This window comes from Leucoraja erinacea, chromosome 1 (genome assembly GCF_028641065.1).
Source record: "Leucoraja erinacea ecotype New England chromosome 1, Leri_hhj_1, whole genome shotgun sequence".
NCBI classification, from domain to species: domain Eukaryota; kingdom Metazoa; phylum Chordata; class Chondrichthyes; order Rajiformes; family Rajidae; genus Leucoraja; species Leucoraja erinaceus.
The window spans coordinates 66,477,839-67,017,469 of NC_073377.1; the positions used below are offsets into that span (position 1 = coordinate 66,477,839).

General features: G+C 42.3%; 7 protein-coding genes and 1 pseudogene across 21 annotated transcripts in view; 3 read left to right on the plus strand and 5 right to left on the minus strand.

Moving 5' to 3' along the window:
• LOC129697731 (PGAP2-interacting protein-like) overlaps positions 1–31,809 on the minus strand; it is a 101,784-nt gene extending 69,975 nt beyond the window's left edge. The window contains exons 1-5 of the mRNA XM_055636414.1: positions 30,120–31,809; positions 20,853–21,044; positions 8,917–9,037; positions 6,752–6,906; positions 62–269 (exon numbers count right to left, since the gene is read on the minus strand). Of these exons, the coding sequence (XP_055492389.1) occupies positions 62–269; positions 6,752–6,906; positions 8,917–9,037; positions 20,853–21,044; positions 30,120–30,162 (719 nt within the window). The 5' untranslated portion in view covers positions 30,163–31,809. The remainder of the gene's footprint in view (positions 1–61; positions 270–6,751; positions 6,907–8,916; positions 9,038–20,852; positions 21,045–30,119) is intronic.
• Positions 31,810–55,531: 23,722 nt separating this feature from the next.
• ociad2 (OCIA domain containing 2) lies at positions 55,532–72,355 on the plus strand. The gene is made up of 7 exons (XM_055636415.1): positions 55,532–55,683; positions 59,706–59,787; positions 60,777–60,830; positions 62,764–62,811; positions 65,205–65,334; positions 71,082–71,186; positions 72,127–72,355. Exons 1-7 carry the CDS (start codon positions 55,630–55,632, stop codon positions 72,140–72,142), a joined length of 489 nt encoding a protein of 162 aa, XP_055492390.1. The 5' UTR covers positions 55,532–55,629; the 3' UTR covers positions 72,143–72,355.
• Positions 72,356–82,896: 10,541 nt separating this feature from the next.
• Positions 82,897–103,359, minus strand: ociad1 (OCIA domain containing 1). Its single transcript, XM_055636416.1, is given in 9 exon segments — positions 82,897–83,289; positions 86,335–86,490; positions 91,943–92,148; positions 92,828–92,957; positions 94,797–94,844; positions 94,929–94,982; positions 99,006–99,090; positions 103,239–103,292; positions 103,294–103,359. Coding segments are annotated over 9 exon segments (822 nt in total). The 5' UTR covers positions 103,345–103,359; the 3' UTR covers positions 82,897–83,251.
• A 588-nt stretch (positions 103,360–103,947) lies between these two features.
• fryl (furry homolog, like) lies at positions 103,948–403,019 on the plus strand. Of its 9 annotated transcripts, XM_055636452.1 has the most exons (64): positions 103,948–104,132; positions 134,960–135,051; positions 209,932–210,131; positions 238,601–238,654; positions 248,276–248,415; positions 249,756–249,852; positions 254,431–254,510; positions 258,714–258,794; positions 258,925–259,093; positions 263,047–263,139; positions 264,735–264,833; positions 267,767–267,868; positions 268,894–268,938; positions 273,384–273,487; positions 275,532–275,640; positions 279,786–279,872; positions 280,898–281,069; positions 281,958–282,090; positions 284,320–284,427; positions 284,996–285,233; positions 285,350–285,535; positions 287,402–287,488; positions 288,301–288,569; positions 288,903–289,092; positions 295,817–295,941; positions 296,389–296,446; positions 298,547–298,638; positions 303,262–303,434; positions 305,062–305,222; positions 308,364–308,474; positions 308,774–308,928; positions 309,808–309,907; positions 311,848–312,016; positions 314,694–314,953; positions 316,696–316,836; positions 317,556–317,724; positions 317,932–318,019; positions 321,687–321,799; positions 322,441–322,591; positions 326,442–326,545; positions 327,011–327,196; positions 327,888–328,092; positions 331,523–331,644; positions 331,733–331,920; positions 332,535–332,629; positions 334,002–334,609; positions 337,354–337,451; positions 338,997–339,167; positions 339,994–340,134; positions 343,116–343,319; positions 346,067–346,228; positions 347,838–347,912; positions 349,783–349,959; positions 354,717–354,917; positions 357,517–357,696; positions 361,278–361,486; positions 365,454–365,661; positions 366,506–366,655; positions 370,014–370,112; positions 377,331–377,396; positions 386,339–386,356; positions 393,752–393,862; positions 399,139–399,323; positions 401,155–403,019. In XM_055636452.1, exons 3-64 carry the CDS (start codon positions 210,012–210,014, stop codon positions 401,411–401,413), a joined length of 9,051 nt encoding a protein of 3,016 aa, XP_055492427.1. In that variant the 5' UTR covers positions 103,948–104,132; positions 134,960–135,051; positions 209,932–210,011; the 3' UTR covers positions 401,414–403,019. The 9 variants fall into 9 exon arrangements, with proteins under 9 accessions (XP_055492427.1, XP_055492400.1, XP_055492402.1 ...); XM_055636443.1 differs by lacking the exons at positions 103,948–104,132; positions 134,960–135,051 and adding an exon at positions 184,192–186,998; XM_055636425.1 differs by lacking the exons at positions 103,948–104,132; positions 134,960–135,051; positions 268,894–268,938 and adding an exon at positions 148,854–149,944.
• zar1 (zygote arrest 1) lies at positions 398,406–410,899 on the minus strand. 7 transcript variants are annotated; one of them, XM_055636495.1, is made up of 4 exons: positions 409,733–410,810; positions 407,456–407,548; positions 407,301–407,375; positions 398,419–398,911 (listed from the first exon to the last, which is right to left on the minus strand). In XM_055636495.1, the coding sequence occupies exons 1-4, from the start codon at positions 410,438–410,440 to the stop codon at positions 398,699–398,701; spliced, it is 1,089 nt and encodes a 362-aa protein (XP_055492470.1). In that variant the 5' UTR covers positions 410,441–410,810; the 3' UTR covers positions 398,419–398,698. The 7 variants fall into 7 exon arrangements, with proteins under 7 accessions (XP_055492496.1, XP_055492526.1, XP_055492470.1 ...); XM_055636541.1 differs by having other exon boundaries at positions 398,423–398,796; positions 409,733–410,787; XM_055636512.1 differs by lacking the exon at positions 398,419–398,911 and adding an exon at positions 398,930–399,180 and having other exon boundaries at positions 409,733–410,802.
• Positions 410,900–410,973: 74 nt separating this feature from the next.
• Positions 410,974–418,020, minus strand: slc10a4 (solute carrier family 10 member 4). Its single transcript, XM_055636483.1, has 3 exons — positions 416,737–418,020; positions 415,696–415,906; positions 410,974–411,496 (listed from the first exon to the last, which is right to left on the minus strand). Exons 1-3 carry the CDS (start codon positions 417,210–417,212, stop codon positions 410,981–410,983), a joined length of 1,203 nt encoding a protein of 400 aa, XP_055492458.1. The 5' UTR covers positions 417,213–418,020; the 3' UTR covers positions 410,974–410,980.
• Positions 418,021–445,826: 27,806 nt separating this feature from the next.
• Positions 445,827–495,426, minus strand: slain2 (SLAIN motif family, member 2). Its single transcript, XM_055636565.1, is given in 9 exon segments — positions 445,827–448,827; positions 462,250–462,547; positions 467,576–467,719; positions 469,827–470,192; positions 470,827–470,988; positions 475,110–475,280; positions 483,044–483,192; positions 494,865–495,122; positions 495,124–495,426. Coding segments are annotated over 9 exon segments (1,764 nt in total). The 5' UTR covers positions 495,273–495,426; the 3' UTR covers positions 445,827–448,760.
• Positions 495,427–522,772: 27,346 nt separating this feature from the next.
• Positions 522,773–522,940, plus strand: LOC129705024 (U2 spliceosomal RNA; annotated as a pseudogene).
• Positions 522,941–539,631: the final 16,691 nt, after the last annotated feature.

The following is a 539,631-nucleotide window of genomic DNA, read 5'->3' on the forward strand; positions in this document are numbered from 1 at the left end:
TATCTACTGCAACACAGGCCCGGGACTCTAAATTGAGTTTCCCCCACAACCCCTGCCTTACCCATAGGGATTTGGATCTGGTCCAGCATTTGGGTGGCCACTCACTGCCCACCGAGAAACGAGCGAGACCTCACCGAAGATCCAGTGTGTGAGGAACTGCAGACTCCCAAACGCAGCCCCACTCACAAGCCAATCGCGGCAACTACCAGGATGCGTCTTTTCCGCCGATGATTTCATCTCCTCTTCCATCTGCGGCAACTTCTGAAAATCTGTCGTGGATAACATTTAATTTTAAATAATTTTAGACAATGATCATTGTAAATAAATTGACATCTCTTATCAATTACCAGCAGGTGAGCCCAAGGAACTGAGAAATTTTGGATGACTCGGTCAGTTGAATACTCTCTCAAACAACAGGTGGAAGCCAAATAAAACTACAGATGCGAGAATCCAAAATAAAAACAGAATGCTGGATGAACCCAGCCAGTCAAGAGGCATCTGTGGAAAGAGAGCCAGACACAAATGCTGGAGGAACTCAGTGGGTCAGGCAGCATCTCTGGAGAAAAAGGATAGGTGACACCTCTGGTTCGATCCCTTCTTCAGACTGTGGAAAGAGAAACTATTTATCATTTCAGGACAGGTAGACAAAAATGCTGGAGAAACTCAGCAGGTGAGGCAGCATCAATGGAGCGAAGGAAATCGGCGACGTTTTCCAACATCTGCAGTTGCTTCTTTATCATTTCAGGACTCTCAGTCTAAAGAAGGGACTCAACCCGAAATGTCATCCATTCCTTCTCTCCAGAGATGCTGCCTGTCCCGCTGAGTTACTCCAGCATTTTGTGTCTATCTTCGATGTAAACCAACATCTGCAGTTCCTTCCTACACCTAATATTTTAGGTCCCAGGTTGAAGGCTCTCCCTCCAACGATGCTGCTGACTGACCAGCTGAATTCTTTCACCAAACCACAAAGTGCTGGAGGAGCTCGGCAAGTCAAACAATATCTGTGGAGGGAATAAACAAGCGACATTCCTTCTGCAGAAGGATCCGGATAGGCTGTGGGCCGAGCATCAAAAATGTGTCTAGAAATACGTTTTCGTGACCCAAGTCACCAAACTACATGAAACTTTCCACAGATTTAGATGAAATATAATTGAGAAGGATGTCATAACTCGTCATTGCCAAAAGTTGCACATTAATTAATTAAACTAATTAGAAAATGAGATCGGGAAAGTAAGCGCCATCTAGTGGCCAATGCCCATATTACACCATGGGCAGCCTATTTCCGTGTTGCAGTCCATTTAAACTATATATTATTATACCAATATATATATATATATATATATATATATATAACCTGTTAATATGAATGTTATCATATATAATTAAATATAATTATATTATATAAAAATAATATGATGAATATAATTGTGAGTGTTTTTTTTTTAATGACACTGTCGCAGAGGTCCTGCTCCTGAACCAGCCTAATTAATGGGTGAGGGCAGTTCTTGTGGGTTCCTCCCTTTACTGAACCCCACTGACTGCCAGTGTGCAGAGTGGGGGTGACGGCCATAGTGGGACCGGGGCAGTGCCAGGCAGGCATGTTCCAGTCGCTTTAATAGGAAATTAAATGAGACTGCAGCAGATGTCCCAGGTTTTAAGGGCTCATGAACCTGCCTAATTAAAGGGTCAGGACAGATCCTCTAGGTTTCCCCATTTACTGAACCCCACTGACTGCCAAAGTGGGGAGAGTGGGGGTAACGGCCATAGTGGGACTGGGGCAGTGCCAGACCTGTAAGAGACCTGTCTTATTTCTGATGTAAATGTCACATCCTGGCCAAGAATCGAATGCTCTGATGTTTACTCGATGAATATTCATTTTAAGCTACAATGAGCTTATATTTATGTTATAGACCCCCCCCCCCCGATGGTGCCTTTGCAAATGAGGGATATTACCTTTGACCTAAAAGAACCCTAAAAGTGTTGCATTGTTTATCTCTAGTTTGTGTGTGTGTCCGTGTATGCCTTTCAAACGTGTATCTGTGGATGCAAGTGTGTATGTACGTGTGGATGGATGTATGTGTGCATGTATGTTTGGATGTGTACATGTATGTCAGCGTGTGAATGGATGTGTGGATGTGTGTGTGTGTGGATTTATGTGTGCATGTATGTGTGTGTTTGCATGCATGGAAGTGTGCGTATGGATGGATGTGTGTGTATGTATGTATGTGTGGATTGGTGGGTGGATTGTCGCAGTCATTCACCGGCACGCCATTATCATAAGTAATTCACTCATTGTTTAAATAATTTGACCAAATAAACAGTGAAACGATCCACATTAAAATAAAACTTTATATAATCATTTTTTTCCACAATTTATTTATTTTGTGTACTTTGAACCTTTACAAATGATGCGATGCGCTGGTAGGACATGCCTACGGTCAGTGTGCTCAGCAGTTGCTGTTTGTTGACTATGACTTGTCATGGATCGAAGCAGTCTCTTTGAGGCCGGCTCATCTGCTTCACCATCAGGAACTGCCTCTTGAGGTGATTCACCTGCTTCAGGCTTTTCAGCGTCTCGAACTCAATTGAAAGAGGAAAAAGAAAACAGAAAAGGAATGAAAAGTAAAATAAATCAACATCCTCAAATATATCTTTTCATTTTTCAAAGTAACATCATATGACCATAAGTAAAAAGATTTGTTGTTTGAGTCCTATCATTACCTTTCTTCCTTCTAGACTCGATTTATTGTTGTTATGTTGCTGAAGTGACTATAGCACTCTGCATGATAACCTGGGATACACTGCTGCATCCTAATAATAGAAGATAATATGTGTCAGGGTGTATTTTACATCTTTTCATGTTTTATATTATGTAAGACAATATCGACATATCAATGAGGAAATTAAACATGTATGCATGTCCAGGTAGATGGGATGGCAAGTCTGCAAATTATCAAATTAGTGTTCATTAAAGCACAGTGCATGTCCACACAAAACACTTTTGACAGGCTCTGAAGAGTGGAGGGGCAGAAGCTGCAGAAAAAAAACCTCTCATATTACATAGGTCTGCATGGACTTCAATTCATAAAATGTCAATCTCTTCTTAATGTCAATGAGACACACTGTAATTTACTGCCATAGATACGACTTCAAGTTCAAGTGCTGGAGCAGAGGGTGCAGAATAGCTAGAGAAAGAAGCATCTCATAGTACCTAGGTCTGCATGGACTTCCATTCATAAAGTGTCAACCTCTATTTAATGCCAATGAGACTTACACTGTAATTTACTACAATTGAAGTTATTTCAAGTATTTTATGACTTCAATTCATAAAATTTCAACCTCTTCTTAATGTTAATAAATTTTGTTAATTAATAATAATTAATAAATTAATTAATAATTGTTAATAAATAATTGTTAATTAATCTTAATTAAATTCCACCTCCAATTTAAATTCCATTTGGAATATTTTGGAGGACCAAGAAACCAAGAAGAATGTTAATGAGAATAACAATAGGTTACTACCATAGAAAAACTAGTTCGTTCACATATCACCAATTCATTTCTACAAAAACATCAACCATTTTTGACCATTTCTCACTGCAATGGAAGCCTATAAATAGCGATCGATATCCCTCCATTTTTCTCCCGTTGTCGGGGTCTGAAAACGACCGCTACAGCCTCCCCCCCCCTCCCCCCGCCCCCCGCGGAGATGATCCGCGGCTCCGCGTTCGCGAATCGGCCGCTTCTTAATTGAGACCGCGGTTTCACTTTACCGCGGGTACCTAGGCCCCGCGATCGGAGCACTTTTTCCCGGTAAGTTATCGCAGGCAGCTCCGAGATTAGCTGTTAAAAACTTATTACTCTACAACAAGCTGGCATTAGTGACAATGTTTAATTGACTGTGTTATGGAAACATATAGTTTAGGCCATCAAACATATTCAATGAATGAATGTATGAGTGAGTAAGTGAATGAATGAATTTATTCACATTATAAAAGGGTGCAATTAAATTAATTAAACTCCATACAGATTGATTTTCATAAATTCAGACTTTAGATCTTTTCACCTTTCAGTTAGAGTTGATTCCTGGCTGTCTTCTTTGTGTTCCAGCACCTCAGCAGGGACTTTGCTTTCAAGGCTCTCTTCCTCTTCTATCCACTCAGCAGCACATTCTTCAGCCTTTTTAATGCTTTTCTAACTAAATTCAATTAACCTGCTGCAAGTTTCCACGACATTTATTCCACAGAACAACAAATCGGAATCTCCAGTAAAACAGGCATCAGTGAAGCCCCCTCAGCCATTTTGTGTGCTAGCCTGAAACAAAGCACGTGATTGGCCAACTGGCAGACAACTCAATGTTAAAACGTGCTTTGATTGGACTAAAAATTACCCGAAATGTTTCCGTTTTTTCTCTAATTTAATAAAAATGTGCAAGTCTTGTTCATGACAAGTTTCAGGGGTGATTTATATAATTTTCTTTACACAATATGTGAAAATTTCATGTAGTTTGGTGACTTGGGTCACGAAACTGTAGAATAAAGCTCCTCGGCCCACAGCCTATGACCGGAAATGTCACCTATTCATTCCCTCCACAGATGCTGCCTAATTTGCTGAGTTCCTCCAGCACTGCGGTAGAAGAATTTAGCTAGTCAGTCAGCAGCATTTGTGGAAGGAGAGCCTTCAACCTATGGCTTGAAACTTTAACTGGTCACTCTTTCCACTAATACTGCTTGACTGGCTGGGTTCTTCCAGCATCCCAGTTCCTTGTGCCTCAAATTCTTCCAGCAATTCTGTTTCCTCAACCACCCAACCACCCCCACCCACTAACCCCCTCCTCTCCAAACACCAAGTGTCCATTCTTCAGGAAGACTATTTTCTCAATGGGCAGAGAATCCAGAAATCGGAGGTGCAAAGAGACTTGGGAGTGCTGGTGCAGGATTCCCAAAAAGTTAATTTGCAAGTCGAATCGGCAAGGGAAAGCACACAGAATGCTAGCATTTATTTCAAGAGGACTAGAATACAAAAACAGTGATGCAACCGCTGGTCAGGTTACATTTGGAGTATTGTGAGCAATTTTACGTCGAATATCTGAGGAAGGATTTGCGGGCTCTGGGGAAGGTCCAGAGTAGGTTTACGAGAATGATCCCAGGAATGAGTGGGTTAACATATAAGCGTTTGACAGCACTGGGCCTCTACTCGCCAAAGTTTTGAAGGATGAGGGGGAGACCTAACTTACCAAATAGTGATATTCCTGGATAGAGTTGATGTGGGATGTTTGCACTATGGGAGAGTCCAGGACCAGAGGTCACAGCCTCAGAATTAAAGAGTATTCCTTTAGGAAGGAGATGAGGAGTAAAAATGTCTTTAGTCAGAGGATGGTAAATCTGTGGAATTCTTTGCCACATAAGTCTGTGGAGGTCAAGTCAATGGATATTTTTACGGCAGAGATAGATTCTTGATTAGTACGATGTCAGGGGTTATGGGGAGAAGGCAGGGGAATGGGGTTAGGAGGGAGAGATAGATAGACCATGAATGAATGGCGGAGTGGACTTGATGGGCCGAATGGCCTAATTCTGCACCTATCACTTATGAAAAGATTAACTAAATGCTGCAATAAATTGGAAAACAAAGTGGGAGGGTGGGGGGGAATGGAATCTCAATGTAATTTTCTGACCAAAGTTGTGAAGGGCAGTCTGTTAAATGATTGATACTGCATCCCTGCTTAAAGTTTACCAATAACACTTGAAGGGAGCAAAGTCCTGATATATAGGTGTGCTTTCAGCAAACACAGGTTGTGGGAGGGAAGGTCAATAAAAAGACCGCAGATTCTGGAAATCTGAGACTAAAACATACTGAAAGACTACATCAGTGGAAAGAGATACAATTAATGTTTCAAGTTTGAGATCTGTTGTCAGAACTGACAAATAGAGAAAATATTAATTGTAAGATGCAGAGAAGGTGGCAGGAGAAATAGAAAGATCAAAAGGGAAAAGGCAAGAACAGGTCAAATGTGTTAACCATGCGGTTCCGGTCAATCTTCAGATATATATTTTCTTTTTTCATCTAATTTAATCTTAACACTATGATATATACAGTATAGACAGAATAAAGGTAAATTTCATAGGTAACATACTTTCATGGCCACAGTCTTAACTACCCTACATTCAATATTTAAGAAAGAACTGCAGATGCTGGAAAAATCAAAGGTAGACAAAAATGCTGGAGAAACTCAGCGGGTGAGGCAGCATCTATGGACCAAAGGAATAGGTGACATTTCGGGTCGAGAAGAGTCACCTATTCCTTCGCTCCATAGATGCTGCCTCACCCGCTGAGTTTCTCCAGCATTTGTCTACCTACATTAAATATTAATATTTTTTCTTCATTCTTCAACTGCAGCACATTTTACACTCCTTGATTCATTATGTTAATTCGTCCTTCAGAATTTTGGGATATTGTGAATTGTTCCAATAAAAAAAAAAACCATAACAACATTTTCAAAGTTGTATTCTTCCACTTTTCTGCTTCATTAACTGTACCACAATCTAATACGAAGCAAACTAATGAAATGGCTTTCCACCTACTTCAAGGAATCTATATTCAAATCACAAGTATTTTAAAACACAAATCTGCGGCGTTAAGTATGCCTTAAGATTACAATAACAACATTTTTAAACGTGAATAGTTTCGACATGGACAACCATATAACTTCTTTGAATAAAATACTCTTTTACTACTTCAATGTATCCTTTACCTGAGCGTATTCTCTCCAAAGTCACAATGGCACCCAGAGCCAGTATTACAGAGTTGAACATATTGTTGGCCCACACTGGGTTCAGGGAGATGCTCCAGATCCTTACGACAAGTTGTAGAATATGACCCAGAATGAAACCCCAAACTCTGCAGAGCCTACAAATTAATAATACAGAAATATTAGCATTTGTGTATCCTTTATGACAAAACAAAATCATTTGGGTTTGAAGGAACTATTCAAGTCATTTTAAGTTTGCTTTTCATTCTTTTTTTGTCACCTTGTATTCCAGTTTATTCCTTCCAATGTTCTTTATTGTTCAGTGTAATGTAAGGGTTAAACAGGTTTTTCAGCTAAATAGAGTTGTCTGCAAACAGTGCATATATCAAGCTAGCATACTCAATTTGAAAAACAATTAGATGCTTGGGAAAATGCATGGGCTCACTTAGAAGGAGTAAAACATGGGAAGACCTGCAAGGACATCTAGTAAAATGATTGGATAAACCGTAGTCAGCAGACCGTTGAACTGTAAAACACTTTTCACTTGCGGAGAGAGATTAGCAAGTTTGCAGATGATACAAAAGTGGGTGGAATTGCAGATAGTGAAGATGGCTGATAGGTTAGCTAGGTGGGCTGAGGAATGGTTGATGAAATGTAATACAGAGAAATGTGAGGTGTGACATTTTGGTGGAAGACACCAGCAATGTGCCTGAAATTCAAGAGTCAGGTGGTGGAAGTTAGTGGAGTGGCTGTTACCAGGGAGAACATGTTTGGGAAGCTGAAAGGACTGGGCCAGTTGGACTGCACCCTAGGGATCTGAAATAGGTAGCTTTAGAGATTGTGGAGGCATTAATAGTGATATTTCAGGAATCACGAGTCAGGAGTGGTACCAGATGATTGGAAAATTGGCATATTACCCCACTGCACAAAAAGGGAGCAGGGCAGAACAGTGGGAACTATAGGCCATTAGTCTGACCGGCGGTTGGTAAGATTTTAGAGCCCATTATGAAAGATGTTACAGAGTACTTAGAAATTTGTGATAAAATAGGCCAAAGTCAGCATAGCTTTGTGAAGAGGAGATCTTGCTTGACAAATTTGCTGGAATTCTTTGAAGTAAATAGCAGGACAGACAAAGGAGTCAGTAGCTGTTGTTTACTTAGATTTTCAGAAAGCCTTTGGATATGTTGCTACACGTTAGGCTGCTTGGAAAGATGAGAGCCAACAGTATCAAAGGGCAAATACTCGCACGGATAGCAGGTTGGCTGGATGGCAGAAGTCCAAGAGTGGCAATAAGGGGAGCTTTTTCAGGTCGGCTGCCAATGACTAGTGGAGTTCCACAAGGGTCGATGCTGGGGCACCTACTCTTCATGTTGTATATTCATGATTTGGATGAGGGGACTGAAGGCTTTGTGGCAAAGTTTGCAGATGATACGAAAATAGGTGGAGGAGCAGGTAATGTAGGGAAAGCTGGAACTACAGAACGACTTGGACGTTGGGAGAGTGGGCAATCATGCATTTTGGTAGTAGAAATAAAGGCGTAGACTATTTTCTAAATGGGGTGAGAATCCAGGAATCAGAGGTGCAAAGGGACTTGGGAATGCTGGTGCAGGATTCCCAAAAAGTTAATCTGCAAGTCAAAACAGTAGTAAAGAAAGTCAACTCAATGCTAGCATTTATTTCAAGAGGGCTTTTATATAAAAACAGGGATGAAATGTTGAGGCTCTATAAAGCACTGGTAAGGCCGCATTTGGAATATTGTGAGCCATTTTGGGCCCCATATGTGTGGAAGGATGTGCTGGCTATGGAGAGGGTCCAGAGGAGGTTTCCAAGAATGATCCCAGGAATGAGTAGGTTAACCTATGATGAGCATTTGTCGGCACTGGGCCTGTACTCGCTGGAGTTTAGAATATTGAGGGGGGGACCTCATTGAAACATACGGAATAGTGAAAGGCTTGGATAGAGTGGAGGTGGAGAGGATGTTTCCACTAGTGGGAGAGTCTAGGACTAGAGGTCATAGATTCAGAATTAAAGGACGTTATTTTAGGAAGGAAATTAGAAATGTCCTTAGTAATCAATAACATTGGAAGTTATTTGTTGTAACAGTTTATTTATTCTTTGTTCAAATTCAACAAATGTGATCTCACAAAAAAAATCCAAGAAGCTGATACCTTTGCTGGCTGTTTGCTGACCACCATGTGACACTTTGAACAAGTAGAGCCGTACATACACCAAGAGCCAAAGTTAAGAGACGGGTGACAGTGTGAGAGGCTTGGTACGAAGCAATGCTCGCTGCAAGACAAAAATATTATTGTACAACAATTTCCTTTCTTATCATAGGAGAAATTTGTAATGCAGATATTGAAGTAACTCATCAATTACAGAAGACTTCTCTTTCACCTCATCAATTGTGCTTTGGTGATACTCCTCTTCCAACCAATAGGAAACTATCAGCAGAGTCACAATTGCAGTAAACTTGCCTACAATGGCAAAGGATTGGGAGCACAATGCAAAACATGTGAACACATGTAAGATCATTAATGTGACTGCAGCTATTTGAATTGCCTTTTGTAATATGATGTTGCACAATATTGATCTGTCCTTCACAGACCATGTGGATCTGGTATTGCACTAATACTGTCATGTCTTCCGATATACATTGAAAAACATTGTTTTGAGTGCTATCCAGGCAGATCAAACCATGCGTAAAGTACTGCAAAAGGAGGAAGGAAACAATGGTTTATTTATTATCATGTGTATATACAGATTTTTTTGCATACAGATCAGTGAGATTATTGCCATACACAAGTACAATCCCTGGTTAGCACATAATGCAAAGAAAAAGCCCACTGAGTCAACATGCAACAGACGCCAGATGTTGGCACCATATCACAGTCCCAGCTACAGTCGGCCATAAAGACCTGCTGTTGCAGTCACCTCCATCGCCGTCTTTCTCCTTCTCCTTGCCCGGCCATCTTCAGCCATTGTGCCCTGGGGCAGGTCCTCACACAGTCGTGGAAGTTAAAACCCCCGGCCCCTTCCCATGTTTCGCGTCCACCATCATCGCCGACTCCCTCCACCTCCTGGATGCACCTTCAGGGTGCAGAATATAGTGTTACATCTACAGAGGACATGCAGATGATTTGCTTTGTTGGCCATTTCCTTGATGGGGTTGAACCAGGTCAAATTGTTGGTGATATTTACACCTGGAAACTTGACGTTCTCGACCATCTGACCTCAAAAAGCAGGCTGGACTGTGCGTCCCCGTCTGCATCAATGGTGCTGAAGTGGAGGTGGTTGAGAGCTTCAAGTTCCTAGGTATCACCAACACCTCAATTTCCCTGGAAAATTCAGCATGACTCCAATAACTCCTACCAATTTTATAGACGTGCGATAGAAAGCAACCTATCCAGATGTATCACAGCTTGGTTTGATTTGCCCAAGATCGCAAGAAATTGCAGAATTGTGAATGCACTTCAGTCCACCATGCAGGCCAGGCTCAATCCGCCCCCTCCCTCCTCCCAATTGAGTCCATCAACACTTCACGCTGCCTCGGGAAAGCAGACAAGGACTACTTACACCGTAGTCATTCCCTCTTCACCCGTCCTGTCAGGCAGAATATAAAGAAGCTTGAAAGTGAGTTCCATCAGTTTCAAGAACAGTTTCTTTCCCACAGTTGTCAGACTATTTAAACAATCTTGTAAACTATGAATGCGGACCGATCTCCCAATCTACTTCTTTACAACCCTTGAATTGGTTGGACTTTCTCTGCAGCTGTAACATTTGGTATATTTTCTAATTTGCACTACCTGATGTCCTTGTGTATTTGATTTGCCTGGATAGCATGCAAAATAGATTTTCCCTGCGTCTCGGTACACATGACAATAATAAACCAGTATCAAAACTAATACCACTTCAGCACCATTGATACAGACAGATGTACTACACCCCACTTCCTGAAATTGATGACCAGCTCCTTTGTCTTGCTGACATTGAGGGCGAGGTTGCAGTTTTGACACCATGCTATTAAGCTCTTCATCTCTTTCCTGTACTCCATCTCGTCATTGTTCAAGATACAGCTCACCACAGCCGTCTCATCTATAATTTTGACAGATTCACCATTGTTAATTTACCAGAATCGTGATCTCTGCTAATTTTCATAACCCTGAGTGGTTTCCCATTCATTAAGGTCTGTAATTGGAACTGTAATCGGAGTTCCATTACGAGTCTGATTGAAATGGATCAACACTGTGGAACAGGTTGTACTCCAAAAGCAAAATACTGTAGATGCTAAAAATCTGAATAACAACTGAAAATCCTGCAAGTGCTTGATAAGTTAAGTAGCATTTGAATGGAGAGAGAATCAGTTAATATTTAATCAGGACCAAGAAATGTCAAAAATACATTTTAAGTTCAAATTCTTGAACCTTCCACCCAAATCCATGAAGGTCATTTACATCACAGCAATTTAATACGGAGTTCACTGCCACACCCAGAAGCGCAATAAGCAACAAATGTTGACCTTACCTGTGACAACTATGTCTTACAAATGAATAAAAATAATCTTTGTGAAACTTTAATTTCACCCAGTTCTTCCCCTCAAAAGAAGACAGTGTGAAATGATCGAAGCACCATCTACGTAGCTATGAAATTGGACACTGGGGGAGAGGGGAGAGAGGGGAGAGAGGGGAGAGAGGGGGTGTGCTGAGAGGGGGATGGGGAGAGGTGGGGAGCAGGGAGGGGGGAGGAAGGGTGGAGGAGGGAAGGGGGTAGGGGTGTGTGGAGGGGGGGGGGGGTTTAAGGGAGGAATTGTGGGGGAGGGGATGGCGGGAGGGGGGAGCAAAAGAGGGGAGAGAGAGAGAGGGGGGGGGGGGGAGGAGGAGAGGAGGGGGGGGGGAGGAGAAGGGGGGGGGAGGAGAGGGGGAGAGGAGAGGGGGGAGAGGAGAGGGGGGAGAGGAGGGGGGAGAGGAGGGGGGAGGGGAGAGGAGAGGGGGAGGGGGGGGAGAGAGGGGGGGAGAGGAGAGGGGGGGGGAGGAGAGGGGGGGAGGGGAGGGGGAGAGAGAGGGGGGGGGAGAGAGAGGAGGGGGGAGAGAGGAGGGGGGAGAGAGGAGGGGGGAGAGAGGAGGGGGGGGAGAGGAGGGGGGGGGGAGGGGGGGGAGGGGAGGAGGGGGAGGGAGAGGGAGAGGGAGGGAGGGGGAGAGGAGAGAGGGGGAGAGGGGAGAGAGAGGGGATGAGAGTTTGTCAAAACACAAACACAGAAAGAACTAGACTACACTACACTAGATAGAAGGAGGAGGAGGAGGGGGGAGAGGAGAGGGGGGGAGAGGAGAGGGGGGGAGAGGAGAGGGGGGGTAGAGGAGAGGGGGGGTAGAGGAGAGGGGGGGGGAGAGGAGAGGGGGGGAGGGGGGAGAGGGGGGGAGAGGAGAGGGAGAGCGAGGGGTGGAGAGGGGGGGGGGAGGAACGGCGGGGAGAAGAACCTAAAAAACATTTTAGAACCAAAAAAGACACATTCTGCAAGCATAGTAGAACCAAAAGAGACACTTTTTGCAAACATTTTAGAACCAATTGACACTTTTTGCAAACAGTTTAGGACCAATAGACACATTCTGCAAGCGTTTTAGAACCACTAAGGACTAAGTTACATTTGAGTAGACATGTGTTCAGTGTTATTCACAGCTCAGAGAAACGTGATCCTCTGCCTTCCTCCATCTTGAAGTGTCTGTGAGGCACACCACTTCCCGGTTTTATAGTCCCTCCCCCTGCCGCCAGCAGGGGCAGCAAAGAGAATGGGGAATTTTGTAAAAACATTAATATCTCTGTCATTTTTCATCGACGGGAAAAATCCTCGGCACATGTATGGCGGAGGGGGGCTCTGACGGCCGTAGGTGGCGGCGTTCTCTCGGAAATCGCAGCACAAATGGCCAAAACCGGTCAAGAACAGACTTTTAGTAAGATAGATAGATAGATAGATAGATAGATAGATAGATAGATAGATAGATAGATAGATAGATAGATAGATAGATAAGGGGGGAAAAGGGTAAATTCACTCTCGAGAGTGGAACCCCTCAGGAATCAAAGTGGTCACCTCTGCGTGGAGCCAGAGGAGATGGGCAAGGTTCTCAATGAGTATTTCTCCTCTGCATTTACCAAAAAGGTCGATGAGGGCAGAGCTGTAGATGTTGTATATGGCCTTCAGCAAAGCATTTAACAAGGTTCTGCATGGTAGGCTGCTCTAGAAGGTTAAATCGAATGGGATCCAAGGAGAGAAAGCTGAATGGATAGAAGATTGGCTTCATGGAAGGAAGCAGAGGGTCATAAATTCATAAGTGCTATGAGAAGAATTAGGCCATTCAGCCCAACAAGTCTACTCCACCATTCAATCATGGCTGATCTATCTCTCCCTCCAAACCCTTCTCCCCATAACCTCTGACACCTGTACTAATCAAGAATCAATCTATCTTTGCCTTAAATATATCCACTGACAGCCTCCACAGGCTTCAGTGGCAGAGAATTCCACAGATTCACCACCCTCTGGCTAAAGAAATTCATCCTCATCTCCTTCCTAAAAGTACGTCCTTTAATTCTGAAGCTATGACCTCTAGTCTTAGACACTCCCACTTATGGAAACATCTTCTCCACATCCACTCTATCCAAGTCTCTCACTATTCTGTATGATTTCAATGAGGTCCCCCCTCATTCTTCTAAACTCCAGCAAGTATAGGTCCAGTGCCTTCAAACACACATCATATGTTAACCTACTCATTCCTGGGATTATTCTCGTAAACCTCCACTGGACCCTCTCCAGCACGTCCTTCCTCAGATATAGTGCCCAAAACTGCTCACAACATTCCAAATGCGGCCTGACCAGCACCTTATAGAGCTTCAGCATTACATCCCTGTTTTTGTATACAAGCCCTCTCTAAATAAATGCTAGCATTGGGTTTGCTTTCTTTACTACCAATTCGACTTGCAGATTAACTTTTCGGGAATCCTGCACCAGTACTCCCAAGTCTTTTTGCACCTCCGATTTCTGGATTCTCTCCACATTTAGAAAATAATCTACATCTTTATTCCTACTACCAAAATGGATGACTCCACATTTTGCTACATTATATTCCATCTGCCACTTCTTTGCCTACTCTCCCAACCTATCCAAATCCTTCTGCACATCTCCCCTTCACAAAGCCATGTTGACTCTGGTCTTTTACCGTGAACTTCAAAGTACTCTGTAACCTCATCTTTATAATGGGCTCTAAAATCTTACCATCCACTGGTCAGACTAACCGGCCTATAGTTCCCCCTATTCTTCTTTTCTCACTTTGTGTGCAGCGGGGCAATTTTGGAAATTTTCCAATCATCTGTAACCAGTCCTGACTCTAGTGATTCCTGAAATACTGCATCACAGTGATGGTGATGGTGGAAGGTTGCTTCCCGGGCTGGAGGCCTGTGACTAGTGGTGTGCCTCGGGGTTCGGTACTAGACCCATTGTTGTTTGTCATCTATATCAATGATTTGGATGAGAACATACATGGCAAGATTAGCAAGTTTGCTGATGATACTGGATCTGGATGTAGTTCGCTGAAAAGCATCACTCAGCTTACAAAAGTGGGTGGTTTTGCAGATAGGGAAGATCGTTGTGAATAATTGCAGCAGGATCGTGATCGATTGGCCAGGTGGGGTGAGGAATGGTTGATGGAATTTAATAGAGAAATATGAGGTCTGGGAAGTCTAACATAGGCAGGACCTACACAAGTTAGGGCTTTATTCTTTGGAGCGCAGAAGGTTAAGGGGGAACTTGATAGAGGTTTTTAAAATGATGAGAGGGCTAGACAGAGTTGACGTGGAAAAGCTTTTCCCACTGAGAGTAGGGAAGATTCAAACAAGGGGACATGACTTGAGAATTAAGGGACTGAAGTTTAGGGGTAACATGAGGGGGAACTTCTTTACTCAGAGAGTGGTAGCTGTGTGGAATGAGCTTCCAGTGAAGGTGGTGGAGGCAGGTTCGTTTTTATCATTTAAAAATAAATTGGATAGTTATATGGATGGGAAGGGAATGGAGGGTTATGGTCTGAGCGCAGGTATATGGGACTAGGGGAGATTATGTGTTCGGCACGGACTAGAAGGGTCGAGATGGCCTGTTTCCGTGCTGTAATTGTTATATGGTTATATGGTTACACAGTGAATGGTAGGGCTCTGGGGAGTGTTGTGGAGCAGAGGGATCTAGGAGTGTATGTGCATGGTTCCTTGAAGGTGGGGTCGCAGGTAGATAGATAGGGTGGTCAAAAAGGCTTTTGGCACTTTGGCCTTCATCAGTCAGAGTATTGAGTATAGAAGTTGGGAGGTCATGTTACAGTTGTATAAGACGTTGGTGAGGCCGCATTTAGAGTATTGTGTTCAGAGTATTGGGCACCATGTTATAGGAAAGATGTTAATAAGCTAGAAAGGGTACAGAAAAGATTTACGAGGGTGTTGCCAGGACTGGAGGATCTGAGCTATAGGGAGAGGCTGAGTAGGCTGGGACTCTATTCCTTGGACGCAAGAGGATGAGGTGTGATCTTATAGAGGTGTATAAAACCGTGAGAGGAATAGATCGGGTGGATGCACAGCGTCCCTTGCTCAGTGTAGGGGAATCGAGGATCAGATGATATAGGTTTAAGGTGAAGGGGAAAAGATTTAATAGGAATCTGAGGGGAAAAGTTTTCACACAAAGGGAGGTGGGTGTATGGAACAAGCTGCCAAAGGAGGTGGTCCAGACAGGGATTATCCCAACGTTTAAGAAACAGTTAGACAGTTTCATGGACAGGATAGGTTTGGAGGGATATGGAGCAAATACAAGCAGGTAGAATTAATGGAGCTGGGACATGTTGGCTGGGGTGGCCAAGTTGGGCTGAAGGGCTTGTTTCCACGCTGTATGACTCTATGTTCTCCTGTCGGTATGCAAAAGCTATTTAAGGTCTCCTTTTGGGTGGAGACAGGAATGTTGAACCACCATATTATTGCATTATTTCACGATGCAATAAATTGGGGTACCACCGTACAATATAATTTACCTGAGGAATTTTCCCTCAAAGAATCCTTTGTTCTCAGAAACTGTGCACTGCAGGAGAGTCTGTGGGCGAGGAATATGCAAGAAGGATGTACACAGTGGCGGACTGGGTCTAAAAATATTGGTTGCCAGGAGACAAAGGGGGCCCACTTCAACAGGGGCCCACTTGCCATCGGGCAAGCTGACACTCTGGCCAGTCCGCCACTGGATGTACAAGAGAAATGGGTGGGTGGAGAAACAGTCACCAGCAGCCCTGGATTTAGCACAGAGACGAAAGAAGCTTCTCTGTTGTCCAGGCGCGACAAGAAATCTCTCCCCTCTCACCTTGAACCTTTGCCCTCCAGCTTTTGAATCCTCTACCATGGGAAAAAGGCTGAGCGTTTACTTTATCCATGGGTCACATGATCTTGTGCACCTCAATAAAGTCACCCCTCAGGCTCATAAGCTCCAAAGGAAAAGGTAAAGAAAAATGAGTAAACAAAAGTTTTAACATTCTTGGGCAGCAACACTTCTTGTTCCTTAAATAATAGGTCAGACTAATAAGGACTGAAATAATTCTAGTCAAATAATTTGAAAACAAACATCAGGCTTTTGGTGTGGTATTCCTCACTGCTGTTTCAGATAATTACAGCAATCCAGCTAGGGAGCTCTCACCAATATTTAACCCAAATGAATTTGTTTTATGTGAAGTCATATGGTATGGAGAGAAGGCAGGTACGGGATACTGAGTTGGATGATCAGCCATGATCATATTGAATGGCGGTGCAGGCTCGAAGGGCCGAATGGCCTACTCCTGCACCTATTTTCTATGTTTCTATGTTAAATCAGCACAGCTTATTACAATTTCTAGGCTTAATGTTTATGAGCAGTAATTGAAAAATAAAAAGTTAGATAGAGCTCTAGGGGCTAGTGATACCAAGGGATATGGGGAGAAGGCAGGTACAGGTTATTGATTGGGGACGATCAGCCATGATCACATTGAATGGCGGTGCTGGCTCGAAGGGCCGAATGGCCTCCTCCAGCACCTATTTTCTATGTTTCTATGTAATTGCTGAAACCAGAAATAAAAATAGAAACTGCTGTAAATATTCAACAGGCAGAGCTTATGCGGAGAGGAAGAGGTCAAATTCAAAGTTTCAGGTCAAATGACTCATCATATAAATTAATATTTGAGTCAGAGATGTACAGCAGTTAAATGGGCTCTTCGGCCCACCTTGTCCATGCCAACCAAGCTAGTCCCTGGGGTGGAAGATTGCAACCTTCACGTGGTCCACCCTGTTTCAACTAATGCAATCAACTCGACGTGCACAGACAGAAGATCTAATAGAACAAGTTGTCCTACAACTTTAGGCTGTGCACGCCACACGAAAGAAGAAGCAGAAGCTAGTCCCTTCAACCTGTATTGACCCATAGCCCTCAAAACTCTTCCTATCCATCCATATATCTGTCCAAATGTCGTTTAAAACTCGCGATTGTATCCTCGTTGATAGCTTCCTCTGACAACTCATTCCAGATATGGACTATCCTCCAAATGAGGTCTGAGGAAATCTCTCCCCTCTCACCTTCAACCTATGCCTTGAATCCTTCAATCTAGTTTTAGAATCCTCTACCCTAGGAAAGATATTGAGTGTTCACTTTATCCATGGCCCTCATAATCTTGTACACTTCAATAAAGTCACCACCCAGGCTCCTACGCTCCAAAGAAAAACGTACCAGCATATCCAACTTCTCGTTATAACTCAACCCTGCAAACTCAGGCAACATCGTGGTCAATCACTGGAATCACATCCTTCGACCAGAACAACGCACAGTACTTACTCCGAGTATATTCTCACTGACACTTGTACAGTCAACCAGGACAATAAGAAGAAAGTCACCTTTCACAGATCTGTAGTTTGTGATGAGTGCAGTATCACAGGAATCATTGCATGGGTCCCAGCTATTCACAATCTGACAGCAATCTGGCCGCGTGGGATTGCAAGATGGAGGAACATGTAATGGGCTTCCCCAGACTGCTTCAAGGAATGGTAGGTTTGAGCAGAGATTATGTAGGCTTGGCACAGATTCTCTCGCGTTCAGAGGAATGAGAGATCTCATTGAAATATATAACATTTGCAGAGACTGAATGCAAGGAGAATGGCTTTCCCAACACCGTGGTTTGGAATTGGAGATCCCAGAATGAGGCAAGGAGAAATTTCTCCATACAGAGGCAGGTGAGTTTGGAATTCTCGACTGTACAGGCTATAGGTGTCCTTGAGACTCTTGAAAGGCGCCCATAAATAAAAATAAATACATTTATTATAAAGGCTCAATCATCGGCTTCATTCAAAATGTGGGACAACAGCTTTTTAGTTATTAAGGAAACCAAGGGATAACGGGAGAGTACAGGAAGATGGTATGAGATTGAAGGTTTATCACGATTTTGTTCAATGTCAGAGCAGGCTGGAAGAGAATAATAATAATAATAATAATAATATTTATTTATATAGCACTTTTCAACAAAACCAGTATTTGAACCAAAGTGCTTTACAGAGATTGATTAAATTAATTGAACAGATCAATGTAATAAATCCATACAAATCAAAAAAAGAGAAAAAAGAGAAAAAGAAAAAAGACACAGAAACAGTACACTATAGAAATCAACATGAAACGTCCCCCCACAGCAGAATTCACTGTGAGGGAAGGCACCAAAAATATCCAGTTCTCCCCCTCATAGTCCACCCGAGGTCGGGGCCTATATCTGGCCTCCTCAGCCAGCCCGGTATCTTCAGGCCCTCCCGCCGTGAAGCTGGACCATCGGCGTCGGTGAACATCCATCAGCGGCCTGGACTGAAGCGGCCGCTTCCCCCCCGAAGACTGCAACGACCAAAGTTCACAGGCCGCGCCGGCCGAACCCCCGACACTGGCGATCTCGGATCCCAGGCTCCGCGGTGCTGTCGACGGTCACAGTGCCCCGGAGATTACCGCAAGGCGACCCGGTAAGGCATCGCCCGCTCCTGGTAGATGTCCCAGCATCTACACCGCCGTCGAAGCTGCAGTCCCCGCAGGTAACGCCGCTCCAGCGCTGCTCCAGTTCGACTAGGCCGCACAGAGAGGACGAAGATGCGGTTCGGAGAAAAACCGCATCTCCGACCAGGTAGAACTGGGGTTAAAATAGTTTCCCCCTTCCCCACCCCCACCCACCACATAAAAGAAGTCCTCCAATAAACATTTCATACGAGCAGGACTAAAAATAAAAATAAAAAAGGGTGAAAGAATAAAGCCTGACACCTGGTCCCATTTCTTATGTCTTCTAGATTCAGCAATTTCAGATCATAACTTTATTATCCTTTCCGAATATTATCGTGCTTCGCCCTGACACAAATGTTCCCTTTTGTTTTTCAGTGCCTTCCCCCTTTTCTTTCCCCTGTACTTGTTCAAAACAGTTTAGTTTGGAGATACAGCATAGAAGCAGGCCATGCTGACCATTGATCACCCGTTCACTAGTTCTATGATAGCCCATGTTCTCATCCACTCCTGAATACACACTAGGGGCAATTTACAGACCAATTAACCTACAAACCCACACGTCTTTGGGATGTTGGAGGGAACCTGAGGACCCAGAGGAAATACACGAGGTCAAAAAAGCTCTAAACGTTTTCTCTCTCCTAATGAAGAGTCTCAGATTTCTAAAGTTAAATCAGTTTATCTCTCCAGAAGGAACTGCCTGATCAGCCAAGGAGTTATATACTTCATTGGAGTCATGGTGCAGAGATAAGCATCTTAATTAATGTTCCTAATGGTCTAAAACACACTTATACAAGTACTTGATTTAATCCATTGTCAATCCAATTTTTTTTATGACATATTGATGTTTGTAATCCTATTTTCTTTTAATCTAGTTATAAAAATGGAAATAGAAAGATACAGCATGGAAACAGGCCCTTTGGCCCACCAAGTCTATGCTGACCAACAACTGCCCATTTATACTAATTCTACACAAATCTAATCCAACTTTATTCTCTCCATATTGTCATCAATTCCCTCCAAGTGCTACCACTCACTCACACACAAGGGTCAATTTACAGCGGCCAAGTAACCTAATAAAACACGCACGTCTGGGGAAAGTGGGAGGAAACCGGAGTGCCCGGATAGAAACCCACGCTGTCATAGGGTAAATGTGCAAACTCCACATTGACAGCACCCAAGGTCAGGATTGAACCTGTGTTTTTGGTGCTATGAGGCAGCAGTTTTACAAGCTGTGCCTCTGTGTCGCTCCTGTAATTGTTGACTATTTTTGAAATATTCATGTTCGTTATTTTATTGCTGGATTTTAGTGTAAGCTCCATCGCTTTTCATATTGCCGTCACAACATTTTGGATTAATTTGAATGTCGCAGAAACAAATAGGCTTAGGTACAAGACCCTATCAAACAATCTATTCATACCTGTAGTGTGAGCTGAGGCACGGTGAACACTACAAAGCCATACAGGTTTGTAGGTTAATTGGCTTAGTATAATTGTAAATTGTCCCTAGTGTGTAGGATAGTGTTAGTGTACAGGGATCGTGGTCAGCACAGTCTTGGTGGGCCGAATGGCCTGTTTCCACACAGTATCTCCTAACTAGACATATATTGAGTGTGTTGGAAGGAACTGCAGATGCTGGTTTAAATCAAAGATAGACACAAAATGTTGGAGTAACTCAGCGGGACAGGATGCATTTCTGGAGAGAAGGAATGGGTGACGTTTCGGGTCGAGACCCTTTAGACTGAAGAAGGGTCTCGACCCGAAACGTCACACATTCCTAAACCCATATTGAAGTAGACTTGCAATTCTTTAAATAGAATTAGTGGATGATCCTGGGCACTGACCCGATCTAACTTTGTACCTCGATGTAATCAAATAAAATAGGACAAGTGTAACTTGCTACCTTCCCATCACGCAATAATGATTTTCCGTTTTGTTGCGCTGGTGCATATTTGGGATTTGCTTCGATAGCAACCCACTACGATGGCAGGTGCAGGCCCAAGATTAAATAAATAAATATGTTTACCAGTTATGGAAAAGCAAAACACTCACTTACCGAGAGTGATCAGCCTGAGAAGGGCAAGGACATACTTGTTATTGGCCAATTTCCACACTGCCGAGATGTTTAATATTAAAGGTGTGACATAAGCAGCAGCAAAGACTTCATAGCCAGTGATTTCCAAAACCTGAAGCGGGAAGTACCAGATCATCGGGGGCAAACCATAGTAAAGGGAGATGGAAATGTAACCTGAAATTAAAATTGAAAACAAAACAATTTAGAAAATGAACCAGAAGAATCGTGAATTGCAAGAGGAAAGGCATTCAAATTTGTATTCATGCTATCACAAAAAATTCACAATAAAACCGTGCAGTTTATGCACCATGCAGTTGCTGTGTTTTTTGAATTGATGTTATTTGCACTGTACATCCAAATCCAAAACTGCTCTAATGAATTGGAATCTTACTTGCTTACAATATAATCTACTTCCAGCAAATCAATATACTCACCAGGGATCTGTAAGGTACATCTTCAGGTGACTGCAAGGTTACAGTTTAAGGCTAATATGACCACATTTAATGGTACTTATCAAAGATCCTAGAGGAGCAAGATAGACCACTCCTCGAAAAACGCGTAGTATGACGTGTGTGATCGTCGACGCCATTTTTCGAGGCATTTATTGGGCTTCCCCCACACTGTCATGGCGCCCTTATCTAAATTTCATCTCACTGCTCTGCTATCAATTATTCCAATCGTAAATCTAAACGACCCGACCTGTCATTCTTTAGGTTCCCCAATAAAAAAGAAAGGTGAGAAAATATTTTTATTATTTTCAGTCGATATTCTGTCGTGAAAATGTTATTTTCTGTTCTCCCATCAACGGCCATTAGGAAACTGGGTTTGTCGGTACATTAGAAAGTTATTAGACTTATTTTTAATAGTTCTTTACTCACCACAATAATAAAGACAATTTTAACACTTCTGTACGTTTTTGGTTTTGATCTTGTATGGGATTGGTCTCCACAATATGGCCCGCGGACACATTAGGTCCAGTGACCAGGAGATTTTTCGAGCTCAGATTCAAGTCCGAGAATGGGCGGCTGTTACCCATTATATTCCTCGAATTGTCAAGACATCACAAGCAAAGATCACAAGCCCGCCGTGAAGAAGGGTGCAATCAAATATTATATAACTCTGCTCTATCATCTTTGGGTGCAATGGTGGGTCGGGGGGTTCGGTGGTGGCGGCCGCAATCAAAGATACTAGTGGAGCTCTGCTCTATAATCTTTGGTCGGAATGGGACGGCTGCGCGTTATAATGTGCTATCGTTCCACTCTCCCTCTCCCCCTTCTCCCTCCCCCCTTCCCCCTCCCCCTTCTCCCTCTCCCCTTTCCCCTTCTCCCTCCCCCTTCTCCCTCTCCCCTTCTCCCTCTCCCCCCTTCTCCCTCTCTTCTCTCGATCTCTCTCTCTCCCCTCCTCTCGATCTCTCGCTCCCCTCTCTTCTCTCGATCACTCTCTCTCTCTCTCTCCCCCCCTCTCTTTGCGATCTCCCTCTCTTCCCTCTCTCCCTCCCTTCCATCTCTCCCTCCCTTACCTCTTCGTGAGAGTTGGCAGCTCTGCTATGCCTTGGGTCCAAAAGAGGATAGAAAGAAAATACTTAATGGTCTTTGTAAGAAGATTTTAATAAGCTCTTCTACATTTAAGGTAAATTGATATATTAGAGGCAAAACGCATTTTCAATATACAGGTCTCTCCACACAACTGAAAACAATTGCATTTAAGTGATATATTATCCATTGTTCAGGCAAGTAGCACTAGGTTACAATAAACTTCCTACATATTCCAGGAATGCATCTCATAAAAATGGGAGAGGCTTAAATGCATTGTAAAATCATAAATCCATGTTGACTTGGACTAATCCTTTTACTGCTATCCAAATGCCCCATTATTACATCTTTAATAATTGACTCCAGCATCTTTCACACCACCAAAGTCAGGCTAACTGGTCTGTAATTCCCCGTTTTTTCTCTCGCTCCTTTCTTGAAAAGTGGGATAGCATTAGCTATCCTCCAATCCACAGGAACTGATCGTAAATCTATTGATCGTTGGAGGAAATAATAGAAACATAGAAATTAGGTGCAGGAGTAGGCCATTCGGCCCTTTGATCCTGCACCGCCATTCGATATGATCATGGCTGATCATCCAACTCAGTATCCCGTACCTGCCTTCTCTCCATACCCTTTGATCCCCTTAGCCACAAGGGCCACATCTAACTCCCTCTTAAATATAGCCAATGAACTGGCCTCGACTACCCTCTGCGGCAGAGAGTTCCAGAGATTCACCACTCTCTGTGTGAAAAAAGGTTCTTCTCATCTCGGTTTTAAAGGATTTCCCCCTTATCCTTAAGCTGTGACCCCTTGTCCTGGACTTCCCCAACATCGGGAGCAATCTTCCTGCATCTAGCCTGTCCAACCCCTTAAGAATTTTGTAAGTTTCTATAAGATCCTCTCTCAATCTCCTAAATTCTAGAGAGTATAAACCAAGTCTATCCAGTCTTTCTTCATAAGACAGTCCTGACATCCCAGGAATCAGTCTGGTGAACCTTCTCTGCACTCCCTCTATGGCAATAATGTCCTTCCTCAGATTTGGAGACCAAAACTGTACGCAATACTCCAGGTGTGGTCTCACCAAGACCCTGTACAAATGCAGTAGAACCTCCCTGCTCCTTTACTCAAATCCTTTCGCTATGAAAGCTAACATACCATTCGCTTTCTTCACTGCCTGCTGCACCTGCATGCCTACTTTCAATGACTGGTGTACCATGACACCCAGGTCTCGCTGCATCACCCCTTTTCCTAGTCGGCCGCCATTTAGATAATAGTCTGCTTTCCTGTTTTTGCCACCAAAATGGATAACCTCACATTTATCCACATTATACTGCATCTGCCAAACATTTGCCCACTCACCCAGCCTATCCAAGTCACCTTGCAGTCTCCTAGCATCCTCCTCACAGCTAACACTGCCCCCCAGCTTAGTGTCATCCGCAAACTTGGAGATATTGCCTTCAATTCCCTCATCCAGATCATTAATATATATTGTAAATAGCTGGGGTCCCAGCACTGAGCCTTGCGGTACCCCACTAGTCACTGCCTGCCTAATGAAGAACTCAACCATATTATGGTCACTCTTGCCCAAGGGGGCACGTACAACAAGATTGCTAACTAACCCTTCCTCATTACTCAATACCCAGTCTAAAATAGCCTGCTCTCTCGTTGGTTCCTCTACATGTTAATCATATGTATAAATATATATGTATGTGTATATATGCATGTATGTGTATATATGCATGTATATGTATATGTGTGTATATATGTATGTATATATATGTTTATATGTGTGTATGTATGCATATAAATGTATCCATATGTATGCGTGTATTTGTATGTGTGCATATGTATGTGTATATGTATGTATGTATGTATGTATGTATGTATGTGTATATGTATGTGTGTACATATGTATGTGTATATATATGTGTGTATAAATATATATATATGCATATATATATTATTACTATATAATTATATATATAATTGCCTTTATGGTTTATGTATATCATCTTATAAGACAAATAAATTAATAGTGATTATTTAAATCAAAGTTGCTTCTGATCCATGAGAATAAACTTAATTATCTCTAACTTGCCTCTCACACACAGACACACATTCATATAAATATATAAAATATGTATACGTTAAATTTAATTTTGTGCAGTGTGTGTTAAAGCAATACAAGGGAAACTGCACAATACAATGCAAGGGAAACTACGCAAAGGAGGGGGCTGTTCCCGCTACAAGATACTCGAGGATCTTTGCTTTGGATCAAAGATTATAGCGGAGCTCTATAATCTTTGCTTTGGATCACAGCGGGTGGCATACCGGAAGTCGCGTGTCGCATTAAAAAATGGCGGCCGTGACGTTCCGTCACGTACTACACGCCAGTCCATTGGATTTCGGAGGAGTGGTCTATCTTGCTCCTCTAGGATCTTTGGTACTTATTGTGTGAAGAACCGTGGAAAAAAACAGTTAAGCAAGTTTGCTTGCAAATGTATGTGGAATGCAATTAATAAAATAGAATCCTGTCATAATATTTGTACTTGTTATTACAATAACATCGATTTTTTTCCCTGCCATGGAGTCATCACCCATTGACAAAGTTGTGAATACATAGTGCACACTACTTAGACATTAACTGCTTCAAATAGCCTGTGTGAACATTTTAATCTGACTTGCAAATTTACTATGGATCTGCAATTTTAGCCAATTCAATCTTTAATTTATGTGAATAATATCTATTTACACGTTTTCAAACCTTTCCAAAATCCCAAACCAATTCCAATCTAATAAATTACTGGTGTGTAAATATGGTAGTTATTTATTGCATTGTGGGGTCACAAAAGCAGGAACAAGATGAATGTATGTACTTCATTTTAAAACAACAATTTCCAAAGGAATATTGGTCGGCAATGACACAATTCCCTCATCTCAAATAGAAACTAGGAACCTTTAACACTCATGTAAATCTCTGCAATCGACAGGTGATTAGCTAATAACCCATTGGAAGGGCAATCATTGCAACGTGGAACTCTCAATATGAGCGGTGGCACAGTGGCAGAGTTACTGCCTTACAGAGCCAGAGACCCTGTCTGTGTGGAGTTTCCTCATGCATTGCCACGATGTACAGGTTCGTAAGTTAATTGGCTTCTGTAAATTTGCCCTTGTGTCTCGGATAGAACTAGTGTATGAATGATCGATGGTCGGTGTGCACTTGGTGGGCCGATGGGCCTTTTTCCGCACTGTATCTCTAAACAAAATTAAACTTGGGTAAAAATCTTAGCGTGTTACTCAACATCCATATACCACCAGGGGCGCTGGGGGGTGGCTGCCCTGCCGGCAGTCTGTTCATTTTCTCATTCTTTTTGTTATTTTTTAGTGTGTTAAAAGTTTGTTTTAATGTTCTTCGGTTTGTTTTATGTGGGGGGAGGGGGTAGGGGATTGGCGGAAACTTTTTTTACAGTTCTTTCCTTGCCAGAGATGTGATTAATTTTCGGATCACATTCTACGGGCGCTCTGCGGTCTTCCATCGATGGAGCTGGAAGTCTCCTGGGACTGACTTTGAGCCCTATCGTGGACTTAACATCGGAGCTGATCCCTTGCTTGGGATTGCGGCCACCGCAGACTTTACCATCAAGCTCTCAGTCGGGAGGGGCTAGTCGGGAAGCTCCAACGTCACGGAAGTTTCGACCAGCCCCGACGCGAGGTTCGATCGCCCAATGCGGGGGAGCTGACATCCCCCCCGAAGCGGGAGCTGAACGCCTCGACGCGGAGGGCCCGAATGCCGCCGGCTACGGGAGTCAAGATCGTCCCGTCAACGGGGGCTCGAGGCCCACGACCGAGGAAGAACTAAGGGAAGGACTTGAATTTTATTTCGCCTTCCATCACAGTGAGGAATGTGTAGGAGTCACTGTGGTGGATGTTCATGTTAAAATGTGTTTTTGAGTGATCTGTTGCTTTTAATTGTATGACTGACCTGGCCAATGAAATTCCTCGTATGTTGCAAAACATACTTGGCGAATAAAGTGTGATTCTGATTGTGATCTTCCTCCACTACTGGCTGATGCTTTGTTGTTAATTCATATTCAGGAATTCATGTTTGAAAACCCGAGCTGATGAGGTCTGTCCCCATTAGACAGAGATATTGGGAATCTGCAGGCACTTCCTGAGATCGCTCCTCTAGGATTTCTTAATAGCCACCTCAGTCTTCTTTCAAGACAAAAATGACTGTTCTTCAATATTTAATTGCAACTCCAGCCCCACAGAGGTTATTCCGTTAAATCCAGGACTGTTAAATACTGTATCTAACAGGATCCTGTATCTATGCATCCTTTCAACTTTATGTCCTTAACTATTTTCAATTACAGAACATTTCACAAGGGAAATGAATTACTTTGTGCAAACATAACAGGAAATCAGATAGTGACAAATGCTCACTAAAGGATACTTGTGAACTTGTATAAAGGGTAATGATTTACAGTTCCACTTTGTCCCAAGTCATAAAAATAAACAAAAAGCCTTTTCCTGAATTGTACAACTGGAGGAAGTAATTTAATAATTAAATAGGAGACTCTAATAACAGACTCTAATAATCACTTAGTGCTGGATTTATGAAACAGCACAATGTGCCCAAATCTGTCCATTCCAAGTAGCCACCATCCACGCCAAAGCTCATCCTACCTACTCTGGTAGAGGTTTGCAGGAATCAGGAGCCAAGGAGGAGGACGACCACTTAAATAACCCAGAAAAGTCGACACTCAAGGTTCAGACTGGAGGATATTTGTAATAGTCTCAACCAAAAACAAATTCATCAACCTCCAAATACCAGCCTGGAAATTTGCACACCAATTGCTCACAAGGTATAAATATTACTCCCCCTTGGTAAAATTATAAGCAGAGTTAAATGATGTTTCCATGTCTGTATTCCATGTATCCATATCAGGAAAAAAAAATCTAAACAACGTCGGTTTTTGTTTTTGCCACATATTTATTAGAGTAAACTTAACGCAAACTCTTCAAGAAATGCACTATTTTGCTGTTCAATGTCTTAATTGAGAACCCAATAATATATGGTGGCAAGAAGCAAATAAAGTATTTTCCAACAACCAAAATAAGTATTTCATTGTTTTGAACTTACTATATATAAGGTAAATATAAAAGTAGCGTGCATTTATATGATATCAATAGATTGAAAACGAAAGACAAAAGAGAACGAATTAGAACCAAATACAAGATCTTTAGAGATTACATTTGTAAAATAATCAGCTAATGAGCTCAAGGAATGCAGATTGAGAGAATTAAAAGTGAGAGTAATCGTTTTATTTTTGCAGGTAATTGCAATAATTACTTGCATTAATCTGGCGCAGAAGAAAAACAAACAGTTAAGGTGAAATATATCTGCGGCATCACAGAATCTGTAAATTACATTATAAACTGCAGTTGCCGAAAAATGTTCAGCAGATAAAGAAACATTTATGCAGATGACCCTTTGTATGAACTGATAAATGTTACATATAAGCACATTTTAAACGTCTAAGGGGGAGGGAAAGAATGGGTGTGGGCTAAAAATGAAATACATATTTCCACCATCGAGTGAAGATGTAATCGTTATCAATGTGGTAAGGATAAATAGCCATTTCACCACCTCATTCAACATTTAAATTTCAATTTATGACCAGCATATTTCAAAAACATAGGTACAGTATTAGGATCAATATTGCCGTTGCCATTAGTAGCTTCTATCCATCCTTCATTTCATTTAACCAACTCCCATTCAACTTTACGTCGCACCACCATTAAACCTTTCAGATCTTTAATGCAGTTATAAAAAATATCTTGGGTATATAATCCCAAATACCTGCCCTGTGAGGTATCTGGGGCGTATTAAAGATATTGTAAAAAATGGAAGATACATATTTGATTAAAATTTTGCTTGCAGCAAGTAGGAACGCCATTACCAGGCAGTGGCTTAATGAAAAAAGTCCAAAACAGGAAGAGTGGTTAGAAATTGTGCGAGACATCTTTAATATGGAGAAATTGACATATTCATTGAGAGTCAAGGATAATTCATTTGAGAAGATCTGGGAAAAGTCGACCGTTTATTTGAGCCATGACACCAATTAGATAAATGCCGAGCTAGATATGGGAAGATTGTGTTATATAGAACTAGATGGTATGTTTGTATGAATATTGAATTATCTCCAGATAACTAATCAATGTAATATTTTTTCTTTTTTTATTTGGTAAGTGAACCACACGGTCTTATTCCAATTTTTTATTTATTTACTTCTTTTTTTTCCCCCCATCTACTTTTTTTTATTTTGATTGCTGTTTTTCTTATTTTGTGTTATTTATGGTGATGATGTTGCACTGTTTTGTATATATCTCTGAAAAATCAATAAAAATGTAAGTGAAAAAAAAAAGATATTTTTCCCAACACAACACCACCCTGCCCCCTCACCCATCTATCTCATTGTCAGTTTGCATAAAACCTGTTGCACCTATAAAACGTATTCTGCTTCCAGATCTAAAATATTAGTTCTGATTCTATCTTCACATATGATATCTGGTCCATTTACCAAATATATGATATTTCCCCAATATTATTGAACATATTTCTAAACTTATTCTGAATCACAGTTTTTCTCTGTACTGCAGCAAAACATTCATATCTGAACATTCATTATCTGATTTTAAAAAAAGATAAAGAGTATTTTTAATTCATAACCTTTGTTGTTCCCAACTAACTGCCAAGAGACGATCACATTTCTTGAAACAGTTCACAAGCAGTGCCTCTCAACAGTGGGCACTCCAAACCAAGAAGGCATCCACTATTTTTGGCCGTGGATTGTGGTGACAGCGGGGTACCTTCACCAAAAGGACATAACTGAACCAGTTGGGTTTTACTACAACTATATTGCTTTGTGGTTCCTTGAATTGATCTGTATAATTGTTGAAACAGCATTTCGATTATAAGTGTAGGAAAGAACTGCAAATGCTGGTTTAAATCGAAAATAGACACAAAATGCTGGAATAACTCAGCAGGACAGACAGCGTCTCTGGAGAAAAGGAATAGGTGACGTTTCGGGTGGAGACCCTTCTTCAGATTTAGATTATATTATAAACTGTCACAGGAAGGCTTGAACTATACATGTCCAGATTGTTCTTCCACATTTCTGGATTAATGATGTTGTCATACATACTCGACTGAGCTTTAGCAAGTTCCACCTCATTAACTATCAAAACAGCAAAAAAGGTTTAAAAAATGTCCCAAGATTTAGGAAAAAATATTTTGTTACTACCACCTGTACAGAAAGAATCAGTGTTTGTTTCTCAACAAAGTCCAGATCGTGATGTCCGTTGTCAGATTTGAAAGATTTCATTAATTTAAGCAATTAAACCAGTCTTGATATTACTCTTTATTAATGACAATACAGCTCAAATGAAAATGGGTTGAATCATTTTGTTTCCCAAACGACCAATTAACTATTCATATGAAACAATTAATAATGCATGCAGTTTTGAAGACCATGATTAAAATCTATTCTTGATAATATTTTCAATAAATAATCCAATATTACTTTCCGCAGACTTTTCTACTATAATTTAAAAAAACTGCAATGTTTTAATTTTCTGACAACCCATCGTATTTCAGACAAATGAATAATACAATAACAGCCCAAGTAATAACAGATTTGAAATGCCAACTTACCCAAGAAAACTTCCAACAGGAGGTCCCTGTACAAGGCAAGCATTTCTCCACAGGATTTACAGTGGTGCAACTGAAAACATATATTGAACAATTAAAAGTGTTAAGAGAAGCGAGCTCAATACCAGCAGGAGAGCATTGCAGGTATGTGAAGTCTTCAATTATTCAGCAGGGCAGCCACCCGAGCCCAGTGCTCCTCCTCCCAGCGGCGAGGCGGGGCTGGTCCTGGTCCTGGTCCTGGTCCTGCTGGAGGTGCGCACCTGCTACAAGCCCCGACTCTCCCGATCTCCTGCTGGCCTGCAGTAAAGCAAGAGATCGTTTAATACATCGCTTTCGATCCTGATTGATTTTCAGTTTTCGGCGACGGACTAGAAACGTACACATTGCATGTTCTTTCCAGTTACCTAAATTCCTTAGTTGAGTCACCTGAAATTGTGGGCTCCACTCAAGTGGAGCAAAGTTGGAGGAAGTCTTGCACATTGTCGGCGACAGGCATGGTTGAGAAATGCAACTCCAAATTGTGCATTTTATTTAACTTTGTGAATCAAATTGCATTTTAACCCAAGAAATACACTGGTATCCATATTCAATTTGCTGCAGTGTGTGATCTAGGTACAGAATGTTCTGTTCTGGGGCACAATTCTGCAAAATTTGTTCACATGTTTACAAATTTAATACGTTGGGCAAAAAAAATCTTACCCAAAATTATATCAAGCTACAGTTGAGCTAATAATTTCAACTGGGACACAATGTCTTCAGCTGTTCTACAGGCAGATTTAGGTTACAATAACTGTCAGATATTGTATTTGATACAAGTGGGGATATGTTTCATAAAAAGCCTCAGTGGACGTTTGCTCCCGTGAGTAACCAATAATAGCACCTGCAGTACTAATTATGCCTCCATGTAAAATGTTTGGCATGCCTGACAGAATAATCCAGCTTGAAATCCTACAAGCAACGGCACTGAAAATAATTGTATATTCAATTCAATTCAATTCAATTCAACTTTAATGTCATCGCACGAATACAAGTATCAGTACAACGAAATGCAGTTTTGCGTCAGTCCGTAGTAGTTGTACATAAAGAAAACAAAAAAAACAGAAAGAGGGAAGATACAGAATAATCAGGAAATACAGAATGATTAAACAAAGGGGACGGAGGGACCAGAGAAATCTATCGTCGGGACTCCGAGTTCAGCAGTGTGATTGTGTTGTTGTAGAAGCTGTTCCTCATCCTACTAGTACGTGACCTGAGGCTCCTGTACCGCCTTACATATTTGTATCCCATTGTCTTTACTTTGACTTCAGTTTTTTTCAAGCATGCTTGTGCAACTTCTTTGTGCATTATATATATGCTACCTTAACCCCGCCATCTAATTGCCTGATAAATTCTCCAACCTCGATGTACAATCACATTCTTCAAGCAGGCAGCACATTGATTTGTAAAACCAATCTGTTCAACTTATTTTTTGTTACTATAGATGTTTAAATTGTTTTTATTTTTAGCCCAGGAACTTTTGTCCTAATTTTGACGAATGCCTCTTATTTTGATTTCTGTTTTAGAAATGAGCATGAAGACACCCCTGCTGCAACAGCATCGTATGACAACTAGAAAGGGTGGTGTCATATCAGATAAGCACTAACCTAGAGTATGAGGCTGTGATATCGACAGATCCAAACCAGGTTAGCCCCGGTACACTTACATCCTAATGAACTAAGATTCCAGCATCTGCAGTTTAGCTTAATTTAGTTTAGTGATACAGTGTGGAAACAGGTCCTTTGGCCCACCGAGTCCATGCCGACCAGTGATTCCAGTACACTAACACTATTCTACACACACACACACGAGGGGCAAGTGTCGACTTTTACCAAAGCCAATTAACCTACAAAGGTCTTTGGAGTGTGGGAGGAAACCAGAACGCCCAAAGAAAACCCACGCGGTCACGGGGAGAATGTACAAATTCCATACAGACAGTACCCATAGTCAGGATCGAACCCGGGTCACTGCTGCTATAAGGCAGCAACTCTACTGCTGCGTTACTATGCCACCCTTTGTACACTTCACACATCCTCTTCTCCCCTTTTCTGACACTTTTGACTCTTTGTCATCTCTACCATTGTCACTTACTCCACCCATCTACCAATCAAACCCCCTTCACCTGTATCATAAGGCCATAAAGCCATGTGATAGGAGCAAAAATAGGCCATTCAGCCCATCAAGTCTACTCCGCCATTCAATCATGGCTGATCTATCTCTCCCTCCTAACCCCATTCTCCTGCCTTCTCCCCATAACCCCTGACTAATCAAGAATCTATCTCTGCCTTACAAATATTAATTGACTTGGTCTCCACAGCCTTCTGTGGCAAAGAAATCCAGATTCACCACCCTCTGACTAAATAAATTCCTCCTCATCTCCTTCCTAAAGGAACATCCTTTAATTCTGAGGCTATGACCTCTAATCCTAGACTCTCCCACTAGTGGAAACATCCTCTCCACATCCATTCTATCCAAGCCCTTCACTATTCAGTATATTTCAATGAGGTCCCCCCTCATTCTTTTAAACTCCAACGGGTACAGGCCCTCTGGACCCGTTCCAGGCCCAGCACATCCTTCCTCAGATATGGTGCCCAAAATTGTTCACAATACTCCAAATGCAGCCTGACCAGCACCTTATAGAGCCTTAGCATTACATCTCTGTTTTGTATTGCAGCTCTATCCACTTGTAGTCCCATCCCAGCACCCATCACTTAACAGGCTTTGTCTCACTTTCACCTCTTTTTTCCAGCTTTCTCCCCCTACAACAATCAGTCTGAAGAAGGATTTCAACTCGAAACACCACCTGTCCATTCCTTCCATAGATGCAGCCTGACCTGCTGAGTTCATCCAGCACTTTGTGTTTTACAAATGAACTATGTTCTGGAAATAAGTAGGTCCATAGCATTGTTTATAATGGGAATAAGGATGGAGTTAAAACATTCAATGGGCTGAAGCAAGTGATGTTTGTGGCAGAATTCGAAACAGTTAGTGCACCAGTCAGGAAATAGCTCAGTCTGTGAGAAAGGAAACATGGATGATTGGAAATGGTCTAACCTATAAGAGAAGCGTAATAAATGAAACATCAATTGTAATTTTTGAAAGCAACAGAGCAAGATAGTTGTGGAACTTTGTAGTTGGAAATTAATAGGGAAGACCAAAGAGAAAAATAACATAGAGTGGGAGTTGAGAGAGCGAGGGAGAGAGTATGCACAACCAGATGGAAGAGAAGCCATGGGTCTTTGGAACACAGAAGTACAAAAAGAGACTGCACCGTAATCACTCAGTGGATGTTTTGAGGAACCAACAGTGTCATTGATCAGTCTCGCAGCTTTATACTGGATGCAACCTAGTTAATAAATATATTTTCCTTATAACAGAATGACTTGTACCTGTGCTTGTTTGGGGTGAGAGTATTTCTTCTCATCTTTATCGTAAATAGCCAACATCTTATTTTAAGACTATGGCCGCCACTAGTTCCAGTCATTCCATCCTGGGCAACAAAGTCTTGAATGTCAAGCCCAGTAAGAAAATGGTGCATGTTTCAATGATATCACCTTTCATCACTCCAGAGATTGCCCTCCATAATGTTTGGGACAAAGACCCATCATTTATTTATATGCCTCTGTTCTCCACAATTTGAGATTTGTAATAGAAAAAAAAATCACATGCGGTTAAAGTGCACATTGTCAGATTTATTAAAGGGTATTTTGATACATTTTGGTTTCACCATGTAGAAATTACCAAATAAATAAATTATAGGTCTTTGGCCCAAACATTACAGAGAGCAGTGTATAGGCCCAGACAACATCACCCATGCTAAAACCATGGGCACAAGATAAACTGGCTGTCATAGTTGTCACACAGTTTACAGATACAATTTTTTTTAGCTATTAAAATATGTTAAAAATAAAGCAAATAAATTAAATGGTAAAACAATTTAAAGTCAATGAGAAATAATCACATTATGTAAAACTTATTCCTCTTATCCTCAAAGGTTTCTCCCAGTTAAAATGAATGGAATAGCTCTAATCTCTCCACACACATCACTGTGTAGCTAGACACTTCTCCAATATCATCTCCAATACCACCGTCGTTGGACAAAGAGCAGGTAACAATGAGTCAGAGTACAGAAGGGAGATTGATAATCTGGTTGTGTTGTGTCAGAACAACAATCTTGTTCTCAACATTAGCAAGAGCAAGGAATTGATTGTTGTTTTAAGGAATAGAAAGCTGAGGAGTCAATAGCCCGTCTTCATCGGTGAGACAACAGTGGAGTGTGCCAACAGCCTCAAATTTCCAGGCATGCACATATCTGATGATCTGCCCTGGGCCCGGTACAATTGCAATCACAAAGAAAGCTGATCAGTACCTCTACTTCCTCAGAAGTTTGAAGAAATATGGCATATTGACAAATGCTCTATCAGGCCTCTGCAGACATATGGTGGCGAGCATACTGAGTGTTTGCGTCACATTCTGGTTCAGTAACTCGAATGCCCACGAATGCAGGTGGCTGTAGAAAGTGGTGGACAATGCTGTGTCCATCGCAGGTATTGACTTCTCCACCATTACTGGGATCTACAGGAAGCGCTGCTTCAAGAAATCAGTTAATATCATCTCACTGCCACCATCATGAAGAAGGAACACAAGCCTGAAAACCATTATCTCCAGTTTAAGAACAGCTTCTCCATAGCAACCATTAGGCTCTTGAATGACACTGCACAACCCTAATCATAATCCTACCTCAGTAACAAACCACCATGATCACTGTATAGGTTGCACTATGTATGTTGACATGCACTATTATAGTTTGGTTATCTAGTATAATCGATAGTTTATTGCATTGTATGTTTATGTATTGTATTGCATGAATGCGCCTGTGAAGCTGCAGCAAACAACCATTTCATTGTCCCGTCCCAATACATATGACAATTAAACACTCTTGACTATTAACCTCAGCCAGGTTTAATCTGCCATGGGTTCACTGACAGAACCTTGACTTTATTGCAGAGGTTTCAAATGAATGTTGTTGATACATCTGAGTTAATTGCAGGTTCTGTTCATGTCCCATTGGAATAGATCTATTGTGTAGGCAGTTACACATCTAGCCCAGGGCACCAACTGGCTTTTCTGCTCAGGATGTTGACATCCAAGCTGTGATTCATCGAGTCGGGCACTCGTGACCTCAGGTGGTGCACCTGAACCATGGGAGTAGCAAGAAAGCTGATTTGACAGAAATTTGGACCAATAAATGGCAGTTTTGTTGCGGAGTGAGGCTGATTCAGTGAATTCAATCAATCTCAATCTTGTGTCAATCCCGTTATGCAGGTTTATTTCACTTGGGCGGCACAGTGGTGCAGTGGTGGAGTTGCTGCCTTACAGCGCCAGAGACGCAGGTTCGAACCTGACTACGGGTGCTGTCTGTACAGAGTTTGTACGTTCTCCCTGTGGGTTTTCTCCCGGTGCCCCTGTTTCCTCCAAAGACGAACAGATTTGCTGGTTAATTGGCTTTGGTACAATTGTAAATTGTCCCTAGTGCGTGGGATAGTGTTAGAGTATGGGGTGATATCTGGTCAGTATGAATTCGGTGGGCCGAAGGGACTGTTTTTGCACGGTATCTCTAAAGCAAGGGTTCCCAACCTGGGGTAAATTTACCCCCAGGGGATACATTTTGCCCATCCAGGGGGTAAATTTGTTGATTCTGGATTCAGTATTTTAAAATTTCCCTTTGTCTGTTGCTTTATTATGGTAGAAGTATAAACTCAAATTACTGAACAAAACAGGGTGGGGGTAAATTTACTTTTGAAAAGTTGCCTGGGGTAAACGGGACGAAAAAGGTTCTGAACCCCTGCTCTAAAGTCTAAAAAACAGCTTCAGATTTGCAATTGTCCATCTCAAAACTAATTTAGCAAAGAAAATATAACATTTTACTACCACAGTCAAAAGTTGTTTTTTTCACCGGTTGAAAAGGCCCAGTTGGACATGCAATAAAAGAGTAGCCGGGAATACGGATGAGAGAGCCCAAAAATGACTAAACTTTAGCTCACTCCCCATCCCCACACTCGTAAAAAGGGCAGAGTCCCCCTTGTCCTCACCTTCTACCCTACCAGCCAAAGGTATCAAAGGTATTTTATTGGTCACATTCACACACACCCAGGTGCAGTGAAGTGAAATGCGTCTTGCCATTTTGCAGCACACAAAACAAAGAATACAGACATAACACCAATAAGAGTCTTAAACACAAAGAACATCCCGCCACAATGGCTTCCACCATGAGGGAAGGCACAAAGTCCAGTCCCCAACCCCAGTTTACCCATAGTCGGGCCCATTGAGGCCTCCACAGTTGCCTCTACGGAAGCCCGATGTTCTAGGCCGTTCTCGCCGGGTGATGTTGCTCCGGCGTCGGGAGAGTCCTCCCAGCGGCCTGGGAACCCTGGAACGGCCGCTTCCGTACTGGAGGCCGCGGCTTCCGAAGCCAACAAGGCCGCGCTGGTTGGAGCTCCACAACTGGCGATCTCATCTAGAGATCCCAGGCTCCCGGTGTAAAGTTCAGCGCCGCCACCCACAGCTGGTCGCTCCACAGTCCCGCAGCTCCGCGATGTTTTACCCGGCAGTCTCAGCTCACCGGAGCTCCAGCGCGGCGACCCGGGCAATGCATCGCCCGCTCCGCGATAGTGCTCCAGCGCTGTGCCGCCGCCGAAGCTGAGGTTATGGGCGGTCCCCGACAGGAAACGCCGCTCCAGGCTCGCTGGTAGGCCGCGAGGACGGGTCGAAGCTGCAGCCCGGAGAAAAGCTGCCTCTCCGACCAGGTAGGGACCCTGAAAGGTATTTTTCCCCCCCTCTCCCCCCCCCCCCCCCCCCCCCCCCCCCCCCCCCCCCCCCCCCCCCCCCCCCATAAAAAAGTCTAGACCTCCAAACAAAACACTAAAACTAACTAAAATAAAAATATGAAAAGACAGACAGCTGCTGGCTGGGCAGCCATGCACAGGACAGCGCCAGCCGTCACAACAAATAATCCTCCGACATCTTTGCAACCTCCAACGGGATCCCACCACCGGCCACATCTTCCCATCTCCTCCCCTGTCTGCTTTCCGCAGAGACCGCTCCCTCTAACGCCCTGGTCAATTTGTCCCTTCCCACCCAAACCACCCCCTCCCCTGGCACTTTCCTTTGCAACCGCAGGAAATGCTACACTTGTCGCTTTACCTCCCCACTTGATTCCATTCAAGGACCCAAGCAGTCCTTCCACGTGCGGCAGAGGTTCACCTGCACCTCCCCCAACCTCATCTATTGCATCCACTGCTCTATTTGTCAGCTGCTCTACATCGGTGAGACCAAACGTAGGCTTGGCGATCGCTTTGCCCAACACCTCCGCTCGGTTTATAATAACCAACCTGATCTCCCGGTGGCTCAGCACTTGAACTCCTCCTCCCATTCCAAATCCGACCTTTCTGTCCTGGGCCTCTTCCATGGCCAGAGTGAGGCCCACCGTAAACCATATAACCATATAACAATTACAGCACGGAAACAGGCCATCTCGGCCCTACAAGTCCGTGCCGAACAAAATTTTTTTTCCCCTTAGTCCCACCTTCCTGCACTCATACCATAACCCTCCATTCCCTTCTCATCCATATGCCTATCCAATTTATTTTTAAATGATACCAATGAACCTGCCTCCACCACTTCCACTGGAAGCTCATTCCACACCGCTACCACTCTCTGAGTAAAGAAGTTCCCCCTCATATTACCCCTAAACTTCTGTCCCTTAATTCTGAAGTCATGTCCTCTTGTTTGAATCTTCCCTATTCTCAAAGGGAAAAGGTTGTCCACATCAACTCTGTCTATCCCTCTCATCATTTTAAAGACCTCTATCAGGTCCCCCCTTAACCTTCTGTAAATTGGAGGAGCAGCACCTCATATTTTGCTTGGGTAGTTTATACCCCAACGGTATGAACATTGACTTCTCCAATTTCAGGTAGTCTTTGCTTTCTCCTCCCCAGCTCCCCCTCAGCCCACTCTCTCCGCCTCTTCCTTTCTTCTTCCCGCCCCCCCCCCACACTCACATCAGCCTGAAGAAGGGTCTTCTCCGAAACGTCGCCTATTTCCTTCGCTCCTTAGATGCTGCCTCACCCGCTGAGTTTCTCCAGCATTTTTGTCTACCTTCGATTTTCCAGCATCTGCAGTTCCTTCTTAAACTTCAGCTACATCACCAAACTATTTCCCTCATCATCCCTAGTTTACTGACTAAAGTTCAAGTGGTCACAGGTTGGGCAGTTTTGTAAAGAAACAACAGAGGCCTAGAAATGCCTGCCAACATTCGGCAGTGAACATCATTAAAGCATAAATATTAGTCAATGTCTGTCTGGTCTTCATAAACCTAATACTGCAGTTACCGCAACAAAAGCTTTTCACTGTACCTCAGTACACGTGACAATAAACTATTTTAGGAAAAATGATTATCACGGGGAAACGCACATTGGGTAAAAGCAAAGGCTACAGATTCTTTCAAATGTTTTAATAAATAATTGTGTGGAAGTTAAAAAGATTTATTCTTTACAAAAATGGATTCAGCTGAAATTAAAGACAGGCTATTACTTTTCTCCTAATTAATTGCAAAGCCAGCAGAAGCTCTAACCCTTGCTATTAGTACACTAACAAGATGCTTATGTTCCCTCTCCCATAACAAACGAGATAACAAGCACAGCTTCATAAATGTCTCCTCTATAATATAAACATTAGAGAGAATTCAGACTCTTGGCACTAACCCTTGTTCTATAAGATTATAATATGCGTCATGAGTAGAAAAAAACAAAATGCTTTTTCTGCAGAAATATAGCCTTCTCATATAACCATATATGGCTAACCCTTCCTCTGTCAGAAGAACCTGTCAATCTTAAGAAGCTGTCATTCTTAAGAAGCAAGAGGCTGTACTATGATCTGTAAATAAGGTATTGCTGAATCGTTGATTATTGGAGTATATATATGTACTGAGATCATTGTCCCTTTGTGTGGGGATGAGAACTCTGTATAGTCTGTAATCTGGATACTGTAAAGAGTTTTACCACACCCGCCTGGTGAAATAAAGATTGTACTGCATGATCACTGATTTTATTTGTGTTTTTGTCTGTTTAAGAATATTGAACCACAACAATTGGAGACATGCTTACAATGAACCTTTATACATCATAAGCTCTAACTCGAGTGTACTCTATATGCATATCCCAAACACGAGCAACATAAATACATCAGTAATAAATGGATAAATTATTATGGAAAAAGGAGATAAATTTCCAAAAACCCATGTTATTTTTTTCATGTTTCCAACCACTTCCCAACACTTCTTAACCCTCCTTTATTTTATAGTTTATACGAATTTCTCTGGCAATAGTCAATTGCTTGTGGAAATGTAAGTAGAAACAGATATCAACATTATTAAATGTATCACTACAGTAATACTGTATTATGACAGATCAGTATAAATACAGCCACAATGGTATATGGTAAAATATTCATAATATTTAACTCCACAGGATTAATAAGTGAGTTTGATATTAAGATGAACGCAGGAAATCATGGGATTTGTCGAAGGTCATTCGAGAAAAAAAAATCGAACTCAGCACTGTATAAACTGTGTATAAATTGTTAACTATTCCACCAATGAATTAATCTAGAATTCTATCAACTCAATAGCTTCCTTTCTTGTTCTGCTGTTCACACACTACTTACACAGTCCCAGTTCTAGTTCAGTTCATTGATCTGCAATTATGAGATATTCAAAAAGTTAAAGAATTTATTATTTACATTTAATCCTTAACGTGTTCGCTACTGGAATAAGAAAATATCATTTGTGTTTGAATCATTTTCTTATCTTTATTCATAATTTATGTGTAAACTATATTTAATCTGAGGCAGGCAGCGACTGTATGAGTGTGATGTGGGCTGATACAGTCGCGGTGTGAATGTACTGTTAAGGCACGGGTCGGCAACCTACGGCCCACAGGCTGGATCTGGCTCATAACCCGAAATCATTCGGCCCGCAGGCGTATTTTTTTAGGGACTAGACTGTTGTTCTTGACTTCGGTGGGACCTTGCCCAGAGTTGTCCCAGTGCTTGGGCAAGGCAGCTCTCTGGGATGGTTTTACATTGGGAAGTTCACTGTGCCTGTGTTATTGATCAGAGTGAACACCCATTCCTGTGGACATGTCTACCTGTGGAGTCTGTCACAGACAGATTCCAACGTGTGTTGGTCAATAATTGGTTCGAACCCCTGAACCAGTGACCGCGGATCTACCGCCATGTGTTCTTTCCGAACTGAACTCACTGTGGAATAAATCCATTAACAGAGCCATTCTGCTGCCGGATTCTAACTTGTCCCTGCCTTCCCTCTGGAACCCTTTTCGTCCCCATCCGATGCCGAGTTCCCAGAGTCCTGGTTAAAAGCGGCCGGTCACGGTTTAATCTGTGAAACCGGCCCCAGCAGAGACTGTGGGCAGGATTAATGAAAGAAAGGATCATTCCGCCTATTGTAGCGGGTGGCTGTTCATGAAGAGTGTGAGAGAGAGAGTGGAGGAGTGTGGGGCGAGATATAATTTCCCACAAGGGTGGACACTGCAACAGCAGTAGCAAGAGCGAGAGTCTGTTTCAACAGTTTGTTTATTTTCAGCTAAGTTAAAAAAATAAAACACAAAGCAACCTGAATGATCGCCGCACTTACTGCCGATGTCCTACATACTGACATTGATAAAGTTATATTACCATACCGCAAAGAGTGAACAAATCCAAATATATCACAGAAAACTGTAAAAGTTTGTTTGCCGAAGTTCTTACCAGGCACACCAATCACTGCAATGAGCATATAACTGTTATACCAGTGTCTCAAACTAACTGCTATGTTCAGTAAACATAGCAATATTATGTCGTCTCAACATAGCAGTTAGTTTGAGACACTGGTATAACAGTTATACGCTCCAAAGCATAAAGCAATAAAACACCAAAGCATAAAGCAATAAAACTAACAAAATCATCGTCGTTTTGTACGAATGAACTATAAATACACCTACTTAATAGTTTTGAAAGCAGTATTTTCGTACCTCTAAGAAGCAAAATTGGAAAATACGGATGAAACGTAGGTCTGTATACACGCAGCAGCTCAGCTGGCAAGAATGTTTATCGCGAATGACCTACGACCTGCGCATGCGCAGTTGAAATACCGAACTTGCTTATTCTGTTCACCTTAATGATTAACATATGGGGAGTGTTTGAAGGCTCTGGGCCTTCTAAATTCTAAACTCACTGGGGTTTAGAAGAATGGGGAGGATCACATTGAAACCTACCGGATAATGAAAGGCCAGGATAGAGTGGACGTGGAAAGGATGTTTGCAGTAATGGGAGAGTCTAGGACCAGAGGGCACAATCTCAGAAGAAATGGATGTACTGGAGGAGGAGGAATTTCTTCATCCAAAGGGTGGTGAATCTGTGGAATTCATTGCCACAGAGGACTGTAAAGTCCAAGACATTAGGTATTTTTAAGGTAGGGATTGATAGGTTGGTGATTAATAAAGCTGTCAAAGTTACAGGGAGATTGGAGGAGAATGGGGTTGAGGGGGAAAAATAGGTCAACCATGAATGAACAGTGGAGTAGACTCGATGGGCCGAATGACCTAATTCTGTTTCTATGTCTTATGGTAGAAAGGCCTTTTGTGTATCAAAGCACAAAGCGCTGGTGGAACTCAGTAGGTCAGGCAGCACCTGTGGAGGGAATGGACAGACGATGTTTGGGGTCAGGATGCTTTTTCAGACCACATCAGACCATTCCCTCCGCGGATGCTGCCTGACCTGCTCAGCTTCTCCAGCACTATGTGTTTTGCTCAAGGTTACAGCATCAGAAGTTCCTTGTGTCTCCCTTTTGCTGCATTGGTTGGGTGCCAGACACTCCATGAAATGCTGGTGTGGTCCCAGGGTAGCTACAGCGAGCTCAGGCCATGTGACAGTCATTGGAAAGTCCAGCCCATGATCATTTTCAGCTAAGCCTCAAGGAAACCTCTGAGTTCTTGACCCACTGGTAACTGTTGGTCAGATCTGGCAATGTATCTTTGGTTATCATGAACAACATGCACACACATTGGGATGTTTGGCTTGCTGCTTTGGTTTCCAATATGAAAATCTTTTTATAATATTTAATATAGTGATTTTAATTCATCTTAATCTTGTTCGTTGATTCTGAGCATGACACACAGTAAATTAAAATATTCTACAAAATGAAACTAATCTAAAACAGGTCCAGAGACTTGCAGGTCTATAGGTTAGTTGGCTTCGATAAATTGCTCCAAGTGTGTAGGATATGGTATTGGTGATCGTTGGTCAGCAAGGATTTGGTGGGCCCAGGGCTCCGTTTCTACGCTGTATATGTAAATTAAATTAGACTAAACCAAACCAAAGTAAACTAAACTAAAGATGCATTTGCAAATTATAAGAATTCTTGAAAAAGATTTTGAGGTGTTCGTAAACATTTTATCAAAAGATATAACAGATTGCATTTTGAAGAAAATGGACAAATCAAGTCAAGTCAAGAGAGTTTATTGTCATGCAAAGCAAATTCACAGGAAAGCAACTGTCCGGTTAACTTCCAGTGTAGCAAGGTGCTGTGGATGTTATTATATCAGTGGCTGCACAAGAGACTGCAGCTGATGGAATCTGGAGCAAGAAACAAGCTGCAGGAGGAGCTCAACAGATCATGTAGATCAGGTCCTGAATCAGAGTATTGAACCAAACTCCCCCATCAGTCTGAAGAAGGGTTTCAGCCTGAAACGTTGCCTATTTCCTTCGCTCCATAGTTGCTGCTGCACCCGCTGAGTTTCTCCAGCATTTTTGTGTACCTTTGAGTTTCTTTAGCAGTTGGTTTCTTGCATCAATAGTTTACTCCCTCTAATGGACAAATACAAAATTACACACCATTAATGTTCACATAAAAAGAGAAAATCTTGTATATATTGATTAATTGATTGATCGATTGAAAGACACAGTAAGGAAACAGACCCTTCGGCACACTGAGTCCACACTAACCATCGATCATCTGCTCACACTGGTTCTACGTTATCCCACTTTTGCATCCACTCCCAACACAATGGGGATTATTTTACAACGCCCAATTAACATACAAACCCGCACGCCTTTGGAATGCTGGAGGAAACCGGAGCACCCAGAGGAAATCCATGCGAGTCACAGACAGAACATGCAAACACCACACAGACAGTATCCGAGATCAGGATCAAACCCAAGTCTGCCAACTGTACCACTGAGCAGTCTAATAATGAACAGGTTTGGCAGTAGCAGTGAAACAAAAGTTAACATTTCAGGTAGAGACAAGGATGCTCGTTTATGAAACATGACACAAAGTGCTGGAATGACGCAGCAGCATCTCTGGAGAACACAGAGAGGGAACAATTCAGGTCTCTTAACCCTTTGTCAGGATGATTGTACCACCCTCACCCCCTTCCCCCTACCCCTGTCTCCCCCTTCACGCTCCCCGCTCTCCTCCCCTCCCCCCATCCTCATCCCCCACTCTCTCCCTTCCACCCTCCCCTCTCCTCCCCTCCCCACTCTCTCCCCATCTCCCCCCCTCCCCACTCTCTCCCCATCTCCCTCTCCCCTCCTCCACCACACTCCCACCCTCACCCACCAATCCTCTCCTCCTCCTCCCCTCCACCCCCTCTCCCTCTGTCTCTTGCCCTTCTGTCTCTGCCCATCTCTCTCTGTCTCTCCCCATTCTGTCTCTGCCCATTCTCGCTCTGCCCTCACTCTCTATTCCCCCCCCCCTCTAAGGTAATATTAATATAATATCAAGGGGGGTAGTTAGCCTGTGTGCAGGGTGGTAGTTAGTGCATGTGACGCCACATTTATTATCTATTAAAAACTGTGTGTGTGTGTGTGTGTGTGTGTGTGTGTGTGTGTGTGTGTGTGTGTGTGTGTGTGTGTGTGTGTGTGTGTGTGTGTGTGTGTGTGTGTGTGTGTGTGTGTGTGTGTGTGTGTGTGTCATTTTGCCTTTGAAACGTATCTCCTCGAAAACCAGATGCCGAAACGAGGACATTTTTACATATTTCAGTAGCAATTTTCCTTGTGAGTTTAGAAATCCACTCCTCTGTACCTTTGATACATTCTTTTCCTGACTATTTTATTAAAATTGTTAACCAATATGACCTTTTTTTTAAATCTGATCGCTGCCCAGCTGCTGACGTTACAATAACAGTGACATTTTTACATCTTCTGGTAGAAAATTTCATTATAATTTTAAAAATCCAATCCTCTATGAATTTGATCAATTATATCCTGAGATATTTACTAAAATTTATAACCAAACTGACATTTAAAAAAAATATTAAGGTTGCCCAGCTGCTGACCTCACAATGCCTTTGCACCTGGCCCAATTGCTTCCTGGCCCCGCCCGGCCCTGACAGGTTGTAGATTCCATTGGTTTTCATTGAATTGAATTGAATTATTTGTCACTTAACTTCACAAATTCTTAACATTAACTTTTAATTTCAAAGACAGTTTTTAAAAAATAAACCCCCCCCCCCCACTAGCCCCGCAACCACACATTGCGGGAACAGACCCAACGGGTCTGCACTTGGTCTAGTATACATTTAATTATTCATGGTATTTTCATTGGCTTTCTCTGCACAAATGTTTGGTTGATAGCGTCAACCTTGGTGAGCATTTTGGAATCACCCTCTCCTTTTTTCCTTGTAAACTAATACTGGCTTCACCTCACACATTAACACCTCTACCCTGCCTTACTAACAACACAGAAGGAGGCCTTTCATCACATCAGTTTCCTGCTGGTTCCCAGCTGGGTAAGCCCATCAGTCCGATTTCCTCTCTTACTTCACTGTAGCTGTGAAATGGATTTCCTTTCTTCACATCCTTCAACTTCCCTTTTATCGTCACAGGGAGTTAATTTACAATCAGTTAACCTTCCAGCATTTTTCTTTGGAACGTGGAAAGAAACTGGAGCAGTGGGTAGAAACAAATACAGTCACGGGGAGATGATGCAAATTCCACACAGGCAGCAATAGAGGTTACGTTTGAACCCTGGTCCTGGAGTGGTGAGTGCTAACTGCTGCAACACCACGCCGACCTTCTCAATGGAGACGAGCAAAATAATCTGAAACATAGAAACATAGAAACATAGAAAATAGGTGCAGGAGTAGGCCATTCGGCCCTTCGAGCCTGCACCGCCATTCAATATGATCCAAATCAATATCACATACCTGCCTTCTCTCCATACCCCCTGATCCCTTTAGCCACAAGGGCCACATCTAACTCCCTCTTAAATATAGCCAATGAACTGGCCTCGACTACCTTCTGTGGCAGAGAATTCCACAGATTCACCATTCTCTGTGTAAAAAATGATTTTCTCATCTCGGTCCTAAAAGACTTCCCTCTTATCCTTAAACTGTGACCCCTTGTTCTGGACTTCCCCAACATCGGGAATAATCTTCCTGCATCTAGCCTGTCCAACCCCTTAAGAATTTTATAAGTTTCTATAAGATCCCCCCAATCTTCTAAATTCTAGCGTGTACAAGCCGAGTCTATCCAGTCTTTCTTCATATGAAAGTCCTGCCATCCCAGGAATCAGTCTGGTGAACCTTCTCTGTACTCCCTCTATGGCAAGAATGTCTTTCCTCAGATTAGGAGACCAAAACTGTATGCAATACTCCAGGTGTGGTCTCACCAAGACCCTGTACAACTGCAGTAGAACCTCCCTGCTCTTATACTCAAATCCTTTTGCTATGAATGCTAACATACCATTCACTTTCTTCACTGCCTGCTGCACCTGCATGCCTGCTTTCAATGACTGGTGTACCATGACACCCAGGTCTCGTTGCATCTCCCCTTTTCCTAATCGGCCACCATTCAGATAATAGTCTACTTTCCTGTATTTGCCACCAAAGTGGATAACCTCACATTTTACTTCGGAGTCACGTGAGTGACTACGTGAAGAAGCACGCCAGGACGCATGCGTGTCATTATGCTACACGCTTTGCAAAACGTCAGACGCGGTGGAAAGACGTTCCCCCGCAGGGGCAGTTTAAAAGCCGCTAATAGCAAGTAAGCGTTTACTCTGCGGTCTTTTTTGTTCCCATTTCCCGCTACAGTAGGAATGGACAAAACAAAGAAGACGAGGGCTGCGACAAAGCTTGGGAGGGAGGACCGCGGAGCAACGGGCAGCCAGCAGCAGCAGCCGACGGCACTTGTATCACCCGTAGTGGGATCAGCTGTGCCCGATGTCGCCTCCGCACCGGCCAAATCCACGCGGCCGGGCGGCAAGGCTAGACACAAAACGAACAAGGTCGTGGACTCAGAGGAGTCCGACTTTGAACCATCGCGGGCGGCCAGCGACCGAGAAAGCTGGAGCCGAATGGAGCGGTGTGTGGAGCATTTGCTCCAACGTGACAGACTCCGGGAGATGGAGTCGGGTCACTGTGGGCCCCATGATAAACCCACAGCAGTACCTTTTCAAGGGCTGCACAGTGCTTCCACCTCATCGGAGGGGAGCACTGCGGGTCAGTTCTGGGCTGACCTGGAAGAGGGGTCCGCAGAAGAAAAGATAAGTGTGCATGGGGTGCAGGAAGAGAACCTACTGGACATGGTGTCCAATTTTATACAGCAGGATCAGACTGGTAAAAATCTGGAGCCAAAGCTTGCTGCCAGCATAGACTACATGTCTCTAAACCAGCTACAAGAGCAGGCTGTACTGGACACCACAGCGAGACACCAGGCACCGGGCAATTGCACATCTCTAAATGTTCCAATAGTAAACAACTGCATATGGAAACACATTGGAACAGGAGTCAGGAGTATGGATGTCAAATTGCAAAAAGAACTGAAATTACTGACCGCAGGGATAACAGCATTTGCCCGTACAGTGGACGAAAAGGATATGTCCCAGGACCAACAAGATGCACTGGCACTATTCTGTAATACCCAGTATGAGATAAACAACATCAGGAAAAGTGCCATACAACCCACACTGAACCCAAAATTCGCAGGACTATGCAAACCCGGGACCTCAAAACCACCTATATTCTTGTTTGGAGGCAACCTGTCAAAACAAGTAAAAGAACGCGATGAGGAAGCCAAAACCCTGGGACTAATAAAAGGAACACCAACGAAAACCCACTACAGCCAAAGACAGCACCCCTACGCACCCACCAGTAGAACTGGTGAAAGCTCGAAGGCACGGTATTCTTTTTTAGCCCATGGCCCAGGCCGGCCTTCTCGGAAGATGCGGGGACCTCCAACGCCAACCAAACAGAAAAACCAGACACCAGCGCAACAACAACAACGAAGGAACTGCAAAAAGAAGTAAACCTGCCACTGGTAACAATGGAGGTAGGTGGGTCTGGTTCCCTAAAAAATATGGAGAGCATGGAGGTTGGGGGGAGATTACACTATTTTCTGAATGCATGGAGCATGTTAACAACTGATACTTACATTTTAAGCAGTATCCAGGGATATACAATAGAGTTTATACACCAGTATAGCCCTCCAGTTCAACATATACCAAACCGAGTGTTCGTACTCTCTGATAAAGAAAAATCAGAGGCACAAGTAGAACTGGAGCGGCTTTACAAAAAAGGTGTAATTGAGGAAACACAACACGAATCATTAGAATTCGTGTCCAATATATTTACCAAAATCAAAAAAGATGGTGGTTGTCGTATCATCATCGATCTGACAAAATTGAATACATTTGTACAATATATTCACTTTAAAATGGAAACCTTTGTTACTGCTAAACAATTAATTTCCAAAGGTTACTTCATGGCCAGCATCGATTTAAAAGATGCTTACTATACAGTGCCTATACGAGGTGACCACAGATGTTACTTAAAATTTAACTGGATGGGACAACTCTGTCAGTATAAAGCACTGCCAAACGACCTATCACCAGCCCCCAGGCTGTTCACAAAAATTTTAAAACCAGCCCTAGCGTTTCTACGGAAACGTAAACACATGGTTATGGCATATTTAGATGGCATACTCATTGTGGGCAAAACTTTGGAATTGGCCATACAAATAGTAACAGCCACAAAACAATTACTTGAAAAACTGGGATTTATCATCCATCCACTTAAATCTAAACTAACGCCTTCCAATACTATGAACTATTTGGGGTTCACCATTGACTCAATTCACACGTCGGTGACACTACCTAAGGAGAAGGCTAGAGATTTAATAGAGGCTTGCAATAACCTCATTGACATCAGGAAACCATCCATCAGATTGGTAGCAAAAGTAATTGGTAAAATGGTGGCTGTTTTTCCAGCCACACAATTTGGACCTCTTCATTACCAAAACTTACAGAGAGCAAAAATACAAGCGCTCAAAATTAATGGAGGTCACTTTGATAGACCTATGAAACTACCAATCAAAGCCAAAATGGAACTAATTTGGTGGATAGATAACATCTGGCTTTGTTCCAACCCAATCATTGTCAGTAACCCTTCTATGGTACTACAAACTGATGCCAGTGCACTTGGGTGGGGAGCCGCAAATACCATCACCAGCTGTGGAGGTAGATGGACTGCATAGGAGGCGTCTTTTTTACCCACATTTGGCATAAACTACTTGGAAATGTTGGGTGCATTCCATGGCCTAAAGTCATATTGTACTGGGTCATATCACCAGCATGTTAGACTACAAATAGACAATACCACCGTGGTAGCATACATTAACCACATGGGTGGAAACAAATCAACATCATGTGACAATCTGGATAATTCAATTTGGCAATGGTGTATCCAGAGAGATATTTGGATATCAGCCACTTACCTACCAGGAAGACTAAATTTAGTGGCAGACACCAGGTCACGCAAATTTAATGAAAACACCAAATGGATGTTGAACAAAAAAGTATTTGCTGATATTACAGCAAAATATGGAACACCAGATATCGATCTATTCGCATCCAGACTAAACCATTAGATACCAAATTATGTTTCATGGGAACCAGACCCTGGGGCAGCAGCGACAGATACATTTTCGCTGCATTGGGGGAAATTGTTCATTTACGCATTCCCTCCTTTCTGCCTCGTCAGTCGGGTATTAAGGAAAATACAACAAGACTCTGCGTCTGGTATTTTGGTAGTACCCGATTGGCCTACTCAACCATGGTTCCCAGTGGTACAAAACATGGCATTAGAACCATGTATTACTACCCCACATAGACCAGACTTATTGCTACATCCCGTAACAAGGGATAGCCACCCATGCCATAAATACTTGAACTTATTGATTTGTAGAGTTTGAAAACACCACTGCTACAACTGGGACTAACGGACCGAACAGCAAACATGATCTCGGCGGCCCAAAGACAACCAACTAAAAAACAGTATCTGGTCTATATCAGGAAGTGGGAAATGTACTGCCACAAAAACAACATCACCAGCAGGAACATGAACATCCCGTCTGTTCTGGAATATCTGGCAGGCCTCCACTTTGATGAGGGGCTCAGTTACAGTGCCATCAACAACGCCAGAAGTGCCTTATCGACTTACCTATGGCAAGGGACAGAGCATTATTCTGTAGGGACACACCCCCTGGTAACAAAGCTCATGAGGGGAATCGTTAATACAAATTCCCCAAAAACCAGGTACTCCCAAATTTGGGATGTAAGCATTGTCCTGAAGACGCTAAGAAATTGGTCCCTAGCAACAGCTCTGTCACTACACAGACTGACTTTAAAAACAGTCATGCTAATGGCATTGGTCACGGCACAGAGGGTACAGTCACTGCACCAACTTAGACTGGACAACATGACTTCCACACCTGACAATATTATGTTCCATATCTACGAACTAGTAAAGCAGAACAGACAGGGATCAGCAGGACTTAATATACAATTTAGGTCATACCATACAGATGACCGTCTCTGTATAGTCAGACACCTGTCATTATACATAGAGAAAACAAAAAACCTAAGAGGCAATGGGAAGGGACTCGTGGTCAGCCACAAGCAACCACACAAAAGAGTGACGGTCCAGACCATCTCTAGATGGCTGAAACAGGTGCTTACACAGGCTGGGGTGGATACTAACATTTTTAAATCTCATTCCACCAGGGCTGCAGCTACATCGGTAGCAATACAATTGGATGTACCTATAGACCAAGTCCTTGAAGCAGCAGGATGGTCCGGGGAAAGAACATTCCAATTATTTTATAATAAGCCAGTAATGAAACCTGGAACGTTTGCAGAAAAAATTTTAAGTTCTGTAAATGAATTCAAACCCAAAAAAGGGTTATAATTTGTGTTAATAAACTTCATGATTTCAATGTCGAACTCATGCCCAAATTATGTTAACACAATTCCTCCCACAGCCAAGGCAGACATGAAGCATGGACTCGTTTCCACGGCATGAAATCACAGAGCTTTAAAATCTTCACGTAGTCACTCGCGTGACTCCGAAGTAAAATAGTAAGATTAAACGAGAACTTACCAGTTTGAAGTTTGATCTGTATTTTATGAGGAGTTACGATGAGGGATTACGTGCCCTCCGCTCCCACCCTGATCATATATTTAACTGGAATCTCTTCTCTAATCTTACTATGTTTAGTCATTACAGTTATCTGTGATTTCACACCGCTGCTTTGAAGAATGACACGCATGCGTCCTGGCGGGCTTCTTCACGTAATCCCTCATCGTAACTCCTCATAAAATACAGATCAAACTTCAAACTGGTAAGTTCTCGTTTAATCTTACTATTTATCCACATTATACTGCATCTGCCATACATTTGCCCACTCACCTAACCTATCCAAGTCACCTTGCAGCCTCCTAGCATCCTCTTCACAGCTAACACTGCCCCCCAGCTTCGTGTCATCCGCAAACTTGGAGATGTTGCATTCAATTCCCTCATCCAGGTCATTAATATATATTGTAAATAGCTGGGGTCCCAGCACTGAGCCTTGCGGTGCCCCACTAGTCACTGCCTGCCATTCCGAAAAGGACCCGTTTACTCCTACTCTTTGCTTCCTGTCTGCCAGCCAGTTCTCTATCCACATCAATACTGAACCCCCAATACCGTGTGCTTTAAGTTTGTATACTACTCTCTTATGTGGGACCTTGTCGAAAGCCTTCTGAAAGTCCAGATATAACACATCCACTGGTTCTCCCTTATCCACTCTACTAGTTACATCCTCGAAAAATTCTATGAGATTCGTCAGACATGATTTACCCTTCATAAATCCATGCTGACTTTGTCCAATGAATTCACCACTTTCCAAATGTGCTGCTATCCCATCTTTAATAACTGACTCCTGCATTTTCCCCACTACCGATGTTAGACTAACTGGTCTGTAATTCCCCGTTTTCTCTCACCCTCCTGAAACGTGGTCTATCCGTGCCCTCCATAGATGTTGCCTGACCTGGTGAGTTACTCCAGCACTTTGTGTTTTACCCTCTCTAATTAAGGATCTGCCCATCCCTAAACCTGTGTCACTGATGAATTGACACTTAGGATTCTTCCCCACACCACTGCCTCCGCACTCTCCATTCCCTCACCACTCCCTTGGACCAACGAGGACCATCTGAAGCTCTAATACAAACAATAGTAGCTTTAAGAGACAGGGTAAAATGAGTACTTGTGATCAGCAATCTGTCATGTGTGTGACAGTAAGATTGAAGTGAGCCCAGGTAACAAGAGAAAGATGGTGAAAAGCCCTGCAGAAACTTTGCAGAGACAATCGCACCAGACTGCATGCCCCTGGGTCTGAAGAAGGGTTCTGGACCAGAACGTCACCTATTCTTTTTCTCCAGAAATGCTGCCTGTCCCACTAAGCTATTCCAGCATGTTGTGTCTATCTTCGGTATAAACAAGCGTTTGCAGTTCCTTCCTGCACATTTTGTCTGCTCCTGACATGTCCATGCCTGCAAAATGCTGAACTGGTTATTCTGGTGGAGACAGCATCTAGACAGCCTGTGTAGTCATATGCAATCATATGCAATCAGATATTTTAACCTGCATGTCAAAGTGGAATATAGTTGTTTGTACACAGTGTGAAGAGTAGAAGACATTGTCAGTAATAGAGAGCTGCAGCTGGAGTGGAAAGAGGTGGAGTATAGGGTGCAGTACATTAGAAGACACCTCAGTTCAATGTGAAATTGGATACTTAAGGGCCTGTCCCACTGAGAAATGCAGAGTTGTATGTAGTTGAGCGCGACATCGCGCGGGGCTCCGAAATTTTTGTAGCGAATGAAATCTTCGCGCGCCAAGGCCTGACGTGGAACTGACGTCCAAAGTGGGACAGGCCCAAGACCCTGGCGCGACGCGACGTCTCACCTCCAACAGCAGCAGAAGCAGGCAAATGATCGCTGAACTCGGCCTGTGGCTCACGGCCGTTGCGGTACGAATCCGCCTCCACTTCTACTCGTAGAGCGGGGCCAAGATAATTGAAGATGGACACAAAATGCAGGAATAACTCAGCGGGACCGGCAGCATCTCTGGAGAGAAGGAATGGGTGATGTTTCGTGTCAAGACCCTTCTTTTCAGACTGAAGAAGAGTCTCGACACGAAACGTCATCCATTGCTTCTCTCCAGAGATGCTGCCGGTCCCTCTGAGTTTACTCCAGCTTTGTGTCCATCTTCAAATGACGTCACGCGCTCCAGACGGCTGTGCTGTCGCATGAAGTCGCGCGCGACCACGGGATCGTCGTGGCTCAACGCGACCATGAGGTCGCTTAATTTGCGTGCCAAGGACAGGCTCATAAAGGGCCTGTCCCATTTAGGCAATTTTTTCGGTGACTGCCGGCGACTGTCAATGTCTATGACAAGCTACAACAACCTACCACCTAGTCAACGTCAAGCTACGGCAAGCTACCGACAACCGGCGACCCATTAGGACGTCCACCTACAACCACACCTATGACAACCTACGTCCACCAGCGACAAGCTATGACAAGGTAAGACTATTCAGTCGCCAGTACCTGTCGCCGGATGACGTAGGTTGGCGTAGATAGTCGCCAATGGAATTCAACGAAGTCAGCACCGGCGACAATCTACGTCATCCTGGCGACAAACTGCGACAGCACCTACGTCAGGAGAAGTCAAGCTATGCTTCTTGCAGTCAAGCCAACTGTGGCCGAAAAGTTTTGAACATTGCAAATTCCAGCGGGGGCCAGAAAAACGCTGTGTTTCTTTGGGCGACTGTGGAGACTACTCATGATGATACAGGCGACAGCCTAGTCACCTAAGATATCACCTAAGTGGGACGTGCATCGCTTATTCGCTTATTTCCTAATGACGTAAGGAAGCCTCTTGACTCCTCAAATCTTTTCCAGTTTAAAGAACAATCCGATTGAGGAGATTCGGTATGTCGACGAATACTCTCTTCAATTTCCTCAGGTGGAGAGCATATTGATAGGTTGCATGATGGCCTGGTTTGGCAGCTCAAATGCCCAGGAATGAAGGAGATTCCAAAAATTGGTGAACACTGCAGCAGTCAGTCTGTCCGCGTTTTATTATTTTCTGTCTATGGTTTTTTATTATTTTTGTAGGGGTGTGTGTGTGTGGGGGGGTGGGAGGGGGGTTGGACCTCCCCACCGTTTTCTCGAGGTTTCCGTTATCGGGGGCTGCAATGAGGAGCGGCCTCCAACAGGAAGAGACTGGGGACTCTGGTGCCGACGACTTACCGTCGCCGTCGCGGGGCTCAAAGCAGGTGGAGCGGTGGCAGCGGCAGTCGGAGGCTTCATGCAGGTCTGTGGACGGACGGCGGCAGGAGACCGCGGGTCCCTGGATTTTCAGGGCTCTCGCAACGGCGACTTCTTCCGCCCGAGTTGCGGGGTCGAAGAGCTCCTGGAGCGGGGCCTAACATCACCGCCCCGCGCAGCTTGGAATGGCCTTGCGAGCGCACGCCGGGGGCTCTAACACCAAGACCCGGTGTGTGCGACCTCGCACCACCCGGCGTGGCTTTAATGGCCTCGCCATCGCCAGCCGGGGGCTTTGACTGACTCTGACATCCAGTGAAGATGTTTATTTGCCAGTGATGGATCATTTGGTAATGTATGGCTGCACTGCTTTTTTGGCCTCAAGGGGTCCAAATATTAAATGTACTGTAACTGCGGTCACCCATATTCAGGTCCTTTTTTGGCAATCTGAATTCGATCACCCATGAATTTGGGGACCTTGTGGGAGAAGATAGACTACAAGACAATTGTTGAGGGAATGGGTTTGGTCTTTGAGCCAGCATGAACCCGATGGGCCAAATGGCCTTCTTCATTGCAAAGAAATGTGAAATATTACGGTCATTTACCTCAGCAACAACATATCGCCTGTAATTTCGTAGCCATCACCCTAGCCTCCCTGACATCCTTTACTCTCAAAAGTGCACACTCTGTGGAATCTGTACTCACAGCATGTTGTGCTAACATACACTGTACCTTTCACCAAACCATCAGATTTACATTCTCAGCCAGCAGGTAATGACATTTGATTTCAATGAACCAGTTCTAGCCTCTTGTCAAATTATCTGGGTAACTTGTTACCACTTCACAATTACAAAGTTAAGAAGATTTAACTGTAATTTAAATAATACAGTACATGTTTAAAATTAAATTCAAATCATCCCTTTATTTGCTGAGTCCGTCATGCTGCACTCAGAGAATGCTGTACTAAAAACCCGCTGCGCTTTTAGCTGACCAGACATATTAAGATTAATCTGAAGAAGGGTCTCAACCCAAAACATCACCTACTCATTTTCTGCCTGACCCGCTGAGTTACTCCAGCATTTTGTGTCGGCATGAACCAGCATCTGCAGTTCCTTCCTACACAGACTAATATTCAGTCTGAAGAAGGATTTCGGCCCGAAACGTTGCCTATTTTCTTCGCTCCATATATGCTGCTGCACCCGCTGAGTTTCTTCAGCACTTTTGTCTACCTTCAATTTTCCAGCATCTGCAGTTCCTTCTTAAACTCAGATTAATATTCTGTCAGGACAATTTTCTTTTTTAACAAAAAATAATTTTGAATATTCTTCAGAAGAAGGGTCTTGACCCTAAAACGTCACCTATCCATCTTCTCCAGGGATGCTGCCTGAACCCCTGATTTACTCCAGCACCATGTACCCTTTTGTGTATTATCCAGCATCTGCAGTTCTTTGCTTCTAAAATCCTGTCAGATTACTCAAAGATCATTTTTCTCCTGAAAGTTCCAACTACTGCATTAAGGAGAAAACATTTTTGGGCTGGATATCTTTCTGAAAAGTTGTACAGTTTATCAGCTAATGTCTTTGAAGAGGAATGAAAAGAATTTCTCAGTAACTGAAACAGTCTGGGAAACATTGCCAACAAAACATGGGAGGAAAGGACTGGCAACGTTACAACGCATAAATAGGTGGAGCTATGCAAAAGCAATAGGAAGTAGTTCACAAGAGAGCTGGGGACTTTGACTTCCAGTTCAGTGAACACTGTTTCATCAGAACAACAATGTCCAGTGAAACATCCCAGCATCAAAATCAACAACGTGAACCATGTGGAAAAGTAAGTAAGAAAAGTTTGTCTATTCCATAATTCCATAAATACAAGAGCAACCTTTGAGAGATTTAAAGTGCAGAACAAAATTCTGATGCAAGGTCTGTCAACTTTCATCACTATGTCCATTATTACCAAAATGTCTAACATTTGCAGATTCTGTGTTTTAAAATTCTGTGGTATTTGTTCAGCGTAAAGTGAACCTCCACCAAATGGCCTGTCCACATTTGTTTAATGAAAAGCAATATGATTTTTATAAACCAAACAAAGCAGGGAAAAGGGCCAGGGTCCATCAGTTGCTTGAAACGCTGAGTAAATGCCTGGACAATGATGAGGGTTCTAAAGGTGAAAGATCCACCATGATCTTATTTAGAGCAGGCCAAAGGGATCAATAGTCTCCTCCTGTTTCTACTTTTCATGTTATTAAATCATAAATCCTAAGATTTTAAAGTTCTAACTTCAAGATTCACAATGTACAGCTCTGTGTTTGTCTTTTCAGCCCTTGCAATGTGTCAGGAAGGCAAGCATTGATAGAGAAGGCCTTGAATACTTAAACTAAGACATTTTACAAGGCCAAACTGGTTTAACTGGGTGGGGCTGAAACTATGGCAATGTTCAACATCGTGTAACACAGCTGAATGAAAATATTATTGACATTGTTGAAATCTGTTAGTCCCAACCCCGTCTGTTCAATGCACTAACTACAGTTTATTTTATGAGGCAGGTACTTTGACCAATGGCTTCTTTCTTCTTAGTTTTTCAATAAACTAGTAACAGTAAAACATATTTTTAAAGAAGTATTTTTCTTTTAATTGTTAATTGCTTTCCAGAAATAATTTTATATTAAAGAAACATAGAAACATAGAAAATAGGTGCAGGAGTAAGCCATTCGGCCCTTCGAGCCTGCACCGCCATTCAATATGATCATGGCTGATCATCCAACTCAGTATCCTGTACCTGCCTTCTCTCCATACCCCCTGATCCCTTTAGCCACAAGGGCCACATCTAACTCCCTCTTAAATAGAGCCAATGAACTGGGCTCAACTACCTTCTGTGGCAGAGAATTCCACAGATTCACCACTCTCTGTGTAAAAAATGATTTTCTCATCTTGGTCCTAAAAGACTTCCCTCTTATTCTTAAACTGTGACACCTAGTTCTGGACTTCCCCAACATCGGGAATAATCTTCCTGCATCTAGCCTGTCCAACCCCTTAAGAATTTTGTAAGTTTCTATAAGATCCCCCCTCAATCTTCTACATTCCAGCGTGTACAAGCCGAGTCTATCCAGTCGTTCTTCATATGAAAGTCCTGCCATCCCAGGAATCAGTCTGGTGAACCTTCTCTGTACTCCCTCTATGGCAAGACTGTCTTTCCTCAGATTAGGAGACCAAAACTGTACGCAATACTCCAGGTGTGGTCTCACCAAGACCCAGTACAACTGCAGTAGAACCTCCCTGCTCTTATACTCAAATCCTTTTGCTATGAATGCTAACATACCATTTGCTTTCTTCACTGCCTGCTGAACCTGCATTCCTACTTTCAATGACTGGTGTACCATGACACCCAGGTCTCGTTGCATCTCCCCTTTTCCTAATCGGCCACCATTCAGATAATAGTCTACTTTCCTGTTTTTGCCACCAAAGTGGATAACCTCACATTTATCCACATTATACTGCATCTGCCATATATTTGCCCACTCACCCAACCTATCCAAGTCACCTTGCAGCCTCCTAGCATCCTCCTCACAGCTAACACTGCCCCCCAGCTTCGTGTCATCCGCAAATGTGAGTTATGTTTGATAAATTCACCACTGTGGATGGAGAAACCACTTTTCTGGTCAGAGGGGAAAGGGGCAGGCTTTCCCCTAAAGCAGTAAAGTCTGAGAAAAGTCCATAGCATCTGATTGTAGAAACAATCCTTTTACACAAAAGGACACAACAGGGCTGAAGTAACTCAGTGGGTCTGGCAGCATATCTGGAGAACATGGATAGGTGAAGTTTCAGGTGGGAACACCAGGATGCTAAAGAGTGCAGTGCTGTAACAGGAAGGAAGGGGAAGACATGTTTGTTGGTTGCATTGGTCTTCTTTTGTCAGAAATGACACAAAATGATCTGTTGAATGTGGAGGCTAATAGGCTGGTAGAGAACAAGTGAGCTGGTTGGCAGGGAAGGTTAGGGATGAGAGTAGAGTGTGGAAAATGGAACAGATATGGTCAAAATCCCTGACATCAATCATAGAGAATCTATGGTTAAGTAAAAGAAAGGCATATCAAAAGCATTTGTAAGAAATTTGATATCGTCAAAATTGATGCAACAGAGTTGGAGAAAATAATAGGATTTAGTCTGTGTTGGAGCGGGTTTGGAGTAAAGGGCCTGTCCCACGAACATGAAACCTGCATGCGACAAGCGCGACCAAACCGGAAGCGGAGGCTGCGCGGAGGTCGAGTGATCCCCGTACAGGGCCGCTCCCACCAGCATGCGTCTGCATGCGGCGAGCGCGACCAAACCGGAAGTGGGAGCCGCGCGGAGGTCGAGTGAGTGACATGAAGTTCGAGCGACGTCCGCGGGAAGTTCGCGCGTGACGTACGGCGTCAAGATGTTGTGTATGGCGTTTTTGAACACGGTCAGTTTTTCGGAGCCCTGCGCGATGTCGGGACCAGCCCTGCACAACTCCATACGGCTCCGGCGATCGAAGTGGGACCGGCCCCGCGAGGCCGTACGGCTCAAGCGACCACGTTTGGTCGTGCTTGCCGCATGGAGTCGCATGCTCGTGGGACAGGCCCTTAAGTTTAATCAGTGTTTCTAGGAATCGATGAGCCTCTGGTGGGCCTCGGTCAACAATCTATCCCCAGGAGTGGCATTAATTGACATCACTTTATGGAACATCAGAATCAGAGTGAACTAATTAGCTCCTTGAATCGGTTTTTCACGTCAGTGTGTTTATGGTTGGTGTATGATCACATTTATATCCCTCTGGTTATCAAAATATCAATGTCAGATTTACAATTAATAATTATTTAGCATCAATTAACACTACCAGAGAAAAGTTCCATACTCCAATGCTCTCTATTTCTCTATTTGTAGCAGTATGTCCTACTTCATTCCTCAAAGGACTGATGCTGATTTTAGATTATAGTAGAAATAGTTTCAGTAGAAATAGTTTATTTCCATCGACCTTTGTTATCCTGACATGTCTTGAAAATGTCCAAATTGCTGTCTACAAATACTAATTTCCGAATTCAGACATGCAACCTCCGTTACTATAATTTAATTTGTAGTACCTATATGTAAGTTGGAAGAGAGGAAAGGCAGGACAAATACTTATGAATGCTAGACACAAAAAGCTGGAGTAACTCAGTGGGACAGGCAACATCTCGGGTCAAGACCCTTCTTCAGACTTCACTTCTTATGAGTGATAGGTGGATACAGGTGAGGGATTTTTTTGATAGGCAGATGGTTGGCCAAAGGTCAGAGATAAAAAGAGAAAAGGTGTGAGATAAGGATAGAAAAGGTGCAAATTGTGAAGCAAGGAAGAAATATAGATGGAAAGGAAGTTGGAATGGGTGAAATGGGTGCAAGTTCAGGTGGGGCACAGGGAAGAGTAAAGGGGAGGGGGTGAAGGAAGGGTTGTTTGGAGGCTTGTTACATAAAATTGAAGAATTCAATGTTCATTCTTTGAAATTGTTCCAGCACGTATCCACCTATCTCTCATCATGACTTTATCGGATTTCAATTCTATATCTTTGCACTAAATGTTGGACCCTTTATCCTTTATTTTTGTACTCTGGACGGCTTATTTGTATAGTCTTTTTTTTTACAGGATAGTATGTAAACAAATGCTTTTGACTGTATTTTGGGACATGTGGCAATAATAATAAACAACAACAATGTCATCCATGCCAACCATGTCCTCCAGAAATACTTCCTAACCCATTGAGTTACTGCTATATTTTGTGTCTTTTGTTTTGTAACACAGCATCTGTAGTTCCTTGTATTTATCTAATATATAGCTTTTAATTTTTGTCTTCACAGGGTGGATGTGTTAGCACTTTCAGTGATCAGAAAGTTGTGAAGATCATAAAGGAATGCAAGTCAGAGAGTTTCTGGTTCAGAGGTATGTTCTGATTCACTTATGTTCTAAATGTGTGTCACACTTTAATATTCTTTTCACTTGTGTTTTACAATTCTAAGCAATTGAAAGCCAATGTGTTTGCATGAATAATCTATTTGGTTGTGTATTGGTGGCTGTAATTATCATGTAGTTAGGATATGGCTGCATTGGTGCGGCTGATCTTATTGGATTTTATTTTCTTAACTCTGCCACTGATATATCGACAACCCCAGAATATTGAATAATAAGCATGAACAGTTCAGACGTCGTGATGCGGCAGTACAAGTCATTGGTGAAACCATACTTGGAGTACTGCGTGCAGTTTTGGTTGCCCAGCTGCAGGCAATAGGGTCAGTCACATTAACTTGGAGAGACTGTAAAAGAGATTCATTAGGATGTTACCTTGTGGGCTTGAATTGTTGGGAGAGGTTAGAGAGGCTAGGATTTTTGGAGTGTATGAGGCTGAGGGGTGACCTTATTGTGGTGCATATCCATGAGGGGCATGGATATAGCGAATGTTCACAGTCTTTCTGCAAGGGTCGATAATTCTAAAACTAGAGGGTAGAGGTTTAAACTGAGACGGGAGAGATTTAAGAGGGACCTCAGGGGTAACATAGATGCTATAAAGGTGGATACGATTATGACTTTTAAAATAAATTTGGACAGAAATGTGTATTCGGAGGATTTAGAGGGCAGTGGGCCAAATATATGCAAAAAGGGACTAGCCCAGTACGCCAACTTGGTAGGCCCGGAAAGATGGGACAAAGGGTCTGTTTCCATGTTTTACACCATTATGATTCTACATTTGTTAACAGTTTTATTTCCCGGTAGTAGTAGTGTTCTACATTTTAGAAATAGGAAATTTCTTCCCGTCTGCCATTGTAAATTTGCAGATATTATTAAAAGGTATTTTTATACAATTGTGCAAATACTTGTTTTGCAGTAAAATATTTGATAGAATGCTGTTCATCTGTGTAAATTTTGCTTTTCAGCTGTGCCTTTATCTCTTGGAAGTATGCTGGTTACCACAGGTTTGATGCACAAAGGTATCATAAAAGATTCATCTGCAACGTAAAAGTATAAAAATAACCAATTGGTAACATTTGGGTTGGTTCAAATTCTCTCAATCAACTTTAATTTTGGTGGATGATCCAAAGGAGCGGTGCTGGAATTTGCTCTCTTTGGTGAAGTAGGCATGTATTCAATGATATGTTACACACTCTTCCCAAAATGCAACACCTCGCACTTCTCTGTATTAAACTCCATCAACCATTCCTCAGCCCACCTGTCCATCCAATCAAGATTCCGTTGCAATTTTTGACAACCATCTTTACTATCTACGATGTCAACCACTTTATAACCCACTTCTAACCTCCCATAGATAAACACATATTCAGCAGCATGTTACACACTCTGACTAATGAATGATATTTTAAAAAGATAATCCGCAAGTTTATTTCTTCTATCTGTTGCTGTAATTCCACACGTTTTGAAGGCTTTAGGAATGAATTCATGGTTCGGGACTCTTTTTCAGACTGTAAAGAGTTGGGGGGGGGGGGAAGAAAGCTCGAAGAGAGGAGACGCAGGACAAAAAAAAGGACAAAAAAAAAGACAAAAAGGTCTGAAAAACAGTCTCGACCCGGAACGTCACCCATTCCTTGTCTCCAGAGAGTGGGCTGAAAGATGGCAGATGGAGTTTAATGCTGATAAGTGTGAGGTGCTACATCTTGGCAGGACAAATCAAAATAGGACATACATGGTAAATGGCAGCGAATTGAGGAATGCAGTTGAACAGAGGGATCTCGGATTAACTGTGCATAGTTCCCTGAAGGTGAAATCTCATGTAGATAGGGTGGTAAAGAAAGCTTTTGGTGTACTGGCCTTTATAAACCAGAGCATTGAGTATAGAAGTTGGGATGAAATGGTAAAATTGTACAAGGCATTGGTGAGGCCAATTCAGGAGTATGGTGTACAATTTTGGTCGCCTAATTATAGGAAGGATGTCAACAAAATAGAGAGAGTACAGAGGAGATTTTACTAGAATGTTGCCTGGGTTTCAACAACTATGTTACAGAGAAAGGTTGAACAAGTTAGGTCTTTATTCTTTGGAGCGCAGAAGGTTAAGGGGGGACTTGATAGAGGTCTTTTAAAATGATGAGAGGGGTAGACAGAGTTGACGTTTATAAGCTTTTCCCATTGAGAGTAGGGACGATTCAAATAAGAGGACATGACTTGAGAATTAAGGGACTGAAGTTTAGGGGTAACATGAGGGGGAACTTCTTTACTCAGAGAGTGGTAGCTGTGTGGAATGAGCTTCCAGTGGAAGTGGTGGAGGCAGGTTTGATTTTATCATTTAAAAATAAATTGGATAGTTATATGGATGGGAAAGGAATGGAAGGTTATGGTCTGAGTGCAGGTAGATGGGACTAGGGGAAAAATAAGTGTTCGGCACGGACTTGAAGGGCCGAGATGGCCTGTTTTCCGTGCTGTAATTGTTATATGGTATATGGTTATAGATGCTGCCTGTTCAGCTGAGTTACTCCAGCTTTTTGTGAGAGTCTAAAGAAGGGTCTCGGCCCGAAAGATCACCCATTCTTTCTCTCATGAGATGATGCCTGTCGCGCTGAATTACTCCAGCATATGTTGGCTCTAGGCGCTGGACAAAGCCTGGCAGGTAATAGACAAACACAGGCGAGGCGGGGTTTTAATAGGCGGATGGTTGGACAAAGGGGTAGAGGAGAAATGGGTGTTTATCTAGATGGAGAACGGGGGGGGGGGGGGGGGGGGGAGGAAAAAGAGGTATGGGGAGAAAGGGGGGGGGGGGGGTGATAGAGGGTTATTAAGTTTTTTAATTTACTTTTAAGCTACAGATTTGAGGAATTTAAGCTCTGTAAAGACAAAACAAAATAATATTTCAACAAATAAAATATCAATTAATTTTGCACGAAATTGTAACTATTTTTTATGTTTCATCTGTAGGAATTCTTTCTCCTTCAAAAAAATATGGGCCGATCCCTAAAGTTGCACGTAAGTTAATGATTTATACTGTGGTGTCGATTAAACTGCAAAATATTGTGTGTCAAGTTGGAAATTGCGATCACAGAAACCATTAGGGGATTTACATTGAGTCAGTTACATTCTATGGACAGATTTTCTTTCATGTCCAAGACAAAATGATGAGAAGCTTCGCACCAGCCTGAATAGCATTCCTCCTGGGAATGCTTCATCTAGCAATTCCTATCTACCATATGACAGTAGACAATAGGCAATAGACAATAGGTGCAGGAGTAGGCCATTCGGCCCTTCAAGCCAGCACCACCATTCATGGCTGATCATCCCCAATCAGTATCCCGTTCCTGCCTTTTTCCCATATCCCCTGACTCCACTATCTTTAAGAGCCCTATCCAGCTCTCTCTTGAAAGCATCCAGAGAACCTGCCTCCACCGCCCTCTGAGGCAGAGAATTCTACACACTCACAATTCTCTGTGAGAAAAAGTGTTTCCTCGTCTCTGTTCTAAATGGCCTACCCCTTATTCTTAAACTGTGGCCCCTGGTTCTGGACTCCCCCAACATCGGGAACATGTTTCCTGCCTCCAGCGTGTCCAAACCCTTAACAATCTTATATGTTTCAATAAGACGCCCTCTCATCCTTCTGAACTCCAGAGTGTACATGCCCAGCTGCTACATTCTCTCAGCATATGACAGTCCCGCCATCCCGGGAATTAACCTTGTAAACCTCAAATATGAAAAGGCAGCGAAGAGTTGTGGAAAAGTTCATGGCAGATTTGTTTTCATTTGAAGATTGTTACCTGAACTGACTATGGAGGAAGAAGGGAAGTGACGGTTCAATGCATTTTATTGACATGGAATACCTTGCAACAGGCTTTTCTTCCTCGTTATCTGCGCGGTCACTTATCTGCTGAAGTTTGGTCATCACTGGAGCATTGGTTCCACTCTGCACTGATCTTCCATCCCTTTAAGGTAGACAGAAATGTTGGTGAAATTCAGCGGGTGAGGTAGCATCAATGGAAAGAAGAAATAGGCGATGTTTCGGGTTGAGATCCTTCTTCAGACATGGAGAAAATGTCAACATTAAGACATTTAAACATTCCATGGCTTTAAACTCTTTTGCAACACTGCAGCAAAAGTGTGAATTCATTAGTTCTGGATACTCATTGACGGGAACTCATCTGAAACCTGCCACAAATCATCTTCTGTTTTGGGGTGGTACCTCAAGATTGAGGATGATTTACTTCCCCTCTAGTTCTGCGGATTTTTCAGTGACCAATAGGTGAACGTGGGACCTGCAGAACGTGGGACTGTTGTGGATGGAGGAGGTGCCCAAAGTGTGGGCGGGGGTAGTTTGAACTGTTTTTGCCATTTACACAGGGTTTCTGTGCTCTTCTGCCACATGCAGTCCTTGCCATTAGAAGATAGAACGTACAGCACAGGAACAGGCCCGCTGGCCCATAGTGGTCATGGCAAACATGATGCCAGATTAAACTAATTCCTCTGCCTACAAGTGATCCATATCCCTCTCTCTCTGTATATCAATGTACCTAGCTGAAAGTCTGTTAAATGCCACTCTCTTATCTGTCCTCTGCCAGGTTGTCCTAACATTCCTTGACACCAGTCTGCACTGCAATCAGGATTGTAGTGGACCCGCTGGTGCAGTCTGCAATTTGCATGCTATTGTGAAATAGGCATATGATGTGTTTGAATTTCAGTGCGCAGGTATATTTGAAAAGGAAGTTTCGTGGTTTCTTCCAGTTCCAGGTCTTGGTGAGGTCAAGAAAAGAGGATTCTTTAGTTTAGTTTAGAAACAGGCCATTTGACCCACCAAATCAGCGATCCCTGCACATTAACACTATCGTACACACACTGGGGACAATTCTACATTTATACCAAGCCAATTAACCTACAAACCTGTACATCTTTGGAGTGCGGGAGGAAATTGAAGATCTCAGAGAAAAGCCACACGGTCACGGGGGGAACATCCAAACTCCGTACAGACAGCACCTGTAGTCGGGATCGAACCCGGGACTCTGGCGCAGTAAGCGCTGTAAGGCAGCAACTCTACTGCTGCATCACCGCGCCACCCTACATGATTCTGGTGAAGACCTTACCTGCGGCAAACAGCTTCACTTTATTTTATAATTACTGCGACTGGATTTATATCCTTTGCTGAATCTAGTCGAGTTTACAAGGTCCGAGGTCCTTTAGTGTGTCCTCCTCTTTGTAGACATAAATACTGAAGAACAAGATGGATTAAATATGAGCTGATCAGTAGAAATTTCTGCTCATCACAACTGTCTCCACAGGAAACTCTCTCCTCCCAAACATTTAATGTTGTTTCACATTCCTTGGCAGTCAGATTTTGCCATCATTCTCACCCCCATTTTCTGAATATGGTTTTACAGTGGCTGGAATACTTGGATTTATGATCGGAAAAATATCTTACATGGGAGTTTGTCGTAAGAAGTTTCAAAATGCCGGATTTGAGCATTCTGGGCACAGAATGCCTCAAGGATACATAAAGTTCCTTTTTGGGTAAGTTATTTAAAATAATTATAAGGACAAAAAAGTCTCTGTCACTGTGTAATTATAACCTGTTAGTGATGCAGTCGTAGCAATGTTTCAGCCGTTGATGACCATTCCTGCTTTACATTCATAATCTTGTGAATTCCACATCCTCTTATCAACTCCCTCAATAACTTCCAGCAGTTTTTCAGGCTTAAAATTCCAGATCAAAGTGAAAATAAAATCCCTCAACGCTGGATACTTTGGTGTGGATTTTAAATCTATAGCAACCCCTCATTATTACGGACCTCATTATAATAGATTTCAGTCCGACCGACCTGTGCTGCCAATGCCACACCTGGCCTACACCGTCGCCTCTGCAGCTTCCAGGTTGCATCTACATTTCTTCATGACCAGGCTGGGTGGCTGACACCAACTCTGGCCCCTCTAGCTGGTTCCAGACCGGACCTACTGCTGCTACCACCGGCCCACAGGGCTTCCTCTGCCACTTCCAGGCCAGGCCTGCCACCGCACTCCTTACATGTATTCCGGCCGTCAGCGGGCCACCACCACTCAGCCGATCCTCGCCTAAATTCACCAGTTCCAGACCGAGAGCTTGAAGAAAGGTCTCGACCCAAAATGTCACCTATCCATGTTCAGAGATGCAGCCTAAAGGGCCTGTCCCACATACGTGTCCTTGACACGCAAATTGAGGCGCATGAGCACCGTACGGCCGCGTGGTGCCGATCCCACTGAGAAGCGCGAAGGGGTATGTAGTTGTGCGCGACATCGCGCAGGGCTCCGAAATTTATGTAGCAAACAAAATCTTTGCGCGCCAACGGCCTGTCATGTAACTGACGACCAAAGTGGGACAGGCCCAAGACCCTGGCGCGACGCAACATCTCACCTCCAACAGCAGCAGAAGCAGGCAAACGATCGCCGAGCTCGGCCTGGGGCTCACGGCCGTTGTGGTCCGGATCCGCCCCCACTTCTACTCCCAGAGCACGGCCAAGAAAATTGAAGATGGACACAAAATGCAGGAGTAACTCAGCAGGACCGGCAGCATCTCTGGAGAGAAGCAATGGGTGACGTTTCGGGTCAAGAACCTTCTTTCAGACTGAAGAAGAGTCTCGACATGAAACGTCACCCATTCATTCTCTCCCGAGATGCTGCTGGTCCCTCTGAGTTACTCCTGCATTTTGTGTCCATCTTCAAATGACGTCACACGGGCGCATGAAATCGCACGCGACCTTCGCGGGACCGTCGTGCCACATAGCGGCCACGAGGTTGCGTAACTAGCGCGCCAAGGACACGTAAGTGGAACAGGGGCTTAACCCACTGAGTTACTCCGATACTTTGTGTCCATTTGTGCATTAACCAGAAGCTGCAGTTCTTTGTTTCTTCTACTTATACAATGATACTCCATTACTTGGTAATCCTTTACTTGGTTATAGTGGACAATTGGCAATAACGGACAACATCCCCCCCCCCCTCCCCATGGACATTCATGGTAGGTAACATATAAATATTGATGTACAGAGCCACATTGGGATAAAAGTTCATAGCTCTCTGAAAATGGTAACACAGGTGGATAGTGTAGTGAAGCTTGCCTGTCTTTCTTAGGCAGTTGTATTGAGTATAAAAGTTGGGACATCATGTGCAGCTGTATATGCCACACTTGGAATATTGAATGCAATTTTAGTCTCCTCATTATCGAAAGGTATCGCTGGAGAGAGTGCAGAAGATTTCCATTGGGAAGGAAGGGCTATAGTTACAAAGAGAAATTGGATTGGCTGGGATTGTTCTCACTGGAGTGCAGGCAACTGAGGGGTTAACAGAGGGTTTATACAATTATGAGGGGCATAGATGGGGAATATAATCACAATCTTTCGAAAGGGATAGTGGTGTCAAAAACTAGGCGACATAGGTTTGTTCATCAGTCAATGAAAGTAAGCATGCAGGTATAGCAGGCAGTAAAGAAACCCTTGTTTTTCCTCTCTGTTTGTCCAGCTTCTTCTAACACACACCAAACCTCATTTACTACCGGATTAGCACATTCCCCATTCTAAGCATTCTTTGCTAAGGGAGTGATTCTTGAATTCCCAATTGGGATTGACTAATGACTTCTAGTTTTGGCATGTATCAATGGAAACTTTCTTGATATGTACATTAAGAGCTCCAGTTCTTTCCTGGCCTCACCTTCTCATTTATCATTTCTCTTACTCTTAAAGTTGATTCTCCAACCCCCTTTTGCCCAAATAATGTTTTCCTAGTTCAATGGGCTCCCATCCACCTCAAATGGGTTAAATCCCGATATCCGAAGCTGTCTTTGTGAAGTTTGCATATTCTCCCTGTGACCAGATGCCCACACCCAAGAGCAGCAGGTTAGTAAGTGTAGACTAAACCATATCAGTCTGCCTTTACTATATCTATCACCACACATATTATGCATGCTGCACATTCCATATGTAGTCCAGTCCGGATCTTCATCCCTACCCCGGACAATTGATAACGGCACTTCACTTCACGGTCAGACTTGATGCTGACTACAGATGATCGCATGTAATGTTTCCTCCGCTTGTGTTGCAATAAAGACTATGAGTTGTTATTCCTGTGTATAGGTCTCATTACACAACAGTAAGTTAATTGGCCAACATAAATTGTCGCTAGTGTGTAAGTGAGTGGTAGAATCTGGGCAGCAGAGTAGCGCAGTTGGTCGAGCTGCTGCCTCACAATGGCATTGACTTAGGTTTGATCCTGACCACAGGTGCTGTCTGTGTGGAGATTCCATGTTCTCTCTGTGACCATATGGGTTTGCTCTGGTTGCTCCAGTTTTCTCCCACATCTCAAAGACGTCTGGGTCTGTAGGTTAATTGACATCTGTAACATTGCCACCGGTGTGTATGGAGTGGATGAGAGAGCGAGATAACAGAACTCGCGTGAACTGGTGATCAATGGTCAGTGTGCGGACTCGGTGGGCCAGAGAGCCTGTTTTAAAAAAAAATCTTGAAGGAGTTGATGGGAATGTGAACAGAGTCTAAAATGGGATACATGTGGGATAACTGTAAATTGGTGTTTGATAGTAAAGAGAGACTTGCAGGGTCTGTTTTCCCTCTAGTTTGATTTCATGGCATCTATACAGTGTATTCAGAAAGTATTCAGACCGTTCCACTTTTTCCACATTTTGTTACGTTTACAGCCTTATTCTAAAAGGGATTATATTCAATAATGTTATCATCAATCTACACACAATACCTCATAATTAAAAAAAGGGAAAACAGTTGTTTAGAGATTTTTGCAAAGTAATTATAAAGAAATAACAGAAATATCAAATTTACACAAGTATTCAAACCCTTTGCTATGACACTCAAAATTGAGCTTTGGTGCATCCTTGAACTGTTTCTTGTATTATCCTTGAACTGTTTCTATAACTTGATTGGAGTCCACCAGTGGTAAATTAAATTGATTGGACATGATTTGGAAAGGCACACACCTGTCTATATAAGGACCCACAGTTGACAGTGTATGTCAGAGCAAAAACCAAGCCATGAAGACAAAGGAATTGTCCGTAGACCTCCGAGACAGGATTGTGTCGAGACACAGATCTGGGGAAGGGTATAAAACAATTTCTGCAGCGTTGCAGGTCCCGAAGAGCACAGTGGCCTCTGTCATTCTTCAATGGAAAAACTTTGAAACCACTTCATAGAGCTGGCCGCCCGGCCAAACTGAGCAATCAGGGGAGAAGGGCCTTGGTCAGGGAGGTGAGCAGGAACCTGATGGTCACTCTGACAGAGCTCCAGAGTTCCTCTGTGGAGATGGGAGAATCTTCCAGAAGGACAACTATATCTGCAGCACTCCACCAATCAGGCGTTTATGGTAGAGTGGCCAGACTGAATGAAGCCACTCCTCAGTAAAAGGCACATGACAGCCCACTTGGAGTTTGCAAAAAGGCACCTAAACAAGATTCTCTGGTCTGATGAAACCAAGATTGAACTCTTTGGCCTGAATGCCAAGTGTCACGTCTGGAGGAAACCAGGCACCGCTCATCACCTGGCCAATACCATACCTACGGTGAAGCATGGTGGTGGCAGCATCATGTTGTGTGAATGTTTTTCAGCAGCAGCAACTGGGAGACTAATCAGGATCGAGGGAAAGATGAATGGAGCAAAGTACAGAGAGATCCTTGATGAAAACCTGCTCCAGAGCGTTCTGGACCTCAGACTGGTGCAGAGGTTCACTTTCCAACAGGACAACGACCCTAAGCACACAGCCAAGACAACGCAGGATTGGCTTCGTGACAAGTCGGTGAATGTCCTTGAGTGGCCCAGCCAGAGCCCGGACTTGAACGTGATCGAATATCTCTATAGGGACCTGAAAATAGTTGTGCATCGACGCTTCCCATCCAATCTGACAGAGCTTGAGAGGATCTGCAGGGAAGAATGGGAGATATTACCCAAATACAGGTGTGCCTAGCCTGTAGCGTCATACCCAAGGAGACTTGAGGCTGTAATCATTGCCAAAGGTGCCTCAACAAAGTACTCAGTAAGGGTAATGTGGGTAAGGGTAATATCATACTTATGTAAATGTAATATTTCACTTATTTATTTTTAATTACTTTGCAAAAATTACTAAACACCCGTTTTCACTTTTTTTATTGAGGGGGTATTGTGTAGCGATTGAATTTTTATTTTTTAATGCATTTTAGAATAAGGCTGTAATGTAACAAAATGTGGAAAAAGTGAAGGCGTCTGAATACTTTCTGAATGCACTGTACCTCTATAACATAATGTTTCAGGCTCCCAACCTCAGATAATGACATAATTCCTCACAGTGTGTGGAATGAAAGATAGTACTCCAATAATATGGCACGATCAGATTTTGGTGGTGTCTGGTTGGCAGATTATCTGGAATCTTGGATGTTATTCCAATTAATACTCTTTTGCAGTTGTAATTTACTTTCTAAAAAAGATGTTACACAGCAGTATAATAACATTTCCAGCAAACCTGGTAAGTTTATAGGGAGCACAGGAAACTCAGTCTCAAAGACCTGTCCCACGGTACAAGTTCATTCCAAGAGCTCTCCCAAGTTTGCCAATTCGAACTCAGAGATTTACGGTAATGGCCACTCGTCGGTACTCGGGGCTCTCGTGGACATTTTTCAACATGTTGAAAAATCTTCACGAGTCTTCCCGTGCTTACCTGCTTTTAGTGATTCTTCCTGAGTACCTGCCGTTCGCGTTATGAGCCGCTTAGAGACGTCCCCGAGCTCCGATGTATGTTCCGCTACGTTCTCCGTGCTTACCACGAGCTTAATTTTTTTTAAACTCGGGAGAGCTCTTGGAATGAACTCGTACCGTGGGACAGGGCTTTATAGGGAATCAATACCTGGGCAGCAGGCAATGAACCATCGGGGTTTTTGAACAATTGAAAACAGATCAGAATTTTATTGCTTCCCAGCCTGTGGAGTAAAGAGCAACAATCTGTACGAGAATGAGAACATTTGTGAATTGCAGGGGTGAACCACTGACTGGTGACAAGAGTTACTATCAATGTAATATTTTAAGCAAAGCCACTGGCCAGCCACTACGTAAACAAAAATTAAGGTTTTTGGCCTTTTGGAATCAAATACCTGATTATAATAAAATCAGAACAAGAACTGTTGAAAATATACAGATGACCATGTAGTGAAGTAACAGAAGTAGTATTCAGCAAGGTGAATCAGCCTTTGGCAAACATACTTAATATGTTATACTAACTTGCAAGATGATATATTCCAGCAAACCCTATTATGAGAATAACTCCAGCAAAGATAAAAATGAACCTCCCCAACACACAGATGATTCAAGTAAATCTCAGCCAACTCTAGCAACTGATGACTCAAGGTATGTGACTTGGTGTATTTTGTACATTAATAAATACAATGATGTTTTAGAATAGGTATATTAGAAATTAGACCATTTGATTTTGGAACCTGTAAACATGTTTAATCTAAATTTTCTACTGTGAGATAACGAGAGTATTCCTTAAATATTGCCTGCTTTTTTGGCGGAAAAAGAAATGAAGGAGGAACTCATGGGTCGGGCAGCATCTGTTGAGGGAAATGGGCAGATGACATTTTGGATCAGTATGCTTGGAGTAGAGGGGAGGTAGTTGGTAGAGAGAGATAAGGGGAAGGATTGAGCAAGAACTAGCAAGAAATAGGTAAGGAGGGCTCGATAGGCAGATGATTAGCAGGTGGGGGAGTAAAGGGTGGAGATGGTAACCAAGGTTGATGAAGTGGAGAAGCCATCAAGAGGCAGATGAGGAATCCGATAAGAAGATGGGGAGTGAAATGTAGCATCAGAGGAAGGAGGTGGGAGGAAAGTAAAGGTTGGGAGACAAGCAGATGAAGAAGGCAAATGGAACTAGGTGATGGGGGGGCCAGTATGCAGGAAAAATAAAGTGTACACAGTCTGAAGGGCCTAATCTGAAATGTTGTTTATTTGCCTCCATAGAAATTGCCTGAATCATGAGTCCTTAAGTAGTTTTTCCCCTCATGATTCCAGTCTTGGCAATCTCTTGTGTATCCATTAACTGGCATCTTTACATTTCTTTTAATTCATTAGCATTGTGGGACGAATGAATGTCCCCAGTGTGACTGACAGGTGGAGAGGGAATTGTCAGTGGTTACTGCTTATTGTACCTTTCAGGAGTAGAAGTAGTAGTCCATTGTATTTTTATTTGGATTGGGTTTCATGAGCATGTATGTATTCTTTAAGCAGGTGAATCGTTAAATATTTGACAATTAAAATATTATTGAAAATATTTTGTTTCCCCCCACAGATCAAAGCCTACCTGAAGAATAAATATTACATTCCATCCCAAACCTGTCCATGACATTCAGCAGGTTCATTGTAGCTCATATGGATCCACATAACTTCTCAATTATCTCAACAATAATGGAAAAAGCAATGCTATATAGCTGTAATTATAGATAAGTCTGATTGTATTTTAAGAGCAGTGTGACGGCATTTGTTATTCTGTTAGTAATAAAATATAAACAACCACAAAACGTCAAGTAACGCGAGTTGTTTTTATTACCCATTTTAGAACTCCATGCACAAATTTCATCCCAAATATTTCCAGGTTAGACGAATCAATGAACTTCCTGTACCCCAGTAAGAACATAAATTTAAACAATAATGCTATTTCTATTTGAATTGTAAGGTATAGCATGCAAACAAGCCCTTCGGCCCACTGAGTCCATGCCGACTATCAAATATGAATTTTATAACCATCTAACAATTACAGCACGGAAACAGGCCATCTCGGCCCTTCTAGTCCATGCCGAACACCTATTCTCCCCTAGTCCCATCTACCTGCACTCAGACCATAACCCCCCATTCCTTTCCCGTCCATATACCTATCCAATTTATTTTTAAATGATCGAACCTGGCTCCACCACTTCCACTGGAAGCTCATTCCACACAGCTACCACTCTCTGAGTAAAGAAGTTCCCCCTCATGTTACCCCTAAACTTCTGTTCCTTAATTCTCAAATCATGTCCTCTTGTTTGAATTTTCCCTACTCTCAATGGGAAAAGCTTATCCACGTCAACTCTGTCTATCCCTCACATAATTTTAAAGACCTCCATCAAGTCCCCCCTTAACCTTCTGCGCTCCAAAGAATAAAGACCTAACTTGTTCAATCTTTCTCTGTAACTTAGTTGCTGAAAACCAGGCAACATTCTAGTAAATGTCCTCTGTACTCTCTATTTTGTTGACATCTTGCCTATAATTTGGCGACCAAAATTGTACACCATACTCCAGAATTGGCCTCACCAATGCCTTGTACAATTTTAACATTACATCCCAACTTCTATACTCAATGCTCTGATTTATAAAGGCCAGCACACCAAAAGCTTTCTTTACCACCCTATCTACATGAGATTCCACCTTCAGGGAACTATACACAGTTATTACTAGATCCCTCTGTCCCAACTGCATTCCTCAATTCGCTACCATTTACCATGTACGTCCTATTTTGATTTGTCCTGCCAAGATGTAGCACCTCACACTTATCAGCATTAAACTCCATCTGCCATCTTTCAGCCCAATCTTCCAAATGGCATAAATCTCTCTGTAGACTTTGAAACTCTACTTCTTACCCGCAACCCCACCTATCTTAGTATCATCTGCATACTTACTAATCCAATTTACCACACCATCATCCAGATCATTGATGCATATGACAAACAACAGTGGACCCAACACAGATCCCTGAGGCACCCCACTAGTCACCGGCCTCCAACCTGACAAACAACCATCCACCATTACTCTCTGGCATCTTCCATTCAACCACTGTTCAATCTATCTTGCTACTCCACCATTAATATCCAACAATTGAACCTTCTTAACCAACCTTCTATGTGGAACCTTGTCAAAGGCCTTACTGAAGTCCATATAGTCAACATCCACTGCTTTACCCTCATCAATTTCCCTAGCAACCTCTTCAAAAAACTCAAGAAGATTCGTCAAACATGACCTTCCAGGCACAAATCCATGTTGACTGTTCCTAATCAGACCCTGTTTATCCAAATGCTTATATATATATATTATCTCTTAAGTATCCTTTCCATTAATTTGCCCACCACTGACATCAAACTAACAGGTCTATAATTGCTAGGTTTACTCTTAGAAACCTTTTTAAACAATGGAACAACATGCGTAGTATGCCAATCCTCCGGCACCATTCCCGTTTCTAATGACATTTGAAATATTTCTGTCATAGCCCCTGCTATTTCTACACTAACTTCCCTCAATGTCCTAGGGAATATTCTGTCAGGACCTGGAGTCTTATCCACTTTCATATTTTTAAAAAGTGTCAGTACTTCCTCTTCTTTGAATCTCATAGTTTCCATAGCTACCCTACGTGATTCCCTTACCTCACATAATTCAATATCCTTCTCCTTGGTGAATACCGAAGAAAATAAATTGTTCAATATCTCCCCCATCTCTTTTGGCTCAGCGGATAGCTGTCCACTCTGACTCTCTAATGGACCAATTTTATCACTCGTTATCCTTTTGCTATTAATATAGCTGTAGAAACCCTTTGGATTTACTTTCAGCTTACTTGCTAAAGCAACCTCGTATCTAATTTATTTCTTAAGATTCTTTTTACATTCTTTATACTCCTCAAGCACCTCATTTACTCCATGCTGCCTATAATTATTGTAGATCTCTCTCTTTTTCCAAACCAAGTGTCCAATTTCCCTTGAAAACCATGGCTCTTTCCAATTATTACTCTTTCCTTTCAACCGAACCGGGACATAAAGATTCTGTACTCTTAAAATTTCACCTTTAAATGTCCTCCATTTCTCTTCTACATCCTTCCCATAAAACAAAATGTCCCAATTCACTCCTTTTAAATCCTTTTGCATCTCCTCAAAGTTAGCCTTTCTCCAATCAAAAATCTAAACCCTCAGTCCAGTTCTGACCTTCTCCATAATTATATTGAAACTAATGTTATTGTGATCACTGGACCCGAAGTGATCCCCAACACATACCTCCACCACCTGACCTGTCTCATTTCCTAACAGGAGGTCCAGCACTGCCCCTTCTCTAGTAGGTACCTCTATGTATTGCTGCAAAAAAACTATCCTGCACACATTTTACAAACTCCAAACCATCCAGCCCTTTTACAGAATGTGTTTCCCAGTCTATGTGTGGAAAATTGAAATCTCCCACAATCACTACCTTGTGCTTACTACTAATACCTGCTATCTCCTTGCATATTTACTCTTCCAATTCTCGCTCCCCACTAAGCTTTCCCAGCTATAGTAGAGGATAGACCTCTGTCTTCATCAACTGATGGGTGGATTAGAAAGGGGGGCTTGAGGATGGTGAAGAAGATATGGACTTTGTCAGGCTCTGTCTCACTTCTTGTCGGGCTTCTTTGGAAGTGGTGACCTTCGAGTTTGCCAGCAAGCAAGAGGCTAAGCATTTGCAGACACCTTGGGGGGATTGTACCAGGCAGGAGCAGCTGATCCAAGATGACAAAAGAGAGTCCAAGCCTTCCTGCTGGAGTAAGTAAAGTTCAAGTTATCTACAGTCTCTTACCAGCGCTGATGTCTTGCTGCATCCAAGGAATCCAGCAGTTCCGTGGCAGTATCTGGGTCACCTGTGGCCTCATACTGCTTCAAGAGGTCTTCTGATTCAGGGAGCCAGCAAGGAGCGAAGGTTTTGCGAAAAACCTCCAAGGACGTACTTCTTTGCTGCAGCCTTCAGCATGGTGCAGGACGTAGTTCTTGGGGACAGGTTCAAGAATTAAGATCTTTTCCTCAACTTCTTGTGTGCAACCTGTCCAATCTGCTTTCCTGAAGTTCCAGCGTGGGAGGGGCTTGGATGAGATCACAGGGATCTGTGGATCGGAGCTGGTTTATGTTTTCTATGAGGGAAGTGCGAAAGGATCTCGCGTGTTGCATGGAGGGGGTGGCCTACATCGGTTTTCGATGTGAAGCAGAGCAACAAGGTAATGACAAGGGAAGAGTCATGGAGACATATAGCATGGAAACAGGCCCTTCAGCGTAATTTGCCTAGGCTGACCAAGATGCCCCATCTGCACTGGCCCCACTTGCTCATGTTTGGCCCACTCCCTCTAATGGATCCTTCTTATCCATGTACCTGCCCAAATGTATTTTAAATGTTGTTAAAATACCTGTCCCCAGTACCTCCTTTGGCAGCTCATTCCATATACCCACCATCCACTGTGTGAAAAAGCTTCTCCGTAGGTTCCTATTAAATCTTTTTTATTTCACCTTGAACGTATCACCCCCTGGTTCTTGACTCTCTGCATTCACACTATCTATTCCCCTCATTATTTTATACACCTCCACAAGATCACCCCTCATCCGCCTGCACTTCATGGAATAAAACCCTCACCTGCCCAACCTCTCCCTGTAGCTCAGGCTCTCAAGACCAGAACAAAATCCGGAAATTTATTTCAGAGCCGCCAAAAGTTTTTCCCTCTATGTATATTTTCCCATGATTGCACAAATGTGGGCAATTGTTGAATGATGCTCATGAAGAGATAGATGTATAACTTACTATATTATTTTGTGTTCCTGGATTTCAGGAAGAATCTGGGAATGTAAGCAAGGGACTAAAAGAGTAGATTGCATTTTTTTCGCCAAGGAGAACGACAGTGTGGAAAATACTAATATGCTATGGCAATTTGAGATCAGAAGGTTCAAAGGTCAGTTTATTGTCACATGTACCAGTTAAGGTACAGTGAAACTCAAATTACCATATAGCCATGCTTAAATAAAATCATCAAGACACACAACTACATAAAAATTAACATGAACATCCACCACAGTGGATTCCCCACATTCCTCACTGTGATGTAAGGCAATAAAGTTCAATCTTCTTCCTCTTTATTCTCCCACGATCGGGCAGTCGAACCATCCGCAGTCGGGGCGATCGAAGCCCCCGCATCGCGGCAGTTGAAGTGCCTGCGGCTTGGAGCTCCTGAAGTCGGTCTCTAACGAGGGACCCAGAGCTCCACGATGTTAAAGTCCACAGGCTTCGTGGTTGGAGTGCCAAAGTGGATCTCCGACAGGGATCGCAAGTTCCATGATGGTAAGTCCGCAGCTTTCGCGGATGGAGCTCCCGGAGTCGGTCTCTAGCAGAGGCCGCCAACTCCTCAATGTTAGGCCGCAATGCGGACGGAGACACGATACAGGAAAAAAAATCACGTCTCCGTTGAAAAGTTTACAAAAATATTCCCTGAACACCCCACATAAAAACAAGCTAAAGAACACTAAAACATACATTTAACACAACCTAAAAAAACAACAAAGGGACAGACAGACTGTCGGCGAGGCAGCCATTGCTGGCGCCACACGGTAATAGGGATCTTGAAGACAATTAAGGTAGATAAATCCCAAGGACCTTGATGAAGATCTTTGTTTTCTCTAGCCCCAGGTAAGGTCTAAGAGAGTAGCTAATGCTGTTTCTCTACTTAAGAAGGAATCCAGGGAATTATAGTCCTAGTGATAGGAAAGCAAATGGAGAGGATTCTTCAGAATAGGATTTACTCCTATTTGGAATAGGTTAATTATAGACAATCAGCAGGACTGTGTGCATGGCAGGTTGTGTAACTAACTTGACCACATTTATTGAGGTGGGATAGATGATCAATGAGGGTCGGGCAGTGGATGTTGTCTACATGGATTTTAGTAAGGTATTTAATTGTCCCCCTATGGTAGGCTCATCCAGAAGATTAAGGTGCATAGGATTAACAGTGACTTGGACACATGGATTCAGAACTGGCTAACTGATAGAAGGCAGAGAGAGAGTTGTTGTGGAGGACAATATTCAGGCTAAAGTTCTGAGACCTCAACATTGCTGGGGTCGCAGACTGCGAACGAGGCTGTCGAGGTAGGCATATAGAAGAAATGGGGGACATTTTGGGTCGAGACATCAGACTCATTTACATCCAGTATCTCTTTCGTATCACAATTGCTGTAGCAATTGCTCTGGAGGCTGTTGTTTCTAAGACTGATTAATTTGCTTCAATTACCTCTTCAATGTGATAAATGAAAATTAGACTGTTGGATCAGCTAAAGTTATTTTGGCATTACTAGTTTACAGGGTTTTGAGATCCTGCCTTGATTGCCGAAACCAGGTTTTTGAAGTGAGACCCAACTGAATTTGGATGGGTGTGTAAAAACTGTTAAATCAATGAAATCCTATTTGATTAGGATTAAAAAAAGTGGGACTGCACAGTGTGTTCTTTTTAATTATACACAGAACGTGGTATAGAAATAAAGGCAGTGAAAGCTGTGTGTGTACGCATGGCCAACAAGTATCTTGGCAGTCCTACTCCAGGCATTGCAGAATATTTTTCTTATTTTTCCGCATATTTTCTTGCAGTGTAGGAATGTGCCATCTCTGAGAGCAACCCTATTCCAGGGCTCTCGCTTAACGTTTTTTCCCTGTTGCCAGCCGGGCAACCTTGGCCGCTTTTTGAGTTGCCAAATGACAGTTTAGGTGGTCATTTAAGATGGCTTGCATGACGCGTGCGATTAGAAGGCAGTTGGTGCAGAATGGATGGATTGAGGAAGGTGAATTAGTACGTGTTGGTTGGAGTAGGTAAAATTGTGAGGGGAGAGCACGGGGGATGTCAGTGGTGTTGAACCGGGGGGTTCAGTACGGGATGGATGGGGGTAGACAAAAGTGCTGGAGAAACTCAGCGGGTGAGGCAGCATCTATGGAGTGAAGGAAATAGGCAACGTTTTGGGTCGAGACCCTTCTTCAGACTGTTCCCCAGACTGTTGGGGGGGGTGTCAGTACAGTGTGGATTGCAGGGTCTGTGCAGGATGAATGAGGGATCACTACAGGAGGAATGAGGGAAAGGTGCAGGGTCAATGGAGGGTGGGTCAATACGGGATGAATGCATGGATTAGTACAGGATGGATGGAGGAGAAGTGCAGGATGGATGGGAAAGGGGTAAGTACAGGGTGAATTAGGGAACCAGTGTAGGATGGATGGGCGGGGGGGGGCGGGGTGCGGGAGGAGGAGATGAGCCGCTGTTGCTCGCAGTTCAGCGCCCGTCATTCGCTGCGACCCTTCCTCACCCCGCACCTAGTATCTTTCCCACGCAATACAGCTGTCTCCGCCGACACAAAACGTCGCGTTCCTTTTCTCCAGAGATGCTGTCTGACTCGGAGTTATTTGTGTCTATCTTCGGTACAAACCAGTATCTAGTTGCCAAGCCGGGCAAAATGGCTCGGTGTTTAGATTGCCCGGCGGTGCTTTGAGTGGTCTGGGGCACCCGGGCAACCATGAATTTCGAGCCCTGTATTCCCCACCAATGTCTCTGTAACCTATTTCCTTTCAGGTTCCTTCTCTATTCTCTGGCCACACAGCAGATAATTTAGAGAAGGCAATTAACCTTCCAATCAAAATGTCCTTTGAGATGGAAAATGAAACAGCTCCTGAAAAGAATGCATATAGACTTGAACTTTCTAGAATTGTGCATTAGCAACATTAAATGCTGTGCCATTGAACTAACTGCAACCATATAGCACAACCAGAATATTGCATAATTTGATATTCATAGCACTGCTGGTCAGTCTCATTGTTGCCAAATCAAAAATATGTTCAATTTAGATTATGCTTGGCAAAGCCTGATTGCCATATTAAAAATGTAAAAACAAAGGCAAACAGCATGCATACATTATAAAGCTGGATACCTAATCCGGGGGAAAGGGAATGCAATGTGACACTGATAAAGGATAGGAAGTGGCCTACTTGAACCATGATCACAGATGGCCAAGATGGACCAAATTACTTTCCATGGAGAACCTTCAAAAAATGCAATGCAACTGCTCAATTCAGAGTGAATAGCAAAACATTATGATTTATTAAAGATGCTCAACAATACTCAAACGTCATAGCTCCACAATTATCCTTTGACACCTTCCTCCAAGCCAATTTTTAATCTATTTGGCTAGCTCACATTGCATTCCACCCACTAACCTGCCAGACAAGCGTACCATGCGGCACCTTGTCAATGGCCTTGATAAAGTCGCCTTGCTAAAGTCCACAAAGTTAACAACCTCTTCAAAAAAGTAATATTAATGAGATACTATTTTCCACACAAAATCATGCTGACTATCGCTAGTCAGTCTGTGCCAATCCAAAGGCCTGATGATCCTGTGCCCAAGAATCCCTTCTACAACTTACCCACTACTGGCGTTCATGCTCACCGGCCTGTAGTTCCCTGGAATGTCCTTGCTGCCCTTTTTAAATAAAGGTGCAACATTGGCCACCCATCCATGTTTCAGTTGTCCAGAAGTTCACTTGCGGCTATTGATGCCAATATCTCTGCAATGGCCTCCACAATTTCCTTCCTAGCTGCCCACGAGGTCCAAGGATGTACCTGGTCAGGCCATGGGGATTATCCATCTCAATTCACTTTAAAACTACAGGTGCACAACCTTTTATCCGAAAGCCTTGGGACCAGACACTTGTCGGATTTCGGACTTTTTCGGATTTCAGAATGGAAGATTTTTAGCGTAGATTAGGTAGGTAGCGCGGGCGGTTTGAAAAGTCTGGAGCAGCTGCCTCCTCCCCGGAGACCGGGAGAATCGTTGCATAAATGTTAGTCAGTTAGTTTGGAGGGATTTTATGTGGTGGTGGTGGTGTAGGGGTGAAGGGGGAAACTTTAATTCTTAGTCCCCTACCTACCTGGTCGGCGACTCCCAACCTCGCGGAGCTGGGGGCTCCGTCCGGCCGCGGGCGGCGCCGGTTGTAGCTCCGACCCCGGCAACTCTACCCCCGGCTGCGAGGCGCTCCAAATCCAGCGCGGCCCGCGGCCGGACGTCCCAGCTCCGCGAATGTCGGGAGTCGGCGACGTCGCAGCGCTGGGATACCAGCGGGGAGCGAGCAATGCCTTACCGGGTCGCCGTGCGGCAAGCTCCGGAGCGCTGTGGCCGCCTTCTTCCAACATTCGCGGAGCGTCGCTGGATTTGGAGCCGCGGAGCTGGGGGCTCCGTCCGGTCGCGGGCGGCGCCGGTTGTAGCTCCGACCCCGGCAACTTTACCCCTGGCTGCGCGGCTCCAAATCCAGCGACGCTCCGCGATGTTGTGTGTCGGCGGCCACAGCGCTCCGGAGCTTGCCGCACGGCGACCCGGTAAGGCATTGCGCTGCGACGCCGCCGACTCCCGACATTCGCGGAGCTGGGGCGTCCGGCCGCGGGCCGCGCTGGATTTGGAGCGCCTCGCAGCCAGGGGTAGAGTTGCCGGGGTCGGAGCTACAACCTGCGCCGCCCGCGGCCCCACCGGCCACAGCGCTGCGGAGCTTACTGCACAGCGACCCGGTAAGGCATTGACCGCTCCCCGCCTCTCCGACCAGGTAGGGGACTAAGAATTAAAGTTTACCCCTTCACCCCCCTTCACATAAAAGCCCTCCAAACTAACTGACTAACATTTAAGCAATGATTTACAGATGTTTAAGCGTCTCCCGGTCTCCAGGGAGGAGGCAGCCGCTACAGTAGTACAGACCTGGGTTGACCGTGGGTCGTTTTGGGTCAGGTTTGGCGCCAAACGCGAGCTTTGGTGCGCAGACTACATCTGGAAAAAATGGCCGGTTTTCGGAGTTTTTCGGTTTCTGGAACACCGGATAAAAGGTTGTGCACCTGTACCATCACCTCTTCTTTGGTAATTCAAGTATGATCTACGACATCACAACTCCTATGCCTCATTTTCTTAGCTTCCAAGATCTTCCCTGTAAAAACATAGGTATTCACTTAACATCTCTCCCATCTCTTGTGGTTCCATGCAAAGACAGCCATGCTGAATTTTAAGGGGACCTATTATTTTCCTAGCTACCTTTCACTGTTGACATACCTGTAGAATCCCTTGGGATATTAATTTGCCTTGCCTGCCAGCTCTATGTCATGTCCTTTTTTTCGCCCTCCTGATGGCTCCTTGTAATCACGGAGAAATTCATTTGATTCCAACTGCCTACATCCTATTTGTGCCACCTTGTTTTTCCTGCCGAGAGCTACAACATCACGTCATCCAGGGCTCCTTAAACATGCCAGCCTTACCCTTCACTCCGAAAGGAACATGTTACCTGCGCACTCTTGTTAACTTATTTTTGAAAGCCTCCCACTTGTCAGCTGTCTTCTGACCTGGAAAGACTCTCCCAATCAACCTCTGCAAATTCCTGCCAAATGCTTCCAAAATTGGCCCAATCTAGGACCTTAACGTGGGCCAGTTCCATCCTTCTCCATAACTACTTTAAAACTAAACGAATTACGGTCACTGGTCCAAAGTTTTCCTCAGCAGGACTTCGATCACTTGCCCTACCACCTTCCTCAAGAGGAGGTCCATGTTGCACTTCTTTCAAGGCCCTTCATATATTGATTGAGAAAACTTTCTTGGGCACACTATACAAATTCCACCCTGTCCAAGCCCATTACACTATGCAGATCCAGTCAATACAGGGAAAGATGAATCTCCCACAAATACTACACCTATTTTTATTGCTATCTATAATCTCCCTACACATCTAGTTCATGGCAACAGATACAATAAACGTTACTTTGAAATAGTTTTCAGTATTTTGGAGTTTCCCCTCTGACAAATATAATTATACTGCCTACTGGAGCAGACACAGAAAATGCTTGAACAAATCTGGGTCAAATCACAAATCATTGGTGCACTTAAATATTCTTTCAAAGCCCTCTTGAATTCCATTGTAACTTTCTAATTTTCCTTCCCCTTATTCACTACCTATCTTCATTACCTCTGCCCACATAATTTTTCCAGCTACTTTAGATTAAGCAGAGAAGATTTCCATAGCCTGATGGAAATTATCGAACTATTTTCAAAAAACCATTTGGTATAAACAAACCTTACACATTTAATTGCGCACGTTTGAAATGTATACTCAGATCAGTAGAGTTATTACAATGAAACTATGGAACCTTTATCACTTCAATAAAGTCCACTATTTTGGTTTGATTTGTTTAACAGCAGCAACATGGTTCAGAATTAACAGTAAATAATCGGTCATGTTAAGCCTGTTCATCACACCTGTATGCTAATGAAAGATTTTATTTTGAAACATTTTCCCCATGGAAAACTGTTACATTGAGAAATTATTGCAGGTAATGATTGTGTGGCATTTCTAATGATCATAATTCTTATAATAAGAAACATAATATATGTCTTTGACTGACAAGCAGCATTACCAGCTTAGATTTACCACAGTTGTCAGATGCAATGAAATCCATTTCAATATAGATAGCTTGTTTTGAAATCTCATCCGTCTCGAGTCAATCTTTTTAAAAACAGTCCAGCTTTTGAAATTAAATTATGTTGAAGACTACAGTGGTAACAAATGCATGAAACCATATCTGGGTTTATTTACTAGCTTCTTGTTGATAGTGTTCCTTATTCATCCCAGGCATCTCCATATTTATTGGTTTTAGCTACAAGATTAAAAAAAAACACTAATTAGCAATAAACGTCAGATAAAGTATGAAATAATTTGAATATACAACAAATCATGTATTGCTATTGAGCCCTTATCTTCACTTCTGTTCATGCTAAATTTGCATAGACAGGTTAAAAAAAGTAATCAAATATTAATAGCAGTAAATGATAATTGGTGTAGATTGTCACTTAATAGAAATTATTTATTATTCGAAATAATCTATCAATCGAAAACAAGGCAATGATTCATGCATCCATTACCCCAAATCTGTTTAAAAAACCCCTGATACATTTCAATATTTCTGCAGGACTATGAAAGTAGTTGAACAAATCGAATAATTAAAATGCAATTTAACACCATATATAAGCTACTGAACTTTGTAACACAGAAGGTCATTCAGGCAATCAACTTCTAGGCGAACAATCCTATTTGTCCCTTTCATTTTCTCCTTTTACTGTGGTATGCCCTACAAATTACTCTTTCTCACACACCTACCTTGGAATCTTTCTGGTAGTAGTTCAATTTAGTGGCCCAATAACCAACCAGACATTCTTTGGAGGAAACCAGAACAGATGGAGGAGACCAACATGGTTGCAGAAAGAATTGGTAAACTTCATATAGACAGCATGCAAGGTCAGGATTGAACGCAGCAAATTGCTGCAATGTGTACAACCACTCTGCATAATAGGTGTTTAAGAAGGAACTGCAGATGCTGGAAAATCGAAGGTACACAAAAAAGCTGGAGAAATTCAGCGTGTACAGCAGCATCTATGGACGAAGGAAATTGGCCCGAAACGTTGCCTATTTCCTTCGCTCCATAGATGCTGCTGCACCTGCTGAGTTTCTCCAGCTGTACCTGCATAATAGGTTGTCTTTTAGCATTTCATGACCCAAGAACTGGTACAAAGTCCAAATTTTTGCTTCAAATAATTCATACCATCATAACTGTTAAAAAAAAAAATCTGCTTTCTTCTTAATCTGTCAAGTGAAATTTATTATTTTATTATCATGGACTACCTAACTACTTGCATTTATGTTGCACTATTAACACAAATAGGAAAGTAACAATAATCTTCAATATTGACTCCAGATCTCATGAAATCCTGTGACATCAGATTACACATACACACAGAAACTTCCTCTTGCGTTTCACCTTCTGCCCTCCATCAGTTGATGGATCAGTACTCCTCCATGTTAAACAATTAGAAAAAGCACAGAAATAAGAATGTACCCCTGAGAGCAAGGCTTCGATGTAAATGACCAAGCACAACCACACACCGTTTAGAATCCCAAAATATATCTGGCAGATTAGATTTGTAGCAGATCTTGAGAAAATGCACACAACCTGGTGGTTAGATATCATGTTGGCCTTCATTGCAAGAGGATTTGAGTTTAAGAGTAAGGAGGTCCTACTGCAGTTGTACAGGCCCCTGGTGAGACCACAGATGGAGTATTGTGTGCAATTTTGGTCTCCTAATTTGAGGAAGGATATTATTGCTATTGAGGGAGTGCAGCGTAAGTTCACCAGGTTAATTCCCGGGATGGCGGGACTGACATATGATGAAAGAATGGGTCGACTGGGCTATTGACTGGAATTTAGAAGGATGACGGAATCTTATAGAAACATAAACCAGTCTTAAAGGATTGGGCAGGCTAGATACAGGAAAAATGTTCCCGATGTTGGGGGAAGTCCAGAACCAGGGGTCACAGTTTAAGAATAAGAGTTAGGTCATTTAGGACTGAGATGAGGAAAAGCTTTTTCACCCAGAGAGTTGTGAATCTGTGGAATTCTCTGCCACAGAAGGCAGTGGAGGCCAATTCACTGGATGTTGTCAAGAGATAGTTAGATTTAGCTCTTATGGCTAAAGGAATCAAGGGATATGGGGAAAAAGCGGGAACGGGGTACTGATTTTGGATGATCAGCCATGATATTGAATGGCAGTGCTGGCTCAGAGGGCCGAATGCCTACTCTTGCACCTATTTTTAAATGTTTTTTTTTCCTAAGCCTTAACTTATTTGATCTAGTTCTCAACAAAGTGCCTGTAAACATGCCTGTCCAGGATACCATTGGTAGAGGCGAGCCATCTGCACACATAGGACATTCATCATATTGTGTGCCACTGCAACTCATCAGTCCATCTGTCCATGTCAACTTTTTTTATCTATGTACTCTAATCCCATTTGCTAAATGGGAGATCTGGCAGCTCAAACTGGGCACACACAAGTTCCTATGGACCCATTATCATCAGAAATGCACACCAACTTAATCTGTAACCTCATGGACCACCCTCTCTCTCTCTCTCCCTCTCTACCATTTCAATCAAGCATGTGGGTCAGCCCTGGTGGTTGCAACAAATGACCATCTTCCAAACCCCTTAGCAGGTCAAAAGTGGGGATGTTAATTATATTGCAAACCCCTTAGCAAATGAACCAGTCCAAGCCTGCACGCAGCAAAACGTTGGCTACATTCAGGCATGGGCTGGTTGGTGGCAACAAGTGCCAAGAAAGTGAAAAACAATTCCCCTGACATCCAAACCTTTTCCAAAGTCAAAAAGGCATGTCAGTGATGTGATGGCATACTCTCCACTTGACTGGATAAGTGCAACTCTAAAAACTAAGGAAGCTTATAACATCCAGGTCAAAATAGCCAATTTGATTGGTACCCCATTCAAATTCAGTAGCGAAGATCAGCAATGTGTACCATATACTAAATGCAGTACTTGCATATACTAACCTGATTACGCCTACCATAGAAGCAACAATGGGGATACTACCAATTTACATTGGAAGTGGATGTGTTACCACAGAGTTATTTCAAAACCAATCACAAATAGACTGATTGTTCTTAACCATCTTAAGACAACTTTTAACACATAACACAACAATCCTGGACATATTGCTAATCCATATTCCTGCAGTTCTCAACTAAACAACTATTATGTTGCTACCATTTCATGAACTGTAGCTGCTCATTTGTGAAGTGGTATGGGGAGACGCAATGCCTTCCCATTGTTACTCAAAAAAATCCATAATTGAGCACCTTTGTTGCTAGGTATTCTCTGTGGTGTTGGTCTGTTCAACGAGTCTGCCTTTTGTGTGTTGATAACGTCGTATTGTTCCCTATTTTTGTTTCTCAATTCATCGTATGACATTGGCTTCCTTTGAGGTTTTGATTCTTCACTCTCTAGATCAGGTGCTGAGGTAAAAATCAAAAAGGTTCTTTAGATGAGATTAATGACCTGCATAGTATCCTTCAAATGAAAGCAAAACAAGTCACAACTTTGCTCACCACAAGAAAATAAATATTTTTCCATTTATTAAGCAGGCTATGGCTTTGAACCTAAATATGCAGCATAAATTGGTAAACTATGGTCATGCTACCGCCTGTACAACATACCAAAGTTAATCACAATGTAATTCTGCATGTTCAGGCACAGGCATACAAATCCACTCTGCCATAGTTAAAGGTAGAGTTTGTAGTTTATTAGCATTTAAAGGCTGAAGGGCAAGTTGGCAAAATGTCCAGTGTTGCAATTTATAGCACTTCAGACAGTAACAAGAATATTTCCAATATAGTACAATATATTATCTGAGGGTAATCTTAAAAGAGACTAGACCAAGTGGGACCCATTGGGTCCCTATCACACGGGAGGCCTGGTCCCCCAACACAATATTCAACCACTCACCCATAGCCCCCACAAGAAACCTGGTTCCCCCAACGCAACCCATTCCCCAACGCAAGATTCCACCACTTGCCCGTTCCCCCATTGCAACCCATTCCCCAACACAATATTCCACCACTCACCCATAGCTCCCAACTGTGCAGGGGTGGCTCATTTCCCCTTATTCACCCTCCTTCATTTGAAATTTAAAAAGAAATGCAAATGTACTTGCTAGGGCTGCCAGGACTCAGTCCTGGGATAGCAACATTGTACGGGCAGGGCTACAATCCCATTGTAACGTCATAGCTGTAACTGCCAGTGCAGATGGAAGAAAATTTTCTCAAAGTGGGATTTTGTAAATTTAAAAATGTGAATAACTTGTAAAATATACCATCAATCTGAATGAAACGATACACCACACCACAGGACAATTGTGAGTAAGGTGGTCCAAATATTGTAGCGCTATTGTGTAACATTTTGGCATAGTTCAGGGATCACATAGAAAGACAGGCACACATAGAAGCAAACAAGATGAAAGTTTTAGTAATATACTAGACCAAGTGCAGACCCGTTGGTCACACACACTAACTATCCCCCCCCCCCCCCCCCGCACTCATGCTACTTACCCCCCTTGATATTATATTATAATTAATTTGCTCCTTTTACCCCATAACCACCCTATCTACTGACGCACAGCCCCAACAAGAGAGGAAGGGGGGGGGAGAGGAAAGGGGGGGGGGGGAGAGGAAAGGGGGGGGAGAGGAAAGGGGGGGGGGGAGCGAAAGGGGGGGGGAGAGGAACGGGGGGGGAGAGGAAAAAGGGGGGGGGAGAGGAGAGGGGGGGGGGAGAGGAAAGGGGGGGGAGAGGAAAGGGGAGGGGAGAGGAGAGGGGGGGGGAGATGGAGGAGGAGGGGGGGAGAGGAAAGGGGGGGGAGAGGAAAGGGGGGGGAGAGGAAAGGGGGGGGAGAGGAAAGGGGGGGGAGAGGAAAGGGGGGGGAGAGAAGAGAGGGAGAGGGGGGGGGGAGAGGAAAGGGGGGGAGAGGAAAGGGGGGGAGAGAGGGAGAGGGGAGGGGGGAGAGAAAGGGGGGGAGAGGAAAGGGGGGGGGGAGAGGAGAAAGGGGGGGGGGAGAGGAAGAGGGGGGGGGGGAGGAGAGGAAAGGGGGGGGGGAGGAGAGGAAAGGGGGGGGGGAGGAGAGGGAAAGGGGGGGGGGGGGGGTGGAGAGGAAAGGGGGGGGGGGGAGAGGAGGAGAGGAAAGGGGGGAGAGGAAAGGGGGGGGTGGGAGAGGAAAAAGGGGGAGAGGAAAGGGGGGGGGAAGAGGAAAGGGGGGGGAGAGGAGAGGAAAGGGGGGGGGAGAGGAAAGGGGGGGGAGGAAAGGGGGGGGGAGAGAGGAGGAAAGGGGGGGGAGGAAAGGGGGGGGAGAGAGGAAAGGGGGGGGGGAGGAAAGGGGGGGGGGGGGAAAGGGGGGGGAGGGGCCTACAAGGGGGGGGAGGGGAAAGGGGGGGGAGGGGAAAGGGGGGAGGGGCAAAGGGGGGGGGGGAGGGGAAAGGGGGGGGGAGGGGGAAAGGGGGGGGGAGGGGCCAGGGGGGGGGGAGGAAAGGGGGGGGGAGAGGGAAAAGGGGGGGGGAGAGGAAAGGGGGGGGGAGGGAAAGGGGGGGGGGGAGAGGAAAGGGGGGGGGGGAGAGGAAAGGGGGGGGGGGGAGAGAGACAAGGGGGGGGGGGGGGAGGAACGGGGGGGGGGAGAGGAGAAAGGGGGGGGGGGAGAGGAAGGGGGGGGGGGGGGAGAGGAAAGGGGGGGGGGAGAGGAAAGGGGGGGGGGGGGAGAGGAAAGGGGGGGGGGGGAGGAAAGGGGGGGGGGGGAGAGGAAAGGGGGGGGGGAGAGGAGAGGAAAGGGGGGGGGGAGAGGAAAGGGGGGGGGGAGAGGAAAGGGGGGGGAGGAGGAAAGGGGGGGGGGAGAGGAAAGGGGGGGGGAGAGGAAAGGGGGGGGGGAGAGGAAAGGGGGGGGGAGAGGAAAAGGGGGGGGAGAGGAAAGGGGGGGGAGAGGAAAGGGGGGGGAGAGGAAAGGGGGGGGGGAGAGGAAAGGGGGGGGAGAGGAAAGGGGGGGGAGAGGGAAAGGGGGGGGAGAGGAAAGGGGGGGGAGAGGAAAGGGGGGGAGAGGAAAGGGGGGGGAGGAAAGGGGGGGAGAGGAAAGGGGGGGAGAGGAAAGGGGGGGCGAGAGGAAAGGGGGGGGAGAGGAAGGGGGGGAGAGGAAAGGGGGGAGAGGAGGGGGGGGAGAGGAAAGGGGGGGAGAGGAAAGGGGGGGAGAGGAAAGGGGGGGAGAGGAAAGGGGGGGAGAGGAAAGGGGGGGGGGAGAGGAAAGGGGGGGAGAGGAAAGGGGGGGAGAGGAAAGGGGGGGGAGAGGAAAGGGGGGGAGAGGAAAGGGGGGAGAGGAAGGAAAGGGGGGGAGAGGAAAGGGGGGGAGAGGAAAGGGGGGGAGAGGAAAGGGGGGGAGAGGAAAGGGGGGGGGAGGAAAGGGGGGGGAGAGGAAAGGGGGGGAGAGGAAAGGGGGGGAGAGGAAAAGGGGGGGAGAGGAAAGGGGGGGAGAGGGCAGGGGGGGAGAGGAAAGGGGGGGAGAGGAAAGGGGGGGAGAGGAAAGGGGGGGAGAGGAAAGGGGGGGAGAGGAAAGGGGGGGAGAGGAAAGGGGGGGAGAGGAGGAAAGGGGGGGAGAGGAAAGGGGGGGAGGGGAAAGGGGGGGAGAGGAAAGGGGGGGAGAGGGGAAAGGGGGGGGGAGGGGGAAAGGGGGGGAAGGGGGGGGGGGGGGAGGGGGGGGGGGGTTCGGGGGGGAGAGGGGGGAAAGGGGGGGAGAGGGGAAAGGGGGGGAGAGGGAAAGGGTGGGAGAGGAAAGGGTGGGAGAGGAAGGGGGGGGTGGGAGAGGAAGGGGGTGGGAGAGGAAGGGGGGGGAGAGGAAGGGGTGGGAGAGGAAGGGGTGGGAGAGGAAGGGGGAGGGAGAGGAAGGGGGGGGGGAGAGGAAGGGGGGGGGAGAGGAAAGGGGGGGGGGGAGAGGAAATGGGGGGTAGAGGGGGAAAGGGGGGGAGAGGAAGGGGGGGGAGAGGAAAGGGGGGGGGAGAGGAAGGGGGGGGAGAGGAAAGGGGGGGGAGAGGAAGAGGAAAGGGGGGAGAGGAAAGGGGGGAGAGGAAACATTTTAGGACCAAAAAAGACACATTCTGAAATCAATGTAGAACCAAAAAGAGACACTTTTTGCAAACATTTTAGAACCAATAAACACTTTTTGCAAACATTTTAGAACCAATAGACACATTCTGCAAGCGTTTTAGAACCACTAAGGACACTAACATTTGAGTTGACATGTGTTCAGTTTTATTCACAGCTCAGAAAAACGTGACCCTCTGCCTTCCTCCAGCTTGCAGACACTGATTGAGGCACACCACTTCCTGGTTTTATAGTCCCTCCCCCCTGCCGCCAGCAGGGGCAGCAGAGAGAATGGGAAATTTTGTAAAATCATTAATATCTCTGTCATTTTTCATCGACGGGAAAAATCCTCGGCACACATACGGCGGAGGGGGGCTCTGAGCAGGGTAGCCAAAAATGACGGCCGTAGGTGGCGGCGTTCTCTCGGAAATCACAGCACAGATGGCCAAAACCGATCAAGAACAGACTTTTAGTAATATAGATATAGATGAAGAGATTATAGCAAAATATCTACAATGGATATAAAATAGCTGCACTGCAATAATTATTGTTTATGCTACTTTGCAATAATCTGAGTTAACTTTCTCAAAATAATAACTGAGCGGTTCTGAATTTTGTATGCCGTATGTCCTCAGAATTCAAGTCAAGATTGTTTTATTGTCTTTATTAAATTTTCTTTGGTATGTGTTCAAGATTTCATATTTGGGAAGGGGCCAACTCTACTGGTTGGAATTTGGTGGCAGAACAATGGAAACTTCCTGATGGCAATCATTTAAATGACTAGAATGATACTAGTACAATTTAACTTTCTGGAAAAAAAACAATTCAGTATAGTTAATTATATTTCCTTGTACCTTGCATTGAAGTGTATTCATTTATAAAAAAATAATTTCTAAAATAATTTCTTTGGGAAAGTCATTATTTTTAATTATCAATACCTTTGTGTGGGTATGATTTGCCCATTTACAATAGCAAGACCATGTAACGTGGGCGGTAAGCCAGGCTATGGCAAATCTCGTCATGAATGTTAATTTTTAATTGCATTGTTATGCTAAAACTTTATTGGAAATTTGAAAAAACATTTTGGTAGCAAAGTGAAAATGTCATAAGTAGATATTCATATCACTGCCATAACATGTTTTCTTTTTAATACATGGAACATTCATATGGACATCTCCAATCATAGTGAAATGATATCAATATGATTTGGCCACAAAGAGCATCAAAATACATTTTAAAAATCTTTAAGAATAGTAGATCTACCCATTGAAAAAGTGCCATAAATGTATTTTTCTTTCAAGATTTCTGTATCTACAAGCCACAAAACAAAAAAAAAAGTGTAGATTAAGGAATGTACGTGTCACACTGGACTTGTGTTCGCTTCAAATATCTGAGGTTTTTGAATTGCTTTCACAGAAACACAAGAACTGATAAAGTTTCTTAAATCCAGTGGAAAAATAAAGGCTTCAATCTAATCACCTTGAACAAAGTCCTTCAATTAGAAATTTAACAGAGTTTATTTGAAGCATTATGTGTAAGATAATTTCTTTTGGAGACCTATTTGTAAAGATTTGTGGATTGGCATGTTAGCTTTCAAAAGTGTCATGATGTGCATAAGGACGCCACACAAATTACAGATAATCAAATTTAAACAAAATTAACAATTTAACTTGGTATCTAAGAGAAACATTTTGCCACGGGATAAAAATATTTATGGTTTCAATAAAATTAATAAATTATGCTTTTAAAACCCATTCAAACTCTCTTCAAAACAATATGTTAATGAAAGCAAAATATCACCTGGAACATCGGCAATCCCTGTTGGAGCCGACTCACTTTGTGTAGAACTGAATGGAACAGACTTAGAGTTCAGCTCTGGGGAGAAACTTGCGTAATTGTAATCAGAGGAAGAAGGGCTATTCATGTCATGTTGGAAAGTTGAAGGAGATGATAATGCTTGGTGTTCTCCAGTGCTCTCCGAAAAGTCAGGCTTTGGATATGAATGTCTGCAAAAGAAAACATTTACTTTAAAGCTTCACCAGAAAATACGATCTACATTTTAAGCCAAAACTAGCCAATGGAAAAAAAAGAGAAAAAAAATCACTCAATAACTATGCTCATCTACTCTTCATGAAACACAATTTATTATAAAATATATTGTTATATTGATTAGCGTGCTTCATACTATATGGGAACTAGTTTCCAAAACAATGCAATGTAATAGTATAAAACATGGCTTGCGTGCCAAAATAGCACGTCTTTGTGACATGTATACATGAACGGATCTGCAATGTGCCATCAGATCTTTAATAACACAATGGAATTTAAAAAATATCTTGCATCCTTTCCCATGTCAAAGATATGCAAAAACATCCATGCAAAGCTGTCAAATACCATCCATAAAAAGCATTTCAGCCACTCAGGATTGTAAGATTTCTACTTTAGTATACGAGATAGTATCCCACATAGTATTATAAGTTAGGAATTCCGGTCAGTTACTATTATGCAGTTTTATCTGAAGGCACATGTTATTCTCAGAAATGGAACCATTCACGAATCTGAGGGAAGAATGTTTTTCTTAAAGAATAAAAACTTTCTCGCATCAATTCACTTTCAGAATACCCATTGCAAGTTATAAATAGTAGCTATATAACTATGTTAAAAGTACACAATACAGTAACTGACTGATGTGAAAATCTTTTACGCCCTTGCCGTAGAGCTTCTCCGAGAGGTGAATTCTCCAGTCCCATGAACTTCTCTTGGCATGTTCTCATATAGGAAATCTTGCCTATCAGGTAACCGCAAACACCAGCAACTGAGAAGGCAACGTAGTAAAAAGAAAAAATAATTTAATGGATTTCTAATCATGAATATATCTTTACAAAATCTTTATAAACATTTGGATAATACATAGATTAATTTGGCAACTAGAGGGAGGTACATAATTGATTTACTAGAGCAGCGTTTCTCAACCTTTTTACCCTTGCGGAGCCCTTGAAATAATTTTCCATGTCTCAGGGAACCCCTGAGTTAGGGGTTGCTGAGCCCGGCAGCATTTTGAGATCGCCATTTTGAGTCGTGTCACAACAGCAATCTCTGGTGTCACAACGGGGACCTGTCAGCCGCGCCTGCGCAGATGGTGAAGGATTGCCCGGCCGGGATCGCCATTTTAACATCCAGCGTTGTGTATAGGTGAGTGCTACTGGGGGTTTATTGCGTTGGGGGAAGAGGGACCCAACGGGTCCATGCTTGGCCTAGTTCAGAGGTGTCAAACTCATTTTAGGTCATGGGCTGGATTGGGCAAAATGCGACTTCATGAGGGCAGGATCAGTTGTGCACACGCGAACGCACGCTCCCACAGCTTTCGTTGCCTTTGTTTTTTCAACCTGCTCTCATGTGTCTCAGTCTCTGCTATAAATACAAAGTGTTTCACTTTACGAAATTTGTTTCTTATGAAGAAAATTGCCTAGCAAGCATTACTTTTATGTTTGGTATTAACTTACAGTCGTAGGCTACAAGAAAGTTGTGATGAGAGAAAGATAAATCGATGCTATTTTGGCTGATTGTTTTGGGAGCCACACCCTTTCCATTAATAAACCATTTGAAATCGAACATTAGCAGACACAAATGTAGACCTAACGAAACAAATTTTGTCGTTAGGTCCACTTCTCCACCACCATTTTAGCGCTGGCATCCAAGAGAGACTCAGGGTTGTGGCCGCTCCCGGTCACTGCAGGTTTCTGGGACGATCGGGAGACTGTGAAGGGCCTAGAACAGAGACGCTTTGCTGTCGGCTGAGCTCTGTTCTCCGCCATGTTGCTGCACACAGCGTAAAGAGAAAAATATCTACCACTACAATGTTATTTTTTTTTATCCTCACAGCATTTGAACCCAGCACCCTGCTGCTCCGCAACCCGCAACCAACTCCACTCAGTGCCCGCCCTCTCCCTCCTCATTGGCCACAGCTGACTGCCAGAGGGCGGTCCCTTCTCCTATTGAGCCAGCCTGGTGTCAGTCAAGCGGGATGACGGCAGCCCGTATGCCTGGCTGCCGCGGTCAGACCCCCACCCCCCCATCCCCAGGAGCAGCATCTGCAGTTCGATTGGTCGGGTGCCAGTCAAGGAGTCGTCACAATGCTGGCATCGTGCAGCCTTGGCCTCTCACGCCATATAAGGAACGCGTGACTGACTATGGAGGCGAGTCACATGCATGAGCAGCGGCTCAGAGGGAGCCCAGTCGCCCCAGCACCGGGGTCATCTGCAGCATGATCCGGCAACGGCGACAGCTGCAGCTGCAGCCTGCTCTGGCAGTGGGGAAATCATCCCGCGGGCGGGTAGTTTGACACTACTGGTCTAGTATATCATTATTTCTCTCAGAACCCCTAGCGACCTCTCGCGAAGCCCTGGTGTTCCGGGGAACCCCGGTTGAGAAACACTGTATTAGAGCAATACCATGACTGAAAGTCAATTACTTAAGAAATTAAGATATTTCATAAATATGAAAACTATTTTAACAATTTGCATTGTTGGTCAACAAAATATTGCTTGACAGATTGCAAGAATACTCTTCTACAACCAGAGAACTTAGATCAGTAAAAGGTACACTAATTGCAAATTGATTTAACACTTATAAAATGAATACTAACTTCACTCACATGCAACCTTAGGTATGGATCCAAATCTATTTGAAGTAGAAAGGATACCTAAATGGGAAAAAAACAAATCAAAATCAACTAAAGCAGGAATTTAATTGATGTAATCAAAAAATTATTGCTTTAAAAGATTACCTCGAGAAACGAGAACTTGAGTTACCAGCATGCTCATCCCAGAAAAAGGCAGTGCTGTAAATAACATTAAAACAACTTTAATTATTGTCCCATTGAGAAGTCTGTGTAAAATTACAGTTTCAATTTTATTGCAGTCTTTTTGAATTGAAGATATTTCTATAATATTATCGATTGCTCAAAATGTCAGTAGGCTGAAGGATTGAAAACATTTTCGCACACAGCAGAGAACAAGTTATTTACAAAGATGTGTATTGATATTTCAGAAACACTATAGGTCAACAGCTTTTACAGATAATAAAAAGGAAAAGCTAGGTAAATATAGGCCCCTTACTGATTGAGACAGTTGAAATACAGAAATTAAAGAAGCGTTAAAAAAATATGCTGACATACTTGTGAATTAGAAGTAGACAAAAAATGCTGGAGAAACTCAGTGGGTGAGGCAGCGTCTATGGAGAAATGGAATAGGCGAAGTTTCGGGTCGAGACCCTTCTACAGACTGATGTTGGGGGTGTGGGAAAAAGAAAGGAAGAGGCAGAGACAGTAGGCTATGTGGGAGAGCTGGGAAGGGGAGGGGGGGGGGGGGGGGGGGGGAGGGAGAAAGCAAGGACTTCCTGATATTAGAGAAGTTGATGTTCATACCGCTGGGGTGTAAAACTCCCCAAGTGAAATACGAGGTGTTGTTCCTCCAATTTACACTGGCCACACTCTGGCAATGGAGGCGGCCCAGGATAGAAAGGTCAGATTCAGAATGGGAGGGGGAGTTGAAGTGCTGGGCAACTGGGAGATCAGGTTGGCTAGTACGGACTGGGGCAGAGGTGTTGGGCGAAGCGGTCGCCGAGCCTACGCTTGGTCTCGCCGATGTAGAGAAAGTGACACCTATGACAGCGGATGCAGTAGATGAGGTTGGAGGAGGTGCAGGTGAACCACTGCTTCACCTGGAAAGACTGTTTAGGTCCTTGGATGTAGTCGGGGGAGGGGGGGGGGGGGGGGGGGGGGGGGCGAGGTAAAGAACAGGTGTAGCATTTCTTGCAGTTGCAGGGGAAAGTACCAGAGAGGGGGTTGTCTGGGTGGGAAGGGACAATTGACCAGGAAGTTACGAAGGGAACGGTTTCTACGGAGAGCAGAAAGGGGAGGAGATGGGAAGGCGTGGCCAGTGGTAGGATCTCGCTGGAGGTGGCAAAAAAGTTGGAGGATTATATTTTGTATGCGCCAGCTGATGGGGTGGAAGGTGAGGACAAGGGGGACTCTGTCCTTGTTACGAGTAGGGGGATGGGGAGTAAGAGCAGAGCTGCGGGATATAAGTTTAAGTTTACATTTCTTGTCACATGCACCAATTGGTACAGTGAAATTTGGATTACCATACAGCCATACGAATAATAAAAGAACACAACACACAATAGAATTTAACATAAACATCCCCACACAGCAGAATTAACCTTTCCCACTGTGAGGGAAGGCAACAAAGAAATATAGCGGAGACCTTGTATAGAGGAGACCTTGGTGAGAGCCTCATTTATAATTGAAGAGGGGAACCCACGTTTCCTAAAGAATGAGGACATCTCCGATGCCCTGGTCTGGAACACCTCATCCTGGGTGCAGATGCGGCGTAGATGAAGGAATTGGGAGTAGGGGATAGAGTACTTACAGGAAACAGGGTGAGAGTGTTGTCAAGATAGCTGTGGGAGTCAATGGATTTGACTTAATACTTGTGAATTAAGTGTCTAGCGAGAATGAGGAAGTGAAGAAATCTGTCAAAAATAGGCAAGATAAATTGATGAGTTTGAAAGTTGATAAACCCCAAGGAAATTTCAGAACAGCTTGTTCCAAGCAGCCATCAGGCTCTGAACATTACACTAACCTCAGCAACTATGAACTTCTAATGGACTATGTATTTGATTGCATGACAGACTTTGGTTTTCACAATGTTATGGTTACTATAATATTAATTTACTGTATAATTATATTGTATCTGCATGTTTATTGAATTTACGGGCTGTTAATCTGCAACAAGTAAAAATGTCATTGTTCCGTTGATGATTTGTATGACAATTAAACGCTGTTGATTCAACCTCATTATTAGTTTTGAAATAAGTTACTTTAGAAAAAGAGAATCTTCTGGTTATCATTTACTAAGGGTCTGTAGATAAGGTTCTGTAGAATGGACTTCAAGAAAGGAGGGAGGGAAAAGCAGATCTATTAACATTTATTTAATATTGTTAGGAAAATAATTATAGGCCTGAGCAGAGTTAGCATTGATTGCTGTAGGAAAACCATGTTTGACTAATCTACTGAAGTTCTTCGAGAATATGGCAAGTGGAACAAAAATGGGGGAATCATGGATGCAACATTTCTGAATTTCTGGAAGGCATTTGATAAAGTCTCTCAAAGCAGATGGATTAACAAAGTCGGAGCATGTGCCAGTCACTGTGCCCACCTTCCCAAGAACCTGTTGTAAAAGCCTTCACTATTTACTATACCCCTAATTTTGGTGACGTCTGCAAATGTATGTTTCAAGTCACCTACGTTCTCATCCAAATCATTAACACGACAGAGGAACTTGCACTGATCTCTGCAGCACACCACTGGTCACAGGAAAAGCAACTCACAACCAAAACCCTCTCTCTGCCTCCTATCACTTTCAATTTTGTATCTAACTTGCCATCTTAGTACAGGGTATTGGTATTAGTTTATTATTGTCACCATATAACCATATAACAATGACAGCATGGAAACAGGCCATCTCGGCCCTACAAGTCTGTGCCGAACAACTTTTTTCCTTAGTCCCACCTGCCTGCACTCATACCATAACCCTCCATTCCCTTCTCATCCATATGCCTATCCAATTTTTTTTAAATTATACCAATGAACCTGCCGACACCACTTCCACTGGAAGCTCATTCCACACCGCTACCACTCTCTGAGTAAAGAAGTTCCCCTTCATGTTACCCCTAAACTTCTGTCCCTTAATTCTGAAGTCATGTCCTCTTGTTTGAATCTTCCCTATTCTCAAAGGGAAAAGCTTGTCCACATCAACTCTGTCTATCCCTCTCATCATTTTAAAGACCTCTATCAAGTCCCCCCTTAACCTTCTGTGCTCCAGAGAATAAAGACCTAACTTATTCAACCTATCTCTATAACTTAGTTGCTGAAACACAGGCAACATTCTAGTAAATCTCCTCTGTACTCTCTCTATTTTGTTTACATCCTTCCTATAATTGGGCGACCAAAATTGTACACCATACTCCAGATTTGGTCTCACCAATGCCTTGTACAATTTTAACATTACATCCCAGCTTCTATACTCAATGCTCTGATTTATAAAGGCTAGCATACCAAAAGCTTTCTTTACCACCCTATCTATGTGAGATTCCACCTTCAAGGAACTATGCACGGTTATTCCCAGATCCCTCTGTTCAACTGTATTCTTCAATTCCCTACCATTTACGTGTACTAAGATGCAGAGAAAAGCTGTTTATGTACTATCCAGTCAAACCATTACAAAAAACACTAGTGCAGGAGCAAGTCAGACAGAAAGCATCTCTGGAAGACATGAATGGATGATATTTCAGGTAGGTTATCTGATGAAATTCAAACTTAGCCATCCCCCCAATTCAGGACATCAACTTGCGGAACTGGTCTAATTTCTTCTTTAACTACCTTAAAATGAATAGAATTGTGATCACAGATCATAAAGTGCTCTGCCCACTGACACATCAATCACATGCCCAGTCTTATTGGCTGAGAGGAGATAGTGTAATGCCTCTCTAGTAATTTCATTTACATATTGTTTTAGAAAACATTCCTCAACACACATAAATTGTGAGGGTATAGTAGTAAATTCAGGAAGTAAAAGTTAAACATATTCAGATAGCCATGGAAATATTGTAATTGTCAACTAAAGAAATATTTAGTTTCATAATGCAGACCATAAATGGTTATTCACAACTATTGTATGCGTTATGACCTACAAATGCAAAGGTAAATCAACAGATCAGAAACGATTCACAGCAATATTTATAAAGCTACCTATCAGCCCAATAACTATGTGTACAGTGATTGAACAAAACTCATACATACACCTATAGTAGAAGCTCTCCTTATTGCATTCCTTGAAGATTCTCCTTTCTTCGTCTGTGGGGATGTATGATGCACCCACTGGACTCTGCAGAATAACACAAGTAGGATTCATTCTATACCTAGTCAGAAAATAAACTTAAAATAACATTTAATTGCTCCACATCTACTTTGTAAATAGATGGGTAGAATGAAACTGAGATAAACTTCTTGATTTAAGGATCAGATTCTGATCTATGGTTCTGTTGAATTTATTTTAAAAAGTGAACTTTGTTTCTTCAGATTCCTTGCCCACATAGTCTTTGATGGTCAGTTACCAATAAAGGAGGATGATTATTTTGTATTTAAATTAGGTTGGCTGTTATAAACTTTCAAAATCTATAAGCCTTATAGCCCTCTCACGGTGCGAGTCTACTCACAATTGATCCCGAGTTTAAAACAAATCAAACTTGTGGTAATCACGTAGAATTAACGTAGCGGGAACGTCGGAACTCGTAACGCTAACGGCAGGTACTCGGGAAACTTGTTAACTCGTGCAAATCTTTCAACATGATGAAAGATTTCCATGAGTCAAATTTACTCTTGAAGTAAAAGTTTTTAACTTTTAAACTCGTTGTAAGAATGTAGTAGGCAAGGCAAGGCACGTTTATTTATATAGCACCATTCGTGCAAACAGCAATTCAAGGTGCTTTACAGGAAAGTTTAGCCCGTAGTGACGCGTGAGTCTACCGTGGGCACTCTTTAACTCAGCAGGATAGGCAGCATCTCTGGAGAGAATGAATGGGTGACGGTGACAGCAGAATTTTGGAAACGTCATCCCGTCACCCATTCTCCTTTGCTCCATAGATGTTGCTGCACCTGCTGAGTTTCTCCAGCATTTTTGTGTACCAACAAACTAAACTAATTCACCAATAATAATTGGAATTATTACTCCAAAATCACGGATTTTACTTTTGTTAATTGATTTCATGCAGCACATTATGAAGGCCCTTGAAGTCAAAACACATCAAATCCTCTAGATTGCACTCAATCTGTAACATTTCCTGATTGGATTACAGCATTTTTACATGGTCATGCTAAATGGCCAATTATTCATTATTTCCTTGCTTTCTTAATGGGGTTGCATCAGGTACTTTCTAATCAGATAAAACCGCTCCAAAATTTAAGGAATTTTAGAAGACATCCCAAACTCCCTTCTTTATAAAGGGGTAGAAACATAAAAAATAGATGCAGGAGTAGGCAGATCATCCTAAATCAGTAACCCGTTCCTGCTTTCTCCCCATATCCCTTGTTTCCATTAACCCTAAGAGCTATATCTAACTGTCGTGAAAACTGCCATGCAGGTGACAAGAAACAATTGCTTTGAGCTAATCAGTGCTGGAGGAACTCTGTGGCCGAGCAGCATCTAGGCAGGCGGGGATACAGACAATACATTTGCGGTCGGGACCCTTCTTCAGGCTCTCAGATTATGGTTAAACTATAGGAAGCATAGAGAGGAAGCAGTGAGAGAGGGTCTCACAGAACTCCTGTTGAAGAGAGGAAAACTTCTTCAAATCAGGGAGACAAAAGAGACTTCAGATGCTGGAATCTTGAGCAAAAAGAGTGATGGGGAAACAACTCTGAGTCAGGCAGCGTCTATGGAAAAAAAGGTACAGACAAGCTTTCAGGTTCTAATTCAGGTTCAGGTTCTAGACCCTTCTAATCTAGATGTTGCCTGACTGGCCATTCCTCCAGCACGTAATGATTTTTTGGTTCAATAATCCAGCATCTGTACTTCCTTGTGCCCACATCTGAGCACTCGGTGATCGGTTTTCGTGCTTAAAAGCAGACTAGTAGTCCAGACAGACAAATTTTCAAAAGTTGGAAAAAGTGGGCAGTTTACAACCCAGCAGTATGAATTTCGATTTCTCTAATTTCAAGTAATCCTTGCATCACCTCTCTCTCTCCCACCCTACAATTGTGGACAATTGTGGGCTTCACCTTTTCTTGATCATCGTTATTTTTTGGATACTTTTGCATTCATTTGTTCTATATCGCTCGATATCCGATTCAGATTCAATTTAATTGTCATTGTCAGTGTACAGTACAGTACCAAACAGTGTACAGTCCTCGACCTGCTGGTTCGGCAACGGAGAGACCTGTAGCGCCTCCCGGATGGTAGGAGGGTAAACAGTCCATGGTTGGGGTGAGAGCAGTCCTGAAGAATCCGGTCTTTGGACAGACTAGGAGGGGAGCGTGGAGTGTGATGCGTACTTTTCACCACCCTCTGATGCCTTATAGAGAGCAGTTGCCATACCATACTGTGATGCAGTTGTTTCACGGCAGCAGTAGGGTTCACCAGATCTGAGGAGACAGATGGACTCGTCTCCTCAGGAAGAAGAGACGCTGATGAGCCTTCTTGATCAGAGTAGAGGTATTGCCAAGAGAAGTACGGAGATGTTGACTCCCAAACCTGAAGCTAGAAACACGTTCCACACCGTTAATGTGGATGGGGGTATGCGATGAACTGCAGGTAGGCACTTACCATTGTTTCCAGCGTAGCGGGCCCATTAAAACCCGCCGAAAATGTAAATTTGTGCTGAAAATAATTATATAGAAGTGTTACCTTTTGATCGGGGTAAGGGAGTGTTTCACGGCACGGGTAGACCCATACTTCAGTTGCTATGCTATCCAAATGAATTACACGCGATGAACTGCAGGTAGGCACTTACCATTGTTTCCAGCGTAGCGGGCCCATTAAAACCCGCCGAAAATGTAAATTTGTGCTGTAAATAATTATGGAAATCGGGATAAGCGTGAGACATTTAGCCTACTTCAGAATTCCAAACGTGAGGAGAAATGACGGTAGATAGAAGTGAGAGCTGAAGGGACAACAGCCAGAGTGCTTAGCGAACATTGGCCGTTTGCTCACTGCATTTCATCAACTAAGGCATTATTTGTGTTTTTTCTTGATTCCTTTGGCATTTAAAAAGTTTCAGAAGTAATAAATCTTGCTTGTTAATTTTTTTAATCGCCCATGGTTCTCAAGTGGGTTTTTACATACAAAATGTAAACGCATCTGAAGAGAAATTTACACAGATTTATCACTTCTGAGACTTTTTAGATACCAAAGGAATCAAGAAAAAACACAAATAATGGCTTACTGTTGATGAAATGCAGTGAACAAACGCAATAATTCTCAATATTTTCAATTCTGATATCTGCACGGCCAATGTTAACCAAGCACTTTAGCTGCTGTTATCCCTTCAACTCTCGCTTCTATTTACTGACATTTCGCTTCACTTTTGGAATTCTAAAGTTGGGTACATGTCTCTCACACTTTGCCCGACTTCCACATTTTTTTTCAGCGCAAAAATGCAACATTTTGGCAGCTTTTAACAGGTAGGAAAGTACGCGTTTCTTGCATTAATAACATATACCAGAAGTTACGGATGTCCTCCAGATGGATTGAGCGACTCCGTGCATCAAGCCCTATGACCCAGTGACCTTACGTGCAACCCCCCTATATAAAAGCATGAGAGGAATAGATCGGGTAGATGCACTTGTCCTTGTCCAGAGTAGGTGAATCGAGGACCAAAGGACATAGGTTGATGAAGGTGAAAAGATTTAATAGGAATCTGACAAGTAATTTTTTCACACGAAGGGTGGTGGGTGTATGGAACAAGCTGCCAGAGGAGGTAGTTGAGGCTGGGACTATTCCAGCATTTAAGAAACAGTTAGATAAGTACATGGATAGGGCAGGTTTGAAGAAAGACTGGATAGACTTGGTTTATACTCTCTAGAATTTAGGAGATTGAGAGGGGATCTTATAGAAACTTACAAAATTCTTAAGGGATTGGACAGGCTAGATGCAGGAAGATTGCTCCCGGTGTTGGGGAAGTCCAGGGCAAGGGGTCACAGCTTAAGGATAAGGGGAAAATCCTTTAAAACCGAGATGAGAAGAACTTTTTTCACACAGAGAGTGGTGAATCTCTGGAACTCTCTGCCGCAGAGGGTAGTTGAGGCCAGTTCATTGGCTATATTTAAGAGGGAGTTAGATGTGGCCCTTGTGGCTAAGGGGATCAGGGGGTATGGAGAGAGGGCAGGTACGAATCTATGTTTCTAAGTTTCTTTCTCCGCATTCACTGCAGGCCTGGCCCGGCCCGGCCCGTCCCCGCCAACTGAATGTCACGCCGAACCAAGCGGGTGTCCCGAGGTCACTGTGCTCGCTGTGCGCGCAGTGAAGCGGGTGGGTACCTGGACGGAGCCGACGGTGGGTCTGGGCTCCAGCTCCCCCTCCCCGCCCCCTCCGCCGCCGCCGCCGCCCCAGCGGCTCGTGCTGCCCCGCGGCCGCCCGCGCCATCAACCGTCACCCGGCGAACGCGGCGCCGCCAACGGCTGTCACGGGCACGACCCCGGAAACAGTTCCTCCGGTACAACCGCAGCACCGGAAACGATTTGCGGACGGACCCTAAACCAAAGATCCTATAGGATCTTGACCCTAAATTAGGTCAATGACCATATGTCCAAACAGAAGCATGTTAGAAGTGTCAGGTATAGGGTCAAAAACAAAACGTTAACTATATGCTGCTGGTAACCTAGGGCCATTAACCTCTGCCTGCATTAATAAAAGAGTCTTTCACACTAATTAGGTCGATGGCATCTTCAGTATTGAAGCAACACAAATACAAGCACACGGTAATGTGAGAAGATGGAAGTAAGGAACTAGTGCTCGTCCATCCCACAGGTTTTATTCCCACTTCCTCGTTTGCCTTTAAACAAACCGGAAATTGCCTGCCCGGATGATCGACAGCCCGCTCCGCCAATCGGCAGCCAGCCTCTACGTGCGCGGTGACGTCAACGGGCCAATGGGGCGAGGCGGGGGGCGGGACGTTGGGGGAGGGGGGGGGGGGGGGGAGATCGAGCCGGTTGTCACGGAGGGAGGGGGGGAACCAGAGAGGAGCGGCGGCCGAGAGCGGGCAAGGGACGGGAAGGCACGAGGCGACGAGGCCCAGAGAAAGGAAGAGAGTGAGAAAAAACAAAACAAGCCACAGTGAGGGGGCGGTGCCAGCAGTAACCAGTAGGAGCTCGGAGCAACAGCGTCCGGTACCGGGACACTGACACGCCAGACCGACCCCCCCAGATCTACAGGTAGGCGCCTCGGCTCGGCGAGCTCCCGACCGCAGGGATTGACGGTGATGTTTTTGTTCGTAGCCGCTGGACCGCATCCTGGCCGGTGGGCTGAGACACACGGACCGCGGTGGCTGTTGCAAAGGGGGGCAAACAAAGCGCCTGGGAGTGGGAGCGAGCGTGAGGCCGAGCTCGTCCACGGCTCGAGTGAACAAAGCTCCTTACTATGTTGCTGGACGACGGTGCAGTTGGTCGACGTGTGTTTGAGGGGAGAAGGAGTGTGTGTATTGGGAGAAAAAGAAAAACAAAACTAGGTTCCAGCATCTTCACTCTTGTATGTGCAGTAGACACTGGATTATCGCCTGGGTGTCTCATCTCTCTGTGATATACTGTGTCTCGTGTAATATGTATGTATGCGAGAGGAACCGTCGATCCTCGTTTCTGCTCTTCTGTAGGCTACAGATAGAGTGAAAGTGCCTGCGAAATTATGCCGAAGTTTGTAGTCTGCGTGGGGGAATTATTATTTTTCTCAGAATGTGGTCTACGGGAGAAAAAGCACAACAACTCCCGAAACTGAAATGATATAAGTTTCTAATTTTTCAAAACTACTGTTTCAAACTTATCTCCGTAACCCACCTGCTCTAAAATTTGGACTTAGTGGCTTTTGATTGATATTGGCCCTGTGAATACTCTTTTTGCATTTTTTTTAAGCGTACAGTATATTACCGGTTTACTCCTTCCCCGCTTGTGTTTTTGTGTGTGAACAATTGGCTGATTTATGAGCTTCCAGCGTTTACACCATTGCATGTGTGCGTGCATGAGGCAGCTTTACCTTGTAGAGCAAAAACTGTAATCTGATGAATCTTGATCTTCTGAGCGTTTTGATTATATTTTACATTGTGCTATGTTTTATTAAACATGTTATTGCTGTTTGAAACCCTATAGTTTAAGGGTGGCTTGTGGTGATTGGGACCCCAGTAGAAGGCCACACTCAGTACTTCTGGCTGAAAGTGTGACAAATGTTTCAGATTTGTCTATCATTGATGATTGGACGATTGGGATATACTTTTATTTTGCAGCTTGCTTGCCCACACACATTGAAATCTGGATTGGTACTGAGATACAATGTAAAACATCCAGTCAGATCAAAACATACTGTACAAAACTACATTCAAACAATACACAATTATGAAAGGGAGTATTGAGGCGATGGAGTTTAGGTTCAGTTGCTGAGCTTGGATTGCTTGCTCATTCGCCATTTAACTGAGGTGTACAGACCAAAGATCTTATAGCGCTAAGATCTTTGGTACAGACCAGGTTACGAATGCCAAGTTTATAGTCACCCTGTGCATTATTAAAGACGGATGCGAATCACTCGTGAGAAAAAGAGCATTTTCATGTATTCTTCCCGCAGTAATCAGAGACTATTGTCTCTGAAGAACACAGGCTGCCATTTTCACTGGGGGGGGGGGGGGGGCACTTTTAGAGAGTTGTTTTTGAAATTAACAAACAATTGATTGTATTGATAGTTGTGTAATGATATTCTTCTAAACAAGTACAGTCACTGATATTTCAAGCCCATTGAAACTAGCCATTGAGTATGAGGAATCCTGAGTCTGTACTATTGTAACTGGAGAGGGAAACGCACTAAATAAATGTTCATGTGATTGGCCTTCAACAATACCTTTCATTCCAATATTTGAAGAAATAGTTACTGTAAAGTTTTTTTGTGTATTTTTATAACATGGACAAAATCGTCTTGAAAAAAGGAGCCTGTTCAAAATCCGGGGAGGGCCTTTGGTTCTTTGTTGCAGCTTCACCAGGTTGTTAACTTATTTTTGTGTATGATTTGCATTCCCTAGCCTTGAGAAGAATGAGAGGAAATCTCATTGAAACTTACAACATTTCTACATAGGGATGGAGTGCTGGATGCAGGGTAGTGTTTTCCTTGGCTGAGCTGTCAAGAATCAGTGGTAAGATATTTACGATATAGATGAGGAGAAATTTCTTCTTTGAAATTCTGTACCCCCAAAGGGTAGTGGGCTTAGTGATTCAGTACATTCTAAACAGAGGTCACGAGAATCAAGAGATATGAGAGCAAAGTTGTTGAGGGTGAGTTTTTTGCCCTGAATGGCAGTGGCTTACTTTTGCTCCTGTTTCTAATATTCTTATGGTTCGTTCAACTGTTCAAAAATCTCCCTTGCATTTAGTGTGATTCTATTAATTGTGTGAAATATTAGTTTAGCTTGGAGATACAACATGGAATGAGACACTTTGGCTCAATGGGTTCATACTAGGTATATGTTTTCTCACTTTCTCATCCACTCCCAACACAATAGGGGCAATATTACAGCGTCTTAATTCACCTGTAAACCCGCATGAATTTGGGGTTTCTGAGGAAACCAGAGCACCCAGAGGAAACCATGTGGCCACAGGGGCATTGTGCGGACTCCACACAGCACTAGTTTTAAATCATTAGATAAGATCCCTTTTAAGATAAAACTAAAAATTGGGAATGCTGGAGATATTTAGAAGGTTAGGCAGGATCTGCGGAAAGAGTACAGTGCCCTCCATAATGTCTGGGACAAAGACCTGTCATTTATTTATTTGCCTCTTCATTAATCACATGTGGTTAAAGTGCACATTGTAGGATTTTATTAAAAGGTACATTTTATACATTTTGGTTTCATCATGTATGCTGACTGGAATGAAATTGACATGACAATAGTCAAGAAAGTAATTGATGGTATTGCAAAACCACAAACGCACATCTGTAACTTGTCGTTTCTAACTGGTAAATTCCCAAGCAAAATGAAAATTGCGAATTTTATATAAAATTGGGGACAGACGCACTTCACAAATTATACGCCTCTTTCCTTACTTTCCCAATTCTCCAAGATACTGGAAAAACTCTTTACTGAAAGACTAGACAAATTAATTGGGAAGCACAAATTGCTGACTGAATTTAGATCAAATAGAGCTTTAAAAAAGCTTTTAATATTATTGATCACAATATTACTTGAAAAATTGGGAAGGTACGGTATTTGGGGGGGGGGGGTGTTGAATTGGTTGAGAAGCCATTTAAGTAACAGGCAACAGTTTGTGAAGATAGGTGAGCATAAATCAACATGCTAGGGCATTACTTGGGGAGTACCTCAATGGTCAGTATTAGGACTGAAATTGGTCATTCTGTATATAAATGATTTGTGTAGAGTATAAAAAATATTGAAAAAAGATTTTATTTGCCGTGGGAAGAATTTACAGCAGCTTTTCCCGTGACTCGCAGGCGACCTGGGAACTGCATCTAGTCCTGGGGACGCGAGGGATCTGGGCCAGTCCCGGGGCACGCAGGCGATGGGGCCGACCCCTGGACTAAACCAAATCCTTGATCCTGTCCCACCATCCTTTTCTCAAAATTTAGCAACTTAAATTGGGGGTGCGTCTTCATTGCCGGGAAATACGGTATATGTTTGTGTATGTATATATGTAGGTATATGTGTGTGTGTGTGTGTGTGTGTGTGTGTATATATATATATATGTGTATATATATATGTGTGTGTATATATATATATATATATATATATATATATATATATATATATATATATATATATATATATATATATATCCTTTTATATATAAATATGTACGATCAGATAAAGTTTGTGAATTAATTGATGTGTAGCGGAGAAGGAATAAATAAGTGTATACTTCCTCCTGGTCCTTTTCGAAAATGTAAGATTTAATTTGTGATATTTATGATAAGTTATTCAATGAGTTGTGTATAGGTTTATTGTTCATTTCATTTTATTGTTATATATATATATTCCCCCCCCCCATTTCAGGGCACCATAATGTTTGGGGCACATGGCTTCACAGGTGTTTGCAATTGTTCAGGTATGTTTAAATGCCTCCTTAAGGTATAAGAGAGCTGTCAGCACCTAGTCTTTCCATCACCGTTGGAAACTTTTATTGCTGTTTATCAACATGAGGACCAAAGTTGTGCCAATGAAATTCAAAGAAGCCATTATGAGACTGAGAAACAAGAATAAAACTGCTAGAGGCATCACCCAAACCCCAAGCTTACCAAACTCAACTATGTGGAACATAATTAAGAAGAAAGAGAGCACTGGTGAGCTTACTAATCGCAAAGGGACTGGCAGGCCAAGGAAGACATTCACAGCTGATGACAGAAGAATTCTCTATATAATAAAAAAAAATCCCCAAATACCTGTCCGACAGATCAGAAACACTCTTCAGAAGTCAGGTGTTGATTTGTCAATGACTGCTGCCTGCAGAAGACTTCATGAACAGACATACAGAGGCTACACTGCAAGATGCAAACCACTGGTTGGCTGCAAAAATAGGATGGCCAGGTTACAGTTTGCCAAGAAGTACTTGAAAGAGCTACCATAGTTCGGGGGAAAGGTTGTGGACAAATGAGATGAAGATGAACTTGTATCAGAGTGATGGCAGAGCAAAGTATGGAGGAGAGAAGGAACTGCCCAAGATCCAAAACATACCACCTCATCTGTGAAACACAGTGGTGGGGGTGTTATGTTCTGGGCATGTATGGCTGTTGAAGGTACTGGTTCACTTATCTTCATTGATGATACAACTGCTGATGGTGGTAGCATAATGAATTCTGAAGTGTATAGACACATCCTATCTGCTCAAGTTCAAACAAATGCCTCAAAAGTCATTGGCCGGTTGTTCATTCTACAGCAAGACAATTATCCCAAACCTACTGCTAAAGCAGGGGTTGGCAACCTATGGCCCCTGGGCCGAATGCGGCCCGTAACCCGAAATCATCTGGTCCGCAGATGTATTTTTCCCCCCCTATTTATCTGGTTCGCGGACTTCTAGTACCTCCGTGGCAGCGGCACCAAGGCGCGGTGAGGCAAGGACTCAAGGAGGCCTGCGATGGCGGAGCCTGCTGAGCTGCCAGGCAGCGCCGAACGAACTGCCAAGCATCGCCAAACAAGCTGCCGAGTAGCAGTATGTGGGAAACTGTGTGCCATTGTTAGCATGAAAATGTCAAGCCAGCCATTCACTTTTGACCTGCACAGAACTGCACTATATTGTTAGATCACTTAACTCCACGAGGGGCACTTTGTCTCAGAATGCAATTAATTCTTCATTTTAAACTGCCGAGCTGGCTGTACCGCATCCTGCGCGAAGCCACTGGCACAGCCGCGCACCTTCTGCGTTTGGGCTTCATTGTCGGGATCGTGGTTGTCTATAGGCCAGGGACGAGTGAGTGTGAGTATTTGAGCCATCGCCGTCAGGACAGAGCCAAGGCAATGGTCTGTAGGTACGCCATGTTCGTGAGCACCCGTAACTAGGGGCCAGTCCTCTGGCTGGCGTCCTCGAAGGGGCGGAATCTATGTGAACACGTGATTTGATGCCTGCAATCCGGGGCGGGATGGAGGTTGGATCATGTGTACACGTGATAGATGTGGCCTGCCATCCGCTCACAGACATGCAACAAAGGAATTTTTCAAAGCTAAAAAATGGTCACTTGATCTGAACCCAATTGAACATGCATGTAACACTGCTGTCATTTCTACATAGTGAAACCAAAATGTGTAAAAATGATCTTTATTAAAATCTGACAATGTGCAGTTTAACCACATGTGATTTTTTTCTTACACAAATCTCAAATTGTGGAGTACGGAGGCAAATATATAAATGATGGGTCTTTGTCCCAAATATTATGGGGGGCACTGTGATTTAATTAATATTTCAGGTTAACATAAAAGAAGTACAGATACAATCTCCAGAGGCGACCGAGAATGCAAATATAGCTCACTGAAAAATGTTTTTCACATCCTGGGGTCATGAAAGATATAGATATGCAGATACAGGTTGTTATGTTGCGTTGGATGGAATTTACGTTGGATGAAATCAGGAACTCTTTTGTTTATATGACTACAATATCTGTACATCTATTCATGTTTACAGTGACCTGAATCTGATATATGTTCAAGGTCTCTGAATTGCATGTTTCAGAGCAATGCTGCTTGTGTCTGTAAGTAGTTCATTTCTGTTGCTGCTGTAAGTGTGTCATTGCACTGGATGCATTGAATTTGCAAAAACAGTTGTAATAATCTGTATTAATGTATGCAACATAATTCTCTCTGAAAACAGCTTGGACTTTTTGACAATGCGAGGTAATCTCCTGGTTAATAAAATGAGAACTGCAGATGCTAGAATCTTGAGCAAAACACAAAGTGCTGCAGTAACTCAATGGGTGAGGCAGCATCTGTGGAAGGGAAAGATGGCCGGTGTAGGTGTTGTTATTGTCCAAGTGATCCATTGTTGAGTGGTGAGTAACCATGGATATATTGTGGCAGTAGGCAAATTGTAATGGGTCCAGGTTCTTGCTAAAGTCAGCACATCGGGCGACGTCTCTGGAGAATAAGGATAGGCAGACGTTTGGGTTGGGGCCCTTCTTCCAGACCTGCCATGGATGTCGAATCCAGTTGAATAAGGTTCCTGAACCGAAACATTGCCAATTCATGTCGTCAAAAGATGCTGCCTGACGCAATAAGATACCCCAGCACTTTGTATTTTCTTTGAGATTCCAGCATCTGCAGTTGTAGAAACATAGAACATTGGTGTAGGAGGAGGCCATTTGGCTCTTCGAGCCAGCACCACCATTCATTGTGATCATGGCTGATCGTCCCCAATCAATAACCGTGCATGCCTTCTCCCCATATTCCTTAATTCCACTAACCCCTGGAGCTCTATCTAATAGCCCTGTCCCACAGTACAAGTTCATTCCAAGAGCTCTCCCGAGTTTGCCCTGATTTGAACTCGCAGATTTACGGTAATCAATAATCAATATCAGTCTTATTGTGTGCAAATGAAATTAATTAAGTGAAACAGAACACACAAAAACATAATAATTTTTTTTTAACACAAACATCCACCACAGCATTCATCACTGTGGTGGAAGGCACAAAATTTGGCCAGTCCTCCTCCATTTTCCCCCGTGGTCGGGACCCCAACCCTCCACAGCCGCCACTGCGGGCGTCCAGAAGTTCAGACGGGTAAGTCCTGAATCGGTGCTTCCCCACCGGAGACCGCGGCTTCAGGTTGGTGTAGGCCGCAGGGCCGGCGGTCAGAGCTCCTCTCTAGGGGTCCCGGTGAGGGACCCCGCTCCTGATGGTAAGTCCCCGCCTCGCCCGCGGTAGAAGTAGGCCGCGGGCTGGCGTTCGGAGCTTCTTATCCCGGGTCCCCAACTTGGGATCCCAGGCTACGGATTCCGTGGAGGAGGCGACCAAAGCGATTTCCCCCTTACCCCCCCACACACACACAAGACACACAGAGAGACATTAAAAACACACATTAAAACACACTAAAAAAAAATTAAGTTGAAAAAAATCGTCGATACTCTGGGCTCTCGTGGACATTTTTCAACATGTTTAAAAAATATCACGAGTCTTCCCGTGCTTACCTGCCATTAGCGAGTCTTCCCGAGTACCTGCCGTTAGCGTTATGAGCCGCTAAGAGACGCCCCCGAGCTCCGACGTACCCGCTATGTTCATTCTCCATGCTTACCACGAGTTTGATTTTTTTTTAAACTCGGGTGAGCTTTTGGAATGAACTCGTACCGTGGGACAGGACTTTAACTCGCTTAATAGAAACATTGTTGTGTCCATCTCTTCATCATGTTTACATCTAGTCATTAACATACACCTGTATTGTACCCTGCAATGTACAGACTGAGTGCCCCTGTTTATACTAATGACTGGGTGTGCTTTATTTGAAGTAGGGGTGTAAACTGTTTTGACATGTTGAAAGGGATGTGAGATATAATCTAAACGCATGTCTCATTGTTATATTTGATTCTTAGAATTTACCACTCTATAAACACTGATTTAACGGCCTTTGTTGTTTACATAAATGTTCTCTAGTAGAAAAGTAACAAAATCTTAGTTTTTGTCATGTGTGAAATTGGTTAATGTTGAATGTGATGTGCATGCATATTATTGAGATATACTCCATTCAACATTGGCCCCAAATTGAATCCTGAGAAATATCACTGGTCACTTTCAAGCACTTTGAAACCTTTATCTCTATATTTTTGCAGTTGCAGTGAATATTTAGTTAATCTTGATCTCTATCTGTCATTGAATTTCTTAAAAGTCTACAGGTAAACACTGTGATGAAGGGATTTGGCACACTTGCCTTCTTTGCTCTGTATCGAGTACAGGAGTTGAGATGCCATGTTATAGCTGTTGTGTGTGTGGGGGGGGGGGGGGTAAGGGGGAAAATCCCTTTAGTCGCTTCCTCCACGGAATCCGTAGCCTGGGATCCCAAGTTGGGGATCCGGGAGAAGAAGCTCCGAACGCCAGCCCGCGGCCTACAACAAGACTGATGAGGACATTTGGAGAATAGTTCTGGTCATAGAAATTAGGTGCAGGAATGGGCCATTCGGCCCTTCGAGCCTAATGTCATCCTGCTACAGGAAGGGTATCATTAAACTGGAAAGTCTTAAAAAAAAATGAATGAGTATGTTATTGGGTCTGGAAAGTTTGAGTTATTAGAGGCTGGATTGACAAGCATTTTTTTTTCCCTGGGTGTGTTGGGGGCTGAGAGGCGACCTTCAAGAGTCGTCATCGTCGTTGAAAACATTAGTGCGCAGAGGTGCTGGTTTCCGACAGGCATGGTGACGGACGCACTACACATCTCTGTCCTCCATGCAGCTGGCAAGTTCCTCTTTTGTCTCTACGCATGCGTCTTCCATCAACGTCTTTAGCATCATCTTGATTGACTGTCCCGGGTCACATCTTCCATGGGTGGGTTCCCACAGCACAACCTTGTTTTCTGGCATTTCTGGGTGGCAGTGGCAGTGACTGGCGAGCCTCATCCTGCCTGAGCTGATCTTCTCGGTCAGAGGTGGAATCTCCCCATAGAGCAGGGCGTTGGTGATGTGATCCCTCCAACTGACATTTTGAACTTTTCTGAGCATTCGGGTGTGTGGGCCATCGAGAAACTTGGACAGTGCTCGAGTGAGAGTCCATGCCTCACACCCGTACAATAATATGGTTTCTACAGTTCCATGGAAAAAATCTAAGTTTGAGACCATTAGACATCCGAGACGTCCAGATTTTCCCCATGTTACAGAGGGCTTTCTGTGCAAGCTTTCCGGACCTTGATGTCATTCTCCGAGCTCTGCATCATCGCTCCCAAGTACTTGGAAGTCTTCCACTTTCTTTTAGAGGTTTATAATATTACTAGACCAAGTGGGAGACGCTGGGTCCCGTCCCACACACCACACACACACACACTAACCCCCCTCCCCCCCCCTTGATATTATATTAATATTATTCATTTGCTCCTTTTACCCCATCCCCCGCCCTATCCACTCGCGCATAACTCCCAACTGTGCAGGTGCGGCTAGATTGGAGAGGGAGGGGGGTAGTGATTGAGGGGTGGGGGGGCACGCGCGATGTCACAGGGGAGGGCTGGTTCCCGAGCACAATACTCCACCACTCACCCGAAGGTCCCGATATTTACCACTCCCTATAGAGGGAGGGGGGGGGGGCATAAAGGGAGGGGGAGAATCAGCACCTACCCAGGTCGTAGAGCAGCAGCCTCTCCTCCCGGCCCGAGCGAGGCTGCTGCCGGCGTGGGCCCGAGCGAGCTGAGGACGGTCAAAAGCAGTGAAGGACTGGCTGATCGTGGCTTCCGCGAGAGGAAGCCCACCCACCCGCGTGACAGACGATCGGGCGGGGGAGACAGAGTGCAGGTTGTTCCCCGTGACGGCCAGAGATCGCCAGGTGAGATCGGGATCACCAGCGAGGAAAAGGCGTCACGATTCCCTGAGTCCCTGCGACCGACGGAGGAATTGTAGGTCTCCATAGACGGCCTCTCCCAGAGGGAGTAATGGTCGCCACGGCCACCTTCCCATCGTGCTGGCCCACGCGCCGATAACGACCGCCGCCGCCATGTCTGGAACTTCAAGGAGCCCAGCGGAGCGAGCGGCACAACCTGAGCAGCAGTTTCATCCCAGCGCCCGCACGGTGATAACGGCCCCCGCCGTCATGTTCTAGAACTTCAAGGAGCCCAGCGGAGCACGCAGAACAACCTGAGCAGCAGTTTAAAAACGCTAAGTGACAAATTTAAAGAAGTGAAAGTTAAGAAGTACAGAAGACAGAACAGGGGTGACGTCCCTCGCAGCGCGAGCAGCGGCAGGCAGTCATATCTATTGTGACGTCATCAGCAAAACCATCTCGTTTATTTTCTAAGTTATTTGAGATTTGTGAACATTTTCATAAATAACTCGAGAAATAATGCATGACATTTTCAGATAAGGCGATTTTTTGTTTCACGGGATTATCTCTACCGGAATATGTAAAATGTTTACCGTTAGCATGTCGTTTCTTCGAGTAGATGTGATCACACACTCACACTCTCTTTTATAGTTATATAAGGATGAGGGGCAGAGATAAGGTGAATAGCCACAGTCTTTTCCCCAGTCTTAAAGTAGAGAGCATAGGTTTAAGCTGAGAAGGTAAAGACTTAAAGGACCTGGGAAGTTTTTATTTGACACAGCGGGTAAAATGGATATGGAGCTGTGACAGGGACTACCAGACTAATACATAGATACAATTATGATAACTAAAAGACCAGAAGCAGATGGGAGCTAGTGGAAAGGCCAATGCAAGGATGTGATTGAAGATGAAGGGAATGTGGGTAAAAGGACAGAAACGGGAGGACTGGTGGAGCATAGGAAGGGGGAGGGGTGGATAGCACTTTGGAGTTGAGTGTTGCCTCAATTGGAAAATTCAATGTTCATGCCATTTGGGTTGTAGACGATCAAGGTGGGACACAAGGTTTTTTTTTTTCTCCCAGTTTCTGTTGGAACTTACCCATGTAGTGGAAAGATAGGTTGGAGTGGGAATGGGGAGGGGAATTGAAATGGGATGCATTGGGAGCTCGTGGTGACCATTGCATATGGTTCAGGTATTCCACAAATTGGTTGCCTTTTCTGTGCTTTGTCCCGCCCTAGAGGAGTTCGCAATTCTGAGGTTTTCAAGCATGAATGCCCTTTAGAAAATTGTGCTGGTTACTTGTTTTCCCTTGTCTGGTGAAATAACTTGAACTGTAGAGCTGGAGTGTGATTTCTATATCATTCAATAATTTCAGGGCCAATTCTTTGTCATTTTTGTTGTCCTTAAATGTAACTAAATTATTCAAAACACTGGATCTGGTGCCAATATATGTGTATGCTAATCCAGATGCTGTTCAGAAGTGTATTTGGAAGAGATGTCCTTAACAAAGTCGTCGTCGACCTAAGTTTGAAGTTATTGCTGAAACTCAGCAACAGAAATTGTTTTGTGGCATGTCATTTGCTAATGAAATGAACTAAACATGTACTAATCTTGTTTGTGCATGTGCAGAGTTCATTTCACGTGCAAATGATGCATACCACAATAAAAATTCAAAGCATTGAATTTCGGCAATAACTTCGAAGTTGGTGCTCTGATGCAAATTATCTTGTGCCCTGAATAAAGCTTTCATTATTTTGTGTTACTTTCATAGCCATCTGTATATTTTTTGAGTTTGTACTGCATAAAAGAATATGTACGTTTTAGCATAAAAATAATCTGCTGGTGGAACTCAACGGGTCAGGCAGCATTTGTGGAAGGAAATGGATATGATGTTTGGGTCTGGACTCTTCAAAGTATGCCCACTGTGAAGCTCCTCAAAATATGTATATCTACTGTGTTTCCAGTCCTATGGGAAGATGTGGCAAAGTCCAACTTCAACTGAGTTATATTTGTTATGCACTATAGAAAACATGCTGTTGAAGCATAGTGTACAAAAAAGGCATACTGTTGGATTGTACCACATGTTGCATTATACGTTTATACATGTTTGGTTGGCTGTGCATAAGGTTTATGTACAAAATTCCTACTGTCCATGAAATATTATTGTTTTGGACTAATTTCCATCCTGCACTCAAATCCACTTGGACCTTCTCTTACATTTCCCTACCGTTTCTAGATCTCACCGGAAGCAGACTATAGGGCTCTCACTTAACCTTTTTTCCCCTGTTGCCAGCCAGGCAACCTAGACAGCTTTTTAAGTTGCCAAATGGCAGTTTAGGTGGTAATTTAAGACGGCCTGCATGGCGTGTGCGATAATACGCTCGGGTGAAGTGCGTAGTTACCAGTCGGAATTATGCTCAATGAACCATTCACATATTTGTGCTTCAAATAAAGTCACAAACTAAACATATTCACCAATCAAGATATGTTATATACCGCAATGACATGCAGCAAAATTATAATACAGTACCTCAACTCTTTTTACACATTGCAATTAATGCAATTTCTATTATTTCTTTCCACTTCAGCACATATTCTTTCCACTTGTGCATACAGCACATAATCTGGCATTTTGTCACCTCCAACAGGATCCCACTACTGACCACATATTCCCATCTTCTACTTTCTGCTTTCAGCAGAGACCGGTCCCTCTGCAACTCCCTGGTCAATTCGCCCTTCCCATCCAAACTATCCCCTCCCCGGGTACTTTCCTCTGCAACCGCAGGAGATGCAACACCTGTCCCTATACCTCCCCCCTCAACTCCGTCCAAGGACCCCAAGAGTCTTTTCAGGTGAAACAGAGGTTCACTTGCACCTCCTCCAAGCTCATCTACTGTATCCACTGTTCCAGGAGTGGATTCCTGTATATCGTCGAGACCAAGCGTAGGCTCGGCGATCATTTCGCTGAACACCTCTGCTTGGTCCGCCTAAATCTACCTTATCTCCCGGTTGCTAAGCACTTTAACTCCCCATAACTTTCCTAATATTTCATCGATCGGAACAAAACTTGCTGCGATTGGAGCAGAGGAGAACGGTGAGTAAGGTGGCAAAAAAAATCCTAGCGATATAGGGTACCATTTTAGCGCAAATTAAAAAAAAAAAAACACAGACGGGAAGAGGACAAGATGGGAGTTTTAGTAATAGTGTAGATAGCTCCAATCAAGGTTTTAGTTAACTGGAGAGAATCAACTCCCTGGGTGTCGATTCTTTCCCAATGTATGTTATGCAACAGTTGTATTGTAATTCCTTTATCTACATCACTTTTATATCAACTGATGGTGGGGTGGCCCTTTGTTTAAATGAATGGTGGTAAGCTAACATGAAACTTGCAGAAACTGATTGTTGTGGTTTTGTTGAGAGACAAAGTCGATGTAAAATGAAATGATAGGAAATCTAATGAGGTTAAAGGGGTCATTACACCAATGCTGTGCAGGGAGCCCATGACAGTTTTCTCTCAGCAGCTTGGGCTTTATACAGGATGTTATATACACAGTATCAAATCAATCAAACGCAAAGGTGGCTTGTGAGTCGGACTGGAGATTGGATGAAGTCAGATGGTTAGATCAAATATTTGATAGAAGTGTATGACTGTTTCTGTGATGAGGTTGTGGGGTGTTCTTGAACATGCAATCCGGGTTTGGTATGGGAAGGAGGTCAGAGTCACAATCAGACGTCATCAGCGAGACCATCGCGTTTATTTTCTAAGTTATTTGAGATTTGTGAACATTTTCATAAATAACGAGAAATAATGCATGAAATTTTCAGTTAAGGTGATTTTTGACTTCATGGCGTAAATCTCTATCGGAATATGGTACAATGATAGGTGATGGTTATTGTAACAGGGGAAGATATGCAGTTATCACCTAATCTTAAAATGTTTAAGTGGGTACAGAGTTGGTGAAGATTGTTCTGTGTTCGGCATGCAAATAATATGCATAAGGACTAGAGTTGTTAGGCATGTAGATTAAGACAAACGAGATGCAAGCAGCTTCTGGTGTTACGTGCATAAAATTTATTTTATGCACAGACCACCCATCTAAGCACACTTAACTGGAGAGACAGGGCCAGCTTTGGATTTAGTCAAAGAAAAAACATACTTGCCTGTTCTGAGCTTTAATCTTCTGCCGGGTTGGCATTACTTGCTCTGTACTTTCAACCTTCCTCTCGCCTGATAATTACTTGGAAAGTAGAAGGAATCGTGATAGATATAGGTTATCTTTGAATCGTGGGGCAGGAAAGCTGACTAAAGTTGAGAAGTTTAGGTAAGGTATAATGGATTGAAATAAAGTTGAAGAATGGTACTTCAACGAGGGAGGAAATAAAGAAAAAAGGGAAAGAATGGCAGGTATTTCAAGGGAATGAGTGGAAGAGATTGAAGTGTTGACGGTACATTATGTGTTTAAGAAAAGCAAGAAATTTAGCATTAATCAAGTGTTGGATCTTCTAATTAATATTCAAATTTTCTTGATCAAATAATTGTTTTGAAGTACAGCTATTTCAAACACAGCTATCTTCCCCTCTATCCTAAATAGGTTTAATGTTGCTTATTTGTAACATGTTACTCATATGAAAAAAAAGTTTTGCATAACTTTCCAAGGTATTTATGTGCAATATGCATTGATGGCACTGAAGTAGAGATGGTTGAAAGCTTTTAGTTCCTCAGAGTAATAATCACCAGCAACGTCCTGAAGCGCCCATATCGAAGCAATGGCCAGGAAAGCACACCATCGCCTCTACTTCCTTAAAAGGCTTAGGAAGTATGGCGTGTCTTCATCAACTCTCACCAACTTCTGCAGATGCGCCATAGAAAGCATTCTGTGGGGATACATCACAGCTTGGTTTGGGAACAGCCCCATCTAAGACTGCAATAAATTGCTGGGAATTGTGGATGCAGACCAGACCATCACACAGAACCAACCTCCCCTCCATTGGCTTCATTTACACTTCACGTTGCCTCATCAAGACCACCAACATAATCAAGGACGTCTCACCCCGGTCACTCCCTCACCGCCCCTTTCCCATCAAGCAAGAGGTTCATAAGTGTGAAAACGCACACCACCAGACAGTTTCTTTCCAGCTGTTATCAGGCAACTGAGCCATCCTATCAACAACTAAAAAGCAGTCCTGAAATATTATCTACCTCACTGGAGATCCTCGGACTATCTTTAATTGGACTTGGACTTTGTCGTACACTAAATGTTAGTCCCTTTATCATGTATATGTACACTATGGATGGCTTGACTGTAATCATGTATAGTCTTTCTGCTGGCATGCAAAAAAAGCTTTTCACTTGTACACGTGACGATAAACTAAACTAAAAATGTCCTGCTTATCCTACTTGCTATAACTGTAAAATTCCTACAGTTGAATCTCCCACTAGACTTGCCACTTTGCACTTTTAATCATCAGGTTCTGATAACATTTTTCTTGTAATGGCTTTTTGTTACTACATTATAGAATGTTTAATGTCCATAGTAAAATGGTTAATCAAAATAATAATGAATTATTGAATGAATGTATTTATTTCATTTTGTATCTCTGAATGCTTTAGTCATTTTTTAATAAATTTGAAGGCACTCATTTCTCTCAACCTAATTGACAATGAAACAAATTCAGACTTTAGACGATGAATAACTAAATCTGTTCCAATTATGCAGTGGAATGTCATTTGTAGAATGTAGGGTCATTTTGTTCATGCATTAATATTTTACATTTTCAAATGCATCTATCAGTTGAATGTTGAGACCAGCCAATTCTATCATAATTTACAAATAGAAAAGATGAGTGAATAGTTTTGTAATATGTCAACGATTGATTATTAAAACACAGTGAGAAATGGAAACTCATTTTCCTCATTACCTTTACAAATGTCTTTACCTGCTTTGGAGTTAAGGAGGCAGATTTTTTTTAGCAACGAGACGATGGACAACAGAGCACAATCAACAGATAATGTTAGAATTATTGATTCAACTAAGTTCATGTCATAGTGCAGAATTAGGCCATTTGGTCCATCAAGTCTACTCCATCATTCAGTGATTGCGGATCTATCTTTCCCTCCCGTTCTCTTGCTTTCTCCCCATAAAATTTGACACCTTTACTAATCAAGAACTTGTCAATCTCTGCTTTAAAAATACCCAATGACTTGGCCTCCTCAGCCGTCTGAGTTAATGAATTCCACAGATTTACCACGTCTGACTAAAGAACATCCTTCTCGACTACTTTCTAAAGGTACGTCCTTTAGATGGGAAGAGTTAGAATATCTAACAGATCTGGAATTATGGTAGGAAAACGATGGAGTAGTGGGCAGCTATAGGAACCTGTGACTAAGATAAGAGTAACTGAGGCTGTGCTATCTCCCTGACGTCGATGCATTGTTGCGGCTCCTTCATCTGCTACATCAACTAGCAGTTACTCATCATAATTTCGCATTATGTTTCCCTTTTTCCTTAAGACAGGTGAAGCAGAGAAAATAGACAAGCAATAGAAAGGAAGGAATAATCAGTGGCATCACGATAACAGAGATTAATTAGTAATGCCGCCGAGTACAAGTTCAAATTACATTTATTGTCACATGCACCAATTGGTACAGTGAGATTTGAGTTATCATACAGCCATACGAATAAAAAAAGAACACAATACACGATAGAGTTTAACATAAACATCCCACCACAGCGGAATCAATGTTTCCCACTGTGAGGGAAGGCAATAAAGTTCAGAATCTTCCTCATTGTTCACCCGTGGATGGGGCCTTTGAGCCCTCCACACTCACTGCTACGGGCGGCCCGATGTTCAGGCCCTCTCGCCAGGATGATGGAACTCCGACGTCGGAATGGAAGAACACACTCGGCGGCTTGGAGTTTCTGAATCGGCCGAGTACATAGTGGCAGAGGAAATTGATATGTAGTATACTTGTAAATCTTGTGCCTGCATGTTTTCATTTTTTATCCAGAATAATTTCTTAATTATTGTAACAATGGAGACTTCAAAAGTAAACCTTACATACTATAAACACGATATCCTTTCAATGAAGATGACATACCATACTCTTTGGAGAAGAATGTAGGCATTATAATTTTCTGCCTGAATGAGTGACATTTTCGTACCGCATCACATGTTCTTTAACCTACTTCATCTACAAATCTTGCATTCTCTTCTCCAACTGCAAAGAAAATCAAATAGTATACGTATCATAAAATTCGCTGATGAGACCACTGTTGTGGGACGTATCTCTGATGGGGATGAGTCAGAGTATAGAAGAGAGATCGAGCGACTGTCCATATTTGAGCACAATAACCTGGCCCTCAACTCCAGCAAAACCAAGGAACTGATTGTGGACTTTGGAAGGAGTAGGATGGGGACCCACAGTCCCGTTTATATCAACGGGTCGATGGTTGAAAGGGTCAAGAGCTTCAAATTCCTGGGCGTGCACATCTCTGAAGATCTTTCCGTGTCCGAGACCACTGATGCAATTATTAAGAAAGCACAACAGCGCCTCTACTTCCTGAGACGATTACGGAGAGTCGGTTTGTCAAGGAGGACTCTCTCTAACTTCTACAGGTGCACAGTAGAGAGCATACTGACCGGTTGCATCGTGGCTTGGTTCGGCAACTTGAGCGCCCTAGAGCGGAAAAGACTACAAAAAGTAGTAAACACTGCCCAGTCCATCATCGGCTCTGACCTTCCTTCCATCGAGGGGGTCTATCACAGTCGCTGCCTCAAAAAGGCTGACAATATCATCAAGGACCCACACCATCCTGGCCACACACTCATCTCCCTGCTACCTTCAGGTAGAAGGTACAGGAACCTGAAGACTGCAACGACCAGGTTCAGGAATAGCTACTTCCCCACAGCCATCAGGCTATTAAACTTGGTTCGGACAAAACTCTGAACATTAATAGCCCATTATCTGTTATTTGCACTTTATCAGTTTATTTATTCATGTGTGTATTTACGTATATATGGACACACTGATCTGTTTTGTAGTCAATGCCTACTATGTTCTGTTGTGCTGAAGCAAAGCAAGAATTTTGTTGTCCAATCAGGGACAATGACAATAAACTCTCTTGACTCTTGACTTGACTTGACTCTTGTTTAGGAAGGAACTGCAGATACTGCTTTACACCGAAGATAGATACAAAATACTGGAGTAACTCTGCGGGACAGGCAGCATCTCTGGGGAGAAGGAATAGGTGACGTTTCGGGTCGAAACCCTTCTATAGTATATTTTATTGATGTTTTCCAAAACCTTTTTACTCATGATCAAACCTTTAATTTATTTAGCTGCATACTTGTTATGTATACCTGTTGTTAAACAAAATATTGTTTTCAGAACCAAATGGAAACCATACTTTCTGTTTTCTGGAGACATTCTTGTCAAAGTTTTTCACTGACACTGGGTACTCCTCCTTCATTTAACACAACATGATCTCGCAATCTATTGAGAACAAAGACACGCACAATTTCTGTGAAAACAGAACTTTTACAGATTTCATAATTTCAAACATGAAAAAAAATAGAATGACAGGAAAATTGTTATGTTCTCTTAACCATTTGAGTGTTATCGCAAGTTGATAAAAGCTGACAGCAGTCCAACTATTGTAATTAAATAATTAGGCTACTTCCTCAGGGTGAGCAGCTGAAAAGTAAGCACGCAGAAACAATGCATCATTGGGCTATTCGCCAAAGAGAAGTTATTACTCTGCATATTTTTATCTGTTGACTGAGTAACCCATAGCATGTTTCAGTAAAGATTTTTGTTTCTGAATGATTGCTCCACCTGAATCTGAAGGTATTTTATTTCTACGAAGAAAGTATTTTATTTCTAAGAAGAAAGCTGGTAGTGTTGCCTCGCAGCGCCACAGATCCAGGTTCCATCATGACTATAGTGCTGTCTGTGAGGCGTTTGCACGTTCTCCTTGTAACTACGTGGGTTTGCTCCGGCTGCCCTGATTTCCTCCCACATCCCTAAGATGTGTGGGTTTCTTGGTTAATAGGTCTCTGTAAATTGTGCCGAATGGATGTAAAAGTGGGATAAGATAGAGCTTGTGTAAATGGGTGATCAATAGTTGCCGTGGACTTGGTGGGACAAAGGGCCTGATTACATGCTGCATCTCTAAACTAAACTAAGCAATGTCAGTTAACTTCAAATTGGAAGTTGGATCAAAGTAAAGGAAAGATAATTTTCAATTGTGTTATATAATGGCAATGAATCGAATGATTTTTGGATTATTTGCTGAGATATTCATATCCTTTTCCTTTAAATATCCTCATATCGGCTTGCCCATTGCTTCAAATATAGCACATTTTGGATTTCTCAATCCAAAAATAGTGTATTATGGCATCTAGTGTCAGATTTTTTAAAGATAATTTTTTCCATTGTACTTTGTTCTGAAATGTCTTTAAGATTTTCATCTCTTTGGTGGATAGGTTGAGAATAGAAGTGTGAATGATGGGATTAAATAAAATGATTTCTTTTCTTAGTTGGCTTGCTTTTGATCTTTCTCTGACCCACTGCCTCCCCACCTTGTTCTTGTTTTGCTTTCATTCAATGCCACTTATTTCCATTGCTCCATGCTGCCTGACTGCCTTTCTTTCCCTATCTTCTGCTCTATTCTTTTTTTTTCTCTTCAATTATCTGTTGCTGTCATTTGTTTTTCAGACGTTTCTAACAGTATTGTTGGGTAATTCTGCATTTAATTGTGTACCTGTGCTTTCGGCTGAGTAAAAACAGTATTCTGCTCAGTGATGCTGGCACCACATCCTAGTTAATTATGTACCTGGTTGATAGGACGGTAAAACATTTGCAGAAAGATAGATTACTATTGGGTTTAAGTATTTAGTCAATTACAGCAACGTCCATTATGAAGGAAACAACAGAAATTGGATCTTAGGATTTAATTATTCTTATGTGGGCAGATAACTTTAAAAAGTTTTGGCTGTCATTGAAGTATGAAACCTGAAGAAGGATCCCAACCTGAAATGTCACCTATCCATGTCCTCCAGATCTGACTACTTGTCCTGCTGACTTATTCCAGCACTTTTTTTTGTAAACCATCAAATGCTGTTTTCTCATACTGCATGGTTTTTCAGCCAGATTGAGGCCTGTAACTTTGCTCTTGAAAAATGAATATGAACATACACTCTGACATTTTAAAAGCAAGCATATTGGATTGTTTTGCATGCTGATGTGCATATTGTTTTCCATGGGATTGAATTAACATTTATCTCTAACTGAACTTATTTTAAAATATCAAAGTAACAAATACTTAAAGATGGGAAAGTTCATTTATTTGACAGGATATATTCTTGGTCTTTTCTTATTAGATTAAAATTTAGCAAATAAACTCCTTGCTGATGAAGAGGTAGAAAAGGCACTTTTTTTTGCATATTTCATTTTTGTGGTTTTATGAATTAATTGACACAAGACTGACTAGACTGCTAAACTATTGCTTTGACAGAGGTACAGTGAAAAGCCTTGTTTTGCATGCAATCCAATCACATCAGATAATACTATACATAATACTTAAGTACAATATATAGAGCAAAGCGCAAGGTACACAATGTATCAATGAGCGTGAGGGGAGGAGGGGAAGACAATGGGGACCCAGCGTGGGGGGACCACAATGAAGAACAATGAAGGACCCGTGGGTGGACCGTCATGAGGGACAATGGGAGAACAAAGGGGACCCGGTATGGGGGAGTTTAGAATCCTTTGTCCAGGGGATAAGTCTGTGTTTGTTTGTTCATTTGTTCTGGTGAAGGTGCTGTGCACACGGCAGCCAGACAACAGTCGCTTGTCTCTTTCTTTTTGTTTTTACTTTTAATTTCAAGTTTTTCGTGAACCTAGTGTGTTGTGACTGTTGGCAGACCAATTTCCCTCCACAGATAAATAAAGTTTTGTCATCTCGTATAATTCTCAGCATTGTTGCAAGTAGGTTCCATCGGTGCTTCTGCTAAGGATAAAATTGTTAAACACAATGAATTTGAGGCTCTAAATGAGTTTCTCCTTAAATTCGAAAGTATGAAAATTTGGATCGAGGTGGTAGAATGTACAATTCCTCCCCACCCACATAATTTCACAATAAGTAAATTGTTAAATATCCCACTACCAGTCAAGGTTAATGCCTCTTCCTGCAACCGCATAACACACCACCTTGAGAAGATTCGGACTAAATCCCTCATCAAGTAAAAAGTCTTATTCAGTTCAGCAAATTCCATCCGCAATCTCCCGGAGTCGGAGGGGAATAAATGGTGTGTGTTTTTTTTAGATTTACAGCCATTTCTGAAATATACACTCCTGTGAAAGTTATGAGTTTAATAAACATTGATTGTCATTCCAGTTTGTTTCTGTTAAATGTTTTTCTTTCTTTTTAATAAACAAATGAGATGAATGTGCACGTTAATTTAAGTGCTTTAGAAAAAATCTAGAATTGACATGTAATAACAAGTCTGGTGTCGTAATTTGTCTACCCAGGTTATGACAGAGTTCCGTTCCTCATAACTAATTATAATCGGAACAGTGGCAAGTCAGAAATGTGGCCAGCTGGCAATATATTCATACAAAAACATAGCAATGTATCATTAAACCAGAGCATTTAACACAACCATTCAGGTCTTGCCATGAACCAAGTTCTCCTACCTCTGCTCGTTTGTATGTAGAATATGGGCTGTACATAAATCAAATGTTAATCACCTGGTGTGGACCTGTACAGTAATGAATCGATGATTCCAAGGGAGGATAAAGAGAAAATCTTTTGGAAAGATTTTTGTTGAATGTTATTTTTGTTGAATTGTTCTGAATTTCTCTTTATTTGAGTAAATAAAATGAAGGAATAACATTACAAATATGCACAAGTTTTTGTTACAGTGCATTCAGAAAATATTCAGGCCCCTTCATTTTTTCCACATTTTGTTACCTTACAGCCTTATTTTAAAATGGATTAAATTCATTTTTTAAAGCATCAATCTACACACAATACCCCAGAATGAAGAAACGAAAACAGGTGTTTAGAAATGTTTGCAAAGTAATTAAAAATAAATAACTGAAATATCACATTTATGGATTCAGACTCTTTGCTATGACCCTCAAAATTGAGCTTAGGTTCATCCTGTTTCCATTGATTATCCTTGAGATGTTTCTACAACTTGATTGCCGTTCAACAGTGGTAAATTAAATTGATTGGACATGATTTGGAAAGGCACAAACCTGTCTATATAGGGTCACACAGATGACTGCATGTCAGAGCAAAAACCAAGTCATGAAGTCAAAGGAATTGTCCGTAGACCTCTGAGACGGGATTGTGTCGAGACACAAATCTGGGGAAGGGTATAAAACAATTTCTGCACAGCGGCCCCTGTCATTCTTAAATGGAAAAACTTTGAAACCACCAGGACTCTTCATAGAGCTGGCCGCCCGGCCAAACTGAGCAATCGGGGGAGAAGGGCCTTGGTCAGGGAGGTGACCAAGAACCCGATGGTCACTCTGATACAAGATACATTGGAGATGGGAATTCCAGAAAGACATTTGGCACCCCTTGAGGTCCAAACACAAGCCGTTTCAGTGCAAGCCATACATTACTTGGAAACAAATACCTACCCTCTGACCATGAGAAACATAATTTAGTCATAAAACCATCCATCACATCTTTGCTGTGATGTGTAATGCCTTGGAACCAGGCACCGCTCTTCACCTGGCCAATACCATACCTACGGTCTGGTGGTGGCAGCATCATGCACTCTCCAGCCCCAGTCAGATGTCAGCAAAGTACAGAGAGATCATATGAAAACCCTCCAGAGCGTTCTGGACGATGGGGATTGTCCCGGACGGTCCCTAAGCACAAAGCCAACGCAGGAATGACTTTGTGACAAGTCTGTGAATGTCCTTTAGTGGCCCAGCCAGAGCCCGGAATTGAACCTGATCAAACATCTCTGGAGGGATCTGAAAATAGCTGTGCATCGGCGCTCCCCATCCAACCTGACAGAGCTTGAGAGGTTCTACAGAGAAGAATGGGAGAAATTACCCAAATACAGGTGTGCCAAGCTTGTAGCGTCATACCCAAGAAGACTTGAGGCTGTGATCACTGCCAAAGGTGCCTCAACAAAGTACTGAGTAAAGGGCCTGAATACTTATGTAAATGTGATATTTCAGTTATTTCTTTTTAATTACTTTGCAAAAATTTCTAAACGCCTGTTTTCGTTTTTTTATTCTGGGGTGTGTGTAGATTGATGATAAAAAAAAAGAGAATTTAATCCATTTTAAAATAAGGCTATAACGTAACAAAATGCAGAAAAAATGAAGGGGTCTGAATACTTTCTGAATGCACTGTATGTAAAACTATGGTTGTTCCTTTAAATGTAGCCTCAGCGCACCAATTTGCTTGGTCCCATGTTTCTTGGATTATCACCCACACAAAATGCTCATGTTGCTGCAATCGGAATTTAGGACCGTACCAATTCAAAGCAATATGCCGGAGTTTAATAATAGTATGTGTGGAAGGGACAGTATGATGATTCATTGACAGACCAACTTGATTGATTTGTTGACATTGCCATGAAGTTGCTTCATTTGGGTATGAAGTGTAGTTTGAATGTACATGTACATGTCAACGTGATTATTAACTGTAACAGTAGTATAACAATATCAAGGTTTGGGTTGTTGTGTCCAATACAAATAAATCTTGACATTGAAGTACAATGAAACGGGTTAAGCTGCTACAGGCTGGCTTTGCAACTTCTCTGGTTGCTTCATTAATGGGCCTGTCCCACTTAGGCGACTCTTTAGGCGACTGCCAGGGACTAGTTTTAATGAAATTCACCTACGACACCTGGCAACAACCTACGATAACCTACGACAACCTATGATAGCAAAAATTGTCGCCACTGTCCCCGAAAAACTTTCAACAAGTTGAAAATTTTGCGGCAGTTGCCTGTAGTCGCCCAAAAAATCACATAAGTAGGACAGGCCCATAAGACCCTCCCTGAATTGACATCGAGAATGGTTTCACAGAGATTTGTTTCTTGCACATTGTTATCCTTATTGTTGGCCTTTATTCCTTTCTCAGCTCTTGACTTTTCTGGTCAAGTTAAAACCAATCTAGAATAGCCCACTTTCCTCCCTTTGAGGTCTCATCTGCCATTTCTAAAAGGAGATTCCCTTGGGCCCTTTTTTTTTGGAACACCGAGACCAGCAGCCTCAAAATGCTCCAAAACACACAAGTCCCACTACGGTGTGTTTACTCTCACAGTTCGCAGACCTCGGGTAATTACGCACTTTCCATGACTCAACATCTACATCACAGCCCGACCATTGTTTTGAGCTCCCATGCATCTTGTTTGTCGGCTGCATTTAACCTCCACCTGACTTTCTTGGCTTCAGTGGAAGAACGGTGAGGGACCGCATGTAGTAATCATTAAGTATACAATTTTTAATGTGCCTCTCCAAACTGGCCAAACTTAAATTCCCATGAAAGCAGTTGAACCTGTTTTCTTATATATAATCTTCTGAATCATTCATTGCATTCATGAGTATTATTGAGAGTTGGATACAATAGTGCATAAACAGCTCACACGGCTGTTTATGTTGCTAACAAACTCTTCCCATCTTTCCATATCCTCTTCACCTTAAATACTTTTGCGCTGTTTGTCCCAACAGCTGGTTATGGTGACAACATCCACGTAGTCACCACCTTCCGTGTAAGGAGTTTCCTTCAGAATTTAATCTAATATTGTTAACAACCTTAAACAAGGCTATCTTGGTCTCTGGTTTTTCACATTTGTTAGAGAAATGAGACTCAACTCCTCATTGTTTTGTCATTGTTATAACCTTGTGATTCTTGTATGTGCTTTAGCCTTGTATTGCTGCAGCCAATGAATGAGTTGTAATTGGTCAGAAAATTACCAGGTCCCAGACCCTATTTCACTGCCCTCCCTCCCTTGCCCTCCCAGATGCTGCTCACCCTATTGAGTTTTTTCAAACAGGTTGTTTATTTTTTGTAGATTCTAGCATCTGCAGTCTCTTGTGTTGTTTGTTGGATCTGTGCATGTGTATTTTGAGCAATTTCACACTCATTATCCAGCAGTTTTTTGTGCCTTCATGTTTTGTGTTAGATGAAGGTTTCTGGTGGCTGGATGCTGATGGCTTCTGTCATTGCAATACAAACCATCTCCACTAGCTGCCACTAAATACTTCATTAAGACTGGCAATGATGATGAAATTCACTACCGTCTCCCGTATGCTGGCACAGACTTTGGCCTTCTGAGGAAAATCTTCAAACACTGTACAAAACCCATAGTCGACGAGAAAGCAGTGTGTCCTTTCTGTCCTGTGTGGACTACCTGCTCCGTGCACTTGAAGCTTTAGAGAGATACCTTCATTGGTGTTTTCATAAAATCCTCTAAATCCAAAGACGAATAAATGCACTAACACCCAGCATTCTTTCCTAAGCATTGACTTACACCAGGACAGATCCAAAAGAGTGGACCATGTTGTTCATTTGTTCAATGTCAGATTCCTGTAGCACTGGCCATACTCCAAGCTTAGTCTCAGTAACAGCCAGACAGAGGAAAATTGTCACTGGCCATTGTTCATGATGCTTAAAATGGGGAAGAAGCATCTGGGAGGGTACTAAAACCCTTGAATTTCTTTGGGAGCATACGAAAGCCCTGCAAAGATGGAGCCAGGACACACTGCCTCCCATGCTATTCACTTGTCTATCCTGATAAGCAGCCTCTACTACACCTTTGGCAGAGGACTCGCATTGATCACATCAGCCATCCAGAATCCATAGAACTGGAGCAGAAGTAAATAGTCCTTGATGTTGAAGGACTGTTGACGAAGATAACACATCATGCTACTAGTTAGTGCTGCATTACCTCACTAATCAATCCATGTTTTAAGTTGAACCTTCTGTTTCCTCATGGTTGCGGTATTTAATGTTCCAAGTGATGGTTTTAGCAAAACAAAAAAAATGACTACATATCTCACAGTTGTCCAGGAAAGAACTGCAGATGCTGGTTTAAATCGAAGGTAGACACAAAATGCTGGAGTAACTCAGCGGGTCAGGCAGCATCTCTGGAGAGAAGGAATGGGTGACGTTTCGGGTCGAGACCCTTCTTCAGACTGTTCTCACAGTTGTCCTGTGTGACATTTAATGCTTTCTCTTTAAGAATATGTACCCATATTTTGAGATTAAACCATATATTTGCCATTGACAATAACATTATAAAATAAATGCAAATTGTGCAAAGCGATTACTGTGATCAGTTTTAAATTCTCTGGGGTGTCTGCACCAGCAGAGCAGCACTCAAAGAACATGACACAATAACACAGCATGCTCGATCTACTCAGCAGGCCAGATAGCATCTATGGAGAAAGTAACATAATTCATATTTTACATGGATCACATATTATCAGAAAACATGGTTGAGAAATCTTTCTTGCAATATATGTGGAATTTAGAGGGGGAATTTGATCATTATTTATTTGCCTTCAATTAAGAATTCTTGAATGTGCCCATTGTGCATTCTGAACTGTGTAGGCTTTCACTGCCAGCTGAGAGTTTGCAAAATAATCATGATGCCACAGAGTGGCCTTGTTGTTTTTTTTAAGCACTGGCTTCAAATACATGTTGTTTACTAGCTATAAACACACTAGATGGCAGTGACAAACCCTTATTCTTGAGTGGCATAAAGGAAAAGCTCTCACACGGGAATGGGGCAAGAGTATCAAAGATTTTGTGGAATCTGTGGCATCAATAGTGCTGAAGACATTTAATTAGAAAGTTCACAAAAATAATAAAAGTAAGAATACATATTCTCGGCTCGATAATTATCCTGCGAAAGGGATGCAAGCTGTCCTCGAGTACCTAGAACAGCACCAGGTCGTCAAAAGGACTGGCTTGTGGTTTATGAATGAGGAGCGTGTGTTTTTTTTTAAACCAAATGTGAACATTGAGTTTTCATTCAAAGTGTTTAGGAATGAGTATTAGTAATCATTATATTAAAATAATAATGATCAAATATTTCAATTGTGAAAGTTTACATTTCCATTTTCCTCTTGCATAATTATGCTAGATTTGACAAATTCCCAGCTGAAATGTGTTCCTATAGTTACAATAAGCTATAATTTGTTTGAGAGAACAGAAGCTGTTATTTATGTGATTGCAAGGTTTGGTGATTGAGAATGGAGGATCTGAAATTCTATTCTTGATTGAACAAGATGCCAATTTACAGACTACCTCAACCTATGTGTCCAGGAGGATAATAGAATAAATGGCAAGGAAGTGAAGTATATGTTTTGCCTGAAAATAATACCACTCGTCTTTCAGATGGGTTGTAAAATGAAATTTTGAATTAAGTCGAGCAGCTGATGGTTTCTTGGGTTGTTCTCAATTTAAATATTGTTTATCTGACTGGTGGCACCAAGGCAGCATTCTTCATTAGGATTCATTCTTGATAGTATTCCAGTACCTATTCTGTGACTGCTGTTATGAAGCAAGCACTTAAGATACAGGATACTGAGTTGGATGGTCAGCCATGATCATATTGAATGGCGGTGAAGGGCCGAATGGCCTACTCCTGCACTTATTTTCTGTTTCTATGTTTCTATGATCAGTTTGGGAAAAAAAGTCCATATTGCCAATCCATGTTCTCCAGAGATGCTCCCTGACCTGATTTGCTTTGCATCTTTTTTTTTTTGTAAAACTGGCATGTGCAGTTCCTTGTTTCTACTTGAGATCTTGCAGTTTTGAGAGGTGAGTTATGGAACACATTAAATCCAGTCTACCCAGCAGCATTGACCCACTGCAGTTTGTCTACCAACAAAACAGGTCCGCGGATGATGCCATTGCCCTAGCCCTATACTCATCCCGAGAACACCTGGATAAAAGAGACACCAACGTCATTCTCCTATATATAGACGGCAGCTCTGCCTTTAATACCATTACACCATCCAAGCCTATCACCAAACCAGCAGGACTTTGTGTCAGCATCCATCTCTGCAACTGGATCCTCAACTTCCTGACCAACAGACCCTAATCAGTGAGGACACGGGACAAATCATCGTCCACGATAATCCTCAACACGGGTGCTCCGCAAGGATACATGCTTTCTCAGCTCCTTCACTCCTTGTACACCCACGACCGTGCAGCCATGTACAAATTTAATACAATTGTCAGATTCACAAACGACACCATTGTGGGCCGGATATCAAATGATGATGAGACAGAGTACAGGAGTACGTGTCCTGGTGTCGAGACAACAACCTTTCTCTCAATGTCAGCAAGACAAAGGAGATAGTGAATGACTTCAGGATGTGAAGCAGTACACATACCCCAGTTTGCATTGACGGTGCCGAAGTAGAGATGGTTGAAAACTTCAAATTCCTAGGAGTCAATATCACCAACAACTTCTCCTGAACCACTCATATTGAAGCAACGGCCAAGAAAGCACACCAATGCTATCTACTTCCTTAGAAGACATAGGAAGTTTGGCATGTCTCCTACAACTCTCACCAACTACTACAGATACACCATAGAAAGCATTTTATCAGGATGCATCACATCTTGGTTTGGGAACAGCTCCATCCAAGACTGCAAGAAATTGCAGTGAATTGTGGATGCAGCCCAGACCATCACACAAACCAACCTCCCTTCTATTGACTCCATTTATACCTCACGCTGCTTTGGCAAGGCCAGCAGCATAATCAAGGACGAGTCACACCTTGGCCACTCCCTCTTCTCCCCTCTCTCATCAGGCAAAAATTATAGTGTTTAAGAGGGAACTGCAGATGCTGGAGAATCGAAGGTTACACAAAAAAACTGGAGAAACTCAGCGGGTGCAGCAGCATCTATGGAGCGAAGGAAATAGGCAACGTTTCGGGCCGAAACCCTTCTTCAGACTGATCGGGGGCAGGGGTGGGCGGGGACAAGAAAGGGAAAAGGAGGAGGAGCCCGAAGGCTGGGGGATGGGAGGAGACAGCAGGGGGGCTGAGGAAGGGGAGGAGACAGCAAGGACTAACAAAATTGGGAGAATTCGATGTTCATGCCCCCGGGATGCAGACTCCCCAAACGGAATATGAGGTGCTGTTCCTCCAATTTCCGGTGCTGCTCGCTGTGGCCATGGAGGAGACCCAGGACAGAGAGGTCGGAGACGGAGTGGGAGGGGGAGTTGAAGTGCTGAGCCACCGGGAGGTCAGCTTGGTTACCATTGCGGACCGAGCAGAGGTGTTCGGCGAAACGATCGCCCAACCTCCGCTTGGTCTACACTATAAACCCACTGACTCCCATGGCTATCTGGACTACACTTCTTCCCACCCTGCTTCCTGTAAGGACTCCATCCCCTACTCCCAATTCCTCTGTCTACGCCGCATCTGCTCCACGGATGAGGCGTTCCACACCAGGACATCTGAAATGTCCTCATTATTCAGGGAACGGGGGTTCCCCTCCTCCACCATAAATGAGGCTCGCACCAGGGTCTCTTCCATACCCCGCAACACTGCTCTCTCTCCCCATCCCCGCACTCGCAACAAGGGCCGAGTCCCCCTAGTCCTCACCTTTCACCCCACCAGCCGTCACATACAAAAAGTAATCCTCCGTCAGTTTCGCCACCTCCAACGTGACCCCACCACTCGCCACATCTTCCCATCTCCCCCCATATCTGCCTTCCGCAAAGACCGCTCCCTCCATAACTCCCTTGTCAATTCTTCCCTTCCCTCTCGGTCCCCCCCCTCCCCGGGCACTTTCCCTTGCAACCGCAAGAGATGCAACACTTGTCCCTTTACCTCCCCCCTCGACTCCGTTCAAGGACCCAAGCAATCGTTCCAGGTGCGACAGAGGTTTACCTGCATCTCTTCCAACCTCATCTATTGCGTCCGCTGCTCTAGATGTCAGCAGATCTAAATCGGTGAGACCAAGCGGAGGTTGGGCGATTGTTTCGCCGAACACCTCCGCTCGGTCCGCAATAACCAAGCTGACCTCCCGGTGGCTCAGCACTTCAACTCCCCCTCCCATTCCGTCTCCGACCTCTCTGTCCTGGGTCTCCTCCATGGCCACAGCGAGCAGCACCGGAAATTGGAACAGCACCTCGTATTCCGTTTGGGGAGTCTGCATCCCGGGGGCATGAACATCGAATTCTCCCAATTTTGTTAGTCCTTGCTGTCTCCTCCCCTTCCTCAGCCCCCCTGCTGTCTCCTCCCATCCCCCAGCCTTCGGGCTCCTCCTCCTTTTCCCTTTCTTGTCCCCGCCCACCCCTGCCCCCGATCAGTCTGAAGAAGGGTTTCGGCCCGAAACGTTGCCTATTTCCTTCGCTCCATAGATGCTGCTGCACCCGCTGAGTTTCTCCAGTTTTTTTGTGTAACCGGCAAAAATTATAGATGTGTGAAATCGCACACCACCAGATTCAGGGACAGTTTCTTCCTAGCTGTTATCAGTCAACTGAATCATTCCACCACAACCAGAGAGCAGTGCTGAACTACTATCTACCTCTCTGATGACCCTCGGACTTTCCTTGATTAGACTTTGCTGGCTTTACCTTGCACTAAACGTTATCCCCTTATCATGTATCTATACATTATAAATGGATCGATTGCAATCATGTATTGTGTTTCTGGTAACTGGTTAGCACATAACTAAAAGCTTTTCACTGTACCTCGGTACATGTGACAATAAAATGCCCATATTTTGTAAATGAAGAACAAAATATTTGAAACTTCATACAAAGTGCCTGAGAAATCTACACACATATTTTTTATTTACCAATATGGTGTGCAAATATTTTCTGATGGGATATCCTCATAATCTAAGTGGAGAAATTTGGTGCAGATTGGCAGAGACATAAGCAAAGTATCATGTGTGTTGTGTGTGTGTGTATGTGTATGGTTATTATTAGTTATATAAATGTTTAATTTCCATATTTCAAAAAAGCAAACTAATTTAGATAAAGATTTATTTAATTTCTATATTCCAATTTTTAAATAAATGCAATACTTTATAATTTATTTCATTTCAGGTTCTTTTGCCCCATTCCAATTTTATCATTTGAGGAAGACCCAGCTCATCTCTATGGAATTTAGGCAAGATCAATCACCATAGAAACATTGGGTAGGTACAAACACATCGTAATATTATTCATGTGAAACCATAAATGGTGTGCAAGCTGTACCGGGAATTCATTGGGATTGGGGGGGGGGGGGGGGGACATCTATACATTTCACAACTTGTGAAAGTTTATTTAATGAAAATTAACTATACAAATGCACTATTTTGATAACTGCTTAAGTACTAATTTTTTGCAGTGTCGATTGACTGGACACTATACATAATCTATACAACTAAAACTCTGATCTTGTGCTCTTCTGGTTTGCGGGGTTTTTCTTTTTTTTTTTAATTTTATTTTTATTAGAAGTACGGTAAATTACAATCCTACATAACACATATATCTTAATACATTTTTTGTACCGCTTCATTTTTTTTTGAGCTTTAAGGAAAAAGGTAGAAGTAAGGAAAGTAAAGAAAGTGCAAGAGAGTCGTGAAGTGCAAGAGTGTTGGGAAAAGAAAGCCCCTTAGGAAAGAAGTTAGAGAAGGAAGTAAAGTGAGAAAATAGACCCTAGAAAAGAAAGAAAGAGAAAATAGAAACAATCGCTCTATTATAACATTAAACTCCGCAGAAAGGGGACTACCAACCAAGTCTGTTTTTGTTGTTTTACCTCCCGTTACCAGGTCCTGACTATTGCACCTCATACTTGTAATAGGTCCAGAAACATAGACCACGTCTTTTGGAATTGGTCTGCTTTACCGGCTAGGAGGAATCTCATCTCTTCCAGATGTAATGTTTCAAACATATTTGATATCCACATTTTTATTGTTGGTGTCGGCGCATTTTTCCAGAATTTAAGTATAAGCTTTTTTCCCATTATTAGCCCGTAATTAAATAAATTCTTCTGAAACACGTTTAATTCAGGGTTACCTTCCGATATTCCGAAAATAATCCATTCTGGTTTTGGTACCAGTTTTATTTTGATCAATTTTGAAAAAATATCAAATATTTCATACCAGAATTTTTTGATTTTTATACAAAAAACAAAAGAGTGCGCTATGGTAGCTTCTTGACACCGGCATTTATCACAGATTGGTGAAACATTAGGGAAGATTTTATTTAATTTAGTTTTTGAATAATATAATCTATGTAATGTTTTAAATTGAATGAGCGTATGTCGTACGTTGTCGTACATAATCTATACAACTAAAACTCTGATCTTGTGCTCTTCTGGTTTGCGGGGTTTTTCTATTTGCGCAAAAACGGTACCCAATTTTCGCCTGTTACTCCCTGTTCTCCTGTGCTGCGAGTGCAACAAGTTTCATTCCGATCGGTGGTATATTGTAAAACCTATCGCGTTTAAAAATCTTAAAAACCGCGTGTACGCAGATTGGCCTCTTCTCCTGTCAGTCAATGCGACTCCCCTTCCTGCCCCAATTCCTCTCTCCCCTCCTCACAGAAACTTGTCTATCGTCTCCCCCACCACCAGCCGCGGGGAGGGGGGGGTTCAGTGGAGGCCCAGTGGAAGCCCTGGTCCCATCTCTCTCTCCCTCATCACTCACCCCTCTCCCCCGCCCGCCCTCTGCAGCAATGGCGGTCCCGTCTACCCATCCCCCCCCCAGGTCCGTCGCCTCTGCTGCCACCGTTGCGGTAACTTGCCCTCATGGCCTTCTCGGAGATCTTCTCCACCAGCTCATCGAACCTTGTGGTGCGCACCGTGACGAACATCGACTCCATCTCCCCACGACCTGGCGGCGGGGGGTGGGCAGGGTGCGGACGGGCCCAGCGGGTGGGCGGGCAGTGCGGGGACGGGCCGAGCGGCAGCAGCGGGCGGTCGGACAGGACGGGGTTGGGCCGAGCAGCGCCTGAGCCGTAGTGGGCAGAGGAAGGGAGGGAGAGTCGGGTTGCAGGGTGGCCGAGCAGTTTGCGCGGAGTTTCACAAACACACACGCACACGCACACACGCGCATGTGCACACACACTGCAGATGCTGCTTTTTATGGAGGGAGGGAGAGACTGAGGGTGGGGGAAAGGAAAGGGAGGGAGGGAATAGGGAAGGAGGAGAGGGGAAAGTTCCTGGTGAGGAAGGATAGTGGGGGGGATTGAGGGAGAGGAATGGGTAGGGACGGGGAATGTGGGGGAGGTGAGGAGACGGGGAAGAGGGGGGAGGTAGGGAGTGGAGAATAGAAAGAGAGGAGAGCAGTGGGGGAAGTCAGGAGGGATAGTGGGGGGGGGATAGGGGCAGGTGAGTGGGGATAGAGGGGTGGGAGGGAGGGAGTGTGAGGGTAGGGGAAAGGAGAGAGATTGGGGGAGGAGAGGGGCAAGAAGAGGGAGGGTGAAGAGGAGGGGGAGGGAGTGTTGGAGGGTGAGGGGAAATGAGCCGCGCCTGCGCAGTTGGGGGTATGTGTGAGTGGTGCAATATTGTGTTGGGGGGCGGATTGCATTGGGGGAATGGGTGAGTGGTGGAATATTGCATTGGGGAACGGGTTGCGTTGGAGGACCAGGCCTCCCGTGTGACGGACACAACGGGTCCCACTTAATCTAGTATTAAGCAAATCTGAGAAAAATTACACAAGAAAAAATTATTGTGTTTATAGTCACTTTGTTTACTTATTTTGTGTTATGTGATTGTAATGTGCTTCTGGTATCATATATATTATACAAGTAGGCAGAATGTATTTATGTAATATTTTAGAAAATAAATTTCTTTAATTTGTGGAACCAACTGGTGAACAGGTTATTTTTGATCGTGTGTTGTGGAATGAAAATTATAAATGGCCTTAGCCTAAGAGAGGATTGATCAAATTTAAATTTGGATTCAAAGTGCATTTGGATCGAAAGTGCCTGAAGCCAGAATTTTGAATGTAAACAAAGAAAACTGCAAAAGTATGAAATTGGGAAATTACATTGTGTAGTGACAGCTGACAAACGGGTTCACTTTTAAAGAATTTAACAAAGCAATACATGTCTATTTAATACGTTAAAACCCAGCAAAGTGAGACTTTGAAGTTCTCTCCCCAAGAAGACTGTAGATATGCCGTTGAGTATATTTGACAGAGATTAATAGTTTATTAGCTATTAAAGGAATGGGTAGATATCAGGTTAGTACAGGAAGTGGACTCCAACATAGATCCACCAGGTCTTAATCTCAAAACCCACTACTGATTTCATCACTTCCGGCTCTCTGCCCTCTAAAGCCTCCAATCTTATCATTCCCCAGCCCCGCACGGCCCAATTTTATCTTCTCTCCAAAATCCGCAAACAGAACTGTCCTGGCAGACCCATTGTTTCTGCTTGCTCATGTCCCACCGAATTAATGTCCACATACCTCAACTCCATCCTACCCCCACTCCCTCCACACCTACGTCCACTCCCTCCATACCTATATCCAAGACACCTCATATGCGTTTTGTCTCCTCAATGGCTTCAGTTTTCCAGGCCCCCACTCCTTCATCTTTACTGTGGATGTCCAGTCACTCTACACCTCCATCCCCCATCAGGAGGGTCTTAAAGCCCTCCATTTCTTCCTTGACCGCAGAACCAGCCAATTTCCGTCTACCAATACTCTCCTCCACGTAGCAGAGCTGATCCCTACCCTCAACAACTTCGACTCCTCCCACTTCCTCCAAATCCAAGGCGTAGCTATGGACACCTATGACCCCTAGCTATGCCTGCCTCTTTGTAGGGTACGTCGAACAATTCCTGTTCCAGGCGTACACTGGCTCTATCCCCGAACTCTACCTCCGCTAGATTGATGACTGCATTGGTGCTACCTCCTGCACCCATGCAGAATTCCTGGACTTCATCAACTTCACCAATAATTTCCATCCTGCACTCAAATTCACTTGGACCAACTCCGACATCTCCCTACCGATTCTAGATCTCACCGCCTCCATCACAGGAAACAGACTATTGACCGACATCTACTACAAACCTAATGACACCCATAGCTATCTTGACTACACTTCATCCCACCCTGCTTCCTGTAAAGACTCTATCCCCTACTCCCAATTCCTCCATCTACGCCACATCTGCACCCAGGATGAGGTGTTCCATACCAGGGCATCGGAGATCTCCTCATTCATTAGGAAATGGGGGTGCCCCTCTTCCATTATAAATGAGGCTCTCACTAGGGTCTCCTCGATATCCCGCAGCTCCGCTCTTGCTCCCCCCCCCCCCCCTCTTCGTAACAAGGACAGAGTCCCCCTTGTCCTCGCCTTCCACCCCATCAGTCGTCGCATTTAATCCTCCAATGTTTTCGCCGCCTCCAACGGGATCCCACTACTGGATGCATCTTCCCATCTCCGCCCCTTTCTGCTTTCCCCAGAGCTCTTTTCCAAAACTCCCTGGTACTTTCCCCTGCAACCGTAGGATTAGATAGATTAGATTAGATTCGTTTATTGTCATTCAGACCTTTCGGTCTGAACAAAATGTTGTTTCCCTGCAGTCATACATGTAATAAAAAATGACAAAAACACACAATCAACACAAATTTAACATCCACCACAGTGAGTTCACCAAACACCTCCTCACTGTGGTGGAAGGCAACATCTTAAAGTCTCTGTCTCTTCCCTCTTTGTTCTCCCTCTGCGCCGAGGCGATGGCTCAAATTCCGCGGGTGGTCCCTGCGTCCGCCACAGCTCCAGGGCCGAGTCAGGTCTCCGCTGCTGCTACCGCCACTACTGCTTCGGGGCCGAGTCAGGTCTCCGCTACCGCTGCTGCCACAGCTCCAGGGCCGAGTCGGGTCTCCGCTGCTGCTACCGCCACTACTGCTTCGGGGCCGAGTCGGGTCTCCGCCGCTGCTGCCACAGCTTCGGGGCCGAGTCGGGTCTCTGCTGCTGCTGCTACCTCCGCTACAGCTTCGGGGCCGAGTCGGGTCTCCGCTGCTGCTGCTACCTCCGCTACAGCTTCGGGGCCGAGTCGGGTCTCCGCTGCTGCTGTCGCCGCCAGCCCCAGGGCGGAGTCGGGTCTCTGCTACCGCTGGGGCCGAGTCGGGTCTCTGCTGCTGCCGCTGCCACCGCAACTCCAGGACCGAGTCGGGTCTCCGCTGCTGCTGCCGCCGCCGCCACGGTTCCAGGGGCCGAGTCGGGTCTCCGCTGCTGCTGCTAACCTCCGCTACAGCTTCGGGGCCGAGTCGGGTCTCTGCTGCTGCTACCTCCGCTACAGCTTCGGGGCCGAGTCGGGTCTCCGCCACTGCTGCTGCTGCTACAGCTTCGGGGCCGAGTTGGGTCTCCGCTGCTGCTGCCGCCGCTACAGCTTTGGGGCCGAGTCGGGTCTCTGCTGCTGCTGCTGCTACTCCGCTATACAGCTTCGGGGCCGAGTCGGGTCTCCGCTTCCACTGCTGCTGCCACAGCTTCGGGGCCGAGTCGGGTCTCTGCTGCTGCTGCCACAGCTTCGGGCCGAGTCGGGTCTCTGCTGCTGCTGCCACAGCTTCGGGGCCGAGTCGGGTCTCTGCTGCTGCTGCCCCCACAGCTTCGGGGCCGAGTCGGGTCTCCGCTTCCACTGCTGCTGCCACAGCTTCGGGGCCGAGTCGGGTCTCTGCTGCTGCTGCCACAGCTTCGGGGCCGAGTCGGGTCTCTGCTGCTGCTACCTACCTCCGCTACAGCTTCGGGGCCGAGTCGGGTCTCCGCTGCCACTGCTGCTGCCACAGCTTCGGGGCCGAGTCGGGTTTCCGCTTCTGCTGCTGCTACCACAGCTTCGGGGCCGAGTCGGGTCTCTGCTGCTGCTGCTACCTCCGCTACAGCTTCGGGGCCGAGTCGGGTCTCTCCGCTGCTGCTGCTACCTCCGCTACAGCTTCGGGGCCGAGTCGGGTCTCTGCTGCTGCTGCCACAGCTTCGGGGCGAGAGTCGGGTCTCTGCTGCTGCTGTCGCCGCCACAGCTTCGGGGCCGAGTCGGGTCTCCGCTGCTGCTGCTGCTGCGCCGCCACAGCTTCGGGGCCGAGTCGGGTCTCCGCTGCCGCTGCTGCTGCTGCTGCCTCCGACCACATCTCCAGGGCCGAGTCGGGTCTCGCTGCTGCTGCTGCTCCTGCCGCCACAGCTTCGGGGCCGAGTCGGGTCTCCGCTGCTGCTGCCGCTGCTACAGCTCCGATGCCACCAGCTCCGCCATTAAGCCTCGGCGCAGACGGAGACGGGGACGGGGAATACGACCGAAGAAAAAGTCGCATCCCCCGAAGGAAGAGACCAAAGCATGTTTCTCCCACCCCACCCACACACATATACAACTTAATAAAACAAAATTAACTAAAACATGACAAGGAACAAAACGAAAGAAAAAAAACAGACGGACTGCAGGTGGGCCGCAGCTGTTAAGCCAGCGCCGCCATCTTGAAAGGAGATGCAACACCTGTCCCATCACCTCCCCACTCGACTCTATCCAAGGACCCAAACAGCCTTTCCAGATGAGGCAAAGGTTCACTTTCATCTCCTTCAACCTCATCTACTGTATCCGTTGTTTCAGGTGTCAACTTCTCTACATCTGCGAGACCAAGCGCAGGCACGGCGATCGTTTCGCTGAACACCTCCTCTCAGTCCGTCTTAACCTACCAGATCTCCTGGTGGCCCAGCACTTCAACTCCTCCCCCCATTACCAATCTGACCTTTCTGTTCTGCGCCTCCTCCATTGTCAGAGTGAAGCCCAGCGCAAATTGGAGGAACGCACCTCGTATTTCACTTGGGTACTTTACACCCCAGCGGTATGAACATTGACTTCTCCAACTTCAGATAGCTCTTGCTTTCTATCTCCATCCCCTTCCCCTTCCCACTTCTCCCACCAATCTTACTGTCTCCAACTACATTCTATCTTTGTCCCGCCCACTCCCCTGACATCAGTGAAGAAGGGTCTCGACCTGAAACGTCTCCCATTCCTTCTCTCCAGAGATGCTGCCTGACCCGCTGAGTTACTCCAGCATTTTGTGTCTACCTTCGATTTAAACCAGCATCTGCAGTTCTTTCCTACACATAGATCAGCCATGATTGTACTGAATGGTGGAGCAGACATGAGGCATTGAATGGTCGATATGTGCTTCCATTTAGGCTTCTGTGGTGAAATAAAAATTGGGGGGAGCGGTCAAAGACATTTGCACTTGTATACTTCTCCTAAATTGTAGTTTAAATGTCCTGCCAAGTTTGTAAATTGAATAATTCCAAAACCTTTGTACAGTTTTAGAAATCCCTCTGCAGATAATATGGGGACTGCGTACGACGATAACTGCAGGTGGACTTCTGTTATTGGTTAATTTAATGGGAACTGAAATGTTGAATTGAATACTTTATTGTCACATGTAACAAGTCATGGTGAAATTCTTTGCTTGCATTCATTGCCAAGGTATGCACATTGTCACCCATAAAGCGTGTTTACAAAGTTACAAATTCCCTCCCCTTCCCTCACGGCGGGTCCACCCACACCGGGTCCCCATTGCTCGTTTGTCTCCCTTACGGCGGCCACTCCACGCCAGATCCTCCTTTCTTCCTTCCCTCAGCAGCGGCTTCCTCACTTCCACGTGGTCCGTCCTCGTCTGTCGGTTAGTGCCACCATCGACCGCCACACCAACCTCTCCACTATCTCTGCCGGGTCTCTCCTGTCTGCAGAGTTGGTGTACTGGACCATTTCACTTTGTTAAAAAAAACACAAATGTTGAATAGTTTGTGGCCCACTTTTAAGACACAATCTAAACTGAAATAATAGTTTCCACTGGATGCTGCCATATCTTTTGAATGAGATGTTGAGCTAAGTCTCTTTTTGGATTCTCAAGTGAACATAAATACTGCAATGTAGCATGTTTTCAGAAAACAAGTTTTTTTGCTTTTCTGTTGTCCTGATGTATTTATCATCTAATGTTTTGAATGGTTTTGCATATATATTCACCCCCCTGTTATATAAAATGGTTTGTGAGGTTGTGAAAGTGCCAAAGAAATGCTAGGTTTTCCTTTGTACGAGATACCAATAGTACCACTCCCGTCCTGGGAGTCGAGTTTGATTCATTGGAGGTGGTCTTGGAGGGGACGATGCTCCTCAAACTGTAGAGCATCTTTGACAATACAGTTCACCCCATCCATGACACACTGATCAACCTGAGAAGCACCTTCAGCTGGTTCTATCAAGATGCAGCACAGAACGCCACAGGAGATTCTTTTTTTCCCTGTGGCTATCAAACTGTCCAACTACTTCCCCTTCTATCGGAGGCAGACTGACTCTCCCCCCCCCCCCCCCCCCCCCCTAAATCTTTGCACCCCCCCCATCCTGGACTTCCCACTCGTCACTTTAATTTCATATATCATGTTTTGTTTCATGACTGTTGGCCGACCAATTTCCCTCCTGGGATCAATAAAGTTCTGTTGTATCGTTTGAAAGAATCTGCTAATGAAAATGGATACCTCTTTACCTATAATTCCTAAAGTATCTATCCAAATACAGGAGGGCTCCATCCTGTATTTGGGTCTTTCTTGGATTCATTAACTTATTTGCAATATGATTTTTATTCACAACTCTGCTATGACTTCTGTGAAGATGAATGGTTTGGTCTTTGTCTTGGGATCTGAACAATATGGTTGTATATTTTGATAATGTTGCAGATTTAGTGAACCGTGTTGTATATTTGGATTCTCAGCCTTTTACTAGTTGCAGTGTAGTAAACTGCTTGTGATCTTTGGGCTTGAATGAGAGGTTGTGAGGGATGAAGAATTGTCTTATTTCCTCAAGTGAAGGCTTGTTGTTCACTAACAGTTTTGTGTGGACATTTTAATAAATATTATGCTCTATTAGGTTAATTTCTCTTCATCCACAAGTGACATCAATGAAGTATTGGTGGAAACAATTGGTAAATTGTGAACTGATGGAGATTCGTGCTTGCATTTACAATTAGATCCAGTTTTAAAGGAGCCTTTGTTTGGCAGAAGATATTTTACATTGTCTTTGCACGACATACATCTTCCACACAAGGATTTGCTTTAAAGTCTGGGTACACAATTGACCTTCATGTTGAGTTTCTAAACATTATTGATTTTGACTTGCAGATTACTGGGATCCATTACTAAATGAATACACTGTTGGGGAAGAGGTACTGGCCTTCAGACTATCTACAATATTGTTTCCAGCTATATAATTCACACTTTCTGAGATTTAAAAATATTGGACTCAATTCAAAAGCGAGCCACTAGAATGTTAAGCAACTTAAATGTTCTCGGCTTTCACTGTAAACCCTTTAACTCTGGAATAATAGTGAAAATGGTATGTGGGGAGTGCCGATTTGATTGGGAGTGGTTAATGTAATGATGGGATTAAGTTGCAACTTGTTGGGTATATTTTGAGAATTAGATATCACAAAAGCAGAGAAGGACAACCAGGGGATTTGAGTAAAATACCGAAGCACAGAAAGATATCAAGAGGCTTTACCCATTTTACAATGGTGGTGGATTTGTCAGTGGGTTGTGATGTTGGGCTGAGGGGAGTTACCAAGCAATGTGGATGCTTAACATTATTTCCGCCAATGTTTCTAATTTCAAGTTCAAGTGAGTTTATTGTCATGTGTCCCTGTATAGGACAATGAAATTCTTGCTTTGCTTAAGCATACAGAAAATAGTAGGCATTTACTACAAAACAGATAAATGTGTCCATATACCATGATATAAATATATACACACATGAATAAATAAACTGGTAAAAGTGCAAATAACAGAAAGTGGTTATTAATAATCAGAGTTTTGTCAGAGCCAGGTTTAATAGCCTGATGGCTGTGGGGAAGTAGCTATTCCTGAACCTGGTTGTTGCAGTCTTCAGGCTCCTGTACCTTCTACCTGAAGGTAGCAGGGAGATGAGTGTGTGGCCAGGATGGTGTGGGTCTTTGATGATACTGCCAGCCTTTTTGAGGCAGCGACTGCGATAAATCCCCTCGATGGAAGGAAGGTCAGAGCCGATGATGGACTGGGCAGTGTTTACTACTTTTTGTAGTCTTTTCCTCTCCAGGGCGCTCAAATTGCCGAACCAAGCCACGATGCAACTGGTCAGCATGCTCTCGACTGTGCACCTGTAGAAGTTAGAGAGAGTCTTCCTTGACAATCCGACTCTCCGTAATCTTCTCAGGAAGTAGAGGCGCTGATGAGCTTTTTTAATAATTGCATTAGTGTTCTCGGACCAGGAGAGATCTTCAGAGATGTGTACGCCCAGGAATTTGAAGTTCTTGACCCTTTCAACCATCGACCCGTTGATATAAATGGGGCTGTGGGTCCCCCTGCTACTCCTTCCAAAGTCCACAATCAGTTCCTTGGTTTTGCTGGTGTTGAGGGCCAGGTTATTGCGCTGGCACCATATGGACAGTTGCTCGATCTCTCTTCTATATTCTGACTCATCCCCATCAGTGATACGTCCCACAACAGTGGTGTCATCAGCGAACTTGATGATGGAGTTCGCACTGTGGTTTGCTACGCAGTCATGGGTATAGAGTGAGTACAGCAGGGGGCTGAGCACGTGGGGGTGAATTACTTGAATGATTTGGAAACCCAAAACATAAAGATCAAATTTGCAAATAGAATCATAGAGACACACACCACAGAAACAGGCAGAGTTTGTCGGAATACACCATTTGGGGAAAATGGTGGAATTAAGTTAATTTAGGATTAGAAAATTAGCTGGGGGTGAAATATTTAAAAGCAAAATTTAGCTTTCTCAGTCACCATACAGCAATGGCCCATTTAGTACCTGGAATTGACAATACTCTTCCAATGTTATAAAGCAATATACCATCCGACGTATTGATAAGCACTGCCATGCTAATACAGGTGCACAACCTTTTATCCGAAGATCCAAATAACGAAAACCTCCGAATAGCGGACATTTTTTCGGTCCTTGAAGAAAGGTCCTTGAAAACGTTCACCAAGGGCGGCCCGCAGAGGTGACAGCGGAACCTCCGGTCGGTCCTCGAAGAAAGGGGAACTAAATCCCCATTCATAAAAGAGGGTAAGGTGAGGGTATATTGCGCGGGAGGGTTAATAATTGACAATATGCTGCTGCCTGCCCGCTGAGTTAAAAAGTTCCCACGGTAGACTCACGATACACCCCACCTTCACCCCTCGGCTTCCCGGCCATGTGTGTGACCCCTTCTCTCCAGCTCCCCGCCCATTGCACTGGCGCGGGGGCTTTGCACTGTCTTCACATTGGCGATGCCAGCAGGCCTGTGCCAGTCACCGGAGACATCAGGACCAACAGGACACCGACCCCCAGGCCCACTGCAAGCACGGAGATACCAGAGACCCACAGCCAGCAGCAGCCCAGCCCCGTTCCAACTCCAGAGGAACACTGCAAACTGGCCAGAGACATCAGGACCACCAGAAGCCGCTCCCCGATGGGCCGCTACGGCGACAAGTGGCAGTTCGCCCACAGCCCGAGCTGTGCCCCCGCATCGGGACACCGACCCCCAGGCCCACTGCAAGCACGGAGATCCCAGGTCAGCAACTCCAGCCCAGCCCCGCTCCAACTTCAGAGGAACACGCTCCCCGTAGGGGCAGAAGCTGATGGTGTGCAAGGTACGTCTTGTTCTTGGGGTCGCGCAGCTCGGGCTGTGGGCGAACTGCCACTTGTCGCCGTAGCGGCCCATCGGGGAGCGGATTCCTCTGGAGTTGGAGGGGGCGGGGGGTATTGTGCTGTTTGATCGCCCCCTGCTATCCCAGGGACAGGGAGACAGGACGTTCATCGAGGGCGGCCCGCAGAGGTGACAGCGGAACCTCCGGTCGGTCCTGGAAGAAAGGGGAACTAAATCCCCTTCATAAAAGAGAAGTGGAGGGTATATTGCCCGGGAGGGTATATCGCCTACCTGGAAGGAACCGGACATTTTTTCCAGGATGTCGTCTGCACACCAAAGCTCACCAAAGCTCACGTTTGGCGCCAAACGCACGTCGCCTCTGCTGCACACGGATATAAGAGTGTGAAAATGTCGCCTTAGGCCGCCTTAGGGCATGTAGCCCCGCTAGGGTGACATGAGTGCGAGAGGTGATTCAATGCTGCGGTCACATTTACAAATTCAGGAATTCATTCAACACACTGCATTTCATACAGACATTTATTCTGGAAGAAAAAACTACATTGAAGACTCAAACTCGCGACCAAGGAACTGCCGGGATCAAGGCGCAAACTCGCGACCTTGCGGATATGAGCCGAGCACTCTACCACTGAGCCAGCCATTAAAATCTACGCTAAAAAATTTCCATTCCGAAGGCCGACAAATTCCGAATTACGAAAAGTGTCTGGTCCCAAGGCTTTCGTATAAAAGGTTGTGCACCTGTACCTGTAAAATTAACTTTTGTATCCATTTGTAATTTTGAACATGTACTTCAGCTGCAAGATGTCTGTTAGATTTAATTGATGGTCACAAAAAGTACATTTCAGTTAGTTCTTAAATGTTTTCTTAACAGGAAGATAAAGCTCTCACTCAGAATTAATAAAATTGTTGATGTGATCTTTGGGTGTGTTCTTTCAGTCAGCCACAGTTATTTATCTCCTCAATGTATTAGGGGCTCAAATGGAGAATTATTTCTCATCTTTTCTGTTTGCATCACCAATTTCTTTGCTGAATTACCTTTAGAATGTTGCTACCTGAAAGACACTTTATAACCACACCTACATCCACCTATCACTTTCCAGGCTTTGTCCCATCCCCACCTCTCTTCCAGCTTTCTCCCCCTACTATACTCGGTCTAAACAAGTGTCCCAACCCAAATTGTTGCCTATCCATGTTCTCCATAGAAGTTGCCTGACTCACTGAGTTACTCTAGCACTTTGTGTCCTTCTTTGTAGACCAGCAACTGCAATTCCTTGTTCTACGTTATAAGTACATATAATAATAAAAAATAACTGCACATCATTATTTCAGAATACAGTATCATTTAGTTTGTGTGTAATGCTATTTGTCCTTTTTAAATACATTTTAATTGCCACTTGAACTCATTGCAGTGCAGTAAACCCTGGTTACAACTAATGTGGGGGGGGGGGGGGGGGGTTGGTTGGTGTCATTTATTGCTGATTAGCTGCAGATGGTTAATACACAAAATGACACAAAGTGCTGGTGTAACTCAGCGGGTCAGGCTGCATCACTGGAGAACATGGATAGGTGATGTGGGACGCTTCTTCAGACTGTTCGGTCTGCTGAGTTACTCCAGCACTTTGGGTCAATTGACTGTAAAACTAGGTACTCAAGCCACTGGTCTGCACCAGTGAGCTCTTCTTCACCGGTTGACCCACTGTTGTTGTGGTTCGCGTTGTAGCCCCTGAGAGGACGAACTTTCTTCAAGCTGCTGCTACTGACAGGTTGCGATCGGTCACCGTGAGGCTCCCTCCCATCTCACCCATTGCTTTGTCTGTTTCCCCGCTCCACCGCCATCTCCTCCTCTTCCTTTGCCTCAGTCACCAACATCTTCCAAGGTTTGGAGAGTTAGTTCAGAGATACAGGACGGAAACAGGCCCTTCGGCCCACCGAGTCCGAGTCAGCTAGCGATCCATTCACTCTAACATCATTCACACCCATGGGACAACTTACAATTTTACCGAATCCAATTAACCTACTAACCTGTATGTCTTTTGGACTGTGGGAGAAAACCGGAGCACCCGGAGAAACCCACGGAGGAAAAAACTCATCACTGTGCCACCAAGGGGGTGGAGGGCATGAGGCTAAGTGGGCAGAGTAATGGGGAAGGGGGGGAAGAGACCGAGTGGACAAAGCAATGACTAACAGAAAGAAGGGGCAACAGGGGGGGGGGGGGGGGGAAGAGAGATCCATGGTGACCGATCATATTCTGTCAGTGGCAGCGGCATGAAGAAAGTATTTTCTCCAGGGACTACACCATGGCCGCAATAACAGCCATATCAACCAAACCGTACGGTAGGTGAAAGGCTCGCTGGTGTACATTGCGAACAGGGGTAGGTGTAGGAAGCCTGGGCTGAGGAGGTGGTGCGAGCAGGGGTGACATTGGCAGGTTTGTGCCTTTTAACCAAATTCCGTGATAAAGTGGTCTGTTAAATTAGGCTTTACTGTACTCATTTCTTGTATTGAATAAGAGCCTGAAAACAAAGGAAATACTCAACATTAGACAGTATCCGTGGGAAGAGAAACGGAGTGAATGTTTCAGAATGAAGGTTCGGCTTGCCGTGCTGAGTATTTCAGCGTTTTCAGTTTTTATTTTAGATTTGCAGCATCTGCGTTTTATGAAAATGTTCCCTTGTCACGAAGAGGTTTGCTAGTTGAATGTTGTAATTTTGAATAAAACCTGTAAGTTTAGATTACGTTGTTTACATGGCGTTTAAAGTGATGCACATTATCTCTGGAGAACAGATGTGTTGGAAATATGAGGTTCCGCCCACCATGAATGGTTTGAGTGAGGGTGTTTTGCAAGTTGATAAACAGAAGCCAAGTTCCTGTTAATGAACGAATCCCAGAATGTCTGATGTTTCATGGAATTACACTCATTTTCAATTCTTTATCCATTGTCAAGGTGGTTTCTGCTAGGTCAGGTCTACAAACCTGTTAAAATGTACCTTCGAGCTTCTTATCGATTGTTATACTGTGTGGCCTTATCGGTTTGTAAGGCAGGCAATGTGTCCCAAACATTGCTTGATAGCTAAATGTTGACCTGCAGCTTTTGGGCACCTCCCAATTCCCCAATGACATCATTTGAAATCCAATGCAAATGATCCACCTTTGTGTATTAAGGAAATTGAATAAGCACTCGGTGTGTAGGCAAGGCAGTTCAAGCTGCTGCATTTATTTTCTGACACTTCATATGCAGGCAATGGATTTCTTGAAGCGAGTAGTGCCTGCGGTTATATCTGGGGAAGTGGTTTTGGATGTTGAGCCTACTGATCGCGATACTGTTCCCAGGCTTTTAAAAATGAGACGGTTGAGTCTGCTTTCAGTAGGACATACAATAGAAGAAATTAATTCCACCGTTCAGCTGCGTGGACCAGAGCCATCAAAAGGTGCACTTTTTGTATCTTAACTGTACTAGGTCAGCAATGGGTAGTGGCATAAACCTTTTGGGATTTGTATTTTACTACAGAATGTTAAGATTTAATAGAATTACGTTTGTATCTTGCAGAAAGCATACAAATATACTTTTTCTAGATCAACTAATTTTATAAAATTGTTTTGGATAGTAGAAAAAAAATAGGTAGATCTTGAAAAAGACAATTCTGTAACACAAATAAATATTGTTCAACCGATCTGATCAATTGGTTGACTCTTTAGAAATGATCAGGAGCTTTGATCAAACATTTAGGAAAGAAATTTATATTTTAATTGTATTTGTTTATTTCACATCTGAAATTAGGTGAACAGATGTATTATTGGAATTAAGGAATCTTAATAGTAGTTAAAAAAAACTCGTTTTGACTATTATTTGAAAGCATGCTTAAACTAAATTACCTTAATCCAAACAGAAATGGGAGTGAATATTTGCTTTTACATTAATTCCTTCTGTTAATAATTACAAGCAGGCGTTAACCAACATGTTTTTAAAGATAAACTAGAATGTTTTTGCTTTTTCTTCCTTACATTTAACTAGCAATAGGTCTCTTGAACTTTTATAAACAAACAGTTATCTGTCTTTTATTAAAGAATCAGAAATTTGGAACAGGAATTCCCGTTGATTACCTCTGTTATTGGTCTAATGGAAATAAAATGTCTTTAGATGTCGTTTGGTTAAACAGTTTTGAGAAGTATTTGAACATTTGACTTTTGAGTTGGCTTAATAATTTAGTTCTTTCCTGCCAGTAAATTGTATTTCTTACTTGAAAACTTATTTTGTGCCCTTGTTTGGTCTTCCTTCTGGATACTTATTAATCTTGATTTGTCTCTACTACCATATGTGTCGACCTTGCTTCAGACGCACTCCATTTTATTTGTTGAGCTCTTCTGGCATTGAGAATATCCAGATTTTGTTCACAGCGATCCTCACTCAAGATAATAGAAAAGACCAAAGTGCATCACTATGGTAATGCACCCTGAAATCACCCCATGGAGATCTTCAGAATTTTGAGAGTGATAAGGGTACAGGATAATGTTCTTTGGCTAGGAAATGTAATGTTCATCATCAGTAATGGCCCAATAGCACCACAGCCATCAATATCCTCATTCTCCATAATAATAATTCCTGCCTCTGTTTTCAAGGTTTAATTTTTGTTACTTTCTTGCTATACTCTTACAATATAAATGTCTCTAATTTCTGGTCCTTGCTTGCTGTGAGATTACTAATATGCAAGGTAAGATTTAAAATAATGTCTTTTCTTTTTGTTTCCCTTGTATACTGATCTAGAAAATTTACTTCAATGGATTCTGTGAGCAACGGTTCAATTTACTTTTTTCCGACTTAATTTATTTTTGGATGAACTTGACTTCGAATAGAATAGAATAGACTAGAATAGAATATGTTTATTGTCATTGCACAAAACTGAGCAACAAAATTCCATTTGCTTCTCCTCCGTTAAAAGAAATACAACACGACACCAATGCACATATGTACAGTTAATAGTAGAATATAAATACATTTTTAAAAGAGTTTAAAAGAATTTAGCGATATTCCTCGAAGTTACTTCTTGCTTCCCAGTGTTCACTATTGGAGTTAAGCTCTTTTATCGCACAATGGTAGAAACTATGTTTTAGTCTACCAGTGCGAGCCTGCAGAGACCTGAATCGCCTCCCGGAGGGTAGCAGAGTAAAAAGGTGGTTGGCAGGGTGGGATGTGTCCTCCTTGATATTTATGGCCCTGCGCAAGCATCGGGCCTTGTATATTGTAGACAGCTCCCATCCTGCGTTTGGACTGTTCGACCTGCTGCCCTCTGGAAGGTGCTATAGGTGCATCAAATCCAGGACAAATAGACTCAGAAATAGTTGCTTTCCGAAAATTATAACTACTCTTAATTCAAATTCACACATGCACTGACTTCACAGGCCAACACCCGGACTTCCATCTGTATATATGTATATAGCGCCGTAGAATTGTGCATCTATCTCCCCCCCCCCCTTCTCCCTTATGTTTTTGTTTTTCTGTTTCTTGTTTTTTGTACTAAATTATATGTATGCACTGAGTACGAGCAGCTTTCAATTTCACTGTACATGTATAGTGACAATAAATGGCATATCTATATATCTCATATCTATATGTCATCCAAGGAGGGCAGGTTAGCGTTTGTAATGCGCTGCGCAGTTTTTATAATTCCCTGCAGTGCCCTCCTCTCAGCCACGGTACAGCTGGCAAACCACACCAGGATTCCATAGGTGAGGATACTTTCCACGGCGCATCGATAGAAGGACAGCAGCAGCGGCTGTGAGACGTTAGCTCTCCGTAGAGACCTTAGGAAATACAGCCGCTGATGAGACCTCTTCACGAGAGTGACGGTGTTCATTTGCCATTTGAGGTCCTGGGAGATGTTTATTCCCAGGAACTTAAAGTCGTTGACTCTTTCCACCATGTCTCCTTTGATGTATAAGGGAGCAGGTTAATATAAAGTAGATAATAAATATGCATGATGCCAGAAGTCCTTGCAGTCAACAGACATAAGTTTAAGAGTGGAAAGAACAGTCAGTGTAATTCCAACTAAAGAATCATCCCAGGTATGGAAGAAACCAGAGATGAATACAAACTGATAATCGGTTGAGGATGATAAAGTAAACTATCCTTTCCATTGTCTTCACATTTTACTCCCCTCTCTCCTTAACTTACAGACTTTTGCCTGCTTTTCACCACTGGCTTTCGTCCACCCATCTGTCCATCAAATTCCCTCCCTGCACTTATCACTTGACGGGCTTTGTCCCGCCCCTCCTCTTTTCCAGCTTCTCTTCTCCCCTACTACAATTAGTCCAAAGGAGGGTCCTGACCAGAAATGTCACATGTCCATGTCCACCAGAGATGCTGCCTGACCCGCTGTGTTACTCCAATACTTGTTGTTTTTGTAAACTAGCATCTGTTAGATACAAGGAACTAGCAACTAGTTCCTTGTATCTAAATAAATTATGTAAACAGATTAACAAAGATTAATGAAAATGTAGGTCCTTAACTTCAAAATATGACAGAATTTGTGTCAGGGATGTAAAACGGATGAAAATTCAAATATATATTTACGAGGTAGATGGGGACAGCGTATATGCATGGATTTAACAAAGAGGATATTCTTGGAAGTGAAATAAAGGTTGGAGCTGAGATGCAAATTTTTTCAAGGTAGGGTGGGTCAATCATTTTGGGGGTGTTTTTGAGGAGTGGAGTGATTTTGCAAAGGAAGTGGCTAGTACAAGAATAAACTGATGATGTGCGTCTGCATGCAGTTGAGGTTGATTGGCCAGTAGATTGTGGAAATACGATTAAAGGAATAGGAGGTGAATCTCATGGACTAAGCATACATTACCTCACACATTCCCAGACAATTTCATCAGCTGTCTGTTTGCCCTTTCTATTAACTTCCTTATAATTGAATAATACAGTACAAGGAACAGTTTTTAATGATTGGGAGGGTACTGTATCTTTTTTGATTTTTGAAATGTCAGAGAACATTTGACTCAGCCTTTGCTTCGAATATCCATGGTTACCAGATATATATTTCCACAATTGCAGATTCACTTGAGGAAGAAGTGTTTCCATTCTATATTCTGAAAGTCGGAGATTAGTTCAGTTCCAATTAGTTTATTTTTGCAATTTAATAGATTTTCAATGGCAAACCACAATCAGAATTGGCAACAACACTTCCTCCTCAATGTCTGAGTTAGTGGTCCCCTGCTGCGCTCCCTTTATCCCCATGACTGTGGAGCCAGACACTGCTCCATTGCAATCTTTAAATGTTATGGTTGGTACCACCGTTATTGGATGAATAATGGGTAACGATGAGTCAGAGGGCAGGAAGGATATCAATAATATGATTCAATGGTACCAGGAAACAATCTTGTTTTTTAATGTTAGCAAGACCAAGGAGCTGATTGTTGACTTCAGGAATGGAAAGCAGATGGTCCAGATACACGTCTTCATTGGCTATCCATTCATTGGCGGGAAGGCAGTGTAAAGAGTCAACGTCAAGTTCCTGGGTGGGATATCTCTGAAGATCTGGTCTAGGCCCTGCACATTGATGCAATCACAAAGAAACCTTACCAACACCTCTACGTCCTTAGAATAACGAGATTTAGCATGTAGCTAAATGCTCTGTTCAATTCTGCAGTTGAGAGCACACTGGCTGGTTACACCATGGCCCGTTTCAGTAACTTGAACATCCAAGATCGAAGGAGGTTGCAGAAAGTATTGTATATTGCCTAATCCATCATAGGTATTGATCTCCCCACCATCAAAGGGATCTATGGGACATACTGCTTAAAGAAACCAGCGATTATCTGCAAAGACATACACCACCCTGGACTCGCTTGAAGGTGCTGGTGCCTGAGTACTATTCCCACCTGGTTCACATACAGCTTCTTCCCAGCAACCATTAGTTCTTGAACCAAACTCAACAACAAACTCAACAACAAACTATTATGGACTTTATGTAAATAGCGCTGTCGCCTGATTTGTGCTATTATGGTCTGGTTATCTGAGTATTTACTGATAATTTATTGCATTATTAATAATTGCATATTTATTTTTGTGTTGCTACATGAATGTGCCTGCAAAGTATGGTAAGAATTTCATTGTTCCATTCCCGATGCATCTGACAATTAAATACCCTTCAGTGACATTCCAATATTCTTGATTATAAATTTGTAGTGGAGTGGTTACTGAACCTACCATGAAATATAAAACAAAAACTGTTTTTGCTAAGGAAATTTAAAAGGACCTTTGATCTATGAGCAATATTTTGTTATAAATTAAGGTTGCTAATCTGAATGAATTAAAGAACTTTGCTCTAGTAGTTTACGTCCATTTTGCAGAACAGAAGGAAGAATACTGAAAAACTGCACAGTTTTTGTTATCTTACCTAAAAGAGGATATAGTAGTTTTGGCGAATGGCCAAAGGAGATTTGCCAAGCTAATTGAAGGCACAATAGACTGCAGATGCTGGAATTTTCACCCAATCCATCCCTGCCTGAAACGTCATCTGTCCATTTCCCTCCAAGATGTTGCTTGACCTGCTAAGTTCCTCCTGTGTTCTTTACTTACCAGGCTAATTCCTGGGATGAGAGGGTTCTTGTGTCAAGAGGGTCGGAGCGTTTGGGTTTGCATTCCTTGGAGTTGTGAAGAATGAGGAGTAGCCTTATTCAAATGTTTAAGATCCTAAGTGGGCTCTGTAGGGTAAAGTTTTTCCACTTGTGGGAGAGTCAAGAAGAAGTTACAAAATAAGAGGCCAGTCATTTAAAACTGAGGCGTGTGGAAATTTCTTCTTCAGAAGTACAGGTGCACAACCTTTTATCCGGTGTTCCAGAAACCGAAAAGCTCCGAAAACCGGCCATTTTTTCCAGATGTCGTCTGCGCACCAAAGCTCGCATTTGGCGCCAAACTTGACCCAAAACGACCCACGGTCAACCCAGGTCTGTACTACTGTAGCGGCTGCCTCCTCCCTGGAGACCAGGAGACGCTTAAACATCTGTAAATCATTGCTTAAATGTTAGTCAGTTAGTTTGGAGGGCTTTTATGTGAAGGGTGGTGAAGGGGTAAACTTTAATTCTTAGTCCCCTACCTGGTCGGAGAGGCGGGGAGTGGTCAATGCCTTACCGGGTCGCCGTGCAGTAAGCTCCGCAGCGCTGTGGCCGTTGGGGCTGCGGGCGGCGCCAGCTAATTCCGACCCCGGGGCTGCGAGGCGCTCCAAATCCAGCGAGGGTTCGCAGCGCTGGGAAACCAGCGGGGAGCGGGCAATGCCTTACCGGGTCGCCGTGCGGCAAGCTCCGGAGCGCTGTGGCCGCCGACACACAACATCGCGGAGCGTCGCTGGATTTGGAGCCGCGCAGCCAGGGGTAGAGTTGCCGGGGTTGGAGCTCCAACCGGCACCGCCCGCGGCCGGACGGAGCCCCCAACTCCAAATCCAGCGACGCTCCGCGATGTTGTGTGTCGGCGGCCACAGCATTCCAGAGTTGCCGCACGGCGACCCGGTAAGGCATTGCCCGCTCCCCGCTGGTATCCCAGCGCTGCAAACTGACATTCCCGGAGACGTCCTAAGCGCCTCGCAGCTAGAGTTGTCTGTCGGGTCCAACCGGCGCCGCCCGCGGCCGGACGGAGCCCCCAGCTCCGCGAGGTTGGGAGTCGCCGACCAGGTAGGGGACTAAGAATTAAAGTTTCCCCCTTCACCCCGACTCCACCACCACCACATAAAATCCCTCCAAACTAACTGACTAACATTTATGCAATGAGTCTCCCGGTCACCCGGGAGGAGGCAGCAGCTCCAGACTTTTCAAGCCGCCCGCGCTACCTACCTAATCTACGCTAAAAATCTTCCATTCTGAAATCCGAAAATGTCCGAAACCGACAAGTGTCTGGTCCCAAGGCTTTCGGATAAAAGGTTGTGCACCTGTAGTTAATATCTGGAATTCTTTGCCCTCTGAGTATTCAGTCCATCATGTCTAACAAATAACTTTTCTTCCCCATCTTGTGCCAAGGTCTTAACTCCTACACTATTGTCTTGTTTGCGTTGTTTTGGCTTATTATCTGCAGTATTTACCTTGGGTCTCCATTCAATGGTATGGGGTGATTTTCCGATGTGAAATGTTATTTGTAGATGTTGGCTGATGAAGAAACATAATCTACAGCAATTGGAATCTTATCTGTGAGTCTGAGGTTGGTTTTGGTTTCAAAAACCAACTTTATTGACTCAAGTACAATGGCCCTGGCTGACTCAACAGTGTGATAATGAAATAGCTTTGCAGTGTCAAAACTGCCACCATTCGCATGAAATATTAAACCCACACCTAGACTATTCTCTCAGACATTTTGAAGAACAGTAGATGAGTTATCCCATTTGACAGTGTTCACTGGTTATTACTACATTTTGCCTTTTAGTGAAATTTTGATGTGTACAAATTGGTTGGGTCATTTTCTACATTACAAGGTGCTGTATCCCGCTGTGATGAATGGTATGTTTTTCCTTTTCCAGCAATTAACATAAGGGCTTTAATTTAATTAATTCCACTTCCATAATGCTATATTCAACAGGTTGCACAATGTAGAATAATGTGAGTGCTGCATTATGTTAGGCTCAATTGTCTGGCTCAATGCCCGGCATGCTGGCACAACTGTAGAGTTGCTGCCTTGCAGCATCAGAGACCTGGGTACAATCCTGACTTTGATGGAAAATATGAGGTTACTAACTTTTTGGAAAGAAAAATGAGAATGGAAATTGGTACTTACTGGCAGTGCTGGTGCAGGATTCCCAAAAAGTTAATTTGCAAGTTGAATCGGTAGTAAGAAAGGCAAATTCATTGCTCGCATTTATTTCAAGAGGGCTAGAATACAAAACTGGGATGTAATGCTGAGGCTCTATAAGGCGCCGGTCAGGCTGCATTTGAAGTATTGTGAACAATTTTGGGGACCATATCTGAGGAAGGAGGTACTGCCTCTGGAGAGGGTCCAGAGGAGGTTTACAAGAATGATCCCAGGAATGTGCGGGTCAAATATGACGAGTGTTTGACAGCACTGGGCCTGTACTCGCTGCAGTTTAGAAGGATAAGGGGGGACCTCATTGAAACTTACTGAATAATGAAAGGCTTGGATAGAGTGGATGTTTCCAGTCGTGGGAGAGTCTAAGACTAGAGGTCATAGCCTCAGAATTAAAGGATGTTCCTTTAGGAAGGAGATGAGGAGAAATTTCTTTAGTCAGAGGGTGGTGAATCTGTGGAATTCTTTGCCACAGAAGGCTGTGGGGCCAAGAATGGATATTTTTAAGGCAGAGATAGATATTCTTGATTAGTATGGATGTCCGGGGTTATGGGGAGAAGGCAGGAGAATGGGGTTAGGAGGGAGAGATAGATCAGCCATGATTGAATGGCGGAGTAGACTTGATGGGCCGAATTACCTAATTCTGTTTCTATCACTTATGACCTTATGACCTTTATCAGACTGAGAATGATTGCAGTATAAAAAGAATAAAAGGGCCTAATAGCACATGGAACACAGAAATAGTATGTAAATAGGAAGACATCAAGTGCGTAGGAAGGTATTGTGCAAATTTACATTTATATTAAAATTGTATCTGATAACTAGTGAAAGGTATACTTGGGTTTACACAAAGTTATATACTGGCAGTCACACTTTGCATAGTATACTGTTTCTCAAAACAGTGATTAGTCTCACATAGATTCATGGCTCCCCTTTGTGAATAATGTCACTGAACTTTGGACCTAGGCTTTCTCCATGATCCCAGGTTGTTCCAGGGTTAGGTAAGGAGTTATATCTAGTTTCCAAGACTCCCTCACCTCCCGTTTCCTGTGTCTCCTCCTTTAAGATGAATAATTCAGTCCAAATCTGACCTACTTTGACTGTCCTCGTCCTCACTGGCTGCCACAGTGTAACCTCCATATTCCACTGCAGCAGTGGTGTCGCATCATTGTTATTGGCACCAAGCCAAAGATCTCTATTGCGCTCGTATGCACAGTCTAACCACATGCCTTCTTAGGCCTTCAGATACCTCTTATTATGATTATCATAACAGCCAGCTCATTTGCTTGTCATGTAGGCAGTGGATAACAGTGGCAACATTTTTGGTGTCGATCCATTGTTTCTGATCTCACTACCACCAGATGGCTGCAGTCTTAACCCTTCCTATTGAGACCAGTAAAGCTAATTAATTCCAAATGCATTGCTGTTGCTTAGTGAAGCTAAGAGAATGTTACATTGGAGTATTTTTAGAGGACAGGGTTGTGGTGGAAGGGTGTTATTCTGGGTAGACCATTGTAGTTGTGCAGGGATCTGCGCTGTGTTTTTACGATATACGTAACTGACTTTGACGTAAATGTAGATGAATAAGCGAGTTCGGTATTCCGACTGCGCTTGCCCAGGTCATAGGTCACTCGCTATAAACATTTTCGGCAACTGTGGTGCTGCGTTGTGTGCAGGCTTGCGTTTCATCCGGGGTCGGGCCTAGCTCTCCGGCCGATGTTGAGTTGCTGCTGGACCATCCCTGTCCGGAGGTGTCCGGGGTGGCCCCGGACTTGCAGCCGCTGGCTCCAGCTCGGCTCTACCTCTCCCGCCTGGTTGGCCAGCAGCCCTCCACCTCCAACCCCCTCCCCTCAGTCCGACACCGAGATCCTGCTGAGGATGGGCAGCCGCCGGCCCTGCTCAAAGACGGGTGACTCGGATCTGCTGCCGCTGGAGTCGTCCTGGTTGGAGCGAGAGTTTGCGGATGGGTTCCTGTTGGGCGCCCGCTGGAGCTGCTGGTGCGGTTGGTGTTGGTGGTGCTGGCGGCAGCAGCAACCTCCTCCCCATCCCTTGCCCAGCCCCAAGCCCAGAGTCTGGACCAGCTCCAACTCCAGGTCAGGGCTGAAGGTCGCCAGTCGAGCGCCAGGGTGGAGGAGCCGAGCCCAGGCTGGCGCTCTGGCGCAGGCGAGGCCGGGGCTCTCGCTCCTCCTCAAGGTTGTGAATGAAGTGACAGCGGGTACCGTAGGGGCAGAAGCCGGTGGTGTGCAAGGTGCGGCACGGCTCCATCTTGTACTTGGGGTGGCAGCTGAGGGAGCGCAGCTCGACCAGGCCGTGGGCGAACTGTCACTTGTCACCGTACTTCACTGGAGCAGGGTTTGGCTGTAGTTGGCGCTGGCTGTGAGCCTGTGGGTTCTCCGCTCTGGCTGTGGGCTTGGGGGCGCTGGTGTTGTCGGTCCGGGCTGTCGGTTGGCCCGGCGGAAGAAGGCGGAGTTGAGCTGGGGTTGGCGCTTTCTGCGAAGGCTGTGGGCTGGTGTCCCGTCGGTCCGTACGTCTCTGGCCACCCCCTGGGTGGGGATGAGACACTGGAGTGGGGGGAGGGGGGGGGGGGGCTGGCAGGGACGGTCCAGTGGTGGTTCAGCAGCGCTTGCGGCGCCGGGGACCCGGGTTCGATCCTGGCTGCGGATGAGGCGCAGGTCTATGTGCATGCAGCTGCCGAAAATATCTCTCCACCGGTCCAGTCTCCCCCACCCCCGTCTCCCACTCAATCTGCCCCCTCTATCTATATACTAGCTTGAAAAAAGACAAAAAATCAGACCCAAACTATATCTACAGCGCTTTGTTCGATTTTTCTTTTTTGCGAGTGACCTTTGACAAATCCCATGATTCCTTGCGTTTTTCAGAATACTGAACTCGCTTTTTTGCATAGAAATGGGTGGAGAAATGACAGATGGAGTTTAATCTGAGCATTGGCGAGGTGTTCTTGACTTGGAAGCTAGAATGTAAGAGGAAAGTGTATGGTTAATGGCAAGACCCTCAAAGGCATTGATGTGAGAGGGAACTAGGGGTCTAAGTGCATAGCTCCTTGAAAGTGGCAACACAAGTAGATAGAGTGGTAAAGAAGGCATCAGTACAGCGCAGAAACAAGCCCTTCAGTCGACAATATCAGTGCCAAACACGATTCACGAATAAATCTTATCAGCCTGTACATAATCCATATCCCTATATTCCCTGTGCATCCATATGCCTATCCAAAAGTCTGCTAAATGCTACTATAATTTCTGTCTCGACCATCACCCCTGGCAGCATGTTCCAGGCACTCGCCACCCTCTGTGTATATGAAAAAAAATTACCCCACGCATCTCCTTTAAATGTTGCCCTTCTCACCTTAAAGTCCGAAGAAGGGTCTTGACCCGAAACGTTGCCTATTTCCTTCGCTCCATAGATGCTGCCTCACCCGCTGAGTTTCTCCAGCATTTTTGTCTACATATAGTTTTTGATTTGTTCAAAATCATTGAATTGAACCAAGTGATAAATGAAACAGTGGCTATGTTCAGCAAAAATAAAGTGTGGCAGGTACTCAGTGGGTCGCGTACCATCCATGGATAGAATGGGCAGGTGGGGTTTTGGGCTGGTACCTTTCTTCAGACTGTGGATTCAGGGAGGGGGGATAAAGATGGAAAAGAGAAGTGGTAGTGAGGCACGGCTTGGCAAGTGGGTCTGAGCAAAAGGCAGTGGTTGAGTAGGCCATTCCTTGGAGCGCAGGAGGATGGGTGATCTTAGAGAGGTGTATAAGAGAGGAATAGATCGGGTAGATGCACAGACTCCCTTGCCCAGAGTAGGGAAATCGAGGACCAGAGGACATAGGTTTAAGGTGAAAGGGAAAATATTTAATAGGAATCTGAGGGGTAACTTTTTCACACAAAGGGTGGTGGATGTATGGAACAAGCTGCCAGAGGAGGTAGTTGAGGCAGGGACTATCCCAACATTTAAGAAGCAGTAAGACAGGTACATGATTAGGTTTGGAGGGATATGGGCCAAATGCTGGCAGGTGGGACTGGTGAAGCTGGGACTTGTTGGTCGGTGTGGGTAAATTGGGCCAAAGGGACTGTTTCCACACTGTATTACTCTATGACTCTAAGTGATAGCTGGATACAAGTGAGGGGGGGATGTGATTCGCAGAGTAAGTGACAAAAGCTAGACCTGAAAACGTGGCCAAAGGGTGACAAATAGGGAAGGAGAGCAAGTGAATTGTTAAACTGGATGTAGGAATAAGGGTGGAAGGGGCAAGGGCAGGAGAAAAAGTGGTGGGGTGGGGGGGTGCTTTGTAGGGTTTACTTGAAATTGGACAATTCAACGTTCATACCGTTTGCTTGTTACTACCCAAACAGGATACAAGGTGCTGTTCTTTCAATTTGCATGAGACTTCACTGTGGCAATGGAGATGATCAAGGATACAATGGTCGGCATGGGAAGGGGATTTAAAATGGTTAGCAACCAGGCACTCCAGCAGGCCTTGGCAGACAAGGTCGAAGTCAGAAGAAGGGTCTCGAGCCGAAACGGCACCCATTCCTTCTTTCCAGAGATGCTGCCTGTCCCGCTGAGTTACTCCAGCATTTCGTGTCTACCTTGGCAGACAAGGCATATGTTTGGTGAAATGGTCACCTAGACTCCGCTCTGTCTCATTAATGTAGTGGATGTCACATCAGGAGTAGAAGAATGGAATATATGAAGTTGGAAGGGGTGCAAGTGGAAAGGCTGTCGAGCTCTCTGGATACAAGTAAGCGAGAAGATAGTGGAATAGGAGTTACATTTCATGCAGTTGCAGGGTTGTGTTTGGGGAAGAAGCAAGTTGGGTGGGGAAGGATGAGCAAATCGAGGAGTTTCAAAGTGAGTGTTCACTATGTTGCACTCGTATGTTGCAAAACATACTTGGCGAATAAAATCTGATTCTGATTCTGAAAGGGAAAATGTGACTAATGTCCTTTCATAAGCAGGTGGTCAACTTATCCATGGCAGTTATGTTTATGTGTGAAAAAGTGGTAAATGGGGTATTTGTTTATTTTCCAAAATGCAAAGTTAAAAAAAGACGGGGTGTGACTTGTATCTATCCAGAGATCTTCTTGGTTGTAAAATATGATGACAGCAAGACTTGTTGATTTTCCTTTAAGTCATGGCCTTCATTTCCTCCCAATTTAGTGTCCATCGCAATTTGACTTGGGAAGGTTACTGTTACGGTTCACTTCTTAATAAACAGACAACTCACAAAAAAGTTAGTTAGACCAACTCGAGCTTTACTGATCATCATTTATAGGGGGCGCCATCTTGGGGCACGGCTGCCTAGCTAGCAGCTGTTCGTCTTTTTCACTTTTTTCTTCAATTTTTTTAGTGAGTTTCAGTGTTTGTTTTTAGGAGGTCTAGACTTTTTTATGTGGGGGGAGGGGGGGGGAAAGGGGGAAACTACTTTCTAGGTCCCTACCTGGTCGGAGAGGCAGCTTTTCTCCGAGCTGCATTGTCGACCTGTCCTCGCGGCCTACCAGCGGGCCTGGAGCGGCGTTTTTCCGAGGGGACCGCCCAGCTTTCGCGGAGCGCTTTCGTGGAGTGGAGCGGGCGATGCCTTGCCTGGGTCGCCGCGCTGGAGCTCCGGTGAGCTGAAGACCGCCGATAAAAACATCGCGGAGCGGGCGGCGGCGCTGACTTCAACATCTGGAGCCTGGGATCTCTCGATGAGATCGCCAGTGGTGGAGCTCCAACCGTCGCGGCCTTGTCGGCTTCTGAAGCCGCGGTCTCCGGTAAGAAAGCGGCCGTTCCAGGTGTCCCTAGCCGCTGAGAGGACTCTCCTGACGCACCATCTCCCGGCAAGAACGGCCTGGAACATCGGGCCTCCGTAGAGGCAACTGTGGAGGCCTCAATTGGCCCGACTATGGGTGAACTGGGGATGGGGACTGGACATTGTGCCTTCCCCCATAATGGTAACCATTGTGGGGGGATGTATCTATGTTAAAGATCCTTATTGTTCCGTTTCCAAGATGGCTGCCGGAAGGGAGAGTGAACGCTGGCGCGATTAGCTGCCGCTGCTCTCTCTTTGAATTGTGTCTTTGAATTGTGTATTCTTGATGTCTTTACTATTTTTTAATTTTTTTTTTGTCGTTATTTTTTGTTTTGTTTCATTCCGCTTACATGTTTTGTATTCTGTTTACTAAATTTTGTAAGGTGTCCTTGAGAGTCTTGAAAGGCGCCCATAAATAAAATTTATTACGGGGATACACCAGTCAAGTAAGCAACACCGACACTTGACTTCCCCCGTGCCACCACTTCAATGAACACAGAGTGATCTTATATACTGTGTGTGTGTGTGTGTGTGTGTCACTTAGTCACATTCCAAAGATGTTAGTCATGGCCAGGAACAATCAATTACCACAGGATGCATCTGAGCCTGTCTCTTGTCAATTAGTAGACATATTTTAAAGGCATCTTATCAGTTCGTACTTTCAAGACAAGACATCTCAAAGGCATCGGTCATTCTCTCTCTCTCCCCCTCCCCCCCCCCCCCCCCCCCCCCCCCCCCCCCCTCTTCCCCCCTCTCCCCCCCTCTCCCCCCCTCTTAGAGGCATTGATAGTGATATTTCAAGAATCACTAGAGTCAGGATTGGTTCCAAATGATTGGAAAATTGCCAATATTCCCCCATTGCACAAGAAGGCAGCAAAGCAGAACAGTGGGAACTATGGGCCGGTCAGTCTGACTTTGGTGGTTGGGAAGATTTTAGCCTTCGATGAGGTGCCACACGGGAGGCTGTTAAGGAAGATGAGAGTCCGTGGTATCAAAGGGCAGATACTAGCATGGATGTTCAAGAAGGAACTGCAGATGCTGGAAAATCGAAGGTAGACAAAAGTGCTGGAGAAACTCAGCAGGTGCGGTAGCATCTATGGAGCGAAGGAAATAGGCAACATTTCGGGCCGAAACCCTTCTTCAGACTAGCATGGATCTCAGGTTAGTTGGATGGCAGAAGGCAAAGAGTGGCAATGAAGAGGGCTTTTTCTGGTTGGCTGCCAGTGATTGGCGGAGTTCCGCAGGGGTCGGTGCTGGGGCCGCTGCTCTTCATGTTGTATATTAATGATTTGGATAAGGGGATTGAAGGCTTTGTGGCCAAGTTTGCAGATGATACGAAAATAGGTGAGGGGCAGGTAGTGTAGAGAAATCAAGGACTCTGCCAAAGGATTTGGATAGGATGGGAGAGTTGGCAGAGAAGTGACAGATGGAATATAGTGTAGCAAAGTGTGGAGGCATGCATTTTGATAGTAGAAATAAAGACGTAGATTATTTTCTAAATGGGGAGAGAATTCAGAAATTTGAGGTGCAAGGGGATTTGGGAGTGCTGTCGCAGGATTCCCATAAAGTTAATCTGCAGTTTGAATCAGCAGTAAAGGAAGCAAATGCATTGCTAGCATTTATTTAGAGAGGGCTTGTATACTAAAACAGAGATGTAATGCTGAGGCTCTATAAGGTGCTGGTCAGACTGCATTTGGAATGTTGTGAGCACTTCGGGCACCATATTTGAGGAAGGACGTGCTTGGCTCCGGAGGAGGTTTACAAGAATGATCCCAGGAATGAGTAGGTTAACATATGATGAGCGTTTGATGGCACTGGGCTGGTTTAGAATTAGAATTCATAGCCTCAGAATTAGAGGACACTCTTTTAGGAAGGAGATGAGGAGAAATTTCTTTAGTCAGAAGCAAGAGCGGAACGCGCTATCAAATCATGGAGGGGACGGGGGACACAATTTTTTGGCGGCCGCGCGTGCATGTGCACACTCACACACACGCGCGAGGCTTCGGAGGCTCAATCTCCTCTGCCTGTCTCACCGGGTTAACTACAGCCCTGTCTGGACTGACGGGACACCAGCGCTGCTTCCCCGCGCTGGCCATATTTCCCGCAAGTCTAGGGAGGTTAACCTGGCGGGACAGTCAGAGTCTGACTCCCGACCTCTCTGGCCACCCGTGAGGGGGGGCACCCGGGACAGCGCCGGAGACCCGGCCGGGATTGATCCTGCCTGCGGATGAGGCGCAGGTCTGTGCCACGTCTCCCTCCTCTAATCGCCGCATTCTATCCTCAGTCCCACCCGCCCCCCCCCACCACCACTTCTCCCTCCTCCAATCATCGCGCCCTCGATCATCGGTCCCTCCCCCACTGCCTCGTGGGAAGCGGAGATTTTAAAATCGGGATCACAAAAACTTGGGGGGGGGAAATGTCCCCCACCTCTCAAAACATGGGGGGGACGTGTCCCCTCTGGCCCCCCTGGGTTTTCCACCCCTGGTCAGAGGGTGGTGAATCTGTGGAATTCTTTGCCACGGAAGGCTGTGGAGGCCAAGTCAATGGATATATTTAAGGCAGAGATAGATAGATTCTTGATTAGTACAGGTGTCGGAGGTTATGGGAAGAAGGCTGGAGAATGGGGTTAGGAAGGAGAGATAGATCAGCCATGATGAATGGCGAAGTAGACTTGATGGGCCGAATGGCCTAATTCTGCTCCTCTCACTTATCATCTTATGCCCATGCTTTTAACTTTGGTGTATACCAAGCAAACTGCTCTTGGACACCACCTACTTTTTATCCTTGTGCTGCTCCCTGATAACAAGGTGTGAATTCACAATCCACCCAGCTCCACTTCACCATCACTTCTCCAGGTGTATTCTTTCTGTCTATCTGAATTTCAGTTTTGCCTGAGAGGGAACATGCTGCAAATACTGTAACGAGAAAGCCATTGTTTTTTAACAAACTTTGTTCCCCAGCAACAGTCCCCAAGCCCCTCCCTGGCATCTTCCTGAAACTGAACTATACTGTTCCGAACCTTGTTGTTTTTATCATAGAGAAGAGCATTGGACCATATGGATGTGTAATTACTGGAACTGCCTGGTTTCACGTGTTTTGCTGCTTGACCAACTTTGATTCAGGTCTTTTGCTCTGAAAACCTTTCTCTTACCCCCAGAGATGATTATTTGGACAGATTCTTGGCCAACCTGGCATATTAGGACCAAGATGAGAAAAACATTTTTCACACAAAGAGTGGTGAATCTCTGGAACTCTCTGCCACAGAAGGTAGTTGAGGCCAGTTCATTGGCTATATTTAAGAGGGAGTTAGATGTGGCCCTTGTGGCTAAAGGGATCAGGGGGTATGGAGAGGGCAGGTACAGGATACCGAGTTGGATGATCAGCCATGATCATATTGAATGACGGTGCAGGCTCGAAGGGCCGAATGGCCTACTCCTGCACCTATTTTCTATGTTTCTATGTTTCTATTCTATCCTTGAAATCATTCAAAGCTATGTCCATGTCCTATTCTGCATCATATTTCCTTCACACATTCTCCCACTGTTTCCTATGTGAATATTGTCAAGTTTATGTCAAGCTTTCAATTTTATTTTAAAACTCCACCTTCTCCAAACTCGCTATGACTTGCCCTCTCTGCACTCTCACACGTGTTTTCTAAACTTGTCTGATTCTGACCTTTTGAACATGCCCGAACATTAACATTCCTTCCTATTGACCTTTTCATCTGAAGAATCTTTTCTCTAAACCCTTCTGTCTTCTTTTGCCAAGAGTTTCCTTCATGATTATACTTCTGACCAAGTGGCTTGGTTGTCTGCCTCAATATCTCCTCCTGTGCTTCAGAGTTACATTTTTATTTGATAATGCTTCTCTGAGGCATTCTGACTTGGTTTGCTCCACAACAGAATTGCAAGTTGTGGTAATGGAGTACAGCGTAACATAGGTTTGAGGTAATATGAGTATTTTTCCTCTCAACACTTGTTTGAATGCATCCTAAAGTCAGATTATTTTGCTTTCCCAATGCCAAATTCCACCAATGGTGGATTTCATAGTCATCAGTTGTCGAGTTCTACATCACAGAAACAGGCCTTTCGGTCTTATTCGTCCACGCTGGCCAAGTTGCCAACCTCCGCAAGTCCCACTTGCCTCTGACTGGCCTATGTCCCTCCAAACTTTTCAATTTCAGGTACCTGTTCAAATTAATTGGCATACCTGGGATCGTACATAACAAAACCTCTCTGATAAATTTAATAACCAAGTTTTTGTGAAATGGCTGTCAGAGATTTGTCTAAACAAAGTTATTTCCAATTGTATTTGTTCAATGCCACTTTATATGTTTCAAACATATAGTTATCAAAATGATACATAAGATTTTTGATGAGAACTATTCAATATATCAGCATCTGATGGGCACAGTAGTTATTATTTGCAGAATTATTTGAGAAATAGTTGATATCTTTAATCTGACCTAATATGTACTGCATTCTATTACATTGCTTGCTACTCCTGCACAAACTGTGATCAACCAGATAGGATAATATGCAATTCAATCTTTTTATCCTGGAAAAATGTCTAAAACTGCCTCACATGATGCGCATTATGGGTCTGACTGTTATATAGTTCAAGCAAGACAAGTTACTACACTGGTGATCAAGCTCTTCAGATTTTTTTGAATCATTATGTTGGTTAGCAGGGAAGTATTCAGGCCAATGTTTGAACATTTGGGATTCTCAAAAATAGAATCATCAAGGTAAAGACAGATTAAATGCAAGTAAACGGGATAGTAAAGATAAGTACAATGGCATGACGGGCCAGGTAGTGCAAAACCTTTATTGAACTGGTGCATTTTCTTCTAATTATTTCTATCTCCTCTTTAATTATGAGGGCAAGAGTCTAGGCAGTAACTTCATTTTCTTTAGAACGATTAGGAAGGTTGACAATTTATTGTAATATTTGTAATTTGAAAATTGTAAACATTGTAAACTAAATATCACAAAGTTTAGAATTGGAAGCACGTGGAGCATTGTGTTGTTCAGAATATCTTGGTAAGGAATTTATATATTCAACTATTTACTGCTGTGATAAGCAGGAACCAAGTGCAGTGTTGATCTGAATGCAGAAATTATTATTCAGTTGATTTCCTACTTTACCATCCACAAGCTTCAGTGATACAGAATCATATCAAAGATGAACACTTCATATATTTTGAGAATCACAGCAACCAAGACATTAGTACTAAGAAAAAGATTATGTCTCCGGATTTGTTTTTCTCCATTTCTCTTTTGAAGTGAATGATTGAATTCTATCCTGCACTCTCCATCCATATAGTTCGGTGAATGTCATGAATCCTATTTGTTGATTGTTATTATAGCAAATGAAGAAACTTGTAAACGCTCGTGTGCCTGCATTTGCTTTACTATGTTTGAAGTTATAATGTTATTTATTAACCTTTGTGCTCTCAATATTAGTTCTTAATCATTAGCAGAAGCTGCATGATTTTGCTCCATGCTGTATGATCTAACACATGCTGTGTTTAGTATTTAACGTGCATACAGCTTTGCATTGCTGAATTGATGTTATATGCAAAGGAATGCTTGCAAGTGCCCCTCGGGTACCATGGTTGGACATCATGTTGTTGCTGATTGCCTAACATAGTGGCTTGCATGAAAACTGCCTGGCAAAATTAAACTTTGCTTTCTTGGGGATTGTGATAGTGATGGTGGGGACAAGGGTATTGGTGGGTGAGGGAAATGGTTCTATTGTAGATGTGTGTTTTTACAATGCTGGGTGCAAAAAGTGTGACATCATCATACATAAAACTGAAGTTCACAAATAAATTATTTTAACATGATTCAGATTAATCAAAAACCCTCACGGCAGCAGTACATGACAGGGATAGATCATGAAATTTGAGAAAATGTCACTAATGAACAAAATTTCCTGTTTACACTTTTTTAACATGTTTGTTTACACTTTATGTTTGGTGTCCACCATAAGAACCGTTATATGAAATTTAGAACCATTTTTTTCTAACGCACGATAGCTGATTTCTTCATTTTCGCTGTTTTTCAACATACAAATGTACTTTCTTGCTATAAAATCAAGAAATTCAGCGGGTGAGGCAGCATCTATAGAGCGAAGGAAATAGGCAATGTTTTGGGTCGAGACCCTTCAGACTGTTTCCCCCCCCCCCCCCCCCCCCCCCATTCTTCTTGAATGCGGGATCAGTACAGGATGAATGGGGGGGGAGGGGATCAGCTCAGGATGCATAGAGGGATCAGTACAGGATGAATGGGGGTTGTCAATACGGTGTGGATTGGAGGGTCTGTGCAGGATGAAAGGAGGATCACTACAGGATGAATGAGGAGATCAGTGCAGGATGAATGGGGAGATCAGTAAAAGATGAATGTGGATCATGACAGGATGAATGGGGGGGGATCAGTAAAAGATGAATGGGGAGATCACTACAGGGTGGATGGAGGGGTTTGGTGCAGGATAAATGGAGGGTAGGTCAGTACGGGATGAATGAAGGGATCAGCACAGGATGGATGGGGGTTCAGTACAAGATGGATGGGGGTTCAGTACAAGATGGATGGGGGTGCAGTGCAGGATGAATGGGAAGGGGGGGGTTAGTACAGGATGAATTGGGGGACTAGTGTAGGATGGATGGGGGGGTGGCAGGAGAATCAATGCGAGGTGGATAGGGTGATCAACGCAGGATGAATAGATTGGGGGGGTTTAGATGAGATGGGGGGCACAAGGGGGTGTCAGTGATGACTAAATAGAGGCGGGAATGGGGATCAATGCCGGATGGAGAGAAGGGGTCCCAGGATAAGAGGAGTGGAGGGGGGGCATACAAAGGAGAGAGAGAGAGAGAGAGGGGGCGAGGTGGGGAGGAAGGAAGGTCAGCGCTCCTCGGACAACATCGCCCCGCTGCCTTGGCCCCCCTATCCACTGCCGCCGCCAAAGGGGGAGGCAGTTGGGGTCTCCTCGCCACTGCCTCCCCTCCTCCGCCAGCCAACACGAATGTGCGGGGCTGAGCGGTGCAGCTCAAAGATCCTATAGCTATAGGATCTTTGGTGCAGCTGCTTCAGACGGTGAAAGGAGGCCCTCGCTCGCTCCCTCCTCCCGGCCTCGGCGTGCGAGAGGGTTTGTTTTGAAAGCGGTTATCGCCGTTAGCTGCTTTGCAAGCAGTGGCCGCTATCAGGGCGGGAGGAGGAGGCGGTGGGGCCGCTGTCGCCCGCCCCGACCCTTTGTCACCCAGCACCTAGTATCTTTGCCCCGCAATACAGCCGTCGCCGACATGAAATGTCACGTTCCTTTTCTCCAGAGATGTTGCCTGACCCGCTGAGATACTCCAGTTTTTTGTGTATGTATCTTCGGTATAAACCAGTATCTGCAGTGCCAAGCCGGCAAAATGACTCTCCATTTAGGTTGCCCGGCTGTACTTTGGGTGGTCATAGGCACCCGGGCAACCGCAAATATCGAGCCCTGGTTAATTGTCAAGGGTTTCCTGAGGTTTGAATTAATTAGGATGCTAGAATTTAAAGCTAGCAATATAGCTGATAATAGTTTTGGGTTGGTATCTTAGAGCAGTAACATGTTGGTTTTGTGATGTGCATTGGTTAATGCCATGGATATTGAATATTTAAATAGTTTAATTTCCATGACATATGTAAGTAATCTTTTCAATTCAATTTAGTGGTATAAAATGTTAGATTGTGCCTATATCCCAGCTATACAAATGCTGTAAGGGTGATTTTATAGTTTTAATGGTGTAGTTAGAATTTGCATTAATATTGTCAGATTTTAGAAATCTCAGCATCTTTATGGTTGAAACCATGACTTTGTGTATCAGATAATATACAAATTGCCTGTAGTGGAATATGAGATGTTTTTTTAATATTGCATTTGTTTTTCGTGTCAAGTGGCACATTGTCCAATATTCTGGAGTTCCATGTTGCATGAATTGTAGGTTTATTCTGGAAGATTAGATTGCATGGGATCCACGGAGAGGTAGCTAACTGGATGCAAAAATGGCTTTTAGCAGAGGATGGTGGTGGAAGGTTGTTATTCAGACTGGAGGCCTGTGAATAGTTAAGGCCCTGTCTCATTTACATGTCCTTGGCACGCAAATTACACGACCTTGTCGTCGCGTTGAGGCGCACGGGCATCGTGTGGCTGCGGGGGTCTGGTCCCACTGAGAAACGCGGAGGGGTATGGAGTCGTGCACGATAGCGCGCGGCGCTCCAAAATTTTGTATCAAACAAAATCATTGCTTTGGCCTCCACGCGTAACTGACGGCCAAAGTGGGACAGGCCCAAGACCTTGGCACGACGCAACGTCTCACCTCCAACAGCAGCAGAAGCAGGCAAATGATCGTCGAGCTCGGCCTGGGGCTCACGGCCATTGTTGTCCGGATCCGCCCCCATGTCTACTCCCAGAACGGGGCCAAGAAAATTGAAGATAGACACAAAATGCTGGAGTAACTCAGCGGGACCGGCAGCATCTCTGGAGAAAAGGAATGGATGACGTTTCGGGTCAAGACCCTTCTTTCAGACTGAAGAACGGTCTCGACCCGAAACATCACCCATTGCTTCTCTCCAGAGATGTTGCCAGTCCCACTAAGTTACTCCTGTATTTTGTGTCCATCTTCAAATGACATCACGCGCATCAGATGGCTGTGCGCACATGCATGAAGTCGCGTGCGACCTTCGCAGGATCGTCGCGCCTCAACGCGACCACGAGGTCGCGTGATTAGCATGCCAAGGACACGTAAGTGGGACAGGGGCTTTAGTGGTTTGTCTCAGGCATTAGTGCTGGGACCAATGCTGTTTGTCATCTATATCAATGATTTGACTGAAAAGCTATGACATTTTGCATTTGATACTAAAACAATTGGTCTCATAGACGCTGAAGATGGTTATTGATAATTACATCGGGATCTTAATCAACTAGGCAAATGGAGTTTAATTCAGATAAGTGTGAGGTGTGAAGTCACTCCAGACCAGATCTTTGCAGTGAATGGTAGGGCCTGAGGGAGTGTTGTAGAGCAGAGGGATTGAGTAGTATGAGTATAGGATGATTTAACGAAAGGTCACTGGAGCGTAGATCCGCACCCACGTGACCGAAAATCTCAACTGGAGTACATGTTATACATCGGTACATGTTAGTGAATGGGAAAACACGCACTTTCCCACCCGTTAAAAACGTGGAAAACGGCTGATATTTGAGCTGAAATTTTCTGTGCTAGTCGGGGTGACCGTGAAGCACAGTGACCTAAATTTTCAGGCAAAAAAAAAGATAGAAAGTAAGGTAATTACAAGAGGGAACCGAAGGTGGAAAAACAGCGGAAGTGAACAGCGGACATTTGCCGTGGAGATTTAAAGATCCAAAATATCGGGAATTATCGCGTTTGCTCGCTGAATTTCATCAAAAGTAAGTTAATAATGCCTTACTTTTGATGAAATTCAGCGAGCAAACGCGATAATTCCCGATATTTTGGATCTTTAAATCTCCACGGCAAATGTCTGCTAAGCACTTCCGCTGGATTGGCACCTTCAGTTCCCTCTTGTAATTACCTTACTTTCTATCTTTTTTTTTGCCTGAAAATTTAGGTCGCTGTGCTTCACGGTCACCCCGACTAGCACAGAAAATTTCAGCTCAAATATCGGCCGTTTTCCATGTTTTTAACGGGTGGGAAAGTGCGTGTTTTCCCATTCACTAACATGTACCGATGTATAACATGTACTCCAGTTGAGATTTTCGGTCACATGGGTGCGGATCTACGCTCCAGTGACCTTTCGTGAAATCACCCTATATAGTTCCCTGAAAATGGCATCACAGCTAGATAGGGTGGCAAAAAAGGGCATTTGGCAATTTGACAGGAATTAGTCAGGAAATAGTGTGTAGGAGTTGTCTTATGTTTGCATAAGAAATTGGTGAGGTCATATATGGAGTATGCTGTATTATGTTCAGTTTTGTTCATCTTGGTATTGGAAATATGCCATTAAGTTGAAAAGTCCAGAGAGGATATATGACAAAACTTGAAAACATTCAAGTACTTCATACTTCAATGGACCCTAATGAGGTCAAATTGCCTGACATTGATGCATTAATCTAAGCCAACTTAATGAGAGTAATTGTTAAACAGTCCTCGTGGAGATCAAATCCTACCTTCCCTGATGACCTACCATCATATCATGTAACACTCACACTGAGCTTGGTGAGAAATATTAACACATGTCTCTATCTGGACATTCGCAAGAATGCTTAAATGTCTCCATCAGCAATGATTGAGGATTCCAGCATATGAATGCCAAAGGAAGACACCCATCTTTCGCTGGAGATTCTGGGTGAATTTACTTCTCGGCTTTCTCCCGAGTTCTCACCATCACAAATGTTCAAGCCAATTTGATTCAACTCTTATGACATTGCACCTAATTTATGTAATGAATATGCATATATTTGCTCAATGTTGGGGACAGTTGTGCAGATCTGTCCTGTTTCCCAGAAGTAAGACAAATCAATCTTTTAGGCTACGTGCAAGTCAGCAAAGTTTTAACTGTTTACAGGATATAGACATCATTGGTAAATCCTGCATTTATTTTCTGAACAGAATGGTAATTTCAGACGGATGTTAAATATCTGTCTACAACTTTGTTGGTCTGGAGTTGCGCCTGGGCTTGTCCCTGAGAATACTGGTGAGCCAATGGGTTCTATGACAATCTGAGTTTCATGGTCAGAATGAATAATTACAGTTTTTTAATTCCGTATCTGTTATTTAATTGATCGTATCCAAATTCCCCAGCTGCTGTGATAGAATTTAAACTTGTTTTCCTGGCCCTGTCCATTCTCAGATTACAGGCCCAATTATAAACAATAAATATTAAAGTGGCCTTACTTTGCAATAATATGCTCGCTAACATTGGGTTGGGCTTTGCTGGGGCAATTTATGTCCATTGCGTAATGTAGTGGTTTTCCAAACAAGGAAACTTAAGATGATTTTTAGAATGCAGGAAGTGACTGCTTTTGACATTACAGGGAAATTCTTGTGAAAAACATCAGAAGGGATTGAGGAAAAATTCATTTCCATTTTCTTGAGATATTTTTAAGATGAATTAAGGATAAATTGAATATATGTAACTGAAACAGGGCACTAAGCTAAAATAGTTTAACTTGGTGTTAAATAATGCCGTATTAATACCACATTCCATCTGCAATACGTCAGCCTTTCTACATCTTTTCCTTTTTATCTTGCATGTATTCATCTTTTTTTAATTTCTAAAACAAAATCTTATTTTTAAATTTCTAACTAAGCCTCAAACACTTTCTGTGGTAGTGAGTTCCCCATTCCAACATCTTGAGTAAAAAGCATACCTCTGTTTTTCCCATTAGAATTAGTAATAACCATCTCGTTTTTAATGATAACAAAATGAAAAAAAATTAATGGAAAAAGTCTCTTTGTATCTTCACTATGCACCCTTTATTTATAATTGTAATGACTTATTTCAGGTGATCTTAAATGCTTTTAAATTTGTAGTGTACGCAGTCTTTAATGGAGCTGTAATACTGGAAGCATTCACTGACAAGATACAAATGAGTAACAGCCAGTAATATATGCGTCATAGTTTGAGAATTTATTAAATACAAAACTGCTGTACCTGTGATGCTGATGCGTAGCTCACGGTCCTTGGATTCTGGAGTCTCTCAGACAAAAATTATGTTTTCAGTCTTTTCTCCTCTGACCTTTTATGAAGCTTCTTTCTTTCATTAGATTTTCTTTCATGTTCTGATCTCTATCCCTCAATTCTCTGATGAAGCCCATTCAGCCGAGGTCATAACTGATACTTAACAGAGTCCATGATTTTATTGCCTCCCAATTTGAAAAATGACACAGCCACGTATGATCCCATGTGACATTTAAGCTCTCTGCATCAATATCTCATCTCGTGGTAATTCAACTCTCGTAGACACTTTGTTGCCTTAATTGTCAATTGATTTGCTTTATCATTACAAATTTACCATGTAGAAAAGCTACCATCCCAGCCATCTTGTCGTCATCTGATCTTGTGAGCAATGTGAGCAATCTCTTGGCTCTATCTAATTAGTGGCTTTAATTGGGCAGAGCATATTTTGCTTGGGCAGCGCATATTTTGCTTGGGCGGCTTACAGCCCAGTGATATGAATATTTAGTTCTCTCACTTCAGGTAGCCCCAGCATTCCCTCTCTCTCTATCCCTCCCCCACCCGTCACACTAGCTTCTCGTTTTCACCCAACAAACAGCTAACCATGGCCCGTTTCCTTTATCTTTGTTACTTTTTTTGCATATCTTTTATTCATTGTTTTTTTATCTCGCTACATCATCGTCTGTATTTCTCGTTTCGCTTATCCCTAACCAGTCTGAAGAAGGGCCTCATCCCAGAAACATCACCCATTCCTTCTCACCAGAGATGCTGACTGTCCCACTGAGTTGCTCCAGCTTTTTGTGTCTATCTTCGATCTATAAGTCTTTGCACTCTATCAAAGTAAAACTATGGCAATGGCTACTGCTTAAAATGGTTAATTTTTACGGAGGTATTTTAATAGAGGTACTTCTTTAACAGAGGTATTTATACTGTCTCAGTTCTGCTGGTTTTGATCTGCTGAGTTACTCCAGCATATTCTGTCTATCATTGGTATAAGCCAGCATCCACAGTTCCTTTTTTATAACTCCAACAAAGGTTAAGTGCTATTTGTGCAATATTGCTGTGTGCAAATGGGCTGCCATTTTCTCCACATAATTAGCCAGACTAAATAAGCACTCCAAACTAAGTGCATATTTTGCTCCAGAGAAGCAATAAAAGTTGCAAGTTGTGTTTGTTCTATTTCTTTGAAAATATTTTTATTCTTTTGTCATGGAAAATATGTTTATGGTTATATCATATTAATTGTCTGAGATATCATAAATATTGCAGAAAATTGATTATTTTATTAATTTGCCATTTTTTAATCATATAAAGGGAATATCTCTGCTCCCAGGTGTTGGAGGTTGTTCAGTAATTTTGACTCATTCCAATGTTTAAAACCGTAAGTGGTGACAAATGATAAAATATAGCCAAATCACTGAAAGTTAACATGCAGGTGCGGCAAGCAAATAGGAAGATAAATAATATGCTGATCTTTATTACAAGAGGATTTGAGTACAGAAGTAAAGGTGTCTTGGTGTATTTCTGAGGCCTTAGTTGGATAACATCTAGAGTGTTATGTATAGTTCTAATATCCCAACTAAAAAAATACACTTGCCATTCAGGGACTTTATCAATGTGGTGGGGCCGGACATATCATCAGAGATATAGATGTCCAGGAGTTTGAAGTGTTGACTTTCTCCCCTGCATCCCATCAATGACGACAGATTCATGGGTTTTCCTTTCCTGAAGCCAACAATTGGCTCCTTGGCATTGCTAACATTGAGAACAAGATTGCTGCTTTGGCACCTTTGGATCAGATTATCAATCTCCCTTCTGTATTCGCACTCATCATTATCAGTTATTCGTCCAATAACAGTTGTAGCACCTGCAGATTTTTAGCACATTGGAGCGATGTCTATTTACACATGCATGAGGATAGAGAGTAGAGCACGGGACTGAGGATATAGACTTGAGGTGCTTTTGTGTTGATTATTATTGAGGTGGAGGTTGCCAATTTGTACTAATTGTGGACTGCCGGTGTTGAAGTTTAGGATTCAATTGTCGAGGAATGAGCAGCGACCCAGTACTTTGAGTTTGGTGATGTTTAAAAGAGATGATGATTTTGAACACTGAGTGCGAAAGCTTGAGAGAAAGCAAGAGTAGAAACTAGCAAGGGGGTGCTCAAGATGTCTTGCTCTTTTTCAAGTTTGCTGTAGACTTGCTTACAAGTTGTGAAGGGGTACCAGAGGCTACTACGGAGCATCGAAGACAGTGAAGAAAAAAAAAAGATTCCAATTAAGTTATTTTTACAATTTGAATTGTTATGCGGGGCATCATAACATAAAACTCTTTCTTGATATACTTTGCAATTCATATTGTTCTGTTATGTTCTCATCAGAAAATGTTTATGGCATAGCAAGAGTAGTTCAGGCCTTTCGAGGAGAAGTTATTTTTTTACAAAATATGCAAATGTGCAAATTCTAAAATGCACTTATAATGGATAAAAATGCACTTCACTTTTGAAAGGCTTATTTCCAAACCATCTTCAAGTTCTTCAAGTACTTCAAGTTCACTATCACACCGAGGGTTGTGAATCTGTGGAATTATCTGCCTCAGAAGGCAGTGGAGGCCAATTCTATGGATGTTTTCAAGAGAAAGTTAGATAGAGCTCTTAATGGTAGCGGAGTCAGGTTATATGGAGATAAGGGAGGAATGGGGTACTGATTGTGAATGATCAGCCATGATCACAGTGAATGGCGGTGCTGGTTCGAAGGGCCAAATGGCCTACTCCTGCACATATTATCTACTAGACTAAGTGGGACCAGTTGGGTCCCAGCATCACACGGGAGGGCTGGTCACCAACGCAATATTCTACCAATTCCAATATTGCTCGCCAGTGGGAGGGCTGTCTGTTACGCTAGTATGGGTGTTGCGGGCAGAAGGTACTGGTTTCCAGAGGGCTAGTATAGACATTGTGGGCCGAATGGATTCTTGGGCTGGCATCCAACTGTTGCAACGTTTTAAAAGCCAAGCCAAGGCAAACAATTGGGCTGCAGCCACCCGACAACCAAAATTCATTTTGTGAACACAAACCTTTTTAAAAAGGCGAGGCAAACAATTGGGCTGCAGCCACCTGACAACCAAACTTCATTTTTTGAACACAAGCTTTTTAAAAAGCGAGGCAAACAATTGGGCTGCAGCCACTTTACAGCCGCATCAAGGGGACTCACCGTGGAGTAAACCTGCGTTCAGTGTTATTCGCAGCTCAGAGAGCCGTGACCCTCTCGCTTCCTGGATCTGGCAGAGACTGAGTGAGGGACTACACTTCCGGGTTTTATAGTCCCTCCCCCCTGCCGTCACTGGGGGCAGCAGAGAGAATGGGGAATTTTTTTTAAACATTAATATTTCTTTGATTTTTTATCGATGGGAAAAATCCTCCGTCCCGGAAGGCAGGGGAGGGGGGGCTCTAAGCGAGGTGGCCAAAAATGACGGCAGTAGGTGGCGGCGTTCTCTCAGAAATCGCGCCACAGGGGGGCCAAAAGCGGTCAAGATCAGACTTTTAGTAATATAGATTGCCTACATGCTAAATATCATTGCCTGGATGCTGCTGATAATTTGTCACAAGCAAATTAACTTGCCACCTGCAACAGGGCGGCCATGGTGACGCAGCGGTAGAGCTGCTGCCTTACAGCACCAGAGACCCGGGTTTGATGCCAACTACAGGTGTACGGAGTTTGTACGTTCTCCCCGTGGGTTTTCTCAGAGATCTTCGGTTTCCTCACATGCTCCAAAGACGTACAGGTATGTAGAGATAAGTGCTGGAGAAACTCAGCGTGTGATGCTAAGGAACGAAGGAAATAGGCAACATTTCGGGCCAAAACATTTCTTCAGACTGAGTAGGGTAGTGGGGGGGGGGGGGGGGGGGGGGGAAATGAGGTGCTGCTCCTCAATTTCTGGTGGTGCTCACTCAGTCCATGGAGGAGGCCCAGGACGGATTTGGAATGGGAGGGGGAGTTGAACTGCTGAGCCACAGGGAGATCAGGTTGGTTAATGCGGACCGAGTGGAGGTGTTCGGCGAAACGATCGCCAAGCCTACGCTTGGTCTCACCGATGTAGATCAGCTGACATCTAGAGCAGCGGATGCAATAGATGAGGTTGGAGGAGGTGCAGGTGAACCTCTGTCGCACCTGGAACGACTGCTGGTGTCCTTGAATGGAGGTTAATTGGCTTGGTGTATGTGTAAATTGTCCCTAGTGTGTGTATAATAGATTAAAGTGCCGGGATCACTGGTTGGTGCAGAGTCGGTGCCGAACGGCCCGTTTCCATGTTATATCTCTAAACTAAACCAAATTAAAAAGAATTCCGGTATTGCTTCAAGCCTGTGAATCAAATGAAGCACAGTGGTTTAACCAATGTTATTGCAAAGCAGAACACTGTATATTGCAGCCCATTTGATATTATAATGGAAAGAGGAATAAGAGCCGTTATGGCCCTGTCCCATGGTACGAGTTCATTCCAAGAGCTCTTCCGAGTTTAAAAAAAATCAAACTCGTGGTAAGCACAGAGAATGAACGTAGCGGATACGTCGGAGCTCGGGGACGTCTCTTAGCGGCTCGTAACGCTAGCGGCAGGTACTCGGGAAGACTCGCTAAAGGCAGGTAAGCTCGGGAAGACTCGTGAAGATTTTTCAACATGTTGAAAAATGTCCACGAAAGCCCCGAGTACCGACGAGCGGCCATTACCGTAAATCTCCGAGTTCGAATCAGGAGAGCTCTTGGAATGAACTCGTACCGTGGGACAGGGCCATTAGTCAAACTGTATCTTTCATTCACCTTGTCCTTCCTGTGCATGACCTATATTACAATGAAAGGACATCAAAGTTAGAATGTCAGAAAAATGTTCCAGCTATTGCTTTGACTCGTGATCACTGAGTAGCCTTATGCATTTATGGTGAGATCTCTTAGAGTCATGACGTGCGTGGTAAATGCTACTTGGACACGGCAATTGTTTATTTCACCAGAGAGACACACTACTGTAAAGTGCTGAGTGCTTCAGTGTATATTGCAGAAGAGGGGAATATTTAAGAGAAAGTAACTATAATTAGCATTGATCGATGCCACTCGTCTGCCTTTTGAGTATGTTGATCAGAGGCAGCAGCTACCCTTTAAACCTCCATGAGGTTTTAAAAAAAAGTATCTAATTGTACAGAGTTGATGGTACAGAGCAAAGATCATGGAGCAGATCTTTGGTACAGAGTTGGAAATATAACTGGTTTTAAATATTGAAAGATGCAGTAGCTTTTCTCCTCCATTTCAATCAGAAATAGTTGCGCATTGAGAATGATTCATTGCCTCTTCAATAGAAAAAAATATTGATTCTGTGAGACAGTGAGTGAAGGAGAGCAGATGCTGGAAATATTATTCAAGCACTGCAGGCTTGCAACTGAACTCCTTGGTTGGAAATTGCATTTCCTCTCCCGGTTGTACCTGCATTGTGCCAAATATTTTGTGTTATGGCAATCACAGATAATGACTCGGCATTTGTTGTTTAATTTGAGGATATTTTTTACTGCAGATTGACAAAATCTGAAGGTATCATTGTGAGATTAGATGTGTTATTCAACACAAGGTATAATAATTAAAGTGCTCCCCAAAATTGAGGGGGCATATATGGAACATGCTCTCAGAGGACATAAACAATGAAAAAAATGAGCACACCTTTTAGTTACTCACTTAAATACCATATTTTATAATTGTCTATCAGTTGTATTGCCGTTTAATTTATAATTTGCCGCAGGTGAATTTACTTTTTTTAGGCCTCCCTTCGCTTCAATTAGTGTATTTTAAAAAATCCTGTAACTTCATGCAAAGTCAAAAATGTCCATGATTTGCTGCAATGTATCCACAAACCTAAGGGAAAGGAGGCCGAAAAAGGTAAATTCATACTCTTGCGTCATGCATTCCATATAGGCAGTTCCTCTTTCTGTTTTCACACATATGCGAGAACATTTTGAGAATTGTAATGGCATTTATTTTGCTTCATGATCTATTTGGATGGAATTATTTCAAAATATAGACTAATAATTTGATTTAAAAGAGCATATCACTCACATCATGATATAAGACAATGCCATTAAGCTTTAAAGGGCACAGAGAAGATTAACAAGGATGTTGCCAGGACTGGAGGGCCTGAGGTGTTGAGTAGATGAGGATTTTATTCCTTGGAGCACAGAAGACTGAGGAGTGATCTTAGAAGTGTATACAATTATGAGGGGAATAGGTAGGATGAATGTAGTCTTTTACTCGGGGTAGGGGAAACAAGAATGAGATGCGAGAGGAATACGATTTAATAGGAACCCGAGGATGCATTTCAGGCAGGTACTATAATAACATTGAAAAGACATTTAGACAGGTATAGGAAAGGTCTCAAGGAATATGAATAATAAGCGGAAAAGTTGGACAAGATTAGCTGGGGCTTCAAGATCAGCACGGTCAATTTGGGCCAAAAGGCTTGTTTCAGGGCTGTATTAGATTAGATTAGATTAGATTCAATGTTATTGTCATTGCACTTTTCAGTGCAACAAAATGGTTTAGCCTGCAGTCACAACATAGAATAAATAACAAAACACACACTCAACTTAGTTTAACATCCACCACAATGAGTCCATCAGGCACCTCCTCACCGTGATGGAAGGCAAAAAGGCCTAAAGTCATTGTCTCTTCCCACCTTGGTCACCCTCTGCGCTGAGGCAATCCAGGCCTCCGATGTTGTGATCCCGCCGGGTGATGGTAAGCAAGTCCCGCGGCTGAATCCGAGCTTGAGTTAGAACATAGAACAGTGCATTGCCAAAAACTACACAAAGTGCTGGAGTAACCCATTCTCTTCCAAATGAGAGTAAATCCTATCCCGACGAATCCTCTCCAATATTTCCAAACCACTGTCGTGGGAATCCACACCCAATAATTTCCTGAATTATCTCTGCTTCCCTTCTTAGACAAAGGAATAACTGGCTACTTTCCTGCCTTCTGGCTCTAATATGAACAGGAAGGTGACAATTCATTGGAATTACAAGAATATAGTGAAGGCACTAGCAAAACAAAACTGCAAAACATTGAGTTTAGCGTGGTGAAATGTGCAGTCGGCCATTTTGGGTTTAAAATAATTGATCTATGTATTGTGTGAAAATATTCAAAGCAGAAAGGAAGTTGTCATTGCCACCCTTGCCAATAATTAATTACATTGATCACTGTTAAGTAGTTGGCTAGAAAATGCTGTAATTATTCAATGAAATGTGTTGCAAGAAGAAACCTAATGGCAAAGCTACTTAAATATTTAAAAGAAGTGACCCAGTGAATTTTTGGAGTAATTTGTTTTTCTTTGTAAAATGAAGTAAGCATTTTTGTAAGCATTTGCTATAAGCCAATTTCTTGTATGCTTCATTGAATGAATCAACAATGAAAGTGACGTGGGCCTCTTATTGTGTGAATCGGAAAGCATCGACTGCCTACTTTAGCATGATGATCCAGTGATCTTGTTTCAGGAGTGGTGGTGATGTACATTGGTGTTTGTTGCTGCCGATTGTCCACTATACCCAAGTGAGGAGGGTAAATGTGTACAGTATTGGATAAACAGTCAACAAAACATACACAAAAACAAGACGCACAATAAACAGGAAGGTTAAATACAGACTGAGACATTTACTCCAACCACCTTCGGTCACTGTGAAGCGACGAACTCTGTCCTTTGTTCCTGATACAAACGTCACCCCTGCTACAACAGATTTTGTCTGCTAGAACTAAAATTTGTTATAAAGAGGTCTGTAATAACAAGGATAGACTGCACTCAATTATTTGACCAATGAAATACAGCGTGCCAAAAACCATCTCAATTGATAGACAAAGGCTTATGAGACGTTAGAAAAAGGCATGTATACTGGTTGATGCTGCTCCCTGTTTAAGCAGGATATGTTAAATGATTGTGATAGCGGCATGATATTGCACAATCTGCGATATCGTAATTTAGGTGGGGCCTTGTGCAGCGAGTCTAAATTTTTGAACCATGAAGTTGTTTGCTGACTGCAATTTCATTTGAGATGTTTTATCACCATCAATCCCTTAGTTTTCCAGTATAGTTACATTGCAGTTAATTTAAAATGACATATCTTTGAAATGTTTGTAACATCATATTATTTGCAATCCCTGAATACAAAATCCCTGATAGGGGTAGGGCACACATGCTTTCTAAAATGTATTGTGTATGCTACCAGTGGATGAATTAAATCTCGTATGTACAGACTATATCTTTGCAGGCTTCCATGCTGTTAGTCGCATAAGAGCAAATATAATTTTTCTAGTTTTAAATCTCTTTATTCTCCAAAGATATTGATGCATTCTGTGGTGGACACTTAATCTTGTAATATAAGCGAGCATCATAGAAAAAAAAGATAGACACAAAAAGCTGGAGTGACTCAACGACGTCACCCATTCCTTCTCTCCAGAGATGCTACCTCCTGAGTTACCCCAGCTGTTTGTGTCTATCTTCGGTTTAAACCAGCATCTGCAGTAATCTGCAGTTCTTACTTGCACATCTTCATATAAAAAAACTGACAAAGGAGGGGCATAAACTGTACCATCTTTAGAACAGGCTAATTCAGCAGGGTTCATGGGCAATCAAATTTGAGGATTTCTAGAAGGTTCAATATGGCAAAAATAAAACGCCGCATGTGCTGAAAATGTGAAATAAAGCAGAAAATGATGGAAATTCTCAATGCAAACTTCCAAGTAGTACGGATTTTCCATAATTTGTATGGAAATGCGTTCAGAATACGGATGTACAGATTTGCTTTGTAAAATACGGATTTTTTTAAAAACCAGCCTGACTTCCTGTTCATCTTGCTGCTTAAATGCAAGCATATAAAAAGTCATACTGTACCTCTAAAAATTTTAGTGGATTAAATCTATTAGTATTTTAAATGTCAAGATCTGGAAGCTTTGATCTGCCTGTCCCGCTCCAGATTTAAACAGCCCTGTCAGTTTAATGCGTGGGAATTTCAAAGAACAGCGCTTATGGGTTCTAAAAATAGCGGTCCCAGTTGGAGCGCTATTGCCTTTACACATAGCGCTATGGGTCACAGACTGTTAGGGGAGGGAGAGAGGAAGAAGGAGAGAGGGAGTGGGAGGGAGATAATAGGAGAGGGAGGGAGATAAAAAAGGAAGGAGAGAGGGAGGAAGAGAGACGAAGGGTGGGAGGAAAAGAGGGAGGGGAGGGAAAGAGGAAGGGAGAGAGGGAGTGAGATAGAGAGGGAGGGTGGGAGTGTGAGGGAGGGAAAGAGAGGAAGGAGGGAGGGAGCGAGGGAGGGAGATGGAGGCTTCCAAAATGGCTTCTACATCATCATCTGGTACTAAAAACAGGAAGCAGCTGTTCAAACAGCAGTATAGAAAGAGATGGCAATTAATGCACTGTCAAGTAAGGTGTGTCAAAGACATGTCAGTTGGTAGCAAAGTTATGCATTTTTGTACTCTTACATGGGTATGACCGCACATAAAAAAACAACACTTTTTTCTGCAAAGTGACACCTCGTAAAAATACTGATTTCCTCAGCAAAATACTGATTTCCAGGTACTAGAATACTGAAATGCTCTGAAAAATTTGGTAGCTCTGTCAATGAGTCAGACAACAACTATAGAGAGGGAAACATTGTTAACTCTTCAGGTCAATTACCCCAGTTATGGCACGCCATCAACCAAAAATATTAACTATTATTTCTCTCCACAGATGATGTCCAACCCTATGAGCATTTTCAGCATTTTGTTTTATTTTAGGGTATTTCCTCAGTTTTTTTGATGTTAGGCGAAATGTGATTCACTGAAAGCATGTTCAGCTTCCTTTACGGTCCCTATTTAATGCAACTGCCGACTGTGGCAGTATGATATGATCAACTGATGATGACAGGTAATGTGTTATAAATGCTAGGTAATGACCATTTCCAACAAGAGAGAATAGCCATTCCACTAAGCTTTATGGGCATTGGGCCTTCCTGCCGCATCTTCGCTGCACCTTAACTAAAGGAATTATTTTAACAGATAGAAAACAGAATAACATGCTCTTATTAGGTTAGCAGTCAAGTTACCAAAGCAGGACAGCAAAAACATGTTGAGTGAACTAAGTTAGGTTACCTGTGACTGGGTACTTCACCCATCAGCTCAAAACCTTTTTAATCAAATGCTTGATGGCAGAAGTTGCAGCATTGCTGTGTCCAATCTACATGATGCACTGTAGTAGGAGGCCCCCCTCGGTCATGACTGACCATGGATGATATTGTGTTTGACCTTGCACTTGGGTCCATATACAGGTCAGAGCGGGAGGGAAGATGGAGAATTAACGTGGAAGGCAATACAAAGTGCAGGGTCACCACTGATGAATGAATGCAGCTACTCTGCAAAGAGTTTGCCTAATCTGTGTTTAGTTTCTCCAATATGGAGGAGGCCATGTTGTGAAAAGGAAATACGGAATACAAGATTTGATGAAGTATAATTGCTTCCTCTGGGAAGGAATGAAAGGACAGGTCATTGAATTTCCTGTGGTTTCTTGGAAAGAACCTTAAAACTGAGTAGGTTTTGGTCATGGAAGAGCAGACCAGGTTGTTGCAAAAGGACCAACCAGTACCTTATGAATGCTGAGGAGGTTGGGGAGGATGTGCCTGTGGTGCAATCTTTTTGAAAGAATCTCTTTAAAGGTGGCTGAAATTGTGAAGGATGATTCATTGAATGGAAGAGCTAGTTGTCAAATAGACTGTCAAATACAAGGGATCTCTATGGTTGCTCTGTCATCAGGAGAGTACCAACAGCAGAAGTGTGGGAAATAGATATCTCTGCAAATCAACATATTTTCTCTCCTTTCCGGTTGGTGCTGGTGATGAGTCTTGAACCTGATGGTTGATGGTTTCTCTTTCTGCATGTGCTGCCTGCCCTGCTGAATGTTTCCAGCATCTTGTGCTTTCAAATCATAGCGAGACATAGCACAGATACAGACCCTTTGGCCCACTGTGTCCATACTGGCCATTGTTTTTGTTGTTCTAACATCTTCAGTTTTTTTAATTTTTATAACCGGGGGAAACGTTTTGCAAGAAACCAGGGGGAATTGATTATTATTGAAAAATGAATTGCTTGTTGTTAATTTTTTTATTATTTTAAACATTTAATTGCTGAGACAACATGTTAACGTTAAAATCTTGAGTGTCTTAGTTGTAAATTAAACGTGTAAAATGTATTGCTGAATGTTTTAAGATTCGTTTCTCTTCTGCTGCAATTATGAAATAGAGAAATTTTGTGTAACCAGCCGTGGAAAAAAAATTGTTGTAAGGAAGCTGAAGTGCTGCACCATAGGCTAGAAAGCCACAGTATCGATTGCATCACCCTGCTCTCTCCTCCTTCTCCCCTCCCCCAAGTGACAGCCAGGCAGCTAACATTATCTTTGCTAGAATAAATGGGACGCTGTATTCTGCGTCATCACAAGCATGCTGAGAAGTCGCTGATTATTGACTGGGTGGGCAGTGCCGTAGGAAGTAATGCACTGCTTTGAAAAGACATTGGAGCCAGGTTTTTCAGAAACAAACAGTGCCGATGAATGTAATTCTGTGACTTGGTAAAAGGTTGTCAGTTATCCAAGGCAATGCGAGGCGAGGTACTCTTGTGGTTCTGCTCCATGCATTTATATTTCTCTGGTAGCTAACTGAACATTTATGTAGAACAGTTCTGGGCTCCACCCTTCTGCACTGTATTTACCAACATCATAGGAAGCAGTTGCTTGACTTGGCCATTATAGACCACTCCTTGCGTTTGAATCGTACAGTTTAGTCTTTATGGAAGATGTTATCGTGGCCTATGGAAGGTGAAATTGACCTTCAAACTGCCCTCAATGTAGAGTTAAGTTTTCCAGCCAGCTGCTGACTTCATCTGCATTCAGGATTGCTGGTATTGGAAGCGTGCGTCATACCGAAAGACTGCATGATAATGAAAAAGGACACTTGAGGCAAGAACTGCGCTGTCTTTGAAAGGAGCGAGAGAACAACAACACAAGATATAAAATAAACAGCTGGGAAAACTGCTGTGATTTAGCTTCTTGTCACTGCTGCTCACCAAAAGACATAATGTTGAGCCTCCAGGACTCTGTGTTTTTTGAAATCAGCATTAAGTCTCTACTGAAGTCTTGGAGCAGTAGTAGCTGTAAGTAAATACAATCATATTTTAGAGCAAATAATAACTGTGATCTCATTTACATTTATGTACCATGAGCTATGTAAAATGTACAAATGGTGTCCCAAATGTAAACTCTTAAATGACCTGATTCAGTGCAGTTTGCTATTATTTTTCCTTTTACTGCAAATAATCTGGTAATCCATTGTTTTACAAAGCCCTTTCATTTAAATACTTTTCAATTTTTCTGATACGGTCAGCCAGTAGATACCATTTTAAGCTTGATTTCTCTTGCTAGCACAGCATTGATTGTACTCAAATGTGAGTGTTCGGTTGCCTGTTATCAAATAATTTATTATAATCAGAAAGATTTGTATACAAAATTAATTTTGCAGCAAGGGGTTAACATTATTGATAGGAGGGAAATGCTTGCTATTCAGCTTGCTGCCAGTGAGATTCGCTGTAAAAATGCTCACATCTTGTTTTGTGCTGCTAAATTCTTTTTAGAAAGCCAGATATAGAGTTATTATTCCAGTGTGATCAGCTGCCTCAGTGTGTAGATGCCAATACATAGCTTGCTGCTGTTTGATTATTGTTTAGCTTTTTCAGTTCAACAGCAACAATGGGGTGACATTAATATGGCCGGCCTTTGGTATGCACAGTTTCTGCCAACATTTTGAATGCTGGTAGTTCATACTTTTGTTCAGAACATTATGTTAAACAGCTATCCAGCTCTTCTAGGTTGAAAGTTCTTTTGTCTATCATTGCCACCTCCTCGGCTTGAATGTAATATGCTGCATGACAATTCTCTGGTAAAGTCTGCTTACTGCAGTATTCAAATGTGAGTCGGGTTATGCAGTGTCCAGTCAGTGAGTGTTTAGATATGTGGATCAAGCAGCAGTAAACAGCAAGGAATATTCTAATGAACTCCATTCTCGAAAATTAAGGGCTGAAGGTTGGGATTTTGGTAGTTAAAACAGAAAATGTAGAAAATAGTCAGCGTAGATGTAGCATCTGTGGAGAGAGAAGCAATTAACATTTCAGAGTAACCTGAAACATTAACTCTTTACGGATGTTATTTGAATTATGTGTTTCTGTTTTATATCGAATTTCTAGCATTTGCAGTAGTTAACCTGCGATATTGGTCGATTTGCTGGCCAAGTGATGGAAACTATTCACCCATCTGAGAATTAATGATCTGAAAATAATTAATTATGAGGATTTCAAAGATGATTATCAATGTTCAGGAAGAGTAGTATGGAGTTGAGCTAGAAGAATTCAAGAGACGAAAAAGCAAATCAATCTCTCACTGCAGCATTACATTGTCATTGCTACTGTTGGGGCATGTAATAATAATGATGGAATGAGTCAATCAAATTGATCGGGCAGCGGCAAACTAGCAAGATATTGCAAATCTAAGGATCTTTTTGTATATTTTGGATACTGAAAGGTTACTTCATGGAAATTATATCTATAAATTTGAAAATATGTGAACTAACTTGAAGATAAGTGCAGAACACCAGAGAAAATATCCACATGCATTGATTTTTCCCCCATTGAGATTTTCACAACTATTTTCCTCACGCCGATTGTGCATCGACCAGCTTCTTATCCTCTTTGATTTCATCCACCATCCCAATTCACTGGTTTTTATTGTCTGAATTCATTGTCCCATATCATCTCTTGATCCCTACTTTGATATAAATTCCCTAACACTCATCCTTGGTCAACCCCTGGACCATGCCATCTCAAGTAGCCTTGCTGGTGTCTTAATGACAAGGTCATTTTTAATTATCTCACTTATTCATCATAGCCCCCCCTTCCTCCTTCCTTTTCTGATTGCCACTTGAAAAGCTCTCTTTTTTTAAACTTTATTTCAAAAATATCAGTAGCCTACCTTCTTTCCTCTACTTGCCACTATACATTTGCAACCACTGACCTAATCTATGTAAATATCCTCTCCAAATTTCCTGGTTGCTCTAAATTAATTATTCCCTCCCAAATGCTCAGCTGATGCAACTCATCTTTGCTTTCTCAAATTCGAACAGATCTGGCAGCTATTTTGCTGTGATTGGAAGTGCATGCAGAAGCATTAGTCCTTTAGTCTGCCAAAACACATCCCTATTTTTGGATCATTGTGGAATGCATGGGTAAGTCCTGGTATTATTTTTCTCCAGCACTCTTTTTAAATCCCCACTTCTCTTTCTCACTTGCAATGACAAATGAAGGTCAGTTTGGAATAGATCTCGGAAAAAAACTGGGGTGTTTGTAATCTATAAACACCATATTTACAGGAACTTCAAAACAACTTCATTTCAGTCTGGCAGCAAGACCAATCGGTATGCAGTACTAATATCATATGATGTTATGACGTTATATAACTACATTGTGCGAGTTCTCTATGTACACTACATTCACTGGGCCAAACTTTGAATGCCAGCCCTCACCCACCACCTCACTCCCAAGTGCAATCTCCATCTCTGGCTTCCATTTTGTCCCATATCATCTCTTGATCAGATTAGGAAAAAGGGAAGTGCAAAGAAACCTGGGTGTCCTTGTACACCAGTCACTGAAAGTAAACATGCAGGTACAGCAGGCAGTGAAGAAAGCTAATGGCATGCTGTCCTTCATAACGAGAGGATTTGAGTATAGGTGTAAAGTGGTCCTTCTGCAGTTGTACAGCGCCCTGGTGCGACTGCATCTGGAGTATTGTGTGCAGTTTTAGTCTCCTAATTTTAGGATGGACATCCTTGCTATTGAGGTAGTGCAGCATAGGTTCACGAGGTTAATCCCCGGGATGGCGGGACTGTCATATGAGGAAAGATTGAACAGACTGGGCTTGTATTCTCTGGAATTTAGAAGGATGAGGGGATCTTATAGAAGTGTATAAAATTTAAAAGGACTGGAAAAGCTGGATGCAAGAAAAATGTTCCCAATGATAGTTGAGTCCAGAATCGGGGGCCACTGTCTAAGAATAAATGGGAGGCCGTTTTAAACTGAGATGAGAAAATACTTTTTCACCCAGAGAGTTGTGAATTTGTGGAATTCTCTGCCACAGAAGGCAGTAGAGGCCAATTCACTGAATGAATTTAAGAGAGAGTTAGTTAGAGCTCTAGGGGCTAGCGGAATCAAGGGATTATGGGGAGAAGGCAGGCATGATCAGCCATGATCACAATGAATAGGTGAAACGGTTTTTTCTCATCTCGGTTTTAAATTGCCTTCCCTTTATTCTTAGACTGTGGCCCCTGGTTCTGGACCCCCCCAACATTGGGAATTTTTTCTGCATCCAGCTTGTTCAGTCCTTTTATAATTGGATATGTTTACGAGACCAAGTCGGACCCATTGGGTCCCGTTCCCTCAACGCGCGGTTGCGGGGGAGGGGTGGCAGCTAATGCATCACACACACACACACTAACCACCCCCCACACACATACACACTAACCACCCCCCTTGATATTATATTAATATTATTCATTCGCTCCTTTTACCCCATCTCCCGCCCTATCCACTCTCGCATAGCCTCCAACTCGTAGGCACAGCTGGAGAGGAAGGGTGGTAGAGAGGGCAGGGGCAGAGACAGAGGTCAGGGGGCAGGGGCAGAAGGTAGCGGGCAGAGGCAGAGAGAGGGCAGAGGCAGAGAGCGGCAGCAACCTCCTCACCATGCGCTGACACGAGGACCCCGAGCGAAGCGGCGGGCGGGCGAGCGCCGATCAAAGGACCGCGAGTTGGGCCACCGCAGTCTTCAGCTATGATCTTTGGTTTTCAGTCCAGGGCCCGACATCAGGCTCTGGCTGCATCTTTTGAATAACGGGGGGGGAGAGTGACATCACTCGCAGTGCGAGGAAGAAGGCACGCAGACCCATTGTGACGTTATCAGCGAAAGATGGTCGTTTTTAAATTCAAAGTTTTGTCAGATTTTTGAACATTTTCATTAATAACTCCAGAAATAAAGCATGAAATTTTCAGATGACGATTTTGGTCTCCACGAAAAAAATGTCTATATCAGAATAAAATTTTACCGTTACCATGTCGTTTTTTCAAGAAGATGTGATTATACACGAACACACACACACACACACACACACACACACACACACACACACACACACACACACACACACACACACACACACACACACACACACACACACACACACACACACACACACACACACACACACACACACACACAAATGAGAGTTTTATGTTTAGAGATATGATACCCTCTCATCCTTCTAAATTCCAGTGAATACAAGCCCAGTCTTTCCAATCTTTCCTCAACATGCAATATCTCAATCAAAGTCGCATTTGATGCCTATCTGCCTATGATGGGTTGAAATCACAGTTGATCATGCCATTATAAATACCTTAATTCTCCTTTGCTCTTCCACCATTATACATCTTATTATCCAGCTGGGTTGGATTGCCTGTTCAGTTCTCATTTATCTGGTTGTAGTTAGAACAGCTTCTCTTGTATCCTCATCATTATCTCTGATGTTCCCCATTAGTCCCTGACCAGTTTTTATTTCCCTTGCGTTGTTGCCTTTGAGCAACCTCCTCTGAAAACAGGGTTAGATTCTCCATGGCAACCTCACCACCACCCATCTTTACTCTCCACTGTCAATAAAGAAACCAAGTAAGTTACCAACACCCTTTATTGGGTAAGCAAATATTTTCTTCTAAATATTCACCGGATTGATGCATTGTTAATGCTCATCATAAACTCTATATTTTGCCACTGCCTCTTCTTTCTTATCTATTGCTTGCAAATTTTGTGTCACCATTGTTATCAATCCATAATTTTTTTTATATAGTCACAAGAATCTGCAGATACCGGAATCTCGAGTAAAAGACAAAGTGGTGGGGAAACTCAGCTGGTCAGGCAGCATCAATGGAGAGAATGGATAAATGATTATTTTGGGGCATGATCCTCATCTGTCCATGCCCCCCATAGATAATGCCTGACCCATTGAGATCTTCCATCACTTTGCTTTTTGCTCAAGCTTAAGTCTATACATTCTTGGTAATGCTAAGACCTTTTTTCAGTGCCTTAATGTACCTCAGCTGTTTTTTCTCTTATCCGTATCTCTGATATCCAAATTAGTATATTACTGTGTACCCCTTGACAACTCCCCATAAATTTGAAGACATTTAAAACTTTGCTGCTGTGCTCCAGTTTTTCACCAAATCCCATTTGGTTAGTGCATGCCTATAACTGTGTATTAAGATCTCAGGTAGGCACCATAATCTGTAGCCCTTTACTCTCCTTGGTCGTTTGTGCTTCTCTACTTCTGCTCTCATGATTGTGCCCTAATTTAACAAGTATATTAATAAATCCCTGCTCAGTTGACGGTTCCTCAACTCTGGAATCCACTGTAATATCTGCCATGCACCTCTTTCTTTTAAGATGCTAATTAAAATCTTTCTTTCAGGTCTAATATTTCATTATGTGGCTTGGCAACAGTGTTTCAATAACACTTGTGAAATGGTTTAATATTTTGCTGCATTAACATTAAATCAGCATTTTGTCATTTTGCCATTTCGTGGTTAATTGGGAAGAACTGGTAAAAAATCTCCATTCTTTAATTTCCAGAATCAGGTAGATAAAGATTGAGGAAGTTCAGATGCCTGTGGAGACCATGATTCTAAATATTCATGCAACGAGTTCCTAATTTCCTTGATTCAGTGGCCAAGTGTTAAGCAGGAGATAAGGTTTGCAAGAAAAGGAGGGGAGCACAAGACACAAAGTTGGGCTGTCCACCTGTCCATACAGCCAGTTGATATTGGATGAAAATAGGAAGATGATCATCAAGAGAAACAACATGGTTTTCAGAAAAGAGCATCTATAAAATGTTGTCCCTGTTCCTGTCCCCCATTCTATAATTCTATATATTGGTTAATGTGTACATTGATTAATTGGATGTGAGCAATATAAATGGCTCCATGATGAGGGGATTATTGAGATGGAGGCTAGAATACGCTTCCTCTGCTGATAATGTCAAGAATTAGTAGTTTACAGTTTCGAGAGATTTCTGAACCAAAATTGTAGTGAATTCCGGAAATGTTTATACTGCAGAGGGACATAGATGCCGAGACATAGTGTAAATTAATTTAAAATGGATATTTTTTTCATGCTGATCCCCTCATGCATCCTGTACTGATCCCCTCATTCATCCCATACTGATCCCCCATTCATCCTATACTGATCCCCTCATTCATCCTGTGGTGATCCCCCATTCATCCTGCACAGACCCTCCGATCCACACTGTCCTGACCCCTACTGCCCCCCCCCCCCCCCCCCCCCCCTCCCCCCCCCCCTCCCCTCAGTAAAAGATGAATGGGTAGATCACTACAGGATGGATGGAGGGATTGGTGCAGGGTAAATGGATGGTGGGTCAGTACGGGATGAATGGGAAGATCAGTGCAGTATGAATGGGGGGAGAAGTGCAGGATGGATGGGGGGGGTGGCAGGAGAATAAATGCAAGGTGGGTAGGGTGATAAATAGATTGGGGGGGGAGCACAGGGGATGTCAGTGAGGACTGAATAGAGGAGGGAATGGAGAGGAGGGGTCCCAGGATAAGAGGGGTGGAGGGGGGCGTACAGAGAGAGAGAGAGGAGAGAGGGGGGGGGGGGGGGGGGGGGAAGGGGCAGAGGAGGTGGGGAGGAAGGAAGGTCAGCGCTCCTCGGACAACATCGGGGCCCGTCATTCGCTCCGACCCTTCGTCACCACACACTTAGTATCTTTGCCCCGCACAGCCGCCGCCGACACGAAACGTCACGTTCCTGTTCTCCAGAGATGCTGCCTGACCCGCGGAGTTACTCCAGTTTTTTGTGTCTATCGGTATAAACCAGTATTTGATTGCCAAGCCAGGCAACTCAGTGTTTAGGTTGCCCGGCGGCACTTTGGGTGGTCAATGGCACCCGGGCAAGCTCTATTTTCGAGCCCTGCTCTTCCACTTCCTGAGATATCGCTGCAACTGTGTCTTTCAATCTCCATGTCTACCTCAGTTAATTTATTGCTGAATCTTCTCAACATCTAATTATTATTTCTAATTTGTTATAACACACTCCTGATTGGCAGTTAATAACCCAGCAGAATGTATATTGATTTCTCTAACTTCAAGTAATCCTTGCAACCCCCTCTCTCCATTCCCCTCCACCCAAGTCGTTGTAGTAGCTTCAAAGTCGTTGTACCATCTTCAAAGTCGTCTAGTTGAGTCTCATTGTTCCAGGGCTGCCAACTCTCACGCATTGAGCGTGAGACTAACGCATTTGAGGAAATTCTCACGCTGATGACAGAAGTTCTCACGCTCAAAAAAAATTTGTTTTAAATGTATGAATAAATAAATAAAGTCACACTCCTCCACACTCACTAATGAGAATAGTTTTTTGTCGGCGGGTTTCCTGTAGAGAACATGCAATTAAATTGGTTTCAGCCCATCGTGCACTATTTAAAATGGCAATGTAGGCAAAAATGCTGGAGAAACTCAGCGGGTGAGGCAGCATCTATGTCTGAGTTTGACCCTTCTTCAGACTTAAGCATTTCTACAGCATTTTTGTCTACCGCTCTCTAGATGCTGCCTCACCAACATTCACATTCCCGTGCAGATGGTGTGATAGGTGAGACACAGCGGTGGTCCCAGAGAGAGAAATGCTCCCCGGACATCGCCAATTCTTTGCTCACTCCGGGTGTTGTCGCCGCTTCTCTGACACACGCTCTCACACACAACCTAACACACACCCTTACCCACACACTGGCACACACAAGGTTTAAAGGGATGTGGGCCAAATGCGGATAAATGGGACTAGTTTAGATGGGGCATCTTGATCTGCATGAACAAGTTGGGATGAAGGGCCTGTTTCCACGCTGAAAGACTATGACACACTGTAGAAAGGGTGCAATTGCTCTGGAGAGGATCCAGAGGTGATTTATGAACATATTGGCAGGGCTGGAATTTTTGTTTCACTTTGAAGAAAGATTTGATAACTGGAATTGTATTCTCTGCAGCAACGGAGGTGAAGAAGAGACTTAGTTTAGGTGAATAATATGAGAATAGGACCTGTTTCGCTTAATAAAGAGTGTAAGAAGGAACTGCAGATGGTGGTTTAAACTGAAGATAGATACTGGAATAAAAGCTGGAATAACTCAGCAGGACAGGAAGCATTTCTGGAGAGAAAGAATAGGTGATGTTTCAGGTTGAGACCTTCGGACTGAAGAGGTTGAAAACCAGCAATAAAACACAATGACTGGAGATGTGTGTTATCCAACTAAGGGCAGAAATCAGAATCATGTTTTCATCTTTATTGATGTGTCACCATAATAAATATATTACAGGAAAAATAATTAATAGGGTGGCACGGGGGCGCATTGGTAGAGTTGCTGCCTTGTAACACCACAGACCCAGATTTGATTCTGACTACGGGTGCCGTCTGTACAATATTTGTACATTCTCCTTATGACCACATGGTTTTCTGTGGAAATTCCGATTTCCCACATCTGAAAGAAGTGCAGGTTTGTAGGTTAATTGGCTTCTGTAAATTGTCCCTGGCATGTAGGATACAACTGGTGTATGATAGATTGCGGTCGGTGTCGACTTAGTGGGTTGAAGGGCCTGTTTCCATATATATTTTTACCTATATATCTTAATTTCTTTGAACCATATACGGTTGAATATGTGGCATTATTTTCATCTTGTTTCTATAGTCAAAGGGAAAGGTTAATTGATTTATTTGTGCAGATCAGTGATCAGTGACTCCCCTTGCCTTGTTTCTATGTTTTTGTTTCTCTATATATGCATAACAGCTCTATATATGAATTCTAATCTGATTTCCATACATGAATATACTAAGGTCATTCATGTGCTGCACCTGTTGATCAGAGCCTGGCTCTACTGTGGAATGTACTTTAGCCTAACCTTATTCACACCTAATCCAATTTGAAGCATAAATTGTGCATCAAGTGTAAGTTAAAAGTATGCACCAGATTCCACAATATCAAACTGAAAAATGCAAAAGCTGCCCCCTGAGTTACTCCAACTTTTTGTCTATCTTCGGTTTAAACCAGAATCTGCTGTTCCTTCCTGCATATTTGTTATGAGGGGGTCGTTATAACAAGGGTTTACTGTATTGTCTTTGCAAAACAGTTAGGGGAGAAGATTGAGAGAAAAGTTGTTTTTTTGCATGATGGACGGTCACAACCGGAAAGAGCGCTTGCCCCTTGCAATGCCACCTGTGGCTGATCAGGGAATTTCAACTGGGCTCTCATCATTTTTTTCAGTATTGTATTGGTGGGTGGGTAACTCAAGTACCCGTGCTTCTCCAATGTCATGGTATCCTCCTATTTAGTTACTCTACCATTGACTGTAATATTTGCTACTAAAATGCAATAGACTGCATTTTATATTCTGGAAATCTCTTTTAAATCCAATCTATCTCACCACCTTTCTGCTTTGCTTTAAGATCCAATTAAATTCTACCTTTTCGAAGGATATTTTGGTATCTGACCTATTCTTATCTATGTGACGTTTTTTTTTTAATGATAATGCTCCTCGGAGGAGCATTTGAAACTTCTTATGTTAAAATAATTAAGTAAATGAAGGTGGTTATTTTTTGATCCATTATGCATGCCTGAGGTCTCTGAAAAGCTGTTGTAAAGCCTTGCAAGTTTTTCCTTTTTTATTTCTCAATACCTTTTAGACATTTGCAATTGAATCTGACTCAATCAACTCTACAGTCAGTACAATCTAATTAAAAACAGTATAGCAGCATTTTTGTTTATTTTGATTTTGGTTCTATTACTATTAAATCTGTCTCATTTGTTTGTCACTACCACACCAATGGAACATGTTTTCTATAGCTACTTTATCAAAACACTTGACAATTTGAGGTAAAAAATTCCAGATTTTCTTGTCACAATATAAGTTCCTTATTCTAAATAATATCTTGCATCACATCCTTGTACATCGTGTGTTGCTCAGATCTGGTACAGTCCTGGGGCCTAAGCAGTGACTTGCACAGTTTAGGAAATTTTCCTTTCATTCGGACTCTGCCATTATTATATACAACACAGGATGCTGTTTTAATTAGCTTGTCATGCTGCCAACTATGATTTAAGTATAGAAGACAACAGATTCCTTCCCTGGTGTAAAATTGCATCAGGCCTATTTCCCTTTTGAACCGGTAGTTTGCATTTGCAACCATTTATATCCAAGGAGTACTGAAGGATTGTGGTCAAAGCCACGGCTATTTCCGCCATTGCAGCTGAGGATGTGACTTATAGACCAGCAAATATTATTTTTACTTCTTAGTGGCCTAAACCTTTTAACTCTTTGTTTGTTGATGTCCCATGTAAATTCTCCAATCCATCATTTAATTTGATTGTAGAAAGATTGTCTCCTTGAGGATAGATGCACAATATTCATTTGACCTGTGTTTCTATGTTTCTATGACTTGCCTTATGCAATAACATTACGACTTTAACAATTCCATTTGCAAAGCATACTGTATTATTTTAGGTTATAAATTTTAAAATACTTTAAAATAAAATCTGTGTTGGTTTACTTAAAGAAAATTTCAGTAACACTTGGATCAGATTTGTGAAGACTGCTTTTGCGACAATTTCTTCCTGGTTGTATACTTTTGTGTAATCTATTTAGACAATAGACAATAGGTGCAGGATTTGGCCCTTTGAGCCAACACTGCCATTCAATGTGATCATGGCTGATCATCCACAATCAGTACCCCGTTCCTGCCTTCTCCCCATATCCCTTGACTCCGTTACCTGTAAGAGCTCTATTTAAGGAAAAAAATAATTATTAAGTCCTTTTTTTAAAACTGCAGAGCAGACTTAGATTTTCATATAGTGCTTTTCTCCTTAAAATACTTGTAATAACTAAAAATACTATTGAGCATAGACATCATTAGGTTTGGAAAAGCAAAGCAAACAAAACAGACATTTTTAGTTATGTTGGCGTAAGGATAGTGCTAACCAGTCCACCAGTAAGAACACCGCTCAGCAGATAAGGTTTTAGTATAGCTTTCTGTCTGGAAGGCAGCTGAAATGTTTCACTATCGGTGATGCTGATACCCTAAATGTTGTTGATTAATTTCCAAGAGCCTTTAAGAACACTTCATAACTTGACCAGCTGTATTGCTGTTCAAATCAATAGATGTCCCTATGTCCTGTGATGTGCGTGGGCTACATATTGACTTGGTTTTGCTATTGACAGAAGGCAACCACCAGGCTATAGACAGAAAAATCCCCCTTCATTTACCAGAAAACAACTTAGTAGAAAAACTTCCAATTTAGTAATCTGGGTTAAAAGATGCTGAATTGAAATATCGCTTCATCATAATTAAAAGTAGAAATCACAGGTACTATTCCAGAAATAATGAGATAATCGGTATCTAATCAACATTTTGATCAAAATATGTTAATTGTATCAGAGTAATCATGTTGGGAAACTCATTTTAGCACAGATTAGTTAAATAACAAGGTGGCTCGATTATATATTTTGCACAGATACAATCTGACCTCATCTTTCTTCTTGTGATATTTTACTGACTTGTGATTCATTGCAACAATCATTTTAAGATTTTTCAATAAAAAATTCTGATGTCAAAAATATAAATATTTAAATAAAACTTGAGAATAGCTGCATGGATGAATCCAGCTTCACAATAATCTACATTATTGAATGTTATGTGCACATTTTTATGCTTACAATCTTTTCTCCATTCTATTTTACAAGAATCACCTCAACCCTGGCAATCTTATCAAATCAATATTCTCCATGCCACTTTTATAGTAAACTTGCTTACTCCCGACTACGGGTGCTATCTGTACGGAGTTTGTACGTTCTCCCCGTGACCTCCCTGGGTTTTCGCCGAGATTTTCGTTTTCCTCCCACACTATAAAGATGTACAGGTTTGTAGGTTAATTGGCTTGGTAAACGTAAAAATTGTTCCTCGTGGGTGTAGGATAGTGTTAATGTGCGGAGATCGCTGGTCGGCGCGGACCTGGTGGGCAGAAGGGCTTGTTTCCGCGCTGTCTCGAAATTAGACTAAGCTTTAGAGTCTGATATTTTGAGCCTAAATATCATTCATTTTCTTGTGCTACACACACATATTGACATTGGTTTCTTTAAGATTAATGGTTCAATTTGATAACTGATGTATGTCAAGCAATCCATAGAAACCTTAGATACTTGAGTTATTTAATCTAAAAAAAATATTGAGACTGATATCTGTTCAGGTAATTTGCAAGTCAAATCAAGTCAACTTTATTTGGCACATACACAGAACCAGTATTTACATTTTAGAAAAAAGAAAAAAAAAAGACAACACAACGCTAAATTAGTCGCTGGTGAGATAAGAGTTTGTAGTCCTGATGACCTGTGGGAAGAAACTCCATCTCATCCTCTCTGTTTTCACAGCGTGACAGCGGAGGCGTTTGCCTGACCGTAGCAGCTGGAACAGTCCGTTGCTGGGGTGGTAGGGGTCCTTCATTATGTTACTGGTTCTGGATCTGCACCTCCTGGTGTATAGGTCCTGCAGGGGGGTGAGTGTAGTTCCCATAGCGCGTTTGGCTGTATACACTACTCTCTGCAAAGCCTTCCTGTGCTGAGATGTTACTGGGCACAATGCTTTCTACAGCCCGAGTAGAAGCACTGGAGGATCCTCAGAGAGATTCTGAATTTCCTCAGTTGCCTGAGGTGGTAAAGGCGCTGCCTTGCCTTACTCACCAGTGTGGCAGTGTGTGTTGGCCATGTCAGATCCTCTGTGATTTGGTTCCCAGGTATTTGAAGCTGCTCACCCTATCCACAGTAGTCCCATTTATCTCCAGTGGCGTGTACGTCCTCGGATGTTGAGCCCTTCTAACGTCCACAATCAGCTCCTTAGTTTTAGTGACATTCAAGAGGAGGCTGTTGTCCTGACACCAGAGTGCCAGGTCAGCCACCTCCTCATCGTTTTTGGCAATCAGGCCCACCACCACAGTGTCATCAGCAAACCTGATGATGGAGTTGGAGCTGAACCTGGCCACACAGTCATGTGTGTACAGGGAGTACAGTAGGGGCTGAGGACGCAACCCTGGGGGGATCCTGTGGAGAGAGTGAGGGGGTTGGGGGTATGTCTCCCCATCTTGACCACCTCCGGGGCCTGGCGGTGAGAAAGTCCAAGACCCAGGCACACGGGGGAGTGTTCAGCCCCAGTTCCAGCAGCTTCTCAGCAAGTCCGGTGGGGACTATGGTATTGAAAGATGAACTGAAATCAATGAACAGCCCCCCTTCTGGCTGTCAAGGTGAGAGAGGGTGGTGTGCAGAACCTGGGAGTCCGCATCATCCGTGGATCTGTTCGGACGGTATGCGAACTGCAGCGGGTCCATGGTGGGAGGGAGGAAGGCACAGATGTGGTTCTTGATCAGCCTCACGAAGCATTTCATGACCACTGAGGTGAGGGCCACCGGTCGGTAGTCATTCAAGCAAGCTGGAAGAGGCATTCTTTGGCACTGGTACAATGGTGGATCTTTTGAAGCAGGCAGGGACTATGGACTTGGCCAGGGAAGTTGAACATTGTGGTGAACACAGGAGCAAGCTAATCAGCACAAGACTTTAGAATTCGCCCAGATATACCATCTGGGCCGACAGCTTTCCTCGTGTTCACATGCATCAGAGCCCTCCCTCCTCACGTCGTGCTCGGTCACCGAGAATGTGTGCACATCCCCAGCTGTGGACCTCCCTCCAGCCTCTCCAGCCAGCGCGCTGGCGGTGTTGTTGGTAGCCGGCGAGCTAGGAGTGATGTTGCCCGTTTCGAATCGTGCGTAAACAGAGTTCAGGTCATCAGCTAGGGAGGTTCTGGCACTCCCGGTTGAGGGGGGGCTGCTCTGATAGTTAGTTATAGTTCGTAGCCCCTGCCAAAGGCGTCTGGTGTCCCGCTGCTCCATCTTCGACTCCATCCTGTCCCTGCACCTCCTATTTGCGTCCTTCACCGCCCTTCACAGTCTCTGCCTTGTAGTCATCCATATGATGCTAGGCTAGGGTTGTAAGCAGCGGCGCAAGCATTCAAGGCATCGCAAATGGACCTGAAACATATTTCTCAAATTATTTTAAACTGAATCAAAGGATTTAGTACCCTTATTTTAGTATCATTCGTTGTTTGATAGTTTGCCATCGTAAATCATACTTCGAAATGTCATGGATAATAATTGGCATTGCTCATTAAACACATTATAGAAAACCCTATGGTAAAGCATTTGAGGCATAATTGTTTATTTAAAGTTATAGATGTTGATATTATATATATTCTAGAATTTTGAAAGAATTGGTTACATGGGATGGATGTTCTCGTCATCTTTCAAAATCCTATAGACACTGGAATTGTTCCAATGGATTGGAGAAACAAATGTCAGCATACTATTTAAGAAATAAGTGGTACAATGGCCCAGTTAGTACAGCATTTACTGCTTTTATTTAAACGTTTATGCTTTCTCAAATTACAGCCCCTTTTTCTTGTCTTTCTCATTCTTGATTCCTTCATTTGCCAATTCTCCAGTCTCTGATTTTTTGTTTATTTCCATTCAGCACATCTTAATCAGTCTTGAGTGTATTTTACAGAGACAGTGGCTGTGCTTTATATCTCCTAATAAGCACCACATCTTTCTTTAATTTTCATGCTTTCTTATTTTCCTAGTAATTTCCTCCTGATGTTCTTTGAGATTGATTATTTGTAATTACCAGCATAGTAGCTACACATTTCAAATGATGCCATGAATGAGAATGAGGATTATAGTTTGCGCACATGCTTTTGATGATGCTCTCTGAAAACATGGTATTAACTTTCAAGGGTGCGTCTCATCATTTTGTTCATTTAGATATCGGTGTTTTGAAAAAAAAAAATGGAGGTTGATTCTTTAATTCACCATACTGTTTTTACTTATTTTCTTACCTGCTCCAATGGTAACTGGAAATCTTCTGGCTGTTGATGATCAAAGTACAAAGTAAATATTAGTTGTTCTACACTTCCCGTTTAACATTGAAGCTAATGATTTTGGAAACACGTTAATCTGGAAAATAAAAATATGTTGGAATTCAAGGATGGTTAAGAAAAATGCTGAGTACAGAAGGCAGAGTGTATAATAGAGATAACTGTGACTTGTGGCCTTTTGTAAGTTTCCATATTGGGGATCAAAACCGTTCACTGAATTGATGGATAGATTGTGATAGTCATCCTGCTGGTTAGTGAGTCTAAAGTCATGACCGTAATTTACGAACAAAACTTATGTATTTCAAAAGTAAATATCTCCACTCACAAGTAATACGTTTGAAATTTCCATATTACTGGCGTTAAGTCACTTGTTTATTTTGCAATTGAGACTGATAGATGTTGTATTGACTACAGATATTAAGAGAAATGAAATTAGGCCACGCATTTGCCCTAATCTCATTACATGGCAGAACAAGCTTTAGGGGCTAACTTGTTTGCTCATGTTGTTCTTCTGTGAAATAAAAATATAAAAAATGGATATCAAAATTGAAGGACACTCATTCCTTTTGTGACTTTTATTTTGTTGACAAATGCAACATTTATTTCTCTTCAGAAGGTGTGAGTGAACTCCACCTTAATTCCTTGCAGTGTATTGGATGAAGGTGTCCCATAATGTTATTGATTAAGAAGCAGCTAGATTTAGACCTGGTGTCTATAAAGACTCAGTGATATCTTTCTGAACAGGACAGCATGTGACGTGCAGGGAGTATTTTAGTTCGTAGTGTTGTCGTGTTCTAGTTATTCCAGGTGAGAGAGTTTGAGAATTTTGGGTAGGCTTGATGAGTTGCTGCAATGTCTTTTGTAGGTGGTACACATTTTAGTTATTGAGTGCTAGTGGTGTAGGTGCAAATGTTTCGGTTGGGAAGTGGGGAGCACATCAAAGGATCCTCTGTTCCGAATGATATGTCCCATGAGTGTTTTTGTAGCTGTATTAATTCGGGCAAATAGTTATTTGTTCACAGGATGTCATTGATAATTATGGCATTTATTGACTGGCTCCATTCATTCCTTTAACTCAAATAAAACTCCCGGAAGTGACAGCTTACTATTTGGGTTGCACTCTGTGAAGGTAGATGGGGTGGGACCTGTTGGATGCGTGCTATGCTATGCCTCTGGCTGGCAGCATTCAAAATTCATGAGTAAGAGCATCATCACCCCCTCGTCTGCAAGGAGCAGTGAGGGAAGGAAGACATCGGGAATTACAGACTTGTATTACTGCTGAATGTGGATTGCAAGATCTTGTCCAAGGTCATTTTCAGTGGGTCAAGTCTGTTCTGGGACAGGTGATCCACATGGACCAAGCCTATGTTGGTACTTGTCATGAAAATCCTTGACTCGAGGAAACCATCACTACATGCAGGAAAGGGTAACAAACATCTGTCTGGTCATGTTGGAATTCTCCAAAATGGAATTGGTGTGGGAATCAGAAAGTAGATTAATCTGCATTGATCTCTTTAGTGCAGGTCAAATCAGTAGTTGGGAAACCAGTAGGTTCCCATTAAGTCTGGTGTAAGACAGGGTTGCCCACTCTCCCTTGTCTTATTTGTGTGTTGCATTGAATCCTCTGCCAGATCCATCAGGAATAACACCGGCATAAGAGAGGTGACTTTGCCAGATAGTGGGGGCACCCAAATTAAAGCCGCTTGTACAAAACACAATGTTGTTTTCTACTTGAATCCACAGTCTGCCCATAAATTGATCAACACCTGCAACCAATTTGAGTAGACTTCGGGGGACTGAATAAACCCCAAGAAGAGTACAACTAGATTCTTCAGCAACTGGCCCAACCAGTCCTACTTCCCCTTCACTGTCAGGTCTGAAGTTGTTGGAGATTTGGTTCAGAGAGGCCAAGGTGTGCAATGAAAAATAGCTGAAGTGGATAGTAATAACCTGGTCATCAGATATGCAGTAGTCTTGGTACTGCTGTACATGTTGCAGATGCAGCCCATTCCCTGCTCCTCTGGCCTGGCAGTCATCCATGTAATCTTTGTGTCCATCTGAGAATCCAAGATGGAATGGATCCAATGGGCTGTAATGCACAAGTCCCTAGACAATGGGATCCAAGGTTTACTGAACATCAACCTCATCCTGAAGGCAAACTTTGTGTGTGGCTGCCTCAGTCTGTGCTTGGAACCAAAGTGTGCCAGCACCAAGTGTCACTCCAATAGATTTCTGCCCATCTCCATGTAGACTGTGCATTTGCAAAGAAAGTCTGGTGAACAACATAGGTGCCTCAATATTTTATGAAACGGTGTTCCCAGGGTTACGCATAGAGTTGGACATCAAGAGCTGCTGAAAGGCATTAAATGAATTAAAAATACCATTTCAGCCGGCTGTAACTAATGGAGTGCTGTGAGTGCCTGAGATTGCAGTTCACCAATTGACAAACCACAGTAATATTCCAAATTTTGCATTTACACAATTAGTCTGTCAATATAAGTAGCAATGTTACAAAATTTTGAGATTTAAAAAATCAAGTCTGTAATTTATCCCATCAGATAAAGCATAAAAAGAAGTTTAATTTGACACCTAATTCACTTTCATATCTCAAGTATTTAAAAAGTTATGGCCATTTCCATACTCACAAATTAGCATCTTGTTCCCTATTGATTTTCTATGGACATAACAAAAAAACTGTGATCGTGTGCTGTCAAAAGGCCATAACCTTCTTAAAAATTAAGAGATCTGAATGAAATTTTCAGTTATCGTAGATTGAACCATTCTGAAACAAATATAAAATAATCTAACTTGGATGACCTGAAATTGAAACATATAATTAGTTAGTTACCCAAGTGTAGCAAATTTTCAAACTTCAATTACTAGATCTAAACATCTATCCATTTCTTAATAAATGATTAACATTTTTAAATAGCCTAAGTGTCCAAATAATATTCATAAATAATTCACAATAAAACATGATTTTGAAATCTCATTTACATTAATTTATAGGCCAAATGGAAGGAATTTAGTGTTCAATTGCTGTAAATTAAAGTCCATTTTAAATCAGCTTTCTAGTGGGATCCTGTGAACGCGCTGGTTTAGAACGTTCACATTGAGGTAGATTTGTGCCCTCAAATGCCCAGAAAAATACTGCGGGATATAATGGGGCCAAAATGAGCTACTCGCAATATTAAACTTGTATAAAGGGTTCTAAAGAAGCCCTTTTTAATGTAAAAATAAGGTACATACCTTTAATTGTTTGCTTTATAAAACCCTGGGGCTGCGAGAGGTCGCGGGTTTAGAGAGTGATTTTTAAACTACTATAACTATTATACAAGGCCATAAAACTAATATTACCTTTTGCGACGGGGTCTTTCAGCGATTTTTCGTTAATGATTTACTAGGCTGAACATTTTCGATTGCAACAGCCTAGTGAAAATCGCGTTTTAAACCCGCCCCCTCAAAACAGCGCCAAAATCACACACACGGGCTGGGGCAGATTTTCAACGACGCTTCAGGTAGGCTTTGCAACATACCTAATATAAGTGCTGTTGAATTTGGGATTTCCACACAAATGTAGAGATCCTAAACCTGCTGACCACTCTTTGCTATTGATTCCTCATTGCTCTGCTCATAGTGGCAGCTGCTATTTCCCCAGATTAATGCTGGGGAAATCTGCAGAACTGGATGTTATGCAGGAACAAAAATTCCCTTTCAGCAAAGAACAGCTGTGGGTGGCATAGATAAATACAAAGTAGATTTCATTTTAATTAATTAAGTTTGTTTGAAAGTATTTGAGTTTGTTTTGAATGCCGTTGTATTTTAAGTTTTAGTTTAAAAAAAGTTAACAGATTTAAACTAGAAAATTATTTTTGCTGTATAGGAGGGATTGCACGTAAGGTCATCGGGTCAAAGGGCGTGACGCACACGGAGCAGCTCAATCCATGTGGAGGACATGGCGGCGTTGATATACACACAAAACGCGTACTTTCTTACCTGTTAAAAACCGCCGAAATGATCATTTTTTGCAATGTAAATAATTGTGGGTGCTGTCATTGAAAGCGGGAGGGTATCAGGTTTAAACTGGTGTTATCTCATGCTGTAACATCTTTTACACTATGCGACTAATAGCCACATTCATTGTCGTGTCCAGAGAGACAGCACCATCTCGATAAGCCTTCGCTATATAAAGCAAACTCAGTCAGAGCAATTTGATTGCAATATTGTGAGGTACTTTTTTTTGGGGTGACTGAGCGCTCTGAACCAAATGCTCTAATATCTTGCTCTGAACCCGAGCACCAAGGTGTAAGTGGCCGAAGGAGCGCATCCCTCGAGACAGCCCCCACTCTCCCCCCCGGGGTCAGAGCTGTCCCATCTCCACCTGTGGGCCGCACTGTCGGGCTGTGGGTCGGCAGCGCCCACGCACGGGGACAGGTGGAGCGGGACCGCGGCTCAGGGCAACGTCAGCTGCAGCAGAGTTGGGGAAGGTCTGCTCACTCCGCCCATCCAGAGTCACTGACTGTGCTGCACCGACACCCAGACCCCCTCCTCCCCCCCCCCCCCCCCACCCCCAGCCACGGGGATAGACGGCCTGGGGTCCGCGAGTATGCAACCATTCTGGATGCTGGGCCAGAAGAAGGGCCCGCTGTGCTGGTAGCCATAATAAATGCTTACCTGCAGTTCATCGCGTGTACTCCAGTTGGTGTTGCGTGGCAACAGGTCACGGGTCGTGACCTCGACTGCGTGCGACCTTCCTATTGTGAAGGGCTGGTTCTAGCACCATCACAGATGGCAATATTCCCTGCAAAGCCCTGCTGCTAACATTAACTTCTTAACCATATTTAGTTTAGTTTATTATTGTCATATGTACGAAGGAACAGTGAAAAGTTTTTATTTGAGTGCTATTAGGTCAAAAAGACTATACATGAATACAATCAAGTCATTCACCGTGTACAGATAAAGGTTACAGCATTTAGTTCAATAAAATCTGATTGAAGAGAGCTCAAAGGTCTCCACTGAGGTAGATGGAAGGTCAGGACTGCACTCGAGCTGATGAGAGGACTGTTCAGTTGCCTGATTACAGCTGTGAAGCCTTCATAACAAGAGGATTTCAGTACAGGAGTAAAGAGGTTCTTCTGCAGTTGTATAGGGCTCTGGTGAGACCACATCTGGAGTATTGTGTACAGTTTTGGTCTCCCAATTTGAGGAAGGACATCCTTGTGATTGAAGCAGTGCAGCGTAGGTTCACGAGATTGATCCCTGGGATGGCGGGACTGTCATATGAGGAAAGATTGAAAAGACTAGGCTTGTATTCACTGGAGTTTAGAAGGATGAGGGGGCATCTTATAGAAACATTAAAATTATATAAGAACTGGACAAGCTAGATGCAGGAAAAATGTTCCCAATGTTGGGTGAGTCCAGAACCAGGGGCTACAGTCTTAGAATAAAGGGGAGGTCATTTAAGACTGAGGTGAGAAAAAACTTTTTCACCCAGAGTTGTGAGTTTATGGAATTCCCTGCCACAAAGGGCAGTGGAGGTCAAGTCACTGGGTGGATTTAAGAGAGAGTTAGATAGAGCTCTAGGGGCTAATGGAGTCGAGGGATATGGGGAGAAGGCAGGCACGGGTTATTGATAGGGGATGATCAGCCATGATCACAATGAATGGTGGTGCTGGCTCGAAGGGCCGAATGGCCTCCTCCTGCACCTATTTTCTATGTTTCTATGTTTCTTTAAGAAACAGTTCCAGAATCTGGAGGTGAGTTTTTGAACCTCTACCTCGTGCCTGATGGGAGAGAGGAGAAGATGGAGTGACTGGGGTGAGATTGGCCCTTGCTGAGTTTAAAATTGGGGTGACATTTACCAGCGGTTTACTCTCAGATCTAGAAAGGATTTATTCTTTATCGTGCAAGTCTGCAGTGGCCTCAGATGGCTTCCTACTCGCAGCAAATTCTGGCACAAAATCTCTAAGCAAGATTGGATAATAGTTAAATGCTAAGTATAAAAGATTTATAAAACACGAAGTAGTTCTGTTGCCGTTAATTGGGCATTGTAATAGACGTTATATTTGGTTCTCGGGTTCATTGGTGAGAAATGTGTATTTACAGGTGTAAATCACTGAGGGTTGTACTGCAATTAGCTAACATGGGTGGGGGATGTTATATTTCCGTTTTATATTCAAACGTTTCTATGAAGTACAGGAAGTGAAAGATCATTAGAAGTTCAATTCAGGAATGAAAGTTAAGAGTGGAACTCTTGTGTTCGTTTGAAAAACCAAAGTACTGCAGTTGCTGGAAATCTAATATGAAAACAGGAAATACTGTTAGTGCTTATTGTGCACTCAGGTAGCATGTGTAGAGTGTAGAGAGATGTAGTGTGGAATGTAGAGAGTTAATGTTTTAGGTTCAAGACTTTTAATATGACCTGTTTTTATTGTAATTTTCCTGTAATGTTTAACTATGACCTAGAATTTCTGGTAAGAAATAATGGCTCATCTACCAGTCTTCACCAGCAGTTTCTGGAGTAAAACATGCACAAACAAAATGTAAGAACTTACTATCAGTCATTTCCTGCGTCTCTAGTGTGTGCTATTTCAGAACCTTTCCAGTGAAACTTTCAGAAATGTGAATTAAGGTATCAGTAATGCTAACAACATGGTTTTGTTGTTGGAAATGTTTAAATAAGTTTATAAAAACTACTAATACTGTTTAAAAACTCCATTGGGCCTATAATACCATTCTCTCAGGTATGTATTTCACAATTCCATTGTGTTTTTATTTTTTAATTATATTTCAGCACCAATCTTGTGTTTGATCCAGTCTTTTTTTCACCTTCAATAAAATGTTTAAAAAATGCAGATATTGGATATCTTACAGTGTAGTGTTTACAACCTGTAAGGCTTGCAATGAAGAGGTTATATTCTGCCTGGTAACATGTACTGTATTCCAGTAAGCCAGAATGGAGTGATTCTCTGTTTGCCTCTGTAGTAGCTTCATTTATTAGCAGAAATGGCCAGTTGTGCTACAGGCAGAAAGAAAGAATCTGGAAGGCTGCAATGTACCTTAAAATAAGATATAACGTTGTTCCTCAACTTGCATTGGGCCCTGTATAAAACGAAGGTTAGCTTATATTGTGCAAGAAATAATTATTTTACCCTTGTATGTACATTTAGAATAATGTGGATTATAAATTGTAATTCTTGCAAGGTTACATCTGGAATTGACACTGTTATTTTACTTCAACTGCTGACATATTAGTGCAAATGTGGCACAGTGGCTCTTCTGCTGATGTTACAGTAGCAGTGTGGGATCAACTTCGAGAACAATTTACTTGGTTTCTTGAAGAAGAAAGATAGAATCCCAAGTACAATTTGGGAGGGGGGGGAGGGGTGGGGGGTAATATTAGAATTTGTTAAAAAGATTCAGGAATGCTAGTGGAAATTTATTTTGAAAAGTGCTTTCCTCGATGGTTTGTCGACCGGTCTTCTGTTACTGGACAATCTAGAATGTTTAGAAGCGTTTGTCAAGTACGAGATCATTTGCCCAACTGAGCAAGCCATTTTTCCACATTATAAGAATTAAAAAGAATATACAAAGGAAAACAGAAAAGATAGACACAAATTGCTACAATAACTATGCAGGTCAGGCAGCATTGGAGAAAAGGGATATGTGAGGTTTTGGATCGAGACCTTTTTTCAAAATGATGATATAGGAGGAAAAAGTTGGAAAAGAGAGGTAGAAGTGGGGCAAAGCCTAGCAGGTGACGACTTGCTAAAGTTTTGGCTTTATTCTTATGCTCAATCTTTATATTTTTGTTTATTTTCAAAAGTGCTCCAAGATCTTTTTAGGAATCATGCAGAAATGATAATTCATTGTTCAAATTGGTGTAACCTATTATATTTGTTATGAAGCTTGCAATACTGAATCCTCACTTTTTGCTGGCTAATTATCAAAATGAATTGTTTTCCTTGTGTTTCCATGCAGCCTCCGCACCTGTTAGCACTGTATCCAGGCGCCGGATTTCTCCAGGTAGCAATCCCTGTTGGGTGAAGAAGGGTGTCACCATGTCAAACATTACCGTTGATCCGGATACCAAACCTGGAGAGTATGTTATTAAAAGTCTGTTTGCCGAATTTACAGTTCAGTCTGAAAAAAAGATTGAAGTTGTGATGGCTGAACCATTGGTAAGTCAAATTTTAATAAGACATAAATTAGAAGAATGATTTATTAACTGTTACTTCAATGTTCATTAGTGTTACTGAAGATACAACATGTATTTATTTGTTTTAGCACCTGTGTTAGTTGAAACCCAGAAGTAGCATAAAACCTGTTTTGAGAAATGTGCAAAGATGTACAGTGTACTGGTATGTACAGTGCATTCAGAAAGTATTCAGACCCCTTCACTTTTTCCACACTTTATTACATTACTTAATTTAAAACTGACTAGATTCATTTTTATTATCATCAATCCACACACAATACCCCAGAATGAAGAAGCGAAAACAGATGTTTAGAAATGTTTGCAAAGTAATTAAAAATAAATAACTGAAACATCACATTAACATAAGTATTCAGACTCAGACATAAGTATGACACTCAAAATTGAGCTCGGGTTCATCCTGTTTCCATTGATTATCCTTGAGATATTTCTACAACTTGATTGGAGTCCACCAGTGGTAAATTAAATTGATTGGACATGATTTGGAAAGGCATACATCAGTCTGTATAAGGTCCCACAGTTGACAGTGTACCTGGACTTTCAGAAAGCATTTGATAAGGTCCCACATAGGAGATTAGTGGGCAAAATTAGGGCACATGGCATTGGGGGTAGAGTGCTGACATGGATAGAGAAGTGTTTGGCAGAGAGGAAACAAAGAGTAGGGATTAACGGGTCCCTTTCAGAATGGCAGGCAGTGACTAGTGGGGTACCGCAAGGCTTGGTGCTGGGACCGCAGCTATTTACAATATACATCAATGATTTGGATGAAGGGATTCAAAGTAACATTAGCAAATTTGCAGATGACACAAAGCTGAGTGGCAGTGTGAACTGTGATGAGGATGCTATGAGAATGCAGGGTGACTTGGACAGGTTGGGGGAGTGGGCAGATGCATGGCAGATGAAGTTTAATGCGGATAAGTGTGAGGTTATCCACTTTGGTAGCAAAAACAGGAAGGCAAATTACTATCTAAATGGTGTCATGTTGGGAAAAGGCACATGACGGCCCACTTGGAGTTTGCCAAAAGGCATGAGAAACAAGATTCTCTTGTCTGATGAAACCAAGATCGAACTCTTTGGCCTGAATGCCAAGCATCACGTCTGTGGGAAACCACTGGCCAATATCATACCTTCAGTGAAGCATGGTGGTGGCAGCATCGTGCTGTGGAAATGTTTTTCAGCAGCAGGAATTGGGAGACAAGTCAGGATCAAGTGAAAGATGAACGGAGCAAAGTACAGTGAGATCCTTCATGAAAACCTGCTCCATAGCAATCTGGACCTCAGACTGGGGTGGAGGTTCACCTTCCAACAGGACAACGACCCCAAGCACAGAGCCACGACAACGCAGGAATGGCTTCTTGACAAGTCTGTGTATGTCCTCCTCTGGCCCAGCCAGAGCCCAGACTTGAACCCGATCGAACATCTCTGGAGGGACCTGAAAATAGTTGTGCATCGACACTCCCCATCCAACCTGACAGAGCTTGAGAGGATCTGCAGAGAAGAATAGGTGAAATTACCCAAATACAGGTGTGCCAAGCCTGTAGCGTCATACCCAAGAAGACTTGAGGCTGTGATCAAAGGTGCCAAAGGTGCCTCAACAAAGTACTGAGTAAAGGGTCTGAATACTTGTGTAAATGTGATATTTCAGTTATTTCTTTTAAATTAATTTGCAAAAATTTCTAAACACATGTTTTCATTTATTTATTATGGGGTATTGTGTGTAGATTGATGACAAAAAAAAGTGAATTTAATCCACTTTAGAATAAGGCTATAACGTAACAGAATGTGGAAAAAGGGAGGGTGTCTGAATACTTTCTGAATGCACTGTATGATTTTGTGTCTATAATTCTATGACCTGGGTACAATCTGGTAAGAAATTATTTGAAGTGAAATGGCTGGTCATAATCAGTGAATGGGATATTGCTTCATCACCAAGTCTACCCATGGGTAGCATTCAATTACCTGTGCTCTCGTCCCAGCAGTTACTTTCAATAAGACATGTTTAATATTCATGTCTGTTTTCATACCGCAAACTTTTCAGTAGGCTGGAATTCTAGTCTGAGTGTTCATTTCCAATAAATGGTTATTGACCTGAAGCACCAGCTTTTTCATGGCCCGCAAGACTTGATATGGAGAGTTTATAGGAGACATGAGGAATTGCAGATGCTGATTTTCAAAAGAAGACGGAGTGTAATACTGCTCTCTATCTGCTTTCCCTTCCCTATAAACCTATAGCAATCACACACTTACAGTGGCTGCCTTACGCACAAATGCACACAGAGATCATTTTAAGTGTGTGTGTGTGTATATGTATATATTCCTTTTGTCAGATCACCTATCATCATAAGCGAATAATCATTGCCTGTTCGTATTTAACTTGGCATTATGTTCATGATTTCAGTCTGGACACCCCTAATCACACTTACATTTTGTGCTTATCCATATAAAACTGAAGAGTTCTTCAATGAAAAGGCTCACTGTGCATCAAATTCGTGTTCCTAATTAATTGATGTGTTTTTCCTTTTTCTGATTTTACATTCATTGTCTGACCAGCCTATTTTTGAGTCCATTATTGAATGTTGCCCCTTTAATTTTTGTACAGTACCCATTTCAATGCACAGTACATATTTATTTTTTAAATTCCCACATCCTAACTAGCATCTGTAATTTGCACAACTCTTCCATAATAACTATTGGTGTCTTTGTTTCTATTCCTCATTGTTGCTTAAGAGTAACTTACACGGAAAGAAATTTGACACGATGGAAAAGGCTGTCTTAATTAGAACCACTAACAATGAATGTGAAGGTGAATTAATTTGACTACATTATTGAAGCTGAGACTACATGCCAGAATACACAGCAGCACAGTACAACAATACTATGATATTGGTGGCTCCTTTAGAGCTACTGTTACTATTCCAATTCATGTGGTTAATGCTAAAGGGACTATATGTTTCTTCTGGAGTGCACAAATGTATACCATTATGGAATATAATGTACAGATTTTCACTTTGTGCCATGGAGTAGTGTTTTACTGTTAGAATTTAAAGCAGCTGGGAAAAAAAATAATGATTTGTTTACTGTGAGTGCTGGCATTCTGTTAGGTCTGCAGTTTCCTAATGAATTTCTAATACTGCCAAAACATTCCAAATAAACAACATTCCATCAGAGGGTTTATTGTAAGTTTTTTGAATAAATCTGGAGAATAAACAGCACTTTTCTTATTTGTCTCAAGTATGGGATACGATAATAATAGTACACAAATCATTACACCTGTGGAATTTTTGGGGGGATTGGTCAAGTAAGAATATGTATAAAAGAACAATCAGATTTATTTTTCATTCTGGAATCAGTGACTAGAAAAGAACAGAGCCCAGATTACTACAGGCAGAAAAGTAGGATGATGATGTTCTTTGGAGATTTTGGCCGCCCATTGCTTCACTCGCATGATATTTTCCTTCTCGTGCCGTATAAAGATGTCTCTGTCCTTTTTGAACGAGAGTTTCTTGTTAATTTTCATTCCCACATGATAAACTTAACAGCAATAATTATAATATTCAGCTACTAATATTAGGCTTTTTTATTGATTTTAAAATAATTTTAAATCTTGTGGATTAAATCTTGTGAATTCAATTGCATTCATGCGTTGAGAACAGATGAAGATATTTTTTTCAAATTAACACACCAGATGAAGGGTCTTTTTCATCTGAATTAGAAATGCCGACTGTCCATTTCCTCCAGACATTAGCCTGATAACCACAGCTAACTCGCTAGCCACAGACATTAGCTTGTTGATGTAAATGTACAAGCAATAGTTGGTATATTTGCAGATGACACTAATATAGGTGGTATCATAGACAGTGAAAAGGGCTGTTTCGTATTATTGTCAGATCTTTATCAGTTGGGTAGTGGGCCGTGGAATAGCAAATGGAGTTTAATTCAGGCAAGTGCATGGTGTTATCATTTGGGAAGAGTAGGACCCACGGTCAACATTAAGGCTTGATGTAGAACCGGACGTTTAAAAACTTTTTTACTTTAGTGGGGATTGTGGATGCATTGGTGATAATTTTCCAAAACTCCCTGGAGGCAGGAACGGTCCCAGTGGATTGGAAAATGGCCAATGTAACACCTATATTTAAAAAAGGAAGTAAACAGAAGGCGGGTAACTATAGACCGGTTAGTCTAACATCGGTGGTGGGTAAAATGTTAGAGACAATTATTAAAGAAACACTAACGGGGCACTTGGATAAACATGACTTCATCGGACAGAACCAGCATGGTTTTGTGAAGGGGAAGTCCTGTTTAACGAATCTGCTCGAATTCTTTGAGGAAGTAACAACCCGGGTGGATAAAGGGGAACCGGTGGATGTGGTATACTTGGACTTCCAAAAGGCTTTTGACAAGGTGCCACATAAGAGACTATTGCTAAAAATAAAAAATTATGGGATTGGGGGGTAATATATTAGCATGGGTAGAGGATTGGCTAACAAATAGGAAGCAGAGAGTGGGGATAAATGGTTCATACTCGGGATGGCAACCGGTAACTAGCGGGGTTCCGCAAGGGTCGGTGCTGGGACCCCAGTTGTTCACAATTTATATAAATGATTTGGAGGAGGGAACCAAGTGTAATATATCAAAATTTGCGGACGATACAAAAATGGGAGGAAAAGTAGGGGATGAGGAGGATAGGAAGAGTCTGCAAAAGGATATAGATAAGCTAGGTGAGTGGGCAACAACTTGGCAGATGAAATTTAATACTAATAAATGTGAAGTCATTCACTTTGGGGAAAAAAAAAAAAATGATAGGGCAAGTTATTTTCTAAATGAGGAGGAGCTGCGTTGTAATGCAACGCAAAGGGATCTAGGGGTATTAGTACATGAATCACTGAAAGTTAGTATGCAGGTGCAGCAAGCAATCAGGAAGGCCAATGGAGTTTTGGCCTTTATTGCTAGGGGGATTGAGTATAAAAACACGGAGGTCTTGCTGCAGCTGTACACAGTATTAGTGAGACCACATTTGGAATACTGTGTACAGTTCTGGGGTCCATACTTAAGAAAGGATGTACTAGCCCTGGAGGCAGTGCAGCGAAGGTTTACAAGATTAATTCCTGCAATGAGGGGATTGACATATGAGGAAAGGTTAAGTAGGCTGGAACTCTACTCTTTGGAGTTTAGAAGAATGAGAGGCGATCTCATTGAAACATATAAGATCGTGAGGGGCCTTGATCGGGTGGATGCCCCGAGGATGTTTCCCAATGATCGGGGAAACTAGAACTAGGGGACATAGTTGCAGAATAAGGGGGGGCTCTTTTAAAACTGAGATGAGGAAGAACTTCTTCACCCAGAGGGTGGTAAATTTATGGAATTCACTGCCCCAGGGAGCAGTGGAAGCAGAAACTTTAAATATATTTAAGACTAAAATAGATGGTTTTTTAGCTGCCAAGGGGATAAGGGGCTACGGGGAGAGGGCAGGGATATGGACCTAGGTATGGTTAGTATAGTAAGACCTGAGTGATCTCCTGGACAAGTGTCGATCGCCTAGATTGGGGTCGGAGAGGAATTTCCCGGATTTTTTTCCCGAATTGGACCTGGGTTTTTATCCGGTTTTTTGCCTCCCCCAGGAGATCACGAGGTTCTTGGGGTGGAGAGGGGTGATAGCGGTATAAAGGGGAGGGTAGTGTCTTGTGTTCTGTGTCTTGTGTCTACTGTTTGTGGGTAAGTGTGTCTGTTTAGTGTTCAGCCATGAGCGAATGAGCGAATGGCGGTGCGGGCTCGATGGACCTGGTGGTCTGCTCTCGCACCTACTTTCTATGTTTCTATGTTTAAGTACATTGTTCTCTAAACTCCCTAAAAGTGATATCGCAGGTGGCCGGTGGTCAAGAAGGCTTTGGGCATGCTAGCCTTCATGAGTATGGGCATTGAGTATAGAAGTAGGAACATGATTTTGCAATTGTACAATATAATGTTGAGACTGTAATTGAAGTATAGTTTTGCTGCTTTAGCTGCCATTAGATGCCATTAAGACAGGAAAAGATGCAGAAAACTCCTTGGAGTTTAGGAGACTGAAGGGTGATGGTATAGAGGGTGTAAATGCACGAAGGGCATACATATGGTGAATGAACATGGTATTTTTAGTCTTTTACATCGGAAGATGGATGGGAAAAGTTTGGAAGGATGTGGGTCAAATGCAGGCAAATGGAATAGAGTAGATGATCATCATGATGGGCATGTTTTCATACTGTCTGACCAATTCTATGTGACAGTCCTTCCATTGTAGTAACCAGTCTGATGAATCTTCGATGCACTACATCTATCAAAAGCATATAATTTTAATGCAAGGGACTAAAATCTATTAATGAACATCAGGTGCAGCCCAAATAATTGCAATGAGACGTCACACTTTCCGCAATGACATCTAACATATCAATGCCTTAAGAATTGTCTACTGCATCTACATATTTGCTTTCAGTGACTTGTAATAAAAAGCACCTGTTCTTTTGAACATCAATATTTCCCAATATCTCACTAATAATTTATCAGAATTTCTGCTTTACTTATCAAAGTGGATATTCTAATTTTCCACATTATATTCCATATACCCACTTACTTGGCTTGCCTGTGTTTCATTCATCCTCATTATGATGCCATTCTCGCTGAATATGATGCCAAGGCCAACTCGTATCGACCTGTACATAATCCATATTGCTCCAGTCTATGGATATCCGGGCGCTTCTCCAAAAGTGTTTTAAATGCCACTGTGGTACTTGTCTCGACCACTACACCTCGCAAATCTTTCCAGGCACACGCAACCCTCTGCTTTTAAACAAAAAACTTGCCCTGCACATCTCTTTTAGTTTTCCTGCTCCCGCCTTAAATCTAGGCACTCCAGTATTAGATATTTCCATCCTGGGAAAAGGATTCTGACTATCTGCCCTATCTCTTCCTCTAATAATTGTATGTTCTTCTTTCGGGTCTCCCCCATTACGTTCCAGAGAAAACAATCCAAATTTGTCCAACCGTTCTTTGTAGCTAAAGCCACCCAATCCAGACATCATTTAGTCTAGCCAAGGCCAGCAGCATAAACAAGGATGAGTCGCACCCTGGCCACTCCCTCTTCTCCCCTCTTTCAGGCAAAATGTATCAAAGTGTGAAAACGCACACCACCAGATTTGAGGACAGTTTCTTCCCAGCTGTTAACAGACAACTGAATCATCCTACCACAACCAGAGAGCAGTGCTGAACTACTATCTACCTCTTTGATGACCCTCAGACTATCCTTGATCAGACTTTGCTGGCTTTACTTTGCACTCAATGTTATTCCCTTTTCATGTATCTATACATTGTAAATGGATCGATTATAATCATGTATTGTGTTTCTGCTAACTGTTTCTTTTACCATTCTATCTACTTGTGTTGCCACATTCGGGGAATTATGGATTTGGAGCCCAAGATCCCTCTATACATAATTGCTGTTAAGGGTTTTGCCAATAATTGTATGTTTTCCTGTTACATTTGATCACTAAAGTGCAACACTTCACACTTTCTCGAATTAAAGTAAATCTGCCATTTCTCCACTCATTTCTGCAGCCCTTACCTATCCCACTGTACACTTGGACAGCCTTCCTTGCAGTGCGCAACCCCAGCAAGCTTGTTCATCTACGTTTACATCCAAGGCATTTATATATCACGAACAGCACAGGTCAAAGCATAGATCCCTATGGAACTCCACCAGTCACGGACTTTCATCTTGAATATTGCTCTTCAATCACAACACTCTGTCTTCATTTAGTTATTTATTTCAATTGTAAAAAGCTTTTAAATGTTTTCAAATAGCCAAGATATTTGCTACCGAATTCCCATGTTCTTCCTCTGCAAGGATGCCACATTCCTTCCCCTCCCCCTCCCAACATCACCCTGCATTCCCCCCTATCCTTTGAGTCCCCTTCCTCCCACCATAGTACCCATCCTGAGCTGACTTAACCTAGCTCTACCCCTTGCCATGTAATCACCATCTTCCCTGATCTCCCACACCTACTGACGTCTGAGCCCACTATGAAGTTGAGCTCTATCTCTATCACCTCCATGCTATTACTTTGGAAAGGAGCTCATGACTCCAAGATGGTCCGTTCTCCTGCCTGCAACACTACTCTTCTTGGACAACCCCTTCCAGCCTTGTACCCTTGCTCAACTTTTCCATTTCCAGCTGCTGATATCTGCTGGCATTTGCTTCTTGAGGGAACACTCTCTCCAGCTTTACCACCATCCAGAGACACAAACTTTCCTTGCAGGTAAGACACAGATTCACATGCGCCTCCTCTATCCTTGTCTGTTGTATTAGGTGCTCCCTGTGGCCTGCAATACATAGGTATGCCTTCCACAGACTAGGTGACTGCTTTGGTGAGCACACAAAGAAGAACCAAAAACTCTCTGCCGTTTGAAAGATTTTTTTCACATCCCAAGTTGTTTGAGTAAGTTGTTGAATTGGAATCATCTGATGGGACTCATGAGAACACCTGACAGAAAATAAGAACACACTTAACATTTATTTTTCTCTCCAGAAAATTAAATTTTCAATACAAATGACACTTGTCATTAACGAGGCTGAGCCTTAAATAAGAGGTTAAAGTCCATAATAATCTGCTTTCATTCTAGTTCAGTTAGTATTGAGTCAATATTTTTCAAGTAGCATCTGCCTGGTTACAAAGTAAATGTTTAAAGAGAGTACAAAGTAAATGTTTAAAGAGTGTATTTTGTTCCAATATTTAGAACGTTAGCAGCCTATAACCCATATCTATCAATATTTAGATTTGTGAAAAACCTATGTGTTATAAAACAGACGGAACGTTGCAAAGAACTACAGAGATAACAATGGCAATTAGATCCACCTGGGAAATTCTCATGTTTCTTCAAGTGATGTCTCAACATATGTAGGAGTGGTAGTTGTATGGCGCAACTTGCCTTCATCGTCGTACATAGGAAATAATTCTGTTGATTTATTGACCAAAGAGCAACAGTTGGTTAATGGTTAATATTGTCCACGCTAATATAAAGCAGCATAAGAACAAAGTGATTTTTTTAAGAAAAGCTGCATGAATAATGAATTAAAGGAGAGAGACTAACATCTGTCAGGCAAGTAATCTGAAGACAGATTAGATTTAAGACATCTTATAAAAGACATAAATATTACAGTAAACCATGTTGAAATATAATTGAAATAATTATGAATCAATATACTTTGCAGACTTCCACTCTTTTATTTTCTGCAGCTTAAATATCCCCATTGAGATCAGTAATAGATCCAGCTCCAGGTCTAATAGACAATAGGTGCAGGAGTAGGCCATTCGGCCCTTCGAATCAGTACCGCCATTCAATGTGATCATCCACAATCAGTACCCCGTTCATGCCTTCTCTCCATAACTCTGCTATCCCTAAGAGCTCTATCTAACTCTCAATTAAAAGCATCCAGAGAACCAGCCTCCACCGCCCTCTGAGGCAGAGAATTCCACACACTTACAGCTCTCTGTGTGAAAGAGTTTTTCCTCATCTCCGTTCTAAATGGCTTACCACTTATTCTTAAACTATGGCCCCTGGTTCTGGACTGCCCCAACATTGGGAACATGTTTCCTGCCTCTAGCGTGTCCAAACCCTTAATAATCTGATATGTTTCCATAAGATCTCCTCTCATCCTTCTAAATTCCAGAGTATACAAGCCCAGGCGCGTCAATCTATCAACATACGACAGTCCCGCCATCCTGGGAATTAACCTTGTGAACCTACGCTGCACCCCCTCAACAGCAAGAATGTCCTTCCTCACGTTTGGAGACCAAAGCTGCACACAATTCTCCAGGTGTGGTCTCATGAAGGCCCTGTATAACTGCAGGAGGACCTCTTTGCTCCCATACTCAACCCCTCTTGTTATGAAGGCCAATATGCCATTAGATTTCTTCACTGCCTGCTGTACGTGCATGCTCATTTTCAGTGACTGATAAACAAGGACCCCAGATCCTTCTCCTTTTCCCAACTTGACACCATTTAAATAATAATCTGCCTTCCTGGTTTTGCCACCAAAGTGGATAACCTCACTTTATCCTCATTAAACTGCATCTGCCATGCATCTGCCCACTCACCCAACCTGTCCAAGTCACCCTGCATCCTCATAGCATCCTCCTCACAGTTCATACTGCCACCCAGCTTTGTGTCATCTGCAAATTTGCTAATGTTACTTTGAATCCCTTCATCCAAATCATTAATATATATTGTAAATAGCTGCGGTCCCAGCACCGAGCCTTGCTGTACCCCACTGGTCACTGCCTGCCATTCTGAAAGGGACCCGTTAATCTCTACTCGTTGTTTCCTGTCTGCCAACCAATTTTCTATCCATGTCAGCACTCTACCCCCAATACCATGTGCTCTACTTTTGCCCACTAATCTCCTATATGGGACCTTATCAAATGCTTTCTAAAAGTACATCCACTGGGTGTCTCCCTTGTCCATTATCCTGGTTACATCCTCAAAAAATTCCATAAGATTAGTCAACCATGATTTCCCCTTCGTAAATCCATGCTGACTTGGACCGATCCTCCTACTGCTATCCAAATGTGCTGCTATTTCATCTTTTATTTTAGACTCCAGCATCTTCCCCACCACCGATGTCAGGCTCTGATCTATAATTCCCTGTTTTCCCTCTGCTGCCCTTCTTAAACAGTGGGACAACATTAGCTACCCTCCAATCCACAGGAACTGATCCTGAATCTATAGAACATAGGAAAATGATCACCAATGCATCCATGATTTCGAGAGCCACTTCCTTAAGCACCCTGGGATGCGGACCATCAGGCCCTGGGGATTTATCAGCCTTCAGTCCCATCGGTCTACCCAACACCATTTCCTGCCTAATGTGAATCTCCTTCAGTTCCTCTGCCACCCCAGATCCTCTGGCTAGTACATCAGGAAGATTGTTTGTGTCCTTCTTAGTGAAGACGGATCCAAGGTACCTGTTCAACTCATCTGCCATTTCCTTGTTCCGCATAATAAATTCACCCTTTTCAGACTTCAGGGGTCCAACTTTGGTCTTAACTAGTTTTTTCCTCTTCACATACCTAAAGAAGCTTTTACTATCCTCATTTATATTCGAGGCGTACCAGGGCCTTATCCCCAAACTCTAACTCCGCTACCTCGACGACTGCATTGGTGCTACCACCTGCACCCACACACAACTCACTGACTTCATCTATTTCACCACTAACTTCCATCCGGCACTCAATTACACCTGGGCCATTTCTGACACTTCCCTACCATTTCTAGACCTCACTATCTCCATCGCAGGTGACCGACTGCTGACCGACATCCACTATAAACCCACTGACTCCCATGGCTGTCTAGACTACTCTTCTTCCCACCCTGCTTCCTGTAAGGACTCCATCCCCTACTCCCAATTCCTCCGTCTACGCCGCATCTGCACCCAGGATGAGGTGTTCCACACCAGGGCATTAGGGGACCAAAAATGCACACAATACTCCAGGTGTGGTCTCACTAGGGCCCTGTACAATCGCAGAAGGACCTCTTTGCTCCTATATTCGCTTCCTCTTGTTATAAAGGCCAACATGCCATTCGCTGTCTTCACTGCCTGCTGTACCTGCATATTTACTTTCATAGACTGATGTACAAGGACCCCCAGATCCCGTTGTACTTCCCCTTTTCCCAACTTGACGCCATTTAGATAGTAATCTGCCTTCCTGTCTTTGCTACCAAAGTGGATAACCTCACATTTATCTGCATTAAACTTCATCTGCCATGCATTTGCCCACTCCCCCAACCTGTTCAAGTCACCCTGCATTCTCATAACATCCTCCTCACAGTTCACACTGCCACCCAGCTTTGTGTCATCTACAAATTTGCTAATGTTACTTTGAATCCCTTCATCCAAATCATTGATGTATATTGTAAATAGCTGCAGTCCCAGCACCGAGCCTTGCGGTACCCCACTAGTCACTGCCTGACATTCTGAAAGGGACCCGTTAATCCCTACTCTTTGTTTCCTGTCTGCCAAACACTTCTCTATCCATGTCAGCACTCTACCCCCAATGCCATGTGCCCTAATTTTGCCCACTAATCTCCTATGTGGAACATTATCAAATGCTTTCTGAAAGTCTAGTTTGTCTATTTGAAACTCAGGAAGGCAGCTTAAGGTTGGAATGAAACCTTTCCTTAACCTCATTTGCACCCATTGAAATGAATGCCCAACAATTGTAGGGTGTTAGTTTCATACTAAAATGAATTGGTGTGTCATGAGATATTTGCTTATCCCACAAAGGTTTTCTAAGGTTGCCATATGAGTTCCTTTTCAATGCAAAAACCACTCTTGAAGATAGCGTAATTCTAAAAGTGTGCTATAGCAGAAGAAGGTACACCAGCCACAATGTTCCTTGAACTGGCCTTTTCTTGTCTGTATGAAGTGTTGCTGTTTGTTCCCAGACACTAACGCCACTAACGCTGTCTTAGAAAATCCTCCAAATCCATTGGCTGGGAAAGCAAACCAGCATCAGCATCCTAACCTAGGCCTTGGAATTCTATTTTGATTTGGATAATTTCATTGAGCAGCGTTAATTGGAACCTGAGGGCCAATCTATTTCATTCAGAGGGTGATAGATAGATGGAACGAGCTATCAGAGGAGGTGTTCAAGAATTAACTGCAGATGCTGGAAGATCGAAGGTACACAAAAATGCTGGAGAAACTCAGCGGGTGCAGCATCATCAATGGAGCGAAGGAAATAGGTGACGTTTCGGGCCAAAACCCTTCTTCAGAGGAGGTGGTTGGGGCACATACTATAACAGCATTTAAAAGACACATGGACAAGTACATGAATAGAAATGGTTTAGAAGGATAAGGGCCAAACATGTACACATGGGACTAGTTTAGATGGGGCATTTGTTGGCATGGACATGTTGGGCCTAAGGGCCTGTTTTCATACTATAATTCTGACTGTTGAGTATGGAAAAAGTATAACTCGTCCATTTGGATTCGTGGTTGCATGATAGCAGCAATATTGGCCCAACACATCTTGAAAGAAAAAAAAATAACGCTTAATAATTGCTCAGGGACCAAGAGAATCTCTCATGAACAGGTGCAGTTATCTATTTTACTTAATTTGAGTTCTCAAACATTGCTTCATTTCTAGATAAGAAAATGTCTTTGCTCAAAGTATTTTTATCTAGCTTTATTACTTGCTGTCACTTGCAGTTTTCTTTGTGCAAGTGAAATCAAATAATAAATCATTTAGTGGTGAACGGCAGTTACAAAATGACTGTTGAATAGTAAGTATATCAGGCACACATCATATACTGCAATTCCTGATTATACAATCTGCTGATAAGATACAGGGCAGTAAAAGGCACTTACTGGATTTCAAGAAGCACATTCAGAGTGATCATTTCCAGAAATACCTCGTGACAAAGTGTCTGATCCATAAAAAGCAAAGATCATGCAATCAGTGTATTGAAATTAAACCAATATAATTGGGCCATTAATAAAGCAAGCTCACTGAATGTATTGTGAGCACATAATTTTTCATGTTTTTGTTTGTTAAAGTATATGAATCAGTTCAGTATATAGTGCAGCCTGATTATCACATTCTCCCTTCTTGCAGTGCCTGCATCCATCTGTAGTGTAAATGCATAGGATTTTCAGTTCCAGACAAATCAGTTTGCATAAGTGCTTCAAAATAGAGTTAGTTTATGTGCTCCTGTTGAGCCAAAATCTAGAGTGCACCATGACATTTTGATCAAACAAGGGAGTTTTCAGGTACAGGTGCACAACCTTTTATCCGAAAGCCTTGGGACCAGACACTTGTCGGATTTCGGACATTTTCGGATTTCAGAATGGAAGATTTTTAGCGTAGATTAGGTAGGTAGCGCGGGCGGCTTGAAAAGTCTGGAGCGACTGCCTCCTCCCCGGAGACCGGGAGAATCATTGCATAAATGTTAGTCAGTTAGTTTGGAGGGATTTTATGTGGTGGTGGTGGTGTAGGGGTGAAGGGGGAAACTTTAATTCTTAGTCCCCTACCTGGTCGACGACTCCCAACCTCGCGGAGCTGGGGGCTCCGTCCGGCCGCGGGCGGCGCCAGTTGTAGCTCCGACCCCGGCAACTCTACCCCTGGCTGCGAGGCGCTCCAAATCCAGCGCCGCCCGCGGCCGGACGTCCCAGCTCCGCGAATGTCGGGAGTCGGCGGCGTCGCAGCCAAAGATCCTAGAGGAGCTCCGCTATAGGATCTTTGGTCGCAGCGCTGGGATACCAGCGGGGAGCGAGCAATGCCTTACCGGGTCGCCGTGCGGCAAGCTCCGGAGCGCTGTGGCCGCCTTCTTCCAACATTCGCGGAGCGTCGCTGGATTTGGAGCCGCGGAGCTGGGGGCTCCGTCCAGCCGCGGGCGGCGCCGGTTGGAGCTCCGACCCCGGCAACTCTACCCCTGGCTGCGCGGCTCCAAATCCAGCAACGCTCCGCGATGTTGTGTGTCGGCGGCCACAGCGCTCCGGAGCTTGCCGCACGGCGACCCGGTAAGGCATTGCTCGCTCCCCGCTGGTATCCCAGCGCTGCGACGTCGCCGACTCCCGACATTCGCGGAGCTGGGGTGTCCGGCCGCGGGCCGCGCTGGATTTGGAGCGCCTCGCAGCCAGGGGTAGAGTTGCCGGGGTCGGAGCTACAACTGGCGCCGCCCGCTGCCCCACCGGCCACAGCGCTGCGGAGCTTACTGCACAGCGACCCGGTAAGGCATTGACCGCTCCCCGCCTCTCCGACCAGGTAGGGGACTAAGAATTAAAGTTTACCCCTTCACCCCCCTTCACATAAAAGCCCTCCAAACTAACTGACTAACATTTAAGCAATGATTTACAGATGTTTAAGCGTCTCCCGGTCTCCAGGGAGGAGGCAGCCGCTACAGTAGTACAGACCTGGGTTGACCGTGGGTCGTTTTGGGTCAGGTTTGGCGCCAAACGCGAGCTTTGGTGCGCAGACGACATCTGGAAAAAATGGCCGGTTTTCGGAGCTTTTCGGTTTCTGGAACACCGGATAAAAGGTTGTGCACCTGTAGTGACGTTTGTACTTTGGTCAAGGCCACTGCCCTTCTAGATAGTAAACTGGTTCACTGAAGTCTGAGGAACATGCCATCCATGCCATATTGTATTTGTAATCATGCAATATTTTCAGCTTGTATCATCATGTGAGAAGCACCAGGTGTGACGTGTTGCATGTTATATATGCTGCCTTGGCACTGAACTAAGCTTCAGAAAATATATACCACAAAATTCTCATTGTAACATTTATGGTGGATCTAGTTTATTTTTACCATTTTCCTGCTGCTGACTAGTGGTGTTCCATATTGTTAAAGGATTTGCTGTTGTTGAGACGTACAAGAAGATTTGTAGGTAGAGAGAGCTATTGCTTGGGAAAATAGATTAAAGATTGATGAAATAAAGCTAGAATCATGGTTTTATTGTTTCCAACAGTATTTCCAAACCTTTTCTCTCAGAAGATATTTCAAAGTAAGACTTAATTGTAAAGCTACATTTACTTAATACCTCATTGGAGACCCTTGGACGATATTTAACGGGCTTTATGAACTTTATCTTGCCCTGAATGTTATTCCCTTTATCCTTTATTTGTACAGTGTGGACGGTTTGATTGTAATCATGTATAGTCTTTCTGCTGATTGGATCGCACGCAGCAAAAAAGCTTTTCACCTTTCCTTGATAGAGGTGACAATAAACTAAACTAAACTAAAATAAATTGAAACTATATCCATGCTGCATATCAGTGAATGTGAAATACAGTGTGATGTAAGTGTCAATGAATTAAAGGGAGTAGCTAAAAAGGTCTGAGGAAGAGTCAGGACCCGAAACGTCACTCATTCCTTCTTTCCAGAGATGCTGCCTGTCCCGCTGAGTTACCCCAGCTTTTTGTATCTGTCTTCGGTTTAAACCAGCATCTGTAGTTCCTTCTTACACACTTCATGGGTCCCCTTTGTGAATGTAATTGCTACTTCAAATGGTGAGAAAACAATAAATAATAATTTTATAATTATTTATCACATGCTCCAAAAAATAGGGGGAGATACCTGATAACCGTGCTATCATGTTAATGTGAAATAAACAAGGCTGCCATTTATCACATTGATTACACTTTTTGTTATTCTTCTGCAGCTGTAAGTAAATTTGCAAAGCATTCTAAATTATAACTTTGTTTACAAGTCAAAACTGAGTTGATCCATTGTTTCAGTCCCTGACATGAATATTAAAATATTTCTGCCTACAGATGCTAAATGTGCAAATGCATAAGGACATATGTAACATTTTTAAGTGTCTGTTATATTGCAGATTGACCCCTGCTAACCACAGCATGCTCATCACATGATCAGGACAGACCAAAGGCATGTCAAGGTGTAGTTCTGCAATTGATATGCAGTGTGTATGTTTTGCATTGTGGAAGAGCTATGCATGATAATTTCAATCATTATCATGTATCATCTGACAAATATGGGATATGAAATAACTGATTGCATTGGTGTAGTTGCATGGTCATCTGGTGGATGGACTTTGTGTTGATTTTTTATTGTGCCAGATTAGGTATTCAATGTGCTACTGTCCCCATAGTGTACTCCAGTATTAAGAGTAGATTAGGGAATTAATAAATCAAGAGTGTTTTATTGTCATATGTCCCAGGTGGAATAATGACATTCTTACTTGCTGCAGCACAACAGAATATGTAATCATAATAAATAATATATATAATAATAATAACTAAACTCAAAAACAAACAATAACAGTGCATTAATAATAATAATAATAGTCTATTGCAGTCTATTGTAGTTCATAGCTTATGAGATTTTAGTGTTTAATAGCCTGATGGTGTAGGGAAGAAGCTGTTCCTGAACCTGGACGTTACAGTTCTCAGGCTCCTGTACCTTCTGCCCGATGGCAGTGGTGAGATGAGTGTGAGGCCAGGATGGTGTGGATCTCTGATGATGTTGGCTGCTTTTTTGAGGCAGCGACTGATAAATCCCTTTGATGGTGGGGAGGTCAGAGCCGGTGATGGACTGGGCGTGTTCACAACTTTTTGCAGTCTTTTCCACTCCTGGACGTTCAAGTTGCCAAACCAGGCCACGATGCAACCAGTCAGTATGCTCTCTACTGTGGACTTGTAGAAGTTCAAGAGAATCCTCTTTGACATACCGAATCTCTGTAATCTTCTCAGGACGTAGAGGCACTGATTCTTTATAATTGCATCAGTGTGCCTGGTCCAGGAAAGATCGTCGGAAATATGCACGCCCAGAAATCTGAAGTTTTTGACCCTCTCCACCATCGTCCCATTGATGTAAACAGGATTGTGGGTCCTCAACCTTCCTCTTCCAAAGTCCACAATCGTTTATTTGTTTTTTTTATATTGAGGGCCAGGTTGGTATGCTGGCACCATTTGGTCAGTTGGTAGATCTTAATAAGGTAATATTCAGGTGTTATTATTACCATTGATCTGTCGTGGACCAACCACATCAATGCTGCAGCCAAGAAGGCACATAAATGCTTCTACTTCCTCAGGCGTTTGAGGAGATTCGGCATGTCTCCAATGACTCGTACATACTTTAACAGATGCACTATAGAAAGCATACTGTCAAGTTGCATCACAGATTGGTTTGGGAACAGCGCTGCTCAATACTGCAAGAAATTGCAGAGAGTTGTAGATGTGTCCAGTCCATCACACAGACCAGACTTCATGCCTTTGGCTCCTTCCACACTTCAAGCTGCCTCCGAAAGCAGCCAATATAATCAAAGACTTCAAAGTGAGCACCACCAGACTCAGGAGCAGCTTCTTCCCCTCTGCTATCATCAGTCTTGTGAATAGACCTTTCATACGCTTGAGTACTGCTCAAATCACCTCTTCCATATTAAAAACATTGGACTTTGTCTATGGAACTGTTGCGCTACAATGCTGAGAACTATATTCTGCATGCTGTACCTTCTCCTTTCCTCTATCTTTTGTACTTGAATTTGAACTGATTGTATCTGATTACGGAATATCTGACCTGTTTGGAGAGCATGTAAAATAAAGCTTTTGCCGGGGAAGATCAAGATATAATTGTGGGCTATTAGTAACAATCAAGTATCTTACAAGTCTGGCCCTAATCATGTTTGTTTTGCCAGCAACTAATTAAGACAAAGAAAATAAAGTGACTTACAATATTAACATGTTCAGTATTGCTAACAAGTTCAGGCAATAAATATTTGGGTGAAAATGCGGATTTTAGTTGCATGCTGCTGAGTTACTAATGTTTCACTACAGCAAACCTCAAGTGCACAAACACCATTGGTTATCTGCCAAAAGAAGAATCATATTTGGCACAAAGCCACTGTTGGTATCATGTCTTTTCCCTTCGAATTATTTGTTATGCATTAATCATTATTAATTAACTACAATTACTTAGATTGAATTGGAACTCATTGTTTCAATGTAAATATTAGACTAATGCTGAAGACTGATGCACTATGTACATTCATACAGCAAGGTCTTTTCTCTATAGAGATTATGGAGATTGCTGAATTGTTTGTAAATTGACAAGAATAGTCATCTCCGTGGATTGTCACCTTGTCGTGATGGAGAAGCTTGTGTAATCCTGAGAGCGATGCTGTCTGGTAGTGCCACCCGGTGAGGTCGAGGGGGAGGACCCTGACAAAGAGCAAATCAACCAAGACCTCAACGTTGGAACAGGCGGAGAATGATGGCTGACCTTAGTGGAGCGTATCAACGGCTGGGAAGGCACTTGAAGGCTGCAGCAGAAAAGGGTCTCTGGTCATCTTGGACTCCATGCCACTGGATCCTGACCCAGATCTGTCAAGGGCCGTGTGGTGGCTGTCTGTGCACCAGTCTCCTCACGGTAAACAAAGTTGCGCATAGGCATCCTCCAATCCTGGAGACACCCATGGTCAGCCATGACCGAGGGGAACCTAAGAGTCAAAAGGCCAGGGATCAGTGAATTGAAGTTCCCATTTTGTGACCAAATTAACAATTACCTGGAAAATGCAGAATAGGTTGTGTTTTATTTTGCTAGAAACAAATTAATCAGAAAAAACATAATATATCACGTCATTTCATTTGGTCTGCTCCTCAGGATCATGAAGGCAACTCCCTGGCAACCACTAGCGAACATGTGGCGACCAAAAAGTCGCCCATTAATGTTTCAGTTCGCCAGTTACCTGTTTCTGCTGCCACAGATGCTGCATGACCTATTACTATTTTCAGCATTTCTTACTATTATTATACATTTCCAGTATCTGGACTTTGATTATTTGCACGGCATTAGCAGTTTTCTTTCTCCCTTCATTCCCGTTAACATCCTTATGGTTGAAATGTATCTCAATCTTTGTTTTGAATATATTCAACGATTCTGCCTCTATAGCTCTCTGGCGTAGAGAATTCTACACACAACCGTTGAATCTCCATCTGAAATAGGTGACCTAATTTGAAACATTTCCATTCTATATTTCCAGATAATCAGCATCCACCCTGTTAATTATCCTTGGAATCTTACATGTTTCAATTAAATTACATCTCATTTTTCTACACTCCATAGGAAAGATCAACTTGATTAATCGATCTTCCTCTGTCATTCTAGCAATCAATCTAATGAAGATTTTCTGCAGTCTCCAAGGCAAATATATACTTCCTTAAATATTCAGGCTGGTCTCTCCAAGAAATTTGTTAAAAAGGTTACTGTTTTTATATTCCATACTTTTTCAATGAAGGCCAACATTGCTTGCTGTCCCATCAAAGTGACAGCCTCACAGCCTGGGAAACCTGGGTTCAGTCTGATCTCCAGAGCTGGTGAAATAGAATGTGCATGTTTTCCCTTAACCACAAGGGTTCCTCTGGGTGCTTTGGTTTCCTTTCACATCCCAAAAACATGCAGGTTAGTGTTGGATACGCATATGGATAAGCAGGTAATAGATTATGTGCAGGCAGATGAAAATCAGTCTTGGTATTATGTTCCGCACAGATATTGTGGGCTGAAGGTCCTGTTCCTGTGCTGTACTGTTTTATAATAATTATATCTGCTCTACCACCACCCCTGGCACCCACGTGCTCTGTGTGATTTATAAAAAAACGTCTTCTTTACACTTTCCCCCTCGCAAAACTATCACCTCTGATCTTTGACACTTCCACACTGGGTTCTGATTGTCTACCCTATCTACAAAGTCGGTATACTTCCATCAAATCTCCGCTCAACCTCAGATGCTCCTGGGAAAACAATCAATGCTTGTCCAGCCTTCTCCTGAAAAAGTAATACCTTCTAATCTAGGCAGCATTCCAGTAAATCTCTTCTGCACCTCTTCAAAGCCTCAAACATCCTTTCCATGGTGGGGTGACTAGAACTGCACATAATACCTCAAATACAGTTTACCCAAAGTTTTTTTAAAGCTTGACTTCCTGACTCTTGCACGCAATGTCCGGACTGATGAAGGCAGACATATGCCTTCTTTATTGCTCTGTCCACTTATGATGCCACTTTCATGGAGCTATGGACTTGGACCCCAAGATACTTCTGTACATCAATACTATTAAAGATCTTGCCATTAACTTTATATTTTCCCCTTATATTCGACCTCCGAAAGTGCAACATCTTAAATTTGATCAGTTAAACTCAATATGTTATTTCACTGCCCATATCAGTGGCTGATCCATATTCTGCTCATATCCATATCATTTGACAGGTTTCCTCATTCACTGCAATTCCACCAACTTTGGTGTAATCTGCAAATTTACTAACCAATCCATCTATGTTTACGTTCAAGTTATATAGAGGTCCCAGTATAGATCCCTGCAGAAGATCACAAGTTACAAATGTATGCCAGAATAACATCCTTCCACCATTACCCTCTGTCTTCTATGGGTAAGGCAGTTAAGAATCCAAAGGACCATGTCACCGTGGATCCCATGCATCTTAATCATCGTGATAGCCGACAGTGAGGGATTGTATCAAATGTTTTACTAAAATCCATGTAGACAACATTCACTGCCCTACTCTCAATAATCATCTTCGTCACCTCCATAAAAATCTCAATCCCATTAGGATGGCATGACGTTCAAAGCCATGCGCACTGTCCCAAATTATCCCATTCTCTACCAAATGCGACAAAATACTATCGTTGATAGTTTTTGTACCACTGATGTGAGGCCCCACAATTTCCTGGATTATTTTTACTTCCCTTCTTAAACAAAAGATTTGCATTGACTACTCTCCAGTCCTCCAGGACTTCTCTATGGCTGGAGAGGACACAACAATCTTGGTCAAGGCCCCCGCAATCTCCCCTCTTGCCTCTCTCAATATCATGGGATAGATGCCATCAGGCCCTGGGGATTTATTCACATTAATACTTTTTAAGAGACCAAAATACCTCCTTGATTGACACCTTGTCATGGTGGAGAAGCCTGTCTGGACCTGCGATTCTGAGAGCGATGCCATCTGGAGCCATGCTCCTGGTAGGGCCACCCATAGCGGTAAGGTAGAGGGGGAGGTCTCTGACAAAGAGCAATCCAACCAAGACCTCAACGGTGGAACAGGTGGAGGACGATGACTGACCTTAGTGGAGCGTCACAACGGCTGGGAAGGCGGATGAAGGCTGCAGCAGAAAAGGGTCTCTGGTCATCTTGGACTCCATGCCACTGGAACCTGACCCAGATCTGTCAAGGATCGTGGGGTGGGTGGCTGTCTATGCACCAGTATCCCCACGTTAATCAAAGTCACACACAGGCATCCACCATATAGGGAATAGCACCCTGGAGACACCCATGGTCAGCCATGACCGAATGGGGCCTAACATACCTCCTTGATTTCAAACGATCCTAATTCTTCTTATACCCACAGTATATGCTGTCCTCCATATCTGTTTTTCCTTTGTTATAACAGTTGAAAACTAGCTGTTTACTACCTTGCCTACATCCTCTGACTCCCAAGCAAAAATTCCCTCCTTTATTCTTGAGTGGCCCTTCCTTCTCCCTGCTTACCCTCTTGTTTTTAACGTACATATTAAAAAAGCATGCAATTTTCTTTAATCTGTCTTGTTAATGGCATTTCATGGCCTTTTTTGGCCCTACTAATTCCCCGCTGAGTTCTTTCCTGCATTGTTTAAATTAATCAAAGACTGATTTCATCTTCCTAAATTTTACATATGCTTCCTATTTTCTTTTTGATGAAATTTAGAACCTCTCTGATCATTTGTGATTCCCTTACCTTGCTATCCGTATCCGTCCTCCTTACTGAAACATGCTGGTCCTGAACTCTGAGATTTTTCTTTTATCAGATAATTATTACAAGGACATGCATTACAAGGGAATACCTTTTTCTAGAAAACTGCAAGGTTTCTGGCATGAATATTATCATAAGATTGAAAATCTACACTCTTTTGATTTTTACTTAGCTGTATATGCCAGCATCTCTCCATCCTGTTTTCTTCAATGAGCAACATGAAACAGAGTCAATATGTTTTCATCCATTATTAATGCAGACTCAGACAATTTACTTGGATTGCTAATTTTGAAGAACAGTGCTGTACGACTTCTGTGCTTTATCCATTGATCAGTTGAGGAGTATTGACAATACCTGAAGGCAAATAATTCAGACTAATGTTGAAAACATTACTGTAGATTTAAATATGGGGTAGTCAGTCATAATATTAATATTTGATCTTTAAGTCCTTATTCCAGTGACAGTTCCCTTCGTTGATAAGAGTCCATTTCAGTCTAATATCTTGTAGTCGGATAGTAATTTTTCATTGCTATGACTTCTTGTTACCAGGCTCACAATAATTATTTTGAAAAGTTGCCATTTTCATTCAGTGCAATTATGGGAAATAGAAATGTCGTCATTGTGTGGTGTAATTACACTTCTCTCATTTGGCAGCAGGAGTATATTCATGACTATTTAAACTGTGGACTAACAATGCATGGCATGAGTTAGCTAATCAGCTGTACATTACTTACTCATTCAAAATAAACCTCATATTCTTTACTGCAGGTAATATGTCTCCCCTACCCAGACTGGCCTATATATAATGTTCCAGACCTATATATGATTGACTCTTAACTGCTTTCTGAATTGACCCATCAAGCCAACCAACATTTCTAAAAAACTTTAAAAAAAATAAGTATTATACAGGACAGACCACCTGACATCAACCTTGGCACTGAATTAAGACATTGAAAAATTACACCCAGCCTTGATAATCTTGCAAAGTCTTCTTGTGTACATGTGGGGACTGGAGTTTAAATTGAGAGAGTTGTTTTACAGGCTGGTTAAGCTATATTTGAACGCGATAGTACTCAGAGAATCATATCTTTAAAGCATTGTACTAGGTTCCTTCAACACAATCCTTAGAGGGAAGCACAGGTGTGATGCAGTAGCTGGGAGGTTCCTCAATAATGACTGCAGACTCTGAAAGCTTAATGGTATCAGTTCAAATAGGAGCAATTAAAATTATTCAGTTTGTACCAAACACCTTCCTCAGCTGCTGAATTAAAACGCTCTACTGAGTTGAAAAACAATTCAAAAATCACCACTCAGTGTCTGGAGAATATTACCAATAGCAGAACTGGCTGAATTCTGAAAGATTTAGTTGCAGTCTTTGTTAGAACCAACACAAGGGTTAAAACCAGCACATGTAGTTCCTTGTTTGCTGTCCATGTTCTCCAGGGATGTTACCTGACCCGCTGAGTTACTCTATCACTTTTGGTCTTTTTTTGTATCTGCAGTTCCTTGGAAAAACAAGAAACTGCAGATGCTAGTTAATACACAAAAGGACACAAACTGCTGGAGTGTGAAAGGTCTCGACCCAAAACATCACCAATCTGTTCTCCAGAGATGTTGCCTGATCTGCAGAGTTGCTCTTGCACTTTGTAGCCTTTACTGCGGTTGCTTGTTTCTACAAGGGATAAAATTGCTTGAGCTTATCCTCTCCAGTGTATGCTGATACCTCTGTCCTTTACAACATTCGTAGCAGTCTTAACTGGAAAATTAACTCCCTTATTAATTCCGTGCAACTTCCACTGTATGATGTGACCCTCCCTATTTGCTAAAAGGGATACACTCAGAACAATTTAACAGTTTAAAGCTGGGCTCTGACGAAGCACTGTGGCTGTCAACAATAACAGAATTGTGTTTAATCACAATATGTAATCTTGTGACCTGGCACATCACTCACTCAGTCATCAAGAAAGACAGCAGCTCAACCCTGATTCAATAAGGAATGAGAAGAGCAGGCCGTGTGCACCAACAGGCGTATGAAAAATGAGACGCCAGCGTTGCAAAGCTGCAACTCATGCATGCTAAACAGTAAAACCAGCACGTGATAGGCATCTAACAATCTCACAGCCAACTGAGCAAAACAAAAACTCCATGGTTTTTTACTGCATCTTGCCATGAATGATGATGGATAATTAAGTAGCTGTTAGAAGGATGTATCCAAGAGCAAACCCAATCTCAATGACAAATGTACCAAGTCAATTCAACAGGGTTCAATTGTCATATGTAGCATCAATGGAAAAATGAAATGCTTACTTACGTTAGTTTTACATGCCCAATTACATAAAACTCAAAAATAGGTATTCAATAGTCAATAATCCAATTAATTAATGTAATATGTAACCAGATCAAAATACAGATGCTCCCCGATTTACGATATTCCGACTTTACGATGGTGCAAATGCCCCGCAACGGCAGCGAGCCGCACGTCACTTCCGGTCACGTGATCTCATTGTATTAAATGTCAAGTCAAGTCAAGTCAAGTTTATTTGTCACATACACATACGAGATGTGCAGTGAAATGAAAGTGGCAATGCTCGCGGACTTTTGTGCAAAAGACAAAAAACAAAACAACCAAACAAATTATAAACACAATCATAACACACATATTCTTTTACATAATAAATAATAGAAGGAAAAACGTTCTGTAGAGTTAGTCCCTGGTGAGATGGGCGTTTACAGTCCGAATTGCCTCTGGGAAGAAACTCCTTCTCAACCTCTCCGTTCTCACTGCATGGCAACGGAGGCGTTTGCCTGACCGTAGCGGCTGGAACAGTCCGTTGCAGGGGTGGAAGAGGTCTCTCATGATTTTGTTTGCTCTGGAGTTGCACCTCCTGTTGTATAGTTCCTGCAGAGGGGTGAGTGAAGTTCCCATAGTGCGTTCGGCCGAACGCACTACTCTCTGCAGAGCCTTCTTGTCCTTGGCAGAGCAATTCCCAAACCAGATGGTAATGTTTTTTCGAAAATGCGTTTTCGACTTGCGATATTTCCGATTTACGATGGGTTTATCAGAAAGTAAGCCCATCGTAGGTCGAGGAGCAGCTGTAGTGCAAAACTGAAATCCTTAGTGCAACCGAAACAAAGGCCATAGTAAATCATAGTTGCTGAGGTAGTGGCTAATATTGTGCAGTGCCAAACGGAAGCCAATCTTCAGTCATTTCAATCCCCTACGGTGAAGAAAAGGCTGTAACTAGTCCTGTAACTGTAACTAGAAAAAAGCTGTAACTAGTCCTCTCAGGGTATGGGTATGGGAGAGACAATATGCTGGCTTTAGCACTGAAGACTTTGTTACACAATATTGTGCCGTGAGTCAAGCTGCTACGTCAATAATCTGCTTATTATTAGCTGGTTTAGGTTTTTCCAGAATGTCTTGGCTACAACCTCGGTTCAAATATGCACAAGAGCGCTTAATTCCAGAGGTAATACAAAGGCAATTGCCCTTCATTAAGAAAGAGCCTGATATATTTTGTCAATGATCGTTTAAGGGGTTACATTAAAGGTCTAATGGATGGAGTCAAGCTACACACAAAGTAAGATGGTTGTAGTTATTGGAGGACAGTCAACCTGGTCAAGGAATATTGCCACAGTAGTAGTGCAGAAAATTTTCCTAAGCCCAAACATCTTCATTGGCTTCATCAATGACCTATCTTCCATCATGTTCAGATGTGGAGATGTTTCCATGATGGTCAATGGAATAGGTGTTATCAAATTCCACTCTTAACTTGAGCTCGAATTGGTCATTCCCTTCACTGTAAGTGCATGTCGCCACAGACAGTGCTATCAACAAAATGCGCTGTAATTATTTCTGAGTCTACTCCCACAGCGCCTCTTAAACTCTCCACTCTGGCACAAAGAAAGATTATGGTGGCAGACCTTTGGGAATAGCACCAGTTGCAGATTCCTCTCCAAGTAACACACCATCTTTTTGAGTCTTTTCATTAGCATTTTCATTTTTCATTGTAGCTTGGTACACGTGACAATAAACTGAACTAAACATTTGTTTGCTATATATTCACCAATTTTACTTATGTACATACACTTTGCCTTTTTTTGGCTTTATATTCTTCACTGTAACTGGTGCCATAGAAAAAGGGCCTGTGACCCAGAGTTTTCTGTTTTCATTTTTACTTTTGTTTTCACATTATTTAATGTAGAAAAACATCAATGGACTTCATGGGTATTAGTAAACATAATTTAATACTGTAATAACAAAGGAAATATTAGATCAGATAATTTTTGAGGCAAATCTTAAAATTTGTACTAAGGAAGGAAAGAGTTGGAACATTGCAGAGAGTGTATTCCAGAGCTTATGGCCTTGGCAGCTGAAAGCATACTTGCTTTCAATGCAGCAATTATTTTTCTGAATGTTCACAAATTTGATGCGTGCAGGATCTTGGAGGGTTCAATATCAATGTCGGAATCTGAATAGAACATCAGATGTAGTGTTCTTTAATTGATGCCATGCCCTTTCACCTACCTGGTGGTGTTCAACATTTACGCAAACAAATATACCAATACAAACCAGAGCTTTTTAGCTGAGGACTAATTTGTGGATAGTGATTTGCTGAAAATAATTGATAAAATTGGAATTGCTGATTTTTGGTTGTCTCTATTCACTCACTAGAATCCTGATAAGCTAGCATTTAACTGCAAAAAATGAACCATTTTTACTAGCATTAGAGTAGTATCATTTATCAGCACTGCTTTGCCTCAAAATAATAAATGTAATTTTAAAAACATCTCCTGAAATACTGAAATATTTTTCCATTATGTTAAATATCAACACTTAAAATGTAATTGTTTGATACTGCATTGAGACTAATATGCCCAAATGAGAATATATTATTATAGATATTGTGTCAAAAACGATCTTGTTTTTTTTAAGCTGTCGTTATTCTACTGAAAATTCTTCTAATTCTTCTGTGCTCTCTCATTACCATGAAACCAGAAGGCATAAAATGCTTGTTTAATGTCATTTATGCAAAATGCAATATGGGATCACCTGACAGCCTCAATGAAACAGGCCTCAATAATATTGTTATGGCCTGCTGCAGTATCAGTAAAAGGACAATGTGACCAAGTCATTTGTCTTCAATTTAAAAAAAAATAGACCTTCTTTCTCCTGTCGTGATATTTGTTGAACAACCAGTGTATCCTCCATTACCCCAGTTAGGCCTAGATCTTTTCTCTGATTACTGCTTCCCACTCCCAATCACTGAACTAATGTTTTCATTTCCCCAGACACATTGTGATCTTAACAAATGGCTCTTCAGCACCTATTAAAATCATTGTAATGGTGAGAGATCATTGAGGAAATGTTACTGCATATGATATATTGACATTTGTGATGGAATATTCTAGCCTACAAATTATTCACTTGGCCAAGAGTTATTGTGGTCACATTTGGCCTGTGGAACATCATGATGGGTGTCCCGTTTCCATCTTTATATTTTTCCATGTTTTCTTTGAAAATTCGATCTATAGAATAAGTCAAAGATAAATGTAACTTTTGTACACAAGACCTTTCAGGGTCAATATTATTTTTCAGATACATAATCCGTTAATATTCTGGGTCACAAGTAAGAGGAAAACAAAGTGAATTTATGAAGGCATAAATTATTTTTAGAACTCATCACAGTATAAATGAATCCAGTTCTCTGCTATTGGAATCCCTTGTATCTTGAAAGCAATCTGTTGAACAATTGTCTAGTGATAGCCTGCAGTGATTGACCATCAGTTGATATTTCACATAAGCACACCAGCTTACCCAGAACTCCAAGGCACAAGTGGGTAGGGGAGGTGGGGATTAGGTGAACTCTGCCCACTTCTGCCGGTTTCACGAGTAACAACTGCCCAGAATTGACGATGTACACACTTGGGTTTTCTACTGACAGCCAACACAAAAAAGAACATTTTGTAGAGGAAACCTTATTTGTGTTATTTGAATGTTCTCTTTTTGAGGACTCTCTGTAAATATTATCAAATGGCATACTTATGTGGTTTGACTTTTCTAAATTGAATTTAAGTACTATCGATGCAGATTTTTTTCTATAACTTGAAAGCCACAGTAGTCACTTTTTTCCTTGTTTGTGCTTATAGGAGAAACCATTGTCCAGATCGTTACAAAGAGGTGAAGATTTACAGTTTGACCAGGTAAGATATCAAGTGTTGTAATTGTCGTCGTGGGAAAAGTATAATTCTTTAATTTTATCCACTGAAACAACATTCTCCATGTTACTGAATATTGCTTGTTATTTACATTGCTAGCTTACAGTTTTACTCAATTTGTGAGAAAATAAAAAGATATTAATATCTAAGGAGTACAAAAGATTGCAGATTCTACAATTCGGAGCAATAAACGAACTGCAGAAAGATCTCAGCAGGTCAGGCAGCACCTGTGGAGGGAAAAGAACAGGCGATGTTTTTGGTCTAAAAGAATGGAGGGAAGGTAGCCATGTAAAGTGGTGGGGGGCAAAAACAGCATTCAATAAGTTGACCCACATTGGAAGGGCCTAATGGTGAATGGAGTTAGATGGGGAGTGTGGGATGCAAGTAATAACAGTGTCTGGGACATGGTCGATGAAGGTAATCAGAGGCTGAAGATGCTGAATTTGATGGGAATTGAAAATGTGGTAGAGGACCAAAAAAGTGAGATAGGAGTGCAGTTGGGAACAGTGCAAGGAAGATCGGTGGGATAGGCGTATGTGAAAGGTAGCATTAAATTGTAGAATTCATCGTTCATGCCATCAGATTGTAGACTATTGAGGTGGAATATGAGGTGCTGTTCTCATATTTGCATTTGCTTTCCATAGCAGAGAGGCGGCAGAGGATGGATAGGCTGGGGTGGGAGTGGGGAGCAGAATTGAAATAGCTAGCAACTGGGAGTTTCTGATGACCATTGCAGACTGAACACGGGTGATCGGTAAAGCAGTAGCCAAGTTTGCGTTTTGTCTCACCGATGTATCACCGATGCATGTATCCAACATGTACTATTGAAAATGTTATCATCTTTGGGTAAACACCATTGTTATTTGAACCACGCCTATCACAGAACTTTGACCGAATAAAAAATGGTGACATTGTTTGACAAATAGGATATGCTAAAGAAATATTTGAAGAGCGTCAAGCCCTGTTTTATTCATTTTTCATTTAATAAAGACATTCCTCTTCAAATATGGCATTTTAATTTGAAATCAGATTTTTTTGAGACTCATTGAGGATATCGATATTTTGCTTAAAAGGGTATTGAGATTGGAACCTGCTTGCTTTAATCTTGTCCCTGCATGGATTTCATTGTTCGTGGATTGTCTCCAACCCTCTTTCCATTTGGTTTGTGTTTGCATTTCTCCTGAGCTTGATTAGTTAAATAACCTGTTTTGTGTTGTAACATTTAATGATTTTAAGTACCAATGTTGAATAAAATAGATTACTTGGTTTCCACTGTGTTCATTTATGAAGTCTGTGGGATGTAGTTTGGTTTCAACCGTGGCCGATTTTTCTCTTCCATAGTACATATTAGGACCAATGTGGCTTATTGCGAGGCAATTTATGTTGTTTGAGAACTACAAATTCAGGGTAGAAGTCAATTGAACTGTGCCTTCTTGGTACAAGTTCTGTGCTCATACGTTGAGCAATATATTGAACAACTGTTGTGTCTGCCTAAGGAAACTTGAAAGGTTTCTGTCAAAATCATTTGATAAATTGGACGATCGCCATGAAAAATTAAAACTCGATACCACAAGGTTGTCATACTGAAAGAAAATTAATATTAATTAGGATGTTACACAATTCATCCATTAAAGATTGATTCATAATTAATGAACAAAGTTTCCAGAACACAAGAATGTTATGATCAATCAATCAATCAATCAATCAATCAATCAATCAATCAATCAAAGACTTTATTGTTATTCAAAAATACACCAACAAATGGAAATCTGAACGAAATTTCGTTGCACCTGGCTCACCGTGCAACATAAAATAACAAAAGGATAAAATAGATAAAAAGATAAAATAGATAATAGTGGCGGCACATTATATGGAATTCAAGAGTCTGATGGCTCGGGGGAAGAAGCCGTTCTACTCCTTATACTGCGATGCCTTTTGCCCGAGGGCAGCAGAGTGACCAGTCCATGATGGAGATGTGTGGGGTCTTTTATAGTGTTGTTGGCCTTGGACAAGCAACGTTTGCACGCAATGTCCCAGAATGAATAAAGAGAAGTCGCGATGATTTTTTCAGCCGTCCTCACCACTCTCTGCACGGATTTCCAGTCGGAGGCTTAACAGTCCCCAAACCAGACAGAGATGCAGCTGGTCAAAATGCTCTCTATGGTGCCCCTGTAGAAAGTGGCAAGGACAGGATGGGGGAGGTGAGCTCTTCTCGTCCAGCGCAGAAAGTGCTCGGATGAGAAGATGAGTGATGCATGTGATACGAATTAGTTGAAATCCATCTTTCCCTGTGGGTTTTTCTACATCAAATGCTGGTCTTTTATTTTTACATCAAATGCTGATTCTCCTAAGATCCTGCTATTTTGAAATAGACAATCGAATAAATGTTGGTAAAACTCAGAGACCAAACAGGCCCGAAATGAAACTACTGCAATATTGAGTCTCGATCATCTGCCAAAATTTCCCAGTTACTACAATGATTGGGAAAATGAAGCTGACTCCCATCGTTTCTTTCTATCCCTGCCTCCTGGCCCACATGGGCACACTGTAAACAATCTAGTTAAACCTCCCCTTCTTAGCTATCTCATGTGCAAGTTTCTGACACATTGTATGGACCTAAGTGACCTTGTTAAGGTTATGGAAGCTTATTCAGTTGACTCCTCCTTTGTTTGTTGTTAACATCAAAAGAGTTTCTCAACTACTCCTGAATTTGTGTGCAGCATCCACCCAGATGTCTCAGAAGTGTCTCGACCCGTAACTTCACCCATTCATTCTCTCCAGAGATGCTGCCTGTCCCGCTGAGTTACTCCAGCTTATTGTGTCTTTCTTCAGATGTCTCAGTTGTTCTGTGGTCTTCAATTTTGCACTACTCAATTATTATTTTTTCCTTATTCTACATGCTAAAATGTATCAAGCATAATACAGTTAGTTTCAGCACTTCCCATGATCTACTCATTTTGGATTTTTTGTAAAACAAATTTCTTGACCGTTTAAGGATAAGAGGGAAGTCTTTAAGGACCGAGATGAGAAAATCATTTTTTACACACAGAGTGGTGAATCTGTGGAATTCTCTGCCACAGAATGTAGTTGAGGCCAGTTCATTGGCTATATTTAAGAGGGGGTTAGATGTGGCCCTTGTGGCTAAAGGGATCAGGGGGTATGGAGAGAAGGCTAGTATGGGATACTGAGTTGGATGATCAGCCATGATCATATTGAATGGCGGTGCAGGCTCGAAGGGCCGAATGGCCTACTCCTGCACTTATTTTCTATGTTTCTATTACTGATTGATTAAACATTGTAATTCATGGAAAGGCTACGAGACATGAGGAAGTAAGCTATTCATTTGTTTATTCATGCTCTACCCCGCTCTTGTAATGTTGATGCATTTGATCTAGTTTATGTTCCTGTCAGAGTAATCATGAAAATAATCATGCGGAAGGCATGGCAATGATCTGGCTCAAGAAGGATGAAGAAGTGGGTAGCTTTCGCTAGTTTATATTGGTCATTACCTGCTATTTAAGTATGCAGTCAAGCAAAATTCAGGACAGTCAGACTGCTTAAGCTGAAGAAGTGAGGCAGTCTGCCTGATCAATATCTCTATTCTTGGAGTCTTTTGATTCTCTGAACCACCTGTGGATTCTAGGCTCCCCCGTACATGATGTCCAGAGGATGGACAGTATTAACTCCCCAAACTAATTAAACAGCACTTTTCTGCCTTTGCATGTAAATCAGGGAAGGAAGAAAACGGCAAAGTAAAAAAAAAACCTTTTGTCTCCACGAGTTCCACTTGCATGCACAAATAACTTTAACCTGGGCACATATTACATATTCAATTAGTGCTGGATCAAAATCTTGGAAATATCTAGTAATTACAGTAGTTTTGTTTCGTTATTACTGAGGACAGCCATGTATATTACCCTACTATCAGCGATCATATGGGAATAAAACATTTCTGTTATTGGTGGATGAGGTAAAGTTGTAGTGTGTAGCAGTATTTAGCAGGGATCGAAAATTAACGGTTGCCCGGGTGCCATTGACCACCCAAAGTGCCACTGTGCAACCTAAACGCTGAGTAATTTTGCCCGCTTTGGCATGACAGATACTGGTTTATGCCGAAGATGGACACAAAAAAATATAGTAACTCAGCGGGTCAGGCAGCATCTCTGGTTAAAAGGAACATGACGTTTCATGTCAGCGGCGGCTGTATTGTGGGGCAAAGATACTAGATGCAGGGTGATGAAGGGTCGGAGCGAATGATGGGCCCCGCACAACGGCTGCAGCTCCATCTCCTCCTCCTCCCGCACCCTGCCCGCCCTGATAGCGGCCGCTGCCTGCCCCTCTGCCAACGGCGCTTTCAAAACAAACCCTCCCGCTCGCCGACGTCCGCCGTCTGAAGCAGCTGCACCAAAGATCCTATAGCTATAGGATCTTTGAGCTGCACCGCTCGGCCCCGCACCTTGCTGTTGGCTGGCGGAGGAGGGGAGGCGGTGGCAAGGAGATCCCAACCGCCTCCCCCTTTGGCGGCGGCAGTGGACAGGGACGGCCAAGGCAGCCGGGCGATGTTGTCCGAGGAGCGCTGCCCTTCCTTCCTCCCCACCTCCTCTGCCCCTTCCCCCCCTCTCTCTCTCTCTCTCTCTCTTGTATGCCCTCCTCCACCCCCCCTTATCCTGAGACCCCTCCTCTCCATCCCGCACTGATCTCCATTCCCGCCTCTATTCAGTCGTCGTTGACATCCCCTGTGCTCCCCTCCCCATCTACCCCCCCATCTATTCATCCTGCGCTGATCACCCTATCCACCTCGCATTGATTCTTCTGCCACCACCCCATCCATCCTGTAGTGATCTACCCATTCATCTTTTACTGATTCATCCTGTACTGATCCCCTCATTCATCCTGTACTGATCCCCTCATTCATCCTGTACTGATCCCCCATTCATCCTATACTGATCCCCTCAGTCATCTTGTACTGATCCCCTCCATCCATTCTGTACTGATTCCCTCATTCACCCTATACTGAACCTCTCAGTCATCCTGTACTGATCCCCTCATTCATCCTGTAGTGATCACCCATTCATCCTGCACAGACCCTCTGATCCACACTGTACTGACCCCCCTTCCCATTCATCCTGTACTGACCCCCCCCCCCCCCCCCCCCCCCGCCCATTCATCCTGCGCTGATCCCCCCCCCCCCCCCATCCATCCTGTACTGATTCCCCCCTCCATCCTGTACTGATCCACCCATTCAAGAAGAATGGGGGGGAACAGTCTGAAGAAGGGTCTCGACCCGAAACGTTGCCTATTTCCTTCGCTCCATAGATGCTGCCTCACCCGCTGAGTTTCTCCAGCATTTTTGTTTACCCCCATTCATCCTGTACTGATCCCCCCCCATTCATCCTGTACTGATCCACCCCATCCATCCTGTACTGATCCGCCCATTCACCCTGTAATGACCCACCCATCCATCCTGTACTGATCCCCCCCATTCAACACCACTGACATCCCCCGTGCTCGCCCCTCACAATTTTACATGCTCCAACTAAGACATACTAATTCACCTGCCTCAATCCATCCATTCCGCACCAATTGCCTTCTCAACCCCCCCAGTGTTAAATTGTGAACACGTGAAACATTAAAACCGCAGTGTTCGATTGTCACTGCTACCATTGACACGTTATTACAGAATTCATTTTAACAGCAAATCAATGCTCTTTATATGGAGTATCAGTACTGTAGTTATTTAATGAGCCAACATTCACAACTATATGTTGGATTTATCCAGGTTTTACTTCTACAGTCGGTCATATACATCATAAATTTGGTCAGGAGATATTTCAGTTGAAATTTTAACGTTAATTCTGAAATAGGAATGATGGAAACAGTGTTTATCAATAATTTATTTTAAATCTGATGCGTACAAACTGGGTATCTTCATTGCTGTTCACAACACGTACATCTAATCTGAATGTCCAGTAATGTGCCGTTTTGACACCTTCAAACATATTACCAAAAGAACATTTGCTGCAGTTATGTCCTTTGGCCATCTCTTGTCAGTTGGTGTAATGTTTAACCTGTCAGATAAGTATAGTCGGTTTTAACAGCTATTATCATAAAATGCCTTTTGAAATTTCCTTGCAACCCGTATATTTTATTATGGATAAATTATGTGGGAAGCGAGAGTGTTTCTGTACCAATAGCAATGACGTCCCATGCTATGGCCATGTCATGGTAATTTTCGGTCCTTCACACAAAACGCGTCATGCAAACTGTCTTAAATGACCACCTAAACTGTCATTTGGGAACCTAAAACGCTGCCACGGTTGCCAGGCTGGTAACAGGGGAAAAAAGTTAAGTTAGAGCCCTGTTTTTAATCCCTGTTACAAGGTTCCATGTGCCTAACCTCGATATTATAAGTTGACTTCACTCAGCTTTAGTTCTTAACCATAACATCAGCTTTTATTGACCATTTTAACTTTAATTCTATGATTAACAAAAAGAGCTCTTTACTATCTGCGCAGGCTCTCATTCAATCTGCAGCTTCATTGCAAGTTCCCCACTCTGCCAAACACCCTTTTTACAATACAAAATCAACAATTGGTTGATAAACTCGTTCTCGTCTGATTGTACCATTTTTGTCTAGTTATTCCTTGTGCCCATGCATTGCTCAATTTAATTAGTCCCTTGTCATCAATAGAACAGATATGCAAGGCTTAATATTGCACTATAGTGTTTCTGTTGAAACTCTGAGATATAGTGGTATTAATATTTGTTCCACTGAGTTTATTTACTTCAAGATAGCAAGATGGTAGCAAAGGATTGACTGTGTTGAGAATTTCCAGGAGGAGACTTGGTGTTCTCACAAAATATAGTGGCAGGAATTTATTTTATGGCAGGTAGGAAGGAAAGGAAACGAGGCATTCTCATGGTGTAGCTCATCCATTGTTGGGAAAGTTTTAAAAAAAAGATGTTCTGAACAGTGACTTGGGAAACTTGAATGATTTAAGTCAGCTATTTATTAAAAAAAACATTTATATAGGCCAATGCTACAAAATACCTTTAAATGTAGTATGAAACTCTGAATTTATTGATTAAAAAGGCAGTGTAGTGCTTTTAGAATCTCCAGACTGGGTTGGGTTTCAAACAAACAGCAAGGCTTGAGGAAACCTTTGGGTAGATTAGTGGCCATCAGAAAAGAATATGATGTGATCACGAGGAATATGCAGCAACTGCGAGAAGGGTCCAGTCAGCAAATCATTTTGGCATTCAAGACTCTTGGAAATGTATCCTGGAGAACTTAGAGTTATGTACTCAAGTATTTCCTAACTGGTAAACCAAAATCTGGAAGAAGTGACCAGGTAAGTAAAATAAGTTCTTGTGGCAGTGAAAAGCCTCTAACATCCATTCATAGTTACAGCAATTTAAATCTGGTATTTTAGTAGTTTGGATTATCCAATAATTAATTGGTTTGAGCCATCAGATCAGCGGTAGACTCATTAGACTTTTTATATCTTATTGCAAGTTGCAGGCTATTCACTTTTTCAAGAGAAAGGCTGAAGTGATTTGTAATTAAAACATTTTAAAATCGTAATTATACGATAGAATCCCAATGTTCAATATTTCGTGGTGCTTCTGTGTCGGCAGAACTTTGGAAGTGATTGCCCACCAGTCTAAAAAGCCGCTGTGTCTCCCTGTCCCTGGGATAGCAGGGGGCGATCAAACAGCACAATACCCCCCACCCCCTCCAACTCCAGAGGAATCCGCTCCCCGATGGGCCGCTACGGCGACAAGTAGCAGTTTGCCCACAGCCCGAGCTGCGCCACCCCAAGAACACCTTGCACACCATCAGCGTCTGCCCCTACGTGTTCCTCTGGAGTTGGAGCGGGGCTGGGCTGGAGTTGCTGCTGGCTGTGGGTCTCTGGGATCTCCGTGCTTGCAGTGGGCCTGGGGGTCGCTGTCCCGTTGGTCCTGACGTCTCCGGCCACCCCCCTGGACTGGAGCTGAGACTGGGAACTGTACCGCCCTTGCCCCCTCCCTCTGCAACTGCAAACAACCCAACTCTCCTGCAAGGGCGGTACAGTTCCCGGAGGATAGCAGGTGGCCGGAGACGTCAGGACCAACAGGAACCCGCTCCCCGATGGGCCCCTACGATGCCCCGAGCTGCGCCCCGTCATCCGCAACCCAGGTTCCTCTGTAGTTGGAGCTGGGCTGGGCTGCTGCAGGCTGTGGGTCTCTGGGTTCTCCGTGCTTGCGGTGGGCCTGGTGGTCGACGTCCAATTGGTCCTGACGTCTCCGGTGACTGCACTAGCCTGCTGGCTGCCATCGCCGACGTGAAGACAGTACAAAGCCCCCGCGCTGGTGCGATGAGCGGGGAGCTGGAGAGGGGAGGGATGGGGTCACACACGTGGCCGGGAAGCAGAGGGGTGTAGGTGGGGTGAAACTGAAGGGAGCGACAATCTGCTGCTGCCTGCACGCTGAGTTAGAAAGTTCCCACGCAAGACTCACGATACACTGTGTATCGTGTCTACCGTGGGAACTTTTTAACAGCGGGCAGGTAGCAGCATATTGTCAATTATTAACCCTCCCGCGCAATATACTCTCACCTTCTCTTTTATGGATGGGGATTTAGTTCCCCTTTCTTCGAGGACCGACCGGAGGTTCCGCTGTCACCTCTGCGGGCCGCCCTCGGTGAACGTCCTGTCTCCCTGTCCCTGGAATAGTAGGGGGCGATCAAACAGCACAAGACCCCCCTCCCCCTCCAACTCCAGAGGAATCCGCTCCCCGATGGGCCGCTACGGCGACGTGGCAGTTTGCCCACAGCCCGAGCTGCGCCACCCCAAGAACAAGACTTACCTCTTGCATACCATCAGCTTCTGCCCATACGGGGAGCGTGTTCCTCTGGAGTTGGAACGGGGCTGGGCTGGAGTTGCTGATCTGGGATCTCCGTGCTTGCAGTGGGCCTGGGGGTCGGTGTTCCGTTGGTCCTGATGTCTCCGGTGACTGGCACAGTCCAAGCCCCCGCGCCGGTGCAATGAGCGGGGAGCTGGAGAGGGGAGGGAAGGGGTCACACACATGGCCGGGAAGCAGAGGGGTGTAGGTGGGGTGAAACTGAAGGGAGCGACAATTTGCTGCTGCCTGCACGCTGAGTTAAAAGGTTCCCACGCAAGACTCACGATACACTGTGTATCGTGAGTCTACCGTAGGAACTTTTTAACGCAGCTGGCAGGTAGCAGCATATTGTCAATTATTAACCCTCCCGCGCAATATATCCTCACCTTCTCTTTTATGAATGGTGATTTAGTTCCCCTTTCTTCGAGGACCGACCGGAGGTTCCGCTGTCACCTCTGCGGGCCACCCTCGGTGAACGTTTTCAAGGACCTTTCTTCAAGGACCGAAAAAATGTCGCTATTCGGAGGTTTTCGTTATTTGGATCTTCGGATAAAAGGTTGTGCACCTGTATATCTGTAATCAGAGTGCACAATTTACATGTTCAATAAGTATTGTTTTAAGATCTTTGTTAAAAAAAAATGATAGTGATAGTTTACTTTTAATTGCTTGAACTGTACAAACAGGATATTTCCAATTATGAGAATTTGGTGACTATTTTTGCAGGTGATTAGCTCTATGAGCTCAGTAGCAGAGCACTGCCTTCCGTCTTTATTACGCACCTTATTTGACTGGTACAGACGGCAGAATGGAACGGAAGATGAATCCTATGAATATCGGCCGCGATCAAGTACAAAATCAAAAGGGTGCGTTTATTTAATCCTTGTTTAGAAAAATAAAAAAAGTGACGGAAACAATGCTTGATTAATAATATTTTATTTATTGAATCATGAAATATTATAGAGAAGGGGCCATTCATTCTATTGTGCCAATAAAATATAATATATTTTTCCCCATCAAATCTTATTTCACTTTATATCTATGTGTTCTATAAATCTGTGTTTTCTGGTAATTGATCTCTGCTAAAGAAACTTTTCTTGCTACTCATCCTTCCCAGAAATATTGTTATTTTTTACATTTTGATCAAATCTCTCAGCGTCTTGGTTCCAAAAAAAACAGCCTCAACCGTGCCCATCTCTATTCAGCATGTTTAATTTTGATCAATGATTAGAGTAAACACATGACAACATAATTCGTACTTTTGGTCCAGTTATATTGAATAATATTTTGTTTCAAGGAATTTTTTTTATTGGTAAGTAGATGAGAAGCTTGGTCAACCACCTGGTCAAATAGATTGCATGTGGTGTCTTTGGATTATGCTTTGGATTATGCCTAGCCAGTTTTTTACGCATTGATGTTGATGTGTGGACGGCATTTGAATTTCCTGTGATCATTGCAGCAAAACCCTTACTGGGCGAGAAAGCTAATGTAATATAAAAGTAGAATATCCTTCTGGTCCTATAAACCTTTATGTGCTGTATTGAAGTTTTTGTATTTTTAATGGTAACCTATGCAGGAAAAATGAATTTGAATTGGAAAAGAAATCTTAGTTTATTCTCTGAAATAAAAGACCAATTAAAAGTATAATCAAGAGTAACATTTTATAATGATTGATGATAGCCACCCAGATACAATGAAACTTTGATAATCTAGTATCTGATGGTTTTGCAGAGATGAATTAAAACTGATTCCCGCTCTCCTGACACACCAAACCCATAATTTCAGCATTCTCTTGGAAGTTACTGGGTTCACCACAAAGTTTATTATGCTGCTGTGTAACATCATTTTAAAAAACAAGTGAATTAATTGAGTTTTGAGAGTATTAATTGGAATACATTTCAGCAGTTTTCAACATCTACCTGTTCAGCTCTTGAGTGTGCCTGAAAAAAGGAGATTTATTATATTTAATATTAGAATAAGGCACCATATTCCAAACTGTCTGCCAATCTTTCCTGGGATATCTCCTTTATACCTGATTTTCATTTCAATCGATGGCCCTATAAATAATTAATTTCAATAATTGTGTTTGTAGCAATCACATGTACAAAAGTAATATTGTTGATGCTATAATATTCTTGTCATAAAATCAAAACAAAAAACACGAAACAATTGAAAGGTGACGCTCTACCAATGTTTTCTTTTTCAGGGATGAACAGCATCGTGATAGAGATTATCTGCTTGAACGAAGAGACTTAGCTATAGATTTCATTTTTTGCTTAGTTTTAATAGAAGTTTTAAAACAGGTAAGCTTATGCAGTGCTTTTGACTGTTTTCTCTGATATAACAAAAAAATATTGATAGATACTCTGCCACTACAATGTAACTTTGGGTGAATAACCACTGGATTATAGTCATGGCAGAAACTATAAATAATATTTTCGGAAGAAATGGGTTCTTTGTGTTCTAGTGCGCACAGAAGAGAATAAAGAAAATTAATGACTTACCCTGGTTAACCATAAAATAAATTTGTGACTTTATGGATTTTATTAAATGGCCCTTTTAGTATTTGTGCTTTCCTGGAAACCTATTTTGTAAGTACATATAGAAACATAGAAACATAGAAATTAGGTGCAAGAGTAGGCCATTCGGCCCTTCGAGCCTGCACCGCCATTCAATATGATCATGGCTGATCATCCAACTCAGTATCCCGTACCTGCCTTCTCTCCATACCCTCTGATCCCCTTAGCCACAAGGGCCACATCTAACTCCCTCTTAAATATAGCCAATGAACTGGCCTCAACTACCCTCTGTGGCAGATAGTTCCAGAGATTCACCACTCTCTGTGTGAAAAAAGTTTTTCTCATCTCGGTTTTAAAGGATTTCCCCCTTATCCTTAAGCTGTGACCCCTTGTCCTGGACTTCCCCAACATCGGGAACAATCTTCCTGCATCTAGCCTGTCCAACCCCTTAAGAATTTTGTAAGTTTCTATAAGATCCCCTCTCAATCTCCTAAATTCTAGAGAGTATAAACCAAGTCTATCCAGTCTTTCTTCATAAGACAGTCCTGACATCCCAGGAATCAGTCTGGTGACCCTTTTCTGCACTCCCTCTATGGCAATAATGTCCTCCCTCAGATTTGGAGACCAAAACTGTACACAATACCCCAGGTGTGGTCTCACCAAGACCATATGAACTCATGAAGTATTGTATGTTAATGTTTTTCTCTTGTCTCCTATAATAATAACCTTATCTATTTTCTGAGTCTTTATTCTTCATCCACTGTTTTCACCCTCTAGTTGAAACAGTCTGTTCACATTCTGCAGATAGTTATTCTTTGAATAAGTTTAGCTTCGTGTTTGAAAAGTTGAATCGATTGATGACTTAAGTGCTATTGCGTATTTAAAGTGAGGTGTTACGAGAGACTTGAATTTGAACAGAACAATTATTTATCGATTTCCTTTTATATTTTGTTGCTCTAACTAGTTAGTTGGCTGCATGTGATTAATTGTGTTCTTTATTACATTATCTGACATGCTTTTGACGTTTTAGTTCATGGTTTTTTTTGCTTGATGTATCTTTGATTTTATCAACAAGCAGTATTGGGTTCTTTTAATATTGGTTTAATGTTATCCTTTCGCTTCAAAATATATCTTGCGTGTAACTTCTAAAAGGCATTTACTCGTCACCAAATCATTTATCTTTGAACAAGAAAAGTAGCATTAGCAGTATTGTGCTGTCAGCTTGTTCACACTGGAAAATGGTTTGAGGGTTCTCAAAGTAATTTCAGATAAGATACTTAAATCTTTTGATTGATTAAGGAGTTGACCTTAAATTGCGAGGGGGAAATGTCCCTGTCTAACATTTTGCACCACTTCATGTTGGAAATCTGAAAAAAACTAGAAAATATTGGAAGAACTCAACAGGTCGGGTAATGCCACCATGACAAAGGGTCACAAACATTGACTTTTGCTCATTCCACAGAATTCCGTTTTCCAGAATTTTCTGCAGAATCGTCTTCAACATATCAGAATGCTGTGGTTTCTGACTCCCATTTGTATCTGTTTGCTCCCGCCTTATTACACAACCATTGAGGAAAAAATATCTTGCTGTTACCATGATGCCCTTTGACAATTTCTTATCAGATCCATGTTGTACCTGTCACAACCTCTTAACAAGCCGATGCCAAGATTGCCCTTTTCATCCATTTCCCCACCCAATGCTCCATTTTATCATCTATTTCATTTTATTCACCTTATTCACAACTATATCCTTGAGCTTGAGCATTGAATCTTTGTTGGATAAATGGGTATTTTTTAATATGGCACGCTTTAATGAGGGATAGTGCTGGATTCTCAAATCTTTACAATCTAGATTAACAATACGTAAAGGGATCGAGTGAATTTTAACCAAATTTAATGTGCTTACAAACGTGGATGGGAGCATTTGAGAGCATTTGAGAGCTTGTTGAGAGCAAACTGCAGAGAGACTGCAAAAATATATAGATGAGTGGGGAACAATTTTGCAGATGGAGTATAATGTTGGGAAATGTGAGGTTTTCCACTTTGATAAGAACAGAAAAGCAGAATATTATTTAATGGACATAAGATTACAGAATACTGATATAAAAGAGATCTCGGTGATCTCATACATGTTGTGGTGACATCAAGTAATTAGGAAAGCAAATGAAACTGTCTCTTAACATAGAAAACATAGAAAATAGGTGCAAGAGGAGGCCATTTGGCCCTTCGAGCCAGCACCGCCATTCATTGCGATCATGGCTAATCATCCACAATCAGTAACCCGTGCCAGCCTTCTCCCTATATCCCTTGATTCCGCTAGCCCCTAGAGCTCTATCTAACTTTGTCCAGTGTATTGGCCTCTACTGCCTTCTGTGGCAGAGAATTCCACAAATTCACAACTCACTGGGTGAAAATGTTTTTTCTCATCTCTGTTTTAAATGGCCTCCCCTTTATTCTTAGACTGTGGCCCCTGGTTCTGGACTCCCTAAACACTGGGAATTTTTTTCCTGCATCTAGCTTGTCCAGTCCTTTTATAATTTTATATGTTTCTATAAGATCCCCTCTCATCCTAAATTCCAGTGAATACAAGCCCAGTCTTTCCAATCTTTCCTCAAATGACAGTCCCGCCATCCCGGGGATTAACCTTGTGAACCTACACTGCACGGCCTCAATAGCAAAGATGTCCTTCCTAAAATTGGGAGACTAACTGCACACAATACTCCAGATGTGGTCTCACCAGGGCCCTGTACAACTACAGAAGGACCTCTTTACTCTGATACTCAAATCCTCTCGTTATGAAGGCCAACATGACATTAGCTTTCTTCACTGCCTGCTGTACCTACATGTTTACTTTCAGTGACTGCTGTACAAGGATACCCAGGTCTCGTTGCACTTCCTTTTTTCCTAATCTGACACCATTGAGATAATAATCTGCCTCCTTCTTCTTGCCACCAAAGTGGATAATCTCACATTTATCTACATTATACGTTTTTAAGAAAGGCGGGAGAGAGAAAACAGGGAATTCTAGACCAGTTAGATCCTGAGGTAAATGGTTAGAGGATCTTTTTTCTTCAGGACAAAATGTAGAACTGTGTCGTCTGGTGTGATGGTTAGGTTAATGAACCAGCAGCCAAAGTTCTGAAAGGCATTGTGGCACCCAGGGAATTTAAATTCGAATAGATACATTTAGAATTAAGGCTGTTCTCAGTAATGGTAACTGAAACAAAACTAAATTGTCATTAAGATCCATGAAGGAAGGAAATGTGCACTCCTTATTTGCTCTGGCTGACTATGAGCTGCCGCCTGAGAAGTGGAAATGCACAATCAATACTGCATTCCAAATGACATCCACATTAAGTGAATGAATTAACAAAAGTCACTGTTTTATTTGGAGATGAGCCTTCTTAGGATTATGAACGTTTAGCGTTCCCTCCCCCAAAGAATTGTGAGGACTGAATCGATGAATGCATTCAGGATCCACATTTACAGTTGAGTCAAGGAGAACAATCATGAAAGCAAATTCTCGGCCATGATCTTGAGGGAGTTGACTTGAAGTAGTAATGAGCAGGAGAGCAAGAGTGTGCCATATTTCTTCAATGATCATTCATGGTTGAATATGATGAGGCTGGACCTTTAATCTGCTTCAATCGTGAGAAAGTACTCCATCTGTCTGTGACATTCTGCTTGTGTTGATCGGCATATACCTTATTTTGTAGATAAATAGTTGAGATAAGGTTGGTTTCCTGGTTTGATTATGATGGTTGAGTGCAGGGCATGTTGGGCCATGGATTTACAGATTATGAAAAAATGTAGAATGTTATGAATTTATCCCATTCCGTGTGATAGAACCAACAATATATGAGGTGGTCCCAACCATTGTGGGAAGATGTCGATATGATGTCATGTAGATTTTTCCCCTGCAGATATGGTCAAATTGATAAAATACTTTATATTGAGTACTTTAATCCCTCACCTCAGAAATGCATTGTTAAACTAGAACATCTTTCTCTTGTGTTCTTTAATGTTTTGTGTATTTTCAAGATGTATCCTGCATGTACTGTAACTCAAAAATTATAAATAATTTGAAACCTTATAACAAGTGTCCATATCTGAAATGTAAGTTTTCAGAACTAATGGGAGAAACATTTACTATTATTTTTAAGAACAATTGAGTATTTCTGAGGTGTGAAGTTTTTATTTGTATTGTTTTCTCACGCAGGATTTAATTGAAGCCAAAGTAATGATTGATAAAATTCTGGAAAAACTACTGTAAACCATTTTGCTTATCCGATAAAAAACTGTCTGAATTACATTTTCAAAAGATGCATTTGGTAACATGCTGATGTATAAATTGTTTTATAGATTCCACTTCATCCAGTGCCAGATGCTTTAGTACACGAAGTTATGAACTTGGCTTTTAAGCACTTTAAACACAGAGAAGGGTAAGTTGAACCTTTGTATGCTTTGTGCATGCCTTCAAAGTAGTATAAAATGCAAACATACATGTCTGTGGTAGATTGCTGAGATGCATTTGTTTTTCCAATGTTAAATTCAAATTAAAGTAATAAGGATACTAAGTCTGTTATCTAAGATCGCTGTCCATTTATTTAAACTGACCTGCAGCATTCTGCAATGAAACAGAAATCGTGGACGACTTCAGATTTTATTTAGACTGGACAAATCAAGTTGATTATTCTTGTTCATTGAATATTTCTGAATCAGTTTCCCAAAAAATAAATTGTCAAGCAAACGATGGAAGAAGTTACTTTTTTATGTAATGAGATTAGAATAATTACTAATTTCATAGTTAAGGATCTTTTAATGATAATATGCCAAACTTTTATATCACATTTATTGGGTCAAAATCTGCGGTGCAGGAGTAGATGAGCAGGCTAAGATGGTTTCTAAAATTATATTAAATTCTAAGGCAATAGTTGAATAAATTAGATGTTTAGGAAAATGTTTAAAACATCACTGCAAAGTTGCATTCCATTGCTATAAAAGGGAATAGCTTTTGATTAAAAGTATAATCTTGCAGAGTAGTAAATGAGAATTTAAAAAAGGATATTCAAACGAAGGGCTAAAAGGGAGAACATGAAATACAACAGTAAAGAAGCACTTGGTATTGGAGGATAAACAAGTGCTGATGCAAAAGCACATTAGAGAGAGAGCACAGAACCCAGGACAAATAAGAGTGAGAAACTCAAAGTATTATCAAATCCAAATAAACTTATTGGGGCTAAAACCCAACAATTCCCAGTATCCTTGGGTGTAGAAAGGGTGGCTATATATTTTTTTTAAATCTTGTCATCAGAACATTCCCAGTGGAATAGAAAACAGCATATGCATTGCTGCAGTGGGACAAAAAAAACAACAAAACAGGCCAATTCAAGACCTGAAATGATAAAATTCTGATGTGGGCTGATCAATGTCATAGCCGATGAATTGCTGGGCATTGAGCATCTTCAATTTGAGTGAATCTCGCCACTCGTGGACCATAAATCCAGCTACCATAATTAAATCTTCCATCATCAAAATCCTGGAAGTCACCATTGACAAGAAACCTAATTGAACGTGTAAGAATGCTCTGACTACAAAAGCAGGTTAGAGGCCAGTATCCTTATGCCATTGTCCCACTTAGGAAACCTGAACGGAAACATCTGGAGACTTTGCGCCCCGCCCAAAGTTTCCGTGTAGTTCCCGGGGTTTTTTGTCAGTCTCCCTACCTGCTTCCACTACCTGCAACCTCCGGGAACCGCACGGAAACCTTGGGTGGGGCGCAAAGTCTCCAGAGGTTTCCATTCAGGTTTCCTAAGTGGGACAGGGGCTTTTAGGTGAATGATTCACCCTTTGATATCAGGAATCTTATCATCTATTAGTAGGTATGTTACAAAACGTACCTGAATCGTGGCTGAGCATCTGCCCCTCCCCTTGTGTGTGATTTTGGAGCTGTTTGGAGGGGGCGGGTTTAAAACCCGATTTTTACTAGGCTGTTCCAATCGCAGATGTTCAGCCTAGTAAATCATTAACGGAGAATCGCTGCAAGACCCGGTCCCAAAAGCTATTATTAGTTTTATAGGCCTCGAAGAGTAGATATAATAAATTTAAAAGCTCTCGTTCATTCCGCAAGCTCTGGCAGCCCCAGGGTTTTATAAAGCAAACAATTAAAGGTATGTACCTTATTTTTACATTAAATGGGGCATGTATATAACCCTATAATTATAATTTTCTATAGCGAGTAGCTCATTTTGGGCTTTTTATATCCCCCAGTATTTTTCTCGGCATTTGAGGGCACTAATCCAGCGCGCTGTCAACATTCTAAACCTGCGCGTTCACATGAACCCACTAGAAAACCGATTTATTTACAGCAATTGAACACTAAATTCCTTCCATTTGGCCTATAAATTAATGTAAATTAGATATAAAAATCATGTTATATTGTGAATTATTTGTGAATAATCTTTGGACACTTAGGCTATTTAAAAATGTTAATCTTTCCTTAAGAAATGTGCTTTTGACTATCTAAGATCACAGCTTTTTTGTAATGCCCATTGAAAATCAATAGGGAACAAGATGCTAATTTCCGAGTATGAAAATGGTCATAACTTTTTTAATACTTGAGATATGAAAGTGAATTTGGTGTCAAATTAAACTTATTGTTATGCTTTATCTGATGGGATAAATTGCAGACTTGATTTTTTTAATCTCAAAATTTTGTAACATTGCTACTATTAGGCACATGTCAGGAGGGTGATGGTACTCTGGACCTGCTTGGATGAGATCAACTCCAATGAAATTCAAGAATCTTAATGCCATCCACGGATTGGAGGGTAGCTAATGTTATCCCACTTTTTAAGAAATGCAGGAGAGAGAAAACAGGGAATTATAGACCAGTTAGCCTGACATCGGTGGTGAGGAAGATGCTGGAGTCAATTATAAAAGATGAAATAACAGCACATTTGGATAGCAGTAGCAGGATTGGTCTGAGTCAGCATGGATTGACGAAGGGGAAATCATGCTTGACTAATCTGGAGTTTCTTGAGGATGTTACCAGGAAAATGGACAAGGGACAGCCAGTGGATGTAGTGTTGGACTGGACTTTCTGAAAGCATTTGATAAAGTCCCACATAGGAGATCCGTGGGCAAAATTACAGCACATGGTATTGGGGGTAGAGTGCTGACAAGGATAGAAAATTGGTTGACAGACAGGAAACAAAGAGTGGGGATTAACGGGTCCCTTTCAGAATGGCAGGCAGTGACTAGGGGGGGGGGGTAACGCAATGCTTGGTGCTGGGACCGCAGTTATTTACAATATACATCAATAGACAATAGGTGCAGGAGTAGGCCATTTGGTCCTTCGAGCCAGCACCGCCATTCAATGCGATCATGGCTGATCATCCCCAATCAGTACCCCGTTCCTGCCTTCTCCCCATATACCGACTCCACTATTTTTAAGAGCCCTATCTAGCTCTCTCTTGAAAGCATCCAGAGAACCTGCCTTCACCACCCTCTGACGCAGAGAATTCCACAGACTCACCACTCTGTGAGAAAAAGTGTTTCCTCGTCTCCGTTCTAAATGGCTTACTCCTTATTCTTAAACTGTGGCCCCTGGTTCTGGACTCCCCCAACATGGGAAACATGTTTCCTGCCGCTAGCATGTCCAAGCCCTTAACAATCTTATATGTTTCAACAAGATATCCTCTCATTCTTCTAAACTCCAGAGTGTACAAGCCCAGCTGCTGCATTCTCTCAGATTCAAAGTAACATTAGCAAATTTGCAGATGACACAAAGTTGGGTGGCAGTGTGAACTGTGAGGAGGATGCTATGAGAATGCAGGGTGACTTGGACAGGTTGGGAGAGTGGGCAGATGCATGGCAGGTGCAGTTTAATGTGGATAAATGTGAGGTTATTCACTTTGGTGGCAAAAACAGGAAGGCAGATTACTATCTAAATGGCGTCAAGTTGGGAAAAGAGGAAGTACAATGGGATCTGGGGGTCCTTGTACATCAGTCTATGAAAGTAAGCATGCAGGTACAGCAGGCAGTGAAGAAAGCGAATGGCATGTTGGCATTCATAACAAGTGGAGTTGAGTATAGGAACAAAGAGGTCCTTCTTCAGTTGTACAGGGCCTAAGTGAGACCACACCTGGAGTATTGTGTGCAGTTTTGTTCTCCAAATTTGAGGAAGGACATTCTTGCTATTGAGGGAGTGCAGCGTAGGTTCACAAAATTAATTCTCGGGATGACGGGACTGTCAAATGTTGATAGAATCTTGTATACTTCTGTTGGGAGAATACAGAACCTGGGGCCACAGTTTAAGAATAAGGGGCAAGCCATTTAGAACAGGGAAGAGGGAAAACATTTTTACACAGGGAGTTGTGAATCTGTGGAATTCTCTGCTCCTAAATCTTGGAACACATTGGCTTGTAGCATCGCCGCTATCTTCAATGTGGCACCCAAATACTTCAAACCTTGCCCAAGATTCCAGTATCTGCAGTCTCTTGTGTTTTCAGTTGGTACATCACTTTTACACGGTTCTAATTTAGATTCATTTTAATCATGGCTTAAAGTTAATCTATTTGGTTAAAGTTTACAATTTTGCTTTAACATGCATTTTTATTCCTTTTCCTACTGTTCATTGACAGGTATTCAGGACCTAACACTGGGAACATGCATATTGTTGCAGATTTGTATGCAGAAGTGATTGGAATTCTTGCACAATCAAAGTAAGAATTCATATTATTCACATTAGCAGCAATGAAATCTGAAGTCATGTGGGTGTTGAAGCATTTTGAGTAAGCACAACACAGTTACTTATTTTGTAAAATGCAAAAATTTGATTTCAATTTATTTTAGATTTCAGGCTGTTCGAAAGAAGTTTATGACTGAGCTGAAGGAACTCCGTCAAAAAGAACAGAGTCCTCATATTGTGCAAAGCATCATCAGTCTAATTATGGGCATGAAGTTCTTCCGGGTCAAAATGTATCCAGTGGAGGACTTTGAAGCTTCCTTTCAGTTCATGCAGGTGAGCTGGACTTTTTAAAATGTTAATCCTTTTAACGTGTGCTTAAAACCTCTTGTTAAATTTTAGCTGTGAGATTTGAGAAAATTGTGATGTTCTGTTTCTCTTCCCCCAAATGCTGCTTACCTTCTGATTTCTGTCAGTATTTTCTGTTTATGTTTCAGATTTCTGGCAACTGCAATTTTTTAATTTCTAATTTTCCTGTCGAGGAGATAATTTTTTTTTAAGAGCCTTTTAATATTGGTTTGTTCATTATATTGGAATTTTACTTTTTGAATGTTTTTGAACACTGACCACACAACCTTTTTACTTAGTTTTACATAAGGCTGTTTTTCTTAATGTTTACAGGACATTTACCAGTGTAAACAATTTACTCTTTCCTGCGTGGTTCTATTAGATTAGTTCCTCAAGATACTGCAATGATATGAGGAATAAATAGTGAAACATCTGTGCAACATTAAAAGCTCTACATGTAAGGCTTCAGTACCATTGCCATATATGGGAAGTTCTTCAAGAGCTCTTAATGTGTTTCTGGATAGGATGTAATTCAGAATTTGTTGGCTATGGAGTCAATTAATCTCATTTACAGTTGTTGATTCACGTTTTTCTCTCACATCGGTTGTTTCGACAATAATCGACCAGGCACCGGGGTTGCTTTAAACGTACGTTTATTGAGCAGGAGTCTTCACACAGGTTACAACCTGGCAAAGAGTCAAGCTGCCTGCCCTTAATTGCAAGGCTCTTTATATGTTAATGCCACCATTTAGCACCTCCCACAATCCCCTGATCAAAGAACCGACACGTACGAAGAATACAGGAAACCAAGTATGTACATATAAGGAGATGAAAGAGGAACCACACATAATCTCAGACCAGTACATCCCTTGGTCTTCCTGGCAAGGGGGGTGGTTGTGTATTCCTCAATCTTGTCAGACTGGGCCTGTGATCCTTTATTCATGACTACGCAGTAACTGCAAGACATTGTGTATTCCCTCGTAACAGCCTGTTCCAGCAAGCATGGTCAGCAGCCATCTTATGTCCTTTGTTTCAGTCTGCCTGACCAACCATTTTGTCTTACAGAACAGTCTTATAGCATTGATTCAGACTTTCTATTCATCACAGTATATGATCAAGGCAAAGGAAAATTGAAGATGGAATAAATGCCCCAGTCTGTATCAATGGCGCTGAAGTAGTGATAGTCATGTTCAAGTTCCTAGGTGTAAATGTCACTAGCAATTTGTCCTCGTCCAATCACATTGGCAGCACGGCCAAGAAAGCACATCAGAAAAATACGAGATCTGGCACATCTCCAACGACATACAAACAACATATCTGGATGCATCACTGCCATAGAGTCCTACAGCATGGAAACAGACCCTTTGGCCCAACTTCCCCACACTGACCAATATGTCCCATCCACACTAGTCCCACCTGCCTGCGTATGCCCACACCCCTCCACACCTATCCTATCCATGTACCTGTCTAAATGTTTCTTAAACATTGCGAAAGTACCTGCCTCCACCACCTCCTCCGGCAGCTCATTCCATACACCCATCAGTCTTGCCCATCTAATTGCATGTATAATCGTATCCCTCAGATACTCTAGTAACTTTCCACTGAGTTAATGTGAGGCTCACTGCCCTGTAGTTCCCAGGCTTTCCCCTGCAGCACATCTTGAACATTTGCCACCCTCCAATCATCCAGAATCTCACCTGTATTTAATGACAACTTTTAAACCTCAGTCAGGGCACCTGCAATTTCCTCTATGGCTTCTCACATTGTCCTCGGATAGATCTGATCAGGCCCGGGAGATTTGTCTACCTTTATACGCTTCAAGACCTTCAGCACCTCTTTGACTGTAATACTGCCTACTTTCAAGACACTTCCATTGGTTGCCCCAAGTTCCCCAGTCCTTGTGTCTTTCTCCATGGTATAAACAGGAGAAATACTCGTTGAGGACCATGCCAATCTCCTTTGTTGACTATGATTTATCAGTGCTCCCACTTTCTGGTTACTCTTTTTCCCTTTATGTGCTTATTAAATCTCTTGGGATTATTCTTAATGCTTTTTGCCAGAGCTATCTCCTGTCCTCTTTTTACCCTCCTGATTTTTTTTTTTTTTACCTTATTCCTTAGTTCCTGAAACTCCTCCAGGGATACACTTGATCCCAGCTGTTTATACCTGCCCCATGCATCCTTCTTACTCTTGACCAGAGCCTCAATTTTCCTTGTCATCCAACCTTTTTTATGCTCATCTGCCTTGCCCTTCACTCTAACAGGAACATGCATGTCCTGGACACTTGTCAGCAAGTAGGGGGAGTGAAAGATTTAATTGAATGGTATTCCAAATTAGCCTACATTTGAGCCACCTTCCAAATATATATAGGTGTTGTGCATCCATGTTGTTTCCCAGATGTGCAAGACCCCAATATTTTATTATCGCCCTTGTTTTCAAATCCCTCCTTGGTTTTATCCATTAATATCTCTGTTGTTGCCTTCAGTATTAAAAATCTCCATGACATCTGGACTTTCCTAATTCTGATCTCTTGAATCTCCCCTAATTCAGTTGTTCCATCATCAGCTACCAGTATCCTCTACATAATTCATTAAATAAGCCTCTTAGACCAGCCTTGCGGTTAATAGGTCTATTATGTTCTTAATGTTTTTTTTTTGGGGTTTTTTTTAAAATGTATGTTCTTAATGTAAGACCAAGGAAAAAAATGGGTTGCGAATTTAATTGTGAGGCAGCTAAGCTTTCAAATTTAAATGCACAAGCCATTAAAGTTAGCAGTGCCCATAACATTTGTTGTAATAAGAACAAATATAAATCTTTGTCATATTTAAAAGTATTGACTGTCAACTATTGATTTTGATTTAAAATGACCATTGACCTCAGCTGAACCATTAGGTACACTCTTAGGGGAATTTGAGGAAGGACATTCTTGCTACTGAGGGAGTGCAGTGTAGGTTTACAAGGTTATTTCCCGGGATGGCAGGACTGTCGTATGCTGAGAGAATGGAGCGGCTGGGCTTGTATACTTTGGAGTTTAGAAGGATGAGAGGGTATCTTATTGAAACATATAAGATTATTAAGGGTTTGGGCAGGCTAGAGGCAGAAAACATTTTCCCAATGTTGGGGGAGTCCAGAACCAGGGGGCCACTGTTTAAGAATAAGGGATAAGCCATTTAGAACAGAGATGAGGAAACATTTTTTCACACAGAGTTGTGAGTCTGTGGAATTCTCAGCCTCAGTCATCAGTGGAGGCCGGTTCTCTGGATACTTTCAAGAGAGAGCTAGACAGGGCTCTTATAACGGAGTCAGGGGATATGGGAAGAAGGCAAGAACGGGGTACTGATTGAGGATGATCAGCCATGATCACATTGAATGGGCCGAATGGCCTACTCCTGGACATATTGTCTATTTTTAATTATGCGCTCTTCAGACTGGGCATGGCTGGCAATGCCAACATTTATTGCCCACCTCCTAATTGCCCTTGAAAAGATGACTGCGAGCTGTGGTTTTGAAGATATTCCCAGACTGCTGCTGGTCGGGGTCATGACAGTATGTGTTTTGGAGAGAATGTAGTGGTTGCATTGCCATGTGATTTAAGCATTTCTCCTTGTTGGTTGTAGAGGTCATCCACTATGTAAGTAGTGAAACGTTTGATGGCAAGTCAAGGGATGAGGTGCTTCTGGAAATGAAACTCAAAGAACTGACACTTAACTTCCAACTTGGCACAATAAAGCCTTTAAGAATCAATGTCTTCTGGTTTCTCCCTTTTCACCTTTTTATTCTCTCTTCCCCAATTTTAATTTAATTTGCTTCATGTCCAGGTTTCGCAAATGTATTGAAATTAACTCTTTTTGTATATATGCATTTTGCACATTATCTCCATTGTGTTCTGTTATAAGTTGTTTTTGGGAATGGGAATTTTGAGCCTGATTTGTTTTTAACAGGAATGTGCCCAGTATTTCCACGAAGTCAAAGATAAAGACATTAAACATGCACTAGCTGGACTCTTTGTGGAAATTCTGATACCTGTGGCTGCTGTAAGTTTAATATTTCTCATTCTGGCATTTGTAAGGAGAAATGATTAATAATGCAACTGACAAATGTTATTCAAAAATCAAAATTGCTTGATTCTTGAGCAAAATGCAAAGCGCTGGAAGAACTTTTTTGCAGCATTTTTGGAGGGAATGAACAGATGACATATCAGGTCAGCGCCCTTTCTGCAGATTGATAGTGAGAAGGGAAAGCTGGAAAAAACTTTTTCAGCTTTCTTCCTCCCCACTTCGTCAGTATAAAGAAGGGTCCTGTCCCAAAAGTTTGACTGTCCATTCACTCCACAGGATTCACTGAATTCTTCCAGCACTGATTTTTGCGCAAGAATCCAACATCTGCAGTTCCTTGTGACAAATGTTACAGCCTTGCATAATTATAGCAAGTTGGTGATACATGTATTTTTTCCAGAGCCATCAACATTGTGAAACTTAAATATTACAATGGTAGTGTTCTCTGAAAAATTGCAATATGCCTTCCTTTTTCTGAAAACCATTTCTAACACATAAATTTATGCACATCCGTTGTTGGAAAAGCAAAAAAAAAAAAACAAAAAACGACGAGATTGATATTCCAGTTTAAACCACTATTCTGCCACTTTATATTTCATACAGGTGTCATTTAATGAGGTGCCAGGAATCTCTGGTAAAACTAAACAAAGAATGTAGAACAGCGCAGCACAGGAACAGGGCATATGGTCCACAATGCCAAGATCAAATCTTGCTTGCTTGCAGATAATTCAAACCCCTTCCGACTGGAACGCATTGCAGAGGGTAGTGAAAATTGCCCAACGCATCACCGGTTCCTCGCTCCCCTCCATTGAGTCTGTCCAAAGCAAGCGTTGTCTGTGGACGGCACTCAGCATCGCCAAGGACTGCTCTCACCCCAACCATGGACTGTTTACCTTCCTACCATCTGGGAGGCGCTACAGGTCTCTCCGTTGCCGAACCAGCAGGTCGAGGAACGGCTTCTTCCCAGCGGCTGTCACTCTACTCAACAACGTACCTCGGTGACTGCCAATCACCACCCCCCCCCCCCCGGACACTTATTATTATTTATTCAAATCATTTGCTCCAGGGAGATGCTAAATGCATTTCGTTGTCTCTGTACTGTACACTGACAATGACAATTAAAATTGAATCTGAATCTGAATCTGAATCTCTCCCCTGCACATCCATATGCCCATCCAAAAGTCTCGTAAATGACATTATCTTATCTGCCTCCACTACTGCCATTGTCAGGGAATTCCAGGCATTCACCACCCTCTCTGTGTTTAAAAGAAAATTGCACCACACATCTCCTTTAAACTTTGCCTCCTTTGCCTTAAAACTAAGCTCTCCAATATTTGATTTTTTAGGAAAAAAATGTCTAATATATCTATGTCTCTCATAATTTTACGTCAGACAAAGCAATAAGTTGGGATGTCAAACATTTTCAAATTCTGGAAGTGGAATTGGCAATAATTTCAATGTAAAGTGCATTGGCAATAAGCCACTGGTAAAAATGTCAATTTCAGTCTTTTTGGGATATTTGAGACTTGTTTTTTTCCCCCATTGTACTGACCAAACCAATCTTGTTTGTTAAGGCTGTTAAAAATGAAGTGAATGTGCCATGTCTCAAGAATTTTGTAGAGATGTTATATCAAACCACATTTGAACTTTCATCAAGAAAGAAACATTCATTGGTAAGTATTTTGATATTGTTATCAAAAGATCTTTTGCAGAATTAGGTCATTCGGCCCATCAAGTTTACTCTGCCATTCAGTCATGGCTCATCTATCTTTCCCTCTCAACCCCATTCTCCTGCTTTCTCACCAAAATTCTTGATACCCATACTAATCAAGAATCTCCACCTTAAAAATATCGCCTCCACAAATTGACCACCCTCTGACTAAATATAACTAATGTCCAGGTATTATAGTTGAAATCCATCTTCTCCTTTCACCTTTGCTCTATCTATTGTACTTGAGTTTGACATGATGTATAGTATGGTAAATCTGATCTGTTTGGAAAGCATGCAAAATACAGTTTTTTTTTCGCTGTACCTTGGTACATGTGACAATAATAAACCTATCCTAAACCTAATCTTTAAGCATTCATTGCATAGGACATATTTATTGGAATCTAGTTTGGCTATATTCAATAATTTGGTTCAATTATTTTATTTAAAAGATACTTATTTGCATTAAATTGAAACAAAGTGGAAATCCATGAGAATGATTTTTTTTAACTGTTTAGTATTACTAGTAATATACATTTGTAACATCACAAAAAACATGTTATTTTGAAGAAAGAAACAGTTGATTTTCATTTTGAATTTAAAAAGTGCATTTGCGTATGTCTTCTGTTTTGCATTGTGGTCACTTAATCTTTGGCCTTTTCCAATTTATTGACATAATCTTCCATTTTAAATGAATGGAAAGCACTTTCAATCCTCATCTTTCCTTCCATTAAAAAGAATTGTATGTTGGTTCTAATTAATGGTAATTTTTTTCATCGCTGCAATTTGGGTGAACATAGTTCTGACATATTGTCCAAATCTAAGCTTATCTCTGTTCCTCTCACAATCCACCTATTTTGCTTCATTATTGAAGCCAAGTGTTTAGTCATAAATGTGAGGTTATCCACTTTTGGCAAGAACAAGAAGGCAGATTATTATCTGAATGGTGTCAGATTAGGAAAAGGGGAGGTGCAACGAGACCTGGGTGTCCTTGTAAATCAGTTACTGAAAGTAAGCATGCAGGTATATACAGGCAGTGAAGAAAGCTAATGGCATGTTGGTCTTCATTGCGAGAGGATTTAAGTTTAGGAGCAAGGAGCTCATACTGCATTTGTCCAGGGCCCTGGTGAGACCACACCTGGAGTATTGTGTGCAATTTTTGTCTCCTAATTTGAGGAAGGACATTGATGCCATTGAGGGAGTGAAGCGTAAGTTCACCAGGTTAGTTCCCGGGATGGCAGGACTGACATATGACGAGAGAATGTGTCGACTGGGCTTTAGAAGGATGAGAGGGGATCTTATAGAAACATAAAATTCCTAAAGGATCGGACAGTCTGGATGCAGGAAAAATTTTCCCGATGTTGGGGGAGTCCAGAACCAGGGGTCACAGTTTAAGAATAAGGGGTAGGTCATTTAGGATTGGGATGAGGAAAAACCTTTTCACCCAGATAATTGTGAATCTGTGGAATTCTCTGCTAGAAGACAGTGGAGGCCAATTCACTAGATGTTTTCAAGAGAGAGTTAGATTTAGGTCTTAGGGCTAAAGGAATCAAGGGTTATGGGGAAAAAGCAGGAATGGGGCACTGACTTGATCATATTGAATGGCGGTGCTGGCTTGAAGGGCCGAATGGCCTATTCCTGCACCTATTTTTCTATGCTTCTGCTCCTTGGCTGTAGTTGATTTTCCAAGCAACCACAGTGTAAGATTCACTTCAAAATCTACACCTTTTGAACCAACTTTTAAATTACACCTTTTGAACCAACCACACCAACATTTTAGATCATTATTGCCTTTTGCCTAGGCTCATAGAATTATTTAGAGGTCTGGTGATAAAGTTTTACATTGCGGAAACAGGCCCTTCTGCTCACACCGAGGACTACTAAGCCTTGATAATGTCAGTGTTCAGTGTTGTGAGAGTACCTGCCCATACCACCTTCTCAGATTCCAGATTTCAACATCCGTCTGAGTGAATTTATTTTCGAAAATCCCTTCTAACTCTAATTTCTCCCCTCCCCATCCTTTCTGCTAACATTCCTTCCACTGGCTACACAATTCACAAATCTTCTTTCCATATGTCACACCTTAATCTTTTCATCTCTACCCTTTATTTGCCACCACACCCCCCCCCCCCGCCCCGCCTTCTCCTTTATCCACCTATAATTTTTCAATCTCTGTTGTACCCCTGCTCTCTTTCAGCTTTGCCTCCCCCCCCCCCTCTTCCCCCCCTCCACAATCAGTCTAAAGAAGGGTCCCATCCATAAACATAACCTATCCATGTTCTCCAGAGATGATGCATGCCCTGCTGAGTTAGTCCAGCACTTTGGGACTTTTTCTGTGAAGTACCTTGGACTACTTTTTTTTCTCATTGTTTTATACATCCAACATACCCCAGCACGATGACACTGCAGGCAACAGATGTTTGCCCCTATGCTATTTACAAATCATTACTAAAGATCTGTGATCAAGAATAAAAATTTGCTCTTGTATAACTTGCGTTTTTTTTTTAAAATCACATCAAAATGTAAACACAGAACACGTGCATGATTTGAACTAGATCCAGCAGAGCAATTGACTGGGAGAAGTGAACATATGTTTACATTTGCTAAATATTTTGGGATAAATTTATTGAATTAAATAATAATCATAAATTAAGACACTGTTACAAATAGATGTATTTTGAAAGAAGTAATATTTTCAAATTCGGATTAAGTACCAGAATTTATACTAATCATGTATGCATAGAATTTCATGGTCATCATTATAATTGTATCTTCATTTCTAAGAAAACTATATTTATCCTTTTGTAATTTCTGCCAGTTACTTTATGGGGCAATTTTATGGTAGATATTCCTGCTCAGTGATACTAATTGTATTTTAATACTTGTTTTTGTTTCCAGGCCCTATACCCATTAGTTACCTGCCTGCTGTGTGTCAGTCAAAAGCAGTTCTTTCTCAACAACTGGCACATATTCCTTCAGAATTGTCTTTCTCATTTAAAGGTAGGGAAAGAGTAGCAAATAATGTCTGTTTTACCACCCAATATGCATTTAAGAATTCCTTTCAAAACAAATTCATAGCATGAAATTAATGCACAACACTTGGGCAAAACAAGCTGTCTGAGAAAGAAGTGGAAAGCTGATCTTGGCGTGCAAGTTCCTGGCCTGAATATGGTGATCTTAATGAATGTGTACTTTATACAGCGTGTATTTTTAATCTCATTTCATTTTTATAACTTTCTTTTTGCCTTTCGTACTGTTTTGATTGTAATCAATTTTGGACATCTTTATTTTTCTACTTGCATGCAAATAAAATTCCACTATTATCCCCAATTTGACCTCCATTTATCCACATGTGGTTTCAACCTCATAAAATTAAAGCAACACATCTGGATCAGGAACATGTAGAAATGTTAACCTTTGTTTATGTAAGCGCGTACACAAATCAGTTCCTATTTATAGGTTGTTTATGTGCTTTCATTTGGAGTCTTTTATCTTTTGATTTCCAACCAAATATTATTAAAGATGTGGAGAATTATTGGGTTGGAACTAATGTTTGAATTTCTGATAGATTGATATGGCATGACTTTTATCTGTAAATTCCATACATTAGTTTTACAAGAGAACATGTATATTCATTCTGCATGCTTATTCTTGTTCCTACTCATGGCTGTATATGTATAATCTGTCTTGTTGAAATCGCAACTAACTCGCCATATCATTATTTATGCTTGTATTTGGCATCAAAAAACATCCCTTAAAGAGAGCAAGATGTGATATTTACAGCATATTTCATTATTTGTTTGTCGTATTTTCTGAAATAATTATTTTGTGATTATTTTAACTGAAAATACATTGCAGTGCTTTTTGTTATATTTATTATAAGCTGTTTACTTTGCTGAATGTTGCATCTAACTTTGTTCATCAAAGTCCAGGATGAATTTATGTTTGTGCTTTGTTCCCCATCTAACATGCATGGACATCCCATTCTCATGCTTTGTTTTGCTGTCTTGCATTGCTTTATTCAGATGCCATCTAACAACACTATTAGAAAGCAAATAGAAACCTTACAGGTGAGTGTGCATGAACCAAGTTTTCAAGCATTTAGTCTAGAAAATTGATAACAAAAGAATGGTTCTAAAAATAAATGAGTGTCTATTGTTTTAGGGAATCTGCGATAAGCTATGGCATGAGATTAAAATGATTGCATACAGTGCCCACCATAATGTTTGGGACAAAGACCCATCATTTATTTATTTGCCTCTGTACTTCACAATTTGAGATTTGTAATAGAAAAAAATTACATGTGGGTAAAGCGCACATTGTCAGATTTTAATAAAGGCCATTTTTATACATTTTGGTTTCACCATGTAGAAATTACAGCTGTCTTTATACATAGTCCCCCCATTTCAGAGCACCATAATGTTTGGGACACGCGGCTTCACAGGTGTTTAATTGCTCAGGTGCGTAATAATTGCCCCCTTAATGCTGGTATAAGAGAGCTCTCAGCACCTAGTCTTTTCCTCCAGTCTTTCCATCACCTTTGGAAACTTTTATTGCTGTTTATCAACATGACGACCAAAGTTGTGCCAATGAAAGTCAAAGAAGCTTTTGTGAGACTGAGAAACAAGATTAAAATTATTGGAGACATCAGCCAAACCTTAGGCTTACCAAAATCAACTGTTTGGACCATCATTAAGAAGAAAGAGAGCCCTGGTGAGCTTACTAATCGCAAAGGGATTGACAGGCCAAGGAAGACCTCTACAGCTGATGACAGAAGAATTCTCTCTATAATAAAGAAAAATCCCCAAACACCTGCCCGACAGATCAGAAACACTCGTCAGGAGTCAGGTGTGGATTTATCAATAACCACTGTGCGCATAAAACTTCATGAACAAAATACAGAGGCTACACTGCAAGATGCAAACCACTGGTTAGCCTCAAAAATAGGATGGCCAGGTTATAGTTTGCAAAGAAGCACTTAAAAGAGCAACCACAGTTCTGGTAAAAGGTCTTTTGGACAGATGAGACAAACATTAACATATCAGAGTGATAGCAAAAGCAAATTATGGAGGAGCGAAGGAACTGCCCAAGATCCAAAGCATACCACCTCATCTGTGAAACACGATGGTGATGGTGTTATGGGCTGGGCATGTATGGCTGCTGAAGGCACTGGCTCACTTATATTCATTGATGATACAATTGCTGATGGCAGTAGCATAATGAATACTGAAGTGTATAGACACATCCTATCTGTTCACGTTCAAACAAATGCCTCAAAAGTCATTGGCCGGCGGTTCAGTCTACAGCAAGACAATGATTCCAAGCATACTGCTAAAGCAACAAAGGAGTTTTTCAAAGCTAAAAAATGTTAAATTCTTGAGTGGCCAAGTCAGTTACCCGATCTGAACCCAATTGAGCATTCCTTTTATTTGCTGAAGAGAAAACTGAAGGCGACTAGTCCCCAAAACATGTATAAGCTAAAGATGGAGAAACCCAGCGGGTGAACCAGCATCTAGGGAGCGAAGGAATAGGTGACGTTTTGGGTCAAGACTCTTCTTCAGACTGAAGAAGGGTCTCGACCCGAAACGCCGCCTATTCCTTCACTCCATACATGCTGCCTCACCTGCTGAGTTTCTCCAGCTTTTTTTGTCTACCTTCAATTTTTCCAGCATCTGCAGTTCTTTCTTAAACATAAGCTGCAATACAGGCCTGGCAGAGCATCACCAGAGAAGACACCCAGCAACTGGGGATGTCCATGAATCGCAGACTTCAAACAGTCATTGCATGCAAAGGATATGCAACAAAATACTAAACATGACTACTTTCATTTACATGACATTGCTGTGTCCCAAACATTGTGGTGCCCTGAAATGGGGGGACTATGTATAAATACAGTTGTAATTTCTACACGGTGAAACCAAAATGTATAAAAATGGCCTTTATTAAAATCTGACAATGTGCACTTTAGCCACATGTGATTTTTTTCTATTACAAATCTCAAATTGTGGAGTACAGAGGCAAATAAATAAATGGCGGTTCTTTGTTCCAAACATTATGGAGGACACTGTATCATTGTCCTAATTTTACTGGGGCAATGATCTCTTTAAACTAAGCGGGGTTTGGTTATGTATTTTTAAACTCACCTGATTGAAAAGGTTGCCATACTATTGTGAGAAATCTCAGAAAAAGTAAATTGAAAGTGTTGTTGTGCAGTAATAGTCAGGAAAATCTGTCAGTCTTGCAGCACCATAGGTCCCAGGGCCTGATTATCATATGAACTGTAATCCTCTGGGATAAACATGCAATGTGCTGCTGCAATGTCGTTGGTTTCTGCCCAAAAGTACCTTTGCATTGCAGGGTTCTCATAATTTTGTTTGTGAATTCGGCATTCAGTAATCTAGTATCAGCACTATAATGTATGCTTTTACGGCTGTCAAGGTTGCATTAATTCTGGGTATGGAGCTGTGGAGATGGATGCACTTTGTATCTGCCCCCCTCTTCTTTCCCTGGCCAAGGTGGAGACATGCCGCAGGTCAACATTCAATCCCTCCTTTTTTTATACTCCTCAAAGGTAGTGTCTGTCTCATCTTTGTAAACCTTGCATACTTCCTTTTTTTTTTAGACCAAATTTACAACCTCTTTGGTCATCCAAGGTTCCTTACTTGGCCACCCTTATCCCTCCTCCTTACTGGAACATGCCAGTTTTGTACTTTGATCAACTGTTCTTTAGACGACTCCCACATGTCAGAGGTAGACTTGCCCAATAACAACTGCTCCAAGTGTACCCTCCTGAGTGCCTACCTGATAACATTGTAGTATGCGGTACTCCAATTTAGTACCTTCCCGCAGGGCCCAACCTTTTCCCTATACATAACAATCTTACAGTATGTGGAGTTGTGATCACTATCCCCAAAATGGTCTTTCAGTGAACCACCAGGCACCTGACCAGCCCCATTTCCCAACACAGTATGTTCATAAGTTCATAAGGCCATAAGTGATAGGAGCAGAATTAGGATATTCGGCCCATCATGTCTATGCCATTCAATCATGGCTGATCTATCTCTCCCTCCTAACCCCATTCTCATGCCTTCTTCAGTGGATAACCTCTGACATACGTACTAATCAAGAACCTATCTATCTTTGCCTTAAATATATCCACTGACTTTGTCTCCACAGCCTTCTGTGGCAAAGAATTCCACAGATTGACCACCCTCTGACTAAAGATGATGTTCCCTTCTCAGGTTGGACTATCCGCATACTGTTTCAGGAAACCCTTTTGGATACACCTCGCAAATTCTGCCCGTCTAACCCTTTAGCTCTGAGCAAATCCCAGTCGATATTGGGGAAATTAAAGTCACCCACTAAGGCAACCCTGTTGCTCTAGCATTTTTCAGCATCTACCTGTTCTTTTATGTCCTGCTTGTTATTGGGAACTCTATATTGCAACCATATTGGAGTGTTTGCACTTTCTTATTTCTAAGCTCTACCCATATTGCTTCAGCAGATGAACCCTTTAGTAAGTCTTTGTTGAGTGCTGTCAGTCTCCCGGCTTATTAGCGCAACTTCTCTACCTCTTTTGCCTCCCTCTCGATCAGGCCTGAAGCATCGAAACCCCGGAACATTGCGCCGCCAGAGATATCCCCCCTCACAGACACATTTCCGCAATGTCTGCTTGCCAACTCACTCATTTCTGTTGTGAATAGTGAATGAGAAAATGGGACACTAACAAAATCTTTTATATTTGAGATACCATTATTTGGAAATACTTTAACGATCTCAAATGCTTTTGGGCTATATAACACAGTGTATAATACACTGTAAATGGATAAATTGTAATCATATATTTTCTTTCTGCTGACTTGTTTGCACACAACAAAACCTTGGTACACTTAACAATAAACTAACTAACTAACTAACTAACTAATGAATATGATAAGGGAACTCCAATGGTCAGGAAGCATCAGTCAATGGAATGGACAGACGACGTTTCGGTTTGGATCCTTACTTCAGACTGAAGAAGGCTCCTGACCCGAAACATATCTGTTCATTCCTCCCACAGATATGGTCTGACCTGTTGAGTTCCTCCAACACTTTCTGTTTTGCTAAAGATTCCAGCATCTACAGTTTCTTGTGACTTCAAGATGAATTTGATGTGACCAACATTATTAAGCTGCTGTAATTGCTGCAGTACGGAAGGATATTTTTCCCGTAACTGTTAGCCGTACCGTCTGTACACATTTTTTTTAGGTGTATATTCAGCCTTGGGAAATTTAAATTACATCCTGTTTGGCAATACACTAATTTCTGACGTATGCACGAGAAAATTAACACCAAACAAAGACCAAACAAAGCAACATAGAAGAGGATTTAACTTCCTCTGACATTTAAACAGTTCATTGTTTTTGTTTTGTGTGCAATATGTTTGTGGATAATTGTTGTGTGATTATGTGCATATTCATAGGACCAGTCAGTATTTGATTTCTGGCTATTGAATTATTTTGTTTTTCTCTTTCAGAACAAAGATCCCAAAATGTCTCGGGTTGCACTGGAATCACTGTATAGGTTGTTATGGGTTTATGTAATCAGAATAAAATGTGAAAGCAACACTGTAACACAAAGGCGAGTAACAGGCGTACAAATTTATATTAAATATATAAATGAATTGTTGTTAAGCACTATAATATCCTGAAACACATTGAGCGGTTTCAGAAACTTTGGTTGTGGAATAATGTTTTCTTTTGGAAGAGAATTAAGAACACTGGGACAAAACATAATTTATTCAAGTAGGTTTAGAAGTGTTGCTCTGAAACTTCCACCAAAATGTTATTGATTGACCCATTTGCTGTGTTTTTGTGTGTATGTAACGAATTCAAACACGTGATTAATTTAATCAGAAATTATTCGAAAATTGCATGCAACACAGTGACTGACTTGTAGTACTCGAGTTTTTTTTAAAATCACTAGTAAACTATTTTTGTTATCTATTCATCTCGAGGCATGAAGAACGCCTTAGTGATTTTGATTAGTACAGGTGTCGGAGGCTATGGGAAGAAGGCAGGAGAATGGGGTTAGGAGGGAGAGTTAGATCAGCCATGATTGAATTCTACTCTTATTTGGCTTGTTAATCTGTTACTGTGCAGCCAGTTGTTTTGGATTGTAGAAATTATTGTTTTGAATCAAGAAAATACTTCAAATAAACGGCAACACTTTCAAAACTGTTCTACAGATCCAGAGTGTAACTCTTTATTTAAGCTTATCTGGATACGAACGTATAAATTAAAAACATGAGTAGAACATTGGGCATCTTCTTTAAAAAAGTCATGATTAATTATAACTTGAACTACACATTCCTTTCCTGCACTCGGTAACCTTTCATCTCCTTGCTTATTCATTTCTATTTAATTCTACCTTAAAAATATTCATAAACTTTCTTCCTCAAATTATTGTAGAAGCAGGGTTCCAGGGACACAGATTCCTGAAAAATGTTGCCTCATCTCTGTTTTGAATGGGTGACAACAATTATAGATTCTTTCACAAAATGAAGCGTCCAAACCACAGGCACCCGGTTAAGACTACGAAGATGACGAAACACAAAAACCTATATTGTTATAATAGATTAATTATCGATGGTTCTCTGATTTTATAAAGTTGTTGAGCTATATTTTTATTGGGTCTTCTTCTTTCGTGTGGCATGCACAGCTTAAAGTTGTAGGACAACTTGTTCTATTTGATCTTCTGTTTGTGCACGTCTAGTTGATTGCATTAGTCGAAACAGGGCGGACCACGTGAAGGTTGCAATCTTCCACCCCTTTTATTGGGTAAATGTGGCAATCCACGATTCAACTGCCAATGTATCCCTGCATAAATGAGTTAATTTGGGATCTCTGTGCAAATGTTAAAGCCTGAAATTATAGTAATCTGTTCACAGTAGTTTTCCCGACTGATTTGAAGCTTAACCTCACTTACGCCAAATTGCAGGTGTTCCCATAATATTTCAGTGTCAGAAATGATGAATATATTGACAGCTTTGATGACTTGCATTTGTTAGTTGTTGGTTTCATATGTTTGAGGCGTAGAATAAGATCAGTTGGCCCATCAAGTCTACTTTGTCATTCAATCATGGCTGATCTATTTTTTCCTTGCAATCCCATTCTCCTGCCTTCACCCCATAACCCCTGACACCCTTATTAATCAAGAATCTGTCAATCTCTGCCTGAAAAGAATAGTTTCTTTTCCAGTTGTTTCCCTGAGAGGATGTGTTCTGCTTTTATTTCACAGTATCCCAGTTCTATTAATTGTGGGGGAAACCTGTTGCTGTGCAGGTGCTCGCACATGGCTAATGGAGCTATTTTTTTCCTTTATTTCCATTGGGAGAACGACGAGTTAAAAACAATCATTTTGTGTACATTAATACTGGACCTATAACTAAAATTGCTTTTGGTTGTGACATCTCTAGTCCTTTTCGACTCTTGAATTTTTGCCAGAGTTTTGGAGCATTTTGCTGCTTATAAATTACATTTTGCTTATAACATGAAGTAACTTAATGTTATATATAAAGAATCTTACGGTTCTTTCTTATCTGTAAGCTACAATTTCATACATCATGTCCATACAAGTGCTGATCAAGATTTAATTTATTTTCACATTTTTACCCCGTAAACAGTCGCCTTTTAAGTATCGTATCAGCACTTTTCCCCAAAGGCTCCCGCAGTGTGGTCCCACGAGATACACCTCTGAACATATTTGTGAAGATCATCCAGTTTATTGCTCAGGTATGGTTTTCCTTCAATATTCAAGGTGTGGTTCTTTTATAATCATAAAATTAAACGTTTTCTGACTTTTCTTTCTGCTTTATTTAACCTCGAAGTGTTGTGGTTAAGAGACTCAGGGTTGGATAAGATGACACAGACACGGAGAATTCTTCAAGATGACAAAAGCCTTTATTTGCAAACATCTGCTGGAACATTCAGAGATGACACCACCTGTCCGTTCTCTAATTGCTCTCTGATTTCAGAAAAAGGCTGCTTTTTATTACAGTTTATTACAGACCTTGGTTGGTTCAGTCTTATTAAACTTTACATTTCCCCTCATATCTCTTCCTCCTTCGCCACCCTTAAATTCCAACTGTTACTCTAATCTCCCAGCTATGTCTACTTAGCCACCCTTATGTTCTAGCTACAGCCAAGGTTACACACACCATATTATAATGTTACATATTAGTTTATGTTGAGTACCAAGATACAAATGTATTTATTAAGAATACAAAGATGCAAAAGTAGAAATAAGTAACTTGTTTAGTGTCTTGTTTACTAATTGTTTACTAAAATGATTTAATTAGGTGCTGCTAAATGGCTACCAATCACATGAGGCTAAGTAAAATAAGCTGATGTCTGATTACGTAAAATAGCTGACATCTATAACTTCCATAGAAGCACATTTATGAAATTACATTATTTGGTGCACCTATTAATAATTCTGTCCCATTAAAAATGCTTAATTTTCATTAAATTAAATTAATCTTTAATTGGCCTAAGGTTGCCGATGCCTATTCTTGAAACCTGTTATTTCTTCACCATGGCTGCATTCAGAACTGATGGCATTACCAGTAGTTTCTTGGCCATGATAATGGTCCAGACACTTATTTTTATATCAAACTGTTTCAAAGACAAAAAAAAAGCAGAGTGGATGACTGCTTGCATTGTTCCTGATGCGGAAGGTCAGAATTACTATGACAGGAGACTACCTTAAAACATCCTTCACTGGAATCTTCTGCCAAAATGGATAGGGTAAATGAAATGCAACATATTCCCAATTAATTGGTCGATAGCCTTGGTGAGGTATAATTAATTGTGTCTGCCAGAGATTTTAATATGCCTGTAATCTGCTCAATGATGCCAGTTTGTGTTCTGCCAGATCTATTGACCTGCTGATATCATTAGCTATTGCAAGGAAATATAGCCAACCAACATGCAATGTTGCAGGATGTTCTCAAGGTAGTCTCCTGTCATAGTAATTCTGACCTTCCTGCTCAGGTCAGAAGTGAGAAGTTTGCCGATGACTGCGCAGTGATCTGTTCTGATGCAGCCCTTCAGACAATCTCAAGCTTGCTCATATGCAGCGAGGCTAAGATGATAAATGATGAGTTGCGGTGTAAATGATAAGTGACATGGCACCATACAAATCCAGGGAGTGCTCATCTATGAAAATTAACACGCCAAATCCACCATCATCATAGAGCTAGCATTTACATCAGGTTCTGTGCTATATGGTTGTGCTGATGTTGAAAAGAGCTTATGAATGTATATGACTGAGATGGTAGGCTCCTGGAGGAGGTAGTGATGGGAGCGGTCTCGCAGAAGCAGCGTGTGGGCTCCAAAAAGTGGAAGTGGTGGTGGCATGCGTGGGCTTCTGGAGGAGGTAGTGATGTGGACAGGTTCCAATGGCAGCTGAACTGGTAGAAGTACGGCTGGACAGCAGGCCTTAGTAAGCATGGGGCTTTAACAATTTAAAGAATTATTAGCAAGTCACCTTGCAGTTGAAATATCTGGAAGATGTAAAATTGATTCTGTTCCATCTACCTTGGGAAAGAATTAAATTGTATTAATTTAAAACAATTTAAAATTGCCGCAATAAATATGTTTAGAATCCTCGTGATAATATGATTGGGATTCAAGAACAAGGAATTAATTTTAGCAGGGACACTTGGTAAATATTAGACAGAATGTTCCAGCCATTAATTTCATTTGCAAAAAAGCTTTTATTTGCAATGTGTACTGATTTGAAGCCAATTTTGTTAATATGAATTTGCAGAAAAAATTAATGATTGATTACAGACACTATATTTAGTTGAAAGTCCAGCTTTTGAGATGGTATACCTATAAAAAAAAGTGCATATTTTCAAATATCAGCATTGCCTCTGCATCAATATTTGGCGGAGAAAATTGACCATAAGTCAGGACCGACTCTTTTGACTTGTGGAAACCTTTCCGCCAGATTTGTTAGAGTAATATATTATGCTTTCCACTTGGATTGTTGAGTGCTGCTCTAGCAACACACAAGTGGTTTAACGGCAATCAGAATTAATCAGCTCAATTGATTGGTTCCCCAGCTACCTACCATGTTAAATTGTTTACCATCAGTGCACCATGGATGCAGTGTTTGCCATCAATAAGATGTCTGTGGAATTCTCTGCCTCGGAGGGCGGTGGAGGCCGGTTCTTTGGATGCTTTCAAGAGAGAGTTGGATACAGCTCTTAAAGATAGCGTAGTCAAGGGATATGGGGAGTAGGCAGGAACATTGATTGTGGATGATCAGCCATGATCACATTGAATGGCGGTGCTGGCTCAAAGGGCCAAATGGCCTACGCCTGCACCTATTGTCTATTGTCTAACTCAACAGTAGCATCTCCTACACTCGTGAACTCTGCTGCCAAGAAAAGCAGAAGGCAAATGGCAATGCTTTCCCCTACAATTTCTCACTTCAAAATCTCTCACTGTCATGACATAGAAATTGAAAACTGATTCTTGCTGGCGCATAATTCTAAACCTTTCTAACAACATTGCAGCAGTATTCTCGACATGTTTTCACTAATTTAAAATGAGCAATTAGGGTTTGATGTAACTGCTATCTCTGAAGGTAAAACTCAACCTATAGAACAAATAAAAAGCAAATTTTATTTTGTTGTATTGATATTTCCTGAATCTTGTAAAATTGATCATGCAGCATGGATATAATAGAACCAAAATTCTTTGGATTATAATTTCACCAACATCTGGTGTCTTCTGAGGAAGCAGAGGCATTGGTGTGTTTTCTTGGCTATAATTTCAACGTGGTCAATCCAGGCCAAATTGACACTTAGGAACTTGAAGTACTTTGTCGCAATCCAAAACTAATCCCATGGCCTACAGTATATATTGTTTCAAATGTTCATCAGCTCTTCCTTTAAGGTATGCAACAATTTGTCTTTGTTTATGAAGCCCAGATTATTGTGGTCGTTTTCTTGAAATTTTATCAATGTGCACTCTCATTTTCAAGAAATTATGATGTCTTCATATTGTGTCTCATTCCAGCACATTGTTCTGTTGAGTGAAATAGACTAGATTTGAAACTTTTGAAATACAGTGAGGAAATAGGCCAGTTGGCTCACCAAATTGGCCCACGCCAACCTGCCATCAACTGTCCACTAGCACTGTCCTACACATTAGGGACAATTTGCAGAAGCCAATTAACCTACAAACCTGTATGTCCTTCGAGTGTGGGAGGAAACCCAAGTGGTCACAATGAGAATGTACAAACTCCAGACAGACAGCACTTGTTGAACGATCAAACCCCGGTCTCTGACATTGCAATATCTCAACTGCTGCTCCATTGTACCACCCACTAGTTAGCTGTTTTCCTGTGATGCCATTCTATTGTTGACTTTGTTAGCATTTTATTGCATGGTTACCCATCTGAGTAATTACTGGATTATCATGTTGACCCTCAGTGATGTTAAAATTGTACACAAATTGATAAAACTCAACTCTTCCATCATTTTCCACAGCCTTTCTATTGCCTCTGAGCTTCTAAACTATTGGTCCAACACCTAATCTTGTGTAATATACATTTTCACCTGCTAATGCTAAAGATTGTATTGTATTGAAATGCATTGCTCACTTCACACATTGCTGTTGTTGCAGGACACTGAAACTCGGCCCTCTAAATGCTCAACTGAATAATTCATATTTATGGCTGTGTTTTCTCACATCCATCAATATTACAACCACCCAATTTGAGGGAAACGTTGATTAAAAGAGTGGCAAAGGGAGATGGGAGAAGCTGTTGTGGAGCATAAATAAAGGCATGTCCCTCTTAGGGCATGATTTGCAGTGTACATCTATTTTGAAATGTAACAGTATTTTTTGTGTTTAAACAATAGGAGCGGCTTGATTTTGCAATGAAAGAAATCATATTTGACCTGCTTTGTGTTGGAAAACCATCAAAAACATTTGCCATTAACCCAGAGGTGAGACTTCAATTTAATTCATGAACATACATTTTTGGTGCTATTAGATGAGAAACCCCAAAATACGAATTCATGTACCAAACTATTATAGAATTTATGTACATGTAAAATTGTAATTTACATTAAATTACACAAACGTTTAATGATGTGTTCACCATGATGGTATCCCAATTGATGGTAATCTTGTGTTTATGGGATATGTACATTTCAATCTTCAAAGGCGTCAAACCTAATTGAAGTTTTAATTGTTCCTACTTAATGTACTGCAAATAATAATTACTTTTGCTTCATCGTATATTGAAGTCATCAATAGGAACAACAATATTTTGTTAAATTATTATGCGCTGCATTGAGATGTTGCAATCATTCTAAATAACAAAAATATTGCTCTTTGGACATAAGCTCTACTTGCAAATTATGTTTTAAAATGATCAGATTTAACAAGGTTCCTGAATTTCGCACCATGTAGTATGTCAAATTGCCAAATTAGTATTACTATCCTCAAAACAATCCGAAATAGATTCAGAAAGTGACAACCTGGAAATATTTAAAGAGTCAGCAAAATCCACAAAGGGCTTTCCAATACCAAATTGCTCTCTCAGGTAAATGCATATGATTCCATTGCAATATTAAAAAAAAACAAGATCTAATTGGCATTATAATAATTTTGCAAAGAAGAATCAATTGCTTGTGACACTTATGTTCTATGACTTGTCTCGTTTTGCCTATATTTATTTTAATAGTGATGTAAAGTAAAATTAAAACGTTGTCTTGACATTAAAATAATCTTGATATTGTAATAAAGCTATTCTCTGCCTCTTGTAAGATGGAACTTGTTTAAAGTGTTTGAAATTTTACATGGTTTAAATGTGTTTGCCTTTTTAAATAATGTGTTCCATTTTAAGCAATTTTTAATCATAAGGTGATGATCATACCATTAGGTTTCCAGAGATTATTGAGTGGGATTTAGTAATGTTAGATTTGTTGCAACTGAAAGAACTCATGGGTTTATATTTTTGTTGCAGAGAATGAACATTGGGTTGAGAGCATTCCTAGTAATTGCAGATAGTTTACAGCAGAAAGATGGGGAGCCTCCAATGCCAACAACGGGAGTTGTTCTTCCGTCGGGTAGTACACTGCGAGTAAAAAAGATCTTCTTGAACAAAACCCTTACAGATGAAGAAGCTAAAGTGATAGGTTGGTTTTTCTATGTGAAAAATATGTCTGTTTGATTTTTTTTTTACATGACATGAGCTTCATGCTTAATTTCACCGTGGTGGAAATGACAATAAACTAGTTTAAATGAAGTATATAGAGGTCTTGCTTTAGTCTAACATGTTTTATACACCGCACTATGACTACCTACTCTCATCAATCTGCCCTATTACTTTCAAGGATTACTGAACTGGCAATGGTAGATAATCGACATCATAGAGAATCATACAGCACAGAAACAGGCTGTATCAATCTAATCACCCGATCTGAACCCAATTGAGCTTGCCTTTTATATGTTGAAGAGAAAACTGAAGGGGACAAGTCCCCCTAACAAGCATAAGCTAAAGATGGCTGCAATATAGGCCTGGCAGAGCATCACCAGAGAAGACACCCAGCAACTGGTGATGTCCATGAATCGCAGACTTCAAGCAGTCATTGCATGCAAAGGATATGCAACAAAATACTAAACATGACTACTTTCATTTACATGACATTGCTGTGTCCCAAACATTATGGTGCCCTGAAATGGGGGGACTATGTATAAACACTGCTGTAATTTCTACATGGTGAAACCAAAATGTATAAAAATGGCCTTTATTAAAATCTGCCAATGTGCACTTTAACCACATGTGATTTTTTTTTCTATTACAAATCTCAAATTGTGGAATATAGAGGCAAATAAATAAATGATGGGTCTTTGTCCCAAACATTATGGAGGGCACTGTGACGGGCCATTTTCATTGATAATGATCGGATTTCATACTTTAAAAAATGCCATGCAGAGATTCATCTGTAACTTGTATTTCCAACTGGCTTTTCATGATTAGAAGAACGAAGTGTATTAACTATGTCAACATATTTTCCTATCAGGAATGTCATTTTATCACCCCCAAGTGAGGAAGGCCCTTGACAGCATTCTTAGACATTTGGACAAGGAAGTGGGAAGATCTATGAGCATGACTAATGTACAAATGTCCAACAAGGAGCCTGAAGATATGATCACGTAAGAAACAAATATGTAAAACTGTAAAACAAATGTTTGACAAAGCCTTTACAGAAATATAAATACTAAAAATAATCAATATGTTTTCAAATGATGATTCTGCATTGCCTAGTTTTGATTTTCATGAAAACATTTGAACAGGAGTCATCAAATGGTTCAACAAAGAGTCAGGATATTTTTCTTCCTGCTTATACTTTTTTTGTTTTGTAGAGCTATTAAATGAATAACCGCCTTGCTCTTTTTCTTTTCCCTTTATATACTTACAGGAATGTTTTCCCTTTATCTACTTACACAATTACTCTTGAAAGATACCATTTAATTTTGTGTCTATCTCCAATTATATGGAGTATAAGAGTAAAGTGAAGGTTACCATATTGATTGTGCACAAAAATGCTGGAGAATCTCAGCGGGTGCAGCAGCATCTATGGAGCGAAGGAAATAGGCAACGTTTCGGGCCGAAACCCTTCTTCCACTATAAACCCACTGACTCCCACGGCTATCTTGACTACTCTTCCTCCCACCCTGCTTCCTGTAAGGACTCCATCCCCTATTCCCAATTCCTCCGTCTACGCCCAGGATGAGGTTTTCCACACCAGGGCCTCACAAATGTCCTCATTCTTCAGGGAACGGGGGTTCCCCTCCCCCACTATAGATGAGGCTCGCACCAGGGTCTCCTCCATACCCCGTAACACTGCTCTCTCTCCCCATCCCCCCCACTCGCAACAAGGGTAGAGTCCCCCTGGTCCTCACCTTTCACCCCACTAGCCGGCACACAACAAATAGTCCTCCGTCAGTTTCGCCACCTCCAACGTGACCCCACCACTCACCACATCTTCATATCTCCCCCGCTGTCTGCCTTCCGCAAAGACCGCTCCCTCCGCAACTCCCTTGTCAATTCTTCCCTTCCCTGGGCACTTTCCCTTGCAACCGCAAGAGATGCTACACCTGTCGCTTTACCTCCCCCCTTCGACTCCATTCAAGGACCCAAGCAGTCGTTCCAGGTGCGACAGAGATTCACCTGCACCTCCTCCAACCTCATCTATTGCATCCGCTGCTCTAGATGTCAGCTGATCTATATCGGTGAGACCAAGCGAAGGCTTGGCGATCGTTTCGCCGAACACCTCCGCTCGGTCCGCACTAACCAAGCTGACCTCCCGGTGGCTCAGCACTTCAACTCCCCCTCCCATTCCGTATCCGACCTCTCTGTCCTGGGCCTCCTCCACGGCCAGAGTGAGCAACACCGGAATTTGGAGGAGCAGCACCTCGTATTCCGCTTGGGGAGTCTGCATCCTGGTGGCATGAACATTGATTTCTCACAATTCTGTTAACCCTTGCTGTCTCCTCCCCTTCCTACCTCAGCCCTCGGGCTCCTCCTCCTCCCTTTTCCTTTCTCCTCCCCGCCTCCCCCCACCCCCTATCAGTCTGAAGAAGGGTTTCGGCCCGAAACGTTGCTTATCTCCTTCGCTCCATAGATGCTGCTGCACCCGCTGAGTTTCTCCAGCATTTTTGTGTACCTTCGATTTTCCAGCATCAGCAGTTCCTTCTTAAATAGATCAATCGTCTGATGTTCCTAAAAAATCACTTTTATGAGGGAAGTGTAAAATATTTTCACGTTACTTAATGCACTGGAATTAGATAAGATTTTTGCTACTATGTATTTTTTGGTAATGATTAGCTATGCCCTTCATTTGCATTTTTTGAGGCCCACATCATAGAACATTTTTTCCCAAATAAGCTGCTTTCTTCCTGTATAGATCCTAACGATTTTCTCCTTATGTTCTCATCTCAGAAATGCAACTGATACTTCCTTAAACCCCTTATGCAATGTTTCCAGATCAATGTAGTTATTTTCATGTAATTTTCTTCCTGTAGACTAAACTGTTCTAATTAACATTATTCATAGTTTCCTAATTCCTAAGTAGTAGGTATTCTGATATTAAGATGAATTTTGCCAGTTTTCTTTTATAGTCTTGAAAACAACTAACACTCCAACATGTATTTCCATTGCAAGCAAGTCAAATTTCCTTAATGCTTCCTGACAATGGAAATTCCTGACTCTTGGAAAGCTCAATTGCTCACCAGTTAATCTATTAATAATTCTTATAGCTGTCTAGAAAATTACTGAATTAAAGAATTAAAAACAAATCTATCACCCTCCTTGTCCAATTCTTTATATTTATGCATGAGCCTTGAAAGTTACAATGATTAACTGTTTTTGTGTTTTTATAGGGGAGAAAGAAAACCTAAGATTGACCTATTCCGGACTTGTGTGGCTGCTATACCCAGGCTGATTCCAGATGGCATGAGCCGGGCAGAACTAGTTGAACTTCTGGCAAGGTGGTGCATTTAATTAAATAACAAAATAATATGTTATGAGTTTTGGGTCTTTAACTGGATAGACATGTTCTAATGCATTAAAACGGAATTGTTTAGAATAGAGAGCAACAACACTGAACAGAGCTTAAAATCTATCGTATGGATGTGGATACGTTTCAGATGTATGAAAAACCGAGTCTGGAAATTTCTGGGACTTTGTAAAACTTTCCCAGCTAATTTGATCAGGTGTATCCATCAACTATCTCACATTGAGTGGACATAGTTGGTTTATAAGGTTATATAAAACCATCCCTTTTAAAATTAAGACCTGAAACCTATCTTACAAAAGCCATAACAAATGGTGGGTTGAAGAAAGAGCATCAGTTTAATTTTCATAAGGACAATAATTGCATTGAAGCAGTAACTCTGTTTCTTGCTACCTACAGAAGCTGAATATTTCTGAGTTCCTTTTCCCAGCACGTTCTGTTTGCCCTTAGCAACCTGTATAATTTTAAGTTTGGAGAGGAATGTATTATAGACTAGAAATTCACTGTTTGGTAATTAATGATCTTTTTAAAACAAATTATAGACTCACCATACACATGGATGAAGAACTTCGTGGTCTGGCATTCACCACGCTACAGGCTTTAATGGTTGACTTTCCAGACTGGAGGGAGGATGTCCTCTCGGGGTTTGTATCATTCATTGTCCGAGAAGTGAATGATGTCCATCCGACACTACTTGATAACTCAGTCAAGATGTTGGTACAATTAATAAACCATTGGAAGCAAGCAGTTCAATCTCATGTGAAAGGCCATGATCTTCAGGTAATGACCACATTTTTTTGAATAAACAATCCATTATTCTTCTTTACAGTTCAATTGCTAACTTGCATTGTAATTTATTGCTTCCTCCTTACTCACGTTTGGTTTGGTATCCACAGCGTGCCGTTCCCAATGGAGCTGCCCACACACTTCCACTTGAACGGAGCCCTTATTCCTCTGTCTTCCATGCAGTGGAAGGTTTTGCTTTAGTGGTTCTCTGCAGCTGTCGGCATGCCACCAGGAAACTAGCTGTCAACATTCTAAGAGAAATTAGGAGTTTGTTCACAGCTTTAGGCCTCTCAAAGGTCAGTGCCACAATTAATTAAATGTTATTACCAAGAGTTGTGAAAGAGAGTATGGATGTTCATATCACTTTGTTCTGTCCAGCTATTCTGCAATGCAGCTTCATTGTGAACTGACGCAAAATGCATATTGGCATGTAGATCTTTGAAACAAAAGCTACATATAAATAAGCACAACATTGAAACTAAATAGAGATGCAAAGAAATGCAGATGCTGGTATACAACAAAAAAAGGTACATAGTATTGGAGTAACTCAGCGGGTCCAACAGCATCGCTGAAAACCGTGATTTGGAGACATTTTAGCTTGGGATCCTTCTTCATCCTGCTGTCTGGAGCAATCTAAAGAAGGGTTCCGACCCAATCCATGTTTACCAAAGATGCTGCCTGACCCACTGAGTTACTCCAGCACTTTGCACCTTTAATTGAAACTAAAAAATTTCTTCGAGAAGTTTTTCTGCACTGAAGGAATTTGTTGCTACTGTATTGGACTGTAATCATCTTAGAATCATGTGACATGGAAGGGAATACCCCAAAGTGTCATTGCTAGAACTATCCTGAACCTGCCGTCCAGTGCACAGTGCAGTATCTTCTCTGCATTATTTACTCATTCAACATTTCCCTTGCAAATTGCCTCAATCACTTACCATGTCATAGGAATTGGTGCTTTAATAATCTTCTCTATAAATAAATATTTGTGAACTCTTTTACCTACATAAGTATTTTTCACTTTATCACCCATACAGGTTTTCCATATTTATTCTTGTCTATTAAAAAAACCCATAATCATATCAAAAAATGAGCTCAAGAGGATGAGGGGTGATCTTATAGAGGTGTATAAAATCATGAGAGGAATAGATCGGGTAGATGCACAGAGTCTCTTGCCCAGATTAGGGGAATCGAGGGCCAGAGGACATAGGTTCAAGGTGAAGGAGAAATGATTTAACAGGGATCTGATGGGTAACTTTTTCACATGGTGGTGGGTAATGGAACAAGCTGCCAGAGGAGGTAGTTGAGGATGGGACTATCCCAATGTTTAAGAAACAGTTAGACAGGTACATAGATAGGACGGGTTTGGAGGGATATGGACCAAGCGCAGGCAGGTGGGACTAGTGTTGCTGGGACATGTTGGCCGGTGTGGACAAGTTGGGCCAAAGGGCCTGTTTCCACACTGTATCACTCTATGACTCTAACTGATGGTGGAACTCAGCGGGCCAGTTAACATATGTGAAGGGAAATTAATTGTTGACGTTTCGGGTTGAAACCTGGACTTGACCTGCAACATCAACCATCCATTTCCCTCCACAGATGCATGTTATGAAGTATGTCTTGTTGTCAAAATTTGCCTGTTGTGCCAGCTTTAAGGATGATGCAGGTGGTTGGAATTCGACTATACTGCCTTACCAATGACATCTTCTGTTTGTGCCAAGCCATTTTTACAGTACCTTGTTTGAATTGATTTTGAACACATGGTTTTATTCCTGTAATTAGAAATGAAATGATCATAGAATGATCTGAATATTGTTTGTATTTTGGCGTCAGTTTAGGATTTTTATAAAGCTGGCCAGGTGGGTCTTAATATCCATGTCTACTATGCTTTGCTATGTGAAAATACAAAATGTGCAGGATATTGAGCCTCTGACCTCTTACTCTGATATTTGTAACAAATCAAGGGCTGTGTCTACATTATCTTGGATATACGGTGTGTCTGGTACTTCAGCTTTATGCCAGTTGTGGCTGGTGCACCAGGTGTGGCCTCCACTTATGTGAATTAGTCTGTTGGACCTTCATTAAAGTGTTAAATTAACTAAGTTCATTATCCATTCAACATCTTATGCAGTAGTAAATATGTATTTTCCTCTCTTCCCTAGGGGGATGAGGAGCTGGCAATTGACGTCATGGATCGATTAAGCCCTTCCATCCTGGAAAGTTTTATACACCTCACTGGAGCAGACCAGGTAGAGCAGTGAACTAGGATTGATTGATACTGTATGGTTTGAGGGTTAATGTTTTGTTGACAGTTTTGAATACATTATAAACATGCTTTATTTATAATGTGACCTTTATGAATCTAATTTGCTTACCCAGTGACTAATTTAGCACTCGTATTAACCCTATTTTGTCATGAATATCAGATGTCTATGATAATATACAAGACACCACCACCTAGAGTTAGAATATACATTATATGTCCTATTAATGACAATTCCGTATTTTAGCAATAGAGTTCTCAATAAAGGTCACATTATTAATAATACAATGATTCTTTGGTGGCTAGTAAGAACAATAGCCTAATTCAATATTTATCTCCATGACGTACTTCAGACGTATTATCCTCTTGTAAAATGGATTCACATTAATGATTCCCTGCACTCAACCTGCTGTATGTTCCAAGGCTAATTGATCTTCTCTGCCTTTGAGTTACCGGGTGATTCAAAGGAATTGTTTATCAGTATCTCTCCCTACTGAATGTCAAATATATTTCTGTGGACGTCATTTAAGCAAAGGATCACACTCAAAAATAATGTTTGCCACAATAAAGCGACTTATTTTGTCCGTTTAAAAGTTAGCTGTTATCGATGTAATTATATCCAATTGAAGAATACGACAATCTGTATTATGAGAGGAAAGGAAACCTGTTAATCTGTTTAAGATTTGCTGAGTTTTTTCTTAAGACGCTGAATAAAACGTTTTATTTAATATCATTTCCTTTGGTGATGTATATTCAAAGTAACTCCCAATTTTAATGTACTTTTTGTTCTTGAATCAGACAAACTTGCTGTATTGCCCCAGTGGTATCGACCTCCAGACACTGGCAGAATGGAGTTCCTCTCCCATCAGTCATCAGTTTGATGTGGTCAGTCCTTCACATATTTGGATATTTGCACATGTGACACAGGGTCTGGACCCTTGGGTAATCAGTTTGTCAAGCTTCCTCAAGCAAGAAAATTTGCCCAAACATTGTCCCTCAGCACTGAGTTTTGCATGGATGTATTCATATACTCGTCTACAGATGCTTTCTCCACAAGTGGACATAAAGTGAGTCCTTCTGAATTAGTTTTAAGCACTTAATGTTGACCGGACGTTTATCTCTTTTCTGTTAGTCATACAAAAGTTATGCATTTCCTGCATGATGTATGTATTAAATTAACTAATGAATTTAATTCCGAAACAATAAATTAGACATTAACCAAAATACAATTCTTAAAATTTTAGAGAGGCTTTTAATGCTCAAATATTTGTCTTTTTATTCCACCTTTTTAAAATTTTATGAGGAACTTATTCTTTAGCACAGAGATAATTTTGAAAAAGAATGTACTAAAGTTTCAGCATTTTTAAAAATGAATAATATTAATTTATCTTTCTATGCAGCAGTCCTATAAATGCCAAGAAGGTGAGCACCACAATTGGCAATGATTCATACATTGGGCTTTGGAGAAACTACCTTATTCTTTGCTGCAGTGCAGCAACATGCAACACGATTCCATCTGGGTCAGTGCGCTGCTCCCCTCCTGAGACGCTGGCGTCTACACCAGATAGTGGATATAGTCTGGATTCTAAAGTAAGTACACACTCGAATGTTTTGAAAATATTTTAAAACCTAATTGCGAGCCTGATGGCAGGAGAAAAAAATGTTGTTCGGAATTTGTTTTAGATCCCTTAAAAAAAGCTATTTAAACATTCAAAAGCTATGAAAATGCAGGGTGACTTGGACAGGTTGGGGGAGTGGGAAGATGCATGCCAGATGAAGTTTAATGTGGATAAATGTGAGGTAATCCGCTTTGGTATCAAAAACAGGCCTCCTCTTCCTTTCTTCTTTTCCCCCCTCCCCCTACCCTGCGTCAATCTGAAGAAGTGTTTCGGCCCGAAATGTTGCCTATTTCCTTTGCTCCGTAGATGCTGCTGCACCCGCTGAGTTACTCCAGCATTTTTGTCTACCTTCGATTTTCCAGCATCTGCAGTTCCTTCTTGAACATATCTAAATGGCGTCAAGTTGGGAAAAGGGGAAGTACAACGGGATCTATGGGGTCCTTGTTCATCGGTCTATGAAAGTAAGCATGCAGGTACAGCAGGCAGTGAAGAAAGCGAATGGCATGTTGGCCTTTATAACAAGAGGAGTCGAGTACAGAAGCAAAGAGGTCCTTCTGCAGTTGTACAGAGCCCTAGTGAGACCGCACCTGGAGTATTGTGTGCAGTTTTGGTCCCCTAATTTGAGGAAGGACATTCTTGCTATTAAGGGAGTGCAGCATGGATTTACAAGGTTAATTCCCGGGATGGCGGGACTGTCATATGCTGAGAGAATGGAGCAGCTAGGCTTGTACACTCTGTAGCTAAGAAGGATGAGAGGGAAACTTATTGAAACATATAAGATTGTTAAGGGTTTGGACGCGCTAGAGGCAAGAAACATGTTCCCGATGTTGGGGGAGTCCAGAACCAGGGCCACAGTTTAAGAATAAGGAGGTAGCCATTTAGAACGGAGACGAGGAAACACTTTTTCTCACAGACAGTGGTGAGTCTGCGGAATTCTCTGCCTGGAGGCCAGTTCTCTTGATACTTTCAAGAGAGAGCTAGACAGGGCTTTTAAATAAAGCAGAGTCACGGGATATGGGGCGAAGGCAGGAACAGGGTACTGATTGGGGATGATCAGCCATGATCACATTGAATGGCGATGCTGGCTCGAAAGGCCAAATGGCCTCCTCTTGCACCTAGTGTCAAATGGCTTAATTGTTTAATATTTCACAACAATACAGTTGGAGTAGAAAAATGTGTTTGTATCTTGAAATGATTCATGGGAAAACTGATTCTGTCACCGGCCCAATATGTATGTTGATGGGTTTAATGACCTCCTGTGCTGAGATTCTACATTTCCCAGGTGAAAATAGTACATGATGAAAGTCACCTATACTCTCCCGCCAACCAATATTGGGCTTTGGCCATCATTTGGCATTGTTTGTGAGTTTTTGAAACAGCGCTTGTTCAGTTTGGTGTGTTCGTTTTTAGTGATTATGGCTTAAACATCAGTCCCAAGATATGAGTGCTGGGATAATATAAACTCTGACGAGTAGCCAGTATCCTTTCTACCATATTAATGTCTCTTTGGAACGGTTGAATTTTATTTCACCTTTATCAGCATTGCTTAGGCAAGCACGTTTCTCAAAGGCTATCGCATGGGGATCATGGCTAGGCTGCAGCTTTGGCTTTGATGGTTGCTGGACTGGGTGGGCAATTGTTCATTGAGGGTAGCTCTGAAGTTTTGTTGTTGTCGAGGATTCATGGCTGGCGAATGGAAAGCTGGTGGAGGCCTGATTGGGTAAAGAATGGAGGAATGTAGAAGTTGAATAAAATGAGAAGAAGAGAAAGGAAGGGACATTAGAGGCAGCTAGGTAAAAGGGGGAGACTGACACAGGATGAGAATGGTGCTGACAAAGCCAAAATGTGTGGAGAAAAGTCTGTGTCTATGTGCATGTTCCCTGTGGGTATGTACATGTTGCAGGATCTGTGAGTGCACGTGTGCCACAGGAACTGTGAGTATGGTATCTAACGTCCTGAGAAGGGTTTCGGCCCGAAACGTTGCCTATTTCCTTCGCTCCATAGATGCTGCTGCACCCGCTGAGTTTCTCCAGCATTTTTGTGTACCGTCCTGAGTTTAAGTTTGGGACAAGCAATTATTTGATTGTAGATCAATCAATGGTAAGCAATAAGAAATATTTCAAAATTCTCAATGAGAAATAACTCCATGACAGAGGTAATACATTTAAGGAAGTTGAAGATAATGTTAGATTGAAAAAAGAGACTAATAAAATGATCAAGATGAGAAGTAAGTGTGATATTGGGAAGAGTTTAGTAAAGCACCAATATATGACCAAAAACCAGAGTGAAGCTAAATTTGCTAAAGTGAAAATAGAGCTTACGGAGGCGGTGACAAGAGACATTATCGGGGGGTGGGTAAGAAATGGCAAAGGCACGAAAAGGATATTTTGTACCTATTGTCATCAAAACAATAAATATAACAGAAATGAAGCATAACCACCAATATAATGACTATGAAATTTAACGTAATTAATATCACAGAGGCGAAAGTACTGTGGAAATAAAGAGGATTAAAACTTGGCAGATCCCATCAATGTAACAGCTTTATCTCCAGGTTTTAAGACTTGGCCTTGAGTTACCTGATGCATTAGCAATGATCTTTCAAAACTCCTTGGATTCTGCAAGAATCTAACCGTCTTTGAGAACTTTTTTGGCATGGATGATGTGCACATAGTTGTGGTCTTGCTCAGTTTATATTAACATCTGAGTAATACTGTCATTGTCTAATCACTAGCATTAAAACATTAATGTTTGCCCTGACTGAACGAGTTGATTTATGCTGTATAATCAATGCTGTGATGGAGTTCAGAGCCTTAGTGATGGGACAGGACTTTGACTTTGTTTTTGTTTTGATAATTTATTTATGCTATATAAATCAAAGCTTACGCTCGCATAAGCAACAGCTCTCATGAGCAGCAGTAAAAGGGTTCACAAGTAATCTTTTTGTCTGTTGAAAGCCAGAATGGAGACAATAATCTTAATTCTTTTGTGAATCACTCCCAATGCCTGCGTTGATTGACTTTACACATCTAATTTATGCCATATAACTAATGCTGAAATTGCACGTGGCTGGAAAAAAATAGTTTTATTGGGAGACGTCATTGGGTTTCATTTCTAACTGTGGCAGGAATTCTTTGAATCATTTTCTTGTTCAGCAAGTCCTTGGGGTTGAGGATAACGTGTCCACTTTGACCCTCTAGGTTCTGAAATGGCGGATGGATCCAAAGGTGCCTGGTAGAGCATGTGGGTGGATTGCTTCAGATATTGTTGCTTTCACAGTTTGCATTGCCACGTTATAAGCATCACATTGGTACAGCATGCTCAGTGCTTTCCTCAAGAATCTTTCAAAACTTAGAGCCTTGAACATCAGAGGATCTCATGAGTCATTGAGAATTTTACATTTTTAAAGAATACACCAGAAAGTCCTTGAAACTTCATCAAAGGAGTTTTTTCAAAGTTAAAAATGTTCAATTCTTGAGTGGGCAAGTCACACCTGATCAGAGCCCAATTGAGCATGCCTTTTATATGCTGAAGAGAAAACTGATCGGGACTAGCCCCCAACTGGAGATGTCCATGAATTGCAGACTTCAAGCAGTCATTGCATGCAAAGGATATGCAACAAAATACTAAACATGACCACTTTCATTTACATGACATTGCTGTGTCCCAAAAATTATGGTACCCTGAAATGAGGGGACTTTAATAAAATTTGACAATGTGCACTCTAACCACATGTGATTTTTTTCTATTACAAATCTCAAATTGTGGAGAACAGAGGCAAATAAATAAATGATGGGACTTTGTCCCAAACCCAGGTACTTTGGATTGAACAGGTACTTTTGGATCTGTCTTCACCGAACAGATACTTTGGATCTGTCTTCACTAAGGAGGACACAAACAATCTTCCTGATATAGTAGTGACCAGAGGATCTGGGGTGACGGAGGAACTGAAGGAAATCCACATTAGGCAGGAAATGGTGTTGGATAAACTGATGGGACTGAAGGCTGATAAATCCCCAGGGCCTGATGGTCTGCATCCTAGGGTACTTAAGGAAGTCGCTCGAGAAATCGTGGATGCATTGGTGATAATTTTCCATTTTCCATTGTTCATATAGACTCAGGGTCAGTTCCTGTGGATTGGAGGGTAGTTAATGTTATCCCACTTTTTAAGAAAGGCGGGAGAGAGAAAACAAGGAATTATAGACCAGTTAGTCTGGCATCGGTGGTGGGGAAGATGCTGGACAATTATAAAAGATGAGATAGCCGAACATTTGGATAGCAGTAACAGGATCGGTCCGAGTCAGCATGGATTTACGAAGGGGAAATCATGCTTGACTAATCTTTGAAGTTGTATCTAGGAAAATGGACAAGGGAGAGCCAGTGGATGTAGTGTACCTGGACTTTCAGAAAGCATTTGACAAGACCCCACATAGGAGATAAGTGGGCAAAATTAGGGCACATGGTATTGGGGGTAGAGTGCTGACATGGATAGAGAAGTGGTTGGCAGACAGGAAATAAAGAGTAGGGATTAATGGGTCCCTTTCAGAATGGCAGGCAGTGACTAGTGGGTTACCGCAAGGCTCGGTGCTGGGACTGCAGCTATTTACAATATACATCAATGATTTGGATGAAGGGATTCAAAGTAACATTAGCAAATTTGCAGATGACACAAAGCTGGGTGGCAGTGTGAACTGTGAGGATGATGCTATGAGAATGCAGGGTGACATGGACAGGTTGGGGGAGTGGGCAGATGCATGGCAGATGAAGTTTAATGTGGATAAATGTGAGGTTATCCACTTTGGTAGCAAAAACAGGAAGGCAGATTACTATCTAAATGGCGTCAAGTTGGGAAAAGGGGAAGTACAACGGGATCTGGGGGTCCTTGTACATCAGTTATGAAAGTAAGCATGCAGGCACAGCAGGAAGTGAAGAAAGCAAATGGCATGTTGGGCTTTATAACAAGAGGAATCGAATATAGGAGCAAAGAGGTCCTTCTGCAGTTGTACAGAGCCCGAGTGAGACCACACCTGGAGTATTGTGTGTAGTTTTGGTCCCCCAATTTGAGGAAGGACATTCTTGCCATTGAGGGAGTGCAGCATAGGTTTACAAGGTTAATTCCCGGGATGGCGGTACTGTCATATGGTGAGAGAATGGAGCAGCTGGGCTTGTACATTCTGGAGTTTAGAAGGATGAGAGGGTATCTCATTGAAACATATAAGATTGTTAAGGGTTTGGACACACTAGAGGCAGGAAACATGTTCCCGATGTTGTGAGAGTCCAGAGCCAGGGACCACAGTTTAAGAATAAGGAGTAAGCCATTTTGAATGGAGACGAGGAAACAACTTTTCTCACAGAGAGTGGTGAGTCAGTGGAGGCAGGTTCTCTGGATGCTTTCAAGAGAGAGCTACATAGGGCTCTTAAAAATAGCGGAGTCAGGAGATATGGGGAGAAGGCAGGTACGGGGTACTGATTGGGGATGGTCAGCCATGATCACATTGAATGGCGGTGCTGGCTCAAAGGGCCGAATGGCCTACTCCTGCACCTATTGTCTATTGTCTACTATGGAGGGCACTGTATATGTTTTTGCAGAGACAACATTGGCAGCACCTCTTCAGTTCTTTGAGGGGCTTTCTTTTGGTCTTGAATTTATGTGTTAGGGCTGCAAGGTATACCACGAGCTTAATACCGAATTTGCGATCACAATCACTGTTGGCCAAAAGTTGTCCTGGACTACTGGAGGCAATCGTGAATATTATCGTCAATGACTCGTGATGTGTAAAGTGATTTGTCTTTTTCAGGGTTCATTGGTCCTGCCTTTCCTCCAACTCATTAATGGACAAGTTGATGTTCTCTCACCATCTTAAATGTTTTCCTCTTCTGTGCTGATTTGATTCTAATTTATCTACTTCATCTTAGTTCTTCTATGTTTCTCAATTGCTAAATCATATTGATTAATGGTTGGTCCTAATGCTCACAAAGATCTCAATTAAAACATTGAGCTCAATTTCCTTTGCATTGAGCTCACACAAACTATTTGAGTTTGGGGTGAAGGATCAAGGATAACAAATACTATGGGAGCAAACACGAGTAAAATTTAGTCAATTATCTGTAGCTCTTGACTCCCTTTTTCTTAAACCCTTCCTGCCAAAATAGTTTATACTGTGGGTAATAAATAGAAAAGTCATTGTAATTTGGATTCATTGTGTGAACATTTGTATTTATATTGCATTTCATATTTGGCTTCAGACTTGAATACCTTGTTGGAAAAAAGTTTTTGTTTAAATTAAAATGGTGAAAACCTTCTGTGTACCTAACCTTCTGTGTACCTAACTTTATTTTGAAACAAGGCAACCTTTGGCTGTTTTACAGTTCTGGTTTCTCGAAAGATTGTAAGGTAATTCAAAAGAAAATGTTTTTAATTTGACAATATATTTTCTGCTCACAGTCGGGACTGTAGTTTAGAATCTCATCCAGAATAAAGGCCTGCTTCTGTGCACTATAACTTTAAAAGTATAAATCTCCTTTAATGTTATGATCATAGAATGCTTTGAATATAATGTATATATTTCTGCTTCAATCAAGAGTGTTGTTAACAAAGCCAATTTTGATATTTCCAGTCGTGACCCGAGGAATAAATGACATCAAGTTCTGAAAATGTAAATGTTGATTAAATATGACTCATTGTGTAATTTCAGGTAATTGGCATTCCGTCCCCATCCTCATTATTCAAGTTTATAGTTCCAATGATGCGCTCTGAGAGCATGGAAATTACGGAATCTCTGGTGCTGGGGCTTGGCAGGACCAATCCTGTAGCATTCAGGTAAGAGGATTTTATTTCAAAAATTCACACATCCTCTGAACAAACAGAGCACCTTAAGATATATTTCATTCAGTTTCTCTTTGAATGTATTTGGAGAGCAGGTTTACCTAACTATCCATCATTTTGCAGAGTCGCCTCTAAAGCCGCTCAATGATGTATAATCAAATTTAACAGTTATATTCAAGGAAGATATTCTCGAGCTCTGCTTGGTTTTCATGTGACTCAAAATATAAAGAAACTGAGTACAGTCTTTGTGGATTGCCACTTCTCGGACAAGTGCATTCCCATCAACAAAATATGTTTTATCTGACAAATTTTCAAACTTCCTTCATGTTAAACAAAGACTGCCATTAATTTGCAGGCAAAGTTGAATATCCATTTTGTGTGTATTTTTACTTCAAGAAAATGAAATACTGTTTTTTTTTTTGCTTGGTTGCTTTGTTGCAGAGATTTAATAGAAGAACTCCACCCCATTATTAAGGAAGCACTTGAAAGAAGACCAGAGGTAAAGGAAAAGTGGACTAGAGTCCTGTTTCTTCATTAATTTTTCAAATCATCTGAACAAAGTGTAATTTTTGTTTTGAAAGAATAAACTCTCAGGTTTAGTTTGCAAAATTTCACAAAATAATTTAAAATTTAAAAATGGGTGTCATGCATCTAAATAATTCTGAACATGCTGCCAACTAAGGCACATTTACAGAATTTCCCTGATGTTTTCATCCATTTAGGAACCTTTCTAAACAAATTCATATTTTTCCCTTAATTGTTTTTTAAGAAAATATTTTTTTTAGAATGTTTTTGCATATTTGATTTTACAGATTGTTTTGTTGAATTGTTGATACATAATGGGAAATAATGAACAGATAAAATCCTTATTTACTTTGTATAAGATACATGGGTATCCAAATGATGAATCCAAACTCCATTGAACAAAATCCAATCTGTGGCTTAAGAAGCAATTGGTCCCAGAAACAGCAATGTGATAGGCGTACAAATCACCTAATTCAAGGATGTTCATTGTGATTACGATTGGCAAAGGGAATGGGGAGAACATCTGCTCTTTTATATCCATTGAACAGGATTAGCTTATTTTAATATTTCTCACAAGAGTTGACAGTTCTGTCTGCGTATCACCATCTCAGTACTGCGCTGATTTGCTAGGTTGATGTGTTATTCAAATATTCAAATGAATCTTGATCCCATAATCCATAAACTGAAAATGTATCTTCTACCACTGAAGGCATACTTCCAAAAGATGGCAGTGAGGAATAAAAGTTTGTTCATCTAAAATTACTTTTCCCGTTAGCATCACAAATCAAGTTTCCAGATCCCAGCTACATAATATCCCTGTAAATCCATCTTCCTACTACATTTCCTCTTTCACCTTGCCTGAAGAAATATTTATTCTGACAATTCAGTTCTGCACAAACATTCATGCAAGCCTCCCTTAATTATTACTTTCTCTCAAGGTAGGTAATAGTGTGATACTTAATTTAAATCGATAGATGTAACCTCATGATACTAGTTGTTATGGTTGTTTAACGTATGTTTTATATTTAGTGTATTTGTTTGTTAGTTGTATTTTTTTGCTAACTGAAGGCATCTTAATATTTGGAATCATGGAAGAATCTGTTGTTATACAGGTGCTCAAAGTTTGGTGACTGTCGATTTCACTTATGTGCTTGATATGATCATCCCATATATTTAATGTAGTCCGTCTGTATCAGGATGGCATATATTTGCTCGATATTTACAATCAGCCCTGTCCATAAAATTAAGGCCATTTTCATGGCAACTAAAGTTATGTAAAATAGTATTACAGCTGAAGGCCTGACTGCTTGTATTTTTATTACTTAAACTACATTCATTTTAAAATCTTCAGAAAACATTACTCCAGGTTACTTTGTTGGAAATTAGGATCTTTCAAATACTGTGTAAAATAAATATTTTTGATAGACTACAGAGTTTAGGTCTGGGAGTGGAAGAGAACAAGAGAGGTCAGATTGTGAGGTGCATATATAGGGTAGACTGCTGAAAATATTTTCCTTTAACAGAGGTCAATAAAGCCAGAGGATATAGATTTAGAGCAAGGTGTAAGAGATTTATAGAGGATGTGACGGAGAGCTGTTTTACCCATAGAGCAATGAGTACCTGGAATGCACTGTTGGAGATGGTGGTGGCAGTGCATTCCATATACTCACCACTTCATGAGAGATTGGGTAAACTGGGCTCGTTTTCCCAGAAATGAGAGAGACTGGGGGGGAAATCTGAGAGAGTAGTCATTGACATAATTTAAAAAGTATCTAGATAGGCACTTGAATTACCTCAGCATAGAAGGTTACAGGCTAAGTACTAGAAGATGGGATTAATATGGATGAGTGCGCACAGGTTGGCGTGGACGAGGTGGGTTGAATCACTCTGTGAGCAATGTCTTTCGTGATTTTACTTTGTTATATCTAATCATTTGTAAATTAATTAATTATATGCAGATTTTTAACTAATTTCACAGTAGATTACGTCAAAAATTCAACAAGATTTATGTATTTTACCTGTAATATTGGGTAAAATTCAGATTATAAAGTAAAATTGTGTGTGTGTTACACAGAATATGAAACGGCGCAGGCGTCGAGACATTTTGCGAGTGCAACTCGTGAGGATCTTTGAACTACTGGCAGATGCTGGTGTGATTAGTCACAGGTAAAGAACAAAGCATTAACATATTTCATGTATTTCAAGTTTTCGACAAGCTACAACAGAAATGTTATGCTGTAAAAGGGAGAGGTTGGATAAACTGGATTGTTTTCCCAGGAATGAAGGAAACTAAGAAGTGTTCTGATAAACGTACAATTATGAGGCTTGCATAGGGTACATAAAATCTTTTTCCCATGGTATCGGAATCAAAATCAAGAGAGCATAAGTTTAAGGTGAGAGGTAGAAATTTTAAAGGGGATTTGAGGGGAACGTTTTTTTTTTACACTGATAGTGTAGATTACCTGGAACGTGTTGCCAGAATTATTGGTGAAATCAGATACAATCACTATGTTTAAGAGACATTAATAGGCAAGGCATAGAAGGTTGTGAAGTATGAAAAGACTGGACCATTTCCCACCCCAACCAACAATTCACACCCACTCACAGCCTGACCTCAGTCTGCAAAGACTGGGCCCTTCTACACCCACCCCCCTCCAATCACCACTTCACACACAATCACCCACACCCTCTGTGCTGCACAACATCACTTATCCAAAATCAACAATAAAAATAGAGGAGGTGGAGAGGCTTTTCAGAAGACAAAAAGTCAGAAATCTCCAGGACCTGACAATGTTTCCCCCCCTCTACACTTAAGCTCTGTGCCAAACAGCTGGCACCGGTCTATACAGCCATTTTTAATCAGTCCCTGCAAATATGTACTGTCTCTGCCTGCTTCAAAGTCTCCACTTTTGTCCCTGTACCCAAAAAGGCAAGGATTACTTGTCTTAATGACTACAGGCCTGTCGCACTGACCTCTGTAGTCATGAAGACACTCGGAAGGCTTGTGCTGGCCAAGCTGAAAAATATCACGATCCTATGGATCCTATGCAGTTTGCATATCGGGCCAATACATCTGTGGATGATGCAGTCAACCTGGGCCTGCACTTCATCCTATAGCACCTAGACCGCCAGGGGACCTATGCGAGAATCCTGTTTGTTTATTTTAGCTCTGCATTCAACACCATTGTGCCAGAGCTACAACACTCCAAACTTTCCGAGTTGACTGTGCCTGAACCCCTATATTGGTGGATCACCAGCTTCCTGACAGACAGGAAGCAGCATGTGAGGCTGGGAAAGCACATCTCGGACCCGCAAACACTCAGCATAGGAGCACCGTAAGGCTGCATACTCTCTTCTCTCCTCTACACCAACAACTGCACCTCCACAGACACCTCTATCAAGCTTCTCAAGTTTGCGGACGACCAACCCTGATCCAGGCTGGGGAGGAATCTGCCTGCAGACAGGAAGTGTTACAGCTGGTGTCCTGGTGCCATTGCAACAACCTAGAGCTCAATGCTCTTAAGACAGTGGAATTGATTGTAGACTTTAGGAGAGCTCCCCCTCCCCTCACCCCACTCACCATCAACAACACCACAGTCACATCTGTGGAGTCTTTTAAGTTCCTGGGAACCATCATCTCCAAGAGCCTTAAGTGGGGGGCTACCATCGACTCCACAGTCAAAAAGGCACAACAGAGGATGTACTTCCTACGGCAGCTGAGGAGGCACAATCTGCCACAGGCAAGGATGGTCCAATTCTACACGGCCATCGTAGAGTCTGTTCTCACCTCCCCCATCGTGGTCTGGTTTGGCTCAGCCACCAAGCACGACACCTGGAGGCCGCAGCGAATCGTCCGATCAGAAGAGAAGGTTATTGGCTGCAACCTTCCCTCCATTGATGAACTGTACACTGCAAGGGCTAGGAAGCGAGCGGGCAAGATCATCTCTGACCCCTCTCACCCTGGCCACAAACTCTTTGAATCACTTCCCTCTGGAAGGCGACTCCGGACTGTCAAAGCTGCCACAGCCAGACATAAAAACAGTTTTTATCCACGAGTAATTGCTCTACTCAACAGCCAAAAATCTCTAGCCTCCCTTTGATCTGGTATTTGTTGGTTCACATGCTTGATCAATTGTGTTTTATCATTAATGTTTTATTATTATTATTATTATTATTAATTTTTAAGTCATTTGTAGCTATCACAGTATGTCATGTTGATACTTGTGCGCGGAACACCAAGGCAAATTCCTTGTATGTGAATACTTGGCCAATAAACTTACTTATAGACTTAGTGCAGGTTTGTTATTAGTGTAGATGGGACAAAATGGTTGGCATGGATGTGGTGGGACAAAGGGCCCATTTCTGTGTTATATGACTCCATGACTGACTTTAAAGATGCACTGCAGTTAATAAGTGCTTGATAGTTTCAAAGATGAATCGGCGACTTAAGTAGCTGCACTCAAGTAGGCTAACAATGATCCCGGTGTTTGTGGTGGGAAAACAAGTGTTTGATGGCAGTGTTTTATGTAAATGAATGAATTGAGGCATTCACAGTCAAAGCATTGTCTTTTGTTCAGGCCACATGGTCTCATACCTTTGCAATTTATTCCACTGCCCTCCCCATCTGTCATCCCTGGCTGAACCACATTCTTCAAAAGCTTCACGTTCTTCTTAACAGTGGGCTAATGTTTGTCTTCTCTATCAGGAAGGCTGACTGCTTTCACGTTAATAAAACACATCTTTGTCAGTGCCAAAGATAAGTCAATTGTCAATTTGGAAAAGTAGCAATGAACCAGCAATGAAAATACCACGACTAAAGTATGTTCTGGGACATGCCCAAAAAGCTTGATGTGGGCAGAGCTGTAGATGTTGTGTACATGGACTTCAGTAAGACATTTGACACGGTTCTGTGGCGCCTTCACGCCCAAGTTGGTTTTGCATACTACCTGTCACTGCTGGCAACTCGCCAACAGCCACACGAGAAGGTCCAGTCACAAGAGTTCAATAACAACTCAAAATTCAGCTGCACTAATTGGTCTTATCTGCACACTGGTTATGATTGGTGATAATGTAGGTAAAAGGGGCTTCCTGAATAAACGTGAGACAAAGTGTCTGACTCAGCTAAACGTCGTTTGTCCTTTGCTTTCTGTCGTGGGATTCAGCAGATCCTACAGTACTGCATGATCGGCTGCTCTGGAAGGTTAGATCGCATGGGATTCAAGGAGAGATAGCTGAATGGATAGCAAATTGGCTCCATGGGAGGAAGCAGAGGGTGATGGTGGAAGGTTGCTTCTCAGAAGGTGCCTCAGGGTTCGATGTTGGGCCCATTACTGTTTGTCATCTACATCAATGATTTGGATGAGAACATACAGGGCAAGATTAGCAAGTTAGTGGTTTTGCAGATAGTGAAGATGGTTGTGAAAGATTGCAGCAGGATCTGGATCGATTGGCCAGGTGGGCAGAGGAATGGTTGATGCAATTTAATATGGAAAAGTGTGAGACGTTGCATTTTGGGACGTCGAACAAGGGCAGGACCTGCACAGTAAATGGTAGGCCTCTGGGTAATGTTGTAGAGCAGAGGGATCTAAGAGTACAGGTGCATGGTTCCTTGATGGTTGAGTCGCAGGTAGATAAGGTGGTCAAAAAGGCTTTTGGAACTTTAGCAAAGGGTGTTGCCAGGACAAGAGGGTGTGAGCTATAGGGAGAGGTTGAGTAGACTTGGTCTCTATTCCATGGAGCGCAGGAGGATGAGGGGAGATCTTATCGAGGTATACAAAATCATGAGAGGAATAGATCAGGTAGATTTTGCCCAGAGTAGGGAAATCGAGGACCTTAGGTCATAGGTTCAAGGTGAAGAGGAAAAGATTTAATAGGAATCCGAGGGATAACTATTTCACACAAAGGGTGGTGGGTGTATGGAACAAGTTGCCAGAAGAGGTAGTTGAGGCTGGGACTATCCCATCGTTTAAGAAACAAGACAGGTACATAGATAGGAAGGGTTTGGAGGGATATGGACCAGATACAGGCAGGTGGGACTAGTGCAGCGGGGACATTGTTGTCCAGTGTGGGCGAGTTGGGCCGAAGAGCCTGTTTCCAAACTGTATCACTCTATGAATCTATGACTATGACCAGGCATTTTAAGCCAAGCGTGTGAGCTGACTCCGCAATGCCTTACTGCTATCTATATGGTAGAAATCAAGACTGTGATAAAATACTACTTTTTGGGGAGATGGAAGAAAATGCAGCAAGACCCAAATTCATGGCACTATTGATGCCTCTGCTGCTGTGGAGAAGTGGGAAATAGTAGTGGAATTATAACATTAGAGGAATGGGTAGCCGCAGACATGACTACAAGATGTTTTGTTGCTTCCTCAGTGCTGGTGGCACCTATTGGTACCATGAACATTGTTATGAACATAACTATGAACTAAATTGTTGAGAGGTACCAAAGCTCCCGATTGGAACAGCTGACTTGCGGGGATCCTTTAATATATGCCAATACTTGGCAAAGGTCGTCCAACAGAGATTTCAAAATACTTGTATTGTTATTGTAAGTGCAGTGTCAGGATTTGCCTAGTTTCAAAGTCGATGTGTAGGACTAGCTGTTCGGCTGGAAACAGAATGACAACAATCAAGCCAATTAGGGGGAAAAACACAGTTACATTTAACAATGTAGTCATTCCTTGCTTGAAATTACCAGCAACACTTTTTTGAACTTCTTACAATAAAGGTAGTCTATTTGATTTGTTGTTGGTAATTCTAACATTCTTTTCTTTTCCTAATTACCAGTGGAAGTGGAGGCCTTGATAACGAATTACATTCCCTCAATAATACTTTGTTGGAGTATGTTGATCTAACTCGGCAGCTACTTGAAGCTGAGAATGACAAGGATTCTGATACATTAAAGGATATCCGATGCCATTTCAGTGCCTTAGTGGCAAATATCATTCAAAATGTCCCAGGTATGCATAATTATAAGATAAGCAATTTGTTAATATGGTCCAAAATGTCAAGCAATTTCTTATTATCTGAAAGGAAACAATATTTAGTTAATGTTGTCTGTTTATAAAAAAAATATCAAAACGTGCTCTCTGTCTTTGGGTAAGTATACACTGTGCCAAGGTTTACTCCAATACGGTAAATCCATTTAAGCCAGCAGTAAGTTGTCCTAACTCTTGACAATACACCACATCAATTTAGTTAATTTTCTGTGGTGTAAGTGCCAAGAAGTAAAAAATTGAAACGTAGTATAAAAGATTTTAGCTTGCACACATCTGGAGAATTTTCAACGTGTAATTAACCTATATTTTTCCTATTGTAGAAAATATCTCAGCAGTATGGCTGATATGTTAAAATAAAAGGGAGACTGCAAATGGAGGAAACAGCATTAATGCTTTAAGATACTAAAGGCAGACCTTAAACCACTGAATCTAGACAATATCCAATTATGATAATCAGTTTAATCATTTAATTGGATGAGCATGTGAACATTGAACTTGTTGGCTCAGAAGTAAGGCCGCCTTGTTTAGAGACTGCTAGGTTCATGCTGAGTGCATGTACCATCATTCACAGCCATCCATATTGGAAAGATAGCACACTTTTACTATATTTTATAAAGCTTAAACTCTTGGTGATTTTAGACATATTATTTCATTAATGTTCTTACCTCATTGAAATTATTAGTGGCTATTGTTTGGGGTGGGTCTAGTTGTCTTGGGTCACTTGTCACTGGAGAGAAACAGAGAATTGGACTACCTCAGAGTTCTTTTTCAACAAAAATACACTTAAGAGAGTCAAGAGAGTTTATTGTTATGTGTCCCAGATAGGACAACGAAATTCTTGCATTGCCCTCAATATATAATGGGAAAATCTGTCGTCCAGTACCATGATGTCAATCCATCGTTGAAATAGACAAAACGCAAACCATGATCAGAGACAAAAAAAACGTTTCTCACAATTAAACTAAACTGTAATAACATTTTAAAAGCACACAAAACTGGTCAAACAAATCTGACATGAAAAATTTTGGTAAGATTTGTACAAACATGACTACATATTATTAATATTTGACTTTCTTCCCCCATGCAACATAAATATAGCTTTCCAATTGAATATCCACAATATTATATTTTCTATAGCTCCATATTAGAAAAATATAATTAAGACATGTTGTGAGATCTTTGTCATCATTCTTCATGAGAATTGCTGCTTGTATTTTAAAACATAAAATGTGAAGGGGGGGGGGGGGGCAAAAATCATCATTCATTATTCTCAGAAATTACTTAAAGGATTTATTGTTTAATTATCAAAATTTTGTGTTGAAATATTGGATTATTTGTCTAATAATATGAAAAGGCATTATGGTGAAAATAATGTTTTCTGTATAATCCCTCACCAGTGATTGTGAGTCCAAGTGGGCCAGTATCTGACTGCAACACAGAAAATAAACGGTATTTCTGGCATTGTTTAACAGTTGTGCACTTAAACGGTGTTTCTAGTTTATATATTGTACAGTTATGTGAAGTGTAAATCTTAATATATTCTGGAGTAATACTGAAAATTCTTTCTTATTTTTGTTTATTTTTACAGTGCACCAACGCAGGGCTATCTTTCCACAGCAAAGTCTACGTCATAGTCTGTTTATGTTGTTCAGCCACTGGGCCGGTCCCTTTAGCATTATGTTTACTCCCCTGGACAGATACAGTGATAGGAACATGCAAATTAACCGGCACCAGTATTCTGCATTAAAGGTAGTAGATTCTTCTCATTCATGATAAAAATCCAGCAATTTTTTTCTTGAACTTTAACTTGCATGTAAACGGGTTGTATTTTTTTCCTGGATATTTGCATTGTGTCATTTAACAAACATTAGAGATTAACGTATTTATGTAAGTGAACCAGGTCCAAAAGATTAATCAATGTTATATTGATGAATATAACACATATTAATCAGAAGGGTTCTTATTTTAGCTTGTGTATACAAGGTGGGACAAAAATAGTTATAACTTTCCAGCATAACTATATTTTGCTGTCTAAGTGTTAGTTTAGTTTAGTTTAGAGATACAGCACGGAAACAGGCCCATCAAGTCCACACCGACCAGCGATCCCTGCAAATTAACACTATCCTACACGCCCTCGGTTTTATCACATATATGTGATAAAAATTTACATTTACACCAAGCCAATTAACCTAGAAACCTGTACGTGTTTGGAGTTTGGAAGGAAACCGAAGATCTTGGAGAAAACCCACGCGGTCACGGGGAGAATGTACAAACTCTGTACAGACAGCACCCGTAGTCAGGATCGAACCTGTGTAAGGCAGCAACTCTAACGCTGCGCCACCATGCTAGCGTTTCCAATAGTTTCATTGTAAACGGGGAAGTTATAATGCCCCAGATTGTGCTTGATCCAACCCTGCCGCCCACAGTTGGCCCCAAACTAAAGCATTGACCATACTTGCATGCTGTCACCACCCTCAGGATGGCTTGAGGTAGAGGCCTCCATTACATGCTCTTCTGCCAGGTGGAGCAGACTGTCAGGGCCAACTTGACCTCCAAAGGCTACACGTGCATGTGAGAGGCATCATTCATTATTTTGAGTTCTTCCTGGTACCTGGAAATATTTCAAATGGATCATTATTTAAAAAACCTGAAATTAATTAAAAATGAAATCAGGTAAAAATATTGTAAATTAATTTGTTTTTTAAATACAAAGTGAATGAAATAAAACAAGGCAAGGTAATTTTTTTGATGAAGATTGGTTGCCTCATTCAAGTGATTGGGAAGCTTTCACCCAACTTTAAATACAAGGAACTACAGGTGTTGATTTATATTTTAAAAAGACACAAAGTGCTGGAGTAACTCAGCAGACCCACCTAAAGCCAAGGGGCTTGATACAAGGTGGGAGTACCGTCCGCACTTTACAATGCAACATGCTGATGCAGAGGCAGAGACAGAAGCCACGTTGAACACTGGTTAAGTGAGCATTGAGTGTCTCTCACATCAAAGCCTGTCCATATATTATTTTATTCACATGCACCACCTGCTGGTATTAAAGTAAAGTATCCTTTATTGTCGATTGTGAACCTTGCAGTCATAACATAGAATAAAATAACAAAATGCACACTTAACACAGTTTAACATCCACCACAGTCAGTCTACCAGGCACCTCCTCACTGTGATGGAAGGCAAAAGTCTTAAAGTCCTTGTTTCGTCCCTCCTTGTTGCCCTCTGCGCTGATGCGATCCAGATTTCGATGTAGGGACCTCGCCGGGTGTTGGTAAGTCCAGCGGCCGCCACCGAGGCTCCGAAGTCGGCCAGCTGGTAAGTCCTGACTCCGATTTATCTCAGAGCCTCGAGGTTGGTCCCAGTTGGAGGCCGCCAGCTCCGCGATAAGCCTCAGCACAGACGGAGACAGGGGATACGACAAGAAAAGGTTGCATCCCCCCAAAGGAAGAGACTAAAACGAGTTTCTCCTACACAATACACATACACAAACTAAAATAAACTAAATAAACTAAATCAACAGGACAAATGAAAACAAAAAAAGAAAAAACAGACGGACTGCAAGTGAGCCACATCTGCTTGGGCAGCGCCGCGACTTAACTGGGATAATATGTGCTCAATACATGTTTGAAATTTTTCTCAGCAATTTATTTTAGTCTTTGTGCAAATCAACTATATGAAAGAATATCTTTATGAAACATTCTCAGCTCAATTTGTTATTTTGACACATTGTAGGTGTACCTCAAATGGAAAATGTATTTAACATCAATCTTGTACATGTTTAAAATTTGAACCCGAAGACGATAATCATACCTTTTCCTTTTGCCCGACAAAAAGTTCCCATTCAAGTATCCATTCAATTGTCTACTAAAAGTTATTTGGAAAGTTACTGTTTTCACCATCCAATTAATCACTACAGGCTCATCACCAATTTTCTGGCAACCGGTGGTCTAGCACCTCCTTTAATGACAAAATTACGGAAGCGCTCTTGAAATCCCCCTCAAAAGTCCCCCCAAAAATGTGACAGCTAGGCTGGGTGAGGTGGCCGATCTCAACCTCACCAGGACTTCCGTAGCCGATCAGTGGATTGAATTTGGCCCCTGCGGCCGGGACTCTGGAACTCCAGCCCAGCTGGAGCCAGCAGATCAGTTGCCATAGCTGATTTTTGCGGCCGATCAGCAGATCAAATTTGCTTCATGTGCCAGAGTCTGTTCCCATAGACGACTTCTGAGGTCTGCTTTGTGGGCTGGTATCTCAGCTCCACGGCGGCCATGTACAGATGCTGCCTAACCTGCTGAGTGTTTCCAGCATCTTCTGTTTTTATGCCTAGATCTTTGAACAACTTACATTCTGAGCAATTATGCATACCATAATGTCATTAATGATGTTTATTGCCCCCAATTCCTAACAAGGCATATTGACAAGAACCTACATAATGCCATGAAACTGGTGCTTTCCAGAATGGAGGTCGATAGATTATCAGAATCCTATAATGTGGCTAATTCAATGCACTCTCTAACAAGCCTTCTTCAACATATATGGATTTAAAAATCAGACATTGAAATTTGTCTTATTAGTAATACTGTTTTATTTTCGTTAGAGTGCAAAATATCTTTAAATTATTTTAAACAGTGAAAATTTGAAATATAGTTGAATATGTGATAAGCTTCAAGGAAAAGTTCAAATAAATGCTGTCAGTTTCCAATAATCATTTAATCAACAAGTGCAAAATGTGGTTCCGTTTTATGGTAGTATTGTGTTACCAATTCCTGGATTAAGGACATTTTTGTTGCAACAGCATGAGTACTTAGGCCAAGGAAAATGTCATAAGCATTTTCAAAGTATTTCTTCAACCATGTGTCTCAATTCAATTTTTCCTGTCAACAGGCTATGTCAGCTGTACTATGTTGTGGACCTGTATCAGATAATGTGGGTTTGTCTTCAGATGGCTACTTGTACAAGTGGTTGGATAATATTCTAGATTCCCAGGAAAAAAAAGTAAGAAATGCCATGTTATAATATTGAAGACTAAACGAACTTAATTAAAATTATCTTGAGATTCTTGTCTTTGTTAATTTTGAGAGTTAATTATAATATGGAGTCCTTGTTCATTTGTAACATATATAAATGTATTCTATGAAGGCAAGATTAGCTATAACATAATGTTTTTGTTAAAATCGAACAATAGCTCGCAACTCGTATATAATTGTCCTTGCTTATTCTTGCAATGTACTGATTTGTGATATAATTTATTATATATCAGTGTTTTAATATGATCTATATTTTACTGTCTTTAGGTTCATCAGTTAGGTTGTGAAGCTGTAATGCTTTTATTAGAACTGAATCCAGACCAGAGTAATCTGATGTACTGGGCTGTAGATCGATGTTATACAGGTTCAAGACGTGTGGCAGCTGGGTGTTTCAAGGCAATAACCAATGTATTTCATAACAGGTATACTTTTAAACTGTCACGTATTGATTGTTAAGCTGTAATAGGCATATCGGGTAAATGCAATGACAATATATCATAACTGTTTACAAATTGAGTATTGGGAGAAAAATCTGAATCTCAACACTAAAATGCTGAGAACTATATTCTGCACACTATCTTCCCCTTTGTTCTGCCTATTATAGTTGAGTTTGACTTGATAATATTTATGTATAGTGTTATCTCATCAGATGGCATGCAAAACAAATGTTTTCACTGTACCTAGATACATGTGACAATAATAAACCTAATTATCTGAAACTTTATATTCCACTTCAAAATCATGAGCAATTAAAATGAGTTCATATTACAGCCTTTCATTCATGTGAATTAAAATTTAAAGTAATCTGCAGCAGGTATCTGGAGAAATAGAATGTAATGATGAACTCCTCATCTGCTGCATCTCCAGGATAGTACTGGTATTGACCTGTTGTAGGTTCCTACCACTTATCTTCATAAATGGCACAAGATGTGGCCTAAGTGCAAAGAAGAGCCTGAGGGTGAACTATTATAATGGGAAAACCATATTATTACCATTGCCTGAAGTGCATGACTCTCATTATCATAGTTTTTAATATTGTACATACATAATTGATTGCGTTTTGATGGCAGGTAATGTATTTGATTTTTGTCTTTAAAAAAAAGTTTATTATTTTTAACCAGGTACCTTTACGCTGTATATACTTTACTATATAAATATGGTGTGTAGTTAGCTAGGATTGTACTGCTTGATTTAATATTTGTTTTTGTTCATGTGTACTTTACTTGTGTTAATCGTACCAAATCTAATTCAAAGTCTAACCTTTACGTAATATTGCATGTTCTTTTGGAATTTCTTACCAGAGATTACCAGTTTGACACAGTGACCCTGCTGAATCTAATACTTTTCAAAGCAGCTGATTCATCTAGAGAGATCTATGAAATTGCCATGCAACTGCTGCAGGTTTGTGTTTGTTTTGCAATAGAACGAGTGGAATTTTCTCAATGAAAAATGTATAACGATTTAGAATACTTTCTTCTATTATTAAACCTTGGCAAGAACATTATCCAAATTATAAATCTAAATATTATGAGTTTTGTCATAATATTTCATTGATGATAATCTCTCCGTTTTGTCAGTTCCAAGTAACGGGTAAGACTTGTCAATGCAAAGGTTTGACTCTGGCAATTGTCACAACCTCCCGAATATTTACGACCCTTCGATGCATGGGGAAATTCCATTTGTCACAATTCCCTCTTTTTAACTCTCTGGTGTTGTGGGGGAGGGGTGTTGGGGGGGGGGGGGGGGGGGGGGGGGGGGGGGGGGGGGGGAGCTCGGAATCGAGAAAAGACGGGGTGAGAGCCATGGAGGAGAGGGGGGCATCACGGGGGAGGCGGAGGAGCCAGCGAGGGGGAACCAGAGGGGTAGTGGTTGGAATTGGCGGAGCAATGGGGACTCACAGCAGGCGCTGGTCTCTGGTCGTTCTACTCCGCTGGGGTCAGAGTCTCCGCTTTCCGTTTGGTGACATCTCTGACTACGGGCTGGGTTGGTTTTCCGACTGGGCTGAGCTGGGTCTCCGACTGGGCTGGACTGGGTCTCCCACCCTGGGCTGGGTTGGGTTGGGTCTCCCACGCTGGGCTGCTGCTTGGGGCAGGGCTGTGCTGCCTGGGGCTAGGCTGCTTCAGGTCCCTCCAAAAGTCCGGCTAGAAACCTCTGCCGGCCACCCTCAGCTCCAGTAAAGACGCGATGGCGTAGGAAGGGGCAGACCATCCCGGGGAGTGACGGGGGAGGAGATTAATCCGCGCGGCGCCGACTGGCAGGAGAAAAGATCGATCTGCGCACGCACCGTTTTTTAAGATTTTTAAACCTCGCTAACTTTAAACTCAACTGATCGGAATGAAACTTGGCGCACTTGTAGCACAGGGAAATGGTGAGTGAACTGGCAAAAAATCGTATCGCTATTGCGAACCATTTTTGCGCAAATAGATAGACCGCCAAACTAGACGATAACAAGATCAGAGTTTTAGTTGTGTATAGATTGAAGATCATGATAATTATTTTAACTTAGTTCATTTGCTGCCTTTGTTTACATTGAACATGAACTTTATTAAGTTAAGAATTGGAATACATAATCTAAGCCAATTCAATAACGACTAAATTATTCATAGTTTCATGAAATATTACTGGTTGGCGATATCCTCCCAACCTTGCAATTGTCTTTGGCTTGATGTCAAAGCAGTTGATGAATAGGAGGGAACAAAACATTTGGTGGGCGGCACAATGGTGCAGCTAATGGAGCTGCTGCCTTGGAGCGCCAGAAACCCCAGTGCTGTCTGTGCAGAATTTGCACGTTCTCCCTGAGATCGGGTGCATTTCTTTCATGCTCACGGTTTCCACCCACATTCCAAAGACGTGTAGGTTTGTAGGTTAATTGGCCTCTGTAAATTGTCCCTAGGGTGTAGTGCAAGCTTAGAACAAATATGTAAATGGGTGATCGATGGTCAGTGTGAACTTGGTGGGCCAAAAGGCCTGTTTCCATGCTGTATCCCATACACTAAAACTGAATGGGTCTGGATTAGTGCATTACAATGACGTTTTATCTGGGGTTATGTCTGAGAATATACGAAAAAGTGCTTTTTATAATATTTTTGAATAACTAATGTTAAGAAAAAATATAGAAGCTACTTAGTTAATACATCTTGTATTAAAGGATCATGATGGGCAATCCAGGATTTAACAGCAGTGCCTTAGGCACTTCAAACCTGTTTTCCTGAATTCCTTCCCTAACACTTCATACAGCCTTGAAAAATATTTGGATTATCAAAGCAACAAGTGTTTTCATCTTCAGTTGTACTGTGAATATACCATTTAAAAATGTTGTGCATCGGTTTGATTACTTGCAGATCTTGGAGCCCAAGCTATTTCGGTATGCCCACAAGCTGGAAGTACAACGAACCGATGGAATATTAAATCACCCTTCTCCATTACCGCATCTGTACTCAGTTTCCTACTATCAATTATCAGAGGAATTGGCAAGGACTTACCCAGAGCTCACAATCTCAATCTTCTCGGGTATATTTTATTTGTTGCATTTGCAATAATTTCTCTTTGATATGAAAATGCTTTCAAATTTGCTTTAGCTTATCGTTCTTAGAAAAAAGACGTTTTTGTCATATTGTATTTTTGTGAAAAACAAGAATTTCTTTGCAAATCATTTTCAAATAGATCTAAAATATCTTACTTACTAAATCTTACTAAATTCTGCTTACTCAGACTGCTTGAATGTGCCAGAGCAGTTTTCTACTTTCAGTTTTCTACTGGAAAATGTCATTATCTGCTTTATACAGTAAAAAGGGCTGCATAAAATATTTGTAAATAGTGGAAGGATAGTAGATTTGTACAAGGTGATCCAAATTTGCCAGTTTGAACAGTCTTGCCTTGAGGCCCTGCAAAGCCAATGTTTGCCTTGTGTTGCCAGTAAGGTTTGAAAACATTGATCCCTAGAGATTTCTGTTCCTTGCCAAACTTCAGGTTTTAACTATGCTGTGCCCATTTTGCAAATATTGATTCGATTCGCCATGTTACATTTTTGAAGTTATGACCAATCCATGTCATTTATCCAAAAATATATAATTTGCAGATGTTATTCCTTTGTGAAGTGCACAAGTAAGAAATCATGGAAAAACACCTCAGCCAGGACACTGACATCCTAAATGTCAGTGTCATGGACTTGATCAACCTATTCAGACCAGCCTTGCTAACTTACAAGAAATCAAGAAACTCGTATACCTTTTACATAGATACATAGAAAATAGGTGCAGGAGTAGGCCATTCGGCCCTTCGAGCCTGCACCGCCATTCAATATGATCATGGCTGATCATCCAACTCGGTATCCAGTACCTGCCTTCTCTCCATACCCCCTGATCCCTTTAGCCACAAGGGCCACATCTAACTCCCTCTTAAATATATTTTCAAAAATAACAGAGCCTTGGAAGCGAACAGTGACCAGCTAACATCATAAACCTTGGCAGATAAGTGCTTCAGTCTCAAATCTATAAATGCACCATGACTATTTCACCAAAGGAGACAAATCCAACTGTGGGAGCGAGGGACATGTTCCTGTGTGTCTGTCACAGGGAAGGTCTTCATCAGCATCCTCCTCAGCTATTCCTTGCAGGCACTTCAACCTGCCTAAAGGCTCTTGGGGCATGATGTTCTCTCAGATAATTCCAAGGGGTTGTGGAACACCTCAAATTTGACAGTCCACAGAAGTTCATCTCTCTCTTATGTTTGCTCCGTGATGGCATGCAAGCTGTGGTGTTGACGAATTAGTCTAAAACCGAATTAATGTGTGAAGCTATGTCATTACCCCAATACTTCCTTCAATCTTTCGCACATCAGTGCTGCATCCTTTTTCCAACAAACTTCCCATGGGAGTGGAGCTAATTCTCAGAACTAGTTGGAAACTGTTCAACCAATGGTGGTTACACTCCCCGAGGAAACACTTTTTCTCACAGAGAGTGGTGAGTCTGGAATTCTCTGCCTCAGAGGGCGGTGGAGGCAGGTTCTCTGGATGCTTTCAAGAGAGAGCTAGATAGGGCTCTTAATAATAGCGGAGTCGGGATATGGGGAGAAGGCAGGAACGGGGTACTGATTGGGGATAATCAGCCATGATCACGTTGAATGGCCAAATGGCCTACTCCTGCACCTATTGTTAGTGTCTATTGTCTAATGTCTAATCAAGGTGCAATATGTAGGCGATATTTGCATTTGCACACACTCGGGCTGAGCTCCAAGACAATGCCCATTCATTCACTGCAATATCAAGGTTCTTTACTGACCTATCAACCCCTCACTCCAACCAACCAGTCTGCCCTTTGATGGTAATGGATCACAAAAAGACTCTGGACCACCTATCTGCAAGACAGACATCAATGATGAAAGTTATACCATCTTAAACGCCCCAGGACAGCCTTTGCTTTATTGAATAAAAGTTAGTTTGAAAATCAACCCTCAGAATTAATGTTCTACTGGGCATATGAAAAGTTTGAAGGTAGTGCACTAAGTTTTCTTGAAGTATAATATCTTTACTAATTCCTGGGAAACTCTGCCCCATGACAACTGAAAATGGTGAGGGACCATTTGGGATGGTATTGAGAATCTCGGGGCCCATGCAACGGAACTTCTCAAGCTGTGCGTAAGTGGCAACTGAGCACACCTACTCCCAATTTACTCATTATTTTATCCCTTTATCCACCTCCACCACTCGTGAAAGAGTTTTCGAGTCTCACAATGACCTCACTGGTCACCTCAAAACCACCAACATATGAGTGGAGAAACAGAACTGCATATGCTGATTTATATCAAAGATAGACACAAAGTGCTGGAGTAATTCAGCAGGTCGGGCAGAATCTCTGGAGCAAAAGGATAGGTGACATTTTGGGTCGGGGCCCTTCTTCATACTGAAGTTTTTTGGGGGGGGTTGTGAAGAGCTGGAGGTGGGAAAAGGCCAGGAGCAATCAGGGCTCACACCAATTATCTCAGGCGGGGAGGTGCCCTGATAGGGCCATTGGAAGCAGGTTATACTCAATCCCTAAGAAGATAAAATCCTTTTTTGCTCAAACATATACTAATATGATAGCAAATATTTCTGAAAATATTTAGAGTTTGGAGTATTTTCTTCAAAGCTACAAGTTGAGCTCAGAATATTTGGTACTAAATTATAGTACTGATGTTTTAACCTTCGCAGAAGTCAGTCACAGAATCCAAACAGCACACCCTGCAGGTCGGCAAGTGATGCTGCATTACCTTCTGCCCTGGATGAACAATATTGAACTGGTAGATTTCAAACCCTTGCCGTCAGCAAAGACTGTGGATGAATCCGATGCAGACTACATGAAGGACGGAGAGGTGATGACTAACAGCAGACGCTGGCTGAAAGGGGAAGGTTGGGGATCTCCACAAGCTACTATCATGGTGCTAAATAACCTGATGTATATGACGGCAAAGGTAAGTGTTCAATTTTTGTTTTCTTTTCAATATTCTTGTCAATATCACAGAACAGAAAATCAGTTGTTAAAAGTTTTATTACACGCCAAGGATCATGGTTTTTACAAATAGTGCAACAGGTTTTTAAAAATTTGATCTTAAAATTAACTGGTATGGACGATGATGGGTTGGAATTAGTGTTCCAGGTTTATGAATTTCTGGGTTTTATTTGCTTAACCATCATAACAGAGTATGGACAGACTCTGCAATATATATTAATGATTTGGACGAGGGAATTGAATGCAACATCTCCAAGTTTGCGGATGACACGAAGCTGGGGGGCAGTGTTAGCTGTGAGGAGGATGCTAGGAGGCTGCAAGATGACTTGGATAGGCTGGGTGAGTGGGAAAATGCATGGCAGATGCAGTATAATGTGGATAAATGTGAGGTTATCCACTTTGGTGGCAAGAACAGGAAAGTAGACTATTATCTGAATGGTGGCCGATTAGGAAAAGGGGAGATGCAACGAGACCTGGGTGTCATGGTACACCAGTCATTGAAAGTAGGCATGCAGGTGCAGCAGGCAGTGAAGAAAGTGAATGGTATGTTAGCATTCATAGCAAAAGGATTTGAGTATAGGAGCAGGGAGGTTCTACTGCAGTTGTACAGGGCCTTGGTGAGACCACACCTGGAGTATTGCGTGCAATGTTGGTCTCCTAATCTGAGGAAAGACGTTCTTGCCACAGAGGGAGTACAGAGAAGGTTCACTAGACTGGGATGGCAGGACTTGCATATGAAGAAAGACTGGATAGACTTGGCTTGTACTCGCTAGAATTTAGAAGATTGAGTGGGGATCTTATAGAAACGTACAAAATTCTTAAGGGGTTAGACAGGCTAGATGCAGGAGGATTGTTCCCGATGTTGGGGAAGTCCAGAACAAGGGGTCACAGTTTAAGGATAAGGGGGAAGTCTTTTAGGACCGAGATGAGAAAAAAAAATTCACACAGAGAGTGGTGAATCTGGGGGAATTCTCTGCCACAGAAAGTAGTTGAGGCCAGTTCATTGGCTATATTTAAGAGGGAGTTAGATGTGGCCCTTGTGACTAAAGGGATAAGGGGGTGTGGAGAGAAGGCAGGTACAGGATACTGAGTTGGATGATCAGCCATGATCATATTGAATGGCGGTGCCGGCTCGAAGGGCCGAATGGCCTACTGCACTTAATTTCTATGTTTCTAAATCATGGGCATTGATTAAACAGGCCTGGCAGAATCTGCAATTATAAGTTCATAAGTGATAGGAGTGGAATTTTGCCATTTGGTCCATCAAGTCTAGTTTGCCATTCAATGAATGCTGACCTATCTCTCCCTCCTCACCCCATTCTCCTGCCTTCCCTGAAGTTATTTTGACCAGAAGAATATAAAATACACTTATAAACGTGTGGTACTGTGATGCACAAAAATAAATATTTTATTTGTGCAATTTTCTAAAAGCTGTATGCTTCTTAAGCTGGCATTTTTTTTAAATTTAAGTTTACTTCTTTTAATTTTTAGTGTCAAATCTTTGAGACTTTCAAAGATTTTTAAAATTTTAATTTCTATTGACATACAACCACAATGAAAATAGTCTTTATTCTTTTAATACATGTTAATATTTACAGTAAAGATATATAAATTTTGCCCTGATTGTGAGAAATACTTACTTGTCCGAATTGATACTCAGTTTGTTTATGTTTACATGTTTTGTGATTATTTTATTCGGAACAGTATGGTGATGAGCTGGCTTGGTCAGAGATAGAAAACGTGTGGACCACACTGGCAGACAGCTGGCCCAAAAACCTAAAAATAATTCTTCACTTCCTCATCAGCATGTGTGGTGTGTCGAGTGAGCCCAGCCTCCTGCCATATGTAAGTAAATTGGCCCAGAGTGTAGAGGTCTATAAGTCATTTGTTACTACTTATTTTCCTCATTAATTTGTTTGCAATTCATGATTATCAGTTGTAAGATCCGAAATGTAAGTGTGTTACAGAATTTCTCCCATACAGCAAAATTGGTTTACAGTACATCTTTTGGCTTTAATCCTTTTTTTAAAAGGATGTAATAATACTTTGGAAACAAGCTCGGTTTTACAGGAGATAAATTAAATTCCAAATGGTGGAATTCTGCGCAACACACAAAATGCTGGAGGAACCCAGCAGGTCAGGCAGCATCTGTGGAAGGAATGGACAGGCAATGTTTTGGTTTGGGACTCTTTATCACACTGATAGTGGAGGTAGGGGACAGGAGAATAAACGTTGGAGAGGTGAGGGTGGGGCAAAGTCAGGCAAATGATATGGATACAGGTGGTTGGGGGAGGGGGGTTCAAAAATTACTTACCACATATCAGACTGATGATAAAGCCAACATACATCTACATTTTAAATATATTAAATATTGTGATATTGTTGAAGGTAAGATGTTGAAACTATTTAATGGAATAATGGTTCTATGGATATTAAGTTAATTGTTATTGCCATGATGTACCATCTTCACCTCAATAACCTAACTCACCAGGGAATGTAGAAAATGATGCAGCTTTCCAGAAATCACAGATTTCCTGACCATGAATATTTTTACATTTCGGCAGATCAAAAAAGTAGTTGTCTACTTGGGGAGAGATAAAACAATGCAGTTGTTAGAAGAGCTGGTGGAAGAACTGCAGCTGACCGATCCAGTCAGCTCGGCTGTAATTCACTTGGACAACCCACCTTACTATCGCATCACTTCCAGCTACAAAATCCCCTCTGTCACCTCAGGTAACTGTACTTTGCCGACATACAAGGGATTATATTGCACTTTTTGCTTTTGTACATTTATTATGTAGTACATTCTTAAAGACTGCTTTTTGTCTTCCCATACATAATTTTATTGTGGAATATTAAATATTGGGTATATATTTTTAAATTCTATATTAAGATTGCACCTTTAACTATTGTCTCATTCATTTTTTGTTCAATGTGTAGGTACCACTTCCAGTAGCAATACAATGGTGGCTGGGCATGATGGTCATCAGGACAGTAAATTAGCAAAGGATCCGACAATTGAAGAAAAGTATGTACTTTTTATTTTTATTTTTTTTACCGTTTCATTGAATTTCCCAGGAATGAGTAGGTTAACCTATGACGAGCGTTTGTCGGCACTGGTCTTAGCCTCAGAATTAAAGGACATTATTTTAGGAAGGAGATGAGGAGACATTTCTTTAGTCAAAGGGTGGTGAATCTGTGGAATTCTTTGCCTCACAAGGCTGTAGAGGACGAGCCAGTGGATATTTTTAAGGCAGAGATAGATAGTTTTGATTAGTACAGGTGTCTGAGGTTGTGGGGAGAAGGCAGGAGAATGGGGTTAGGAGGGAGAGATAGATCAGCCATGATTGAATGGCGGAGTAAATTTGATGGGCCGAAGGGCCTAATTCTATCCTATCCCTTATAACCGTATGAATTTTCTAAAACGAGATGGTGAGGATGTCACTCTTTCTTGTTTTTGGTTTATTTTTCCTTCAGTCTCTCCTCTTCTATTCTTTCTCGTTAAGAGTAATTGGAGGGAATTTTCCCACTGTCCTGGCCAATAGTTATGCCTGAAATAATTCCTTAAAATGAAGGTTTATGTTGATGTTTTGCGCCTTGACCCAGAACATTGACATACACCTTTTGCTTCAGCAGATGCTGTTTGACCTACTGAGTTTTTCCAGCATACTGTTTTGTTTTTTTTGATTTAAAGGCAAGAATCTGGTTATTGCTGCTGTTTGTGGAAGTTTGTTCTTTGCAACATTTGCTGACATTTTTTACATTCTCACAGTGATTACACAGAAGCATTATTTTATTGGTTTACTTTGGAATGTCCAGAATTACTGCAATTTGCTATATGAGTATCAGTCTTTAATATCTTTTATCCCTATTTTACATTTCTTAATCTTTTCTCATATCTTTGGCTTCTTATAAGTTTTGTTTTCTCAATAATCTCTTAAATAAAGATGCACAATTGGATGTCTCAGTGTGTTTTAAATGGTCACCTTATATCTTTCTCTGTTGATCTTTCTCCATTGGCAAAGGCAACAGCCTTGTTTTTTTTCTAATTTGTTGGAACATCACAGTTACTATATTTCCAAAACCTTTCATCCAAAGTGGAGATGGGGCTGTTTATGCAGAAGCTAAAGTAAAAACTTAGTCATACAGCATGAAAGCAGACTCTTTGGCCCAACTTCTCCATGCCGACCAAGATGCCTAATCTAAGCGAGTCCCATTTATCCGCGTTTGGCCTATAACCCATCTGAACTTTTCCTGTCCATGTACGTTTACGTTTCTCATAAATGTTGTTATTGTACGTGCCGTAACTATTTAATCTGGTAACGTTCCGTATACCCATCACCCTCCACGTGGAAGAAACTGCTCCTCCAGTTTCTATTAGATTTTTCCCCTCCTACCTTAAACCTATGCCCTCTAGTTCTGATTCCCCTACCCTTGTAAAAAGACTATTGCCCTCATGATTTCATACACTTTTGTAAAATCACTCCTCAACCTCTTACACTTCATTAAAGTCCGAGCCTGACCAACCTCTCCCAATAGCTCTGGCCCTCGAGTCCTGGCAACGTTCTCATAAATCTGCTCTGCACACTCTCCACCTTAACGGCATCTTTCCTATAGCAGGGTGACCAAAACTGAATACAATACGACAAGTCTGGCCTCACCAGCATCGTGTACACCTGTAACATAACATCCCAATTTCTATACTCTGTTCCCTTACCGAAGAAGGCCAATGTCCCAAAAGCCATCTTCAACATCCTACCTACCTATGATACTGTGAACTATGCACCTGTACTCCTCGATCCCTCTGCTTTTCAAAACTCCCCAAGGCCTTTTGGTTCACTGCGTGGGTCCTGCCCAGGTTTAATGTCCCAAAATGCAATACCTCACACTTATCTGCATTAAACTCTATTAGCTATTTCTCGTCAATTTCAGTGTTTCACCACAACCATCTGCTTCCAACCATGAAGCCCAGTTATCTAGCTCTGGATCTCATGTGATCTCATCTTCCGGAGCAGCCTACCATGGGGAGCCGTATCAAAGGCCTTGCTGAAGACCATGTCTTGCGTTTCTGTCTTCGTCCACCTTCTTGGTTACTTCTTCAAAAAACAATCAAATTCATGAGACATGATCTCCCGTGCGCAAAACAGTGCTGATCGACCTCTGTCTTTCCAAATACATGTACCTCTTATACCTCCAATCCCTCTCAGTGACTTTCCTACCACATATTTAATTGCTGGTCTATAGTTCCCAAGTTCTTCTTTGCACTGCTTCTTGCATGGAAACACAATATTAGCCATGCTTTCATTTTTATGGCATCAGCAACACAGGCATGGCAAGCATATTTTTTTCTTTGGGTTGGGATACCCAGAAAGGTCATGATGCTCTCAAGTTAGCTGGTAAGTTAGGGCAGTGAACCAGCTGTCACTAGTATGGGGTCATTAAACTCCTTAGAGCGTTGTATCTTGGTCTGCGTGGCTTTGCTCATATGTTCACCATTCAAGGCCTTCTGCACCCCATGCTGGGAATTGAATTCTCAGGTTCTGGGCAGGTCAGGTATGGAGCAATATCCAAAAATCCGCAGTTTCAATGGGTATTGCGGGTTTCATATTTGGAGGTTAGTTTACTTTTTTTTAAACCATTCAGGTTTAGTTTCACGTTGTTTAAAGGTATCTTTGGTAACTCATTTCCCTTGAAAAAATAATTTGTTTTAAATACTGAGGCTATTTAGAAAGTTAAAATCATTCAAAGCTTTTACAATGTTTTTACAATTGGCAAAGTTGAAGAGGGTCATTGCTGGTTAAATATGCTTTTGGTAGGGTGTTAGGATGGCTGCTGCTAAGACCATGCCACTGGAGTCCATGGGGCTGAGTCTGGCAAGATTGGTTAGCCAAATTTAGTTCCGGTTAGGACAGGTCTAGGGGGACTGTGAATGGTTAACATGGGTGAGGGATACTGATCAGGCAAGTTTGGCCCAATGGACACTTATCAGTCTGAAGGAGGTTCTAATCTGAAATGCTATCCTTCCGTTCCCTTCACAAATGCTGCATGACTCTCTGAGTTAGACAATAGACTGGAGTTCCTCCAGTACTTTGTTTTGCTCAAAGTTTGGCCTAGGTTTTGCATGTCCTTTGCATTTGACCCAATTGCCATACATTGTGGTTCCTTTAGATATTTTGAGGTCATTATATTTAATAAGTGACATTTAAATTATAGTAATGCCCCTGTCCCACTTAGAAAACCTGAACGGAAACCTCTGGAGACTTTGCACCCCACCCAAGGTTTCCGTGCGGTTCCCGGAGGTTGCAGGTGGTTGCCGGAGGTTGCAGGTAGTGGAAGCAGGTCGGGAGACTGACAAAAACCTCCGGGAACCGCACGGAAACCTTGGGTAGGGCGCAAAGTCTCCAGAGGTTTCCGTTCAGGTTTCCTAAGTGGGACAGGAGAATTAGACACAAAATGCTGGAGTAACTCAGCAGGTCAGGCAGCACTTAGTCGGGTAACACTAAGTTACTCCAGCACTTTGATGCTGCCTGACCCGCTGAGTTACTCCAGCACTTTGATGCTGCCTGACCCGCTGAGTTACTCCAGCACTTTTTGTCTATCTTCATTATAAACCAGCATTTGCTGTTCCTTCCTACATTTTAAATTATAGTTTCTACATTTTTTAGCCTAATTGACTACTTTCTTGATTTTATCAGTTATGGACACCTTGACATCTACGGTGGACTGAATAGTAACTTGAACCGGCAGCATCACCGCCTAGAATCTCGTTACAGCAGCAGCTCTGGAGGATCCTATGAAGAGGAGAAGAGTAAGTAAATTAATTTCAAATCATGATGCAGAGGTTTGTCATTTGGGTTGAAACCTCAAGTTCAAAGTGTGTTTGCAAACTTGGCTAAGTCTGCCGGGCAGTAAAAGCCCTGTCCCACGGTACGAGTTCATTCCAAGAGCTCTCCCGAGTTAAAAAAAAATCAAACTCGTGGGAAGCACGGAGAATGAACGTAGCGGGTACGTCGGAGCTCGGGGACATCTCTTAGATTTTTCAACATGATGAAAAATGTCCACGAGAGCCCCGAGTACCGATGAGTGGCCATTACCATAAATCTCCGAGTTCGATTCAGGGCAAACTCGGGAGAGCTTTTGGAATGAACTCGTACCGTGGGATAGGGCTATTATGGTTCTCAAGACACTTGACCTGACTTTAGAATTGATAGTTAGGCTTATGAAGGCTGTTTGTGTATGCACATTTATATTTTTGATCTTATGAATCTTAGCAGAATTCTATTCCATTTGGAAGGGAGGGAATATAATTTTGTAATTATATTTTGCACTTTAATTTCATGCACAGAATTTAGTGTACAACAGGTAGGTTCTTGATGCATATCTGGGAAAGATATTCAATGACCAGTTTAATGATCCTTTTTCTAACTCGCTTGGTTATATATTTTGAAGGTGATTCTATGCCAATGTATGCGAATTGGAGGCTGAAAGTGATGGAATTCAACAAAGCAGAACCGTTGCCGTTTCCTCCCTCAGGTGGAAGCTGGTCGCCACTTGCTGATTATTTGCCTGAGACTGGTAACCCAGGGGTACCCTTACAGAGGTCAGTGTAAAAACAAAGCATCCTATAAAATTATTTAATATTATTGACATTATTAAAATCATCTGCTCTTGTCATTCAGCAAAATATTTAGTTGTTTTTTTATTGGTTTATAATATATCGTGACAAATTATATTTCCATGTTGAGTGTTAACATGCAACTGTCCCCATGTAAACTTTTGGATAATTTGAAAATACATTTGTAGTTTACAATTAGGTCTTAGCCAGCAGAGCAGCAGAGTGGCACAGCAAGTAGAGTTGCTGCCTCACAGTTTTAGAAACACTAGTTCAATCCTGACCTCTCGTGCTGCATTCAATCTGTGATTTGCTCCGAGTGTTCCAGTGCTCCCTTTCCTCCCAAAGACTTAGCTTGACGGGTTAATTGGCCACTGAAAGTTGCGCTTAATTCGTCGGTGAGGAGCAGAATCTGGGGAGGGGTTGGTGGAAGTCAGGGGAGCGTTAAAGAGGAATCATACAAGCTTAGTGTAAATGGGCTCTTAATAGTTCAGGCTCTGGGTCATTTCCATGCTGCATGATTCTCTGTGACTCCACATCAAGTGATTACATTTCCAGTGGATTATATTTGCTTTCCTACGTTAATATGAATGCAGATTTCCAAAAGCAGATAGGTCCCGGCCACGGGGGAAAATGGAGGAGGACTGGCCAAATTGTGTGCCTTCCACCACAGTGATGAATGCTGTGGTGGATGTTTATGTTAAATTTTTATTGTGTTTTTGTGTGTGTTCTTTATCATTGTACCGCTGCTGACATATTCATTTCACTTGCACTTTATGTGCAATGTGACAAATAAACCGTATTGTATTGTATTGTATAAACCCCTGTCGATTCTGTTAGATTGAAATTTAAAAAAAAGAAAATGCTGAAAATACTTTGTGGGTCATGGAATCCTATGAGAAAGAAAGACAAGGACACTGGAAGAGTTAGAAAGCAAGTGTGTTTTAAGTGGGGGAATGGTGTTGGCCCGATGGGAAGGGGGGTGGTGGTAGGGGGGGAAGGCACAATAAATCTGTTTTTAAAAAGGGAATGTCTGAGGGCGAGTTGAAGCAAGAGAAACTGAATAATGCAGAGAGCGTTGGTTGAGAGATAACAGTGAAGACTTGTTAAATCCAGCTGATCTTCTGAAGGAGGCGTAAATAAAAGATGAATGGGAATAAAGGATAGGTAAAAAATTATGTTGAAAGTGAGATGCAGAACGTAGCAGTTTCTGAAAATCTGGAATTAAAGAAAGGATACTGGAAGTATCCAGCAGGCTAGGCAGCATCTGTGGAGAGAAAATTTGAGTTGGAATTACTGCTTGGTGACATTGTATCAGAACAGTCCAGTTTTAAACCAACCTGGAAAGGCTTGTTATCTGAAATTGTTGTATTCAGTGTTGAGTAACCAGGGCTGAAGCATGCCTGGTCAGCAGATGAGATGTTCCTCCAGGTATTGCTGGACATTGTTGGAACAATGTAAGAGGACAAAAACACATAGAGCAAAGTGTGTGAGGGAACCCTTGCATGATGAATGGAGATGTTGTGCAAAGCAGTCAACCAAACTACACTAGTTTTCTTCAATGTAGACGAGCACATCGTGTACACTAAATAAGTGGAAGTGCAAATAACTGACTGCTTCACGGAAAGTAGATTTCTTGATTCTAAACTTGCTTTCTATTTATTTGCTCTGACCTTGTCAGAGAAAGGGTTTTTTTTTTCCAAACCATTTGGTCTGGGAACAAAATGCCAGGTAAAGTAACAAAATTCAAGGTAAAGTAAGAGGTGTGATACAAAAAAAAGTTGATCCACCCCCTTTCCTGCAGACGTCACTCCCCCCTTATCTGTCAGTTAAAGGCCTGTCCCACTTACGTGTCCTTGGCTCGCAAATTTACGCGACCTTACGGTCGCGTTGAGCTGCGAAGGTCGCTCGCGATTTCATGCGTACGCACAGCCATCTGGAGCAAGTGAAGATGGACACAAAGCTGGAGTAACTCAGCGGGACCAGCAGCATCTCTGGTGAGAAGCAATGGGTGACGTTTTGTGTCAAGACTCTTCTACAGTCTGAAAAGAAGGATCTTGACCCTAAACATCACCCATTGCTTCTCTCCAGAGATGCTGCCGGTCCCGCTGAGTTACTCCAGCATTTTGTGTCCATCTTCAATTTTCTTGGCCCCGCTCTGGGAGTAGAAGTAGGGGCAGATCCGGACCGCAACGGCCGTGAGTCCCAGGCCGAGTTCGGCGATCGTTTGCCTGCTTCTGCTGCTGTTGGAGGTGAGATGTTGCGTCGTGCCAGGGTCTTGGGCCTGTCCCACTTTGGCCGTCAATTACACGACAGGCCATTGGCGCGCGAAGATTTCGTTCGCTACAAAAATTTTGGAGCCCCGCGCGATGTCGCGCACAACTACATACCCCTCCGCGCTTCTCAGTGGGACCGGCCCCGTGCGGCCATACAATGCCCGTGCACCTCAACGCGACCATGAGGTCGCGTAATTTGAGTGCCAAAGACACGTAAGTGGGGCAGGCCCTTAACTTAGAATTTCATGTGAGATATAACCTGGAGACACAATATTTATAATTTTCTTGGTAGCAATCTAACAACAACGTATCAAATGTGCACATTAGCGTTACAGGCAAAAATCCAGAAATCCAGGAATTAATTCCTGGCATCTTTGCAGGGAACTATGTTTTGTAGTCTTTTCCTGCAAAAAGTACACGTCACAAACTCGGAAGGTCTTAAAGTATTTATGAACTGTTCATGATTTAAATACAAACCAAAAATTCTGCACTTATTTACATGGTTTTATTGAGGTTTTAAAAAAAAGAAAAACAGCCTAAACCATAATTTATTACTTGATCTCTCTGGCCCTAAATAACTGATTTTATACTTGTGGTTTGTAATTTCCTCTGAAAAATATTCCAGAATTCTTTTCAGGATTATGATGTTAATGTTTTTCCCTCCTCACCACCCTTGCCCCACACCCTTCAACACTAACACTATCCTCCACACACTAGGGACAATTAACAATTTTTTACCAAAGCCAGTTAACCGACAAACCTGTACCTCTTTGGAGTGGGGAGGAAACCGGAGCACCCGGTGAAACCCCACGCAGGTCACGGGGAGAACGTTCAAACTCCATACAGACGGCGCCCGTGGTCAGGATCGAACCTGGTTTTCTGATGCTCTAAGCAGCAACTCTACCTCTAGGCCTCTGAGCCACTCTATTACTATTTGTTATTTCAATTTTAACCTTTTATAATTCTTATTTTGTGGTTTTGTGAAATTTTAACGGTTTAAACAGAAATGTGCCTTTTGTTTCCTAGTTTACTATCTGAGAATTCTTCTATTTTGTTATCTGCTCATTCTGTTTGACAGCTTCACAGTTCGATTGGTGCATGACAGCAGGGCAATGTGTTGCCCTGGACTTGACTTAGCTTGTTTTAAACTTAAATTTAGTGTGACTTGAATTGTAATCATTTTAAAAATTAAAAAAACTGGCAAATCAAAATTAATAACTGAACACTGGTTTTGAAGGACTTATCGGAAAAATGTCCCATCATTATAGCTGGAAAAAGCGCAGAGAAGATTTATGAGGATGTTGCCAGGACTTGAGGGGTTCAGAAGTTGGGCAGGCTACGTCTTTATTCCTTGGATTGCGGGAGGCTGAGGGGTGATCTTATGTCACACCTAACTAAACTATATGAAGCAATGATTTGTCAGGTAACAAGTCATCATGTCTGCACCATTTCATCAATTGAGGGATGTCTCAAATTTTGAAAAGCCTGCTGGCATTGATGGACAGTTACATTGTATTTGTATGGTTCTAATCATAAGTAAACTGTTTTTGTTTCCTTTCTAGGTGTAACATAGCAGTAATCCTTCTGACAGATCTTATAGTTGATCACAGTGTAAAGGTGGAATGGGGGAACTACATGCACCTTTTGCTTCATGCAATATTTATAGGTAAATATGCTGTGAAAGTGTTGATTTTTCATTGCAGGTGCAAGATGTTGAGCTTAATGTGTTGTGCAGAGCAATTACTCAACAGAAAAGCTAAACTTTCTACAGACCTGGGATTTAAAGAAAAAACGATTTTTAAAAAAATCACATGTTTATTACTACAGCAGAATCACAGCACAAGTATAAGGAATTTGTTTGTGATTTTTAGAATGTATTTTATAATTATATGAAGTAATATTAAAAACAGAAATACATTGATAAACAATTACGAGATGTTATTACATGTCCTTTTTTGGCATAACACAGTGGTGGAATTTTAAAAATATCTGATTGTTGAATACGTTTATTGAGAAGCATAGATCCATATGATCTACTTTTTCCATTTTAAATCTCACAAACCATGTTTAGTTGTAACTAAATTATTTACAGGAAAAAAAACATTCCTGATTTTCTTTCTCATTTATATAGGATTTGATCACCAGCATCCTGAAGTTTATGAACATTGCAAGCGGTTGCTTTTGCACTTGCTTATAGTAATGGCTTATAACAGTAATGTTCAAGCTGTGGCCTCCGTTCTCCTCAGGAACAGGGATTTTACTGAACCTAAGGTGCTTACTGTCAAACCAGCCACTCATGTAGAATACAGTTTTACAGGTTAGTGACTGTTGCATACGTTATAAATCAGTGTTGGAATCTTTTTTATCACTTGATTAAATATAATTTCTTAATTAGATATAGAATTAAAGAACAGGTTCAGTGGTTTAGTTATATAGCTACAATAAAGGAAGTATGCTGACTCACTGAAACCATCATAGCTAATCAGGGTTAAAATGTGATGACAATTACTTTTATGTTAATGAAACATGCATAATCCATATTTCCAATAATAATATTGTTGCAATTTTCTATGATTTTTCTCACCAACGTTCCAGATATATACATTTATACTGAGTGCATGTGTTGCGATTAGGAAGTAAATATAGCATCGAATTTTGAGCACAATCGATTATGTTTGTAACTGAAGCCAGGTTATTTTAGAGATGAAACTGAAACTGAAATAAACAATTTCACTCGATTAGATATAACCTATGGAACTGAAAAACTGACCAAAAGTAGTGAAAGATTATTAAAAATATTTGCATTTTCTGTGTTGTGGTGTTAATTATATATTCCATATGCCTATATCCATAAGTGTTTTCTCTGAATTAATATCATAGATGGCTTAATGGTCTTATAATTATAATTTTTCTATTGCATTGTCACAAATTATTTCCTCAGTTATTAAATTCTTGTTTGACAGTATTCATATCTAGAAGTTTAATGTTTTTACAAAATATTCTTCCAGCAGGGGGCAGTGAATTTGCACCAGATTACCAGCCATCGCCAATGACTGACTCAGGACTCAGCTCAAGCTCTACCTCTTCTAGCATCAGTTTGGGAACTACTAGTGCTGCCATTCCCCAGCTCACTCCCACCATCTTAAATGAGGTGGATATTACCGCAGATCAAGATGAGAAGGTGAAAGCACTCATTGAATTTATAACCACAAGGTAAGATTCTCTGAAAATTAACTTTGTACAAAATCTACATAAATATCTGGGAAATAGATCTCAATTAACACTTCAGATACTGCATTTACTACAATTCCGGTCCTTAAAATCAATTTCCAGGGTGGCAATTTGAAATTATGTATGTCAAATAAACAAGCTTGAAGATGGTGCTTGATGCAAAAGGTGTATAACTGTGTTATAGGTCTATAACTGTGTTATAAGTATATATCTGTGTTGTCCTCAAATTTTCTGAGTCTTGTAGGTATCTATTTCAATGGCTATACCAGGATACAACAAGGGTAATCTGCATTCCAAAGAGTGGTTTATGCTGATTTATTTTATTGCATTTGGGCGGTACAGCTGGCAGAGCTACTGCCTCACAGTGCCAGAGACGCAGGTTCGATCCTGACCTCGGGTGCTCTGTGTGTGGAGTATGCACTTTTTCCCTGTGACCGTATGGCTTTCCTCCTGGTGCTCCGGTTTCCTCCCACATCCCAAAGACCTGCAGGTTTGTAGGTTAATTAGCCTCTGTACAATTTCCCCGTAATGTGTTGGGAGTGGATAACTAGTGTGAACTGGTGATCAATATTTCCTTCGCGTTTTTCTCTTTAATATAAAAATGGAGGAGGAAGAAAAGAACCAGAAAATTCGATGCACCCAAATTAGAGAAAGGATATTCACTCAATGTCCCAACATTCTCAAAAGCTGGCTACATTTCTTAACACATGAATATGTAGTGTGTTGGGCCTAGCCATTTTGGTTTAATTACTTGCAATTTGGCTGTGTCATGCTTGTTCACACAGCTGTTTGAGATGGAAGTAGTGTCCCCAATGATAAAGCATGCCACTTACTGACAAACCTGCTGACACGACTTTCTGCTGCTCAACTGAGGAAGGTTCTCACTGAAATTTCAAATGATATTGTAAATTCTCAAGTTCTGAAGTAAATCATGCACTTCCTCAGCATTTTTCATAAAAAAGTGTTTCATTATAAAGGTAAACTGAAGAAGTTATTTTAGAAATTTCCCATTAATGTGATAATATTTGGAATCATACAATCTTTCATAGAAACATAGAAAATAGGTGCAGGAGTAGGCCATTCGGCCCTTCGAGCCTGCACCGCCATTCATTATGATCATGGCTGATCATCCAAATCAGTATCCTGTACCTGCCTTACCCCTGATCCCTTTAGCCACAAGGGCCACATCTAACTCCCTCTTAAATGTAGCCAATGAACTGGCCTCAACTACCTTCTGTGGCAGAGAAATCTTCAGTTAAATTTTTATCCCTTTTTGACAAAACCTATAACTGGTAAACATGAGCAAATGGAAGTAAATCGATCTCTATCGAAAAAAAAGTTTCCTTTTGAGCAAGCATAAATATTACATCAATGTAAAAGATCACAATTTTTCAGCGTGCTTGCCAATCTTTCTCCGCAATAGGAGAGGAAAGGGTAAGCAATAGAGACAGGAATTAAATTCTCATTACTTCCTTCAAGGACATTTGTTCTCTGGAATTGGATCTGTCACAGTCCTTGCAGAGCCTTTGTCAGAATTGTATACTTTCTCAATCTGCAAGGAAAAGAAAAAATAATAATTTGCCCTGTTTTTTATCGAGTGCGCAAAGGTTTGGCTTTCCGTGACATTAGGTTAAAAGTCACTAAAAGAGTTCCACTCCTCAGATTTGAACATGGTTATACCCCCTTTCATCCCGGGAGAAAAAATGCAACAGCATGGAGTAGCATCTTCCTGCTCTTGTAGACATCAGTGTGACATTCTGGGCCCCTCATATCTTTCCAATCCTATCGTTTATTTGCACCCAAATTGGGGAGATGAATATCCATTCAATTGAATGACCCTTCCGGGAAAACCTGAATGACATCAATCTGTATTACTAAATAGAGTCATAGAGTGATACAGTGTGGAAACAGGCCCTTCAGCCCAGCTTGCACACACCGATCAACAATGTCCCAGCTACACTAGTCCCACTTATAACCATATAACAATTACAGCACGGAAACAGGCCATCTCAGCCCTACAAGTCCATGCCGAACAAATTTTTTTTTTTTTACCCTTAGTCCCACCTGCCTGCACTCATACCATAACCCTGCGCTTGGTCCATATCCCTCCAAACCTGTCCTATCCATGTACCTCTCTAACTGTCTCTTAAATGATGGGGTAGTCCCAGCCTCAACTACCTCCTCTGGCAGCTTGTTCCGTACACCCACCACCCTTTGTATGAAAAAAATTACCCCTTGGATTCCTATTAAATCTTTTCCCCTTCACCTTGAACCAATGTCTTCTGGTCCACGATTCCCCTACTCTGGGCAAGAGACTGTGCATTTACCCGATCTATTCCTCTCGTGATTTTGTATACCTCTGTAAGATCCCCCCTCATCCTCCTGCGCTCCATGGAATATAGACCCAGCCTATTCAACCTCCCCCTATAGCTCACACACTCTAGTCCTGGAAAAATCCTTGTAAATCTTTTCTGAACCCTTTCCAGCTTGACAATATGTTTCCTATAACATGGTGCCCAAAACTGAACACAATATTTTAAATGCGGTCTCACCAACGTCTTATACAACTGCAACATGATCTCCCAACTTCTATACTCAATATCTGACTGATGAAGGCCAAAATGCCAAAAGCCTTTTTGACCACCTTATCTACCTGCGACTCGACCTTCAAGGAACCATGCACATGTACTGTTAGATCCCTCTGCTCTAAAACCTGCTCTTGATCGACGTCACAAAATGCAATACCTCGCACTTCTCTGTATTAAATTCCATCAACCATTCCTCTGCCCACCTGGCCAATCGATCCAGATCCTGCTGCAATCTTTCACAACCATTTTCACTATATGCAAAACCACTCACTGTTGTATCATGAGCAAACTTGCTAATCGTGCCATGTATGTTCTCATCCAAATCAATTGATGTAGATGACAAACAGTAACGGGCCCAGCACCGAACCCCGAGGCACATCACTATTCACAGGCCTCCAGTACGAGAAGCAATCTTCCACCATCACTCTCTGCTTCCTTCCATGGAGCCAATTTGCTATTCATTCAGCTATCTCTCCTTGGATCCCATGCGATCTAACCTTCCAGAGCAGCCTACCATGCGTAACCTAAATGTAGGCCTAGTGAACTTCTCATTGTATTCTCATTTATTGAAGGGAAAGGAATGCCTTCAGTTTTATAGGTTCCCACATGAATATTTTTAAGTTCTCTTTTGTTGCATTTAATTATGTTCAAATCACAATTGGCACTCAATTTATTCTGAAGTGTTAATTATTTTAACAGAACATATGAGTAAGCTGTCGTTAGTTGAATATACTGTGTCTCTAACTAACTTGACTTCTTTTACATAATGGGTGAATGGTAATTATTGTCTAATTGTTCTGAAACCCTCTCTTCTTTTCCAAAAGAAAACGAGGGCCACTTTGGAATCATGAAGATGTCTCTCCAAAGAACCCAAACATTAAAACTGCTGAACAGTTAACTGTGTTTTTAAAACATGTAATATCCATATTCAAGCAATCAAGATCAGGTAATCAGAATTTAAGTTTTCAAATATGAATGTTCATAACCTGAGCAAATAAACTTTTAATCAAGTTCCGGTTTTTTGGTTTATTTAGATTTTCAGCTGGAGCAACTCCTCAGTGAAGTGGCCTTGCAGACAGCACTTTCATGTTCAAACAGACATTATGCTGGAAGGTCCTTCCAGATTTTCAGAGCTCTAAAGCAGCCATTGACTGTATCCACGCTCTCTGATGTATTGTCAAGACTTGTTGAAACAGTTGGTGATGCAGGGGAAGAGGCTCAGGTAAAAAATCAACTTTAATGAGAGTTAAAAAAATCGTCAATGTGTTCTTTATTTTACATTTGCAATATTTCCATGCACACCTGTATTCATATAGTTTAAGGAAAGTCAAGGAAAACATCCTAACAGATCAGCAATCATAGTGGTAGAAAGTCAAATTGAATATTGGTCAATTGAAGAATAAATGTGCTGCATTTGTGCGACTTAAAATGAAAACAGATGATTCTGCATGTATTTATCATCTGTTACACCTTATCTTCAAAACGGGAATTGGTAGTGGTGGAGAAAGTAGGTAAAATGGGGTCAGTGCAAGAGCAGCAAGCAGATGAAATGAACTGTTACAAAGCTTCAGTGGCAAGCAATGCATTAAGTACAGCAAAATAAAATGGATGTCGAGGTAGTGTAAATGTGAGTAGCAGAGTTATTGTCAATAGCTACCCATCTAAAATCATGAAGGTTATGGTTATGTGAAAATTTTGAACTGAGTGTTCCATCTGGAGGGACTTGATTTGAACACTACAACGTATACAATTCTGAAGCCAGAGAATGTTTTAAGTGTGTACTATTTTTGATTTGCATTCTTCAAATTCAGTATTTTATTGATGTTCTGTTAACAGGGTTTTGTTATAGAACTACTGCTCACTCTTGAGTCTGCCATTGACACATTAGCAGACACAATAAAGCATTATGACCTGCTTTCTGCACTTTCTCAGTAAGTATTGTTTCAATTCAAATATCACCCATCTTTTAAAAAGTATAAAGTTTTATCCTAGCTATATATTTGTAATTATAAATGGTTTTAACTTCAGGCTGTGTAATTGTTATTACAAAAGCTGTTATTTTACATTCACGTTTTATTTATGGAGGTATCTGGCTATGCAAGTAGACATAATGTTTGTATATTTTGGAAAATAATAAGTGAAGAAATTCTAGTTAAGTGCCTGGAGAGAGTGAAACAGTTAGCATTTTGGGTTGATAATCCTTTATAAAAAAACATTAGAGATGAAACAAATTAAGGTTCTATCTACCCTATCTACGCCCCTCATCCTTTTATATAGTTAGATCAGGTCTCCCCTAACGAGTCAGAGAAAAGAATCCAAGTTTGTCCAATCTGTGCCAATTGCTAATACCCCCAAATCAAGGCAGCATTCTGATAATTCTGCATCCTTTCCAAAGCCTCCACAGCCTTCCTTTAATGGGGTGACCAGAACTGCACATAGTACTCCAAATAGCCTACCATTTACTGTGCAAGTCCTGCCCAGGTTTGTCCTTCCAAAGTGCAACACTTTGCATTTATCTGGGTTAAACTCCATCTCCCATTCCTCAGTCCATTGGCAAAGTTGATCAAGATCCCATTGTCATAACCTTCTTGCCGAGCATTATTCCACCAATTTTGGTGTCATCCAAAACTTCCTAACCATGCCACCTACGTTCATATCCAAACTGTTAGTAACAACAGTGGACCTTGTATTGAGTCCTGTGGTACACCACTTGTTATAAGCCTCAACCACGACCCTTTGTCTTCTACCTTCAAGCCAATTGGCTAGCTTGACGAAAGATTAAAAGGAAGTGCTCTGGAAAGCAAAATAAAGTGATTTGAAATAAATGTTTAAAGTTGCCTTTAATTATATAAATAAGAAATCAAGCAAAAATTCTGAATGGTAGAGGTAATATGTGGGGATCATACATTTATGCAGAACATCATTGGGTACTGAATTTGGATGATCATCCATGAGTCTTGAGGTAACCAGGATGCTGGTTTGTGAAAGAAGAGTGCTGGGGTAACTCAACGGGTTAGGCAGCATTTGAGAAGAACGTGGGTAGGTGGCATTTCAGGTCGGCACTCTTCAGACGTTGGCTCGAGGAGCTGAATGGTCTACTGCTATTCCTCATTTGAAAATTGCTGCTATTCAGCTAAAGTGAAGTAAGGTCAGGATATAAAAGAAGGAACTCAGTCATAAAGTAAATAACGTTTTGAACAGAAAGAAAATTGTCATCTGCATTTGGTGTGTTCATAGGATAATCTTAAAATCTGCATGCTCCTTAAACATGCTAAATGATCTTTGTATTTGTACTTTTTACAGCACACATTTGGCTGATTCATTTTTGGGCACCAAGTTGGCAGCTAACAGGAAAAGCACTGGACAACTAAATCTAAGCACAAGCCCGCTCAACACCAGTGGTTTCCTAACTCATTATAGTTGTCATGCAAGAAGCAACTCCTTGCGAGCCAGTCTGCTGGGAGACAGGCATTGTGACAGACGTCGAAGTAATACACTGGATATTTTGGATGGGAGGGTGAACTATGGGAACCTAGCAAGGACTCGAAGCCTATCCTCTCTCAGAGAGGGAGAAATGCCTGACCAGCATCCAACTACTGACCCGAATAGTCTGATGGCCACAATTTTCTGGATAGCTGCAGCCCTACTAGAGTCAGACTATGAGTATGAATACCTTTTGGCACTAAAATTGCTCAACAAATTACTCACACATTTGCCTCTGGATAAATCAGAGAGTCGGGAGAAGATTGAAAAAGTGCAGAGCAAACTGAAGTGGACGAACTTTCCTGGACTTCAACAATTGTTCCTTAAGGGCTTTACCTCAGCTTCCACTCAAGAGATGACAGTTCATCTTTTGAGCAAACTAATTTCCGTCTCTAGACATTCTCTGGTGGATCCAGCTCAGGTGGCAGGTATGCTTCTGGTTTTGGTCTTCAAGCTTTCTTCCTTATTCTAAATTTACTTATTTGTTACTTATGCAAATTGTTACTAATGTTCAAATTGGAGGTTGGTGTAAGTTAAGCGTTGGTCAGAAAAACTAAGAAATATTCTCCGTCGTGCATTGTGAAGCCCAAAGTTACCCAGACTGTAACAATAAAAACAATAGCGAATAACAGATTGGACAAAAAACAGTGTTAGATGCAGGTGTTTTTCAAAACTAATACTTTGGTGCAGCATAGGAATGGGCCCTTCTGCCCACTATGTTTGTGCCGAACATGATGCCAAGTTAAACTGATCTCAGCTGTGTGAACATGATCCATATTCCTCTGTTCCAAAAGCTCCTGAAAGGCTACTGTCGTATCCGCCACCACCTCAACCCCTGGCAGTGTGTTCCAGGCCCAAGCCACACTCTGTGCAAAAAAAAAACTTACCCCGCACATCTCCTTTAAACTTTCCTCCTCTCACCTTACAGTTATGCCCTCTAGTGTTGGACATTTCCACCCTGGGGTAAAAGATTCTGACTGTCTAGCCTATTTATGCATCTCATAATTGTATATAATTCTATCGTCTCCCCTCAACCACCGATGTTCCAGAGGAAACAATCCAAATCTATCTAACCTCTTCCTGTAGTTAAAATCCACTAATCCAGGCAGCATTCTGGTAAACCCTCTCTTCACCCTCTCCACATCTTTCCTGTAATGTGGCGACTAGAACTGCATGCAGTACTCCAAATGTGGCCCAACCCATGTCCTATAGTGCTGCATCATGACTTCCTGGTTCTTATATTAAATGCTGCTAGCAATGAAGGCAAGCATACCATATGCCTTCTTTACCACCCTGTCCTAATGCTACTCCTATCCTTTATGACCTTATACAATAGTTAATTGAATTATGTTGCCCAGAAAAATTGGAAGACTTGCTGGTGAGAATAATTGTCAACTCATCCATCATTTGTTGAGTGCCTTCATTTCAGACCAGTAATTAGGACAATAAACAAAATAAACTCCCATGCTGGATCATTGGAATATACATCTGATTGAAGTAAAACAGCAAATTCTGAGAATGTGCTGCAAATCTGAAATAACCATGTAAGCCATGATGGAAAATGTGTTGTGTCTTTTTGTTTTAACTTGCATTTGCAGGTTTAAAAAAACCAATTCATGTACATAAGCTATAGGAGCAAAATTAAGCCATTCGGCCTATCAAGTCTACTCCACCATTCAATCATGGCTGACCTATTTTTTCCTCTCAACCCCACTCTCTTGTCTTCTCCCCATAACTCCTGACACCCGTACTAATCAAGAATTTATCAATCACCGCCTTAAAAATATCAATTGACTGCCTCCACAGCTTTCTGTGTCAATTAATTCCATACATTTACCACCCACTGACTAAAGAGGGGTATGGGCTTTGATGACTGAGTCAGTATTTAATTGCCCTTCATGGTTGTACTTGAGAAGATGGTAGTGAGCTACCGTCTTGAACCATTGCAATCTTTGAGGTGCGGGTGCACCCACAAGGAAGGGAGTTCCAAGATTTTGACCTAGTGACAGTGAGGGGGCAGCAATATATTTTCATGTCAGGATGGTGTGTGACTTGGAGGGCAACTTCCATGTAGGTAATGATCCCATGCTTTAGCTACCCTGTTCTAATTGAGTAGGAGGTCATGGGTTTGGAAGGTGCTGTCTAAGGAGTTTGGTGAGTTGCTACAGTGCATCCTATGGATGGTTAAACCACTGATACTGTATAATAGTGCTGGAGTGAGTGGATGGGGTGCCTGTCAAGCAAGCTGCTTTGTCCTATTTATTTCATTTTAAATAAGAGGTCAGGCTGCAATTCGCAATTTTATTACACCTTTTTTACTTTGAAAATCTGCAGGCCTGTCGTAAATAAAGCTGCCTGAGGTTATGACAAGTTTTTAACCAGAGTTAACGTGTGAGAGTGATGTACTGTTCTTTTTTTAAAAGCTGCAGCTTTAATTTGCTTATAAGTCTTATTTTTGTAACCAACACTTTAGTGTATACATTATTTTGTATAAACATTTCTGATAACATGAAACTTTTCTAACGAAAGAGCAAAAATAAAAGTGGTGCCTGTGCCAATTAGAGTTTACAGTTGACCCTTGAGTACATCACATGTGTGTTGGTAATCTTAGGTGATAAGCTAGGCAATAGATTGGAATGTAATACCTTTCAGACCATGGACAAATTAGCTCAGGTCTTTATTAATTCCTTTATTGCACACATATCAGGCTTGAATTGTTCATTTTTCCTTTGTATATCATTTAAGTTCCTCACCTGACACTCGTAATGCATTCTCAGTGAGAAGATTGTTTATGGAATCAGCATCTGGTATATCCGGTTATACATTATTGACATGCTGCTGTGCCAGGATCTTTTGACTGTCTTGTGCTGTTATGTAACTGCGCTAGGAGCCTCTGCTGGTGCTCTAGCACCAATGAATCGCCCCAGGCTCAGTGTGAACCACCACCGCACCTTCTCCAACTTCTCCTCATGCTTCCTGTAATTGGAACGAACCAGAACTGCATTCCACACGTGGGCTAACCAAAGTTTTATAAAGCTGCAACCTCACTTCCTTTATTCTCAATACACCCAACTTATTTGGAATCAAGTTCATGGGTCATTTACTTATTTATTCCTGTTTATCATATTAACTGTCATAATCTGGATTTGACCTAATTTTGATTTATTTTCAGGGTTCCCATTAAATATTCTATGCCTGCTACCTCATTTAATTCAACATTTTGATAACCCTACGCAATTCTGCAAAGAGACCGCTGACAGAATAGCAAAGGTATGAACCGAAATATGAACAAATGCATAAATAATTTTCTTCTTGAATGGCGTGCACAGCCTAAAGCTGTAGATCAAGGGTAGACAGCCAGGCCAGGGCAGCATCAGTTAATTGGTGGATGGCTTTGATGCCACCAGGGAAAAGCCTCTGTGAGTAATCATTCACAATGTGTGGGATGATCTGGTCTGGATGTCTGCAGTCGCAAGCAGGGCTGTCTGTCATCCCCCACTTATGCAGGTGATGGAAGATTGCAACCTTCAAGTGGTCCACCCTGTGTCGATGATTGCAATCAATCCGACATGCACAAACATAAATTTTACTCAAAAGATTATTGGGTGAGTTTCAAATCAGGAATCTGGATACATTGTCTCATTGAATGAAGTGACTGATATACAAGAGCCAGATTTGATGATGGTACATAAATAAGTTTGTTAGACCCTTTTAAGGAAAAAAATAAGTTATGAAGGGTTATGGCTAGGTTAAATAAGTGGGCAAGACATGGACAGACAAAGTATAATGTGGGAAAATGGTAGGTTTTCCATTTTATAAGGAAGAATGAAAAAACTATTATTTAAATGGTATGAGTCTACAAAGGGATCTGAGGGTACAAATACATGAAACAGAAAAGGTTAGCATGCCAGTGCCATAAGTAATTGAGAAGGCTAATAGAATGTTGGTCTTTATTGCAATGGGTATCAAGTATAATTATAGAGGTAATTTTGCAGGGTAAGATCACTCCTGGAATGCTAGAGTTTGGATCTCCATGTTAAAGGAAGATATGCTTGCACTAGAGACAGCACAGATAAGATTCAGTGGGGTTGATTCCTGAGATAAAGGTTTTGATAGATACAGTAGGTTTGTGTAAAAGAAGGTGATTTTATTGTAACTAACAAGATTTTGAGGGAGATTGACAGGGTAGATGGGAAGGGAATGTTTCTTTTTGTGGGTGGATCGAGAACTGGGGGCCATAGTTTCAGAATAATTTGGCCAGTTTAGAAAAGATGAGGGTTGTGAATCTTTGGAATTCTTTTGAAAGAACTGGAGGTGTCAAGTAACTTAATAATATATTAAAGGCAAAGTTGGCACAAAAGAAGTCCAGGAGTCTGAGGAGAGAATAGGAAAGCGGTTATGAAATTAAGACCAGATCAACCATGAACTTATTGAAGGAAGAATTGGCTCTCCTACCCCTCTTCCTGTTGTTCATGTTGTGAAAATATCAGTGCGTTAGAAAACTGGCTTCAAAGTGTCATACGTGGGATAGCTAAAGGACAGTTATAAGAAAATGGCATGTATAGTTTGAGAATGACAACTAAATCTAAAACTAGCTTATTTTATTTTCATGTGTGTTTTCTTCTTACAAACTTGGGGTACTAATTTGATAGCTCAGAACAATGTTACAAGAATGTTTGAAAAGTATTTTTCTGTTTTTTCTGCTCAAGTTAAGCTGAAATTGTGGACATTGTCGCACTGCATTCAGTTTTTAAAGTGTCTAAGCAAAAGTTTTGTACATGTTTATTTTTGAATAATTTATTACCTCGTTCTCAGGTTTGTGCAGAAGAAAAAACAGCCACGCTTTCCAACCTGGCTCACATGATGAGCCTGTATAGTGCACACAGTTATTCACGAGACAGTGCAAATTGGATTAACGTGGTTTGCAGATACCTCCATGATGCATTCTCAGATATCACTTTTAACTTGGTCACCTACTTAGCTGAGGTAAGTTTCTGAAAGTTATTTGAAGTGTTAGTTTGTAGAGAGTAATATAAAAATAAATAATATTTGTGTATTTAAATTTCTTGTTAACTGGTGTTGACCTGGACAACTTTACTGTTTGATTAATAAAATTGGCTATTTATCCTGTAGCTCTCTTTCAAAAAATGTATGTATTCCCAGAGTTCTGACCTCTACCACTTATCCATTACTTCTTCCATTTACCATCAAGTACAATTTCATTTTTTGCTGCTGATTTCAATTAGTATTGATCAAATTTCTTCAGATCATAACTTCTTAATCTATACAATGTTATCACAAAGAGTGAATACCAATACCTACATCTATTTTAATGGGGATAGTAGTGTTTTTTTCATGCATTCTCCTAAGCTTTCTACTTCCTTATTGTTGTAAATCAAAGGATACGGTGATATATCAAAAGTATTGTTTGTCTTGCACTCCCAGCTTTGGCATAGCCATTCAATGATAATGGTTGCACTGCAATTCTCACTCCTGCCACTAGATGGAAGATACAGTGAATCCAGTGGCTATGCCTATAGCATACGTTGGGAATTTGCTTTGCTCCAACTTATCAACAAAACTTCTGGCACTGCAGTTGTTGTATAATCAAATACATGAAAGTAGAGTTTACTAAATCTTAATTTACCATGTACAGAACTGATGCTTATGATGTCTGCTCTTCTTGCATTTAGTGTTGATAGCAGTCAATTAAAATGGAGTTTGTAAAATATTACTATGATTACTTTTAGTACATAAAAATGAAAATTGATTGCAAAGGCATTACATCTCTATGTATGATTTCCTTCTTCAGTTATTGGAAAAGGGCCTAACGAGTATGCAGCAGTCATTACTACAAATTATATATAGCCTTCTGAGTCATATTGATCTGTCTGGAACACCAGTAAAACAGTTTAATTTGGAGATCGTGAAGATCATTGGGAAATATGTGCAGGTGAGTCCTAATAGACAATAGGTGCAGGGTTAGGCCATTCGGCCCTTCGAGCCAGCACCGCATTAAATAATGTTGTAACGAAATAATGTTGTGATGTTTTTTAATTATAAATTACAATCCCTAGCTTTTACCTTATAATAGGTAGGAATATAAGAGTTTGTAACTACTGACGCATATGAGAATGGATATTTTGATCTATCCTCAGAGATGTGGACTCCCAGATATTTAAAACAGTTCACCCTATCCACAAGATCCCCATTTATCCTCAATGGAGTGTACGTCCTCGGATGATGTGCCCTCCTAAAGTCCATGATCAGCTCCTTCGTTTTTTTGATGTTCAAGAGGAGGCTGTTATCCTGGCACCAGAGTGCTAGACCAGCCACCTCCTCCCGGTAGGCCTTCTCATCGTTGTCTGAGATCAGGCCCACCACCACAGTGTCATCAGCAAACTTAATTAATGAGTTGGAGCTGAACCTAGCCACACAGTCATGTGTGTACAGGGAGTACAATAGGGGGCTGAGGACGCAACCCTGGGGCGATCCTGTGCTCAGGGTGAAGGACTTCGATGTATTCCCTCCCATCTTGACTACCTGGGGCCTGGCAGTGAGAAAGTCCAGGACCCAGGCACAGGGAGTTGTTGAGCCCCAATTACATTAGCTTCCCGGCCAGTCTGGTGGGGACTATCGTGTTGAAGGCTCAACTGGAGTCTATGAACAGCATCCTCGCGTAGCTCAGGGGATATGGGGAGAAGGTAGATTCAGATTCAGATTCAATTTTAATTGTCATTGTCAGTGTACAGTACAGAGACAACGAAATGCATTAGGAACGGAGTGGATGATCAGCCATGATCACAATGAATGGCGGTGCTGGCTCGAAGGGCCGAATGGCCTACTCCTGCACCTTTTGTCTATTGTCTATTGTTACCTAAAATTGGAGAATTCAATGTTCATCGGATTGATTATGGTGGCTCCCAAACTGAAATGTCACCTATCCATGTTCTCCGGAGATGCTGCCTGACCTGCTGAGTTACTCTAGCACTTTGAGTTTTTTTTGTAAACCAGCAACTGCAGTTCCTTGTTCATTCTTCAGTAAATAACGGTTTGACAAGGTAGCCATTTCTAGATTTTTTTTTGTTTACTGTTGAAATTATATTTAGAAAGCAACTGAAAATGTTTAATTTCTTATTGGACATTGTGTGATTTATAGTTGAGGCAAGTTAATTCACAAGTTAATTTAGCCTTTCGTTAAAACTTAAATCTCAAAGATTATATCACAGGTTTATTTATATTTCAAGGAAACCTCCTTCACATGGACAACTATTTCTAACCTGTGATTAAAATGTCTGAGACATGAATTGAGAGAAACAGCCTTTATATATAGTGCTTTTTTTGTTGCCTCAGGGTGACTGCAAATCAGACAGTGGAGTAAACAGTACAAAACACAAACTTACATCACAATGTGTACCATAAAGGGGATTTTGCTTTTTGCTTTGATTTGCTTTCAAAGATTTGACTTTTTGAATGTAGTGAGCTTGAGGCCAGCAGCAGGAGAAATGAAAGCATTATAAAATGCACATTACTGTTTCTGCTTTTGTTAATCTTGGCACTGCAATATAAATAGTTATAACTATAATTATATGTAAAATATTGTTCAAAGAATCTGTCAATAATTAGAGAAGGTGGATGTCTAAGATAGTAATCACGATAGCGGGGCACTTAAATTATAATACTGATATCTGGACCAGTCTATTAGAGCAGTGACCACTGAATGTGAATGACCACTCCATCTGTCTTCCATCATCATAGTCATTTAACCCTGAAAGGATTTTGATGGCATTTCAGCTGTCAATTGTGTGTGCACATTTGCCCAAAAGGAATAAATTACATGGGGTCATGGCAGTTGAAAGAACAGACAAAAATTCTCAATTTTCAATAATGACAGAAAGAAACTTTATGAACAATGTTACATGAAAAATAATAGCGAAACTGGACGCTCAAAGCTGTTATTCAGCTTGGGGCCTAAAACTTTCCAACATTTTTACTGGTGAAAGAAATAGAGCCTTCCATGTGGTATTTCATGTAGTAATTTGTATTTGCAGTAATTATGCCATTTGATATGTGCATGCTTTTGTTCAGCTCATTCGGCTTAGAATTAAATATAAAACATTTAAAAACCACGGAGCAAATCAAACAATTTTTAGCTATTGATCATGGGGTAGATATGTTTCTTTGGCTGATTGTTACTCTAACAGGAATATTAAAATTATATTTTTATGTGCATTCAAGGTTCCAATTTGGAATGCAGGGTATGGTTCACAGAAAGCCTCCTATTGTCCCAAAATGAGGCAAGAGGTTGCTCTTGTTTAATGTGTGGGGACGGGGTTTGTATGACTTCATCAGCTGGTTTTGTAAAGGTGTCTGACATTATGGGTAATGAATAACACACGGAGATTACGGTCACAGTGACACAGCGGTAGAGTTTCGTCCTTACAGCGAATGCAGCGCCGGAGACCTGGGTTCAATCCCGTCTACGCGTGCTAGCTGCACGGAATTTGTAAGTTCTCTCCGTGACCTGCGTGGGTTTTCTCCGAGTTCTTCGGTTTCCTCCCACATTCCAAAGACGTACAGGTTTGTAGGTTAATTGGCTTGGTAAATGTCAATATTGTCCCTAGTGGGTGTAGGATGGTGTTAATGTGCGGGGATCGCTGGTCGGCGTAGGCCGAAGGGCTTGTTTCCGCGCTGTATCTCTAAACTAAAAACTATTAAGAAAACAGAAGGTAAGGAATGGGATCAATGCTTTCTTTCAAGGATGGTCGCTCTCAAAAATGGGTTCGGCAGAATTCTTTGCAATCTGATGATTTTACAATCCCGTGTCAGTCTTATGCGTCAGATTCAGCGTAATTTTATCTTGGCCTATTTGCAGCTGATGCAAAGCTTTCTCTGTCTATATGTAGAATCATTGATTTATTTTATTTTATTTAGAGTCCACACTGGAAAGAAGCACTTAACATTCTGAAATTGGTCGTGTCTCGTTCAGCCAGTCTTGTTGTGCCAGATGAGGCACATAGAACAAATTATGCCATTGATTCGTCCTCATCTCCTGAAATTTCCTTTACAAAAATTTGGAACAATGCTTCAAAGGAACTGCCTGGAAAAACTCTCGATTTTCACTTTGACATCACTGAGGTGTGTAGTTAAACGTTATATTTATTGCTGATAAATTGATATTGAACTCCCTGATCATTGCATGTTGACCTGAATTCATAATTTTCCTATGATATTTTTGTTATTTTTGTTTTGAACTGTATAGTAATCGCAACACACTCGTTTGTATCTAAATTAAAATATTTCCCCTGCATTTCGTTTAATGGAGATATTTACAAGGCATTCTGTGAAAATGTGAATGTATGTTATTCTGTCAACCAGAGAATGTTCAGCAGTGTCTCTTCCCACATATATCTATGATTTGTATGTCACCCTCCATCACAATATCCAGTTTTGTACTCTAAACATCATCATGGGCGGGCGCCTAATGTTTCTGCACCTCTGTGCAGCATCAAAGTGGCCCCAAGGCCCTTCACCTCCTCTGAATAGAAGTCAAATCAGTTTCCATTCCACTCACTTCCTCCACCACCACCATCTTTTGCCCAGCTGCCATTGTTGACCTAATTCACTTTCACATTGGCCAATTGACTCTCCTCTTCCCTTTTGCAATCTTCACCTCAGGAACTGTTAGCAACCAGATCCATTACAAGCCCTTCAGATTTCCATAGTTATCTAAATTACGCCTCTTCTCACAGACAGCAGCTGACAATGGCCTGTTTCCTTTATCATTGTTACTATTTGCATATCTTTCATTCATTTTTTTTATCTCCCTATAACGTTGTCTGTATTTCTCGTTTCCCTTTCCTCTGATATGTCTGAAGAAGGGTCTCGACCAGAAAAGTCACCCATTCCTTCTCTCCAGAGTTGTTGCCTGTCCCGCTGAGTTACTCCAACTTTTTGAATCTATCTTCAATTTAAACCAGCATCTGCTATTCCTTCCTGCATCCCTCTTCTCACCTACTTCCTTTAAGATTCCATTCTCCCAGTTTCTCAGTCTCCATCTGATCTATCCTGGTGACCTTTTCCACCAATGTTTCTGAGGTGCTTCACTTTTCTTTAACTAATTTCCTCTTGATCTCCGACATCTCCCTACCGTTTCTAGATCTCCCCGTCTCCATCACAGGAAACAGACTATTGACTGACACCTACTACAAACCTACTGACTCCCAAAGCTATCTTGACTATACTACTTCTCATCCCGCTTTTTGTAAAGACTCTATCCCTTACTCCCAATTCCTCCGTCTACGCCACATCTGCGCCCATAATGAAGTGTTTCATACCAGTGTATCGGAGATGTCCTCATTCTTTTGGAAACGGGGGTTCCCCTCTTCCATTATAAATGAGATTCTCACTAGGGTCTCCTCGATATCCCGCAGCTCTGGCCTTGCACCTTCTAACCCATCAGACGTCGCATACAGCATATAACCCTCCCAACGTTTTCGCCACCTCCAACAGGATCCCACTACTGGCCACATCTTCCCATCTCCACCTCTTTTGCTTTCCGCAGAGACCGTTCCCTCCGAAACTCCTTGGTCAACTTGTCCCTTCCCACCCAAACCACCCCCTCCCCAGGTACTTTGCCCTGCAACCTCAGGAGATGCAACACCTGTCCCTTTTCCTCCCCCCTCGACCCTATTCAAGGACCCAAGCAGTCTTTCCAGGTCAGGCCGAAATTCACTTGCACCTCCTCCAACCTCATCTACTGTATCCACTGTTCCAGGTGACAACTTCTCTACATCGACGAGACCAAGTGCAGGCTCGGCGATCGTTTCGCTGAACACCTCCGCTCAGTCCGTCTTAAACTACCTGATCTCCCGGTGGTTCAGCACTTCCCCTCACATTCCCAATCTGACCTTTCTGTCCTGGGTCTCCTCCATTGTCAGAATAAGGCCCAGTGCAAATTGGAGGAACAGCTCCTCATATTTCGCTTGGGCAGTTTACACCCCAACGGTATGAACATTGATTTCTCTAACTTCAGATAGCCCTTGCTTTCCATCTCTATCCCCTCCCCCTACCCAGTTCTCCCACTAGTCTAACTGTCTCCAATTACATTCGATCTGTGTCCCGCCTCCTCCCCTGACATCAGTCTGAAGAAGGGTCTCGACCCGAAACGTCACCCATTCCCTCTTTCCAGAGATGCTGCCTCACCTGCTGAGTTACTCCAGCATTTTGTGTCTTTCCCCTTGATCCCAGTTGACAGAGCTCTTAAACTCCTGCACCTGCCCTCACCCTTTTCCTCCTACTTCAAACTGGAATGTCAAATGAGGCTTGTGGAGACTTTTCCTTCTCTCTGCCTCCTCTTAGTATTGTCCTTTGTAATGTTGCTTTCCTTCAATATGATGCCTGGTTTCCTCCCTCCCTTTTCAGTATTGAGGAAGGACCATTCCCTCTGCAGTGCAAAGACACTCAGCATTGTTTAATTAACCTTCTCTCCCTCTATTTCTATTCATCTTATGTCTGCGTCTGCAGTGAGATTATGTGATTAACAAGCCTTCGCCACTCTATTCGTTGCACAGATGTTTGTGCAATGACAATAAACGTATTCTATCTATTTCAGACAGCATTACAACTGGTTGCACCATTTCAGTCTTTTTTTACATCCATACAAATACAGATATTGTCATTGTTTTTTTTCACCTGTCTCATTGCTCCCCACACTTCAGCATCTTGAGACATTCTCAGTTCTATGATAGGTTGTCATCCCGAAAAGTCGACTGCTTCTTTTTCCGCAGATGCTGCATAATCTGCTGAGCATTTATTGCAATTTCTGTTTTTATTGCAAGTGTATTGTGCTGGTCTTACCTTTTACACCATTTTGATTTCAATAGACACCAATCATAGGACAGAAATATGGCGATCAACACAGTGCTGCATGCAGAAACGGAAAGCCAAAAGTCATTGCTGTCACTCGAAGTACCTCTTCCACATCATCAGGATCCAACTCAAATGCCTTAGTGCCGGTCAGTTGGAAAAGGCCCCAACTATCCCAGGTACAGTGGAATCCACTCAAAGTTTGGTCTTGATAAATCATTTCTTCAGAAGGCCAGTGCGTTATTAATAGGGATATGACCATTGCGTTTTCTGAATGATGACTGAACAGTAATTCCATCCGGCAGACTGAGTGGAGAAGTATCCAAACACATCTCCAAGCTCAACCTTGCCAGTAGCAAGCAGGCGTGTGCTAAAGACACTAATCCCATTTGACCACACTAGGACCGTATCCTTCAAAGTGTTCAAGTGTCTGTCTAAGCACTTCCTACATATAGTAATTGTATCTGATTCCCCCACATCCTCTAGCAGCAATTATATATTTCAGATATCAACCACGCTCTTTTTTTAAAGAAAACTTACCCCTCGATTCCCCTTCAAACCTATGCCCTCTGGTTTTTCATGTTCCGACCAGGAGTTAAAGATTTTGATTATCTGCCCTTTCTATGCCTTTCATAATCTTATATACTTAATCTTATTTTAGTAAATACTTTCTTGATCAATGCATTTGTGTAAAGGGACCAGTTTAAGTTCCTGGTGATTGAATTGAATTTCCTTTATTGTCATTCAGACCTTTCAGTCTGAATGAAATTTCGTGCCTGCACTCATACATACAATAATACAATAATAGACAACAGAACAGACAGTAAACACAAATTAACATCCACCACAGTGAGTCCACCAAGCACCACCTCACTGTGATGGAGGCAAATATCTTAGGGCTGCTGTCTCTTCCCTCCTCTTCTCCCTCTGCGCTGAGGCAATACCCCACCGGGCGATGGTAAATCAGTCCCGCGGCTCACCGAGCTCCGCGAACGGGCCGGTTCAAACACCGTGGCCCGGGGTGGTCGAAGCTGCCGCCCTCCAGTCCAACGGCCACAGCTGTTGACGACGTCGTCCACTGGCCCGTGGCCAGTATGGATGTGTAGGAACTTGAAACTTTTGACTATCTCTATAGCAGCCCATTGATTGTGTTCCACCCCTTCACTTCCTTCGGTCTTTTCCATTGCTGACATTAGGCTGAGGTTGTTGTCGTGATACCATGACACCATGTTCTTGATGTCATTCCTGTAATTCCAAGGTCAGCAACCTCATCCAGATGAATGGGCTTGCACTTATCCCTGGCATAATGCTGAGCGGGACCTGATATACCTTGTGTTCAGCACCTCTCTTCATTGTTCCTGGACATCACTACTGGAATACAGACACATTGGCATCTGACATCTAGCTAACCTCCAACTTCAGCATTTAAGCACATGGGCATAGAAATCAAAAATATGAGTACAGGTTTGTCAGTTCTTACAGAATTACTGGCTAAAGCTAAGAACAGTCCAACCCATTAAAAACTGGTACCAGTCTGAAGAAGAGTCTTGAAGAAGGGTCCGGACTTGATACATCACTAATCCACGTTCTCCAGAGATGCTGCCTGGCCTGCTGAGTTACTCCAGCACTTTGTGTCCTTTTGTGTATTAACCAGCATTTGCATTTCATTGTTTATAATTTCTCCTTTTTTTTAAATGGTGTACTTTAATTTAGTTATGGTATTTTTACAACATCATGAATCTTTTTAACCTTTGTGATTTCTTGAAACATTTGTGTGTCTTATTTTAGAGAAGAACAAGAGAGAAATTAATGAATGTCCTCTCACTTTGTGGCCAAGAAGTTGGTCTCCCAAAAAACCCCTCGGTAGGTTAAACCTTTTTTAACCAAATGATTTTTTCTAGTTTACAATCTTATACATCCATTCTAATAAATGGTTTCATTTTTTTGTATTAGTCATTGAAACGTTGTATTTTCTGTTTTCATGATGAGCCAAAAAGTATTTTATTCAAGACATAACGAGAAAGCATGGTAAAAGTAGACTGCCCATTGAATCCGGGATAAGCTCATAAAATTAGATCAAGTGTTTTACAGCATAATATAGAGCAATATATGATACAATTACATAATAGAGCAATATACATGTGGAGAAACAGAAAAGGAGTACTGTTTGTTATAAATTCCCAAATAATGAGATGGAGGAGCAGCAAAACTATGAAAAGCGGTGACATTTTAAATAAATCAGCAAGTTAAGCCGGTGTTTTCATTTTCAGTTTTGTTTATAGTTTAGAGATACAGGCCCTTCAGCCCACCAAGTCCGAACAGTTTTCCCCACACACTTGGGACAAATTACATTTATACCAAGCCAATTAGCCCACAAACCTGCACGTCTTTGGAGTGTGGGAGGAAACTGGAGCTTCCCGGCGAAAACCCATGCAGGTCACGGGGAGAACGTACAAACACCATACAGCCAGCACCATAGTCAGGATCGAACCTGGGTCTCCGGCGCTATAAGGCAGCAACTCTACTGTTGTGGAAAATGTTGTATTTATCAGTTAAATTCAAATTGCTTAATGTGAAACTTTTACAATGTGCCTTCTGGAAGTTGAAACAAACCATAACATAATTAAGGAATTTCTAATTTTCCCAAATTTATACAAGGTTCATAAGTGTTGACGTTCATTATGCAGGCATCTTCCCTTTTATGTATCCCAGCACAGCAGTTAAAAACATAACGTTTGAAGAGGAAAATTTGCCATCTTTCCCAGGTTTGACCTTTCTGTGGGTCGAGGCCCATTAATAATCTTGATCCTGTGACAGATGAGCAAACCACTTAGGGCTAATTCGTTTCGGAGAGTAAACACAGACTTGCCAGAAACCATTTATATTGAAAGTCAATTACCAATATTCCAATTCTCAATTTTCTCCATTGAATCAGAGTCCTGCAGTCAAAGCAAAGTTATTCCTCTTCCATATGTCTTAAATATATGACGTATCTTGATTACATTATACTTTTGGTCTACTTTTTTCTTGCCATCCTTCTTGTACAACTGAACGGGGTTAGTCAAGAAGCAATGCCATCTATTTTTTTAAAAAGGGAGGAAATAATGGCTCCAGACTGCCTACCACTCTTCCATTCAGATTATTGCTTGGTCCTCAATTTACTGCTCTGCTGAAAACTGGCAGCTGCACTGAAAACATAACTTCCTAATATAGTTATGAATAAATTTGAAAGTAGTGCGGCAGAAATTAATTGTGGAAATTTTGGAGAGTTTTGTTCCTCATATTTAATTTTGTGTGAAGGGTGACCACGACCAAATTCTTCTTAGTAGCAATCCATTTACTCATTCTGTAATCCTGGCATTCTCAATCAGTCATTCTCCTTGAGTCAAAGAAAACATGCTTTATATCAAAGTATGGTGCTTCATCCCAATGATTGTCCTTGAATTATATTTTAGCTTATGTTTATTCATTCTGCATATTAAGAAAACAATCCTTTCATCGTTACATTGAAATTACATTCATGAAGATTAGATATTAAAAAAAAACACCATTGAAGCTTGCAGTATAATGTTTGTGTAGTTCCCTGGATATCTTCACAGAATTTTTGAACTGGTCACATCTACAGCATCAGGCAATTTGGAAAGCGCAAAGATGTCTAAAAATTGGGGAAATGGTTGATGGTGAGACTTGTTTTGCAAGTCAATCTATATATAATTTCAAAACATTTTTCCAGGTTGTGTTTTCATCCAGTGAAGACCTCGATATTTCAGAACAACAGACAAGTTTAATTTCCACGACTGAAGACCCGATAAGAGAGGAGGAACTACCGGCGGAGGATACTAATAGTGAACAACAATTTGGAGTGTTAAAGGATTTTGATTTCTTAGATGTTGAATTGGAAGATGCTGAGGTAAGAAATTTGCCTGGTGGTATAAAATTACACAATATTTTATTTTGTTGTACCAAGGACATGGTTTTAATTTAAGTATCTTGAAAAGAAAATATTATTGTAGTGTACACTGGTATTGCACTTTAGTTGTCCAGAAACAGTACCTCAAAGCTGACAAATTTAAAATTATCCTCCATTTTCATTTAGATTATGATCAAAATACATTCTGTTATTTCCCTACTGAAATTTAGTATGATTAAAAGTTGTAGGTCTCCAACATATTAACTTAAACTGAATAAATGAAAAGTAGAACAAAAATCTACTGCCAAAGTGACTTGAAGATGTCATAGGAACATGACCAGAGCACTTATGGTTATTAGCTTCCTTTATTTTCTCACATCCCAAATCTCCATTAAATTTCTAATACCTTTGCAACAATATTTTTTAATTGTGGTGTGCTTTTAACAAAGAAAAACATATTTCCAGGCACTTCACATTGACATAAAAAAACCTATAAAAAGAAGGGTGAGTCTGAAGATACCAATAGCAAATATAGGGATAGAGATTGTGTAGGAAAGAACTGCAGATGCTGGTTTACATTGAAGAGAGACACAAAATGCTGGAAATAACTCAGTGGGACAGGCAGCATCTCTGGAGATAAGGAATGGGTGACATATCGGGTCAAGACCCTTGTGGCAGAGTCAGGGGAGAGACATAGAGATAAAGAATGTACGGTGTGAAAACGCGACATCAAAGGGGACGAGGTTCAAGGAAAATGTAGAATAGATCATTATTAGGTGGGGAAGGTGACAACAAAGAATACAAAGATAAAAATGTAATCACGGGGACAGTCAGACTGGTCGGAGAACTGGAATGGGGGATGGAGAGAGAGAGAGAAAGCAAGGGTCGATATTCATACCGCTGGGTTGTAAGTTAGAGAAGTCGATATTCATACTGCTGGGTTGTAATAGAAACTGTTGGCTTCTGTGATGGAGAGGTTGTGGAGTAGTGGAGTCACAAATGATTATTGTAGATCAGATGTGTGGACCAGGCAGGAGGATGAAATTGGCGGCAGTTGTGGTAGGAAAAGGAGGATGATATTTTAATCATCCAATGTTTATTTATTTAAATACAGTGCTGGAGTAACTCAGCAGCTCAAACAGCATATCTGAAGAACCTGGATAGGTGACATTTCGGGTCAGGGTTCTTCTTTGGACTGACATCAGTCAAGATTTTTGAGGATGTTTACATCTAGAAATGGGCATCAAAATAAGACTTGCGCAATTCCTGATGAGACCTCACTCCATTCAGCAACCCCCAATACTTTGCTTCTCAGCAATCAGCAAAAGCTGTCAAACCACAAGGAACGCTCCAGGCAGGGGGAGGGACGTGTCAATCCCAGTTAATAGGATGAAAGCCTGGACAGTTCCTGACTGCAACACGATCAATAATAAGGCACGGATACTTGCCAGGCCTATCATTGCCTAACAGGACATAGATACTGAAGTCTCCTATGCGGGCAAGAATCCCTGCACAGTGAACCAATGATGAAGGAATTTATTTTCTGAAGATATATTATGGTCATTAACACACCATTATTTAGAAGTGCAAAGTGCATATCCTCATGACAAAGTATATTTAAAATGGGGGTCGGAGATGCTCTGACAACATGTCACTCATTAAGAAATATATAGATGTGGTGACATGTCACTTAAGAGCCTGGAACATGGATTTATGCATGTGTCTGAATCAGTGCAGATTATGCAGGGTGTGAAGGATTTTTTAGGCATCATCTAGGCATCCTTATCTCATTGTTGCAATGATTCCCAGTGTGACTACGGTAACTTTGGCTTACACCAGGGACTACTCTTGAAGCCGGTGCTTCTATACTCTTTCAGTCAGCTGAAGCACTGGATGCCAATACAATAGCTGCTGCCTTCTTCTTTCTCCTAGTGCTTCAGGTTCTGTCTCTTGAGATTTCATGATCCTGGTCTCTTGGCATCCATACCTCTGGCACTCAATTGCTGCCTTCAGTCTCCACGGCTATTGGTGCTTACTGAAGTGCACCAGTGCACCACTGGACTGATGCTTTCAACAAAATCTCATCTTGAATGTCTCGAATCTTTTTTTAAAGTAAACATTGAAATGGTTAAAATATCGTCCTCTTTTCCTATCACAATTGCCATCAATTTCATCCCCCTGCCTGGTCTACACATCTGATCCACAATAGTCCCTTCTGACTACACAACGTCTCTATCTTGGTACCTGTACGGCTCCCTTTGTTCTCCCTCCAGGGGTTATTGGTCACTCATTATGTCCAGCAGGTTGCATTATCTCAGGAGGAAGGAGCCATGTGGCATTTACCATGAGATAATTATTTTCATGATCTGCAACATTGAAAGTGGGAAATCTGTCCTGTAAATGGAAAGGTCTGAATTCTTAATAGGGCATCGTATGGAAACATAATTTCTGACAGCGCTAGTAAAAAGCCAGCAATACCAGCACATCCCACTGCCTGCGATGCTACCTGCTCATCGCTGAAGTCAATGTAAGATAAATCATTTTTGTTGCGATGAGCAGCAGGTCAGGGGATGTGAAAATGATCTGTTGTTACAGATTAGAAAGAATTTATAGTGAGGAAGTTGAGAGGCGACACGACCTTGATATCCACACAGCAAGCAGTGCAAGAATGAAAGCATAGCATAGCTCTTCCTGTGGAAAGTAATGTACGTCAGTAATTACGGCATTGGAAAACCTGGACCTGCAGATGCATAGTTCATCAGAGAGATCTGGATAGGATATGGTGTGTGAAAGCTCTCTGTGAATAAGCTCCTCGTAGGTAGGTATACCTTTGCCTCCTGTCCCAAGGTCACCAATCAAATCCTGAATGGTTGCCATAACCATATTAATGTTTCCAGTTTTATCAAAAACTGCAAAGTAGGAAACTAAAAATCCAATGTATAATGATCCAGTTTCTAAGCACATATTTAAATCACCATATTGCTGAATAATTTTGTGCAAACATAGATCATTTGGTTCATGAAAATAATAAGAGGTGACATTTATTCAGTATCAATATACCTTCCTAGAATTTCATCAACTTTATCATTCAGAATCTAAATAATCTAAATGCTATAGGAGGAGGATTTTGGTGCAATGTATTTGTAACGCAATTTGTTATTTTTAAGTGAAAGATGCCATTCAAAAGTGCATGTGTTAGTGTGAAACTAGATGTTTATTTATAGCTCCATATAAACAAAAAAGGGGGATGCGAGAGTGATGCTATGTTGTTTAGTGTTGCCGGCTCCTAAACATTTTCCTGAGCATTCTCTTTCAATAGTAAACTATTTTATATTCAAAGTAACTGACTCATTTTTAGAGATTCACCAGATGTGACACTTGATATTCTTTGGGATCATTACGTCGGGAGAAAAAAAAATTGAGAATAGCTTAGCCTGTATTGAATGCTAAGTTGCAAAAAAAAAGATGCATTGGACAGAATAAGTTCCTTTGTTATTTATTTTGCTTGAATCTACTTCCTTTTCAAGCATTTTCTGCACTTACTGTAACAGTTGCTACTAATTTCATGCAGATAGTGTGTGTTAATATGTTATTGTTGCTTACATGTTAGCAAAATATGTTTTGGTCTAAAATATACAAAAGCAGTTTTAGTGACTTTTTTAAATATTTTAAATGAGCATGTTAGGCATTTTGTGAATGGAAGTTTTGATTTTTTTTCCTCATAATTTATGTTTCGTGCAGATGACAGAGAAATAATTATTTGAAATATTATTAATAATTTTAAAAGCCAATATTATTAGAAAATTAGTTTGGTCCTGAGGTTGGCCTTGATCATGAGCAGGTGAAAAGTGCCGTGTCTTCCCAAAACAAATCTAGTGACAGTGTGTGAAAGCAAGTAAGGTTTCAGATCTACTGCCATAAATACTAGTTGTAGCTAAATAACCAAAATTAAATACTGTTGTCTATCTGTTCGGTAATTTATTAAAAATAATTTGTTTACTATTGAATGAGTAAAGCATGCAGTGAGTGGTTTACAATGGGGGAAAAGGGTGAAACAACCAGGGATTCATATCTTTAAATAGCAGGTGATCACATCCTAATTAAACTGTCTGTTAATTTCAATGTAATTTTGTTTGTTGAGATTAAGGTGTACTCCTGTTTCACACATCGTGCCAAATATTTCTCTTTTCTCACTTTTTAATGCTGCTCATCACTTTTCTTCATTGCTAACCAGGAGCTGCAGGTAAGTTGCAGCCTGGTGCAGTGTTTTGTAAAGTTACTGTCTTGTGTGTGATAAATGTTGAATGTTCACGGAACAGTATTACTGTGTGGGGCCTTAATGTTTTTAAATTGTGTGCAAATCTTTGCTGTTTGTAGGATGTGCCTATGCATAATTTGAATGAAATTAAATTACTAAGCAATATATTGATATAAAATATAATCTAACAACATTATGGATTTTTAAAAGATATCTAACTTTTATAAGTACATCACTTATGTATTTAAAGTGCTGTTATAGATGATAATGAGCTGTTTGTTATTTTGATTGACAATACCTAGTTCGTTATATGCTATCACTTGTGGGTATTTCGGTAATTCACTAAGGATTAGCAGCTATGCCGTGTGTTTTGGGAATAAGCTATTTTCAGCGCTAATAAACAGTGCAGCTCTGCTCTGGCAATGGGCCTATGAAAAGTAGCTTTAAGAACATTTCAACTGTTTAAAAGATAATAGATTAACAAATAATACTATTTCAGGGTGAAAGCATGGACAACTTTAACTGGGGTGTGCGGAGGCGCTCATTGGAAAGCATTGAGAAGGGGGATACACCATCACTGCAAGATTTCCAGTCTTCAGGAAGCACGCCCAGTTTAAACTTAACCAATCAGGAGGATACGGATGAGTCGTCTGAGGAGGAGGTGCTGACTGTTAGTCAGATATTGACCCGCAACCAAATAGTAAGTCACCGTTTTTTCTCCCGCAATTAAATTATTTACATCTATTTGTGACATAATCTGCTTCTAAATAGATTGATTAAAGTTTGATATAAAATGATTGGAGATCATTTGAATCATTAAGTCCATGTCAGTCGTTGAAAACCTCCCAATCCCATCTTGGATCCCTCAGCATGTAGCTCAGCAAGTCATAATAAGAACACATTTTAAATATGGTGAAGACTTCTGTATTTTGCTGTCATTTCAAGGGAAGACTCCCCACCACCCTCTGGTTACTCAACCAGACTATCTATATCCTGACTCAAGAGCTTTCTTGGTACCAATCACACACATTTTTTTGTGGCATGTAGAACTTTTATAATGACTTCAACATACTTGTTTAAATCATAAATCCCTGCATCAAAAACCCAGGGAACCCAGGATTGAACCTTGTAGACCTTCACTGCAAACCGGCTTCCTGTTACAGAAACACCGATTGATTCTGGTTTTTGCCACTTAGCTAAGTTTAAATTAATTTGCTTCTTCTGCCTCGGATCTATGGAGTCTTGTCAAAAGATATGAAATGCACTATCCTCATCAACCCCCTTTGTGTCTTGTAAAAAAAAAATCAATCAAGGTACTCAAACATGACTCGTTCTCTCAAAGCATCACTCGGTCCTTAATCAAGCAGTGTCTTTCTAAATGGTCAAACTGTCCCTTGGAATTGATTCCAAAAAATTGCGAATCTTGAAGATTTAGTTATGTTTTCACAAAATACCTCATACTTTAACAAGATGTGGTAACTCCTGTGCATGGATGATTTTGTATTTCTTTACTTTAAATTTCTATTTTGCTGAAAAAATGTTTTTTCAACCAAATTATTCATTAGGAAAAGTGCATAAATTAGACATGATATTGTACAAAATATTAATATTACAATAAATGTGGAGACTTTTTTGATAGAAACCCAGTAATGCTTCTGAAATTGTATCCTTAATTATATTATTATTTAAGTTTATGAATTACTTTTGTGTTTTTGGGTTTTTTTGGCCAAGGGACATCTCAGTAACAACTTACCTCCTTACTGGTTACTGAACAGAGGCACACTACATTATTTTTGTTTGTCACGTTCTGCCCCCTCTTCTCCCACATTTCAATGTTCCTTAATTTTGCTGCCAGCTGTTCTGTTTAATTTAACTGGTGAGGACATTTCTCTGCAGCTACTTTTAGCTTTGTTTCTTTTTTGTATGGTTTGTGGAAAGGATCAAATTTTCTGTTTTTTCCCCATTCTCTGATAAATTCTATGTTTACAAATACACAGGACTAGATGTTAAAAGTCCAAAGTGCCAAATATCAATTTACTCCCGATGGTGATGGGAGCCTTCTGCACTCACCTATGCACCTCCGATGTTGAGAAAGGCTAGGCAGACATGTCATTGGGGTTATCAAGTGGGCACCTACATAATATAAATATGAAAAATAAGTAGAAATAAGGAGTAGAATTAAGCCATTTGGCCCATCAAGTCTACTCCACCTTTCAAACATGGCTGATCTATCTCTCCCTCCTAACCCCATTCTCCTGCCTTCTCCCCATAACCTTTGACACATCTACCAATCAAGAATCTATTTATCTCTGCCTTAAAAATATCCACTGACTTGGCAAATAATTCCACAGATTCACCACCATCCAGGCAAAATAAATTTCTCATCTCCTTCCTAAAGGAACGTCCTTTAATTCTGAGGCTACGACCTCTAGGCCTTGACTCTCCACTAGTGGAAACATCCTCTCCACATCCACTCTATCCAAGCATTTCACTATTCTGTATGCTTCAATGAGGTACCCCTCATTCTTCTAAATTCCAGCGAGTACAGGCCCAGTGCCGACAAACACTCATCAGAGGTTAACCTACTCATTCCTGGGTTCATACTTGTAAACCTCCTCTGGACCCTCTCCAGAGCTAGCATATCTGAAGAAGGGTTTCTGCCCGAAACGATGCCTATTTCCTTCGCTCCATAGATGCTGCTGCACCCGCTGAGTTTCTCCAGCAATTTTGTCTACCTCAGAAGCCAAAGCTTATTAATTCCCACCCCTTATTCAACTGCTTATAATTATCTTATACAAATTTAGCAGCTATAAACACCTAGTATCTCTTAGTCATTTATACAACCCATCACTCTATAATCTCCCTTCCCAATACAATCAGTATAACAAATATCCCACTCAAAATCACCTATCCTCGTCCCAATATCCTTTTAAAAAAGTGTTTTTATACATCTTTTTAAACTTTATTTTGATATTCCGTTCAGATGAAGGCAAAATTCAATGCTAAAATCCATGGTGCTAAAATTTGAAGCATATAGAATGTTGAAAATCCTGTCAATTGTGCAAATTAATGCTCGAGGGTCACTGAACATTTTGGACATTGAGAACAATTTCCTTCAAAAGACTCCAAAATATCTGTGTGCATTATCCAAGTATTTGGAAACTTGTTTATTTTTGCTGTTAATTGTGCCATTTAGTTTGTTTTTCTGCTGACAAAATATTTATTATTTTTCCTTGGTGCTAACTCTGGTATTATTTATATGGTTTTAATCTCACCCACATTATTCTATCTTCCCTTAGCTAAACAGTGATTCAACAACATACGATGCAGTATCAAATCATGTGGATTCCCTGCTGCAGTCAAGAGACACAGCAACAAGTGTGTCTGAAGAAGCTCCATTGTCTAGAGCTGAGACACCAAATTTAGAGGCACTTCTTCCAGATAGCGCTAACAGCCAGCTGCCTGAGGTGGGAAACAATGTGGGTAGAAATAGGAATTGGTGCATGGCTGATTTGGGTTCTTTCTAATGCTGCTTTTTCCTTGTATTTTTCTGCACTGAAAGCTGATCTGAAATTGCAGATTCATAAAACTGTAGAGGTGTCAATATTTTTAACCTGTGAAAGTTTGTTTTTAAATGTAAGCCATAAAATCCTTGAAGGATTCTACTCGGGCACATGAATTGTCAGTACAGGTTAAAAACACAACCTCTTTTAATATAATTGACTTTTTCAGCACTTTTGCTGAGGTAAATTGTGAAGGTCAAGCCTGCAGTTTCTTGTAGTTAATCCTACAGTCATCAAGGTGGTGGTGGTTTTTCTAAACAACTAATTGTATTTTTTAATCAAATAACGGCTTAGTTGTGTTGATCTTTTCTTGGCTTTACATTCTGCTGAATGATTGGGGTTGAGATTGTGGGTACTAGCCTCAGGCTTGCTGTGTTAGCACATCGTCTACGCTTGTCCTTAAAATGCCTGTGTAAAGACCTGTGGAATAATGCTGGGGCTAAACCTGTTTTGTAAGTATTAACATTACATTTATATTACAGTTACAATCTAACACAATTTTTTTTATTTTTGTTGAAAGGTAAATATGTTATGTGTATTGCAGTTAAACATTTGCCTACAATTATTTAATTCCTATTTTTAAAATGTGGATTTGCATTGTCAAAGTTGAAGTTGAAATTAGGACGTTTAAGTGATTCTAATTTTTACATTCCCTAACACGTAAGCATTAAACACAAGCCTAATAAAGTGAAGGGAAGCTTGCACCACTCTCTTTAGAAGGCTAAGGCTGGTGATGGAAAAAATATAAAGTAAATAGCACTGGGGAAATCAAAAGTATCTCTGGTTTCAGTCTTCACTGTTGATTGCAATGCTTAGCCTTTCTGATTTTTAGATTTAGCTGTGTATTTGATTTAATCCAACATTTTGAAATTCCACTTGAGATGTCCATTGATATTATATCACAGAATCAAGAGTCATAGAGAGACACTTTGTGGAAATAAGCTGGCATCAATAATTCTACTCTAAATCTATTATTATGTTAATCTAAACATTAAAATGTAAGATTGATAGGTGCAGCAAAGTGTACTGACAAGAAGGACTGTTGTTGCTTGAGACTGCTATAAGCCTCATGTAGTTATGTTACTTACAGTTATGAAAGAAATATGGTCATGGGCAATTTTTTGTAAGTCTTCATTGTTTTTTGCAAACCTTTGGACAAAAAACACATTTCGTCAATAATTAATGTATTCCCCAGATTCGTTGCTCTAAAGTTAATCTGTCGACTGTTCATCTTCAGTATCAACTTGGTCCAAAAGCTTGTGCAGAACAGTGCTAGAGTAATTCAGTGGCCAGGCAAATCTCTGGAAGAGTTTAAGAAGGAACTGCAGATGCTGCAAAATCAAAGGTAGACAAAAGTGCTGGAGAAACTCAGCGGGTGCAGCAGCATCTGTGGAGCAAAGGAAATAGGCAACGTTTCAGGCCAAAACCCTTCGTCAGACTGATGTGGGGGGGGGGGCGGGGAGAAGAAAGGAAAAAGGAAGAGGAGGAGCCCGAGGGCTGAGGGAGAGCTGAGAAGGGGAGGAGACAGCAAGGGCTACTGGAAATTGGAGAATTCAATGTTTATGCCTCTAGGGTGCAGACTGCCCAAGCGGAATATGAGGTGCTGCTCCTCCAATTTCCGGTGGTGCTCACTCTGGCCATGGAGGAGGCCCAGGACAGAGAGGTCGGATTCGGAATGGGAGGGGGAGTTGAAGTGCTGAGCCACCGGGAGATCAGGTTGGTTAATGCGGACCGAGCGGAGGTGTTCGGCGAAACGATCGCCAAGCCTACGCTTGGTCTCACCGATGTAGATCAGCTGACATCTAGAGCAGTGGATGCAATAGATGAGGTTGGAGGAGATGCAGGTGAACCTCTGTCGCACCTGGAACGACTGCTTGGGCTCTTGAATGGAGTCGAGGGGGGAGGTAAATCTTTGGAAGACATGGATAGGCAACATTTTGGATCGGAACACAAAACGTTGACTGTCCATATCCTCATGAAATGCTGTCTGACTCAAAGTTACTCCAGCACTTTGTATTCCGCATGAGATTGCAACATCTGCAGTTCCTTGTATCTGCATGGTCTGTTAGAAATACAAAATTTACAAGACAGTAGTAAGCAGAATTTCAATTACCCACCAACAATTAGGACAATGCTAGGGTGTAGAAGGTATAGAATTCTCTTGGACTCTATTCAAAGTGAAAGTCAATTTTATTCGTCTCGTGCATGAAATGAATTTGCCAGCAGTGCTACAATTAAAAAGAACACACAATACACAATCGAATTTAACACAAACATTCACCACAGCATTCCTCACTGTGGTGGAAGGCAACAAGGTTCAGTCAGTCCTCCTTTGTTCATCTGTGGTCGGGGCTATTCGAGATAACTTTTTAACTATCAAGAGAGGAAGTGATATTGGGCTTTATTTGGGGGTAACAATGGAAGGTGGGCCATTGGGAGAAATGTTTTAATGCAAACTTAATTCAATTAAGTTTAATATTATTATGCAAAGGAGTAAAAATGGACCAGAATCAAAAGTTGGTTTTTAAGTTTGGATAAAGACAATTTTACTAGGCTAAAATAAGATTTGGCAACATTAATTGACAACAGGAAGGGATGATGGAGAGGGTGGAAATGAGAAAGTTGGGAGGGGTGTTTAGACCATTGTTTTCTATATCATGTGATAAAGTGGAATGGGACCCTCAGAATTAGGTGGAAACTTCTTCCCATTTAACTTGGAATGCATTACAGGGGTGGTGTTGAAGGCATATACGATAGTGGCGTTTTAAGAGGCTTTTACATGAAAGTGCAGGGAATTGAGGGATATTGATCATGTATAGGCAGATGAGATCAGTTTAACTGGGCATCATGTCCGGTACAAACATTGTGGGCCGAAGTGCCCTTCCTGTGCTGTACTGTTCTATGTTCAATAAGTGCAGCTGGATGAACACAGTAAGCAGTAAGGCTACAGACCAATTACTGGGAATTAGGATTCATTAAAAATAGATCTAATACTGGCATGCACGTGATAACCAAATGGCCTACTCTCTATGTCACGAATTTCAGTGATTCTGCAGGCAATTTTCAGGCATGTGACTTTTTCAGGAGTATTTCCTCACTTCAGAGGAAATGCCTCACCATGATATTTCTCCTCAAGAACTTAACCATGATTATGGGTATTGCCAAGCTCCCCTATTCAGTTTTTAGGACTTATTTTTCTTTCCAAATAGTGCCTGTAAAACTCTTCCTGCGACATCACTATGCTTGTTGATTGCTATCTATTGGAGCTCATCTGAGTTTGCAAAACAAGGGCCCAGCAGTATAATCATTGCCACTACTTAAAAAGGAAGCTTTTATGCTGCCTTATATTGGAACCATTAAACTGTAGGCAACAATAAGGCTCCAATTGTTTATGATATTATTCAGAAAATATTACCAAATTTTAACATGCTGTAATTATGTAAATAACAGCAGAAGTCACATCATTGCTGTATTTTTAATTCTGCATTTGCTTACAGGATGTCACCGTAGCTGTGAAGGATGAACTGGTTAGCACCGTTAATGAAGACGCAGGTTCCGACATCAACCAAGAATCCCAGACGTTTCAAGAGTTTCTTGCTCCCGGGAGTTTGCCAGAGTCTATCTGTGAAGAGGATGTCACACTTGCTCTTAAAGAGCTGGATGAGAGATGCGAAGAAGAGGAGGCAGATCTTTCAGGACTGTCAAGGTAGTTAAATCCATATTATTATTTTTTTAAAGCAAGAGTGATTCAGTTACTTATTTACTTGCAAGTCCATAGTGATAATAGGACTTTTACTCTCTGTTTTAAAAGAATTTGAATGATTTCCAGCATATGTACTTTGTTGAAGTTGAAATACTCGAATCTGATGATAGGAATAGACAAATAAATGCTGATCCAAAATATTTTGTTAAGGCGCTGTAACTTGTAGAAAAATATAGAACTGCAAATACTTGAAATCTGAAATATAAACAAAATGCTGGTTGTGCTAAGCAAGTCAAGCAGAAAGACTTTGCGATGCTATAGTGCTGAGAGAGAATGAAGACGTTACTTGATTGTTGACCGGAGAACATAAATAGAAACATGAGTGGGGATGAGGTGAAGAAGAAAAAAAATAATGTTGGTACTATAAGAAATTAGTTAATGTTGTGGGTCGTTAGACTTGATGATTCTAACGCAAACTGGAAAGGCTGGTTTTCTGGAATCCATTTAGCACTACCCTGCCAAGTACCGATTCATATTGAGAAGGGGAAAGGGATGGTTCCACCATGAGTGGCAAACTGTGAACCAAGGTGGAGTAAGAGAAAGAGAGTGCCACATAATGAGCTAACTATCATCAAGGGAGATCTGAATTCCTAGATCAATAAGAACAACATAAATAACGACAGGATATGTGTGCCATAATGATATTTGCTGATTTTTTGTTTTAGTATTTCAACATTGTGAAATTCGTGATCTCAAAATGGCAGAGGTCAGAACCAGATTGACCATATGATCTTCAATGACAGATTGAGATGCTGGTGCACATGCATCGGGGGCACATCTGGGTAAACATCGAAATACATACCAAAAATAGAGGGGAAGAGTATCACCAAGGGTCTAAACGACAAAAAGGCATAAGTTACTAAGTGCTTTTTTATTGAGGATAACAAGATTAAAACATAAATCCCAGGATGCATACTGCAAATTCAATTTAAATTGACGAATCCTATACATTATCTGATTTAAAATCAAGACGATTAGATCACTCCTCACCTTGACGATTTCAAAACTATGGAATGCCTTCTTTTCTCCCTGCACTTTTGTCCGATAAGGCTTAGTACTCAGTCCCTTTGCTATTGCTGCATATATTAATGATTTACACATAAAAAATGAGACACGATGTTGAAATCCGCATGTTGTTGCAATTTGCACAAAATAACAATGCAGTTGACGGAGGAAGAAAGCTTTTGATATCAGGATATTGACAGTCTGGTCTGATAGACAGAAAATGGAATTTAATGAAATGCACGGTGAAGCTTTTGAAGAGATGCAACATTGCAAGATAGTATATAATACATGGGCGGATATTGAAAAGTTCAAAGGAACAGATTGACCCTGGAGTCAGGCCTGCAAATCTTACAAAGTCGAGGGACAAGTTGATGAGGTGGTTTAAAGGGCATGCAAGATATATTCCTTTGTTAGCCTAAACACAGAATATAGGAGTGAGTAGGTTATTCCCAGATTATATGTGATACTTGTTCGACCATAGTTTATTGTGCTCCGCTCCAGTCTCCGCATCACAAGAAACATTACACTGAAGAAGATGGGTAGAGCTTTATGTTGATGTTGCCAGAATGGGAAATTTTAGCTTTTTGGTGATATTAAATGAACTGGGATTGTATATTTTGAAACATTGGAGGTGAAGGGGAGGTTGATCTGAAATGTATAAAATTAAAATAGACCTCGATAGAATTAATTGGAAGAACACATTTCCCTTAATTAACTGGTCAGAAGCCAGGAGATATTGATTTAAGGTTTTGCATAAAATGATTATAAAGCTAAAAAAGGATTTTGAAAATCCATTTGAAGGCCAGTGGGAGTCTAGAAGTCACTGCCTAAAACAGTGTTAGAGACAGAAACTCTTATCACTTAAAATGTAGTGGTATGTATTATTGAAAAGTTGTGACATGCAGGTTTACAGTTGGAAGGTGAGATTGGGGTTTTGGGAAAATTGGAACCATATGAGTTGCAGACTTGCTGAATTTTCCTTGTATTCCCAACTTAGTTGAGGCCAAACGTAGCTGTTTGTTTATTTCACTGAGTAATCCTTCATGCTTTATGCTTCATCCTTTATGTCCCAAATGTCCTTGATTAAATTTATTGTAAAATTAGATGAGACTGGTTAATGTTTGCCAAGAGAATCTGGGAAAGCCTTTTGGAAGTAGTCCAGCCAGTTTTGAATAAACCATGCATCATTTTTTTTCAGTAGTTTTGTGACCCTGAAGTAAATGGACTGATGGAAGTCGGCAATGTCATTGGCTTGCTATAAAATCAATCTGGTTTTTTTTTGTCCATTTTTTCTAACCACGCCTTTTTTAATCCATTAAATGCAAAAGGAACTTGCTTGGAGCAGGAGATAATTTGATCTTTCCGAGTCAAAAGAAAAAAGGTGTATATCAATTTACAGGAAAGGATGGATTGCCACCAGATTTGAATAACTTCACAAATGTGAATCCATTAAATTGATTGAGCTCGTAAATGGACATCCTTTGATGCATCCATCCTCTTAAAGTAAACCATACTGAATTAAAATTACTGTCTACGACTGCAAACGGTCTTTTGCCTTTTCCAAGAGAATATGTTTTACATATTGCGTACAGCTACACTGTGTACCTATGCAGTTCATCTTCCAGCTAACGCACTGTAAATATTAAATTGCACTTCAAATGAAGTAATTATTCAGACTATTACTGCACTCAATATGAACGGTCTCAGATACATTTATTCTGCTTGTGTTGTAAGAATTTTCAGTAAACTTGAACAGTGAGTATACTATTTATAATTTCTGATTTTTTATCGTGGGTGGATTTGTTCCATTTTTCAGCTCGCTTTGTAATTAAAGATACATTGGAAAATTGCACATCACATTGGCACGTTTATTCACTAAACCAAAAGCTATTTAACAGTGAGCCTGGTTTGAAAATAATCAATTTGTTCATTTTATCAGTGGGAAAAGATTCTGAACTACTATTTGATTTCTGCATTGTTCTAATTAAATATAAAAGAGAAATGCTGCATCCAGTAAAATTTGCTTGGGACTGAAGTAAACATGATTTGCTACTCTATTGCTATTTTTAAAATGTCAGCAGTGTTTCTGCACAACTCAAAGAACAGCTCCTATTCCTAAGAATACTCTGGCATATCCACCATTATTTTTACTTCAATGTTTAACAACTAACATTCAAAAACTGAATGATTCAAAATGTACGTGAGAAATAAAAACACAAAAAAAATCCATATTCAAAGGATCCTTAAATCCTCGCAGGGTGTAAAGCTGTAATAAAAATTACATAATATGTCCCATATGTATTTACATCTTTCATATTTAAACTTCTGAATGTTCTTAAACATCTGAATCTTTCAAAAGCTTTGGATAATGGGCTGCTTTATAACTATCAATATTAGGAGACAGTTAGAGTAGGGCGAAGAATGGATCAAGTTCTGACACTTTTTTATTGCAATGCTAAAATGTGAGTTCATGTCAGATTTTATACTGATCACCTTTAATTAAATTTATTTACAGAGCTTGCCAGCAACAAAATCTATTTGTATTTTCTTTTGTTAAAGCTTTATTGTGCTGCTATTTTTGAAAAAAAAATATCCAAGTCCTAAGAAAGGATCCTATCTCTGTACGAGCCAATTTTAATGTCAATATATTTTTTGATATTTTAACAAAATGTTTTCTTGAACTATGTATGCTGTTATGTACAGTATTGCAGGGGGGGGTGGGAGGGAATATTGCGGAAAAAATTATTTCCAGTTCAATAATGTAAATATATAGCAATGTTGCTTTGAGAAAACAATACAAAATATGATGTTAAACAAATCATCATCTGAAATGAAGATTAGAGGGTAGATTCCGTCGTATTTAATTTAATTATCTTACCTTGTGCGCTTTCTGTTTCATTTTCAGTCAAGATGAGGGAGACCAGGAAGGATATCCTGAGATCCATACCTCACCACCACCTTCACCTTTCCTTTCTGCTATCTTGTCTGCTTTCCAACCAGTGGCTTATGAGGATGAGGAGGAAGCCTGGCGTTGCCATGTCAACCAGATGCTGTTGGACACAGATGGATCCTGTGCTGTGCATACATTTCATGTGTTTTCTAGATTGTTTCAGGTTAGTGGTCTATTAACTAAAATATATGTTTTTGTAAGCAATATTACCAATTCGGAAATTAGAGCATAAAACAGTACAGTACAAGAACAGGTTCAAACACCCACAATGTCAGTGCTGAACTCAATGCCAAATCTCACCTGCCTGTACATGATCCATATCACTCCATTCCCTGCATATCCATCTGCATGTCTAAAAGTCTCTTAAATGCTACCACCGTTTCTGCCTACACTACCACATTGGGTAGTGCATTAAAAAAAAACCTGCCCTGCACATCATCTTTAAACATTGCTCCTCCCACTCAAACCCTTCCCCTCTAGTCATAAATATTTTCAATCTGGGAAGAAGGTTCTCACTGTCTACACTATCTATACCTCTAATAATGTTATATATTTCTATCAGTTCTCCCCTCAACCTCTAGCATTCCAGTAAAAATATTCAAAATTTCCTTGTAACTATTACCTCCTAATCCAGACAGTATATCCTGGTAAACCTGTCTGCACCCTCTCCAAATATGTGATATTCACAATGCTTGCTTTGCTCATTTATTAAAGTTTTCTAAATAGGAATCAAGTCACTGGAAAGACTAGAATTAATATTTCTCTAAGTTAGCCATCATTAATGATAAGGTATTATTCATACGAAAAAAACTTGATTTTCCTGGAACCAAGTCAACAACTTACTTTTGATGTGGTCTACAATAGTGTTAATGTTAACCAAACCAAAACTTATTTGTGCGAATGCTAAGCATTCATGATGTAGAGAAGCTTTTTGCTTTTGTAAATATGTTCAAAATACGTGAGAGATGCAGGGTAAAAAGTTAAAATTTCATTGCTCATTTCTGCAGAACATTCAGAAGAAATTCTGTGCCATAACTCATGATTCAGTCAGCCATTTGGGAGACAGCTTACAGAAGATTGGCTCAAAGTTCAAGAGTTCTTTGGAAGTAATGATGATGTGTTCAGATTGCCCCACTGTCTTTGTGGATGCTGAAACTGTAAGTTTTTCTCTGCATAAAACAATTGATGGAAATTAGTATAAATTAATTTATGTGATGTTTCACATTTGCTCAAAAGACATTCAAGTATGGGTGCATGTTTCTTGAAGACGATGTTAAAGTGCAACTTGCCAACTATATATTTGAGCCTTCTGACACAACATAATCTACTTTCTGTTTAAAGGTAAATAAGTTTACTTTGCAAACACAAAACACTGAAGTCATTCCAAAAATGCTGGAAATACTCAGCAGGTCAGCCATCTGCAGTGAAGAGAGAAATAGAAATACCATATTTCTGAATATTATGTCGTAGGAACAAAAAGATATGGGATCAGCGCAGGAAAGGCATATTGATGCAAAAGATTATGTCATGAACTTATTGAATGATTGTGCAGGTTCAAGGGTGCAAAGGGTCTACTGCTATTTCAGCTTCTACTTGGTGAAAGAAAGTTTAAAATTTAGTTACTTTTATCTAATTTTTTCACAGGTTTAGTTTAGTTTAGAGATACAACGCAAACACGGGCTCTTCGGTCCACCTAGTCCCCACCGACCAGTCATCCCTGCAGATCAATACTATCCTACACACACTGGGGACAATTTTCATTTCTACCAAACCGATTAACCTACAAGCCTGTACGTCTTTGGAGTGTGGGAGGAAACTGAAGATCTTGGTGAAAACCCACGCGGTCACGGAGAGAATGTACAAATTCCGTAAAGACAGCACCGGTAGTCGGGATCGTACCCGCATTGCCGGCGCTGCAAGCACTGTAAGCAGGGACGGATTAAGGCTCACTGGTGCCCTAAGCACTGACCAATCTTGGTGCCCCCCTCCTTTCCACACTGATCCAGTCCATTTTAGTTGTTGACATGTCTGACCAGAAATACAATGCAGGTTGCAGCGGTACAAGAAAGTGTATTCATATGATAACACAATATACTGTACAAACTAAGTCAAGCTTGGGCTACATAAAGTTCTACAAAAATGCAATACAACATCTATTTTAATATTTCACGTTAAATGTATCAAAGTTCCAATATTCATGACCTGAAAGGCATTTTTCTACATTTCATTGTCGCAAAATCACTGATAACATCCTCGAAATTAATACCTCAGAATGTCTGCTTGAATTATTAATATACACAGTGAGTCGAGTCTTTCTTGAAGCATAACTGATTTATTTGGGTTTTTTTATACATTTCAGTTGTGAGAAAGACCTCTCTGTTGTGCAGTTGGTGACCATTAATGTTAAATATATTCTTAAGGCAAATTCAACATTTGGAAAGGCACTCTCTAGTTTGTCTTCTGCAATTGTGTTGTAAAGTTCCATGTGAGTGAAAGATGTTTTCTTGGTTGTTTTAAACTTATGAAGAACATATGAATGGAACTGCTGAAGTTCTGTAGACAAAGTGTTGTTCATGTCATCTGGATAAACATCAATGAGTGTCTGACAAGTCTTTGAGTACCTTTCACTTTCTGATAATTGGGAATTAGCACCTTGTTGGGTGGCATTAGGAACATCTGTCAGACAAAAGAATCTGTCTGCTATTTCAGTGACACCTTTCGTCTCCTCATTTCCGTTTCTAACTTTTCAACAATTACATAAAAAGTGGAGATACGGAATTTTTTACAAATCTTCATTCGTTTTTTTTTCTTTTCACCCTTTTCCCAACTTTGTGGTGCCCTCTTTGGCCCTGGTGCCCTAAGCACGTGCTTAGTCTGCTTAATGGTTAATCCGCCCCTGACTGTAAGGCAGCAACTCTATCGCTGTACCACCGTTTAGCCCTACAGATAGAAATAGATAGTACATCTACTGAGCATTTCCTGCTTTATTTTAAATTTACTATTCATTTTACTTTGTTTCATTCTTTCACAATTGAAATGTCTCAGTTGATTATGCATGCAATCTCTCCAGCTTGGTTACTCTCCTGCCTTTTGTGGCCCAACTAATTTAATCAGGATTCTCCATTGCAGTAACATCCACCTGCATTCCAGTTCATACCACTGCAGTAATGAATTTGCCACAGTGCCTTCTCTCTTGGATACAATGTTCATACCCTACATTTCCTAATGGCAGCTCTTTGAATCACTTTTGGGCTTGCAAAATGTATCTTTGAATTTGCTTGTACAATTACAAAAAAAAAGGTTTTAAGATATTATCCTTCCAGATCATGTTAACTTCCATCTCCCAAGGATGATTGAATGAGATTATTACATAAAGGAAATATAAACTTTTTCAGAGCCATTAAGGATACCAAAAGGGAATTCTGAACTAAGCTGGTCCTAAGGCAATGATGCAGATGCCTGTCGATTGTGGCAACGCTTGCTTGCTATAACTGGCTACAAAGCAAAGGCGGGCAGTATCGCTGGCAACAATGGGTCCCTCCCTGATGAAAATGCATTCTATGCCCACTTTGTACAGTAGGGCGGGTGGAGGAACATCACCCTCCCTCCCAGTCTCAGGTGTACCTGTACCAATGGTTACAGTAGCAGTTGTAAGATCGGCCTTCCTGAGAGTGAATCCATGGAAAGCAACTAGCCTGGATGGAGTCCCAGGTTGCGTCCTTAGGATCTGTGCGGATCAGCTGGCAGAGGTATTAATAGCCATCTTTAACCTCTCGCAACTCCATTCTGAGGTCTCCATCTGCTTCAAGAAGACCACTATCATTCCAATACCAAAGAAAAGTAAGGCAGCGTGCTTTAATGACTACCACCCAGTAACTCTGACAACCACTGTCAAGAAGTGCTTCAAGAGGCTGTTGCTGCACATTAACTCCAGCCTTCCAGCCAGCTATGAACCACCGCAGTTTACAGACCATCACAATGGGCCCACAGCAGAAGTAATTTCCCTGGCCCTAAACTCATCTCTGTAACAGCTGGACAAGGATTCCTCCATTAGACTCCTGTTTATCGACTACAGCTCTACATAATCCCATCCAAAACTAGAATCTTGAGCCAAGAAGCCAGTACACAGCCTGAGACACAGTGAAGTTATAACTGGTAACATGACCCCACTCATTTATAATTATTTATTTATATTTCTATGAAAAATGTTCCCAATTGGGCCCCGCACCCCCTAAGGCCGGCCCTGTCTGAATCCATTTCACGACACCGTTCATGATCTGGGTAATTGGAGGTACTGAAGGGCTAATTTACACTGTGTTTTCCCTACCATCCATCTGTACATAAACAGATGATTTGTATATCTGAGAGTGAGAGAGAGAGTGATTAAACCAGAGTCATGGTGGTTGTTAGTTTTTAACATTTGTCTGGGACAAAATATCTTAATATAACATTATTAAAATATTAATAGAGCATATATACATAAGGTACCCAAACATTTTGTTTATTTTCTTACAGCTTGTCTCCTGTGGGTTGTTAGAGACATTAAAGTTCAGTGTGTTAGAGCTACAAGAACATTTGGATACCTACAATGCCAAAAGGGAGGGAGCTGAGCAGGTGAGCTACATACAAAATCATTCCTGCATTTATATTTCTACTTTCTTTTCATTTATCTAGGACAATTTTTATCAAATTCCAATGAAATATTTTTAAAATCTCAAACACAAAAAAAACGTTTAGTCATTTTTTTATTTTGCTAAATTATTCATACCAGTAGAAATGCGGAATACAGCAGGTTTTCAACATTGCCACTCTGTTTGAAACACTGAAATAAATAAAATCTATTGCTGATGTTCATTAAATCTTGCAGAGCGCATGAATTGTGATTATACTTTTTACTGCCTATTTCAAGTAAAGGCACATATTCTATTCCTTTAGGTATATTGGAATAAACTATATAATGATATATTATTATGAAATTATTAAACTATAAGATATCCTTTACATTATTCACTGATTGCATGTCAAGAATTGCAATAAATAGTTAATAGTTAGTAATCAATATGTTTTGACGAGCTGGGGTGAACTATCGGGAAAATGATATCTCTCATGCCATAAAGGGATATAAAATGCTGGATTAACTCAGCGGGTCAGGCAGCAATGTATGTTCTCTGGAGAACATACATCGATGACATTTTGGGTCGGGACGCTTCTTCATGTGCTGCATAACCTACTAAATTACTCCAGCATTTTGTGTCCTTTTCTGTTGACCAACATCCACAGTTCCTTGTTTTTCTATCTTATGCCATATTTGATATTGTAAAACAACTTATTTTTGTTTGCTATGTATTTTATTGCTGAGTAATATTGGCTGAGTAATATTGGCTGAGTTAATACCTTTTAAACTTCAAAGAGTATGTGGCCTTCATTCTTCTGAAGCTCAATTATATTGATTTGTTTTTTTAAACTGACCAAAGTAGCAAGTGATGGAAAATGTTGTCTTTTAAATTAAAGGCAAATATTTGTTATTATCTTTGGAAAATCATTCTGTTCCGTTAAATTTACAAGCAATGGTTAAGTGAAATCATTAATTATTGCAAATTTGAATGCTCTGTGGGCACTATTTGTAGAATTTGCAGCAATCTTTGTATAATTGGATATTTGTAAATTGGATAAGGGAATAATGCTGGTAATCTTGTAAATTTTCATACAGCTAAACACTAGTCATGAAAAAAAATTGACAAGGCCATTTTTGCAATATTGTATAAAATGTGAAATGCTGTACTTTAGAACCGCTGACAGAATGTGGAAAATGTACATAAATAATGCTATGATCTGGAATTCAGTCAGAGAGCTAAATTTGTTTTGTCTGTAATTTATGTAATTTACAAAAAATATATTTTTCAGAAGATATCCTCTCTTTGCCGTGAGAATGATGACTTCTGGGAATTAATATTGTATTGGTTAAAACTTTTTTCTGTCAGAGCTATTCTTATAACCTGGCCTGAGGTTGGTGAGATTGTCAAATTCAAAGATGCAGCCTAATCTCGTATTGGATCTTTACTTGGAGTAATTTGTCAGTTTTGTCCATTTGCTGGAGGTTAGCTGGACTGAGACGATACAAAAGGGTATGAGCAACATAACAAAATCTTGCAGTAGCCTGCAATGACGGCGACTTCCTATTTGATTGTTTAGTTGAAGCCTAGCATGTTTAGAGGGCATTGAATAACATGTGTAAGAAACAACTGCAGATGCTGTTTTAAATTGAAGGTAGACACAAAATGCGGGAGTAACTCAGCAAGAGAGGCAGTATCTCTGGAGAGAATGAATGGGCGACGTTTCGGGTCGAGATCCTTCTTCAGCCTGATGTCAGGGGAGGAGGCGGGACAAAGATAGAGTGTAGTCAGAGACAGTTAGACTAGTGGGAGAACTAGGAAGGGGAAGGGAAGGGGATGGAGAGAAAAAGCAAGGGCGGTAGAAAGTTTGGTGATCTGCCAAAATATCATTTTTTAGTGAGTTATTACCAACAGAGGCAAGCTGCCAAGGCATGATATGAAGTTGTCACTATGTGTTAAAGGGGAACTTGACAGGTTTAAGCAAATTGATGGTTACAGGTTTAGGAGTAAATCATATAGAACAGTAGAAAAATGCAGAAGGCCCTGCAATCAATTTGGCATTACCGAAACAAATTTGAATCCTTGTTTCCCTTTGTATCCCAACATCTAAATTTCTCCCAAGAGGTTCTCAGCATCAGCCTCAAGTGCTTTGAAAGTCCAGTCGAAGTATTCATCCCTCAACGCAAAATAGGTGAAACAAAGCTGTGTGCACACTTGCCTTATTATTTTGAAACTCCTCTCCAAGCAATCATATTTCAATTTATATTCCTTTAAAAATCTTGAATCACATCTTCTTTACATTTTATCTGTAGGAACCTCAGGTTCATCAACTTCTTGCAGCTTAAATTGATTAAGAAGGAAATTAGTTTTTGTGTCCTTTTTCATATTGTTTCCAATTTGAATATCATTGTTTCAAGGCACTAAGCAGAACTCTGCATAGCTTTCCAACTGTGGCTGATACGGTGCTTTGGTGATTTTTTCCAATCATCTCGTGAAGTCTATTTTATTTCTCTGGCTATTTATATATAAATCCAATAAACCTTCCTTAGTGATACTACACTGCAGTGCTGTTGATTTCTGGGATTTATCTATCAATACTGCTAGAATTTTGTAGCATAGTCAGTCACTTTGTGTTATGGTTGTTTTCCTTCCCCAGTCCTATCACTTAATATTATCCATTTGATATAGCACTTTCCACCGATCCATCCTTTAAACCTACCTGATTCCTTTAAATTGCCTCTTTCGTGTTCAATACGTGAGAATACAAAATTTGTACCTACCCACCCTACATTCATAATTTTCTGAAACAGTCACAGGGTGTTGAACATAATTTGCTTTCAATCCAAGAGTTGCCGGGATACAAACCTATCGACTTCCACAGTTGTCTGTATTACACTTCCTCTCATCCTGCCTCTTGGAATGACATTAACCCCTACTTTCAATTCTCTGTCTCCGCTGCATCTGCTCTGAAGACGAGACAGTCCATTCTAGTACATTTAATAAGGTCCTCTATCTTTAATAAATGTGATTTCTCCTCTATTGTCATAGATGAATACCTCACCCATGTCTCCTCTGTGTCCCATAGTTCTTGTCTCACTCCCCTTCCACCCAGATGGAACAAGGATAGAGTTCCCCTGTTCCTTACCTTTCACTACACCAGCCTTGGCATCCGACACATTATTTCGCAACATCATTTCGCTGAACACTTTGTACTCGGTCTTCAAGGGCCGACTGGATCTTCCAGTTGTTACCATTGTAACACTCCATCCCATTCCCATATCAACCTTTCTGGTAGTGCTGGGGCTCATTTGGAATAAGGAGTGTTTAACGTAATGAACAAAAAGACAGGCATAGTTGGGACCCATGCGAGTGTCCATCACTGCACTTTTGATGAAAGTGTGAGGAGTCAGAAGAGAAGTTGTTAAGGATGAGGACAAGTTCTGCCAAGCAGAGGAGAGTGTTAGTTGAGGAGAACTTGTTGGGTCTCCATCCAAGGAAGAACCATAGGGCCCTGAGGCCTTTGTGATGGGGATTGGAGGTGTATAGGGGTTAGATGACAATGGTAAAAAATTAGGCAATCGGGGCCTAGGAATTAAAAGTTATTGAAGTGGTGAAAAGCATGTAAGGAGTCTCGAATGTAGGTCTAAAGGACTCGATAAGGGAGGACAAGATGGAATTGAGCTATTTGGAGATGAACTTGGTGGGGTAGGTGAAGGCAGAAACAATGGGTCTGCCAGGGCAGTCCTGCTTGTGGATTTTGGGAAAGAGGTAAAAATGGGCAGCGTGGGGTTGAGGAACTATAAGATTGGAGACGGCAGAGGGGACATTCCTGGAGGTAATATGATCGATGATGCCTTGGGAAATGGTGACCTGATGTTTGTTAGTGGGGTCCGGTCAAGGGATAGTTACAGTTCCCTCCATAATGTTTGGCACAAAGACCCATCATTTATTTATTTGCCTCTGTACTCCACAAATTGAGATTTGTAATAGAAAAAAAATCACATGTTGTTAAAGTACACATTGTCAGATTTTAATAAAGGCCAATTTTATATCTTTTGGTTTCACCATGTAGAAAGTACAGCTGTGTTTATACATAGTACCCCCATTTCAGGGCATCATGATGTTTGGGACACATGGCTTCACAGGTGTTTGTAATTGCTCAGGTGTGTTTAAATGCCTCCTTAATGCAGGTATAAGAGAACTCTCAGCACCTAGTCTTTGCTCCAGTCTTTCCATCATCTTTGGAAACTTTATGCTGTTTTATCAACATGAGGACCAACATTGTGCCAATGAAAATCAAAGAAGCCATTATAACTGAGAAACAAGAATAAAACTGTTAGAGACAGCCAAGCCTTTGGCTTACCAAAATCAACTGTTTGGAACATTATTACGAAGAAAGAGAGCCCTGGTGAGCTTACTAATCGAAAAGGGACTGGCAGGCCAAGGAAGACCTCCACAGCTGATGACAGAAGAATTATCTCTATAATAAAGACAAATCCCCAAACACCTGTCCAACAGATCAGAAACACTCTTCAGGAGTCAGGTGTGGGGTGTGGATTTGTCAATGAGCACTGTCCTCTGAAGACTTCATGAACAGAAATACAGAGGCTACGCTGCAAGATGTAAACCACTGGTTAGCCTCAAAAATAGGATGGCCAGGTTACAGTTTGCCAAGAAGTACTTAAAAGAGTAAGCACAGTTCTGGAAAAGGGCCTTGTGGACAAATGAGACGAAGATTAACATATCAGAGTGATAGCAAGAGCAAAGTGTGGAGGAGAGAAGGAACTGCCCAAGATTCAAAGCATACCACCTCACCTGTGAAACATGGTGGTGGGGGTGTTGTGGCTTGGGCATGTATGGCTGCTGAAGCTACTGGCTCACTTATCTTCGTTGATGATACAACTGCTGATGGTAGTAGCATAATGAATTCTGAAGTGCATAGACACATCCTATCTGCTCAAGTTCAAAAATGGTTCAAAACTCATTGGCCGGCGGTTCATTCTACAGCAAGACATTGATCCCAAACATACTGCTAAAGCAACAACGTTTTTCAAAGCTAAAAAATTGTAAATTCTTGAGTGGCCAAGTTAATTGCCCGATCTGAACCCAATTGAGAATGCCTTTTATATGCTGAAGAGAAAACTGAATGGGTCTAGCCCCCAAAACAAGCATAAGCTAAAGATGGCTGCAATACAGTGAAGACACCCAGCAACTGGTGATGTCCATGAATCACAGACTTCAAGCAGTCATTGCATGCAAAGGATATGCAACAAAATACTAAACATGACTACTTTAATTTACATTACTTTGCGGTGTCCCAAACATTATGGTGCCCTGAAATGGAGGGACTATGTATAAACACTGCTGTAATTTCTACATGGTGAAACTAAAATGTATAAAATTGGCCTTTATTAAAATCTGACAATGTGCATTTTAACCACGTGATATTTTCTATTACGAATCTCAAATTGTGGAGTACGGGGGCAAATAAATAAATGATAGGTCTTTGTCCCAAACATTATGGAGGGCACTGTATGAAGAGATATTTGAGAGCTCCTGCCTGGCCACAGGAAATGAAATATTTACACAATTAAGCTGACTGAATTATCATGAATACCACATGCATGAAATATATTATTTAAATTAAATTGCATTAAATTCCTTTCCCGAGCTGTCATTTCTGTTTCGTTTTTTTCGGCAACATATGCAGCATTGTCACCTTTAAACATGGTGGATGGTGACATGATGATATGCTGTATTTTACAAGCAAATTCTGTTGACTCATAAATCTACACTATAATTAAATTGGGCTACAGAGAAAGCATAATAAGATTTACTAATGGAACTTGGAATCCATTCACTAATTAAAACATGTCCCATACCCTCTGGGGTATTCCATCATTCTTGCACAAACCTTCAAATATAATTGATTGATTCCAGGGGGCTTCTTAAATTGATTAGATTAAGAATTGTCTTTCTTGCATGTCACTGGAACTGACATTTGGAGCAGGGCTGTTGATGTGTACTATTGGTTCATATTTATGTATTCAATATTGTTTTTGCAGAGCCAAAATTAATAGTTCTGCTTAACATGGTCAACAGGCTTTAAGAGCTCTGCATAAAACATATTTGTAGCTATTTTTAAAGTACCAGCACTATTAAATGTTTGTAAATGTATCAATCAAAATTTTATGAATTAGAATACAGGAATAGATCTTATACAGATTTTGTTCAAAGTTTTCTAAAGCTAGTCTCATATTCTCCAAAGTATTCCATCCATTCTTACACAACCAGGTGTACTTGATTGATTGTGGTGGACTTCTTAAATTGATTAGACAAAGAATTATCTTTCGTGTATGTCATTGGAACTGACATTTTGAGCAGAGTTGGTGTTAACATATATATTCCTATAGTATATACACAATGCACTGTCTATACTTATCCAAAGATATTGGGGTTTGGCGATAGATAATTGGTGCCCCTGCATTTGCTTTTCCTCCAGAAGAACCACATCAGATTATGTGCATTTACAATTAGGGTTTCTGGTTTGGAATTCTGTGGATATATGTTAAATCGTTCGGAGGTAACTTCACACATATTTTCAAGTACAGGATTTACAAACTCCGATTAGGTATTTACACAGAACATCCAAAAGCTGCAAATGCTAGAATTCTGAAATAAAACATAAGGTCAGCATACCTTCAGCATACGTGGAGTGAGACCAGAGTTTCAGGTCAATGACTTTCCATCAGAAACACTTTCACCCGTATTCTGAGAAACAGGATCCTGGAAGATAATTCCAGCAATCTTTTTCTTCTTGCGTATGGCGTGCACAGCCTAAAGTTGTAAGACAATTTGTTCTGTCTGATCTTCTCTTTGTGCACGCCAGGTTTATTGCATTCGTCGAAACGGGGTGGACCACGTGAAGGTTGCAATCTTCCACCCCATTCCAGCAATGATGAATTGAATCTGTTATTTGTAACGTGGTGACTGAAATAAACTTGCAATTTACTTTGCCAAGTAGTGTTGATTGTTTAGCAGATTAAGAAAGGAAGGTGGGTTTGGGGACTGGGGACTTGCTGTGCAAGTATATATTGGTTTCGCTGTATGAGGGAATTCTGCATGATTTATCGATAAATAACCATAGATTTATATTTGTCATGACTTGGTACATTTTTAACTTCTAATTTACTGAAACATTTGAATATTTTTAATGCAGTGGTTGGAAAACTGTAAAAGGACTTTTGGTGCAGGGGATAATCAACGAACCAATAGAGGTGCACAGGTGAGTGTCTGCATTTTTCCATTCTTCCACCAACTTCTCTTCAACTCCACCCCTACTCCGATATAATATATTCATCTTTCCATTTATTGATTGCCAAGGTATAGAGGAATTCTTTGGAAAATTGGATGGCTAAGCATTTGGATGATGATTTAAACACTTGGAATATATTGTTGGTATCATTTTTGTCGGTGCAGTTAACTGTGCAGGCTCTCTCTTATAACACAAGCTTCCACCACTATCTTTATTAAAATGGATCCCATAAGAATTCAAACACTGGCCCACTTTAGGAAATTGTGTGTACATATAGAAGGGTCTCGACCCGAAACATCACCTTCCCTCTCTCCAGAGATGTGCCTGTCCCGCTGAGTTACTTCAGCTTTTTGTGTCTTATTTTCTGTAAATATGCTGTTATGTTTGTGTATATAATAATAAGAGTCATTTGCATGTAGCATCACAATTTATTTGTAAATAATATTCAACAGCATCTTGACATGAACCATGTCTTAATTCTATTTGTATAATAATCTGTTGCAGATTATGCAGTAAACTTGTAACTTGCTCCATGTTAATGTAAGGAACACAGTATGTTTTTACAGTCCGATTGAAACAGCCGGTATAGGTTTATTATTGCCATGTGTACTAAGGTACAGTGAAAAGCTTTGTCTTTCATGCTATCCAAACAGATCAGATATATCATGCATAAATACAATCGTCAAACTCAAGTACAATAGATAGAGCAAAAGGGAAGATACATAGTGCAAGAGGAAGTGGCTCTTGGAACAACATCAAATTACTTATTTTTGAAATAAAGAAAAATCAATGCCTAGTTGATAACTTCTATTGAAAGTTCCAACAATTTATTCAGCAAGTTGAATAGCTAATTAGTAAAAGAAACAAATTCAATTACTGTTTCATCTTCACTTGTTTCATAATAATACAGAGGAGATCAGTTGACCATTGATATGAGAAATGTTAAACTTCTTCTTAAACACAGAAATATATTGCTGTGTTGTGTAAGATACTCCCATGGAAATATCGCTGCCTTCAATTCGGAATATTTTATTGTATTTCTAACTGCAGCATTGGCAGTGTATTTTCAAAATCCATTCAATATTGCAGCAGTAATATATCTGGAGCTTTAAATTTATGTCTTGGAAAAAAATCTAAATGAAGTACGTTATTTTAAGAGATGTTGCATTGTGGTGCTGATGAACTACTTAACAATTATAACTTTCAGCATTGACATTTATAACTGTTCTGCTATGTAGTACAGAGGAAAGATATTTGGCTTTTTGTGCCTCTACCAACGGTGCAATAGCATATTTCAAAACATGCAGTACCTTACATTTCTCTTGAATCCTATGCCTTCTGCAAAAAAATGTGACTTTGAAAAATAATAGTCTCTGTCTCATCACCTCCACTTATCAAACATTCTATCCTGCAACAAAGTCAGCATGGTTTTGTGAAGGGGAGATCTTTCCTGAAGAAACTGCTGGAATTCTTTAAAGAAGTAAATAGTAGGGTAAACAAAAGAGTCAGTAATTGTTGCTCACCTAGATTTGATAAGTTTCCCCAAATGTGGCTGTTAAGGAAGAGGAGGACAAATGGTATCATAGGGAAGATACTAGCATGGATAGCAGGATGGCAGAAGACAAAGAGTGGCAATAAAGAGGGCTTTTTCTGGTTTACTGCCAGTGACTAGCGGAGTTCCACATGGGTCGGTGCTGGGGCCGCTACTCTTCACGTTGTATATTAATGATTTGGACGAGGGGATTGAAGGCTTGTGCCAAGTTTGCGGATTATACGAAAATACTTGGAGGGGCAGGTAGTGTAGAGAAATTAGGGACTCTGCAGAAGGACTTGGACAGGTTGGGAGGGTGGGCAGAGAAGTGGCAGATGGAATATAGTATAGCAAAGTACGTAGTCATGCATTTTGGTAGTAGGAATAAAGGCATAGACTATTTCCTAAATGTGGAGAGAATCCAGAAATCGGAGGTATAAAGGGTCTTGGGAATGCTGGTGCAGGATTCCCAAAAAGTTAATCTGCAAGTCGAATCGGTAGTAAAGATGGCAAAGAGAGCAGCTCATTGAAATGTACCGAATAGTGAAAGGCTTGGATAGAGTGGATGTGGAGAGGATGTTTCTACTAGTGGGAGAGTCCAGAACTAGAGGTCATAGCCTCAGAATTAACAGAAGTTCCTTTACGATGGAGATGAGGGGGGAATCTATTTAGTCAGAGGGTGGTGAATCTGAATGAATGAATAAGTTTATGAATGAATATGTTTATTGGCCAAGTATTCACATACAAGGAATTTGTGGAATTCTTTGCCACGAAAGGCTGTGGTGGCCAAGGCAATTGATATTTTTAAAGCAGAGATAGATAGATTTTTGATTAGTAAGGGTGTCAGGGGTTATGGGGAGAAGGCAGGAGAATGGGGTTAGGGGGGGGGAGATATAGATCAGCCATGATTGAATGGTGGGGTATACTTGATGGGCCGATTTGCCCAATTCTGCTCGTATCACATAAACTTATCACAAGACCTTTTCCACCATGTTTTGCTTTCTTAGAAATTTGAACATGCTTTTTGTTCCCTTACTAACTCACGACCTAAGGAATTAGTGTTCTATGTTTATTATTTTAAAAGTAACAAATCCTTAGGGCCACAATTCTCTCCCTACATTTTACAGAAATTAGTGACAGCTGCTGTAACTATTAATCTTCCAAAATTCTCTTGATTTTTGTTTTGTTCAATTGTGTATGTCAATTCACTATATCAGTGGGGGTCAATGGGCAAATTATGGACACATTATCTTTAGGACAGTATAGTTTTAGCTGATCAGCAAGAACTCGTTGGATTTGTAGAGTGTAGATCTGGCTCTGTGAACCAGATTTCAGTGTTTTTGAGGGGTGAAAGAAGTACTAGACAGGGGGGCATATCTGCAGAATAACGTGGACTTCCAATAAAATATTTGATTCAGCGAATGATTATTAACTGAATTATAACCTCACGAAATTGCAGGAATTTGGGGAAATGACTGAGTGGTCGAAGAAAGAGTAGGTTTAAGGGTAGGTATTCGAATATGCAGAGTGTGTCGTGTGCTCTTCTGCAGCAATCAATAATGGAGCTGCAGCTATTTCATCATATAACTATTCATGACTAAAAGGCATGTATCCAAGTTTGATGATACAAAGATAAATGGCATTCTAAGTACTGTTGCATTAAATTACAAAGAGATATTTAAAGATTAAGTAATTGACTGTGGCAAAATGGATATCAGTGCAGGCAAGTACAAGGTCATTTGTTTTGACGCATACGCTTTAAAAGCTCAAAGCAATGAAGATCAAACGAGGTACATAGATCAATAAGGTGGCATGATCAGGAAAAAAATAATAATTCAAAAAAGACAAATGGAATGCTAACCTTTAAATCTTGAATAGAAGTGACTACAGCCATACAAAGACCTTGGTAAGACTACATCCGATGTGTGTGAGTTGTTCAACATACTGCATAACATCCATGAAAAGGCCTTGAGTGATTATAGAGTGAATGTATAAGAAGAGGGGACCCATAGTGTAAAATGCAGAAATCATTATGCAGAATTAAAAAATTGGCTGAGGCATTAAACAGATATTTTACATCATGTTCACTAAAGTTGTGAGGAACCCAGATATGGTGACAACAAAGAACAAAATCAGTACAATTACTAAAGAGAAAACACCTGGAAAATAAAGGGGAACAACGATTGTAAGATTTATGTTTAATTCGGGATTTATGTGACAACATCACGGGGAACATGGAACTATACTCATTTACAAGCATTCTCAGTGCACGGACACTTTCTGCTTAACTTATCTCTGTTTCAATTATTTATTTAATGATCTGGGGATTAATTTCATAAATGCACTTTTTCAGTTGTCTAATTACTGGACACACGCGCACATGTTGAGCTGCATGGTCAACTTTGGTAACTCGCTCATCATGTTCCCTTTCTGGCCCAAGTGCATTCTAATAGTTTCTAAAATCTTTGCAATTAATAAATTATGTATGTGGCCTTTTACAGCCAGAATTCTTCCTGGCATTCCAAAGGACAAAATTAACTTGTTTTGTGTTTATGGAAAATAAGCAGCCTTTGGAAATGTGCAACTTACATAAAACTTATAAAATGTTCTTGAATTTGTGCCAAATAACCCATTCTTAAAGACATTTGGTGGGTCTACTTTATTCAATTCAAAGTAGACATTACAGCATGCGGACATGGATCAACAGAATGCAACATGAACTACTTTATCCACTAAGTCTGAATAGAATCAGCAATCTCCAAAGAAATCCCAGAAGGCCATACTTTCCCCTGGACTCACTGTGTTACATCTTGTCCCTCCAACTACTCACCTTTTAAAAAATATATATGTTTATGCAGTAGTTGCGGGTCCCTTGCGAATGGCTTGCACAACCTTTCCTTCCCTGGAACCACTACTTTCTATTTTATTTTTTATGTAAACTATATTGGAGAACAGTGGTTGGATCAACCACAAATGTACAAAACATGTATTCATTTTCTAGTCTAATTGAGGGGTACCATTTATTTGTCAGCCTGCCTCAAGCAGAAGGATTGAGTTAATTGACACTTGTACCAGACATTCCTCCATACCTCTTCATTCTTGTCTCGTTCATGACCATTCGAAAAGATGGATGGATGTATTTAATGCAGACATTAGCATCCCACTGGATTTTGTCCTAATGGGAAAGGAAATAAATTAATATGCTGCTTTGCCAGAAAAGGGCCATTCCAGTCTACTGTCTTGCTCTCTGGATTACAATAGTGAATTTAGCCTCGGGCCTACCCAAGTAGGCTGCCAATCTACCTTGTTCATAGCAAAATGCAAAAGATGCTTCCCCCTTCGAGCATTTTAGGGAATTATGTTAAAAGTACTATTTTTACATCAGAAGTAAACATTTTTCAAATATTACAAGATTGGTTATTTAATTATTAACAGTGATGTACCATACCTGAAAAGGATTACAAATTTATGATTTGATCAAATATGCTTTGGGTAATTCTTGAATCTGCAGCAGGAAGTCTTAAAATTAGAGCCAAACATTAAGTTAAGAAAATATTCTGCTTTTCTGAGGTTATAGATGTGTTTGTACCTTTGAAAAAATCTATTAATTCCAGATTCAAAATTTTGTTTAGGAAAGTTTTTAAGGGCTATGGGACAACAATAGGTTCATTGTTGAATGTAGTAGGCTTAAGGGGCTTGCTCCTTTCCAATTTCCAAATAATCCCCACTTAACTCTTTGTTCAATCTTAAATGGCATCTGTATTTTAAGTCTTGTAAATATAAATATTCTGTCCTTGAAATGACCCCAATACATTAACCCTGTACACTCTCCAGTGACTTTCATTGCCTTTCCACAATGAAGCACTCTGAAATGAATCCACTGTTTTATTTAAATTCATTATTATTTATTTCAATGCTTCTATTTATAAATCCTGGATGCTTTCAATCGTTTTAATGGCTGCACAAAGACTGTCAGGGAAAAATTGTCAAGAACAGAACCTTTTAGTCTCAATATTTATCCAATTCCTTCATCAATCATTGAGTGTACACTTTCATTTCTCATTTTATTTTTCCAAAATATATTATCTCACTTGTAACCATATTAAAATACTTCTGTGAGTTTCCGACCCATTCTAATAAATGTCGTATATTTCTCCAAAGCCAAATGTCCTTTCTTGTCATCAGCAGGTTTCAAAATTGCGTTTCATGCATTCGAGTTCAAATTACACATGTAAAGCAATATCAAATTGGACAAAACCAGGGCTTCAACCCATCTCTCCCCTAAAACATTAAGATAATGTTACCATAGCCATTCGCTTTTAAACGTAACCAAGTTTTACAACATTCTGCTGTATATTTTACACCTGATATTTTGTACGGCACTTTAGTGAATATTGCCATTAAGAACTAACAAATTCAAAAAATATTTTGAACTGCGTAATTGAGTTCACCAAAATGTATAATCAGCAGATGTTTGAAATATTTAAATTACGAGAGAGAAACATAAAACAATATTTCAATACTGATATTTTCATTAAAAAAAACTAGAAAATGTTACAGATATATCAGATTTTGGACAAATGGAGAAAATGGAGAAAAGTTTGGGATAAGGTAAGGAGGAAAAGGGAGGATCAGAAAAAAGGCAATAGTAATAAATAACAAAAATGATAATGGTGCAGGATGAACTGGGTTTAACTTTATTATTTTTTAATATGGAGAACAGATCTTTATAATGTTTGCAGTATGACCTAACAAGGAGTTTGATACATTTAATTCAGTGGTGCACAACTCTTCAGTGCAGAGGGGCAGATTTGTAGTCCAAACCAGTTCAACCAATAAACAATAAACATGTTTTAGATTAACCATACATATTCTTTAAATTATATATTTTAAATATATTTAATGACACAAATGCGACAACTCTTGCTGCTCCACTCACTTGCTCTTATGCCCATTAATATCATGCCCCACAGTTATACATCATAGACCTGCGTTCACAGTTATACAATCTTCCTATCTGTTATCTACCTTTCCAAATGTTAATATTATATTTCCATTTCCATCCCATCCCAATTAATAATGTAAATTGTTTGCAGTATTGTTCCTGAATTGATCCTTGAGATACACTGCCTACTGACCTTGGCCAATCTGCATAGCTGCCCTTAATCCCACATTTTCATTTTTAGAACGCTATGCATTCTGCTCCCTCCTTCCTGACTCCCACTGCACTGATTGCGGTCATGATTCCATCGGATGTCTTTCAAAATCCAAATAATCCATCCATTGTTTTACATAGTCTTCTGTGCCACTTCTTAAAATAATTCAATGAGGTACTATCACAATAGAGAGAGTGAGTGATACAGTGTGGAAACAGGCCCTTTGGCCAAACTTGCCCACACCGGCCAACATGTTCCAGCTACACTAGTTCCACATGCCAGCATTTGGTCCATATCCCTCAAAACCTGTCCCATCCATGTACCTGTCTAACTGTTTCTTAAAAGTTGGGATAGTCCCTGCCGCAACTACCTTCTCTGGCAGCTTGTTCCATACATCCACCAGCCTTTGTGTGAAAAAGTTACCCCTCAGATTCCTATTATCTTTCACCTTCACTTTAAACCTCTGGCCCTCGATTCATCTACTCTGGGCAAGACATTCTGTGCATCTACCCGATCTATTCCTCTCATGATCTTGTATACTATAAGATCACCCCTCATCCTCCTGTGCACCAAGGAATAGAGTCTCAGCCTACTCAACCTTTGCCTATAGCTAAAATCCTCTAGTCCTGGCAACATCCTCGTAAATCTTCTCTGTACCCTTTCCAGTTTGACAACATCTTTGCTATAACACGGTCTCTGCAACCGAACACAATACTCCAAATATGGCCAACCAACGTCTTATACAACTGCAACATGACCTCCCAACTTCTATACTCAATACTCTGGCTGATGCAGGCCAATGTGCCAAAAGCCTTTTTGTCCACCCGATCTACCTATGACTCCACCTACAGGGAACTATGCACCTACATTCCTAACCCTCGGCATACATTCTAGTAACTTTCCAACTACAGATGTTAAACTCACTGGCCTATAGTTCCCAGCATTTTCCCTGCAGCCCTTCTTGAATAAACGCACAACATTTTCCACCCTCCAGTCTTCCGGCACCTCTACTGTATTTAAAGACGACTCGTAAATTTCAACCAGTGCTCCTGCAATTTCCTCTCTGGTTTGCCACAATGTTCTCTGATATATATGATCAAGCCATGGAGATTTGTCGAACTTCATACACAATAGTACCTTCAGCACCTCTTTGACCATAATACGGACTGCTCTCAAGGCACTTCCATTGACTGCCCCAAGTTCCTCTGTCCTCCTGTGTTTCACAAGTTCACAAGCTATAGGAGTAGAATTAGGCCCATCGGGTCTACTCCACCATTCAATCATGGCTGATCTCTGCCTCCTAATCCCATTTTCCTGCCTTCTCCCCATAAACCTTGGCATCCATTCTAATCAAGAATTTGGCTATCTCTGCTTTAAAAATATCCACTGACTTGGCCTCCACGACCCTCTAACTAAATAAATTCCTCCTCACCTCCTTTCTAAAAGAGCGACCTTTAATTCTGAGGCTATGACCTTTGGTCCTAGACGTCCTTTCCACATCCACTCTATGCATTTTACTATTCTGTAAGTTTCTGTAAGCGACCCCCCTTCTAAACGCCAGCGGGCAGAGGACCAGTGCTGTCAAACGCTCACTGTATGCTAACCCACATTCCTGGGATCATTTCTTGTAAACCCCCCTCTGGACCCTCTCCAGAGCCAGCACATCCTCAGATTTGGGGCCCAGATTTGCTCACAGTACTCCAAATGCAGCCAGACCTGCACCTTATAGACTATAATAACTATGTCATGTAGACTCTATGACTCCATTAAGGGAGTTAATGTGATGGGATAATGCAGGAAAGTGGTTTTGAGGGAAAAGATCAGCTATAATCTTATGAAAGTGGAGCAGATACTCGAGGCTGAATGACCTCCTATTTTTTAATGTTCTGCATAATCACATGATGGAGCATTTTAATTGCATATGAAATATTTCACAAATTTGCCACAGCGCTAAAATGATTTGTGATCAATAGCAGTGTCTGCTTAATCTGAAATATTTTTAACTATTTCAAATATTTAAATATTTTTTAATCAGTTAAGGAGCCTCCAGAATGATTTAGACGAGATGAAATTCCTGTGAGTAAATCTAACCACCACTCGGGCATTTGAGTTTAGTATGTAATAGTTTGTAAATTGGTTCTTATATAACACTGGGGCATCTTTAACTGTCACTAATTCTTGATCTCTTTTCTTTCCTTGTTTTGTGACTTCGCCTTCTTGCTTAGCAAATGGAAGTTCTAGCAGTAAGTGATGGTTCTTGTCCACTGGACATCTTAACAGTGTTGGAATTTCAAACTTACATCTGCTTGCTGTGTTTACATGTGTAATCTTGCAGTTTGTCTGCCATCAGTCATACAGGTGTACACGTGGTTTGCAACTACCAAATAATGCTTTTTACTGCTTCTATGTTGTTTATGTTACTTGTCACACGTCATGCCCTTGTAACGCTTGACATAAATACTGAGAGAAAACAGAAAAAAAGCTTTCATTCTACATCTTCCATGACTATATAAAGTACATTGGATCTGTTATTCTGGTAGTGATGAAATGGAATTCAGTTGTGAGGTAAATAACAGCATCAATTGTTCGACGTCAGAAGTAAGTGCGACTACATTGGTTGTTTTTGGTGATTTTATGTATATATAAGGATTGATATTGGTGATACTGGCTATATGCTTTCAGGGAAAGCATTGGTGAGTTTTCATGCAGTAGGCAGCAATGAACTAAATGAAAAATGAATCTCAATATTACATTAAGTTATAGAACCATGGAATTGTTATGCATAAAAAGAAGCAATTCAGCACTTTCTAAGCAACTGTACAATTTCCAAGAAATTGCTCTTTTGGAAATTATTTGCCTTTCCTTCAGTTCCACTGGCTTTATCCTGCCTACCTTGGTACATATCACATCACATTTTACTAATTTAAAATGCCGTATGCTATTCCAATTATTTTAATGTAATGTTTGTATAACCTTATCTATAATCTGCTCTTTTGTTTATTGATATTTTTTGTTTGATAACACTGCTAGACATTTTATTACCCATTCACTATTACTACCCTTAAGGGTGATACATAAATTCAAGTAGTTGTTTTCTAGGCACCCATTCCTAGCATAGTGATTAATTGATTGTATTGCTCCTAAGTGTATACTGTAAAATTCTTACAATTTAAACCACTAGCGGTGAATATGTTGAATAACTCCCTAATGTGTTAAATAAACTAATAATGTATCATTCCATATTTAGCAAACATATTTAAAAAAATCATTAGATTCCCTAGAATTTTTCTATAAATATTAATAAACAAAAACATTGATACCTTTTGATATTTTAGCAAAGCATTACTGTATTGATAAAAATAATAGTAATTATCATAGTAAGAGACCAAATGGCGTTGATAATGAATTGTTTGTTACAGCCTCATTACTAACGGCATATTACAAGCAAATGTAATGCATTCTGGACCATGTTAATATAAAAGGTCCAACAATTCAGATGCTGTAAATTATCTATAGTATTCCACTCTTCCACCAACAATTTGAAGTGTAATGTTCTACTCTTACATGCAGTGTTTCCACTTTGAAGAAAATTATCCGAAATTCGGGTTGACCGGATAATTTTAGGGAAATTAGATAATTTCGGGAAATTTCCGCATCCGGCCCGCGGGATGATTTGGGGCGGAGAAAAAATATTTGCGACCATCTGTGCCTGCGCAGTTGGGGGAGGCCGGTGACACGGTAGGGACGCAAAATGACGCTGTCTTCCTGCGGTTGCGCAGTGGGCCCGGGCGGGATTAGATCACCACGATTTTCACTACATCCATCACCTCGACGCCTCGTGCCTAGTCTGGGTGAGTGGTGGAATATTGTGTTGGGGAGGGGGGGTCTGTTTGTTTTATATCAAGGTGTCAAACTACCCACGAAGGGTTTCAATCCGGCCCACGGGATGATTTGGAAAATAAAAGGAGTGCCCGTTTCTCCGGGCTTGGGGCTGTGGTGTCTTCCCACCCGGTCCATTGCCTCCATCCGCGGCATGGGAACCTCGCCACCGGTCAGCCTGGCGTCCAGGGAGCTGCCGGAGGTCAGTCCGGGGAGACCGTTCTCCTGGCACCAGGTGTGAGCGGGAATGGCTGACTCTGAACCCAGTCCTGACAGCAGCCACGACCCGACACCAGGCACCACTCCGGCCAAGCCCCCGCCTTCACCCCACTCCCTCCCACCGCGGACCCTCCAACGCTGAGAGGGAGGGGAGAGAAGAGGGGGAGGGGGGAAAAGAGAGGGGGAGGGAGAGAGGTGGAAAGAGAGAGGGCGAGTGAGGGAGAGGAGAGAAGGAAGGGAGAGAGGGTCGAGGGAGGGGGAAGAAGGTAAGGGGAGAGGGAGGGAGCCGTCACAACCCAGTAGTTTAGTTTGAGGCTAATTAGAGGCTGTATGGTAACTCACATTTCACTGTACCTTAATTGGTGCATGTGACAAATAAATAATTTGATTTATTGATTGACTGTTGTTTGAGGTTTTTGTGACACTGTATTCCAGGCACACACTGCACTGAACACACAATATGCATACCATGCAGGCTAGGCTACATCATATATGTGCACAGTACATAATGCCTTGCATAACACCGTACAAATGAGTAACAGATGCAGGCAGCTACAGTGTAGTTACATAGATCTGTTTTGCCTTCTTTGTGTTGTTAACGTGTGCCCGCAAAAGAAAACCAACAAATAGCATGCAGGAAGCATTTTTGAAAATTTCAGGAAATACCATCAAATTCCAGGTAATTTGGGATTCTATTTCAGGGGGGGGGGGGAAATTGAGCTGTGGAAGCACTGCTTACATGTGCATTTATTTGTTCTGAAATTAATTCATGATAACTTTTGCAGATTTTAAGTTAAATGAAATGCAGTGAACTAAAATGATTTTATGCAATAAGGCAGGTAGAAAATTTAAGACTGAGTGAATGTCTATTGTAAATTAATGAGAGTACTGGGAAGACAGAATAAACCGAAAGTATGAAAATAGATACAGAACAATTTTGGTTGTGCCAAATGGAATATCCTAAAATGCAGGGTCATAATGAATTTGGCAGATGAGATTGGCACAAATAGATGTGAAATTATGATATCATGGCTATTGCTGAAGAAGTGCATCAATGACAGCGTAGTTATTTTGATTACAAGGATTCCGGGTGAGATTGGGTTATTTTTAAATCATAGAAAATCCAAAGATGGTTTTAGAAATAACGAGCAAGTGGGTAAGGACGGAGTGGAGTTTCTTAGAAATCAAACTCTTTTGTGAAGGTGGCCACTTTGTACAAGTATCTACAATATGTTATGCAATTAGGATGGCACCAACATTGAGATTAGGGAGGAAGAGAAAATGTTGAATGGGTTAAACATAATGGGAATCAATTCTGAGAGACAGAATATTGAAAAATAGTCAGTGAAACTGAGGTCAGCTATGATTAACTGATTAACAAATTTTCAGAAGATGGAAGTAAAATCTATAATTCATGGGAGAGTGACAAATTAGATCCAAAGCTGGCTCAGCGACATGGTTGATCGATGTTTTTGTGACTTCGAAGAGTGTTACCAAGAGGATTTCATTAGGCTCATTAGTTGGATCCTAACTTTTTGTTGTGCATATTAATGATTTAGGCATAGAAGTAGGGGAAGCATTAAAGAAGTTTGCAAATGATACAAACATTGATGTTGCTGTTAATAGCGAGGGGAAAACAGCCTCTGAAAGATGGCGTGGATATCTTAGCTGTGCAGCTGTGTAAAATGGCAAATAGAATTCAATAATGGAAAAGTGCAATGTCATGTCTTTGGAGCTGCAGTGAAGCCCGCAGTGACTAGTGGGGTACCGCAAGGCTCGATGTTGGGACCACAGCTATTTACAATATACATCAATGAGATGAAGGGATTCAAAGTAACATTAGCAAATTTGCAGATGACACAAAGCTGGGTGGCAGTGTGAGCTGTGAGGAAGATGCTATGAGAATGCCGGGTAACTTGGACAGGTTGGGGGAGTGGGCAGATGCATGGCAGATGCAGTTTAATGTGGATAAATGTGAGGTTATCCACTTTGGTAGCAAAAACAGGAAGGCAGATTACTATCTAAATGGAGTCAAGTTGGGAAAATGGGAAGTACAACGGGATCTGGGGATCCTTGTTCATCAGTCAATGAAAGTAAGCTTGCAGGTACAGCAGGCAGTGAAGAAAGCGAATGGCATGTTGGCCTTTATAACGAGGAATCGAATATAGGAGCAAAGAGGTCCTACTGCGGTTGTACAGAGCCCTAGTGAGACCACACCTGGAGTATTGTGTGCAGTTTTGGTCCCCTAATTTGAGGAAGAACATTCTTGCTATTGAGGGAGTACAGCGTAGGTTTACAAGGTTAATTCCCGGAATGGCGGGACTGTCATATGCTGAGAGAATGGTGCGGCTGGGCTTGTGTACTCTGGAGTTTAGAAGGATGAGAGGGGTTTTATTGAGATGTAAGATTATTAAGGGTTTGGACACGCTAGAGGCAGGAAACATGTTCCCGATGTTGGGGGAGTCCAGAACCAGGGGCCACAGTTTAAGAATAAGGGGAAGCCATTTAGAACGGAGACGAGGAAACACTTTTTCTCACAGAGAGTTGTGAGTTTGTGGAATTCTCTGCCTCAGAGGGCGGTAGAGGCCGGTTCTCTGGAGAGCTAGGTAGCGGAGTCAGGGGATATGGGGAGAAGGCAGGAACGGGGTACTGATTAAGGATGATCAGCCATGATCACATTGAATGGCCTACTCCTGCACCTATTGTCTATTGAAGCAGAGGAATATGCTGTACATTGGAGGATACTGAAAGGTGTGAAGAAACAGGAAAACCCACAAGCAGAAATCAATGATCCTTAAAGGTTGCAATACTCTCAATAAGGTGCTTAAGACGAATTGAAGAATGGTGCTGCTGGCTTAACCCCCTATCAGTTTTCGATTTCGGGGCTTCAGCAAAAAATTATGGCTAATGGGCCTGTCCCACTTAGGCGACTGCAGGAGACTATGAGATCACCACATGTTCGCGGGTGGTTGCTGGGTAGTCATGGTCGTGAGTAGTTCCCATGTTGAAAAATTAGTTGCGACCAGAATGAAGCAGCCATGGAGAGTAGCGAGAATTCTCGTGCCATAGGTGCAGTGGTAGTGGGTTGTCGTAGGTTCTTGTAGGTTGTAGCCGGTGCTGACCAGTGAATTTCATTGGCTCATTGGGGGGAAAAAAAACGTAAGCAGTTTTCAGAACGACGAATAACCGACCGGTAATGTTAAATGTCCGCCGAGATTCATAGCCGCGTATCTCTGGCTCATAAAGTTGTCTCCACTCCCCCCTCGCCCACCCCCAGCTCCCCGCTGCCCCACCCCCATCTCCCCCCCTCTTTTAAAGGACTTGCGTGACCTTCCCGTACACTGTGTTTTCTCCATCTTAATTACAGCGCCAACCTTCCTGTTCATCGCGGTGTTTTTCAGTATCACATTGGCTTTCCACCGTGTGAATTTCACTCAGACCACACTCTGCCCGCTTTCCAGGACAAGGGGTCACAGCTTAAGGATAAAGGGGAAATCCTTTAAAACCGAGAACTTTTTTCACACAGAGAGTGGTGAATCTCTGGAACTCTCTGCCTCAGAGGGTAGTTGAGGCCAGTTCATTGGCTATATTTAAGAGGGAGTTAGATGTGGCCCTTGTGGCTAAGGGGATCAGGGGTATGGAGAGAATGCAGGTACGGGATACTGAGTTGGATGATCAGCCATGATCATATTGAATGGCGGTGCAGGCTCGAAGGGCCGAATGGCCTACTCCTGCACCTAATTTCTATGTTTCTATGCCATGTCCCCCGCCTGCATAACGGGCTGGTGAAGGAAGCCATGTGTGCGTGTGTGTTCCACTGGCAGTCGACTGAAAAATCGCCTAAGTGGGACTGGCCCATAAGTCTTGGCAACAGCACTGTCGACTGTGTGGGAGGTCTGCTCCAAAACAATTCAAATAGTACTGAATCCATATCAATTTTCTCTTCCTGTTGGTTAAAGGTAAAAAGAACTAGGTGATGTGTGAAACTATATAACTGAGACACAGCTCAATATGAACAAATGTTCTCTGTGTCCACCATTTTCATGAGGCCATAAATGATAGGTGCAAAATTAGGCCATTTGGCCCAAATTCTACTCCACCATTAAACCGTGGCTGATCTATCTCTTCCTCCTAACCATTCTCCTGCCTTCTCCCCATAACCCTTGACACCCGTACTAATCAAGAATCTATCTATCTGCCTTAAACAGAGGCAGTAACATTTTACGATAACATTTGATCAAATTAGACTTTTTTTTAAACTGGTAATATGAGAATGTTTTATTATTTATAACTATTCAAAAAGTATTGACAAGCTATCGAAAAGATAGGTTTATAGTGTACTTACTAAGGTCACTGGGTAAGAACAGAAAGATTTGCGCAGTCATGTGCAAGGCATTGTTGCAAACTTTGTAAAATTGTGAAACATTTGTAGTTCTTATAACATGTGGAAAGTTTACTAGAAATGTTAAAAATAGGAATCACAAGGTAAACTTCTGTTTATTCCAGATTCAGTTATATTCCAGAATATGAAATATCACAGCATATATTTCATTATTTTTGTTGTTTATGGGTATATTGCTTACACCTAAATTAGTGTGACTGTCATCGCTATCATATAACAATAAGATTTTCAAGACTGGGTCAGTCCATCCAGTCAATCTTTGCAGTGGAATTAAAAATTATTTTGTGGAAAATATTTTGCTACATCTGTTCAGAACCTTGTTTCTAAAAATTGTGTTGTATTAGTGTAACGTGTTAGATAACATTGTCACTGCATTCTCTTGTCATTTGGTGGATATTTTGGAACCCTTACCCTTGTCTTGGGGTCTGGTTTACAATGTGGTCTACTGTCAAATGTTGTGTTCACAGTCAACTGGGGTGGGGTGGTGGGAGGTTGTGCAGTGGATTTGATTCCTTAGCTGTGGAGTAGGCGGCCACTTCTCCTGAGGGCAGTAAAGTATTGATTCCTGGCTCCACACGTTCTCTGTGGCAGGTTACAGTCTGTCCGGTTGATTTTTTGTGGACTCGGTGGTTATCGATTTGTTGATCACATTTTCTTGTCCCAGTATTCCTTACTTGAGCGTAGTGAGGTCATTTGATTTTGCAATACTATAGACGAATCAAAAATCAAATAAAGTAAAATGTAGCTTTTTACTTCACATGACAGAGATACCATAGTTTCAGTGTAGCAGTGAATTAAACATTATCTTGTGGGAAATATTTGGCTACATTTGCAAAGAGCTTGTTTCTGAAAGGTGTGCATTACATTAATGTTTAGTGTTGGATAACATTGTCACAGCAATGCTGGCTGCTTCATGTCAAGTGCACATGTGCTGTTTATTTTTGCTTTCTTTACTGGAAAAGGAACTGTGAGTATGATGCAAGGCTCAGCATTCATCTGCATTTCATCAGCTTTATATTGTATTAAATCATTGTAAAATGGCAATTGCTTGACTGGTTAAAGGTAACTGGTATATCGTCCTGTTGTTTCATGGGTATCAGGCCATGGTACTAATTTGTCTATGTATACTGTTTTATAGGAGCTGGAATTATGTCGAAGGCTGTACAAACTTCATTTCCAACTACTACTTTTGTATCAAGCCTACTGCAAACTTATCAATCAAGTGGACATGATTAAGCAAGAGGCCGAGGTAAACTGTTTCTGCATTCTCTACTAACTTGCCATTATCCACCTTGAATTCTATTTTGTATAGCTGTTAAAATCAGCATCCTTACTACATAACGATTAGGTAATCATTATTCAAATAATTGTTCTCCATTAATTGTTCTATGTATTCCCAAAGTAAACCCCTTTACCCCACATAATAGAATTTGTAAAAAATAAATCAATGCAAGATGTATTTAAAACTTTCACCATACTTTCAAACCAACAATTCTTCTTCCATCACAGACCCTGTCATCGCTTGAAATTATTTTTTTTCACATATACTTAAAACCTTTTCCCTTGCATTTCTCATGTTATTTTTCAGCTCTGTGGCCAGTGTCCCCGAGACATTCTCATGTTGTTTTTCAGCTCTGTGGACTGTCCCAGGATTCATTGTCCTGTTGAATCATTATTGTTAATGTTAATTGTTTTTTAATAATTTTTTATGCCTCTTCATTATTATTCGTGGAGGCAGCATTATGTTAAAAGTGCGTAAGTTAAATATTTATAGCAGTATATTTTTCTGCGACTACATCCATATTGTCCATAAACGTGATTGTATTCAGGGCTTAAGATACCTCCAGGCTGTGTGCTCAGACCCCTGCTCTCTCTCTGTATGCCCATGACTATAAGCCAGACACAACTCCTGCAACGGCCTTTAAATTCACTGTTGTTGAAGGAATCTTCTCTACCAACAGCTAAAATAAGAGGCATGTGCATCTGTAGAGGTCTGTACCACATACATTTAAATGGCATAAAAAGAGATAATCCACGCAGACCTTGGTGACTGGGAGAAATAAATAGTAGAAATAGATGAAATGGTGGCAAAACTTGCAAAGATAGCAAATTCAACAAATATTTATTGAATATTTGACAATGTGGATTGTCGAAGGCCCATGTGTGCCCAAAAAAAACAAATAAGTGATATTGAAAATAAAGTATTGTGTATGTAACATGTCAGCAACAGTGGTTACAGTAGAAAGACAATAACAGGCATTCTATTCTATTCTATAAGTAAAGAGGAAAGTCCCAGAAATTCTGACGTAAATAATTTTAAGTGAAGATCAAGGATGTTGCAAAATTTGCATTATCTAAATAATGGTAGTGAAGAAAATAAGGGCACTCAAGAGTGGTCAATTCTCAGGACCAAATGTTTTGCCATCCCAGTTATTTACATGATGTTGGTGATAATATTAAAGATTCCCTTGCTATAATTTTAAAAAACATCAACAGAAATTGCTGGAAATACTCAGTGAGTCCCTGTTTAGAGAATCAAATGATCTCACTACACCCAAGTGAGTTATTAGCACAGCTCTTCTGTTGCCTCTGGCTACCCTGTCTATTCCAGTGTGTGGCCTGGCAGAGTCCAACACAATGCAGATTGATTCAACCCAAGCAGTCATCTGAGCTCAAACACTCCCCAGATCTGCTAAGGCTATCAAAACTGTTCATGCAATCTAATTGTTGAATGTTTATGCAGGCCTATGCCATTCACATTCCTTAACATGCAGGACACAGAAATAAGTTAATTTTCCTTGTACATTTAAAAACTAGAAAATATCTACCTGCAAAGTCAACTGAAATCATTGAACTTGTTCCTGAGGATTGAAGGGTAGCTAACGTAACCCCACTTTTTAAGAAGGGAGGGAGGGAGAAAACAGGGAATTACAGACCAGTTAGTCTAACATCGGTAGTGGGGGAGCTGCTAGAGTCAGTTATTAAAGATGGGATAGCAGCACATTTGGAAAGTGGTGAAATCATTGGACAAAGTCAGCATGGATTTACGAAAGGTAAATCATGTCTGACGAATCTTATAGAATTTTTTGAGGATGTAACTAGTAGAGTGGATAGGGACGAACCAGTGGATGTGTTGTATCTGGACTTTCAGAAGGCTTTCGACAAGGTCCCACATAAGAGATTAGTATACAAACTTAAAGCACACGGTATTGGGGGTTCAGTATTGATGTGGATAGAGAACTGGCTGGCAAACAGGAAGCAAAGAGTAGGAGTAAACGGGTCCTTTTCACAATGGCAGGCAGTGACTAGTGGGGTACTGCAAGGCTCAGTGCTGGGACCCCAGCTATTTACAATATATATTAATGATGTGGATGAGGGAATTGAAGGCAACATCTCCAAGTTTGCGGATGACACTAAGCTAGGGGGCAGTGTTAGCTGTGAGGAGGATGCTAGGAGACTGCAAGGTAACTTGGATAGCCTGGGTGAGTAGGCAAATGTTTGGCAGATGCAGTATAATGTGGATAAATGTGAGGTTATCCACTTTGGTGGCAAAAACAGGAAAGCAGACTATTATCTAAATGATGGCCGATTAGGAAAAGGGGAGATGCAACGAGACCTGGGTGTCATGGTACAACCAGTCATTGAAAGTAGGCATGCAGGTGCAGCAGGCAGTGAAGAAAGCAAATGGTATGTTAGCTTTCATAGCAAAAGGATTTGAGTATAGGAGCAGGGAGGTTCTACTGCAGTTGTACAGGATCTTGGTGAGACCACACTTGGAGTATTGCGTACAGTTTTGGTCTCCAAATCTGAGGAAGGACATTATTGCCATAGAGGGAGTGCAGAGAAGGTTCACCAGACTGATTCCTGGGATGTCAGGACTTTCATATGAAGAAAGACTGGATAGACTCGGCTCGTACTCGCTAGAATTTAGGAGATTGAGGGGGGATCTAATAGAAACTTACAAAATTCTTAAGGGGTTGGACAGACTAGATGCAGGAAGATTGTTCCCGATGTTGGGGAAGTCCAGGACAAGGGGTCACAGCTTAAGGATAAGGGGGAAATCCTTTAAGACCAAGATGAGAAGAACATTTTTCACACAGAGAGTGGTGAATCTCTGGAACTCTCTGCCACAGAGGGTAGTTGAGGCCAGTTCTTTGGCTATATTTAAGAGGGAGTTGGATGTGGCCCTTGTGGCTAGGGGGATCAGGGGGCACGGAGAGAAGGCAAGTACGGGATACTGAGTTGGATGATCAGCCATGATCATATTGAATGGCGGTGCAGGCTCGAAGGGCCGAATGGCCTACTCCTGCACCTATTTTCTATGTTTAAATTATAAAATCACGTTGAATTAGCTTCAGGCGTCAATGTGTTTCTCTCAGTTGCGTGTGGATATGACAGGTTTGATCCAATACAACTGCCCATTGTTTCCAATAAGGAATCTACCACAGTAATATGGTATCTGGACAAAAATGCCAGCACAATCACCAGTGTTGAAAACCAGGACCTCTGAAAGGAAGTTAGAAGCAGAAATGTGTAGGCACCAGGACTGAAGTTTGATCTCATTGCTTCAAATCAATTAGCTTTCATCAGAACGGGGAAAAGTTAAGAGGAAAAAAATGGTTTAAGAAGTTATTGATTGATGAAGGAGAGTCAACACTGGGAGACTGAATTACTGCTCAGGGGAATTCTTCTAGGTGTTAATAAGGTTGTACAGATGATAAAAACAGATATTGTTGAAGACTCTCCCAAGGTACATTCCAAAAGACATACAGGTTTGTTGACTAATTGGTCTCTGTCGAATGCCTCTTTTGTGAAGGGAGTGGATACAAAAGTGCGATGACATAGAACTAGTGTGGCTGTGGTCGACTTGGACTTAGTGGGCCCTAGGACCTGTTTCCATGCTGTTTCTTTAATCTAATCTCTAAATATTTCATTTTTGAAATTTAAAAATTAAACTTTTACAGTTTGGCCTCTTTCATGGTAATCTTATGAAATTCAAACTCAACATCTCCCATTTGTTAATCGAGTACTGTAACCCATAATTCTAGGAAATCATCCTCTGCTCCACTGTAATTGTCAATGTGATACAGTCGCTATGATTAAAGGGAAAGTTACTAAATCTCCATTCTGCCTTCATGGATGGAATGTCATTCATTAAATAGGTGAACGTGATTTGAGTCCAGCCATTGGCCTAAGAAACTCCTGCTGCAGTGCCTTGGGATTGACCCTCCAACATCTTGTCATCCTGCCAGTGAGATGTTTCCTCTTTAAATACCATCAACTTCAAACTGGGTATTCTAGAAATTATTCACCTCCCTAGATTTCTCATAGTTTCTGGCGTACTATTCTTAACTTCCTTAAATGATATATTTGAAGTCGTACCTATTCAAGAAATTTAATAACATTCAAAATATGGCAGTCTGCTAGCTTGCCCCCCTTTGATTACCGGATTACCATGGCTACAATTGTGTACTGTAGCAGTCGTCAACTGCACGGAAGGGCAAGGACAGCAGGTACATCAACGCAACAGCTCTTCCAAGTTCTTGCCATCATTCACATTCCATGTTGGAATTAATTCACCAATTCTTAATGGGCATAAGTATTTTGGAACTCCCTTCCTAACAACAAAAAAATGTTCAGTTGTGTGACCACCAGCTTCTGGAAGAACAAATAGGAATGGGCAATAAATGTCTGTGTTCTCTGAAACCCCCTTTCAGAATAATGGATAGAGATTGTAAATAAGCGAGCTGGAGGAGTTCAAGATCATCTTTAATCTGTACACATAGTATAGTGGTACAGCAGGTTGTTAGTTCATCGTTACCGCTTCCAAGACCGACCAATATAGGAAGTGGGTGTTAGTATGAATCATACAGTGAGGTGGGGTCAGTGATGCTATTTCTACTATGATTGGTTCACATGCAATAATCAATCTACATCCTTCCCCGTAAAGATTGAATATAGTTAAACACACATGCAACTTTTTTTATTTTTCGTGAGTTCATCAGGCGTTGGGCTGGAGAGCCCAGGACCCCGTCTCTAGCGATGTTTCTGAGCTTTAATAGGTCGAGGTACACATCCGACTTGGCTAGGTGGGCGCGTTCATTTGCTCTTCTGACGGCCCGTTCAGCGAGCCCGTTACTTTGTGGGTATTCGGGACTGCTCGTGACATGGTGAAAATTCCATCTGTTGGCAAAGTGTTTGAACGAATGGCTGGTAAATTGTCTTCCGTTGTCGGTTTGCAAGCGGGCGGGTGCGCCAAATGTGGAGAAGTGTCTATGTAGCTTTTGAATGACCATTTCTGATATGATAGAGGGCAGTAAATCAAGTTAGAGTAGGAGTCGACCAGGACTAGATAATCATAGCGAGGTGGGGTCAGTGATGCTATTTCTACTATGATTTGTTCACATGCAATAACCAATCTACAGAGATAATTTAAATATGTGCATGTTTTTGTTCTTCCTCCATTGTTTGACTATGTGGGAGAACCGTCTCAGTCTCTTTACATGGATGACTTTTTGTTTTAAGGTTATAAATATGTCTGAAGAACTTGCCTTGTTGGAGGTTTGTCTGAAAGAGGCAGAAAGTATCAGTGATGAAGTTGAAGTCCCTGAAACCTTGCAAACTTGCACAGAGACTGCCATTCAATCTCTCATTGAATCTTTGCGAGACAAGGAGTTTCCTTCTGCACTTGCTCAGGTCAAGGCATTCAGGTAACACATCTGATTATTTTAATCAATAATGCTCACAGGAATCCACATCCCATCGTTGTAATTGAGTCAACTTGTTTTAAGGATTAGATGGTAAACATGAATTCCGGAGTTGCATGTGTGCAATCTAATGAAATTTGACAAATTAATGTTGTTCATGTGATTTACTTTGGTTTCTACAGGATACTACATCAATATTTAATACATTTTATGGTTGCAGCTTATTAGTATGGAACATTGTATCCAGCAACCATTAGTTTAAACTGTTTTTACTTTTCAATGAACTTTCCATTACAAAAGTAATCTTTATTGTAATGTAGGGGAATTCCCAACATTAATGTGCCTGGGAGCTCTTTGACCCTGTATCTAATTGTAGATTGGTTGAATATCCTTTTCAGAAGCAATTCCCCCCTCCGCCAATTATTAAAGTCTATTCAAGCTAATTTCAGGATTATCAATTCCTTATTCACATTTTGGTGTGTTCTTTCTCTGGTTATTTGCTTCATTGCCATCACCAGGTGGGTCAGTGATGCAGAATCTGCTGGAGCTGGGTGTCATGAATCATAAGCAGTTGACCTGCTACAAATATTAGTTTCAGGCACATGTTGTAATAAAGATAAATTGTTAAATTGGATACTCTGCTGGTCACGTGATACTGACCAACATTTTTCCTCGTTAAATTACATTACATTAACTCGCTATTTCCTGGAATCATCTGATTTTATATACTGAAGGTTTACAAGCACTTGTTAAGAAAATAAAGCTGGGTGGCAGTGTGGGATGCGATGAGGCTGCAAGGTGACGGATAGGTTCGGTGAGTAGACAGATGCTGGATAATGTGAGGTTATCCACTTTGGTGGCAAGAACAGGATGGCAGATTAAGAAAAGGGGATGTGCAACAAGACCTGGGTGTGCTTGTACATCAGTCACTGAAAGTAAGCATGCAGTGAAGAAAGCTAATGGCATGTTGGCCTTCATTGCGAGAGGATTTGAGTGTAGCTGGAAGGAGGTCCTACTGCAGTTGTACAGGGCACTGGTGAGACCGCACCTGGAGTATTGAGTGCAATTTTGGTCTCTGAATTTGAGGAAGGACATTATTGCTATTGAGGGATCGCAGCATAGGTTCACCGTGTTAATTCCCAGGGTAGCGGGACTGACATATGATGAAAGAATGGGTCGACTGGGCTTGTATTCACTGGAATTTAGAAGGATGAGAAGGGATCTTATAGAAACATAAAATTCTTAAGCAATTGGACAGGCTAGATGCAGGAAAAATGTTCCCGATGTTGGGGGATTACAGAACCAGGGGTCACAGTTTAAGAATAAGGGGTAGACTATTTAGGACAAGAGATGAGGAAAAAACAAATTTCATCCGGAGAGTTGTGAATTTGGAATTCTCCGCCACATTAGAGGCCAATTCACTGGATGTTTTCAAGAGGGGGTTAGATTTAGCTCTTGGGGTTAAAGTAATCAAGGGATATGGAGGGAAAAGTAAGAATGGGGTACTGATTTTAGATGATCAGACTGAATAGCCTACTGCTGCACCTATTTTTCGTAAACAAAAATCAAAATGTCTGCAGATTTTGGAAATCCAAAATAAAAACAGAAAATATTAGAATTTCTCCACAAGTCAGAAAGCATCTGTGGGAAAGAGAAACGGTTAACATATCAGATCAAAGTTCCTTCATCGAAATGACTCTGGCCAGTTCTCCACAGTATGTCCAGTATTTTTTTAAGACATCTTGAGATCCATTGGTTATCAGTTACATTAGTTTTAGAGATTGCATAAAATTTGAGATCTTTTTAAACTAACTTTTATGTATTTATCCACCAGATCCGTATGGCCCAATGATATTTTTGGAAATGCAGAAGATGATCCGCTACAAACTCTCCTGCACATTTATTTTCGCCATCAGACATTGGGCCAAACTGGCAGTTTTGCTGTCGTGGGCTCAAACCAGGATTTATCCAAAGTGTGCTCCAAATTGATGGAGTTGAATCTACAAATTCGCGAGTCTCTTCGAACAGTGCAGTCGTACCAGCTTCTGGCAAAAACAACTCCTGCAGCTGACATTCAGAGTACTGGATTTTAATCTACAGCAGTAACTCACTATTTACACATTGCATTAAGAAACATTATGAATATTAACCATATCCCCTCAGCTTCAATTTGTCTTCAACTCTCAGCAGGTTGCATATATTTATAGAAGGTCAGATGTAAAGAACCTGATGTTAAACAGGGGGGAATAAGATAAGCATCGTGGTCAGTAGCTGCACACAATTCACAGTAGGATGGGGCAAGTCACTCCAGGTGGACATAATAGGGGTTGACTGTGCAACATTAAAGTCATGGTCTATTGCACTGGCACTGTAGCCATATTGAAAGTAAAAGGCACAGAAGGGCATATATTCTTCATTTTCTGAAGACAAGCCAGCTCCCACAGTACAATGTATAATAATGATAATAAGGCTCTCCGCAGCAGGTGGAATGATGCTAAAAATCATCCAGGAAATGGCTTTAGGCTGAATAACCTGCAAGGCTTCAAAGCAACACATGGCAATATGTCAGCTTTCAATGTCTGGACAAAGGTTAGACTTAACAGACAGACAATTTTATGCCACTTGAGGCAAAGGATCGAATGCAAGAGGATAACTTGATTTGATATTGACTGCAGCATAAAGTGTTAATAGTTCATAAGGTCTCTCAGAGCATGTCTGCAAACTTTTTTTTCAAGAAATTTATTTTGTATTAGAGTTAACATGATCCATGGTATGCTGTAGAGAATCTTTTAGACAGTTGGGATACCAAACTGAGTTTTGCTCAGCAATATAAAACTAATACTGCATCTGTTACCTTGTTTACTGCTCAGTGGACATTGGATGTTCTCTGTTCAGTGGTTATGTTACAAGTACTGATGGTATATAACCAAAAATGCACCCGTAGGGACTTACCAAGTGACAACAGAACTAGTGCTGCATCCTAGCTATTTTCATTAGGAGAGCTCATCTAAGTTATTCTATTCTGTAAATATTTTAAGACTTGTATAGTGTAAAAAAAACAGTATTTCCTTGTATATTTGTGCATTGCACTGTTGAGAATAGGTGTATAAAAGTAATGCAAAACAAAATACTTAAGTACTGGTAACGAGTCTTTATCTGCTGCCTCTCCAGCCTGAATTTAGATAAACCCGTGAGCAAATAATATTCTGTCTCCTGAAGATTTTGAACTTCGGGACCATCCTTTGCTGCATTATTGAGAAAAACAAAGACTGAATACACAATGTTAGTGATACTCAAGGACAAAGTCCGAAACTTTCCAGCTTTTGAAATAAGTGAGATTGTTCACAGCAGTGGCTCTCTGTGCGGAACGAAATCGAATGTAAATTCATCCATTGATGGTGTCTGCCTCTTTTTGCTGGGAATGACCCTGCTTATTATATGCATCTATCCTATCCACTGTGATTTTTATTGGGCTCCATATCATGGAGCATAGAATGTACTGTTCAATTTTAGCTTTTTGCCTTCTGAGAAAGTGAACTGTAGACCAGGCGTATTTGTAATGAATTGTATGAGTTTAAGGCACTGTGCATGCTATCAGACTGCAAACAGTAGTTCAGATAATTTAATGCTCTGTAACCAGTCATAGCAAATTAACAAATCACTGTAATCATTCTTCGATGATAAATTATTTTGTTGGCAGTTTGGTACTTTGACTCTAAATATTTAATGGGAAAACTAGTTATGTACATTTTCAATTTCATATCTTAAGAACTTTAATACATTTATCACGTGTAGATAACAAAACATGATTAATACTCCTGCCTGTGTTTGGTTAAGCAAAAGCTAACCATCAAGTTTATTGGCCTCCAGCATTTCATTACACTTTACTCTCAGGGTTAATAATGAGGCATGAATAACCACTTTCCTATTGATAGCTTTTATCACATGCTAGACGTTTGAATTTAACTCTTGGGGGATCCACGTTTTATTTGAATAATTAATTCTGGGAGATGGCCCTTTTTTTTTTTTTTTTTTAAGTACAAGAAATAATGAAGGCTAGGTCTCGACTTTACTTTTAAGGATTGAAGTATCCACTTAAGGGGTTATGTATTAACATACCCAACATGGAAGTGTTCTCTACCCACAGCCCCCATTAAATGTGGTTAAGTTATAGCTGGTTCGATTTGTTTAAACAGGGTTATCATTTTCTCTTCAGACTGAACATTTAGGAATCATTCTACTTCCCAGAGGTCATATAACATTCACCAACTGGAAAGCAAGTGTTAGTTATTCTCAAGTTCATGTCTTAGGAGCAGAAGTAAGCCATTCAGCCCATCATCTGCACCGCCATTCAATTGTGGCTGATCTATCTTCCCTTCCCATAACCCTTTAAGAATCTGTCAATCTCTACCTTGAAAATACCCAATGATGGCCTCCACAGATTCACCACCACCACTGAAGAAATTCCTCCTCCTCTTTCTAAAGGTGCATCTTTTTATTCTGACACCATGTGCTCTGGTCCTAGATTCTCCCACTATTGGAAATCCATTCTATCCAAGCCTGTCACTATTTGGCATGTTTCAATGAGGGTGCCCCCTCATCCTTCTAAACTCAAATACAGGCCCAGTGCCATCAAATGCTCATCATATGTTAACCCTGGGATCATCCGCTTAAACCTCTGCTGGACCATCCCCTACTCCAGCACATCCTTAAGATATGGGGCGCAAAACTGTTCCCAATACTCCAAATGCAGTCTGACCAATGCCTTAAAGCCTCAGCATTACATCCTTGTTTTTATACTCTAGTCCCGTCAAAATAAATGCTAACACTGCATTTCCCTTCCGTACTACCAATTCAACTTAGCTAATCTTTTGAGAATCCTGCGCCAGCACTTTGCACCTCCGATTTCTGAATTTACTCCATTTAGAAAATAGTTTACACTTTTATTCCTACCATCAAAATGTATGACCACATAGTCATCTGCCACTTGGCCCACTCTCCAGTTCCATCGGGATGTGAACGTTTCAAAATGTAGTGGGGGTGTTTTAAATGGAGAGCAAACCTGTGCAATGTTGCAATTTGTATTTCCTATATACTGCAGGCATCAGAAACAAAACTTTTCACTGTACCTCAGTACACATGACAAACAAAACATGAAGTTATTGGCAAAAGCTAGTCAAGATTTATACTAGAAACAAGTGATGCTGGAATTTAGAGTCAAGAATGACTAGAAAAACTCAGCCAATCAAGCAGCATCTGTGGAGGGGATAGTCAATGTTTCAGGTCAAGACCCATCAGGATTGTGGTGCAGGAATTTGATGCAAACCTTACCTTCCCTTCCCCTCCATGGATGATGGGCCAAGTTTTTCATGCAGTTTGTGTGCACAATATCTGCCTCCATGTTCAAAAATGGTCACTGGTTTTCAAACACATTGGCATTCTCAACAAAAGTGAAAACTGGATTTCCCAAAAACCCATTAAAACTCAAGTCAGGTACCATGGAGAAAAATATAAAGTCTTAGCTGGCTTTGATGCAGCCGTACAATGGCATTTGAAACTTCACTAATAAAACTCAACTTGGCACACATTATAAATTGATATTATATATACTATAATGCACAATTATTTGTTAAGGAGTAGCATTAAGTGTATCAGTCACAAGCTATCCGGATTAGAATTCATCTTGAATGTTGGCCATCTTCAAACCCAGAGCTCAGCCCATTGGAAAACATGAAAGTCATTAGTTTCACTCAAACCTTGGATATCAAAGCCAGATTCACCCGTTGCTACCATACAACCAATTTCCAATGCATTTTGACCACCCAAATGACTGAAGTGTACAAACCAGTACTCAATTGTGGTCCATCTTGGTATGATTAATGGATTATGATTTTACAATTAATTACAAGTTTTGTACTTTTTACTTGGGATAAGCAATAGTGATCATCAAAATCCTGGAAGAGTCCCAGTAGCAAATTTAATGAAAATTAAAACTTGGAAATAAATTTAAAAGTGATGGGAGCCCCCAGCAGGATCTGTAAGATGAGATAATGTACCAGATTAAAGATGGTTTGTCAGAATTGGAGAAGAGAACATTAGTTTTCAAAGGTTCTTTATTAGTCACATACACCAATTGGTGTAGTGAAATGAGCTTTAAATTGCAGGCAAGGGTCAAACAGATAAAGGAATATCTGAACAGCTGAGATTCCATGGTTAATAGATTAATTAAATTCAAAAAAGACCATGGAAGTTCAAAACAATTTTAGAAATGCATCAGCTCAAAGTTGTGGAGAGAAACTAAGCCAGTGTTACAAGTGGGCAACGTGCAGAGTTACCCAATTATCCGATATCCAGTTTAGTGGACCAAAATGTACCTTGAGAAGATGAGGTACAGTTCAAGCTTCTGCTGGGCTTTTGTCCAACAGTGCAGGAAACCATAAATGTGCAACTGGGGGTGGGGCGGGGCACGGAATTGCAGTGACAGGAAACCAGGTCACCCCTGCAAACTGAATGGGTCACAATTTGCAGAGAACCCCCAATCTGGCACTTGGTTTCTCCCGTGTACAGGAGACTGCATTTAGAGCACCAAATGCAACACGCCAGGCTGGAAGCGCAATTGAATCACCCACTTCACCCGGAGGAATTACCAATGTCTGAATGGTGGAGAAAAGAGCACGTTGTACTTGCTGCAGTTGCATGTTGCATGCGGAAGAGCAGACCAGGGTGTCACAAAGGAGAGTGCCTGGGGGTTGTCGAAGAGAGAGTGAAATGGGTCTGGTCGTGGCATGTGCAGAGGCTCCATGAGAATCTCGTTTCAGTTGCTGGGTGTCATTCGCTCACCCTCCCCAGCAACTAAACCCAGCATTTAGTCCGGAGACTACTAAAGGGGCTGTCCCACTTAGGCGACCTAATCCGCGAGTTCTGGCGAGTTTGCCCTCGACTCATACTCGCAGCATGGTTGACACAAGGTCATAGGAGGTCTTTGTAACTCCCCTTCATGCTCGAGAGTAGTCCCCGTGTACTCGAGGCTTCAGCTAGGTCGCGGCGTATTTTCCAACATGTTGAAAAATGACCGCGAGTAAAAAAAGGTCGTAGGTTTAGTCGTAAGTCGGCATGTTAGTCGTAGGTAATCGAGGGTAGTCATAGATAGTCTTCATCATAATCGAAGGAGGTCGTCTTCACTCTCCACTATTTGGTGTCCAATTTTCTGAAAGTTAGTAGTAGCTAGTCTAATCTAGTCTTCAACATAGTCGAAGAAGGTCTTCAACATGACATTTTTTTTATAAACTCTTCTAAACTCGCCAATTAGGTCGCCCAAGTGGGACAGCCCCTTAAACACCAACTTTAAGCCAGGGCATTGAATAAATAAGCTTTATTGTTGAAAGCTTGCGTGCAGATGTTGGACAGCAACCGATGCGTGCAGATGTTGGACAGATTATAATTTAACTGTAAATAATTAGGGGAGAACTACAAGGGTAGAGTTTGGGAAAAAAATTTTTTTTTTTTTAAATCAGTACTGGAAACTGGAATATTTTGGTTAGAAATGGCCCAACACTTTCCCGGGCATGGTGGGATGGGTTAATCTCTGGCCTAGTTAAATTGTTTTAAGATAATGCCCGAGTTCAAGAAGCAACAAGAAGAAAATGTGCTTTTCACACTTTATTTTCTTTCTTTTTTTTTAAACCAAAAAAACAACACTTCTATTAGCTCGAGGCCCAGCAGGAAGTCAGTCCTACCATCGAGATCAAATTATGTACTTGAAGCTGAAAGTGCTGTCGCACGAGAGCCGTTTGCCCTTGCACCTGCCACACAGATCCTGACGATGCGGCCTCTTTGGGTCAACATGGCGCATTTTGATGGGACAGGTGCATCTCGTCTGTTTGCAGGTCTGATGGGCAGGAAAAAACATGTCTCACTGCAGGCTGCGGGACACTCCTCTGCAAACTTCTACATCGGCCCGCTGCTTCCTGCGCTACTTACTTGACAGGTGATGTCCTCGACACTATAAGGGTTGTATGGCATTTTGCAGGTTCTGCAAAACTGCTTGAAGTAGACCTGTGGAGGCAAGGAAGAAGTAGTGAAACACACGGTCCTCAAAGCACTAGCGGGCATCATTGCTTTTACTTTATACTTGCCTTGCTAGTGCCTTGCACACACCAGACATAAGCGCTCTCCCACCGAGCATTGCAATCCTTGCAGTGGAAATATCCGTACTTCTGCTCTAGGAACTGAAGCGAAAAGTAGAAGCGTTACGGCTCAGCGATCCGTGCAAGGTGTACCAGCTCCACCCCACCCTAGTTGTTTAGTGGCCAGAGATGGTCTGGGACTACCTCTGCAACAGAACAGGAACAGGCCCCTCAGCCCACAATATGTGCCCAACATGCCATCATAAATTCACGTTATAGGAGAATTAGGTCATTCGGCCCATCAAGTCTAATCTGCCATCTAATCAGAGGTCGATCTATCTCTCCCTCCCATTCCACTGCCTTCTCCATACAACCCCCGACACCCTTACTAATCAAACTGTTACAACCACCAAATCGTATCTACCTTCACACACTCCATGTCCATGTGCCTATTCAAAATTCTCTTAAGTCTAGAGAAGGGTTTCGGCCCGAAACGTTGCCCATTTCCTTCGCTGAGTTTCTCCAGCTTTGTGTACCTTCAAAATTCTCTTAAAGTCACCAGTGTATTTGCCTCCTCTGCCCGCACTCTGGACAGTGTTCTAGGCACCCACCACCGTCAAAACAGGTCCCCTTTACCACTAGTCACCAACAAATCTATGCTCTATTATTTGATATTTTCATCTTAAAAAAAACCAAAAAAAAATTTTTTTTTAATTAACTGTCTACCCCATCTATGCTTCTCAATTTTATACACTTCTCATGTCTCCCCTCAATATCCAGCGTTCCAGATAAATCAACCCAAATCTGCCAAACCTATCGCTCTAAGAGTCTAACCAATACCCCCTAATTCAGGCATAATTCTGGTAAACCTACTCTACACCCTTTCTAACACGTTTACATAATTTTTGTGACGGGACGACTGAAGCCGCACGCAATACACCAAATACGACCCAACCAAAGTCCTATAAAGCTCCATCATGATTATCTAATTCTTATACTAATGCCTACTGGTGGTACTTCAACTGTTAGAGCCAGAGCACGCATCTGGCTGGTCAACCTCTACCAGGTTAATTCACGGGATGGCGGGACTGTCATATGTTGATAGAATGGAGCAGCTGGGCTTGTACACTCTGGAATTTAGTAGGATGAGAGAGATTCTTATTGAAACATAAAATATTAAGTGTTTGGACACACTAGAGGCAGGAAACGTGTTCCCGATGTTGGGAGAGTCCAGAACCAGGGGCCACAGTTTAAGAATAAGTGGTATGCCATTTGGAATGGAGAGAGAAAAACTTTTTCACACAGAAAGTTGTGAATCTCCACCATTCTCTGGCTCAGTGGAGGCCGGCTCTCTGGAAGCTTTGAAGAGAGAACTAGTTGGGCTATTAAAGATAGCGGAGTCAAGGGATATGGGGAGAAGGCAGGAACGGGGGCATTGCCACTTTCATTTCACTGCACATCTCGTATGTGTATGTGGCAAATAAACTTGACTTGATTGTGGTTGATCAGCCATGATCACATTGAATGGCGGTGCTGGCTCGAAGGGCCGAATGGCCTACTCCTGCACCTATTGTCAGCGGAGACGTTCAGAGCAGCGCTTCGCTTCTAACTCGCAGTAGGCCATTTAGGACTGAGATGAGGAAAAACTTTTCACCCAGTTGTGAATCTCGAATTCTCTGTTACCGAAGGCAGCGGAGGCCAATTCACTCGACGTTTTCAGGAGAGTTAGATTTAGCTCTTCTCGGGCTAACGGCATCAAAGGATATGGGGAAAAGCAGGAACGGGGTATTGATTTTGGATTATCAGCCGTGATCATTGAATGGCCGTGCTGGTTCCAAGGGCCGACTCCTGCCTATTTTCTATGTTGGACAAGTGGAAGTTTACACGCACAGGTTTACGTGCCCCACACGAGCTAAGTACTTTTCATACTCCAAATGAACTCGCTTATCGTCCAGGCCAAAGAGCTTAGGTCCAGGCTACACTTCGGTTTGACCCACGCGTTATCAAACTGAAGGGGGAGTGTGGAGAGATACTTGTGCTAAGTGACCTCTGACTAACGCCTTGCATTCAGCTAACCCGGAAATGTTAGACTTCCCGCAAACAAGCCTGAAGTCCTGTTCTTTAATAAAACTTGTGTGTGCCTTAGCGAACTACTCGGAAGGAAACGGTCTTTCAGACTGGAACTGCTTTGAGGGACAAGTTTAATCCCCGACCCGTGTGCGTAATCGATAGTAAAGAAACGGCCGTTATTTCCGCTCCACCCGAGAGAGTTAATAAAATTCTCACCTGAAATCGGAGCCGTTTCTCATTTTTGCCAGCACTGGTGAGCGGCTCCTCGGTATTTTGTTCCTCCTCCTCCCGCCACGTGTTGTCGGACTGCTCGGTCTTTGCCCCGTCCGGGGCAGAGGACATCTCCTTCTCTGGCGGGGGGATGTCCTGCTTTCTCTCGTTCTCTTTCACCTCCAAGTCTTTCTCCGGACGTGTTTGTTTATCTTGCGGTTCTTTGGACTGCACTTTCCCATTGTCCTGGCCATCTTTGTAGAAGAAGCCGTTTAGGTTGGGCGACACGATGGGCGAGTAGATAGCCATGGTCCTCCTGAAGCGAACATTTTTGGGCATACTAACCGGGCTTCCTTGCACCTGGTTTTGTGCAGCCCGGCGCCTGAGGGCAACTCCCTTGCGCCGCGGTGTAGTCGCCGTCAGTGTCCTGGGACCCAACGAACACTGCACAGACGCGTCGATTTTAGGGTTAACCTGCACGCCGACATCTTTGGTGTTAGCTTTTCTCACTCTCAGTATTAGGTTTGGGTTCACCTGAGATAATATAGCCTTGAGCCGAGCTCGTTGGTAGTTATCAAAATATTCGGTCGGATCTCCATAGTTGGTCACGTAATGCCTCTGCCTCCAACTGGAACCCTTTGGCCGGTAATGATAAGAATAAGGGTTGTAAGGCGAGTAAATATAATCACCTGCCTCTTCGCCTAAGGTAGCCATGGTCTTAGGCAACGATACTGCGCGCCTTGCTTTATTTAAATAGTCCACTCAAACAGTTTGCAACACTCAACCAGGCTGTTGCTAATTGGTCCAAACAATTGCTTTAACAAGCTACAATTGCGTTAACAAGCTCCACTCGCGCTTTATTATCCACGAGTGAACAATGTCATTGCCGTCAGAATTCAAGCAGCTCAAAAAGATGTCATGTTATTTCTGGTGGCTCAAATAATTCCAGAGAAAATTGCGTTGGAAGGTTTGCATTTGCCCAACGTTTTTCCTTAAAGTTATCAGCGAGAGGTCAACACATTTAAAGGATAGTCATATTTAACAGCGAAAAGATCATCATTTACAAGAGAATAACAAACTTAAACTTCTCGTTCAGTCTTCCATTTATTTTGAAATTCTTCCATTAATTTAGAAATTCTTCAATATGTTAACTCTCCAAAACAAACACACCGAATTGCACAAAACACGTGAAAAGCAAGCGCTGGCTATTAATTGGTTCCCAGCTATCAATTACGGTTGTTAGACCATGAAGTTTCACATTTGCGTTACACTCACAGTGGGCTCTATCGCTGTGCTGTGGTGTTCGCTCACAGCTCCGTAAACAGATTCACTTATTTCTTCTTCTTTGAGTTTCTTGTAGGAAATGTCCGTCTCCTCCTGGTCTGATGGTTCCTGCTTTCGCAACACCTCTCGCCTATACAGTTTGTACCCCAAAACAAAGAGGGCGGCTTCTGCGGCTTGGAACAGAGCGTAGAGCAGTGGGAACATGTAGATCCCGCCAATTATCTGGGGCGGGAAGGCTAATTTCAGGATGGCAGTGCAGAGTTGGACATTTTGACACCCGGTCTCCAGGGAAACTGTCCTTTTGCAGTTAGGAGGCAGTTTGAAGAGGGTGGCCAGGCCGTAACCAGCAACGCATCCAACGAGGGGCATCAGCAGAGCCACGATGTATACGGAAGCTGGAATAGTGGCTAGAAGATCAGGGCCCAGCATGGTGCCAGTGAGGATGAAGAGGATTAAAAGAGTGACCATCAAGGACCAGAGTGAAATCTAGATGGGGATTTTATTTGTTGGGGAAAAAAACATTTCTGCCGTTAATTCGATTCCAATGAAATTAAATACTAGGAATGTTTTTTTTCTAAAAGTTGCATTTCCATACATCTGTAGTTAGTACAAGCTCGACACGAGCTAACGGTCATTAATAGTATTCCAAGACACGGCTGCAACAAGCTAATGAGAAGACAGATTGCCCGTTGCTATAAACATCCCAGATGATCTATCTGGGGGGAGCAGGGTGAAACCCGATAAAAAACATCGTTAACAGGGGGGGTGGGAGAAATCAGACAAGGAGTTCGGTGAAAATTATACATTTACATTCTAAAAGAACGCCTCATAATAAGACAATAATGAACATTCAGAATTATTATTAACATTCAAGGTCTTTAGATAACCGTTCATAGAAAACTATTGTGCAAATCCATCGTCGGAGAAAGTTTATTCTATAGACTTTGATATAGATAATGGAAATAGGCCCTTCGGCCCACCGAGTCCATGCAGACTATCGATCAACCGTTCACACAAGTTCCATGTTATCCCACTTTCTCATCTACTCTCTGCACATCAACCCAATTAATCTACGAGCCCCCAAATCTTTGGAGACCCGAGCGCCCGGTGAGGTCCCACGTGGTCACAATGAGAACATGCAAACTCCAAACAAACAGAACGCGAGGTCAGGATTGAACCCGGTTCGCTGACACTGTGAAGCAGCATCTCTTCCAGCTGCACCACTGTGTGGCACAAACTAATAAGGTCAAATAAATAAAAGTATGTAAACCAGAAATAACAGAAAGCGACCAGATAAAGCTTATTTCAATGTGGTAAACTTAATGCAGGTAAGATGAGGTGTGATTAGATTGCACATTATAGCAGTGTGACAGGGCATTGCAATACGTATTAACAATCACAGAATCATTGGGTTCATTAGAGATCGGGATGTATTAATATGGAAGATTAACAAACAGGCCCACAACTTTAGCAAGCCCAACTTCAAGCGAATGAATGAAGCACTTACACTTACAAATGTTGATTAATAATGTCACAGCTAACGCAAATAGGCATCGCGTTAAGCGCTGATTCACAAATGGGGAAGAAGGAATTGACGAGTTTCTCTCGGGAGTCTAGGGAGAATGGCCCTCGGGAGGGGAGAAACGGGAAAGAGTAAGTATTTATTTGTGGTTTGGTCAAAGTGTATATTTTCAACTGGGTAGTTGCAAATTCCCAGCCTGCTCCAAAATTTGGACGATCCTGAAGAATTCTGATCCTAGCCTGAAATGTCTTAATTTGAAGCCCGCACTCAATGACCAGGGTAATATGAAACCCTTAAAAAATCCCTCCGCAAATCTCGCGTTGTCATCGATTTTTAAATGATATTTTTGGGTACAATTTGAAAATACTATGCAATTAAAATTCAATCGCACGTGATACACATTCTGTTTTCCACACATACAAAATCGAGTTGTACTTCGAGCTCTAATTAATCTAATAACCCGATTTTTCTGCTATTTTAGAATGATTTTAAGTTTGCAGTTTACTCCAAAGTGTTTGTTCGAACCACATATCCGTATTCGAGCATTATAAATAGCTGTGTGATATTTATATTCACTATAATGTATATTTTAAAAAGTTGAAATGTTTTGAATGACATCATAGTTAACAGTAGAACATTTAGAATTCTGAACTGAATCCAGCACTTCCGAAATTTTAGCAAGGAAATAAAATGAAAAAGCAGATTGCTTTTAAAAATCCTATGCTAAGATTTCATTCCGTATCATTTAAGAGTGTGAGACAATTCCATGTTATACCACAGATATACTACCCTGGTTTGAGTATCATATTACTTTATACTACCAGTAAACTCTGAGTGGAGGACACTGCTCAAGGGTTTGTCAGTTGTGAATACTTCTTGTTTGCTACCCTATTTTGGTAAGATTAAATAATGTTGTGAATCTTTTATAGTTGCCCAAATCACAGGAACAGACTGCACCACAGCTTAACACTTCATTCAGAGAGCAGCGTAGCAACTATACTAGAAAGGCAGAAAAATGGAACTGCAGGTGTTAGTTTACAAACAAATAGAAAATACACAACGGGTTTATAGGCAAATAGCTGGACAAAGGCCAGGGGTGAAAAGACATAAAGTATGAGACAAATAAATTGAGGATTACGAATTATAAAGATAGATGAAGGAATATAGGTGGAAAGGGGGAGGGGGGGGGGGGGGGGGGTGGGGGGGGGGGGGGGAGTGGCTGGAGGGGGAGAGGGGGGGAACGGGGGGGGGGGGGGGGGGGGGGGGGGGATTCAAGGAAGTCGCATGGAAGAACGGGAAGAGGGGTTTTCGTAACCTAAAATTAGATAATTCGATGTTCACACCATTGGGTTGTAATCTCTAAGTGGAATATGAGGTGTTGTTCCTACAGTTTGCATGTGGCCTCACTCTGGCAATGGAGATTCGGGACAAAAAAAAGTCAGTGTGGGAATGGGAGGAGGAGTTGTGGTTAGCAACTGGGAGATCCAGTTGGCCTTGGTGGACCGAAAGTTCACTGAATCTACACTTGGTCTTGCAGAAGTACAGTAGGTGACATGGGGGACACCGGATGCAGAAGACAAGGTTAGAGGTGGTGCCCATAAATTGTCTCACCTGGAAGGACTGCTGGCACCCTGCGAGGTATAGGTATAGGGACAGGTGTTACATCTCCCGCGGTTGTACAGGAAAGTATGTAGGGAGGGAATGGTTTTGGTGTGCAAGGGATGAGTGAACTAAGCATACACAGATAAAGCAGACTCTCCAGAAGCAGAAAGGGGTGGGATGAGAAGATGTAACTGGTTGTGGGTTCACATTGGAGATGATGTCAATGTTCGAGATTGATGTATTGAATGCGCAGTCTGATGGGGTGAAATATGAGGACCAGAGGAACTCTATTCTTGTTCCGTCTGGAGGGAGGGGGAGTGAGAGTAGGACCACTAGATGCGGGAAGTTGGCATGTTATATACTGGACATGATTGTTAATCAGGGTTAGTTCCCAGATAATTCTCAGTCCAAACAATTTTGTATTTTCTTGTTTCTGACAGCACCTGAGCCAGAATAAGATGTGCCACCAACTGACACCAGGAATAGATGCTTGTAAAGCTAAATCATTCTTTGGTATATATTGTTGTTTTGTCGAAGGATCTTCAACCTAAAATGTTAATGCCCATTCTCTTCACCCATTCAGGCACATGACATTCCTTACATCAAAATACAAGTTTTTTATATTAACGGGTGATTTTGCGAGGACTATTCGTTATTCCGAGCATTTTCTGTTTTTTGTTTCAGCATCTCAGGGTTTTCATTTTGGTTTATGCTTAGTTATTTTTTAATAATTCTAAACAACAAAATAATGGGGTACGGTTACATCAAAAACGTTGTATGCATTTGTGCTGGTCTTTAACAGCAGGGGATGTTGAGATTTTTCCAGGGACACATTTGGTGGTGTTTTTTACAGTTGATTACTGAAGCAACATGACCAACTAAAGCTAACCTAGTCTCATCTGCCGCACATTATCGATATCCCTCCTTTCCCTGGATATCCAAGAACGGTCTCGAACCGAAACGTCACATATCCATGTTCTCCAGGGCTGCTGCCTGTTGAGATACTTCAGCACTTTGTCTCCTTTCGTGTCCTTATGTCTTATTAAAAGGCCTCATACGCCACGATCGTATCTGTTATTTGTACTTCGTCATTTCATTTTGTGACTGCATTTTAGTTTCGTTTGACAAAACCAACATGGACAAGGACACAAGTTCTCCAAATTGGAGAACATCTCGAGTGCAGATATACAGCTGATCAACAGTGGGCTTAAGAGCCGACCAGAGTGAGTACACCACCTCCCACCTGCTAAACTGTCCTGCTCACAGTCTAGCCTTTAAAGTACAAGCAATACTTTGATATCTATTAATATATTTCAATTGCGTTTGGATTTTTTTTCGAAATGCTCTGATGACTTTCTTTGTTTCCGATTCATATTTGACGTACAATGCACCTCAGCGAGCGCGATGTTTAAACGCGTGTACAGCTTCCCGTAAAAAAGTGGACATGGGTTAGTGAAGTCACCAGGACAGGCGCTGCTCGCTGGCTAACAACCCCCTCCATCACCCCCAGCCCCAGCCCCAGCCCCCGTCAACCCCAGCCCCAGCCCCTCGGTCACTGTACCTTGAGCACAATGTCCGCTGCTCTGCTGAATCTGAACCTGATGAAGGCTCCCAACCCGATGGGGATTAAAGTACTGCAGAGAGTAAGAATTATCGCCCTAAAGGGCAGGAGCTGAACCACCGGAGTGTCAATCCAGGCTCGACTGTAAATCCACAAGCACAAGGGCATCAGCAGCAGCGCCAGGAGAGTGGAGGACACGGTCATTATTATGCTGGAGGGGACATAAGCGGAGGACAAATGAGTCAGACCAACCTCTGTTATAAAACACGGAGCGATCGCCCGCCTCAGCGCTCTCACCCACACGGGCGATGCTCGAGTCCCGGCCGGCATCTCCCCCCCCCCCCCCCCCCCCCCCCCCCCCCCCCCCCCCCCCCCCCCCATCCTCTGTCAGTTCCGCACACAACCTCACACCCCTCAACTTCACATCCCAGCAACACACACCCCACACTCTACAACCCGCCCCCCCCCCTACATCATCACCACTCCAACACACATTAACTCCATCAGCATCACATCTCATCAATATCACACTCCCCCCCCCCCCCCTACACCCACACCCTCACCACCACTGGTCACCCCTCGCACCCCTAGGCCGCATTACCCCACACCCTCCCTCACACCCTCTTGCCCCACAACCCATCACCAGCACCAACCTTAGCCCAACACGCAGACCCCACACTTGCAGCGTAACCCATCGCCATCAAACCCCCCCTCACCCAAACCCCCACACACCACTCTCACCCCCCCCCCCCCCCCCACCCTCCCTACACTCCCTACACCCTCGCCCCCCCCCCCCAGGCCTCACACCAACCCTCATCCTGCCCCATCCCCATCACCCCCACATCTTCTCATCCCCACACCTATCAGCCCAAATGCCCCAATCCTCTCTCGTCCCACACCTTTCTTTCTGGAGAATAACCCGCTGGGGTCCCTGCTACTGGCTCTTATTCTCCCCCCACCTGTACCCCGGCCCGTAAGTAGCCAGATGGGCTGCTGTAGCTCGGTGGCGCCGGGAAGAGTCGGGAAAGTGAGTCCCTTTACCTGAGGTTCATCTCTCCATTGACCAGAAGGGCCATGATGTTAGAGAGGTTCCCGCCGGGGCAGCAGCCGCACAGCAGCACGGCCACGGCCGCCACCTCGTCTAGGGAGAAGGCCAGGGCGAGCAGGAAGGCCACCATGGGCATGATGAGGAACTGGGCGACGGCGGCCAGCAGGACACCCAGCGGCCGCCTGATGTGGCCTCCCAGGCGGGGCATGTCCACAGTGCAGCCGAGCCCCAACATACTGAAGCACAGGATCGCCGCCACCAACACATTGACGCCCTGGCTCAGCGCAGAGTCCCAGAAGGGTTGGGTGGGAAGACCAGTTGGGGTGGAAACTTGGGAACCGCTCCCACTGCTGGATCCCTGCATATCTGTCTGAGCGGCCAAGTCCGCTGTTGTGTTCCCATAGGACTCCGTGTCCCAGTCGGCAGCCGGCGCCCAAGTGGCAATGGGTGCCCAGGTATGGTCTTGCATCGTGAGGGTGGGTGGCTGCCTGGCCCGTGGTCACAGCCGGTGAAGCGGACACCCTGTTTCCTTCGAGGAAGCCCGAGCACTCGGCACACGTATCCCGGGCGCATTTATTTATATCGGCTGGGAATCGGCTTCTCCGATGGTTTCTTCCACTGCGATCTTATTGGCGAGAGGGCAGTCCTTGCCCCTGACTAGTATCAGCGCCAGAAGTGCGATTAGTATCTTGGTACAAAAGCTGCCCCTTCCCTCCCTCTGCGCAAATCTCCCGTTTATCAAGCGTCGTTCTGTTAGTTTAAGAGATACAGCGTGCAATCCGGTCCGGAGCGATCACCCGTACGCTGCTTCTACCCTACACACCAGGGGCAATTTACAGGAGCCAATTAATCTATAAACCCGTGTAGGAGGGAATTGCAGATGCTGGTTTACACCGAACATGGACACAAAATGCTGGATTAATTCAGCCGGTCAGGCATGCTGACTGGAGAAAAGGAACAGGCGATGTTTCGGATCGAGACCCTACTACTGAGTAAAAGGAAAGGAAAACGAGAGACCTTTCTTCGATTGTCGTTACATTTTGCATATCTTCCATTCATTGTTCAATTGTTGCAACTGTGTATCTTTTTTTTTTAGACAACAGGTCGCCACTGCATTTGAGCACCAACTGTGAATCCAGCTCAAATCCCAGCTGGTTCCAGTCGGAAGCAAAGAGACTAGAGGAGTTTTTGGTCGGAAACGGGGAGAGGTTAATTGCGAGAGGAAAAAAATAATACATGGGCAATACTGCACATGGCACAAATAAAACCGATACACGACCCATGTACTACACATGCTGGAATCTTGAGGAAAACAGAAACAGCCAGAGGAAACAGGGGCGCAGCCTGAGTTGCTGCCTTATAGCGCCAGAGACCCGGGTTCGATCCTGACTACTGAGTTAGTCCGATCTCCCCGTGACTGCATGGGGTTTTTTTCCGGGTCCTCCGGTTTTTTTCCGCCACTTCTACAGGTTTAGGTTAACTAGATATTGTAAAATTGTTCCTAGTGTACGGTGCTTTTGTAAACGAGCTTCAGTTGCTCCGAGGGATCATTTCACTTTTCACCCGCTGAGTTTCTCAGCATTTTTGTCTACCTTCGATTTTTCCAACATCTGCAGTTCTTTCCTAAACATAAACTTAGGTGAATTCACGGCGAAAAAAGAAATAAAGCCTTTAAAAGATTGTAGGAAAAAACCCCGACAGAGCAAACACACAACGAAATTCAGATAACCGACCGTGTTATTTGTTTGTTTAAGTTGAAGTAGCAGGTGTTGAGATCGGAGTAAAAGGGGAAAACGAGTGAACATCCCGCTCTGAGCCCGGCCACTGCTGCTCCCTCGATCGATCTCTGTCCAGTTACGCGTGGCCAGAGTTGGCAGCCCCACCGAAGGTCGCAACGCCTGCGCCACCTTATCAAACACTTCACATTCAGCAAAAGCGGGAAACAATGAACAGGGGACAATAGCAAACAATCAGTTTGTGCATAAAAAAGTGACGCCGCGAATCGTGTCAGATCTTCCCGGGGCGGCTTATTGCAGAACCAGTTTCCATTCTATATTGCCCGATCTCCACACTCACCACCGTCCGCCTTTCTCATAGAGTCATACATAGAAACATAGAAAATAGGTGCAGGAGTAGGGCATTCGGCCCTTGGAGCCTGCACCGCCATTCAATATGATCATGGCTGATCATCCAACTCAGTATCCTGCACCTGCCTTATCTCCATACCTCTTAAATATAGCCAATGAACTGGCCTCAACTAACTTCTGTGGCAGAGTGTTCCAGAGATTCACCGCTCTCTGTGTGAAAAATGTTTTTCTCATCTCGGTCCTAAAGGATTTCCCCTTTATCCTTAAACTGTGACCCCTTGTCCTGGACTTCCCCAACATCGGGAACAATCTTCCTGCATCTAGCCTGTCCAACCCCTTAAGAATTTGATAAGTTTTTCTATAAGATACACCGTGGAAACAGGCCTTTGGCCCAACTTGCACACACCAACCAACATGTCCCAATCTACAAGAATATAAAGCAGGATAGTAAAAGCTTCTTTAGGTATGTGAAGATGAAAAAATTAGTTAAGACCAAAGTTGGACCCTTGAAGACCGAAAAAGGTGAATTTATTATGGGGAACAAGGGAGGGATTAACGGGTCTCTTTCAGAATGGCAAGAAGTGACTTGTGGGGTACCGCAAGGCTCGGTGCTGGGACTGCAGCTATTTACACAGGGCAGCCAACATTGGGCGAGAGTTGAGAGCGAGGGAGCGGAGCGACCGAGGGGGGGAGGGGGGGAGGGTGTGGGAGCTTTCCCATTTTTCAGCATGAAATTGTGCTATCTGGTGCATACTGTAGCGATTCTTTTAACTTACACTTGAATGCAACATTTATGCTTTAAATTGGATTAGGTATGAATAAGGTTAGGCTAAATTCCATTCCTAATTACATTCCACAATAGAGCCAGGCTCTGATCAACAGGTGCCGCACATGAATAACTATATTCATGTATGGAAATCAGATTATATTCATGCTGTTATGCATATATATAGAAAAACACAGAGAAACAAGGCAAGAGTCAGACTTCCATTACTGTTCTGCACAAATAAATCAATCAACCTTACCCTTTGAATATAGAAACAAGACGAAAATAATGCCACATATTCAATCATAAATGATTCAATGAAATTACGATATATATGTAAACAATATGGAAACATGCCCTTCAGCCCACCAAGTCTGCACCGACACGCAATCTATCATGCACCAGTTCCATCCATCATGCTAGGGACAATTTACAGAAGACAATTAACCTACAAACTGGCACTTCTTTTGGATATAGGAGAAACTAATATCCAGAGAAAACCCATGTGGTAGTAAGGCAGCAACTCTACTGCTGCGCCACCGTGCCACCCCATTAAATTATTTTTTCTGTAATATATTTATTATGGTGTCACGTGAATGAAGATTAACACATGATTCTGATTTCTGCCCTTAGTTGGATAACACACATGTCCAGTCATTATGTTTTATGGCTGGTTTTCAACCTCTTCAGTCTGAAGGTCTCGACCCAAAACATCACCCATTCTTTCTCTCCAGAGATGCTAACTGTCCTGCTGAGTTTTTCTAGTTTTTAGCATCTATCTTCAGTTTAAACCAGCACCTGCAATTTCTTCCTACACTATTTGTTAAGCAAAACAGGTCAATAGACAATAGACAAAAGGAGCAGGAGTAGGCCATTCGGCCCTTCGAGCTAGCATCGCCATTCAATGTGATCATGGTTGATCATCCCCAATCAGTACCCCGTTCCTGCCTTTTCCCCATATCCCCCGACTCCACTATTTTTAAGAGCCCTATCTAGCTCTCTCTTGAAAGCATCCAGAGAACCCACCTCCACCGCCCTCTGAGGCAGAGAATTCCACAGTCTCACCACTCCCTGTGAGAAGAAGTGTTTCCTCGTCCCCGTTCTAAATGGCTTACCCCTTATTCTTAAACTGTGGCCCCTGGTTTTGGACACACCCAACACCGGGAACATGTTTCCTGCCTCTAGTGTGTCCAAACTCTTAACAATCTTATATGTTCCGATGAGATTCCCTCTCATCCTTCTAAACTTGAGATTGTACAAGCCCAGCTGCTACATTCTCTAAGTATCCTTTCCAGTGCATTGTTGCCTCCCATTCACTTTGGGAGGGGGGTACGCCAGGGGTGTCCCATGTCTGGTCAGTTGCACTCGGTCTGTGTGGAGCCGTTCCTGTGTCTAATTCGGAGGTGGTTGAGAGGGCCTGGCTCTACCAGGGCCGGGGGTGGAGGTGGTTCTCTCGGCCTCTGCCGATGATGTACTCCTTACGTTCACTGACCCTGAGAACCTGCGGAGGTTGCGGGAATTCCAGCAGGTTTTCTCGGCTGCATCGTCCGCCAGGGTCAACTGGAGTAAATGTTCTGGACTTTTAGTGGGCCAGTGGCAGGTGGACTCCCTGCTGGAGGAGATGACATCGTATGCATGGAGCACCACGTGCCTCCTCTACCTGGAGGTCTATCTGAGTCCCACTGAGGATGCTTGAGGCTCCGGTAGTGGCGGCGCTGTTAACAGCTGCGGCTCGCCTGCAGTCCGTCTGTCTTTACTTTTTTCTGTTGTTTTTTTTGTCTTGTTCTGGTTAAGTTTTAGTTTGTTGGGTTGTGTTGGGGGGGGGGGGGGGGGTGAAACATGTTCTCTGTCTCTTCCTTTGGGGGAATGCGACTTTTTCGTGTTGTATCCCCCTCTCTCTGCCTCCGTCTGCACTGAAGCCTAATGGCGGAGCTGGCGGCCCCCAGCCTGCGACTGACCCCGAGGCTCCGGAGGCAGAGCCAGCCAGGACTCACCAACGAGAGGCTGGCCGTCTTCGGGGCTGAGGCAGCGGTGGCCCGACTTGCTGGTGCGGCATTCTGGCTTTCGGCGGCGGCCTGCAGCTGATGCAGCGGGGCTCGGAGCTGAGACTGTGGGACCCGGAGCTGGGGCGGCGGCCCGGAGCGGAGACTGTGGGACCCCATGGAGCCGCTGGGGAGGCGGCCCGAGGGAGAAGATGCTGTGGAAGAGACGGAGACTAAGACTTTGCCTCATCGTGAGGATGTGCTTGGTGACGGCGTTTTAATTTGGCTTTCGGCGGGTTCTATGGCGACATCACCACGGAAAGGTCTGAATGACAATGAACTGGAGAGGGCGGCACAGCTGGGATGAACAAGGAGGGGCGAGTTTACTTAGGTTCTTTCTTTCCAGACTGGTCAAGACTTGGTGGCCTCCATCACATGGTGAGGATGGCTACTCTGGTGAACTTTGCAACTACTGTGGTGGATTTGTTTATATTTGTGGATCATTGGGATGTTTTGTTTTTGCATTGAACCCGAGGGGGACCAATTCTGGCGTAAACTAGAATGACTGCAGGCAACATAATTTCGGCTACTGGGAGACTTTAAACTAGAATGGTTCGGGGAGGGACTCAAATAGAGAAAGCTAGTAGACAATTCAGACCGAAAGGTCTGAATGACAATAAAGGAATCTTGGAGCCTAATTCTAATATGGGTGGCGAATGAAACATGGTTGCAGAGGGCTGTGAGAAACTAAATAGTTTTGTCGCCTGGCTGGGGCGATAGAATGGTCAAGTTTACTTAGAGAAGATTTACTTTTGGCAGGATTTCCAGGGAGGCTATTTGGGTGGAATGGTCATGGGAAACTAGCAACACTGGGGTGGCCTCCAAATGTAATTGGAAGAGCAAATATGTAAGGAGATAGCAGATATTAGTAGTAAGCACAAGGTAGTGATTGTGGGAGATTTCAATTTTGCACACATAGTCTGGGAAACACATTCTGTAAAAGGGCTGGATGGTTTGGAGTTTGTAAAATGTGTGCAGGATAGTTTTTTGCAGCAATACATAGAGGTATATACTAGAGAAGGGGCAGTGCTGGGCCTCCTGTTAGGAAATGAGACAGGTCAGGTGACGGAGGTACAGTATGTGTTGGGGAGCACTTCGGGTCCAGTGATCACAATGCCATTAGTTTCAATATAATTATGGAGAAGGTCAGAACTGGACCTAGGGTTGAGATTTTTGATTGGAGAAAGGCTAACATTGAGGAGATGCGAAAGGATTTAAAAGGAGTGAATTGGGACATTTTGTTTTATGGGGAGGATGTAGTAGAGAAATGGAGGACATTTAAAGGTGACATTATAAGAGCACAGAATCTTTATGTCCCTGTTCGGTTGAAAGGAAAGAGTAATAATTGGAAAGAGCCATGGTTTTCAGGGGAAATTGGACACTTGGTTTGGAAAAAGAGAGAGAGGTTGCTTTGGCTAGTAAGGTGAAAGTAAATCCAAAGGGTTTCTACAGCTATATTAATAGCAAAAGGATAACAAGGGATAAAATTGGTCCATTAGAGAGTCAGAGTGGACAGCTATGTGCAGAGCCAAAAGAGATGGGAGAGATATTGAACAATTTCTTTTCTTCGATATTCACCAAGGAGAAGGATATTGAATCATGTGAGGTAAGGGAAACAAGTAGAGTAGCTATGGAAACTATGAGGATCAAAGAAGAGGAAGTACTGACACTTTTGAAAATTTTTAAAGTGGATAAGTCTCCAGGTCCTGACAGCATATTCCCTAGGACATTGAGGGAAGTTAGTGTAGAAATAGCAGGGTCTATGACAGAAATATTTCAAATGTCATTAGAAACAGGAATGGTGCCGGAGGATTTGCGTACTGCGCATGTTGTTCCATTGTTTAAAAAGGGTTCTAAGAGTAAACCTACCAATTATAGACCTGTTAGTTTGACGTCAGTGGTGAGCAAATTAATGGAAAGGATACTTAGAGATAATATATATAATCATCTGAATAAACAGGGTCTGATTAGGAACAGTCAACATGGATTTGTGCCTGGAAGGTCATGTTTGACTAATCTTCTTGAATTTTTTTGAAGAGGTTACTAGGGAAATTGATGAGGGTAAAGCGGTGGATCTTATCTATATGGACTTCAGTAAGGCCTTTGACAAGGTTCCACATGGAAGGTTGGTTAAGAAGGTTCAATTGTTGGATATTAATGGTGGAGTAGCAAGATGGATTCAACAGTGGCTGAATGGGAGATGCCAGAGAGTAATGGTGGATACCTGTTTGTCAGGTTGGAGGCCGGTGACTAGTGGTGTGCCTCAGGGATCTGTGTTGGGTCCACAGTTGTTTGTCATATACATCAATGATCTGGATGATGGTGTGGTAAATTGGATTAGTAAGTATGCAGATGATACTAAGATAGGCGGTGTTGTGGATAATGAAGTAGATTTTCAAAGTCTACAGAGAGATTTAGGCCATTTGGAAGAGTGGGCTGAAAGATGGCAGATGGAGTTTAATGCTGATAAGTGTGAGGTGCTACATCTTGGTAGGACAAATCAAAATATGACGTACATGGTAAATGGTAATGAATTGAGGAATGCAGTCGAACAGAGGGATCTAGAAATAACTGTGCATAGTTCCCTGAAGGTGGAATCCCATATAGATAGGGTGGTAAATAAAGCTTTTGGTGTGCTGGCCTTTATAAATCAGAGCATTGAGTATAGAAGTTGGGATGTAATGTTAAAATTGTACAAGGCATTGGTGAGGCAATTCTGGAGTATGGTGTACAATTTTGGTCGCCTAATTATAGGAAGGATGTCAACAAAATAGAGACAGTACAGAGGAGATTTACTAGAATGTTGCCTGGGTTTCAGCACCAAAGTTACAGAGAAAGGTTGAACAAGATAGGTCTTTATTCTCTGGAGCGCAGAAGGTTAAGGGGGGACTTAATAGAGGTTTTTAAAATGATGAGAGGGATAGACAGAGTTGACGTGGATAAGCTTTCTCCATTGAGAGTAGGGAAGATTCAAACAAGAGGACATGATTTGAGAATTAAGGGACAGAAGTTTAGGGGTAACATGAGGGGGAACTTCTTTACTCAGAGTGGTAGCTGTGTGGAATGAGCTTCCAATGGAAGTGGTGGAGGCAGGTTCAATTTTATCATTTAAAAATAAATTGGATAAGTATATGGACGAGAAAGGAATGGAGTGTTATGGTCTGAGTGCAGGTATATGGGACTAGGTGAGAGTAAGTGTTCGGCACGGACTAGAAGGGCCGAGATGGCCTGTTTCCGTGCTGTTATTGTTATATGGTTATATGGAAGCACTGGGTTTTTGCAGCAGTCCTGAGTCTCCCGTTAGAGGAGGGTGGCCAGTCCTTGGTATGCGTGCGTACCCAGGTGGCGGCTCTCCGTCTCAGGACTCTGTGGAGGTAATGTATGTGGAGTACCCCCCCAGATGGCACAATCTGGCCACATAATTATTCCACCGGGGCCGTTGCCTAAGTGGGGTTTCGCGGCTCCCAGTGGCGGGCATCAGTCGACCCGCCACACGGGGTCTGCCTAGTTTCTGAGGCGATGTGTTACGAGTGAGGAATGTGGTCATCTTCAGCCAGCGTGTTGCTCCTCGGGGGAGGGGGGTGTTGTAACTGCGAGAGGGGCCGGTCCTCACCCTGTCATGGTGGGTGTCGAGGAGAGGCGTGAGCCCGGAGTGATTCTGATCGAGCTCCGCCAGAATTGCTCATCGCGCCCAGACGCCGGAATATTTCCCAGGCGCCGGCCCCAACACTACATGAGCTGCCTTTCCGAGATGCCCAGCGTACTATTCCGTGACGCGGAGAGACGTGTACTGTACAGGACGCTCCTGCACACTCTACACATCCTCGCCTTCGTCTTCCATCTGGACACGCCTTGGTGGTCCTGACGGTGGGGGCGGTCCCCAGTGGAGGTCTCTCTACAAGGGAGTGCTCCCCCTTTACATCGGGGACCTGGGGTGGAGAGTGTTGCAGAGCCGTGGTGTGTAATAAACATTTGAGTCGGTTCACGGGCTCGCCGGCCGCCTGTAACTTCTGCGGCGAGGAAGAGACCGTGTTCCACGTGTACATGGAGTGTGAGACGTTGCTGCCCCTGTACCACTATCTGAAGGGGCAGCTCCTCAAGTTTTGTCTGCATTTTAGTCCCACGATCCTGGTGCTTGGACACAGGGCAGGGAGTGGGGAGGGGCCGGTCGGGAAGGTGGGATCTCCCTGTCGGTTTGCTCCTGGGCCTGGCCAAGATGGCCATTGGCGGGTCCAGGCAGCGGGCGGGCGGGCGGTCGATGGTCACACCAGAGTCGGCTGCCTGCCCCTCTTCCGGACCCACGTCCGTGCTCGCCTTCCATGAATGCTGATCGAGAGCATAATTAATAACGATTGCACCATTCTATTATAATGACTGCTTGATGTATTATGACCATTGAACGTTTATATACTTTTGGTACACTGTAATCTGCAATTGTTGAATAAAGTCCTTGGAAAGGAAAACATATATAGTGAATGTGGTACAATAGGGCCTTATCCCTAACAGGTTATGATATTTGAGACTGAAGGAACGCAATGGATCAGGCATCATTTGAGGAAGGAATAACTTGGCGACGTTTCGGGTTGGGACCTTTCTTCAGGCGTTTTGACTCTGCTCATTATCCCCACAGATGCTGCCTGATCCGCTGAGTTACTCCAGCACTTTGTACTAAAGTCAATGCCTCCACCTCCACAGTTCTCTGAGGTAGAAAATTCCATAGGACATGACCCACTGAGAGCCAAAATTTCATCTGTCGTAAATGCATCATTCAGAAACTATGCCTCAACATACTCCCACAGGGACAATTATTCCCTCAGCATACACCCCTGAAACCTTTCAGGATAAGATACATTTCAATAAGATCACTGCTTATTCTTCTGAACTTAGAGAGACACAACTTGCTCAACCTTTCTCCATATGTCAACTGCATCATACCAACAATTAACCCTGTGAACCTTCTCAGCACTTTCCCCAACGCAAATACATCCTTCCTAAAACATGGAGACCAAAACCTATTCACAATACCATAGCACCTGATCATCAGCATCGTTGCTGAAAACTCCAGCACTTTGTAAACCAAATTGTACCATTTTATAAAGGGGTGGAGAGCAAAGATCTGGGCTTTCAATGAAGGTGGGAATGCATTGCATAGGAGGATGATGGAAGTAATTCTGTAAAGCTCTCAAGAGTAATTGAAGGGGTAAAATTGCAGAGTTTGCAAGTGCCTGAGGAGTGGGAGTACGTGTTGCTACATTGGGGAATAATTTAATCGGCACAGGAGTGCAAATGGCCTCTCTCTGTGCTGTGTCAAGCTGTGAATCTTACCTTCAATTGTCCATTCGCTAGGTTCCCAACATATCGTAAGTCGTCCTGAATGGTCATAACATGCTTCGCTTTGCAAACGCAAGCTCCCACTCTCCGGAAAGTACGCTGTGATTCACAATAGACTCGCGGCGGCAGCGGGAGCCTCGGCGGTAGCAGGAGCCTCGGCGACAACGGGAGTCTCGGCGGCGGTGGGGCCTCGCGGTCGATGAGCGTGAGGGGGGAGGGGAAGAGAATGGGGACTCGGTGGGGGGACTACCGCAAGTGACGGTGGGAGAACAAAGGGAGATCTAGTGTGGGGGAGGGGGGGCACTCTAGTTTAGAATCCTCTGTCCAGGGGGATAAGTCTGTGTTTGTTTGTTCATTTGTTCCAGTGAAGGTGCTGTGCACACGGCAGCCAGACAACAGTCGCTTGTCTCTTTCTTTTTGTTTTTATTTTTCATTTCAAGTTTTTTTGTGTACCTTGTGTGTTGTGACTGTCGGCAGACCAATTTCACTCCAGGGATGAGTAACGTTTTGTATCGTATCGACCTTCACATAGGGCCCTGGGAGTGTTGTAGAGCAGAGGGATCAGGGGTGATGGTACATACAGTAGTTCCCTGAAAGTGGTGTCACAGGAATATATGGGTGGTTAAGAAGGGTTTTGGTACATTGGTCTTCATCAGTCAGGGTATTGAGTATAGAAGTTGGGACGTTAGGTTACAATGAAACAAGAGTTTGGTAAGGCTGCATTTGGAGCATTGTGTACAGTTTTGGTCACCCTGCTATAGAAGGATGTCTAAAAGCTGGAAGGAGTGCAGAGAAGATTCTGATAATGTTGCCAAGACTCAAGGGCCTGAGCTATAGAAACATAGAAAATAGGTGCAGGAGTAGGCTATTCGGCTCCTTTGACCCAGCACCACCACTCAATATGATCATGGCTGATCATCCAAATTCAGTACCCCGTTCTTGCTTTCTCCCCATATCCCTTGATTCCGTTAGCACTCAGAACTGTACTGTCTTTTGACAGTGAATTGGCCTCCACTGCCTTCTGTGGCAGAGAATTCCAAAAAATTCACAACTCTCTGGGTGAAAATGTTTTTCCTTATCTCAGTCCTAAATGGCCTACCTCTTATTCTTAAACTGTGACCCCTGGTTCTGGACTCCCCATACATGGGGAACATTTTTCCTGCATCTAGCCTGTCCAATCCCTTAAGGATTTTATATGTGTCTATAAGATTCCCTCTCATCCTTCCAATTTCCAGTGAATATGTCCAGTAATTCCATTAATGTAATCATATGACAGTCCCGCCATCCAGTGAATTAACGTGGTGAACCCATGCTGAATTCCCTCAATAGCAAGAATGTCCTTCCTCAAATTAGGTGACCATAACTGCACACAATACTCCAGGTGTGGTCTCACCAGGGCCCTGACCAACCAATAGGACCTCCTTGCTCCTAAACTCAACTCCTCTCGCTATGAAGGCCAACATGCCATTTGCTTTCTTCACTGTCTGCTGTACCTGCATACTTACTTTCAGTGACTGATATACGAAGACACCCAGGTCACGTTGCACCTCCCCCTTTTCCTAATCTGACACCATTCAGATAATAATCTGCCTTCCTGTTCTTACCACAAAAGTGGATAACCTCACATTTATCCACATTATACTGCATCCGCCGTGCTCTTGCCCACTCAACCAACCTATCCAAGTTACCTTGCAGCTCACACTGCCACCCAGCTTTGTGTCATCCGCAAACTTGGAGATGTTACATTTAATTCCTTTATCTAAATTGTTAATATAAATTGTAAATAGCTGGGGTCCCAGCACCGAGCCTTGCAGCACCCCACTAGTCACTGCCTGCCATTCTGAAAAGGACCCGTTAATTCGTACTCTTTGCTTCCTGTCTGCCAACCAGTTCTCTATCCATGTCAATACCCTACCCCCAATATCATGTGTTGTAATTTTGCACACTCTCTTGTGTGGGACCTTGTCAAAGGCTTTTTGAAAGTCCAGATACAGAACATCCACTGGCTCTCCCTTATCCATTCTACTTGTTACATCCTCAACAAATTCCAGAAGTTTAGTCAAGTATGATTTCCCCTTCATAAATCCACGCTGACTTTGTCCGATTCTGCCACTGCTTTCCAAATGCGCTGTTATAACATCTTTAATAATCGATTCAAGCATCTTCCCCACTATTGATGTCAGGCTAACTGGTCTATAATTCCCTCTTTTCTCTCCCTCCTTTTTTAAATAGTTGGGTTATATTACCAGCCCACGGGAACTGATCCAGATTCTATAGAACATTGGAAAATAATCACCAAAGCGTCCATGATGTCTAGGGCCACCTCCTTGAGTGCTCTGGGATGCATAGAAACATAGAAATTAGGTGCAGGAGTAGGCCATTCGGCCCTTTGAGCCTGCACCGCCATTCAATATGATCATGGCTGATCATCCAACTCAGTATCCCGTACCTGCCTTCTCTCCATACCCCCTGATCCCCTTAGCCACAAGGGCCACATCTAACTCCCTCTTAAATATAGCCAATGAACTGGCCTCAACTACCCTCTGTGGCAGAGAGTTCCAGAGATTCACCACTCTCTGTGTGAAAAATGTTCTTCTCATCTTGGTCTTAAAGGATTTCCCCCTTATCCTTAAGCTGTGACCCCTTGTCCTGGACTTCCCTAAGACAGTGCTGACATCCCAGGAATCAGTCTGGTGAACCGTCTCTGCACTCCCTCTATGGCAATAATGTCCTTCCTCAGATTTGGAGACCAAAACTGTACGCAATACTCCAGGTGTGGTCTCACCAAGACCCTGTACAACTGCAGTAGAACCTCCCTGCTCCTATACTCAAATCCTTTTGCAATGAAAGCTAACATACCATTCGCTTTCTTTACTGCCTGCTGCACCTGCATGCCTACTTTCAATGACTGGTGTACCATGACACCCAGGTCTCGCTGCATCTCCCCCTTTCTCAATCGGCCACCATTTAGATGCACCTCATATTTCGCTTGGGTAGTTTACACCCCAGTGGTATGAACATTGACTTCTCCAATTTCAGATAGTCCTTGCTTTCTCCCTCCTTCCCTTCCGAGCTCTCCCACAGCGCACTGTCTCCGCCTCTTCCTTTCTTTTTCCCGATCCACCCTCCCCCCAACATCAGTCTGAGGAAGGGTCTCGACCCGAAACGTCGCCTATTCCTTCGCTCCATAGATGCTGCCTCAGCCGCCGAGTTTCTCCAGCATTTTTGTCTACCTTCGATTTTTCCAGCATCTGCAGATCTTTCTTAACCATTCATATAATAATCTGCCTTTGGTGTTTTTGCTACCAAAGTGGATAACCTCACATTTATCCACATTAAACTGCATCTGCCATGCATCAGCCCACTCACCCAACATATCCAAGTCACCCTGCATCCTCCTCACAGCAGTCATAGCATCCTCCTCACAGTTCTCTGAGTGGCTGCAGGGCATTCTGCAGGTGGAGGGTGAACAGCCAGTTGTTGTGGTGCATGTACAGTTCGTTCAGAAAGTATTCAAACCCCGTCACTTTTTCCACATTTGTTACGTTACTGCCTTATTGTAAAATGAATCAAATTCTTTTTTTTTATCATCAATCTACACACAATACCTCATAATAAAAAAGAAAGCTTGCAGGGAATATAAAAACTGACTGTAAAAGCTTCTAAAGATATGTGAAGAGGAAAAGATTAGTGAAGCTAAATGTAGGTCTCTTACAGACAGAAATAACTTCCAGAAGCAAGGAAATGGCAGAACAGTTAAATGAGTACTTTGGTTCTGTCTTCACTACGGAAGACACAAACAATCTCCCAGAAATACTAGGGGACCGAGGATCTAGTGGGAGGGAGGAACTGAAGGAAATCCACATTAGTCATGAAATGGTGGTAGGTAAACTGTTGGGACTGGAGGCAGATAAATCCCCAGGGCCTGATGGTCTGAGTAATGAGGAAGGGTTAGTTAGCAATCTTGTTGTACGTGCCCCCTTGGTCAAGAGTGACCATAATATGGTTGAGTTCTTCATTAGGATGGAGAGTGACATTGTTAATTCAGAAACAATGGTTCTGAACTTAAAGAAAGGTAACTTTGAGGGTATGAGACGTGAATTGGCCAAGATTGACTGGCAATTAATTCTAAAAGGGTTGACAGTGGATATGCAATGGAAGACATTTAAAGACTTCATGGATGAACTACAAATATTGTTCATCCCAGTTTGGCAAAAGAATAAATCAGGGAAGGTAGTACATCCATGGATAACAAGGGAAATCAGGGATAGTATCAAAGCGAAGGATGATGCGTACAAATTAGCCAGAAAAAGCAGCATACCAGAGGACTGAGAGAAATTCAAAGACCAGCAGAGGAGGACAAAGGGCTTAATTAGGAAAGGGAAAATAGATTATGAAAGAAAACTCGCAGGGAACATAAAAAATGACTGCAAAAGTTTTTATAGATATGTGAAAAGAAAGAGATTAGTTAAAACAAATGTAGGTCCCTTGCAGTCAGAAACAGGTGAGTTGATCATGGGGAACAAGGATATGGCGGACCAATTGAATAACTACTTTGGTTCCGTCTTCTCTAAGGAAGACATAAATAATTTGCCGGAAATAGCAGGGGACCGCGGGTCAAAGGAGTTGGAGGGTTTGAGTGAAATCCAGGTTAGCCGGAAGTGGTGTTGGGTAAATTGAATGGATTAAAGACCGATAAATCCCCAGGGCCAGATAGGCTGCATCCCAGAGTACTTAAGGAAGTAGCTCCAGAAATAGTGGATGCATTAGTAATAATCTTTCAAAACTCTTTAGATTCTGGAGCAGTTCCTGAAGATTGGCGGGTTGCAAACGTAACCCCACTTTTTAAGAAGGGAGGGAGAGAGAAAACGGGGAATTACAGACCAGTTAGTCTAACATCGGTAGTGGGGAAAATGCTAGAGTCAGTTATTAAAGATGGGATAGCAGCACATTTAGAAAGTGATGAAATCATTGGACAAAGTCAGCATGGATTTACGAAAGGTAAATCATGTCTGACGAATCTTATAGAATTTTTCGAGGATGTAACTAGTAGCGTGGATAGGGGAGAACCAGTGGATGTGGTGTATCTGGACTTCCAGAAGGCTTTCGACAATGTCCCACATAAGAGATTACTATACAAACTTAAAGCACACGGCATTGGGGGTTCAGTATTGATGTGGATAGAGAACTGGTTGGCAAACAGGAAGCAAAGAGTAGGAGTAAACGGGTCCTTTTCACAATGGCAGGCAGTGACTAGTGGGGTACCGCAAGGCTCAGTGCTGGGACCCCAGCTATTTACAATATATTTTAATGATCTGGATGAGGGAATTGAAGGCAATATCTCCAAGTTTGCGGATGACACTAAGCTGGGGGGCAGTGTTAGGTGTGAGGAGGATGCTAGGAGACTGCAAGGTGACTTGGATAGGCTGGGTGAGTGGGCAAAAGTTTGGCAGATGCAGTATTATGTGGATAAATGTGAGGTTATCCATTTTGGTGGCAAAAAACGGGAAAGCAGACTATTATCTAAATGGTGGCCGATTGGGAAAGGGGGAGATGCAGCGAGACCTGGGTGTCATGGTACACCAGTCATTGAAGGTAGGCATGCAGGTGCAGCAGGCAGTAAAGAAAGCGAATGGTATGTTGGCTTTCATAGCAAGAGGATTTGAGTATAGGAGCAGGGAGGTTCTACTGCAGTTGTACAGGGTCTTGGTGAGACCACACCTGGAGTATTGCGTGCAGTTTTGGTCTCCAAATCTGAGGAAGGACATTATTGCCAAAGAGGGAGTGCAGAGAAGGTTCACCAGACTGATTCCTGGGATGTCAGGACTGTCTTATGAAGAAAGACTGGATAGACTTGGTTTATACTCTCTAGAATTTAGGAGATTGAGAGGGGATCTTATAGAAACTTACAAAATTCTTGAGGGGTTGGACAGGCTAGATGCAGGAAGATTGTTCCCGATGTTGGGGAGGTCCAGGACAAGGGGTCACAGCTTAAGGATAAGGGGGAAATCCTTTAAAACCGAGATGAGGAGAACTTTTTTCACACAGAGAGTGGTGAATCTCTGGAACTCTCTGCCACAGAGGGTAGTTGAGGCCAGTTCATTGGCTATATTTAAGAGGGAGTTAGATGTGGCCCTTGTGGCCAAGGGGATCAGAGGGTATGGAGAGAAGGCAGGTACGGGATACTGAGTTGGATGATCAGCCATGATCATATTGAACGGCGGTGCAGGCTCGAAGGGCCGAATGGCCTACTCCTGCACCTAATTTCTATGTTTCTATGTTTCTATGAGAGAGTGCAGCGTAGGTTCACAAGGTTAATTCCCGGGATGGCAGGACCGTCATATGTTAATAGAATGGAGCAACAGGGCTTGTATACACTGGAATTTAGAAGGATGAGAGGGTATCTTATTGAAACATATAAGATTATTAAGGGATTGGATATGCTAGAGGCAGGAAACATGATCCGAATGTTGGGGGAGTCCAGAACCAGGGGCCATTTAGAACGGAGATGAGGAAAAACTTTTTCACCCAGAGAGTTGTGAATCTGTGGAACTCTCTGCCTCAGAAGGCGGTGGAGGCCAATTCTCTGGATGTTTTCAAGAGAGAGTTAGATAAAGCTGATAAAGATGGAGGAGTCAAGGGATATGGGGAGAAGGCAGGAACGAGGTACAGTGAATGGCGGTGCTGACTCAAAGGGCCGAATGGCCTGCTCCTGCACCTATTGTCTGTTGTCTATTGACCCTTGCACCAGGGAGACAACATACCATCCTGGAGTCTCGTTTGCGACTGCAGAAATGCCTTACAATGGAATCCCCTATCACTACAGCTTTCCCACCCTTTTACTGCTCACCTGTGCAGCAGAGCCCTCCATGGTGCCATGAACTTGGCTGCTGCTTCCGCCACCTGATAAACCATCTCCCCCAACAGTATCTAAAAGGGTATATCTGTTTTGGAGGGAGATGGCCGCAGAGGACTCCTGCACTACCTGCCTTCTCTTGTGTTGGCCGGTGGTCACCCATCCCCTCTCTGCCTGAGCAACCTATAGGGAGAGATTGGGCAAGCCAGGACTTTATTCCTTAGAGTGCAAGAGGCTAAGGGGTCATCTTATAGAAGTGTCTAAAATCACATGGGGAATTGATAGGGTGAATGCACAGAGTCTTTTATCTAGGATACAGGAATCATGGATCAGCGAACATAGGTTTAAAGTGAGATGAGAAAGGCTTAATAGGAATTTGAGAGCAACCTTTTGACTCAGATGGTGGTAGGTATATGGAAGAAGCTGCAGAGGAGGTAGTTGAGGCTGGTGTGATTACATTTAAAAGGCGCTTGGATAGGTAGTTGAATAGGAAAGGTTTGGAGGGATATGGACCAATTCAGGGCAATATGACAAGCTTAGATGGGCCATCTTGGCCGGCATGGACAAGTTGGCAAAGGACCTTTTTTGTGTGCTGTTTGATTTTGAATATGATTCTATGACTCTAATTCAAATTTTTGTTGAATGGATTTACCTGCATGCATTATGTACCATTTTATGTTGAACAGTTTTAAAAAAACTATATATGATAATCCCAAGTTTCCTTGTCTGTACAAGTAACATATGGATATGCAGTGAATATGTCTTTGGCATTGCTATTTTCAATTTAGTGGCACTAAGTGGTCAGAAAAAATTGTGAAAATATTAATTCAAAATTCATGGGGCCTGATTGTTGATGTCTTGTTGTCAATAAATAACCTTATTGGCAGCGCGACTCACCTGTTGCAGCGCCCCCTACAGCCTGCCTGTCTTTTTTTTATTTTTTGTCTAGTTAAATGTAGTTGTTCGTGTTTTCTAATACTGTTTTTAACTGTGTATATGTGAGGGGGCGGGGGGTGGGGAGGGGGAAACTTTTAAAATCTCTTCCCTGCATGGGAGACCTAACATTTTCCCTGTCGGGTCTCCATTGTCGTTGGGGCCTAGCACCGTGGACCGGCCTCCAACCGGAACGACCTGGGGGCTCCAGTCGCGGAGCTGCGGACTACTCACCACCACGGGCTGGCCGGCTTCGGAGCGTGGGGAGCGGTGGTGGCTCGCTGCTGCGGCCCGACCCCGGAGCTCGGAGGCTCCAGCTGTAGACCTGTCGGGATATCGGGAGCTCGCGGGTCCGGGTGGAGACCGCCTGTTGGAGCTCCCGCAACGCGACTTCCCCAGCCCGTGTCGATGGGTTGGAACGACCCGGAGCGGGGCCGTACATCGCCCGGCGCGGCTTTAATGGCCGCGGAACATTCCAGCGCCCGCCGGGGGGCTCCAACTTTGTGACTTTTGGGCCTGGAGCGGGGCCGTACATCGCCCGGCGCAGCCTTAAATGGCCGTGGAACTTACCATCGCCTGCCTGGGGCTTCAACATCGGGAGAGAAATGGTGCAGGGGAGAGAAAAGACTTTGCCTTCCATCACAGTGAGGAGGAGATTCACTGTGATGGATGTTTCTGTAAATTGTATTGTTTGTATGTCTTGAAGGAAATTGTCTTTGTTTGTATGGCTGTGGAAACGGAGTTTCGTTTGAGCCTCACTGAGGTTCAAATGACGTGGAATAAATATTGTATTCTGTGTTCAAGCAGGAACTGCAGATGCTGGAAGATTGAAGGTACACAAAAATGCTGGAGAAACTCAGCGGGTGCAGCAGCATCTATTGGGCGAAGGAAATAGGCAACGTTTCGGGCCGAAACCCTTCTTCAGACTGTTGTATTCTATTGTATTGTGTGATATTAGCGCCATCTCCTGGGCACTTTGAATAGAAAAATACAATAGACAATAGGTGCAGGAGTAGGCCATTCAGCCCTTTGAGCCAGCACCGCCATTCAATGCGATCATGGCTGAACATTCTCAATCAGTACCCCGTTCCTGCCTTCTCCCCGTATCCCCTGACTCCGCTATTTTTAGAGCCCTATCTGGCTCTCACTTGAAAGTATCCAGAGAACCGGCCTCCACCGCCCTCTGGGGTAGAGAATTCCACAGACTCACCACTCTCTGTGAGAAAAACTGTTTCTTCGTCTACGTTCTAAATGGCTTACTCCTTATTCTTAAACTGTGGCCCCTGGTTCTGGACTCCCCCAACATCAGGAACATGTTTACTGCCTCGAGCGTGTCCAAACCCTTGACAATCTTACATATTTAAATAAGATTCTCTCTCATCCTTCTAAACTCCAGAGTGTACAAGTCCAGCTGCTCCATTCTCTCAGCATATGACTGTCCCGCCATCCTGGGAATTAATCTTGTGAACCTACGCTGCACTCCCTCAATACCAAGAATGTACTTCCTCAAATTAGGGGACCAAAACTGCACACAATACTCCAGGTGTGGTCTCACTAGTGCCCTGTACAACTGCAGGACCTCTTTGCTCCTATACTTGACTCCTCTTGTTATAAAGGCCAACATGCCATTTGCATTCTTCACTGCCTGCTGTACCTGCATGCTTACTTTCATAGTGATGAACAAGGACCCCCAGATTCCATTGTAGTTCCCCTTTTCCCAACTACGCCATTTAGATAGTAATTTGCCTTCCTGTTTCTGATACCAAAATGAATAACCTCACATTTATCCACATTAAACTATTTTAAATTTCTCCACAAAAGCATTTACCCTGAAAGTACACCTATTATCTTTACCTTTTGTGGGCCCAGTTTGGTTATGAATGATGACACTAACAACCACACTTATTTGCAATGAAGTCTACGCTTTGTCGGAAAAGTCCTCGTTCTCCAGGGAACGGGGATTCCCCTCCGCCACCATAGATGAGGCTCGCACCAGGGTCTCATACATACCCCACAACACTGCTCTCTCTCCCCATCCTCGCACTCGCAACAAGGGCAGAGTCCCCCTAGTCCTCACCTTTCACCCCACCAGCTGGCAAATACACCAAATAATCCTCCGCCATTTCCGCCACCTCCAACGTGACCCCACCACTCGCCACATCTTCCCATCTCCCCCCATATCTGCCTTCCGCAAAGACCATTCCCTCCGCAACTCCCTTGTCAATTCTTCCCTTCCCTCCCGTATCACCCCCGCCCCAGGCACTTTCCGTTGCAACCGCAAGAAATGCAACACCTGTCCCTTCACCTCCCCCCTCGACTCCATTCAAGGACCCAAGCAGTCGTTCCAGGTGCGACAAAGATTCACCTGTATCTCCTCCAACCTCATCTACTGCATCCGCTGCTCTAGATGTCAGCTGATTTACATCGGGGAGACTAAGCGGAGGTTGGGCGATCGTTTCGCCAAACACCTCCGCTCAGTCCGCAATAACCTACCTGAACTCCCGGTGGCTCAGCACTTCAACTCCCCCTCCCATTCCCAATCCGACCTCTCTGTCCTGGGTCTCCTCCATTGCCAGAGTGAGCAACACCGGAAATTGGAGGAACGGCACCTAAAAAAATAAAATATCTTGAACGCTTTGTGGAGGTGTTTGTTTGAAAGTGTCAACATCCAATGAAAGTCCTCATGCACAGGTTTTGTGAACCAGAAGAAGCGCGCACAGTACTCCAATGTCACATTACAAATGTCTGCATCATAATGTCTCAACTCCTCATCCCAATACCCTGACCGATGAAGGTGAACATGCTGAATGCCTTCTTCATCATCTTGTCTACATGTGTCAGCACTTTCATGTAATTATGTATCTGCACCTCTCAGTCCTTCTGTCCTACGACCGTTCCTGGGGCCCTACAATGGGAATCCTGCCCTAGTTTGCCTTGCCAAAATGCAACACCCAAACAGCAATGGAACAAGACGACAATTTGGCTGAACCACATAGATCGGCACCCCAGAACAACCATGTGGTTGGCCATGCTGTCCAGTACAGTTGCAACAATGGCATCTACCAGACCAATGTGGAAATTGTCCAGATATATCTCATCCACAGAAAGCAGGGTAAATCCACGGAAGGTTTCTACCATTCAATCACTCCGTTCTAAATCATCGAAGTGATGAAGGTGTTAATGAGGGTGCTGTCGAAGGCTGGCTTTCCAGCGTCAAATGACTCACTTACGGACAACCCAAATCTACAAGGCACAAGTAGAAGTGTGATGGAATAGCCTCCACTTGCTTGAAGAGCACAGATCCAACAATGTCCCCATCAACCCACCTGACTGCAACCCCGTCCACCATACTAAACATTAATTCTGTTTGCTGCTGTCATCTGGTGGTTGCAGTGAATGCCATTAATTACATGAACTGCAGTGATTTGCCTGGAATACTCCAAGATCAAATCAGAGCAGAAACCTTCAACCTCTAATACGAAGGCCAAGAGAACGAGGGTCATGGGAGCATCAATAACTGTAGATGCACCATCTTGACCTGAACAGAATTGTAATTTCCTTCACCCTCAGTGGATTTATGGACAGCTGTTACCCTAGTTAACAAAAAAAGTTAAGGACAATAGTGGATCCAAAGAGGAATCATATCAAGTTGCCTGAGGATTAGGAGCAGTTTGGAGCTCAGCAAAGAAGGACAAATAGATTATTAAGAGAGCGCATAGTGTACCAGAGTCAGGGAACATACAATCAGAATGTTGAAGCTTCCACTAGTTTGTATAAAGAGGGAAAAAGGTAGTGAAAGCAAATATAGACCTCTTATGTTAATAAACATGAGAATTTACAATGGAAATTCACAGAAAAAGACACAAAATAACTTCCCCAGAAATGCTAGGTTACCAAGAGTCCAAGGAAAAAGGAAGTGTTAAAGGAAAAATGATAAATATGATAAGAAACATAATATGTTTTAATCTACAATTTGAGAGGGAGAAGGGTAAATCGGAGGTGTCAGTGTTACAGTTGACCAAAGGGGACTATGGAGCCGTGAGGGAGGAGTTGGCCAAAGTTGACTGGAAAGATACACTAGCTGGGATGACAGTGTAGTAAAGTAAAGTAACTTTATTTATATAGCACGTTTAAATCAACTCACGTTGAGACAAAAGTGCTTTACATAGAAAAAAAAATAATTAAGCTTCCGTACATCCATAGAAAAATTATAATTAAGAAAAATGACACAACATATTGTATAATTCAACACAAACGTCCCCCCACAACAGAATAAAAAATTTCCACTGTGGGGAAAGGCATCGGAAAGTTCAGTCCCCTCCCTCTGTGATCACCCGAGGTCAGGGCCTATTTGTGGCCTCCGCAGCCAGTCCGATGTTTTCAGGCCCTCTTGCCAGAAAGCTGGAATGCCGGCATCGGGTGAGAACTCCTCGGCGGCTTGGAAATGTCTGGAGCGGCCGCTTCCTCCCCGGAGACCGCGGCACCCGAAGTCTTCAGACCGCGCTGGTTGGAGCTCCGACTCTGGTGATCTCGAATCCCAGGCTCCGCGGTGTTTAAATCCAGCGCCGCACGCGACTGGACGCTCCGCAGCCACAGCTCCTCGGGTGTTGGTCGGCGGGCAGTCACAGTACTCCGGAGCTTACCGCACGGCGACACGGTAAGGCATCACCCACTCCGTGTTGGTGTCCCAGCGCTGCACCGCCGCCGAAGCTGTAGTCCCGGCCGATCCCGACAGGAAACGCTGCAACAGTCTGATGGTAGGCCGCAAGGAAGGGGCGAAGAAGCAGCTCGGAGGGAAACCGCCTCTCCGACCAGGTAGGGACCAGGAAAAGTTTCCCCCTTCCCCTCCCCCCACCCACCACATAAAAGAAGACCTCCAACAAACATTTTGTAGTAACAGGACTAAAAATAAAAATAAAAAAGGGTGAAAGGACGGACTGCAGGCGGAGCAGCCATACACAACGGCGCCCCACTCCTGCAGTCCCAAAGATCCTGCAGTGGAACAACAATGGCAGGTATTTCTGGGAATAATAACGATAGTGCAGGATCAACTCATTCCAAAGAGGAAGAAAGATTCCAATGAGAGTAAGGGGCGACCGTGGCTACAAGGGAAGTCAAGGACAGTATAAAAATAAAAGAGAAGTACAACATAGTAAAGATGAGCAGGAAGCAAGAGGTTTGAGTAATGTTTAAAGAGCAATAGAAGATAACTAAAAAGGCAACATGGGGAGAAAAGATGAGGTACGAACGTAAGCTAGCCAAGAATATAAAGGAGGATAGTAAAAGCTTCTTTAGGTATGTGAAGAGGAAAAAATTAGTTAAGACTAAAGTTGGACTCTTGAAGACTGAATAGGGTGAATTTATTATGGGGAACAAGGAAATGGAAGATGAGTTGAACAGGCACTTTGGATCTGTCTTCACAAATAATCTCCCTGATGTACTAGTGGCCAGAGGACCTGGGGTGACGGAGGAACTGAAGGAAATCCACATTAGGCAGGAAATGGTGTTGGATAGACTGATGGGATTGAAGGCTGATAAGTCCTTAGGGCCAGATGATCTGCATCCCAGGGTACTTAAGGAAGTGGCTCTAGAAATCGTGGCGCATTGGTGATCATTTTCCAATGTTCTATAGATTCAGGATCTGTTCCTGTGGATTGGAGGGTAGCTAATGTAATCCCACATTTTAAGAAAGGCAGAAGAGGGAAAACGGAATTATAGACCAGTTAGCCCGACATCAGTGGTGTGGAAGATGCTGGAGTCAATCATAAACGATGAAATAGCCGCACATTTGGATAGCAGTAATAGGATCGGTCCGAGTCAGCATGGATCTATGAAGGGGAATGGCATGTTGGCCTTCATAACAAGTAGAGTTGAATATAGGAGCAAAGAGGTCCTTCGTCCCTTTGAGCCAGCACCGCCATTCAATATGATCATGGCCGATGATCCCCAATCAGTATCCTGTTCCTCTTGTTATAAAGGCCAACATGCCATTCGATTTCTTCACTTCCTGCTGTACTTGCATGCTTACTTTCATAGATTGATGTACAAGGACCCCCAGATCCCGTTGTACTTCCCCTTTCCCCAACTTGACGCCATTTAGATAGTAATCTGCCTTCCTATTTTTTATACCAAAGTGGATATCCGCATAAAACTTCCTGCCATGCATCTGCCCACTGCCCCAACCTGTCCAAATCACCCTGCATTCCCATAGCATCCTCCTCACAGTTCACACTGCCACCCAGCTTTGTGTCATTTGCAAATTTGCTAATGTTACTGTTGTGTATTTGGATGCTTGGAACAGACTTTAATAAGGCTTGGACAAGAGAGTAAACTAACAAGCTTCTTTATTCCAGGAAGCCACCTTGAGTCTCCCCCGCACATGTGTACTTGCACAAGACATCACATATACTAATTATATATGCTAATTATCCCATACCTAACAGTTACTTTGAATCCCTTCATCCAAATCATTGATGTATATTGTAATTAGCTGCGGTCCCAGCATCGAGCCTTGCGGTACCCCACTAGTCACTGCCTGCCATCCTGAAAGGGACCCGTTAATCCCTGCTCCTTGAGTCCTGTCTGCCAACCACTTCTCTATCCATGTCAGCACTCTACCCCCAATACCATGTGCCCTAAATTTGCCCACTAATCTCCTTTGTGGGACCTTATCAAATGCTTTCTGAAAGTCCAGGTACACTACATCCACTGGCTCTCCCTTGTCCATTTTCCTAGTTATATGCTCAAAAAATTTTGTAAATCCATGCTGACTCGGACCGATCCTGTTACTGCTATCCAAATATTCGGCTATCTCATCTTTTATAATTGACTCCAGCATCTTCCCCACCACCGATATCAGGCTAACTGGTCTATAATTCCCTGTTTTTCTCTCTTCTGCCTTTCTTAAAAAGTGGGATAACTTTAGCTACCCTCCAATCCACAGGAGCTGATCCTGAGCCTGTAGAACATTGGAAAATGATCACCAATGCATCCACAATTTCTAGAGCCACTTCCTTAAGTACCATGTGATGCAGACCGTCAGGCCCTGGGGATTTACCAGCCTTCAGTCCCATCAGTCTATTCAACACCATTTCCTGCTTAATGTGGATTTCCTTCAGTTCCTCCGAAACCCCAGATCCTCTGGCCACTACTATATCAGGAAGATTGTTTGTGTCCTCCTTAGTGAAGACAGATCCAAAGTACCTGTTCAACTCATCTGCCATTCCCTTGTTCCCCATAATAAATTCACCGTTTTCGGTCTTCAAGGGTCCAACTTTGGTCTTAACTAATTTTTTCCTCTTCACATACCTAAAGAAGCTTTTACTATCCTGCTTTATATTCTTGGCTAGCTTACCTTTGTACCTCATCTTTTCTCCCCATATTGTCTTTTTGGTTATCTTCTGTTGTTCTTTAAACATTACCCAATCCTCTTGCTTCCTGCTCATCTTTGCTACGTTGTACTTCTTCGCTTTAATTTTTATACTGTCCCTGACGTCCCTTGTCAGCCACGGTCGTCCCTTTCTCCCCTTGGAATCTTTCTTCCTCCTAGGAATGAACTGATCCTGCACCTTCTGTATTATTCCTAGAAATACCTGCCATTTTTGTTCCACTGTCATCCCTGCTAGTGTATCTTTCCAGTCAACTTTGGCCAGCTCCTCCCTCATGGCCCCATAGTCCCCTTTATTCAACTGTAATACTGACACCTCCGATCTACCCTTCTCCCTCACCAATTGTAGATTAAACCTGACATGTTATGGTCACTGCCTCCTAATGGCTCATTAACCTCTAGGTCCTTTATTAAATCCGGTTCATTACACAACACTAAATCGAGAATTGCCTTCTCCCTGGTAGGCTCCAATACAAGCTGTTCTAAGAATCCATCACAAAGGCACTCTACAAAGTCCCTTTCTTGGGGTCCAGTACCAACCTGATTTCCCCAGTCTACCTGCATGTTGAAATCTCCCATAACAACCACAGCATTACTTTAATAATAATAATAATAATAATGATAATGATAATAATAATCTTTTATTGTCATTGCACATCAGTGCAACGAGATTTGGAATGCAGCTGCCAACTGATGTCATAAACATAAATAGCTAATAAAATTTGGATTTAGATACCCCAAGAACATAGATTGTAAAAAGAACAGTAAAACAGTTCTTACTATGATTTCTGGGGGTACTGGGGTTTTTAAATACCTTATTTTCACAGCCGTGTTCGGTACCGGGCTGCTCCGAAATGACTCGGACTTGGGAGCACAAAGCCCGCTGCGTCTGAACACGCCGCCATCTTCTCAGACATGATCTCAATGCTATATTCCAACTCCTGATTCAACTTTCGCCCCATGTCCAGGCTACTGTTTGGGGGCCTGTAGATTAGCCCCATTAGGGTATTTTTACCCTTACAATTCCTTAGTTCTATCCATACTGACTCCACATCTCCTGTTTCAATGTCACCCCTTGCAAGGGACTGAATTTCATTCCTCACCAACAGGGCAACCCCACCCCCTCTGCCCACCTGTCTGTCTTTTCGATAGGAGGTATACCCTTGAATATTCAGTTCCCAGCCCTGGCCCTCTTGCAGCCATGTCTCAGTAATTCCCACAACATCATACTTGCCAGTTTGTAACTGAGCCTCAAGCTCGTCCACTTTATTCCTTATATTCGCACATTCATATACAGCACTTTGACCTCCGTATTCACTTCCCCCCTCGTACCGCTCGCAATTGGCCCTGACCTTAGTTGTTCCTTCTCAAGCTTTCCTTCCCATTAATTCGAGAATCCTTTGTAATTTTTCCTGTAGCCACTTCCCCTTCAACTCCATCTTTATACTCCCAATTTGTCAATCCCTCCCCCCCACTATTTAGTTTAAACCCACACGTGTAGCCCTAGCAAACCTGCCTGCCAGAATGTCGGTCCCCCTCCAGTTAAGGTGTAACCCGTCCCTTTTGTACAGGTCTCCCCTACCCCAGAAGAGATCCCAGTGGTCTATAAATCTAAATCCTTTCTCCCTGCACCAGCCCCTCAGCCACACATTCAGATCCCCTACCTCCCTGTTCCTGTCCTCACTAGCACGAGGTACTGGAAGCAATCCAGAGATAACCATCCTAGAAGTCCGGCATTTCAGTCTCTTCCCAACTCTCTGAAGTCATGTTGGAGAACCTCCTTCCTCTTCTTCCCGATATCGTTTGAGCCCACGTGCACAACTACCACCAGCTGTTCACCTTCTCTCTCTCTCTCAAATGTTCAGAATTTGGCTCGTGACATCCTGAACCCTGGCACCAGGGAGGCAACAGACCATCCTCGCATCTCGTCTGCCGCCACAGAATCTCCTGTCCGTTCCTCGGACAATGGAGTCACCCACCACTAGGGCTCTGCCCGACGTCGGTTTACATTAGGCACAGCCACCTGAGTCTTCTACACTCTACGATTTCCACCCTTTCTCTCCGTCACACACCTTGGTTCTTCCCGTAACCTCGGCGTGACTACCTCACTGTAGGTCCTGTCCAGGAAACGCTCCTTTTCCTGATGGCCCTGAGGTCATCCAGCTGCTTCTCCAGTGCCCCAACACGATCCTTCAGAAGCTGAAGCTGGACGCACTTGCCACAGTTGTAGCAGCCAGAGGCTCCATCCATGTCCCTGGGCTCCCACATTCTGCAAGCCTCACACTGACTCATCTGCCCCGACAGGTGTTCACCGCGTTCTGTCCTCTCGAGCTTTATGCGTAGCCTCCTCTCCTCAGCCGAAGACTCTCGAGCCAAAGACTCGCACTTAACGCACAAGGCACTTCCCTCACTGCCACTCCACAAGAGCCGTCTTGCTTATATTGACTGATAAATTGCCCAAATTTACAAACCAAATTCCTGTTTTAAACTGTTTTCCCCCTCTGACTCACTTCTTAACTTTCCCCCCTCTCGGGCTAGAGCCAATCAGTGCTTTTTCCTGCTTCTCTTTGCTGCTGTTTCTTCAAAATCCACAGAAGCTCCGAGTTAAGTTGGTGGGTTATGCCAGGTCATGTTGTTGAATATAGAGGTAGACAGCAAGGATAAGAGGAGAGAGCAGGAATGTGGTATCCAGACAAAGGATCGGCTTTGATTGTGGTGATGCTGGCAGGAAATGCGGAATGGACTACCCAACTTATTTTTCTAAGTGTTTGGATCTATGTCCTGGAAATCCCCAGCCACCAACATTCAACAAAATGCAGCAATTAAAGGTGGTGGCAATCTCACAGGAAATGAGGCATTGGCAATAAATACTGCCTTGATCTATATTTGCCACAACTCAAAATATAAATAAATCAAATCCTTCAGCCATTTCCCACCATAATGATATTTGGAAGCTTGGATTATAAAGCTATATTCTTTGGAAGTTAACACATTGGTGAGCATTTAAGGTCACAGTTCAATATCGTGAGAAACTACCGTCTCCCTGGCAGTGTTTTGGCTCCTCAGGATCCTCCAAATTCACTATAAGAAGTAATCTAACATCAATGTTCTCTCCCAAGTCTATGTCCTCAGCATTGAGGCCCTGGTTACACTCAATTGGACTACAACGGAACACACAGCCCACGGGAGTGATGGAGATAGAGACTCTCACAATATTTATAAAGTATCTAGACAAGCAATTGAATGGTTGAGGCGGAGGTTATATGGCTCAAGTGCTGGAAAATGCAATGAGTATGCCATATTCATTATGGAGGAGAGTAACTGGAACAAAGGTTAGGTCAGGGAATAGAGTTTCCCCATTCCTCAGTAGTGGAAGTGTTCCCAGAGGGGTGAGGGGAAACACGTTTGTGCTCTGCTAATTGATTCACATATTAAATGTTTCATGGCTCCAATACCTTCTGATACCTTTATGTTTTTAAGTTGAGCAAGTCTCCGATATTTTATTTGTCCAGGACTATAGTGTGGCTCTGTGTTTAGTGCTTCCAAAAGTGTATGACCAAAAGTATATTTACTTAGTCATTTTCCTTATCACTGTATGTTTAAAACTGTTCATCTCCATTGTGACAATCAGTTGATCAGACTCTAGTCTGTTCGATATTGATAACTATGAAAAGCTGCAATACTTCTCCAATGTCAAGAAATGTTTATTTATTTTTTTTAAACAAGGTGATTCTTGCATCTTTTCAAAACAAGTGCATTAACATTTACAAAAGTTATATGGCAAAGCAAAAATTAAATATAGAAAGCAATACATTACCATTTATTTACACTGAGTATGATTACTCCAAGATATTGGCACCAAAAATTAACTCGCATTCAACAATCAACATTATAATAACCTCAAAAATAAATTTAAATTATAGGCACTATTTTGTTTAATACAAAATTAATTCATTTTTCAGTGTAAGCAAGTCTATTTTGCCCACAAGAGCTCAGTGCTGTTTGAGTGTCAAATTTCTGATCGTTTTTGTCTCATGCGGAGAAACAGATGCTTTTAATTTTATTCAATTTATTCTTAAGGTTTCAGTGAGGTTTCATTTGTGTCCAACTGTCGCAGTGCTGCAGCGTGCGAATGTTTGTGTATTATTCATGTCTTTTTTCAAAGAAGTTATTAAATACCAAAGGAATCCCACTATTGTGTACTGTCAGTGTTCATTGTCATCACGTGAAAGGAATCTTATAGCTTAGAATGAAATACGGTTTCCATCATTCCCTCTTGCTGTCCACTGGATCCTTCCTGCTTAAAGGGTTTTGTCTATGATATTCATCATTTTCAAGTATTATATATCTCCTGTGGAAATGACTAAACCAAACATCCATTCTAAGGAGATTGCTTACTTCACAACATGTATTTCACACCTGTTTAAAAGCAAAATTTTGAAATTAAACTGCTCATTCTCTTGAGAGCTTAAGATATTGAAAGATAACTCAAATAAAATAAATATAATTCTCCTTTAGGCAACTTCTCAGTGGAAAATGTTTAAACACATACCTGCACAAAAAAAACCTAACTAATGTTTATCGTATTACATTCAGATTTTTTTGCATGTAACACAATTATGTTCAAATGAATGAGAGTATTCTCTGCTTTTGCCGAATGTAAAACTGAGACAACAGGTTACTTCACCTGGTCTTTCAAATGAGTAAACAAAAAAACAAAATCATTTAACTCTCGCTACTTGCACACATGGCATATGTTCACCACACATGAACTGTACATGTATCTCATGTTCAACTATCTATGTAGACTTATCATTCTATTCACTGTGTGCTCACCCATCACTTCACATACATCTCATCCACATTGTTCATCCCTAAGCATTGTGTTCATATATTCCTGGCCAACTCGATCACTTCACATTCATCACACCATTATTTATTTACCAAGGCTCCAACGCCAGGAATATGGCCACTAGGAAAGAACGCTTTCTTCTGAAATTGCATGAACTGCTTCCAGCTCATGTATCACCATACACTCTTTTTGAAATAATTAAACAATGGACTCTGGTGATTGACTATACGATCAAATTAAATTGTTCCACAGCATCACTCAAAATAATAAACACACAGCTCCCTGCAGTAGTATGCAAATATATTTAAATGTAAACTCAAATTTTCATAAGAATACACACGTGTAGTGACTTCTTAAATGGTAATTACTGAATATAGTACCTACCAGGCTTCAGTATTTATTGAACAGCTCGAAGCAAGTTTATTTATATAACAGGATAACCAGTGCATAGTTTAGATAGAATTATGTTGCATTTTTATAAGCACTGTGGTATGATCAGATTACAATTTGAATGGACTAAGTTTTCACTACATATCTTATAAAGAAACAAGTCATAAAAATGAACTAATCCTATTATGTGCTGATTGGTGAAAACTTGGCTGCACATTTACACCACTCTTTCCTGAGCCAGTGCTGTACAATTTGACAAACAAAATTGTGTAAAACCTGCTTAACACCAAGCCCTTTGGCAAGTTAGAATAAAAGTCACTTCATAAAAATGGACATTGAAATAGATATGCACATTCAAATGTGTTCACTTTGATGGATACATTTTCTTAGTGTGGGCAAAGACTTAAACAAAGTGTCTCACTTACAATATATACTCAACTTTTAGCCACTTATCCACAGTTTTGTCTGTACAGAGCACCATTTAGGTTACAACATGCTTTTTCTCACAAGCCATAGGTTGAAAGTTTCAGTCAGTTGCAATGTACAATGGAACACAACTCCAGTGATCACGGACAGATCATAAGTCATCTTTCTAATACATACCACCTTTTAGAAAAAAATACTGGTTTCTTTTAAAATATTTTACGGTCACAATTAATAATCAGCATCTTTACACCAAGGGTGACATGTCATTGTTGGGATATTATTGCAAGTCGTCACAAATTAAAATTGCATTCCCCTCGCACCCAAAATTGTACTCAACAAAATAAAAAGACTGTGTAATTTGAATACATATCACTGAAGGTGGTCACAACTGCAAAGATGATGATTTTTTTGGTGCTGAAACTAAATCAGAGTGCATTGGACTACGAATCACCGTGACTGTAGATCTGTTCTACGTGATGCTGGAATTGTCCCTTCCTTCCTTCCCGAATACAAAATCTGCCACTGCTACATCTGATTGTACAAAAACAGGCGTCCACAAATAGTCCACTTTACTTAATCTTTCAAAAGACTCTACGTTAATTATCCATTTTTCCCCAGCACTGGTTGTTGTAAGCTTTTTCTTTGGCATTTTTTGGGATTGTGTCCAGACTTTTATTATGTCTTAAATGTCAATATCATCTGCTCACTAGCATCAAAACAATGGACATAGTTATGGAAAAAACTGATTGTACATGGAAAAACTGAAGTAAAAACTGATGTTTAATGTCAATAAAGTGCTACTCCATGATCTCCACCAACTTGTGCTGATTTATGGCAGAGAACTGGATTTTCTCAAATCCTGCTATATTTCCATGAACAGTCTATACAAGTCCTTTTGTTCCATGAACGTTCGTGAAATGAGCTTGAGACTGTTCTGAGTATTTAATTCAATAGCAACCATCTTTCCAGCTTTCATCTCTCATGCTGCCATACGTCTTCGGGACTGGCAATGATCTATAAATCAATTTACAAAAAGAGAAGTGAACTCATATGATTATATACAATTGTACTTACAAGTCAAAACAATTCTCAAATGGGCCCACGAACATATACAAGGCCAGATGACCTTTCAAGCCTGCTTTGTCAGTCAATAAGATTGTGGTTGGTGTGACCTTGATATCCAGTTTCCTACTTATGCCCCTTAACCCTAGAATTTTCATCCCTACAGTAAAATTAAATACACAATGATAGGTAGGCATTTATTTTTACTGATTGTATCAATATCTTATAATTCCATATGCTCATTCATGTATAAAGTGGCCAATATACACAACATAAACTAGTAGCGTGGATAGGGGAGAACCAGTGGATGTGGTGTATCTGGACTTCCAGAAGGCTTTCGACAAGGTCCCACATAAGAGATTAGTATACAAACTTAAAGCACATGGCATTGGGGGTTCAGTATTGATGTGGATAGAGAACTGGCTGGCAAACAGGAAGCAAAGAGTAGGAGTAAACGGGTCCTTTTCACAATGGCAGGCAGTGACTAGTGGGGTACCGCAAGGCTCAGTACTGGGACCCCAGCTATTTACAATATATATTAATGATCTGGATGAGGGAATTGAAGGCAATATCTCCAAGTTTGCGGATGACACTAAGCTGGGGGGCAGTGTTAGGTGTGAGGAGGATGCTAGGAGACTGCAAGGTGACTTGGATAGGCTGGGTGAGTGGGCAAATGTTTGGCAGATGCAGTTTAATGTGGATAAATGTGAGGTTATCCATTTTGGTGGCAAAAACGGGAAAGCAGATTATTATCTAAACGGTGGCCGATTGGGAAAGGGGGAGATGCAGCGAGACCTGGGTGTCATGGTACACCAGTCATTGAAGGTAGGCATGCAGGTGCAGCAGGCAGTAAAGAAAGCGAATGGCATGTTGGCTTTCATAGCAAGAGGATTTGAGTATAGGAGCAGGGAGGTTCTACTGCAGTTGTATAAGGTCTTGGTGAGACCACACCTGGAGTATTGCGTGCAGTTTTGGTCTCCAAATCTGAGGAAGGACATTATTGCCATAGAGGGAGTGCAGAGAAGGTTCACCAGACTGATTCCTGGATGTCAGGACTGTCTTATGAAGAAAGACTGGATAGACTGGGTTTATACTCTCTAGAATTTAGGAGATTGAGAGGGGATCTTATAGAAACTTACAAAATTCTTAAGGGGTTGGACAGGCTAGATGCAGGAAGATTGTTCCCCGATGTTGGGGAAGTCCAGGACAAGGGGTCACAGCTTAAGGATAAGGGGGAAATCCTTTAAAACCGAGATGAGGAGAACTTTTTTCACACAGAGAGTGGTGAATCTCTGGAACTCTCTGCCACAGAGGGTAGTTGAGGCTAGTTCATTGGCTATATTTAAGAGGGAGTTAGATGTGGCCCTTGTGGCCAAGGGGATCAGAGGGTATGGAGAGAAGGCAGGTACGGGATACTGAGTTGGATGATCAGCCATGATCATATTAAATGGCGGTGCAGGCTCGAAGGGCCGAATGGCCTACTCCTGCACCTAATTTCTATGTTTCTATAAAGGACCTGACCCACTTGGTGATTTTTTTCAGCGACTGCCGGCATCATTGACTGACGTATCAGGCGGCGTGATGACGTATGATGCGGCGGTGACGCAGTGTGATGACTAGAGCCAGGATTTTGCCATAAATGCCATGTGCCTTTTTTGATGATTTCAGGAAGATAATGCCCTTTTCACAATTGAGGTCCTAAATCAGCCTCTTTTTTGCCATTTTAACATAACTTACAAGAAAATTTACACCACCAGGGCGAAACCCGGCTGTAAGTGGGTGTTAAGTGGCGATTGGAGAGGACTGCGTGGGAAAGGGTCCAGTCTTTGCAGACTGGTGTCGTGCTTTTAAGTTGTGTGAAATGGTGATTGGGGAGGTGTAGGTGGGGAAGGATCTTGTCTTTTCAAACTGAAGTCAAGCTGTGAGTTGGTGTGAAGTGTTGGTTGGGGATGGGGTGTGGGGGTACCAGGGTTAAATTTCTGTTTATCGAACCTGCAGTAGAACTCGTTCAGGTCGTTGGTCAGCTGACAATTGTCCAAGGAGCGGGGGGTTTCCTCTTGTAGCTTGTGATTTCTTGCAAGCCCTTCCACACTGAAGAAGAGTCATTTGCTGAGAACTAGCTCCTCAACTTTTCAGAGTACCTTTCCTTGGCAGCTCTGATTCCTCTTCTCAGCTTGTACTTGGCCTGCCTGTAGAGATCTGCATCCCCGCTCCTGTAGGATCTACCCCCACAAGCATCAAAATGCCTTAAGTCAAGTCAAGTCAAGTCAAGTTAACGCCTTGACAGAAACTGAACGATTTGGTGAGAGTATATGGGATGATATATTCTCTACAGACAACTGTGTGCTGTTTTGCAAAGCATGTGAGAAAGCAGTGAATCATGAGAAGAAATATTTCGTCTCCCTGCATGTACAGACAGCTAAACACAAGTCGGCAGCAGAGAAACTGAAGGTAGGAAATACCGAAGCTTGTCTGCTCACTACATTTACTGCTGGCTCCAGTCGCAAATCCGAGTTTTGAGTGATCTGTGCAACGCATTAATTGTGCTGGAATTCCACTGTGGAAATTGGAAAACAAATCTCTGAGGTTTTTTAGGGAAATACACAGAGGAACATATACCAAGCGAGTCATCATTACGGGAAAATTATGTTGACAGCAACTTCAACATGGTTGTGCAGAAAATTAGAGATGAAGTTGCAAGCAACAAAATATGGATCTCAATACACGAGACAACTGATGCTGTGGGGAGATATGTTGCCAATGTGGTCATCGGTACATTGGAGGCAGGTCAACCATCAAAGGAGTATTTCTTGACATTGGAAATATTGGAGAAGTCAAAGAGCACAACTATTGCTCAGTTGTTTACATCTTCACTTGCTGTACTTTATACTTAAAGATCTTGGCGATGTAGGTAAACAAATACAAGGAAAATGTGAGTGGGGGATTTTAGCTAACAAAGATCTTGAAGAAATACAAAACATAGCGAAAGTTCTCAAAAGTAGTTGTAATGCACAATATATCGACATGAATTTAGAGTTTATAGCTTGTTTCAGGTATGCACCAGTGACCTCAGCTGGGGTAGAAAGAAGTTTTTCACAACTGAAGCACATTCTGACAGACGACATAGTATAACAACAGATAATTTGAAAAAAAAGCTAATAATTATGTGCAACGAGGCAACTTTGGTCATTTAATGTAGTATACCTTATTATGTACCTTACATAATGTAGTATACCTTATTATATGTACCTTACATATAATATATAAATATATTATAATTTTTAACCATATTTTGGTGGCGGAAATAAATGCCTTTTTATGTCTTTTTTGGGCAATAAATGCCTTTTCGTGCCTTTTTTGTAATTTTATTATGCCTTTTTGCCTGCCTATTTCGGAGATTTTTAGCGTCTAAACATCCTGGCTCTAGTGATGATGTATGACGCGGCGGTGACGGAACACGATGACGTATGACACGCGGCGTTTTTTCAAGTGTCATTACATTTTTTTGGCGCCTCTGGATTTTGAAATGTTCAAAATCTTTTGGCGACACTGATATGACGCCAGCCCTTAAGCCTTTCAATGACGTCGCATTGATATAAATAGTATTAAAATCCAAAGTTTAAATCCAGAATTGTTATTGATTCAGCCATTGTTCAAGCTGCTCATGCAAAGAGATTTGAACATTAGGATATGATCATGGTGGAATATGACAATGGAGGAGACCAATATGGCGCCTGCCTGCGGTGACTTTGCGGAGCTCCTGAACCTAAAATGCTTAGATACAACTTCAATCAACTCACCTGGATCAGGAAAACGGCAGAAAACGGTGCCGTTTCAGACAAGCTGCTTGAGCACCTCAAGGCTCTTGCAATTTCGCGATCTCCCGCAGCTGCGGGAGCCCCGGACTTTAAATTTTCCCATGCTGGCTGGAAATCACCCGACTCGACTATGGATCACAGGTAATGTACCTTGAAACCCCGGGATGACCCCCTGAGCCGACGGGCTGGATCTTCCAGGATAAATGAAGCTGGAGCTGCAGCTGCCGACTTTGAAGGAGCTGGAGCTGCCGTCTGTGAGGGAATCCCCGTTCCAGCGCAGGTCCGCAGAAACAACAGGTACAGCAAGTACAGTACCTGGAAACAAAGGGGAAGCCTCCATTGTGTCCGGAAACATGGCCGACGGGCAGGACTTCAGGTCAGACTGAAGTGCAGGGGACTTCGGCCCCCTCTCCCTACTATCCTACTAGCCAATGTACAGTCCCTTGAAAATAAAGTGGAGGATTTAAGGGCAAGGCTGCTTTACCAAAGGGAGCTGAGGGAATGCTCTGTGTTCTGTTTCACACAGACATGGCTCACCCCCAGCTCCCCCAGACTCAGCGGTCCAGCCTGAAGGGTTCTCCATCCACCGTATGGACCATACACAGGCATCTGGGAAAGGGAGAGGAGGGGGCATCTGCCTCGTGGTCAACTCTGCGTGGTGCTCAGGCGTGGCAGTCCTGTCCAACTCCTGCTCTCCACACCTCGAACATCTGGCGGTGAAGTGCCGTCCCTTCTACCTTCTGAGAGAATTCACCTCCATCATCCTGACCGCGGTCTACATCCCACCCCAGGCAGACGTCCGTCTGGCACTGGAGGAGCTGCACGCCGTTGTCAACAAACACCAGACGTCTTACCCCGAGGCATTTACCACCATTGCTGGGGACTTCAATAAGGCAAACCTAAAGAAATCACTCCCTAACTTCCACCAACATGTCTCCTGCTGCACCAGAGGACCAAACACCCTCGACCACTGCTACACCACCATCAAGAATGCCTATCACTCTATCCCTCGCCCTCATTTTGGTAAATCCGACCATACCGCGGTGCTGCTTCTTCCTGCCTACAGGCAGCAATTGAAGTGCGCACCCCCAGAGGTGAGGACTGTACACAGCTGGTCGGGGGCCAGAGGAACAACTCCAGGACTGTTTGGAGTCTGTAGACTGGGAAATGTTCAAGGACTCGGCAACGGACTTGAACGAATACGCCACAGTCGTTACAGACTTCATTAAGAAATGTGTGGAGGACTGCATCCCCATCAAAACCTTCCGAGTGTTTCCCAATCAGAAACCTTGGATGAACTTTGAGATCCGCACTCTCCTGAAGACCAGACACCGGGCATTCATGTCAGATGATACAGTGGCCTACATGAAGACCAGATGCAACCTTGGTAAGGCCATCAAAAAGGCTAAAAGGGACCTGCTCCAAACTGGAGGAATGAGACAGATGTTTGGCAGTTGTGGCGGGGCCTGAATGGAATCACCTCCTACAAGGCGAAACCAGGAGGCAGCTCAAATGTCGGTGAAACATCACTCCCTGACGAGCTCAATGCGTTTTACGCACGCTTTGATAGGGAGAATACTGATGTGCCTTCCCGAGCCCCCATTCGCGGTGATGGCATTTCAGTCTCAGTCACAGAGGCCGACGTCAGGAAATCCTTCAGAGGGGTGAACCCCCGAAAAGCACCTGGACCTGATGGTATACCCGGTCGTGTTCTTAAAAACCTGTGCGGACCAACTGGCTGGAGTTTTTACGGACATTTTCAACCTGTCACTACTGAGGTCTGAGGTTCCCATCTGCTTCAAAAGGGCATCAATTATACCAATGCCCAAGAAGAGTAAGGTGATGTGCCTCAATGACTACCGACCTGTGGCACTAACGCCTGTGGTGATGAAGTGCTTCAAGAGGTTGATCATGGCGAAAATCAACTCCTACCTCGACAAAAACCTGGACCCACTGCAGTTCGCTTACCGCCACAACAGATCAATGGTGGATGCGATCTCGCTGGCCCTCCACTCCACTCTGGACCACTTGGACAACAAAAACTCATATGTTATTCATTGATTACAGCTCGGCATTTAATACTATCATCCCCTTCAAGCTGGTTACAAAACTCGCAGAACTGGGTCTCTGCGCATCCCTCTGCAATTGGATCCTCGACTTCCTCATCCACAGACCACAGTCTGTTTGTATTGGTGGAAATGTGTCAGACTCGATAACAATCAGCACGGGAGCACATCAAGGCTGCGTGCTCAGCCCCCTGCTGTACTCACTCTATACTCATGACTGCGTAGCCGGTCATAGTGCGAACTCCATCATCAAGTTCGCTGATGACACCACTGTCGTGGGACGTATCACTGATGGGGATGAGTCCGAGTATAGAAGAGAGATCAAGCAACTGTCCATATGGTGCCAGCACAATAACCTGGCCCTCAACACCAGCAAATCCAAGGAACCGATTGTGGACTTTGGAAGGAGTAGGATGGGGACCCACAGTCCCGTTTATATCAACGGGTCAATGGTTAAAAGGGTCAAGAGCTTCAAATTCCTGGGCGTGCACATCTCTGAAGATCTTTCCTGGTCCGAGAACACTGATGCAATTATCAAGAAAGCACATCAGCACCTCTACTTCCTGAGATTACGGAGAGTCGGTTTGTCAAGGAGGACCCTCTCTAACTTCTCCAGGTGCACAGTAGAGAGCATGCTGACCGGTTGCATCGTGGCTTGGTTCGGCAACTTGAGTGTCCTGGAGAGGAAGAGACTACAAAAAGTAGTAAACACTGCCCAGTCCATCATCGGCTCTGACCTTCCTTCCATCGAGGGGATTTACCGAAGTCGCTGCCTCAAAAAGGCTGGCAGTATCATCAAGGACCCACACCATCCTGGCCACAAACTCATCTCCCTGCTACCTTCAGGTAGAAGGTACAGGAGCCTGAAGACTGCAACGACCAGGTTCAGGAATAGCTACTTCCCCACAGCCATCAGGCTATTAAACCTGGCTTGGACAAAACTCTGAACATTAATAACCCATTATCTGTCATTTTGCACTTTATCAGCTTATTTATTCATGCGTTTTGTAGTCAATGCCTATTATGTTCTGAAGCAAAGCAAGAGTTTCATTGTCCTATCAGGGACACATGACAATAAACTTGAACTTGAACTTGAATATGGATGATTTAAATCGTGAACAAGGCAATTAATCAGAAATAGATACATGCAAGATTAAGTTGCCTGGACTTTGACCTGGTGTAAATGTCTCAAATCTATATTTTATGACTTTAGACTTTAGAGACACAGCATGGACCCACTGAGTCCGCGCCAACTAATGATCCTCGTATACTAACACTAACCTACACACTAGAGGCAATTTTACTGAAGCCAGTAAAAACCTGTATGTCTATGCAGTGTGGGAAGAAACTGGAGTACCCGGTGAAAACCCCACGTGGACACAGGGAGAACGTACAAACTCTGTACAAACAACACCCATAATCAGGTTCATGCTCAATTTTAAGTGATTGAAAATATATACTGTCTAGAAAGCAAACCATATTCTATTCTGTCAAAGCTAAACAGAGCTACAAAATGGCCCAGGGAAGTATTTCTGTCGAGTTAATCAAGCATAATTTACATTAGTTTGTAAAATAATAGATGACAACCCACGCAGAAAATTGGGTGATGCAGATTGATTTAATCACCTTTTAAGGAATCCGTAACGTTCCACACTCCATAGTGAGGGTTCTGGTGGAAGCCGCTGATTGGTGGAAGCAGACTAGAGGAAGCAGCTGATTGGGTGCAACCTCAGGTTAGCATTTGTGCTTTCTGGTTAAAGGGGCAGTGCTTTAGTAAAGGTACAGTGGGTTAAAGGTGCAGTGCTTTAGTTAAGGTACAGTGGGTTAAAGGTGCAGTGCTTTAGTTAAGGTACAGTGAGCCAAGGGTACAGTGGGTTAAAGGGGCAGTGCTTTAGTAAAGGTACAGTGGGTTAAAGGTGCAGTGCTTTAGTAAAGGTACAGTGGGTTAAAGGGGCAGTGCTTTAGTAAAGGTACAGTGAGCCAAGGGTACAGTGGGTTAAAGATGCAGTGCTTTTTGTTTATATAATAAAGGTGCAGTTTAAAGGTCACGAGGGAGCAGCTGTTGTGAGTCAGATACCTGCTGATTTCTCCCAGCAGTTTCTATTGTGTTATACTGGTATCAGATCCAGGGTAAGGCGGGAGAATGACAGTCAGAGCAGTGTACTGTTCTGGATGTCAGATGTGGGAGGTCATGGTGTCGGATGGCCCTCCAGACATCCACATCTGCACCAGGTGCAGCGAGATGGGGCTCCTAAGGGACCGTATTAGGATCCTGGAGCAGCAGCTCGATGACCTCGCTCTGATCAGGGAGAGTGAGGAGGTCATAGAGGGGAGTTATAGAGAGGTGGTCACTCCAAAACCACGGGAGAGAGACATGTGGGTCACGTTAAGGAAGGGCAAGGGGCAGAGGCAGGAACGAGTGAGTACTCCAATGTCGGTACACCTCGCAAATAAGTACTCCTGTTTGAGTACGGATGGGGGTGACAGCCTACCCGGGGGTAGTGACAGCGGACGGGCCTCCAGCACAGAGACCGGCCCTGTTGCTCCAAAAGGTAGGGAAAAAAAGAGGGGCAATAGTAATTGGGGACTCTATTGTTAGGGGGTCGGATAGGCGATTCTGTGGACGCAGTCGGGAGACCAGGATAGTGGTCTGCCTCCCTGGTGCCAAGGTCTCGGACGTGTCTCAACGCATCCAAGATATCCTTAAATCAGAGGGAGAGGAGCCTGAGGTCGTGGTACATATAGGTACCAATGACATAGGAAAAAAAAGGGAAGAGGTCCTGAAGGGAGGATTTAGGGAGTTGGGAGGAGAGTTAAGAAAAAGGACCAAAAAGGTAACAATCTCAGGATTACTGCCTGTGCCACGCGACAGTGAGAGTAGGAATGGAGCGAGGTGGAGGATAAATGCGTGGCTGAAAGACTGGTGCAGAGGGCAGGGATTCAAGTTCCTGGATCATTGGGACTTCTTTTGGGGAAGGTGGGACCTGTACAGAAAGGATGGGTTGCACTTGAACCCGAGGGGGACCAATATCCTAGCGGGGAAATTTGCAAAGGCAGCTGGGGAGACTTTAATTTAAACTAGAATGGTTGGGGCGAGGGACTCAAATAGCGAAAGGTAGTAGACAGAATGGGAGGCAGGAAGCAGAAATGGGAAGCACTCGGACACAAGAGGAGAAAGAAAAAAAAGGAAATAAACAGAGAATAAGAGACGGGGGTTTTCTTAAATGTGCATATTTTAATGCTAGGAGCATTGTAAGAAAGGTGGATGAGCTTAGAGTCTGGATAGACACCTGGAAGTATGATGTTGTGGCGATCAGTGAAACGTGGTTGCAGGAGGGCTGTGATTGGAAACTAAATATTCCAGGATTTCGTTGCTTCAGGTGTGATAGAATTGGAGGGGCAAGAGGTGGAGGTGTTGCATTGCTAGTCAGGGAAGATATTACAGCAGTGCTTTGGCAGGATAGATTGGAGGGCTCATCTAGGGAGGCTATTTGGGTGGAATTGAGAAGTGGGAAAGGTGTAGCAACACTTATAGGGGTGTATTATAGACCACCAAATGGGGGTCGAGAATTGGAAGAGCAAATATGTAAGGAGATAGCAGAGATTAGTAGTAAGCACAAGGTAGTGATTGTGGGAGATTTCAACTTTCCACACATAGACTGGGAAACACATTCTGTAAATGGGCTGGATGGGTTGGAGTTTGTAAAATGTGTGCAGGATAGTTTTTTGCAGCAATACATAGAGGTACCTACTAGAGGAGGGGCAGTGCTGGACCTCCTGTTAGGAAATGAGACTGGACAGGTGGCGGAGGTATGCGTTGGGGAGCACTTCGGGTCCAGTGATCACAATACCATTAGTTTCAATATAATTATGGAGAGGGTCAGAACTGGACCTAGGGTTGAGATTTTTGATTGGAGAAAGGCTAACTTTGATGCGATGCGAGATGATTTAAAAGGAGTGAACTGGGACATTTTGTTTTATGGGAAAGATGTAGAAGAGAAATGGAGGACATTTAAAGGGGAAATTTTAAGAGTACAGAATCTTTATGTTCCTGTTCGGTTGAAAGGAAACAGTAAAAATTGGAAAGAGCCCTGGTTTTCAAGGGAAATTGGACATCTTGTTCGGAAAAAAAGGGAGATCTACAATAATTATAGGCAGCATGAAGTAAATAAGGTGCTTGAGGAGTATAAGGAATGTAAAAAGAATCTTAAGAAAGAAATTAGAAAAGCTAAAAGAAGATATGAGGTTGCTTTGGCAAGTAAGGTGAAAGTCAATCCAAAGGGTTTCTACAGCTATATTAATAGCAAAAGGATAAGGAGGGATAAAATTGGTCCATTGGAGAGACAGAGTGGACAGCTATCTGCAGAGCCAAAAGAGATGGGGGAGATATTGAACAATTTTTTTTCTTCGGTATTCACCAAGGAGAAGGATATTGAATTATGTGAGGTAAGGGAAACTAGTAGAGTAGCTATGGATACTATGAGGTTCAAAGTAAAAGAAGTACTGACACTTTTGAAAAATATAAAAGTGGATAAGTCTCCAGGTCCTGACAGGATATTCCCTAGGACATTGAGGGAAGTTAGTGTAGAAATAGCCGGGGCTATGACAGAAATATTTCAAATGTCATTAGAAACGGGAATAGTCCCCGAGGATTGGCGTACTGCGCATGTTGTTCCATTGTTTAAAAAGGGTTCTAAGAGTAAACCTAGCAATTATAGACCTGTTAGTTTGACTTCAGTGGTGGGCAAATTAATGGAAAAGATACTTAGAGATAATATATATAAGCATCTAGATAAACAGGGTCTGATTAGGAACAGTCAACATGGATTTGTGCCTGGAAGGTCATGTTTGACTAATCTTCTTGAATTTTTTGAAGAGGTTATTAGGGAAATTGACGAGGGTAAAGCAGTGGATGTTGTCTATATGGACTTTAGTAAGGCCTTTGACAAGGTTCCTCATGGAAGGTTGGTTAAGAAGGTTCAACTGTTGGGTATAAATGCAGGAATAGCAAGATGGATTCAACAGTGGCTGAATGGGAGAAGCCAGAGGGTAATGGTGGATGGCTGTTTATCGGGTTGGAGGCAGGTGACTAGTGGGGTGCCTCAGGGATCTGTGTTGGGTCCTTTGTTGTTTGTCATGTACATCAATGATCTGGATGAAGGTGTGGTAAATTGGATTAGTAAGTATGCAGATGATACCAAGATAGGGGGTGTTGTGGATAATGAAGAGGATTTCCAAAGTCTACAGAGTGATTTAGGCCATTTGGAAAAATGGGCTGAAAGATGGCAGATGGAGTTTAATGCTGATAAATGTGAGGTGCTACACCTTGGCAGGACAAATCAAAATAGGACGTACATGGTAAATGGTAGGGAATTGACGAATACAGTTGAACAGAGGGATCTGGGTATAACCGTGCATAGTTCCTTGAAGGTGGAATTTCATATAGATAGGGTGGTAAAGAAAGCTTTTGGTATGCTAGCCTTTATAAATCAGAGCATTGAGTATAGAAGCTGGGATGTAATGTTAAAATTGTACAAGGCATTGGTGAGACCAAATCTGGAGTATGGTGTACAATTTTGGTCGCCCAATTATAGGAAGGATGTCAACAAAATAGAGAGAGTACAGAGGAGATTTACTATAATGTTGCCTGGGTTTCAACAACTAAGTTACAGAGATAGGTTGAATAAGTTAGGTCTTTATTCTCTGGAGGGCAGAAGGTTAAGGGGGGACCTGATGGAGGTCTTTAAAATGATGAGAGGGATAGACAGAGTTGATGTGGACAAGCTTTTCCCTTTGAGAATAGGGAAGATTCAAACAAGAGGACATGACTTCAGAATTAAGGGACAGAAGTTTAGGGGTAATATGAGGGGGAACTTCTTTACGCAGAGAGTGGTGGCGGTGTGGAATGAGCTCCCAGTGGAAGTGGTGGAGGCAGGTTCATTGGTATCATTTAAAAATAAATTGGATAGGCATATGGATGAGAAGGGAATGGAGGGTTATGGTATGAGTGCAGGCAGGTGGGTCTAAGGGGAAAAAAAAAAAATTGTTCGGCATGGACTTGTAGGGCCGAGATGGCCTGTTTCCGTGCTGTAATTGTTATATGGTTATTATATGGTTAAGACTGGACTAACTTCATCTTCTGCAGTTGTATAGGGCTCTGGTAAGACCACTGCTGTATTGCGTACAGTTTCGGTCTCCTAATTTGAGAAAGGACATCCTTATGATTGAGGCAGTTTAGATTCACAAGATTGATCCCCGATGTTGGGCGATGTTGAAAAATGTTCCCAATGTTGGGCGAGTCCAGAACCAGGGGCCACAGTCTTAGAATAAAGGGGAGGCCATTTAAGACATTTTCACCCAGAGAGTTGTGAATTTGTGGAATTCCCTGCCACAGAGGGCAATGGAGGCCAAATCACTGGATGGATTTAAGAGAGTTCGATAGAGCTCTAGGGGCTAGAGGAATCCTATTTTCGATGTTTCTATGTATCCAGATGTGGAACTTTTGCAAGTCACTTAGAATTAAACCACAGGTCCTCTCCAGCTTAAGATTACCCAATTTATGTACCTCTCATACATATCCACCCACACATATTTGGTAGCACAGGCTACAATATTCCCCCAGAGTGCGCACATCTAGCTCAGTGTGGACTAGTTTGTTAGGATACCTACAACAGGTGCAAGTTGCATCATTTATGTAAGGGACATATGGTTTAATGAGCACCATGGACTGTGCTGACATAAATCATGCTCAAAATAGCATCATCTACTTTTCAAGCTGTAGGTTTTCCATTTGTCCTTGGGGTGCAAGATATTTGTTCCAAAAAATGAGGTCTAAATTCCGTGAAAGCTTGAGACAATCATTGTCAATTCAAGATTCAAGAAATTTATTGCCATGTCAACAAGTTGATAGGAATATGTCTTGGTTCGCTCTCAGACAGATACAATACAGTACAATACAACCACCACATACACCACAATAAATAATACAGACAATACCGTACAAAGGACAATATATACAGGAAGGACAGTACCCAGCATGGTCATATTAAGCGTAAGTGCAAGTGCAAAAGAAAGTGCAAAGTGATTAGTGCAAATTCAAATATCTGATGGCTTGGAGATAGGTGCTGTCTCGGAAGTGAGATGTTTTACTTTTAATGCTTCTATATCTCCTTCCTGATGGGAGGAGATTAAAGAGGTAATGTGCCGGGTGAAAGTGATCTGCTATGATTTTTTTGGCCTTTCTGGTGAGTCTTGTTGAGTAAAGTGATGTCACTGAGGGAAGTCTGCTGCAATCTTAGAAGCTCGGCGCACTATTCTCTCCAGCCGAATCTTATCCTGCGAGGTTGTGTGACCATACCAGACAAGCATAGAGAATGTGAGTATGCTTTCTATGGTATACCTATAGAAGTGGGTCATGGCTGGTCATGCTAAATAAGGGAGAGGCATTGATTCGTGTCTACTGAAGATGTTGTTTTCACTCACTCTCTTACCTTCTAACAGGCTGTGCAAGCTTACTCCGAGGCACTGATGATCCCCCTCCAGCAGAGGCATTAGGTCGCGGCAAGCCACTGCGAATCCCCGCACTCTGACCTTTATTCGTTGGAATGCCACTTGAAGGACTGTGATTTGGCGAGCCGAGAGACTGAGCAGACGGCCCAGTTGCAGAGCTATTATGACTGGTTGCGGAGCCTGCAGAGGCAGGCGCTGGATTGACCATCGCTTTCAGTGGCTGTCGAAGAGATAATGGTGATGGTGTGGTTGGAAGTCGGAGTTTACATGGAGAAGGTACTGTGAATGACAAACAAGTAGTTTGTTTTAGACATTTCATGTGATCTTACAATCATTTCAATACGGGTTTCGCACTTTAACATTAGTACTTCCAAGATTGAAATCCTATCTACCAAAATTCTTTCATCGATTACAAACTAAACGGAAAATAAACCCCAGAACAAGTGGGCTGCTCTTGCTAATAATATCTTAAGATTATTTCAAAAATGATACCATTAGGTCATAAGTCTTACAGAATGGAAACTGGCCCATCGGCCCAAATTTTCCACCACGACTGCCACACCCCATCTACACTACTCCCAACTGTCTGCGTTTGGTCCATATCCTTCTAAACTTATCCTATCCATGTACCTGTCTAAATGTATTTTAAATGTTGTGATAGTACCTGCCTTAAACACCTGTTCTGGCAGCTCATTACAAATACACACCACCTTTTGTATAAAAAAAGAACCCCTCGGGTTCCTATTATATCTTCCCCCCCAAATCAGATCAAATAGAATAAATTGTTGTCTTACAACTTTAGGCTGTGCACACCATACGCAAGAAGAAGAAGAAGAAGTGCTCTCGGATATACCTGATCTGGCTCGGGAGATTCATCCACCTTCATACAACTTAAGACATTCTGCACCTCACATATTTGAGCATTTGCTCTTATATATTTGTAGAAAGCTTTCTAGAGTTCCACATCCAAACAAAATATCCAAAACCACACGGACTCCTGTCATAGCATACAGCACGCACTTTTTTTTTTGGTTGAGGGGAATATTTCAAGTATTTAAATTCATTATTCATAAAAATAATTAATTTTATGAATCAACCATTTGTACCATTTGATAGTGCTTTAGGGTTTTTTTTTTTTAAATGCCACAGGAAATTGCAAGATTCCATGGCATTCAAAAACCCTCAAAAATAAATGCCTGGTTCCTCTCCATTATATCTTGTTGGCAGATATGAAATATTCAAATTCTCGATCCATTTGAAGTTAAAAAAAAGCCTTGTCTGTACTTCAAGGGTTAATTCCTTTCCTCTGGACAGCTGGTGAAAATTAATCTAATTTTAAGTTCATGCTCCACATTAACTTTTATCAAATGTCAGATATTCTTCACCAGTTCCACTAATACCAGCAATGCATTTTATGGATTATTGATCATGTGAAACTATATGAACCTCCATTATCGCCAAACTCATTCCTCAAGAGTTTTTTTATGGACAGGAAACAGGTGGTTTCTAAGCATCACAGGGTCAGTGTAAGGAGGGGAAATGAGGTTATATCTCAGGGCTGCCAACTCTCATGCTTTGAGCGTGAGACTAACGCATTTCGACAAATTCTCACTCCCTCACGCTGATCACAAATTTCTCACGCTTTGTCGTGAGAAATTCTGTGATCAACGAAATTTTCAAAACTAATATCAATGGCATGGGCCACGGGAGTTGGAAGCAGAAGCAGTGGCAGGAACAGGTGCGGACGGGGAGTGGGGCTGGCGAGTGTTTGCTGGGCTGGCGAGTCGCTCACTGCAACTCCGGCCATGGAGCAGCCTCAATGCAAGAGTCCCGGGCTGTCGGAGGCGTTGGAAGCCTTGTGCTGCTGCCGTGAGAATCTCTGTGCCAAATTCGCCCAGGTGACCAGCATGGATCAGGCTGCGGCTCGTTGCATCCTGGAGGACAACCAGTGGCTGCTGGAAGTAAGTACCAAGCACTGGGTAGAAACGGTGGAAGATAGTGGACTTCAAATGGGAGTGGTTGGAGAAAGCATCCTGCTTGCCTGCTAGATTTTCACTTACTGTAACTGCAGGAAAAATGTTCCCGATGTTGGGGGAGTTCAGAACCAGGGGTCACAGTTTAAGAATAAAGGGTAGGCCAGTTAGGACTGAGATGAAGACAAACTTTCTTCACGCAGAGAGTTGTGAATCTGGAATTCTCTGCCACAGAAGGCAGTGCAGGCCAATTCACTGGATGTTTTTAAGAGAGAGTTACATTTAGTTCTTGGGGCTAATGAAATCAAGGGATATGGGGAAAAAAAACCAGAAAGAGGCACTGATTTTAGATGAATAGCCATGATCATATTGAACGGCAGTGCTGGCTCGAAGGGCTGAATAGCCTTTCCTGCATCTATTTTCTATGTTTCTATGCTTGAGTATATGGCAATAAAACTCAATCATTTGATTTTGAAGCATTCATGCATGGTGGAGGTATAATGGCATCATAGAGTGATACAATGTGAAAACAGGCCATTCGGCGCAACTTGCCCACACCTGCCAACATGTCCCAGCTATGCTACTTGCTTTTGGTCCATACCTCCAAAGCTGCCCTATCCATGTATCAGTCTAACTGTTTCTTAAATGTTGGGATGGTCCCTGCCTCAACTACCTCCTCTGGCAGCTTGTTCCATACATCCACCACCCTTTGTGTGGAAAACGTTACCCCTTAAAAATAATGAATATAAAAAACATTGAAATCATACTTCTACAATGCACAGGTGTAAGGCTGGACTCGGGGTCAGGAATGAGAGAAGGTATGCAACTGGAGTCAGGGTCAGGAGTAGTACCGGTGTGCAGTGAGACCCAGGTTGGTCAACATGGGCCGTGTTTGATTATAATCGGATTTCCATACATGAATATACTAAGATCAGTCATGTGCTGCACGTGTTGATCAGAGCCTGGGCTCTACTGTGGAATGTAATTAGGAATGTAATTTAGTTTAACCTTATTCATAGCTAATCCAATTTAAAGCATATATATTGCATTCAAGTGTAAGTTAAAAGACTCGCTACAGTATGCACCATATTGCACAATTTCAAGCTGGGAAACGTGGATACTTGTTTATTGCTTGTAAACAAGCAATTGTTTATTGCTTGTAAACTCCCCCCCCCCTCCCCGTGGCTACACTCCCTCGGGCTTGGTCTCTCGCAATTTCTCACTCCGCACTCTTATCCAATGTTGGCAGCCCTGTTATATCTTGAAGATACAACCGGAACTTTCTCTAAAGCAGGCCTTAATGAAATGAGGTTGGACGGTGAGCAATGCATTATTTTCCCCGTAGGCATGGAGAAACTGTTAAAATTGGCTATTTTGTACTGCTTCACTCTGTTTACATAGTAGGATGGGCAACAGAAGAACAGGCCGGTTTCACCCCTTGGATATGACATTTTGCGGAAATGTAGCTATTTTTAAATAGGTCCTTTCTTTGGAGATTAAAGACATCAAAGACAGCTCCCATCCTGCGTTTGGACTGTTCGACCTGCTGCCCTCTGGAAGGCGCTATAGGTGCATCAAATCCAGGACAAACAGACTCAGGAATAGTTGCTTTCCGAGAATTATATCTACTATAAATTCAAATTCACACATGCACTGGCTACACCCGCCCAACACGGACTTCCCTCTGTATATATGTATATATGTATGTAGCGCCGCAATGAATTTTGTGCACCTATTCCCCCCCCCCCCCCCCCCCCCTTCTCCCTTCTGTTTTTTGTATTTTCCTGTTTCTTGTTTTTTGTTCTAAATTGTATGTATGCACTGAGTACGAGCAGCTTTCAGTTTCACTGTACATGTATCGTGACAATAAATGGCATATCTATATCTATCTAAAAACAAGATTTTTCCATGAGTACTATCCAAGCTGCTGGAAATAGCATGAATGAAACTAGACAAACAATTTTGACACAAAACTTTGCCTATTTCCTTCGCTCCATAGATGCTGCCTCTGCCACTGAGTTTCTCCAGCATTTTTGTCTACAAAGAATTGACAATAACTTGTTTACAAGCAATAAACAAGTATCCACGTTTCCCATGAACTTAAAATACAGATAATTTGGCGTTCATTCCCTCACGATTGCTTTGAAGGGAGGTTTACAGTCATTATCATTGTGCTCCCTGTGGGAGCTTGCTGCACACAAACTGCATTACAACAGTGGTTGTGCTTCTTAAGTACATACACTTCTATGTGGCTTAGGACATTTGGTATTGTCATTTGAAGTTGTTACAGTCCTCAAGTTATACAATACAATCCAATTTATTTGTCGTTTGGACCCCGTTGAGGTCCAAACGAAATGTTGTTTCTGCAGTCATACATACAAAACGAAAAAGACCCAAGACACAACACAATTTACACAAACATCCTTCACAGCGCATCTTCTCCTCGCTGTGAAGGAAGGCAAAAAAAAAACATATCTCTCCCCTGCACTCCCCTCTCCCCCCCATGTCAGAGTCAAAGACAGTCAAAGCCCCCAGCGGGCGATGTTAAATGTCCCGCAGCCATTAAAGCCACGCCGGGTGATGCAAGGCCAAGCACCGGGTCTTGGTGTTGGAGCCCTGGCGGTCTTGGTGTTGGAGCCCCCGGCGGGCGCTCACAAAGTCCCGCGGCAATTCCAAGCCGCGCGGGGCAGGGATGTAAGGCCCCGCTCCAGGTAATCTTCAACCCCGCAACTCGGGCGGGAGAAGTCGCCGTTGCGGAAGCCCCGAAAAGCGGTCTCCAACCAGGGACCCGCGGGCTCCCGGTATTTCAGTCCACAGACCTGCGGTAGGAGCTTCCGAAACTCCGGGGGTCGGGCCACAGCAGCGCTCCACCACAGCTCCACCCGCTCCGGACTCGGCCAGCTCCGTGAAGGCGAGTCGTCCGCAGCTCCGCGGCTGGAGCCCCAGGTCGTTACTGCTGGAGGCCGCTCCACGTATCAGCCCCAACGACAACGGAGACCCGACAAAGAAAAGGTTGGGTCTCCCGTGCAGGGGAAAGAATTTAGAGTTTCCCCCACACACATACCCCGACAAAAAATAATTAAAAACTACATTTAAACGAAACAGAAAATAATAAAAAAACAGACGGACTGCAGAGGCCGCTGCTGACGAGAGTCGCGCCGCCCACTGATCAAGTTGGTGTAATTTACAATTTTTTCTCAATTCTTACTTTATCTTTTAATTAGATAATTTGAACACCTGGAGTAATCTGGGCAGAGGACTTGGCACTTTGCCGAAGGCCTTTTGAAATGTCTGCAAAATGTACTCTTCCGTTTAGATTTTAATGCATACTTACTCGCTGAAGCTTGTTGCTGAATACGTGGTACACCCCCATTTGGCACTTGTAAATTCGAATCACAACTTCTACTGTTTTTAACAGATTCTGGTGACTGGATATTAGATGCCCTGGATAGATTTGGAAGACTGCGTCTTAACTTTTCTAGGACAGAGAAATATCAAAGATATTACCCTTTAAACGTCAAACAAAACCACGCAAAATAATTTTCTTAGGGAATACTGCAGTCAATATTATATAATTTCAAATCTTGAATTTTGTTAGGTTATATTTGGATTTCCTAGCTTTACTTTATTGAACCAAGTAACACTGAAATTAATAGGAAAAGGTAATTATATGACTAAGTTCTGTGCTGCTCTTTGTGGCATAGGGAAAATTGTAATTTTTTTTTAGGTTGAATGAAGTTTTCCTTTTCAGTGACTTGAATGTGAATGAGATGCAGTAGGAATAGGCCGATCAGCCCTTCATGCCTACTCTACTATTTAATAAAATATCTGATCCAATTATGACCACAACAATCCTTTCCTATTTTCTCCCCATATCCTTTGACTTCCTTGTAGTTCAATCTCCATTCTGAATATATTCAACGACTATCTTTACAGCTCTCCAGTTCATGCTTATTATTTGGAAAAGTAAAGGAGTGGCCTGTGTTTCCGTCATGACATTCTCATCGTGAAACACAGGAAACTTTATTACTTAACTACTGAACATTGACTTGTAAAGGAGGCAAAAATGTACAGAAAGTGGTCATGCTATTGAAGATGCAGATACTGTTCCAAGCATTATTGTAAATCAATACTGCAAATATATCATAACATTTAAAACATGCAAGTATGTTCATTAGAACTCCACAATCACCCCAATAAAGCTGAATACAATATACAAGAAAAATCTGATTATTCATAGCAATTTACGAATCTGGAGACAAGTAAAATTTAATCTTAAACTAAGAAATCTATCTCTTCTTTCTCCAATAGCTAATAACCCATCGTTCAAACCATCTATTATAGATAAAACGTTTATTCATTGGGAAAGACTAGGAATTAAAAAGGTTGGAGATTTGTACGAAATGGGAAACCTCTTATCATTCCAGAAATTACAATCAAAATAGTCTGAAAGGTAATCAATATTTTAGATATCTTCAAATTCGAGATTATTTGAAAACATATACCCACGAATACCAAACTCTGTTGCCAGATATATTAGATGAAGGTATGAATAGAAATGCAGTCAAATAATTTAATATCTTACTTGTACAATATCCTTCTAAATATAGAAACTCCATCGTCAGATGTAATTAGAAGAGAGTGGGAACAGGAATTTAGCCTAAAAACCCCCAAAGACAGATGGGAAAAATATCTCCTATATATACATAATTGCTCGATTAATGTAAAACATATTCTAATCCAATTTAAAATACAACACAGACTATATTACTCAAAAACCAAATTGAACAAAATGTTTCCAAATGTATCTCCTATCTGCGACAAATATCTATCTCAAGAAGCAACTATAACACACTCCTTTGCCTCTTGCATAAAACGTTATAAATTTTGGAACGGAATTTTTGAAATTTCTCAAAATTATTAAAAGCAAAACTGGACCCCCATACAGAATTTATTATTTTTGGAACAACAGGAGCCTGCTCTGAGCTATCAATATTTCAAAGGCGTTCCCTCAATTACGGCCTGATAATGGCAAAAAACTCATACTTAAATTTTGGAAAAATGCAGCCACCCCAACTCTTAAAATGTGGATCACAAGCATGTCTGAGACGCTACATCTTGAAGATATGATTTGTCTTAGCAGGAAAATCAGAGCAATTTTTAAAGATATGGTCTCCCTTCATTGATTCATTACAAGCATAATAAGGTGCAACACAACTTCGGAATTAAACCGATTTACGGACAGGGTGATGGGTTTGGTGAGAAACGAAGTAGGTATATCAACACGTTTTTTTTTTCCTTTTCTTTTTATTATTTTCCGTTTTTGTCTTTTTATTTATTTATTTAAAAAAAAGTTTTTACTTATTCACTCTGCGACTACACTCTTTGGTAGTTTTGGGGTAACACATTCACTAGCTCTTTCACACTATCTTTCTTGCTCCTTTTCTCTCTTTCTATTTCATTTTTGTCAAAATTAAAATGGAAGATGTACAATAAATGTAGTTTGTCATATGCCGCAGTTTATACTACTGTAAACTGCTAATAAAAATATTATTAAAAAAATAGAACCACAATCAATCAGTTACCTTCATTTTTTATGATATTACATTGGAGGTCTGATGCATGCCCTTGTAGAGATAGACGTGGTTGTTGCAGGCGACTGATCATGGGTTGTGGGGAGACAGATGCCCTCCCATAATCCAGACTTCGTGCAGGAGAGCGTGAGCGTGGAGAATTCCTGGGTGAATGCCGGGGTGAAGCTCGAGGGGTGTGCCGTGGAGACGGAGTGAAACGGTTTAGCGGCGGGTGCAAAGCTTGAGGAGCGCAATCTTCTTCATCTTCTAGACTCTGAACATCAAACTCCTGATCACTGAATGTACCTCGTCTTGTTGAATGGCAAGACGAACCAGAACTACGTCTTGAAGTACTTGCTGCATACTCCTGTCTAAGACCTAGTGATAATAAAATGTAGCTGAATAAAACACCTTACATCGTCCATAAACTTAAATTCATCCAAACTCTCCCACCCATATCCTAGCACTTGTTGTGTTTCCGGTCTTCTTGCTACTTTATAAAGAATTGCAAACATGACCTTCTCTTTCTCACATTATATCCTATATATGCCACTCCTTAACTTCCACAGAAAGCCCAAGTTCACTTAATTCCTCATCCTAACTCCACCCCTTATTGGCGCACTGGAGAATCTCCAATTGTAATTATTGTGCATCCTCCTTTGGAATTCCCTTGTTGTGTGCCTTGGTCCCTCTATAGGACTGACTAAAACTCATCTCTTAGACAAAACTACAATATCTAATTTGCCCCAGCATCAAATATTGCCTGATAAAACGCTTGTGAAGTACCATGTTAAACCTGCCATATGAACTCAAGTTATTATCCATTGGAAGTAACTTAAAAAAAAAATTCAGTAATCAAGAAAGCAAACAAACTTAAATTTTACCAGTTCCAGCTAGACACAGAAAGGAAATGTCGTAGAACTATAAGGGAACAATATTAATAATTGTCAGAAGGAAATGGCGAACACAAAAAAAGTGACAGAATCAGTTCACGTTTCACATTAATACTTACTCTCTTCCTGCATACGAGCTAAGATTTGCACGTCTGTGACGTCAGCAAGCTTGTAGCCAGATCCCAACGAGTCGTCATCTACTTCAGAAGCACTTAGCTCACTATCCACAGATGAAGGGGGGCTAATTAGGGCATTTTGGTCTGTAGAACCTTTAAAATGACCTAACGTGGAAAGAAGAGGAACATTGCATTTGTTCGTTTTGGCTCTTGCATATATAGTAGACATGTTAGATTATTTGTACTTCAACAAAATTTGGGCACAAATGGACAAAACAGAAGAGAGACCAATTCTACCTTTGTCTCTACACAATGGAAGCTTTCCAAGGGGTCACAGAAAAATTAGTATGTGAAAAAATGATATAACCAGAAGATTGGAAAACAATGATAACATTATTTAATATATCAGAGGCAAAATTGGGTCATTATGCCTATTCTGACTATCTGGTAGTTACCCAATTCGTAAATGCATTATTCATCAAATATTAATCCAATCACAGTAAAAATTATGATTGAAGGGCCAAATGGCCTACTCCTGCACCTATTGTCTATTGATTGGATTTTCATTCACCACCCTCAGTTTTGCAAAGCAATACCTATTTTAAAGAACACCAATTATAAGTTTTGCAATGCAATACCTCCTCATACTTTTATTTTTGCTAATCACTATCTTTCTGCCAAAGGGAACAGCTTCTCCTTATTTGTTCTGAAGCCACATACCTTTCTAATACAAAGGATGCATTGGCCTTGGAAAGAAGGCAGCACAAATTCAACAGAATGTTACTAGAACTCCAAGAGTTAGATTATGAGGAGAGATTTAAAAAAAAAATAGGTTTGCATTATGTGGAATACTGAAGTTTAAGGGATTTTTTTTTAGGGTGTAACTAGGAAAATGTACAAGGAAGAGCCAGTGGATGTAGTGTACCTGGACTTTCAGAAAGCCTTTGATAAGGTCCCACATAGGAAATTAGTGGGAAAAATTAGAACACATGGTATTGGGGGTAGGGTACTGACATGGATAGAAAATTGGTTGGCAGACAGGAAACAAAGAGTAGGGATTAACGGCTCCCTTTTAGAATTGCAGGCAGTGACTAGTGAGGGACCGCAAGGCTCGGTGCTGGGGCCGCAGTTATTTACAATATATATTAATGATTTAGATGAAGGGATTAAAGGTAACATTAGCAAATTTGCAAATGACACAGAGCTGGGTGGCAGTGTGAACTGTGAGGAGAATGCTATGGGGACGCAGGGTGACTTGAACAAGTTGGATGAGTGGGCAGATGCATGGCAGATTCAGTTTAATGTGGATAAATGCGAGATCAACTTTGGTGGCAAGAACAGGAAGCAGATTATTATCTGAATGGTGTCAAGTTAGGAAACTGGGAAGTACAACGAGATCTGGGGGATCTTGTTCATCAGTCGCTGAAAGTAAGCATGCAGGTACAGCAGGCAGTGAAGAAAGCTAATGTATGTTAGCCATAACATGAGGAGTTGAGCATAGAAGCAAAGAGGTCCTTCTGCTGTTGTACAGGGCCCTGGTGAGACCACACCTGGAGTGCAGTTTTGGTCTGAGGAAGGACATTCTTGTAGGTTCAGTGCAGTGTAGGTTCACAAGGTTAATTCCCACGATGGCGGGACTGTCATATGTTGATAGAATGGAGCGGCTGGGCTTGTAGACCGTGGAATTTAGAAGACGAGAGAGGATCTTATTGAAACGTATAAGATTATTAAGGGATTGGACACGCTAGAGGCAGAAAACATGTGCCCAATGTTGGGGGAGTGCAGAACCAGAGGCCACAGTTTAAGAATAAGGGGTCAGACATTTAGAACAGAGACGAGGAAAAACGTTTTCACCCAGAGTTGTGAAACTGTGGAATTCTCTGCCTCAGAAGGCAGTGGAGGCCAATTCTCTGGATGCTTTCAAGAGAGAGTTAGATAGAGCTCTTAAAGATAGTGGAGTCAAGGGATATGGGGATAAGGCAAGAACGGGGTACTGATTGTGGATGATCAGCCATGATCACAATTAATGTCCTACTCCTGCACCTATTGTCTAATTTGACTGAAATTTTAATTTAGGGGTTTATTGCAACTGACAGGATGGGCAGAAAATATTTTGTAAATCAACACACAGAAAATGGTGGAAACAGTCAGTAGGTTAGACAACATCTGTGGAAAGTGAAACAGGAAGCAGTTAATATTTCTGGGAATCCATGAAGACATTTTCTGTTGTTAGACTGTGGTTTTATGGACAGTAAAGGGTAGTCTATGGCAGAAGTGTAGAACTTCCTTCCCACCTCCAATATATAGAGGTTTATTAAATTAACAATTTGAAATTTGAGATATATAGATATTTACCAGCAAAGGACAAAAACAAATGCAGAGCCTAGATATGTGAAAGCAATCATGTCATCTCCTTGAGTGGCAGCACATGTCCTGATTGACTTGCGATGTTATTAAAGCCCGACTAAAAATACAAATTTGGAACCACGTGAGGAACTGTTTCATTTTAACATTCAACTTTAAGGATTCTGTCTCAAATGTGATGACCTCAGAGGCTCTACGATATTATAAGGTCAATTTGTAGCAAGGCCAGAGAAGCTGATTCATGTTTATTTATAATGACGAGGAAAAGGGTGGGGGTGGGGGATTAAATCACTGGGAAGCTGTGCAGATGATAATAAACGGACAGAAAAATAAACATGTGGCAGTACAGGAGGATGTTTATGACTAACTTGCTCAAAGATTTCAAGGAAATCCAGAAGGATTTAATCAGCGCGGTTGACATGCCATTGCCATGGCTTAAGATAATCTGAACTAATGCCCACCAACATAAATACTGATCAATATTAAATAGAAACATAGAAAATAGGTGCAATAGGCCATTTGGACCTTCGAGCCTGCACCGCCATTCAATATGATCATCCAACTCAGTATCCTGTACCACCTGCCTTCTCTCCATACCCCCTGATCCCTTTAACCACAAGTGCCACATCTAACTCCCTCTTAAATATAGCCAATGAACTGGCCTCAACTAGAGTCTAGATAAAACATTATCCTATTCTTCCCACAATAAACATAAATGACAGTTTATAAATTATGTACCGATTGGAACAAACAATCCATGATCTCTGTAAATTTAAATAAATACAAGGTACCTCGTGCTGACTCCCTGCAAATAGCATTCAATTTTACCAGTACAGGTGCACAACCTTTTATCCGAAAGCCTTGGGACCAGACACTTCTCAGATTTCGGAATTTTTCGGATGTCGGAATGGAAGATTTTTAGCGTGGATTAGGTAGGTCGCGCGGGCGGCTTGGAAAGTCTGAGCGGCTGCCTCCTCCCCGGAGACCGGGGAATCATTGTAAATCATTGCTTAAATGTTAGTCAGTTAGTTTGGAGGGCTTTTATGTGGTGAAGGGGGGAGGGTGAAGGGGGAAACTTTAATTCTTAGTCCCCTACCTGGTCGGAGAGGCGGGGAGCGGGCAATGCCTTTCCGGGTCGCCGTGCAGTAAGCTCCGGAGCGCTGTGGCCACCGACTCCCAACATCGTGGAGCTGGGGCTGCGGGCGTCCGGCCAAGAGCGGCGCCGGTTGGAGCTCGGACCCCGGCGAAATCGATCCCTGGCCCTGCAGCCCCAGCTCTGCGATGTTGGGAGTCGGCGGCGGCGCAGCGCTGGGATACCAGCGGGGAGCGGGCAATGCCTTTCCGGGTCGCCGTGCGGTAAGCTTCGGAGCGCTGTAGTCGCTGACTCCCAACATCGCGGAGCTGGGGCTGCGGGCGTCCGGCACTGGATTTGGAGTGCCGCGGAGCCAGGAATCGAGTATTAAAGCTCTCTGGAGAATTAAAGTTTCCCCCTACACCCCCCCACCCCCACCATCCACATAAAAGCCCTCCAAACTGACTAACATTTAAGCAATGATTTACAGATGTTTAAGTGTCTCCCCGGTCTCCGGGGAGGAGGCAGCCGCTACAGTAGTACAGACCTGGGTTGATCGTGGGTCGTTTCGGGTCAAGTTTGGCGCCAAACGCGAGATTTGTTGTGCAGACGACATCCTGGAAAAATGTCCGGGTTTCGGAACTTTTCGGTTTCCGGAATTTCGGATAAAAATTTGTGCACCTGTATATTCGTAAAATTACAATAAGGCACCTTGAAACTACTGGTACCACCACTCTAGAATTAAAATGTTAAAACCGCTATAAATTAATGGTACATCAAAATCAAACATCTGAAATTGTGCACAATTATGAAACATTGAATAATTACTGTGATGTTACGGTCACTTTACCTGTAGTCGCAGGCATTACCAACTGTTTCACATGTGAAGTTGTTCGGACTGGTGTGGAGGACGGGGAACTGAAACCACTGCCAAAAGGACTATTGCTTCCACTTGGACTGAAGGGACTTGGGTAATTAGCAGGGTAATAAGAGTTACCAAATAGACTGCGCCTTTTGCAATCTGCAAAATAAAAAATGACAACATAACTCATTTTCATAGTAATGCCAGTTTCCATGTACAATCAGAATAGTGCAAACAGCAGTAGTGCTACATGCCCAATAATCTGGAGCAGGTTTGGGAAATTGTATTCAAACTTCACGATAAAATGCAACCAAATTCCACAATAATATTCAGGGAAGTTGACAATGACTGTAACAAGCTACAGAAAATCTGAAATAAAACCAAAAAATGCTGGAAACCGAGGTTCAACCTGACACACAAACTGTTTCTTTCAACATATACAGCATGACCTGCTGAATGCGTTTCCTGCATATTCTGTCTCTATTCAATTTCATAAAAAGCTGATGTCAATAGACAAGAGGTATAGGAGTGGGCCATATGGCCCTTCAAGCCCCAGCACCGTCATTCAATGTGATCATGACTGATCATCCACAATTAGTACCCCCGTTCCTGCCTTCTCCCCATATCCCCTGATTCCGCTATCTTCAAGAGTCCTATCTAGCTCTCTTGAAAGTTTCCAGAGAACCGGCATCCACCACCCTCGGAGGCAGAGAATTCCACAGACTCACCACTCTCTGTGTGAAAAAGTGTTTCCTCATCTCCATTCTAAATGGCTCACCCCAATTCCTGAACTGTGGCCCCTGGTTCTGGACTCACCAAACATCGGGAACATGTTTCCTGCCTCTAGAGTGTCCAAACCTTTAATAATCTTATATGTTTCAATAAGATCCCATCTCATCCTCCTAAATTCCAGAGAATACAAGCCCAGCAGCTCCACTCCCTCAGCATATGACAGTCCCACCATACCGGGAATTAACCTTGTGAACCTTTGCTGCACTCCTTCAAAGGCAAGAATGTCCTTCCTCAAATCTGGGGACCAAAACTGCACACAATACTCCAGGTGTGGTCTCACTAGGGCCCTGTACAACTGCAGAAAAACGTCTTTGCTCTTATACTCAACTCTCCTGATATGAAGGCCAGCATGCCATTCACTTTCTTCACTGCCTGCTGTACCTGCATGCTTACTTTAACTGACTGATGAACAAGGACCCCCAGATCCCGTTGTACTTCCCCTTTTCCCACCTTGACACAATTTAGATAATCTTCCTTCCTGCTTTTGCTATCAAAGTGGATAACCTCACATTTATCCACATTAAACTGCATCTGTCCACTCCCCCAGCCTGTCCAAGCCACCCTGCATTCTCATAGCATCCTCCTCACTGTTCACACTGCCACCCAGCTTTGTGTCATCTGCAAATTTGCTAATGTTACTTGTAATCCCTTCATCTAAATCATTAATATATATTGTAAATAGCTGTGGTCCTAGCACCGAACCTTGCGGTACTCCGCTAGTCAATGCCTGCCATTCTGAAAGGGACCCGTTAATTCCTACTCTTTGTTTCCTGTCTGCCAACCAATTTTCTATCCATGTCAGCACTCTACCCCCAATACCATGTACCCTAATTTTGCCCACTAATCTCCTATGTGGGACCTGATCAAATGCTTTCTGAAAGTCCAGGTACACGACATCCACTGGTCGATTTTCTTAGCTACATCTTCAAAAAATTCCAGAAGATTAGTTAAGCATGATTTCCCCTTCGTAAATCCATGCTGACTCGGACCGAACCTGCTATCCAAATGTGCCGCTATTTCATCTTTTATGATTGACCAGCATCTTCCCCACCATCGATGTCAGGCTAAAATCCCTTGATTTCTCTCTCCCACCTTTCTTAAAAAGTGGGATAACATTAACTACCCTCCAATCCACAGGAACTAATCCTGAATCTTTAGAACATTGGAAAATGATCACCAATGCATTCACGATTTCTAGAGCCATTGGGCCCTGGGATTTATTAGCCTTCAGTCCCATCAGTCTACCTAACACCATTTCCTGCTAATGTGGATTTCCATCAGTTCCTCCATCACCCCAGATCCGCTGGCTAGTACATCAGGAAGATTGTTTGTCCTCCTTAGTGAAGACGGATCCAAAGTACCTGTTCGACTCATCTACCATTTCCTTGTTCCCCATAATAAATTCACCCTTTTCAGTCTTCAAGGGTCCAACTTTGGTCAACTAATTTTTTCCTCTTCACATACCTAAAGAAGATTTTACTATCCTCCTTTATATTCTTGGCTAGCTTAACTTCGTACCTCATCTTTTCTACCCGTATTGCCTTTTTAGTTATCTTCTGTTGCTCTTTAAACGTTACCCAATCCATTGGCTTACCTCTCATTTTTCCAATGCTGTACTTCTTCTCTTTTATTTTTTATACTTTCCTCGTCAGCCACGGTCGCTCCTTACTCCCCTTGGAATCTTTCTTCCTCTTTGGAATGAACTGATCCTGCACCTCCTATATTATTCCCAGAAATACCTGCCATTGGTGTTCAACTGTCACCCCTGCTAGGGTATCTTTCCAGTCAACTTTGGCCAGCTAACCATATAACCATATAACAATTACAGCACGGAAACAGGCCATCTTGGCCCTACAAGTTCATGCCGAACAAATTTTTTTCCCCTTAGTCCCACCTGCCTGCACTCGTACCATAACCCTCCATTCCCTTCTCATCCATATGCCTATCCAATTTATTTTTAAATGATACCAATGAACCTGCCTCCACCACTTCCACTGGGAGCTCATTCCACACCGCCACCACTCTCTGCGTAAAGAAGTTCCCCCTCATATTACCCCTAAACTTCTGTCCCTTAATTCTGAAGTCATGTCCTCTTGTTTGAATCTTCCCTATTCTCAAAGGGAAAAGCTTGTCCACATCAACTCTGTCTATCCCTCTCATCATTTTAAAGACCTCTATCAGGTCCCCCCTTAACCTTCTGCGCTCCAGAGAATAAAGACCTAACTTATTCAACCATGAGCTCCTCCCTCATGGCTCCATAGTCCCCTTTGTTTAACTGTAATACCGACACATCCGATTTACCCTTCTCCTTCTCAAATAGTAGCTTAAAACATCATATTATCGTCACTACCTCCTAATGGCTCCTTTACCTCGTTCCCTTATCAAATCCGGTTCATTACATAACACTAAATCCAGAATTGCCTTCTCCCTGGTAGGCTCCAGTACAAGCTGCTCTAAGAATCCATCACGGAGACACTCCACAAACTCCCTTTGTTGGGGTCCAGTACCAACCTGATTTAGGTTCAGTAAAGGTATCATGCATCTACCAAATTATTAAAAAAATTGGTTGTTTCATTCCATCTGGAGAAGGAAATCTTATACAATGCATGATTTTAGACACAGTCACTTAAGTATATCAAGTTCATCACAAATTTTAATAAGAATAAAACAGCATGCTCAACTTGACATCGACCATGTCACTTGACACAAAACACAACCAACATTTCTGAGGAAATGTCAGATTTGGAAGCCAATACCACAAACTAATGAGGGAAGCTTAGTAAAACTATACATACCGAATTATACATTTTCAGCTGTCAGACTTGCATTGCTGTTGTACACATTTTAATTTGAATATTTTGTATTTAACCAAATTCATAATTAGTTCACAAAACCGAAGAAAACTAACAAATTAATTTAATTTAATTTTCAAAAAATTGGGATGCTTCTGATGAAGAGGCACTTTAGCATCACCAAATTCTGTCCAGCATTGTTTAATCTGTTACTCTGAAACTACAATGCTTTTCTTCCAGGATTGATCATTTCAAAAGATTCCTAGCCACTCTCTCTCCCTCATGGAAAATAGAACAGTACAGGAAGAGGCCCTGCAGCCCACGATGTCTGTATCAAACATGATGCTAAACTAATCCCTTCTAATCTTACCTGCTACCCTCTGGAAATACAATTAATCTTAGTCACATATCAACTTACTTCAAAAATGCATTTGGCTATCACTTTTGTCCTTGTTAACCTACACTGACTGCCAATGACACAACAGTGTACAGATGCTCCTCAACAAGATGCTTCGACTTACGATATTTCAAATTTGAAGCGACTGAATCTGGCCGATCACTGTGTTTTGGAAAGGTTTTAACATTCTAAATGTTATCCAGAAGGTCGCTGCAGCATGAGAAGAAGCCACACAGCAATGCATAAACGTTGTTTGGAAGAAAGTTATAAAGACATATGTGAACACATTCAAAGGCTTTAACAAAGATTCTGCTGTTGATGACAAATAACAAGATATTAGTGCTTGGGAACCAGCTAGAATTAGACACCGTGTTTAAGAAGGAACTGCAGATGCTGGAAAATCGAAGGTACACAAAAAGGCTGGAGAAACTCAGCGGGTGCAGCAACATCTGCTGCTACTGCACCCGCTGAGTTTCTCCAGCTTTTTTGTGTACCTTAGAATTAGACACCGATGAGCTTGTTGGCATTGAGGCTGAAGAACTTTCCAATGAGGAGCTGATCGAACTGGAGGAAAGAAAGAAGTAAAGAAGCTGAGGCAGAGGAAGAAGTTATACCCGAATCATCAAAAACATTCACAACAAAGAAACTGGACAAAGCGTTTGCTACTATCATCAGTGGCGTACGGATGTTGGAAGAAATGGATGTCAATTACGAGAGATTCGCAAAAACTGACAGGCAGGTAGAGGATGCTCTTGCCTGCTATAGGGAAATATATAATGAAAAGACACAATCTGTACAGTCAAAACTTCTTCCTGAAGAACACTATGACTGCTAAACAATCAACAAGTGTCGATGCCCCAGTGCCTTCTCTCACTATTCTCGAGCCTTATCAGAAGAGAGAGAATGTTTGGTAGGTTAGGTGTATTAAATGCATTTTCGACTTACAATATTTTCGATTTACAATGGGTTTATTGGAACGTAACCCCATCACAAATTGAGGAGCGCCTGTACTTTAAAAAACTCTTCTTACCAAATTCCTTTAAATTTGCACATAACTCTATCATTCCCAGGTAAAATTACTAAATTCTCTGCCATGCTTTTGTTATCTCATTTGTTACAATGATCCATTGGATAGCTTTCATTCGACACAAGCAAAAGTTCATCAGTACAGTCTGAACTAAGAGTCCTGAAGGACACAATCAGATTGTGGCAGGTAATTGCCACAACAATCTATAATCCTTCACTCTACAATTGCTATGAATCCAGGAATAAGCCCCAATTGAATAAGGAAAAATTACTTTCAATGGACAGACCAATATAATCCACAATCAAAGATCAGATCAAATTTCCTTCAGTTCTGCCACATCTATTCATGACTTCAAGCAGAAGACTCCAAGAACATTCAAATTTTCACTGAAAATGGATCACAGCATGTGACTGCCAAAGACAAAGTTAATGCATTCACAACCACATTCAGCAAATGTGCTAAAAACATTCATTTTAGTTTTCTCTTGAAATCTCATCATCACAGCTTTTACTGTCCTTCTTAATATTCCTGACCAGCGTACTTCATCTTTTCAGCCCGTATTGCCCGTTTTGTTTCCTTCTGTTGTCCTATGAAACTTTCCCAATCCTCCGGCTTCCGGCTACTCTTTGCTGTGTTATACATCTTTTCCTTTAGTTTTATTCTATACCTAACCTCTCGTCGGCCAAGGTTGCCTCCTACTCCCCTTAGAATCTTCATGGTTGGACAGACTTGGATTGTTTTCGCTGCAGCATAGGAGGAGGTTGAGGAGAAATCTGATAAAACTATAACATTTATGATGACAAAGATCTTGATAATTATGTTCACCATAGTTGCAATTAAAGTGCTGACTGGGGCTAAGTCTGTGTCATTGCAACAACCTTCACACCATTTGTAAACTTTGGAATTGTGTCACGAAGACAAGGTTATTAATAACCACCGTAGAGCGGTAATCCCAAAACTAACCACTGGTAGACTCATGCACACTTTCCTTCTGGCCCTAAGAAACTGCACTACTTTTGCTGACTCAGACAGTTTCTTAACCACATGGCCAGTGTCTGTAATTTTAGTCAACATGTTATGTGGTACCAGGCCTTCTGAAATTGCACACTCTCATCAAATGCACTCTTCATCAACTTCAGAAAACTAAATCGTCAATCAATCACCATCTGTCATCATCAAAATCAATCCTGTTTTCCTGATTAAGCTGATTAATCTTGGGGTAATAATCCTACAAAATATATAGCACACAGCCCAAGAATGTCATAAATGTCTGTAATTCCTTAGGTCAGCAATTTACACTGTTGTTTGTTAATGGATACAAAAATAAACATCCAACCACTTTAAAAGTAACATTGACATTAGGCCTATCCCATGTTATTAGATATTCCTTGTAACAGGATAAAAATTGATAGCTACCTGTATTAGTAAAGTTATCACAGGAAATTACATGAAAGTTTGTCTATTCATTTCACCAAACCTGATTGCATATTATGACATTAGTTTGTACTGTCTCTCCTAACTGTATCCCGAGGCTTCAACAGCAATCAGCAACCTAATCAAAGAACTTTCCAACATTACTGCAGCATGGTCAGATCTCTCTATTTATACCCACAATGATATCACAGCTCCAATGAATAACAAAGCAATAATAACGCAGTGACTTATCATATCAAACCAAAAAAGTATTTCTGATGAAAGGTCATTGATCTAAAATGTTAATTACGTTTCTTTCTCCAAAGATGCTGCCTAAAAGGCTAACTGTTTCCAGCATTTCTGTTTTTATTTCAAATTTTCTGTATCAGCAGTATTTGTTTTCATTACACTTTAGTAAAGTGCGTTTTCAGAGTTTTCACTGGCCTATATTTTTTCCTATAAATAGAGAGGAAGTGTGACTGAGTGAGAATAGACAAAATAAAATTGGGCAGAATATGAACAGTTGTCTCTCAGTGGGGATATATAATAGTCAAATTCACCAAATTTGGATTATGGATTAGAAAACTACATTTTGAAGTTTGACTTTAACCCAAAATGACCAGATTTATAAATAATGCCAATAAGATGATTTAATCTATTAACGCATCTTAACAATTTCATCTATGTGGAAATGGGTTTCAATACAGCCAAATGCAAGCTCATTCACTTTGTATGTAAAATAGATGGACAAATTTTGTTTCAATGAGTAAAGAAACTACGAGAGATTCCCAAGAGTAGCCCACCATTAGTAGGTTATCAGATATCAGGTATAGAAAGTAATCTTGTAATTCAAAATGCAGATCAAAATGCTCGTTTCAAATCTGAAGGAGATTTAAGTTGGATATAGATTTTATTCTAAAGGTATAGAAAGTGCTGTTAAGATGATATTAGGAGTGAGCAGTCCTTGAGGAAGTAGAAATGTATTATAACACTGCCACATACACAAAATATAAATTAAAAAGGTTATTAATAGGGATAGCATCTAATAATCCAGAAATTCTTTCAGTTGGGCATCAAAGCTGTGAGGGTGTTACACAGTTGTAGTTTTACTGTATTTCTGTACCCAGTGATGTGGTCACACGTTCAAATTCTGGAAATGTCATTGTATGGCACTTGCACAACAGAAATACAAGACAAAGCAGTGAAATGGCCTGCAGATTGTTCCAACAAGGCCTCTTCTCCGAATCAACATTAGTCATAAACAGATTCAGTACTTAATATTGACAGTATTGTAGAATAATTATGGCACCTAGAACTTTCCCAAAAAATATTTCAATACCTGATAATTAAATTATTTTAACCACAGAAATCAGCCACTTTATTTGGTGACAAACAATATGCTCCAATTTAAATCGTATTTTGTACATTCAAGTTATTTCTGAAATATAAATGCAAATTTATATTGAAATTGAAAAGCAGTGGGGTTTTGTTTATTACTTACCTGCCATTGTTTGATCAAGTCTATGCAACAATGACCTTTTTGCTGTATCAATATCTGAGCTTGGGTGATCCAACACTTGCCTGCACCATTGTAAGGGGCTAGAAGATTTTTGAATTGGTGTTGGTAACCTCTTTGGTGATGTGTATAACCTAAAATGGAACGTAAACAAAGAATTTCCCAGATTAAATAAATGATTTATTCTCAAAACAAAAGAGAATAATTAATTCCTTTGAATTTCAATTTTGTAGCATTTTTCTCTCCTTTTCAGCTCTTTAAAACATTAGCGTAATTTACAATTTGTAATGTCTACTTTCATTTTCTCAATGCAGTTTTACCAAAAAAATCACGTCTTAATGACTCGTATATTCTGACAGGGAAAATATGAAGGCATTGGAGAGGGTGTAGGTTTGCCATAATGCTGCCTGGATAGAATAAAGCATCGAACAGCGCATAAACAGGGCCTGCGGCCCACAATGTCTCTGCCGAACATGATGACAAGTTAAACTAATCTCTGCCCACATGCAATCTATATCTCTCAATTACCTGCATACCTACATGCCTATCTAAATGCCTCTTATACACCGCTATTGTATCTGCTTCCACTACCACACTGGCAGCACGTTCCAAGCATCGTCACTCTCTGTATGAATAAATGCTTGAACCGCACATCTCGTTTAAATTCTCCCCCGTCTGACCCAAAATTTATGCCCTCTAATCTTTCACATTTCCTGGGAAAAGGTTGTGACAATCTACCCAATCTATACCTCCTGTTACTTTATATACTTCTATCAAGTGTCACCTCAGCCTCCCCAGAGAAAATAATCCAAATTTGTTCAACCTCTCCTAATTACTAATAATCTCTCACTAACCCATGGATCATTCTGGTAATCCTCCTCTGCAGCCTCTCCAAAGCCTTGACGGTGAAACAGATGTTATTCCTATTAATAAACCAATTCACCTTTTGACCAGAATTGCATATAATATTCCAAATGCAGTTTAAGTAGTTTTAAAGCTGCAACACGTTTTCCCGAATGGCCTGATAGATGAAGACAAACAGTCCATAAACCTATTCAATTGCGTTGTTTTCACTTTCTGGCAGCTATTGACCTGGACCTTAAGATTCCTCTGCACATCAATGTTGCTGCGGGCCTTGCCAATAACTATACTTTCCCTTTACATTTGACCTCCCAAAGTACAACACATCAGACTTGCTTGCATTAAACTACATTTACCATTTAACAGTCCATATCTGTAACTGATCCTTTGACAATTTTCCCCTCTCTCTGCAATTCCACACATTTGTGTTGTCCTCAAACTTACTAACCAGCCATCTACATTTATGTCCAAGTCATTTATACACAAACAGCGGTTAGGGCACAGATCGCTGCTGAACTCCACTGATCACAGATCACCAGCCAGAATAATACCCTTCCATCATTACCCTGTCTTGTATGGGTCAGACCATTTTGAATCCAAGTTTCTTAAATTTCTTAATCTTCTGGATCCGCAGGATGGCATGAGGGACTCTAAATAGCATCTCACAACAATCACATTGACAACATCCATTGCCCTACCTTCAATTACCTGTCACCTCCTGTACTCTTCTATGTTCATTTTCACGGGTGTTACTGATACTTTCCTATTAATCTTAAAACTAGTCTCATGACTTCAGGAATCTAGGCTGCCATAATTTGAACCCAAAGTGAACTACAATAAACTTCACTGTTGTTTCATTTAATTGGGAGAATGAAAAGACTGTAAATATTTGTTCATTTGATCAACATGCTGCAAGTACATTTTGACTGTAGTCTTTTACATATAGCATTGAACATGCAATTTGTACATTTCACATCACACTATATTTATATAGAAACAATGTAACCAGCCACATAAATACTGCAGCAACAAGAGCAGAACACAAGCTAGACATCTATGGTGAATGATTCATCCCGATTCCCGAAGGCTTCACCACCAACTACAAGACACAAATTAGGAGTGATGGAATAATTTCCAGTTGCCTAGCTGCGTGCAGCTCAAACTCTCAAGAAAATGAACAATGTCCAGGCCAAAGGAGGCCATGTGATTTGCACCTCATTGCCCATCCTAAACATGCAAACCCTTTGTCATCAGCAACTGGTGGTTGCAGCGTGTACCACTGACACTGCAGATACTTTTGTTCAAACCACTCGAACAACACTCCAAAGATGCGTGATCTCTGATACAGAGGACAAGGACAGCAGGCTTATGGGAATGTCACCACTTGCAGGTACCTCTCCAGGTCAGGCACAACCTTGCTTTGTAAATATAGCACGTCATTTTTCTTGCCTGGGATACAATATTGCCTGTCCAACAATATTACACCAATAGAACTGCAGCAGTTCAGAGTGTCAGCTCACCGCCACTTTCTCTAGGTGAAGAAGGGCAATAATTACTTGTTTTACTTGCACAACGCTTTGATCATTGTTTTATTTAAACAAAATTCCAAATTGCACAGCCATGGTAAGATTTGAACAGACAGCTTCAGACTTTTAGTATAGGCTTCACCATAGCTAGTTGATAACTGCTGTGCCTTCACTATAATATAATGAATAATTTTGTCCAGTTAAGGACCACCATTTTGTGTTAAAATGTATAATAAACGAGCCATTCATTTCCAAGGATCTGTTCTAATTTCAATACAGAATGAAGCAGAGAGAAACTTAAATAATAAAGTATTTCTGCATTGGAAACAGTTTTATGCAACTGTTGGTCATGTTTGCAATTCGTTAAGTATGTCACGCAGGTAAAAACAAAATTAAAAAAAAAAGATTTTTTTGCCAAGTTCACTGTGGGAACTGTTCCATGTTTGATGCAGACTGGTTACTATGATCTTCTTGATACAGATTGCATTAAAATGAAAATTAGATCAGAAAATATACAATGAAGAGTGGCAATATTATGGAAGGATTTTTTTTTAATGTACAGAGAAAATGGATGACATGACAGAATGCCCTACTTTTCACATGGAGAGTTCCAACAGCAAAATACTGAGTAATAATTAATTTCCTTCTTGAGACATTTTACCAAACTATTACTTTATTCCTAAAGATGCATAATAGACAATAGGTGCAGGAGTAGGCCATTCGGCGCTTCGAGCCAGCACCATACAATGTGATCATGGCTGATCATCCCCAATCAGTACCCCTTTCCTGCCTTTTCCCCATATCCCCTGACTCTGCCATCTTTTAGAGCCCTATCCAGCTCTCTTGAAAGCATCCAGAGAACCTGCCTCCACCGCAGGCAGAGAATTCCACAGACTCACAACTCTGTGAGAAAAAGTGTTTCCTCGTCTCCGTTCTAAATGGCTTACTCCTTATTCTTAAACTGTGGCCCCTGGTTCTGGACTCCCCCAACATCGGGAACATGTTTCCTGCCTCCAGCGTGTCTAAACCCTTAACAGTCTTATATGTTTCAATAAGATGCCCTCTCATCCTTCTGAACTCCAGAGTGTGCAAGCCCAGCTGCTTCATTCTCTCAGCATATGACAGTCCTGCCATCCCGGGAATTAACCTGTAAACCTACGCTGCACTCACTCAATAGCAAGAATGTCCTTCCTCAAATTAGGGGACCAAAACTGCACACAATACTCCAGATGTGGTCTCACTAGGGCTCCGTACAACTGCAGAAGGATCTCTTTGCTCCTATACTCGACTCCTCATGTTATAAAGGCCAACATCCCATTCGCTTTCTTCACTGCCTGCTGTACCTGCATGCTTACTTTCATAAGCTGGTGAACAAGGACCCCCAGATCCCGCTGTACTTCCCACAAGAGTGCAGATACTGGAATTCTGAGCAAATTGCTTGAAGAACCAAGTGTATCAGGCAGTATTTGTAGAAGGAAATGGACAAACAGCGTTTCAGGTTGGAACCCTTATTTAAACTTCTTCAAATGTCAACTATCCATTTCCCTCCAAAGATGCTGCCTGACCTGCCGAGTTTCGCCAGCAACGTGTTACTTTGCTCCTGGTCTTGGATAGAAATACCAATGTCTAACAAATGCAGTTATTGTAATTAACATGACATTCACAAGTCAAAGGATTGAATTAAGAAATAAATAAATATATACATTTTCCGGAAGTGGCAGCGCTGGTGAACGGCTGCGGCTCGCCTGCAGTCCGTTTGTTTTTACTTTTTTGTGTTGTTTTTTTCTGTCTTGTTTAGTTAAGTTTTTGGTATTTAGGTTTGTTATGTGTGGGGGGGGGGGGGGGGGGTTGAAACAGGGCTTTTTGTCTCTCCCTTCGGGGGAATGCGACTTTCTTGTCGTATCCCCCTTCTCTGCCTCTGTCTGCGCCGAGGCCTAATGGCAGAGCTGGCGACCTCGAGACTCCGGAGGCAGAGCCTGTCAGGACTCGCCCTGGGCTCGCTCCCGTGAGGGCGGCCCGGCTCGGGGCTGGAACGGCGCTCCCGTGAAGTGGCTGAGACGCTCCCGTGAGGGCGGCCTGGCTCGAGGGTAACGGCGCTCCCGTGAGGGCGGCCTGGCTCGAGGGTGGAACGGCGCTCACGTGAGGGCGACCCGGCTCGGGGCTGGAACGGTGGTCCGGTGGCTGAGACGGCGTTCTGGCGGCGGCGGCCTGAGTCCAGAGTTCGGCCGCGGGCCAGTGGACGACATCGTCAACAGCTGCGTCCGCTGGACTGGAGGGCAGCAGCTTCGGCCATCCCGGGCCGCGGAGTTTGAAACGGACCGTTCGCGGAGCTCGGTGAGCCGCGGGACTGACTTACTTACTTGAAAATTGCTGATAACAGTGTATAATCTTGTTAAATATGTTTCTTTGAGATATAAAAGGCCCAATCATGACCGTAAAGTGACTTTCACGTCATGTAATTTATCTCAAAGCTGTGGAATTGCTGAATACCTTCTATAAAAATGAGTCAAAATGAATCTTTTTGCAAACTGTTGCTGAAATCCCACGATAGTAATTGGAGAATTTCTATTCGGTTGTTAGTCTGGATTTCAGTCAAAAAGCTAGTTTTAGTAATGGCAGCACAGTGGCGCAGCGCTAGAGTTGCTGCCTTACAGTGCCAGAGACCCAGGTTTGATCCTGACTATGGGTGCTAACTGTACGTTCACCCCGTGATAGTGTGGGTTTTGTCCGGGTGTTTCAGTTTCGAAACAACTGGAAAAAAGTATAGGTGTAATTTTGAGAAATGGACCGAAGTCTTGGAGGCTTGTTTCATTTCCAATGATATCACTGCAGAGGAGAAGAGAGCATGGTTCATATTAGGCTTAGGAAGAGAGGGTTATCAGAACTTACGTATGTTACTGCTGCCAGCAAAGCCCACGGATAAAACGTACGAGGATTGTAAGGAGGCATTAATGGCTCATTTCTTGCCAAAACCTCCAAGGGCATCCAGAGGCAAGGAGCCTGAACTAATGAGGGCAGGGAGTCCCTCAAAGGACAAACGGGAGGTGCAAAGTGACAAAAGTCAAGGACAAAGTGACAAAAGTCAAGTGCCAAGTGACCAAGTGCAAAAGGCCAAAGGCCAAAGGGACAAAAGTCAAAAGCAAAGGGACATTGCCATCCAGAGGGCAACTCTAACTATTCAAGCTGCATTCAGGGGTATGAAGGTACGGAGAGAGATCCGGAACAAACAGAAGGCAGCAACGGTAATACAAGCAGCATTTAGAAGGCACAGAGTATACCGTCCATACAGGGCAATGAAATTAGCAGCTATAATAGTACAAACCCATTGTAGGGCACACTTTCAAATGGAAAGTGATCGCAAGACTTACATGAAGGTACGCAGAAGCGTTGTACTGCTTCAGGCTGCCTACCGAGGAATGCTTGTTCGAAAGCAATTGCGGTGCATGCACAAATCTGCCGAGATCATACAGACTTATTATCAGATGCATAAACAGTGTCAGTATTTCAAGAAACTACGCTGGTCTGCCATTGCGGTACAGCAACGATACAGAGCTTGCCAGATAAGAGATGTTCAAGTGAGATGTTATAATAGTTTGAGAAAAGTAGTGGTTTGTATTCAGGCCTTCTACTGTGGGATTAAAGCCAGAGATTTTGTTGAAAAATCAAGGCAGCACGCCATATTAAGTCATTCATAGTGATGCGTATTACAAGAAAACATTTCTTGATGCAAAAGGCGGCTGTAGTCACTCTGCAAGCTGCATACCATGGTTACCAATCAAGGGTACGCTACAGAGCTATGCAGTCATTTCGATCCAGAGATGGTACAAAGCATGCAAAATAGGGCATTCCCAATTTGTGGAATATCAGTCAATGAGGTATGCAACTATTACCATTCAGGCTGCCTACAAGAGTATGGTGGTTAGGCAGTGGGTTAAGCAAAAGAGGGCTACTGTAAAAGTGCAGTCAGTACTCCGTATGAGTTGGTATTGGAAAGACCCAAGGAGACAAATAGATGCACAACAGAAAAGGCTGAAACAATACAAAAGGCTTAAACGCTATAGGAAAGACTTCCTCAAACTGATTTATACAGCAGTTGTAGTGCAGTCTCACTACCATGCTTATGTAGTAAGAAAACTATACAGAGCGCAAATCAAATCCACTGTTGTATTGCAAAGACAATATAGATCCTATTTCTTGATGAATAACCAGAAAGGTGATTTAAGAAAACAAATTGATGAACAACAGAAAAGGCTTAAATGATACAAAGAACGGTTAAATAAATGTGTGGCGATGAGCAAAAAGCTGTTAATATAAAAGTCTAAAGAAGAGAGGCTTGTCGGTCGAGACAAAAGTATGCAGGACCAATTGCGATTAGGACACTTCACTATAGTCCAGTATGGAGCTTCCTTCACCGAGCAATGGACAAATGGTTATGCATTGCAGAATGTTATTATACAACAAGAGCAGATAAATACGCAGCGCCAGGAAATTGAGCGACAGAGGAAGCTGCTAGAAAACGAATACCTGCAGTCATGTATCAAATCCCACCTACAAATAAGGAACAGAAACAGAGGAAATGTTAACTTTAGCAGAATATCAGGAACAGGAAGAAATCTGCAAATTAGATTAGGATATTTAAAAATGGAAGAGACAGAGATACAGGTAGAGCTAGAGTGATTAGAAAGAGTGCACAATTTACACATAAAGGAATAGAAAATGATAACACATAAAGCAAGGGGTAATGTATGCGGTTTAAGGAAGAAGTGTGGAATGAAAAATTATGTGCTAAGTTTAGATACGATTATTAGTTATGAGGATGTAATATAAGATGACTGCAAGAATATAATTTTGCAACAGTAAATATAAATTATATTTAATGTAATAGAAATGGTGTTATTCATCTCCAAGTTAAAGGGGGAGCAGCGTAATGTATGTAATATAAATGGTGTTACCTGCCTCCAAGTTAAAGGGGGAGCAGTGTGATGTATGTAATATAATTAGCATATGTTATGTCTTGTGCGAGGGGACGCATGCGCTGGGGGAGACTCAAGGTGGCGTCCTGGAATAAAGAAGCTTGTTAGTTTACTCCCGTATCTGGGTGTTCTTTTAAGTCGGTTCCAAGCACCCAAATACACAACAGTAGGATAATTGGCTTTGGATAAAATTGTAAAATTGTCCCATGTGTGTAGGATAGTGTTATGGGCTTGCCCCACTTAGGCGATTTTTCAGGTGTCTGTCAAGTGACATTCACATGGTGCAAAGCCAAGATGATACAGACACACACCGCGATGAGCAGGAAGGTTGGCACTGTAATTCAGGCGGCTAAAGCACAGTGTACGGTAAGTCCTTTAAAAGAGGGTGGGAGGGGGAAGAGGGAGGAAGAAGGAGTGGAGACAACTTTTAGGAAGGCAGAGATACACGGCTGTGAATCTCGGCGGACATTTAACATTACCGGTCGGTTATCCTTGGTTCTGAAAACTACTGCTCAAGTTTTTCCCCCCCAATGAGCCAATGAAATTCACCAGTCAGCACCGACTACAACCTACAAGAACCTTCGGCCTCCTGGCAATCCACTAGGACCTATAGCACGAGAATTCTCGCTACACTCCATGGCGGCTTCATTCTGGTCACCGCTAATTTTTCAACATGTTGAAACATTTGCGGCGCCCATAATGAGGCCGCGACTAGTTCCCAAAATGTGGGAACTCCTCACGACCAAGATGGCTACTCCCTGACAACCACCCGTGACCATGTGGCGACCGCAGAGTTTCCTGCAGTCGCCTAAGTGAGACAGGCCCATTAGTGTACGGGGTGACTGCTGGTCCGCACGGACCTGGTGGGACTGTTTCTGCCCTGTTGCTCCAAAGTCTAAAGTAAAGTCTAAAGAAACCAAACAGCTTCCCTCGGAAGAAGAATAACAAATTACATAAAATAATTAGGCAGTTAATTAATGCATTAAGAAGGTGAAATGCTAAGGCTGCATCACGTGGAGGCTTCTGGACACCAGTACAATATAGGGCACACACATTTTAGAGTCATTAAACTGGAGATGAGCCATAGATACTGCAATTCATCCGGGAAGGTTACCTAGATGCTTTGCACAAGGAAGCTGTCAATTCCCATAAATTAAAGTTTTCTGATCTGGGCAGTGGTTATAGGACTACAAATATACGGTTAGCAATAAACGGGCAGAAGCTTTGTCTGCAATTGTACGATTGACAATGGGTTTGACGTTCAGTTTGTTCAGGCAAGATTGAGGAGTTTTAACAAATTGATCAAATACTGTGATGCTCGAACCCTGTGTGTGTATGCGTGTGTAAACAAGAATACAGTAGTTGTGGGGAAATAACAGCAGACCTCTACATTCAAAAACAAAAGACTAGAAGGCTACGTTGCCTGTCTGATGCAAGGGCTTCAGGTCTCTGCTCTAAGCTGGAGAGAATAATTCACAGTGGGAGGAGGATGACTCTGTAGTCATGGGACACCAACAATACAAACAGCAAAAATAAAGGTTCTGCTTAGTCATGCTTCAGAGGTAGGCACAAGTTAGGAAGAAGAACAAGATAATGTTTTGATTGCTACTTGAGCCATGTGGAAATTGGGACTGGGTAAATAAATGAATGTGTGAAACAAATGCTTAAAAATGAATGCGTGAAACAAATGCTGGTGATTTAGAAACTGGTTTCTGATCCTGGCGCACTGGGACCAGCAAAGAAGAAATTGAAAGCTGTATCGATGGGATAACCTGCGTCTGAACTACATGGAAAGAGGGTCGAGTGAACAACAAAATTGGGGAAACAGAGAAGATTTTAAACTAAACTAAAAAACATCAGTACAAGAAATTATAAACAGACAGCAAATGGAAGGGATAGCAAATTCAAATGTCAAAGTAAATCAGCAGATGAGACTAGAGATTACAAAAATAAAAGGACAAAATAAAAGACTGTTCCTGAATGCAAATAGGCAGTTTTTAATATGAATTAATTGGCAGTTTTTTATATGTTGAGTGCAAACAGAAATAAATGTTTGATTTAATAGCCATTACAGTGTCATTCATGGTTTTGACTATTAACAAGTGCACTACTCTGTTAATTAATGATAGCCTTGATACACAGAGAAAGACGTGGATTCAGAAAACCAATGTTGTAGAAGTAGTTTAGAAAAAAACAGAACAAAGCCCGACGGATCAGTCACCATCAACCTGCACACCAGATTCAGATGGGGCAAAATGCTGGAGTAACTCAGCAGGACAGGCAGCGTCTCTGGAGAGAAGGAATGGGTGACGTTCCAGGTCGAGACCCTTCCTCAGATTGCAGGCCAGGCAAACTGGGCAAGGTGCTCTTCACAAACAACAAAATACATGTGTCTGAATATCTAAACCTTTCCAAGGACTAGTTAAGCAACAGCCTGATATGGTGGTACTTATAAATTCATATCTTAGAGGCAATGTGCCAGACTTTTCCATCATAAGCTTTGGGCACATCTTGTCCCATCATCTTAGAAAACTAACCAGAAATGGCAGTGCAATGGCAGACAGGAGTGGCTCCAAATGTTTTTAATATTGAATCCAGATCCCACAAAATCTTAATTCATTAGGTCAAATATTGGGTGGCAACATTAACCATACTTAAAAATGAGGTTCTGTGCTGGTCAAGCAACATGAAGCAGGATGACAGGTGGCACATTAGTAGAGTATTTTCTCATTTCTGCATTATAAAGAACATGCAGTTATACACACATTTTGTGGCTTTGGTTAATTAAGTATAGGGTGGTTGCACGAAAGGTCACTGGGTCATAGGGTTCGACGCACGGAGCCGCTAAATCCAACTGGAAGACATCCGTCACTTCCAGTATATGTTATTAATGCTAGAAATGCGTACTTTCCTACCTGTTAAAAACCGCAAAAAGTTTGAATTTTTGTGCTGAAAGAAATTGTGGGAGTCGGGGTAAGTGTGAGAGACATGTACCCAACTTCAGAATTCCAAACGTGAAGCGAAATGAAGGTACCTGTATAGAGAAGCGAGAACTGAAGGGACTACAGCAGCTTAAAGTGCTTGGTAAACATTGAAAATATTGGGAATTATTGCGTTTGCTCACTGCATTTCATCAAGTAAGACATTATTTGTGTTTTTTCTTGATTCCTTTGGCATCTAAAAATTCTCAGAAGTGATAAATCTGGCTGTAAATTTTTCTTCAGGTGCGTTTTCATTTTGTATGTAAAAACCCACGAGAACCATGGGCGATTTAAAAAAATTACAGCCAGATTTATCACTTCTGAAACTTTTTAGATGCCAAAGGAATCAAGAAAAAACACAAATAATGCCTTAGTTGATGAAATGCAGTGAGCAAACGGCCAATGTTCGCCAAGCACTCTGGCTGTTGTTGTCCCTTCAGCTCTTGTTTCTATCTACCGTCATTTCTCCTCACTTTTGGAATTCTGAAGTAGGCTAAATGTCTCACACGCTTATCCCGATTTCCATAATTATTTACAGCGCAAAAATGGACAATTTCAGCGGGTTTTAACGGGCCCGCTACGCTGGAAACAATGGTAAGTGCCTACCTGCAGTTCATCGCGTGTAATCCATTTGGAGTAGCGTAGCAACAGTACGGGTCATGGGTCGTGACCCGACTGCCGTGAACCCTCCCTATACGAAGATGTCAAAGTATGTCAATGGGGCCAATGTGTATATTTATGGAAATAATACATAATGACTCATTATAGAGTAGATTTGAGAGGATGAAACCAAACAAGTTACAACGGTCTGAAGAAGGGTCTCGACACAAAACGTCACCATTCCTTTTCTCCAGAGATGTTGTCTGACCGGCTGATTTACTCCAGCTTTTTGAGTCTATCTTGAAATGAAAAATGATTGAAATGAAATGATTCAATTCTTCGGGTTAAAGCAGCATCTGTGGTTCCTTCCTACACAAGTTACAAATAGCTTTGTACTAGAAGTCTCTGATTCTTACCAGCATAGGATCACAAGAAAACGTCATGCTCAGAAACACTAATTAAACATAGCAGAACCAGTACTATTGCTTCAAAGGGATAGGCTTGCTGACAATGCAAAAATCGCCTTAATCGTACCTGTAACAATTTATAACGGCATTTTTCTGCGCCATTGTTTCCATAAATATTAAAATTTCAACACGAAGAAAACCCAATGAAAACACCACCAGCTTTAACCAGCCAAGAACTCGAATTGTTAACTGAAAGAGGTATCATATAGAATCGAGGGAACGGAAAGAAAGCCGTATCCCATGGCAGTAGAATACGATCAAGATGTAACTTGCTTCTAATCCTAGACTCATATATCAACGTCAGGGTGTTCAAAAGGAACATTGTGTCAAGAGGCTACAGTCAAAGCCAGACACAGGGCGGGTGCCGCTTGTCTGACAGTGGCCGCCCTTCGACTCACCAGCTGTCCTCGTCCTGCTCGCCATCATCCTTCACACTCATTGTCTCCAGGTCCAACGTGTCCACCTCGTCCAACACGGTGAGCTCGGGCAGCTCGGGGCTCTCCTCCCAGCCCGGGAGGCCGCAGGATCCCGGCGACTGGGTCACGGCTCCTCCCCGTTGCGTGAGTTGCGACGGCGCCTCCCCTTCCACAGTCGGGGCCGGGCTGGGGCAGCAGCCGAGGAGCGGCTGCCACGAATTGCCGGCCGGGGCCAGGGCGGGCGGGGGCAGGTGCCAGCGCCGTGTGCTTGGGGCTCAGGATGGTGGAGCGGGTCCTCAGCTGCTCGTTCTGCTTCTCCAGTTTACGGACCAACTCCTGCAGCTTCCGCACTTCCAGGTCGGCGCTGACGTTGGAGTGAACGTCCTCCATCTCGCCCGACGTTGCCTTCACTTGGCGTTACTTTATTCCTTCTCCTTCTCCCTTTCCTTGTCTTCTACTCCACCTCCTACCACCGCCGCCGGCACATGACGCACGCTGCCGCGATCAGAGCCACACGATCCCCCATCATCTGCCCGCCGCCATCTTCTCGCCGCCCGTCTCCACCCCCCCCCTCGTGACGTCACGGAGCCCCGCCCTTCTCACAGCCCACTGACGTCAACGAGTTCCACCCAGGTCCCGATTCATGACGTCATCACCTCGCCCGCCACACGACGTCACCCCTACCCTTTTCGTGACGTCATTGTTTTGCCCGATCACCAAGGCTACGCGGGACGCGCGCTGTTTCCCCGCCTGCTGGATTGTCGCCGGCAAGCCCTCTGCTGAAAGCGCTACAATGTGCTGCAGTATCTCAGCGGGCCAGGCAGCATATCTGGAGGATAGGCACAAAATGCTAGTACTTTAACGGGTTAGGCAGCATATCTGGAGGATAGGCACAAAATGCTAGAGTACTTTAACGGGTCAGGCAGCATATCTGGAGGATAGGCACAAAATGCTAGAGTAACTCAGCGGGCCAGCAACCTATCTGGAGGATAGGGTGATTTCACCAAAGGCAGCAGATCTGGAGGATAGGCACAAAATGCTAGAGTACTTTAACGGGTCAGGCAGCATATCTGGAGGATAGGCACAAAATGCTAGAGTACTTTAACGGGTCAGGCAGCATATCTGGAGGATAGGCATAAAATGCTAGAGTACTTTAACGGGTCAGGCAGCATATCTGCAGGATAGGCATAAAATGCTAGAGTACTTTAACGGGTCAGGCAGCATATCTGGAGGATAGGCACAAATTGCTGGAGTAACTCAGCAGGCCAGCAACCTATCTGGAGGATAGGCACAAAGTGCTGGAATAATTCAGCGGGTCAGGCAACACATCTGGAGGATAGGCACAAAATGCTGGAGCAATTCAGCGGGTCACCCTATAGGCACAAAGTGCTGGAATAATTCAGCGGGTCAGGCAGCACATCTGGAGGATAGGCACAAAATGCTGGAGAAACTCAGCGGGTCAGGCAGCATATCTGGATGGTAAACAAAAATGCTGGAGAAACTCAGCGGCCAAAACCTTTCATAGGAAGAAGGGTTTCTGCCCGAAACGTTACCTATTTCCTTCGCTCCATAGATGCTGCTGCACCCGCTGAGTTTCTCCAGCATTTTAGTGTACCTTCGATTTTCCAGCATATGCAGTTTCTTCTTGAACAGCATATCTGGATGACATGGATGGGTGTCATTTTGGGTTTGGACCTATCTTGGGACTGGAATTGAGAAAGGTCCACAAGCAATGGTTTTGAGGTCTTAGTAAAATTTGCAGTGGATTATCTTTAGGAAGTATTCACTCTTCAGACAATAGACAATAGGTGCAGGAGTAGGCCATTCGGCCCTTTGAGCCAGCACCGCCATTCAATGTGATCATGGCTGATCATCCCCAATCAGTACCCCATTCCTGCCTTCTCCCCATATCCCCTGACTCCACTATTTTTAAGAGCCCTATCTAGCTCTTTTGAAAGCATCCAGAGAACCCGCCTCCACTGCCCTCTGAGGCAGAGAATTCCACAGACTCACCACTCTCTGTGAGAAAAAGTGTTTCCTCGTCTCCGTTCTAAATGGCTTACTCCTTATTCTTAAACTGTGGCCCCTGGTTCTGGACTCCCCCAACATCGGGAACATGTTTCCTGCCTCTAGCGTGTCCAAGCCCTTACCATTCTTATATGTGTCAATGAGATTCCCTCTCATCCTTCTAAACTCCAGAGTGTACAAGCCCAGCTGCTCCATTCTCTCAACATATGACAATCCCGCCATCCCAGGAATTAACCTTGTAAACCTACGCTGCACTCCCTCAATAGCAAGAATGCCCATCCTCAAATTAGGGGACCAAAACTGCACACAATACTCCAGGTGTGGTCTCACTAGGGCTCTATACAACTGCAGAAGGACGTCCTTGCTCCTATATTCGATTCCTCTTGTTATAAAGGCCAACATGCCATTCGCTTTCTTCACTGCCTGCTGTACCTGCATGCTTACTTTCATAAACTGATGTACAAGGACCCCCAGATCCCGTTGTACTTCCCCTTTTCCCAACTTGACGCCATTTAGATAGTAATCAGGTGAGATATGAATTAGATAGTAATCAGGAGATATGAATTGCAAAACGTCAATGGAAAGACAAGGAAATGCAGATATTGGTCTACAATAAAAAAAGCTCAAAAGTGCTGGTTTTTTATTAGAGGATTGTTGGAGATGGGAGAAGGGACTGTCATTGGGCAACGAGGACTAGTACTTGGTGGATACAAGGTTTACAAATAAAGACACAAAATGCTGGAGTAACTCAGCGGGTCAGGCAGCATCTCTGGAGAACATGGATGAATTATGTTTTGATTGCGGTTCTTTTTTCTTACTGATTGTGTGGGGGGGGGGAAGAAAGCTGAAAGAGAGGGTGGAAGAGGGCAGGACAGCCTGGCAGGTAATAGGTTGATACAGGTTTGATTGGCAGATGGACAAGGGCTAGAGATGAAACGCACTTTGTGTCTTTTTTTTACAATGGCAAGCATTTAATTAAATAACTGGGAACATTTCTGGGATAACTTTTTTTAAAATTGTTGCTTCTGGAGTTTCATTATGAACTTTTGATAATTCGGGTCTTACAAGTCACAGCTATATGTGACTCACGGCTCTGCCGGTCTCAATTGGAGCTCACATTTGCTGTTTGGCAACTCACATAAATCTGTACCTAGGTGGAATACTGTATGTTGGCTCTATTCATGTGTTTAGGATATTTCAAAAGCAATTTACAAGCATTAAATTTGTGATTTTTGTATGAGTCATTGTTGAATGGCAATCACGGCAGTGAGAACATTATAAATTAAATTGTTTTGGCAGTGTTGAATGAGGAAATCATTTTAGAATTAACATTAAGACAAAGTCAAAGTCAAATTTATTTGTAACATGCACCAACTAAGGTACAGTGAAATGAATTTGCCATGCAGCAATACTGTTGAAAAAAAGAACACACAATAGAATTTAACACAAACATCTACTACAGCATTCTTCACTGTGGTGGAAGGCAACAAAGTTCAGTCAGTCCTCCTTTTGTTCATCCGTGGTCAGGGCCATGAACCCTCCGTAGTCGCCGCTACGGAGGGCCAGATATACAGGCCCTTTCGTCGGGATGATTGAAACTCCGACGTCGGGATGGTCGAACAGACTCCAGGGCTTGGAGTGCCCGAATTGGCCACTTTCCTACCGGAGACCGCGGCTTCAGGATGTTATAGGGCGCAGGCCGGCGGTTGGAGCTCTTCTCCGGCGATCCCCAGCAAGGGACCCCAGACTCTGGATGGTAAGTCCACACCACGCCCGTGGCTAGAAGCTCCGCAGACCACAACCCCATGATATCAAAGTCACCAGGCTAGTGATCGGATTCCTTTCTGGCGACCCCCGGCAAGGGTTCGCCCCCGCTCTGCAATGGAAAATTCCATGCTGCACCCGCTGCTGAAGCTTTGGGCCCGACTCTGGGAAAGGCCGCTTCAATCCAAGAGCGAGAGGGGAGGCGGAGAAGCGACATGGAAAAAGTCGCCTCTCCGTAGAGGGAAAAATGGTTTCCCCCTTTCCCCCCCACCATCCCCCACATAAGGCACACCGAGAGACACTAAATCAAACACTTGGACACACTAAAAAAAAAGCAAAAAATAGTCGAAATAACGAACATGCTGCTGGCAGGGCAGCCGACTCGCGGCGCCCCCAACTGACGTTCTTGTTCTTACTTGAAACAATAATAAGATCTTTTACTTCCACCAGTTCTGGGCGACAAGGCTCCAATTCATTATCTGTCCCAAAATTCAACACTTGCTGGAAGATTTGGATTCAGATCAGTTTATTGTCTTGTACATCGTTGCAATAAAATTCCTTGTTTGTCTAGTTCACAGAGAAAACAGAATGTGTAATGATAAATCCAATAAATCTGAGTTCAAAACAACAGAATGGTGCAAGATTGTTGTGTAACAGGTGGGTAGTGCAAAGGATGTTAAAGCACAATAACAGAAAACTGAATGAGGTTGAGTTAAATGTAAGAGAACATGGCAGTTCATTTGCATGTGCAAGAGGTGATTATTTCAGCAGTCGGACAGCATCGGGGTGGAAACTGTTCTGTTTGGATGCCCGTGCTTTCAAGCTCCTGTATTTTCCCAGAAAGTAGAAGAGAAAAAGGGAATGGCAGGGATGGCATTCACCCCTGATGATACTCCCATCCTTCCCAATACAAACCATGTTCAAGCTGGACTGGATGGACAGAAATGACAAGCTTGTAATAGACTGAGCTCATCACTCTCCACAGGTTCAGGCAGTTTAAGAGCAGAGCAGCTGCTGTACCAGCCTGAGACACATATTGTCAGAATATGTGAAAGAGTTAGTTGTTGATCTGGTAAAGAGACCCTATCCTCATCAAAAGAGCTGCTGTGGAGATGAGAAACGGCTTCGAGTTCTGAGACATCCATATCACCAGCAATTTAACCTGTTTCTTTCACACTGATGCAGTGATCAAGAGCGTATCAAGCTCTCAAGGTCAGTTTATTGTCACATGTACCAATTAAGATACAGTGAAATTTGAGTTACCATACAGCCATACTTAGTGAAAAGCAACAAGACGCACAAACACATAAAGTTAACATAAACATTCACTACAGCGGATTCCACATTCCTCCAGAATTTATTAATAAAGATGGAAGGCAATAAACTTAAAGTTCAATCTTCTTCCTCTTTGTTCTCCCGAGGTCGGGGCAGTCAAACCTTCCGCAGTCGGGGCGATCAAAGCCCCCGCAGCCAACAATCGAAGCCCCCGTCCAGGTGATCGAAACTCCTGCATCGGGACGGTTGAGACTTTCCGTGACATGGAGCTCCCGAGTCGGCCTCTTCTTACCAGAGACAGCGGGCTTCACGATGCTAAAGTCCACAGGCCCCGCGGTTGGAGCTTCGATCTCCGGCAAAGGGATCGCAAACTCCACGATGTTAAAGTCCCGTAGGCTCTCGCGGCTTGGAACGCCGTGTCGGTCTCCAGGAAAGGCTGTCAACTCCACGGTTAGGCCGCAGTGCGGACGGAGATTTGATACTGAAAAAAAATGCATCTCCGTTGAGGTAAGAGATTGAAAAAAAGTTTCCCCCAACCCCACCCCTCACCCCATAAAACAAACCAAGGAACACATACTTTTAACACATACTAAATATAACAAAAAAGAAGAAAGGACTGACAGACTATTGGTGAGGCAGCCACTGCTGGTGGTGCCACTCAGTGTATTTACTTTCTTAGGTGTCTGAGAAGATTCAGCATTTTCTCAAACTTTTCAAGCTGAGCTGTAGTTGACACCGAAATAGTGACTAAGCTCATCCCTAAAATTTTGGACCTTGGCCTTTGAGAGGTTAATGTCCTGCGATTGTGGCACCAATTCTGACTGACTGAGATCTGTCGTTCAGGAAGTTCAGATGCAGATGGAGGCCTCAAGCCCAAGGTCCAGAAGTTTAGGAATGAGTTTATTTAATATTATGCTGTAGGCTGCTGCTCAGCCTTCAATGAATAACATCCTGACATAGGTGCGAGACCAAGTGTAGACTTGGTGACTATTTCGCTGGACACTTGCGCTCAGACTGGATCTCCCGGTTGGTAACCATTTTAATTCGCATGCTAACCATTCTGTCCTGGGCCTCCTCTGCTGCCAGACACATTCTGGAGGAACAACACCACATTTCAACTTGGTTAGCATACAACCGAATCGTATGGACATTGAATTCTTTAATTTTAGGTAACTACAAACCCACCCCCTCTCCCTACTCTCCCCACACCTTCTCCTTCTCCTTCTCTCCTGCCCTGCACCAAGACTCACACCTATTTCTCCCCTCCCCCTTCCCTTCCACCAACATTCTTTCCTTTAGCTTCATATTTCATAACAATCCTTTTGTCTCACACCTTCTGTCTTTTCATCTCTGACTGTTGTCCAACCATCTGCCCATCAAACCCTCTCCACTCTCACCTGTATCTACCTATTACCCACCAGGCTTGTCCTGCCCCTCGTATTTTTCAGTTTTCTTCTCCCCCGTCCCTGCAAAGTCAGCCTGAAGAAGGGTCCAGACCCGAAATGTCAGCTATTCATGTTCTCCAGAGATGCTGCCTGACCCACTGAGTCTACCTTTGATTTTCCAGCATCTGCAGTTCCTTCTCAACCACTGAGTTTCACCATCATTTTGTGTAAACCAGCATCTGCAGTTCCGTGTTTCTACATTGTGACATAGGTGTTCCTAGTTTCTAGGTGATCCAGACTCAATGTCTATTTTTCCTGCAGGTAATTATCAAGAGTTCAAGTACTTCCTTATGATTGATGTTAGAGTTACTGGATGGTAGTCATTGAGATGGTCATATTATTTGTGTAGGGACCCGAAATAATGTAGGTTTCCTTGAAGCAGATGGGGACAGAAGACTGTTGAAATGAGAAGCGGAAGATACGTGCAAAGACAGTGGACGGTTTAATTTAATTTAGTTTAGTTTAGAATTGCAAAATAGAAATAGGCCATTCAGCCCACTGAGCTCACGACAACTACCAACCACCCATTTACATTAGTTCTATGTTAACCCATTCATGCATTCACCCCATACACACTATGGGGAATTACAGGTCAATTAACTTACAAATCCACATATCTTTGGGATGTAGAAGGAAACCGGAGCACCAGGAGGAAATGCATGTGGTCACAGGGAGAACGTGGAAGCTGCACACAGAAAGCACCTGAGATCAGGATTGACCTGAGGTCTTTTGGTGCTGTGCATGGGCGTAAATCCTGGGGCGGGGCGGTGGCACATCCCTTCCATGTTTTGAGAGGTGGGGGACAATCCCCCCCCCATGTTTTGTAATCCGGATTTTGAAATTAGTTGAAAAAAAATCAATTAAAATCTCTGCTTTCCGGGGTGGACGAAGCTGCTGTTGCTGGAGTTCGGAGGCGGTGATCAACCAGGTCACCTCCCGATGTCACCGTCCACAGGGCCCATGGCCGAAGCCTCCAATGCCTTGCATGTGTGTGTGTGTGTGCATGGCACGCGCGCGCGACCACCAAGAAATTGTGTGTCCCCCAAATTATGTCCCTCCCATGTTTGATAGCAATTTCCGCTACTGAAGCAGCTTTCTACCATCCTTTTACCTATGTGAGTTTACTCTTTACCTATGAGAGTTTATCAATGTGAAAGCAAATCTGACCTGCCGTCAAGATTTTTGGGGCAAATTCAGCAGGGGTTGGGGGACACGTCTTGGTGGAACTTAGTTTTCCTGTTCAAAATGAGCATAAAAGGCATTGAGCTCATCTGATAGAGATCGCCCCGGATTGTCGCCTGTAGTCCGTGGTGATATTCACACCCTGCCACAGTTGTTAATAGAAACATTTAACAAGCGCTTGTTTTGTAATTCTCTCTTGGCATCCCTGATAGCCCGATAAATATCTTGATCTTACTGTACAATACAGGGTTATCCTTGAACGCCTCAGATCTGGACTTGCAGGGTCATCCTTGAATGCCTCAGAACAAAGAGTGAATCTCCCTGGTCATCGCAGATTTCTGGCTGGGACAGAGTTTAATTCTCTTTTAGATCTCAAAATGGAAATGTTACATCTGTATATAATGATCCCATTAAAATGTATATTTATATCACAAACTATGGAATTCATATTTTTCAGTGTTGTTATCAAGGAAAAGAAATTGTTTGATATTATTTGATATTGTTTAATATTATTCATATGGAGTAAAAAATATAATACTCTACAACCCACCTTAATTTTGCAATCTTATTAAAGATAATCCCCCTTTCCCTCTCCCCTCCACCTCTCTCTCCCTCCCCCATCTCTATCTCCTCTACCCCCTGTTTCACCTTCCTCCCTCCCACGCTGCGTTGGATGGCCCGCGGCGGTGGGGGGGGGGGGTTAGGCGAGGGTCCGGGTCGGGTGGTAGAAGGCGCGGGCCCGGTGGGAGTGGGGGGAGGGGGGGGGGGGTGTTGTCGTGGACTTGACGGCGGAAGAGGCGAAGGCCAGGCTGGAGCAGAGCGGCGTCTGGTATCGAGGTCTGGTTACGTTACGGCCACTGCCAGCCGTTCCCGCTCCCGACCAGCGACGGGAGAATGGTCTCCTGTTGGACCCCTCGGGGGTAGTTTGCTACCCAGGATAAAAACCAGAGACCCACCTCTGTGCAGCTGCAGCTGCATCCAGGAGACCCACCTCTGTGCAGCTGCATCCAGGCGATCGCTGACTGTGTCGACTGCAAAATGCTATCTGATCCTACCCGGGCCCACTGCGCACGCGCGGAGAGAAGGTGTCATCATGTCACCGGCTTCGCCCAACTGCGCAGGTGCGGATGGTCCATGTAGATGGTTTATGCATGCAACCTATAATGTAGCTACCTCAACACCACTAACCACGCCCAGCCATATCAGTATAACTGTGATATCCTCCCCTTGTTCCTCCCTTTTGGTTCCAGTACGCCTGAAGACTAGATGCAGTCAGTGCTGGGACGTGTGTGACATGTGCTTTAATAAAAGACTAAGTAAAGGTCACAGTGTGTCAGACTTGGCTCCTTTACATGGTGTCAGCAAGTTAAATGCGCACCTCCTGTTTATCGGGTTTTATTTGTCCCTAGTGTAACTAGTGTTTAATTCCCCATTCATTATGGCATCCTCATGCCGAAAGCCCTCTCCCCTTCTCTTTGACGTTGACATTGCGGAACGCTGGGCTACTTTCGTGATGGACTACAACCACTTCGTCAACATCGTGCACCGAAATGACCCAGATGCGGTCAAAGCTTCCCTCCTGCTGAACCTTGCCGGTCCCGACGCTATGAAACGAGCTCAGGCTTTCATCTACAATCCAGCGGTCCTGGATGACAACGACCAGGTCGTCGAGCCGGCGGAATCTGCCAATGACCTGGTATGTCTCTTACGCAAGTTGGCGGAGATTTGTGACGCATATTGGAGCGGGCTAGATTTTTTACACGGAAGCAGCAGCCTGATGAGCCTGTTGAATGCTTTATCGCTGACCTGCACTACCTTGCTCAGCGGTGTCATTTCGAGACCATGCGTGACCAGCTCACCAGAGATATCCTTGTCACCGGCATGCTAGATCAGAAGCTACGTGCAGATCTGCTGCAGAGACCAGACCTCACCCTGACTCAGGCAATGCATGCATGCCGTATTGCTGAAGTAGTTGCCCCGCCACATGGATAGAGGGGATCTGACAACCGGGCTATTAATCTGACTGGCGTTGCTATGCCCCGTCGCAAACAAGACAACTTTCGCCCTACGCCTCGGCCCATTCATGCACCCCGGGTCCCGCTTGCCAAGAAGTGTCCCAACTGCAATTATGTCCACTCCATGCAATCGCAGTGCCCAACATTTGGCAAAGCTTGTAATTTCTGTGGGAAGATGAACCACTTTGCAGCTGCCTGTCGCTCCCGTGGGAACGTTCCCCCAGCTCCTAGACAATTCTTAAACAACCTTCAGCAAGTTGATAGTGAACTCGATTCCCAGTCTTCTGTCGACACTGCCCCCGACTCTGAGTCTAGCATTTCCATGGGAGACACTAGTGTTCACACTCTCCTTCATAGCCGATCTCGCCTCCCCGATCCTTCTGTGCTCATTACTGTGAACAACAAGTCCTTCACCACGAAGCTTGACACGGGGGCGAAGGTGAATGTTATGTCACAATCCCTATTCAAACAGATAAGAAATAATGAGCTGTTGACTGCTGATCGCTCTATATTGCATGCTTATGGGGGAGAGGAGCTAACACCTGTGGGGAGGGCCACCTTCCATTGTGTGCTGCAGAAATCATCCCGTGACCTGTCGTTTTTTATTCTGGACTGTGACTGTGTAACTCTACTAAGCAATCAAGCCTGCCAGGATCTCGGTCTGGTGTCTTTCGACCGTACGGTCCACGAAGTGCGGGTGATGCTGAATCCACTCTTCGAGTACCCTGACCTCTTCGATGATAAGTTGGGGAAGCTGCCACGTGTACAAGATCGCAACTGACCCCTCGGTAGTGCCTGTGATCCGTGCCCCACACAGGGTGTCGTTTGCCAAGAAGGGCAAGGTGGAAGCCATGCTGAAAAACATGGTTGCCATGGGAGTGCTGGAAGCCGTCAGCGATCCCACCGAGTGGGTCTCCACCATGGTCGCCACCATGAAGAAGGGTAAGAACGAAATACGGGTGTGCATCAACGCCAAGGATTTGAATCTGGCAATAAAACGTCCCCACTACCCTATGAGGACTGTAGAAGATGTTGCTGCCCAGGTCGGTCAGGCCACTGTGTTTTCCGTCCTCGATGCCAGGAGCTCGTTCTGGCAAATACCACTAGACAAACGATCCTCGGACTTAACCACTTTCGGCACACCCTTCGGAAGATTCAAATTTTTGCGGATGCCGTTCGGCATCAACTCCGCTAGCGAAGTGTTTCAGCGCTCCATGGAGCAACTGTTTGCTGGTCTGCCGTGTGCCATTATTGTGGATGACATTCTTGTTTATGGGAGAGATGCTGCTGAGCATGATCGCCACCTCCGACGGATTCTAGACCGCGCTCGCCAGATCAACTTAAAGCTTAACCCGCCAAAATGCAGGTTCCGTGTAGCTGAGGTACCATATGTTGGCCACATTTTCACGGCCCACGGGCTGAAACCTGATCCGCAAAAGACAAACGCTATCTGCGACATGCCTGCCTCGACAGATGTTACCAGTCTGCAGCGTTTCCTGGGTATGGTCAACTATTTGGGGATGTTTATCCCCGACCTCAGCGAGTTGAGCGAACCCCTGAAAAAAGACATTGCCTGGTCCTGGTTTCCCCACCACCAGCAGGTTTTCGACTTCCTCGAAACGAAGCTGATCAGCACGCCGACTCTCAAGTTTTTCGATCTGCAGCATTCTATTGTGTGATGCTTCCCGTTTTGGACTAGGTGCAGCCTGCCTGCAGCTCTATGATGATGGCTCGTTGCAACCCATTTCCTATGCCTCGCGAACCATGACGGACACTGAGCAGCGCTATGCACAAATAGAGAAGGAGCTTCTGGCGGTTGTGTTCGCCTGCTCCAAGTTCAAGGACTTCCTTTTCAGTACCAGGTTCACTGTCGAGACGGATCATCAACCCTTGGTGACGATCCTCAACAAACCTATCCACATCGCTCCAGCCAGACTCCAGCGAATGATACTACAGCTCCAGCGGTTCAACTTCCAGATCGTTTACAAGAGGGGCACTGAGATGCATGTGGCTGACGCACTGTCCAGGGCCCCCCGGTCCTCCTGCGACAGACCTGAACAGGAGGATCTGCAGGTACTCAATGTCAACTTTGTTCCCTCTAAGCAGCTGCAGTGCCTGGTTGAGCACACTGCCAACGACCCCGACCTGCAACAGCTCGCAGCTGTCATCCAGCACGGGTGGCCAAGAAAACGGACTTCGTTGCCTGCTGGGGTCCACCCTTTCTTTCTGGTTCGCGATGAACTGGTGCTCCGGGACGGGATAATCATCAAGGGTCACAAGGTGGTCGTCCCTGCCTCCCTGTACGACTTGTACTACACCGCTGCCCACATGGGGCACCCCGGAGCCGATGCCACTGTCTCACATGCCCAAGAACAATACTATTGGCCCGGCATGGCAAAGTACATTAAGGCCCGAGTAGCCTCCTGTCCTGATTGTGCAACACTCTTGCCCCACATCAGCAGCGCCAGCCGTTTCTGCAGCAGCCTGCCCCTGCTATGCCCTGGTCATCGCTGGCTGCGGACATATTTGAATGGCGTGGCAAGCAATATCTAGTGTTGGTCGATTCCTACTCGAACTGGTCCGAAGTAGACCTTCTTCCTGCTATCACCTCTGAAATGGTCATCAGTAAGCTGCGCCGACACTTCGCCACTTTTGAGTCCCCGGTCCGTTTGCAGTCCGACAACGGCCGTCAATTCACCTGTGCAGAATTTAAAGCTTTCGCTGTGAAGTGGAACTTCACTCACTACACCAGCAGCCCTGAATACCCGCAGAGCAATGGCCTGGCCGAACGTGCTGTCCGCAGTGCCAAGAACTTGCTCGAGCAGTCTCGTCTCTCCAATGGTGACTTCTACCAGGGTCTGTTAAACCTTCGTAACATTTCCAGGGACAATACCATGCGATCCCCTGCCCAACGTCTGATGTCCCGCGTTCTTCGGCCACCGATACCGATCACCCAGCAATCCCTAGTGCCCAAGGTCCTCCAGGCTGCTGCCGTCCAGCAACGGATTGCTCAAAGGCACGAAGTACAGCGCCGCTCTCACGACAAGTCCTGCCGCCCTCTATCACCACTACTGCCTGGCCAGGTCGTCTGCATGCAGACAGCCACCGGATTCTCCCGACTCGCAACCGTGGTTGGGGTGGACAATTCACCGAGATCCTACTTGGTGGACTTTGAAGGAACTATCTACCGCCGTAGTCGCCAGCACTTGTTGGCTGTCAAAGAGCCTAAGCCTCCTCCTGCGGCCCCATATGCTCCTCCGTTGCGTTTCGAGCCTCCCACTACTAATTACCCCTCGGCTCGCTGCATGCCCCGGTCAGTCCGTTTGCCGCGGTCTCCTCCGTCTGCTCTTCCGGGGTTCTCCTCCCCTGCCCGCTCTCCTCTTTCTCCCCCGACATCTACTCCTTCTACCCCGTCTCCTTCCCCTGGCTCGCCTGTGCCGGTCGGGTCTCCTTCCGCATTCCAGGCTGGATCTCCGCCGGCTTTCTCCTTCCCGGCTGTTCCTGCTCCTCCTCCTCTTCTTTCGGGTGGGGAGGGTGAGGGTGCCATGCGCACTCGCTCGGGTCGGGTTGTCAAACCTCCTGTCCGTTACGGAGATTTCATTTAGATTGCAGGTCTTGTATAACCACCCTGCCACTGTTATAACTTCAATTTTAAATTTCTAAGGGAAAGGATGTAGATGGTTTATGCATGCAACCTATAATGTAGCTACCTCAACACCACTAACCACGCCCAGCCATATAAGTATAACTGTGATATCCTCCCCTTGTTCCTCCCTTTTGGTTCCAGTACGCCTGAAGACTAGATGCAGTCAGTGCTGGGAGGTGTGTGACATGTGCTTTAATAAAAGACTAAGTAAAGGTCACAGTGTGTCAGACTTGGCTCCTTTATAGTCCATTTCTTTTTTCCAAAGATTATAGAGGAGTTTATCTTTGCTTTTTTCCCTCCAATCAACCAGCGGGCGATTGCGCTTGGGCGAAATGCTGATTGCGCTCCAAATTTTTTTTCCTCGGGATTTTTTCTTACTGTGGGAAAAAAAGGGAGGTGCGAGCGCACGCAATGCACCCCCCCCCCCCCTTCTGACGGCCATGGCATGCAGTGTTTCAGCTTTGATCTTACTAATGCTCTGTGCAGCTGTAACAAGACTTACCCTATTTTAATTATTCATTCCCTTGCAACAATGGTCAACATATTGTTTGGCTTTCCAATACTTTACTGAAAATGCATGCGGTGCACCAATACTGACCATCAGCATAGGAACACCGCAAGGCTGTGTACTCTCTCCTCTCCTTTACTCTCTCTACACCAACGACTATACCTCCACAGACTCCTGTGTCAAGCTTCTCCAGTTTGTGGACCAAGAAACCAAGAACACAACCCTGATTGGACTGATCCAGGATGGGGAGGAATCTGCCTACAGACAGCTAGCGGCCTGGTGCCACCGCAACAACCTGGAACTCAATGCCCTTAAGACAGTGGAATTGATTGTAGAGTTTAGGAGAGCTCCCCCTCACCCCACTCACCATCAACAACACAGTCACATCTGTGGAGTAATTTAAGTTCCTTGGAACCATTATCTCCAGGAACCTTAAATGGGGGGGGGCACCATCAAATCCACAGTCATAAAAGGCCAAACAGAGGATGTACTTCCTGTGACAGCTGAGAAAACACAATCTGCCACAGGCGATGATGGTCCAGTTTTATACTGCCATCATAGAGTCTGTCCTCACCTTCTCTATCATGGTCTGGTTTGGCGCAGCCACCAAGCATGACATCCGGAGGCTGCAGCGCATAGTTCGATCAGCCAAGAAGGTTGGTGGCTGCACCCTTCCCCCATCAATGAACTGTACACTGCAAGGGCCAGGAAGCAAGCGGGTAAGATCTTCTCTGACCCCCTCTCACCCTGGCCACAAACTCTTTGAATCACTTCCCTCGGGAAGGCAACTCCGGACTGTCAAAGCCGCCACAGCCAGACATAAAAACAGCTTTTTTTCCAGTAGCTCTATTCAATAACCAAAGGTCTGTAGCCCCCTTTTGCTCTGGTAATCTCAATTTTTTAAATTTTTTTTCATTTTATTTCATTTATTCAATGTATTTATTGTTTATTTATTTTTATTATTCATTTTATTTATTTCAATGTATTTATTCAATTTATTTATTGATTCAATTTATTTTCAATTCAATTTTACCTTTCTGACTGATGTATGAATACACCCAGATCTATCTGTACTTTCTCACCATCTCACCAGTATTTATTTAATACATAGAATCATAGAGTTATACAGCGTGGAAATAGGCCCTATGGCCCAACTTGTCTAACCAAGTTTCCTACCTGAGATAGTCCCATCTGCCTGCATATGTCCCATATCCAAATCTACTAAATTAGATAAACTCTTATTTCTCATTTTATACTCCATCTGTCAAACGTTATCTCACTTATTTAACCCTAATTTGTAATTTACTTTCCCACTTATCTTTGTAACGTATTTGGTTACAGTATACTCAGTTAATTCACCTGTCATTAATAAAGAATGTAGGTTGTTAGGTCCCATGGCATCAACAATTTACACCACACCAATGTAATAATGACACATTTAAAAGTCAAGAGTCAGGAGCGTTTTATTGCCATACAGTATGCACCAAAACAGAACAGGTTTGTAAATAGCAGCGCAACAGGTTTGTAAGCACAGTACTCAATAGATAACATAAAAACAAACAAAAACAGAAGTTCAATAAATAAATAAAATATATAGTGTAAAACAAAACACAAAGTTTGTTGTGCCAGCAAGGGAGTTCACAGTATCGAGTTTAGTTGGTGTCCATAGTGTTTAATAACCTTATGGTCATCGGGTGGCGCCGAGATGGCAGCCTTGCCTGCAGCCTGTGTGTTATTTTGACCTGTTATTTTAGTGTGTCTAAAATGTATGTTTTAATGTTTCCCGGTATGTTTTTATGTGGGGGGTGAGAGGGGGAATAGGGGGAAACCGTTTTCAGTCACTTACTTCTACGGAGATGTGATCTTTCTTCTTGTCACTTCTCCGTCCCTTCCCCGGCCTAACAACTGGATAGGTGCGGCCTTTCCCGGAGACCATCCTGGAGCTTCAAGCTGCAAGCGCGGCGCGGACTTACCATTGCGGAGTTGCAATCCTCTGCCGAGGATCGCTGTGGAAGTGCTCGGACCGTGGGGCTTATGGCCTTTAACACCGTGAAGCCGTGGTCTCCAGTATGAAAAGGCCGACTCGGGAGCTCCATGCCATGCTCCATTCCGTTCTGTCCCGACGCCGGAGTCTCCATCATCCCGACGAGAGCTTTAACATCGGGCTGTCGACAGAGGCAGTGCTGAGGATTCAAGGCCCCGACTACCATGGGTGAACAAAGGAGGAAGTTGACTGAACTTTATTGCCTTCCATCACAGTGAGGAATGTTGATTCCACTGTGGTGGATGTTTATTTTAAAATTAGTGTGTATTGCGTTCTTTTTTACTTGTATGGCTGTATGGTAACTCAAATATCTGTGTACCATAATGGGTGCACGTGACAATAAATGTGAACTTGAACTTGAAGATGTTCCTGAACCAATTGATGTTACAGTTGTCAGACTCTACCTTCTTCCAAATGACAGGAGTGAAATGAGAGCATTGCCAGGGTGGTTTGGGTCCTCGATGATGCCGTTGACCTTTTGAGAGCCACTCCTGTAGATCTCTTCAATGGTGGGGAGGTCACTAACAATGATGCATTGGGCAGTGCCTGCCACTTTTTGTAATCTCCTTTGTTCCAGGGTGTTTGAGTTGCCAAACCGTGCCATGATGCAACCAGTCAATATTCTCTTTACTGTGGACTTGTAGAAGTTCAAGGAAGTATTTGTTGACATACAGAATCTCCTCAATCTTCTAAGGAAGTAGAGGCATTGATGGGCTTTCTTTATGATTGCGTCAATGTTTAGGGTCCATGACAGATCTTCAGAGATGTGTACACCCAGATCTTGTTAACTCTCTCCACCACCGACACGTTGATGAACACAGGATTGCGGATCCTCAGCCTTCCTCTTCTAAAGTTAACAATCTTGGTTTCATTGACGTCGAGAATAAGGTTGTTGCTCTGGAATCATTCAATCAGATGATCAATTTCCTCCCTACAGTATATCGGTATCTATAATTTGTTCGACAACACTGATACCAGTGAATTTAAAGATGGAGTTTGCAGGTGATGAACTCCATCCAGGTGACTGCTTTTCATAAAATCGTATTTATGCATCAGTCATGGATTCCCACATTTTCCACTGCAGGGAAGTAGGCCAAATAGTCTACAGATACACCACCGATTTTCTGGCAACTGATGGTCTGGCACCTCCTTTAATCTGGACAAAATTACGACAGCGCACTTGAAATTCCTTGCAACAGCCAGACTAGTTCAATAGGTGGCCAGAGATGACATTGCAACTGGCACTCGTTCTTTCGGGAGTAAAACTTAAATTTCATTTACCCACGTAATTTTTCCCCAACAGACATTGCAACAGATGTTCTTCTTATCGAGTCTACATCACGCAATTAGAAATTGTTCAGCCAGAGCTGAACACACTTCGCGGCATCTGCATACAATGGCATCTTGCACTTCTTGTGCGTAGTGGTGGAAATATTGGTGGAAACAGGACCGCGACCTGAACGCTCTTTCCATGACCCTGCAATAGATGATGTTTGTTATAACACAATAGTGTTGAATATGAAGCATTTAATGTTTACATTTTAGCTATTTTGCCTCACTCTAAGATTAAACTAAAGCAGTGTCATACATTACGTGTTGCTATGTGGGTGCAGAATAAATATTTCCATATGGTTTCATGTACGAGTAAATTGCCTGCTGGAAAATCCATATTTTCACATTGCTCAAACATCGCAGCCAAACGCAATTGAAATACCAGGTGTGAGTTGCTGTTCCTCTGCTCCTTAGGACTTCCGAATATTTCACATTAATTTAAGCCATGCATTTCAAAACAGTGTCATTAAGAATATTCTTAGAGCGATGACAACTCGGGTAATATATTTCAGTGAGTCAGTGAAGTGAGCTCTGAAGCCAGTTTATCATTTGACAGGTATCCCAATCCATTTGGAGAAGCCATTTAAATCTAAAAATAAATAGCAAAATTGTCCCTTTAGTGGCAGCATTTTACAATATTGAAATGCACCAGTAAAGTAATAGAGACACAACAAACTTTCTGGAATCCTATTGAATGCTGGAATCTTGAGCGAAAGAAAGTGCTAATGGAACTCAGCGAGTCAGGCAGTATCTATGGAGGGAATGGGCAGACATCGTTTCAGATCAGGGCCCTTCAGAGAGGACGTTGGTTCACGGGAAGTGCTCCAGTACATTGAGCGCGCCTGCCGACCAGACTTTGGAAATGGAGCCAAAACATGGTGGCGTTTGCATGTGTAATGTATGCAAAAGGATGTCACTATGCAATTGCATATGTGACAAATAAGCACCATTGAACCAGATAGAAATGCACCGTGTGGCACACATTCTTTCGGGACATGTGCCTCTGTCCCTAGAGGGTTCATTGCTTACATCTGCAGTGATTATTGTTATGTGACCTCTGTTGGTTCAGCAATGGCTCTGGAACCAAAGGTGCTAGAAAATTGGTGGTGTACCTGTTGACCCTAATTTTCTATTTCCCATCTTTCTTTATTTGCCTTTACAATAGAAACGTTAGTCAGGGATACTGGAATGATTTGGAAATTAAATTTGATATCTTCCAGCTGTATATTGCTGCTTATTGTTTGAATCACAAGATAAGTAAAGTTTATAAGATTATCCTATAAACTCAGGGGAAGGGTTGTACCATAATTGCTTTTAATTAATTTAAGGTTTTTTTTAAAATCTCCGTTGCCCACCCAAAAGATCAATTCATCAATCTTCATCACACTTCCTGCCCATGTACTTTCTTGAAGGTGGTCACCCACAGAACTTTGGCTTCATCTTCTCCTTACACTCTCCCCATTGGTGAATTTATCAATAACAGGAACTTGGACAGAGACAAGTGGTATAAATGCAGCTTAGCTTTTCTACCTTTTTCAATGGGTGCGCAACCAAGTTGACAGGTCTGTCCTCTAGTTGCATCTTATAATGAAACATTAGGTACTTATTTGTTTGCATAACTGATGACGTCGAGATGATCACTGAAAAGTTGAGTGCGCAATTACTGGGCAGAGGGAATGCATCAACACAGAAGAAGATAGATCCTGGTAACACACTTAAGAAGTATCACTTTTAGTAAGTGGATAGGTTGAATGGTTGTAGGTAAAATCCACTTCATAACTTCATGGCACTATTTAAAGAAAGGTTAGCAATCTGTGATATGGGCAATATTTACAGGAAACCTTAGATAGCACGGAAAAGGATTATCATCCTGATGTCTTAGATGTCACCCAGAGAGTTGTGGGTCTGAGGAATTTTCTGTCACAGAAGGCAGTGGAGGCCAATTCACTGGATGGTTTCAAGAGAGTTAGATTTAGCTCTTAGCGCTAAGGGAATCAAGGAATATGGGGAAAAAGGCAGAACGGAGTATTGATTTTGGATGATCAGCCATAATCATATTGAATGGCAGTGTTCGCTCGAAGGGCTGAATGGCCTGCTCCTGCACCTACTTTCTATATTTCTATGTGGGACTTTATTGCTGTATTTCCTATATTATACCAGTCACTGCCTTTCAAAACGTGCATTATTACAAGACTTGCTGGCTTCCTTTTATTTTTGCTACCTTCGTTCTATCGCTTTTCCTTTGTCTTTGCTCTTTTCCTTCCCACCTCCACACTACGCACTTAATCATTCCTCTCTCCTACCTCCACGCTACACCCCACATGTCTCTCTTTCGCTCAGCACCCCCCCCCCTCCCTTCTCTCTTCCATTCTTGCTCAGCCTTGTGCGGTTATTACATTTTAAGTGCATTGCCAGATTTTGTATCGCATGAATTAAAAGTTTCTGATTCTACCAACCTTCCATATGGTATTTCAGACCCCACAACTAAAATGCTTCCTTGCCCATTGTAATCCTTCCAAAAATGTCCTTAAATCTGTTGTCTATAGTTAATGAGTTCTCACCAAAGAGAAATGTCCATGAAGGATTAGAAGTATATTGAAAATAATATGTATGCCATTCTGTTCATTAACTACAGCTCACGTTCAACACCATCAACCCCTCAGAACTTTTCATCAGACTCAGAGAACTGGTTCTCTGCTAACCCCTTTGCAATTGGATCCTTGGCATCCTCATTGGCAGACATAATTACTTCAAATTGGCAACAACACATCTTCCTCGATATCCAGCAACACAGGAGTACTTTAAGGCTGTGTGCTCAGTCTCCTGCTCTACTCTCTCTCTACCCATGACTATGTGGCCAGACGCAGCTGCCAAGCCATCTTTAAATTTGCAGAGATCAGGAAGGGGATTGATAATCTGTTTGAATGGTGCCAGAACAATAATCTTGCACTCAACATTAGTAAGTTTAAGGAGCTGATTGTTGACTTCAGTAGTGGAAGCCCAGGGATCCATGAATCTGTCTTCATCGTCAAAATGGTGGTAGAGAAAGTTAATAGCTTTAAGTTCCTGGGTGTGCTTTTCTCTGAAAATCTGTCTTGGGCCCCACACGTTGATGCAGTCATAAAGAAAGCTCATCTACACATCAATCATCTAATTTAGGCTGTGGGCCGAGGAGCTTTATTCCAGTGTTTTGTGACCAAAGTCACAGAACTACATGAAATGTTCACATATTGTGTAAAAATATTATATAAATCACCCCTGAAACTCGTCATGAACAAGACTTGCACAGTTTTATTAAATTAGAGAAAAAACGGAAATATTTCGGGTATTTTTTCATCCAATCAAAGCACGTTTAACATTGAGTTGTATGCCAGTTGGCCAATCACGCGCTTTGCTTCAGGCTAGCACACAACATGGCTGAGAGTGCCTCTATTGATGCCTGTTTTACTAGAGATTCCGATGAAGGTTCTTTCTAGTTCTGTGGAATACGTCGTGGAAACTTGCAGCAGGGTAATTGAATTTAGTGAGAAAAGCATTAAGAAGTCTGAAGAATGTGCAGCTAAGTGGATAGAAATGGAAGAAAGTCTTGAAAGCAAATCCCTGCTGAGATGCTGCAACACCAGTTGTGAAACCAGTGAAACTTTGTGAATCAACTCAAACTGAAAGGTAAGATCTAAAGTCTGAATTTATGAAAATTAATCTGTATGGACTTTAATTAATTTAATTTCACCCTTTTATACTGTGAAAAAAATGAGATTTGGAGGCTGTACATTCACTCATTTATTCATTTACTCACTCACTCATTCATCACTCACTCATTCACTCACTCACTCATTCATTCCTTCATTCATCACTCACTCATTCATTCCTTCATTCATCACTAATTCATTCACTCACCCACTCGTACATTCACTTCACTCATTCATCATTCCTCATTCATTCATTCACTCATTCACTCATTCACTCACTCACTCATTCATTCACTCATTCACTCACTCATTCATTCATTCACTCATTCATCCATTCACTCACTTCACTCACTCACTCACTCATTCACTCATTCATTCATTCATTCATGAAGTTGAGGGCCTAAACTGTGTGTATCCATAACACAAGGTAAATTGTTTAATTTTCACAAATGCCAGCTTGTTATAGTCTAATAAGTCTTTAACATCTAATCTCGGAGCTGCCTGCGATAACTTACCGGGAAAAAGTGCTCCGATCGTGGGGCCTATGTACTTAACATAGTGAAGCCGCGGTGTCGATTAAGAAGCGGCCGATTCGCGAACGCCAAGCTGCGGATCATCTCCGCGGGCGGGGGGGGGGGGGGGGGGGGGGGGGGGGGGGGGGGGGGGGGGGGGGCTGGGGAGCTGTACATAGTTCCATCTATAGTGGCCGTTTCCAGGCCCCGACCACGGGAGAAAAACGGAAGAATATTCATTGCACTTTATAGGCTGCCATTGGAGTGAGAAATGGTCAGAAATGGCTGATGTTTATGTAGAAATGAATTGGTGTATGTGTACTTGACCTTGAACTAGTAACAGTGTTATTCTCATTAACATTAAGAAGAGGTTGAAATGTTATGAATTGAAGCCCGTGCAGACTTAATGACTATGAGATGATTTTTTTTGTAGCCTCTGCCTGGCTAACATCGGGAGCTGACCTGGTTGGGACCGACTCCGAACTCCAGCAACAGCATCTTCATCTGTCCCGAATCATGGGGCTTGAATCGGCCCGATTTGCGGGGCCTTTAATCGCCCGGCGCGACTTAAAATCGGCCGGCGGGGTCTTCAATCGCCTCGATGCAGCAGTTTGATTTTAAGCCACACCGGGCGAGGAAAGGCCCCACGAATGGGCCGATTCAGCCCTTAGAAAGCGTCTGATACCCGCTTGAATCTTTCAAAAGATACAATGTGATAAATAACACTTAAACAAATAAAACTGAAGCAAATAAAGGCAAACAGAAGAACCAACCTTGGAGGGGGGAGAGAGAGAGATGGGGAAAAAAACTAAATAATGTGAGTGACCGTGAATGAGGGATTTACCTGCAAGCCAGCCAGGAAACCTTTAATGACCTGACCCGTTTAAATCCGATAACCATTTAAATCTTTCCCATCCACCAATACATCCAATGTTCAAATGGTAATTGTACCCACATCAGACAGCTTTAAGAAATTCTCCGTGAATACCTTCAATAATACTTGAATCAATTGGTGACACATTGTGTTAATATGATAGATAGATAGATAGATAGATAGATAGATAGATAGATAGATAGCCTAGATAGATAGGCTATCTATCTATCTATCTATCTATCTATCTATCTATCTATCTATCTATCTATCTATCTATCTATCTATCTATCTATCTATCTATCTATCTATCTATCTATCTATCTATCATATTAACACAATATGATGTTAATAGAAACATTTAATAAGTGCTTAACAGTGACACCCCCACTGTCTCGCGGAAAGCAAAATTCGGATTTCAAAACATGGAGATTGTCCCCCACCTCTCAAAACATGGGAGGGACGTGCCCCCCCACCCACCCCCGGGAATTCCACCCATGAACTTAGCTCGAGAGCTCGGGTCAACAACCTCGCTCGAGCGGGAAGCGAGTGGGCAAGATCATCTCTGACCCCTCTCACCATGGCCACAAACTCTTTGAATCACTTCCCTCAGGTGTAATTAGGAATAGGCAATAAATACAGGCATGCCAGTGACAACCAGATCCAGGAAAATTAATAATTTAAAACAAATCGGTTACTTCAACTTTGTCAAAGATTGGTGGGCCAGTGTTGCTATAACACAGGCTATTGATAGTCATCCATTGATCGATTATTGCAGGCAGTTAGAGAAAGAGAATTAAAATCTGTGAAATACCCTGGATCCCAGACCCAGTTTCTGACCCAGATGGTGCATTTTCCTTCCTAATTAATTGCCTAGAATGTTAAATGGTGTCTGAGATCTTACCTCTTGGGCATTATTGAAATTACAATGATGCCATCACAAATTAATTGTTCAATGGCATCCCATGAACCAACCATATGATGTGTCACTTCCAACCCTCCATAATTTCTGGCTTGCCGCCATTCATTCATTATTTTTCAAAGAGGAAATTTCAGTCGCATCAGCCTGACCAGTAGATGGTGCCCTGCTGCAATACTGCACCCATCACAGACTAGCAACTTGAGGACAGCTCTTAGCTTAAGAGTACATTAAAACCTTAACCTTACCACCATGAGTTAAGAATGAATTAATTAATATGTTTATTGGCCAAGTATGCACGCATACAAGGAATTTGCCTTGGTGCTCCGCTCGTAAGTAACAACACGACATACAGTAAACAATTAAGAATAAAAAATAAAACATTATAAAATTAAGAATAAAACATTATAGTTTAAACATGTGAATGAAATAAAATATCAGAGCAAAAGGAGGCTACAGACTTTTGTACTCATTAACCAAAAGTCTGTAGCCTCCTTTTGCTCTGATATTTTTCATAGAAACATAGAAACATAGAAAATAGGTGCAGGGGTAGGCCATTCGGCCCTTCGAGCCTGCACCGCCATTCAATATGATTATGGCTGATCATCCAACTCAGTATCCTGTTCCTGCCTTCTATCCATACCCCCTGATCCCTTTAGCCACAAGGGCCACATCTAACTCCCTCTTTTTTTTGCGGCAGAGAATTCCAGAGATTCACCACTCTCTGTGTGAAAAAAGTTTTCCTCATCTCGGTAACATTTTATTTCATTCACATGTTTAAACTATAATGTTTTATTCTCAATTTTATAATGTTTTATTTTTTATTCTTAATGTTTACTGTTTAAATAATGTTTTTGTTAAATACTGTTTAATAATTGTTTAAATAATGTTTTATTTAAAAGAGCTGCTGCTCGTTTGGCTCAGCCACCAAGCACAACATCCGGATCATTCGATCAGCTGAAGTTGTTGGCTGCAACCATCCCCCCATTGACGAACTGTACACTGCAAGGGCCAGGAAGTGAGCGGATAAGATCATCTCTGACCCCTCTCACCCACCCACAAACTCTTTGAAGCGCTTCCCTCTGGGAGCCGCCACTGCCAGACATAAAAACAGCTATTTTTCCATGAGCTTTTTTCCTGTCTTTTGTCCCTTGACATTATGAGAACATTGGCCATAGGTTAAAGCATTGTTCCTGGGAGTGGAGAATCCAGTCTCAGCCAAAATTTCAGTGGGGGCTACAATGTTTGAAAATCTAATTTTGGATGTGATGTTGGTCTGAAGTATTTCCAGTCAACCAGATGCATTTTAAATGTAACTAGACCAAGTGGGACCCATTGGGTCCCGTCCCCTCAACGCTCGGTTGCAACACACACACACTAACCCCCACCACCCCGCCCCCCCCCTCCACACACACACACACACACTAACCACTCTCCACACATACACACTAACAACCCCCCTTGATATTATATTAATGTTATTCATTGGCTCCTTTTACCCCATCCCCACCCTATCCACTCCCGCATAGCCCCCAACTCACTGGCGCGTCTGGAGAGGGAGGGGGGAGAGAGAGAGAGGGGCAGAGAGGGAGTGAGAGAGAGAGACAGAGAGTGAGAGACAGAGAGAGAGACAGAGAGAGAGAGACGGAGACGGAGAGAGAGGAGTCGGAGAGAGGGAGTCGGAGAGAGAGAGAGAGGGGGAGAGATGGAGAGAGAGAGGCGAAACAGAGAGCGGGAGGTGGGGGGGGGAGAGAGACAGAGGGACGGAAGGAGCGGGAAGACAGGGAGGCGAAGACAGAGGGGAGAGGGGAGGGGGGGGGGGGAGAGAGAGAGGGGGAGAGAGAGGGGGGGTGGGGGGGGGGAGGGTGGTGAATTTCGAAGAAGAATCGCGACCCAAAATGTCGCCTGTCCATTCTCTCCCTTATGTCACCTGACTCACTGAGTTCCACCAGCATTTTGTGTTTTGCTGAAGATTTCAGCAACTGCAGTCTTTCTCTGGTCCCTCTACCTTAAATCTAGGTTGCCTAATATTGACCTCACTGCCAAAGGTGTCTTTCCAGTTCATTCTGCCCAGGCTTCACTTTTGTTGAGAACAAACATTGCCTTTGTGCCAGTAACTGTGATTCGTCAGCCCTGGCAACATCCTCATAGGATTATTGTTCATTCTGTGTGTTTTTACTTCCTTCCCATAATCTGTGGACTTGAACTGCACCTAATACTTTTAACAAAGTTCCTATAGGGAGCAAGATAGTCCACTCGACGAAAAAAGACGTAGTACGCTAATGGGCAGAGTCATGGGTATTCTTCGGCCCCATTTCAGTAACCGGCTTCCGTCTCTGCACTAAAGATCCCACAGCGGAGCAAAGATACTAGAGCGGAGACAGAAGCCGGTTAAGTAAACATCGTCGTAAAAATCAAATGATCTTTGTTAAAAATCTTCTTCTCATTTCTTTCTGCCTCTCTGCCTCACAATAAAAAGCAAAAAATGCCTGTGTTCCTTCCACAGCGGGTGGGAAGTCTGGCCCGGATCAGCAGGGCTGGGACATCAGGGTAAAGTTGCAGGGAGGTTTGCAATGTATTTTTATGTAATGTTGTCCCTTGTCTGGGCCTTGAGTCCGAAATAAAGTTTATCGTTATATATACAAATCTGGAGAAATATATATGTGTGTGTTTATTTCACAATGTGTCTATATCACATTCATATATGTGGGTATGTGTTCTTTCCTACACAATCTAATCAGTTGTATGGTCGATGAATAAAACCATCCTTAAGTTATACATCATTTTTTAATCTAGCTCAAAACAAATTTTATTTTGTTAAATACTTCATTTGGATAACCCCACCATTACAGACAGATCTCATTCCACTCTCTGGCTATTGGGAAGACCAGACCCATTTTATTGTTGAAAAACAATTCCATAGACATAAAAAATCATTAAGTAACATTAAGGAACATTCCAAGAGTGGAGCAACTGGAATCTTCATATTGCTATTATTTTCCAAATACCGCAGTTGTGAACAGTGTGATTAAATGAATTACAGAGTGCAAGTGAAATACAAAAATCAACTCAAACACAGCACATGAGTCATTTAAAAAGAAAAGCTTTTAAAAAAAACATTAAAAAAGACAATTAACAGAATCATAATTTGTTAACATATTAATCTTTAACAAAATTCAAAGGAATCAAGAATTAACTGAATTATGAATCTAACCCAATATCACACATGCAAACTGTTCCCTCGCAATGCTGATTACACTGCGAGAGGGATATACAAAGTTGGGTCGGGTTACTGAAATGGACGAAGAAATGGCCCACGTTCCGCTCTGTTGTGTACTACATGTCAGCCCATTGCATTTAGCAGGAGTGGACTATCTTGCTCGCTATAGGATCTTTGCTTTTAACTAACATAACTAGTACATTTTACTTCGGAGTCACGTGAGTGACTTCGTGAAGAACCCCGCTTCCACGCATGCGTGTCATATCGCTACACGCATTGCAACGAGTCACACAGGGGGGAACGGCGTTCCCCAAGCGGGAGAATTTGAAAGTCGGGAACAGCAGGTAAGAGACTCTGCGTTTTCCCTTTTTACTACTTACTTTTAGGTGGCTGCGGAAAGCTGGCGGGGAGACCCGTGGAGGGCGAGCAGCCGGCAGCAGCAACAGCACGAGTTTCCCTGGAGGGGAACAACCTGTGCCCGACTTTGCTCCCGCACCGGCAAAATTCACCTCTCGGCCGGGCGGGAAGCAAAGTAAAGAGGTCCGTATGCCAGTCTCAAGCGAGACTGGCTTGGGACCAGTCGCTAGCAGCCAGCGCAGAGGCTGCGGGACAGACAGCACGGACCAGCGGTGCCGGGGCTCGAAACGCTCAGCGAGTGCAGAGGCACTGATGGAGTAGGAACGGGACGTTGGGGACGAAAACCTTCTTCAAAAGGTAAGCACCGGGATAGGAACAGCCGGGTAAGAAGGACCAGGCCCGTGAACACCGGGGTTGGTCCGAGCAGCTCGAACCCGCAACGGAGGGAACGACGGTCACCAGCGGGAGAAGGAAAGTCGGGAACAGCAGGTAAGAGACCCTGCGTTTTCCTTCAACTTACCTTCTAGGTGCAGACATGGACTGGGTCCATGTAAGCTGCAGAAGGCCGGCGGGTGAACCGCGGAGGAGTGGCAGCAGCAGCATCAGCGGCAGTCGGCAGCGGCAGCGGCAGCAGCAGTGGCAGCCGGCAGCTGCAGGAGTACCGGCAGCGGCAGGAGTACCGGCAGCGGCAGGAGTACCGGCAGCGGCAGGAGTACTGGCAGCGGCAGGAGTACTGGCAGCGGCAGCGGCAGCAGCAGCAGTGGCAGCCGGCAGCTGCAGGAGTACCGGCAGCGGCAGGAGTACTGGCAGCGGCAGGAGTACTGGCAGCGGCAGCGGCAGCAGCAGTGGCAGCCGGCAGCTGCAGGAGCACTGACAGCTGCAGGAGCACTGGCAGCGGCAGGAGCAGCATGGGCACATCGATTCCCGGAGGAGGAAAACACCTGTGCCCAACTTCGCTCCAGCACGGTGAGAAAATTCATTTTTCAGCAGCAAAGGACTTGGCAGTTGACTGGCTGCAATCTACTACAAGGGACCAGTATGTGAGTACCAGGGTCGGTCCCAGCGGGGTTTTTAGTTACAATGATCGCTTCTAGGCCTTTTGGCTAAGATCAAGTGTAGTATCTGTTCTTATCAGTTTAATATCTGATACGTCCCTTATCTAGGGACCATATATTAAATAAAATCTATAGTAGCTGTTATCATCAGTTTTAATGTCTTATATGTCCCTTAGCTAAGGACCATATAAGTAGGAGTGCCCAGAATTGAGGGCATTAGAGTGGGGTTGACCGGCTGCAACGACCGCAAGGGACCAGTACCGTCAGTACGGGGGTGGGTCCCAGGGGTCTAAGATAAAGGAGCAGCCAGGAGCGCTGAGAGCGTTGGTGCCGGGTTTAAAGGAATAGATGGAAGCAGCTGTGCCAGTTATCCTCCACACCGGCCATATCCACTCCACGGAAGGAAGGACAATACTGGAGAAGGAGGACCGTGGAACAGCGGGCAGCCAGCGGCACTTGGATCATCCGTAGTGGGATCAGCTGTGCCCGATGTCGGCCCCGCACCGGCCAGCTCCATGCGGCCGAGCGGTAGGCTAGACACAAATCAAACAAGGTAGTGGACTGAGAAGGGTCCGACTTTGCATAAAACCGCCGGCAACCAGCGCCCGAGAGGGCTGGAGCGGGAAGAAGCGGTGTATGGAGCCTTGCTCCAACGTGATAAACCATAGCAGTACCTCTTTGAGGGCTGCACAATGCTTCTACCTCATCAGAGGGGAGCACTGTGGGTCAGTTCTGGGTTGACTTGCAAGAGGGGTCCGCAGAACAAAAGACAAGTGGGCAGCAGTTAAGCCCCACATGGGTACCCCGTGCGGGACCCTAGAGATCTCTAACTCTATAAAAAAGAGTAGGCAGGACCCGGATGGGCCAGAGCCTGGTAATACAGCGTCCCATGATCCTAACACAGCAGGGACTCTGCTGGACATGGTGGCTGATTACTTTAACCAAGTCAAACATGGGTAGACTTGGATCCAGGATGGCAATAGTATTACTATATGTCTGGCCACAAACGCCAACAAGAAAAAAATTACAAACACTGGCCAGACATCTGCCACCTGGCAACGGTGAGGCATTACAGGTGCCCAGTGTAAACCAATGCATTTGGCAGCATATGGGGACGAACATCAGGAACCAGGACCTCAAGATCCAGAGAACCTTAAAGGGATTGACGGAAGGCATCATAGAATACACCCGCACCCTGGACTAAACGTAGGTAACCAAAGACCATCTAGACGCACTAGCTCTGTTTAGTAATATGCAATATGACCTGAACTACACGTGGAAGGCGGCCATTCAGCCAGCACTGGGACCAAAAAAAAAAAAAAAAAAATGCTACCATTTTCCAAACAAAGAACCGTGAGTGGACAAAGCCAAGACACTGGGGCTCATCAAGGCCAGCGCAAGGGCCTATTTTGGAGCATGATACCGGCCACAGGCAACGCCATAAAAAATGTGGCTCATACCAGTGGCAGTGCTAGAAATCAATAACCCGCAGGATCCTTTTTTAGGGTATGGCCAGGGCGGCCACCCTGGAAGATGCGGAAACCTCAACCTCCCACACAACCCCGAACAAAGAGATATCAAACCAGAACCTCCTTTTTCAAAAAACCAAGGAAATAACACAACCACCGGTAACCATGGAGGTAGGTGGGTGGGGTTTTCTTCTGTTTAAAATAGGGACCTATGATGGTAGGGGAGGTTACAACACTACAGTTATGTATGGTATATAATCACTACAGATTCATATAATCTCAGCAGTAGTCAGGGTTATCTGATAAGATTTACTCATCCCAATAACCACAGTACAACATACACCAGAAGGGCATTTTGTCCTTACATAAACCAAACAATCTAAAACCCACATGGTCTACAAAAATTGTACACAAAAGATGTGATTGAGCATACTTTTCATGGAACATTAGAATTGTATCAAACATATTTATTAAAAATAAAATGGAGTAGGGTTGCAGGATTATCATTGATTTTAACCCTAAACACATTTGTTCTAGATATTCATTTTAAGATGGATACTCTTATTTCTTGATAAGACTTGGTGTCAGCTGCGGGTTTTTCTATATGGCAGGCATTGACTCAAAGAGGAACTTTGGCAATAGAGCTTACAAAAGGGGCAATCATTAGCTCCAATATTATTTACTAAAATTCTAAAACCAGCTTGGCATTGTTATGTAACAAAGCCATAGGGTGATGTTTTCCCCCGTTCGGCCCCATCAATGGGGGACTAGGGAAAATTCAACTTCACTCGGCATCTGGAATTCTCAGAGTTCCGACTGACCTTCTAAATTATGGTATTCGGTCATACAGGGGATGGTTTAGAACCATGTTCCCTAATGAACATAGCCAAAAATTATTAATTTATCCAGTGACTGGAGGCAGTCATCCATGCCATAAGACTATGGATTATGGATTTATAGAGTCTAAAGACCCACTGCACGGCATTGGGCTGTCAGACAGGACGATGAATCTCATCTCATCTGCACTAAGACTGTCAACACGGAAGCAGTACCTTGGACTCATCAAGAAATGGGGCATATACTGCTTGGACAACAACCTCGACCAAAAGGCCAAGAACATTCTGGCCGTATTGGAATTTTAACAAGCCTCCATTATGATAATCGATGGAGCTACAGTGCCATCAATAGTGCCACAAGTGCACTCTCCAATTACCTATCACAAGGAACGGAGCGGCACGCGGTGGGAACGCACCCCTGGTAAGAAAACCAGGTACTCCGAAATCTGGGACGTGGGTGTCGTTTCTCAACATGCTGAGGAGCTTGTAGCTCATAACAGCGTTGTCACTTCAGTAACAGACCAGGAAGATGGTTATGCTCATGGTGTTATTTACCGCACAACAAGTCCAGCCATTAAGCAAACTGAGCCTGGACTCCCTGATCATCTCACCGAGAAACTGGTGTTGTCATACAGGATTTAATAAAAGAAAACAGATCGGGTTTCCTCGGGTCAAGTGTTTGAATTTATGGTACACCCATATGGCAAACGACTGTGTATAGCAAGACACATCTAACAAGATATGGAATATACTAAGAACATTCGAGGTCAGAAAATGGAGTTGTTTATCTCTTAAAAGAAACCGCATGAAAGGGTCACGACTCAAACTATATTAGGTGGCTCAAATAGGTCCTAAAAATGACACTAATGTTTTAACTCTCATTCCACCAGGGCTGCAGCAACATCCGCAGCAAAAATTGTACAGGTACCCACAGACCAAATCCTCAGAATGGCAGGAGGGTCATTTTAAAAAAGGGTTTTCCACAGGTTTTATAATAAACCAGTTAAATTTTGGAGCCATCATTTGTATTAAGAAGACATTTTATGTCCAACAAAATAATTGCCCGAAAGGTTACAGGGCTATGATTCTCAAATTTAAAAAAATGTTATATAATTTTTTCATTATACCACACAACTCTTTGTATAATTGTGTTTTAAAATTACTAATGATGCTCTCTCCCAATACCCAAGGCAGTTGTGAAGCATGGACTCGTTCCACGGCATGAGGTCACAGAGCTTTGAAATCTTCACGAAGTCACTCACGTGACTCCGAAGTAAAATAGTAAGATTAAACGAGAACTTACCAGTTTGAAGTTTGATCTGTATTTTATGAGGAGTTACGATGAGGGATTTCGTGCCCTCCGCTCCCACCCTCTTATGATCATATCAAAACTGGTATCTCTTTGATAATCTTACTATGTTAGATCATTATAGGTTCCTGTGACCTCACACCGCTGCTTTGAAGAATGACACGCATGCGTGGAAGCGGGGTTCTTCACGAAATCCCTCATCGTAACTCCTCATAAAATACAGATCAAACTTCAAACTGGTAAGTTCTCGTTTAATCTTACTATTTTTCAGTGGTGTCAGCCTGACCAGTAGATGGCGCCTCTTACTGCAGTGCTGTACGGGTGGCTCTGAACCTATCCTCTAAGGGAGTCTACAACAATGTTGTCACTGTATAGGGAACATAAATCATCTTCCTTATGTGGAAATGTATTACAAACTAAAGTTGTTGTGTACAGATCCTGCATCAATGCAGAAAGGGTCATCTTTCATATTATTTTTATGAAAATAGCAACACAGGTAGACAGAGTGGTAAAGTGGTAGAGCTGTATGTCATGCTAGCCTTCATTGGTTGAGGCATTGAGTATAAGAGGCAGGAAGTCAAATTGCAGCTTTATAAAAATAGTTGTGCTGCATTTGGACCATTGCATGCAGTTCTGGTTGCCTCATTACTGAATGGATGTGAAGGCTTTGGGGAGAGCTCAGAAGAGGTTTACTAAAATGCATTAAAGGATATTAGCTATATGTAGAGATTGGATAATCTTGGATTGTTTTCTCTGGTGCGTTGGAGATTGACAGAAGAACTAAGGGAAGAACATATAAAATTATGAGGCTTCGAAAGGATAACCAGCCTATGCATATAATTGAGCATTTAGGAGTCCAACAGGATGCATTTTTCAACTGCTGAGGAGCTGCAGGTATCTTCTGTCATGTGGGGACTCAGTTCATGGCAGCATTTCTGACTTGTAAGCGATCTGGGTTACAAACCGTTCTACATAGGGAACCCTGCTGTCACCTAGGGAGGAGCTGTACTATTTGATGGTGTAATGCCTTAGCAACAAGAGGTACACAGCCTAATTTAAATCTCTATGTCTAAAACCTGAACGTCTTATGTTATACAGTATTTTTGAAACTTATTGAAGAAATATAGGATTCTTTTTCCCTAGTACCCTTACTAAATGCTGATTTATCAAATTGGCATTTATCTGACAAAAGAAAGTGTAGGTTTGCAGTTTTCATTCAGAACTTCTTCATTATTGTCCCATGTAAGTGTTTATGTATATTGAGCAGATATTTTATCGACTGGGTTTTGAAACCTAACTGACACCACAACTAAACAACCAACTTCAAAGAAAACTCCTTCAAGACCAGGGGATAGGTTTCTGTTCGTTATGTAACTGTGTAATTTCCTCAATTCATTATTGAATTGAATTGAGTTATTCAATTTTATCAGACAAATATGTATACATACAAGGAATTTGCCTTGGTGCTTTGCTCGCAAGCAACAACACAAGATACAGTAGACAATTAAAAATAAAACATTATAATTTGTGAAGAATGAAATAAAGTACCAGAGCAAAAGGAGGCTATAGGTTTTTGGTTGTTGAATAGAGCTACTGCACATGGAAAAAAGCTGTTTTTATGCCTGGCTGTGGCAGCTTTGACAGTCCGGAGTCACCTTCCAGAGGGAAGTGCTTCAGAGTTTGTAGCCAAAGTAAGAGTGGTCAGAGATGATCTTACCCGCTCGCTTCCTGACCCTTGCAGTGTACAGTTCGTCAATGAGGGGAAGGCTGCAGCCAATAACCTTCTTGGCTGATCGAACGATGCACTACAGCCTCCGGATGTCATGCTTGGTGGCTGAGCCAAACCAGACCATGATGGAGAAGGTGAGGACAGACTCTACGATGGCAGTATAAAATTGGACCATCATTGCCTATGGCAGATTGTGTTTTCTCAGGTGCTGCAGGAAGAACATCCTCTGTTGTGCCTTTTTGACTGTGGAGTTGATGGTGGCCCATTTAAGGTTCCTGGAGATAATGGTTCCAAGGAACTTAAATGACTCCACAGATGTGACTGTGGTGTTGTTAATGGTGAGTGGGGTGAGGGGAGGGGGAGCACTCCTAAAGTCTACAATCAATTCCACCATTTTAAGAGCATTGAGCTCCAGGTTGTTGCGATGGCACCAGGATGCCAGCTGTGACACTTCCTGTCTGTAGGCAGATTCCTCCCCATCCTGGATCAGTCCAATCAGGGTTGTGTCATCCGCAAACTTGAGAAGCTTGACAGAGGAGTCTGTGGAGGTGGTCATTGGTGTAGAGAGAGTAAAGGAGAGGGGAGAGTACGCAGCCTTGCAGTGCTCCTATGCTGAGTGTCTGCGGGTCCAAGATGTGCTTTCCCAGCCTCACATGCTGCTTCCTGTCTGCAGGGCTGGATTTAGATGAAGAGAGGCCCTAAGCTGTTCCACTTGTGAGGCCCCCTCCGCGTTGGTTTTCAGCGCTGGCGGCGAGGCAGCGACCGGACAGCTATGGCGGCCAAATCCCCCACAATTCAAAGCGAGGGAGAAAGTGCCCAGTGCCGACCAGTTGCCGTTGCAGTGCAAATGCGCAGGGCGGCCGATGATGTGCTGGCCGTGGTTGTGTGCATGTGCAGGGGGAGGACGTGCAGGCCGCAGCAATGCGCATGTGCAAGGCGGCCTGCCGTGCTGGCAGATGAGGAGCGAGCGGAGCCCGGCGGCCCGGACACGGATGGCGGGGGGAGATGGAGAGAGAGAGATAGAGAGGGGGGCCCGCCCAGAGTTGAACGGTAGGTGTCCTGCCTTGGCCGGAGGCCCCCCTAGACCTCGAGGCCCTAAGCTGAAGCTTGTCTAGCTTATCGGTAAATCCGGCCCTGCCTGTCTGTTAGGAAGTTGATGATCCACTGACAGAGGGGTTCAGGCACAGTCAACTGAGAGAGTTTGGAGTGTAGTAACTCTGGCACAATGGTGTTGAATGCAGTGCTAAATCCCACAAACAAAATCCTTGCATAGGTCCCCTGGCGATTTAGGTGCTGGAGGACGAAGTGCAGGCCTAGGTTGACTGCGTCATCCACTGATCTATTTGCCCGGTATGCAAACAGCAGGGGTTCTAGCAGATATTTTTCAGGTGTGCCAGCACAAGTCTTTCAAGGGTTTTCATGATTACAGTGCGACAAACCTGTAGTCATTAAGACCAGTAATCCTTGGATTTTTGGGTACGGGAACAATAGTGGAGACTTTGAAGCAGGCAGGGACAGTACAGGTTTACAGAGACTGGTTGAAAATGTCTGTGTAGACCGGTGCCAGTTGTTCGGCACAGAGCTTGAGAGTAGAGGGGGAAACATTGTCCTGTCCTGGAGATTTCCGGCTTTTCTGTCTCCTGAATAGCTTATCTACCTCCTCAATTGCTATTGTTAGTGATGGACAATTGGCCAGACTGATGTTGGGCAGCAAGGAGGAGGTGGGTAGTGGATGAGGGCCCAGTCTTTGCAGACTGGAGTGAGGCTGTAAGTGGGTGTGAAGTGGTGATTGGGGAGGAGTGGGTGGGGAAGGGTCCAGTCTTTCAGAATGGTGTCAGGCTGTAAGTTGGTGTGAAGTGGTGATTGGGGAGGAGTAGGTAGGGGAGGGAGGGAGGGAGGGGGTACCGGGGTTATATTTCTGTCTATCGCACCTGCAGTAGAGCTCGTTCAGGTCGTTGGTCAGCTGACGATTGTCCAAGGAGTAGCTGATGATTTCCTCTTGTAGCTGGTGATTCCTTGCAAGCCCTTCCACACTGAAGAAGAGTTATTAGCTGAGAACTTGATCCTCAACTTCGCAGAATACCTTTCCTTGGCAGCTCTGATTCCTCTTCTTAACTTGTACTTGGCCTGCCTGTAGATGTATAATGCCTCTATACGTAAGTTTAACCTCTGTGTGAATAGGATTTGTAGGCAATTTGATTATATTCCACTCATTAACATGTTTTTTATTCCTATGCAATTCAAAAATTACAATAGTTATAACCATATAACAATTACAGCACAGTAAAAGGCCATCTCGGCCTTTCATGTCCGTGCCGAACACTTAAAACATGATAACAAATTAAATCAGATTTTCTTTCTTTTAATTTGTGGTAGGGCGTGGATGCACAATTTAAACTCAGTTATAGGGTCAATGAGCAGCAACCAAGAGTGGGATTGCAATTTATTGCTTGATCTTTTTTTCCTCTTGTCTTTTGTATACGCATTAAGCATTTGTAGCTCGCCTACTGGAGCTTTTAGATAAAGTAAATTATTCTCACTGAAAATAATGAAATTGTTCTGACTATACACCCAGCATTCCAGAGGTTAACAATTTTTTTTTTAATCTTATGTGCAGAGACATTATGAATAGAACTGCAGATGCTGGAATCCTGAGTAAAACACAAAGTGTTGAAAAACTCAGCAGGTCAGCAGGTCAGGCATTATCCATGGAGGGAATGGACAGAAGACGATTTGTGGTTGGGTCCCTCCTTCGGAATGGAGATAATCTCCATCATCACACACACCTACAACTAAAAGCCCTATGTCATTAAAAATATATTATGACCTAATACACCATTTTCTTCAGGGAATAAGGATATGTGTTATGCTAAAGTAAATCAATGTAAAGATGATGTAGGACATAAATAGCTGTACAAAACCTGTCCAATAAGTGTGCATGTTTGAAAGAATGAAGGCACATTGAAGACACATCACGTCTTTCCTCGCAAATGAAAAGTGTTAGCTTTGAAAATAGAAGCATTACAGCACCTGTACATAAGTGGAAAAAAATAATGCTACAAGCTTTATCACTAATGTTTTCAGTTTACAGTAAAGAGTACACCTACATTTACTACCATTAGGCTGTGGGCCGAGGAGCTTTTTTGTGCAAGTTCGTGACCCAACTCACGGAACTACGTGACATTTTCACATATTGTGTAAAACTATTATATAAATCATCCCTGAAACTTGTCAAGAACAAAACTTGCATTTTTAATAAATTAGAGAAAAACCTGAAACATTTCGGGTAGCTTTAGTCCAATCAAAGCACGTTTAACATTGAGTCGGACGGCAATTGGCCAATGACATGCTTTGTTTCAGGCTACCTAGGCAGGGAGCACACATCATGGCTGAGATTACTTCTACTGACTCTGATAAAGGTTCTTTGTCGTTCTGTGGAATACATGTCGTGGAAACTCACAGCACTGGAACGGAAAGGTAAGATCTAAAGTCTGAACTTATGAAAATTAATCTGTATGGACTATCACCCTTTTATAATGTGAAAAAATTAGATTTGGAGGCTACAGAACTCATCATCACTCAATCATTCATTCACTCATTCATGCATTCACTCATTCATTCATACATTTATTCATGCATTCATTCATTCTTTCATCCATGAAGCTGAGGGCCTAAACTATGTATATCCATAACAAAGTAAAATAAAAAAAATCACTAAAGCCAGCTTGTTGTAGTCTAATAAATCTTTAACATCTAATCTCGGAGCTGCCTGCGATAACTAACCGAAGAAATGTGCTCTGAACGCGGGGCCTATGTACTTAACATAGTGAAGCCGCAGTCTCAGTTAAGAAGCGGCTCACTTGAGCAAACCTAAAGGATTGGGTGGTTTAGCACTTCCTAACTTTATGTACTGTTACTGGGCAGTAAATATCAAAAATATGATTCACCTGCTAGACAATTCTGCCCGGCAGGCGGATTGGATTATAACGGAGAGAGAAAGGACTGCTCCCCTTGTAATATTGGAGCGATCCTCCTCTCACCAATGAACTTGAATAACACAAATTATAATAAAAATCCAACTATACACAGTACAATTAGAACCTGGAAACAAATAAAACATAACCTAAAATTAAGAAATCTCAGATTCAGATTCAGATTCAGATTCAATTTTAATTGTCATTGTCAGTGTACAGTACAGAGACAACGAAATGCATTTAGCATCTCCCTTGAAGAGCGACATAGCAAACGATTTGAATAAAAAAATAAATAATAATCACTAAAGGGGGGGGGGGTTGTGATTGGCAGTCACCGAGGTACGTTGTTTAGTAGAGTGACAGCCGCCGGAAAGAAGCTGTTCCTCGACCTGCTGGTTCGGCAACGGAGAGACCTGTAGCGCCTCCCGGATGGTAGGAGGGTAAACAGTCCATGGTTGGGGTGAGAGCAGTCCTTGGCGATGCTGAGCGCCCTCCGCAGACAGCGCTTGCTTTGGACAGACTCAATGGAGGGGAGCGTGGAACCGGTGATGCGTTGGGCAATTTTCACCACCCTCTGCAGTGCCTTCCGGTCGGAGACAGAGCAGTTGCCATACCATACTGTGATGCAGTTGGTAAGGATGCTCTCGATGGTGCAGCGGTAGAAGTTCACCAGGATCTGAGGAGACAGATGGACCTTCTTCAGTCTCCTCAGGAAGAAGAGACGCTGATGAGACTTCTTGATCAGAGTAGAGGTATTGTGGGTCCAAGAGAGGTCATCGGAGATGTTGACTCCCAGGAACCTGAAGCTAGAAACACGTTCCACCTCCGTCCCGTTAATGTGGATGGGGGTGTGCGTGCCACCTCTGGACTTCCTGAAGTCTACAATGAGCTCCTTGGTCTTCTTGGAGTTAAGGGCCAGGTTGTTGTCAGCGCACCATGCTGCTAAGTGCTGGACCTCCTCCCTGTAGGCCAGCTCATCGTTGTTGCTGATGAGGCCAATCACCGTTTTATCATCTGCATACTTGATGATGGTGTTAGTACCATGTACAGGTGCGCAGTCAGAGGTGAAGAGGGAGTAGGGGAGGGGGCTCAGCACACCGCCCTGAGGAACGCCGGTGTTCAGGCGGTGAGGTGAGGGTTGAAGAGGTGTGCTTGTCTAACCTCACAGACTGGGGTCTGTTGGTTAGAAAGTCCAGTATCCAGTTGAAGAGGGAGGGGTCGATGCCCAGGTTACCGAGTTTAAATCTATCTCTGTTATCTCCAATAGCTAACAATCCGTTGTTTAAACCCTCTATTATAGATAAATAATTTACACAATGGGACAGAATAGGAATTAAAACGCTTGGAGATTTGTACAAAAATGGAAAATTATTATCATTCCAACAATTACAACTAAAATATAATCTGTGAAATAACCATTACTTTAAATATCTTCAAATATCTGACTACCTGAAAAAATATACACGATTATTATAATATGCCACCAGATTTACTGGACGAAGCAATGAAAACAAAGGCTGAATCAGCAAACTTAATATCATACTTGTATAACATTATTTTAAATATAGAAATACCTTCAACCGACGGTCTTATAAGAGACTGGGAACAAGCTATAAAAAATTTCAAAAGAGAGGTGGGATAAACATTTACGATATGTGCATAAATGCTCGATTAACGTTAGACACACTCTAATACAATTCAAAATCTTACAGATTATACTATTCAAAAACCAAAATAAGCAATTTCCTAACGTTTCACCTATTTGTGATAAATGCCGATCTCAAGAAGCTACCATAGCGCACTCATTTGTTTTTTGTATAAAAATTCAAAAATTTTGGACTGAAATTTTTGAAATCTTTACAAAATTATTCAAAATAAAACTGATACCAAAACCGGAATGGATTATCTTTGGAACAATGGAAGGTAGCCCTGAACTAAATGTGTTTCAAAAGAATCTATTTAATTATGGGCTAATAATGGGAAAAAAGCTTATACTTAAATTCTGGAAGAACGCTCCTATACCAACATTAAATATGTGGATTTCAAATATGTTTGAAACATTACACCTGGAAGATATGAGACTCATCCTTGCAGGCAAATCAGACCACTTCCAAAAGTCGTGGTCTGCATTTATCGACTTACTACAAGAATAAGGTGCATCAGTACTTCTGGTAAGGGGGGGGCGGAGAAATATGAAGTTGGTATATCCCTTTTGCGCGGTTTTTATAATAGAGCTTTGTTTTTTTTCTTATTTTTTTCCTTTTTCCTCCTTTCTTTTCTAGGGTCTATTTCTTAATTATTTTCTCTTACCAATGGGTCTCTGTTTTTCTCTCTCATTGATCACACTATTACACGAACACAACTTTCTTTCTCTCACTTTCTCTACTTTCCATATCTATATCTTTCCTTAAAGCTTAAAAAATGAAGGGGCACAATAAATGTAATAAGATATATCTGGCTTGTACTATTGTAATTTACTGTACTTCTAATAAATAAAAATATATTAAACAAAGAAAAGAAATAGAAACATAGAAAATAGGTGCAGGAGTAGGCCATTCGGCCCTTCGAGCCTGCACCGCCATTCAATATGATCATGGCTGATCATCCAACTCAGTATCCTGTACCTGCCTTCTCTCCATATCCCCTGATCCCTTTAGCCACATCTAACTCCCTCTTAAATATAGCCAATGAACTGGCCTCAACTACCTTCTGTGGCAGAGAATTCCAGAGATTCACCACTCTCTGTGTAAAAAAAATGTTTTTCTCATCTCAGTCCTAAAAGATTTCCCCCTTATCCTTAAATTGTGTGTGACCCCTTGTTCTGGACTTCCCCAACATCGGGAACAATCTTCCTGCATCTAGCCTGTCAAACCCCTTAAGAATTTTGTAAGTTTCTATAAGATCTCCCCTCAATCTTCTAAATTCTAGTGAGTACAAGCCGAGTCTTTCCAGTCTTTCTTCATATGAAAGTCCTGACATCCCATGAATCAGTCCAAAATGGTTGATGTTTATGTAGAATCAATTGGTGTATGTGAACTTGAACTTGAACTAATTTATCTATGGTAGAACTTAGTGTTTGTTTCGTTAACATTTAGAAGATGTTGAAATTTGATGAATTGAAGTCCATGCAGACTTAAAGACTATGAGATGATTTTTACTGTAACCTCTGCCCCTCCATTTGAACTTGAACTAACTTATCTAGATTCAAGATTCAAGATAGTTTTTTGTCATGTGTCCCAGATAGCACAGCACAACAGAATATAGTAGGCATGAATAGTACAGAACAGATCAGTGTGTCCATATACCATATATAACCATATAACCATATAACAATTACAACACGGAAACAGGCCATCTCGGCCCTACAAGTCCGTGCCGAACAATTATTTTCCCCTAGTCCCATCTACCTACACTCAAACCATAACCCTCCATTCCTTTCCCATCCATATAGCCATCCAATTTATTTTTAAATGATAAAATTGAACCTGCCTCCACCACTTCCACTGGAAGCTCATTCCACACAGCTACCACTCTCTGAGTAAAGAAGTTCCCCCTCTTGTTACCCCTAAACTTCTGTCCCTTAATTCTGAAGTCATGTCCTCTTGTTTGAATCTTCCCTACTATCAATGGGAAAAGCTTGTCCACGTCAACTCTGTCTATCCCTCTCATCATTTTAAAGACCTCTATCAAGTCCCCCCTTAACCTTCTGCGCTCCAGAGAATATAGACCTAACTTATTCAACCTTTCTCTGTAACTTAGTTGCTGAAACACAGGCAACATTCTAGTAAATCTCCTCTGTATTCTCTCTATTTTGTTGACATCCTTCTTATAATTGGGCAACCAAAATTGTACACCATATTCCAGAATTGGTCTCACCAATGCCTTGTACAATTTTAACATTACATCCCAACTTCTATACTCAATGCTCTGATTTATAAAGGCTAGCATACCAAAAGCTTTCTTTACCACCCTATCTACATGAGATTCCACCTTCAGGGAACTATGCACAGTTATTCCTAGATCCCTCTGTTCAACTGCATTCCTCAATTCGCTACCATTTACCATGTACGTCCTATTTTGATTTGTCCTGCCAAGATGTAGCACCTCACACATATCAGCATTAAACTCCATCTGCTATCTTTCAGCCCATTCTTCCAAATGGCTTAAATCTCTCTGTAGACTTTGGAAATCTACTCCATTATCCACAACACCCCCTATCTTGGTATCATCTGCATACTTACTAATCCAATTTACCACACCTTCATCCAAATCATTGATGTACATGACAAACAACAGTGGACGCAACACAGATCCCTGAGGCACCCCACTAGTCACCTGCCTCCAACCTGACAAACAGCCATCCACCATTACTCTCTGGCGTCTCCCATTCAGCCACTGTTGGATCCATCTTGCTACTCCTGCATTTATACCCAACAATTGAACCTTCTTAACCAACCTTTCACGAGGAACCTTGTCAAAGACCTTACTGGTCCATATAGATACCATGATATAAATATATACACACATGATATATACACACATATATATACACATATAATAATAACCATATAACAATTACAGCATGGAAACAGGCCATCTCGACCCTTCTAGTCCGTGCCGAACACATAATCTCCCCTAGTCCCATATACCTGCGCTCAGACCATAACCCTCCATTCCCTTCCCATCCATATAACTATCCAATTTATTTTTAAATGATAAAAATGAACCTGCCTCCACCACCTTCACTGGAAGCTCATTCCACACAGCTACCACTCTCTGAGTAAAGAAGTTCCCCCTCATGTTACCCCTAAACTTCAGTCCCTTAATTCTCATGTCATGTCCCCTTGTTTGAATCTTCCCTACTCTCAGTGGGAAAAGCTTTTCCACGTCAACTCTGTCTATCCCTCTCATCATTTTAAAAACCTCTATCAAGAGCCCCCTTAACGTTCTGCGCTCCAAAGAATAAAGCATTAACTTGTTCAACGTTTCTCTGTAATATGAATAGATAAACTGCAAATAAACAGATAATGGGTTATGAATGTTCAGATGAGTTTTGTCTGAGTTGAGTTTAATAGCCTGATGGCTGTGGGGAAGTAGCTATTCCTGAACCTGGACGTTGCAGTCATCAGGCTCCTGTATCTTCTACTTGAATGTAGCGGGGAGATGAGTGTTCAGGATGGTGTGGGTCCTTGATGATGCTGCCAACCTTTTTGAGACAGCGACTGCGATAGATCCCCTCGATGCTAGGGAGGTCAGAGCCGATGATGGACTGGGCAGTGTTTACTTTTTTTAATGTCTTTTCCACTCCTGGGCACTCAAGTTGCCGAACCAAGCCACGATGCAACCGGTCAGCAAGCTCTGAACTGTGCACCTGTAGAAGTTAGAGAGAGTCCTCCTTGAAATAACGACTCTCCATAATCTTCTCAGAAAAGTAGAGGCACTGATGTGCTTTCTATATAATTGCATCATTGTTCTTGGACCAGGAGAGATCTTCAGAGATGTGCACGCCCAGGAATTTGATGCTCTTGACCCTTTCCACACACTAACTACAGATACTCAAACAATGTAACACTTTTAGGGTTCTTTTAGGTTAAAGGTAATAGCCCTCATTTGCAAATGCACCATGGGGGGAGGGGGGGGGGGGGGGGTCTCTTACATAAATATAGGCTCATTGTAGTTTAAAATTAATACTCATTGAGTAAACATCAGAGCATTCGATTCTTGGTCAGGATGTGACATTTACATCAGAAATAAGACTTTACTCTTACAGGTCTGTCCCCCAACCTGGCACTGCCCCAGTCCCACTATGGCTGTTACCCCCACTTTCCCCACTATGGCAGTCAGTGGGGTTCAGTAAACGGGGAACCCAGAGGATCTGTCCTGACCCTTTAATTAGGCAGGTTCATGAGCCTGTAAAACCTGGGACCTCTGCGGCAGTCTCATTCATTTTCCTATTAAAGCGACTGGAAGATGCTTTGCAAGTCTGTCCCCCAGCCTGGCACTGCCCCAGTCCCACTATGGCCGTGGCCCCCATTCAGCACACTGGCAGTCAGTGGGTTTCAGTAAAGGGAGGAACCCACAAGAACTGCCCTCACCCATTAATTATTCTGGTTCAGGAGCAGGATGTCTGCGACAGTTTCCTTCAAAAAACACACTCACAATTATATTCACTATATTATATTTATATAATATAATTATACTTAATTATATATGATTCCAGTCATATTTACAAGTCATATATATATTTATATATATATATATGAAAACTGAGAAAGTAGAAACCTGAAATTAAAACACTGAAAGTGCTAAATCAGAAATTATACAGTGTTGTGTATGGGATAATGCCGCTTAGTTTGAGATGAAGAGCTATTCTATGAGTTTACGGCGATCTCTGTTGGAACATTGTAAAGATAAACACATCAAAATGGGTTGGCAAACTAAAGTTACAAAGTACTGGAAACCTGAAAACATATTTGTGGAATGAATTATAGTATATTGCATATAGGTCATTCGATTGACTCAAAGTTGGGAAGACCATATTCATCAACAAACTGTATACCCTAATTGAAAGAATGGCAGATAAATCACTGCTTCTCTTGAAGAATTTATGGCCCTGGACAGTTTTGAAGACTAGGTAAAGCACCAAATGTTGTCTTGGGAAAAAGCAAGGTATTGTGGACAGCAGAATTGTGAACTAAAATATCCAGAAGGTTTAGTCCCATGGGGCTGGGAAATTCCTGCTGTTCTGTACATGAGCTACTGACGATAGTGCTGTTATTTAGTTACTTGGTTTTGCACATGGAAGCTTAAAGCCAACTCTCAAAAACATTTTCACACCTCCTGCTGTACCATGATCTTACCAAACATGAGATCATCATTTTCCCGACTGCCATTTGTCTCATCTTCAATTATGATCTTCATTGCGTAGCCTCCCAATCATATACTACTTTATTTTACATTTTCCGCAAGACCGTTCTGCTATTCTTTGCTTCAGCCTGTTTTTATCCTATTTGTTTATTCAGTGATACTATTCCCCCCATTCAGTCTCTTCCTGGCCACATCTTTTTGATGTCTCAGATGTTAGTTGTTTCGAGGCACATTCATCTCACATTTCATTCTGGGTTTGAAGAAGGGTTCCGATCCAAAATGTCGCCTATCCATGTCTTCAAATATCTGACCCACTGATTTACTCTGGCTATTTGTGGTTTGCTCAAGATTCCAGCATCTGCAGTTCCGTGTTTCGAGAGTTTTCCTCTTGTTCACGGTGGCACTGTTATAGGTTTGGGGGGAATTGATGATAATGAGGGTTGGGTGATTTGGGATTAGTGTCAGTGGGTCCTTGATAGTTGGCGCAGACTCAGTGCGCCAAAGAGCCTGCTTCTGTATTGCAGGCATTTGTAACCTCTGATGATCATGACTCCCTCCCTTTGCAGCCCCTCCAGACTATTTTGTTTCTTTACCTGATTCATCACCACAATATTTCCTCTTTGGCTATTAATACTCCCAGGATTTAACCCTTTCAGCCTTCCACTCTAGTCATAATCTTCCCCTTTTGTGCACACCAAAGTAA

Excerpts from the sequence above, each read along its gene's own strand:
- zar1 (XM_055636495.1), bottom strand. The coding sequence starts at position 410,440 with ATGGCTACCTTAGGCGAAGAGGCAGGTGATTATATTTACTCGCCTTAC. Across the intron at positions 407,376-407,455 it reads GTGTGCAAGGCACTAGCAAG|GTCTACTTCAAGCAGTTTTG; the intron begins GCAAGTATAAAG and ends TTGCCTCCACAG. Across the intron at positions 398,912-407,300 it reads TCGAGGACATCACCTGTCAA|AAATGGTCATTCAAAAGCTA; the intron begins GTAAGTAGCGCA and ends CTATCATATCAG.
- fryl (XM_055636421.1), top strand. The coding sequence starts at position 149,650 with ATGCAAATGATCCACCTTTGTGTATTAAGGAAATTGAATAAGCACTCG. Across the intron at positions 273,488-275,531 it reads AGCAACACTGTAACACAAAG|TCGCCTTTTAAGTATCGTAT; the intron begins GCGAGTAACAGG and ends CCCCGTAAACAG. Across the intron at positions 322,592-326,441 it reads CCAGGGGTACCCTTACAGAG|GTGTAACATAGCAGTAATCC; the intron begins GTCAGTGTAAAA and ends TTTCCTTTCTAG.
- ociad2 (XM_055636415.1), top strand. The coding sequence starts at position 55,630 with ATGTCCAGTGAAACATCCCAGCATCAAAATCAACAACGTGAACCATGT. Across the intron at positions 55,684-59,705 it reads AACGTGAACCATGTGGAAAA|GGTGGATGTGTTAGCACTTT; the intron begins GTAAGTAAGAAA and ends TTGTCTTCACAG. Across the intron at positions 60,831-62,763 it reads CACAGGTTTGATGCACAAAG|GAATTCTTTCTCCTTCAAAA; the intron begins GTATCATAAAAG and ends TTTCATCTGTAG.
- slc10a4 (XM_055636483.1), bottom strand. The coding sequence starts at position 417,212 with ATGCAAGACCATACCTGGGCACCCATTGCCACTTGGGCGCCGGCTGCC. Across the intron at positions 415,907-416,736 it reads AATGGAGAGATGAACCTCAG|CATAATAATGACCGTGTCCT; the intron begins GTAAAGGGACTC and ends TGTCCCCTCCAG. Across the intron at positions 411,497-415,695 it reads CAGCGGACATTGTGCTCAAG|ATTTCACTCTGGTCCTTGAT; the intron begins GTACAGTGACCG and ends ATCCCCATCTAG.